At 47.0% G+C, this 576,716-nt stretch overlaps 1 protein-coding gene and 1 non-coding gene across 2 annotated transcripts; both read left to right on the top strand.

The window, feature by feature from the left end:
• Positions 1–113,132: 113,132 nt before the first annotated feature.
• On the top strand, positions 113,133–519,958 carry SHISA6 (shisa family member 6). Its single transcript, XM_030534874.1, has 7 exons — positions 113,133–113,171; positions 113,335–113,897; positions 129,776–129,936; positions 191,107–191,202; positions 474,664–474,726; positions 499,700–499,825; positions 518,044–519,958. The coding sequence occupies exons 1-7, from the start codon at positions 113,133–113,135 to the stop codon at positions 518,595–518,597; spliced, it is 1,602 nt and encodes a 533-aa protein (XP_030390734.1). The 3' UTR covers positions 518,598–519,958.
• Positions 519,959–547,321: 27,363 nt separating this feature from the next.
• On the top strand, positions 547,322–547,393 carry TRNAP-UGG. The gene has a single exon. It is a non-coding gene; the product is annotated as a tRNA-Pro (tRNA).
• The last annotated feature ends 29,323 nt before the right edge of the window (positions 547,394–576,716 follow it).

Here is a 576,716-nt window from a genome sequence, read left to right as displayed (position 1 = left end):
CTAGTTTGGAATATGAGGATGTGACCATACATTTCCCAGTTTATGGCTGGCCTCTGCTGTTTAGCTGAAGAACCAGGCCTCAGACTGTCACAGTAAGAGAAGGCCATTACACAGACACACAGTGATTTTTGATTCTTTCTTTTATACCTTTATAACAAGCTAAGTGATAAGAATACACCTAAATTCTTAAAGTATAGGCCTTTTCAGACAGGCCTGAATATCTATATCCTAACAATAGCCATTAATGGACTTAACTTCCATGAATTTATCTAGTTAACTTTAAAACCATGTTATAGTTCTAGCCTTCGCAACCTCCTCAGGCAAGGAGTTCCACAGGTTGACTGTGTCTCTGTGAAGAAGAACTTCCTTTTATTTGTTTTAAACCTGCTGCCCATTAATTTCATTTGGTGGCCCCTTATATTATGGGAACAAGTAAATAATTTTTCCTTATTCACTTTCTCCACACCACTCATGATTTTATATACCTCTATCATATCTCCCCTTAGTTTCCTCTTTTCCAAGATGAAAAGTCCAAGCCTATTTAATCTCTCCTCATATGGGACCCATTCCAAACCCCTTATCATTTTAGTTGCCCTTCTCTGAAACTTGTCTAATGCCAGTATATCTTTTTTGAGATGAGGAGACTGCCTCTGTATGCAGTATTCAAGATGTGGGCATACCATGGATGTATATAAGGGCAATAAGATATTCTATATTGAATAGCTGTGCTCTTCTTGGCTGTGTTCGAATACCTGTCCTCAGCCTGTGCTTGCTTAGTAACACAGAGAGCAAGACACAGAAAGTGAAGCCACCTGATGATTTGTTACACTTTTAGCAGCTAGTTAAAAAAAAACAAAAAAAACCCAACCCTTTGCTACCAGCTATCCATTTGAGATCATCAGATGAAAGGCACGAGAAATGCAAAGTATCATTAATTTTTAAGTCAGCTTTGGAGAAAGATGAAGCCAAGCTCTGTAGAAGTTAATTGGATAAAGATACCATTTGATACTGATACAATAAAGGGCTTAACTCATTCAAATACTTTATCACAAAAAACACACACACGTCCTCATATGCCCACACATATACACTTCTGGAAATCCCAAGTAACTCCGCCAAAGTCATGATAGTGGCGTAACTGAGAGCAGAGTGTGGTCTCTGTTGAATACACCTTACACCAGGCTTTGATCTAAGTTACAAGAGTGCAGTTCCGGAGCAACTCCAGTGAGAAAATGCTGAATTTACACCAATATCTCAAAGACCAGAATCTAGCCTATGCTGCATATACAATATTAAATAGCATGGCCTTCTTTCAGAAAGGAAAAGGCTGAATCCCCAGACAGCCTGCTGGAGGCCAGGCTACTGAGATAAGGAAGATCCACCTCCCGCTCCGCATGTGTTGATGGTTAGACAGAAACCTGTGACTGCCCTGAAGTCACTGTCATTGTGAAGTCCTCATGGGGCTGATGGAGGTAGAGAAGCTGCTCTATCATATTGGATGTCACCAACTCCACCACAGGAATACAAATAAATCCCTTCCTTTATTTGTGGTAATTTGTTTCTGCGCAGAATAAATTGAATATGTAATTTCATTTTCTCTCTTGGAGCATTAACAACCTTGGAATTGTTTAGCTTCACAATGAAGACAACAAACAAGTAATTACTGACAAACTGATATTGCCATTGAGAGGAGAATGCAATTGATTTTAATTTATTGTCAGCCCTGTTTACACTTCTATTGCATTAGACATAATAAAGAGTTACAGTAGATTATGTTCTGTTGTAAAATAGTTCTTATCAGACACCACAAACTACTTCCCTTACTAGGGAACACGGCTAACCTATTATACTCCCCGCTCAGCTAGCCACTCGAGGGGAGTGTTTCCAGAGTCAGTGTTTCCAAAGTAATTCTGCTCTGATACTCTGGGCAGGCAGCTCAGCCAGAGGATGCTCAGGCCCAGACTTATCTCCCTGGGATTCTTCTCCCTCCCAGGGGCAAGTGGTTAGGTCTTTAATAATGGCTGGCCACTGGGGCTCTTTCTCCAGCAGGCTGCACTGGAGAGCAAAATACACAATCCTGGCCAGGCAAGTTGCCTGCATCACACTGGAAATGTCTAGAATGAGCCTCGATATATTTGGAAGCCAGGCCATTCCATCCAGCTTGTTTATGGGGAGCTTCACATGCATGGTCATCCGGTGCAGTTCTCTTGAGACAAGTCATGGATAGAGATGGGGCCAAAAAGTGCTCTCAGTTGGATCCAGGCTACCTTGCTGAAGTTACTGAGGGCAGAATTTAGGGCACAGTGGCAGGTTCCAATAAGATATTCTCGGGAGAGCTGATCAAACAGTTTGTCAAAACTTTTTTGACTGAAAATGGCTTTTTGGTGCAACAAAAAATTCCTTATGAACACGTTTGCTTTTCTTGCCATGTTGTGGGTGGGTTTTTTTTGGGGGGGGGGCGAGGTGGGAATTAAAAAACTGGAAAAAAATCAGTTTTCAACAACTGAAAAACAAACAAAAAAATCAGTTTTCAGCAAAACCCACACCAAATTCCATGACAAATCCGGACCGAAAAAAAAAATCACTTCCTTTGAAATATTTTTATGGAAAATCGAATCCATTTTTCTACCAGCTCTGGCGTTTTCTGAGTGTTTGAAAGGTGCTGTGCCGACAGCTCTGGTGTATTCTGGGTGTTTGAAAGGTGCTGTGCCGACAGCTTTGGTGTATTCTGGGCATTTGAAAGGTACTGTGCCGACAGCTCTGGTGTGTATTCTGGGCGTTTGAAAGGTGCTGTACCAATAGCTCTGGAACTTGGAGCCGTCAGTTATGTGCAGAATAGAGATGTGCAGTGTAACCTTGTTGTGTTCCCTAACCCTCAACTTCGCCACTACTAGAGCCTCTGTAAGCATGAGCTGGGAGTCTGGTCCCCATGCCAGGGCCAGCCTGAGCCTCTCTGCTGAGAATAAGGGATGTCAGTTTGTCCTAGCTCTGGTGCTGGTTTCAATGGGGCAAGCAACTGTCCTGGGGAATGGGACTGAAAGCTCCACATGCATGTCACATAGATCCCCAGGCCACTGTCAGATGGTAACAGCTTTTGGTTCTCATCTGGGCAGGACTGGAATTAGGGGAGAAGGACTGGACAGCCTGCTACCAGTTCCCTGAAAGCCCAGTTCCCCGGCTAGGGATTTAAAGTACACTGTTCTGTACCGCACTGCACCTCCAGAAGCCGGGCTTTGAATGCCAGAGCACAGCGGGCAGTCTAGGAGGGAGTTTAACAGGGCTTCACTAAGCTCTGTATGAGAGTAGGAACCACAACAAGGGTAGCAATAGGTATTACTGTCACATCTAGCAAGCAAAGAGCTCTGAATAGCACAAGTACATGCTAGCCCAGCACCCTCCCTCTCTCCCCCAGCAGCACAGAAGAAGCTGTTTGCAGACATGTTAAGCATCCTCTCCTATGACACTCTTGCAGGTCACTGCTGCTGTCAGAGAGTCCTGGCCGGAAGTCTTGCTTTTGTCTGGGTTCTGGGAAGCAGGAGGGCTAGAACTGTGAGATCTCCCCACACACTTTGCACCTGCTGAGTGGGCGGCCTCTCTGCTCCCCTTGCTGGTTTCCAGCAGCAGAGGGGTAAGGAGGACATAGTGCACTTCCCTCAGTGAGGGATGTGGGAACAGCCAGGCAGTCCACAGCATCCTCTTTAGACTGGCTCTGCCCAGCCATAAACCACACCCCTTAGATTCCCATCATTCCCCTAGGTTCCCCCTCTGTAAAGCTGCCTCTACCCCCCTCCAAGCTCTCCCACTGCTCTGCTGTGAAGGAGCCAAGGAACAAGGTCCTGCCTCCCCACAACGACTCAGGGGGACCCTCTCTGAACAATCAGTTCAGGGTTTATTCGAGTTGCACGGCATAGTCCTTGTTTGGAGCAATGTTAATCCCCTCAGGGGGTTCTGACAGGAGCTCCCTAGGCCTGCAGGGAGGATTCAGTGGAATTCAGGTGTTCCCCTGCTCCAGGCCAAATCCTGCCATTGCCATGCTGCAGGGTGAAGATGAAAAGCTTGTGGGCTCAGCGATGCCATTCAGCTTTCTTCTCCCACACCCCTCAATGGAGGGGAGAATCTGACTACCAGTCTGGCTGTTTGATGCTTGGCTGAGCTAACCTTTATGAGAGAGGGGACTGTCTTGTCAGTTAAGCTTAGGCTCTAGAAAGTATGTTATGATTTTATTCTACACGTAACCGTTTGTTTCCATTAGTTCTATTTGCTTCTTCTCAAACCTCTGTTCTGTGTTAAGTGACCTGTTTGTACTGTGGGGCACTGATCCCATGGTGGCACTGGTTAGCTGGTGCATACCGTTCCTTTGGGAGCAGCAGATGTGCAAATGCTGGGAGTGCCCAGGGGCTGGATGCTCCGGGGATGCTCAGAGGACTCGGGGGGTTGGTGTGTGCCTGTACAGAGATAGCGGGACCAGCAAGGCCTGCTGGGCAGGGCTTGTATCACCAGAGGCTGGTGGAGGCAGTGAGCTGACCCAGGCAGGCACAGACAGGCTTCCCCACACTAAGGGCAGGTGGTAGCGAAGTGCCTCACAAGCCTGGGTACTCCTGGGAAGCGTTCCCCTCCACGCACACACCAGGCTTGTCTCGAGGGAATTCCCAGAGACTGAGTTCCTCCAGCGCAGGCCAGGGAGAGAGGCTGACCTGAGCTGCTGCAGGGGTGCCGCTGTAGTCTCTGGGCTAGAGTGCCACATTCCTGCGGGAGAGAGGGTTGCACCAGTTGGGCGACCTGCCTCTCAGAAGTCACAGGGCTAAGCTGCAGGGCTGCAGACTAGCTGGAACAGCCAGGAGGGCTCTATGCCAGGGAAGACGCTAAGAGAGAAAACGTGCTTCAGTCTCATGGTGTCATGAACATGTTGAACAGAGCTGGTGATGAATGTGAAGTGAAGAAATGGAATTGATTATAGACCAATGCTTGGACCAATGCTGGGTAACCAGCAGTAGGGAATGAAAATTCTCACAGATGAGAGGATATATGATATATTTGACATGACTGAAATATTGTGGGATGGTTCACAGGATAGGAATTTAAAATCACGGGTTAAAACCTGTTTAGGAAAGACAGAGTAGATAAAACCAGTGAGGAAGTGGCACTTTACATGAAAGACGATATTCTCTATTTTCTAGTTATCAGTAATTCAGAACTCCAGTATCTTGAATGCATGAGGGTCAATGTGCTAATTAATAAAGGTCCAGAGAGGGTGCTGGAGAGTCTCTGTTACAGACCACTGAAAGAAACCAGAGTACAAGATGAGATGCTCCTTAAGCACCTGCTGTAATGAGTGGGAAGAAAATTGTGATATCATGAAGGTCTTCAAGTTAAGAGAGACCTGCTGAAAGCCTCCTGAAGGCACTGGAGTTTCTAAACATTGTAGATGATAACTTTCTAACACAAAAGATATTGCACCCAACACAAAATAACACTATATTGGACCTCATTATGATGGATAAAGATAAATTCATTGCTGGATTGGAAGTTGGTGGTTGCCTAAGGAACGATGACCTGATTAGCGAACTAGGTAAGTTCATGGAGGATAGGTCCATCAATAGCTATTAGCCAGGATAGGCAGGGATGGTGTCCCTAGCCTCTGTTGGCCAGAAACTGGGGATGGGTGACAGGGGATGGATCACTTGATGATTACCTGTTCTGTTCATTCCCTCTGGGGCACCTGGCATTGGCCACTGTCAAAAGACAGGATCTGGGCTAGATGGGCCTTTGGTCTGACCCAATATGGCCGCTCTTATGTTCTTATTCATTATGAGCAAAGAGGACAGTGCTAACCTGTGATATTTATACTAGGTGCTTCAAAAAGGCTGATTTCTCAAAGGGGCAGCAAATTATCAGTGAAATTGACCAAGAGGAAAAATTTAGATAGAAAAACATGAATGAAAATTGAGCATTGTTTGGATGGCCAAAAACCACACTCCACAATCCAGAATGAGGAGATGTTAGCTAAAAGCCCATCCTGGTTAAGAGGGGAAGCCAATAGAAACTGACTGCAGTTTATGGGGAATAGGGAACAGCAATATAGGTCAAGCATAGCACCTAGATGCCCCAGGGCCACTGGGTTTGGGGACCAATTTGTTCTTTAGGCCCTGTGAAGCTCCCAGTGTAACAGTAATCACTAGAAACTGACCCCTGTCATGTGACCAGGGTATTTGCCTTAGGAGACTTGATCACAGGTCATGTGATAGGCCAGGAAATGACCTAGGATCATTTCTCTGGGTTAAACCAGCAGCGCTGCAGGTCAGGCCCCTATTGCACAGCTACGAGATGGGCATTCAGACCCATGGCTCCAGAGCCCACCAACTCCAGTTTTCACTGTTACGCTCCCCTCTCCAGGGGAATCTAGTTTGAGCAATTTCTTTTAGCCTGTGAGTGTCACACTAGGAAGGGAAGATTTGCCCTTAGACTGAAAGACACACCAGTGCTGTGGCTACTTTGCTCATTTGTCACTTCCTTGTGTAGCTATTTTACATATACTACATACAAAACTACATTCAAGGAACACAACTCAGATTGCAAAGTCAAGTTGTCCATAGTCAGGACATGCCAGAATTGAGGTTGCCTGTGCAACCTTAATTCACCCCTTTAGAGGAAGGGAATCATAGAAATGATAAACTGGAAGGGACCTTGTTAGGTCATCTGGTCCCATTCCCTGCTCTAAGACGGGACTCAGCATCATCTAGACCATCCCCGACAGTTATTTGTCTAACCTGTTCTGAAAAATCTCCAGTGCTGGAGATTCCACAACCCCATAGGTAATTTGCTCCGGTGTTTAACTACTCTGACAATTAGGAAGATGTTTCCTAATGTCTAACCTAAAACTCCCTTGCTGCAATTTAAGCCCATTGCTTCTTGTCCTATCCTCAGTGGTAAAGGAGAACAATTTATCACTCTCTTCTTTATAACAACCCTTTATGTGCTCAAAGACTGCTATCATGTCCTCCATCAGTCTTCCCTTCTCCAGACAAAACAAAATCCAGTTTTTAAAAATCTTTCCTCATAGATCATGTTTAATCACTTTTGTTGTTCTATTCTGGACTTTCTCCAATTTGTCCGCATCCTCCCTGTCATGTACTGTCCAGAACTGGACACAGTACTGCAGCTGAGGCCTTATCAGTGCAGAGTAGAGTGGAAGAATTACTTCTCCTGTCTTACTTACAACACTACTATTAATACATCCCGGAATGATATCTGCTTTTTCTGCAACAATATTAAATTGTTGACTCATACTTCGTTTGACCTCCTGATCAGTTCCTGCAGTACTCGAATGTAGGCAGTCATTTCCAATTTGAATGATTGATTGATTATTTCTTCCTAAGTGTAGTACTTTGCATTTATCCTCACTGAATTTCATCCTGTTTATTTCAGATCACTGCAGTTTGTCAAGATCACTTTCTCCAAAGCACTTGCAACCCCTCCCAGCTTGGTATTGTTCATAAACTTTACAAATGTACTTTCTAAGGCCATTATCCAAATAACGTATGGACTGTTAAACAGAACTGGACCAAAGACAGATCTCTGTGGCACCCCACTCGATATGCCCTTCCAGGTTGGCTGTGAACCATTGAAAACTATTCTCTGATAGAATCCCTTGTGTATAGGCATTATGATATAGTCTTTAATTTTACAATCTCATTTTATTTTTCCCCAGGACCCCTGCCTCATTCAGAGGATTGGATGGACATGGTCATTAAATGAGCAGCTGTTCAATATTTTGTTTTCTCCTCATTGTTCAGTATGTGGCTGCTGCCTTACTTACAGCACACTGTTCAAACCCTGAAGGCAGAATGTTTTGTTTCCTCATGGGCTTTTCTAAGGCATGAATCACTGTAGAGATCTGCATGGTGAAGGTGCCTCTGAACAAGGCAGACACCATCCGGCAGCTGGTGAAGAAGTAGATGTTTCTTCCACAGAGGGCCAACAATGAACTGGCATACATCTTGCACAGGCAGGGCGGTGCCAGCGTCCCTCGAATGGGTGATATGTGCAACATTGCCGTGATCACTCATGCCTTCTGATGTGTCCGGGCGGCACAGTGAGGAACATTGCGGACAGTGCTCTGCAGAATGCCATCAAGAAGCGAATCACCAGGACACCCTCCAATCAAGATGTCGTCACCCACTGGAAAGTGAATTTGGAAAAGAGGGGGAGACTTTGCTTTGCTCTGGACTCATGCCCGCAATGATATGTGATGACTATAGAAGCGTATCAGCTGCCACTGGACGTGGAGCAAGGAGCACCAGGAACTGGGACTCCTGGTGCCACAGATGAAGAATACAGATCACACTATCATCACTCTGAGAGCTAGAATCATGCTGGAGAGGATCCTGAAGGATGCCATGCACTGCCAATAAGTGTAAAATATGAAAATGGAAGCCGGACCAGGGCAAGGCATTTGAGGTGCAAATGGGACGCCAGAAACCACTTCCTCTCCCGGGGCAGCTTCACCCAATTTGCCAACTGGAGTTTCATCCACAAGGCCCAACTCAACTGCATCCCAAGGGAGCCGTCTGCCATGGGAATCGGGACAAGTGACGCAGGAAGTATGGCTACGCCAACGAGACGCTATCCCACATCAAGTGTAGCTGCAAGTCCCATTCGAGAGCCTGACAGCTGTGACACAAAGCCATCCAAGATTGCCTGGGCACAGCCATCCTGCCACCTGTAGGGAAGGTGGCCATGAACTCCGCCATCCCCAGAAACAACAGCCAACTGCAACCAGACATCATCATTACCAGCAAGGACCGGAAGAAGATCATCATGGTGGACGTCATAGTGCCATTCAAGAACAGGACCCCGGCCTTCCATGATGCCCAAGTTCAAAAGGTAGAGAAATATGCCCCTTTAGTTGAAACCTTGAGAGCTAAGGAATACCAGATCCAGACACATACATTGATCGTTGGAGCCTTGGGTGGATGGGACCCCAGTGATGAGCGAGTGTTGAGAGAATGCAGAATCGGTCAACGCTAAGCTCAGCTGATGCGGCAACTCATGATGTCGGATGCCATCAGGTGGTCAAGGGACATCTACATAGAACACATCACCGGACATTGGCAATACCAGAAGGGATTAGCTGGAGTACAGATGAGAAGAGCAGTCAGGAAAGTAAATGAAATAATTTCCTCGTGCATTGTATTTTCTAAATGGACACGTACCTAATTCTCAATTACTAAGGGACAGTCTCCACTCATAGATATATTTTGCTTTCCCCGCAACCAAATCTCTATACAACTTTTCATGAGTGATATACCTGAGTATTTGGATTCTAATATCTAAACTGTATTGTTAAATCTCTTCACCTAAATTTGGGTTGTTGCTGATTATGTACACTATGGATCATGTGGCTTTTAAAAACAAACTTTGTATTTGTGGATAATCTAAGCACTATACAGAGAAGTACAGACATTCTTTTCTCAACCTATGTATTATATATATATATATATATTAACATTCGCTTTATTAAAACAATTAACTCCGAGTGCTTCACAAATATCGATGAAATTAGCTTCACCTCTGTGAGGCAAGGGATGGAATTATCTCCATTTGACAAACAGGAGTTGAGGCACAAAGAGAATAAGGTCAAAAGTATCCAGTAATTTGGGGTGCACCATTTCAGATATGTAGGATGTGATTTGCCATTATAACACACTTCAAATGTTTGAAGTGCAGCTCCCATTGGCTTCAGCTGCAGCTGTGAGTGCATAGTGCTCCTGCAGATCAGATCCCAGGGCACTCAGAAAATGAGGAGCACACAATTAGTGACCACCAGGAAAATGTTTGGTTTAAGCAGCCTTCCCAGGATCATACAGGAGCTCTGTGGCAGAAGCAGGGATAGAATCCAGTTCTCCAGGGCAGCAATGAACTGCTGTCACCTGAAGATCATCTTTTTTCTTTCTACAGCCCCCCGTCTCATTCACTGCACACCTTCCAGCTTCTAAAACAAATGAGGCAGGGATCCTACAGACAGCACCTTCCTTCACACAGCCCCTTTTTCTCTGCAGAGCAGGTGCCTCCTGTGCACTGAGTGAAGCAGCAGCAGTGTGGAAAAATAGCATGTGATTTTGTAATTAATGACTGTATCATAATGTGTGTGCACAAGGGGGTTGAATTAAGGTTTCACAGACAACCTTAATTCTGGCATTTCCTAACTTCTGAGCGCTTGACTTGGTAACCTTAACAATGTTCTTCCATTGCAGTTTTTTGGTGTGTGCAATAACAAACAGCAGCAGCGTGAGGGAGACATTAACTCAGTTACAGTATTTATGGCCATTACTTACAGCAGCTCTCCACAGCCTCTAGGAGATCACAAGCGTACCAGATGAATTGTGCTTTCCACTGTGCTTTGTCAATAGTAAACCTACTTTTGAGTTATGTATTTACCTTGGAGGGAGGAGAGTTTTAGATTTGTTTTGCTTTATAATAACTTTCCCTAGCATCTCCACAGAATGGATGGAGGTCATGCGGCAATCTCATTCTGTTCCCACAGGGAAGTGTTCATTAATTAGTCCAAAGTTCCCTCCGTGTCCTGCTTTGTAAATGGCATTTATTCCTGAAGTCGCTATTGAAGCTGATCTTCTATTCTAGTTAATTTCCTTGCCCCTCACCAATGCCTGCTCCATGCAGCAGGCGTCTATTTGCATGCCATTGCTGGGAGAGAGAGATCACAGCTCTCCTGCTGTGACATCTGTGCAGAAAATGAAAACTCTGTGACTCCCCATCCCTCTCCAACAGCAGATGTACTATTAATTGATTTGATTCACTTTTCAGCAGAGCTCTCCTTTGCTATGGAAAGGATTCGAGGTGGTTGGTGCTAATATGCCAGTGATGAGGCAGTGGGAGAAGCAAGCTCAGAGAGAGGACAGATCTATACAAGGTTCTATTTCGACATGAGTGACTACTGCAGAGTAACAGAGCAATGCAAATACCATCAAAGCCAACAGACTCAATGCCAGCAGGTACAGCACTGCATGTGTCTAAGTGCTACCTGAAAAGGCACAAATCAGATGCTTCCTAGAGACATTTATAATGACTGTACCTACCCTCTCCCAGACCAAATTAGCCCCTGGATATAAAATAATAACTCCAAGCTCTTTTCATCCATATATCTCAAAGCATTGTACAAAGGAGATTAATATCATTAGCCTCATTTTACAGATGGGGAAACTGAGGCACAGAGTGGATTTGCCCTAGGTCACCCAGCAGAGCCAGGAATGGAACCCAGGACTTCTAATAACTACTCAGTTGCTTTACCCACTAGGTAACACTGCCTCATATACAAAGTCTCAGCAACAGTTGGCAGCATTGTAATGAAGATAAAGATGAAAAGCACAGAAATATGATAGGCGATGAAAGGAGAGAGATTAATGTTCTTTCTCTGAAAGATCCAAACTCCCTGAATCAAACCACTGGTACCTATTTTACGGTCTGCAGATGAACCATTTGCAACACACACAAACAGCTCTATATCTCTCTGACACACAGCTCTGTTGGTTTATGTTTGATGGATAGCTAGAAGGGTTTTCTTTAACAGATTGTGAAAGAGAATCTCCCACGAAGTTTGCACACTAGAAGAAAGATAAATAGCAACTTTTAAATCAGCTAGAAAGCAGGAGGGAAGTGTGAAGAGAATAGTTTTGTAAATATAGCCACCATTCTTCAAGGCACTATGTGGTATATTTAGTTAAGTAACTGGTACATCTTTGTTTTCTGTACCTTTAAATCTCTAAGGACTCTGTTGTGATACTTGTGTATTTGGGAACATGGTGATGCCTGCATAGCTAGTACAGTATGAGAAGGAGAATCTTCCACAAGATGCCTTCTTGCTAGGGTTACACCCTCATAGACCACAAGTTCTCTGCTCAGCTCTTCCTCATAGTTTTGTGCTCTTCATAATCCGTACGCTGACCCCTGCTGCTGGGGGAAAACAAATATCTCATCGATCTTTTTTACAAGTGTAATAACTGAGCAGTTACACAAGGTCACCTGAGACAGAACAGGAATAAGAACATGTCTCTCAAATATAACAGACTCACTTCACATTCACTTTGCCACACTGCCTTTCAGAAGGAAGGTGCCAAATTATGTACTTGGCTATGCTGCCTGTAGCCTCTGCTCTAACACTAGACCACATCCTGGTCCCAGAGCCAAGAGTAAACCTCACGATGCTTGATACCCAACATCTTTGTGCAGTCTCACAAACCTTTGTGTAACCAGCTAGCACAGTGAATGTTGTGCTCTCTCTCCAAAAGGCTGCTCCTACCATAGAGGATAAGCACCTACTTCTACCAGCAGGGGCAGCTCCAGGCACCAGCACGCCAAGCGCGTGGTTGGGGTGGAAAGCACTGGGGGTGCTCTGTCTACCAGCTACTTCTTTCACTTAAAAAAGAAGAGGTTTGTGCCTGAGATCTGAAGATCTCCTGCTGGCAATTCCCGTTGGGAAAAAATTGTATCTGATCTTGTAATTATGAAGATCTCCTGCTGGCAATTCCCGTTGGGAAAAAATTGTATCTGATCTTGTAATTAAGGATTGCATTCTAATTCATAAGAGGACATAATTGGACATGTACAATCACCTTAATTCTGCCATTTCCCAAGTTTCAAGTGCTTGACTTTGCAACTTTAAAGTTCTTTTAATAGCCTTTTTGTATAAAATTGTTTACAGACAGAGCTGATAGCACTGGCTATTATTAAGGTTGCCTGAGACTTCCCATTATACGACCTTGTTTTAAGTAGCTTATAACTTTCCACATTTTAAATGCTTCAGTGAAATTTTCCACACCAGGTGTCTCCCTCAGGCTGATAGGGTTTTTTTGTTTTGATTTGGTTTTTTTTGAGGGGGGGGATGGAATTCATCCATTTCCATATTTAAGGGCTTGTCTACACGGTGGGCTAATGAGCTCTACAGGGGTGTGATTTCTTGGGCACACCAACATGTTGTGCATTAATTGGTCCATGCAGATGCTGCTGGTGTGCACTAAAAGTTCCCTAGTGCACTTTGATGTAGTGTTGTTTCAAACAGTACTACGGTAAAGCATTACAGGGAGGCTTCAGTGAGCACCAACAGGATCTACACAGACCAATTAATGCACAACCCACCAGTGAGTTTTAGAAATCACACCTCTGCAATGTGCATTGTTGTTCATGTTGACAAACTCTGCGACTAGGGGAAAATACTTTGTGTTGCCCATGCTGAAACATCCTGATGACCTTTTCTTTGAACAGCTCTAGCTTGCCCATGCTTTGGAGGAGGAACTTGAAATTTGATGGGGGGTAGGTAGCGTTTGCATCAGGGCTTTTGCCACCCTTGTGAAAACTCACCCAAATTTGGCCAAGTTATAAGCCTTTGAAAAATCTCAGTTTACATAAATTCCCTGAAGATTCCATCTGCACTGAGCATGCTCCGACTTGGTCCAAGCTGGGTTATCCCTGCAAATGGCAGTGCTGTTCGGCTGTGAGCCAGGGTGGGTCCAGCAACATGAGGAAGGCATCTCATTGGAATACACAGGAGACAGGAGCTGGCCCTGCAGGGCTAGGGGGAGAGTAGATTGGGAGAAACAGCCTCAGAGTAGGAGACAGGACTGGGAACTGCGGGCAGAGACTGAGACTAGAAGCCGAGGAGAGAGTGTGACTGACTGAGAAAGGAGACCAACTGGGAACCAATGGGGACTCTGACTGGCTGGGTGATAAATCTGGGACTGGGAGCTGGGCAGGGAAATGGGAGTGAGGGGACTGGCAGCCTGCAGGTGTGGGGGGAGGGAGACACATCTGTTGACTCCATGCCAATGCACAGGGGCTCATGGAAATGGGAGAGGCATGGAGGTGATCCCACATTGTTCCTATACCTAAAGCCAGCCGTGCCTGCCTGGAACCACCTTCCTCAATTCAGTCTTCGTTCCTCAGATGTTTTCAGGTATTGTGATGCAGAGGAATTGAGGCCAATGGATGATGTCAATTCCCCCTTTATTAGTGTCTTTCACATGGAGGGAACTTCATTGTCCAAAGCATCGTCCCCAGCACACTTTGTAGAAAAATACAGGCACAAGATGGAGTCTAGAATCTCATGATCTGGTCACCTGCCCTTGCATGATTCAATAAGTCATAGCAGCCATTACCCATAGATTGGCTGAAGCATCTACAGGAAAGCTCCTCCAGCGAGGATACGCTTTTCCCATGGCCCATGTTTTTTTGTTGATAGGCCATTACCTGTGAATAGTCCATTCACAATATGCTGGCTAGACAGGATATAAACTAACTTATGGGAGTTACCCCGGAGTAAACACATTTGAAATACAGATGTAAAGTCAATATTCATAACTCCAGAAAAAAAAATACATGCACACAAGAATAATCATATTCAGCAAACCACAACTTTTCCATTGACACCTCACATGATATGTTTTGTACAAGATGCATCATAATCATATCACTATGTTGAGTATGGGGTGCAGAGTGTCACTTTGGAGTACAGAGTGTCACAATCATAAGCTAGAGCAACCCCAAGGCTGCTGCACTGATGTCACAATGTTCCCTGAACAGCCCCAGATACAGCTACTGTCCCATGTCACATACCTGCACTCAGGGCAGGGACAGACTAACGGAGCTTGGGGCCCTGCACATGTGGCTGAGAATCTCCTCAGGATCACATCACAAAGAGTCTGCACAAGCAGCCCTGGAGCCTCTCTGAAATCTCTCCTTTGCTCCATGCCCTCCTCTTTCCAGCTTCCAAAGATGGCTCGCGACAGCTGCTTGCAATGCATCACTCCAGGTTACCTATATTCCTGTGGTCCAAAGCAGGCTGGGTGGGCTCTGAGCCCAGATCAAGGCCACCTGGAATTACTACTACTGCAGCCCCATCATCAGCGGCTTTTCTTGCTCAGGATTCTTGAAGCAAGGGAACAAACGGCAGGCTCCATTGTGCTGACACCCGCAATGTAGAATGAGCTTCAGCCATTCTTTTTCTTGCTGATGCTGCTTCCTATGAAAACAATTTGGTGCTAATAAGCTCCATTTATAATAGTAAGCAATGGTTTGGGGGAATAATTGTCACTAAATACCATTCAGGGCTTTGTTGCTTTTCCTGCATGCTGCTAATTATTCTGCATCAGAAATAGCACCCAGAAAAACCATTGAATGCCAGTAAATAGGGTTCTCAGCATTCGAGGAAGCTGAGACAGGGTATGATTAGAAATATCAAGGCCCTAATCCACTGAACAATGCCTCACTTACTGTACATACTCCTCCAAAATCACAGCCTTTGCAAATGCTAGGGGAAAGTAGCCTCCTTCACTAAACTTCAGGCTTTCGGCAATTATTTGCAAACAAGATACTCTGAGAGGGCTACGGAGCCGCGGGGTGGAAGCAGTGTGAATGAGACTGCCTGGTGTCTGGAAGCCAGAGCTCCTGGGTCCTTTCACAACTCTGCCTTCAGCTCGGCAAGTCACTTGATGGTGCTGGGCCTCTGTCTCTGCTCTTGCAAGATAGGCGCAATGTGGTGATGCTTGGCTGCCTCCCAGGATGGTGTGACGGCTCATAGAATCATAGAATATTAGGGTTGCAAGGGACCTCAGGAGGTCATCCAGTCCAACTCTCTGCTCAAAGAAGGACCAATTCCCAACGAAATCATCCCAGCCAGGGCTTTGTCAAGTCTGACCTTTCCAGCATGTGTCACAACCCCAGGAGAAGGGAGCTGTGGAGGTGCTAAGTGCTGTTGTAGTTTGTCCTGGCTAGGATGTGTACAAAGTCACAGCCAGAAAAGCAGCTGGTCTCCCCACAAAGACAATACAAAGTATTGTGTCTAGTACTTTACTGTAAGTCTAGTACTTGGGGTAGCTATCCTGTAGGAGACAGGGGAATGTCATTGTAGCTGTGTGGGCCCCAGAATATTAGAAAGACAAGGTGAGGGAGGAAATATCATTACTGAACCAACTTCTGTTGGTGAAAGAGACAAGCTTTCCAGCTCACACGGAGAAGCTCAAAAGCTTGTCTCTTTCACTAGCAGAAATCAATCCAATGAAAGATATTGCCTCACCCAGGGGCGGCACCAGGCACCAGCACGCCAAGCTCGTGCCTCAGGCGGCAAGTCACAGAGGGCCCTCTGCTGGTCACCACGAGGGTGGCAGGCAGGTTGCCTTCGCGGCATGCCTGCAGAGGGTCCACTGGTCACACGGCTTTGGCGGACCTCCCGCAATCGTGCCGTAGAATCCGCGGGACTGGGGACCTCCCACAGGCAAGCCGGCAAAGGCAGCCTGCCTGCCGTGCTTGGGGCAGCAAAACACCTAGAGCCGCCCCTGGCCTCACCCACTTCTATCACTTGAATCTCTGTCCTCTGATAATAAACTGATTCTTGTTTTTAAGCCAAGTGATGGTCCTGAGTTGAAACTAGTACGCTGGTGTGTGCTATTCCTTTGTGAGTAGTGAATCTGAGAGCTCTGAGTGTTCCATAGATCAGTGGCTGGGCACTCCAGAGGGGTGCTCGGAAGGCTCAAGGGTTGATGTGCGCCAGTCACTGACCACTATAGAGAGAATGAGGCCTGAGGAGGCCGGGGAGCCAGTATTTGTGTTGCCAGAGGCCGGTGGAGTCAGTGAGATGATCCACAGCCTGCACAGAGAAGACTCCCTATGCTAGGGGCAGGCGGCAGTGAGGTGTCTGACAATCCTGGGAAAGGTCACAGTGCTACCTTAAAACAAATACAATATTTATTAATAATTATTATTGTAGCCTCATCTCACTGGATTTACAGTCCCACTTGCAAACCAAAGAGGTAGAAACAAGCTCAAGCGAGGTGTGAACAGCCACCTTCCCAAACGTTCTGGAAGTTCCCTGAATTTCCAATCCTTTCACACTAACATTAAACATTTCTCTCACTCTTATTTTTTTTTTTTAATTCATCCACCTGCTTGTAAACAAGGAGCACAGGTTTTGTGCTGATTCACGCTGGGGATGCGTCAGTTTCTCACCAGAGAATTCCTTCAAGGTAAGCGTTGGTGTGGAGATTTATCTAATTAGCCCCAGTGAAGACACACATGTTATTGAGGGCGGCAATAAGAGGAAATTAGGAAGGTCACTGTGGATTTAAAGATGGTGGGATTTTTAATGGGGCAAGAAATGCTTGATCAGAAGTAATTTAAAATTGCTAGTAAAATGCATAAATCATCTTCAAATGTTCTTTAAAATGGCCTCTAAAAAAAGAGAATAAACAGATTTGTTGCCAAAACTCACCACTCTGCTGTTCTGCTTTGCTGTGATGATGATAATAACAAATTAGTTATTTTATTATTATTATTATTATTATTATTATTATTATTATTATTATTATTATTATTATTATTATTATTATTATTATTTCAGTACTGTCTAGCAGCCCCAGTCAGGGACCAGGGCCTATTGTGCTAAGTTATTTATTTGTGAGCATTCTCCCCCTTATCTGCAATTTACTATGCAGGACTATTGTGCACAGATGACACCTGATAAGAATACAGACCTATGTAACTAAAACAGAAATACAACATTTTGGTGCATGCATGGTTGGAAAGAACAGGGAATGGAATATCTGATGGACCTGACAACATGAAATTCATCATGGCGTGCTTCCTACAAGCATATGGGCAGCTTGTATAAGGAGTTGCATATACACCCATGTTACCCCAGATCCTATGGGATCTCACTGTCTATGGCACTTCTACACTGCAGCTGGGGTTGTGAATGGCAGCTTGTGTAGATGTACCTGTGCTATCTATACTGGAAAAAAAGAAGATGATTCTGGAAGTCAGTCAGTGTCCAGCAGAGGGAAGGTCTGGGGCCATCTCAAACCATTGTTCTTTTAAGGGCCTGGTTCCCCCATCTCAAAAAAGATATATTAGAAACAGAAAAGGTACAGAGAGTGGCAACAAAAATGATTAAGGGCATGGAATATGAGGAGAGATTAAAAAGACTGCTACTATTCATCTTGGAAAAGAGATGAGTCATAGGGGATATGACTGAGGTCTATGCAGTCATGAATGGTGTGGAGAAAGTGAATAAGGAAGTGTTATTTATCTCTTCATATAACACAAGAACCAGGGGTCACCCAATGAAATGAATAGGCAACAATTTTAGAACAAACAAAAGGAAGTACTTTACACACTGCACAGTCAACCTGCGGAACTTGTTGCCAGGAATGTTGTGAAGGCCCAAACTATAACTAGATTAAAAAAAGAATTAGAAAAAGCCATGGAGAATAGATTCATCCATGGCTGTTAGTCAAAGTGGTCAGGAATGAAATCCCATGCTCTGGGTGTCCCTAAACCTCTGCCTGCCAGATGCTGGGACTAGACAACCAGGGATGGATCACTCCATTACCTGTTCTGTTCATTCTATTTGAAGCACCTGGTACTGGCCACTGTTGTAAGACAGGATACTGGGCTGGATGGACTTTTAGTCTGATCCAGTGTGGCCATTTGTATGTTCTTATGTGTGGGACCAGAGCCTAATAAAGTGGCCAGAGCAAGACTTCCCTCTCTCCTAGCCAGCAGGCAGGTATATGGGGTTATTAGATCCACCTGGGAAGAACTAAATTAGATGACTAGGCAAGGAAGTCAAAAGAAAACTCCAAGGCCAGTCAGGGGAAGCTGCAGGAGGAAGCTGTGTGGGGAAGCAGCCAGCACATAGCCCCAGGAAGGAGGGCTGTGCCACCCCTCAACTTGATGGGTGAGTTATGGGCCAGGAAAGCCAGGACTTGAAGCCACCATCCCAAGAAGGAGGATGGTGGAAACCCTGAACCTAGCGCTGGATGAAAGGGGGCTCACTTTGGGGACTGGCTACAAGCGTTGTCTTTGGTACAAGATCTAATTGGCCTGGGGCAAGTGACTGGTCTATTGAGAGTGGAAGCAACCTGAATAGTTTGTGATCTTAGCTATAAGTGACCATCTATCACATAGTCCAGCTTGCCTGGGTGGCAATTTAGACTGGAGTGCCCAAGGGGACTGTCTGTGGCCCATCGTGAGACTGTTATAGTGATCCAGAAGTTCACATTTGTTACTGGGTTGGTTAAATCTCATTATAGAACATACCACCAGTTTGGGGCATCTGCCCTGCTTTTTGACAGCCTGCCTTGAGGCTGCACTCACGGTTGTGAACCACTCCAGACAGTGTGACACCTTAACAAAAGAAACCAAACTTCACAGGTTCTTCCCTTAAAGTCTGTGCAGCCTGCGAAGTCTCTTCCCCAACTCGGTCCCTCACACCAACATCTTCAGCAGCCCCAAATGCCTGGCTCTTCCCTCAGAGCCTCAGTAACCAAGAAGTTCCCTGTCATAAACAGATAAGTAAGAATTAATAGAACAAAAGTGCTTCACATCTCTTTGCCTGGAAAGGGTTAACAAGAACAGTAAGCCTGACTGTCACCTGACCAGAGGACCAATCAGAGGACAGGATCCTTTCAAATCTTGAGGGAGGGAAGTTTTGTGTGTGCTGTTAGTGTTTGGTTGTTGTTCACTCTGGGGGCTCAGAGGGATCAGACGTGCAACCAGGTTTCTCTCCAATCTCTCAGATACAGGTTCTTATAAGTTCAGAATCGTGAGTACTAGGTAGACAAGGCGAGTTAGGCTTATGGTTGTTTTCTTTATTTGCAAATGTGTATTTGGTTGGAAGGAGTTCAAATTTATATTTTGCTGAAAGGATTTTAATTTGTACTTGAATACTTAGGCTGGGAGGGTATTCCCAGTGTCTATAGCTGAAAGACCCTGTACCTATTCCATTTTAAATTTACGAAGGTAATTTTTATTGTTTTTTCTTTCTTTAATTAAAAGCTTTTCTTGTTTAAGAACCTGATTGTTTTTTTATTCTGGTGAGACCCCAGGGGACTGGGTGTGGATTCACCAGGGAATTGGTGGGAAGAAAGGAGGGAAAGGGGAGAGAGAGGCTAATTTCTCTCTGTGTTAGGATTACTTTCTCTCTCAGGGAGAGTCTGGGAGGGGAAGAGATTTGGAGGGGGGAAGGTGCATTTTCCTCTCTGTTTTAAGATTCAAGGGGTTTGAATCACACTGATCTTCCAGGGTAACCCAGGGAGGGGAAGCCTGGGAGAGGCAACGGTGAGGGAAAGGGTTTACTTTCCTTGTGTTAAGATCCAGAGGGTCTGGGTCTTGGGGGTCCCTGGGCAAGGTTTTGGGGGGACCAGAGTGTACCAGGCACTGGAATTCCTGGTTGGTGGCAGCACTACAGGTTCTAAGCTGGTAATTGAGCTTCGAGGAATTCATGCTGGTACCCCATCTTTTGGACACTAAGGTTCAGAGTGGGGAATTATACCATGACATGGTGGGAGCAGTGGGATAAATAGATAGATAGCTAGATAAGATAGAATCCAAAAGCCAGTGAGGTTTTTATTTCTCTCTCTGCTAGCTATCTGCAGGCAGACTGAGAGGTTTGGGTTTAGAAGCAAAAGCCAGTAGGATTTTTTTTTCTCTTTCCCTGCTAGCTGTGTGTAAAGCAGGCTAGAGGAGATTGTTTTTAAAAGCAAAGGTCTGCAAGTTTTTTTGGTCTCTCCCTTCTGAGTACTCTGAACGCAAAGGCATTAGGGTTTAACAAGGATCTTTGTTAAACAAAGGGACTCCAGTTGTGAGTCACCATACACCAGCAAAACACATTTGCAAATGAGTGTTTTTTTTCTTTCTAACTCTGTCGGGAATAGCTAGGTAGAAGGAGTTAAAAAAAGACTCTGTTGCTAAGCAACCCTAAGGAGGCAACAGAGAAGCAGCATTTCAGGCAGTAAACAGCAGAGGGTGCCCCAACACAAGAAAGCAGAAACCTTGACTACCAAGGACGCCCTGTAACAGGAACGGCCAAAATTGGAGGCAGAGGAACAAATCAAAGATGCAGACCACAAGCGAGACAAGGAAAAGGAACTACAAGAATTAGAAATAAAACAAAAAGAGATGGAGCTGAGAGAAAGAGAAAGAGAGTCGGCCCACAAAAGAGAACAAGAAGACAAAGAGGCTGCCCACAGGAGAGAGCTGGAGATAAAAGAAAGAGAGAAGGAAGAGAGGGAAAGAGAGAGAAAGCATGAACTGGAATTAGCGCAGGCTAGGCAGCATGCTCAGCCAACCCTAACAACCCTTTTCCAGTTATTGTTCCACATCCCAAGAAATTTCCTGCCTACAAGTCAGGTGATGACACTGAGGCCTTCCTAGAAAATTTTGAAAGGACCTGCCATGGGTACAGCATCTCTGAAGACCAGTACATGATAGAGCTGAGGCCACTGCTCAGTAGACTCTTAGCAGAGGTGACGGCTGAAATGTCTAAGGAGAACATGAACCATTATAAACTTTTTCAAACCAAGGCCAGAATCAGAATGGGGCTAACACCTGAGCATGCCCGTCGGAGGTTCAGAGCCCTAAGGTGGAAACCAGATGTGTCAGTCGCCCGACATGCCTACCACATTGGAAAGAATTATAATGCCTGGATATCAGGAGCCAATGTTAAATCTCTGGATGACATGCACCTCCTAATACAATTGGAGCAGTTCTTAGAGGGTGTTCCTGAAGAAATAGAAAGGTACATCCTAGATGGGAAGTCCAAAACTGTAACTGAGGCGGGGGAGATTGGAGTCAGATGGGTGGAAGTGGCAGAGAAGAAAAAAGCTACTATCAAGGGGAGTGAATATCACAGGGGTCACACCGACAATAAACCCTATAACCAAGGGCAACCCAAGACCCCACCTACAACCCAAGGAAAGCCGCCGATGCCCTATTCTCTCACCTCACCAATCTCCAGTAACCCATCTCGGCCCAGTGACCAGTCAGCTGGGTGATGCTTCAAGTGTAATGAACTGGGACATTAAAGGCCAACTGCCCCAAGAACCCCAACCGAGTGCAGTTCATTATATCTCCATCACTCCAAAGATCCCCAGACCCAGATGCCTCTCAAATACTCTCGGAGTGAAGGGAAATTTTAAGAGTGGGCAGAAAGAAGGTTGTCGCGTGGAGAGACACGGGGGCACAAGTGTCAGCTATCCACCAATCCTTTGTCGACCCCAAATTAATTGGCCCAAAGATCCAAGTGACAATTTACCCCTTCATGTCACAAGCGGTAAACTTGCCTACAGCTAAACTACCTGTCCAGTACAAAGGCTGGTCAGGAACGTGGACTTTTGCAGTCTACGACAATTATCACATCTCCATGCTACTGGGAGAAGACTTGGCCAACCAGGTAAAGTGTGCCAAGAGGGTGGGAATGGTTACACGCAGCCAAGCCAGGCAAGCTTCCAGACCCATCCCTGTTCCTGAACCGTCCACAGGGGCCCCATCTGTGTTAGCAGAGACCCAGACAGAGGTAGTGGACCCGGATTCCCTGCCAACAACTGCAACAGCCACAGTACTTCCAGTCCCAGATCCGGACCTGGAAATGCAACCAGCACCAGAACCATTGCCAGCACTGATGCCAGCGCTTGCAAACGCATCTTCAACCCCAATGCCAGAGGGTGCCAGCGAGCCTGAACTGGCAGAAGCAGTAGACAACCATACCCAAGAGGCTCAGCCAGAGCCTGAAATACCCCCTGGTGCACCAGCAGAGAGCGGTTCACCAGCCACAAAAACAACCCCATCACCTACATCACTTCCCGAAGGACTAAGCCCAAGTCCACAGTCTAAGGAGGAACTGGTGTCTCCAGCCTCCGGGAAACAGTTCCAGACTGAGCAGGAAGCAGATGACAGCCTGCAGAAAGCTTGGGCGGCGGCACGCCTCTCAACTCTTCTAACCGATGTCAGTTTGTTATAGAACAAGGGCTTTTATATAAGGAGACTCTTTCTGGTGGACACCGGAAGGACTGGCATCCACAAAAACGGTTGGTGGTTCCAACTAGGTATCGGGGGAAGCTCTTAAGCTTAGCCCATGGTCATCCCAGTGGCCATGCTGGGGTGAACAAAACCAAAGACAGGTTGAGGAAGTCCTTCCACTGGGAGGGGATGGGCAAGGATGTTGCCAAGTATGTCCGATCTTGTGAGGTTTGCCAAAGAATGGGAAAGCCCCAAGACCCGGTCAAGGCCCCTCTCCAGCCACTCCCCATAATAGAGGTCCCATCTCAGCGAGTAGCTGTGGATATTCTGGGTCCTTTTCCAAAAAAGACCCCCAGAGGAAAGCAGTACATACTGACTTTCGTGGACTTTGCTACCCGATGACCGGAAGCAGTAGCTCTAGGCAACACCAGGGCCAAAAATGTGTACCAGGCCCTAACAGACATTTTTGCCAGGGTAGGTTGGCCCTCCGACATCCTTACGGATTCTGGGACTAATTTCCTGGCCAGGACCATGAAAGAACTGTGGGAGACTCATGGGGTAAATAACTTAGTTGCCACCCTGTACCACCATCAAACCAATGGCTTGGTGGAAAGGTTTAATGGAACTTTGGGGGCCATGATATGTAAATTCGTAAATGAACACTCCACTGACTAGGACCTAGTGTTGCAGCAGTTGCTCTTTGCCTACAGGGCTGTACCACATCCCAGTTTAGGGTTTTCACCGTTTCAGTTTGTGTATGGCCACGAGGTTAAGGGGCCATTACAGTTGGTGAAGCAGCAATGGGAGGGGTTTACACCCACTCCAGGAACTAACATTCTGGACTTTGTAAGCAACCTACAGGATACCCTCCAACACTCTTTAGCCCTTGCTAAAGAAAACCTAAAGGATGCTCAAAAAGAGCAAAAAGCCTGGTATGATAGACATACCAGAGAACGTTCCTTCAAGGTAGGAGACCAGGTTATGGTCTTGAAGGCGCAACAGGCCCATAAAATGGAAGCATCATGGGAAGGGCCATTCACGGTCCAAGAGCGCCTGGGAGCTGTTAACTACCTCATAGCATTTCCCAAATCCTCCTTAAAGCTCAAAGTGTACCACGTTAATTCTCTCAAGCCCTTTTATTCCAGAGACTTACAGGTTTGTCAGTTTACAGCCCAGGGAGGAGATGATGCTGAGTGGCCTGACGGTGTCTATAATGAAGGGAAAAGTGACGGTGGCGTGGAAGAGGTGAACCTCTCCACAACCCTGGAACGTCTGCAGCGGCAACAGATCAAAAAGTTGATGCACTCTCCAGTAAAAGTTTCCCAGAATCAACTGGTTAAAAATTGTCCTTGCAATGTGAAGAATTTTGTAGTTGTACATAGTTAGTAGCACATGTAAGGGTGCATGTGTTTATTAATCTGTTTATTCTAGAATTCTAGGGAGAAATCACTGCCAGTGTGGTTCTACACTGTCAGCGATTTGAGGGATGTGTCATAAACAGATAAGTAAGAGTTAATAGAACAAAAGTGCTTCATATCTCTTTGCCTGGAAAGGGTTAACAAGAACAGTGAGCCTGGCTGTCACCTGACCAGAGGACCAATCAGAGGACAGGATCCTTTCAAATCTTGAGGGAGGGAAGTTTTGTATGTGCTGTTAGTGTTTGGTTGTTGTTCACTCTGGGGGCTCAGAGGGATCAGACGTGCAACCAGGTTTCTCTCCAATCTCTCAGATACAGGTTCTTATAAGTTCAGAATAGTGAGTACTAGGTAGATAAAGCGAGTTAGGCTTATGTTTGTTTTCTTTATTTGCAAATGTGTATTTGGTTGGAAGGAGTTCAAATTTATATTTTGCTGAAAGGATTTTAATTTGTACTTGAATACTTAGGCTGGGAGGGTATTCCCAGTGTCTATAGCTGAAAGATCCTGTACCTATTCCATTTTAAATTTACAAAGATAATTTTTATTGTTTTTTCTTTCTTTAATTAAAAGCTTTTCTTGTTTAAGAACCTGATTGTTTTTTTATTCTGGTGAGACCCCAGGGGACTGGGTCTGGATTCACCAGGGAATTGGTGGGGAGAAAGGAGGGAAAGGGGAGAGAGAGGCTAATTTCTCTCTGTGTTAGGATTACTGTCTCTCTCAGGGAGAATCTGGGAGGGGAAGAGATTTGGAGGGGGGAAGGTGCATTTTCCTCTCTGTTTTAAGATTCAAGGAGTTTGAATCACAGTGATCTTCCAGGGTAACCCAGGGAGGGGAAGCCTGGGAGAGGCAACGGTGAGGGAAAGGGTTTACTTTCCTTGTGTTAAGATCCAGAGGGTCTGGGTCTTGGGGGTCCCTGGGCAAGGTTTTGGGGGGACCAGAGTGTACCAGGCACTGGAATTCCTGGTTGGTGGCAGCACTACAGGTTCTAAGATGGTAATTGAGCTTAGAGGAATTCATGCTGGTACCCCATCTTTTGGACACTAAGGCTCAGAGGGGGGAATTATACCATGACATTCCCACAATCTCCCTTCTGCCCATCTGCTTTCTGGCACAATGTCTTTCTGCAGTGGCTCCAGTAGCAGTCCATGGAGAATACAGCCCCTCCATCGCCTGGTGACCTTTCACAAGGACCAGCTATTTAAGTTCCCGCCTTCCTCTCAGCTGCAGTGCATGGGGTTAATCAGTCAGGCTGCCAGCTGCAGGCCTCGGATCCCAAAAGAATGGTGTCCCTTATACCTTCCCAGAGCTCATCAAGGAGCTGAAGCTGGATGTTCTAGCTGGGACAGCCAGGGTACTGGCACCGGGTTTCAAACTAAGGGGCTGAACTGCCATTGCCTCCCACACATGAGGGAGCTGAGCCTCAAGTCCATAAGTATCTCCAGAGAAGCTGAATCAGAGTCGTGTGATTATCTCCATCCTCCAGGGAGCAGTGGCTCCTACTCCTGAAACAGGAATGGACACAACTGAAGGATGAGAGAAGACTAGAAATCTTTCCACAGCTCAGAGAGTCCCTGGGGGTGGGAAGCATCAGAGCAGGTGTGGGCAGGACCGGCTGTAGACCAATTGCCCTGATTCAGGCCTCGCGCCTAAGAGGGCCCAGCACCCTAAAGAAGAGCACCTAACTTAGGCACCTTTTTAATTTTTACTTACTCGGCGGAGGTCATAGTCTTCAGTGGCACTTCGGCAGCAGGTCCTTCACTTGCTCCGGGTCTTTGGTGGCATTTCAGTGGCAGGTCCTTTAGTGCCACGGAAGATCTGGAGTGAGTGAAGGACCCACTGCCGAAGTGCCGCCGAAGATCAGGAGCACTGCCGGGTGAGTACGAATCAGGCCCAGCAGTTCCTAAAGCTGGCCCTGGGTGTGGGGATCCTATGAGATTTTTCCAGGAGGAGGCCCATCTTGTACATTCAATAGGGGCTGATCCAAAGGCCAATAGGAAGTCAATGGGAGTCTTTCCATAGACTGCCATGGGCTGTGTAGACATTTGGTCTCTCTGAGTCCCTCCCCTCTTGGGAGATTCAGAGCTTGGGGTTCAGCTAGCCCAGACATCCCCAGAGCAAGCCCCAGTCAGTGGACAGGGGGCAGCCAACTTTCATTGCTTGGTAGACACACCCACCCACACAACTGCTAGCCAAGGTGGCTGTGCAGGCCAGTCCCTCCCTGCAGGAGGTGCATGTAGATTTGTGTGGTTTGGGGCGTGTCTGTCAGTGCATCCAGGGGCAGTGCATTGGGGCTGGCCCGGCCTCCACGACTGGGGTGGCCACTGCAACCCACTCAGTCAGTGGGACATATCAGGAGCCATGCCAGCAGCCAGACATTGCTGTGTACAAAGCCTGGCACTTCGCACTGGTGGGTGCCTGCCAGAGTCTGTAAAAAGTAAGTGGGTCAGACGGTCTGATGGTGCCAGCACCACAGGCAGCACAAAGGGGGCCTGGCAACAGGGAATGCAGAGCTTTACTAGCACTGATGTTCCTGAAACAGAAGAGCTAGACCTTGACTATGATAATCTCCCACACGCCCATAGGTCGACCTTTTATATTTCAAGTAAAGGACAACTTGGAAATTATAGGAGAACGTTTATTTTTAAGGGCAGCTCCCTAATGTTTTATTTGTGACACACACTCATATACAAATAACACATTGTATAACCATGTACAATCCTTTGCATGTTTAGTGGTGTTTACAAGACAATATTTATTGATTTGATGTGTAACGTGGAACACTGGGCACCAAATGAAGGACAGGTGATCACTCTGTGTGTGACATTCTAACATATTGCCTCCCAACCTGCTTTGGGACAAATCTGGAACAATATAGGTGAAAAAACTTGAAACGAAGAACACTAGACAAGCTATTGGTTAGCAGGATGGTAAAATGGGGAAGGGTCAGTTTCTGCAGCACAAATTACATTTTGTGCAATCTCACCTTAACACCTTAAAGAGCTATAATGAATTCATAAAATAACATCAATGCAATATTAAGGTTATATATTTAAACACGTGTCAGGAAATGTTAAAATTAATTTGTTCACATTGCATGTATTGTCTGTTAAAATGTACGTTTAAACAATTTAACCAGTCATTAAACATAGAACAGCATCACTTTTTCCCCCTGCCATACGGTTCATTGTCAGGTAGGGATGGGGTGACCAGATGTCTCGATTTTATAGGGACAGTCCTGATTTTGGGGTCTTTTTCTTATTTAGGCTCCTATTACCCCCCACTCCCTGTCCAGATTTTTCACATTTCCTATCTGGTCACCCTAGGTAGGGAAGGCATCAGTCAGCGACTGCATCACAGCTAGATCCCCTACAGGACAGTTGGGTGAAAGCAAGAAAAATCAAGCTCCTGCACTAGTCTCTTTAGTCTCTCTCATTTCGAGTGAGTGGGACTCTTCAGGGGGGCAATTAATTTTATAATAATTTTAAAATCTCTCCCTGGTGAGGTGAGGGGTATTTGAAACACACATTCCATCTCTCATATTCAAACTGTGGCAGCTCCTGGCCTTCTCTTGGGCCTTGCAATGAAAATAAGTCAGTGACTGAGGGTGGGGTAAAGCGAGTGATGGAGGGATGGAGTGAGTGGGTTGTAGGACCTTGGGAAGGGGCGAAGTGGGGGTGGGGACTTGGGGAAGGGGCAGGGCAAGTGTGTTCGGTTTTCTGCAGTTAGAAAGTTGGCAACCCAACAAGACAGATAGGCACCGCACCATGTGCAGGGTTACAAAAAAGGCAACAAAAATAACTAGGAGTATGAAACAGCTTCACATGAGCAGAGAGTAAAAAGACTAGGATTGTTCAGCTTAGAAAAGAGATGACTAAAGAAGGATATGGTAGAAGTCTATAAAATCATGACTGGTGTGGAGAAAGTGAATAGGGAAATGTTATTTGCCCCTTCACATAATACAAGAACCACGAATCATCCAATGAAACGAATAGACAGCGGGTTTAAAACAAACGAAAGGAAGTACTTTTTCACACAACGCCCCATCAACCTGTGGAACTTGTTGCCAGGGGATGTTGTGAAGGCCAAAATTAAAACTGAGTTAAAAAAAAATTAGCTAAGTTCATGGAAGACATGTCCATCAATTGCTATTCTGACTGCCAGAAGCTGGGATTGAAAACAGATCTCTCGATAATTGTCCTGCTCTGTTCATTCCCTCTGAAGCATCTGACACTGGCCACTGTGGGAAGACAGGATCCAGGGCTAGCTGGACCATTGGTCTGAGCAGGTATGGTTGTGCTTATGTACTTATGTTTGATTTGTCTGGCAAAGTGCTGAGAACAAGGGCTTTCTACAACAATCCTTTACCAGCAAGGATTCACTGTCAAACCAGGAGCTGACTCCCAGCACATCTGCAGCAATGCAGTCAAAGAATTTCCTAGAAGCAGGGTTTTGCGGGATCTGTTGCTTCTTTGATGTTCACACAAGATCTGTGCAAAGCTCAGAAGTTTCACTTTGCCTGGGTGTGTATGAATGTTTTCTTTAGTCTCCATCCATGTGGATTCTCCTCCCTTTCCCCATAGATTCTGTTATGTGTTTTGGGTTCAGATAAACGCAGAATCTCAAAGCAGAGCACAGTCAACACAGCAGAGTCTCAGCAGGATTCTCTGATGGTGGAACCCTGAATCGTGTTTGGTTTTAAGGTAAATTCACAAATTACTTTTGTTATTGGCTCTATAGTGTCTTGACTGTGCACTTTATAGACATGAAAGGGAGCAAGAGCCTTCCCTTGAGGGGGGTACAGAGAAAACTCCCATCCTGCAAGAATCAGAGGACTCTCAACTCTTCTGAACTAGTAACCCTTGGGGGCATCTCACCTCTGGCCCTGCCTTGGACACAGACATTGGGAAGGGTTTGGTGGAGGAAGGGCATAGAGAAGGCCAGATCTGGGCTGGGAACCCGAATAAACTTTGCAACACGCCGAGTCTGAGCCTGGGATTTGCAAGAATTCATGAAATCCGGCAAGAGTCTCTGAGCTCCACTGAGAACATTCTGTGTAGCACTGATGCACATGCACCTTCAGAACATTGGGAAGAACCAGCTCATTGGCATCCAAACACAGGGCTGAGCAGAGGACCGTTTCCAGGTGGCATAGGTTGGTGTAGCCCCTGAGTTGCTTGAATCTATGCCAGTATCTCCACAGGTTTAGGAGTGGACCCAGAATCATGGAGCACAGCTGATAATCTGGCTGCCTTAGAATCCTCCCCTATTGCCAGGGATTCCTTTTCCAGCTGTCTCTTGAACACAGCTGGCTTAGTCTGCATGATTCACATTGTCCATAAATATTTTGCATTGGGGTTGAGATGCTCCCCGATTTAAGGAGCTGAACACCAACTAACAATCTCATCCAGTGTCAGTGCATGCCTAACAGTGAGGAAAATGACTGCTGAGAAGCTGTAACCATCTATTATTGCTATGGTAACCTTATAATTGACAGTTCTGGGGTATTATACAGCCTGAAAGTCATAGACTTAATGAAAGTATGTTTTTATTGCACTTCAGCTTCATCTCTGATTAAATCAAATTTGCATAATGGAAAGTTATTACATTTCCATGTTTCTAATTTCTTTCTTTCTTTTTTTTTCTTTTTGCCCGACAATTCCAAGACTTTGTTTATAGTGAAAGCTGAGGAAGGTCACCTAATACATGTCTTTGCTGAAAAATGTTTTTAATCATTTGTGTCAGAGGTGCCTAGGAAGTGAAATGGTTACACTGCAGCTCTTTGATATGCATCTCTTTCCTCCCAATAATGGGAGAACTTTCATGTTTAGAAGTTATTAAGTGAGTGTTGCAGGAGACTGGAGGTGCTAAAAGTGCTGTGGAATGTAATTTATCAGTGAGAGATGCTCTACCTCAGTCTTTCTCTCTTGCCATCTTTGCAGAGAATTTTAAGCAGCCATGCAGGTTTTTATTTTCTATAACTCTCTCCTCCCCGCGCCCCCAAAAGCACATCCATCTCCGTTGAAGGGTAAGTGCTAACTTACTCCCTGGCAGGGTTCAGTGGTGAGTGGTTTTAATTGCAGGTTAAGCAAAAGACCAAGGATGAGATTGGCTCTTTCCCCTCATCGCCTTCAATGTATTAAGGCAATTTGTTCTCTTGGCAACAGAAACAACAGAAAAATTCCCTGGCAGCAGAAGGATGGACTCGCTGGGTAGCTCTTGAGCACATTTTGTTTAATAATAGTTTAATAATGAAACCCACTAGTTAGTGGGCGTTACATGGCCCCCTTGCTGCATCTGATACACAGAGGATATGACTCTATTATAGCTGCTAGCTTTAGAGGCTGGATCTGTCATTTAAGCTATAGCAGCTGGTGCGTTTAACTCTGAAAGTCCCCCAGTTCAATCTCTAATCTGGGACAAAATGGTGGCTGTCCTAATATATGATCATTCCCATTTTTTTCATGTAATAATTACTCTCTAATGATTTTGTGCCTTCTCGGACCAGCTCTGCATGTGAGTTGAGACCAGTCTTACATCCCACACAGTCTTTCATCCCAGAGGAGGCTGGAAATGTACTTGATGAAAAATAAACATGGGCACCTCACTCACCATGGACATGTAGCCTGGTGTGGGGAGGAAGAGGCACTGAGAATAGCTCCTAGTAACAGCACATCATCGAGTAGGAGAAGACGTGAAGAAGAACCCCACTGTGACTGGCAGTCCAAGGGGAGTGGCGGGTAGGCAGAATGTGGTTGCTCAGAGTAGACTTGAACCACCACACCAGAGGGCAGGTCCCTGGACTTGGCTGCAGGACACTTGGGTCTATTCCCAGCTCTCCCCTGATCTGCTCTGTGACCTTGGTCAAGTCACTTTGTCTCTACTTTCCCACATGTCATGTCCATTTAGATTACAGGCTCTTTGGGGCACCAACTGTCTCTCTCTGTGTGCGTGTATAGCACAATTGGGCCCCAAGTTCAGCTGGGGCCTCTGGGTGCTACCGTCAATCATGTAATAATAACTCCCCTCACACCCACACTCCCAAGATTGGCACCAACGGCCTGTTTCATTAGAGGCCGGGGTTGTGGTTTCTGATCTCACTTGACAGGCAGCATCTCTCACAGCCCTGTGCCACTGGGACTCTGGTTCAGAACACATTCCCAAGGCAGAACTGAACCTACTGCATTGCCAACACCATTTCCTGGGGCAAACTCAGATTCCCTCTGGAGTCTGACATTGAGCTCCTTAGCTAGTCTGAGCTAAAGTATTACAGCCTCAAGTAACAGGAGAGCAGGCCAGGGAACAGCCTCAAGTGACAGGAGAGCAGGCCAGGGAACAGACTCAGTTAGCAGGTAACCATCTCACTAGAGGGCTAATGTACTTAGCAGGCCTATTCCTGTAGTATCCAAGCATCTCACACACTTGTGAGAAGGGCAGCATCTCATTATGGGAACTGAGGCACAGAGAGACTAAGCCATTTGCCCAGGCTCACACAGGCAGTCTGTGATAGGGCAGGGACCTGAACCCAGGTATCAGAGGTCCTCTGCTAGCATGGTAATCCCTGAAGCAGCCTTTCTCTCCATGGAGAGGCTGCCTCTCACCATGATGCTCTCAGCCATGTCTCCTGGATGGTGTTTCTGGGAGCTTGTTGGTTGTGTCACAACACGAGAGGCTTCATTCCAGAGGAAGGCCCCGTGCTGGGTCACAGGAGGCTTTACGTTGTACTAGGTGGTGGGCACGGAGCGCCCCTTGCACTGGTGACTGACTCCCAGCGAGTTTAACTGACGGAGCTCAAACATTTTGATTAATACTGTGGCCAATTAACAGTAGGATGGCCACAGGTTCCATTTTGGCCAGGACAGTCCCTTTTTAAAGCCCTATCCCAGCTGTCCTGATTTTTTTTTGGCAAAAGTGGGCATTTGTCCTGTTTGCTCTTGCCAACTTGATCAGTTGGGCCATACGGGACAAATGCCCACTTTTGCCAAAAGAGTAGGATGTGGAGGAATGCGCAGGGGGAAACAAGCGGCGATGCAAGCCCCTCTGTGGGAGGGGCGGGGGGGAGGCAGGACTCAAGCAAACAGCAATCCCAGCCCCAGCCTTGCGCGAGGGGCAAGCACGGCTCAAGTAAGCAGCAATGACAGCCCCATGCCAGGAGGCGGATCAGGGCTTGAGTGAGTGGCTTGGGCCAGCCCTGCGTGGGGTGGAGGAGCCTCTGGCTAGCCCCACCCTGTGTCCCATTTTCCCTTTGGGAAATATGGTCACCCTAATGAACAGGTAAAAGCCTGGGTCACAAGCAGGGAGCCTGCGCTGCCTGAGAAGATCTGGCCAATGGTGGGACCGTCGGTGGCATCGTTACTGTGGAGGGATTCACTCATAGGTTACTGAGCTCGCTGGGCACAGGTGGCTCAGCAGGTGTCTAGTACTCTGTGCCATGAGCTAGAGCAGCCGTAATACAGGCTGGCTGGGGGAATGCTGCTATACCAGCCATGACCAAAAGCACATTCTCTTTAATATCCTGGCAGGGGCTATTCGCCAGCACCAGAAGATTGACAGAGCTGTTTTAATGGGCTGCTGAAGGACAAATGCAATTGCTGAAGAGAAGGCTATAAAAGTCTCCAAATCCCCAGTGGCCTCGCTCCCCTGCAGTTTCATTAACCCAGAGCTCTCTTGGTTTTAGCTTTTGTACAAATACACGCTCACTTGGCTCTCATTTATCATCCATAGGGATCAAGGTGTTAGGTGAGAGTTGGTGGAGAGCAAAGCCCTGGGCACTGAGCTGGATTCTGTTCCTACCTCACACCGCTGGGCTTGGGGGGACGTTGGTGGGGGGGCTGCCTTCTTTGTGAACGGTCTGTGGGTGTGGGTGTGTCCTTCTCACACCCTCCGTTCCCTCTCTAGCTGTGGGGTGCAGGGGGCAGCAAGGTCACCCTGCTCTCCCACTGTGGGAGCCCCGTGGGAAAGGCTGGCTGACCCCTGCTTACTCAGGAGATGGCAGTGGCTCTGGAAGGAGAGGTCTCTGCAGGGAAACCCAGGGACCAGCCAAGCTGAGGGGGGAGCCCGAACTAAGGTTGTGGCTTTTGTTAGGATCTGACTCCCCAGGAAGGGAAAGTTTTTGATTGAAACAATGCTCACCCCCTTTCCATGCCCTTTACACCCTGCTGGCTGTGGAGATGACCGTACTGCCTCGGCAGGGGAGTCCCCAACAAGCAGAGACTGGGCAGAGCTGGCCCCTCTACTGCTCTCCCAGGAACCAGCAGGGGCAGGGAGCAGGAGTGGCTGCATGTTAATGTGCCATGGCTATCCCCAGCTGGCAGATGGCCTTGAGGGCTGTACCCTGCTGGCAGAGGCTAGAAGAGTTCTCAGGCTACACTACCTTGCTTTGGGGCTGGGGGCAGTAACAGGCCCCCTGACAGACCCCGTCTGGCTCTGCGTGCGTTGATTCTGTTCACAGCAGGTGGGGAACTCTCCCATTCATGCCTCTCTCTCTCCCTGCCCTACTTCTTCTCCCATTCATCCCCCTCTTCCCCTCCCTCATTGCTAGAAATATTCAGCTGAAACCTCTGTATTGCCTTGGAGAGTCTTCATGCCTCCTGCCATTTTCTCTCTGAGAACATTGATCCATGTATTGTTTGGCTCACAAACATGCAAGCAGAGTGTGTTACAGGGAGAGCTGGCTAGAAAGTGGGGTTCCCCTCCCCCGCTAGAAAATCTTGAACTTTTCATTGAGAGCCTGAAAACTTATTTTTCGTTTTGGGCAGTTTGACCTGAAACAAACAAGACATCCATCTAGCCTGATTTTGTTCCACAAAAAGGCAACATTTATGGAAGAAAACCAACATTTCCTGCTAAAGTTTTCATTTTGAGAAAGGGTTTGATAGAAAGTTTTCAACAGCCCTAGTCACACATCATCTGCAAATATATATCACACCAGACAAGTGTACTGCAGCTGGAGAGCAAAAGATACAACTAATGCTCCAGTAGGTATAGAAAATATTGTCTTTTTATGGGCTGGGACAATTAATGGCACTATGAGCACTGTACTTGACCTCTGGCTATATGCCTGTCATGGAGAGACAGAGGTGTTCTGCCCTAATAGCACTGAGCACATATAATGACTGCTAAATGGTTTGGATCACTGCCTACAGGGAATGGTGACAGGCAACAAAAAATGGAAACCATTGGCATGAGGGAACACTGTACAGCGGAGGCACTGGTCTGAGACAAGGTCCTCATCCGTACGGTGAGAACAGAAGCAGAATATCGAACGAGAACCAGGAATATCTTTCCAAACAGTCAAAGCTTTCACAGCAGCCTGCTCTGTGGGATTGGGATGGAAAACGTAACACAGCCCTTCCCAAACAGCCCTTGGCCAGCACTCCACAGTGGTGTGATTTGTGGCTGCAGCGTGTCCTTTTCAAACAGGACACACACATACATGCAAAGACAGTTACTCTGTGTAAATGGGGTAGGACTGGGCCATAGGCAGTCTGGCCTAGTGGTCACAGGTGGGCTACCTCATTCCACTCAAAATCAGCCATGAGTTACTGGAAGTGGGCAGCATATAAGGCAGCTGGCCCTTGTGGGAGCCTTCGTAGTGCTGCTTCTGCTGAGCAAGCATGATGAGGGTCACCAAATATTGTGGAAAATGCTCCCAGGAAAGCATTCCAGTCCCTTAGCACTGGGTGATCTTGCTCCACATGAGGGAGGCCAATCCAATTCTTCTCTGGCTAACAAATTGATCTCTAATCCCACCCTCGCCTGACCAGTGGGATAAATTCAGGGCAGAGCAGGAAAAGAAGACGGCGTTGGTTCAGGAACCCTCTGAACTTTCGGTGGTGCCCATCAAAATGTTCAGGTAGTGGTAGCATGGGCCCCTGTTCAGAGGGCAGTGGCCAACCTGAGCCTGGAGCATGAGACTGTGCTAGCTGTTTGTGGAATGTTGATTTTCTGCTAGGAGTCACACCATGTGGGACTACAGCAGATAGTTCTAGGTCTGGAATTGCACTACCCACTCCTGCAGATCTGGTACCCAGGAGAGAGAGGTAGACCCTCTTCCATATCCATGGTCAGGGGCTTCCATGGGGCAGGGTCAAAAGTGGGTCTGGGCAAACTGTAAAGGACCAGGATGTAGGCAATCTGGCCTAGTGGTCCCAGCTGGGCTAGTATCCACAGGTTAAGGAAGGCAACATCTTAGTCAGTGAGCAGAGATCAGAGAGGAATCACTGCAGCCAGGACCAATAAGCAAGAGTCAGGCTGGGTCAGAGACCAGATAGCAAGGTATGTCTAGCATCAAAGCCAGCCAGAAGTTTGTGGAATTGCCCAGACAACTGCCTGCCCCCCTCCCCCCCAGTGCACTTGCCCAATCAGAGGACTGCAGGGTTCTGTCACACTGGATCCTGTGGGCGGTACTTCCAGTGGTAGCTAATCTCCACAGTGGTCCCAAGATGGAGCACTATATGCCCTCCTGGTAGCAATGTGACACCATCAGCCAGTTTAGTCTCTGTAGACTTGGGTTCTAGTCCCATGGATCTTTATAAGAATAGAAAGTTGGATAAGTAGCTCTTAAATTTTGATCCCAGGGCTTTTGTATCTTTCTGTCTCTCACGCAGTAGAGAGCATCAATAAGTGAAAATTCTGGCATAACCAAAGATGTTTTCTTGTGGAAATGTGGAAAGAAGGTAGTTTCAAATTTCCCATAATTCCCTGGGGCTGCTTACCTCTGTCTTCCCCTTTCTGGAATTGAAGTCATACTGAGTTATCCAGGCCTCCCTCTTTATAAATTGTAGGTCATGTACTGAGGGAAGAGCAGCAATACCATGTAACAGAAGTGACCAATGACATAGCTTGAACTCTGACCCATGGATCTCAAATACCTGAAGAAACAGAGGCAGGGAACAGCCCATAAGCTTCCCACAGGCTGACACTGGATTGTGCCAAACACTAGCTGAACAATTCCGACTAGCAAACCAGGGGAATGGAGAGAGCCCAGCTCTCAGTCCAGCTCAATGCTGGCTTTTGGGAGCCCTGCACATCCCAGCTGGTACACTTCCCTTCAGATCGCTGATGGCGGGTGCTACAAGAGAGTCCCAAGACAGCAGAGAGAGGATGCACTGGGAGATTCAGGGAGGCTCTATAGATGAAGGGAATGTGTTAACTATTCTGAGCTGCAATGTGGATGCTGTCAATCATGAGTGGCACTCTCCTTGCAGCCTGTTAGTCATATTCACGGTCATCCCTGTCTAGGAAGTACTCTGGAAGGGCAGTTTTCCATTTCTCCAGCTTAAGAAAACCAAGTCAGTATACAAAGCGAGTGCCAGGGTATCCCCAAAACAATGAAATGACTATCCACAGACGACACTTGATTGCATGAGAATCACAGATCACAGACTGACATTGGCGGCAGCTTCTGGAAACAAGCAGCACTTTGCAACTCTAGCATCACAGAACAGCAGCCAGTACATCACCCATGTCTGAAACTCCACCCAGAGCGTGTACCCAGAAGCTCTTAGGGCCTTTCCCCTCATTGCCAGGGGAATGGTAAGGGCAGTGCCTGTTGTACTGCATGCACAATAGCCATGTTTAGCTCACTGACCAGGCTCAGCTGGTTCTGGGTTTGGCTTTGGGAATTACCTGCATAAAATGTATTCTGGCTGAGTCTCAGAGCCCCCTTTGCAAGTGTATGAGAAAGGCCTGTCAAGTCTGAAAAAGAAAGAAGGCAATATCTACCCCACAGGGACCGACTTAAAACAAGATGCACCAACTCCCTTGGGCATGAGTTTCCTCTGCCACTGGGTGACAGAGAACTACAATAAGCTGTGAGAAAGTCCTGCTGTTCTGTGTCTCTAGATGATAAGTCCTGTCTTCTAGTCTCTTCAACGCCATCTGGCTGTGTTTCCTGTTGAAATTACCATTAGCATGACGTCCCTCCTTTAGGGTGACCAGGTGTCCAGTTTTGGACCGGAACACCCGGTCTAAAAGGGATCCCTGGGGGCTCTGGTCAGCACTGCTGACCGGGCCATTAAAAGTCTAGTTGGCGGTGCTGTGGCGCTAAGGCGGGCTGGTCCCAACCTGTCCTGGCTCCATGCTTCGTCCCAGAAGCCTGCCTTCCTCCGCTGTGCCACTGTCCGGGAGCTGCCCAAGGTAAGCCCACTCCTCAACCCTGAGCCGCAACACCTTGCCCCAACCCTGAGCCCTCCCCCAAACCCAGAGCCCTCTCCTGCACCTCAAATCCCTCATGACTGGCCACACCCCAGAGCTAGCACTCCAAGCCCAAAGTCCATACCCCCTCTTACAGCCCAACCCCCAGCCCTGAGCCCACCCCAAACCTAGACCCCCGTCCTGCACCCCATACTCCTCATCCCTGGACCCACCCCAGAGCCCACACCCCACAGCCCTCATCCCCCCTTCACCTCAGCCCCCTGCCCAAGCCCAGAGTCCCCTCCCACACCCTGAACCCTCCTCCCTGGCCCCACCTCAGATCCCTCACCCCTCCTACACCCCAACCCCCTGCTTCAACTCGCAGCCCCTCCCACATTCTGAATCCCTCAGCCCCACTCCCCCAGCCTGGATCCCCTTTCTGCACCCCAAACCCCTCATCCCCAGCCCCACCTCAGAGCCCACACCCCCAGCCAGAGCCCTCATCCCCTCCCACACCCCATCTACTTGCTCCACCTCGGAGCTCCCTCTTGCATCCTGTACCCCTCATTTCTGGCCCCACCCAGGAGCCTGCACCCCCATGTAGAGCCCTCACCCCCTCGTGTATCCCAACCCCCTGCCCCAGCCCAGTGAAAGTGAGTGAGGGTGGGGGAGAGCGAGCCACAGGGAGGAGGGGGGAATGTAGTGAGTGGGGGAGGGGTCTCTGGGATGGGGAGAGGGAGGGACATCAGGAAGGAGCAGGGCTAGGGTGTTCAGTTTTGGGCCAATAGAAAGTTGGCAACCCTACATGTGGTGCTAGTTGAGCCAGGAATGGAACCCAGGTTTCCTGAATCTCAGGCCCTAGAGAACTCACTTTCCCTTGTGTCAGAGAAGCGGGAGGAAGGTGCTCTATCCTAGTGGTCAGTGCAGGCATCTGGAATCAAGAACTAGGGTCAGAGATGGAGTCAGTAGTTGGAAGACAGAGCCAAGGGGAAGAGAGCAGGGAAGCATGCAAGGAGAGGTTCAAGGCAGGGGCAGGACCAAGGCAAGGCTGGGTGGCAAGGCAGGAGTAGCAGAAATAAGGTAAGACAGGAGCAGGCACAGTGGTGGGCATGAGAACTGAGCAGCGAGCGAGTTGTTGCTGCTGGCTTAAGAGCCGACCTGCTGGTCCCTCCAGCCAGTCATGTGGAGTGGCCAATCCAGCCATCTGCTGCAGGCCAACTGCACTGATGAGATGGTCTGGAAATGAACTTTGTTGCAGGTTCTGATTCCTGACAGCTTGTTAACCTCCCTTGTGTTTAATTGGCAGTGGGCTTCCCTGGCTAGTCTCTGTGCCCGCCTGGAGTCCAGGGAGTCATTTCGTTGGCAAATATCATGTATTCTGACCCTGGTCTATCACCTCAGGGGGCTGATGTATGAGAGTTTGTGAGAAGAAGGTTTCAAATTCCTTCTCAACTTCCTTGAGGTCTTTGTGTGGTTAAGGCTAGAAGGGTAACAGCTTCACCTTCGGCAGTTTGGGCCTTCTGTACTGGGGCCTCAGATAGGACCCCCTGCAGATTTGACTCTAACCTGGTACCAACTTCACAGCCTGAGGATTTGAGGTGCCTTCTAACTGGGCTGGATTGGAGGTGCCATATTTGGCTCAGCTCTGTTTTTTCTAGGAATAACTGAGAGGAAGGCTGGTCCCACAGCTAGAGAATGGCCTGTGCTCTAGGGAGAGCAGTAAGAAAATCTTTCTTTTTATCAAAAAAAAAAAAAAGACTTCTTTATCCAAAACCCTCAACATTTTTGGCTTGGGGTTTTGCAATCAAAAATCAAAAATTTGCATGGAAAGCAGAAGCTTTCCACAAAAATGTTCATTTAGTTAAAAACCCAATTTTCTATAAAAAATGTGTTTATTGAAAATTTTCAACTAGCCCTAGTTCTAGGAGCTGTGGGTTGAGTTCCTGCTCTGCCTCCAACTTCCTGTGTGTCCCTGGGCCTGTCACTTAGGCCCATATTTTCAAAGGGATTTTTTGCCTCCTAACTCCGCTGATTTTAATAGGAATCTCTCTAGACCTCAATTCCCCATCCATACAATGAGGATAGCAGGGGGGCTGTATGGAGAAATTCACTAGAACAGCAGGCACTCAGACACTGGTAACTGGGGTCATGTAAGCGCCTAAGATAGATGGGCAGCTTTAGAGAAACCCTGTGTGTTCATAGCCAAGACTGGTTGCACAGAGCAAATTGTTGTTTTCCAAAGTGCTGCATTGTTACATGCCCTCACAGAGATATTTACAGTCTTGTGTTTTCCTAACAAATCTTCAGCTGGGGAGTAGCAGCACAAAGCAGCAGCCGCTGGTATAAATATTGCAAATGCAGTCACCAGCTCTTAGCATTGGACCGTGGTTATGCTGCTAACCCCCCACTCCCAGGAAGCCTGGGCAGCAGGATGCCAAACTATAACATCTCCAGTGATGTATGGAACCTGCTGCAGGCCCCAAAGAGAACATACCCCCTGGGTCTTCTCATGGGGGCTGTGGAGGTGTGTCTGGGGTGGGGAGGAGCATGGAGAGGTATGTGTTGCCAGAGCGCACTGCACCACAGCCTCCACAGTTATTGGATGTTGTCACTTTCTGGTGTAAGTTAAAGTAGGGTCCAGGCTGTCATTACCTGTGCGGCAGCAGGGAATAGGGAAAAGTATCCCCCACCTCTGAGCCCCACAGACACTGAGCATAGCAGAGAATGGGGCCTTAAAGTCATAAAAGCCCAGTCCTGTGAGGAGCTGAGCATGCTGGCCCTTCTGCAGCTGAGTAGCCTTGCATTAAAAGAACATTATTAAGATGGCAAAGTCAAGGAAATGCCAGAATTAAGGTTGCCTGTGTAACCTTAACTCAGCCCCCTTGCACATTTGCATTATGAAGCAGACGACATCTGATTACGATTACATGATCACATACTATTTTTTTCCACAGGGCCCCTGCCTCTTTCAGTGCACAGGCTGGACGATGCCTGGGGATGAGAAACACTCCCATTGCTAGTGAGTTTTACAGATATTAGCTGAGAGTAGACAGGTGAAACTCACAAATCTTGGATCCCATTCCAGGCCTTGCAGGGATGTGTCCTCTGGTGGTCAGAGACTGTTCTGCCTGTTCCCCTGTGACTTTCCGCTTCTGCTCCACCCTCTCCAATCTGCCCCTGCCCCACACCTGTCTCTTTCCACCTCTGGCTTCTTGTTCCAGTCCTATTCTCCTTGCCTACCCAATCCCAGCATCCATTCCTTATCTCAGTGCCAATCTCCTTGTCCAGCCAGCCCTAGTCATCCCCTCCAGGGTCACTGGTGGTCACTCCATGGTGAATGCAGGTAACTCACAGCACAGAGTCCACATGGGGGGTGGAAAGGAAAGAGCTGTGTATTTAACTGGAAGAAGGAATCGTAAATAGCAAGTAACAGGCACAGAGCGGAGAATGAGATGGTCCATTAAGCCCAGTATATTATTGAATACATCACGCCGGGCGTCAGGGCTGTGCAGTCGCTAACAGCATGGGAGGCCAATGCAGCACCTCATCAGCACTTGGACAGAGCAAAATCAGTCATCTTCAGACACCATGGAGAGAGCCCTGGGGCAAGCGAGGCTCACGCGTCACAGGGACAAAGCTGCAATGCTTTGCTGAGCCCAGAGCCAGTGGGAGGCCCAGTGAGTCATGCCTCGGTGTCCATGGCAGCAGCAGTGTGGGGTGCCAGCCTGGGAGACCACAGGCAGTGTGACGAGGTGAACAGGTGATTAGTCATTGGTCAGGCGTGCCGTGATTGTGAGCTCCCAGTGAGAGGCAGCCACTTGAGAAATGCATGAATGACTAATTGACAGCCTCTGGGAGAGGAAGGGGGTCACTCAAAACAGGAATCTGCTTCCCCAGCCCACAGCTCACTAGGCCTGAGCCAGCACTAGGCCTAGGCACCATTTATATCCTGCCCCACTCTGGTCCTGACAGCCAAGGGGGACATAATGGTGCTGGCTCTCTGCCAAAGGGTGATTTTACCTATTGTGACCTTAGATAGATCCCGTCATCTTTCTTTGTTCCTGAGTTTCCTCCTCACACCCCAGGGATAGCACCCGGCACCTTTGGCTAGGGAGAGCAAAGCATTGTTAGAACTCTACTGAGCTTGGCTGCGAACTCCAAGAGGCTTGGTCTTGGCACATGTTCTGCAGTGACCTGGACACTATGCCTGGCCATTCTGAAGCGTGTTGGGAACCCGCCCTGACAGCAATCGAGGAGGAGCAGAAATAATAACAGGAATAACCATTCCTAGAGAAGGGAAGTCAGTGCCAAGACTCAAGGATGCGGCACTGGGCAGAGAGACGGTCAAGGCAGACAATCTGGTGACAATATTTTGCATGGACTGGTTGTGAGAGACAAAGGGAAAGGAGAGGCCATGGAGGAGCCTGCAGGACACAAGGAATTCAGGCAGCAGACACCCCTTCCTACCACTCAGAGGAGCCGGGTTACTTTTCCCTTAGCCTGAAACATTGCTATTTCACAAGGCTTTTTAGGCCTTCAGGGCCCCACCATGCACACACCATTCCGTGCAACCATGGGAGTCCTGAATGTCCAGCTCCTGTGTGCTGCTGCCTTGGGTCTGCAGCCAGGACAATGAGTACGCAAGACATGGAGGCTGGCATTTCAAGTCTTTCCACCATAGGTGCTGGAACTTAGGGTGTGGGGGGTGCTGCAGCACCCCCTAACTTGAATCATAGAAGAATCATAGAAGATTAGGGTTGGAAGAGACCTCAAGAGATCACCTAGTCCAACCATTTGAAATGGTTTCCATTATATCCAGGGTTTACAGTTTGGTTCAGTGGCTCTCAGCGCCCCCACTATACAAATTGTTCCAGACTTTCCACCTGTTATTTCCTTAGGTTCAGCGTGCCACCTCCCGGCCAGGACTGCAGCCTCCAGTCTGCTGTAAACCGGATGTGACTTGTCTTAGCAGCGGCACAGCAGCAAACTCTATTGAGCACGAGAGCCATCTCAAAATGGGTTTTCTTAAAGCATTCACTCTCCCTCCAGTCCCCACTTCTGCCTTTTTTTTAATCAATGAAATACCAAAACCAGAAGAAGAAAAAAAAACCACGTAGTTTATGGAAACTGCTTTTGTGGAAAATGTTTGGTTTGAAGAAAATGTTTTGATAAAAAATGCCTGGTTTTAGTTTTTCATTAGAAAACGAGAACATTTTTTAATCAGAATTAACCTTATCAGCAAAAGTGTTATTTGGGTTGAAAAGCTATTTGTTGCTGAGAAAACCAACTGTAGTTAGCACTTCCCATCCTAAAAGCCACCAACCCATTTTACAAGCACAGAAATCACTTTGCCTGTCATTGCAATGCAGCCCCCTGTGGGATGAAATATTTAACAGTGTGCAGCAACAGCATGGCAGTTTAGAGCAGGGAGCGCACATGAAAGCCAATGTATCCATGCAGAGAACTGGAGTGTCCGGAAAGTCTTTTCACCTCAACTACACTTTTGGCACAATTCTGAGGTTACATTTCCTGCCTTATGAAAATGCTCTGGAACCTTAGGGTATGTCTACACTGCGCGCTGAGCCCATGCTCTGACTCACATTTGAATCCCTCCTCCGTCCACACACAAATCAGTTGGACTCATGTTATCAAGCACGTAGGACCTGAGTTCTAGGACTTGCTAAAGCAATGAGTCAGAGCCCAAGTCCTGCTGTGACTCTGGTCCAAGCTTTGCCATTTTGCAGTGTGGACTCAGCTCAAGCCACAGACTTGAATCAGCAGGTGTGTGTTGTGCACTACGGAGACATTAGCACGATTATGAAATCCAGGACTAAGAATTGTAAGCCCAGGTTTTACAATGCAGTAAAGCATTGGCTTGGAAACACTGAGTCCACAAAGCCAGGTCCCAGAGACCTGGGCTTACATTGCAATGTAGACAGACCCTTTCTGTCATTCAGAACATAGCATTCCCAACAGCACAGCACCCCAGAACGCCACATGGAGGCACTGGCTTGTTGCTGACTCAGAGGAAGGAGCCGTCCCCAGCTATCCTCAGGTCATGAATGGATGAAGTACAGATGTGTTGTCACTCCATGGGGAAAGCTTCCTGGTTATCTGTGTGCTTTCATCACCTTAAATATGAATCGCTCATAAATAACCCTCCCAGGGCAAGCAGCCAGCCGGGAAGGGCGGGACGAGAATCATTCATAGCAGAGCATAACAGTGCTTATATGATTCATAAAAAGGAAAATCAATAATGAGGGAGTGATAAAACTGTGAAGTGCACACATCAGATCAATCAAAGCCCAGGCACTGTGTGCACATTCACAACAGGTGAGCCTTAGTGAGCAAGAGCTCTGATCCTTCCAGCCCTTGGCACCAATTCAGGGCCTGACCTTGAGTCCCCTGACATGGCACGTGAAGCCATTGGCTAATTATTGGAAATATCTGGCATGTCACATACAATATGAGGCTTGATCAAGACACAGTTACCTTGACCCAAGGAGCGAGCTGCATGTCTCACCCTGGGCCAACACAGGCAACTCAGCTATGAGATTGTTTATTGGCCCTTGGTTACTGAGAGATGTTGGTGGTGGGTTGGTGCCTGGCAAGCAGGATAATAACCCCTGGCACTTATCTAGTGCTTTTCAGTGGATCTCAAAGTGCTTTACAAAGGACATCAGTGTTATTATCCCCACTTTACAGATGGAGAAACTCAGGCACAGGGAGGGGAAATGACTTAGCCAAGGTTCACCCACCAGGCCAATGGCAGACGTAGGAATAGAACCCAGTTCTCCTGAGGATGCTGGCATCTTTTTCACATTATCTGCTATCCCTGTGGAGGGCTGTGATCAGGAAGCTGATTAAGGCAGGCTTAAAATCATAGATCCCAAGGCCAGAAGGGATCATTGTGATCATCCAATCTGACCTCCTGTGTAATACAGGCCAGAGAACTTCCCTAAAATAATCCCTAGAGCAGAGTTTTTAGAAACACATCTAATCTTAATTTTAAAATTGCCAGTGATGGAGAACCCTCCACAACCCTTGGTAAATTGTTCCACTGGTTAATTATTCTATTAAAATTTTACACCTTATTTACAGTTGGAATTTGTCTAGCTTCAACTTCAAGCCATTGGATCATGTGATAGCTTTGTCTGCTAGATTGAAAAGTCCATTATTAAATATTTGTTCCCCATGGAGGTACTTATGGACTGTGATCAAGTCACCCCTTAACCTTCTCTTTGTTAAGCTAAATAGATTGAGCTCCTTGAGTCTATCACTAAGAGACTGGTTTCCTAATCCTCTAATCATTCTCGTGACTCCTCTCTGAACTCCCTCCAATTTATCAATATCCTTCTTCAATTGCTGACATTAAAACTGAACACAGCGTCCCTGCATCAGTCACAGCAGTGCCAAATAGAGAGGCAAAAAATATCTCTGCTCCTATTTGAAATACCCAGGTTATGCATCCAAGGATCATATTAGCCCTTTTGGCCAAGCATTGCATGGGGAGCTAATGTTCAGCTGATTATCCATCACAACCACAAATTTTTTTCAGTCACTGCTTCCTAGAACAGAGCCCCCCATCCCTGTAAGTGTGGCCTACATTCTTTGTTCCCAGATGTATACAGTTACATTTAACTGTGTTAAAATGCATGTTTGCTTACGCTTAGTTTACCAGGAAAGCCAGATCGTTTTATATCAGTGACCTGCCCTCTTCATTATTTACCACTCTTCCAGTTTTTGTGTTATTTGCAGATGTTATCAGTGATGATTTTACATTTCCTTCCAGCTCATTGGTAAGTGTTAAATAACATAGGGCTAAGAACTGATCCCTGCGGGACCCAATAGAAACACACCCACTTGATGACAACTCCTTGTTTACAATTACAATTGCAGCTCTATGTATTTTGCCACCCTAGGCATGGCACTCAGGCTGCTTTCGGCGGCATACCTGCTGGAGGTCCACTGGTAAAGCGGATTCGGTCACATGGCTGAGGGAGGTCATCGGTCCCACGCCTTCAGCGTACCCACCTCTGAATTGCCACAGAAACCATGAGACCGGCGGACCTCCCACAGACATGCTGCCGAAGGCAGCCTGACTTCCACCCTCACAGCAACCAGCAGGCTGCCCCCCGTGGCTTGCCACCCCAGGCATGTGCTTGATGCATTTGTGCCTGGAGCCACCCCTGCCTGTCAGCCAGTTTTTAATCCATTTAATGTGTGCAGCTCCAAGGCAAAGCCTTATCTCTATGTGTATTTGTTATATCAACGTTTGAATCATACAATCATAGAATATCAGGGTTTGAAGAGACCTCAGGAGGTCATCTAGTCCAACTCCCTGCTCAAAGTAGCACCTACTTCAACTATTAACATTATTACCTGTAGCATCTAAACTTGTAATACCATCAACAAATTTCAAGTTAGCTTGACAGAGTCTATTTTCCATAAACCCATGTTAATTGGCATTAATTACAATACTGTCCTTTAATTATTTATTAATTGAGTCCTGTAATGGCTGCTGCATTATTTTGCCCAGGGTCTGTGTCAAGTTGATGGGCCTATAACTAACCAGGTTATGCCATTTAAACTTTTTTTTAAAAAAATTTGCATTATATCTCTGCTTTCTTCCAGGCTTCTGGCATGGATTTTAGGAGATTGTTTTGGGAAAAGGCATGATGGCAGCATATTATTTGTGTCTGTAAAGCACCTAGCACAGTGCGGCCCTTATCCATGGCTGGGGTTCTGAGGTTCTACTAGTAATATTAATAGAGAACTGCAAGCACAGCATAAACCTGATGGATCCTGGAACAGCTGGGCTTCTACATCAGCTGCAGAGTCATACTGACTGAGAGCAGACCAGCCTGGAGAGTCCTTGTGGGTCACTTAGTCCATTCCCCTGCCAGGATTGCAGGAATCTCCTTGCAACAGACTCTTGCGGGTTTGGCCAGCCTCACATTCAGTATAATAATAACCCTTTGCCCTTCTGTTGCACATAGAGTATCACAGAGCACTTCACAAACATTCATGGATTAAGCCTCACCCCCTCAGGGAGGAAAAATGCTATTTTCCTGTGACGTTCTGTACCTCGGGGGAACACCCAGCACCCCCATGTTCATCCTTGTAAAATGATTGTGTGGTATCTAATGGAAAGTTTGTCATGTTGAGTGTCTTCAGAAGGCTCATCATACACTGAGCATGGTTGTTATAGTGATGTTATAGTATTGTTACAATAATGTTATATTTCAGAATAGCAGCCGTGTTAGTCTGTATCCTCAAAAAGAACAGGAGTACTTGTGGCACCTTACAGACTAGCAAATTTATTTCAGCGTAAGCTTTCGTGGGTTACAGCTCACTTCTTCGGATGCATAGAATGGAACACACAGACAGGAGATATTTATACATACAGAGAACATGAAAAGGTGGAAGTATGCTTACCGACTGGAATAGTCCAATCAATTGAGATGAGCTATCATCAGCAGGAGAAAAAAAAAACTTTTGAAGTGATAATAGATGACCAATAGAAGGTGTGAGGAGAACTTAACATAGGGAAATAGATTCAATTAGTGTAATGACCCAACCATTCCCAGTCTCTGTTTAAACCTAAGTTAATTGTATCTAATTTGCATATTAATTTGAGTTCAGCAGTCTCTCTTTGGAGTCTGTTTTTGAAGTTTTTTTATTGCAAAACTGCCACCTTCAAGTCTGTCACTGAGTGGTTAGAGAGGTTGAAGTGCTCTCCCACTGGTTTTTGAATGTTATGATTCCTGATGTCAGATTTGTGTCCATTTATTCTTTTGCGGCACTGCTATGGGTACCTGCATGGCCCCACAGTATGCCAACATCTTTATGGCTTACTTAGAACAACACTTCAGACACAAATCTGATGAAGAAGTGAGCTGTAGCCCACAAAAGCTTATGCTGAAATAAATTTGTTAGTCTCTAAGATGCCACAAATACTCCAGTAATGTTATAGTAATATTATAGGATATAATTTCCCATATGTAGTTATGAGGCTGAAAATGTGTCCTCGTGGCTTAAAACAAGCCCAGGCAAAACTCTCCAAGAGCAGAGAGGCAGTTCACACCTCACCAGGCATGTATGGGACAAACCCAGCCCAGCCTCACAGGAACAAAGGACGCTGGCCTAGGCAGCAACAAAAGAATATTTTAGACCAGGCCTGCACAACTCGTAAAGCGGCAAGGGCCATATTACTCCAAAGAAAACAGCTGAGGGCCAAACCCCCCGGCCTCACTGACCCCCTCCCCCAGCACTTGCAAGCCCCCCCGAAACACAACAGCCCCCAGCACCACCCAGCCCCCCTGAAATACTCCCCCCTGCAGCACTGCCTGCCCCACAGAAACAAACCCTCCTTCCCCAGCGCTGCCCCACCGAAACAGCGGTATTGAACCTTAGTAATGTGTTATAGCAGGCCCCTAAGGTAGTATAATTAAGGTAAAAGAAAAATGTCTTTTTGCTAGAAGTAGAATAAGATCTTCCCCCTCACTTTGTAATCAATTGTCCTGTTGAATGAATGAGGTGTGACTGAGGAAGGCATGGAAGGCAGCACCTCCAGACAGCTGCAACCTTTGGAGAGGGGATGGGAGCCAGACGAGATCAGTAGAACAGGTCAGCCACTTACTCCTTGCTCGCCTCCTCAGCTCCTCACCTCCCCGGCTCACCTCCTCACCCCGTGCCACTGCCCGCCCGTCACCGTCCCCAGACCTCTTCAGCCCCCCTCCCTCACCCACCGCTTGCCTACTCATGCTCCACGCGCCATACACGTGGGCTGCATGCGGCCCCCGGGCCGCATGTTGTGCAGGCCTGTGTTAGACTCTTGAGGGAGTCACCCCCCTTCCTTTGGTCAGTTTGAAACTCTGATGAGGTAATGCTCACCTGACTCTGAAGGGAGGAGGGGACAAAGGCAAGAGGGAAGAAAGGACATGATAAAAGGGAGAGACGTTTGCCAGGCTCTTCCTCTCTTTTCCACCTACACCTACAGACACCACCACCAAGCGAGTGAAGCACTGATCAAAGAGCTTGGCTGAAAAGCAACCAGCCAACCTGTGGTGAAAAGCATTGATGTTTGTAAGGGCATTGAAAGTGTTAAGATCAGCTTAGAATGTGTTTTACTTTTATTTCATATGACCAAACCTGACTTGTTATGCTTTGACTTATAATCACTTTAAAATCTTTCTTTAAAGTTAATAAATCTGTTTGTTTATTCTACCTGAAGCAGTGCATTTGGTTTGACGTGTGTCAGAGACTCTCCTTGGGATAACAAGCCTGGTACATATCAATTTCTCTGTTAAATTGACCAACTCATATAAGCTTGCAGTGTCCAGCAGGCATAACTGGACACTGCAAGATGGAGGTTCCCAGGGTTGTGTCTGGGACCGGAGATATTGGCTAGTGCCATTCAGTTGCTCAATCCAAGGAGCAGCTTACATGTCAGAGGCTATGTATGAACAGCCCAGGAGTGGGATTTCTCACACTAGAGCAGGGTAAGGCTGGCTTTCAGAGTCAAGGATTGGAGTGACCTAGCACATCACTGGTCCGGATAACACCAGAGGGGAATGTCACATATTCCCATTAATTGGAGAGGGAAACTGGGGCACATAGCGATAACGTAATTTGTCCATGGATAGCAAGTCCAATCCCATCTGGGAGTAGATTCAAAATCTTCCAGTGCCTAGTCCTGTGCTTTAGCCCTGAGGCCATTTTCCCTTGATGACTCCCCAATAATTTCCTACAAATAAGGATGTTGCATTGGCCTGAGCCTGCCTTATGGATCTAAGCAGCTTTTGTTTGCACTGCAGAGGGCAGAGGAAGAACAGGACAGGGCTCTGGTTCTGTGCTGAGGCTGCAGGTTGGCTCTGCCCCCATGGGTAGAAAGGAGATGCTGAGGATGCATAGCAGCTGTGCTCCTCCTCCTCCTCTGTGACTCTTAGGATCCCTGAATTCCAATTTGCAAAGGGCTGCTGTTCTGTAACATTGGCACCGACAGGTCTGACAAACTCACTACACTCAGCACATTGCTGTCGTAGCGAATATCATGGGAGATCTTTAAATGAAAGCCCGGATCACCCTGATCCTCACAATCTGTGTGTGATCTATGTGCATGAGATATAAACAGTCATGTGTAGGTACTAACAATATGTCTAAATCAAGGCAAACAACATACACACACTGGGTCAGATAAAGGAAGTTAATTCACCTGTCTTGCCATTGGCCATGTAAGGTAAGCACCTTAAGCCACTGCAATGGAAGCCAAATCTGCATACGGAGAAAACTGGGGGCTGGCAAGACACTGGAGTCTAAACCCCAGGGGTTCGCCTGACTGTGGGGACAAAACAATAACCTTTGGGAATATAAGAAGGCGGCAAAAGGACACATCTTTAATTCATCACTGAGGGAGCAAAAAAGGCCAACGCTTTGTGCATTCATGAAAGGTGGAGCCCACCCAGGTTGGCTGGTGATGCTGGAAGGTTGCTTTAGGAAAGAAACTGCTGCAGACAAGGATTTTAGCCTGTTACAGTTAAAGTTAGACTCTAAGAAGCGTGTGATGCTTTTTGTTTTATATGTTTTCATTATCCTTACTCAATATCACTTAAATCCTTATCGTTGATAATAAACATATGGCTGTTTTCACTATTACTATATCTCAGATGTTATAAAGGTGTGATGTTATAAAAGACCTGATCCTGAGTGGTACTAGTGAAGCTGTGCATACACCTCTCGCTTTGCACCATTCCACTTAGAGCTGCAGCCCTTTGGCGGTGTTTTGGCCACAGAAGCATAAGGAATGGGCAGTGCATGACCTGATGTGCTGCTATTGCTACCCAAGGAGACGGGGCATCACTCAGTTAATGCTGGGAGTGCTCCAAGCCCTGTCTATTAGTGGTGGCTAGATGGTTAAGAATAGAAATGCTGTATCTGAAATGAGAGGTAGAAGGAAAATGACATTTCCCCATTGTTTGTGCACAGCTAATAGGCTGACAGAGCTCCCATTTAAACTCAAGAACCCAAACAGCTATGGCTCATTTCTAATCTTCCTGGGCAGCCTGATCCCTTCTGTTGGCAGACAAGCTCTTTAAAAAAAATAATAATAACAAAAAAATTTCTAAAGATTGCCATGCAAATTGCAGGGAGCAAAAACCCCGATGCTTCCAAAATTATCCAGCTCAAAGCAGAGAGGAGAGAAAGGCAGCCAAGGAGATTCTTCACAACTTAGACGATGATTATGTTGCTGTGTATACAGACTTGTATTGCTGGCGAAGTCCAAATGAGCAGCTCGGAGATAACGAAATGTGACAGCTGCTTTTGAGATGCAGAGAGTTGATTGCAAATGTTAACTGTGGAAATTACAGTGTGTTTAACAACTGTGCGTGCCTTTTGCAACGTTATTCTTTTGGGGCAGGTCTCTGGCCTGTGTCAGACAGGAGGGCAGACTCGATGATCATACTGGTCCCTTCTGGTCCTGGAATCTATGAAAACTCCACAGCCTCTAGGCTAGCAACGGGCAAAGCTCAAAAGGGTTGGAGAAGCAGTTCAGCTCAGCATCTAAGTGCTCAATGGTGAGAAAACAACACTGGGTGTCAGGAGCCTTGGGCTCTAGTCCTCACTCTGCTACTAACTCAATGCATGTCCTTGGGCAAAGTGCCTGAGGAACTGAGCATTCACAGCTACCCTTGAGGTCACTGAGAACTGTGGGACAAACGCTTCACTCACTGTGCCCATCTGTTAAATGAGGACAGTGGCTGGTGCTTGCAAGGGAAGATGTGATGGGTAAAGGGTGGGCCTGACATTTATGGTTGCAAGAACAATAGCATTTTGGTCCCTATTTCCTTGGGTGCGAGTACAGGACAATGGCACTGAATACCGGTACTAGTGATTTTAGCTGCTATCTCACTCCTGAGGATAGCAAAGGTACTGAGAGCACAGCAGCTGCTGGCATCCTGAAACATATGCTGCTAACCTGTTTAAGGCAATGGTGCCTGCTGAAGTTACCAGCAACTGGTGTGGGAAAGTGTCCTACCATGGAGGAAGGAATAAGGCTGCCATCCCTAGAAACTTTTGAGATGGGATTGCAGAATAGCTTCATTGAGATCTCAGGGATACAAGGGACACCCCTGTGTACATAAATAGACTGCACTGCATGCCCCCCACTCCTCCTCTTCTGTCCAAGCTGCCTGTGTTTGTCCTGATCAACAAATTTCTGTTGCTCCAGCTCTGTCTCTTCACTCTGACACCTGGCCTCCAGTTCTATCCATCTTTCCTCCACTACCAGCTTTTCCAATCCAGCCTCCCCAGCTCTGAACCTCTCAGCATTGCTGCTGCCTCTGCTAGATCACCTGGGGATCCATCTGCTGGGTCTACTGCATTCCCTGTATGAGAATAAGGAAGCCCCTCATGGCATATGGGTTGAGCATGGCCATTAGGTCCGACTGGTTCTGATCAGCTGCTGATACACCTTAGTATGCACACCACTCTGCTAACTGCTTCTTGGGGAGCTCAGCATTTGTTCCTTTGCTCCTCCTGCCATTGCTGCTGCTTGCTCATCTTTACACTTCACTTTGTTCTAGTTCTGTGGCCTTTCTTCAACCATTCCGAGCTTTCTCACTGGAGAATCAGTTAAAACTAATTTACCACTGCATGAAGTGTAAACCTCAGTCAAAACAGGCAACTATGTAAATCCTTTTACTTTGCCAATGTAACACGCTCTGGGGTGCAATCCCAGAGAGAAGCTATCTCACTGCCTGCCCTGTAAACCTGTGTGCGTTGCAGTCTGCTTCAGCACTCTGACCCCAACAGGCTGCCAACAACACAACAGCTCCACTATAGTCTCCACCAGCCTGGGTTACTACTTGCAGGGTGACCCCAACATACTCCTGGTCCTGAATTTCCCCAAAGCCGTCTGCCCTGTAGTGCCCAACACTGTTGGAATATGCAGTTCCATTGAATAGAAACACTTCATCAAACCAGGTTGTTTCCACTGGAATTTTGTTTCAGAAGAAAACTAGAGGGAAAAGGTTCAGACAATCTTGAAATGTTTGGTGCAGACACATTTTGGAATGAAATGTTTCAAGTTTTCCTCTTGAAATGACGATAGCAATAAGGTGGTATAAGAATCTATACAGAATAGAACCATAATTCTGGCATTTCCTAACTTCAGAGTGCTGGACTTTGCCATCTAAATCATGTTTGAATACAGCTGTATCGTTTCTAGGGTTTTTTTAACTGAAAAGAAAGACGAAAAACAGAAATTCCATATTGACCCCAACATCAGTCAGCAGCAGAGCCTGAACCCTCAGTTCACAGTGCAGGCCTCTATTGTTTGAGGTAAAGAAGTAATTGGAAGCAGTAGAAGGCTTTATTTCTCTATATGGATCAGTCACAGGAAGGGGGGTACAGTACATGCTTTACTAGTTGCTTATACAAATGTTTGCAGGATACTAGAGGAATGTTGGGAGTCAGGATTCCTTGGCGCTACAGGAAAGGTGGGTTTAGTGGGTACAGACAGCACTGCCAAGCACATACATCTGCACATTCATTCTGAAAGACAGTGTGGCTAAGTGGTCTGTTGTATTGAAAACAGGGTTCTATTCACAGCTCTGCCAGGGTTGACCTGCTGCAACCTCTCAGCTACTCCAGCTGAAAAATGCAGGGAATGATATTTGCCTGGCTCCTATGGTAGGAGCATGAGACTCATCCATAATAAGGGCAGCAAAGTACACACATTTATTAACATCAGTCAGTGGAAGACCTGGGACTTGAGCACATGAAGGCACACTGAGCTAGGCACCAGGAGTTCACCAACAAGACCAAAGGGGCTGCTGCTGCTGATGTCTGGAACTCAGCCTCTGTGGAACCTGAGAGCACACTCAGGGCAGATAGAATGTTCAAATCATTTAGGTACAAGCCTCTAACACAGTCTACTGCATATGTGCAAATGGCAGTTTTCAGAGCTTTATGCCTTGGCCAAATCTAGGTGGATTTTCATGGGGATATCAAAGCACAACTCTCTGACCCCAGAAGAAACCCATGCCAAATGTTAAATTCTTTCTCCAAAATATGGAGGTGCTATTGTCTTTCAAAGAAAGAGCTGAAATTTTTATTAACTTTAGCAAAATTACCTATTATCTCACTAATCTTTTTGATGATGCCTGCACAGTTTTTGCTGAAACTTTCCAGAAAAATTCACCATGAAGCAGATAGAAAATATGGAAACTTTCAGCCCAAAGAGGTAAAGTCTGGCAAAGTTATAGCAACTGGAAATAGAGGTTTATAATGGAAAATGCTGGACAAGCTCAACCATAGACATATCTACCAGCTTTGCCAATGGCAAGTACAGAGACCTGTGCAGTTCTAAAAACAAACAAACAAACCCAATAGGATTTAGGAGAAACTAAAATGTCAGGTGACGTGTAATTGCAAAGCAAGTGGTTTCTTTTTTACACTTTTCCATAAATCTAGACCAAATGGGAGCAGAAAAGAATTTGCCATCCCAGAAGGCGAGGAGAGCAGTCATGTCTGGTGATGTCCCCAAAAGAGCAACAATACAGCTCCCCTGGAAATCTGGTTTGGCTGGTGCACTGTGCTATCAACCCAGAAAGGGCTTTCGCTGCTTTGTAAAGACTTCAGGGCAGCCTACAGGGCAGGAATGTCTTGGAGATCATGTGGACAAAGGTCTTTGGAATCTGCTGTTTCCACACTGCACCCTCTTTTCCTGGCACCTGTTTCTCCTCATAGTTCCCCACAGCCCATTGGGAATTAAGAGCATGGGTGGAGTCAGACTTAACAAGGGTCCCACTCCACCAAAATGCCACCTCTCCCAGATGCCCCCCAAACCAAATTAAGCCCCGCTCCCAACAGACTTCCGCTCCGCCACTCTCCGAATGGGCACTTCCTGCCACGCTTCCTGCCAGCTGTCATGTGGCATCCCCTCCTCTCCGGGGGATGGTGGAGGGAGGGCTCTAGGCAGCTCCTTCTCCCTCGTGCTGGCAGGTTAGGGAGGCTCTCCGTGGACCCCGCTATGGCCTCCTTCCTGGGTGTGAGATGACCATTCTTTTCAAATGCGCTGCTGGGTCTCTGTGGTGAGTGCACAGGTTAGGGCCTGCTCCCTACCCCTGCTTGCAGGCACAAGGAGCTGGGCACCAACCAGGTCTCTCAGCTTCTAAGGAGACAGACTTGTGCTGCTGTTCCCTTGCCATGGATAGTCCCAAGTTCGAGGTCCCCTGCAAAAGGAGGGACAAGATGCTCGTGGCTCAAGGACTGTGCCATACCCCATGTGACAGGTGGGTAACCTCCACCCCACCACAGCCACTACCGGCTAATGGGCAGAGTGGCTTCCTCCACACTAACTGGTTGACTAGCACAGCTGGGATAAGAGGCTGCAGCCCAGGAAGAGGAGGCTGACTGCTAGAGAGCCCAAGGGCTAACCTTCACCAGCTTCAGCCTGGCAGGAAGCCACCCAGGAGCAAGACCTGAAATTCCCTGAAGACTGGGTGAGGCTGTTGGAGGATCCCCACCAGCCTAAGTGTATTCCCTATCTCTGTTCTCTGTGAGCCAGAGGAAGACTGGCCCCCAAGGGTCCTGGTACCAAGCCTGGGAGGAATAAGGCCTGAGGATTTGAAGACAGTGGTAGCTGAGCTGAAAGGCTAAAAGAGCCAGCTCTTAAAGGCCAGTGTAATTTCCAGGGGCCCGAGGACAGGGGAGAGGGCTGAGCTCCTCATACTGCACCAGCAATCAGAAGGAAACTGTGTCTCTTCCAGCTTTTTCCCTCCAGTTTTAATAACAGGAAAAGACACATGCGGGCTTGGTATTTATAGGGCTGCATATTCATAAGACAAGCTGCCTAATTTAGCCATGCTCCTGGGACTTCTCTTCAGTCACTTGCCACATCTCTGCTTAATGTGCCGCCCCCAATCAGGCATATTAAGGTTATTTATCGGCAATAAGGCAATATCCTCATAAATAAATGAGAGGCTGTTTGTGTTACGTTCCAGCCGAGTGTGGGAGAAGCTGTGTCGCAGACAGCTTGATTTATGTTGGCAGTAAAACGTCTCCCTTCTGGGTGTGTGGCCAGTTCTGCTGCAGCCCGAGGTGCTGCTGTGCCAGAGCAGAGCGGCTGAGGCCGCGTCCTTCCAAAGAGAGCACTCTAGGAAAGCTCTGACTGGCTGAGGGGGTAACAGTCACTGCATGCACCGCTATGCTCCAAACGGTGCCATCACGAGCAACTCACGGCTTCATCATTGCCGGCTGGGCCAGGAGAGCCCTGGTCAGAGACTGGTCTCAGTGCCATGGGCATACTTTGCTTTTCATCTCAGTGGGAACCTGCTTAGCACATAAAGGGGCCTGATGCTGACCTCACTTTCCCCAGTTTCATCCTGGTGTAAACTTGCTGACTCCAGTGGCATTACACCTGGTTTAAGGCCTGATTGGACACCCACTGGGCTGATGGAAAGGCTCCCACTGATTTCAGAGGGCCTCAGTCACATTCCCTTTTCCTGGCATTCCTGGAAACAGAATCAGGTCGGTTCAATGGAGGCGCCCCGATGGACACAGTGGGAGCAGTGTCAGCCCCTGAGTCCCTGCTGCGCGGATGGACAGAGGGCTGAAGCAATGCAGGTGTTGCTGGTGTGCCAGGAAAAGGCCGTTCCGAGAGGCAGGGAGCAGCTGGCAAAGAGGAAGAGGCAAGGACAGAGAGAAGGGGGAGGTGCAGAGAAGGCTATGGAAGAGAATGGGAAAGAGGTAGGACTAAGCTGGAATCCATAGAAAGTGGATTCTCTCCAGAGGCTGCTGGACGCACACAACCCCACAGGTGCTGGAACAAGGGGTGATGGGGGTGCTGCTACGCCCCTGGCTTGAAGTGGTTTCCATTATATACAGAGTTACTGTTTGATTCAATGGCTCTGGGCACCTCCACTATAAAAATTGTTCCAGCACCTCTGCTCAGCCCCCATGGTCCTCCCTAACACTAGATCTCAGGTGATTAACCACAGGCTGTGCTGCCTGCTGCATCTCTCTACAACCTGGATTTGATGAGAAGTCAGGAAAGGGGTTGCTGCCTGCACTGCAAGACAGTGGAGCTGGATTCTGAACGATGCTGGGATGTGGAAAAGACACCCTCAGGGATTTCTGTGTCCAAGCTGAGAGCAGGAGACAGGCTGCTGCATGCTGGAGAGCTGGGAGCTTTGGAGGGATGGGTGGGAGTTAGAGAGGCCACAAAATGGGGGACTAGAATGGGCCAGTGGACGGTGGGTGGCTGTTCCCCTTCTGAAGGGATGAAGGTCCAAAGAAAAGCCTTCTCCTGGTGTCAAAGCAACTATAGGGTGTGCTGGGCCCTGTGGAGATCTCTGGGCTGGGTTTTCTTGCTGCAGCTGAAGACTGAGGCATTTTGTAGCTTGGCAGCTGTGGTTCAGTGGGGCAGGCCTTGAATGAGGAGTCAGGATTGCTGAATTCTAACTCCAAATGGGTGCTTCCTTGCTGTGAGTGTCTGGGAGGGTCACCGCATCTCTCTCTGGAGTCACTGATATCTTGCAAAGAACTTAGGCCCAGATTCTCCAAGCTACCTATCTCCAAACATCCTATTGATGTCAATGGAAGTTAGAAGCCTAAATGCCTTTGAGCATCTGGGCCTTTGAGACTTGTGGATGGAAAGCACTGTCAAAGGATGTTCCCACACAGATCCCTCTCAGCCATTTCTGAGCCTGTGCATTGTATGGTTCCCTCAGTATCTATCCCCCTGCTCTCAGCAATGGAACAGCAATGGCAGAGTGGAGGCTGGCAAGGAGGTGTGTGCCATGGTTCTCTGGGATGAGTACCTGGCAGCACGTAGAGGGCAGAGTCTGCAGAGTCTGTAGGGTTTGGGATTCTCCCCACTGCACTCAGCTGCACAGTGACTAATTTTATAGCTTATAAAATACAAAGACACCTGCTAATCAAAGTGATCGTTTCCTATGGGAATCCTGGAGCTTGGTTTCCAGACAATTTAAGTATGCAAATACACCTGATTTGCACGTACAGTTACTTTGTCTTGCAGCTACTTGATCCGGGTACACAGTCGTGGGAGTTGTAAGCAGGGTCTGATTCAGTTCTCCCCTGACAGCTAGCTGGGAGGGGGAGAGACTTCCGGAGCAAACTGTATTTACATGTACACGTCTATTCTGCCTACCTATCCAGCACATAGTGATCAAAGTGATCAACTTTGGCTGGTGTTGGGTTACAAATCACTTTAATATTGAATGCTGGGGCAGTGAAATGTTATTATCAATGATGTAGTCTTCATTGTAGGAGTAAAGGGGAGCAGAACTGTGCTTTACCTGTCCCAAATGAGGGATCACCCTGAGCTGAAAGGACCTCATTAAGCCAAGGTCTCGAATGCCAGCCCCCTGTGAGAGTAACAGTGAGTGGGGATAGGTGTTCATGCTAGAAGGTGTGCACAATCCCAGGTCTGGTTTAACCTATTTCTCCCCAGTGTTCAACAAAAGAGCTAAAGAGGCTCTATTGAGAGTCTTCTGTTTTTAAGTGCTCAATCAGAGCTGAAAATGCTTGCAGTAGGACAGCATTTCTATCCAGCCTGCAAAGAACTGACAAGATCTAACAGTTGGGTAGAACCTCAAGAAACTGACCTGCAGAGGTCACAGCAGAGAGACAGGTTGCTAGAGGGCTTTCTCTTCTCCCCCTCCCGCCATACCCTGTAAAACTTTTAGCTCTATCCCTTATCTTTTCTCATTGTGCTAAAAGCCACATCTGGTTCTGGGAAATTCAAAGCATAGTATCTTTGTTCTTCATACATATTAGTAAGGGTATGGATCTCGAAAGTAAACCCAAATTTCTATCTCAGTCCGACAAACCAGCCTATATACTAACACAGGTGGCAGCCGAAGGTGACCGATGGGAGTGGCTGGCAGAAGCGGTGAGCACTCAGCTGGCAGGACCAGCTGGTGTCCCCACCCCACCATGGTTGGATGAGAATTCATGCAAATACACCTCTGAACTCTAGGTCTTCACTGATCAGGGACAAATGCTGTGAGTGGGGTGTTAAGGGGGAGAACACTACAGGCACTGTGGTGTTGGATTGCATGCCGTACTTGGCATAGACCCCACAACCACCCTGAACACTACAGGCACTTTGGTGTCGGATTCAAGAACCTGAAGCAAAAGACACTGCCCAGCGCACCATGGAGTGGGTGTTTTGCTCATACTTTTATGTTCAGGAATCCTGCTTGTGCTGTTTTCCCAAATTAATGGCAGGTTACTTTTATTAAAGAAAAACTCTTTCTGCACTCAGACTCTGTGCTTGCGAAAGGGGAAGAATTGCCTCTTAGAGGAACCCAGAGGGGAGCATGAAATTTTCCCGGGCTACTGGGTGGGAGCTCGAGCCAGTTCTATTATATTGTTGAAAAGGAACCCCCTGGATACTGAACCCAGCTCTTCTTGCTGCCCACTCCAACTGGCAGAAGGGTTGAATGAGTCAAGTTTTCAGTCACTCGCCACCTGCCCTGCATGCCTGGTGTTGGAAGGGTTAACCCAAGCCCTGTCTAGGAATGGTTTGTTACACCTATTTTAAATATGTGCCTTAGCAGTGTATACCTCTGAGAAGCCTGAGACATTGACCCAGTCATGAACAGTGAGGAAGAGGAAGAGGTGGAGGAGGAAGAGGAGGAGGATGGAGACATGCAATGAGGGGGCAGCTATGCCGTGAGCCAGGACCTGTTTGAGACTCCACTGCAGTCCCAGCTGTCGAGCACGAGCAAACCTGATGCTGGGAAAGGAACCTTGGGTAAGTGTGTAAATTTATTTCCCATCACAGTGATGGTGCCCCCAAAATAATTGGACACAGCTCTCGACTTTTCATTAATTTGCTTGTGTTAGAAGAGGTAGTGGTACAACCAAGAGAGGTTGGTTTATCATCTGCTTTTCCATCACTTGTAGAGTTAGGCTGATGGAGGGGGCATGTGGAGCAGTTGTTTCTGTACACAGGAATGTCCCTTATATCCTCATGAGAGAGCCCATGAAACTCCCAGGAAGGTACTTTGCAATCCTCTCCAGATGATTTCTAGGGATGGCAGCCTTATTTCTCCCTCCATGGTAGGATGCTTTCCCACACCAGTTCGTGAGAACTTTGGCAGGCACCCTTGCCTTAAACAGGCTAGCAGCATACGGGCCTGGTTCGGCATCTTTGGGACACCAGCAGCAGCTGTGCTTTCTATGTCTTTGTTACTCCCAGGAGTGAGAGACCAGCTAACATCGCCACTGCCTGTGGGAAATTGTGCCAGCTGAGCAGGGTGGGGGAATGAGTACTCACCATTGCTGGAGCTTGGAATGGCACTGTGCACAATCACTGCCAAGCAGAAGTGACAATTAGCAAGCATTGCTTAAAACTTTAGGGAAGCAAGGGAAGTGAATTCTGAATCTTTCGATTTCCATTGTGACTATACTGACAATGGTACTTCTGTGTGTTTTATATGTAGCTGCAGCCGTTGTGGTCTGGAAGGGCTCCCTCTCCACGCCTGTGGAACACTTGAGCCAGATAAGGAGAACAAAAAAGAGGACTCAGAATGGCATTTTCTGTGAGATCCTGCAAGCCACTGTTGCCCCAGACCATGAACAGAGGGCCTGGCAAATGAATATTGCAGATTGTATGGAAAGGGAAAAAGTGAACAGGCCAAAGGTCCCAGTGGCCCAGCAGGTAAAGGAGAGGGAGATGCACCAAGACATAATGGAGCTTCTCTGGCAGCACACAGATGCTGCAGACTCTTGTGGACTTGCCTCCCTTTGCAGTCTGGAGAACTGCAACATAGCACCTCCCTACATCCCTGATCAACATTCCACTGGGCATCAGGGACCGTGGCCCTACCGCTCCACCCTGAGGAGCAGTAAGGACAACCACAGCATCACATACACTGAGAGCTATGGCTGATGTATGTGTAACTAAAATGGACCTGAATGTCCCTTCCTCTTCTTTACACTCTGTCGTAAATTTACTAAGATTTTAATGTTTTTACATTTAACTGTTTTGAGATGTTTTTGTTAGTCAGTAAACTATTTTTTTTGGAGGGGGGAATAATTCATTGTTATTAGTTCCAGCATATGCTGCATGATGTCTGGTGTCAGTGAAAGTAGTGGTATTGTACACTGTGACCCAACCCATAGGATCAGTGACAAACAATATAATAATCATAAACACCCAGCAAGCGCCACAACATTAACAGGTGCATCAACAGTGTTAGATTCATAGATGTGCACCAAGAACCACACTGTTCCTAACAGGCCCCTGAATGGCTGGGCCAGGTAGAGCACAGCACACCACAATACATTACTGTGGCTCACTGTTAACGTTCTCTTTCAAAGCCACCCCAAGCAATATAGCTCCGTACTAAGTTCTTCTGAAAGCCCTCATGCCTGGCTGTTCAAACTCAGCAGGCAGCCACTCTACCAGCACTCTGGAAGCAACTTCCCCGCTTTGCCTCATAGTTATTATGCAGGACAAAACAGGGAGCCATAACCAAGGAGATGTTTTTCTCACTGAGATCCAATCTGGTGAGTAAACAACACCAGCATCCCTTCAATCTACTAAAGGCACATTCCATTGTCATTCTGCACCTGCTGAACCAGTAGCTGAATCTTTCCTTGGTATTGTCAAGGTGCCCAGTGTATGGTTTCATGAGCTGGGGAGGGGTGGTAAAGGATAGACTGGGAACCCAGGATCACTATTAGCATTTCAACATTGCCAATAGTAATCTACTGGTCAGGAAAGAATGTCCCTGCTTGTAGATTTCCCAGCAGTCCTTTGTTCTGGAAGATCCATTCATCATGCACCTTCTCTGACCAGCCAAGACTGATGTCAACGAATTGCCCCCCCGTGATCCACCAGCACTTGCATAACCATAGAAAAATAGCTCTTTTTGTTGATGTACTCTGTGGCAAGGTGGTCTGGTGCCGAAATAGGGATATGCACATTGTCTATCATTCCACTGCAGCTCGGGAATCCATTGCTGAAAATCCATCCATTATGTCCTGCACGTTGCCGAGAGTCACAGTCCTACATAGCAGGAGATGATTAATGACCCTGCAGACTTGCATGACAACATCCCCGATGTGGATTTTCCAGCTCCAATGTGATATTGACCGGTAGCAGTTCAGCATTACAAGTTTCCGCAGTGCAATCACCACTCACTTCTTGACTGTCAGTGCAGCTCTCATTGTGGTGTCCCCGCAATGAAGAGTTGGGGCAAGCTCAGCAAACAGATCCAGGAATATGACCTTGAGCATGTGAAAGTTCTGCAGTCACTGCTCATCCTCCTAAGCCTGCATTAGGATGTGATTCCACTGGTCAGTGCTCTATTCTGAGGTCCCAAAGTTGGCGCTCTAACATCTGCAGCTGCTTGGCGAACACCACCAATGACCTTGAATTGGTTCTTGCTACATCTCACCTCAATGTGCCCTGCAGGAAATCATCATATTCCCTGCAGCTCTTCTTACAGCTCTGTAAATACTGGAGGATCGCGCATCCTCTGCATGCAACGCTCATGATAATAGTGCAGAGCTGTGAGGCTCCATGCTTCTCTCAGAGATGGAAGCAGTGACAAGGCCCATGTGGGTTCATAGGATTTTCAAAACAGGCATCAAAATTATGGGATGGAAATGGCATTATTGGGTGGAGAAAATTGCATGATGGGAACTTGAGCCCGCAGTCACCCCTGCACTACTTGTTTCTGTCCCACCAGGCATTGCCAACACTTTCCAAAAGAAGTGCTCTTGACGGGGGTGAGCTTCACACTGGGACATCTAGCCATGGTGCACTGCACTCTACATCAAAACACACATTCCTGGTGACCACACACAGCGCGGACACAAGGAGCCAAGAGTACACACACACAAGTGGTGTATTAACTGTGTGATGATGTAACTTGTGGTGGAAAAAGTTTGAAGTGTAGACATCCCTTAAGGCTACACAGTGTGGATCAGCGGTATCTGCTCAGACCCCAACACCTACTGTCCATGCTTTGACTTTACAGTCAAGTGCTTGGCAGCTACATTCTCCCAGTGGGAGAAGGGCTTGAAACATAGAATCATAGAATATTACGGTTGGATGGGACCTCAGGAGGTCATGTAGTCCAACCCCCTGCTCAGAGCAGGACCAATTCCCAACTAAATCATCCCAGCCAGGGCTTTGTCATGCCTGCCTTTAAAAACCTCTAAGGAAGGAGATTCCACCACCTCCTTAGGTAACCCATTCCAGTGCTTCACCGCCCTCCTAGAGAAAAAGGTTTTCCTAATATCCAGTCAAGACCTCCCCCACTACAACTTGAGACCATTACTCCTTGTTCTGTCATCTGGTACCACTGAGAACAGCCGAGCTCCATCCTCTTTGGAACTCCCTTTCAGGTAGTTGAAAGCAGCTATTGAAAGTGTGGCACAGCAGACTGCAGCCCTCCAGGGATATGCAGAGGGATGTGGGGCTCATCTACCCATCCCTAGCTACTCACAGTGGTGACAGTGTTTCCAAATGAGGCTTTTTCACTGCTGCTCTGCCCCCAGAAGCTGTTCACAGTTTAGTCACACTTGGTATTTCTCTCTAGCACCACACGCAGACACTCCCGTTCATCTCCCACACGTAGTGCAGTTTGGGTGCCATTTGGATCTCAGCCAGCCCTGAATGATTGACACTTGCCGTAAGTACTGTTTCAGTAAAGTTTGCACTGCCTGCTTCACATACCCGCCTTTGAGATCACTGTCTCCCACTCAGGTGAGAAGTGCCAGCACAAACAGTGAAGTACTCGTCTCTGGTGCCCAAAAAGAGCATCTCCCCAAACTGCCAGGAATGCTGCTGCTGACTCCCTGAGATGCCCTCATTCTCCATTGTGGGAGTGGCACTCCCTGCACTGCTGGAGGTAAGGCCTGCTAAGGCACATATTTAAAATAGGTGTAACAAACCGTTCCTAGACAGGGCTTGGGTTAACCCTTCCAACACCAGGCATGCAGGGCAGGTGGCAAGTGGCTGCAAACTTGACTCATTTGTGTAACCCTTCTGTCCGCTGGAGTGGGCAGCAAGAAGAGCTGGGTTCAGTATTTAGGGGTTTCCTTTTCAACAATATAACAGAACTGGCTTGAGCCCCCTCCCCACTAACCTGGGAAAATTTCATGCTCCCTTTTGGGTGCCTCTGAGAGGCAATTCTTCCCCTCTCACAGGCAGAGTCTGAGTGTAGAAAGAGTTATTCTTTAATAAAAGTAACCTGGCACTAATTTGGGAAAACAGCACAAGCAGGATTCCTGAACATAAAAGTATGAGCAAAACACCCACTCCAAGGTATGCTGGGCAGTGTCTTTTGCTTCAGCTTCTTGAATCCGACACCAAAGTGCCTGTAGCATGCAGGGTGGTGGTGGGGTCAATGCCAAGTATGGCATGCAATTCTTTGTAAAAGCAGCAGGTCTGCAGCTCAGCACCAGATCTATTGCTGGCTTCGCTGGCCTTACTTCCATGCGGCACTGCTGCTGGTCCCTGTTGTACCCCTCCTATTGCATCTCTAGTGCGATCTGCTCACAGATATCACATTTCCATAGCTGGTCCATAGCTGTGCTTGCATAGCCTCCTCTCTCCACCTGCCCAGGAGGTGCAATATCTCCTGCCTACTCCAGGGTGGAGCATGTCTGGAGCTTGTAGCTGGCACACTCAGCTGGGCAGCTGCACATCACAATCGAGAGTTTTTAGAGGTGTGCTCACCAGGGTAGGCAATTGGGAACAGGCATTTCAAAAATTGCAGAGTTTTAAAGTCTGGGGAGGGGCTTCCAGTCTTTGTGACCCCTGGGCAGTGGAGTTACAATTGAGACCAAAGAGGTCAGTGTCAGGCATTGTGGATCTGCTGCTGGAGGACTGTTAAGGTCAACATAGATAATGCAACATCTACACTCGTGCTGCGTCAACCTCAGTATGTTGACCATGGTTCAGCGCTGCTTGGAGAGGTGTTGTTACTATGTCAGTCTAATAGAGAACATACACTGGTGCAAGACAAATTTTAACGTAGATACATGTACAACTAGGGGCTTATGTCTGTCATAAACAGATAGCTAAGGGTTAATGTCTCTTTCACCTGAAGCACCTGACCAGAGGACCAATCAGGAAACCGGATTTTTTCAACTTTGGGTGGAGGGAATTTTGTATCTGAGGTTTTTGTCTGTCTGCCTGCTTTCTCTGAGCTTTGGAGAAGTAGTTTCTGCTTTCTAATCTTCTGTTTCTAAGTGTAAGGACAAAGAGATCAGATAGTAAGTTATATGGTTTCTTTTCTTTGGTATTTGCATGAATATAAGTGCTGGAGTGCTTTGATTTGTATTCTTTTTGAATAAGGCTGTTTATTCATATTTCTTTTAAGCAATTAACCCTGTATTTGTCACCTTAATACAGAGAGACCATTTGTATGAATTTTTCTTTCTTTTTTATATAAAGCTTTCTTTTTAAAACCTGTTAAAGTTTTCTTTACTGGGAAATTTCAGGGAAATTGAGTCTGTACTCACCAGGGAATTGGTGGGAGGAAGAAATCAGGGGGAGATCTGTGTGTGTTGGATTTGCTAGCCTGATTTTGCATTCCCTCTGGGTGAAGAGGAAAGTGCTTTTGTTTCCAGGACTGGGAACGGAGAGGGGGAGTCACTCTGTTTGGATTCACAGAGCTTGTGTCTGTGTATCTCTCCAGGGGCACCTGGAGGGGGGAAGGGAAAAAGGATTATTTCCCTTTGTTGTGAGACTCAAGGGATTTGGGTCTTGGGGTCCCCAGGGAAGGTTTTTCAGGGGGACCAGAGTGCCCCAAAACACTCTAATTTTTTGGGTGGTGGCAGCAAGTACCAGGTCCAAGCTGGTAACTAAGCTTGGAGGTTTTCATGCTAACCCCCATATTTTGGACGCTAAGGTCCAAATCTGGGACTAAAGTTATGACGATGTCAACTTAACTTTGTAGTGTAGACCAGGCTGTAGGCTATTGCATTCATGGAGCTCCACTGACAGGCTCGGAGGTGGCTCAGATGTGCTTACAGAGAGAATTTGACCCTTCTCCCCTTTTCTTAATGAACCCAGTACAGTTAACTGCCTCTCATCGCTTTGGAGGAGATTATCATGTGGAATTAGAGCTGGTTGAAAACATTTTTTTCTAGGGCTGTCAATTAATCGCAGCTAATTCATGCCATTAACTCAAAAAAACCCAATCACAATTAAAAAAAATCACAATTAATCACAGTTTTAATTGCACTGTTAAATAATAGAAATTGAAATTTATTAAATATTTTTGATGTTTTTCTACATTTTCATATATATTGTATCTGTGTTGTAATTTAAATCAAGTATATATTATTTTTATTTCAAATATTTTGCACTGTAAAATGATAAACAAAAGAAACAGTATTTTTCAATTCACGTCATACAAGTACCATAGTCTCTTTGTCGTGAAAATGCAACTTACAAATGTAGATTTGTTTTGTTACATAACTGGACTCAAAAACAAAACTACAAGTCCACTCAGTCCTACTTCTTGTTCAGCCAATCAGTAAGACAAACAAGTTTGTTTACATTTACAGGAGATAATGCTGCTCTCTTCTTATTTACAATGTCACCAGAAAGTGAGAACAGGCATTTGCATGGCACTTTTGTAACTGGCATTGCAAGGTATTTACATGCTAGATATGCTAAACATTCAAATGCCCCTTCATGCTTTGGACATCATTCCAGAGAACAAAATTTTCTAGACAAAGTGTTTGTTTCCATTTAAAATAAAAAAATCATTTTGATTCAATCTGAACTGAAATTTTCTGTTTTAGTTTTGAATTTTCCTATATAAAAATCTAAAAACTTGATGAAAAATTACATGTTCCTGTGAAAAATTTCATTTTTGTGGAAACCCTGTTATTTGGAGGGAAAATATTTTGGTGAAAACATTTCAACCAGCTGTAGTTGGAAAATAGTTCTCAGACACATTTTTGTTCATTCATATTTTTCACTTGTACCTCCCAAGTTCTCTAGGCAAATTACAACCATTTAAAACATAACTTTATTAACAACACCGTGTAACTTCTCTACAGCCCTTTGCATCCGTAGATCTCACAATTTTTCACCAGATTGGACTAGTAAGTGTCATTGTCACACTGTCTGGAGTGGCTCACAACGAGTCCCTACCTCAGGGCAGACTGTCAGAAAATAGGCTGATGTGTTCTATAATTAGATTTCACCAAGCCAATGACAAATGTGGACTCCTGGATCACTATACCAGTCGTACCATGGAGTCCCTTAGACTCTCCAGTCTAGCTTGTCACTCAAACTGGACTTTATGATGAAAGGTTACTTAAACCACAAATCATACCCCGTCAGTTTGCTCCCAGTCCCAAGAGACCAGTCATTCACTCCCAAACAATTGGCACTTGAGATCTTACAACAAAGACCATGCTGGCAGCCAATTCTATAAAAACCTAACTAAAGGTTTATTAGCTAAGATAAGGAAGTGAGAGTTATTGAGATCTTAAAGCTGGTAAAATATATGCATAGGTGAGTCACACTCTATAATTCCAAAAGGTAGCAGAGATGTAGTAATCTGCCAGTTTCCCCAAAAGTCTCTCGGGGCTCCCCAGAATAAGTCTGGAGATCTCTGTTTTCTCATTTGGTTGTTCTGCACTGTTAGAATCCAAACAGTCCAGAGATGAAGGATCATTCCCTGAATCCATACAAATAGATTCTTCTCACAGAAAACAAGCTGACAATGTCACTACCCACATGGACTTTTCATAGACCCATAAGGTTAGAAGGGATCACAAGGGTCATCTAGTCTAACCCCATGCCAAGATGCAGGATTGGTTGGGTCTGAATCATCCAAGACAGTTGGCTGCCTTGCCCTCTTTTGGAAACTTCCAGTGAAGGAGCTTCCACAACCTCCTAGGCATCTATTCCATTGTCCTACTCTTCTTGCACTTAGGAAGTTTTTTTCCTGAGATGTAATCTAAATCTGCCATGCTGTAGTTTGAACCTTTTACCTCTTGTCCTGCCCTCTGTGGCAAGAGAGAACAATTTTTCTCCATCTTTTTTTATGCCAGCCTTTTATGTATTTGAAGACGGTTATCCTGTCCCCCTTAATCTTTTTTTTTCCAAACTAAACATACCCAGTTTCTTCAGCCTTTGCTCATATGGCTTGCATTCTGTCCTTTTGGTCATCTGTGTCACTTACCTCTGGATCCTTTCCAGTTTCTCTACATCCTTTTTAAACATTGGTGACCAAAATTGGACACAGTACTCCAGCTGAAACATACCCAGAACCGAGTTGAGTGGTATTATCACCTCCTGTGACTTCATGCTATGCCTCTGTTAATGCAACCCAAAATTGAATTTTTTTTTGCAACAGCATTGCATTGCTGACTCATGTTGCGATTGTGATCCACTACAACTCCCAAATCATTCTCAGCAGTGCTGCTGCCCAGCCACATACCCCCCATTCTGCATTTGTGCATTTAGTTTTTCTTCCCGAAGTGTAGCACCTTACATTTGTCTTTGTTGAATTTCATATTATTGTCTACAGGCCAGTTCTCCAATTTATCAAGATCCCTCTGAATTTTAGCCCTATCCTCCAAAGTGTTGCCACCCCCCACAGCTTTCTGTCATCTGCGAATTTGATCAGTATGCTGTCTATACCTACATCCGGGTCATTAATAAAGATGCTAAACAACACTGGACCCAGAATAGATTTCCTTTGAGGACAGAGAGTGAGGAATGCATTTTAAGTCTTTGATATCTGATCATCACACACAATGATCACTTGCTTTGAAATTAACACTTTTCTGTTAAAGTTCTTCCTTTGCATTTCACAAGGCTTCTTCCGCGTTTGATGGGTTATTTGGTTACAGGGCTGTACAATGTAAATGTTTGCTATTACAGTATATCAGGATACAGGTAAGTAAAAACAATGCATGTAACATCCTATTCCTTTTCATGAAGTCTAAACATCAAATATATTCAACAATCACTTTGATCTATACTAATACACACATGAATTGACCTGGGGCTTTGACATGAATTGGCACCTGATCTGCCAGCCTCAGTCATTATCCCCATTTTACAGACACAGAACCTGAGACAGACTTACTCACAGAAGGTCAATGGCAGAACTGAAATGAGAACCCAGCCCTTCTAGCTCACAGTCTTGTGCCCTAACCACTGCACTACACTGCCTTCCCTTTAAATGCTATGTGTCAAAATTCATACAAGCCTTCCCAACTCTTCCATCCAACTGTGCCCCTCCTCGCCAAAGAGCCCAGGAATTTAGGAGCATGTTACCCAATCTGGCTCTGCAAATCTCCTTGGCTGCAGTGTCCAGATGGTCTCAAGATGCAGCCCCCAGTCAAGCACAATGTAGAAATCCAGCCTATTGGTGAGACAAGCTGGGATCACCATAGTGAGATCCAGTCTTCTGGCCCATCACAGACAATAAAATAGATACTGTGGCAGCGCTTCCTGGGGCATCCAAAGTCTGAGGGCCCTGGGATCAAATTGCCTCAAGGTGTCACGTTGGGAACTCAGAAATTGAAGAAGAAAGAGTCATGAGTCATCTTTGAAAATGGGGTCTTCTCCTCTCTGTGCCTCAGTTTCCCCATTCAGACAATGATGCTCAGCCACCTTTGTGACACGTCAGGAGATCTGTGGATGATAGGGCTGTGGAAGTGCTGTTATTATGCCGATGGTGACCAACTTGCTGAACAGTCATAAGGGTGTCTCAGAGGAGCCACCAGTAAGGGTTTGTACAAAAGGGCTACATCTCACACCTGCTGACTGATTCTCTACCCTCACCTTTCAGAGCAACTTACACACCCTGCCCTCCCTCCCACCCATTGCCCTCTGCCTCCAGATGTACATCACTTCTCCCCAGGCCTGGGATTCAGGTATTTTTGCAGCCAGCTCAGCTGCAGGAGTGCAGGCATTGGGGCAGCATGCATGTGGACCTCACCCACCAACTGAGGGCAAATCCACAGAATGCAGGTCAGAGGTGGCGGCTAGGGGCAGGCGCAGCACAGGAGGGCATGTGCCCACCAGAACTAGTGTTTGGACTCTGGGAAGGGAGGGGTAGTGGGGCTCTCCACAGGGCAAAGGACCAGCTTTCACAGTGCCGCAGGGAGCAGTACACATAAAGTAAACCAAACCAGGCCGGCATCCTCCTAGTCATAGCTGCTTTAGTCTCTGGGATGCTGGCCCTTTGTAGTCTGCATCTGCCCTCTAGTGGCCAGCATGACAACGGGTTCTCGGGAAAATGTGCAGAGCTGAGGCACTGGGCCCTCACCTGCACCAGTGGCAGAGATCAGAGGCCTGGGTGTTCAGCGCTCCCCGGAGCACCCACCTCTCTCCTCCCTCATTGGGCAGAGATTGAAACCACGTTTCTCGAAATTGCCTCTCCTCAAGGAAATTGATTTTTACGCTCCTGCAAAAGAAGCTGCTTTCTAAGCCCACGTGCAGCAGGGTCAGACCAACCCAAACACAGCCCATATCAGCAGACCAGCCAAACCCAGGACAAGTAGTGATGGGCCAGAGCTAAAGGCTGGATCCAAACGCACCAACGCTACACGTCAGAACTCAAACTCCCGCCTGCCCCAGATCTCAGAGCCTAATGCAGCCCACTACACAGTGCCAGGTGAGATGACTCCACCTGGAATCTGAGCTGGGAGAGCCTCAGATTTGTGACTACCAGAGAATATTGCAAAGCCAGAGCCTTTCCTCTCAGCTGAGCCTCCCCTATGCTCCCAACCACACTCTAGATGGGTGAACACCCCTGCAAATCAGTCTGATTTTTAAGGATAAAGTAGCCCCGACTTTCACAGACTCCAGGCTCTTCGTGGCACAGTACCACCTTGTGGACACTATGCGTCCTGGTTAAGGAGTCATCTTAGGCCGGTTCTGCATCCCATCTCCTCCATTACGCTCCTGATGTAATTGTTGACAGGGAGCATCTCCCTGGAACAGGAGAGAACTCAGCTCTCTCTGCTTTGTGCTCTCCCGGGATGGTGCCCTTTCCTTCCAGTCCAAATATGCCCCAGGGACTGGAGTGCGACAGCATTCACAGCAACGCACAGCACTGGGCCTAAGCTCCTGCAGTGCTGGGAGCGCTAGAAATCCATGAAATAGAGAGGCAGTTCTGGAGGTTGCACAGAGCCTTGGCTTGCTGAACACTCCCTGCCAGTGTTGGGGCTAGAGCGCTGGGCACAGCTTTCCCCACTGGTTTCTCCATACTGACCAGAGTCATGACTGGAGCAGGTAGAATTTCATCAGCAAAACAGTTCATTGGACAGCTCTGCCCATGAGCTAGCAAAGAAATTATTAGCAAATAAGCAAGTTCCATTACTTGAGATCTCTATAGGGGCAAATAGTATGCCAAGTTCCTGGTGCTCTCCAAAGACGTGATCCAAAGCCCTTTGAACTCAATGGAAAGACTTCCCGAGAGCTTTGGAGCAGGCCCCAGCTGTCTGCAGTGCTGCACGGATATCAAGTGGCTGTAAGCTCAGCTGGGTGGAAGCTCAGCGAAGTAATCAGGCAGAGTTTTTCAGAGCTGCCTGGAGGTTTGGGGCACTCAATTCCACCTCGCTAATCTGCACTTCAGAGCAGCCCAGGGAGTCTGTATTTATTGATCTATTTTAAGGTTCTATCCTGCTGCCCATCACCACATAAAATCAATAGCAAGAGAGAAGTCCAGAGTGGACTTCATGGAGTTTCTGGCTTTTCTCCCTTTTTGGGAACAAAGCTCCGCTTGCAGAAGGGGTTTTAGTCTTTATTTTATTGTATTAATTTTATGGTGGAAAGCCTTTTGGGTCTGATCTGGCCTGCTATTTGTCAAGCAAACTAGTCGCAATATTATACCTGTCAAGACAGCAAATACAAATAATACAGGAAATATTATTTCCCCAGCTCTGGTCCTCAATGTGACAGTGAAAACCTGGATGAAATAGCTCCTGAACCAAGAACAGGAGTGTAGCTCAAACTAAAAGAAAGGACTGACAAAAAAAAAAAGAGTCTCAGGAAATAAACTTTGAACCTGACTTCCAAAGCGCCAGTGAATTCCAGTATTCAGACTGTCTCCCATCCCTGCATCTGTCTGGTGAAAGAGATGCTGAAGATACAGAACAAGACACTCCACTTAGGAACATGTAAAACAGCTGAATAGCGTAGATATATCATTTGGGAGAGGGGTAGGGTGCTAAGCACAAAGCCAGGCTTCATCAGTATGTGACTCAAAGCCTAACTGAAAAGTAGGCACATGAATATATCTGCACTCGGGTTTACAAGAGTATATAGCTACATTAATGCTAGATCTATTAATAAGATAAATGAATATGGCATGGTTAAAATACACAGTGGAATTCAAAAGAGGCTAGAATAGATAGAGAATAGGGTTATAGAGATATATAGGAAAGGCTAAAGTAAAGTAAATCAGGTAATTAGAGCAGACTAAGGTGGATGAGCAGCAAAGCTGGAGGGACAATTCTTAACAATGTATTCTAATCCTTTTTTCTGTTCACAATTTGTCTATGAACTGTCTGTGAGTTGAACAAATTTGATAGTTATTCCAAAGTGTCTGATGGATATCTGTGTGAGGATATTTCAGCCTGTGGAGTGCTCACTGTGAGGACCTTGAGCATATGATGTTCAAGCCAGGTCACTGGGAGAGCAATGTTGCTACATCTATAGCGTGGCAGAGCTCCAACCTTGTCCCTGTGCTTCATGCTAGCCTCAGGGGCTCACTATGACCCTCTGCATCACCCTTTTCTCTCTAGGGCCAGGGTTATAATCTACTGAGCCCTTTCCATCATAAGCCAGCAAGGAGGTTGGTGAGAGAACTCCCACAGTGTCTGTTGTCCCTATGGGCTTGTTTCAGAACAATTTAGCCTCCTGTCCTGACAAGGGCTTGGCCTCCCCTTCTAGAAGGTGTTCCATAGTGGTAGGTTGGTGGGGGAACCCAGGCCCACCTTCTACTCTGGGTTCCAACCCAGGGACCCTAATGGTAGCAGCTGTTGGCAGCCAATCTTTCATTGCCAAAGCTGTTGCATTTCCCCCAAAGCTCTCCTACTTCTCCCTTACCTTAGGACTTCCTTATCATAGAATGTCAGGGTTGGAAGGAACCTGAGGAGGTCATCTAATCCAATGCACCAGACAGATTTTTACCCTAGTTCCCTAAATGGCCCCCTGAAGGATTGAACTCACAACCCTGGGTTTAGCAAGCCAATGCTCAAACCACTGAGCTACCCCTCCCCTGGCTTGAGGGTGTCTTCCTTAACCAGCCCTTCAACCACAGTTCCTCTCCACTGGCTCTTCTCAGCCTGACTGGAGTGAGCCCTTTTATAGTATCAAAAGGGCCTTAATTAGTGGTAGGTCGTCATATTATCTTAATGGACTCACCTGACTCGTTGCAGGTTAATTGGATTCAGGTGTTCTCATTAGTCTGGAGCAGCCTCTGGTCTGGTCAGTCAGGGAACAGAAAACTGCTAATCCAGTGGCCAGTAGTTCTGTCTTTTACTACTTTATTGTACCTAACTGGCCTGGGTCTATCACAATAGGGAGTACAAAAGACCTATTACTGCTTCTAGGTAAGGGTGTTTTGATCTTTGGTGCTGGCCTATATTAGTTTCTAGACCTGAAGAACCAGGGAATACATTCCTACATTTTCTAAGGGTTTGAAATAGCTCACAGACTGGTTCCTCATCAGCTGCATTCCTTAGTCTTTTTAGAGGCCTGCTGTCATTGTTACAGGGCTTGTTGTACCTTTATCCTCTTCTGGTCTCTCTAGGGGTTTCTTTGCAGGGGTTTCTTTCCACTTATGGGCTGGAATTTCAGAGTTCTCCCACTCTGAGGCCAGGCCCTGGTCACAGCATCCTGTGTATCCACTAGGCTTACCCAGCAGGTCCAGCTGAGTTCAGCACCTGCAGTTCCTCCAGGGGGGTCCAGTGACCAGACAGCCACTTTCCACCAGAATATTGTTTGTTTTAACAGTCAGAACAAAGCATTTAGATAAAAAGGGTTTTAAAACAACAAAGTTTACACAGGTCTATCGTACCTAGAATCCTGCCATCCTGTGGTGGTGACCTAGGCAGCCTAGCTTCTCCGGCTACCTCAGCAGGTGTCTGCCTCAATCTGGTTCCTTCCAACAGCTACCACCTCTCTTGAGAGAGGGTCCCATCTAACCGTGCCAGAGTTCTTTTGTTTTTCTGTGTTCCTGGGCTTTGACCCTCTTGGTCGACACTAGTTTTGGCACTTGGCTGGAGAGGGGGCCAAATCATCCAGGCTCATCATTCCAGCATTGTCCCTTTACAGCTCTCAAGCGATTGCTGAGAAGCGGTGTGGAGGAGGCACTGTGCTGATTTTAACATTGCTCAATATGAGAGGCTGCCATAGGATAAATGTGAAGAAAAACTCTGTGGTGGGGTGTGTTGTGGGATGAAGCCCAAACAGAACCAACCCTCTGGTTGCACAGAGACACGGGAGACTCCTGGATAGAAGTTCCACCCAGGCGGCTCAGGGCTTGGATCTGATAGACTGTCAGTCAGCTCCTGTGAGGAAAGAGTCGGACAGCCAGATGGTGGTCATGAGGGTAGCGCCGCTGAGATCTCCTCAGATGAGCATGTCCCTTCTGGAGTAAGAAGTAGGAAGGTTACTGGATGTTGTTTGGTTCATGGAATTCTTACTCGAGTTAAATAGCAGCTTAGTGATTTCTCAAACTCAGGAGAAGGTGGCGTGGTCAGTCGGTAGAAGGGGTTAAAGAGATTTGCAGGGCCCTCAAAATCTAGTGAAGAAAAGCAGCCAAGATTACCTGACATTCCCAGACAAGGTCCTGACAAGAAGAGTTGAGGAGTACAAAGACTGGACTGGTGACCCACTGGCACTGGTTTGATGTAAGGTGTGTGTCCAGAAAGGGGCAGGTCATGAGAGATGTCTAGCTTGGCCATTCTTTTCCTTCCTGCCTGTTTTCCCAGAGCTGCCCTCTACTGAGTTAACCCAATACAGTCCCACAACAATCAGCCCAACGACCAGCCCACCTACATGATTAATCAGTTATCACAGAGCAGCTCCAAATCCATGACTCCAGTTCACTGTGGAAGCAGAAATCTAAGATTTGGAGGAGACACTGGACTGACCCAGTGCATCCAGACTTCTTGGGATGATGCCAGCTGTGAATCAATGCTTCCTCCCACACTACCCAGGGGATTTGTGCACAAAGCTACCTAGTGATGTATTTGCTGATACCCATGACATGACACTCGGCAGCTCCATGCAAAGCGTTACTTGTAACCAAAGTCAGATTTTCTGTCCATAGGTTTGCTAACCTGACAGGGCTCCTTTAAAGATGCCCAGTCACACACATAAAGGTGGGAAATGAAAAACCGAGGCACTGGCTGCCCCAATAACCCTCTTGCTTTGCATGGATATTGTATTTGCACTGGTTGGTTAGGCTGCTGGATGTATAACTTGGTATCAATAGCAGGCTCAGCCCAGTGGCCTGTCTAGGGTCATAATTTGGGTCTGCAAAGTTGCCCTTTCAATTTTTGCACCCAAAAATGAATTTTGGGTGCAGACATCAGCAGATGGCTGGAGTAGCACCCACAAACTAAGGAGTTAACCAGCTAACTACAAGAGAAAAAAGAGGGGTGCACTTTTCTGGCTTCAGTTTGCATCCACTGACAGCTTTTGAAAATGTATCTATAGGGTGAGCTCCTCCACTGGTGCAAATCGGCAGGCTTCCTTTGAAGCTAAAGGCATTATGCTGACTTACATCAGATGAGGCGCTCACCCCATCTGTTAAAGTTGCAATGAAAAGTGTAACTGTTTCATTTTCTGGCATGTATTTAAGTTTATAGCTTTTACATTGTGACATGGCATGAAAGTATTTAACTAATTCGTTTGATCTCTGTGGTTCTACTGCAGGCTAATTACCTGAATGGGTAAATATATGTATGAATGATTAGAATGATATACAATGACCAGATTCTCAATATAGATCCGTTAACTTTGAGGGAACAATATTAATTTATACCAGTCTAGTCGATCTGAAGTAAATATTAATTAATATAAACAGCATGGAATGAAAGAATCAGATACAACTTCCTTTTGTCCCAAAACAATAGGAACAAATGCGAACCAACAGCTTAGAATAAATACCAAAGAGGAGCTGTTAGGATTAAAACAAGTCTGTAAACAAAGGAACAAACACACCAATATAATCTTGTAACAGAACAAAGCCGCCACCATGGGACAAATACATAAATAAAAGGGATCTCCTTATTAAAGAGCTGATAAGTAAATGATAATAGGACCAATTAATGAATGTACGTAGATGGAGTCCATCAAGCAATGTAATTACACCATATTTGCACTGAGCACCCAGGCAGGAAAAGGCTGGGAATTCTCAGGCTTGCCCCAGTGGCCAGGCTGGGAGCTGGGGACACACACAGAGTGGCAGCCTCCACTCTGGCCAGCAGAGCAGCTGGGCACCAACTCTACAAAGCCTGTTTCTACATCTAAACCTTGCCGGTTCTTTGTGCACAGTGTCTCTAAGATGCAGCCTTTCCTGTCAGTCACACAGCTTGACTTCTTGGCATCTTGTTTCTTGGTTATTGCAAACCCTTCCTCTCTGGGCTTGAAAAAGGCAACTTTGCCCCCTCACATCTATTCAGAATGCTGCTGCAAAAAGATCATTCTCCAAGCCCATTGCCTGTCTTTGTCAGCCCTCTCATAGCCTCCCTTCACTGGCTTCCCCTTCCCTAGCCCATCAGACAGAAGCTGCTCGCTATCACTTGCAAGGCCCTTCATGACCTGTCTCCACCTTATCATCTCTCATTCGCTATCGATCTGTCAGCCCTGGCCTGCGATAAACTCATCATCCCAGCCTCCATCACCCACTTACACTTTCAGACAAGTCCCTTTGTGCTTTCTCCCTGGCTGCCCCTCATGCTTGGGAGAAACTCTTCAAAAACATTCACAAAGCCAACTCATTATCCTCCTTCAGATCCCTCCTTTAAACTCTCCTTTGCCGGAATGCCTACAAACAGACAGTGGTCGGAGGCTGGTTTGCTGAGACTCCTGCTGACCAACACTGTCTCATTGTTTCCCTGTGCTCCTCCATTTGTCTGTCGCTTTCCATCTCTTGCCTCATATCATAAGTTCTTTGGGGCAGATACTGTCTGTTTATCCTGTATCTGTACAGCGCCTGACACAATGGACCACGACTATGGGGGGCTCCTAGGCACTACCATAATGCACCTAATATATAGCAATAATAATGGACAGCGTCTGGCACTATGGGGTCCTGATCTGAGACTGGGGCTCCTAGGAGCTACCACAATACACATAATAATAATAATAATAATACTTCAGCCCCATGGCTGTCATAGCGCTAGTTCAACCACACCTCCTGGAGCAAAGGAGACTGGAGGAACAGGTCCGTGTTGCATCCTTTGGCCTCACCCCTCCCCAGGCCCACTCATGCCACCCCCCACCCCGACCCCCATGCACTGCCCCACAGAGAATTTGCAGCCAAGGGAGGTGAGGGAGATGTGACTGCAGAGGCCTGTGGCATAGGTGGGATGTGCAAAGGGCCCGGATCCTGCTTCCATTAATGTCTGTGGCAAAACTCTCTCGGATCAGGTCTTGTGTACACACAGATGTGAACTAGTGTAATTAAGTGGGTGCAGTGAGGTCTACCTCCCTGCCCCATTCACACCCCAGCCCCAACACTCAGCACTGGCCTGCACCATCAGCACCCAGCAGACCTCTCAGGTTTCAGGAGCAAGGTTGCACTGTTTCCTGGACTGTGCTTATGAGAAAGCGTCTGTTTAAATGGGAAGTTGGCTTAGGTTTCCTGGCCCCGCAGCCCTTCCTCCCTTGAACACAGAATCATAGAATCATAGGACTGATCTCAAGAGGTCATCTAGTCCAGTCCCCTGCACTCATGGCAGGACTAGGTATTATCTAGATGATTCCTGACAAGAGCTGCCCAGGGATGCAGGCTTACCCCAGGCCCAAAGGGACAGTGCTGCAGGATGTCCTGGCTAAAATTTTGGCAGCACCTCACTGGATACACTAGTATAACACCGTTGGCACCAGTTTTACTCCAGATTTACATTGGTGGGAGAGGAATAGCAGCCCTTTGGTGTCTCTGGTGATCCCACACTCAAGTGGGTGGGGGATGTTATTTCTCAATGCCTGGTGTCCTGGACCCTCAGCTTTGTGACAAAGACTGCGGCCGAAATCTTTCCAAGTCACTAGTGATTCTGGCGCTCAGCTGCAGAGCCCTGGAAGGAGCCCAATCCTCAGAAAGTGTTGAAAGTTCTTCCAAACCTGGAGGACCAGCAATCACTAACTGTCACGGAAAGGTCAAGCCCGTGTGTTTCTCTGAGGTGGGGTGTTGCTGAGCATTTTGTTGGTTGCCCAGTGGCCAGTTTGCAGAGTCCCCATGGGCAGGGTTTGGACACAGCTTACTATACAGCCTAGCAGTTCAAGTGACAGCCCCAGAAGCGGGGCAGGGGAGGATCATGCCCAGTACGTGTCGGGGTACGAACTGATCAATCTGCCATTTACTTACACAGGCGCACGGCCCAGTCCCAGCCAGAGGCTGCTTCAGCCCTAGTGGATGCTGGAGCAGACTCTGGGCTGCTCTCCCTTATGTTGGCATTTAACAGCCTCCAAAGGGCTGTTCTGGCAACTGTGATACACCGCAATCCATGCCCAAGAGCCTCTGCACGCTCCCAGACTGTCTGGGTTTCAGGCAGGCTAATGGAGCTATAGGAGCAGCACAGCCATGGACCCCTCTGGCCTGGTTGCCTCTCCTAGACTCTTTCCTGTCTCATCACATTTCCTGGTTCCTCTCCACTATGTTCTCCTCTCTAGTGAGTGGCACAGAAGAGCCTGTGACTGTTACAGGCTGCAAGCTGCTGGGGACCTCATTTCTGCACCTTGCCCTCTTCCCTCAAATCACTTCCCAACTCTACCCCCTCTGGAGGATGCTGCTGATCGAGAGTGCAGGCTCATCGGGGCAGGGACTGGTGTTTACAATGTGTTTGTACAGAGCCTAGCACAGTGGTCCCTAAACTGTGGGGCAGCCCGAACATTCGGGAGTGGGCATGGCAGGCCCAGGCCAGCTGCCACAAGGGAAAGTGCCCCAGCTCTGCTCCAGCCCTGTCCCCGCCTCTGGCCCCACCCCTAGTCTCGGCCCCTGGCTGGGATTCCACTCCAGGCCCCAGACCTGCCCCCAGCTGCAGCCCCACACTAGGTCCCCTTACTCCTGTTTGCATCTCTTCTCCCACCTGGGAGCCACAGCCCCACTCCAAAACACAAGCCCCCAGGGAGGTTAGGCATGGATAGGGAGTTGGAGGAATGGGGGTGCAAAACCCTGAAAAGTTTGGGGACCTTTGGCCTAGCACAATGGTGCTGTGTCTGGTGACTGGGGCCAGGAACTAACCCTCAGTCTCTGAGCAACACTTGTCACACCCCCGTTACATCACTCCTACAACAGACTGGGGTTTCTTTCTCTGAGTTATATCCTGGCAGCTTCGTTACGATGGCCTTAGACCCCAAGGAGGAGTGCAGAGTTTTCTGAGTACTTTACAAAGCACAAGGGCTAGCAGGATCGCTGCTGCATGGACATGAAACCCTTGTGCTTTTCTGGGGTCATTTGCTAGGGTTTAACTATTGTTCAGCCTGTCATCTCCATCAAGAGAGATCCCAGACCAGGGCTTTTGTGTTTTCACCCCAACCAGCCACTGCTGACCTGCCTGCCAGGCTGCCTCAAGTGGAGAAAAGGCTCCGATTCTCCACTCGAAGAGTTGTGGCGGGAGTGCTCTGAGTGGCTCCAATGCCCTTGGCTTTTGGCTGAGCCTTCCAGCAGCATACACTTGAATATTTAGTCTCCGCAGCCAGGCAGGAGAAATAGAGGCTCGTGACTGCTAGGTAACATAGAGAAGGTCACAGCAATTGCAGTGCAGAGCAGTGAGCCATGCAAGTAATCTCCAACTGAACAGGGAGTTTGGTAATGAGTAAATAATACGGACCTGATCCTCCTCTGGTGCAAGGTAGCCTGGCTCCAGCTAAGTCAATGAGCAAGGCTGACTTGCAGCAGCTGAGGATCTGGTTCCCCCAGCCTTAAAACAAGTGAGCAGAAAATTGTAGAACCGAATCTCTGCTCTGATTTCTTCTCCTCTGATCCCGGCCACCTCTTGTGTCCAAGTTGTGAGGTCAGAGCACTGCAGAGAGTTACTGCTGTGTCGCAAATAGTCTTAGTGGCTTGTGTTCATGGGCCCGATACTTGGCTGGTGCAAATTGCCCTTGCTCCATCAATTTCAGTGGAACGTTGCACATTGATACCAGCTAAGGATCCGACCCCATCTAATTTTGGCTGGGCTGAAAGTGGAAATGCCGCAATGCAACAAAGAGCAGTTGCTCTCATGGCATTTCCACTGGGGCTGAGTCCAGGAAGAACAGAAAATACCAAACCTGCTCTCCTGAGACTTCCGATTTGCTGGGCCAAGAACATGCCCATAGGAAATCCGTCAGTGGTGTCAACTGTTGTGCTCTTATTGCAAGTCTTGTGATGTTTTGGTGTATTTCTGAAAGACCACGATCCTGGAATCAGGAGCTGGCATGAGAATCTCAATGCTCATTTTAACAAAAGTAAGTTTCTAACCCACCTGCCTGTAAAGAAAAACCTGAAAACCTGAAGCAAGTTCACCCTAATGGGTCAGAAGCCAGGAGGGAAGTACAAAGAACCCCAAATGAATTATTTTAAAACAATCTCATCATTTGGAGATCCTGATGATTATGCTGGAGGTAGGCAATTTCAGCTAAGCCTCTGAGCGTCTGGGTGTTTACCCTCCCTTCCTGACCCTCCCAATGACTCCAGGTTCCCTTGTCACTTCTAGAAGCAACTGTCCCTTCCAGCTCCACAGCAGAGGCCCCCAGGCCACCTTCAGATCTGCTTATATAACAGCTGGCCAGATAATATTGTTTTCAAACCCCAACGCTGAATTGTTCCTCCTGAAACTGCCCCAACATGCATGTGGGGCTGAAGCAGCCTCTGTCCTCACCATGGATCCCAGGGTGTGTGTGTAAATGAACCTGACACACATGGTCTGTTTGTCCCCTGCCCTGGTCCTGTCTCACCATTTGCCCCTGTGTAGAATGCTGCCATTGCCGTCTAGGGGCATCCCTTCTGCTTGTGAGGATGGTGGTGACCGCTGTCCATTGCTGCTGCTGGGGTTGCACACAGCAGTGTGGCCGGAGCTTTCCAGACCCAGAAATGTCATATCTATGCCCTGTAGGGGTTCAATTCTGTGATACTCTGAGCTCGCACTTCATGTAGGATGCTTGGCCCCTGCAGAATGAGGCCCCAGATAAACAGCCTGCAGACAAGACGGGTCATGGAGGGGCACCACTGGGCATTTTCTTGCTGCCCTCCATTCCTATTCCCCCCTTCCTTGTGATTTTTAACCCTTGGTTGTTCACTCTGGGATTTTCAAAAGGGCATGAGTGAATTAGGCACCCAAATCCTATTGGAAGTCAGTGAGATTTGGGCACCCACTCCTTTACCAAGCCCAGCCTTTGTCTGGCTTGATTTCACACCTGCCTGCTTTTTTATTTTTCCCAGCCTTTTTGTCTGCCCCCAATTTATTCCTTTTCTTAGTCAGACCTTGTTTTATTACCAGTGCTCAGGGAGCATTCAGGGCTGGGACCAGTAGCAAGTTAACTCAATGGGAAGGGGGATTGGGTCAGCCCCTTGGTGTTTCAAGGCCCCAGTGGGGATGGTTAGTGGTGACTGGCCAGCTAAGACACATGGATTTGTTTCTGTTCCCTGACTGGATGAGCACAACTTTGAAATACTATTATGGTGCCTTACACTCCCACTTTCCTCTGTAGGCTGGGCTCCCTGGTTGGACTACATCTCCCATGGTGCACCATTGTCTCATCTCATAGTGAGAGGAGCTATACATCATGGCCTGGTGCATGATGCTAGGTACAGTCCTCTAAGGAGTCCAGCTCATAGAAGTGAATGGGGGCATCCAGTACCTGAACTACAACTCCCATGAGGCACCAGTTCAGAATTGAACTATTTCAGTTTTTGACCATTTGTTTTTGTTTTCAACAAAAAATCAAAATGTCTAAGGGAAGCATCCACTTTTCTGAAAAAAAATCATTTTCTCAAACCCCACTTTTTTTTTTGAAAAACAGCGTTGATAGAAAAATTTTGACCAGCTTTATGTCATCTTAGAAGCCAAGCTCAGCTAACAATGTTTTCTGCAGTGATCATTCAGCTCTGCTTATAACCTGCTGAAGTGTCTTTATTTACTTGTGATTGTCTCTTTATGTTCATCCTATGCCAGTAAACATGGCTTTTCTCTAGGATAATGGATCTGGGGGAAGCCATGGTGCTACCTGCTGTGAGAAGTACCCTAAACTCTTGTCTCAGCAGAGGATTAGGCAGAGATAGCGAATGATCCGAGCATGCAGCCAAAGGCGAGAGGATTGTGATTTCCTGCCAGGAGCTGTTCTGGAAAGGGCCACTGATGTGACTGGTGTCTGCACAGGAGATCTGTGCCTGAGGGAGTCATCTTGGCTTCCAGTGACATTTGAGTTCAGTTTGTGTGGTCATGTGAGCTGTGCTGTCGGCTCTTTTAAAATTTTGTGAGTTGAATATAATGGGCCGTTGTTAGCCCTGGGTGGGCAGAGGCAGTTCCATTCAAGCCCATGCAGTTGCATCTGCTTAAATCAGACCTGAATTTATCCCCATGTCTGAATAAGCACCTAGTACTTCACAGCAGTGACTGCACCTGTCACATTGTCTGGTGTAGTCCATCCTTTTGCAGAAGGTTAACACAAGACTAAGGCCATATGTAAGCCTTCTAAATAGGGTTTAAATGGTGTATGCATAAACCATGCTACCAGAGCCAACAGTGGGGTTTGAACCAGGGACTAACCTAAGAATGATCATACAGGGTCAGACCAATTGTCCATCTAGCCCAAAGTCCTGTCTTCCAACAATGGCCAATGCCAGCTGTTTGAAAGGGAATGAACAGAACAGGGCATCATCAAGTGATCCATCCCCTGCCGTCCAGTCCCAGCATCTGGAAGTCAGAGGCTTAGGGCACCCAGAGCATGGGTTACATCCTTGACCATCTTGGCTAATAGCCATAGATGGACCCATCCTCCATGTACTTATCTAATTATTTTTTTAATCCAGTTATAGTTTCGGCCTTCACAACATTCCCTGGCAACAAGTTCCACATATTGATGGGGTATTGTGTGAAAAAGTACTTTCATATGTTTGTTTTAAATCTTCTGCCTATTCATTTCATTAGGTGACCCCGGATTCTTGTTATGTGAAGGGGTAAATAACACTTCCTTATTCACTTTCTCCACCCCATCATGATTTTATAGCCCTCTATCATATCTCCCACCCCCAGAGTCATCCCTTTTCCAAGCTGAATAGTCCAGGCGATTTTAATCTCTCCTCATATAAACACTGTTCCACACCCTTAGTCACCTTTGTTGCCCTTCTGTGACTATAAGCATGAGCCTCTGCAGCTTTAGCTAATGGGGAGATTTTCAAACCCACAAAGAGCAGCTTGGCACCTAACACACACTTCTGCTCAAAATCTCTGCTAAGACCCTTTGTTGAAAGCAGAAGTCGGCTCATAAATGTCCATATGCGGTCCAGCCATTAGAGGGAGACAGAGATCCAGGCTGGCCTAGGATGGGTTACAGGGCATGAATTCCACTTGTGTTCTGACAAATGAATTTAAATGCCTTCCATCTTCTGGAATGATTCTGAAAAATCAGTTTATCCCCATATGAAAAAAGGGGCAGGGAAAGATTTGAGGCCAAGACTGAAATGTGGACTCAAGCCAGATGACACTGTCTTCTTTTAGCAAAGTCCAGCCACAAGATCCTTGTTCCTAGCAAGTTCTGCCTTAGTAACATTGGATACAGATTTTTTTTTAGCTCAGTTTTACCCTTGATTGGAAGGACTTTTCTGTTCAGCCTCTTGGGACTTTGAAGCACAACATTTTACAAACATTTTTGTTAGTTTTACTGGAGAAAAATGAGAAAATCACAGGTAATGAAAAGAACATAATTATCTGACAATTAGTAATACCCGAAAGGACCATCTTGATATTGCTTCATGGTAAGTCTAGGTGGATATTCCCCTTGGGAGGCTCTTGAGTTTGTTCTTGTTATCAGGAGGCAAGAAAATAAATATGTTGGTTGTTTTGATTGCTTTTGGTTGCCAGGACCTGTTGCTGAGGCTAATAGATGTGGTGTGGTAACAGCTTTACTCCAGAAGATTTTATATTTTAAGGCATGCACCCACATCCACAACTCATGTGCCCAAATATGATGTGAGCTGAGCTCTCACTAAACATCGATCTGAACTTCTATGTGTTATGACAACTGGATTTACAAATTAACCCTAGCTGTAAAAACTGAGGGAAGGTCCATGAAGAGCGATGATAACCTATAACAACAAATATGGATGGACAAAAAGGGAGACAGCAAAACTCAATTAGTACAAACAAAAAGGAATTCTAATACAATTTTTGATCTGTGTTAAGATCATATCTGGTAACCAAAAACAATGTCAGGCCAAAAATTAATAAACCAAAAGTGGTGTGTCATAAAATGGACCTATTGGTGGACCAGATATTAGGAGGATGGGCTATTCCGCTCATCACACCCTTTTGGGGCTCTTAAAAAAAGAGATGGGGGAGGTGAGAGTATGGATGGACAAACAAACAGAGGCAACTGCGACACTGACTGACTTTGAAAGATGGGGAAGGAGTGAGTTTCACTGTTGTGACTGTCCACTATCTCCTGGGACCCCAGGCCATCTTTATCCTGAATCAGAAAGATGTCCTGATGAGACTGGGCCAAACAGAAGGACTCAAATGATACCACAGCCTCCATCAGTTCCCTACCTTATTTCTTCCCCTTATCTTTTTTTCCTTTTTCTTCTGGCTAGGAAGAGTCTGGCTTAGCCAGCCAAAACTGTATATTTTTGCAGCATTGCTGGAAGCCTGCAACCAAAGAGGCAGCTAAATGCAATGCCCTGAACAGCCTGATGCTGGTAAGTTTGCCAGGTCTGGTAGTAGCTGATGAGACCATGTGCTGGGCCAGTATTTTTCCAGCAGTGAGGTTGCAAGTGAGAGTCAAGACCAGAGACAGAAGCTGCATTCTCTAGTTTTGCTGTTCTTCCCTCTCCCCTTGTGTGTGTTCATCATTTAGGACACAGGATCCAACTTTAACAACAACAACCCTCCAGTCTATCTCAGCTAGCTTCTTTTTTCCTCGAAACGGACAGTTGCCACCATCTTTGATCTCATCTGAAAGACTGTCAAACAAAGGGAGTTTTCCTTTAAAAACTCCCAGCTAAAGGGAATGGGAGCAAGGGCTGTTGTTACAATGAAAACCTCACTAATATTTTACATTTCAAATATCTTTACTGTTTTCCCTTCTTTTCTGTATCTTTAATAAAAGGTTAAAATTATGTTTAATGGGGTGTTTGCCATGGTACTGAGTAGGCTGAGACCTTGTTTAACACTGTTTAATGTTGGACAGTGACAGGAGCTTGTTAAAACCTTTGACCCTTTGGAGCATATGATCCATCTGCATTAATACAACAAATCCCTCTGAGACATTGCATCAAGTTATATTACTCATTTTTGTAATGATTTATCGTGTGACTCTGCCCTCACTCATTTTGACTGACATCAGATGTGAAAAATATTGAAATGCCACCAGCAAAACTTCTCATGCTGTGTGTCTGGCCTGGAGCAAACTAGGAAGTATAAGATTTCCAGCTCTGGGATCTCAGAAGTTCATGTCGTGTGATCTGTTCTCCCCCTTTCACATATCAAGACTATTTATGAAACTCAGGAAATTCTTAGACCAAAAAAGTTAGTTTAGATGGCATTATGGTATCATACTTAGTTCTGCCTTGAGTGCAGGAGACTGGACTAGAAGACCTCTTGAGGTCCCTTCTAGTCCTACACTTCCATGATTCTATGGTTGTGAGCACATAGAAGTAATTTAACGAATAGAGCTGCTGGATGCTGAGCACTTCTGAAAATCTGGCCTTTTGTCTTAGACACCTGAACGGGAGATGAGCTCTTCGCAAATCTGACCCTTAAGTAATAAAAATTGATAGAGGAGGGACAGAGAGATGAGCTGGGGTGGATGTAGCTATCAACCTGATCTGCTCAGGGTAGTATGGTTGGAACCCATAACCCATGGAAGATGACAATGCAGCTATAAATGAGTGAGCACCTGCTGTGGTGTGAATCCTCACCTTCCAGAATAATGGGTGGTATATGATGTAATCCTCAATTTTGGATTATGTGATGCTCAAGATATTCTGGTCCTTTCTGTACTAGTGCTTGAATATCTAGGGAGTAGCCTTTTAAATAGTTAGTGTGTAGGAAGAGGGGCGTATCCCTTTAAATAGTTTGTGACCCTCAACTGGTGCCCGCTGTGACCCAAGCCACCAGAACCCAACCAGAGCAATGCATGTAGCTAGGTCTGGCATGTTGTGTATATTCAATAAACACAGTTATTTGCCCCCTGCATGCCCTTGTGGTTTTGCCATAGCATGTTTATTGTGTACAGTGCAAAGATGCAACACTTCTTGTTAACAGTTTTGCTAAAAAGCATTCACCTTTCCCCTACTTCCTGATGGGTGGTAACTAGGCAAGCCCTTGCTGATTAACTAAACATGAAGGTGTCTACATAACTGGGAAGTTTGTCTCCCGTGGTGCGGGCATGGGGGCTATTTCACCCAGAGTTAATAGCTTGTCATGTTCCAGGCTGTCTCCCATCACAGCGCTGCTGTCACGCCAAACCAGTTACAAGAAAATTAGTTTTTAATCAATTTTAGGCTAGCGTTTGTGTCTTCTGGAAGTGGATTTTTCTGGTGATAGTTTGCACATGGATTATTGATGCAAGGCTAATTCAGCGTGCGAGAAGGGTTGTCTGAATGGGTGTGCTGGCTAATATTAGTGAAGGGAACCAGTTCAGGCTCATTTGACAGGTTATACACATTCACTTCAGTGCATTCTGTGTTACAATCCATGATATTTAGAATCATTCCAGTTAGCAGTGGCCAATAATAATAGGTTACAGTTAGCCGAGCCCATCGGCCAAGGAAGGACTTCACCATTCAGACCCTCCTTCAGTTCCCTTTGATGTGTCCTATGAAATGGGGTTTCCATTTCCCTTAGAAGGCTCTAGCACTGTCTCATAAGACAGGACTCCTGGTCAGATGATGCTTCCCATATTCACACTGTGTAAATGCGTTCTCATGTCTTACTCTGAACTCCTGTCCCTGCTCCCGTTGCAATCCATGGGAGTTTTGCCGACATTTCACAGCAAGCAGGATGAGTCCCTAGGCCAAGCAACATATATTTTAGAGGCAATTTTCAGCTGGACTAGCTCTATAGGCTTCAGCACAGCTCTACCACTTTACATGAGCTGAAGAACTGAGCCATGTTCTGTTAATCTTTCTTCATGAATGAGGCATCTGGCCTATATATCATTTTTTGCTGCAATTGTTTACTGTCCACTGTGGTTGACTGGAGCAAGGATCCTTGACTGCAGAGATGAGTGTGTAAGAAATGAAGTAGCGAGGAGTGGGGAGATCTCCTGAAATCTATTACGGCTTCCCAGCTCCACCCACTTTATTTGTGAATCATCAAAATGTTTGGAAAGTTTCTACACTGATTTACAACTTAGATCTTCCTCTCACGGAAAATAGGACCTTGGGTTGAGTTAAAGGAAAGCTGAGGGCTAGGAAGAGAATGTGACTAGAATTGGGTGAATTTTTTTCAGCAAATAGTAAATTCACCAAAAAATACCTTTTGGGGGGCACAGAACACACTTGTGAATTAGGATCAAATAGAGCAAATAGTTTTGGCTGAAAAAACAACAAACGAAATTTGGAAATGTCAAAATGGTTCACACAAAATAATTTTAGCATTTCATTTCAAGTCAACATTCAAAATGTTTTCCTTGACCCAAACAAAGTGTTCTATTTTTTTGTTGTTGCTGTTTTGGTTAGAAAAAAAGACTAAAAATCTTCTCAATTTTGGTTCAAAACTTACCAAATTTGTTTTAAGTTTTTTTCAGTTCAGACAATGAACTGACAAACCAGTGATTCACTCAGCAATAACCTTGACCCCTTTTCTTAGAAGACAAAATGTTTCTGAAACCAGCCAAAGGAGAACAAGGCTTTCTTTTTTGATTTCACACTCAAGTTTCATAATGTTCATAAGAGGAAGGGTGTTAATCCAGGTGCTTGGCTAAATCCCAACATAGGTAATTACATTGCGCTGACCTAAATTCCTCCTGCAGGATCAATTAGATACACTCGTCTTTTTCACTTCCTATCCTAAGGGAAGTGACAGCATTCTGTGTAGTGTGTGCCATTAAATAGCTGCTGCATTTCACACCGGGGCAGTGACATTTTGCTGATGGGTGAAGCAATCTCTCTAGATCCTGGCATGGTGAGGCTGCACTGGTTAGTGTTTGCAGAGCGCGCTGTGATCTTTCAATAGAATGCACTGTAGCTGAGCTAGCTATTGTTATGGAATTAGATTGGAGGAGCAGGAGCCCACCCAAACCTTCACCCAGATCCTGAACTGAACCTGAATCTCTCCTCATCCCTCTAAGTGGAGCCTGTCACAGTGCAGAACAACTGCACCTGTATCCCCCTTGTGGTCCAGTTCAGGGCACCCAGCCTTGGCTCCCAGCTCCCAGCCGTCCCCATTGTTGGGCAGAGAAAGACTTGTGTCTCTCTCTTTCCTGATGGGGGTATTTCCAGACTGCACAGCCCCCTGCCTACAATGTGCTATTCCCAGCAAGACAGGCGGCCTTTGATTTTCAGATTCTGGGAACAGGAATCTGCAGCCCATGGTTTTGCCCTCAGGGCCTAGCTTCAAAAGGTTGGATCCAGTCACTTCTCCCCAGGTATTTCCTAGGAAACCCACTTCACTTTGTCCCAAAAGTTGCTCCTTGTCTGGAACATTGTTTCAAATAGTCCTTTGTTGCCCAAAGTTTGCTTTGGCCATGTCTCCCCTCTAGAGATGTTACAGCCATAGGTGCTGACTTCATGGGTGCTCTGTGGCTGTAGCACCCACGGGGAAAAATTAGTGGGTGCTCTGCACCCACTGGCAGCCAAGGTCTCCTTCCTCCCACCCCAACCTCTCCTTCCCATCTGAGCGTGCTGCATCCCCGCTCCTCTGCTTACCTCCCAGTGTTTCCCGCCTGGCCATCATCAATTAGCTGTTTGGTAGTATTAGCATGCTCCAGGTGGGGTGGGGAGAAGCAGGAATGTGGCACTTTCAGGGGAGGAGGCGGGGAAGAGGCAGGGCTGGGGTAGGGATTTGGGGAAGTGTTGGAATATTGGCAGGGAGGGGGCAGAGTTGGGGCGAGGACTTCAGGGAAGGGGTTGGAATGGGTCCTGGGAAGAGGCAGGGCAGGTGCAGGGCCTCATGGAAGGGGTGGAGTGGGGGCGAAGCCAGGGGCAGAGGAGGGGTCGAGCACCCACGTGAAAGAGAGAAAGTCGGCATCTATGGTTACAGCCAGTCCCACAAAGACTTGAATAGAATTGAGTAAGGTTTTTCAAGGATAATGCAGGAAATTATCCTGTCACAGCCATCACCCAACATTTACACTGAATCTTTGTTGAGGGTGTGCTGGGTGTCCCACCCCACACTTGTCCTAAAAGAGCTGAGTTAGGCCAGACAGGCCCAATCAGCCAATTAAGCTGCAAACTGGGGAGATTTAGCCTGGCCAGAGGGCATTAATTAGAGAGAAACTCAACTGTGAGGGAACAGGTAGGGCTTCTATAAAGCCAGGAGGCCAGACCAGTGGAGGGGCTGGCAGGGAGGAAACCTGCAGCGTCTTGCCCTGAGATAAGGGATAGGAACCCCTGAGAAAAGGGACAGGAACACATGAGGAAGGGTTTAACAAGTAGGCCTAATTGCTCATCTACACTCACCGGGGGATAAATGTGCGGCGTTTGATGCATTGGGTCTTTCCACTAAATCAACCACCAATTGCTCTCCCGTCAACTCCTGTACTCCACCAGATTGAGAACAGTGGGGGAAGTCGACTGGAGAGTGTCTCCCATTGACATCACATAGTAAGTAGATCTAAGCTACATCGACTTGAGTTACACTATTCACGTAACTCAAATTGTGCAGCTTGGATCAAATTTCCCCTGTAATGTAGACAAGGCCTAGGGGGTCTGACTAGGAAGGCTGGTAAAGGAGAAGCTTAAAGGAGCATGGTAGGAGGTAGTCCAGGGAAAAGATAAGTAGGGTTGATGAAGACCCAGACCTTAACTGCTCGCTGTAGGGCCCTGGACTGGAACCCAGAGTAGAGGGTGGGACTGGGTTCCCCTGCCATCCACTGCTAGGGGCAGTGAATGGGAAGACTGCCTGAGTCACTGTGGGCATTGGCAGTGGGTGAACCTCCCCTTTGGGGAAGCTAGTTTCCTGGCCCCACCTCTTCTGCCCAAGCTCCCACCCCCATGATTGGAGTCCCAAGGCCTCCCCCTCCCCTGCAGCTAGAGGAGCCCTGCTGGCCTGCTCCAGCCATGCCAGCCGGCCTGATCCCTGGGACACTGGCCCGACCTCCTGGCTGGCCTGAGACACCACAGGCCGCTCCAGTTTCTGGCCACTGGCCCAAACCCTGAGCTCCAGGCCGCTGGCTGGAGGTAAGGCCCTGACGGCTTCAGGAGAGAGGGAAATTGAGGACAGGACCTCAGGCCAGAGTGTGGGTGGGGCAACAGCCTAAGTATGGAGAGGTTTAGCCTTCCCTGGCCTTCACTATCCACCATCCGTGACTGCGGGAGTGACATAATCAGTGCAACGGGCGTGAGGACTGCCTCATATTGCTTCTGTGGAAAGACTTGGAAAGAGCCCCATGGAAGAGGAATCACTGAATGACCTTGTGAAAATGAGAGTCACAAAGTGGCTGTGCTGCTACTCTGTGCGTGGGGATAGAGCTGCAATGGTGGAAGAGAAGAAAGGGGGCACTAAACCAGGTGGAGCTAACCTGCCATGTGGTAGCTTTGCCAGCACGCAGCAGAAATGTCTTTGCTCTTAGGGGATGGGGGCCTGTTATTTCAGAGGGATGGAAACATCTGGAGCAGAAAATGAATCTGCCTCAGTGAAGGAATGTGCCTGGCAGTGACCTAACTGTTAGCTCATCCCTGTACTCACTGTCACAGAGCTGGAGATGGATGGAGATTTCTTGAGAGGTCCCTGATTAGCCATCCTGTCTCAGCAAGATCCCTGGAGGTTATATGGCATGTTACCAGGGATAGCCCGGATCCCAAGGGTTCCATACACAAAAGGTGCTCCCAAACTTTTAAAAGAGGAATACTGTGACTTCCGCCCAAGCAAATGCCCTGTGCACAGATTGCCACGGTGCCCTGAAACAGTGCAGCTTTCTTGTCTGTCTGACACTGAGCTTCTGCGCTGAACAGAGCAGCCTCCAGAAAGCATGTCAGGTGGAAAGAGTCCGTCCCTCTTATAGGTCCTCAACCTAAGGGTCAGGAAGAAGGATCTGGGGACTTGAGGGCTCATAAATTATGGAAAATGAGCTGTAGTCGAGGGAGACCCTTTGGGACCAGGATAGTGTTTGGGAAGTTCTAAGGGGAGCCAGAAAGGGTATGGTCACAGGAAAGGAAGGGTGGAGTCAGAGCAAAGGATAAAGGCAGCTGGCATGAGGCGCAGAGTGAGAAAGGGTGCTAGTTCTGATGTGGTGATGGTGACGGACACCTGTCACTGCTTGATGGCAGTACATCAGCCCATGTGAAATGGGTTTGACGGGTAGGTGTCCACCTCACCAAAACCACCACTGGAGCTGGCACAAACAGGCCCCTTTATTGAAAGTGACATAGGGAGGCCAAGGAGCTGGCAGGCCATGGAGAAGGGTCCATCCCGGTCAGGAGGGGAGTAACAGGGGTGAGGTGACTACTTGCGCGGCCTGGGCTGACTTTGTATGCATACGCAGAAGCCTGCACATCTAGAGCCATCAGTTTGGCAATTTCCAGCAGCCCCAGATTCCCCTGGACAGAGAAGAGGAGGTTCTGGGGTGACTCACTGTACCTCAGAGTAGCCCCCTGTAACCCCGTATTCATCATTCATATATGGCTGTGATATTTCATACAAAGTGTGCCATGTAACATATCATATCTGCTGAGACCCACTGATCTGTCAAAATGTGTATATTCTTAGTGTGTATGAAGTGATGAGATTTTGCTGTATGGTTGTTATTAAAATATGTTGTGAGTTTGGGAGTCACCCACTGCTAGTTCTCCAGTGACAACAAAGGGTTCAATGACCATTGACCAGCAGGGCCCAGGGAATTGTAAACAAGGGATTTACAGTACTGTGAGAGACAGTTGCTCAAGCACCACACAATGGAGATTGCTCAGTTCTTTGACTCAGCAAGGCCTCCCAGGACATGCCTGAGCCAATATCTTTCCTGGGACAAAAAGAACAGGAGGACTTGTGGCACCTTAGAGGCTAACACATTTATATGAGCATAAGCTTTTGTGGGCTACAGCCCACTTCATCGGGTGCATCCTGGGACATAGATTGAGGGTGTAAAATAAGGGACAGTGGTATCATGTGGTTACCTCTCTCCTCTCCTACCTACATTGAAGGCAACAAGAACGCTGGGAAGACAAAGACTTGAACTGAGAAGACTGGTACCAGGCTGAGAAGGAAAGTCAGCCTGTGTAGTGAGAACTGTAACCCTCTTGCAACATCCAGTGGGGTGAGAAAAGTTGTTTGATTCAACACTTGCTTAGTCTAAAAGTTTAGGATTTAGAATATATGTTTACTTTTTATTTTTGTCATCTCTGACTTTTAAGCTTACCACTTATAATCACTTAAAATCCCTCTTTCTGTAGTAAATAAACTTATTTTAATAGTTTATCTAAAGTGCTTGGGGAATCTGCTCAGATTACAGAGGCTCGTTCGTGTCTGCTATCCTTTGACGAAGTGGAGAACTAATTAATAAGTTTGCACTGTTCAAAAGAAGGTCTTGAGCAGTGTAAGACAGTATATTTCTGGGGTGCAAGGCTGGAGGTTTAAGAGATTTGCTGGTGTTTACCTGTGTATGGTTCATGAGTGGCTTGCAGAGCCTTGATGCAACTTAGCTGTGTCCCTGCATGTTGTTGACTGAGTGATAACAGCACCTGGAGGGGTTTGCTGCTTGTCACCAGCAAAGCACTGTGGGAGACAGCCTGGGCTGCAGAATTAAGGGGGCACAGTAGTCTAACAGGTCCAGGTTGTACCCTGGGGATCCTGTCACATCTGATACAGCAGGACACACTAACCTCTGGTGTGCTCAGGACCTTTTGCCTGGCACTAGGTACCCAGACACCACAGTGATAGGCATTGTATAAGAACTCACGTAGCATCATTCCATCCAGCTCTAGTGCTGTCTGTGCTTCCCAAGGTGTTGGCTTCAGGCCTGCCACTGAACCCTTCATTCCAGGCTGGCTTGGGGCTGTTTCCTGCTTTGCCCACCCAAGATGGGTGGCTTTACTTCCTGCTGATTTGGTTCAGCAAGCTTTCTCTCACTGCCCCCACGTGTGCTCTCTCTCTCTCTCACACACACACGTCACGTTAATTGAGATCAAGGTGTAGGGGGTCTATCTGGAGAGCACAGAAGGCATGCTCTCCCCTTTTGATGTGCCCATGGAGTAATTGCTTCTGCTTTGCTGTGCAAGAAGGCAGGACCTCGGTCAAAGGCTTCCTGCCATTGACATTGTAATTGGAGAGTAGGTCTACACTGAGATCAAAGCCCGCGGCACCCACTCTCAGATCCCAAGTCAGCTGACTTGGGCTCGCAGAGCTTGAGCTGCCGGGCTAAAAAATGTAGTGTAGACGTTTGGGCTCAGATTGGAGCCCAGGCTCTGATGAGACTCTCCCCCTTCATGGGGTCTCCAGGTACACCTACATTGCAATAAAACCCCCATAGTCCCAAATCTCAGCTGGAGAGAGTGATTGTGTTACAGTCTCTTCACAGGCTTCACCATCCAGGGCTGTTCAGAAGAGTCATCCTGGGAACCCTGTGAGGCCACTGTCTCTCTGTACCCTGAACAGGTTTGCCAAGTGGGCAGCCACAGAGTCTCAGCAACTGTCTGCAGGGTCCTCGAGTGCCTCAAAGAGGCGGAGCCAGGTGAAAATACTGAGGGGTTTTTGCAGGACATTTTTTAAAAAGTTTTTTTCTTTTTAAACTTCACACAGACATTTTCAGTAAAAAATGGAAAACCAACCCCTCAAACAACAGCTCCAGCTTCTAAAACTGTTTTTGTTGTTTGTTTTTTTTAAAAGAATGGTTTATGAAAACTGAAAAAAATGAATCAGTGGCCGGTTTTCTGTTTAAAAAAAACCCTAAGAAAATGAAAAATTTCTACAAAAACTTTGGGGGGGGGGAAAGAGGGGAGATGGAGGCTACATCCTGCACTTACCCAGACCCCTTTCCCATGGGGTGGGCCCCATGCATGTGTGCAAGCCCCATTCTGCCTTGTGCACACACGCCCCGTGTTGGCCCAGGTAGCAATCACACCACAGTGATGACTCTGGCTCCACCTGCTGCTTCAGCTGTCAAAAAAGTCATGATCCACAACTGATCTTGAGGCCCCAGCCAAGATCCGGGTGCCACTGTGCCAGGTGCTGCACAGGCATATAACAAGAGACAGTGCCCAGTCCTAAGGAGCTGCCCAGATGGACAGGCAAAGGGCTGGAGGGGAAACAGAGTTATGAGATGACTTGCTCAAAATTACCCTGCAGGTCAGTGGCAGAGCTAGGGTTATATTTCCTGGCTGCCAGTCCCCTGCCCACTAAACCATACTGCAGAGATCTGTGGCTGGGCTCTGCTGCCTACCTGCTGTTTGGTTACTGTTGGCAGGATTGCACTCTTCCAAAGTGTTACTTAGGAAACCCCTGGATTCGCTATCAGTGTCCCTGTTAAAGTAATGGGGATCAGAGGACAATCAGATCTCCCAGGAAATCCTCCTTCAACCATCCATTGATGACCTGCTGATGCACCAGATAGGAAACTGAGCTCCGTGTGTTTTAGATGCAAAGGAGGAGAGAGGAAAAGAGGACAATGATGAAAAGAATATATTAGCTAGGTTGTGGACGCTTTCCTCTGATGCAATTGCCTCCCAGCCACTCACAGGTAGCAGCACAATGGCTGTGCTGGCAGATCTGCTGCTAATGACTCTCTAGGCCAAAGCTGGAGTGGCGCAGAGACCGCTGCTTGCAAAGGTTTGAATTTTGAAAGGCTGGCTTCGCAGAGGGCCAATACAACTGCTAGGTGCCACTTATGTCCCGCTGCAGCCCAGCAGGAGTGGAGTAGTGGTGTCCAGGGGGGTATGGACCCTGTGCCCTCTGCAGAGAGGTGAATTTTACCCCACCTGAGCTATGGAGTTTGCTAAGTCAATGTTGGTTCTGTTCTCTGATTGTATGAATGCACAGTCACTCCCTGTGCGAAGAGCCAGGATTCTGCAGGCACGGGAGCTGCAAAAGTACCCAGAGAAAGGGAGTGGAAAGTTCAGCTTCTGCAAATAGTTCTACACATAAATCATAGGATCCCAGCTGAGGGGCCAGTGCAAAGTATTGGCTCTTGGGGGTGTCTGAGCGAACAATGTTGGCCCCTAGTGGTGGGCCCACAGGAAAGGGAAGGGGCATACTACTGCCAGCAGGGCTTCTCAATTTTTTTCCATCTTAATACTGACATTGTCTCGGGGACACCTCCCTTCCCACTCCCCATTGCCCAAACCCCTCTTCCCCTCCCATTTCAAATCGGAGTGTCTCCCCCTCCCATCCACAGTCACCCAGCCCCACCTCCTGGCCCGTTCTCTGTCATGTTACCTCAGCAGTTATTCCCTTGCAGCTTCCTGTAATGCTCCTTCGCAGCTGGGAACAAGGAGGACAGTTCGCCCCCACAACCAGCCAGCTCTCAGGAGACCACCAGCAAGTGCTCAAACACAGACAGCTTCCCCATTGCTGCTTTAGCTCAGGGCTTAGAAGCCTCATGGCTCCACTGGCCCTAGCCCAGTGCTCAGCCTGGCTAGGCCTAGTTTGTCCCCTCAGAGAATGCAAACCCTGGCATGGCCCTCAGCTTTTAGGCTAAATAAATGGAGTGTTTTATCTAGTGATTGCTTGTGAAGGGACTCCCCTGCTAACCTCATGTGACCAGGTGAGGTCTTAGCCGCAGTACAGATGGGGGCAGAATTTGTCTCCTTGTCTTCATGTTAATCTGTGAACTAGCATTTAAGCCCAACAGCAGACTGGGAGTCCTTTCCTCACTTGGGCCCAGACTGTGGCTTTGTCCAAGCCCGGGTATGGGGCAGCGTGCCCACGAGCAACAGGGAGAGAAGTAGACCTCCTGCACCACAGGGATAGGAATTTGATTCTGGCCTAGACTGTGATACTCCTTGTGCCAGCTCAGATGCACTTGGCAGCACTCTGTGGAGGTGAAGCTAAGACTGTGCCCATTCCCTGGCCAGGAGGTAAGGGGCAGGGTCTTACTTACTCTCCTGCCCACAGGCTAAGGGGAACTCGAGCCCTTGATGCCCTCTGCTGCATGTGAATTGTCATGAAGCAGATGTTCCAATCTTTCTCTTTCTTTCTTTCTTTCTTTTTCTTTTCTTAATTATTCTGTAATCACACCAATAGAAAAAATGTAAACAGAAATTTTAATAAAAGTCCAACCTTAACCAGATTTAATCTCTAACCCTTTGAAATATGAGGCAGCTGCTTTATCCGCCAGACTGCACAATCTTTCCTTGGCGGCTCTGGAAATTTATCGAAGTTAAATTAGCTGAGGGAGGGCTCTCCTCTTGCTCTTTGAATGCAAGAGAAACATATTGAGAATTATTACAAAGAGAACATTAATAACAAGTTGAGTGGGAGAGCTGCAGAATTCAAACAAATTTTATTCCCCAGTTCACATCCAGAGCTAACCACCTCTGGAACATTATAGAAATGTACATCTGGAACAGACCTCAAAAGGTCGTCTAGTTCTCCCCCCTGGATGAGGCAGATTTAAGTTAGGGTTGCCATTTTTATAATTGCTGGAAACTGGGCCAAACCCCTTCCACCACCTCTTCAAGGCCAGACCCTTGTCATATGCTCCTCTCTCTCCCCTACCCACGTCTCTCGCCGGATCCTCTCAAGGAGCTATAGGTAGAATGTGGCGCTGGCATGGGTTAATAACACGACACCTCCCCCTGCCCAGAAGTAACCAGACTTTTGGTTCGGGTGTCATTTAGGGTTGCCAGGTCCCCTTTTCAACATCACTTTCAGGTCGAAAACTGTGTACCTGGTATCCCTGAATGGCACCTGGACACACAAGCCAAAGGACCAGAGTGTCCAGGTAAAACCCAGAGAGGTGGCAACCTTGATGTGTACTTAGACCATTCCAGATATTTGTCTAATCTGTTCTTAAAAAAACAGGTGTGTACATTTTATGTACATCAACCCTGCCTGCTCCATGTGGTTTGCATCTTTAATTAAAAACCAGTGAGAAGAAGCAGTTTTCTACATTTTAGAAGCAGATTTCTCTCTACACAGGAAACCTAGCCAAGTAATTATTCTGTGTGATCTCAGAGTGATTAGATCAGTGACAAGCACAACAACTAACAACATCCCAGGGCTCAGGACTGTTGGCCCAGTACCCCAGCTACACGAGGCAGTTTGGTGCAGGTAGAAAGGACAGTGACTGTCTCCCAACCTTGCCTTGTCTTTTAGTCTAAAACACCATTCAAATTCCTAAGCCTAAGAAGGTGGCTCTGGTATTTAATGTGGGGAAGGGTGTGGGAATTGGGCAGTAGCAGGTTAGGATGCTGGATTTTCAGAGGCCTAATCTCACTATTTGGAAAGTGTGCTCCAAATACCCTGGGCCACTTTCAGCTGTCACCCCAGTATATATCCAGGTAACATCACTGACTTCTGGGGAATTACCTCTGTGTGAATGAAAAGGGAAGCTGAGACCCACAGTGTTTGCACTGTCCATTTGCCGAGCACTGAGCTCTGTGGAAGTACACAGGGCATTAAAAGCAAACAAGTTCCTAATCCTGCTCAATCCTATTGCAATTAGCAATGTGCTGGCTGCGTGATGGGTTAAACGGTGCTACCAACCCCAAGCATTCAAAAAGCCATGTGTCAGGCCAGCCAGAAATCAGGAGACTGGCTTAAAAATCACAAGAATTAAAAAGAAACAAATGTCTGGTTCTTTTGATTTGTTATCTGGTGTCAGAGCATCTAGAGGTCATGATCTCCAGACTTTCTCTGCAGCCATAACAGTCATTTTAAAAAAGAGACAGTTGGGCTTCCCGGGAAATAATGTCATCCCACAGCTGGAGCTTTAGGAACAACAATAAATGCCATGAGACTCGTGATAAAATCATGAGAATTGGCAGCACAATACCTAGCTCCCTGCCTATGCCTGGGGATCCATCCTCACAAAGACCCACTCACCCTGTACTTCAAGTAGTGGGGCTGCCTATTCTGGGGCCTGTGTTACTATGAGCGCTGCCCTCCATGGAGACATTCTCATCAAGTCATAGAGTTTAAGGCCACCATCACCACCCAGCCCCTGCATACTAAACCCAGCAACCAAAAGAAGACCAAGGCAATTGAGACCCACAGGAGACTCAGCTATTATGTACCACAGGCAGAGACTAGGAAGGACTGAGGTGCACCAGTGCCCAAGGTCCCTGCATGGACATAATTAAATGAGATCTACCCAGATAATCCTGTCCAGCCTGCCTGGCGTTCTTGCTCCCAGGGGGAATGGGCTCAGAATCAGCACTTCTGGGAGGGCCATCATTGAAAATAATGCTAATGATACCACCTTGTTTGCATCTAGCACTTTTCAGCCATAGATCTCCAAGTGCTTTGCAAAGGGGCTCAGTATCATTATCCCCATTTTATAAGTGGGGAAACTGAGGCATGAGGAGGGGAAAGTGACCGCCCAAGATCCAAGACAGGAACTGAACCCAGGCCTAGAATGGCACCTGGATGCTAGTTGGAGGGTCAAAGTGAAGTCAGGTAATTAATGTAAATAGACATGTTGCCTGTGAGTGGAGGCTGGGTATCTGCCCCAGAAGTTTTCTGAACCAGGTTTACCTTGAATAGCTCCACTAACTGAAGTGTGATTGCACTGCTAAACGAGCTATTCCCCTCTCCTGGTCATACATGTCATCTTCTCTAGGTTTGTCTACTTGCTAGATTTTCCAGTGTAATGGAGGGGTCTCTTTGGTTTTATCTTTCCTAGTTAATGCTCCTTTCATAGAACCATAGAATATCAGGGTTGGACGGGATCTCAGGAGGTCATCTAGTCCATCCCCTGCTCAAAGCAGGACCAACCCCAACTAAATCATCCCAGACAGGGCTTTGTCAAGCATAATCTTAAAAACTTCTTAGGAAGGAGATTCCACCACCTCCCTAGGTAACCCATTCCAGTGCTTCACCACCCTCCTAGCGAAAAAGTTTTTCCTAATATCCAACCTAAACCTCCCCCACTGCAACTTGAGACCCATTTATCTACTGTTGTGCAGTCCATGTCCCCAGAGATCCACTGACCTAATCCTAGGCAGTCCATGTCCTCAGAGTTCCAGTCTCCTGACACCGAGTGCCCCATTTCCCCACAATTCCTTTCACCTGGCACGGGGCATGTGCATGCCAAGAGATCCATTCGGCTAATTCTCATAAGTCCACTGTCACATTTCAGAGCAACTGCACCTGTATTCCTCCCTTGTAGGCACTCCCTCGCAGGCTTCCGACTCCCCAGATATCACCTCTCTTGGGTGGACTCCTTGGGGAATTTCCAGACTGCACAGCTCCCTGCTTGCACAGGGAATTCCCGAGCAAACCAGATTGCCTGAGCAAACCAGCATCTCTGCTTTGCTTTCTCTTCAAAGGCTTTGAACAGGGCAATTGCCCACACAACTCTTTTTAAGCAAGCACATTTATTTTCAAGCTAAGAGCATAACAGAGAAAACACATTAAAACAATAACTGAACCTACACACATGCTAATAAGCTTACCAGAGATCATCCCAACTCCATACAATGAAATCCCCAAATACATCAACCTCATTTGATATGATTTGTCCAGAATATTGCAGGAAATTTCCCTATCCATCACACTCATGTCCCCGGAACCACATGTACCCCAAAATGAGCACCCACATCCCCAGAGCTCCATTCACCTGATTCTGGACAGCTGATATTACCAGACTCTATTCACCTGATAATTGACAGGCCACATTCCCAGAACCCCTTTCAGCCAATTCTCACCAGCCTATATTTAGAGATCAATTCACCTGGTACTGGGAACCCATGTCCTCAAACCTCCATTCACCTCACACTGGTAGGATATGTACCCAGAGCTCCATTCACCTCACACATGGTAGGATATGCACCCATTCACCTTATACTGGGCAGCCCTGTACCCAGATCTCCAGTCATCTGATACTTGTCATCTCAAATCCCCTTAGCTCCCCTCCATTCACCTAATATCAGGTGGTCCATGCCTCAGAGCTCCCTTCACTTAATACTGAGCAGCCAATATTTCCAAAGCTTGAGTCACTCCATATTAGGCGGCCCAGTTTCCCATAGTTCCATTCACCTGATACTGGGAGATCCATATCCCCAGACCTCCATTCACCTAATTCAGGGCACCCTACATACTGGTTCTACATTCACATAATTCAAGTCAGCTAATGTCTCTAGAGTTCCATAATCTAATACTGCGCAGCCAACTTCCCCATGCCTCCATTCACGTGATACTGGAAATCTTGGGTTCCCTTAGCTCCATTTACTTTATATGGGGCCCCACATATTTATAATTGCATTTCTTAGTCCATGTGTCCAGAGCTCCATTCCGTTAATAATAAGCAGCCCACATCCCCAGTATTCCAGTCACCTAATACTGGGCATCCCGGTCCCCCAGAGCTACACTGACCATTACTGGGTAGCTCATGTCCCTACACTCCAAGCACTTAATCTTGGGCAGCCTATATCCCTAGAATCCATTCACTTGATACTAGACAGCCCATATGACCAGAGCTCCAGTCACCTACTGCGAGTGCAGCTGATATGCCAAAAACTCCTGTTACCTAATTCATGGTCACACTTATCCCCAGAACTCCTTTTGCTGAATACCGGGAATACCACATAGTCAAGGCTTCATTGACCTGACATTTGAAGCCCATGTGCTCAGATCTCCATTGTCCTCGGCAGCCCACAACCTTGGGGTTCCAGTTACCTGATATTGGGTTCCCATAGAGCCTTAACTTAACTCATAAGACATTGTCGTGCCATCTAGAGCAAAAGCTCACCCCGAATCCTTCCAGTGTGTTACTGTCAAGCTTGGCTGTGATCTTCTAGTCATGAGACAAATCATACTCTCCTCTAACCTCCTCAGTGGAAAGATGCACAGTCTGTCTTTTTCTCTGCAATGATACTCCAATAATCCATTGATACAAACAAGATAAACGTGCTGCTAGTGTTTTCCTGTCTAGAAACTCCCCTGGAGACTTTGCAATCACTTGATTAGCATTTGGCTCAGAATGTAAACAGGTGTTCAGTGTGAAGTACACAACACTCAATTTACATGTAGGCAGAGCAATAGATAAACATCTTCAGCCTTACAGAAACTTGTTTACCAACTTCTGGTGACTGGCCACAACTCACAGACCTTAAGAACATAATTTTCAGTAGCTATACGTAACTCCTTCATTATTATCCATACACACATCTCACAATGATCATGATGATCAGTGTGGCACAGGCTTTCGGTAGAGACTTTACATGACACCCTTTGGCAAGCTAGTATGTAGATGCCAGACCCACGGGATCCCTGTACCCCTTATGCACCCCGTTCCTTCTGCCAGTTGGCACAAAGAGATCCCTTAATCATACTGGGCAGCCGATGCCCCTCAACTCCAATCTCCTAATACTGGGAATCCTACAGCCCTAGAGGTCCACTGACCTGATACTGAGCAGCCCAGATCTTTTGTTCCCAGTTCTCCTAAGACTGGGCAGGCCGTATGCCCATAGCTCCAACCACTAATTTAGTGCAGCCCATATCCACAGAGTTGATTCACCTGATACTGGGCAACCCATGTCACCAGAGCTCCATTCACCTGGTACCAAGGTCACCAGAGCTCCATTCATCTAATACTTAGCAGACCACATTCCGGGAGCTGCATTGACCTGATACTGGGAAGCCCGCATTCCCATAGTTCTGTGTATCCAATGCTGGGAACCCCATGTTCCCGTCAGAGACTGGATCCCTCCAAGTTAAAAATGATGTTGCAAGAGCTGAGCAGTTTCCCCCAGCATGCTTTCTTGTCTCCACCCCAGTCAGTAATTCCTCCTGCAGTCCCTGTCACCTTGGATGTCTAATCCAACTCCTTTCCTCTACTCTCCCTGTACTCCTGGACTCTCACCAAATGCCATTTCCTCCTCCAAACCTTCCCATTTCTCTCCATTCTTACTGCTGAACCCTTGGCTTGGTGGACGCTCTGTTTTCTCCTGGCTGATAAAAAGCGGGGGATTGGCAGCAGCACCAGGGTTTAGTGATGGCTCTCAGAAGCCATGGGGATGTGGAACAGGTCCATGCCTGCAGGCATCCTGCTTCTGAAAGGACATCAATTCAGCACTCTGCTGTTACACACAAAGGTACCACATCTCTGTATGCTGCCAACCTTACACAGGTGAAGCAAAGGTGACCTGGCTGGGCAGTGCAGCAAGTGTTCCCTTACCTGCACATTTCCTGGGTTTCAGAATTCTGCAGTTTGTTTTGTTGTCTTTGAAAGCATCTGCAGTTCTAGAGTGCTCTCTCCTGGGAACCTCTTCATGAAAGGACTTCAAATTTCCTCCGCAAACTTCACTCCCCCACTCCCACCCGTCACCTGCACTATCAATTCTTAAGATGATCTGACTATTCTTGTGGATTTGAGAGAAGGTGCAAAATTCAGCTTTAAATAGAAATGTAGCTGCAACCCTCATGGTAGGAAGGGCACTCCCTCTCATTTACACCAGTGTCCCACCAGTCTGACTCAATGGATTTGTGTAGAATCACTCCTGATTCACACTAGCATAACTGAGTGGGGAAGCAGTCAGGTCCTACATGAAGGAGGGGTTATTTTTATCAATAACCTCATTATCGGTCATCAGATCAGAATGACAGGTTGCCACATCTGTATTTGTTGTGGTAAACAGTTACAAGGTGTTACCCTCACTGGGGTGAAGTCAGAACTATCTCTTTAGACCCAGCTGCTTCCCCAACCCATCTGTCTTGCTGTCTCATTTGCCAGCAGTGGGCATATTGCTTCCAGATTGCAGTGACGGGGCCTGAGTCTCTGTAAAGCAGAAGTTGCTCCACTACAGTGAATAGATCCCACTGGTGCAGGTGGGAGGAAAGTCAAGCCCAGATTTGCATTGTTTCTCCCTGAGGTTGAAATACTCCTCTTTGGCAGCAGTGCTCTTTCCCAGCCCCCACTCTGCTACTCTCTCTTGGAGCACTCAGGGCAAGTTCTCACACTGCCTGCCCCATCCCAGTAATGGGGGCAGAAGGGAGCCAACAGGAGCAGCTGCTACATAGCCTATCCCATCTGGCCCTGGGCCCGTGCAGATTTGGGGCTCCAAGGGGTGAGGTGGAGGGTGATTCCTATGAGCAGCCTCACTCCATAGCATGCTACCCTCCAAAGCCTGCAGACACCTCCAGAGATGGAATATTGCTCCAAACAGCATTGTCTCCTGCAGGCTCCCCTCTCCGGCTGGTACTATGCAGCTGCAGGGAAAGCTGCTAAAAGATACCATGGTGATGGGCACTATAGGCAGACTGGCTAGGTAGCAGTGTGGCTCTCTAGGAGTCATACTGCCAGGGCGGTGGTAGGGACTGCAAATCATCACCAAGATGCAGGCTCCCCTTGTAGTGGCCCCAGGCACTGTTCCTTGTGGGGCATCAGACTCTGTAGGTGTGGGATCCAGAATCGCTGCTCCTTCCATATCCTCCCCAGGCCCATTTCTGCCCCCTCCCCTCAGTAAGGGAATGGGAAGGCAGCCCCTTGGGCTGATCCTTGCCATGTCTCCAGGGCCTTCAGTTCCCTCCTGCTGGGCTTTCTCACGAAGGGTATGACTTGGACTGCTCGGAAGGGTTTGGTTTCCAGCATGGGAGGTTAAGCAGATTCCTCTCAACAGCAGAGTGAGAAGATCAGGGCAAGGCCCCCTGGGGCAGGGGATTCCTGGAAGGCTTTATCATAGCCAGTAAAAATGAGGAATAATACAGGGGAGAAAGGTGTTCTCCCAGCAAAGCAGGCTGGCAAGACAAGGGAGGCAGCTGGAATAAGGCAACAGGACCCAGATCCCAACGGGTGTGAATGAAGTCAATGGAGCTAGACCGATTTACACCCTTGAGCAGCAGGACTCACATTTCTCGACTATCTTGGCCTGGCCCCTCCAAACACGCTCTTCCCTTAACAAACGGGCTGCTGGAACACACGCACAGCCATGAATCTCCAGCATCCAGACATGCAATTTTCTGTTCCCAAGCTAGCCAGAAAGAAAGGCACAACCCACTGGCCCTACTCCCTCTCCAGGGTTAGACCGACAGATCTGTCTCTTCCGCTGCGACTCTGAGTCACCCTGCATTCTCTGCCTTACTCCACCACGGGGGGTGAGGGGGAGGCCGGAGCAAGACAGGAACGGGCTGTAATGCTGCACTGCACAACACCTGTTGCAAGCATTTTCGATCTCATTATTTCTCGGACTAAACAGATTTAGGACTTTTATATTTTTTTAAAGCACCGTTGTAGGTCGATGCAGCACAGTCTCCCATCTGCACCGCTGAGTCCTGACTGCAAAGCAAGCCTGGTAGGCTGAACCAGAAATCCAATTCTTCAGACAAGTTATAGCCTCCATTCTACCAACCTCTGACCCCCTTGTGCCAAGTTCCTGGCCTCTTTTCTTGCTAAATAACAGTTTTCCTCATATGTTCCCATTCAATTTTTCCCTGTCCGCTTACAGGAGTGTGAAGAAAACCAGCATTCAATATCTAAAGCATGGGCAAGCCATTTAAATAATTCATCTGCTAATATTTGCCTGGAAGATTTCCAATGACAGGGTAAAATGTGCCGAGCTATATTTAAGACTCAATTTGTTACTTCTTTTTGTGTGGGTACAGACCAACAAAGCCAAGAAGAGAAGTTAGACTGGCAGGTATTATGTGGCTCACAGAGGGAGTGGAAAGAGCTCTGAAATAATAATTCTACAATAGGTATAAGGGAGGAAGATGACTCTATGTAGAGTGTGTTTATATCTTCTTTATGCTCTGCCTAGTTCACCAAGAGCTGCCGTGTCCTGACATGAGGAGCAGAAGGCTCTCCTTTGATGGTAGCATAATTTTCCAATTCTGGAGAGTCACAGACTTCCGCAACCCATTTGCTGATGCAGACAGTACTGGGAGACTTCTGTCATGTTCATAGTATACACATAGAGAAGTTAGATAAAAACATAAAAATCCTCTTGCTGAAAGGCTGCAATGTAACACAACCGTCTTTCTTAGAATTCAGAACGATAACACAAAAGAAGCCCAGAACAGAGAGGGACAAAGTAGGCTGCTCCCTAAAGCAGAGAGGCACAACTTACTCCAACTTGTTGTAAGTTGCCTCTTTCCACACTGATGCTGCTCACACACTTTCCTTACAGACCCTCCCACCCTGCAAGCAGGATCAGGAAATCCCCCACTCTTATAATGTTGGCTTGAAATTCCAACACAGTTTTCAGTACATCACAATTTCCACTCAGGAAGAGTATGGCTCTTCCTGCTAAAGGAAGAGAGGAGTAGGGCTTAGATCATCACACCAAGATCTGTGCACAGAGGGGCCCTCTGCATGTGGATTTTCCCCTCCCCTGCATAGAAGGCGGCTCAATTACTCCCACATCACCACCCCCTTCTCCTCTGGATACCTCCCTGGTGCTCTGAGGTTCACACTGCAGAAGGGGTGGAAACTGGGTGGAGCAGCAGAGGAGTGTATGAGCCACTGTGTGATGTACAATCCCACAGAGTTTAGTCAGAAAAGCTGATACACCTGGGGCTGGATGCATCTTTGCCCCAGAACCCCTTCCTCAGCCAGGGGAACTGTGATGCCACTGCACAAGCCTGGCCTCTCTGTACGTGGCCCTAGCTTCATAGGGATCCGATGAGCTGCACAGGTGTCTGTAGGGGTGTGTCAGCTTTGGTCTGGGTTCCTCAACCTTCTCTTTAAACCGAGCTGGGTGAATAACAGGCAATTAATCACTTATTGGATGAGTTTCCCCTTGTTCTGTTTGCGAATGGCCCACGAAAAGAACGTGGTGACTTATTCTAAGCAAGTTGCTGTTTAATTGCAGTGACTAATTCTCTCTAGACTAAAGCATCCCTGCTGCAACTTCAACTACATTGCTGAACTCCAGCCAGGACACTGACCACATTCTGAGACAGGACATCAGACTAGAAGGTCTGATCCAGTCTGGCAATTACTATGTTACTATGTTTCTCCATAGGTGAGCTGAGAGCACTGTCTCATTGTTTCCTTGTACTCCCTTGTTGGCCTGTCCATAGTGAGCTGCTGTCTCTTGTGTTATACTTTGATTGTCAGTTCTTTGGGGCATGGACTGTCTCTTGTTTTGTGTCTGTACAGTGCCTAGCACCCTAGGGTCCTGGTCTATGATGGAAGCTCCTAAGTGCTACCACAATCATACCCATCCTTTCTCTACAACTTACAAAACAAGCCACGTCTATGCAAACAAGAGGGTGCTCAGTTTAGTCACAATTACCCTAAATAACCATAATTTCGATGTCTTATGGATACATTCATGTTTGAAGAAAAATTTATGTTCAAAGTGCTGTGCTCATTTTAGTAAAAATCCATGGTCCCAGTTTAATCCTTTGGCAGGAAAGAATCAGCCTGTGAGCACATAGTGATCCTTACAAACTCCTTATAAGTCACCAAGTTCCAACAGGTGGCAGGAAGATATGCAGGCAAAAAGTAAACTATTTTGACTTGCTAATTTGCATAGCTGACAAATGATAAAATAGAAGTTACTGAACATGAAGTTCCTTCTAGCCATCTGGTCTCCATCACCATCTGAGTGCCTTAAGACAGTTAATCTTCACACCAGCCTGGTGAAGTAGGAGGATATTCCCCCATTTTACAGATGAGAAACTGAGGCACGAGGTAGATGCAGTGACTTACCCAAAGACACATTGAACCAAGAACTGAACCATAAGTCTTGCAGCCAGTTCAGGGCCTGATACACCAGACCATACTTCTCTTGTCAGCTTGACCTAGAGTCTTGCTCAGTCTCAAAGGATGCTCTCTGCACATTGCATGTCAAATAAGGATTTATTGTCATCATCTGAACAAACGACGATCCAATTCCAGCCCTGATCCCTTCCTGGTATTGGATGTAAGATGAGCAGAGCAGCTCCTTTATCTGTTCATTGTTTTTCTGAATTCATAATTCTATAGCAGTGGTTTTCAACTTTTTTTCATTTGCGGACCTCAAAAATTTTTTGAATGGAGGTGCAGACCCCTTTGGAAATCTGAGACATAGTCTGTGGGCCCTCAGGAGTTCGCAAACCACAGATTGAAAACCACTGTTCTATGGTAACGACAACCTTCGGTGGATCTCTTAGACAGAGTCTGTGGACCCTCAGGGGTCCACAACTCACAGGTTCAAAACCATTGTTCTATAGTATTGTTAGTGAGTTGTCTTAGAGAGAGCAGGAAATAAAAGCATGTCCTAGCCTAGGCTACATTTGAAATGTTTCCCCTTGGAAATGACAGACTCTTTGTGAGGAATGGTGCCTCTCATGCCTTGGATCTGCACTTTCCTTTGCTCTAGGATTCAGAAGGGGTGAGAAAGGCCCCATCAGGAAGAAGTCACAACTCCCTAGTTTGCACCAACAAGAGGTTTCCTGCTTCAACCTCAGCAAGAATCTTCAAACAGTGACAGGTACAGTTCCTGACAATCCAAAGTTCACGGAGGCAAGGAAACACCCAAGAGAAAGCAATGCCAGCTGTTACTTACAGCTGGAGTCTAATGTGCAGCCAGACCTTTGAACAAGAACAGAGCACTGAAGTTCCCTGGGTAGGAAACAAAATAAAACAAACTACTTGCAAACAGCTGAGGCAGGGACCTGACCGAAAGCCCATGCTTTTCCACAGGCTTTGGATCAGGGCCCTGGAGCTTGGAGGAGCTAGGTGTTGGAGCAATGGAGCTCTGTGAAGTAGGAGTAGCAGCCTGGCATTAGGTTTCAACCCTTAAAAACGACAATCTAGGGTGGAGGAGGCTCCAAATGGGAGAGGAAGTGCTATCCCAGCTGCAGATCCTGTATCGAACCCCAGGTAGCAATGTGTGCAGGAAAGCAGAGCTACAGCCATGATTATCTTACCTAAACCATCCCTTTCACAGCAGAGCCTGTTTTGGGCTCCAGGACCCTGATTGTAGGGTCATTTCCTCTTATGAGAAGATCAGTCATTTTCCTTGTAATCTGCAGGCTCTGGTGGGTACTGCTGTGAGTCTGAGGGAAAGGTCCGAGCTACGGAATCTGATATTTGCTTTGGGAAACCAATGCTAGGTAAGGATTTCCCAGTCCCACTCTGGGAATGTTTCACCAGACCCTGTTCCTTAGGAGAACTGTGTCTTTGCACAGAAAATGTTTATCCAGCTCCTTCTCTGCTCAGACCCTTGGCTCAGGGCAGGCCAACGAGACTGTTGAGGAAGCTTTTGGGAGCAGCACGTTTTTTTTAACATTTTTATCATTTTAAGTGGGAGGGGACAAGGCAAATACACCTGGAGATTTGGCTCATCACCCCTGTTTTTATTGGCATTACAGTAGCATATAGGGGCCCGATCATGGACCAAGGGCCTGCTCTGCTGGGTGTCGGATAGACACATAAGAGGAAGGCTAGTCCCTGCCCTGAGAAGCCTAAGTACCTCAGGAGGGAACACTCCGCAAAGTCAATGCTGGGTTTTGTGGGACATTTCTGGTGCCTTTGTGGCGTTTGGTACTGGAGCAGAACGAGCATCAGTGACATGGTTTCTCGGGAACCGTGAACCTAATGGATCCTGCAGACCTGTCCATGGAGGCTGCCCTCCGAACATAGAGCTCCTTGCATAGGTGGAAAGGGATGCCACTATGCCCCACAGTTCAGGACAATGCAGAGGGATCTCCAAGGGGGGCAGGCTCAGCAAACATGGAGAAGAGGTGGAGGGGAGGGTGGGTACACATTGCACCCTCAACCACATAGGGAATTCATAGAAAAGATAATGCAGAAAAGTCCCTCCATGCTGGGTGATGGGTGTGGAGAGCTGGGGGACAACCATAGGCTGAGGATCCTTTGCAGTTTGGGTCTAATGGAGCTGGAAGCGGTGGGGTCACAATACTTTTTGGGGGAGTCTTGTGTCAGCAGGACTCCCTGCTTCTCCCCCAGGGGGTCAGGAAGAGGTAACCTGCCTCCCCACCTTCAAGAGGAGGACTTGGAGGAAACTCCATAATGGGAATCTACCTTCCCCCAGTCCCTCCTGGGGGTCTTGCTGCAGGAGGGGATGATCTGGACACATGGTAGGCAAGACTCAGGCTTGTGATTTCAGCTTTCATTAGTCTGGTCTTTTCTGAGAGAGACAGTGAGCCAAATTCAGAAGTGATACAAAAGGTGGTATAAGGTAGATTGACTACACCAGTGCTTCCACTTCATTCCCGTAGACTCCCTCAGACCTCAGCAAATAGGTCAATGTGGGAGAGGGGCCTAGCTTGCATCCCCTTATGCAGCATCACTGCTGAATTTGGCCCAGGTTAGAGCAGGGAACTGGCAGTCTGCACTGCTGGGTTCTCCTAACAACTGCTTTGCCAGTGACTCACTTTGTGATGTTAGCCAGGTCATTTAACCTGTCTGGACCTTAGTTACCTACTGGGAATATGTGTATAAGTCTTGTTAAAAAAATAAAACATTCTCCCAATTTCTGCAATACTCATCTCAACCCTGTAGCAGAGCGAGTGCAAGATTCTGATTCTCCATGACCTTATATCCCATATAAATCTTTACAACTGTGCAATGTGGGTGTAAAATGCTATCCCCCTGATCCATGGATGTTACGCACCTATGATGCCCAGGGAACTTGACATATGAACTGTGATCTACCAAATTCACAGTCCATTTTGGTCAATTTCATGGTCATAGGACTTTACAAATAATAAATTTCATGATTTCAGATATTTCAGTCTGAAAAGTCATGGTGTTGTAACTGTAGGAGTCCTGACCCAAAAGGGTGTTGTGGAGGGTTGTTACAAGGTTATTGTAGGGGTTTCATGCCTACTGCCACCCTTACTTCTATGCTGCTGCTGGCAGTGCTCCCTTCAGAGCTGGGTGGCTGGAGAGCAGCAACTGCTGGCTAGGTGCCCAGCTCTGAAGGCAGTGCTGCCACCAGCAGCAGTGCAGAAGTAAGGATGGCATAATATGGTATTACCACCCTTAATTCTGTGCTGTTTCATTCAGAACTGGGCACTCAACCAGCAGCCATCGCTCTCCAACTCTGAAGGCAACAGTGCAGAAGTATGGATGGCACAGTATAGTATTGCTTCTGCACTGCTGCTGGCGGGATGCTGCCTTCAGAGCTGGGTGCCTGGCCAGCAGCTGCCACTCTCTGACCACCCAATTCTGAAGGCAGTGCCAAAGTAAGGTTGGTAACAACATGACCCCCTTACAATAACTATGTGACTCCTCCATGATCCCCTTTTGGGTCGGGATCCCCAGTTTGAGAAACACCAGTTTCTGTATAGTATAGGGTAAAAGTACACAAAAGACCAGATTTCACAGGAAGACCAGATTTCATGGCCGTGAATTTGGCAGGGCCCTGCATATAAAGTATGAGGCCATGGGGAATTAATCTTCTGGACTTTTTCTAAGCATCCTCCCCTCTCTCTCACCATTCTCTTCCTCCTTCTCTCCAACAGAGGACAGATTGCTTGTGTATAGCTCTTGGGATAGCACTTCATTTCTACTGTACACTGTGTTTCTCTTTGTTATGATCCTCTCCAGTATTCTCTGAGTGTCCTTAAAGCTGCTGATTTCTTTTGCATCTTAAGAAAATATTTTAAAGGTGTCTGAATTAGTTTTCAATGGGGGGAAAGGTCAACTTTTGGTACAGGCACAACATCAATGACCTACTCAGAGCAAATTCTGAGGAGGGGACTGGATGGCTCTTGGGGATGGAAATAGGATACAAACCCTCTCACGTATAAGTTCTGCCTTGGTCACAGTCATGATTGCTGTGCAATGGCCTGTATGGACACCGTTGGGGATTCAATTCACATTCCCCAAGGGCAGATTTCTCCAGTACAAAATCATAGTTGGGGCTCTTCCTAAATCTCAGAGGGCAAGCCAAGCACAGAAGGGCATGGGCACCACATTCCAGTGTCACATCACACATAAACACCACCCCAACCCCTGCCCCTCTCTCGCCAGGATGACACAAACTGATGGGTGGAGGTGGGTAAGCTTGAATTGCTGCTGCTGCCCATGTCACACCTATTCTGAGGCCATCAGTATCCTGAGCTGTCAATCCAGCATTTCCTCTGGCACTAAGGGGTCTCTTACTATGATGGATAAATCCAGTAATACAGGTTGGCTTGGGAAGGCTCCCACTAGACCAGTAATGACATTGGCTCCAATCAGAACAGAAATCCACAGGGCCAATAATGGTTTGCAATGAAAGGAGTTTAGTGCTGGCAAACCCCAAGTAGGTGCCCTCATGGAACAAGGTGAGAAGCTTCTCCCAGCATCTACCCTCCCCCCGCCCCGCCCCCTCCCCCGCACCATGACTAGGGGAAGCCCATAGCATAGTCCCCATCTGCACTCAACCCATAGCCTTCCAGTTGAGGTTGCCAACACATTGCGGTGGAGGGACCTGTCCATTGGGAACTAAACTAGCAAGGGGCAGAGGGTCTCACCCAGCCCCAATGGGGAATGACCTCCAGTGACTGGTAACTGTCAGCCACCCATCCCTTCCCACTCTCCCTGCTCTGGTTGGCTGGGCACGGGTGTGCAAGACCCTGTCCTGTGCAGCGTGGCTGGGTCCCGGGATAGTCTCTCCAGTCCAAGAGGTCACCGGGCTCCAGCCCAGCTCCGGCCCCTCCTCCCATGCCCAGGTGGTCAGGGCAAGCCCCGGGTGCGCGCGGATGTCTCTCCCCATCTGCCCCCCAGCGCTGCACAGCCCGGAACCCGGGACAGCCCTTCGGGCCAGGCAGCCCCAGCCGCGCACCGGGAGCCTGTGGCTGCCCCGACACCGCTCTGGCAGGACGGGCGCCGCTCGCCCGCCTCCGCCCCCGAGGAGAGCCCAGGGCCCGGGCAGGGGATCCCCGAGGCGAGCGCTGTCCCGGCCCGGCCGCCGCACCTGGGCCCATGTTTATTAAGCAGCGCCCCGTGGGCCGGTGACGCGAGCCCGGAGTGATGTCAGGAGCGAGCCTGGCAGCGGTGGGCGGACCTAAGGCTGGGCGCTCGGCTCCGCTCCCGCCTGTAGCGCAGGCAGCCGCCCGCTCCCCCCGCCACTCGCCGCCGAGCCGAGCCCGCTGCAGTCCTCTCCGGGCGGCATGGTAAGCGGGGCGCGGGCTCTGCACGGGCGGGCTGCAGGGGAGACGAGCCTGCCCCTGCGCCTGGCAGGGGCACTGCGGGGCGCCCGAGGGCGGCGAGCCACGGGATCCCCCAGTCGGGCATCCTCCGCCCCGCGCCTCAGGCACCGGTTTCTGCCGCCTCCCCCTGCCCCTAACTACCCCCACCTACCGCTAACTACCCCGTCTCCTTGCCCTGCCTCCCGCCCCAGCTCACCCTCCCCACCACAGCACCCTCGTGCCCCGCACACCCCGCCTGCGTTTGGCCCCGGCCCCTATCTCCCCCAGGCTCTGCACCCATCAGCTCCCCCTGCATCTAGCACCCCGCTGCCCCCGTCTGCCCCAGGCTCTGCACCCACCAGCTCCCCTCGCATCTAGCACCCTCTGCCCTCGTCTCCCCCAGGCTCTGCACCCACCAGCTCCCCCTGCATTCAGCACCCCGCTGCCCCCGTCTCCCCCAGGCTCCGCACCCACCAGCTTCCCCTGCATCTAGGACCCCCTGCCCCGTCTCCCCCAGGCTCCGCACCCACCAGCTTCCCCTGCATCTAGGACCCCCTGCCCCCGTCTCCCCCAGGCTCCGCACCCACCAGCTCCCCCTGTATCTAGCATCCCCCTGCCCCCGTCTGCCCCCCGCCCTTCCACTCTGAATCCCCTCATCCCGCAGCCCTCTCTCCTCAGTGCGAAGTCCTTGCTAGGGCAGGGCTGGGTCCCCTCATCCCCCGGGTGCCTCGTGGTGACAGCTCCTGTTCTCTGCCTCTTTCCCTCTTGTAGCTTCCTAGATCCTCCACTGGCTCCCTTGGTTCCCGGCTCCCCAACTCCCCGCCCGACACGCAGATCCCGCTCTCTGACCATCCCCTCTCCCCACTCCCCCGGCTCTGACTTTCCACCTCCCGCGGTCTGACCCCCCGGTCTCTGACCCCCTCTCCCGTCTCTCCCCAGCCCGTGGCCCGAGGAGCAGCTGCCGGGACTGGACGCGCCGATCTCCGCGGAACAGCCGGACAGGGCTCCGGCCAGCGCCTCTCGCTTCCTGCCGGGATGAAGGGGATTCTCCAGAGTGGGGCGTCGGAGCCTGGCGCCCGCCGGTGAAGCGCCGAGGCCGGGCGGCGGCACCTGCTGTGTCCGGGTCCCCCCATGGGGCGGCGGCGCCTGGGCCCCTGATCGCTCCGCCCGCCGACCGGCCCACGCCGCCCAGCTCCCCGCCATGGGCCGCCTGCCGCTGCTGCTGCTGGCCCTGCAGCTGCTGGCCCTGCTGCTGGCCGCGCCCGCCGCCGGGCCCCCCCGGCCCAAGGGCAACCGGACGCAGGGCGCGGCCCGCCGGCCGCCCCGCCCGCCCAAGGAGCTGAACCAGACGCTGGCCGGGCCTGGGGCTGCGGCGGCGCCCGGGGCGGCGAGCGGGGGCGGTGGCGGGACGGCCCCGGGCCCGGCGTACGAGACGTGCTGGGGCTACTACGACGTGAGCGGGCAGTGGGACAAGGAGTTCGAGTGCAACAACAGCCAGAGCGGGTTCCGCTACTGCTGCGGCACCTGCTACTACCGCTTCTGCTGCAACAAGCGCGCCGAGAAGCTCGACCAGGGCCAGTGCCGCAACTACCAGAGCCCCGGCTGGATCACCACGCCCGGCCTGCGCCCCGCGCCGCCCGACGGCAGCCAGCCCGACAAGTACGACCCGGCCAAGGACAGCACCAACGCCACGGTCTACATCTCCTGCGGCGCCGTGGCCTTCGTGCTGGTGGCCGGCGTCTTTGCCAAGGTGGCCTACGACAAGGCGCGGCGCCCGCCTCGGGAGATGAACATCCACAGGTGAGAGCCCGCATCTGGGACATCCCTCAATCCTCCCCCCCCCTGCAGCCCGCCCCCTCCAGGACACTCCTAGTCCCCACACAGCCCGCCCCCTCCAGGACACCGCCAGTCCCCACACTGCCCGCCCCCTCCAGGACACTGCCAGTCCCCACACAGCCTGCCCCGGGAGATGAACATCCACAGGTGAGAGCCCGCATCTGGGACATCCCTCAATCCTCCCCCCACCACACAGACCGCCCCCTCCAGGACACCCCCAGTCCCCACACAGACCGCCCCCTCCAGGACACCGCCAGTCCCCACACAGCCTGCCCGGGGAGATGAACATCCACAGGTGAGAGCCCGTGTCTGGGACATCCCTCAATCCTCCCCCCCCCTTGCAGCCTGTCCCCTCCAGGACACCCCCAATCCCCACACAGCCCGTTCCCTCCAGGACACCCCCAGTCCCCACACAGCCTGCCTGGGGAGATGAACATTCACAGGTGAGAGCCGTGTCTGGGACATCCCTCAATCCTCCCCCCCCTTGCAGCCCGTTCCCTCCAGGACACCCCCAGTCCCCACACAGCCCATTCCCTCCAGGACACCCCCAGTCCCAACACAGCCCGTTCCCTCCAGGACACCCCCAGTCCCCACACAGCCTGCCTGGGGAGATGAACATTCACAGGTGAGAGCCCGCGTCTGGGACATCCCTCAATCCTCCCCCCCTTGCAGCCCGCCCCCTCCAGGACACCACCAGTCCCCACACAGCCCGCCCCGGGAGATGAATATATACAGGGGAGAGTTCTCCTTCCACCCCATTGGGGACATCCTCTGCCCCCCCACCTCTGCCCGTGCCTTCTATAGAACACCCCCAGTCCCCACACAGCCTACCCCCAGAGATGAACATCTGCCAGTGAGAGCCCCTCCCATGCTGGGACATCTGTCAGCGACACCCTCTGGCACCATGCAGCCCACCCTGGGAGATAAACATCCACAGGTGAGATCCCACCTGTCCCTCCAGGACAGTGCCACACAGCCCACTCTGGGTGATGAACATCCAGAGGTGAGACCCCCATGGGACACTCCCCCAGCCTCCCTTACAGCCTGCTCTCTTCAGAACACCCCCTAACTCTCTGAACAGCCCCCAACCTCCAACACAGTCCATTCCCTCTAGGACACCATGTAGCTCCCCACATAGTCCACCCTGGGAGATGAACATCCACAGGGGAGCACCCTCTCTCACAGCCTGGCTCCTCCAGGATGCCCCCCTCTGGGACACCCCTAATAAACACACACACAGCCTTCGGGACATCCCTCCCCTAACCTCACCCTGGAGATGATTGTCCACAGTACAGAACCCCCTCACCAGCTGTATGGGGAACCCAACCCTCCCTCCACAAAGCATACCCCAGAGATGATCAGCCAGAGGTGAGACCCTAGGCCAAAGAAACCACTCCTTTCTGCCCCCTCCGGGATACCCGCCAGCTGGGATACACTTACCCTAAGTTCCTCAGCCTGCCCTGGGGTTGAACATCTGCAGCTCAGAGACACTCCCCCCCCCACTTCCCACTGATACACACACCCTCACCTGCCCCCCTACCACGACTCCCTGCCCTCTCTGGAGAGTGAACATGCACAGACCTCCCCCTCCCCAGCTCCCACCCTTCCATGTGCCTCAGCAGATGAACACACTCAGGTGTGGGGCACTCTTCGTCCTTGGAGGGACCCTCAGCCCTGTGCCCTAGGGCACTCTCCTCTCTGCTGCCACCCATCCCACTCCCCTCTACTTGTCATTCAGCACCCGGGCTCCTGGACAGTTCCCCCCACATACTATTCAACCAGGCCCCTGGCTGCAAAGTCCAGTGCCCTGGCCACTGAAAAATTCTCCCCTTGGCCCCTACACTGTCCTGAGCCTGCTGTCAGGTACGCTATCAGGACATTAAAGTGAGAAGTTACAAAAGCAACAACTGGCCTGTTCCCACTTTGCCTCTTAGCAAATCCCCCTGACAGAGATTCCAAAAGAGCATGTGGGGGCAAACAGTGTCAGGGGATTTTCCAAATAACTCAAGCTACAGGTCCTGTCCTGGGGGTCAGGGGAGTTAGGGAGGTATCTTAGTGTAATTTTTATTTTAAAATATTACATGCTTAATGCTTTTAATAGAGAAACTGTAGGAGACAAATTTAATACATTAGGTGTGGTGCTTAATATAAATCTATTTGGAAATATAAAGGTCAGATTTCCATGTCACTTTTCCTTAAGGAATGTCCTTAGCTGATTTCAATTTCTGGTGAGCTAGTACCTTAGAATGTTGTCTAGTACTGGAACTTTGTGTGTTCCTAGAGTTCCCAAATATAAACTTGAAAACAGTGGGACACGACTTCTGAAAAATGCATTGGAACACACTTTCATGGGAAGAAGCAAGTGTCTTTGGCAGATAATGCTTAATTTAAATCATCTTAATTAAAAATTCATTCACTGTGTTTATCAAAAAACCCTGACCACATTTTAAAGGCTGAAATAAAAATGTGAGCCACATAGTTTGGGGAGTGGAAATTTTAGCTTCTTACGGAAAGAAAAAAGTGTAAAGCGGCAAAAGAGGAGTTCTGTGTTTGATAGGAGTTTAAAATAAAATATATCTTCTGTCTCTAACTGTCTCTCATACATAAATTCTGAGATCCAAATTCTCAGCTGGCATACATTGCCATAGCTCCAACGAAGTCAGCAGAGCTATCCTGATTCACGCCTGCTGAGGAGCCCCCAACCAAAAACTTGTCTGCTGAAAGGAAAAGCTTTGCATGATTATGTAAGTTGCAGTGTCTGAATTTGAGCACAGATCCTTTGGTTCTAATTGTTGAACTTTGGTCATTTATGTCTGTACAATACAGGGGTTCCAAAGGCAGTCGCATCAGGAATAGATTCTTGTACTGTATATTTGTTTCTAGGAGGACTAGAGCATCAACTGCAGTACATTGTGTAGCTTCATTGGCTTCAGAACAGCTATGGCCGTTTATGCCAGCTAAAACCAGCTGCAATTTATAAATGTAGGGCATGATCCAACTCCCATTAGTGAGTCCCCTTAACTTTACGGGAAGGGGACTTGGGCCCCAATAATGGTCTGTCTTCCCACTAACTGTGATCCAAGGCTTCCCCTGACATTATTTGTGCTAGTGTACTCCCGTGCCCGTTGGAATAATAGGCAGTGTTGCTAGACTTGTCTAAGTTATTCTTGTAATTTCCATTCCTTTGATGCCTCCTTTGCTTTATTTAGATAAGTACTGGTAAAAATGAATCACCTGCGTGTGGATGAGGGGTATGAATGGCAGATCGAGTGCTCGAAAAGCTTGATTTCCAGAGCATTTTAAAGAACTGTTTGACTTTTATTATTATAATGTGGTAGCTGATAAAGATTATACCTCTCATAGATGTTTAACCTAAATTTGATCAACATGGCACACTGGTTTAAATATTATGAAGCATATCTCCAACTGATAGGGGGATGTATGGTCTATGGAATTGTGCTGTTTGCATCCTAAACATAATGTAAATTTATAGAATAGAACTGTGCACCTTTTGTCCCTGAGAATCACAGCTGAATGATGGGAATAGTGAGGAAAAAACAGTGTTGTCAGGTGTATACATACATTTGGGTCTATGTCAATCTGAGTTGTATTTAACATCTGGAATAATGCACTGGACAGATGTCAGTTTACATTATATATTAGGGTGTGCATCCCACCAAAATCTTCCTAGTGAGGTGAATGACAGTTTAAACAGAAATCAGAACCTTCCCAGAAATAGCTCAAGATGGACCCAAGTTTGCCCCACTGAAGTCAATGACAAGATTCCCACTGACTTCAACAGGAGCACGATCAAACCCGAAAATACAATTTGCAATGAAAAGCTACAGAGGGTGGTTTAACAGAGCGGTGTGGAGATGCCATGTGAGAACTGAGAAAGTTCTCAGCTATCTTTTTCAGCAGCAGCATTAGCCCATTTAAAAGAAGCTTTTCTGTAGCTATCAAGCTCATGTGTGGCTTTAGATAGAATGGCTGGTTTATGCATGCATCACTACCATAGGAAACAAGCAGCTGACTCTTCATTGGGCACAACTGAAAATTTGATCTTATCTTTTTTTTTTAATACCCCAGGATGATACCTGTAAAGTAATTAGTGGTGCCTCTGTGGTTTTCAAATAAGCAAGAACAATGACAATATTATGGTTGATTTGTAAAAATAACATGTCTGGATAAGCAGAAGCTAAAATATATCCAGAACTGTGGAAGTAGTTGGACTATTTCAAATGAGTTGACTTTTAGAATTTTTTAAAATCTTTCTGCCTAACCTGAAAAACTGACTCGTGGCTTGGTCTCAGTTCACCACTCTGGAGTTATGCAGTCATCACTAATGCATGGTGTGCTCTAGATATAAACTACTGCTGATTTCTAACATTTTTGTCTAACCAGTGTTTTCTTTTGGATTTCTCTGCAAACATGTGCAGAGATGATGGCAATTTCTTTCTGCATGGGCTTTTTTTAATTACATATGGCCGTGTCGTCATTTAAATGAAGAGAGTCAGTTACAGAATCCTTGATGACAACAAAATAGGAAGCTCAGTTGTTTTTAAAAGCCAGAATCTGTTTCTGTAGCATATATGGATGACCCAGAATCTCCTCTTCTAGGAGTCATGACCCCAAATCCCCATGTTGCAGTACATAAATAATTCAGTACTGGTAGTATTGCCCCATGACTCCTGTTTAGCGTTCAGCAGAAGTAACTGCTCCACTCATTTGTTCAGGGACATTGCAAAAACTCTTTATATTTCTGTGGCAGGTCTGAGAAATTTAGCAGACTGGTATCCTGAGGACTAAAGCACCTCCTCCACTAGCCAGAGCCGGGTAAGAAAGACAAAGGTGCTTATGGTTGCACTGGGGTACCAGCAAGGTCCATAGCTTGGTAAGAAGCTCAGATCTGCTCTCCCTGCCTCCTCTAACTGCTGAAAAGAAGGGAGACTGCTGCAGCTGTACCAAGGTGCTAGCCCTGGATCCTGCTTGGAGGCTCCATCTTTCATATCCACCTCTGGTTACTACGTCTGATAAATTTGAAGCTCTATTCCATTCTGGCTGCACACATTGAATAGTAACTCAAGAGCCTGCTGCTACTGGGAGAGCATAGGGTTGTCACTACTCTACCCATCTTCCATGTCATCTTGGATGGTACAAGGAGGGAAGCGGAGAGATGCTTCTGCTACTCTACCTCTCCCCACCTCTGTTTTTTGCATCCTCCTTTCCATGGATAAATCCAGTGGCTGTTTTTGTGGCTGTTCATAGCTGTCCCAAGTAGCAGCAGCAGTAACCGCAGTGAAATGAACCATTCTCTTGTCAATTTAACTGGTCTACTTTGAGGCAAAACTCTGAGCAACATCAGAGGCACTGGAGCTTTCTGTCTGCAGATTCAGGAAGACTGCACTGTATCATATCAGAGTTGGTTCACATTTGGAAGGTTTTCTTCATGAGTAAATGATGGGTTAGAGAATTCTCCTAATTCTTACATCCTGCTTGATGGCTTAAGCTTCCATGCTTGTCAGGGAAACCTCTAGTGTGTAGGCAGATGGATTTTTCAAGGCCTGTAGCTAATCAAATAGGTGAGATGTGTAAAAGTACTCACAGGGTTGGTTTTTGCTAAACCCAAGCCAGGACTGGTTCAGATCCAATGTCCAGTTATCTGTACCCTGACAGTTGAAGGACACGGGTTTTGTGTATGGTTCTTTAGTCAACATCAGGGGAGCAGCACTTCAAGCTAGGCACGTCCCCGGAGCAGTGAAAGAGAGTTAAGAACACATATCTTTTCAGGTGGATTGTCCAGCTGATTTTATTTCTCTGTCACTTCTGCTCTTTTCTTCCTCTTTCCGCTGAGTTCTTTTTATGCTCTGCTCATTCCACATTCTCCTCTGCTGTGTCTCATTTATCTGACCCGAATATCTCTTATGCACACTCTCTGTCCTGCTTCCTACTAACTGTTTCCCACTGATGATGCCTGGCTCCCTTCTTCTCCAAAGGGTCCTACTACCTTCACTACACTTAATTCAGTCCTCTCATTCTCCAATTCAGAATTGCCTATTCCCAGCTGCCCACTCCAAAGCCCCACCCTTAAAGGAATATTATGGTTCCAGCATCCCATCCTTTATCTGAAGAAAATGGTATATTGACCAAAAATCACTGCTTAACTAGCAAAGTGAGGTAAAGTTTGTCACTCGGTGTGAACCCTGTTACATTTCACCTTAGTAAATATAACTTTCCTCTCTCACACTTGTACCATAGTAGATTAAATGAAGCTATAGGCCTAAGTCAGTGGAATTAAGTGTTGTGTAAAAACAAAACAAAACAAAACCTTGAAATCAGAATCAGGCCCCATATAGGTGTGTTTGTTCATGTGTCCATGTATGAGTAATTTTTCATTCTGCATCCAGGAGACTTTAAACAGCCACCCATAATCTCTGGTCACAGTTTGCACGGTCCAATGACTACTGTTTGCCATGGTTTCTCTGCTGCTGCTGCATTCTGAAGAATTGGACTCTGGTTCCGTAGTGGAAGCTGGTTAACTGCAGCCTCCCTTCCTGAACTTCTCCCAGATGTAGCATCATTTTCTGTAGTAATTCTCAAAGGTCAAGTTCCTGACTCCAGTATTATTTAGGACCCTGATGCCACTTCGTTTTCTTCTGCGATAAACCTGTATGAGGGCTTTGAATGTGCTGTTTCTCCTGTTCTTGACTGCTATATAAGCCTCTGAATCCAATTTAGTTCATAAATTACCTGCTCTCTAATTACTATTCTCTACTGCTAATAGCCGATCACCAGGTAACAATGGATTCAAGTTCAGCTTTGGTTTCCAATCATGATGTTTCCTCTGGTATACTGGACTGTTCAAGTTCTTAACTACTAATTGATCTGACCCTTTGAGGACCAGAAACCTTTTAAAATATCTTTTCTAATTCTGAGTGACTTTTGAATCTTCTCTTAGCTATCATGGCAGCATAAAAAAGAGTTTTCTTTTGAATAAACCTAGTTTTCTTTGCCATGATAGGTCCTATTTTCACACCCCTAAGGTGTGTACACACAATATCCAAGCAGATATTTGCTGCAAACATATGTTCATCCATACAAATACCTTCTGAGTCATGGAGCGGCATATTCTGCATGCACGGTTACTGTTATGCCCTAGCAGGTCTACTGTACGAGCACAGTATAGACACCTGTCTTCTGAACATTCAATTGGGTATGTGCTAGGCCTAGATCCACAAAGGTATTTAGGCTCCTAACCTCCATTGATTTCAGTGGAGGTAAGGAGCCTAAATACCTTTGTAGATCTGGACTTAAGTGTAATTCATGCAGTTTTCATAACCCTGAAGTTTCTTGGAAAGTCTCCTATCCCCTTTCTCCTCTTCCTCCTCCTCTTGGTTTATCTCTTGTACTTCGTTGCTCTTCTGTGGAGGGACACTTTTTCAGTTGCTTTGAGTATCTTTTCTAGAAATCTGTCACTTCCTTCAGCCATGCCACCTTGCACTGTGTTCCTTTTGGCTCTCCTGAGCTAGGTAAGGATCTGGTGAGTTAATATTTTGACAGGTGTATTCAAGAAAAACATAGGTACTGCAGGAAGTAGTGTTGCTGATACAGTAGGTGGCAGTGTTCTCTCTGACTCAGCACACACATACTACTCCAGAATGCTGCTAGGGAACAGTGCTGCTGGAGCCACTAGTTTGCTGATGAGATGCAAATCCAAAGTCTTATGGCCATCTGTGGTCATTAAGTAGCCCAGGGCACTTTTCTGTGAGAGAGAGGCTATTAGCCCTGGTATCCTGGCCATGTTCCATCCAACATAATTGCACTCTGCTGACAAACTCCACCAATAGTTTCAATTTTCACTTCCTTTCTTAAATTGTTATATAATGGTGTTGGTCACTGTTACACAGCTGTTTGTGTTCCACCCCAGGGCTAGTTGCATTTTAGTTGAGAGTTTAGTTGTCCTTGCCTACTTCACAGTGGTCTCTGGAGATTTACTGTACTACTTACTATGTATAACACACTTTGAGCTCCTTGGATTGAAGGTGCTATATGTGTTGGTAATTTGTCTTGCGCCACACAGTTGTGCCAGATAGCAGCAGCTGTCCTCATATGAGGAGTGTTTTCCTACCACTGTCCAGCATAGTCATGAACGAGCCTGATCTGTGATGATCTCACAGAGACTCTCTTCATTTCTCTGTTGATTTGCCAGTTTAATTTATTTGCATGTTCACTGCTTCATAATATACAAGAATATTAGTTAGCTATAACCTTACCTAAATGCTTGGTTCTGAGCTCTACCACACCAGTGTGAATTGTGAGTCACTTCCAAATCACATTGGTGTAAAACCAGTGTAAATGAGATCAGGAACTGGCCCTTAGAGGGCCTAAAGTTAAGATTTCATTGAGATTTATACTTAAAGCTGGGCTAAAATTCTGGAATTTCACAGTAAATGATTGAATTTGGCAAAGTGACTCTTCAAAGGATAATTGAATGTCCCATGTAAGTTTTTCAAAGAAAAATATTTACTAAGTTTTGCATTGGAAATAGTGAAGACTTCTCCCTTTTGGGAATATTTCCACTTTCCTCTGGCTATACAACTACAGAAGCCACAGACTTCATACGCACGTGCTCACACATTAACAGCATCTCAAACGCAGTCCACTTTTTCAATTTCAAATACAACATGCAGAGCTCTTTGTGTCATTCAGAAGATCCTAACTGAGCTCGGATGGACCAGCTGTTTCTGTTCTCTGATGCTGCAGGGGGCAGCTGTCTCTGGAGCAGAGTTGCAGATTGGGGGTCTCTCACGAGGTGGACTCCAGCTTTCCTCCTCTCTGTTCATTTCCATTCGACTCCAGCCCCTGCTGGTAACCAGGGCTAATGGAGAAGGCATGCAGAAGGGGATTGGAGTCCAAGTTGTCAGCAATTCACAGCTCGGCTATGGAGGCAGCTGCTCCCTCTGACCAGTCTCCTCTGTTCATTAGATGGGGGTCTCAGTCTGATACAGTGCCCTCAGGAACCCTGTTGGACTGGGACTCAGCTTCCAGGCTTAAAAAGTGTTAGAGAGGGACCTATGTGGTGAGATCATGTCAAGGGGAGATTCAGTTAACATGTGAAATGAGTAGGGTGGGGGAAGTACAGAGCTCGGAGTGAAGTTGGGAAACAGGTCTAGAGAGAAGGGCAAAGCTGGAAGATCCTGGGCCACCTCCATTGCTTCAGAGCCTGGGTCCCTGGCTCCAGTGGGCAGCCAAGCGCCATAACCTCCCATAACCATTGCAGAGAGATGGTTCATTTTTATGCTGGTTTGTTGTGATCCATGAAAATGAACTATCATAAAATTGCACTCTAAACATTATAAAGGGCATCTCCCAGCCATCTTTGGCAATCTGATCCCATAGGTCACTTTTGTACTGATGTATGGCAGACCTGTGTACTGTGTGATCTCTGAAAGTCCTCCTCTATGCTTCCAATCAAATCACATGATAATATAATCACAAAACATGGTCAAATGGGGTAGAAGGAAGGAGCTGAGACCAAGAAAGGGAGCTGATGAGAGGAGTGTAGATGTGGTGTCGAATGACTGATTTGCTCATCCCCTGGCTTTTCATAGTGTGCACTGGTAAGCCATGCAGTCTGGCTGCCTTAGCACTAAGAGGACCGGTTCTGAAGAGCTCTCATCTGAAGGAGCTATGCAGAGGAAGGTCTCTGGGGTTCCTTGGGTCTGGTTCTGCTCTCACTCTGCTCTAAGTCTGCAGAAACTTCACTGAAATCACTGGTTCAGTCAGGCCTGTAGTACCTACAGCCTGTGTGGAGGAGGAAGGGCTCCTATGACTCTGCCAAATTTCAAGCAGTGGAGCCAGATCCTTGGGTGGTATAAATTTGTGTTGCTGCTGATGTCAGTGTTGCTATGCTGACATACAATCTCCGTAATTGGCCCACCAACTAGCCCCACCCCCAAACACATGCAGTGAGCTAAGGATCCACTCCACCTCTTGCGGGGATTTCACCCCCTGTGCTCTTTCTGTTGTCATGTTTGAGTCAGTTTCTTCTCTTCCAGCGTCTGCTCCTTGTGTTTTCCTTTTGTTCTGTTTTTCCCTTCCTTCAGCTCAGGGCACTTCCTTTCCATGGTCCTTGCCTTCCCCTGCCTCAGCTGACACTAGCACTGCCTGTTCCTTGCTTTTCTCCTCCTCAGGGGATCACCGCAAGATCATTATGGTTTTTCCACTTCACTGCTCCCCTGCGCATTCCCACCCTTCTTGGGATTGGGCAGTTCCGACATCCTTTCCTTTTCCTTCTTAAAAGGACAGGCTCCAGCAGCCGTAGTCATCTTTGTTCACCCCCCACCTCCCACCCCTGGGTTTCCTTCCAAAGAAGCTCTCAGCGACACCAGTCTAAATCGAAAGTAACGCCAGTGGCTTGCTGTTCTGGAATTATGCTGGTGTTGTAACTGACAGCAGGATCTAACCTGCGCTTTCTTTAAGGAATTCGGACAATTCTCTACTAGACCTACCAGTACTGGGTCTGGATCCTGCTTTTGGTTACACCAGTGTAAAATCAGAATCATTCTCTTGATGACAGTGGAGTCAGGCAGGATTCACGTGGGGGTAGCTAAGAGCAGAATTTGGTCCCTTATGATCTCACTTCAATCGAGTGCTAATAAAAGCTATGTCATAGACCATCCTCTCAGGATATGATTGTGCAGTTACGCAACTCTGACTATCCCATCTGCTGCACTAAAGGTAAAGCATCCTGCTGAGCAAGACTTGTTGTTCTGATATCAAACGGCATTGGCATGGAAAGCCTTCTGCGATGCTTCATACCCCGATTCTGCATCCCTCACTCAGATGAGAAGGAAGCATTTGATTGCGGTGGGACTAATCACATGATAAGGGCAGTAAGAGCAAGTATTTACAGCTCCTTCCATTATCCTCCTTGTAGCTTTTACAGTGGGAACGTATACAGCTAAAATAGAGCTATTTACATGGTGCCAAATTCATTCTCAGTCTGACTGCACTAGAGGTACAGCAGGGAGAAGCTTAGCCCTTGGCGCGGTTTATGAGGAATAATTTTGATCACACACAACATTACAGAAGAATTAAAAAGCAACTAATCAGCACGTGCAACAGTTGTACTTGTAGCTCTGCCTATTTAATTCTGGTTTGATGGTATCAAGAGCTTTTCCTCATCCTCCCAGGAGGTAAGGAAGAGCAATGAGTGGTAAACATTTAGAGCAGCCCGTTCTGTATGGAGTGGGCACTTTCTGGCAAGTTGCTTTTTCATTCATGCTTATCCAAGATCATTTTAGTCCCAATACACTTCGGATCCCAGGCGTCTTCTGACGGTTGTGTTCAGCTTCTCTAACATAGACTTTGAAGGTGCAACCAAATGAAAAGAAGACCTCATTTCCCTGACTGGAACTTCCAGTTTCTTCATTTCTTTTCAGTGTAACAGCCTCTGTTTTTCTAGCCTGAGGTTGGCTGCATTGTACTGTACAGGTTTCCCCCTGTTTTGCTGCGACTGTTTTGCTCATTCACCGTTACCATTCCTTCAGGATGGAAACTAATAAAAGATTACAGCTGAATGCTCTTCCTCACATAGCATATGAGTTTGCTTTGTACTTACAATCAGGATTGGGGATTTCAGCTCCTGGTTGGAGCTGAGGAGCAGCTGTGCATGGCTTTCTTGGAAACGATTCACACACCAGACTAGATTCCCAACACATGCCTTAGCGCTCACCCAGAGGAGCTGACATAGTCTTGTGGTTGAGGTAGACAGTGGCTGAGAGGGTTGGGCACTTCTTACTGACTCAGATCCCTTTGGAGAATATTCACTTTAATTGCCTCAATTAATTTTAGGGAATCAAAGCAAACTCTCCATCTTGAAGGCTGGGCATCCCCATTCCTAGTGATCAGTCGAACACTGAATACTGGCTCTGAGTAAGAATAGCACCAGCAACGAAAGTATTGAGAGAAATAACATGTCTTGTACTGTGATAGGGCATCACCCCTGCCCCCTCCACTGTGCCAGTGTGCCCAGATTCTGCTCCCTGCGTGTCGTCTTTTCACACTCTCTGCCTTCTCCCACACGGCCCCCTCTAGCCCCTTTTCTGCTGTGTCACCTTCAGAGAATTAAGATGACCTGTATGCACCTTGCCTCCTGGGGTTCATAGTGCTGGAACTAGGGGTGCTCCCACACCCGCGATTTGAAGTAGTAATAACAACCTAAATACATTGTTTCTGCCTTCAGCACCCCACTATAAAAATTGTTCCAGCCCCACTGTTGGTGTTCCCCATCTTCTGATCTCTGTCTGTGCTGGGACCATCAGCTCGCTCAGAGCAGGGACTATCCTTCTTGAGTTTTTGAGGAGCACCTAGCCCAGGGTGAGGGTCACTGCAAATAAATAGCAATAATGTCAAAATCTCCATAACTGAAATGTGTCTTCTGTCATTTCTGTAGCACAGATGCTGTTCCTTAACCAGCCCCTAAATAATCGCTCAGAGACGTGTGCCCGAGGCCCAGTCCTGTGATGCTGGTCGGCCTGGAACAGCCATTGACTTTAGGGGGAGCTCCCCCTGCCCTGGACTTGCAGGATTGGTCCCAAAAGGGCAAGTCTGGCTCCAGGTCCCCTGCCCGCCAGCATGCAAATGCAGTGGGAAGAAATGTTTGCATTGGGCAGCAGCAGGGGAGCACCAGTGGGATGAATGAATCCTCCCATCAGGAAGGACTCATGCTCTAATGTTTAAAGCAGGGGAGGGCCTGGGGCCCTGGTTCCTGTTCTCAGTTCTGTCACTGGCTTACTGGGTGACCTTGGGCCAGTCACAGAAGTCCATATTGCAATTCATTGTGAATCAGGATTTGGATGGTCAGTTTGAGACTTCTCAGACCTGGTTTCGAGAGGCAATGAGCACCCACAGCTCAGTGTGCAGTCGACAGCAGCCATGGGCACACCGAACCTTTGAGAAATCGGGCTGTTGGTCAAACCGTCAGACACTCAAGATTAAGGGGCACACTTGAAAACATAGGGCTTAAATGCTCTGGGCCTGATTCTCTTCCCCTGTTCTGTCCTCTTTGCCATGCTCAGGCCCTAACTAGGTTTCCCTTGCCATGGGGAAGCTCTTGGATGGTGTGATTTGCTCCTACTCTGGCTACTTACGGTTCTAGTGCAGGAGGTAAGGCAGAGTGCACCCCTAGCCGTTGTAAATTGGTGTAACCCCCAGGCTGTTCTAATTCAGGCTGGGGCTAAGAGGATTAGGGTGCTGTAACTGGGTCATGAATGGGTGCCACTCTCCACTAAGCATATCACACCCTTCCTTCTCTGTGTCTGTGTCATGCTGCATGTGTATGCCTACAGCTCCCAGCACAATGGGGACTTAGTCCTGGTGGGGGGGCTTCTACATGTGATCAGTCCTAACCAAACATGGCTAAAAATACTTCCTGTCTCAGTGAGGCCTGGTGGGAGGCCTAGGGCTGACTAGCCCTGCTCAGTTTGCCCTACCCCACCACACCTGGGCAGGGTGTGGAAGTTAGAAGGAAGAAAGTGTGACAGAGGGAGGATGACAGTAGGGGTGTGGACTGACTGTTCCTTCCTGAGAGCTAGAGCCCTCTGTAGAGGGGAGGGCACGGAGTCTCTCTGCTGGAAGCCCTGAGGAAGAACAGGCATGGATATTAAATCTCTTTTTGGCAGGGGCCTGGGGAAGAAACCTGAATAAACCTAGGGCCGAGGCCAGTAAGAGGGCCAGGGTTTGCTTGGAGCTAAGGGGGAGTGAAGAAGACTGTTTACAGATCCTAAGAGCGGGCTGCAGAGGACATCCAGCGTCAATAGCAGAAGGTGCATGGCGGGCCCTGATACAGGAGAGAAGAAATTTTTACAGGCCTCAGAATAAGGCCTGTGAACACTGGTACCCTGGAAGGGTGGGACTCAGTGTTTCTAAGCTGGAGGCTAAGTAACTTAAGGGACCCTGAGCAAGGTGGCGGGGCAGAGGCTTGTGTGGAAGGGGCAGGGCCTTTGAATCCCCAGGCCCTTTAAATTGCCACCGGAGCCCCAGGGCTTCTGGCCTCCTCCACTACCCCTGAGCTTCGGTGGTGGTTTAAAGGGCTTAGGGCTCCAACCACTGCCAGGAGCCTAGGACCCTTTTAAGTTGGCCTGGGGAAGCTGCCTCCTGCTGGTATGGTTAGCTGTGTACCACCAGCTCTTGCCAGTATGCCATACTGGAGTAGGTAGGCTTACTTTCACCTCTGGCTGGAGGGCTCAATGGAAGAGAGTGGCAGCTGGGTGCAGTTGTGGAAGACCAAGGGGAAACTTGTATAGCTATTGGAATAATAGAATATCAAGGTTGGAAGAGATCTCAGGAGTTCATCTAGTCCAACCCCTGCTCAAAGCAGGACCAAGCCCCAGACAGATTTTTGCCCTACATCCCAAAATGGCCCCCTCAAGGATTGAACTCACAACCCTGGCTTTAGCAGGCCAACTGAGGCAAAGCTGCAGAAGTGCTCCACTGGGCTGCGAGGTGGTGCTCTGAGACACTGAATTTTGTAGCACTGCCCTTCTTCGCAGGGATGTTGTGAAATAAAGTGCTTTGAGAGCCTCATCTGGGTTCTTTCATAGAAGGAATCAAAGAACCAACCCTAAAGAGGGACCACTCCTAGAAAAAAAGCAGTTCTTGTATAGTGCAAATTATTCCTGCAATGCATTGTGCACATGTATGGCATAGACTGAAATATTTTCAAAATGGAACAGGCTCAGGTTCTAAACTCTGTCTTATATCAGATGATAGATAAGGCATTTCAGTAAAGACAGCAAATGTGAGCAACACCAATCTTATGAATATGCAATGGAGGAATTTCTTTGTTGGTACCTGAGGTGATTTTAAGCATGTTCCCTCTGTCTGAGAGAATTGAACCTTTCAAACTCAATCAGCTTTAAAATTCCGCCATCCCTTACAACCAAAACAGTCCTGCCCTTTCTCCTGCTGATCGAGAGATAGCTGTTGGCTGCACTAAAAAATCAGTGTGTTTCATGCTATAGTTATTCCATGATGTATATGATACAGATTAAATATCTTTTGAGTGTTCCTGCTTGCGTGGGGAAATCACTAGATGCAATTTAGTGCTATGGTGTTGAATGCAGATATTTTTTCCCACAGAGAATCTTGTTCAATCTTGATGCCATCAGACAAGTCTCTAATTGGGAAGATGCCACAGATAAGCTTGCAGCTCTGATAGCTATAGCCCATGTGAAATATCTCAGCACTGGCCCTAATTCAAAAATCCACCACCACGAGCACTTATTGGTTCCCCTGTGGACAGAAAAAAGCCAGGATTGAATGAGCAATGAGACTGAACTCCACTTCGCACCTCCAGGAGGTACCTCCAGGATCAGGGATGAGGAACATTGGCTTGGGGCTGGGTGGGGGCAAGTCAAGGGAAACCTGCACTCCTGCTTCTCATGTTGCACCTGGCCTGGGGATCCTGTCTGCCTAGTAATCGTTTTTATGAAGGCAGGGTTTTCTGCTACAGAAAGCAATTCAAGAGCAATAGCAATGACAGCAAGGGCAGTAATAGAGAGAGAACATAACCTCAGGGTTAAGTGAATTAGTGGAAGCATGTGAAAGATTAAACAATAGCCAAACTCTCCTGTGAACAAATGGAGCTTTGTCCAGTAACGTACCCATGAAAAGACATATAGCTCTTAAGCCACAAGATTTTTTGTTGCCTTTGTGTTTTTCCTTAACAAATCAAAGCACCAGAGGGTTCAAATAGAGACTGTAGATGGACAAGTGAAACCTTTGAATGTCAGTCTTGCTGCTTTATAAACATATTGTGTCCTCTTTCTGCATTCCAGGGCTCTGGCAGACATCCTAAGGCAGCAGGGACCAATCCCAATAGCACACTGTGAAAGAGAGACTATCTCGGCCATAGATACCCCTCCCAAAGAAAACACGCCTGTCCGAACATCCTCCAAAAACCACTACACCCCTGTGCGCACCTCTAAAAGCAACCCAGGTAAGTGTCACTATTCCACTTGGTTCCTATCCAGCCCATTGCTCCAATGCCATGTTGAATATGAGCAGAAAAGAAACAATAAAGTACATTACACTGTTCCACTTACTGGCAACAGCATCAAACGTGCTGTGTAAAAACTATCTCTAAGAGGCAATCAGATCAGAACTATATCGCAAGAAGCAGTTGTGATGGTTCTGTAAGTCACCCAGTTGCATTTGCTAAATTAGTTTGTCATGCTATGCAGGTATTTTAGAAATGTCAGAATCAGCAGCAAGTACATGAGAGGTTTGCCGAGAATTTACAATTGTCCCCTGGTCCGCAACCCAACACACAGAGAAATATTGCCCAGGCTCCATGAATACTGCAGCTGGAAAGGAAGGAATCGACGCAAGCTAGGATACTTTAGCCAGTCAGAGAAAAGCCGCATGTGGAAAGTGTGGCTGTGATGCAGATCTTCATATTAGGAAGGAGCATACAGGCACATGACTGAGATCCCAGGGGAGTGGGGGTAGTGTTGCCTAGAGGGTAGAGCACTGGACTAGCACTCCAGAGATCTGGGTTCTGTGCTGGGACTGCAAGTGTGTTTGAGCAAGTCGCTTCCACTTCCCCATCAGTAGAGTGCTCTGGGGTCACAGGATAAAAAGCACTGTGTAAAAGTGAGGGATTGGTAAGTCATTTCATTACCTGCAGATAATCACAATGAAGATATTTTAAATATCGTCATGGCTGCTAATCACCTGTTGTGAAGTGAGATGTGGAGGATTCTCTATCACTTAAAGCCTTTAAATTGAGTTTGGATGTCTTCCCACAAGATACACTCTCATTCAATCAGGAGTTGTTAAGTTTGATGTGGGAGTTACTGGGTGACATTCTCTGGCCTGTTATACAGGAGATCAGATCAGATGATCATAATGGTTCCTTCTGGGACCTTCACATGGAAGCCAATAGGAGCCAAGGGTGCTCAGTAATGTGCAAGATTGGGCCCATACTGCTGTTGATTGTATTAAGTGTTGCTTTCAATGATCTAAGGACTTTCTTTTAATCTACCTTGATGCTCCTTGTGCTATGTGAAGAAGACCACTAGGAAAGCTGGATTGGAGTTGCATCACTGTCATAAAAAGACCATACAGTCTTCACATGGTATTCGCATACAGTACAACCCTAACTAATTGAAACTTGTGGATACAATGTTGCCCCACTGGTGATAATACTGGTAAGGGCTTCATCAGTGAACCCTGGGTGGCCCAGACTTGAATATAGCCCAGAGTAAGGCAGGCCCAGAGTGTAACCCCATTGCATTTGACTGACATTTGGGAAGACAGCCACTTGGAGAATAAATTCACTTTACTCTTTATTCCTTTGGCTTCAAAGGCACCTGCCAAAAATCTGTACTTCTGCAGTTGTCACTTTTTTAAACAGAAATATTTGCAAGAACTTCACAGGCATCCCGCATTGCTGTTTCCATTTTGTTGCCAGTTTCTCACTTTTGTATTTTCCCTATATGTACTGTTGAGTTGTTGGTGGTGGTGGTTGTTGTTGTTGTTGCTGCTTATTTTATATATGGGAAGAAGATTTCTGGTAGTAGAGGACTCTTTAAACCAGCAGATCCAGTGCCTAGAAGTTGAACTTGACAAATTCAAATAAGGTTCAAAATTTTAAGGATTATTAACCATTGGCACAATTTGCCAAAGCATGTGGTGGATTCCCCATTATATGAATTATTTAAATAAAGATTGAGATGTCTTTCTAGAAGATACACTCTAGTTCAACCAAAATTTGAAGGCTATATACAGGAATCACTGGGTGAAATTCTATGGCCTATGTTATGCAGGAAGCCAGATCAGATTATCATAATTGTCCCTTCTGGCGGTAGCATCCATGAATCAATTATTAGGTTTCCATGGCTGTGTTGTGGTGACTGTTAGAGAGATGCCATTCACAACAATGTCATGATCCTGAGAAGAATGGATCAGTTGACCATGAGTTCTAGAGTTCCCACTCATTGCTAAGAACAAAGGGCCCGAGAGGTCCCAGAAGAAAGGACTTTTTTTCTCTTCCCTATTTAATTGATCAGAGACCAAAGAATCCTGCAGAGCTAGCCAGTGAAATCTTACCTGTGAAATAAACCAAGTAATAACGAGTCAAGGTAGAGAATGGGACTGCGCAGTCAATTGTCTATAGGAGGCAGGGTGTGCTTGAGTCACCAGGCTCTGGCACTTAAAGAGCTTTGTAACTCTGTTGGGGTGATACAACCACAAGAATTAAAGAGGACATGGTGCTCTGGTTTTGTCCAGAGGGTCTTCAGTTGGCTTGAGCTTCTTTTGGGCTAGGCAGGGTGGTCTATTGCCTTCCTTTCAGGCTAGTGAACTAAATGTATTGTTCCCAGAAGGAGTATAATTTGGCCAGGAACTTGTTTGGTAGGAAGTGCCAGGCCAACAAAGAATCAGAAAGAGAAACAAGGGACTCCAGTCTGCATATAGTGCTAGGTCTAATGTGATTCTTGCAGGAGAAGTGGGGCAGGGAGGGAACCAGGGAACAGAAATTGGTGCAAAGGAAGGGAAGAGGGTGACTGTTCATTCAGATTCTGTTTTGTTTTAGCAAAAACCACTAGAAAAGAGCTTGCTGAGAAAATCTCCAGCTACACAGATGGGGCTGAAAGAGGCCTTGACAATGGTGGGATGGAATATGGAGAATGCCCACAACCTCTCAAGGAAGTGGTGGAACTGACAGTAAAGAAATGCTGTTCAGATAAAGCTTGCTGAGGATATAGTTGCAATGGCTGATGGGAACTATTGCCATCTCTATGTTGGGCAAGCCACTGAGAGCAAACAGAAGCCACATGGTACCTACCATGCCAATGGGGAAGGTGAGGGCCTTGGATCTAAGGAGGTGGCACCAGGTTTCCAATTGAAGGGTTCCCCTCCCACCTTTGGTTTCTTTTTTCTTTGGGACTTTGAGGTACACTGGGCCCAAGCCTGTTGTAATCCTTGGAGAAAAGGTGGCCCAGGGAGAAAAAAAAACATGTCCTTTTCATAAGGAAGGAAGCCTTTCATTCTCAACTAAACCTCACTGTGCAGCATTGCTTCTGCCATACTCTCTAGGAACGGTGAACATGGGCTATCTTGCCAGAGCCAGGATTTATTTTCCCTTCTGAATTCTTGACAGGCCTGAGGCCATGAGTGTGTAAAGGACATCTCTGTGGCCTAGCAATTGGGGAGCGGCAAAAGAGCTGACAATGTTGCTAGTTTGTTGCAGATTGGATTGGCAGAGAAGTGGCTCATGCCCTTCCCCTGCAGCTGTGGTTTCTGTTTCGCATGCTGTAACCCACCATTGCCATTTTGGTGATGTTAGGAGCTGTGCTGCCAAGAGGTGAAAGCTGGGCCTGAGATTGGTCGGGCAGGAACACACCTCTCCAGCTGTGCACCATCTAATCAGTATGAGCTACAGCTCTCACTGCAGCCAGAAATGTTCCTCCCTTCCTCCCACTCAGACCTCTTCTTCTTTCACTGTGTGCTGTTGTACACAACAGGTAACACCTGATGAATCTGAGGTACAGAACATCTATCTAATCCGCCATTCCTAATGCATCCATCACTGTGGCACCTGGAGACATGTTAGACAGACAATCCTGTGTAATTGTCTTCTCCTTTCTCCTCAGCCATGGTCTTTGCTTGTTGCCTGTATTCTGACACCTGTTTAACAGTCAGTGGTATGCATTTGGGCTTTCATAGCTAAGAATCATGGACGTGAATAAGGAAGAATGAGTGAACAGCGGGAAATCTGCTGGGCCACCAGCAGGACCAGCGCTAGGGGTTTGAGCGCCCTAGGTGCACGGCAATTTCGCCGTCCCGCGCGCTGGTCTCGCGGCTCCGGTGGAGCTGCTGCAGTGGTGCCTGCGGAGGGTCTGGTGCTCCGTGGCTCCAGTGGAGCTGCCGCAGTGGTGCCTGTGGGCGGTCTACCAGAGCCGCGCGAGCAGCCGACCGTCTGCAGGCGCGACTGCGGCAGCTCCACCAGAGCCGCGGACCAGCGGACCCTCTGAAGGCACCACTGCGGCAGCTCCGCCGGAGCCACCTGCCGCCTCCTCCGGCAAAACGGCGCCCACCAATTATTCTGGTGCCCTAGGTGATTGCCTAGGCTGCCTAAATGGTAGCGCTGGCCCTGGCCACCAGGTGTTTGAAGTACATAGTGTATGAGCAGCAACATGATGAGAGCATCTCCAGGCTCCATAGGAGATGCCCTACATTGTTTCGTGCTAGACACTAATGATAAGTTAGAAGCAATATCAGAGAAGTGGGTAGAGGAAGAGACTATGGAAGCTCCTGTGACAATAGTGTTGATGCTCAGGAGAACTAATGGAGAAAATGAGGCCCAGATTCTCAACTCACCTTCACCAGCGAAGACACCGCAGGGGGCAGGATGGAGAGAATTGGTTGGCTTGGCAGGTTACCTTCCCAAACAGTGAGTGACTGAACCACAGGCTAGGCTAGAACTGCCAAGGTACTGCCAGGCAGGAGCTTTCTGAACAGAGCTTCTCCTGAGGAGAGGACCAGCACAGGCCTCCCATGGGTGGGAGAGGGTTTCACTGCAGTCGGATGCTCGCTTCCAAAACCAAACCCACACAACCACCCCCAAAATAAAATTCCAAAAAGTGCCTTGGGCCAGAGCTGCAGCTGGTGTAAATCAGTGTAGCTCCTGCAAGGTCAGGGGCCCTGATCCGCAGCCGGTGTAAATCAACATAGCTCCTGTAAGATCAGGGGGCCAGATGCTCAGCTGGTGTAAATGAGTATAGCTCCTGAGATCAGTGACCTGTGCCAATTTGCACAGTCTTTTCTCTGTGGGCCATATCCTGGCCCCTTCTGAGGCTTCTTTATACACCAGCATTCCCCACTGACTGCAGTGCTGTAAGGGAGTGGAGACTCAGGCCGCCTGGAGTTACATTTGTGTACTATTCATATAAGAGGACAATTCGTATGTGCTACGGGGGCCCTCTCTGCCTGCTTTACACTGCTGCAGCCCTGGGAGTTCCCCCTGTGTAGGGAGAATGCCCAGGGAGGTTCCACGCTGACTGCTAGCACGTGGGGACACGGCCTGGGTGTAACTGTTTCAAGAGACCAAACAGGCCTCTTACTGGCCTCACGATCAGGCAGGCATGAAAGTGAGGCAAAGTCACCTTTGTCTCCCAGCGCCCAGGCCTGTACTGGATGGAGCTTGGCGGGAGAAGAGAATGTGGCCCAGGGAGTCAGAGCTTTACATCCTGTGGGCTCCAATTGAAGATACCAATTGTTCTCACAAAACAAACCCAGTGAACGTGGTTTGAACCCAGCCCCAGCATACAAGTCAGGAGCTCAACCTCTGGAACAGGAGGTGCTCGTTCATCTAGCCAGAGACCATTTTGTAGTATTAAAAATCTCCTGTGCCAGCCTCCACATTAGGCCTTTTGGCACCTGCATGTCTGAAGAGCAACGTATTGATGGGATTACCACTCTGAATGCAGCAAACAACACAGGTCAAAGCTCTGATTAGCCTGGTATACTGGGAAAGGCTTTAGTAATCCATCTGAATCAGGCTATTCCAGAGACGCACACATTCAAAGTGCTGTTTCCAGTAGCTCCTTCCACCTAAGGGCATATTCTGAGCTTGCTCTGCATGCAAAGGAGTGCTGGAGACACGCTCCAGCCTTCCAGAAATTGTAACTAACGTGTCTAGCCAAACCCAGGCAGAGCAGCACAGGACGTTTGCCATTGCAATCATTCCACAGATGAGGCAATAATTGCCATTGAATTCTAGCTGCTTGTGGGATGGCAGGCCGGAGTGCACACTGACTGTATAGAAAGGGGTAATGGTGAGCAGGGCAGAGAACCCCTCAAAGTCTGAATGCTTCTTTGGAGGTTCTCCGATCTCATCCAAACTTTGGAGATTGTCTTCTTCCATCATCCCTCTCCCGCTTTCCTCTGCTCTGTCTCCCAACTCTCCAGCTGGGTCCCTGCCTCTGATTTCCTTCCCTAGCTTGTACAATCAACCAGGGCCGGCTTTAGGAAGTGCAGGGCCCAATTCAAACAGTTTCGACAGAGCCCTGGCAGGGATGACTAAAAAAAACCAAACCACATGTAAAAAAGCACGTGGGGCTTGTACTCACCGAACGGTGCTCCGAGTCTTCAGCGGCACTTCGGCAGCGGGTCCTTCACTTGCTTCAGGTCTTTGGGGGCACTGAAGGACTCACCGCCGAAGTGCCGCCGAAGAGCCGCCGAAGACCCAGAGCAAGCGAAAGACCCGCCGTTGAAGTGCCACTGAAGACCCGGAGCACCACCAGGTGAGTAAAAATTAAAAAGGCGCCTCTAGCCAGGGAAGGGATATTCACTGGGCACGGGGCCCTCTTAGATGCAGGGCCCGATTTGGGGGAATTGGTGGAATAGGCCTAAAGCCGGCCCTGCAATCAACTCTCTGGCTTCTCCCCACAATCTGGAGCTAGTAATGCACCCTGTGACTTTGTTCTAATGAAGTTTTCAAGGATCAATCCAGAAATGTGCATCTGAGACGTGGGGCTGATTCTCTGCTGCTTTGCGGTTTGTGTCATCAGTGTGTTCAAGGTGGGTAGAAAACAATACACAGTCCAAGTGCTAGCACTTTACAGCGACTTTACTTAATGTAAGTGATGACTCGAGAATCAGGCCTGTGGTATGGAAAACCCCCAGGGAGCTCCAGTAACACAACATTTCTTATCACTTCACTTTATTAGTGTCTCAATTTTCGTTCATTTGAAATGGAAAGAAATAAACCCAGTCTGCCTTGACACCTGGGGGATCTGAACAAGGCTGATTCTGTTCAAAGCCACTCCACGCTGCTTTACATTCCTCCAATCACAGCTCTCTTGCTCCAAGCCCCAAGTGTCCCTTGCGGCCTGCTCCCCAGCCCTCCTCAGGAAAGCCCCAAATTCCCACTGAAGAGCTTCCACAGCTTTGGCAGATTCTCTGGCCAGGATCTGGTTTGCATTTCAGCCTCTTTGTATTTCCTGAGCAGCAAAGAGCAGAAAGCAGCCAGGTCCACCCAGTTGAGAGTTGCACTGGGTGGGAATCACTGGCCTATATATCAAAGGTTCTTATTCTCTCCGAAGTTCCAATCTCGTGCCATAACCACTAGGCCATCATTGTTTTCCATTCAGATTGCCTGGTGGGGTGACATTAAGTATCAACTATGGAGATCGGTTCTGTGCTGTAGATACTGGACTCAGACCACAAACTCGTTGCACACCGGACCACCAAATATCCGATGACAATGCTCCTCCTCTTTTATCATCAGCATAAACCTGCCTACTATTCATCACTAAAGCTGTAGCAGCACAGGAAGGCAAGGTCTCTTCCCAAGGAGAGTGCCATCAAAACAGACAATACACAGCTAGGGATGGACCAGAAAGGTGCATGAATGAATAACTAGATTATCTTGCATCACTGGAATTCCATTATTTCAGTTGGACTTTTAAAAAAGACTTAACTTATTTCATTTCTCTTTACTTTTCCCTTTCCTAACCTCAGGCTTCTGCTCTTGGGGCTAGCCTGCTCTGCACTTAAAAGCTTTGCAAGCATAGCTGTGTCAGTTAGGAGTGTGGAAATATCCAGGGCCCTTAACCCAGCATAGCTGTGCCAGCAAATCTGTAGTGTAGGTGCAGTTGTACAGGAAAAAAAAGTCATTTTCCTGGTATAGGTTATTTCATTCAGGGAACTGGTATAAGCTGTACCAGTAAACACTCATGTTTATGCTACTCATGTCTTTTACAGTACTCATGTCTACACTAGTGTGGTTTGCCAGTATAGGTCTGCTTGTACAAATAAACCCCTTCTAGTGTAGACAAGGCCTGAGACTTGGGCCTTTGCCACTGTCATCAAAATCTCAGAGCTTTTGGTGTTATCATAGGGGTATTTGCGGAAATGGCCATGGCTGTAGGTGCTAAAACCATGAAAACAATAGGGAAGAACAGCTGGTCAACAGTTTTCATTCAAAACTTTTTTATTTTTTGCCAGAAACAAACTTTTTTTTTCTGATTGCACACTTCCATGATAACCTTATGTTTTATTCCAAAAAAATTCTTGGTTTTCATTGGAATGGAGCATTTCAAAATTTTAAAATTTGGGGGTTTTACCGCTTTTCTCTCCTCACCTCCCTTTATTCCTTGTTACCAGAGAATGCAATATAATCAGTGATGTTGAGAGGTTTGGTTGGGTTTTGGGATTTGGTTGTTTTTTCACTTCCCATTTTTCCTTTTCCCACTTTGGAACTTTTCAAAACTTCTTCAACTTGGAAAGGTGACAGAACAGCAAAAGGAAAGATGGAACTCTGTAAGTGCTGCCATGTCATTTTTCCAGAGCTGGAGAAGCCTGGAAAGTCACAGAGCAGCAGCGTTTGGGTTGCATTTTCCCTTTGCTACTCTGTAATAGAAAAAAAGAGGGAGGGGGAATAAAATCCTGGCTATTACTCATTTTGTTGCACTCAGTGGCAAAAAGTGAGGCAGGAAAAAGAAAAGTGGGGAAAAAGCCTAAAATTCACAATTTTAAAAACTTAACATTTTTTGGAAAAAAAAAATCACAAATCTGTATTTGACCTCAAGCCCCTGAGATGACCCACCAGGTGGCAAAGCTCCCTGCTAAGGTTGTGTTCTTCAGTGACACTATGTAAGAAGGCATGACAAATGACCATAGATTCTCAAAGTTACCTGTCAGGCAATGAGAGTGCTCTGGCACAGCCCGGTGTCTGGGTTGCAAGGTGGAACCTCACCCAGGGGTGAGGCAAGCATTTCATAAATTAAAATGGATAATATGTGAAAGAATCCAAAACTGTTTGACTGCTCCAGAAAAGTGGCTCTTCTGTAGTAATAAGTGTGGCTCTGAATACACTAATGAGCCATGGACCTAGTGTAAAGGATGAAGCTAAGGGATGAATGATCATGCCACTGGTGAAGAGACTGTGAAGGAATTTAGCATTCCCTCCACAGAGGGCAGTCCTCAAGCCACAAGGCCAGGCTCTGCAGCTCTTATCAGGAGCAAGGATAGCTAGAAATGATGGGTTACTAGGCAACAATATCTGTTTGAAAAAGAGAGACTAATAAAAGTAGTGAGAGGGTGAGTGGCTGAAGAATATAGATTTACTTTGAAACAGAGCATCACAGTGAGGCCTGACTTGCTCCAGACAACAGAACAAACCATGAGAAGAACTTGGGAAATGAATTGAACCAGGCATTCCTGGCAGCAGGAGCCCGTATAGGGGAGAGGTGGTTGTGGTGGAAAGGTGCACGTGACAACCTGGTGGGTGCTCAGTTTTATGTGAGTGTTCCAGGAGCACTGCAATGGAGGGATGTGTGTGTCTCACACATTTTGTTCCTCCACAGACCTGGGTCGCGTTGCTTCTTGCCCACTGCACAAGGGCATCTGGCCTTATGCCACAGGAGGCACATATGTGTGTGCCCTCCTGTCTGAACCAGGCCAGGAGTAAGAGAAAATGGGCACGTTGGAGGGATGAGCAGAAGGAAGAAAACTCACCAAACTCCCAGTAAGTGTGTGGGGTGAGGAGGGAGCACAGAGCTCCATCTTCCTGCACAGTCAGAGGGATCACCCTAAGAATCTGGGTACTTATCCCAACAATTTTGATCTCTGCATCTCCAGATCTGGGCTGGGAGTCTCTGCGGCTTCCTGTGTTTCCCAGTGCCATGGGAAGTGTTTTCTCCTCATGTTTCACTACATCTGCTACTTGTTGGGACCAGGAAACAGCGATGGGACGGGGAGTGGATTAGTTACCTGCACGAGATTTGAACCCAAAAAAGATTTGAGCAAAAGGTCAGATTGTCTGTCTCTCCTGCATGAAGCAGCAGGGCTCTGTCCCATCTCCTAGCCCATCCCCCCAGATCGATGGGCAGAAGGCACAAGTAAGACACTATAGTGTGGGGTGGCCCAGCTCTAACCTAGAGGATCTCTTAGAGACACCATTGGATGAAGTGTGGTAGGAACAAAGGCTGGAGTTCAGTACCCCTGGGTGTGAGAGGCAAAGACAGAGCAATGAAGGAAGGAATTCCCTCCCCCAGGAAATGCTGGGGTCCTCTGTTAAAATTAGCAGCAGGTCCGCCCAGCACTCAATGCCTTGGAAGGTGCAGTCAGCCTGAGACAGCCTGTTATCCCAACATTCAAGGAACTAGTGGGCAGTAGATCACCCCAAGGTGCAGTGAGGGTAGGGGTAGTAGGTCACCTGCCGCTCAAAGACTTTAGGGGCAGAAGGGTCACCCTTGGACTCAGAGGCTGGTGGATAGGTAGGTCACCCTAAGCTTGGGAAACTGATGTGAAAGGGAGGTCACCCCGGGACTGGGAGGGCTGGCAGGCAGAGGGAGATCACCCCGGGACTGGGGGGCTAATGGGCAGGGTTAGGGCACCCTGGGACCGAGCAGGCTTGTGAGGAGGGGGTCCATTCTGCCCAGTTCTCCCCAGCCACATGGCCAATATGTGTCATGCCTTGGGGCCCCACCGCCCTCTCTGATAATCATGTCAAAAGAAAGCCATCCCTTCTCCATGGGAGAGGCAGAGCAACTAGTTCTTCCTGCTGTTACTGAGGCCTGGTCCACGCTGTGGAGTTAGGTTGACCTAATTCTGTAAGCATCATTCTACACTAACATGTTGCTCCCGCTAATGTAAGTTGCCCAGTACACTGACCTAATAACTCCACCTCTGTGAGAAGTGTAGTGCTTAAGTTGCATAGTTAGGTCGACACAGTGTCCATGTAGACTCTCTGAGCTGTCAGCCCTGGCAGTAGGGCTCCAGTCTGTCAGTGCCTGGTGAGGATGTGCATCACCGACAGAAGGAGTGTAGTGTGGACATGAAAAATCTATTCAATTACTGCATGGGCTCTATGTTGAGGTAACTTAAGTTGACTTAATTTTGCTGTGCAGACTTGCCCAGAGTGCTTGGTGTTCTGGGCCTGTGATTCTTCACACCAGAGCAGCACACACCATCTCTACAGCATCACTTGTGCTAGAGCTTTGCCCTCTTTCTCTGTATGCGCATTGTCCACACAAAGACAGCCAATGTCGCCAACTCTCTGATTTTATTGCAGCTCACACAATATTTGGAGGGTTTTGTCAAGCTCCTGGAATCTGGTGATTGTGAGAGAATCTCAGCTTTCATATAATAAAAAAGAGGAAGTTTTTAGCCCTCAAGCTTGTGAAAAAAGACTTAAAACTTGACCTGAGTACACCCTAATGGGTCAAGCACCAGAAAGCAAATGGAAACACTGTCTAGTATTTAGAAACTCTCATGATTTTGAAGCCAGTCTCATGGTTTTTAGCATCCTGGCTCCTGACATGTGACTGTGGTGCTGCAGTCATTTCCTCACAGCTATTAGCTTTCCAGAATTCCCCTCTCCTGTCATGGCAAAGGCCCACTCTTGGCAGGAGCTGTTCAGCAATTGGTTGTGAGCAGTTGGATGCAAGCTGGTTTGGTCAGTCCCATGATGTGTTCCCATCCCTTCCCTGGAAATGCACAGTTCCCACATGCGGGAGTCACGATCCCCAGCTAGCAGTTCCCTCTCTACGAATAACACCAGGCCCTAGCTTCACCCAGCTGGGTCCGAGAATATCCCTGCTAAACAATGCCTTGCCTGTGTGTCTGCAGAAGGGTCGCACAGCCAGGTGCCAGCATGGCTGGCCAATTCAATGACCATTTAACTGGGTGGCCTTGGGCCTGTCTGTTACTACAGTGCAGGGCGGGTCTGCATAAAGCCCTGGGGTTCGGGGCCGGGCAGGGTGGATCTGTGTTAAGCTCTGGGGGTGGGGGCAGGGAGCACTTGGTCCATGTAAAGCCCTGGGAGTGCGGGCAGGACAGAGTGAATCTGTGTTAAGCCCTGGGGGTGGGGAAAGGGCAGAATGCTTCTTTCAGTTCAATCGAATCAACATTTTCTAACAGAACACACTTCTCTTAGACACTTCTAACCAGCTTTAGTGAATCGTGCAGCAAGGAGGTAAGGGAAAGTGGGGATAAGATCAAATGGAGAGATAAATGTCCACCACGGGGAAGCAGTCACCTCCTGGGGCAAGTGCTCAGCTCCTATTTAGAGCCCCTGACCTGAGTGGCTGGATTTTCCACAATGGCCAGCACCCAGCGCCTTCCTCTGGAAATAGTGAATCCTCTGCCCCTGAGAACAGTGGAGAGCCCTGGAAATCTGGGCCAAACAGGAAACAGGTAGGCTCTGGAGAAAAGGAGATCTAGGAATGAGGGTGCATCATGGGAGATATGGTCAGACCAGGAAGTCCAGCCTATAGACGAGAATAAGAGCCTGAGACACCCAAACTACAACTCCCATGAGGCACTGGAGCAGCATTTCAAAATCAAAATACTTCCGTTTTCAATTTTTCACCAAAAAGTTAAGATTTTCCAAGGAAACATCCCATTTGCCAACCAACTCCAGTTCTTCCTGACACTTTGTTGTGTGGCATTGAACAAGAATGCTTTTCAGTGCTGGGTGAATTTTTCCCTATCTACCTTGCAAAGGTTCCGCGAGTTTAATCATTGATTGTTAGAGCAAGTTGAGGTCTTTAAGTGAAAGGCAAATCCCCAGGTTTTCTTCCATTAATCAGAGCAATTTACAGAAAACAACACTTCAAAAGGTTATTAAAGACAGTTTGTAACCTCTATTTACTACAGTTAAATTGGCCTTTGAAAAATAAAAGGCAAACTGCTTCTGATACTATGAAAAAATAAATCTTACTAAGAATCCTCTGTGTGGTGATTTGTCCCCCATTCCGTGACTGCTAGTCCCATCACACGCCATACTGTCTCAAACAGAATGATGGGGAATTGGCAGCAACATCTCATTCTGGCTGTGTGGATGGATGTTTTCAGCCTTGTCACAAAGTCTGTCATTGCTCTGTCAGCCCCCACCATGAACTGTGCTAGCACCATATCTCTTGGTCTTAAAATGCCTCTGCCGATAGCCATCTCTGTCTAAAATACTCCTGTGGGGGTGTGGGAAAAGGCCTCCATCACTGTCCTCACAGAGTGAGGCCTCCACACTCGGCATGGGAACAATCACATAGAGATGACAAGCAAAATATTATTTCTCAGCCCTGGGACTTTCTACCAGGCATTTCCTCTGCCCCACAGCCCAGCGAACCCACCCACCCTGCAATACCACTTCAGCTTCTGCCCTGTGGCAACCATCTTTCTTTTCTGTCCCTACAGTACCTGCTCCATCTCCCAGCTCCTTGTGGCAAGCTCTCAGGATTGTGCCATTGCCTCTCAGGATACAGACCTGAGTAAATCCCTTCTGCATGGACTGGGTCTAACTTCATTTCCTTCACACTTTTAAAGTTCATTATGAGCAGAGGGCTGATGTTCATTGAAAAGGTGCAGCCTGCCCTGCCTGGAGCTGGCCAGCCCCAACTAATTAGCCTGCCTGCCACATCTCAGAAGAGGTATGGGACTTAATTAGCTACCTACAGAGAGGCTGATGCCTTATAAAAGAGCAGCAGGCAACTGCTACCTGCAAGGTCAGTGAGTGGGATTACAGAGCTCTCCAGGCAGGGAGGCCCTGAATTTTCTGGGGAAAGGCTGCAGGAAGGCCTGATGCCTTGCAGAGGAAGGAGCTGCTGCTAAAATCCAGATACTTTTGTTTAGGGACTTCTAAGTTTTGTCAGGGCTTTGAAGTAAGAGCCTTGAAACTATTGTGCATGTGCTCCTTTTGGAACGCTTCAGTAAATGGAAATACATTGCAGTTAAAGTGAGTTCGGCTTCTTGATTGAGCTGTTAAAGTGACCTCATTGTTGAATCATTGAAGGGAAAACTGAGGCAGGCCACAGCAGAGCCACAGTTACAAGGGGGTGCCTGGGAATTGGGGGTGCCCCTTTCACAATCATATGGGCATTACTGCTGGGAGGGAAAACTGGTTACAGGGTGATCAATATACAAGAGTATGAATATGATGGCCTGACAGGGTGTCCTTGCATCCATTTGCTGTGAGTGTGTTCTCAGGTGAATTTATCCATCCCATCCCAGGTGAGTCAATCTGTGGGGCTGGGCATCAAGGCACCTTGGAGGCTTTCAAGTTTCCAATTTTGCTGTGTTTTCTACTTCAGAAGCTATAACAAATTACTTCACCTAAGAGCTGCCTACTATCAAAGCCACACAGTGTGTGCAAATAGAACACGTTCTATCCATTCTTATGTATACAGTCCCAGAAGAAGCATTTCCCTTCCTGGATTGGCACATAAGGAAGCTTTGACGGTTGTGGGTGGCTTCTTAGATGTAGGGTTGATTGGCTCTGATGAGCCTCAAGTGGAACAGAGACTCTGAGAGTTCTGTCTTTTCCTTCTTTGCTGTTTTTATCACTAGGTCCTTGTGGTATTATTGAGAGTAGTCCTAGGAGACGATGAATTAATGATACTATGGGACTCCACTCACCTAATGTAGTTATATCTGTGCTTATCTATCACAGAGCTCTGATAGATAAGAGAGGCTTGTGAATAATGGTTGCTATTCTCCTGATTTAGAGACAGGGGAATAGCTGGTGGTGGAAGGTAAATTGTCAGGGGCTGCAGTTAGCCCTTGGCTGATGGGTTTGAGCATTACTATACAGGCTATGGACTACATCAGAGCAATGTGGGAAGTGACTTCTTGTGTGTCAGAGGCTCTGCCCTCAAAAGCTTACATCAAGGGGCTGTCCCAGCGCATCAGCTGGCTTAGCCTTTGTCCTTTCGGGGCCTAGTAGCCTTTCAGCTTTGGTGTGGAACAGCGTTGTCAACATCCTATGACCCTCCCTTGGCAATCAGGAAATCGTAATGACTCGCCTATCGATCCATTGCATAATGTTCTACTTAGCTCCTTTCTCCTGGTGCGGGTGGCCATGGGGCATCTCTAAGGTGGCAAGATTCCTCTGAGGGCAACTAACAAAGAGACAGATGCTTGGAGAGAGTTTGCAATCGCTCCTCCTTATGAATGAAGAAAGCAGTTTAGTTCTCAGCTCCAGCATAGTGCTTGGATCCCACGGTGGGGGAAGAGAGAGCGTGGGACTGCCAGTTCTAATATTACAAATACATATCACATTGCGAGGGTGGATTTCAGACTCTGTGAATGCTGTGCAGCTCTCTGTTCCCCTATCTGAGCACTGGAGGGCATGGCATCTGCTGCAGTTTCTTATCTCCCACTCCTCCCTTCAGCGGTGAATGATTTCTGTTGTATGGCCTCATCCCTGCTTCCCTTGTGAATAGAACTGTTCAGGGAGATTGGGCTGTCTCCACTCAAACCTGGGAGAGAGCCTTTTCCCTGGAAAGGCAGGGCAGGCTAGCCCAGTGCATTGCTGCTGGGCTTGAGGCATGTCCTAAACGGCCCTTCCTGCTTTGTAAGAGACGCTCTTCCTCAAACACATTCCTAGTATTTGTCTGCTGGGGTCACTTGGGCTTTGAGACTGAGGAGAAAATGATCCTCTGCAGTGTCACACCTCCCCCCACAGAGTCACACCTCCTGTTCCCTGGCAATGTTACTTCCACTAAACGCTCCTGCTCACAGCTTTGCCTCTTCTCCAGCCATCACCTTTATTTTCACCAATGCCAGGACTTAATGCTCAGCAGGCCCAGAGCAGCCTCTGCCTGTGTATTTGTGGACGTGGCTTGTCCTGTTAGAGGGCCCTGTCTATAGCATCTGCAGCAATGAACTCTCTTCTGACACCCGGGCAGTTGAATTCTGTTCTCAGTCACCTCTGGGGAAGCCAGTGGGGTTGCATGGGGTGTAACTGAGAACAGAACAGATTCCCTAATTCTAACATCTCAGGGGCTCTTGTGGGAAATTCCATGTGTACCAAACACTGACCATTTACTGGGGGACCATACATTTTGCACAGGCCCAGAAGTCATTTCAGGAAGGGCAGATGCTGAAGTGAGATTGTTTCCTCATTGACTTTGATTCCAATTCATTGGCTCCCTCTGAGCAGGTGGAATTGGTGGGCAAGGCCCCACCTCCTGACTGGGCACAGCACTGTGACTGCCCCGCGCAGCACCAGGCAAGCCATGTTGGCATACAGCCAGCCTCTCCGAGACTCCTGGCAGCTTCCGCCACCACCAGCAGCCAAGGCCAGTGAGGCGCTACCTGCTTGTGGGGCCTTTCATGTCCCAGGCTCCCCAGTTGCTTTACAAATAGGAATGTAGTTGCTGTACCAGGCAGCTTCCCCACTGCCGTGCAGCCCCATCCAGCATGGCATAGGGCAACCAGAGAGCAGGGGTTGTGAGATGGAGACACTAGAACAAGTGCTGCTTTTCCAGAGAGTTCCCAGGGAACAGCACTGCTTGCACAGCACAGACAGGGCCTTGGCAGTTTGGTCTCCTCCCAGCGACTCCCCTCCTCGTGGATGGGGCTGCATCCAGCTGCTCTAGGTCCCTCCTCCTCCTCGTGGGCACCTGCCCCATCACTGGCTAGGCTGTGTTCTCGCACTCCGTTGTGTGCAGTGACTGCACTCTCCCAGGCACTCCACTGGGGCAGGGGGAGGGGGGCCAGGGCCCTCGCTGCAGTGCACCAATCAGACATGGAGCAGGGATGTGATCTCCCCACCAGGGACTAGCAGTGTGGAGCTCTAGGAGGCCTTGTGCCTGCTGAGTGTGAATCCCTGCTAGAGATCCCTGCTGGCCCCAGTGCAGGGCTGGAGCTAGAAGGCACAATCAGCCCCTACAAAGGTACATGGAGCTCAGTGAAGAGAATTCAAATGGTGCCATCTCAGACACCACTGCCCAGGCTGGCTCTGTTGGCTTGGGGAGGGGAGCATGCCCAGGGGAAATGGGCACCATCAGGAGCTTCCTGGGCTCTGCAGAGACATTGCAGGATTCTGCCCCTTATCTCCTGCCCCCTGAGTTTGCCCCTGCTTGCAGGGTCTTTTCTCCTCCAAAGCCTCCTTATCCTGGGGTAGGGAGTGGGCTCGAAGCTTCTGCCCAGTTAAAGACAAGGTGTTGAAGCCAGTTTCTGGTGCCTGATGCAGCTCAGCTGGAACAGCCTGACCTTGTCCTAGGAGCACTCTCAGCAGTCAGCATAGGTGAGAGCAGGGACAGAAGAGATCAGCTGGAAGCAAGTCCCCTGAGCTTTGGTTGATCCACACACAAATGGTGTTGGCCCTGAACTCTGCAATAGGCCCAACCAAATCTGGAGATCTGAGCACCTCAGAAGTTGGTAAGCCCACATCTCGAATACTGTGTACAGATGTGGTCTCCTCACCTCAAAAAAGATATATTGGCACTAGAAAAGGTTCAGAAAAGGGCAACTAAAATGATTAGGGGGGTTGGAGAGGGTCCCATATGAGGAAAGATTAAAGAGGCTAGGACTCTTCAGCTTAGAAAAGAGGAGACTAAGGGGAGATATGATAGAGGTATATAAAATCATGACTGATGTGGAAAAAGTGGATAAGGAAAAGTTATTTACTTATTCCCATAATACAAGAACTAGGGGTCACCAATGAAATTGATAGGCAGCAGGTTTAAAACAAATAAAAAAAAGTTCTTCTTCACGCAGCGCACAGTCAACTTGTGGGATTCCTTACCTGAGGAGGTTGTGAAGGCTAGGACTATAAAAGTGTTTAAAAGAGAACTGGATAAATTCATGGTGATTAAGTCCATAAATGGCTTTTAGCCAAGATGGGTAAGGAATAATGTCGCTAGCCTCTGTTTGTCAGAGGGTGAAGATGGATGGCAGGAGAGAGATCAGTTGATCATTGCCTGTTAGGTTCACTCCCTCTGGGGCACCTGGCATTGGCCACTGTCGGTAGACAGATACTGGGCTAGATGGACCTTTGATCTGACCCGGGGGACGTTCTTATGTTCCTTGTTGCCAAGAAGGCTAACAGCATATTGAGCTGCATTAGTAGGAGCATTGCCAGCAGATTGAGGGAAGTGATTATTCCTGTCTACTTGGCACTGGTGAAGCCAAATCTGGGGTACTGCATCCAGTTTGGTCCCCCCACTACAAGAAGGGATGTGGACAGATTCTAGAGAGTCCAGTGGAGGGCAACACAAATGATTAGTGGGCTGGGGCACATGACTTATGAGGAGAGGCAGAGGGAACTGGGCTTATTTAGTCTGCAAAAGAGAAGAGTGAGGGGGGATTTGATAGCAGCCTTCAACTACCTGAAGGGAAGTTCCAAAGAGGATGGAGCTCGGCTATTCTCAGTGGTGGCAGATGACTGAACAAGGAGCAATGGTCTCAAGTTGCAGTGGGGAAGGTCTAGACTGGATATTATGAAAAACTATTTCACTAGGAGGGTGGTGAAGCACTGGAATGCGTTACCTGGGAATGTGGCCGAATCTCCATTCTTAGAGGTTTTAAGGCCCGGCTTGACAAAGCCCTGTGTGGGACGATTTAGTTGGGGTTGGTCCTGCTTTGAGCAGGGGGTTGGACTAGATGATCTCCTGAGGTCTCTTCTAACCCTAATCTTCTATGATACCCCACCTCTGCCATTCCAGCTGGCTTCTTTGTGTTTTGTCTTGTCCTTTAGTCTGCAAGCTCTCTGGGGCAGGGACCATCTCTTACTGTATGTGTGTACAGCACCCAGCACTATGGACTTCCAGTTCTTCCTGCTTGTTTCCCAGGCTTCTTGTGTTCATGTACAGGCATCTAAGATAACTAGCTGATTGCCCTACTTTTTCGGTATGAATCTGTTGCACCCTCCTCCTTGTATTTCCTCCCAGTGTCCCACTTACCCACTTACCTCCGGGCTTAGGTCTCCATCCTCCGGAGAACCTAGTTTAAAGCCCTCCTCACTAGGATAACAAGCCTGCCTGCAAAGATGCTCTTCCCTCTCTTTGTTAGGTGATCCCATCTCTCTTAGCCATCCTTCTTTCTGGAAGAACATCCCATGGTCGAAGAATCCAAATTCCTCTCGGTAACAGTATATTCAGCTGTGTGCTATTCTTAGTCAATCAGGAGCAATGATCTGGAGATGTCACCTGGTTTGTTCAGTTCTGCAGAGTGCAAGGAGTTTACCAGGCCTAATTCTGTCCGCTCATGTTTGGATGGCATGTAGGAATTCTACATTAATGGCTGATTTAATGATCCTGGCTATTGGGGAATGATGTATGGTGGGTCTGACTGTCCTTGTGTGTTCATTTGGGCTCTTCTGTGGCATAGGTACCCACATGATCAAAGATACTGAGCTGTCAAAGTTCTCTGATGGTTTTTAAAAAAGTAGAACTCAGAAAACTTGATAAGAACTAGAGTTTGCCTTCCTGAGAGACATAGGGAAGAAAGGAAATAGGTTTCTAAACTAGGGTGTGCACACACATCTTTAGTGCTGTGTTTTCACATGCATACATGTGTGATGCAGTAGGGACTGTCTGTGTGGGGAGTGGGAGAGCAGGGGAGGACTTTAGGGGATGGACGATGCCAGGGCCTGTAACCTGAGCTAGGTAAGGGAGGGGAAAGGTCAACACCTTTGCCCAGGAAGGGGACAAAGGAAGGGAGTGGCAGGAAGGAAGCAGTTTGAGTTTGGGCTTGGGGCTGTGTGGGCGGAATTCAGGGTATCCTAGCTAGGATCCAAGCACCCTGAAAGCCCAGAAGGACTCGAGGGAGGGGTCCTGACTGTGCCTGCAAGCTCTGCTGTAACCGGTGTTCCTGTTGTCCAATAAACCTTCTGTTTTACTGGCTGGCTAAGAGTCACTGTGGGTCCCAGGAAGAGGGGTGCAGGGCCGGACCCCCCACACTCCGTGACAACTGGTGTTAGCGGTGGGATATACTGCACCCCGTGGACGGCGCTTCCTGCAGTAAGTGATTGGGGAGCAGTAAAACGAAGGGGTGACTAACCCCTGGGAGTGTGTGCCCAGTGAGAAGGACTTTGCAGTAACAGGGTCCCCCGGGGGATTACAGCGAGCGGTCCCAGGGGTGAAGGAGTCGGCAGCTCAACCCTGGCAGAGAGGTGGTGACCTCACGAAGGGCTGGTGCACTAGGGGTCCCCCTGGAAACCGTGGGGAGCGGCGAGCACCCCAGCCTGTGAGTGGCCAACAGGAAGATGTATGCCAAGCGGCGCAAGTGCGACCTGCTGGAGCTGTGCAAGCAGAGGGGGTTGCGCCCGGGGAGATGCACCAAGGACCAGCTGATTGCCCAGCTGGAGCAGGGAGACCACAGGAATGAACGGAGCCCTGTCTCTGAGGGAAGCAGCCGAGCAGATGCAGCGCAGGCACCAGTGTCTGTCCCCGCTGGGAGTGGTCAGCCGGCGGACGAGGGCTTCCCGAGACCCCCCCCTTCCTAGGCGTAGGGGAAGGGCGGGGAGGAGCCCAGTGTATACCAAGGGCACCGTGACACCCCCGGCCAGAAGGGGAGCCTCCCGGCGAAGCTCACCCCCCAGCAGGGGATCCTCCCGGCAACGCTCGGCATCCATGGAGCGGAGGCGGCTGGAATATGAAAGGGAGCTGAGACGGGAAGAGCTCGAGTTAAAGAGGCGAGAGCTGGAGGAGAAGGCGAAACAGCGTAAACATGAGGAGAACCAGCGTAAACATGAGGAGAACCAGCGCCAGCGTGAGTGGGAGGAGAAGGAGAAACAGCGTAAACATGAGCTGGACCTGGCCCGGCTGAGGAGCAGTGAGGCTCCGGCTGCGGTGAGTGAGGGGGGACCCAAGCCTACAAAGAGCTTTGATAAGCACTTGCTACCCCGGCGTAAGGAGGGGGAGGACATAGATACCTTCCTGACGGTCTTTGAGAATGCCTGCGAGCTGCACAGGGTTGACCCTACAGACAGGATCGCAGTTCTCACCCCCTTACTGGACTCCACAGCCGTGGAGGTGTACAGCCGACTGAAAGGGGCGGAGGCAGGGGACTACGAACTGTTCAAACAGGCCCTGCTCCGTGAATTTGGGCTGACTCCTGAGATGTACCGGAAAAAGTTCCGGAGCCAGCATAAAACCCGTGAGGTCACATACCTACAACTGGTCAACCGGGCGCAGGGGTATGCCCACAAGTGGACAGCTGGGGCCCAAACTAAAGAGGACCTGCTTGACCTATTCATACTGGAGCACCTGTACGAGCAGTGCCCGTCCGACCTGAGGCTGTGGTTGATGGACCAGAAGCTGGAGAACCCGCAGCATGCAGGCCAGCTGGCCGACCAATTTGTGGACAGTCGGGCAGGGGATGGCAGGGAGGAGTCTCGAAGGAGCAGGCCTGCCTCAATGCAGAGAGAGAGTCATCATGGGACCTCCCAAAGGGGGCCTATGGAGAACCGCCCCAAAAGGGGAACATCCAGCGGCAGGTCCCTCCGACCCACTCAAGGGGACCCACGAGATATGGGCTGCTATCGCTGTGGCCAACGAGGTCACATACGGGCCCAGTGCCCCAAGCTCAGGGACAGACCAAGCAGACCCAACCCGCAGAGGGTGGACTGGGTAAAAACCCAATCGGAGGAGGGGCTACATTCCCAGGAAAGGGGGGTTGGCAACATACCACCTGTGGATGCTCCAGGTTCCGGGTTTTTGGTTTACCGGGTGGGCACGGGGCTGCCCCTCCGGAAAGAGTGCATTGTTTCCCTGGAAGTGGATGGGAGGAAGGTCACTGGGTACTGGGACACGGGCGCAGAGGTGACACTGGCCCGGCCCGAGGTGGTGGCCTCAGATCGGATGGTGCCTGACACCTACCTGACCCTGATGGGCGTAGGCGGGACCCCATTCAAGGTACCCGTGGCAAGGGTACACCTGAAATGGGGGGCCAAGGAGGGCCCCAAGGATGTGGGGGTACACCAATATTTGCCCACTGACGTGTTAATGGGAGGGGACCTTGAGGACTGGCCTAGTAACACCCAGAGTGCCCTGGTCGTGACTCGTAGTCAGAGTCGGCAAATGGCACTGCTCCCCGACAACGGGGAAGGTACTCGATCTGAGGTGCAGGACCCCTGGGAACGCCCAGGGGCACGGTGCAGAGAGGCTGCGGCCTCAGACCCAGCCAGCAAGAGAGAGCCGGTCCCCATTCCTGTCCCAGCTGCTGAGTTCCAGGCCGAGTTGCAGAAAGATCCCTTCTTGCAGAAGCACAGGGACCGGGCTGACCTTAGTGCGGTACAGACCATGAGGAGAGGTTGCAAGGAGAGGTTCCTGTGGGAGAAGGGGTTCCTGTACCGAGAATGGGCTCCCCCAGGGGAAGTAGAGTCATGGGGGATCAGGAGGCAGCTGGTGGTTCCCCAGAAGTTCCGTCACAAGCTGTTGTACCTGGCCCATGACATCCCTCTCGCAGGGCACCAGGGAATCTGGCGCACCAGGCAGAGGCTGCTACAGAACTTTTACTGGCCTGGGGTCTTTACCCATGTCCGACAGTACTGCCAATCCTGTGACCCCTGCCAGAGGGTGGGGAAGGTCCGGGACAAGGGGAAAGCGGCTTTGAGGCCTTTACCCATCATAGAAGAACCTTTCCAGAAGGTGGCCATGGACATAGTGGGACCCCTCAGCAAGACGACCCGGTCAGGGAAGAAATACATCCTGGTGGTGGTGGATTTTGCCACTCGCTACCCCGAGGCGGTGGCCTTGTCCTCTATCGAAGCAGACACAGTGGCAGATGCGCTGCTGACAATTTTCAGCCGGGTGGGGTTCCCCAAGGAGGTCTTAACGGACCAGGGGTCCAACTTCATGTCGGCCCTGCTCCGGTCCTTATGGCAGAAATGTGGGGTCCAGCACAACTGGGCCTCAGCGTATCACCCCCAGTCCAACGGGCTGGTAGAAAGGTTCAACGGGACGCTGAAGATGATGCTAAAAACATTTATGAACCAGCACCCGCAAGATTGGGACAAGTACTTACCTCACCTGCTGTTTGCATACAGGGAGGTACCCCAGGAATCTACCGGGTTTTCACCTTTCGAACTGTTGTATGGAAGGCGGGTGAGGGGGCCCCTAGACCTGATGAGGGACGAATGGGAGGGGAAGGCCGCTCCCGAGGGAGAGTCAGTGGTGGAGTATGTCCTGACCTTCCGGGAAAGACTGGCCGAGCTCATGGGCCTGGCCAGGGAGAATCTGGCCCGAGCCCAGAGGAGACAGAAGGTCTGGTATGACCGCACAGCACGAGCCCGTGCCTTCGCCACCGGGGATCAGGTGATGGTTCTTATCCCCATGAGGAGAAACAAACTCCAGGCCGCCTGGGAAGGGCCCTTCAAGGTTATCAGGCAACTGAATGAGGTAAACTATGTGGTGGAGCTGTCAAACCGGGCACATCACCGTCGGGTGTACCATGTGAACATGATGAAACCATACTATGACAGGGGGAATGTGGTGTTGGCCGTGTGTGGACATTGGGAGGGGCAGGGAGATGACCCCTTAGTGGATCTATTCCCTGGGACAAAAGCTGGTTCCCCCCTGGAGGCGATTCCCCTCTCTGAGCAACTGACCCCGGGCCAGCACGCTGAGATCAGAGGGGTGCTGCATCTGTACCGACAGCTGTTTTCCAACCAGCCTGGATGCACTAATTTGACTGTCCACCGGGTGGAGACTGGGTCACATGCCCCTATAAGATGCTCCCCTTTTCGGGTCACTGGTAAAACTGCCCAGGATCTTGAAAGAGAGGTCAGGGACATGCTGGCTTTGGAGGTGATCAGAGACTGGCCTGCTCCCCAAACCAAAAAGCAGGTCCAGGCCTTTATTGGGATGGCGGGGTACTATCGAAGGTTCGTGCCCCACTTTAGTGCCATAGCCGGCCCCATCACTGAACTGTGCAAAAAGGGGAAGCCAGACAAGGTGATCTGGACTGAGCAGTGCCAGGAGGCTTTCCGGGCGCTGAAGGAGGCTCTGGTTAGTGGCCCAGTTCTGGCAAACCCAGATTTTGACAAACCCTTTATGGTGTTCATTGATGCCTCAGACACGGGACTGGGGGCAGTGTTAATGCAGGAGGATGAAAAGGGGGAGAGACACCCCATCGTGTACCTGAGTAAGAAGCTGCTACCCCGGGAACAAAGCTACGCGGCCATCAAGAAGGAATGCCTGGCCATGGTGTGGGCCCTTAAGAAACTAGAGCCATATCTCTTTGGGCGACACTTCACCGTGTACACCGACCACTGTCCCTTGACCTGGCTGCACCAGATGAAAGGAGCCAACGCCAAGCTCCTGAGGTGGAGCCTGCTCCTGCAGGACTATGACATGGACGGGGTCCATGTGAAGGGAAGTGCCAACCTGACAGCGGATGTGTTGTCCCGGAGAGGAGGCCCTGAACTTCCCCAGGTCACTGGGCAGAGTGACCCCGCTCAGTTCAGTCTCGAAGGGGGGAGAGATGTGATGCAGTAGGGACTGTCTGTGTGGGGAGTGGGAGAGCAGGGGAGGACTTTAGGGGATGGACGATGCCAGGGCCTGTAACCTGAGCTAGGTAAGGGAGGGGAAAGGTCAACACCTTTGCCCAGGAAGGGGACAAAGGAAGGGAGTGGCAGGAAGGAAGCAGTTTGAGTTTGGGCTTGGGGCTGTGTGGGCGGAATTCAGGGTATCCTAGCTAGGATCCAAGCACCCTGAAAGCCCAGAAGGACTCGGTGGAGGGGTCCTGACTGTGCCTGCAAGCTCTGCTGTAACCGGTGTTCCTGTTGTCCAATAAACCTTCTGTTTACTGGCTGGCTAAGAGTCACTGTGGGTCCAGGAAGAGGGGTGCAGGGCCAGACCCCCCACACTCCGTGACAACATGCACTCTCATCCAGGCACGCGCGCGCACACACACACGCACACCTGTCTACACTCATGCACCCTCATGCGCACACAGATTCTCAGTAGTGGAAACTCAGTCTATCTGTTCGTTCTGAGCCTTGCTTCATTCCAGTTGTATGTACACAGCCCCAGCTTTGTTGTAAGTTTCCACACGACACTTGTGAACACTGGTTTAACATAAATGTTACAGTGGTACCTGATGAAGCTAATGAAATATTTACCTTTGAGCAGCTGTAAAATCATTAATGTTTCACTGTTGGCTGCCAGCCAGCCCTTTCCCAATTTATGCAGTCGAAGTGTTTCTGAGACTGATTGCACTGGTCCCTTGTGAATCTGGATCCCCTGCTTCTTTGGGGTACCTTTGCATTGGCACCTTTGCATTTGCTGTAGGCACCAGAGCCTCATGTGGGGCAGAGATGATGGTGAATGGGAACGTTAAGTTGTGAACACCAGACTTATTTGTTTGGCACCAAATGGTGATCTGTGTCTGCCCCGAGGGGCAGAACCCTCAGCCTGTGTTGCAAAGGAAAAGTGGAATCATGAGGAGCAGATCCCCTCAGAAACACCTGCATAGCTGCTGTGCAGCCATCTACCCCAGCGGGGATGGGGGAAAGTGGCAGAAGGGGAGATTATAAAGCCACCAATACCAGCACCATATAATCCAATAACAGAGCTGTCAGGAAGCAATGATGGGCCAGCCTCTCGACTTCGAGATGCATGTTTTCACTTTGATTTGCTTTCAACCCTTTCTAACTGTTTTCCTTTTACTTGGCCTTACTTGACTTATGTCCTGCTGTTAATACTTTTGTTTTATTTTTACTATAACCCAACTCAGTGCTGTATTTGAAGGGAAGGATCTATTTACCTCAGTGAAGTGAATAAGCTGTGATGTGCTTTTGTGTCTTCAGAGCAATTGGATTTTTGGCAGCCTGGGTTAATGTGGCACATAGCTGGGGGAGCTGATTTTGAGGCAATTTTGAAGAATAATTTTATTATTTGTAAAGAAAATTTGAGCACGTAATTTACACAGCAAGTTTTTGCCCAAGAGATTAACTGGGCTGTCAGGAGCAAGCAAAAATGCATGGGAGGCTGAGACACCAGAGATTTTTACAGCAGCCTTTTGTAATACAGGACACTTAAACGTTTTTTTGCCTATACCTATTACCGGAATGCTTTTATTTGTAAGTTGTTTTTTTTTTGGCTTAGCAGTAACAGTGGAAAGGGCAGCCCCAGAGTCCAGAAGACAAGAATAAACGGTTCCTCCCAAAGTTAAATGGACCTGGGGGTTAGTGGAGGAACAGAAATAAGTGGTAAAGTTATTTGAATAGGTAACACGTGGACCCCCGGATTGCTGTTATTTTTTACTATTGACAGCATCTGTTTTGTTTACAGCCATCTGGTATTGAGGTTGGGGCTGTAGTTCGGTATGTTGGTTTGGGCACTCTCTTTTCCAGTGAACAAGTTGCTTACAGTAATGTCATATTTTATTAGCACGGCTTGGGGCTCCCCCCTTATCCGCTTTTGGTTGCTACCTGGGGAGTTCCTGCTTTTTACCTTGTCTCTCACTTCTTACGTTTACAAGGGCTGCTAGCATTTTTATTTGTTTGGTTTTTTTAACTTTATTTTTTGTGTGATATACCCAGGTGGGTATGCTTACCAGTTTTTTTAGAGATTTTTTTTTAGCTTTTTTGAGCTGCTGCAACCGCTTTTTAATATTTGGAGCTGACTGTGAGATAAAAATAAGCTTAATCATGGACTGTGTGTTTGCAGCTTTGGGGTTTTTATTAGTAAAAGTATAAAATGTTTTACGAAGTTTTTTACAAAAGTTAGAAGGGTGTTTTTTTTTTCCTTGCACAGTATTATGGACTTTGGACCAATTTAGAGTATTTTTTTTTGCTTGTTTTATACCTGTTAAAATATGGGTTAGGAATTTTTTTAAGTTTGCTTGATGGGCTGAATTATTCGGGTTTTATTGAATAGGGTTAGTAAGAGCTATAATATTGCGCCCATGACCGGCAGTCTCCGCAGCCTTCCTGGCCCCTCTTAGGACCTGCTTTTTTTTTTTGTGCGCAGTAGGCAATTTAAAAGTTGGCCCACATCCTGCCAATCAGGATTATAAGATTGAAAAATAACACGGAATTGCCTGTGAACGACGTCCGGGTCGTTTCTAAGGCGAGGCGTAGTGTTTTGCTAGTTTATAAGATCTGCAGTAGTAAAAGGGACATGGACATAACAGTCTACTACATTCCCATCCGTTGTGGGAACTGGGATGGTCTGAAGGGGTGCCTGAATATTAACTGCTTTTTTCTTATAGACAGCTTTTTGTTTTGTACGAGACGGACTAAAGACAGTGGTCAGAGAAGAAGAGTACCCATCACCTGTTGCTTCACTAGTTAGCTTACTGGCTTGAATTGTGGCTTTTTTAATTTTTATGGGCAGGACCTGTCCTGATACACCTGCTGTCCAGGGCTTTGTAGAGGAGGATATTGAATCCGCCACAGTTAATGGTGCCACCGCTGAAGGTGGCTGCAGTCTGGGGCAATACATGGGGGAAATATCCTCCCAACAATCAGCTTTGCGAGGGGCAGAGGCTTTCGGGAATAGAGGGGCCTGAACGTGCGTCTTCTTTAAGCGACGATGAGCTTTATTGTTCCACAAAAACCAATAATTTATTTGACCTGGTGCTTGATTTTTTAATATTAGGCGCAAAGGGGTTAAATGAGTCGGAATATTAAAGGAGCCAAACTCGGGCCATGCAGTTCCCAGGACTGGCCAATGCTTGGTGCAAAATTGTAAAAAGCGCTTCCTTGACATCCCTTTTTGAACACTGGATAGGGGCCATTTACTTAACATATAATTCAAAGGACTATTCTTAGAGGGTTTATGTAGAGACCCATCCATCTGTCTGCTGACACTTAAACAGAAAAGAGAATTACACAGAGAACAAAGGGAATTACAGTCTAATTGAGGTTTTTTTACTTTTATTAAACTGACCGCTACAGGGGACGGGACAGAAGGATTTCAATTTGACCTCAGAGCTTTTTTGCACGCATGGCTTCCGCTCCGAGGAATTACGAACGAGAGGTTTAGTTCCACCCACACTCCTAATGCCCAAATGTATACAGAGCAGAATAATAACAGTAACCGGTTAAACAGAACAGAACCAGAACCAGATAGTGCACCAGAACCAGATAACCAGATAAGAGGCCCGCCTCTAACCAGAACCAGATAGTATTTTCTTATTTTATTAGGGCTCACCTTATCGGAGCACAAACCCCAGGGGCCATGGAGAAGTGAGGAAGAGGGGTTAAGCACCCCAGTGGTGTCGCTCCTAGTTCGCTGCAGCCATCCGGAGTCCAATGTCTGAGCTAGGAAAGTCCCATCTGGGTCACCAGAAACTGTTACTGAAATATCAGGTCTGCCTAGCTGAGAGCCAATTAACAGCCTGACAGGGATAAGGAAAAATGCTTTATTCTGCAGAAAAAGGAGAGCCTGTACCTTGGTACAAAAGACTCTGTCTTACACAAATTTTACAAACCTTTTATACAAATTTAGACAAAGACCCTTGCGTGTTAATACTTGATTGGTAAGTGTAAAATTTCATGCTCCCGTTATCTGGGTAGTACTGACTGGTTTGGAGCAGGATTTTCCTGCTTTGAGGCAGAGGAAAAGAGAGAGTGCAAAAGTTCAGGCTACTGTGTCCATGAGCAGTACTCACTCTCCCCCACCCCACTAGCCGCTTATAATCTATTAAGGGGGGTCAGCCAGCTTTCACATTTCTGACTGTGAAAATTCCAGGCAGGGAACTGCTGTGGCAAAGTCTTTCAGGCACCCAGGGTTATAGGGCAGGCAGTGACTCAAACTCTGACTGGTATGGATTGCTCATCAAGACAGTCATTTCCCAGAGAGTGAAGAGATGAGTAAGATCTCAGATGACCAGTGGGCCAAAAAGCAGTGTGTGGGGTGCTAAGGACTCAGTAAATGTGGTTAAATGTAAATCACTGTAGAGCAGGCTTCCGCCTTGTCCATCAAATCCCTCTGCAGAGCAGGTGCTGACAGGGCAGCCTATCAATTGGAGTCTGCCACCTGGAACATGGTTACTCCTCAATCATTAAAAACAGAAGCCACACCTGGGGACCCTCGGTTCAGCCAAACCCCACCGAGTCCATGGCTGGGCGCCCAGGCAGAAGCTCGCTCATGGGCTTGGTTTGCTGGCTGTTGCTCGTCTTACTGGACTGTAAGCTCCCTAAGGCCAACACGTGTTCTGCTCCTTGTGTGCTGCTCTGAGATCTCCGCTGTGCTCACTAAATATTTTACAATAATAACGAGCTCGAAAGAATGATTGTGAACTGTCTAAAAGGCTCAAGTGCAGACAGGACAATCAGAGGATCCCAGAGAACTTCAGGTGACAGGCACAGCTGAGAAAGGAGAAATCAAACTAAAACACAGGCAGGATACAGAGAGAAAATTCCCTGGCTGGAGTTGAAACAGGCTATTCTGGGTTTGGGATGGGTCAGCGGGTAAATTTGTATTGCTGTAAACTTGGCACAAGGGCCTTTTGGGGACACGGAAAAGGAAAAAGAAGAGGAGTTTGGGGATGATGATAGGAAGAATGTCTGCCAGAAGAGATGCTTCTGATAACCAATGGAAGGGGCAGACATGAGGGTGAGGATGAACAGGAAGAGAGGCAGTGACATAGAGAGTGGTTGGCTGGGAATACAGGACCCAATGATGCCCCGTCCATCTTTAGTTTTAGGTAGTTAGATTAAAAGGAATTGATGAAAACATTGTACTGTGTGGTTATCACCTTCTGCACTCACACAGCTCCTATGCTGCTCCTTGATTTTCTAGACACAGGATCCAGGGGGGCTTCTTACTGTCACACTGACAAGCAGGCTTCACATGGGAAACCCCCTCAGGCACCAAGACCATCCGATCCATTAAGGGAAGGAGAGAAATATCTGCTTCAGATCTATGAGCTTTTGGAGACTTTTCAGAATATTTGATATTGTGTGTGTGTCAGGATGGTGCTGGCTAGCACCCCAAAGGGCTGTGTACATTGTGGGGATCCCATGGAGCCCCCAGAGGGATCCTTTAGTCGCATTTAATTGTTGCTCTCTGCAGTCAAATGCTTGGGGAAGCTGCACAAACACTTTTCTTTCCAGTTCTGGCCTGAGAGTGACATTCTTCTCCTTGACCTATTTGCTCATTACCTCTGCAAATATGACTGTGATTAAGGAATTTTCCTGAGTAATTACTGTGGCATTAGCAATTCAGCCAGAAAACATCCTTAAAAACAACTTGGCAAGGGATCTGCCCCAGAACCCAATTTGTTGCCCGGCTGCGGGCTGTGATGGTGGGTGCATGATCCCCTCCATGTTCAGGCAGGTAAGGAGTGACTCCTATCCTTGGCAAGTGCACATGGCTTCTTCAGGGCCAGCTAGGGAGAGGGACCCTGGGGTTCAGCTGGCAGAACTCTGCTGCCACTGCCTCATATTACTGCTACAAAGGTGCCCGGGAGTGAGTCTGGCATGACTGCCCGACAAATGGGTTAAATCCTCTCTTCTTGATGAAAAGTGCCTACTAAGTCCCTGAATTGCACAGCAGGAGAGAACGACGACATTCCTTACAAAGGGATTCAGGGGAGCTGCTCTCCCTGTGTCAGCCCCTCCCTCACTGGCATAGCCATGTCCACTGCATGGGAAAGTGACTAAGGTGAGGTCAGGTGATGGCAATACTTCTCCTGGCCTCTGCTGGGGGGCACCTTTCAGCCCCCCTGCTGCTTTACAGAAGCTGCCTCAGAGAGAAGCTAAAGCAGCACCCGCCCTTTGGGTGAGCAGGACTCAGCATCTTCATATAAGTGGAAATGCAGTCACTGTGCTTTGGCACAGGCTACTTCCTCATAGAGGGCTCACCACAGGCAGTGGTTTGGGCTACGCACCCAAATAGAACCTTGCCTTGACCCTTGGGTGCATACTCAGGTGGCTAGCCCAAGCCACAGCCTATGCAACCCCAGCTGCACTGCTACTTATGCAAACGTAGCGCTGATACATCTGCAAAAGCTGGCAGTCACACCTCCGAGCTCAGATGTGGACATACCCTCAGAGTATGGGAGTTGTAAAAGGCTGGGAAGTGGCTCTGAAATTGTATATGTGTGATATTCTTTCTGGAGTTGGCTAAGCATGCAAGGGTACGCCACGATCTGAAACCTGCTAAATCTTACAGTGTAAAATGAAGCATTCCTTGAAAAGGGCAGAGGGAAGGTGGTGGCACGGGCAACCTTTTTTTTTAAAATCCTTTTTGTCCTTTAATAGTGTTCAATGGAATTCTGTGGTGACAAAGAATGGGTTAGAAAAGGAGAAGAGCTTGTACGTTTCATCAGCTCTGGGGTTGGCAGAGTAAAGGTATGTGTGTTAACAAGCCATATTGGGGCATTGTTGAGACAGAGGGTAGAGTCTAGGCTGCATGGGCAATCTTAACTGTGTATCTCCAGCCTTTCAGAAATTTGAGTTATGCCCGACTTGGCATTCTGCAAGGGGAAGACATATCAGCAAGCAATCTTAATTCTGTGTTAAAGAAGTTTGTTCCTATTGAATTTCCTAAGGTTTTTTTTTTAAATAGGAGAAGATATGTTGTTGGTAAAAGTCTGTAGTCATTTAGTCACTTGTACATATCATGTCTTGCACACCTAGTGAGCTCCCCTGCCATGCACATCATCTGTACTGGTTATTTCAGTCCCCCTTAATGTAATCCTTTGGCTGTCCACTTCCAGTTAGTTACAGTGCTGCTGCCATTCTGTTGGCATCTCTGTTCAGATTCTGTGATTCTGTGAAAGTGTCTCATGAGGCCCTCTCTGGTGTACTCAGTGTTTGTAGGGGAATTCTACCTGGTGCGCCTGCCTGATGTTGTAGCAGAGAAGCAGCATTGTGTCTCTGTACCTGGCATTGAGGGTTCAATTCTTTATTAATAAGATGTCAAATAATTCTGCTCAATCAGTTTATTAAACACAGAGAAATCAGCACAAATAGAGGGTCAGACACTGCCAACCTCTGGGGAGCCATCTTGTAGCAATTAATCCATCCCAAAAGTGTGAGTTTACTTCTGCTCATATTTATAACCTCTTTGTTTACAACAGAGAATTTCCCCGATTCCCCTTGGCTTAGCACAGACCTTTCATCCCATTATTTTATCTAGTTCTGTACCTGTTTTTTCAGGTTACAGAGACCATCTGCACCAATTATTTCTAGCATCTTAACTAGTTAAAGACACCTGTACCAATTATCCCTAAAAGCCAACCAGCCCTTCCTAGCACACTGTTTGGCATGCTTCTGACAGGTTCAGCATACACAAACAACAAAGGTTAGATACCGTTCACCTACTCATACATTTCCACAATAAAGCTTAGCATGAATACAAAGCATGCTGGGACTGCAGGTCACAGTTAGGCCAAAGCTTTCTAGGCATTAGAACTGTATGATAGTGGCTAACACTGGAGAGTGCAGGAGAGCACCAGGCTCAAGTCAACATGGAGCGCATCGCTTCTACCATGTATAACATAAAAGGCTTCTTAGTGACAGGTCCCTTCTCCCAATGCCACCTTCTCACCCATGTATTGAGAGCCTGTGTTTCCCTAATCAATCATAGAATCATAGACTATCAGAGTTGGAAGGGACCTCAGAAGGTCATGCAGTCATCTAGTCCAAGCCCCTGCTGAAAGCAGGACCAATCCACAACTAATTGGCTGGCGCTTTATGTTAAATCAGAAGCGTTTCAGGGAAGGCTAGTGTAGGCTTCTTCCTACTCTGAGTTGAATTTCCAGAGCTTCTCCCTTGTATGCTGCTAGGATTTGGTTTCTGTGTTGTAATGAAACAAGCAAGTCCATTCCATGTGGACTCAACAATAGCAGCACAGGAAGTACTTTCCACTTGGACTTTCCTGGAGTGTTAGAGAGTGACTCAGACCACCCGGAATGGGTATGTCTACACTGCAATAAAAAACCTGTGAGACCAAGTCTCAGAGCCCAGTGTGATGTTACACATCATATTCTTCATAAAAATATGGTTATGATATGAATATGGCATAACTAAGTTATGTTTTATGCAAGAAGGGTCATATAAGATATAATTGAAAAGCTTCTGATTTACTGAATGTGATTATCCAATTTGTATGCATGTATCATTTCTGTATCTGGAGTTAGGAATATTAACTATGTAACAATGACAACTGTGTGTATACTTGGGAAATGCCCACCAGATAGTAAGCATCCAACCTTGATGGGTAATTAGAAAAAGACAATGAGTCTTTAAAGATGTGGATCTCTCACCTTCCTGAAGTTCCTTCCTGTGGATATTGCAAATAAACCTGGTTTCATGGTTGCTTCAACTCTTCAAAGTCAGGTGATAATATCTGATGCAAAATACGACCTTGAACACTGCTAGTCCTTTTTCCACTAGACACAGAGGCTTCCCACCTTATGTAAATTCTATTAAAGGCTGGGCGGCAAGGCCATCAGGACTCTCCCTTCACTGCTTCCTGCCAAAGAAAGAAAGACTGAAGAGACACAGGAATTGAGCTGTGGGAAAGGCAAGGGCTGAGTCTAGTCTGTAAAGAGAAATACCTGGACTCTAAGCTACAGAAACTCTTCAGTTTGCCTAAAATAACATTTAGGGTGAGAAATTACTTCTTGAAACTTATCTCTTTAAGATCTTAAGCTTAATGTGTGCGTTTTGTTTTATTTGCCTGGCAATATGCTTTATGATGATTATTATCCCTTGTAAAATCTGCCTTTGTAGTCAACAAACTTGTTTTTGTTTATTATTAAACCCAGTTTGTGCTTTCTAATGGGGGCAGGGAGGGGAGAAGCTGTGCACATCTTCCTCCGCATTGAGGGAGGGGGCAAATTTATGGACTTACATTGTATAGATTTCTTTACAGTGCAAGACAATATTCATTTGGATAGTTTCCAGAGGGGATCTGCACTTGAGTGCTGGGTGATTTCCTAGTTGAGTCTTTTCATAGAGAGCTGTTTGCAGCCTCTGTGTGAGTCTACAGCTGGTGCATCCCTACCTGTGTGTGTGCTGCCAAAGGCTGGAGAGTCTAATTCAGCAAAACAGGGAGAGGGAGCCCAGGAGCAGGCAGACTCAGTAAAATCCCAATACAACAGATGGCATCCCAGAATGGGGGGTCCAACCTGTCACACCTGGGTCAGTTGACTCAAACTTGCAGGGCTCGGGTTGTGGAGCTAAAAATTGCAGTGTAGATGTTTGGGCTTGGGCTGGAGGCCAGGCTCTGAGACTCTCTCCCTTCACAGATTTCAGAGCCCATCCTCCAGCGCAATTATCTATGCTGCAACTTTTAGCCCCGCAGGCTGAGCCCAAGTCAGCTGACACGGCCCAGCTGCGGCCAGGCCACATGTCGTCTATTGCACTGTAGATGTACCCAGTGCAGCCAGGGTGTCTGCCAATGCAGCAGGGCCCCTCTGCATAGGCAAACTTGAAATGTTTTAGGAGCACATTCTACCGAAACACATCTGGATTGCTCTTGAGCAGCAGAGAAAATGCATTTTACCCTGGGGGAGCCTGCAACATCTGGCAGCTGTCAAGCAAGGACATTGATTTTAAAATGATAACATGGCTCTGGTTTTGTTAAGCTCTAGCCCGTTAGTATACAGATGTTTGTTCAGAGAGATCCCCGAATTCCCATGAATTCTTATGCAGCGAGGAGCTTGGAGAAATGTCAATGTAGTGCTCCCTGTCCACCCCATTTCCTCCTTTAGTGCCAATTTCCTTATGGGTTTTGATGGACAGCCCTGGGTTCTTCAGGATCCTGCTACCCACTCAGCAGGGTGTAGCTTTTTTTTCTTCCCATATGAATTTATTTGGGGGTGCCTTCATCCCACCCTCCCCTTGCTCCTTTCTGGCAGGGTCACCAGGACAGCTTTGGAGGAAACTTCTAATCAGCATAACACCACTTACTTGCTAGATAGAGACTTCCAAGAAATAACACAAACACATGCAATATCTTTAATGCAGTACTGACTGGGTTCAGTACAACCCCAAGGACTCACAAGTGAGATAAGGAGGGAAGTCCCTCTGCAGGTTTAACAGGCAGCAGGTAACAAAATCCCCAAACCCTGATCCCCTTGGCTTGAGGATGCAGTTCAGGGAGTAGGGGTCTCCCAAACAATTTCCCTGCCTAGCTAACTAAAAGATGGTGACTCTCAACTCTGTGATGCATCCTCAGGTCCAGAGATGGCTCTGGACTCCTCAGACACTCCAGAGGGGCTGATGATCGCTGCTGGCATGCAGGAGTCACGCTGCTTCTGGTGCCAGGATTTCCCCTCACTACAAAGTGGTTCAGGGCCCCAAGTGCAGATTACAAAACCATACTAAATGCCAAACTTTGGTCTCCCACCCCAGTGCTCAGACACACTCATATCAGGGGGCTGCCCTAGACTAGCAGCTGGGTGACTGATCTCACCCAGGGCGCTGGAGGGCTAACTCAGCCAGGCTGGGGGGAAGTTTTCCCAAGAAAGTTTTCTCTACAAATTGGGAGTCACCTTGGAGCGGGAAATGCTCAAGCTAGGGACTCTGCATGCAGGCCTGGGATTCACTAGCTCCAAACACAGCCAGTCCTACCCTTTCCATGGCTGGCTCCAGCCTGCTCCAGAATGGCTTCTCCCCTCTGCTGAGCTCCCTGGGAAGAGCATCTCACTCCCTCTTGAGAGCTGAGCAGACTGCGAGTCTGCCATTGGCTCCCCCTTTCTACCAAGGACAGTGTGCCTTTCCCTAAGCTACCAGCACACAGAGCCCCCAGGAATCTAGGCAATCTCTTTGGGGGTCACAGCAAGATTGTCTTCAGTGCCAAGTCAGATCACTCATCTCTGCAAGTGATTGTGGAGAAAGGTTATTAACGGAGATTTCACCCCCTTCTAATGCCTAGGCCAGAATATAAGTAGCACATCAGGAAAGAACTAGAAGCTATGAATATACTTTAGAGCAGAGCGTTTGAGATCCCTGGAAAACTGGCAGTTCTCCTTCTGGACTTCAGAAGAAAAGCGTGTCAAATTTCAAAAGGTTCAGACAATAGCACACACAATCCAGAGAAACAAAACTGCCAACTCAGACAGTCAGCGTCCACATTATCATCTGTTTGAGACACCTGTGGTGCTCAATATGCTAACCATGTGTAGGCCTAAAAATGGAATAAAGAAATAATTGCACAGGCTGTAGCTGGTAGCAGGTGTGAAACTGAGGGAGGTGCTGCCACAGAACTGATTGCTTTAGTGTAGCTGTCTGCACGCTGTTAGCAAACCCATCCCAGCTGAGGGAAAGAGAAAGGAGGCCATCAATATTTGATTAGGAAAGGCTGGCTAAGTAACAGCGCAGGAGAGATTTAATCCTCGGATCATCCATAGGGGTAGGAGAACAGTTTTTGATGAACTGGTCCAAATTTCTGCTCAAAGCAACCCCTGCCTAAGCCTATAGTCAGGATAAAAAACTCCACACCCTGTTCTCTTTTCTGCACTTGCAGTGTCATGAGTCTAGGAGGAAGGCTGTTCTCAGGCTGCTTCCTACCTGACTGAGACTGGGACCCTGAGCTACAAAAATACCCAACCTGATTTCTCAGCCAAAGAGTTAGGGATCGATTCAGCTCAGCACCATCTGGCAACCCCACTCTAGGATCACGTGCACCTTCTAAGTCAGGCAATGGGATTCCCTGTCCTCTGATTGGGGTGCAGAGTGCATCTCTTGAACTATTGCCCTTGTCCTGTCCTCTGATCCAAAACACCTTTCAGGGCAATATTGTAGTGCAGGGATAGGCAACCTTTGGCATGCAGCCCATCAGGGAAATCCGCTGGTTGGCCGGGACAGTTTGTTTGCAATGTCTGCAGGTTCGGCCAATCATAGCTCTCACTGGCTGAGGTTCACTGTTCCAGGCCAATGGGGGCTGCGGGAAGCGGCATGGACCGAGAGATGTGGTGGCCACTGCTTCCCACAGCCCCCATTGGCCTGGAACAGCAAACCGTGGCCAGTGGGAGCTGTGTTCAGCCAAACCTGTGGATGCTGCAGGTAAACAAACTGTCCCAGCCTGCCAGTGGATTTCCCTGATGGGCTGTGTGTCAAAGGTTGCCAATTCCTGATGTAGTGAGTCTTCCTCATCCCATCATGTACTATCCCATCCCATGATCTAGTTCAGCTGGAGGGGGCCAGTTCCTGATGTTTAGCTTGGTTTTGCCAAACCTACCAGCTGCACCTCTCTTTCTTGTCATTCCTGTTTTTGGCTTCCCTTTTCCCAAAATGTTCCTCCCCCTTCCCGTTCCTTTATCTCTCCTTTCTCCTCTCCTTCTTGTGTCCCTTTCATCCCCGCCTCTCTTTCTCTGGGCTCCTTTCTTCTTCATCTCCTCACCTCTGTTCCTGGGCAATAACCTGGTGGTTCAATCTGCAGCTGTGATTGTGGGGAAGGACAGTGAAGATCTGGGGAGTCCCTAAGGTTCTCATTCTCAAGCTCAGACTGTTTTCTGAGTCTGAAAAGCATCTGAGCCCTACAATTTAAGGGTAATCTGGATGGGTGGGCTATTAATCAGGGGCCTGGCAAGAGGAGAGGTTAGGAGAGAATGCAAGTAATTGCATTTAGCTGAATTGAAGTGTGAGAGAGAAATGCTGGAACAGGGACAGAATTTTTACAATATGATTCCCAGTACAGACTATGGGATGGATTTGGATGTCACTGGTGTAACGACTCCGATACCAGTGGAGTGACTTTGCATCTGAATCAAGCCCTGTGTCTTTCTGATCAGGAACATGGTTCTGAGGGCTCTTTAATGGGTTTGAAATAAATGAATTTGTAGACTCAGCCTGGCCAAGGAGTGCAGAGAGCTTTCAGCTGGAGAGAGCGCATTGAGTTATTAGCCCAGCTGAGTAGCATGCTTTGTTACTGGGTAATTTTCATTAATGGCCCAAGGCTGGGTAAGGACCCCTTTCCTCTCTGCTGCAGTGCCCTGGGAGTGAGAGGGCATTAGTGTGGAGGGATCCCTGCACAGAGCAGTGGCTATAGCTGCAAGTGGTGCTACCTGGAAGTGTTTAATAATCCTGTGGTGCTAACATGCAGTTGTAACTTTTTTGACCAGTTTAGTGTTCCAGTTACACCATGCTCCCATGCAGTGGGCAGCCCCTGTGAATGAGGCAGGTCCAGGGCCCCATGCCAGAACAGGTGCTCTCATTTGGTCAATTAAGGGGACAGGACAGTATCTGGGGGCTCTGCAGGATCAGGAAGGAGGTCCCTGAAGGAAGCAAAAAGAGGGAGTCCTACTGGCTCAGACCAGACTGGTTCTTTCAGGAGGAGCAAGTGAAAGCTGCTGGGGACTGGTGAAGTCCTGGTCAGAAGCAGGAGGTGGGTCTGGGAGGAGGCTGAAGGCAGGGGAGCAGCAAGAGGAGTTTGCTGGCTGACATCCCCGAAGGCAGAGCTAGAGACGGAAGGTGGTAGGGGAGCAGTAGTGGAGCTTTCCCAGTGACATTTCCAGGACCAGAAAGCTGGATCCAGAGGAACTATGAGAGGGTCAGGGGAGTGAGAGATGCTCTCCTGGCAGGGTCGCTGGGACCATGCTGGAGAAGCCAGGACATGGCCAGGGTCATCAGGACTGTATGTTCCATGTATTGTGGGAAGGATTCTAGTCTGTGGTGTTGGGGCCTGTTTTGTTATGATTTATGTGCCTAGCACTTCAGTACTAGATTAACCCCTCAAGGGTTGCCCTCAGACTCTGGGGTGTCTCAGGAGGGAAATGGGGGCAGGTCCTGTGGGGCTGCCCTGTGTTTTGGGACTGATCTATTGTCTGCTGCCACTGCGCAGCAGTGATTTGGGACCTAGGCCTGTACAGTGCCGAGCGCTCCAGGGCACTGATCCCAGCCTGGAGAAAGGTGGGATGAAGGTAAGAGAAAATAAAAAGGACTCAAATGGAGAAGCTGGGTTATCCTACAGCTAAAGGATATATGTGCATGCCTGTGCAGGGAGTGAGAGAAGCAGCCAAGGGGTAAAAGCAGGAGCTAAAGAGCCAGGCTGGCCTGTAACCGTACACACTGCAATAAACACCTGTGGCTAGCCCAGGTCAGCTGACTTGCTCTTTAGGGGCTCAGGCTGCAGGGCTATACAATTTCAGTGTAGACATTTGGGCTCAGGTGGGAGCCTGGGTTCTGGAACCCTCCCTCTCTGCAAGGTCTCAGATCCTGGGCTCCAGGCCAAGTCATTTTATAGCCCCGTAGCCCAAGTCTTCTGACCTGGGCCAGCCATAGGTAATTTATTGCAGTATAAATGTCCCCTAACAGACCCATATCCTCTGTAGGTCAATCAGAGAGCAGGCCCTATAACACACTGCTCAGGGGTTACATTAGTATGAGTCTCCAGAAGTCCTGCATTTTCTTTTGACTCATGCATGTGGCTTCTACAACACTCCATAATGCTAGTGAAATTTTTTCTGGCGTCAGTCATACCCTGAATTCCTCTCTCCTCTTTGTAGCTTGTCCTTGCTATTACATTCTTTTTTATTACAATCTGCCTTTTTTTTTTTTTTTTTTTTTTTTTTTTAAATTTAAAAAAAGCAAACCGTACTCCCACAGCAGAGTGACTGGTTACATTAATGGAGAGAAATTGGTCCACAGTCATAGTCAGTTAGCTGGGTCACTGCCATAGGAACAGTATCAGACTGGCATGCACATTGGGTCACCATCAGTTAGGACTCCTGTACAGAGAAAGAGCTGGAAAAACCAGCAAAGCAATTGCACAGCTTGTGCTAAACAGCGCAGTGCATCAGGCCATGTCTCTGGCATCATCCCTCTAAGGCCCACTTGTGCCTTGCTCTGTGGACACAGACCTTCATCCTATGCAGCTGTTTACCTCATTTGCTTGTCTCTTTCTTTCCTTAATCCACATTATTGCTTTTCTTTTATAACTTGCCAGCATGACAAATTCAGGCCCCAGAACGAAGGAGCTGATTTCATTACGGGTAAATGCATCTTCTAGAATCCTCATAAATCACAAGGAGAAAGAAGAGCAGGAGGTCACCTGGGTGAAAATAAGAGAAAATTCCTGTACCAGTTAAAAGAACTTGAAAGCCAGCAACCCGGGGATTGATTACCCTGAGTGTGGTGAAGGAAAATGCCAGATGTGCTTTGCTAGGTGGCAGTCATTGCACAAAGGTGTCATTCTGGTGTCACAGTGAGTGATGTACCATTGGTTAACACATACACAGATGTAATTGCGGGTGGCAGGGGGGATGGTATGTGCTTATGACCAAATTGTGATTGGGGGAAAAAAAAATCCAGAGTTGTGTATTATATTGATTGTTTCCTTTCAGTGTTCAAATGGAGCCACATTTTCATAGGGGCCTTGAGCCAGCCTCCCAGACAATGCAAGGGTCAGTTCCTGCCACAAATGGCATTTGCACAGGCAGCATGGAGAGTCAGGCATCCAAACACTCATTATGCATGTGATGATGCAGTAGTGCGCTTGTGTGGGAACTGAAACACTAAGAATGAGATCCTCCCTTGGGGTCAATCAGCAGAGCGCCACTGACTTTAGTGGATCTGAATCAGGTGAGGACCTGACCCTAAATGTTTTGGGCATGGTTTTAAGGAGATCTTTGGAGAACAGAGCCTATAGTGTATATAACTCACTAGGGCCAGAACTGAGCTGTCATATGGCTGTATTCCACTGCTCTGGTTTCATTAGAAAGTTGTGTTTTCTCACTAGAACAAAATACAGCCTTCAGAGTGCACCTGGGACATCCAGGAGCATTTTGAGGCTAGCAATTAATACACAGTCTCATGGATCATGTGCCTTCATACTTTCCTTTCCCTACTGCACATGCAGAGAACTCCCTAGAGGAGAATAGGCCCTGAGAGCCAAGATCTGCTGTATCCTGCTGGGAGTGCAATACAGTCTGGGATTGTGTCTAGAAGACATCTGAAAAGCTCTGACAATACTGAATCAACCCCCTTTCAGGCATGTGAATATCAAGGAGTGTTTGTTTATAACCCGAATGTCCCTGTGTTCTAGATATAGACAAGTACACCTTGGTTTCCTCCTTTCTGCTGCAGAAACCAGCCCTTTCCTTCCCTTCTTCTAATACTCTTTAAGTATGTGCAGTGTGATTAGCCTCCTCTTTGCCCTTAATCACTTCGTCCCAGCCTATATAATTAAATTCCATCAGGTATTGCATCTAATTTTTGAGGAGCTCCCAGAGAACAAAGGGACAGGCACACAGAGCAAATTAATTAGAAGGGGAATGTTAAATCCTCTCCGAATTAGATCATCAGCAAATCTCTGAGAGAACAAAGTTTGTCTCCCAAGTTGTTATCCTGTTCAGTTCCTGGTGGAGCATGTTACATACAGCTTGCCTACACAGAGCATCACTGGAGAGCAGACTAGGTTTGCAGCACCACAAGCTGAAAATCAGTTGGAGGCACATTTTCAAAGCATGGCACCAGGAATTAGCTACTGCATGTCTCTCATTAACAGCTGCACAAGCTGTTGAGCTAAATCACTGCTTAGCATTTTGGAAATGTCCTCCTCTATGTCCCGGCACATCTAACCTCCCCTGAAAGGGAGCATTGGAGGAGTGCGGAGCTCTGCATGTTGCAGAGTTGTATTTACCAACATTTCAGTGGAGATCTCTGTGAGTAAGCGCTGGAATTATCATATAAAACCAAATCAAATACCCAGGAGTCACTTTTTAAAAAGCATTTAAACAAGTAAACAGCATCAGCACAATTTGCAGCTACTTCTACCATTTTAAGATGCAAGCTCAACGATGGGTCCTGGGGTTATATATCAAAACAAACGTGTTAGAAACTACTGTGTATACAATCCATGTTGGTATGTGAAAATATCCCAGTTTCCTGCTACAGCCCAAGGAACAGCAGCACAGGGAATAGTTCAATAGCTTATAGATACGCTTGCAGTACAGAATACTGTCTCTTTAGGGCTCAGAGCCACTAGAAAGAAACAGAAAGCTGGGAGACTAGGCGCTTCAGATGAGATTGAGACTGTTTAAAGGCTGTTTTCACACCAGCTTAATGTGTCCTGCCTCCATACGTGGCACAGACATCCAGGTAGAATGCACCTGCTGTTATGCCAAACATTCCTCCAGGGAGAATGTCCCTACTGTGCTTATGAACTTTCCACATACATCCAAATGGGATGTGCTAGCTGTGCTGCTGGCTACTCCAGATCTGTCCATGTGAACACCCCTTGTGCTGTGGGATGTACCAGCTCTACCCACAATTTCAAAGGAACATCATTGAAGACAGCACTGCAGCAGGTGTGGCGGAGGACCAGCAATGGAGAGATGAATAAAGAGACAACTTTATATTGCAGCATTTGACTTTGTTTCTCCTGGGGAGGGGAAGAGAAGCTGTGGGGAGGAGACATAGATTTTAGTTGGTTACTAAGTGTCACGGCACAGGTGCAGAGAGCTCGGCAGGACAATTCAGCTAGAACGACCCAGAAACATCCAGAACAGGGTGTGGCAGTTACTAGACATGCTTAATAGCTGTTTCTGAGGCTGTGTAGGAAGTTTGCATTGTGGGCAACCCACGTGGCAAGTCATATTTGAGCCACCCTCTGAGAACTGAGCCAATCAGAACATGGGAGGGGAGGGAAGGGAAGGAAGGTTATAAACACAGAGTTGGAAACAGCTCAGTGGACTTAGCAGCTGATCAATGCAGGAGCAAGAATTGTGTTCGCTGTGAGGTCTGGATCCCAATCCCTGCACCATTTTGGACACCGGCTACAGATTTCTGTTTAACCAGCAACTGTGGTGAACAGCCATCTGTTAACCCAAGGACTGGAATGCTGCTAGCTGGGGAGATCCCCAGACTTTGCTGACAGGGTTCTGAAGGACTGGAACACTAACATTTCTCAGTCTCTGGAGAGTCCAGGTGACATAGATTACATACTACGACCACTCTATACAGAAAGAGAAACCATCTCAGAGAGAAGATCAGAAGGGAATGAATTTTGGTGTGTGAGCTGAAGTATAGAAAATGTTACGTTGAAATCCTATGTGAATGTTTGTAACAGAAACAGAAGGTAAAACATTTGATTAAAGAACCACAGTGGATTTATGGTCTGATATTTTGGTGTAGAAGTTATTCACAGTGTTCAATACTGTGTACTATTTACAATGTGTTTTGTGTGCATTAAATGTTTGTTTGACTGAGAAAGTGTATAGTACTCTCGCTTTGAAAAGTTGGGTGCTATTACCATCCATTTATCAGGATTTGACATAAATAGCCCTGAGATTTAACTCTGTGCAACATTTTTTTGGAAAGCCCTGGAAAGGCAGAACTCAGGCCTATGCTTTGGCAAAGAGTGAACCTGAGATACAGGAAGAAGGGGAATATAGAGTTATACAGGATATTGCCTGAGCGTCATCCCCTTCCCCACACATTACTTTAACATGCCATAAAGATCCAAGAATTAAAGAGAAAGACACTAAGATTGTAAATGAGATAATCAGCTGTAGGATTCCAAATGGGGAGGCAATGTGGAGCTTGGAGACATAGCTGCCCAGATCCATTCTGAGTGCCAAGGGGTAATTTGAATGGCAGTGTATCTAAAATTCTTCCAGTATAATTGTCTCCCTGCCCACCTAGAATTGCTGGTTTAAAGTATATCAAAGACATGCACAAAACTAGTTTTCACTTAGTTGTTTTTTGCGAGATGTCAAGACATGGAAGTAAAGGTCCAAAGTGCACATTCAGTCCATGAAATGCTCAACCTGAATTCCATACCATAAAGGTTGGCTCATTTGAAGATCAACGAACCCACTGACCCTTTGGAGGTTTCCCAGCCTCACAGGAATTAGTAACTAGTGTGTTCAGCTCCTTTTTGCAAAGGGGTTTCTCTAGCACAGGCTTTCCCAATGATTGATGAAGACCTTGTTGATAACAGGGTGCTTGGCTCCTCCTTGCTTCTCGCTGCTACCCCGTGTGTGTATAGTGAATACTTTCCTAATGTTACTTTGCTGTGTAAGCAGTTGCTGCAGTTGCCATAGGGGATGTTATGAGATTGTTCACAGGTGGGGAGGTGCTCTCTTAACAAACAGGATGGGAAGTGACTGCATGGCTGTGAATGGGAGAGTTAGTATCCACTGGACATTCTCTGTAGTAAAATGTGCTCCATGCTATAAAATACATTGAGCACCCCAGCGCATTCCTACATCCGGTCACTTGACAGCATTACAATGTCTAGGAGTTTGTATAGCCCCTGAAGAACTTTAATAGTGTTGGGTCAGTAGCTCCAGTGAGGACACCTTTCCTAACCAGGAGACCATCTAGGTATGTGTTTAACTTTGAGCTTATGCTTATGCCTTTAGATTGCCACGTCCTTTTAGGGGCGAAAGAAAAATGCAGACCTGTTATTTACCAGGCTGCACATGGCAATAGACTGTATAGGTAAGGGATGCAAGGAGGGTATGGGTCACGATGCAAACTGCAGGCACGCACACAACTAAAATTAATTAATTAAAAGTTTTATTGGGGATAGTTACAAGGGGTAGAGGAGCAGCGTATGATTAGCTAATAGGGTTAATGGAACTTAAAACATACAATGGCTAAAGTATTTACTATTAAACAATATTTATAAACAAAGATGCAGTAAACAATATTTATAAACACAGATGCAGCATTTAGTAATAACCAATACTTATGAATACAAACCAACTCATAATGACCGGCAAACGTAGAAACTCTGCTTAAAGCACGTGAGCTAAGAGAGGCTTCGAGGTGATCAGGCTCAGTTACGGGTGTGCACAAGGTACACAGGATTCATTTTTCTTTCTCCTCTTCTGCGTGCACATGGGAGACCAGCCTAAAATACCCACTATGACATCATAGAAGTGTCATAGGGGACGGGGCCCAAAAACTGTGTGTGTTTGTTTCTGATTGGTACAAGGAAAGTTTACACCAAGTAGGGGAGCAGATGCCTGAAAGTCTGGCTTCACCCCCAAAAGGTAAGGAAATGCATATAGTTCAGAATGCGTTTAACACTGAATGACAAAAGAAGAGGCCAGGGCAATACCGGTATGGGCAAGTTTTAGGATGCAGACAGGAACTTATCTTAACAATGCCCCATTGGTGTCTTCCTTTTCTAGCAACACAGTATGGTCCAAAACTTGATGAGAATGGAAATCAGTAATCATAGGAGATTAAGGTTGGAAGATACCTCAGGAAGTCATCTAGTCCAACCCCCTGCTCAAAGCAGGACCAACCCCAAATAAATTATCCCAGCCAGGGCTTTGTCAAGCTGGGCCTTAAAAACCTCTAAGGATGGAGATTCTATCACTTCCCTAGGTAACCCATTGCAGTGCTTCACCACCCTTCTAGTGAAATAGTTTTTCCTAATATCCAACCTAGACCCCCCCCCCACTGCAACTTGTGACCATTGCTCCTTGTTCTGTCATCTAGTCAGGATGGGGAAGAACAGAACAAGATGAGGAGGACATGTAAGTGGTGAATGGAGATGTAAGGATAGTAGTGACTTGTATGTGGTGACTGTACCTTTAAGGTCTGGAATATGCAGTGTATGAAAGCTCAAGAAGCTTATCTATGGCCAGCCGTTTCAGTTGGAATTACCATACTAAACCCAGGAATGAAGTAAGACTAGATGGAGCTTTTAAATAAGAGACTTGCTCACTGGGCTACCTCAGTTTATTGTTGCTTTATTTTTCTCTTGTTGTGATCCAGTTAACATCATTGTAGTTAATTAAATGTCTATTTGGCTTATTGGATTTCCAGGGACCTAAGAGACAGATTTATAGACAAACTGATCCCAAAAACTTTGGTTGGTCATGAATTTTTAAGTCAAAGTTAGGGCCCTTGGAGGTAAATCTAGTTTCTGTCATTGACTCCCTGCTAGATTTGGTATACAGCTCTGGGCAGAAGCAGCATTTAACCACCTTGCTCTAGGAATGAGCCCTTCGATAGGATAACTTGCTTTGTCCCAACGTTAATCACCTACATTGATGGTGCAAAGAGGAGTGGTGACAAGGATGGATCAGTGATCAATGGATCCAGGGATGAGCATGCAAAGGAGAGCCGTGTTGTTTTACCAACATTAACGAGTATGGTACTGATGTAAAAGGAAGCATTGCCAGCCAGGGTTTCCCTGCTTGGTGTTCTGAACAGAATGTGTGTGCCTTGGAGATGTACAATTCCCCCAGGAAGGTGGGAGAGAAGGAAGTAATAGAACCGGTTAATCTGGTTCCTGTAGGTGCCTGAGGGAGCACCTGTCTTGTGGAGGAGAGGCTCCTTCCTCCCAGAGCCAGTAATGGTTTTGGCACAAATGCCCGAGAATAAAATGTGTGGAATTTATGAAAATGAAATAAATACATCAGCAAAGGGACTTTTCTTTTGATGGCTCTAAAACATTTTTCTCTGACAGAAATCTTTACTGACCTGTCTGCCTGGCAGTGGAGGATGTTCTTCAGCACTGGCTTGGAAATCATGGCTGGGAGAATTTAAAAGTATTTGTGACCAGTCTGCCAATGCTAGATACCATGGGGCAGATCCCCAGCCAGTTATAACGTTTCATTATCCCTACATCTGAAACTTAAATTAGTTTTAACCATAATGGCCAAAATGTTCACACTGGGATGGTAAATCACAATCAGGTAAATGAGGCCTGGCTCATTCTGTGTCTTCCTCCAATTCACCAGTAGATGGCAGCAGAGAGCTTATTCCCCTATGGAACTTCTGGCCGTATGGGGTTCTGACACTGCTCTGAGCTTCCTCCTCTTTACCAACAGGTGGGAGCAGTGAGCTGCCTTCCCTCTATCCCTCTATTGCTTCAGACCACAAGATAGATAGATAGATGATAGATAGATGGAATAGGGTGACCAGACAGGAAGTGTGAAAAATTGGAACAGGGAGTGGGGGTAATAGCTCCTATAGAAGAAAATGCTCCAAATATCGGGACTGTCCCTATAAAATAGGGACATCTGGTCACCGTAGTATGGGGATCGATAGGATGATGGGTATGTGTGTGGATGGATAGATAGGAAAAGAGAGAGAGACAGAGATACGGTGTGGACGGGGGATAGATTAGATTGTGTATGGGGACAGATAGGATGTTGGCTGTGGTGTGGGGTGGCTGGCTGGATAGATAAATGATAGGTGTGTATGTGGATAGATAGATGAATGGATGATGGGTTTGTATAGGAATGGAAAGACAGATAAATAGATGGGTGTGTATGGGGATGGATAGATGGATGAATGGATGCCAGAGGTGTACAGGGAAGGGTGGATGGATGGATGGATGCCAAGTGTGTATAGGGATGGATGGATAGATGGATAAATGGATGTCAGGTGTGTACAGGGATGGATGGATAGATGGATGGATGGATGAATGAATGCCGAGTGTGCATAGGGATGGATAGATATATGATGGGTGTGTATGGGGATGGATAAATGGATGCCGGGTGTGTACAGGGATGGATGGATGGATGGATGAATGGATGCCAGGTGTGTACAGGGATGTGTGGGTGGATGAATGGATGGATGGATGCCAGGTGTGTACAGGGATGGATGGATGAATGGATGCCAGATGTATACAGGGATGTGTGGATGGATAGATAGGTGGATGGATGCCAGGTGTGTACAGGGATGTATGGATGAATGGATGCTGGGCGTGCATGGGGATAGATAGATGATGGGTGTGTATGGGGATGGACACAGTGGATGGATGGATCATCATCGGCATATGCACAGTGTGCCCAGCCAGGTGGAGAGCCAGTAGCCTGCCATCAAAATAATTCAGTGGGCACTCGACAATGATATGTGACGCAGTCTGAAGTTAACTGCAGCTGGATCACAGGTCATTAGAAAAACCCCATTTAAAGAGATCGGCCACAAGTTGTCATTTCTGGTTCAAAGATGACCACAGGTGCCTTGGCAGATCAAAACCTGGTGAACAGATGGTTGGGTCAGTGACTAGAGAGTGATTAACGACTGTCATCATTGACCACTTGTGCCAAGCAGATTTGACTGGCATGTCCTGTGGTGGCATAAATGACCATAAGGGCATCCAGAAGACAGGCGAGCTGGTGGGTAGTCAAATAGGTCTGTATGGGGATAGAGGATGAGTGTATATGGGGATTAAAAGTCATGAGCTTGGCCCAAAAGATCCTGAGATTTTTAAAGAAGATGATACTGTGTTTCTGGTCTGTCTTTTGGCTGCTGAATTCCCACCCCCAGTGTGTGAGTCACCGTTAGTGTTGCACTCCCCTACCTGTAAAATTTGCAGATAATACAAAACTACTCAAGATAGTTTTAGTTCCAGGCAGACTGTGAAGAGCTACAAAAGGATCTCACAGATCTGGGTAACAATGCAACGAAATGGCAGATGAAGTTCAATGTTAATAAATGCAAAGTAATGCACATTGGAAAACATAATCCCAACTATATAATAAATGATGGGGTCTAAATTAGCTGTTACCACTCAAGAAAGAGATCTTGGAGTCATTGTGGATAGCTCTCTGAAAACATCCACTCAATGTGCAGCGGCAGTCAAAAAAAAAAAACAAACAGAATGTTGGGAATCATTTAAAAAGGGATAAATAATATGACAGAAAATATCATATTGCCTCTTTATAAATCCATGGTAAGCCCACATCTTGAATACTACATGCAGATCTGGTTGCCCTATCTCAAAAAATGATATATCGGAACTGGAAAAGGTACAGAAAAGGGCAACAGAAATTATTAAGGGTATGGAAAATCTCCGTTTCAGGAGATATTAATAAGATTGGTACTTTTCAGATTGGAAAAGAGATGACTGGAGGGGATATGATTGAGGTCTATAAACTCATGACTGATGTGGAGAAAGTAAATAAGGAAGTGTTATTTACTCCTTCTCATAACACAAGAACTAGGGGTCACCAAATGAAATTAATAGGCAGCAGGTTTAAAACACACAGAAGGAAGTATTTCTTCACACAGCGCTCAGTCAACCTGTGGAACTCTTTGCTAGAGGATGTTGTGAAGGCCAAAACTATAACAGGGTTCAAAAAGAACTAGATAAATTCATTACTGGCTATTAGCTAGGATGGGCAGGGATGGTGTCCCTAGCCCAGGTATGGGCAAACTACGGTCCACGGACTACATCCGGCCTGCCAGCCGATTTAATCCGGCCCCTGAGCTCCCTCTGGAGAGTGGAGTCTGGGGCTTGCCCCACTCCCATGTTCCAGCTGGGGAGTGGGGTCGGGGGCTGCTCTGCGTGTGCCTGTTGCAGCTCCCGGTAGCAGTGCCATGTCCCACCTCCAGCTGCTATGTCTAGTGGCAGCCAGGGGGTTCTGCGCACTGCCCAATCTACCGGTACTGCCCCTGCAGCTCCCATTGGCCAGGAACGGCAGCCAGTGGGAGCTGCAAGGATGGCGCCTGTGGACAGGGCAGTGCACAGAACCGCCTGGCTGCACCTCTGCATAGGAGCCGGAGGGGGGACATGCCACTGCTTCTGGGAGCTGCTTGAGGTAAGCGCTGCCTGGAGCCTGCACCCCTTACCCCTTCCCATGCCTCAGCCCCCTGTCCCAGCCCTGATTCCGCTCCTGCCCTCTGAACCTCTCAATCTCAGCCTGCAGCACCTTCCTGCACCCCAAACCCCTCATTCCCAGCCCACCCCAGAGCCCACCCCCCCAGCCAGATCCTGCACCCCCAACCCCTGCACCCCAACCCCCTGTCCCAGCCTGGATCCCCCATCCAACCCCGAACTCCTCATTTCTGGCCCAACCCCACATCCTGAACCCAAAGCTACACACACATTCTGTACCCCTGCCCTACCACATATCCCTCTCCTGTCCTCTGAACCTTTCGGTCCCAGCCTGAAGCACACTCCTACACTCCAAACCCCTCATTCTCAGCCCACCCGAAAGCTCACACCCTCAGCCGGACCCCACACCCCTACCTCCCACACCCCAATCCCCTATCCCAGCCTGGATCCTGCACCCACACCCCGAACTCCTCATTTCTGGCCCAACCTCACACCCTGAACCCACAGCCACACACACACCCCGTACCCCTGCCGCACCCCGATCCCCCTCCTGCCCTCTGAACCCCTCAGTTCCAGCCTAAAGCACACTCATACACCTCAAATCCGTCATCTCCAGCCCCACCCCAGAGCCCGCACCTCCAGCCAGAGCCCTCACCCCCTCCTATACCCCAACCCCAATTTCATGAGCATTCATGGCCCGCCACACAATTTCCATACCCAGATGTGGCCCTTGGGCCAAAAAGTCTGCCCACCCCTGCCCTAGCCTCTGTTTGCCAGTAGCTGGGAATAGGCGACAGGGGATGGATCACTCGATGATTACCTGTTCTGTTCATTTGCCCTGGGGCACCTGGCATTGGCCACTGTCAGAAGCCAGGATACTGGGTTAGATGACTTTTGGTCTGACCTAGTATGACCGTTCTTATTTCTTATGATGGCTATGTATGGTTATGGGTGGGCAGATAGATGATGATGGGTGTGTATGAGGATGGATGGATAGATACTTATCTCATGTAAAAGTTTCTTTCATTGTAAGAGATATTAATGGTTCCAAAAGTATTTCCCATTTGGAATACAAGGAAGCTCTCTTGCACCAGTTCTCTTTCAAAAAGGAAAGATGGATAGATAAGCCATTTATGCAACTGTTGTTTTCCACTTTTAGCAGCTTACCATTCCTACATGATACAGACAATGTTTAATTGATATCTTTTGTTTATCACTAGAGATAACCTTTGTTGAGCCAGAGTTTAAGACAGTCCAGCTTCCCCTTTGCAGATACACACTGCATCCACAAAATCTGTGGTCACATTTTCTATGAGGAATTCAATAATGTGTGCATTTGACATCTGCAGTTCAGCTGGAGGCACAGATCAGACTAATTTTGCATAATTACGCAGATTTGTGCCTGCAGTTCATGTCTGCAGAACGGGTTGAACCTTAAGAAAAATCATAGCTTTAGAAAACCTAGCCGTATCTGAGTAAAGAACAGGACTCATTTTGATCACATTTTAATATAACACAGTGTTCCTAGATGTTCAGTCAAGTTTACATAAGTGTTGGAAGGATTTTTTTTCCTGCAGTGATATTTCGCTTGAAGTTATTAAAAGCTAAGAACAGCTGTTTTGACCTAAGAAACTTTTTAGTGGAACAAACAAGCATGGATGAAGTAACTCATGACAAAATTGAGGTGAGCAGCTTGGGCAGTTGCATTAATTTGAGTTTTACATTCCAACCTCTTCTTGGTGGCATAATTGATGAACATTTTTACCATGGAGGCCCTCTAAGTACAAATTACACTCTAATAGAATTTCAGTAGGAGTTATCCACCGAATTCCATTAGGGGCCTTTGAAAATCCTAGCCTAGAAAATCCAATAGACTGCAATGTGCATGATACCAATTGGGTGTTAGAAGAAATCAATAGGGATCTATAGACATTACTGTAAAACCTATAGAATGTAATTGTGAATGAGATCCTTGCTATAGAACTTGTAAACCAACGTGTGGATACTTTTATCCTAAATTCTCTGGACTGGTATAAAACTGTTCTCAATCTCTATTAAATGTCCAAAAGGGGCTATTGTACAGTAAATGTGAAGGTGAGATTATTACAAGACCTGGCCAGACCATTGGTGGTTCAGAAGTCTCACCTGCCGCATTGGAGGCTTGGGTTCCGTTTCTGGCCAATTCAAAGAGACATGAATTGGGTTATGACAAATAAGGAGGTGAACTTTTACTCAAACATCTGGGGTTCTCTGAACTAGTCTGATGGGAAGGAAAATGCAGAGACAGATAGGAATTGTACAAATAAACCAGGCACTGCTTGAAGTATAAACTGTAACCATACAGTCTGAGTGCTTCCACGTCAACTTACTTTGGAATTTGATGTACGGAGGGTTGCATAAGAGGGATTAATGCATCATTAGTGTTTGTACAAATTAGTGCTTCAGGATTTGTCTTGACACAAGACCTCCTTACCCTTCCAGTCAGCAAGTTGTGCATGCCCTATAATCCAATACTAGACTGCAGGAGGGAAGGGGTCATAGTGCCACGCTTGCAATTGGCAGAGGCACTCAAGCCATCTCCCCCTCGAATTAAAAGGGAATCATTGAGTTTCAGGCCAACTCAGGCTCCTAAGTCACAAAGGCACCTTTGAACATTTTACTCCAAGTCTGTTGACCTTCAGAGTATGCTGCAAGACACACCTGCATAGGTCAGGGGCTGCAGAGGCAGGCTTTTGGGAGATACCAGCCTGGTGGGGAAGAGGAGCTGGCTGTTCTGCAGGTCGTCTCATGTGGTTTTCACAAGGTACAGCAGGAGCCCCTGTAGATGATCCTTATTATTTTTGGTATAAATCTAATACTAATTATATACTTACTTAATCTGATTATGAATTCCCTCTCGTATCTAATGAGAGGAACAATAGCCTAAGGGAAATGTTACTAAGATCCCGACTATGAAACGTTGCCCAGGTTTGATTTTACTTTCCACGTTTTTTCTGGCTTGCAACAAAATCTCGCTGGTGTGAGGAATGTTTGCAAGCGCTGCACTAGCTCACGTAACCCATTGCAGTGAATCTGGCTTGCTCTGGGTGTGCTGCACGTTGCCATTGCTTTGGCACTGGTTCTAGCCTGGACCTGGAGGAACCTTTTGTCACAAAACCCAGAGCCAGGGAAGAGCCATGTTGCCATTGCATTTGACTTTCTCATGAATCTGGCAATATTTGGCTTTTTTCGTAATGCCCAAGTGATGTAAGTGTTCCAGCTTTCAGTGAAAACAAGCAAACTGGCTGTAGAGAAATGCTAGCATGCTCTCTAAATGTTCAGAAAACAGCAGGCAAAAACCTCTTCCCCCCGCCCCTGCCCCTCCCCCCCCAAAGGCATTATCAAAAACAACAGCTCTCCTGATTTCCAGGTCAGCCTCATGATTGAATGGACCTGACTCAAGCTTTTGGGTGTGGAGAGTGCTGGAGAGCTCCCTGCCTTCAGGCTCTGTGTTGAACCCAAAGCTAAGCTCAAATCAGGGAGTTTGTGGTGAGCCTGTGCTGAGTTTCTGCCAAGTTACAGGCCTGATTTTCAGAGGTGCTAGGCACCTTCAACTCCGGGTTAAGTCAGTGCTAGATACAGGTCCTCAGCACCTCTGAAAATCAGGTTATTAGGTCACTGTTTCTGCTGAGCCCTGCACCCCTACTCCAGCCAGGCCAGTCCCTGTTGGCAGTCCATGGGAAAGGTCAGCCTGGCAGAGCTGCTCTGTCTCTCCAGTTCAGACCCCAAATTCTGTCTTGTTTCATGAGGCCATGGCTACACTGGCACTTTACAGCGCTGCAACTTTCGCGCTCAGGGGTGTGAAAAAACACACCCCTGAGCGCTGCAAGATACAGCGCTGTAAAGCCTCAGTGTAATCAGTGCCGCAGCACTGGAAACGCGGCTTCCAGCGCTGCAAGCTACACCCATAAGAGATGTGGTTTACATGCAGCGCTGGGAGAGCTCTCCGACTACACTCACACTTCAAAGCGCTGCCGGCAGTGCTTTGAAATTTCAAGTGTAGCCATACCCTCAAAGAATCACAAAGGCCTTGAACCATCAGGATCTGTGCCTACAGGACAACCCCACACATGCTGTGGGGGGAGGGATAGCTCAGTGATTTGAGCATTGGCCTGCTAAGCCCAGGGTTGTAAGCTCAATGCCTGAGGGGGCCATTTAGGGATCTGGGGCAAAAAATCAGTACTTGGTCCTGCTAATGAAGGCAGGAGGCTGGACTCAATGACCTTTCAGGGTCCCTTTCAGTTCTAAGAGATAGGTATATCTCCATATTAAATTAATGCCCACAGGGAACTAGGTAGAGGGTGCTGTGCAGGTGGCTGCCCAAATCCCATCTCTATGGCCATGGATGGACTGAGGTTGGAGACAATGCTGTAGCAGGGCTTTTATGGTGAGAGGAGACCTATAGGAGGTGGGGGTTTGAGGGAGAAAAGAGGAAGCAGAGGAGAGTGGGCAAAAACTCAGGTTCAAGGGAGGAGGCAGGATAGGGAGGCAAAGATGGAAGAAATTGTTGAGGGAATTTATGCAGATATGGTCATTCATATTCACAGAATATATGAATTAGGGCAGACACTCAGTATTCCTGAAGCTGCCTTGCAGCCTTACCAGTGTAATTAGATTAGGGAAAAAACTCAGCACCTCCAGGTCGTGCACTGGGAAGTGAGTGTTGACAATAAAATCCACAGTATCAAGGGCAGGGATATGAAGTGTTGCCAAGCTCCCTAGCCTACCCTGAATTCTTCCTGGTTCTTTGTTGCTGCATTTCCATGCATGGGATCTGCACAGCAATCTTCGAACAAATGCTGTTAAACCTGGAAAAATACCCTTATTATGCCTTTCTGATAGAAAATGTTAGAAATGCACAGCTGCCTTCTGTGTGATCCCTCTGGGGCACCTTGTTATCATTGTAATCTCTGGTAATCTACCTCCCATGCTGTGGTAAAATAGCAATGTCTGACCTGACTATAAACAAGTCCCTGCAGGAGGGTAGCCTTTAGCCAAGAGCCCTGTCTAATGCTGGCCTATTACTGTAGCTACTTTCCACTAACGGGTGATTCATGGTGGTCAGCTGAAATAACTGTTTTGCCAGGGTTCTCCATGCGCTTCAGCGGCTCTGTGCTAGACCAGAAAATTATTTTATTTTGCTCTGAGTTGCATCTCTCCTTACCTTCGGAGATCATTACATTTGATTGACAAGATAAACAGATATCATTTCTCAGTTCCAAGGGAATGCATAGCATTTTTCTATGCATCTAACACATGCCTTAGAATTGTCTGTGCTGTTGACATACTTTGTCTCCGGTCACTGAAATGTTTAAAATTGCCCAGCGAGAGGACTCCAGCAGAAATGAGATGCACCAGGGATGGGCTTCATCTTTATTTCCACCCCACCGCCCCCGCAACAGTTTGCTCTTCCAAAATGTATGCGAGAGTGATGTTTTCACAGCAATTTGGAGCCTGATGCTCATTCCTGGTTTTATATTTCTTTAGGGAATCCTATAAACAGTGGGATATAATTCCAACAGCTATCACCCAAATGCCTCTCTTCTATAGATGAAAGCCCTTATCCCCCTCTCCTGAGTAATGTAATCCTTATTTAGTAATAACATTTCTGAAAGGTAGTGTGGCAGACTCAGACCAGTGGGGTACAGGAGTCTGGTAGAGGGCAAATATACTGGTCACTGGCTGAGTAATTTTCTGATCCCTGAGTGACCAGAGCAGGGGCTGCACTAGAGTAATCAGGAACCTGCTAGAACCAATTCAGGCAGACAAGCTGATTAGAACACCTGCAGCCAATCAAGGCAGGCTAATCAGGGCACCTGGGTTTAAAAAAGAGCTCACTCCAGTCAGGCGAGGAGGAGCCAGAGGAGAGGAAGTGCATGTGAGGAGCTGGGAGCAAGAGGCACAAGGAGCTGAGAGTGAGAGGGTGTGCTGGAGGACTAAGGAGTACAAGCATTATCAGACACCAGGAGGAAGATCCTGTGGTGAGGATAAAGAAGGTGTTTGGAGGAGGCCATGGGGAAGTAGCCCAGGGAGGTGTAGCTGTCATGCAACTGTTATAGAAGGTACTATAGACAGCCACAATCCACAGGGCCCTGGGTTGGAACCCGGAGTAGAGGGCGGGCCTGGGTTCCCCCCAAACCTCCCAACTCCTGATCAGACACAGGAGGAGTTGACCCAGATTGTGGGGAAGATCACTGAAGTGAGCAAATCTGCCAATAAGCGCAGGACCCACCAAGGCAGGGCCGGCGCTTCCATTGAGGTGAATTAGGCAGTTGCCTAGGGTGCCAGGATTTTCGGGGGGTGGCATTTTGCCTGGGGGGCAGCAGGCAGCTCCGGTGGACCTGCAGCAGTCGTGCCTGCAGGAGGGTCTGTTCGTCCGCAGCTCCGGTGGAGCTGCTGCAGGCATGCCTGCGGACGGTCCGCTGGTCCTGCGCAGCTCCGGTAGACCTCCTGCAGGCATGGATGCGGCAGCTCCGCTGGAGCTGCGGACCAACGGACCCTCTGCAGAAATGGCTGCAGCAGCTCCACTGGAGCTGCGGGAGTGGCGCGCGGGGTGGCAAAATGGCCATGTGCCTAGGGCGTGAAAAACTCTAGCGCCGGTCCTGCACTAAGGTAGAGGAGGAACTTTGTCACAGTAGATAACACCATTTTAGTTCAGCTCTAATAATTCTGTTGTCCCAGAGCTGGAGTTGTAATTGCTATTCATAACCAAGTTCGTTCCATATGCAATTTATTTAGGATGCAGTTGCAAAGAAATGTTCTGTATGCCCTAAAGAGTCTGCCTTTGTTGTGTGATGAGCAAAACCACCCATCCGCGCTGCATTTCAGGAGTCCTGCATCTTAAGGGAGGAGAGTCATTCTCCTCTATGCTTGAACTCCGTCTATTGAAGATTGCAGCAACATAAGGGTTAACCTCCTCTCTCTCTCTCCAGTGCCACATCCTGGCCTTCCCAAGCTTGTGTTTGTGTGTGTGTGATGGAAGAGAGCGGGAGAGTGAGCCAGAGTCGAACATGGTAATCAAAGCAGCATTGTTATGTTTTACATGAAATGGAAGAACTAGACCTTAAAGACTCAGTCTGGCTAGTGGAGTACTGTGTAACAATACTATACTCCCTGTAAGGAGATCAAGATATGTGGGGACTGATCTGAGTGGAAGAAAAATGTGCTGCAGGATTTAATAATAATAAAACCTAGCTCTTCTTTAGCATAGACCCCACAGTGCTTTACAAGTGAGGTAACCCATTTTTAAGATGTGGAAACTGATGCACGGAGTGGCACTATGACTGCCCCAGGTCAACAGCTTGCAGAATCAGAAATAGAACCTGTGTCTTTACGAGTCCTGCTGAACTGCCCTGTCCACTGGAATGCACTGCTTGCTGCTGGGAGGCAGGGGGACAACAAAGGGGGTGGCTTTCTGTGTGGAAGCTTGCTGTAGGATACAATAGTTTAAACTAAATTAGGGTGACCAGATGTCCTGATTTTATAAGCACAGTCCCGATTTTTGGGTCTTTTTCTTATATAGGCTCCTATTACCCCCATCCCCATCCCAACTTTTCACATTTGGAGTCTGGTCACCCTGAAACTAATTAATTTTCTTGGAGTGGAAATGAAAAGGGGAAAATGTCCTGTGAGCAGCCCAAGGAGGCCCAGCATGCCAGACTGGAGGAATCTCATGCAGTACCTGCAAACAAGGCAGCCAAAAACTTTAGTGAAGATTAGAAGTCTTTTTCAAAGAGATGCTCTAGTGGTGACTGAGCCTGATGCAGGAGTCCTTGGGTTAAGTCTCTGGCTGGTGTTATCAGGGGCGGCTCCAGGCACCAGCACAGCAAGCGTGTGCCTGGGATGGCAAGCCACGGGCGGCGGCCTGCCAGTCACTGTGAGGGCGGCAGGCAGGCTGCCTTCCTTCACATTTCTGCGTGAGGTTCGCCGGTTCCGCGGTTTTGGCGGTAATTCAGTGGCGGGTACGCTGAAGGCATGGGACTGGCGGATGTCCCGCAGAACTGCCGCCAAATCCACGTGACCGGCGGACCTCCTGCAGAAACGCCACTGAAGGCTGCCTGACTGCCGTGCTTGGGGCAGCAAAAAACATAGAGCCACCCCTGGGTGTATCAGGAGGTCAGAATGGCCAATCACAATGGTCATTTATGGCCTAATGCTGGATTTGGTTCAACCCAAACCAAACATGTTTCCCATTTCTTTGGAACTGCCAGTGAGTTGAACAACCAGTTATTTGTGCAGCTCTGGTGCTCAGCTTACCTACAAAGCTGTGATTTTGTTACAAGAATGTCCCCAGCCAACCAAAGAAAGACAGACTGACAACAGAGAGAGGACAGACTGAGGTAAAGGGACAGGCTCACTCTGTTCTGGTCAGAGGAGATGGGAGCAGGGTAGTTGTGTCAGGCCTACGCTCTGCCCCATCTTGGGCTGGTCAGATGCTCACAGCCGGGCAGACTGACAGGTGGGGAGTTGGAGGGGAGGACAGTTTGACAAGCAAAGGTTCTCTCCTTCCCAGCACCCGGAACAGGAAGTGAGCATGCCCAGGACAGCTGGGAGATGAACCCAGGAGACACCATGGCCCAACGCTCAAAAACCTAAGAACCCTTCAGACCAGCGGGTCTCACAACCAGTTTTTTGGTGGCCACAGTGTGTGGCCAGCAACTCTTGCTGGTGGCGGCCGCTCTGACAAATTTTCCTAAAATACTTAATTAATGTTAGGAAAAACAAACAAATACGCAGACAGACATGTCCAAATCATTGTAATATATTTATATAAGACTCAATAATAAAAATAATGTACAGCTGTATTTTGGTGCCCCTGGCCCCCGCTGCCTCCCCCCCATCCCCAGGGACCTCCCCACACACACCATTGGGCTCCCCAGCACCACCCCGGGCCCTACTGATCCCTCCCCATTGCCCTAAGCAGCCTCACACCCCAGGCTCATCCCGCTCCTTGCCTCTTGGTCACAGCACCTGGTAAGGTCAGCCCTGCTGAAGCCCACTCCCAGAGTCCCGTGGGTGAAGAAAGGAGGGGTGGAGGGTCTGAAGCCTGACCCCAGAGTCCTGTGGATGAAGACATGTAGGGGGTGCTGAAGTCTGCCCCTGGAGCCCCTGGGCAGTGCAGGAAAATCCCCTGGTTGCCACATTTGAGAGAGGCTGCCTTAGACCCACAGCTTACAGAAGATATGAAAAGGGACAGACACCAACAGTGGCAGGAAGGCAGGCTGTTTGGTTGTTAAAGCCAAAGATGAGGAAGGCCATGGCTTGACAGGGGAGAAATTGCAGAAATCATAACATTTATAGAGAAAAGGGCAAGAAGTCCCAGGGTCAGCCTGTGCTTAAAAAAACCAAACCTCTTTATTTTCCAATCAAGATTACTTAACACAATTTAAAAACCTACCTCACTCTGTCACTCCCCACCACCGGAGCTGTGCAGACAGACATATCGTAAACACTCCTGGAGGAGCCCTTATCTGGTAATTGCCTGTTCATGGCTGCAAACCCATAGGAGAATCTCAGAATTGCATTTTGGTTCAAGAATATCATGGCTCTGACAAAGCCTTAATCCTGGGGGTGATGCTTCCAGGCAGTGCTTCTCCATATTTCCAACCCCTTCTGATGCCAGCTGCTGAGAGTTTTACTACACACTATGAAACCTGCTGGGTGACAGGAGAGTTGGGAAAAATCCAACAAACTTGTGGGATTTGGCATGAACATTTCTGCCCTCTTGCTGTGCCTAGCACATCAACGGAATGTCTATTTTTGTATTTCCAGTCATTGGATGATTCCTGTAATGGTGAGACACAAAATTATGTTTTGTTCAGAACTGGCCCATTGGCATTTGAAAAAATACATGTCTATAAACAACATTTTTTTTTCAGAAAAGCAGCTATTTCTGAGTAGATAATGAAATATGAAATAAGCCAGGATTTTGCCTGTTTTTTCATTTCCCTGAGTATTTCACATACCTCTGCTTTCTCTACACTCCACATCTGTACTTCCTCGAGCTCTCAGGCCTGTAGAGAAGGGATGGAGTGGGAATGGCATTCTGTTTCAGTGTGAACCATTCCAATCAAGTGGTGATTATAAAAATGTCTGTGTGAATAATAGCTGCTATGATTGTCCTGCTAGCTCTCCTCTAGGCACTTTTGAAAGTGAGAGCTCATATATCAGTAATTTTACATTAGGAGTCCATGAGAAATGACAAGAAGTGAATGGGAATAAAGGAATACATAAAATAGACACGTCATCCCATAATGTGTCTGTAAAGAGAAGAACTACTGGTATTTGAACTGTCCTGAGACAGGCTGCTCTTGGGGAAACATAATTTCTGTTCAAATGATGTTGTTTTGTTACCCTGGGAAACCCTCAATTTAACTCTTATGCCTCACTAAAGAGAGAATGGCAAGGGTCAGAGAACAAACTAGCAAACAATCTTTTAATCTTCCACTGAGTCTGCGCTATTTCATACTCTTTCACTTCCTGATCTCTGACTCAAGCAGTTTCTCAGAGGCGATGTATAAATCACAGCCATCAGTTAGATGTAATAGCATATGTGCATATTTCTTTTTAATCCCTATTTACATGAAAAAATATCTGCCTGTCTTAGGCACTGATAAAGTGTCAGTCATTGTTATAGCTAGACTCCAAGGCATCACGAAAATGCAGACAAAAAAGAAAACTGCTGTGCCCCTCTGAACCCTGCCTCCCTCCCTTCCTGCTGGCTGCAGTCTCATTTTGACTCTGCTCAAGAAGAGGAACAGAAGAATTAATAACATGGAAAAGGGAGGCATTCACAAGCAGCTGATTTTGCTCTTGTGTCAGAGCAACACAAGGTCTCGAGGATGCACAGGCAGGATCTCTTGGTATTAAAGAGGCAGCGAATGTCAGGGGTGTGTTATTTCTGTGTGTTAACTGTCACAACTGGGTGGCAGCACCAAGGGAGTGCTTTTCAGCCAGCAAAAACAGTAAGAAGGTGTCTGGGGACTCCCTCCTCGAATGGATGTATCATTGTTTCAACTAGAATGAGTCAAAGCTAAGAAGCAGGTTCTCCAGCCACATCTCTAATAGGGACAGGGAAACCAATTTGGATAGTGTAGGGAGACACCTGCACTTTTATCGTGAACTCTAACTAAACTCAGACTAATTCTGAAACTATGTCTACACTTAAAACACTACAAAGGCACAGCTGCAGTTGCTTTAGCACTTCAGTACAGACGCTGATTGCAGTGTCAGGAGGGATTCCCTCGTCGCTGTAGATAAGCCACCTCCACGAAAGCCAGTAGCTAGGTTGGTGGAAGAATTTTACCATTGACCCAGCACTGTCTACACTAGAGATTAGGTCAGGCTGGATTTTTCACATCCTGGAGAGACATAGCTATACCAATGTCACTTTTCAGTGTAGACAAGCCTGGAAGCTCAAAATATTTGAGACCAGAAGCAGAAGCACTGATACTCATCAGGAATGGCATATTTAGGGTTCCTCCTGCCTAGATGGCATCAGGAGGAATCAGAGCTGTTTCTCACAAGATTTCCAGCCCAGTTTCTCAGTCTCAAAGGTCTGGATAGTTCTGATCACTTTAGGATACCTGTCCTAATGCTGCTGAATCTTTGATCTAAAGATGGGCCTAATTCCCTAAAGTGTGGGGTGTTTGTGTCCATAGTTTTGATTTTTGAACCTCTTCTGAGTTTCCTCTATCAGTAATTCATAAGTGTTTGTAACCCCTAGCAGCTCCAGGCACACTGTTTTTTTCCCTCTGCAATTTACACTCTATTTGTTTTTTGTTTAGATATTCCTGCTCTCTGAACTCTCTATGCCTCTCACGTCCTCACTTGCCTTTTATTGTCTCACTATATGACGGGGCTTTGGCTTTCACTGAATTGGGGCTAATGTGGACGCTTGGTGTAATGGATATGTTGAGTAATGCCTTGCTTGTTGTCATTTGCCTTGGCAGGTCACTATGGGAAGGATATTTATCGAAGTGGAGGGCCAGATCTCCATAATTTCATCTCCTCCGGATTTGTCACATTAGGAAGAGGACACGTGAAGGGTACAGTGGAAACAATTTTTTGCTAAATAAAAAGATGGTTTTAAATAAAAAGCTGTAACTCAGAAGCTGGGTTCTAAGTGACAGGAGATAACAGTCCTGGACTGCAGTCAGTAGATTTATTCTAGCACACTTTGTTGCAGGTTAAATATTGTGCTGCTGGCAGAGTCTCTTACACCCTAGTGAGGGAAAGCAGGAGGATGCAGCATTAGGGAGTGTGTGCAATCTGATAACTTGTATTGCTTTGTGTTTTCTGGGAGCATGGATGCAAACTGACCCTCTTGCTGCTGCTTTTATCTTGGGAACAGAAAGGTCTGTAATGCCACCCAAGGGAATAGGTGGCACCATTTCAAGAGTGGAGATTTTTGTTTATTCAACTGATTTCCAGGTTGTGGGATTTTATTTTTGTTGTTGTTGTTTTTGGGGGGGTTGGTATTACAAATATTTTATAAAATGATTTCTTACAGGTCCACATACATATATTCTGTGTTCACATAATCTGTGATATACTGTACAAACATGAAACACATAAATATACATATTGTGTGCTGTGTATGTTCTGTGTATATGTACTGTATATACAATCTATGTTGAACGATAGTTATAGCTATATTAGATAAGCAAACATATAATCCTGTTTAGGACTTATGGTGATAACAAAGCTGCAGGAGCTGGTGTTGAGTAACTTGTCACCAGAACCCCAAGGTGAATTTTCCTTTTATAACATTGTTGCATATGTCGGGGGTTTCTATAGTAGATGGTGTGAATGTTTGTTTGAACCAGTTTTGTGTTTACTTTTCATATTCTAACAAAGTCACATTGGTATGTGGACAGTGGCTCATATCACTGGGAGTACAAAGGTGTGCCACGTCCATATTAATCTGACTTTGTTCCTTGCTGACTTATGAGACTGTTGTACATTTATATAGACACAATGTATGTGGAAATGCTTATACAGAGCCAATGTACTATGTGTGGAGCCGTGTCCATGTGCCTGCCTGGTTGAACATGCATCCATTGTTGTTTCCGTGGATGACCACCATTAAAAGAGTTTATTTTTCATACATTTGCTGCACTTTTTAAAATTATCCATGAGTGTCATCCAAAGCGGTGTCAGTCCTGTAGAAGTTTCAGAGAAGAAACAAATATCTGTATATTGTCTGTGTATGTTTGTGTGTGTATTTAAATAAAGTTTATTGAGGCTGAGGCAGCACCCATGGGACATGTAATGCACTTCCATCCTGGGTAGAGCTCTGGCCAGGAGGAAGCAGAGGGACACACCACTAACCTTCCAGGGGAGAGGGGGCTAAAAAGGGGCAAGGAAGGACATGCGGATAGTGGGACACATGAGGCCTCCCTCAGAAATGGGAGTTTATTGTTATTTCATATCCTATCAGGGCCTGAGCTCGCACTGATCATGATGGGATATCTGTTTCGGCTGAGATGATGAGCATGGGGAGTGCACTCAGGCTGGGGTGCAGAGCACAGAGTGGTGTGTCCAGAGCACTTGGGACTAACTGCTGGGATCCCCTGGGCAGGGCCTGGCAACATGCTCCTCCCTCTCAGACATTTTAGTTGATCTTTAATCAATTTACTGTACAATATTGTTCTATGTGTAAAATAAAATCTATCTTCCTTCCTTAACTGAAGAGGCTCAGGGGGGTCTATTCTTCCTTAGATGTGCAGATAGATGATTTATACACATCTGCTGTTGGCTTTCCTGGGAGTTCCACGCCATGCATTCCCCATCAATAAGAAGATGGGAGAATAGATGATCTATACGTAAACTATAACTGATAGTCACGAAGATAGGAACATACTTCTCAAAGTGGACAACTGACTTTTGTTGCTTGAAGAAAATTGGCTGCTTTAGTTGTGTATGAAGTCAATCATTTCAGTGTTCTCAATCGGTTTGCCTTGGCCTTTGGGATTCATTTTAAACTGTCTACACGTTTATATCACATTTAAATGGTGTGGTTTCAGTGTGGTTAACTTTTAAGGGCAAACTTTCAAGTTTGCATACCACTGATTTGTCTTAAAGTGCATGCACTGATTGCACATGCAAACTGCCATATAAGCATGTATAAATCAATAAGTGGGCACATAAGTGTCTGTGTGTGACATTATCTATTTGCAGCCATAATTATCTGTCTGTGCTCTGAATACAGGATTTTTTGGATGCAACAGGTAGGTGTGACTTAGGAGCATTTTCAGTGGTACTTGTGCTCAAGTCACTTAGGAGCTTTTGAAAATCCTTCCAGGCATATCTGCTGCACTCTTGTTTGAAAATTTCCTGTTGGCTCTAATTGTTAGAATAATTGTACTTATAGACAAAAGAGACTATGTCCCAGCAAGCATGCTGCAGCTTTGAGAGATTTGCTTCCAAATTTGAAAGTGTCCGATACAATTCTTCTTTGTAGAAATACAGCTTCATGTTGAGGCTTCATCATGGGTGATTTCCAATGTGTGAGGTGACTGCATTACCTCACCCTCTATTAACCCGACAGCTTTCTCCTGCCCCATTTATTATGGTATCATGAAAGCAGCTTCTGTCTCTGGTTTGAACAAAGCCTCGGAAAGTGCATCTTAATATTTCTTTGCACTAGGAGACACATTTTCTATGTTTTCTCAACTGTCTCCTGTGCTATGGCAGCACTCCAAGTGCTGAATAATATTTTAGAATTAGGCTATTTTGGGAAGGAGATGGGGATGTGAGACATGGCAAAACACCATGGATACCACATCAGTGAATGCAAGTGCCTGATATTCACAAGTTCCTGGGAGATTTTGATTTATGACTCTTGTATGACACTCTGCTGGGTGATGCATCACTGCCTGACACTAAAGTCTATAAAATCACTATACAATGTATTCTCCAAACCAGGGGAAAGGCCTCTACACTCAGTCAAGTGCAGAGGATCGGGGGATACATTTAAAGTTTTCAAACCATAGAACTTCTTATTGGTGAGGTATAATCTCTTCTTTCATCTCCTTCCTCAATCAGTCAACTACCCAATGAAACAAAGAAAGGGTCACTGAGTAGTGGAACTTGTCAGATCTCAACTAATGTATTATACACATGTTCTTTTGCTTACATTTTCTCTCTTGAATTGGGAGCTCTGTGGTTTTGATTGTACCAGATAATAGCTGCTTGAGGATATCCCAATTCCCAGGACAGATTCCATTCATCCTGCTCTGCTGAGGTATGGCAGGTCTTTGCTTTACCAGATGTGTTGAGCCATGGGTAGGCAAAATATGGACTGATAACCTTAGAGAATGGACATACCCTGAAATGTAGCCCTGCAAACCTGGCAAGTGGGTTCCAATATTCACTGATTCTCAATGACGCCAGATCAGATTTTCTCAGTTTGCAGGTAAAAGCGTATTATTTCCAGCCCCACAAACTCAGCCTGGGCTCTGAGTCAGCCTGGGTTTTTCTGATCTTGCTCATCATTACCTGAAATGAAGATTCTACATCCCAGATTATAACCTCAGTTTACACCAGAGCAATACCTTTCTCCCCTTTGGCACCTGTGTACCGTAATTAGTTTTAAGTGGGTTTGTGCAGATTACATCATCTGAAGACGCTAGGACTTCACAGGGATAGCTGATGAAATTTGACCTCCAGAACATCTGTTACTAGTGATGATGAGAAATAAAGAACCCAGTTTGCCTCTCAGATCCCAGAATGAGTTTGTGGGGCTGATACTTTTAAACTGAGCACAACAGACCTGGAAGCAATGAAACACAGTGGATATGAAGTCCTACAATGACATTTTTACAGAGTCACATTTTTGGGTAGAAGTGTACTTTTATGGGAGTTTTCTTTGACCTTGTCAGTTCAAGCCAGACCCTCCATGGGACACAATGCCTGGTACCAAATCAGAAAATCACACAGACATGTATTTTACAAATCTGGATGACTCAGCTGTCCCCACACCAAAACTCTGCCCCAGGCTATTTCCAGTAATTCTGCAGACTTCTCTCACGCCTCTTGCAGATCCTACAAAACTGAGCTCTTCCAGAAATCACTATGTGAAATATTTTGCTCTGGTTTGGGGTGCCCGTAGATCACTAATGTTATAAGCTCTGTAGCTCATTGCTGGCTGTGTCCATGCAAGCCATTTTTCTGCAAGTCTTCCATTTTCACATTGGCACCGCTGCCTGCTCCTCTCCTGAGCCAGTAAGTGGGAGAACTAGTGTATAACCCTATGAGTTTATGCAGCGCTGGTCTGGATGATGTGATTGTAAAACTCCTGGCAGCCTGTCTGCAATAGTCCACATGGGGCTGCACCAGTGGCTGTGCAATGGTGAAACATTGGAAAAGTACTGGTGCAGGCAAGGTCAGTATAGTATCTGAGACCTTACTATGCTTCAGGTCTCGATATGACATACAAAACAATACTCTGCTATTACTTGCATGCACCCAGTGGTACCATCTGGTGGCCCTATATTCCACATTCACCCGGTGGTACCGGCCAGTGATCTCGATCCCATATTCACCCTGTGGTACTGGCCAGTTGCCTCTATACCACATTTGCCTTGCTGTATCAGCTGGTTGCCTTTATTCCAGATGCTCCCTGTTGTACTAGCAGGGGGCTTCTATCTCAGATTCCCCCTGTAGTACTGGTCAGTGGCCTCTGTTTCAGATTCTCACTGTGGTTCTGGCTGGTGGCCCCTTGTTGTGGGTTCCCCCTGTGATTATAGCTGGTGGCCTACTGACCTGGACACTTCTTTTCTCATATCTAAGGCTATTGATTTATTCCTTTAGCTGGTAATTTCTGAACTGACCACTGGACATTTCTGTGCTCTGTCTCTGCAGTCAAAATAAATCCCTTCCATCAGTGGAAAGGTATTTTGCTGCAATGTTTACATTTGGCACCCCCAGCACAGCACGGATACAAAACATCAAACTGAACACCTCCGAGATGGAGGTTACTGACCCTCCCATTGTATCCTTTCATCAGTAATCTGTGTGTGCAGCATGCGTGAGACTCCTTAAACAGGGAGGGAAATAACTCATATGCTGCCAGTTTAATGTGACTGAGGATGACTTTGGAAGGGTCATTTTTCCATGAAAACATCCAGAATGCATTTTGAATAGGTTATGCAAAAATTGCAGTTTTAGGTATGTCGAGTCCTTGTGCTCATTAAACACTTGTTAGATCAAATCAATGGTGGGATGTCAAACAGCAGCCAGCTGCATCCCAATGAATCATTTTATTTCCATCCTGGATAATAACTAATCACTTTGATGGCATCTTGCTGTTTGTGCACTGAAGATCGCTTGCATTCTGATTCTAGATTAATTTGAACCATTGCGTAGCTGCTGCTAATTGTATTGACTAGGAAAAGGGCTCGTTAGGATGTTGAAACCTCTTCACAGCGTCGTAGAAAGATTTCATGTATACAATAGGGCATTTCAACCCACTCCCTGAATAATTTAACCAACTTCAGACGTGACAAACTATTTATCAGCGAAGTCTGGGCAGCATCTCTGCTTTAGCCCTGTGAATGGCCAGGTGGGAGGAGAGCTGGAGGGGAATGTCTGTCTCAGGGTACGTCTACACTACGGGATAAATTCTATTTAACATAAACCGGTTTTATAAAACAGATAGTATAAAGTCGATTGCGCGCGGCCACACTAGGTACATTAATTCGTCGGTGTGCGTCCATGGTCCGAGGCTAGCGTCTATTTCTGGAGCGTTGCACTGTGGGTATCTGTCCCATAGCTATCCCATAGTTCCCGCAGTCTCCCCCACCCGTTGGAATTCTGGGTTGAGAGCCCAGTGCCTGATGGGCAAAAATCATTGTCGCCTTGGTTCTGGGTACAGCCTCACCCCTCCCTAAGTGAAAGTAGCAGACAACTGTTTCGCGCCTTTTTTCCTGGGTGAACTGTGCAGATGCCATAGTACTGCAAGCATGGACCCCGCTCAGATCAACACCGTGATTGTGAACGTTGTAAACACCTCACGCATTCTCGTGCTGTCTGTGGTGAACCATGAACTGCAAAGGCAGGCGAGGAGGAGGCAGCTATGGCAGCGTGGCGACGAGAATGATGAGGACATGGAAACTGAATTCTCCTTAACCGCAGGCCCCTGCGCTTTGGAGCTCCTGCTGGTAATGGGGCAGGTTCTACCCATTGAACGCCAATTCTGGGCCCGGGAAACAAGCACAGACTGGTGGGACCGCATAGTTTTGCAGGTGTGGGACGATTCACAGTGGCTGCAAAACTTTCGCATGCGTAAGAGCACTTTCATGGAACTTTGTGACTTGCTTTCCCCTGCCGTGAAACACCATAATACCAAGATGAGAGCAGCCCTCACAGTGGAGAAGCAAGTGGCAATAGCCCTGTGGAAGCTTGCAACGCCAGACAGCTACCAGTCAGTCAGGAATCAATTTGGAGTGGGAAAATCTACTGTGGGGGCTGCTATGATGCAAGTAGCCAAAGCAATCACTAAGCTGCTGCTACAAAAGGCTGTTACTCTAGGAAACGTGCAGGCCATAGTGGATGGCTTTGCTGCAATGGGATTCCCTAACTGGGGGGCGGGGGCGATAGATGGAACCCATATCCCTATCTTGGCACCGGCGCATCAGGCCACCCAGTACATAAACTGCAAGGGGTACTTTTCAATGGTGCTGCAAGCAATGGTGGATCACAAGGGACGTTTCACCAACATCCACGTGCGATGGCCAGGAAGGGTTCATGATGCTCGCGTGTTCAGAAGCACTGCTCTGTTTAAAATGCTGCAGCAAGGAATTTACTTCCCAGACCAGAAAATAACTGTTGGGGATGTTGAAATGCCTATAGTTATCCTGGGGGACCCAGCCTATCTCTTGATGCCATGGCTCATGAAGCCATACACAGGCAGCCTGGACAGTGGTCAGGAGCTGTTCAGCTACAGGCTGAGCAAGTGCAGAATGGTGGTAGAATGTGCATTTGGCTGTTTAAAGGTGCGCTGGCGCACATTACTGACTTGCTCAGACCTCAGCCAAACCAATGTCCCCTTTGTTATTGCTGCTTGCTGTGTGCTCCACAATCTCTGTGAGAGTAAGAGGGAGACCTTTATGGCAGGGTGGGAGGCTGAGGCAAATCACCTGGCCGCTGATTACGCGCAGCCAGACACCAGGGTGATTAGAAGAGAACACCGGGAAGTGGTGCGCATCAGAGAAGCTTTGAAAACGAGTTTCATCATGGGCCAGGGTACGGTGTGACTGCTGTGTTTGTTTCCCCTTGATGAACCCCACCCTCTTGATTGACTCATTCCCTGTAAGCAACCCACCCTCCCCCTTCGATTACAGCTTGCTTAAGGAAATAAAGTCACAATCGTTTAAAAATCATGTATTCTTTATTAAAAAGCTCATTATAAAAAGAGGGAGAGAACTGGCAAGGTAGCCCGGCTGTGGTTTGGGAGGAGGATAGGAGGGAAGGAAAAGGCCACTAAAATCATTTCAATGTAATGACAGCCTTTTGGTTGGGCTGTCCACGGAGGTAGGGTGGGTGGGGTGCACAAAGCCTTCCCCCACGCGTTCTTACACGTCTGGGTGAGGAAGATTTGGAATATGGTGAGTACTGAGGGTGGTGACACAGGGGCTGCAGTGGCACTCTGTGACCTCACTGCTCTTCCTGAAGCTCTGCCAGACGTCGGAGGATGTCAGTTTGATCACGCAGCAGCTCCAGCGTTTCATTCTGCCACTGCTGATCTTCCTGCCTATACCTCTGATCTTCCTGTGGCCACCTCTCATCTCGAGCGTCTCTCCTATCCTCACGTTGGTCCCTCCTGTCCTCACGTTCACTGGCATCTTTCTTGTAATTTGATACCACGTCCTTCCACTGATTCAGATGAGCGCTTTAATTGCGAGTTACTTCCATGATTTCAGAGAACATTTCATCTCGCGTCCTCTTCTTCCTCCGCCTTATCTGAGCTAGCCTTCGGGATGGAGTAGGGAGGCTTGAAAAATGTGCAGCTGCATGAGGGAGGGAAAAAAGGGAGAGAAGTATTTAAAAAGATACATTTTACAGAACAATGGTTATACTCTTTCACAGTGAACAACACTATTCACCTTACACAGCACATGTGATTTCACTACAAGGTCGCATTTTGCATCTTAATTTTGAGTGCCTGGGCTCTGGTGTTACAGATCTCACAGATGCAGGTCCGGGCATCAGAATTCAGCTTGCATTCGGCAATGGTAAGCCATTGTCTTTTGGCTTCCGCAGCCTTCACTTCCATTCGCAGAAGCCACCCCCACCCCCCCTCCAATTCTGTAGGATGTTCGCTTTACCCCCTCCCCCCACCGCATGGCTGGTATCATGGAAGATCACTGCTAATCACCCTCCTTCCCCCCCACCGCGTGGCTGGTAGCTGGGAAGATTCCTGCTAGCCAAATGCGAGAAAGCTCAGCGCTATCCTTCCTCCCCTCCCCCTGCTTGGCTACATGCAAGGAAGGATTTCTTGTAAGCAACAGGCAAACATCCTTGTAGGAGAAAGGCCATCTCTGTCCCCTTAATTAAATTCCTTAATTTCAACCAGGTTACCATGAACGATATCACTCTGCTGAGGATAACAGAGCGAGATAAAGAACAGATGTTTCTTGAATGCCTGCAATCACCGGGACCATACGCAGCTATGCTTTGTCATGCAATGATACCCGATTACTTGCTACATGCATGGCGTGGTAAAGTGTCCCACCATGGTGGACGGAACAAGGCTGCCTTGCCCAGAAACCTTCTGCAAAGGCTTTTGGAGTACCTCCAGGAGCGCTTCATGGAGATGTCCCTGGAGGATTACCACTCCATCCCCAGACATGTTAACAAACTTTTCCAGTAACTTTACTGCCCGCGAATGCATCCCAAGCCCTCAGGGCAAATCAGTCATTAAAAAAAGCTTGCTTTTAAACCATGTTTTATATTTACAAAGGTACACTCACCAAAGGTACACTCACCAGAGGTCGCTTCCATGGCTTCACTGTCTGGGCTAGTGGCTTGGGAGGGCTGGGACGATAATTCCGTCTGGGTCAGAAAAAGCTCCTGGCTGTTGGGGCTAACAGAGCACTGTGTGCTCTCTTCAAGCTCGTCCTCCTCTTCCTCCTCCTCACCTTCCCCATCCGCATAATCCTCAGGCATGGCTCAGATTACAACCCCACCACGGAATCCAAGGACGGGGGGGGGGGGTAGTGGTGGCGCAGCCCCCTAAAATTGCATGCAGCTCAGTGTAGAAGTGGCATGTTTTCGGCCCTGACCCGGATCTTCCGTTTGCCTCTTTGGTTTTCTGGTAGGCTTGTCTGAGCTCCTTCACTTTCACTCTGCACTGCACTGAGTCCCTGGTGTGGCCTCTCTCCTTCGTGGTCTTGGAAATTTTTTCAAAAGTTTTTTCATTTCGTCTTTTTGAACGGAGTTCTGTTAGCACTGAATCCTCTCCCCGTATAGCGCTCAGATCTAGTACCTCCCGTGCGGTCCATGCTGGAGCTCTTTTTCTATTCTCAAGAGACTGCATTGTTACCTGTGCTGATGAGCTCTGCGTGGTCACCTGTGCTGATCAGAGCTCCACGCTGGCCAAACAGGAAATGAAATTCAAAAGTTTGCGGGGCTTTTCCTGTCTACCTGGCCAGTGCATCTGAGTTCAGATAGCTGTCCAGAGCGGTTAGTGGTGCACTCTGGGATATGGCCCGGAAGCCAATACCATCGATTTGCAGCCACACTAACCCTAATCCGATATAATAATACCGATTTTAGCGCTACTCCTCTCATTGAGGAGGAGTACAGAAACCAATTTAAAGAGCCCTTTATATCGATTTAAAGGGCATCGTAGTGTGGACGGGTGCGGCGTTAAATCGGTTTAACGCTGCTAAAATCGGTATAAACACGTAGTGTAGACCAGGCCTCAGAGGCAGTCACAGGTCAGGAGCTGGCATCGACACCACAAGACTGCTTGAAGCATCAGTGCAGCCTGCTGTTGCCCGCAGATTGCCGTAGGCACTGAAGGAGGTGAATGTGGAAGTAAGGAAATGTATCCATATGGAACAGCCTTTGGCCGGGGGCTTTGGGCAGCAAAATAGGCTGGGTTCAGGTATCCTGATCTTCTCCCCTTGGTCACCCAGGAGGAGTGCTTTCCAATTAGATAACAAAATGTGGCCCTAGCCCCCGTCTAGATAGATTTCAAAAGACCCTGGCCTTCCAAACTGGTGCTTCCCACCTCAGCAAGTGATGGGCAGAGGGGCAAAGGAGTTTGTAAAGCTCTCTGACTTTATTGAATAAACAGCAGGGAAATGAGCAGTGGTGGTAACCAGGAACAATAGGCAGTGGGGCACAGGACCCAGTGAAACTTACGCAGAGCTGTGTACCGCCAATCACTCTACCATGGGATCTGACCAGAGTCTGCTCCTTGTGAGAAGGGAAAATGTCGTTCTCAGGTTGCACTGGTGATACATGTGATGAGACACAGCCTTCAACACCACTCCCTGTTGGCTGCCTCCTAATTAGGCCTAATTATGAGGAAAAGGTGCCTCCCCTCAGACACAGATAGGATTTGGGGGATCAGCAATGGGGACTGGTAGACAACTGCATGAACTGGCTCATCACTTGTGCCTCAGCCAAGAAACAGTTAACAACCTGCTCTTGTGCTGGAGCTGCCAACTATCAGCTCCAAATACAAACTGTGAATCACACCCTGGGTGTGCATATATCCATACATGACCGTGTGGCATGGAGCTTTTCCAGCTCCTGTTTGGGACGGGTGCATTACCCATGGGTGAGTTCTGCAGCTTATCCCAGATGAGTGCCAGTAAAGCCATAACACCACCCCACTGCACCAGGTATCATGTGGATGTCACCAACACAGATTTAGGCCCAACACAGCTTAGCGCTTCTCTCTAAAGTAGCCGTTGACATAGATTTTACACATAACATGCATGTATCCAATTTATGTAATCTTAAATGCTCTGTAAATGTGAGTGAATTGGGATTGTCACTCAGTGAATTGGGATTGTCTGTGGGATAAACCATGCCAAAGTCGTGCTGATGGTAGCCCACTGCCCACTGCATTTTCTTAGTCAGGATTGTATTCACTAACCTTCACCTGCTGGACACTGGCTGACACCACCCTACTTGCTGAGAAAGCAGAGATTCCATCGCTGTGGAAATCACCTGTGTAATCGCAGCCAGCCAGTGCTATTTCTGTGGCTAGAGAATCGCCTTGCTTTAGGATGTGTCTATACATGAAAATTAATCTGAATAAGGGAAGGTGTGAATTAAAGCAGATTTGCTATTCCTTCTTATCTGCATGTGTGGATGTTCTTATTCCAGAATAAGAGTGCTCTGTTCTGAATTAGCTTAATAAAGTAGATTAAACTAATTTGGAATAAGGCACTTTTATTACAGAATAAGTGTCCAAACACAGAGTTCATCAGAATAGCCATTCCAGAATAACTCCGGTGTAGGCAAGCCCCTAAACACCTTTGTCTTGGAAACTCCATTTTTACCCAGTGTAATCCTCACTAGGGCTTCACAGCTGTGTTTTCCGTGGATAGTTACAGTAATCTAGCTCACTAGAATGGATTTATTTTCCTCTGCATTGTGTGTGTTATGTCAAAATAAATTACAGCACCTGAAAAGAAATGACTGCTTACTACTAAATGCCCTTTCGCAGGAGGGATTCTGTCAACTATTCAGTGCTGTGTTGGCACTTAGCTTTAAATGTGGAACTGTAGACTGCTGAAAGCTTGCCTAGTTATGCTCCCTATACATGTACCCAGGGAGCTGCTTCCTCTAGTTTTCTCTTTGGAAGAGTTTATTTTTCTGTATTTATCAGATAGAATTTGGTTACAAAAATGGGCCTGTCATTTTCTGCATTGACATCATTTAACATCTGAAGTTGGTTGCCTGCCTACAAAGGATTGTTAAGTAAAATTAAAAATTCTCAACTGGAACTGGCATCCATGGCTCCTTCAGCATTAAGACAATTTGTAAAGCACAAAACCAAGATCTATTATTGAATGTTTGATGTATAAGGCCCAGAATGAGAGAATCTGTGATTCTGAGCATCACTCCAACACACCTAGAACCTGAAGCAGTCTAAGAAGACCTAGGAGGTTTGGTATGTAAAGAGACTACAGTGTCCTTTCATAGGCACCAGCAAACTTCGTACTAACAAATCACTGTCTATTGTCCAAATGAGCCAAAACTTTGTTTCCATTCTACTTTGGGACTATTTTAAAGTCTTTTGGGAGAGAATATTGTCTAGTAATCTAAGCAGAGCACTTGGAGCCATGAGTCCTGGGCTCTTTTCCTAGCTATGCCACTGACTTACGGGAAAATGATTTGACTGCTCTGTGCCTCAGTTTAACCAGCTGTAAAGTTGGTACAATTAAAACAAAGGCTACAGCGGTGAGAGAAGAGCTGTGCAGACAGCTGGCGATAGGCTGTTAACTCAGCAAATTTAGCCCTGTTACCTGATTGCAAATTTTCCACCAACAGACAGATTTTTGCTGATTTGTTCACTCTTTGTAACTGTTTGTGCAGGTGGCCTCTTTTTATTGCCCAGGAACCTGTGGCTGTGAATTGTTGTTTATTATTTGTATCATGATAGTGCCTAGGTCCCAATCAAGAATCAGGACCTGATTGTGCTACGTGGGATACAAACAAATCAGGAGATGGTTCATGCCCCCAAGAGCTTATGATCTGGGTATTCCTTCTTGTCATCGATATATACGAGTCAATAGTGGAGCATGTACTGCCTGGTGGAAAGTCAGTCCAAGCACATGCTCAGTTACTGAGTTAATGCTGTTTTACTAGCTGGGCTCTAGAGGTCAACTCCATATTCCACTGACCAGCAGTGTTGCTAGGCTTTTCACATTACAACTAGATATTGGCTTTAAGGGACATAGTGTTACAGAGCTGTGGTCCGCTAAGCCACATGAGGTTGTTTCTGTTCCCCAGTTGGGTGACTTATTCTTATAAACTACTTTCACATCTTATCTTACCCAAACAAATTTTGGTTAAACAACTTCGCTACATCCTCCACCATCATCCACAGCAGCAAAACTTCACTGCGCAAATGTTTGCAAAGAGCAGCCATTCTGCAAATGAGGCAGTCTGTAAATTACAGAAGAATTTTTTAGTGATTTTCAAGAAAGATCCACTCACCCTTGTAACATTGAAACATACAGGACCCAGGACTCACCCAGCCACCTCACAATGTGTTATGTCTGAGGTCCTGATTCTCGCTGCCTTGCACTCAGGCAAAGTGAGTGCACATTTCAAACACCACCAGATCACAAGGAGCAAGGCTGAGAAGAATCGGGCCCCTGGAGTCTGACTCCTTGTTGCTGCTGGTGGTGGCAGGGCTCCCCAACGGGACAGAGGAGCCAGGGAGAGCAAACTGCTACTGCTCTCCTCACTTGCCTGGCAGATAGGGCCCTGTGGGGTACTGAGAATTTCAACTGCCACTGGAGTCAGCACGTTTCAGGATTGGGGCCAAAGTGTCCAGTAAGAGGCCATAGCACCTTGCATTGTTGTTACCTGCTCCCTCAGGCTGTGTTACTCCTTTGGCCACCACTCCAGGCTCTCTGGCTGTGCCAGGCCTGGCCGAATCCCACAGGCTGTGAATCTTTTCATGCTCTCTGTCTTCAGTGTCCTCGGCTGTGACTGAGTAGGGATCCCTCATTCAGAGGCTGGCTGTGAGCTACTTGTTTTAGGGCTTGCAGAACATTATCTTGGCCAAAGGACACCTTCTTCCTGCTCCCTCGTCTGCCTTGGTGTCTGGTCTTGTTCCTCTGGCTACTCTCTGGCTATCTGGTCCTTTCATCCATCTCTCCTGGGATTCCCTGCTAAGAGCAGTGAACAGGTACCTCAGCACATGTCAGCTTCTCTGAGGAAGTAACTAACCTCAGCTCAGATTCACCCGGGTTCTGCTAGCCCATTGGTTGCCACCGATGGCTCTGTGTGCACCTTGGACTGTAGGCTCCCAATCCTGCCTTAGTGATGGGGCCTGGCATTACACCACCACTGTGATTGTCCAGCTGCCATTCAGCTGTGCCTACTCCAACCCTTGATGGAACTTGGGCTGCTGGCGGTTGAAAGCCTGTGCCCACAAGTGAATGGGAGGCAGTCCTGGCTGGGACAGCGAGATTGTAGACTGCTAACAGGTGGACAGCAGTAGGCCCAGCTCAGATAGACCAGAAAGTTTCTCCTTCTAATGGGACACTGGCCCACATCCTACAAGGTATTTAAGTGCCTAACACCTATTGAAATCAGGAGCCTAAATACCTCTGAGTATCTGGGCCACTATTCCCAGGTGAAAAGAGGCTGCATTCTGGGGCAGACAAAGAAGCATTAGAGATTTTGCATAAGCCGTTTCGAAGAGTTTTGATCAAGTTCTGATATTGCATTAAGGGGAATAGAGCTCAGCCTTCTTCCACCCACCAACATAGATGATGCAATGTTAGAGGTTGGATTCTGAAGTCGGGTCGTGGGGTGTGCGTGCGCATATGATTATTCCCCTCTATTCAGCATGGGTGAGGACACATCTGGAGTACTGTGTCCAGTTTTGGGCTCCCCACTACAAAAAGGATGTGGACAAATTGGAGAGAGTCCAGTGGAGGGCAACTAAAATGATTAGCGGACTGGAGCACATGACTTATGAGGAGAGGCTGAGGGAACTGGGCTTATTTAGTCTGCAGAATAAAAGAATGAGGTGGGCGGGATTTGATAGCAGCCTTCAACTACTGTACCTGAAGGGGAGTTCCAAAGAGGATGGAGCTCAGCTGCTCTCAGTGGTGGCAGATGACCAAACAAGGAGCAATGGTCTCAAGTTGAAGTGGGGGAGGTTTATATTGGATATTAGAAAAAACTGTTTCACTAAGAGGGTGGTGAAGCACTGGAATGGGTTACCCAGGGAGGTGGTGGAATCTCCATCCTTAGAGGTTTTTAAGGCCTGGCTTGACAAAGCCCTGGCTGGGATGATTTAGTTGGGGTTGGTCCTGCTTTGAGCAGGGGGTTGGACTAGATGACCTCCTGAGGTTTCTTCCAGCCCTTATCTTCTATGATGTATGCACCCATGTCTGAGTGTGTGAGCACCCGTGTAGGTGCACCTATGTATGTGCAAGCACCCATGTGTGTGCATGTGTGCACGCATGTGGGGAACTGGTATTACCATCCCTTCCTCCCAAGACAAACTTACATGGCTATCAGACGAACTGCTATTTTAACAGACAGCAACATGGGAGGTTGAAGGAGGTTCTCTGCTATGAACAGGGCAATCTGTAAACCTTGTTCTAAAGCTAGACTTATGGGCGGCTGACCACCCTTGATTTTAGTGTGGGCTGGGGGCAGCGGTACTGTTCGGTGTGAAATTGGATCAAGCCACTCCCTGGGACCCGAGGATGCCTTCAGAGCTTGGAGGCAAGAGGGGCAATGGCCCTACTTGGCACACCCCCAAAGACAGAAGATATCTGCCATCTGCAGCCCTTCTCAATTTCCAATGCAGGAGTCACACAGGAGATGGGAATTGGGGAGAGGCCAGCAGATTCCCTAAAGGCACCACTAGTAAGTGGCCAGATGTTGGTGGGGAGAGCAGGAGGGCTGTAGAGGTCCCACAGAGGTCTGCTGACTTCTCTGTTGCAGGACCTTCCACTCACAGTCTTCACTGCTCCTCCTCAGCCTGGCTCTGATAGACACCCTGTTCAGGCTGAGCTCCCTGGGTCCTACAGAGTGTGGGGCTTGGACAAAGCCAGGTGGAGGTGGAGGAACTGGGTAATTTGCAGGAACTCCGAGCCCAGCCTGTTTGTTTGAACTGATCTCTCTGCAAAGCCGTCACCTTTCTTGTTCACCTGCAGGCTCCTCAGTACTGCTCCAGGCCCCTGGGGAGTGATAGCAAGAGGGGTTTGATTTGGTTCGATAGGAGAGTGCTGAGGAGGGGATACTGAGAGGAGGAGCTGTCAAAAAAATTGGAGAGGGTCCAGAGAAGAGCAACAAGAATGATTAAAGGTCTTGAGAACATGATCTGTGAAGGAAGGCTGAAGGAATTAGGTTTGTTTAGTTTGGAAAAGAGAAGACTGAGAGGGGACATGATAGCAGTTTTCAGGTATCTAAAAGGGTGTCATCAGGAGGAGGGAGAAGACTTGTTCACCTTAGTCTCCAATGATAGAACAAGAAGCAATGGGCTTAAACTGCAGCAAGGGAGATTTAGGTTGGACATTAGGAAAAAGTTCCTAACTGTCAGGGTAGTTAAACACTGGAATAAATTGCCTAGGGAGGTTGTGGAATCTCCATCTCTAGAGATATTTAAGAGTAGGTTAGATAAATGTCTCTCTGGGATGGTCTAGACAGTATTTGGTCCTGCCATGAGGGCAGGGGACTGGACTCGATGACCTCTCGAGGTCCCTTCCAGTCCTAGAGTCTATGAGCATCCTAAGGAGGGTTGATGGGCGCTAACGATGGTGCCAATGAAAGCAGGCTGCAGAATGGAATTTCCCTCCCATGGAAATTTCAAATTTGGGGGGCAAAAAATCCTCTTGAATCAGTGTAAAAATCGAAATTGTTTGTGGGAGAAAAAATTCTGAATTTATTTCCCAGGAGAACCGAGACTGAATTTTTCAGCTTGCTCCTTGTGGGGCAAGTCCTCCAGCGGACGCTTGCCTGTGCTGCCTGACTGCAGAGAGTGAGAGGCCCGCAGAGCCAGCTGCCATAGGGACCCGGGGGCTGAGGGAGCCCAGGCTGGCAGGCGCTCTGGCCTGGATACTTGCACCAACAGGGGTGTAGCTAAGGGAACAGGCTGCACCAGTCCATTCAGCCAGCTCCATGGTCACCTCCCCTGGGGTTAGAGATCCAGGGTTCTCTGCAAGGGGAAGGACGATGGGCATGTGGCTGCTTTTCAGCGTAGAGCTTATGTAGATGTTCCTCCTGTCTGTCTGTCTAGGCACCTCTAGCACCTTCCTCTGCATCCTATGTGAGCGCCCCATGACAGTGAGATAAATGACCAGTGTGAAAATCCAGCTTGGCCTTTTACTTTTCCATCCAGGAAGGTGAAACTAGGTAAGAATACCTTTTGGTGTTAGCAAATGTTCTCCTTCTGCTACGTGCTATGGCTGGCACTGCTGGGATATGCAGTGTAGACCTGGCTGACTGCAAGGCCTGGAACAGAGGAGATAAAAACAGTGGGAATTTGAGCAGCAGCTGCCCAAGCTCCCTCTTTCAGCAGGAAGGAGTTCACTGTCGATTCCCCCTGTAATAGAGGTTGTTGTGGGGCCGCAGAGAGTAAAGCCAGCAGGGTGAAGGGAGACTGCTGTTGAGTGTACGCACCCCCAGGGCTGGTGCTTCCATTTAGGCGACCTAGGCGGTCGCCTAGGGCACCAGGATTTGGGAAGGTGGCAGACTGCTCCGGTGGACCTCCCACAGGCGTCCCTGTGGAGGGTCCGCTGGTCCCGCGGCTCTGGTGGAGCATCAGAAGGCACGGCTGCGGCAGGTTCACCGGAGCCACGGGACCAGCGGACCGTCCGCAGGCACACCTGCGGGAGGTCCACTGGAGCCGCGGGACCAGCGAGCTGGCCCTGCACCTAGGGCGCCAAAAACTCTGGCGCTGCTCCTGCGCACCCCCATTCCTTCTGCCTTGAGTGCTGGGACAGCAAGTTGCTCCCGTGCCTCTCCCAATGCTATAGAGTGGGCTGCTGCTCAGTAGCCTTCCCTGCCAGCTGTTTGCACAGTGCAGAGGCAGAGGGCGTGGAGGCCAGTCAGGTAATTATCGGGAGGTAGAATTCATCACGAGGACAGTATAAACGCAGGAGTGTTGTGGCACAGAACGAGCCGTGCGGCACTTCCTGGGTCTGTCAGAATGCTTGAATGGGGGAGCATTTGATGCACAGTGGCTTTTGCTGGCGGTTATTTATGTTGCTCTCTAATGGCTGGTGTTTGAATTGTTAAAAGCAGAGCATCCTCTGTTGTGGGAACCTGCCTCCCACTGCCAGGGGCCCGGCCCGCTAGACTCATGGCTCTTCCTTCCACACACAAGGGAGACCCCACCCCTTCACCTCAAAAGCAGAGTGAGCCATGGTGATCCATACCATTGTCATGCCAGCCCCCTGCAAGGGAGTGATTGTGTTAACCAATTGTTCAAGATGCAGCAGCCCCCAATACCACTTACTGAGTGCAACAGATGGCTGGGAGCACAGCATGCCACCAACCCGCACGCTGCACATGCCCCCAGCCCCTTCCATATCCATGCCAGTGCTTTGGTGCTGATCTCTAAAGCCCCCAATGAACCAGGGCTTCATTTTTGTAGGGGCCTTCAGAGATGCTGTAGTTACCTTCTCAAGGTAGAAGTGAGATGAATCAGGGTCATCCTTTGAAGCAGGCCCTCCTGTGCTTGGGATTCTCTGCTGCTGGAGATCAGGCTGAGTTTGCATCTTGCTGCTATCCAGCCACAATGGAAGAGACGTCACTTTGCACAGGCCTTCCCTCCATATCGACAGCTGCAAACAGACAGCAGTACTTCTGCTCAAGGCAGACAATGGAGACCCATCCCACTTAAAACGCCACACAAACAATGGAGTATGATGATTTCAGATGGGAACAGTTCTCTTTGTAACTGTGCATCTGACACTTGACTGTTATTGGGATGGGTGCAATAAAAGGCATGGTTAGAAAGAATCTGGGGCTTGTCAGTAATTCATAATACCTGAAATATGCAGGCAACCAGATTCTGCAGCACAACTGGGATTCAAACCATGGGTCTGATCCCAAAACCTCTGACATTGGGTTCAATGGGCCTGGGACTGGTTCCTATGTTGAAAACGCACTTGTGCATTTCAGTAGCTGGCCATCCCCCGAGACCTGCCTACTTTTCTGCCTTAGTGGAACATGCAAGAGGTTTTGCTTTCTTCAGCCATGTCCCTGCTCTGATCAGTGACTGTAAAATGGTAGATTTCCCTGGTCTTGTGTCTCAGTAGCTCTGTAATAAAAGTGCTTAATTTACCATTAAAAAGGTATTTTATCTAATGACCAGCCTTTAAACTGAACATGGGACCTGAGAGTCAAACTGGGTTCTCTGGCTGTGCATCAGCACTATTAATAAGTGCCCTAATCCTAAGTGAGGTCTCTAGATGCTACTGTAATACAAATAATAATAAAGATTTTCCAGTTGAAAATTTAGTTCAAATTCTGCTGAGACTGCATAAGATGGAATAGATGCCAGATCCCACTCCCAAAGCTGGGTTGGCTCTGTGGGGCTAAGAGGAGCAAAAGACTTTAAAAATGTTAGCCAGTAAGTCAGCAGGGAGGACTCTGCATACGCACAGTGAGTGGATCTGCTGAATAAGAACATCTGAGTTTTGCATAGTCACATTTCTAAGCAGATCTGTATTTTAAATGAGGCCATTTCTGTGCACACAACTCAGAGGCATCTCTTTGGAAATGAGTTATTTCAGTAGTTGTATCTCGATTTTGTAAGGACATATTTGTGTAAAACTTATAACATCACCTGTAACTCAGCTTTACTGTCTATAAAAACTGCACATTTTAGTTTAAACTGTTATTAATAATTCTTATTTATTGAAGATGTGCTCAGTGCTGTACAAAGCAGAGTTACTAAGAGTTTACAAGCTATAACTCAATGGCATGTCACCATTTGGGATACTGGCCTAAATTCTAGTCACTCCAACTCAAAAAGAGCAGAAACAGAAATGGGTTCAGAAGCAGGTGATGAGAATAATTAGGGGCCTGAATTAGGGATTTCATATGAAGTGAGATTGAAAAAAGCTCCTTAGAGAGGAAACAAAGAAGAAGGGACAAGATCAAAGTCTGTAAAATAATGAAGGGGATAGAAAGGATAGATCAGCAATTCCTGTTCACTATCTCCTGTGATACAGGAAGTAGTGGACATTCAATTACATTAAAATTGGGAAATTTAAAACTGAGCAAAGGAAATACTTTTTCATGCAACGCACAAATTATTCTGTGGAACTCTCTGCCACAAGAAATAACTAAGGTCAAAAATTCAGTAGGATTGAAAAACAGATTGGACATTTATATGGCTAGCAAGATTATCCAGAGTGTTCGGAGGACATATTAAAATCAGAGCTTTTGAAGGGATAGAAACCTTCCTGCTTCAGGCATAAGCCAACCTCTAACTGTTTGGGAATTTACCTGGGGAGAAGTAATCCCATAACTTTCCACTGCAGGGTTTCTTCCTCTGAGGCAGCTGGTACTGGACAGGCCACTGGACTAGTTGGGCCCCAGTTTGGCCCCATCTAGCAATCCCTATGTTGGAAGCAAAGCGAGAGTGATGTCACCCAAACTCTTCCACTGCAGAAAACATGAGTTTGATCTACTAGTGCAGTCAGGGAAATTCAGCCCTGCTGAAAGTGCTGCTTACTGTGTCAGACTGGAGCTGGGCACTCTGCAAACTGGGGTGCGGGAGTCCAGCTCTTGGCATTTCCAGTTCCTAGCAAGTGCCCCTCAAGGCTGGCGTCTGAGCTCTGGGAAGGAAAAGAAGACTGGATGGTTGGGTTGGTGAGTTCATGACCCTTCTGCTGTGTGTTAAAATCTATGGATTCTAAAGCCTGTTCATAGCTCAAGAGGCAGGCATGGGCCTGCCCAGCTTTGGAGACCCAGCTGGTTGTGTTCTGCCTCTCAGTGGCAGGCAGGATCTTCTAGACTTTCCTGCTGTGGTGGAAAGTGAACACAAGCAAAACACAGCCCCAAAGAAATGATTTTAGTCTTGTTACTACAGAGTCCCGAGAGCGGGCCTCCGGGATTGGAACTTCTGATTTGTAACTGTGCCATGACTTTGCAAGTCAAATTCCAGACATACTTGGTCCCTGAAGGGAAGTGATAAACAGTGGGGCAGTCGGCAGGAGGATGGGCTGCAGGGTTTGTGCCCAATTTCCATCACCACCCTGCCAGGGCACGTCCATGCAGACTTATACTGGCCCCACACTCTTCACAGTCTTTATCTCCTCTGCTCCCCTATCAAGAGTTTAATCACTGCAAAGGCGAGGCACCACTCCATGTTCACATACTGTAGGGGGGTGAAGCAGTGTAAAGGAGGTGGGACATCCCTGTTCTGTTGCGCTGTTCTTTCTGCAGCCAGACAGAGACCCTGATACTTGGTCATTGTTGGTAGCAGGGCAGATCTGTGCCCCAGCTGTTCCCAGCCTCTTTCTGAGTTTTGAGCCCAGTGGCACATCCTCACGCAGATCTTGTCACGTACAATCCACTCATGCCCCATTGACTCCATGTCTGACTGCTGATACACCCTCTCCATGCACAACTTAGCAATGCCTCTAGCCAAGCAGTGTCAGTTTCAACTTGTCTGTTGGTGAGGGATAGTAAAAGGCTGTGCAAAATAATCATACCTCTCTCCCTGCCCCCTAGGAATCTCTCCCACAATCGCTGTAGCTCTTGTCTCTCCAGGTACATGCGGGGCTGCAGCTGCTTCTGCTGCACTCTTTTGTCATCCATTGACTGAGCTTCATCTTCCAGGGTGATGGTGTCAGATCCCCAGTAATGCTTCCCTCATCTCCTGCCCACGGTGGAGCATTGCGAACAGCAACAAGCCTCTTGTCTTATTTTGCAGGATGCCCAAAGTGGCTGGCAGTCCATTGTAATTCTTCACATGTGTACAGCTGGGATGCAGAGTCTGACACCGCATAAGGGATGCAGACAGTGAGAGCCAGCAGAGCAGGGGAAGCCATCAGGACAATGTGTCCTCAGCTTCCGTCATTTTATGGTTAAAAAAAAAAAGAGCATGTCACGCATTCTCTCTGGTGCCATTCACCCTCATGTTCACAATGGAGCTTTTGCCTGAATAACGGAGGGGAAATGCAAGGGCTGCCGTGCTGCTGGTTTCGCTAAACAAACACTGATGGATTGCTGGCTTCTTTCTCTTTTGCAGCATCTTTAAATGTTTACACTGAGTTACTGAAAAAGATGCTTTATCAAAAGTGACAATAACACTGATAATTCTTTATTGGTTTATCCAGCATGTTACCCAATCACAGCTATTCCCCCCAAACTCCTCCCAGCAGGGGGGTGAATACTGTTACCCTAATTTTCCAGGGGGGAATTGGAGATGGAGTGGGGAAGTGGCCTGCCTCAGGCCTGCGGTAGGATTAGAACACAGGACTGACCGTGGTACAAGGACCTAGATATAAAGACAGGTAGAAGTTGTAAAAACATGGGGAGGGAATCATCAGAGAGCCTCAAAAGCAGAAAATGAAAAAGAGAGAGAGGAAAGAGACAGATGGAGGGAAAGAGGGAATTGTAAAAAGAAAGCAGAGCAACAGAGATAGGCAGGGTTGGGTGGAGGGCTGGGGACTGAGTGAAAAGGAAGGGGCAACAAGACCCAAAGGAAACACAAGGAGTCAGCATCTTTTCCTGGGGATGGGTGCTTGCAGGTGCTCCCTCTCCTTCAGGCTGCAGGCGATTGCAGCTGAAACCCCTCTAGTCACATGCTGCTGGCTCCTGCCTATGGGAAGCAGTCCTTGTGGAGCTGAGATGTGCCTGCAGGTGAGTTTTGTTTCAGATACTTGAACAAATCAGAAGGAACCAGGCCTGTGAGGTTAATGGTGCCCCCAAGGGAATCCCCACAGGCTGTCTCTCAATCAGCAGGGTTGGCTGTGGCTCTAGGTAGTAAAAACCCATCCAGGAGCTATATATGCTTACCTGGCTGTGGCTTTTCTATCAGATCCATGAAGAAGTGGCTACAGAAATAGCACAGTGTGAGAAGCTACTTCGCAGTCTGCCGGTCTCCAGGCTATTAGTAACTGGGCCATGAGTTTCCTTCCCCTTCAGTCTGGAGGGCGGAGTGGGACTCAGGCCCTTCCTACCTTCTCTGGCTCTACTGCTGGCAGGGAGAGAGGCCTCAAGGGCCTTACCCACCCCAAAGCACTGCACCAGGAGGAAGGCACTCATTTTGCTTGTGCTCAGGACCTGCACTGGGCAGAAGTTAGAGCTGACGCTTTATTTTGTTATGTGAAGTTTTGAAAAATTCTTAGCAGTCAGTATGACATCAGGGCTGCTTCCTGCCCCAATGTAGGTTGTCTCTAAGCAGCACAACCCTGCTCTCAAGGATTTCAAAGGGCTGGTCTATACATGTAGTTATTCTGGATTAGAGATTCAGATTAACTCCATGTATAAACACTCTTATTCTGGAATCTTAGCAATGTGGTCCCAATTGTCTTAACCCAGACCGGTTTCAGAGAGGTAATCTATATCAGCAAAAACAACGAGTCCTTGTGGCACCTTAGATACTAACAAATTTATTTGAGCATAAGCTTTTGTGGGCTAAAAGCCACTTCATCAGATGCATGGAGTGAAAAATACAGTAGGCAGGTATAATTATACAGCACATGAAAAGATGGGAGTTGCCTTACCAAGTTAGGGGGTCAGTGCTAATGAGACCAATTCAATCATGGTAGGTGTGGCCCATTCCCAACAGCTGACAAGAAGGTGTGAGGATCAACAGATATCACACACCACAGGTATCCCACCTTCTTGTCAACTGTTGGAATGGACCACATCCACCATGATTGAATTGAGTTACTGTCTTTTCCTTTTGAAATAGCAAAGTGATAACATAAGGTTCCAGGGCTGTTGAATGACTTCACATTTGGATTTTATGGCAACACCATGCAGAAGGGTTTGGCGAACAGCCGGGGGAAGACCCTGCTGCAGGACCTGTACCAGATGACCAGAGACCTGATGGGGGTAGATTAAGGAGGAACATTGGAAGAGAAGTGGGTAACTACAGGATTGATCCTTTGAGCCTTCTGAGTTTTGTGCTGATTGAGAGGATAGATAATTTATCCCAAGAAAGATTTGCTGCATCTTTGAGTAAATAAACTTAAACTCTCCCAGACTTTTCTCTGTAAGAACCATCTCTGTTCTAAGCTGCAGTAACTATATGCACTGTAAATACAGCAGACAAGGGTAATGTGTTCATCCTGCATCTATCAACTCATTTCACTCCTCCACAGGAAATAATCCAGATCTTGAGTCCTAGGCTGAAGTTATGATGGAATGCTTCTCTTTGGGCCTCCATTGGAGGTAGCCCTAGGGCTCTGTCTAGGGTGGCTCCCTATCCCATGTTATTCCATGGCCATGCCTATTTTGTCAGGTAGCCCCTTCTTTGTAAGCCACATGTGGGCCTCACACTAGCTTTTGAGGCCCCCAAAATGTGATACATAGGAACATTTCTATACACTGTCATGATGGTGCATCGCAATGCAAACCTCACATCACTATGATGCACAAGACTCTCCCAATCCTATGACTGGCATTGTACTTAAAGCTTTCTAATATTACTGACCAGAGGCTGGAGAGCCCTAGGAAGGGTGTTGCTTTACTCACACCTTGTGCAAAGTATGTTTATTCTGTTTGCATTGATCCCTTACCTGCCTCAGTAAGGTCTGATATTTCAGAATTCCAGGTCTTCTGAGTAGAAATCTTCAAGGTGAGGAAAACAATTCTAAATTCCCAAGTTGACATGGGGAAATAGGAGGTTTGGAGACTTTGGAGGCAATGTTATATATACAGGCAATGTTTTATATATATACACACACACACGGGTTTGCAGGGGCATTGCTGCCAGAGTAGAGAGGTTAAGATTCCATCAGCCAGATGTGTCAACACAAGCCTCCTCACAAAGGCCGAGCTCGGGCAACGTTACCTCAAAGTGTTCTTTCCTTCTGCGCATCACTGTGGTTCCTTTGTGCAAGAAGTGAGGGATGAAGCACTGCAAACCAGCAGCCCACCGTACAAAGCAAGCTGGGGATTGCCAGGCTTGTGTTAACAGCTTGGTGGAACACGCACGTTAGCAATCGCTATTGCACCATTTCCCTAATGGAAGAAACCAGTGGGGACATGCCCAGAGGCTGGTGTTTCTGAACTAGAAAGATTTTAGCACTAGCAAGCAAGGTATTGATATTGTGCGGGGGCTACATACAGATTTAGAAAGCGTATGCTGCTAAATTAGTCTCACCACTCAGCGTGATAGAAGTTCAAAAGAATCCCAGGCTTCTGTTTTGCATATAGAACACAAGAGCCTCTCTTTGCTGAGGTCCTTTGATGGCTCCTCTGATGTACAGTAGCTGCAAATGATGAAGAATTCGACACTAAAATGAAGATGGAACAGCAGAGGAAACCAGTAGTCAAGATGTCACAGAGCAAGGAATCATAGATTATTGAGGTTGGAAGGGACCTCAGGAGATCATCTAGTCCAACCCCCTGCTCAAAGCAGGATCAATCTCCAAATGGCTTCCCTCAAGGATTGAGCTCACAACCCTGGATTTAGTAGGCCAATGCTCAAACCACTGAGTTATCCCTCCCCTTCCCTGGGGAGGGTGGATGTGGGACCCAAACATAAAGATCATTTTCTGAAAGTGATGTGACCTGCACAGACATTTATCCTATTGCAAACAGTTCTGACATGTGCAACAGGCTCAGCTCACCTCAGGCTTGACCTCTTCTGATACAGCTGCTGCCTGTGTGCCATGGCTGTCCTGCTTTGAGTGTTGGGGCAGTAATTAAGCTAGCAGGACATTCTTCCCAACAGTGCAATTTATCTGGCTGCAGAATAGCAGTAGTTGGAAAATGTCTGTATTTTTTTCATCGTGGAAAGTTTTGACTAAAATGATGGAGTTTCAGCTCTTTTTCATGGATATTTTTGACTTTTTGTTGAAAGCTGGAAAGCCCAACACTTTAGGGCGAAAGGTTTCAGTTTAAAACCAAAAACATTGATTTGGAAATTCTGCAGCAATGCCTCATGGGAGTTGGAGTTTGGGTGAAACATGCCCTGGCTGTCATCTGTGGGCCAAGCTCCCTGGCTGAACTACAACTCTCATGCAGTATGATATCCCGTCTTGCCGAGCTGCCATGGCACATCATGGGAGATGTCTGGCTAGGGAACCTAGCTCATAGAGCAGAGTGGAAGCATGAAATACCTGAATTACAAGTCCCATGAGGCATCAAGGCAGCATTTCCCAATACAAAGTTTTTGGTTTTTCAGCTGACACTTGACAGATTTGGGGTAGTTTTTCGACAAAAGGCTAATGTTTCTGTTTAAAGCAGACATTTTTCATAAACATTTTATTAAGTCAAAACTGAAATAGTCTATTGAAAAATGGTTTTGAGATAAACTTTTAGACTCACTTGCTGTGGAATAACCTCTGGAGGAAACAATGGAGGATTTGGGCTTTTAAAAAAATAATCTGGACAAAAAGAGCAGTAATGTTTTGGGACAGAGAGGATGAACTGCTAGGACTTTTCCATCTCTGACTCCCCTGGCTCAACGGTTTGTGTTCTGCTGAATTGTTATACCCTGCCCGAGTAGGTGAGGGATTCTTGTGTTCTGTGGTAGGCATCTTGCTGATCAAAGCCCCAAACTTGCTTTAGAGTCCTGGTGCTCTTTGTCAGATGCCAATAGCCGTGGAGAAATTCTTTCCAGTCATCAGAAGTCAGCATTTTCTCTCTCTATTTGATGTGTGGGTAGAAAATAGCCCTGTGTAGCATGCTGATTTCTTTGAAGCTACACCTTTTGGGGTCCCAGGGTGATGTAAGAGGTCTAGGCTGACTCATTCTATTTAAGAGTTTCTTCCTCCAGCCAGAAATAGCTTTGTGTGCAGCCATAAAAAATGAATCAATTAATGTCTTTTATTAAATGGAAATGCAGATAAATCAGGGGAATGCAAATCACTCACTGTGACTTCTCCTCCCTCCCAGCTCTCTTTGAGACTGGGTTTTTAAGAACCCTTTTTGAAAGTTGTTCCAAGTTCACATAGATTTTTTTTTTTCCTGATGATTCCCAGACACTCTAGTTTTGGAAAAAGAAGTGTCAAGAAGATACCGCAGCAATCACGGGGAGACAATTATTTTGCTAGGAGAATGAGAAATGAACAAGGTGTCTCAGGCCAAAGAGAGCAGAGTTAAATAAGACAGTGCGTAGGTGGCAGTGAGGGAATGAGGAAGCAGTGGTGGAGCTCCATGTTGATTGTGTGGGTGGGTGCATGGTATGTGGGGAGCTTATCCAAAGTTTATCCTTCACACAGGTCTTAGCAGAATTTATGTTCCAAACACACGGTACAGCTCCTTTCGCCCTGGCTCAGCTCTTAGTGTGAATTCAAGTCCTGAATAGTCTCAGCTGCTGATGCCCTCTATCTCTCTGTGATATTCATGATCTGATCAGTATTACTAAAGCCCGCCAACTCTGACAACCACTCAAGTGCACACTGAACTTTAAGCACATGCGAAATTCCTCTGTTGAAGTCAATGAATTTAAAGTTCAGCACGTGCTCAAGTGCTTTGCTGAACTGGGTGCATGTATCTTCAGTTTCCTGTTCAGCTTCTAACGGTTACACTAGGCCTTGCAAAAAACCTAATTGGGGTCCATATTTTTATTTCAGCCTCTTAGCCAATGAGCAAGACACATTTCAGCTCACATTAGCATGGCTATTCTTTTCACCCTTCGCTTAGTTCAACCGGGTACTATAGATTTTCCATAAACACAAATTGGGTTTCGCTGAAAAAGCTTTCATTAATGTTTTTAAAGAAAAAATACCTTCCGTAAATACGCTATGTGTGCAAATAGATGTGCGAATCAGAATGGAAGCTAAGGAGAGAAATAAAGGCGTAAATAATGGGATTTGTTCAACTAAAGCATCTAATCACCCCTGAAAACTTAAGATTAGTTAAAGCAAAACCATTATTATCTGGGAAAATGCCTGTTAACAGAGAGGGACTGTGAGTTTATTTGTTTCCCCACAATGTGAGTATAGTTTTTGCATCTTGCACTCCATTATGCTCATGTGAAGGGCTGCAGTAGTCCTCATGGTGCAAATAGAAGTAGGGCAATTTAATAAACCCTCTTTAAATATCTTCCCGCACCACTGCTTTATTTGAAGCTTGTATTCCAGAAGCGCTGATTGTTGGAGGAAGCAATGGTGAAAGCTCTATTCAGGGTTTTGTCTGCAGTGTCCAAGAGCATCTGAAGAATTAGTGCATCACAAAGAATGTCTTTGTGTGAGAGTATTTTAAATAAAATGCAAACAGTCTTCAATCCACTGCATACACAGTGCCTAGTGATGGATGCTCTGGGGGATGGAAACTTAGTTTTATTTTACTCCTTGAAAAAACCTGCTGTGAATTGACAGTCCAAGAAATTGTTTTCAGTTAAAAACAAAAATCATACCTGGATATTCCCAACAAATCACTATAGCTTTAACAGTTTAGGGGTTTTTTTTTAAATATGACCTATCTGCCCCGTCAAACTTTGTCCTACTCTTTCAAACAGCAAATATGAATGACTTGAGCTTCAGCTGAACTCCCTGTTAACTTACCATCAGGGAAGGCTGAAGCCATTAATGTAATCTCCTGTCTGTGCAGAGAGAGGCCTTGAGAGAGCCGATGTTTTCCAAAGGTCTGATGCTTTACATGGTGAGATACTGGGTGCCTGGTAGAATGAAGACACTGCAATGAATATTTATATATAATATTAATACCTTGCATTGTACTTTTCATCTGAAGATTTCAGAGCACTTTGCAATGGTGGGTATGATTATTCCTCTTTTTGAGATGGGGAAACTGAGGTACAGAGAGTGAAGTGACATGTCCATGGTCATCACACATGTCAGTGTCAGGGCTAGGAACAGAACGCTGGTTTCTTGACTCCCATGCACAAATATTGCATGAGGCCCTGGTGAAAGAGTGATCAAAGGGCTCTAGAGTGTAGCTTAGGGGTGTCATTCTGATCTTTGACTCAGGGGTACACTCCCATAGAGTGTATTCTTTTGGGGAGAAAATGACTAAGAATCTGAATGGTATCTCATAAGCGGCTCTGGCTGACATGTATTCATTCCAGCGTGTCAATGGCGCTAGCTAGTAAACTGTCCAGACCTCCAACAACGAGTTCTGAAAAGCCCTGGAGAGGTTGCAGAAGACTGGAACAATCAAAGATGGGACCGACAATCAAGAAAGGAATGCCGAGAGTTCCTGTCAATGGCTGTCTGGTAAGTCTGACTCAGATCCTTAGTAATATGGCGCTAATATTAATAAAAGGATGGGGGTGGGGGACTGTAAACAATTAGGGCCATGCAACCCATGCACTCACTGGAGACAGTGGATGTTTGTGGTTTGCAAGGAATGCAGGACAATGGAAGTATGAGCCACAAAGAACAAATCATGCACCGTAAAAAAGAGGGATTCTTCAGACAGAATGATAAAACTAGTGCTCAAAGCCTGATATTGCTCCCAGTTACCGCAATGCAAGGCACCAATCAACCTCATTGAAGTGAATGCAGCCACACCAGCGGAAACCAGTGTGGCATCTGAGTCAGATCCATTTCATACAGACTCTCACGCAACATTTCACATAAAATTAATTCTAATGGTCTTAGATATTAGCACTATCACATAGCCTGAAAACTTGCCAAAGGGCTGCAATCAAAGGATAATGATATACTGCAGCGTAGCAGCTAACGAGGAGGGCTGTAATGGAGTGCTACAAGGGGTCAGCATCAGCTCCCATCTTGCTTCACATCTTCATTAATAGTCTAGAAAAGAGAGTAGTTAATTACACTCACATGAGGGGCTGTGTGTGAACATTTTGGCCTGCCTTGCATTGGTCCCCAGGGTAGGGGAAGAGAACACAAGAAGCCTCCACACCTCCTGCCACCAGTCCTTGCAGGAACGTGGCCGACTCAAGACATACAACGGCCTTGAGTGTTCAGTCGGGGAGGCTTGCTAACACCTGCTGATGGAGCACAGCCCCTTGCCAGCTGGAGGGACAGATGCTGGTGATGCAGTGGGCTGAATGTTGCTAATCTTTGGAGCTCTGGCTCCTTTAGGCCATCCTACTCTGCACAGGGAGGATGACTCAAGGACTGTGATCTCAGCTGCTGCTGTTTGCTTCTCACACCCCTTTGTGATCACTGTGGAGGACAGAGAAATTGTAGGCAGGGCTTGTAACAACACTTGCAGTTAAGGCTGCCTAACACTTCCCATTATAAGACCATCTTTTCAGTTGTTTATAACTTTGCTTAACATAAACTATTCGGGCTGAAATTCCCCATGCTGGGTGTCTGCCTCAGGCTGACTGATTTTGGAAAGTTTCAGCTAAAAAGTTTGAGCAGTTCTGAGAGTGAAATTGGGGGGAAATACGTTGTTTGGACCATTAAAACATTCTTACAGCCATGTCACTAAGAAACTCTAGCCCCTCCTTCCTTGATGCCGGGACCTGAAACTTGGTGTCAGGGATGCACCCTGTGCCACGCCATGAAAAAAACATCATATTTGGCAAAGTTACAAGCATCTGACAAATCTCTGTTTGCACATGCTCAGTAGAGATTTGTTAGAGTTTGACAGCTAAATTCCCTGACCATTCCATCTGCACTGCGTATCCACCATCCCCACAGAGCGACCCAGCTAGCTCCAGCCCACAGCTACAGGACTGAGCAGGGCTTTCTCTATAATTGCTTCTCGTGGCAGCCAGGAGCTGGATTGGCAACAAAAGTGAGAGCAGGGAAACTGTCTCTCCTGTGCTGTCCGTGCTTCCCCTGCCATGAAGAGAAGGAGCAGTTTGATTAGGACACTGAGGGGATGAGGAGCTGGTGTGGGGACAGGGCAGAGGGGATTAGGAGTAAGTGGGGCAGGGACAGAAGAGAGGAGGTCGAGGAGTTGTAGAACATTGTGGGGTAGCCTCTGAGAGCTGCCTAAGGAATCTGGATATTCATTTCCCATTAAAATTAAAGGGATTTGGGCATTTCAATCCGTTATAGTATCTAGAAATCTCTAGAAATACAATTCCATCCTTAAACTAGACCAGGTACAACACTACAGAATATGTTGTTGGGGCTACCCTGTGCTATCATCAACAAGAGCATCGTGGCAAATCCCACAGGGACATGCGCTCCTTGCAAATCGAGTGCCACCGAGACTGATTTCTAGCTAGGTCCTTAAGTTGGTCTGGCTGGATATTTAGTTTATGTCCATCATTGCCACATCCTATGCTACCAAAAGGGGAAATAGATTCTGTGATACTGTCATTGTAATGAACTTGGGGATTTGCTTGCACAAAATGTGCCATGTCAATTCAAAATCATCCTTACTTAGCACCATCTGTTCCAGGAAAACAAAAGTATTGGTTACTGAATACCACCTTTGGTTTTCAGCTATCGTATCAATTCTCTTCTGTGAGATTTTGCAAGTTTCTAACTGAATTTTTTTAAATCAACAAAACTTTTTTCTGTATCCCAAGTTACCTTGGTCTGTCCATTGAGCAAACCAGTTACAAGGTCTCCCAGAAGACTTACCATAGATTAAACATCACTTTTGCCTAATAGAGCCTATTGGACCCAGTCTATGTAGTTACAGAACGTTCCGCTAGCAGCTTCACCTCATTATGAAGTTGATTTATTGCCTTCTGCAGCAGACCAAGGTTTACAGTAAAATGAGCATTGTCCACATGGAACTGTTGGAGCACCTCTGTGACTGGCAATATGAATGATGAGTCTGAGCCATGGTCTCGGAGCAGCAGCCAAAATGCTACATACCGGCTTTTCCTGACATCATATATCTAGTCCTTTTCCATGGGGTTTTGCTCTAATTGGCATGAATGAGAGCTAAAGATGACATTAACACTTCCTGGAGATAGATAGCAAAGGCATTCTTTGTTATAGATTTTTCAACTCAATGTCACTTAGCTATATGGTCACTTCAGAAGACATATGAGAGACAACGCAGCCTGAGCTGTAGAGGTGCTCTAATAGATGCCCTCAGGCTTGTGACCGAACCACTAGTGCATGGAGTTACCTAGCAAACACCATGAACTCTTCTCCGCAGGCTGTTTGCCAAATATCTGCAGAAGCAACCATATAAACCTGTGTAACAACCCGATCTCCCCAACGGGGTCCTGCAGTGCTGGCGGAGGGCACAGGTGCACTGAGAGAAGTACTGTCCTTCAAAGGAGAAGTTCATCTCAGGTAATTACTGCCCATCTCTGGGGACATCATCACATGGAAGGTAAACCTCTCATGGTTCCTCAGTAAAGGGGCGGACCTGGGGCTCTCACCAAGGTTCCCTCCCTCATTAAAACATGTCCCAGGGTTCAAGCCTACATGAATGTGGCCACTGAGTGAAGAATGGCTGCTTCATTCATCTGCATAGGTACTGGAGTTCAGTCACAGTAGCTGTCATATTGCTTTGTAAAGTACTTTGGGATACCTGGAATATTTAACTAAAAGCAAATACCTCACCACTGAGCTGGTTTTGAAGCTTGATATTTGGCACACACTGGATGAGTGAGTGTTAATTTGGAGTGGTCAGTGTGGTGTAGTGCTCGGCATAAGCACTGGAGATCACAGTAATGCCAAATTGATGGGCATGTCCTTGGACTTTGCCATACAGCCCTCCTTGGTCTGTAACCTTGACCTTTCCTGAGACATAGGAACTTCTCCACCCTTCAGAAATGACCGGTATTGGCCGGGTTAGCAAGGGTTTTTAATGAATCGCTAAGCTCGGGGTCAGACCCTATGATTATAGAATTGCTAACATTGTACCTATTTTCAAGAAAGCGAAAAAATGGTATCCAGGAAACTAGAGGCCTGTTTGACCTCAATTGTATGCAAAGTCTTGGAACAAATTTTGAAATGGAAAGTAGTTAATACAATGTGGTTTTACAAAAGATAGCTCATGCTAGACCAACTTGGTCTTTTTCTTTGAGAAGAAAATGGATTTTTTAGACAAAGGAACTATGTAGATCTAATCTATATGGATTTTAGCAAGGCATTTGATACAGTTCCATGTGGGAAATTATTAGTTAAATTGGAAAATATGGGGATTAATATCAGAGTTGGAAGGTGGATAAGGAACTGGTTAAAGCGGAGACTACAATGAGCCATAGTGGCAGATGAACTGGCAGACTGGAGAGAGATAACTTGTGGAGTTCAGCAGGGATCGGTCTTGGAACCTGTCTTATTTAACATTGTCACTAATGACCTTGGCACAATAAAGTGGGAGTGAGCTAATAAAATTTGTGGATGACACAAAACTGGGAGATATTGCCAATGCGGAGGAGGACCTGAATATCATACAAGGAGATCTGGATGACTTTGAAAACTGGAGTAATAGAAAGGGGATGAAGTTTAATAGTGCAAAGTGTAAGGTCATGCACTTAGAAACTAACATGATTTTTTTTGCTATAACCTGAGGACTTATCAGTTGAAAGAGACAGAGGAGGAGAAAGATCTGGGGGTACTGGTTGATCACAGGATGACTGTGAGCTGCCAATGTAATTCAACCATAAAAATGGCTAATGCAATTCTAGGATACATCCGGCGAAGTATTTCCAGTAGAGATAAGGAAGTTTAGTACCATTATACAAGGCACTGGTGAGACCTTATCTGGAATACAGTGTGCAGTTCTGGTCTCCCATGCTTAATAAAGATGAATTCAAACTGGAACAGGTGCGGAGAAGGGCTACTAGGAAGATCCGAGGAATGGGAAAGCCTATCTTATGAGAGGAGACTCAAGGAGCTTGGCTTGTTTAGCCTAATTAAAAGAAGGCTGAGAGGAAATATGATTGCTCTCTATAAATACATGAGAAGGATAAATACCAGGGAAGGAGAGGAGTTATTTAATGTTGGCATGAAGAACAAATGGATATAAACTGGTCATCAACAAGTTTAGGCTTGAAATTACACAAAGGTTTCTAACCATCAGAGTGAAGTTCTGAATCAGCCTCTCAAGGGGATCAGACAGGGCAGAAAATCTAACTGGCTTCAAGACTTTTATGGTAGGGATGATATGATGAGATTGCCTACAATGTTGCTGATTTGAGTCCGCTAGTAGCAAATATTCCCCAACAGCTGGAGATGGGACATTAGAAGGGGAGGACCCTGAGTTACTACAGAGAATTCTTTCCCAGGTTTCTGGCTGGTGGGTCTTGCCCACATGCTCAGTGTCTAACTTTATGCCATATTTGGAGAGACCCTGGGTTTTTTCTACTTCCTCTGCAGTATGGGGCATGGGTCACTTGCATCTTTAAATGAGTGTAAATGATAGATTCTCTGTAACTTGAAGTCTTTAAATCCTGATTTGAGGACTTCAGTAACTCAGTCAGGGATCATGGGTTTGTTACAGGAGTGGGTGAGTGAGGTTCTGTGGCCTGTGATGTGCAGGGTATCAGACTAGATGATCATGATGGTTCCTTCTATCCTTAAAGTCTATGAGTCTATGTGATTTCACCCTAGGAAATCAAAGTGCTAGCTAGATTCAGAGTTTTAGTGGAAAAGAATCCTGCAGTCTGCAAAAGAAAAAACAAGCCCAGAAATTGCTGGGTTCATTTAGCAAGATCCAGCTCTCCATGATTAACTTTACTGTAGGCTAGTCTACACTGCAAAGTGAAGCCAGCCTAACTACATCACTCAGGGATGTGAAAAATATCATGCCCTGTGCAATGTAATTAAACCAACCTAAGCCCTGAGTAGACGCTGCTAAGTCAGAAGAGTTTTCAATCTAGTTACCAACTTTTGGCAAGGTGCATTTACTACAGCAAAGGAAGAACCCCTTCTCTAGCTGTTGTCAGTGTCTAAACAAGAGCAATATAGCAGTGCCACTGCAGAGTTTCTAGTGTGAAATGTCCTGCATTTGTACAGGATGTGGTGAGCGTGTCTCGGGGATGGCTGCACCTTCTTCTGGGGTGTGTGCAGTGTGTGTCTGTGTAGGAAGCGGCAGTGTGCAGGGCATGCCCCTGGGGTGGCTGTGTCTCTCTGGTGTAGGTATTTGTGTGGGGTGTAGTTGTCCATGGTATGTATAGGTGTGGCTCTCCTGCTATCTGGGAGGAAGGAGATGAAGTGCTATCATGTCCAATAATTCCCATCTGGATTGGGGAGGTGATGCTAGATAAGTGCTAATTCTCTTCTAAGCTTGTGCATCCAGTCACTGCCATTGGAATCTGTCCTGATCCCAGAGGGTTTGCTCAGCTGGGATACTGCACTTCCAATGAAGATTTTTTGCGCAATCCACTATTTACACCAGAGATAATAAGATACTCAGGACAGCTTCCAGTGTGTCAACTAGCTGCTCAATTTAAGCACCTGCTGAGGACAGTCTTAGTCAGTTACCATACCTCTCACATTCCTCATTTTAATCACAGCGTTAACCATGTTCCATGCTCATTTGGGGTCCTCACACTTTTATTGTTGGAAAAATAATTATTTACATGATAAACGTAGGATCATAAAAGTGAAGCTATAGGCAAAGCTACTGATACTAAGGGACAGAATCCCACAGCTAGAGCTGTCCAGAAAATGGCTTTTTTCTCAACAGAAATTTTCAACTTTTAGATGAAAAACCAAAACCAAACATTTGAGTAAAAAACCACTAAAATTTACTGGGAGTGGGGAATTGATTTGGGGCAGGTATCAGTTTCCAAATGAAAAATTGAAAATTTTCAAAGAAAAGAGACCCTTTCTGCCAAATATATATATAAGTTCCACTGAAAAAAGTTTTGACATAAATATTTTGCCTAGCCCTCCCCAGAGCATTTTCAATGTCCTACATGAATAATTTCTGTGTTGCTCGTTTTCAGCCATTCTCACACATTAAGTGTCCCACATTGTGGCCTCTTGAGAAGCCTGCTCACTGGTACCCTGCAGCTTCAGGAGAGGCCAGTTACATTATCTGTGATCTCTGGTCTCCTGCACAGCCCTGGAGAAAAGGCACTGGCAGAAACCAGCACATCTTTAGAAATCTGAACTGTTAACGGCCTTCAAAGAACAGCAGTCACCCTGCTGCAGCAGCCTAACCTCATTGAAACCCACTTCACTCAAGAACAGAAAAAGGAAGGAAGCTGGGCAAAGAGAACCTTGCTGTGCACTTGTGTGTTCAGATACTCTAAATAACACAGCTCAAAGAGCTATTTAATAGAAGAAACAGATGTTGTATGAGGAAGTAGAATTATACCTGCCTTGGTCTCATCATCTCAAGTCTCGATTACTGCAACATCCTGCTGCACCAAACTCTCTCCTTGACAAAGGCAGTGTTGCCTTATTCGTATCCATTCAGAATGCTTCTTCAAAGCTCATTCTCCTAGCCCATCACTTTTACCCTGTCACTCCTCTCTTTGTATCCCTTCGCTGGCTCCCCCTTCTCTATGCTACCAAAGCTACTTGTCTTAACTGTCAAGAGACTTAATGACCTATCCCCACCCTACCTATCATGTGTCCCTGTGCTCTCCCATTGGTCTGCCTGTGTCCATCTGTTTTCTCTTGTCTTATTGTGAGCTCTCTGGGGCAGGGAGCATATTTTTGTTCAATGCCTGGCATAATGGGTTGTGCTCCAGGAGTGAGGCTCTTAGGTACTACCACAGTACAAATAAATCATCATAATCAGTTATAAAAATCAACTGTGATTTTTACTTCTAAAGGGCCAAAAGCTGAGGTCCTTGTTGATATTGTACCCCTCCCCTGCTCAGCCAGCTACCCCACTGACGGCAGGGGCTTTTCCCTGGAGAGTGCTGGACCCAGGGAAATAACCCTACCAAAGGAATATATTAGTGACCACAGAGCTAGTTTTATCACCAGTGACAGTGAAATTTGTACAGTGAGTCTGCTTAAGAGGATAACTGCAGTTGAGGCCAAGAGGCTTCTATTTGTGCAAAGCCTTCTCCATCCCTGTAGCCACAGTCGTGATGATGCACTGCAATAAATATCACTCCTGCATGTGCCATGTACTCTGCTGTAGAGCAGCAGGGCGGGCAGAGGCAGGATCCCAGACTGGTCAGATTCACCATCTGATCCAGTCAAGCAAGTCCTGTGTCTCTCTGCTGAGCTATAAATACCAAGGCTGTGTGAGAGTCTGGGTGGGTGCTGGATCGATTTAGCATTGCCATGAGGGATGCTGGGTCAGCCAGGGCAGATGCTGGCCTAACCTGGTTATTTCCACTCTCTGTGCCCAGATCCTCGGTTTAATAAATAGTCCCGACAAAGGGAGCGGAGATTTTGCTCTCCAAGAACAAAACTGCAGCAGGCTGAGGCCCTGCTCTAGAGGGATAGTCCCAGGGGACCTCTCAGTGTTTTAAATGCCTCAGCAAGAATTAGCTGTTGCGTCTCGGAGGGACTGAGCCTGATGTTTGCCTCTGTCTGCTCCTACTCACAACCCCTGCTTTCAGTTCTTCGAAAAGGGGAACTGATGAGAACTGCAGCAGCTGCTCCCTTGGGAGCTACTCCACACCCTTGGCGGAGAGCTGCCTGTGCAGACACAGGTGCAGAGGGGGGATGGTTATCATTGCAGGCTGCAGGAAAGCAGCTTAGGGAAACTGCCCCCACCTACCAGTCTCCCAGCCGTAACTGGTGGGTTTTACATCTTTATTCCCAGCAGGTCAGATGCAACCTCCCAAACTGACAGCAGCACTGATGTAAATGGAAGGAACCCTGGCCTGTCTGCAGATGCCACCCACCAACTTGCAAATTAGAAGCAGAATATATGATCAGCCTCCCTCATAAAACCCAGGGGAAAAATTCTGCTAATAGAGGCCAAGCACAGAATTACTCAGTGGCTCTTGCCTAAGAAAGGTTCCATTTGTACTTATTATTATTATTATTATTATTATTATTATTACCTATTTGCATTGCAGTTGCTGCTAGAGGCCCTAGCCAGGATCTATTGTGCAAGGCGCTGTATGCACACATAATAAGAAACAATCCCTGCCCCCAAAGGGTTTACAGTCTTAGGCTGTTTCTACACTGCCACTTTCAGTGCTAAAACTTTTGTCATTCAGGGGTGTGAAAAAACACCCCCCGAATGACAAAAGTTTTAGCACTGAAAAGTGTTAGTATAGACAGTACTTTTATAGAAAGCTACCACCACTTGTTTGAGGAGGGTTTTTTTTAATTGTTGAGAGAGCTCTCCCCCTGTGATAAAGTGTGTCTATATTGCCCATGTCACAGCGCTACCGCAGCGGTGCTGTAACGTTGGTAGTTTAGACATACCCTTTATAAACATGGCAGACAAAGGCAGGAATACCATGCCTAGTTTGGAGCTGGGTACTTGGGGCACAGAGACATTAAGTAACCTGCCCAAGGTCACACAAAGACTCTATTACAGAAGCAGGAATCATACCCAGGTCTCCTGAGTCCCACTCCAGTGCATTAACAACAAGACCATCCTTAAAGCACAGGGTCACTCTGAAAACTGACCCTGTGATCACAACATCTTTCTACTCAATAGCTCCACTCCCTCACATGCCTTCCATGTCTTGCAATATGGGAAGGGATGATTTGGCCGTAGATTCCAATTGCAAATTTTGCCCTTAGTTACCTCCGTGCAAGCCCACTGAATGCAGTGAGGCAAAAGTGGGGGCAAAATCTAGCCCACAGAATGTATTATTATTTATTAGAGTAGCAGAAGTGGCTCCAATCAGGAGCAGAGGGCCCCAATTTGCTGGGTGCTCTACAAACACAGAGGAAGACACAGCCTCTGCTTTTGAAGAGCTTTCTGTCTAAATAGACAAGACAGACATCTCCTCATCCCAGTAGCTGCTGCACCAAACTCTCTCCATTCAGGAAATTCAAGGTCATTTTACTAGACTCCCTTAGAGAATTTCCTTTAGCTCTCCCAGTTTTCTCAGTACCAGTGCCAAAGCTGGCTTCTGTCTAATGCTGAGCCAGAGCAGACTGAGGTTGGGCTGGGAAAAGAGGGATGCGCTTTGAAAATTTTGCCTCCTTTGCAACATCCCCTAGTATTGATGACATCTCCCCTCAGATCAGTTAACCATTCCACAGCCTTTGGCTCCTTTTCAACTCCTCATTGCTGTCGGATGTCCAAATAGTCATGGCAACACAAAACACTTGCACCTGCAACTGGCCAGGAGGTCGCACCGCACCCTATCGGACAAAGAACTCGCTTGATAAAGCTTCCAAAAGCACAGCAATCTGTCTGCTTCACCGCAAACCATCACCCCATGCGCTACACTCTGCCAATGCACCCCACTCCAAGGTCTCTGTCCTGATATTTGATGCTCTCTATGGGATTAGCCTTAGCTGCCTCCATTACTGTGAACAGCTATATTCTGCCAAAACCATGGAACCACTGCCCTACAGAGGAGACAATCCTCACAGCAGCTGGATTTAAATTATGGAGCTCGGTCTCACAGGAGATAAGAACAACCATAGTACTACATATTTTCAGAACTAAATGCAGACACATTTCTTTGACTTCGCTTTCCCTCAGTAATGTCTTCACACAGTACTAGTCCCAATCATTTGCTCATGCATATGCTCAGTGCCATCCCAACACAAACCATTGGTTCACACAGACACACACATTCACTTATGGTGACTCACGCTCATTTATTTTTACACACACACACAAATAAAAAAGCAAATACACAAGACTCTAGAAACTGATCTTGCTCTTTCTCCTGTAGGCTGGGAAGGAAAAGAGAACAAATGTTATTGGTCTTTCTGTTTATAAATGCTTAGCAGGCACTCAGGTACTACAATGATGAGGCAATATAAATACCTGGATATACAGAGATAGACCAATAGGCAAATGGGTCTTGTCATAGAACTTACTGGTGGCTGTAACAGTAACCTTGTTTGGGCTTGCGTTGAAATACAGGCACTTGTGACCGTGGCCCCACTGCATAATACACTGACTTTCAGCCTAAAAGCACCTCACAGTCAATATGGTGTTTAGATATAGGAATCAGCCTACCTACTTGAAGTGCAGCCACCTATGGGGTGGGAAACAGCAGCTGCTTAACAGTGCACACATACTACAGTTTAAGACAAACAGTGAAGAAGGGGTCTATCCAATTGAAAGTGTCAAGGGAATTTAAGCTGGCAGATAGTAACTGCTTAGACTGGAAATAATCCATGTTCTGGCTAAATTGTCCAGATCCCTTGTTTGTTTGTTCTTTACATATATATTGGGGCAAATTGTCAGCACTACTTTGATGGGTCTCGCGCTTTCTCTTCTTTGGGGAGGGTTCAGGGCACCATTTCTTGCCCCTGCAGTGGAATGTTAACTGCCCCACTAGTGTCCTAGAGGAGGGGAGTGGAGAGGGAGGGACCTGGGCCTGCCCTCTACTCCAGGTCCCAGTTCAAGGGCCCCGAGGATAGTGGTAAACCACTTGAACTGACACTTCCTTCCCCTGGGCTACTTCCCTCTCCTGCCCTTCAGCTTGTGGGGGGCTTCCTGCCCTCCCTCTGTACAAGCCAGGTGCCCCTTTACCTAGTGTCTTGGACTTCTTAGCTCACCACAGCACTTCTACAAACTGTCCTCTACTCCAGCACCAATTCCTCTCTGCTCCAACTCCCACACTGTCTGATTGAAGCGGGGGTTTTTTGTCATGTGACTGTCATCAGGTGCTCTAATTGGCTTCAGGTGCTCTAATTAATCTATAGCAAACTTTCTTCCCCTTACAGGGAATAAGGCTCCCTTCTAACCCTCTCCTGCTGCCCTCTGGCCATGCTGTATCACAATATACAATATATTTAATAACTCAAATGCAGTTAAAAAATAGAATCAAAGGCAAAATGTGGGTCTCCATTTTCCATTTCCTCTAAAAGATGAATGTCTGAACTGATGTGTGATCTGACAGCTAAAGCACTCACTTCTCCCCAAACTGTAACCTCATACCTCTTGCAAAGTCTGCATGAGGAATGGAGAGCAATCGGCTTCACAGTCAATAGGACCCTGTGCACATAAAACATTGTCCCAGTTTCATTTGGATGTTGTCACAAGGTTATTCCAGTAAAGTTCCAGCAAACAAGCCAAGTGGCGATTGTTTTGAATATGTTGCAGGCTGACATGGCAATTTTGCAGAGCTGATTTCCTGCAAAGATTAATCTCACCTCGATATTAAATTGTGTCGTGGGAAGACTTCTGAACATTGATTAGAAACAGAGATGTAATTACTGCATAAAGGTGTTATGCATAAATATATATTACATGGATTTCCAATATAATTAACTGATTGGCAGCTTTAAAAAAGGTAACCGCCAGGTGTGATGTCACTTACAAATTGTGACTGTGGATGAATGATGCAGGTTCGGGATTGCTGAATCTGGTGTGAAACTCCAAAGAAACCAAGTACACTTTGGAGTGGGGGAGGTTGGCTGAACATTGGCCTAATTGGCCTAATGTTTCTCCTATTGAGGTGAATGGTAAAATTCCCATCGACATCACTGGGAACAGAATTAGGCCAGTGCTGAGCACTCTGGAAATCCCATGCGGAGCGTATAACCCTTTGTAGTGTGAGCTAATATCCATGGATGGCTGCATGCATGCTGATAAAACACAGACAGAATCATCCCTCCTAATTTGCAGAGGTCTCCAAAATGTCACAGCAATACCCTGTGGAATCTCCATAAGGCCAAAGAGCAAAGACTGAATTGCCACTTATGGCATCATGAGTGTGGAATCAAATGGAGGACAAGGGAAGATGGGTTCAAAGGTCAGGGTTGGGGTTCCAGATTTGTCAGACTCTGTCATTACTTGTCTGAGGTGACACATTTCACAACACAGCGTTTACACAACAGTTCCACAGGACTCACTGGCTGGGGCAGTTTGACATTCCAGTATAAGGTTTGACCTGGCAGCAAAGCATTCTTTCTTTATGCTTGGAATGGCCTTTTTGCTTTGCTTTTTGCTTATAAGAATTGCAATATTGAATCAGGGCAGGGGTCCAGATAATCTAGTTTACTGTCTCTAAGATTGGCCAGTACCAGCTGCTTTTGGGGAAGGGGCAAGAAACCTCCAAACTGGCAGTTATAGAATAACCTGAAGGAGATGTTTCCAGGGGATGTTTGTTCCTAAATTCCAATGGTTACAACCTGAAGCATGACTGTTTACACCACTTCAAAAGATTTATTTTCTGTAACTGGATGTTCTCTGAATGGATGGTCTTAGCTTCTCCTTCATGAGGATGCCTAGAATTCCTCCTTAGGGCAGCAAATGTTGAGACATAACATATTTGGTTGTGTAGGATTCCCTCACCTTTCTTCCCAGGAGAGTTAGTTGTTTTTACGTTTGATGAGTAGGTTGAGACCAGGATAACAGCCACGTTCACACTGTAGTTATGGGAGGCAGGATTCATTCCTCCTATCTTGGACCCTTTATTTCTTGAATGCATTTTAACAGTGTGTCTGATGCAAATTGGAAATGAATTTTGTATGTGAACCCCGCACTGTGTCAGACAGCAGAGCCCTGGGTTTGGGATTGACATGCCATTCAGTCTGCCTTTGGCTTTGCTCGCTATACAGTCCTGATCACTTTGGGTGGCTTTGCTCATCCAGACAGGATGATATTCCATATTAAAAAGTGAAGATAATGAAAGCCCTGATGCCTTCAGATGCCTGATGCCTCCATTCCTGCCTCTTTTGCTTGCTAACTGACCTCATCTGTCCATCTGTGGGGTTGCTGCCTTCTCAAGGAAGTAACTGACAAGTCAGTCAAAGCAAAATTGGAAGCTGTGTCTGCTCATGGGATAGGGACAGCCAGACATTTTAGGGTGAGAACCTATATTTCACGGAAGTGGAGTTCCACTATTATGGATAATCTGTTCTGCAGTTGTTCTCAGGAGCTCTGCAGTGAGGATATTTAAAGTCACTTTAAGGACCTGCAAGCCAAATCTGGGTATAGTATGAGCTCCAATGGGTAGAAGTGTGATAAGGCAGTGTCCTGTTAATTCCATAAACTCTTCTGGGTAGCTGTGCTACTGTGGTCAGTGATGAACACAGATTCTTCTGTCTACCCAGGAGCTAATGGTACAGTCTAGCTGGGACTGAATTCACGCAGATATTTCTTTCAGTTTCTCCATTCAATAACTTTCTCTAAGAATTAGATCATCTAACCCTGCCTCTCCCTCAGAGCTAGCTCTGGCTCTGCCCTCTGCCCTTGAATTATGCTGATAGCATCTGGCCTCAGAGGAGAAGCTACTTTATTAAAATAAACTGATTTTGGAAAATGAGCACAAAGAGGAGACTGGCTAGCTTGTTGGTACGTACTGATGTATGAACTACTTGAGAACTGCTCTTCTCGTGGTATTTCAGCCTCGCCAGGCCCAGTTATACCAGGAAGGGGAGGGGTGAGATGCAAAAATTGAAGCTATTTTAATAAAATGATTGTATCTAACTTTTTATAACTTCAGAAAGAGTGTTTGGCTTAGTTAAGTTCAAGGTTTGACTCAGTCCATAGAGAGTAAACACTGTGTGTTTGTGTGTGTGCGCGCGCGCATGCCTAGCAAGTTGTGCAGAGGGCTGTCTGCAGAACATCTGAGGTGGTAATGTTATAGGGATATTGGCACAGACCACTTAATAAGATGCTGTTGGCCTCCCCTCAGTTACCAAGGGTGTAATCCTGCTCCATTAAAGTCCGTGGGAGTTTTGCTATTGACTTCAGTTGGACTCAAAGTCTCCAGAGTGGTTTGGCAGATCCTGATAGCAAACCCTCTTACAAACCCAAAGAGACTCTAGATCAACCCTTTCTACGTGCTGAGCGTGTGTGTTCGGTTAACCTCCATTCATGTTTATAAATCTCACTACGCAAGATGTAGGCCCTCTTGCTTCATATATTTTCTGTGCATAGCTAGTGGTGAATCATAGAAATGTAAGGCTGCAGGGGACCTCAAGTGCTAATCCAGTTCATGCTCCCACGCTGATGTAGGATCAAGTAAACCTAGACAATCCTTGACAGATGTTTATCCAACCTATACTTTAAAACCTCCAGTGATGGAGATTCCACAGCCTCCCTTGGTAACCTATTTCAGTACTTAGCTACCCTTATAGTTAGAAAGTTTCTCCTAATTTCTAACCTAAATCTCCTTTACTAGGGATTAAGCCAATTACTTAGTGTCCTAGTGGGGGTGCTGAGAACCATTAAACCAAACTGTAAACCCTGTCTATGATGGTAACTACTTCAGCTTGGGATGCAGCAGCACCCCCAGTACTCCTAGTTCCAGCATTGATGTTCAGTGAACATGGAGGAAAATTGATCATTGTCCTCTTTATAACAGCTGTTAATATATTGAAGACTGTCATCAGGTCCCCCTCCGTCTTCTTTTCTAAAGACTAAACAGGACCAGAGTTTTTTTTGCCTTTCTTCATAGGTCAGGATTTCTAAACCTTTTATCACTTTTGTTGCTCTCCTCTGGAGCGCACATCCTTCCTAAAGTGTGGCTGTCATAAACAGATAGCTAAGGGTTAATGTCTCTTTCACCTGACCAGAGGACCAATCAGGAAACCGGATTTTTTCAACTTTGGGTGGAGGGAAGTTTGTGTCTGAGGTCTTTGTTTTCTGTCTGCCTGCTTTCTCTGAGCTTTGGAGAAGTAGTTCTGTTTTCTAATCTTCTGTTTCTAAGTGTAAGGACAAAGAGATCAGATAGTAAGTTATATGGTTTCTTTTCTTTGGTATTTGCATGAATATAAGTGCTGGAGTGCTTTGATTTGTATTCTTTTTGAATAAGGCTGTTTATTCAATATTCTTTTAAGCAATCGACCCTGTGTTGTGTCACCTTAATACAGAGAGACCATTTGTATGTATTTTTTCTTTCTTTTTATATAAAGCTTTCTTTTAAGACCTGTTGGAGTTTTTCTTTACTTCAGGGAAATTGAGTCTGTACTCACCAGGGAATTGGTGGGAGGAAGAAATCAGGGGAAATCTGTGTGCGTTGGATTTGCTAGCCTGATTTTGCATTCCCTCTGGGTGAATAGGAAAGTACTTTTTGTTTCCAGGACTGGGAACAGAGAGGGGGAGTCACTCTGTGTAGTTTCACAGAGCTTGTGTCTGTGTATCTCTCCAGGAGCACCTGGAGGGGGGAAGGGAAAAAGGATTATTTCCCTTTGTTGTGAGACTCAAGGGATTTGGGTCTTGGGGTCCCCAGGGAAGGTTTTTCAGGGGGACCAGAGTGCCCCAAAACACTCTAATTTTTGGGTGGTGGCAGCAAGTACCAGGTCCAAGCTGGTAACTAAGCTTGGAAGTTTTCATGCTAACCCCCATATTTTGGACGCTAAGGTCCAAATCTGGGACTAAGGTTATGACAGTGGCACCCAAAACTGGACACAGTCCTCCAGCTGAAACCTCACCAGTGCCAAGTAGAGCAGGACAATTACCTCCCATATCTTACACACATCACTCCTGTTAATATACCCCCAAATAATATTAGCCTTTTTTGCAACTGCAGCACTTTGTTGGTTCATATTCAATTTGTGATCCACTATAATCCCCAGATCCTTTTCTGCACTACTACCTCCCAGCCAGTTATTCCCCAATTTGTAGCTATGCATTTGATTTTCAGTGTCTTTGCATCATCTGTCACAAATGTTCTAACATTATGTGTCTGTTTTCCCCTCACATCTGTAACCCTCTCCTCGTCTATCTTCTACTTCTCACGTGCAGGGGATTGTAGGACAAAACTGTGACACTCGCTATGGTTGTTTGCTAAATGCTGTGACATGCTACAAATTTACACCCATCCCAAATGGATAGCAAACTATGAAGCTTTAGGGAGAAATTATATTCATGGCCAGGTCACAGCATTTCTTATATGCTTTATGGCAAATCAAAATTAATGATGGTCTTGTCAAACTCAGCACTGTGATTCTGACAGATGTGGCCACACAACACAGCCCTCACACAGTCAGTGCTGCCCCATGTGTTTGTTCTGGTTAATAGGTCTTGACAGGGAAATCAGAGATCCCCTGGAGCTACAGGCCGGATCTCCAGCTGTGCCAAGGCACATGCTCTCTCTGTCCATTTCCTCCTCCCTAACACTCAGTCCTGCTCTCCAGTATGCACTGATTATCAGATGCTTTCTAAATAATCCACACACAACAGCAGTTTATGTAAGACCATTGGTGTCAGTGATCATCCAAGCAAAGCCAGTAACTGAAGAAACCCCTGAATAATAGAACATTGAACCTTTACCCAGGCAGATACCTGTCTAGGGGCATTTTGGGGTGGGTACAGAAACCTTTAGTGCTCTTAAATAGGTAGAGTTGGAAAAGCCACCAAAAGAGTAAGGTGCCCTTGGTGTCCCCTCTGGTTGCAAAATTTACTCCAGCCGGAATAATCTTGGTTGCATCATGGAGACCCTGAGTTTAGCTCTCAGGACAGGTAATTGGCCTCAAAATAACCTTGCCACCCACAAAATGGCAGCACATCATATAGCTACCTCCAAGCATCATGGTACAGTATTTTGATGCCATATGATGAGGATGACCTGTGATATTGAGACACAGATGTGACAAAGCAAATATTTAGACAAATGTAACCGCAAACCATGCAATTATACAATGGTAACCATCTCTTGGTGTAATTGCTTCAGAGACAGACAGTCTGTTCTTCCCCTTTTTGCCTTTAAAAAAAAGATCTGCCATTTGATAGCCCGTCCACTTCCTTGTGCAGCTCCTGTCTGTGCTCCGTTGTATGGTTTACACAGCAGTGCTCTGTGTGAACAAACTGTGGGCCAAACTCTCCTCCCTGATGAAAGCCTGGCCTCCTTCTGAGGTCAATGAACTGCATACTGACCCTTGTCTGAATCTGACCCTCTTAACTGTCAGCCATGTCACATTGTGTCCTAACCTGATGACTCTCCAATTGCTTTGCACCTTTTACCATCTGACAAGCGGTAAAGAGATCACAGAAGCCACCTCAGGGTGCTCATACTATTGTACACTCCTAACATTGCTTAGATCCTGAAGATCCCAATGCACCTCACGCATTATGTATATGGCACCTCTAAAATACTGCCCTGCAGTGGAGGGCTGCACCCAGCTGCTGCACAGTACCCATCACTATAGTATGTGCAGGAAAGGCTTGGGCCAGGACATTGCTTATACCAGATGTGCCACTAAATGATAAACAACCAGAGGTGAGCTCTGTTCTTATGTGCTCATCAGAGGAGCCCCCACAGAATAAACTGCTCAGTCTGCCTGCGAAGTATGAAGGGCTGAGTCTTACTGGGAACAGAACCTCTGATGTCAGAGTGTTCACAACCTGCTGCTCTCTAACTAACATAGCAAAGGGAGTTGGACATAGGCCAGGACATTGGCACTCCCTTACCTTTGGTTGATGTGTCCCCAACTGAGTCCCCAGCACCCCTTCCTGTAGCACACAGGTCCCTTGGCATTCTCACACCTGAATGCTGAGGAGCATGGCTCTGCGTAACATGCTAGATCTGCTGTGAATACAGAACAAAGTGCTACAGTAAATCTCTGTCATGATTTGGAGTCAGGTTCCAGCTCACAAATCTCCCTATCACAAAAAGCACCCCCACAGCTGGCCAGAGTGAATGATGAGATGAGCGGCCCCTAGCCTTGTGGGGATTCAAGGCAGCCCCTTCAAGGCCTGCTTCCCACCCACCCTCTTCTCTGCTATTCCCATGACACAGAACAAGTCTCTGACTGCCTTCTGTCACTGCAGAGAGGTAGGAGGCAGGCGAGGGAGCCCTCTGCAACAGCTGGGAGGTGAGGCTGAGGGAGCACAACTGAGGAGGGACTTGTAGCCTGAAGAAGAGGTTGGAACCCCCATAGAGTGGGAGGGGAAGTTCCTTTCCCTATCTGCTTGGAGGAAGAGAATGATCTTGCCATTCCATAATTCCTCTTTTCTCAAAGCCATCACCGTTTGGACGGTCAGAGGGCCGGCACTGGAATGCCTCATACAGGACACCCCTGCAACGATGGTACCAGAGAACTCAGCTTTAATTTGCTTCTGATGTCATCACCGTTTGACAGACTTGCCAGAGAGGCCAAGGAGTAGGGTTATTTGGGGAAGTCTCATGGCCTGTGCTAGACACGTCAGACAGATGAGCACAATGGTCCCTTCTGGCCTTGGAATCTATGAATCTACGAACTGACCTCCCCATCACCCACAGAGGTGGCCCCTTCCGGAATTTCCATGTGAAATATCAACTTTCAACAACATTTCTAAGGCTGTTAAAAAAACTGAAACCCCCATGCCACTCATATTTTGGGGGATTCAGTGCCCAAAAGTGAAAAATTTCAGCCAATTGGGCAAAAATTTTCAGTCAGACCAAAACCTTTTAACCAACTTGACAAAGCTTTTTGACTTTCAGTTGCCAAAAACTGAAACATTTTCAAAATGTTTCAATTTTTTACAGCTGAAAATTAAAAAAAAAAGTACATTTTTAGTTTTCGGGGTATTTTTATGAAAATTCAAAAATAGCTATAGAAAAATTTTGATGCAGACAAAAATGTTTCATTTTCATTGCAATTTACAAGGGCAGATAAAGAATATTTCCGACCAGTCCCTGCAAATATTACCAATGTCAGCTTCCAGGGATGTCAGACCAGTGCCCTTAAACCTGCCTGGAGCAGTGTCCCCCTTTTGGTTCAGAGAAGGGCAACTAAAATGATTAGGAGTTTGGAGAGGTCCCATATGAGGAGAGATTAAAGAGGCTAGGACTTTTCAGCTTGGAAAAGAGGAGACTAAGGGGGATATAATAGAAGTATATAAAATCATGAGTGATGTGAAGAAAGTAGATAAGGAAAAGTTATTTACTTATTCCCATAATACAAGAACTAGGGGTCACCAAATGAAATTAATGGGCAGCAGGTTTAAAACAAATAAAAGGAAGTTCTTCTTCACACAATGCACAGTCAACTTGTGGAACTCCTTACCTGAGGAGGTTGTGAAGGCTAGGACTATAACAGCATTTAAAAGAGAATTGGATAAATAAATGGCTATTAGCCAAGATGGGTAAGGAATGGTGTCCCTAGCCTCTGTTTATCAGAGGGTGAAGATGGATGGCAGGAGAAAGATCACTTGATCATTACCTGTTGGTTCACTCCTTCTGGTGCACCTGGCATTGGCCACTGTCGGTAGACAGGATACTGGGCTGGATGGACCTTTGGTCTGACCCAATATGGCTGTTCTTATGTTTTATGGGCCTAGAACTGTAGAATAATTGATATTTTGGCTCACTGGCTGAACCAAAAAAGGTGAAGCAAAAAGTTGTTTGGGGTCAAAAAAGATGTGTTTTTGGTTTTTTTTTTACTCTTTTATGCTTTAAAAAAAAATTTCCTATGAAATTGAAATAAATTTCAAAACAAAAGTAGTTTTCAATCCAAATAAACGTTTTGATTTTTCTCCATTTCCTTGGGTTTTATTATTTTTGATAATTTGGCAAATTTGACACAAGTGTGTGTGTGTGTGTGTGTGTGTGTGGTGGGGGGGACGGGAATCAGAACTTGTCTAGTGAGTAAAATGCCTCTCTTCTGATCAGCGTTAGGGCATCGTACCTGTATTCTTGCTGGATATCACAGCCTAGTCCCAGAGAAGTGGCCAGGAGTCCCTGAAAATCCTGCATCTTGGCAGGGAGTTAGTCTAGACGACCCGTATGGGCCCTTCTAACCCTATGGTTCTACGACTCTTTGCATTTAATAAGGTTATTACAATAGGCCTTTTTTTTTTGGTTTGGTTGACCAAAAGAAAAAAATCTGTTGACACCATCTCCCCTGCTGCTCTTATTTAGTTTAGAATAAGGGCATCAATGAAAGCAGAAGTGTCATGTGGCTTTGGCTTTATTTGCTGTTATTGCTGCTTTCAAATGGAAAATTGATATAACAGAGCTCTCTCAACACACAGCAGTCTGCACATTTGTACTGTGTTCTTTGAGAACGATCAGCACTTACTGGCATAAAAAAAGTGACAGATGCTATCTGCAAATAATGAGCTGAACTAGTTTCTTTGGAAAGGAACCTTAGTACAATTTCTTTGAGCTCGAAAAGCCACTGAAGTTCTCGTGCGTATCCGGAGCGGCTTGTGTGTATGTTTGCTGGAATGGTCGTAGCCTATTTCATCACATGGCATAAATATTTCTAAAGCACTTCCATTATAGAGACTTCTCTGGAGAGAGGAAATGGCAGATTATTCACTGAGAATTTTATATCAAGGAGCAATGCTGTATAAGGAAGAACTTACAAAGCACTCTTTATCGCTCCCTCTCTACATACTTAAGGTATATGTCACATACAGCATGTGATACATGTATTTATCCTGTCCCTTCGGCTGCCTCACCTGCACTCTATCCACTAATCCATCTTGCATGTCATTCATTCCAATGTTCCAACCCCCTGAGCAGCCTCAAACAGCTGCTATTAAAAATGAAAAATAATAATTAAAAAAAAACAGGCTGCCACAGAAAGGTTTCCTCCTTCTCCCTCAAAAGTGAAATTGTCTTCTCTCTCACTCCAGATTGCTCCAGTCTAAGGCCCACAACAGCTACAATTCAGTCCTGTGCCTGTGACAGCTTTTCTATACATAACAATGTTTAAAGTCATGACCTTGCAGAGCTAATGGTAGCTTTGCACTGCTGGAGAGGGGAAATTCCCAGCTCCCCAATGGGACATGGGGAAAGTGTTCTAGTAGATTGGAAAGGCATGATTTTCCTTTATAGAAGTCATGCTCCTTTGCCCCAAATATATCACATTAATTTAGGTGTCTCATAATGTTTGTTCCAGCCAGTAATCTTGGCTCGGAAGGAAGGCTCATGGGTCTGTAATCCTCAGGAATACTGCAGCACATTTTTAAAAGACAGATGCAAGATTTTTTCCCATCCAGTCCTTTGTTCTAGTAACTAATTTTACCTTACTCAGAGAGTTTGCTTACTGCAAAGTAAGCTCTTGCATTCTCATGGATGGACTTTGAAAAGTCTATGGGGACTGATTTCTTGCAACATGACTTGTTCTGTAGACTCATTTAGACTTAAAAGACAAAGCAAGACTAAAGGCTGTACAGTACAGTACTCTAACTTACTGTACATGAGGTAGAATAAGAAATTAAAGTTTGTATTATCTGATGCATTTACTGACATAATCTTATTGCTATAATGTGAGACCCTATATTAAGACCTAAGCACAAGGGAGCAGAGTTAAGGCTGAGCTTGCATGACAATGAGAAGTACTTTAGAAATATGTGTAAGTACATGGTAAAACAATGACAGCTAATAACCATATATAGATATTATACATAGAAAGTATATACCAGAGGGAGTTCTTATCAAAATATGGGATCATTGGATCCTTTTGGAGGAAATGGTTCTCTGTGGGCCATAATCTGTCTTTTTAAAGCCCATGGAACCCCACTGATATCAATAGGACTGAATAGCTGTAACTGGGAGCAGAATCTGGCCTATAACATTTGTTGTAGAAGACACAGGTGAGACAGATACAGTGAGAGTTTGTTCCAGTGAGACCACTCACTCCAGCATTGGCCACTCCAATTTCCCTTTAAACTCCTTACATCCCTAAGGCCAGCATATAACATATTTGCAGAACAGAGAATAGCTGTTGATAAATCCAGTTCTAACATACAGTACTTTAATTACATTTGCAATGCCATTTCATTTCACTTGAGCTACAGTTCTGTTGCCTTTAAAATTCCTCCTGTTCTGCTAGGACTGAGTATCTGTTTGACAGGATCTCAGTATTATTCAATTGACTACGCCTTGCCAGACAGATCATCCCTTCCAATGAAGGAAGACTTTTAAAGGGACAAGAAAGAATGGTAAGGTTGCAAAGTCAGGCACACAAGTTAAAAAGTGCCAGAATTAAGGTTGAGATATATAGGACCTGATTTTTCAGAGAGCCTAGTATTTTATATCACTTTATAAGTTCAAAACTCAGCCTCAGTCAATTTAACTACTAGTAAAAGTACTTGCCTAACATCACATAGGTGCTCTGTAGCAGGGATAGGAATAAAACACAGCACTGCAGAGCAGCATTAAACTGCCTTAACAATGAAACCATCCTTTCTTTTCCTGTAATCCTCTGCCTCCTCTACTCACACATTCCAGTTTCTGCAATAAATGAAGCAGGGGTCCTACAGACAACAGCTTCCTTATTTACACAGCCAAACCTGCTTCATCCCCAGAGGACCACCTGTCCTGTGCACTGAATAAGGCAGGAGTCCTGTAGAAAAAAATACTATATGATAATGTAATCAATGACTGTTTCATAATGTGTATACACATGGCCCTTTAAAACTGGAAGCTGTCGTTGCAAGTCACAAGCCTTCTCCCAGTCAGATGTCCTAAAGGATGCCATAGGAGCATAGCAACTGCCAGACAGGATCAAACCCAGGGTCCATCTAGCCCAGAATCCTGTCTCTGACAGTGGCCAGCTAGATGCTTCAGTGGAAGATGCAAGAATCCCTGAAGTAAGTGGATAGCCACAGCTATGTCTTCCTGCCCCACAAGCAGAAGGGAAGGGAAGAGAGAGAGACATGGGACAGGAAAGGACCTGGGAGAGGACAGCTGTAGGGAGGAGCTGGTTGTAAAACTGTAGAAGAAGGGCTTTGTGGACCACAAAGTCCTGGAGATGAGGACTAAGGCAAGATCCCCAGTGGTAACACTGGATTGCATTGCTTTGATTTGATTTTTGGTTTCTATGTTAATAAGCAATGGCCTGGCTGGCTGGCGGCTCTGCTCAATGGCTACCAGGCCTCTCCCCATATCATTGTCAGGAGGAGAGACCAATGGCAGGGCTGGGTCAAGAGGGAGGCGAGGGAGACAGGGAGGCCAAGGCTTTTGGAAAAAGCCAGGAAGAAGGGGATGGGTCAGTGCTGGGAGGGCTGGCTCTGGCCCGGCCCCACTCCCCTCCCCTCTAGGCACACAGAGAGCAGGGAAACTCTCCATGGCTTTGCCTGCGGTGGGTGCCATTGACAACCAGTAGACCCGAGTGCCTCTTTGCTGGCAGGTCTCTGCATGTGGGGGCTGCTCCTATTGTTCCCCTAATGGGAGGGGGGAGCTTGTGCTCCTCGTGGGGCAGGGCCCATTGGAAGGACTCATGCACCACAAGAGACTTTAATGGACAGATTTGTTTGGGTGCTTGGTCTCCTCCAGCCCTGGGGTTAGGGTGACAGGAGGTAGGGGACAGAGGTGGGGGCGGCGTGGCAGAGGCTGGGGTAGGCTGTAGGATTCGGGGATGGCTGGGTTTGGAGAAGATGGGGAGCCTATGGGGTCTTGGGGAGGGAGAGGATGAGGGGGGCCCTGGGGAAAGTGGAGAGAGACTGATCAAACAGAAGACTAGTGATGGCATGAAGCTCCAAACATAACAATGGTGCACTGGGGCTCAGAGGCTAATCTGGCTGGGGCTCCCAAGACTCCTTAAACCAGCCCTGCCCATCTCACTCACTTCCTAAATACCTAAATTGCAGCCTGCTCAGTGCCTTTGCTGCAGTCTGTCCTGGATGATTTGAGGCCTCTGCTTTCACCCGCACTGAAGCCGCCTCGCCCTGCCTGGCTAATTGCACATAGCAGTATTAATCCGAAATGTATCTCTTACCTTGTATGCCACATGTTTTGCAAATCGTGGAGCAAAGCCCAGGTGAAGCAGAGATTATGTAACTGTGGGCCCTTCCGTCAGTGCGGCTCTGAACTCCTGATGCTTCATGCTGCATTGACAATCCTTGACTGACTTTATGCAGCAGATTGGGGTAGTCACACAGCAATCGTTTACTAGACAGTCAGCCATTTAAAACCACAATCACCATTAGCCTCAGCGAACCATCTTAGCTGGAGCTGGGACAAGCAGGAATTCTCCCTAGGAACAAAGCCCACTTGGTCCAGGAGTCAGTGTTTCTTCTTCATTATCTCATGTCTGACTGCAGCACAGCCCTTGTACGTCTGCTGCCAGCACAGCTGGTTGCCAGTGATTTATTAGGTGATCAATACACTTGGCTTTCATGTTTCTCCGTGGTGTGAGCCTGCTTCCATGTTCTCATTATGTGAGGCAGGGTTAATTCCACCTTCTACTCCTTTCCACGTCAACGTGCCAGCTTTGGGACCAGCTTTAGGACCAGAGAAATCTGCCCCATTCAGCAGTATACTCTCGTCCACAGAGAGACCACGCTTTGGTGTGATAGCCAGAGGAAAAATAGAGCTTCCAGTTTGTTTACTGCCTATTGGCACAAGTCCACAGGGCCAGTTTGTTTACATCTCACATTCCAGACTTTGCATACTGTTCTTGGAGCTGCAACAAATGGCATGCCATTCACTGCTATTATTCCTTGGTGGGCCCTGGGCCCCATTGTGTTGGGTGCTGCACGGCTGTGTGTCCAGCTGGTGTTTGTAAAAAATAGCTCCCGTCTATGAGTGTTTTGCAGGGATGCTTTCTATCCAGGATGCATTTTAAAGTTTTTTGTGTGACTCTGTGAGTACATCGTGCTGGGATGCGCAGGACAGAGGAATATGATTGGAGCAGGTGTCCCTGGAGAGTGATGCCTCAGAGATTCTGGGGGAGCATTCTCCGTTGCCAATACTTCCAATTTTATCAGGACTTTCACAGTACAGTATTTGATGTTTTGCCTAAAGCCCCAGCACCTGGAGTCCTGTGACTCTGGGAGAATCTCATCTGTCAACTAAAAATAGAAGCACACTGCTGGCAGAGGAAAGCTGGAAATGTGACCCCAATGGCTCCACAAACAGCAGGCACATTTAAAATATATATATTTTTCAACTAATTCATGAACGTTGCGTCAATCTCATGATTTGGGGGAAACCTCACTCCTGGTTATGGAAACTGTGCCGTTAGCCATGGTGAACACAGTAATTGCTGCAGGTTCACCTGTCCTCCACATGGCCACAGGCCAGCAGGTGGAAGGTGAGGGTGTGGCCACACCCCTGCCATCCCATGACATCCCCACCCTGAAGTGTAAGTGTTGCACTTGGCAGCCCTCCATCTAAGCAGCCTCTAGGTAGCCCTCCCAGAGCACTTCTACCCACATGGTTCTGCTTAATTCTTGGAAGCACTAGAGGAGTGAGAAGCTCCTTGCACCCCCTCCCATACTGGGCAGTCATTACTTAACCCTAAGTGCTCTCTCTGCTAAATCACAGTCTGTGCCTCTTCATCACTTCTCGGTGGCTTGCACTCCCTTTACAGGCTCCTGCATGGAATCTAAAACTGATCAGTGCCATCTGTAGGTGAGAAGTGAAAACTGCAAGTGATCCTTGCTAATTTGCATAATGCCACAGAAGACATGATGAAAATAATGACTAGGACTTATTATTCTACAGTTTATGCTAATTATTTCAAGTTAAGATGTTAAAAATATAAAATTGTACGTTGGACGTTTTAATTGGGCCATGATTTGGGTTAACAAGGTAACTTTTAAATCACTCTCCATAATAAGCAGAAAGCACTAGCAAAAAGGGGGTTGACTGGAAACAAAGCTAATTAAAATAATCAACTTGAGTTTGATGGGAGCTGGCTTAGATCCTAAAGCATTCAGTGAGGCTAGATGATTGTAGGCGCTGTTGTGGATTTGAATTGCTTTAGTCTTAGCACTGCAAGGATCTGAGGAGCAATGCTCGTTTACATGTTGGTTTGTCTTTTGCATGGTTTGCTCTTGTCTGCCTTTGTTTCTTTAATAGACAAAAAATATCCTGCTTGAGATCATTTCTAGGGAGACCCAGAGGTCTTTACAACTGTCCCTCAACAGTATATTGCAAAATAGCCTGTATAATATCTGTTAAAATTTTATTAATGCATCGTACTATGGAGGTGATTATTACAAGAGCAATGGATAACGATTTTTAAGTATCGTTCTGCAAAAATATTAAATATTATTTATAAGCAAAGTCCTAATTTGAAGTGATATCATGTTCTCTTAGCTGTAAGTAGTTATTAATTACAATGCAACAGTAAAACTCATTAGGAAATAGCTTCAAACTTTCAATTACTGTCACTTTTATTCAGGAAGATTAGATGAGCTTTTTTTTGCCTTCAACAAAGATCTGGAAACATTTGCTAATTTCTTAGTACTGTAGTGATTGCTATGAAATAGTGTGATCCCTTATTTACATATAAGAAAGCATTTTCTGTGTTCAGTCTGACCTATTCTGTTAGTACCAGGAAATTGAGCTGGAGACACTCTCTGTAAAAAAGGAAGTCCTCTCTTATGCAAACTAGCAGCACTTTTTGCAGTCACATGGTGAACATCTAGGATTAGTTCTGGGACTTATTTAACCTGTTCTCTAATGGTGTGCCCTGCATGGCCCTTAGACAGTAATGGGGATGAGCAAAGCTCAGTAGTTTCTTCTGGGTTCATAGGGTTATGCAAACATTTCCTTTAGTTTCACACTATTTGGAGTTCACACACACACACACCCCCCTCCTTACCACCTGAAGTTTGCTTTCTGTTTCATGTTCAACCTCCAACCAAAACTCATTTGAAACAATTGAGGTTCTCCTGGTTGCATACTACAACCATGAATTTTATATCATTTCGAAGCAAAGCCACAAGGCAACCCCAGGATCATTTGAAATTGGGCCTGGGTTTGTTATGTGATCTGCAGAAAATTTTGTCTGAATTTAACAGGCGAATTTTGTCCTGTTGCATATTTCAAAGCAAACATTCCACGGGATTTTGCACATGATTTTACCCATGAATCCTAGTTAAACATGCAATTATAAGCTACCCACATTGTGACGCTCTGCCTCTCTGTCCTGGCTCTGAGTAGATGTTATTGGTTCCATAAATGCTGCTTTTATGAATCATACGTAATAGTGCTAAAAAACATCTTACGAAGCTCCATCTGTCCTCTCTGTGGCATCCAGTTTGAGAGAAAAGGAATCTCACACAAATCCATTCATATCTCATGTTTGCAGGTTTGTGTTGTTAGAATCATCAGCTAAATTGGCCCCATGGAAAAACACAGAATTAGCAACCATTGAGATTTAGTTAGTGATCTCAGCCAGGTAATATACCTGCCAGCATGGAAAACACAGGCTGAAAATCTCAGGAATCTAGAGCTCTCTGAGAACTGGATTGAACAATGGTAGGAAAACAGCTATTTCACCAACCCTGAAATCACACTGTCCACTGGCAGTGCAGTACCCTGCAAATACTAGTTGCCTCCCTCTTCCCCAGCAGGTCCCTCAAGTCATTTGACATTCCATCGACAATAACAACACTGGTCTCTTCTGAAGCACTGTCCATCTGAGGGTTCTGTGCAAATGTTACTGAGTGGGTCTCAGACTCTTATCGGTGGAGCTTTTCATGAGCAGGTATGCAGAATGAGGTTTGCAGAAGGACTGGGAGGTAATCTTTGGTCTTCTTGAGTAGCCCACAGGATGAAGGAACTGATCTAATTGTCACACACACCCCATTAGGGATTACTGTCTTCAGCCACGTTTTAGAGATAGGTAACTAAGGCAGAGAGAGGCTAACTGACTTGTTCCAGATGACATGGGAAGTCTGTGATAGGCCAGGAGAGAAGGTAACTGAGGTCTTATGAGCCCTAGGCCAGGATCATATCCTCTGGACCATTCTTCCTCTTTCTCAGCCAGCCTTCCTCTTTTGAAGAAACTTCTTGATCTTTAAAATAGTCTGGACGCCATCTGTCATGAACTCATCACTGTCACCATCAAAACCAGGAGGGGATGAAAACTGCATGGTGAAACCCAGTTGTTATTACATTGGGAAAATCTTATCAGCCCCATTAGTGAAAGATAATGAGATGTCTCCTTGTTTCATTTTTGTGGGGAGATGGTGCAATAAGAAGTGACAGAGATTGTTAACAGTTCATGTTCATCAGCTGTGGTTACAGAGTCCACTTTCCAACTAAGCTATCACTATGCACAGGGAATGCAAGTTGCATACCATTGTAACTACATATGACTAGCACTTAGTGGGTTGGGAACAATGGCCTCATGGGAAAAGCACAGGAGGCAGAGTCAGGTGTTTGGGATTCTCTTCCCAACTCTACCCAGTGTGTGACCCTGGGAAAACCACTTCTCCTCTGTGCCTCAGTTTCCCTATCTTTAAAACGCGGAGAATTATTATCATCTGCCTCACAAAAAATGCGGCGGAAGTTTCTAAACTTTTGTAAAGGATTTTGAGATCCCAGGATGGAAAGTACCATTGATGTGCTGAACATTAGTGGTTTATTACTATTTCCTATAAAATATTAACAATAAAAGTAATACAATAATATACCAAGGGAAAATCCAGTGAGGTCAGGAGCAGGGTGAAGAGATCGAGGTGAAGGACTCGTCGTTTCATGCAATCCTTGTATTATATGCTGAGAGAGAATTTCAAATTCTGCCTCTGCTGTTCACAAGCCGGTTGTCCTGAAAAAAACAGCACAGTGCTCGTTTCCAGTACAAACCTCACTGCCTCTCCAGCTGTGGAGTTGCCTTAAAACTGGGGCCCTGGTGTGGCAGCTTATGAGTGCAAGGGTCTTGGGCTAATTTTTGTGGGTTTAATAATAAAAATGAACCTAAATGGTTTATATCAAAATAAGATCACATATTAGAATGCAGAGTTGTCTGGCCATTTCCCATGCATGCTCTCACACGTGCATCTGCTGTGGCTGACGGAGATGGGTCTTTTGACTCAGGCAATAGAAGCTTCTGCTTTAATCTCCACTGCTGTGAGGTTTGATCCCTGCTGCTCACAACTCGGGATGTGGTATAACACAAACCCACACACAAGCAAAAGAGCCCGTCTGCTCTTGTGAGGCTCCCAGCCAAATTTTTGCAGATTCAAGATTTTTCTAAGAAGTATCTAAATGTGCAGCTGCTTCTCCACAACAAAGCTAAATCTGATTTCTCTGTGGGCCAGCTGTTGCTTCTGGTGCCTCATGAATCTCAGACTCAAGAAGACGTCTCTCTCTAGCCATTTTTAACAAATAGACTTTATCTCTGCTTGACGCTCTGGGGGATGTACATTGCAGAGTCTTGGGCCAAAACAGAGGGTGTCATGAGCTTATTTTTCTTGATAAGATTCAAATTTGCAGTACAGAATGTCTCTTAGCTCTGTATTTTCTTTGTCAGTTTAATATACATAATAATAACACCTCCCACTTGTATATGTCACACTCCACTGTACTCTTTACTCAACTATATATTGACTTGCAGAGAAACAAACAGAAATTTGACCTTAACCAGAAAGGATGTTGGTTTCTTAAAAACCTTTGTTTGCTCAAGGTCTATCCAGGGGCAGAATGGAGCTGGGGTTGAATGCTCTTGTGTGGTATCCCCTGTTATCCATGGAGCTCAAGGAGCTTTATTAGCAGTAATTATGAGAGTCTTAAACAAACCTCTGTGGGGCATGGTAGGCTCAGTGACACTTCTAGAATCTTCCAGATGAGTGAGGAATGCCAGGTGCTGGAATTGATGCTGGGGAATATTCTGTAGATTATGTCAAAAATGACAATTGTTTTAAGTCCATTTTTTTTCTAACTTACCTGTGGAAATGTATTGGGTTTTCAATGAAAAGAAAAAAAATCAGATTTTTGTTAAAGGAAACTGAATGTTTTCAGTAAAATGTTTGTTTCCTTGGAAAAACTTTTTAGACCCAGCACTCTGGGGCACGGACTGCTTGCCTCTGTGTTTGAAAGTGTGAGGCCTTGTGTATTTGGCACTTCCACAACAACAACAAGAATAAGAATAAACGGCAATAGTAATACTAATCATGGTGATAATAATAATAAATAATTAATAAATAACAACAGTGAAGAGAAGCAAGGAGTTACTCTGACTTCCCCAAGGTCACACAGTGAGTAACAGGCAGGGCTCAGGATAGTTCCTGGGAGCCCAGTCTCCCTATTATACTAACCACTAGACCATATTAAACATAGTGATCATAGAAATCATAGAAATGTGGAACTGTAAGGGACCTTGATAGGTCATCTAGTCTAGTCCCCTGCACTAAGGCAGACTAAGTATTATCTAAACCAGCCCTGGCAGGTGTCTGTCTAACCTGTTCATGAAAACCTCTAGGGACGGGGATTTCACAACCTCCCTAGGCAATTTGTTCCAGTGTTTAACCACCCTGACAATTAGGAAGTTTTTTCCTAATATCCAAACTAACCTCCCTTTCTGCAATTTAAGCCCATTGCTTCTTGTCCTGTTCTTAGTGGTTAAGGAGAACAATTTGTCACCCTTCTCTTTATAACAACTTTTATGCACTTGAAGACTGTTATCATGTCCCCCATCATCTTCTTTCTTCCAGCAGAAACAAACCCATTTTTTTCAATCTTTCCTTATAGGTCATGTTTTCTAGACTTTTAATCATTTTTGTTGCTCTCCTCAAGACTTTCTCCAGTTTGTCCACATCTTTCCTGAAATGTGGCACCCAGAACTAGACACAATACTCCAGCTGAGGCCTAATCAGTGTGGATTGGAGTGGAAGGATTACTTCTCGTGTCTTGCTTACAGCACTGCTGCTAATACATCACAGTATGATGTTTGCTTTTTTCCCCCAAAAAAAGTATTACATTGTTGACTCATATTTAGTTTGTGATCCACTATTGCAAGGGTTCTCAACCTTTTTCTTTCTGAGTCCTCCCCTCCCCAACATGCTATAAAAACTCCATTGCTCACCCGTGCCACAATAACTGCTTTTCTGCATGTAAAATCCAGGGCTGGCACTAGGGGGTAGCTAGCAGGGCAATTGCCTGGGGCCCCACGCCACAAGGGGCGTTGCGAAACTAAGTTGCTCAGGTTTTGGCTTCATCCCCAGATGGCCGGGCTCAGGGCCCCAGACTTCAGCTCCATGGAGTGGGGCTTCAGCTTTCTGCCCTGGGTCCCTGTGAGTCTGATGCTGGTTCTGCTTAGCAGCCCCCCTAAAACCTGCTCATGGCCCTCCAGGGGACCTTGGACCCCTGGTTGAGAACCACTGCACTATAGCTCCCAGATCCTTTTCTGCAGTACTCCTTCCTAGGCAGTCATTTCCCATTTTTTATGTGTACAATTAATTATTCCTTCCTAAGTGTAGAACTTTGCATTTGTCCTTACTGAATTTCATCTCATTTATTTCAGACCATTTCTCCAGTTTGTCAAGATCATTTGAATTCTAATCCTGTCCTCGAAAGTGCTTGCAACCCTTCCCAGCTTGATATCATCCACAACCTCTATACGTGTACTCTCTAAGGCTGTTATCTAAATCATTTGTGAAGATATTGAATAAAACCGGATCCAGAACAGACCCCTGCATGACCATACTCGATATACCCTTTCAGCTTGACTGTGAACCATTGATAACTCACTTTCTGAGTATGGTTTTCCAACAGTAGGCTCATCTAGTCTATATTTATGTTACAGAATGTGGCCTGCATGAGCTGGGGACATGTAACAGAGGTCAAAAGCTGTCCAGTGCCTCATTAAACTCTTTTCTCCATGGTACCCTCTAAGGGCTTAGAAGAGCACGTATGGCCAGTAACGATCTTTGCTTGGCATGTACATTTGCATACAGATAAGTGGCCCTAAAGACTATCTTGTAAATGCCACATGTTGTCAGAATGACTCCCATTGACTTCGGCTGGCTTTGGATCAGGCTGTAAAGGAGAGATTTCCAAGGCATGAAGAGCAGTTAGGTGCCCGGTTCCCATCGAGGGAGTTGGGCACCAAAGTCTCATTTTTGCCTTTGAAAATTCTCCCCTGAAGTTCCCGAGCTGATCATTTATTTCAGCAGTAGAAGTTCTTCCAAAGTCTGCAGACATTACAGAAATAATGCTACACAATGATCAAAGGATGCTAAATAAAATGTGTATCACTTTTTGCTAGGACAAACTATACAACAGTCAAGTTATATAGCCCTGCTGCAACCAGATTTCTGTACTTACCAGTGAACTAGAAATCAATCCAAAGCCCATTGCCTGGCTTGTTTCCTTGTTTGCCAAGGGTCAGACAACTTTGATGTATGAAATAATGTAATAAAACACAAAGGATAAGCCAGAACAGTGATTTCTATTGAGATGATCATGCAGGTAGATCTGGAGGGAGAGGAAATTGGGAAGTCTGTTTTCATTGTTACGTACCTTCTGAATGTCTTCAGTGTCTGGTCTTCCAGGGTCTACAGGTTGCACCATTGTGGCAGATGGTAAATCCTAATAACGCTATGAGCCTTGTGGGAGCACCTCCCTCAGATTACACCATATGCACTCCCCCAGCACCAACAGAGGCATTGTGCCTTCAGCTCTTCTACAGGCAGGTGGCGTCCACTCCTGCTAGCCCAGCCTGCCTTCGCCCTGCCCCCATTCCTCACAATGAGTGCCTTTACACTGCAGCTGGGAGGGTGCTTCCCGCCAGGAGTAGACAGATACACACTAGCTCTTCAAATAGCAGTGTAGCGGAGGGCAGCCTGGGCAGCAGCTCAGGCCAGCCTGAGTACAGACCCAGGGGGGACCAGTCAGGTTTGTATTCAGACAGTGAGCCCAAGCTGCTGCCAGTGCTGCCTCTGTCCACACTGCTATTTTTAGTGCACAAGCTTGAGCAGAGCTAGAGTGTGTCTGTCTACCCGCAATGGGAAGCACTCTCCCTGCCCTAGTGTAAACATGCCTAACGTGACAGCTACAATCTTGTCACAGGTCCAGATTTTCAAAAGAACTCAAGGCCAAACTCTCAAGCACTCAGCAGCCAGCAGCTCCCAGTGTGACACCTATGACAGTCTTCCAAAGAACATTAGGAAGGGCTACCCACTTTGAAGATTTCTTAACTGGGAGCTTCACTCTTCTAAAACTCTGGTGCTTGCGGTCGTGTTGCTGAGCATATCGTCTATTTGACCCTTCCTGTATATAAATACCCGCGGCAGTCCCACCAGCAGAGAATACAGGCCAGCCGGACACAGAGAGACTGTTAGAGACAGTGCAGCTCGGTGTCCAGCTCCTGAATGCAAACAACAAAGATTCCAGTCCAGATTTACTAGGGGACTTTGAGAGCAGAGCCTGTGCTTTGTACTGTATGTAGATGCCATTGCTGCACTGAAGTGCAGTGAGACAGAGCCGTTTGTCCAATGCGGAGCTCTGCCTGTGTGCTATGCATGTGGAACAAATAGTCTCCTCTGTCATTGGACGTAAAAGATTTATCTAAGAGGGAAAATGGCCCTAAAACACCATCACTGTGTTTAATGTGGAGTGATTAATTGGCTAGTGCTGTGAAGGACAGTGGCAACATTTTGAGAGACATTATCTGCTATCCTGTTTGAATTAAGTATTCATAATGACACAAATCATTCAGGGGGCTTGTTTTGCTTTAAGTTATACTGTACTCAGATTAACTGGCCAGAGAAGCTGATTAATGTGTTGGAAGCAGAGATCACAGCAGATAATACATCTCCCTCTCCATCGAATCTATCGTACCTTCCTACTTACCTGCATGCCTAAAGCATGGTCTGCCGGATCAGGCATCAGTGAGGCAGTCAGGCAATTGGATTCTATCACTGCCTCTGTCCTTGCTGTGCAAGCTTGTTCTGTGCCTATGTTTCTCAGTCTATCACACAGGGAAATAATATTTACCCCCCTCTGTAAAATGCTTTGAGATTGAAGAATGAAAAGCCCGGGTATTATTATCCCTGGCACATCTAATGTGCCCATTACCATAGTATTGAGTCACCCTAACCAATGTCAGTGTCGAGGACTCTGCTCTGTGGTTTCCTGGCAATGTAACTAGCTTGTTCTTACCCTGCAGACCATTAGAAATTTGATTCCTTCTCTTTGAAACCACATGTGGAAGGTCCACTTTCTCCACATGGGATGGGATTAGTGCCAGTTATTTGTTGGAGTGGGTGCAGAATTGACGTGTGACATTCCCAGGTATGCATTCCTTCAGGAGGGAGCTGTCTGCAAGTGTTTCTGGGGCCAGACCTGTCTACACAGGCTTATCAAAAAGACTGAGATGCACCATATGTTATATTTTCATAAAATCTTCATTGCCCACCTAGAGCGAGCACCATATAACACTGATGCGGCGCTGTACCGTGAACCACAGCTTGGCATCTGAGCACCAGCCGCTGAAGTGGGGGTGAGCAAGCTGGGACTGAGGAATTGGACAGGGCAGAATGTGATGCTGGGCTTCCCAGAAGGAACAAAGACAGTGGGCCTAATTCTGACCTAAGACTGATGTAACGCAACCTCAGCAGAGTGATTCCTGATTTACACCAGAGTAAATGAGGTTAGAATCAAGTTTGAAGAGAGCTGGTAAGTGAGAAGAGGAAAGCTTATTGCTAACCAGCCTGAAGCGCCACTTGTACCTAACGCCTATCTAATTCTAACCAAGGCATTCGCCTGCTCCATGCTGGAGAAGGAGAGACTCCAGTCTGGAGCAGCAGTGGAAATTCAAACATATGAGCCTGGTGGGAAGGTTAGTGTCACAATCACTGACCCCTTGGAGCTTTAATGACCACAAATGGTTTTGTTGTTCAGGTTCCAGTGTAGAGAAATCCTCAGTCTATCGTTCCACCTCCTGAATTAACACCAGTTGCTGTAGCAACTAAGTGAACCTTGATGACCTCATAGGCCATGTTCTGACCCAGTCTGACTCTGCGTGGCTTGTGAGCTTCGTCAGGATCACACAGCACCACATGCTATGGCCTCTAGCTATGGTGCATCAACTCAAGTCAAATTAGGTTAACAAAGTCGGAGCATAGCTTCCTGATTGGAACGTTGAGGAGCTGCAGGGCTTGAAATGAGACCAGACCAAAAGTGCCAAGGGAAGAATCAGGCCGAGCATTTTGAGACCTTGCAAAGCTTAAAATGAAAACTCAGTGGGTCTCCTCCCTCAAAGGCCATCAGGTCCTGAGATGGAGCCTCTGATATAAGAACGTTACGAACTGCCTTACTGGGTTAGATCAAAGGTCTACCTAGCCCAGTATCCTGTCTTCTGACAGTGGCCTATGCCTGGTGCTTCCGAGGGAATAAACAGAACAGGTCTTATCAAGTGATCCGTCCCCTGTCGCCCATTCCCAGCTTCTGGCAAACAGAGGCTAGGGACACCATCCCTGCCCATCTTGGCTAATAGCCATTGATGAACCTATCCTCGATGAATGTATCTACTATTTTGAACTCTGTTATAGTCTTGGTCTTTGCAACATCCTCTGGCAAAGAGTTCCACAGGTTAACTGTGTATTGTGTGAAGAAAAGCTTCTTTTTGTTTTAAACCTGCTGCCTATTAATTTCATCTGGTGACTCCTAGATCTTTTGTTATGAGAAGGAGTACATAACATGTTATTATTTACTTTCTCCACCCGAGTCATGATTTTATAATCTTCAATCATATCCTCCCTTAGTCATCTCTTTTCCAAGCTGAAAAGTCCCAGGCTTATTAATCTGTCCACATACGGAAGATGTTCCATACCCCTAGTCATTTTGTTTCCCTTTTCTGAACCTTTTACAATTCCAATACATCATTTTTTGAAATGGGGTGACCACATCTGCGCGCAGTACTCAAGATGTGGGTGTACCATGGATTTATATAGAGGCAACATGATATTTTCTGTTTTATTATTTATCGCTTTCTTAATGATTTCCAACATGCTGTTTGCTCTTTTGACTGCCGCTGCACATTGAGTGGATGTTTTCAGAGAATTATCCACAACTCCAAGATTTTTTTTTTTTTGAGTGGTAACAGCTAATTTAGACCCCATCATTTTATATTTATAGTTGGGATTGTGTTTTCCATGTGCATTACTTTGCATTTATCAACATTGAATTTCATCTGCCATTTTGTTGCCCAGTCACCCAGTTTTAAGATCCTTTTGTAGCTCTTCACAGCCTGCCTGGGATTTAACAATCTTGAGTAGTTTCATATAATCTGCAAAATTTTGCCACCTCACTGCTTACCCCTTTTTCCAGATCATTTTGAATATGTTGAATAGGACTGGTCCCAGTACAGACCCCAGAGGGACATCACTATTTACCTCCCTCCATTCTGAAAACTGACCATTTATTCCTATTCTTTGTTTCCTATCTTTTAACCAGTTACTGACCCATGAGAAGACCTTCCTTTTTATCCCAAGAGAGCTTACTTTGCTTAAGATCCATTGTCAAAGGCTTTCTGAAAATTTAAGTACACTGTATCCATGGGATCCCCCTTGTCTACATGCTTGTTGACCCCCGTCAAAGAATTCTAGTAGATTGGTGAAGCATGATTTCCCTTTACAAAAACCATGTTGACTCTTCCCCAACAAATTATGTTCATCTATTTGTCTGACAATTTTGTTCTCTATTATAGTTTCAACCAGTTTTCCTGGTATTGAATTCAGGCTTACCAGCCTGTAATTGCTGAGATCACCTCTGGAGCCCTTTCTAAAAATTGGCATCAGATTAGCTATCCTCCAGTCATCTGGTACAGAAGCTGATTTAAATGATAGATTACAGACTTAAGTTAGTAGTTCTGCAATTTCACATTTGAGTTCCTTCAGAATTCTTGGGTAAATTCCATCTGGTCTTGGTGACTTATTACTGTTTAATTTATCAATTTGTTCAAAAACCTCCTTTAATGACTCCTCAATCTGGGAAAGTTACTCAGATTTGTCACCTAAAAAGACTAGCTCAGGTTTAGGAATCTCCCGCACATCCTCAGCCATGAAGACCGATGAAAAGAATTCATTTAGGTTTTTTTTCAATGGCCTTATCGCCCTTGAGTGCTCCTTTAGCATCTTGGTTGTCCAGTGGCCCCACTGATTGTTTAGCAGGCTTCTTGCTTCTGATGAACTTTAAAAAAGTTTTGCTATTACTTTTCAGCTGTTCTTCACATTCTTCTTTGGCATTCCTAAATATATTCTTACACTTCATTTGCCAGAATTTATGCTCCTTTCTATTTTCCTCACTAGGATTTAACTTCCACATTTTGTGTCTCACTGCTTCTTTTACTTTGAAGTTTAGCCACAGTGACACTTTTTTGGTTCTCTATGTTTTTTTTGTTTTGTTTTTGTTTTTCTTTTAATTTGGGGTATACATTTAAGCTGAGCCTCTGTTATGATGTCTTAAAAAAGTTTCCATGCAGCTTGCAGGGATTTCACTTTGGGCGCTGTATCTTTTAATGTCTGTTTAACTAACCTCATTTTTGCGTAGGTCCCCTTTCTGAAATTAAATGCTATAGTGTTGGGCTGCTGTGATGCTTTCCTCTCCACAGGAATGTTAAATTTAATTATATTATAGTCACTAATACCAAGCAGTCCAGCTATATTCACGTCTTGGACAAGATCCTGTGCTCCACTTAACACTAAATCAAGAATTGCCTCTCCTCTTGTGGGTTCCAAACTAGCTGCTCCAAGAAGCAGTCATGTAAGATGTCAAGAAACTTTCTCTCTGCATTCCATCCTGAGGTGACATATACCCACTCAATATAGGGATAGTTGAAATCCCCCATTATTATTGTTTTTTCTTTTAATAGTTTCTCTAATCTCCCTGAGTATTTCACAGTCACTATCACCATCCTGGCCAGGTGGTAGGTAATACATCCTGTTGCTATATTCTTATTATTAGAGCAGGAATTACTGTCCATACAGATTCTATGGTACATTTTGGTTCCTTTAAGACTTTTACTTCATTTGATTTTACGCTTTCTTTCCCATATAGTGCCACTTCCCCACCAGCACCACCTGTTCTGTCCTTCCAATATATTTTGTACCCTGGTATTACTGTGTCCAATTGATTAGTCTCATTCCACCAAGTTTCTGTGATGCCTGTTGTATCAATATCCTCATTTAATACGGGGCACTCTAGTTTACCCATCTTCTGATTCAGACTTCTAGCATTGGTATCTAAGCACTTTAAAAAACTTTTTAGCTGTCTGCCATTATGTGATGTAATCAAATGGGACTTTTTTTTCATTTGACTGTTTCTCATCAGGTTATACCTGTATTTTATCATCTTACATCCTCTCCTCCTTTCTAGGACATAGGGAATCTCCATTAATAGATCCTCCCCAAGGGATGTCTCTGTCCGAACCACATGCTGTCAGCTCCACACCGGTCGGCTTTCCCCCAGCCCTCAATTTAAAAACTGCTCTGTGACCTTTTTAATGTTAAGTGCCAGCAAATCTGGTTCCATTTTGGTTTAGGTGGAGCCCATCCTTCCTGTATAGGCTCCCCCATTCCCAAAATGTCCCCAGTTCCTAATAAATCTAAACCTCTCCTCCCTACACCGTTGTCTCATCCACGTTCTGCCTGTCTTAACTGGCCCTGCGCATGGAGCTGGAGGCATTTCGGAGAATGCTATCATGGAGGTCCTGGACTTCAATCTCTTGCTTACCAGCCTAAATTTGGCCTTCAGGACCTCTCTTCTATCCTTCCTTATGTCATTGGTACCTACATGTAGTACGACCACCAGCTACTCCCCAGCACTGCACATAAGTCTATATAGATGTCTCAAGAGATCCGCAGCCTTCGCACCAGGCAGGCAAGTCACCATGCGGTTCTCCTGGTCATTGCCAACCCAGATATCTATGTTTCCAATGACCTAATCACTCATTGCTAATACCTGTCTCTTCCTAATAACTAGAGTTCCATCCCCCAGAGAGGTATCCTTAGTATGAGAGGATACCACATCATCATCTGGAAGGAGGGTCTCAACTATGGGATTGTTTCCCTCTGCTTCAGTTGGATGTTCTCCTTCCCTGAGACTTTCATCCTCCTCAACAGCACAGAGTCTTTCAGAGGCTGGGACTGTTCTACTGTGTCCCAGAAAGTCTCATCTATGTACCTCTCTGTCTCCCTTAGCTCCTCCAATCCAGCCACTCTGGTCTCCACAGCCCATACACTGTCTCTGAGTGTCAGGAGCACCTTGTACCAAATGCACCCACATGCCACCTGCTCACAGGAGCCAGCAGAATTTCCTACCACTAAAGACACTTGGCAAGAGCAGAGGTGGAAACATTGGTACAAGATAAGAAATTAACACAGTAAATCTGATAACAAATGAAATAGCAAGAACAAATGTCTATACCCAGGAAACAGTCAGTACAATAGGAGGTGATCACAGCAAAGACAGACACAATTCAATACCATGTGTCTGTATGCAGGATGCTTGACAGGCAGCATCAGAGGCAGTTCCCAGAGCAGAACTCTTGTAGGCTAATGGGAAAAGAAGGGTGATTTTCAAGTGAGGATGTGAATTTATTTCTCAGAGATAGCTGCAGAAAGATGGAGCTACCTGTGTGAGAATAGCATTCCCTTTCAATGCGGTGAGTCACCAAGAGGGGACAATGGGATCACATTGGGATGAAGAGAACATGCAGGGGCAAGGGAGTGGGAACAGATGCAGCAAAGACCATGGAGAGATCCAAAACCATGGAAGGCAAGTTTGCAATGGACTCTGGGATAGAAAGCCAATGAAGAGAGGAAGGGTGGATAGGAAGCTGGGAGGATGACTGAGGATGAGGGCAATGTGTTGCAGCTCATGCCAGTGAACTCTTATTCCCGCAACTATGCTGATGTCATGGATGTTGCCTGCAGGAACAACATAGTAGTAGCTTGATTGTCAGTGTGATAGATATGGCAGTTTCCTGGACAAACCTTATAGAATTAAGTTTTAGCATTGTAAGAGTGCATTGCATTACAAATTCAAATGTTTCAGTATTATTATGGGATTGTCTGTAACATCTCTAGGGGGAGACATGACTAATATAAACCCTGGGAAGACTTATGAGCTTCAGAGGAGTGTTTGAAACAATGGGCCAGACAAGAATGAACGATTCAAGTTAAAAGCATCAAAGAGTCCTGTGGCACCTTATAGACTAACAGAAGTATTGGAGCATGAGCTTTCATGGGGGAACACTTCATCAGACACATATGTCTGATGAAGTGGGTATCCACCCACAAAAGTTTATGCTCCAATACTTCTGTTAGTCTAAAAGGTGCCACAGGACTCTTTGTCGCTTTTTACAGATCCAGACTAACACGGCTACCCCTCTGATACTATTCAAGTTAAGTGGGTTCCTAGGAAATTTCTACAGAAAAGTGTATGCAAATGTCCCCCTTTCATTTATACAAACCTGTTGAAGCTTTGTCCTGAGGGTGGGACTTTTGATCACCTGTTACATGAGGACAGAATCAGAGATCCAAACTGTATGAAGGATGACTCACAGATTCATGGGGGGGGAGTGTTCTGAGCCAAGATGGTTATGAAATTTTAACCCCTGTGTGGTGTTTGAAGGACTGTTTGCTACCAGAGCCCGTACTGGAGTCAGATGATCTCTGGTAAGCTTATTAGCATGCATGTAGGTACCTTGTTGTTTTAATATGTTCTCACTGTAATGCTTTCACCTTAAGAATAAATGTACTTGCTTAGAAAGGGCTGTGTGATGCCTTATAATTTTGGGCAATTAAGCTGTTTATAGTCTCTGAGGAGAAAAGCAAAGTGGGCCTGCTTAGGCAGTCTGAATTGCTGGGGATCCACAGTGTAGGCAGAGAATTGTGCAGCCTGGGTGTCTGCCCAAGAGAGGTGATGGTTGGGGAGCTGGATGGCTGAGAGGGGGTCCCCTCAGTGGACTGTAGAGGTGTAGGTGCACTTTCCCTGAGCTGTGAAAGGCAGGTTAGCTTGAGTTAGGAAGAGAACCAGTGTCCTCATAAATGCAAAAGAGTTTGGAAAGAAACATGATCACTAAACTTCGACAAGCAAAAGCAGCCATAGAGAGCAAAACCCCAGTCAAACCCATTAAGGAGAACAACTGGCCAGTCCACTAGCTGATATGAATTTGTGTCACTCTGTTGACTCACACTTGGTGACAAGCTGATCCTTGATGTTAACAAACTGTCATTCTTTGCCTCTCCTCTTACATGGGAAAACACTATGCAGTGCCAGCTATGAAGTCAACTTTGAACTGGAGATGTGATTGATAGCTAGGGGAAAGTTTTCCCTGTGAGAGTAATGGATATTCACACAGATCTTTTTAATGTTTGTTGCAGAAAAACTCCTTCACTTTTGTCATGAACATACAGCTAAGGGTCGCATAAAATCCCTCCTTTACCTGTAAAGGGTTAAGAAGCTCAAATAACCTGGTTGGCACCTGACCAAAAGGACCAATAAGGGGAGAAGATACTTTCAAATCTGTGGGGGAAGGTTTTTTCTTTTCTCTCTCTCTGTGTATTCTCTCCGGGCCAGCGAGGAATCAGGGCAGGGAAAATATACCTCCCAAAGCCATACCTGAACTAAGCATCTAAGATTACAAATTGTAAGTGATAGAAAGGAAATGCGTTGGATTATCTTTTGTTTTAGCTTGTGAATTGTCCCTCTGCTAAGAGGGATGTTTATTCCTCGTTTTTTTGTAACTTTAACGTTATGCCCAGAGGGGAATCCTCTGTGTTTTGAATCTTATTACCCTGTAAAATTATTTTCCATCCTGATTTTATAGAGGTGCTGCTTTTACTTTTTTCTTTATAATAAAGTTCTGTGTTTTTAAGAATCTAATTGGGGTTTTAGTGTCCTAAAAACCCAAGGGCCTGCTCTGTGCTCACCTTTGTTAACTATTCGGTTGATATATTATTCTCAAGCCTCCCCAGAAAAAGGGGTGAAGGGGCTTTGGGGGATATTTTGGGGAAACAGGAACTCCAAGTGGTCCTTTTCCTGAATCTTTGTCTAACTCACTTGGTGATGGCAGCATAGCGTCCAAGGGCAAGGAAGAATTTGTGCCTTGGGGGAGTTTTTAACCTAAGCTGGTGGAATATAAGCTTAGGGGGTCTTTCATGTGGGTCCCCACATCTGTACCCCAGAGTTCAGAGTGGGAAGGGAACCCTGACAATGTTACAGTCACTGATGATCATATAATGATGGGAGGCAATTTGTTACTGCATATTAATTCAAGACGATGTTGCATCAATCCAGGAAGTAGAGAAAGTGTTTATTGTCTATCTACTCTCGAAGTCCTTGCAGTGACCTCAAAATTCCCAGATAGTTCATTAGGCTTTTTGGAATATAATTTTTTTCCAGGAAACTGCAGTCTCTCTGATCTAAGTTGGGAGAGCACAGTGGGCATCTGTCCTATGGAGGCAGCTGAAATAGTTAGTCCAATAAATAGGAACTGTGAGTTATCCCTGGTTGGTGACTGAAAGTTAGAATAAAACACCATGTGGGAAGTTGAAATCAGATATTACTTCTTCAATTGAAAATTAAAACAATTGATCAATGAACCCTGCTATAATTAATAAGAAAACAAATGGGTTTGCAATCTAACACTGAAATTTAGTGTCTAGACCTGGCCAGATTAAAATGTCAGGGGTCTCTTAGGACTCTGGCAGATATTTATTGTGTAGTGTGAATTGTATTTCTACTACATAAAATGGGGATGTTGGGCAAGTGAAAACCAAGAAGTATTCCAAAGGCAGGATTTTTCAATGTTTGGTTTAGGTGGCTGTCAGACCTGGTCAAAATATTTGCAGCAAATAGTTTCTTCAGTGAATGTAAAGGAGTGAGGGGAATTGTCAGTGAAAAAGAGTAGATTTTCTGAATTTTAACTTAGCTGCTGCTTTTAACTCCCAGGTCCCTTGTTATATGTGGTTAGAGATGATCGAGCTCCTGGGTGTGATGAACATGGAACTCCTGTGGTCTGGAGTTTGAACTACTGCATTTTTTATTTTTTGGTTCGTTTTCCCCTGAAATGGCACAGGCTTTTAAAAATGAAGGTAACTGGAATTCCTGCTTTTTTGTCATGTCCAATAAATGGGGCATTCTGGCTCCAGAGCTGGGAGCTGACAGGCCCTGATTAACTCTTCTGGATTTGAAACTGTGGTACCAATGGACATAGTCCTGTGAGATTCGACTTCTAGGGCCTGACCCTGGTAATGTTTCTCTGAGGAGCAGTCCCACCGGCCCTTGCTCTGTTATTTTTTCCAAATGTAAATAAACTACTAAGAATCTGATCAAATCCAAGCTACCTGCTACTGGTGCTCGCCTGAGATGCCTGCAGCTCCGAGAACAGAAAGGAAACTGCAGTGTAAGGTTTGGGTGCAGTAAAACATGAGCAGCAGTGTGTGTCTGCAAAGCTTTCCAGTGAAGCTAGAGAAAAAGGAATTAATGATCCAGAACCCAGTCATATTCCATTGTCCCACCTTATTTATTGCTCAGTACAATTTCACAGTTGTGTTAATCTCTTCTCGGACATGGCTCCATTCTCAAAGGCTGAGACTGTGAACAGGGTATGTGTTAACGGTTCCACTGTAGCTGTCCGAGATGCAGATGCTGCTTGTCAGTTAGCATCTTCTTGGGCTCCCTTCAGGAAAAATGTTTCTGAGCCTTTAGAATATTAATGCAAGTGCCCCTCACTTCTGCCATTACAGCTCCTCCCCTTTCTGGGCCTTGCCAGGCTTCCACATCAAACAGAGGAGCTCAGTGCAAAGTCATTTTAGCCAGCAGGACTTTGTGCAGCCATAAAGGTCCATGCTGGCAGATTCCACTGCTCCCAGGAGCTGTTCTGTGATTCAGGAAACTGATCCTGCAATCGAACCCAGGGTCACCTTTTCAAATCCCCTGCACATTGCACCTTTATCCTCAGAAACCTTCAGAGCCCTTATTAAAGCCCAGAAGGTTTTCCCCCTCCCCATTTGCTGCTGTTAACCCCCTTCTTCTTTGAGTGATGGGTCCTCTGGCTATTCCAGTGGATGCATGTGTGCTCTGTGTGACCGAGGCTGGAAGATTCTTCACTAGCAGTATCCATCAGTCCGTGCTTGCACCCTGCATCTTCCTGTGCTCCAGACTGAGGGCGTAAGGGATGGCATGGACCGATCATCTCCAGTTCCTTTCTGCCACTCATGGTCGGAGACAGAATTCCGACAGTGCCCTCAGCTTTGTAGCATTCCTGACCATCTGCTCAGGTTTCTTGCACATAGTTTTAGTCTGTATAGTTAATTAGCCAGTTTAATAGTATTAGTTCAATTAGTGTTTGGGGTTCTTCCCCCACCCCCTGTCATCCCCTCTCTCTGAGGCATCTCTTATGCCCAAGATTCCTGGCTTCAAGCCCTGTGTGGCCTGCCTCTGGGTAGTCCTGGTTAGTAATCCCCAAGCCTCCTGTCTCGGTGAGTCTCCTATCCCGACCAATGTGAGATTTGCCACTCTTTCCTACCTCACACTGGACAATCCTGTGTACTGCATCTCAGTAGGCAGCTGACGGAGCTCCCCCTCCTTCCCATTTGCTGATGGTAAACCCTTATTTCCACACTCCTTTCCATGCATCTCTGCCAAGCCACTTTTTCATGACTCTTTATGGTCACATCAACCTGTTTTTTCAGATCTTCAGTTGCTCCCGTCCTGTCAGCAGACATATGAGACACTTGGACTCCCTCAAATCATTGCAGCTGTCTCAAATGAGTGACCTGCACCGTTAGAAGGGTCATTCTTGCAGCAGTGTAAATGAGGAGTAATGCCATAGAAATCAATGTGTTACACTGGTGGTGTAAAACCTCTGGAAGTAAGAGTACACCTGGCCTCGATGAGTGGTTTTTAAAGGGATACTAGTCATCAGCATTGTGTGATCTCCTGTGAAATGGAGGAAGGCAAGAATAGTGCTGAATAATGTTAAGAATAAAGCATGCTTAAGAGCGTTCTGCTCTTGTCATAACATTTCTTCCCAGATCTGGACCTTAGCATCCAAAATATAGGTGTTAGCATGAAAACCTCCAAGCTTAGGTACCAGGTTGGACCTGGTATCACTGCCACCAGCTAAGAATTATACAGTACCTAGCTCACTGTGGTCTCCCCAAAACCTTCCCTGGGGGACCCCAAGACTCAGATTCCTTGAGTCTCACAACAAAGGGGAATAAACCATTTCCCTTCCCCCTCCTCCCCTCCAGGTGTTCCCTCCCTGGGTTCCTGGAGAGATATACAGAAGCAAGCTCTGTGAATCTAAACAGAGGGATTCCACCCTCCCTGTTTCAAGTCCTTGAAACACAAGCACCGAGAGAGCTAACCTCTCTCCCCCCTCACCCAGAGGGTATGCAAAGTCAGGCTTAGTAAATCTAACACAAAGAGATTTTCTCCCTGACTTCTTCCTCCCACCAATTCCCTGGTGAGCTGTAGACTCAATTCCCTGGAGTCCCCACTAAAGAAAAACTCCAACAGGTCTTAAAAAGAAAGCTTTATATAAAAAGAGTGAAAAAGGACATAATATATAGTCTCTGTATCTAGGTGACAATATACAGGGTCAATTACTTAAAGGGAAAAAATGAATAAACAGCCTTATCCAAAAAGAATACAATTCAAAACACTCCAGCAACTACACACATGTAAATACAAAAGAAAACAATATAAACCTATTGCCTTACTATCCTTGTACTTACAACTTGGAAACAGAAGATTAGAAAGCCAGGAGATAGAAAAATCACTCTCAGAGCCAAGAGGGTCAGACCCAAGACAAAGAACTCACACCCAAAACTTCCCTCCACCCAGATTTGAAAAAGTCTTGTTTCCTGATTGGTCCTCTGGTCAGGTATTTCAGGTTCCCTGTGTTAACCCTTTACAGGTAAAAGAACATTAACCGTTAGCTATCTGTTTATGACTGCTCTTTCAGGGTAAAATCTACTACTGTGTTCCATTGTGCCTCCTCCTATCCCTGGGGAAAAGGGCTTCATCCAAATGGGCAGGTTATAGGACCCAATGAGACATACTATGTTGCAGCATCTTTGAGATCCATGGCTTCTCTGAGACAGAAATGCCCAGGCAGCCACTTTGAGATGCTGGGGTGAATTTTCTTTTCATAGCAGTGCAAATCAGGGCTAGCTCAATGGAGTGGATTGAGATACTCTAGCATAAATTTGTGAGAGAGGAGAATCCATGTTACTTTTAAAGCCCACTCCCAGTGTTCAGGTGGAGCAGGTAAAAAATAAATCAGATATTTTGAAGCTACACAAGCTCCTCCCAGACATGAGGCTCTAGTCAGAATCGGCAGACCCATCATCCCAGGTAGAACATGTGGATCAGATTTTCAAGGTGCTGAGTATTTGCATTAACGTCAAGTGAAGTTGTGGCTGGCCAGCATCTGAACACCTGTGATGATGCATAGTTTTTGTGGTCAGTAGAGCCCATTATGCTCTTCTACTCTGAGCTCTTGCATAACACAGGCCCAAGAATCAGATCCATCAGTTCCTACCTCCAGTTCATAATCTCTGTTTGAGCTAAAAGACACCCAGAGTTGACTTAAAGAGTTCAAATAATGAAGGCTCCCCAATCTCCCTAGGTAAGTTGTTCCAGTGGTTGATTACCTCACTGTTAAAGATTTCCACCTTATTTCTAGTCTGAATGTGTCTAGCTTCACCTTCCAACCACAGGCTCTCATTATCCCTTTTCCTGCTAAGTTAAAGAGCTGTCTGTTATCAGAGATCTCTTCTCCATGTAGGTACTTTTAGACTATGATCAAGTCACCACTTAATTCTCTTTTCCATAAACAGAGTGATGATCAAGTTTCTTAAGTCTCTCCCTATAAAGCATGAATTCCAACACCTTGAATCACTGTGGTGCTCTCAGAGCAGGGGTCCTGTCATATGAGCTGCAATGCCCTGACCCTTTGAGCTTCAGATAGAATGGAGCAGAAGCCCATAAGATAACTTTTCTTTTTCTCTAGTCAGTATGTGTCTCAGCCTTCCCGGTATTTTAGCAGTTTGTTCTGTGTCTCTCAGCATGTATCTCTTCTGCCATCAAGGACACTCCCTGGAGACAGTTAAAGGATCATTTGATTCTTGTAACTTCTTGGGCTAGTAAATGGGAATTATGAGGGGGTATGAAATACCAAGGGAATGGAATGATGCAAACCCATCACAACTTGCTGTAGCTTGTATATATTATGCAGCATCTTTCAAAGTCCAGGTGTCTCACAGCACCTCACAGAGCAAGATGTTCATTACTAGTGATGTTCTGTATGAGGCAACTGTAGCAGTCTTTTTGAACATGGCAAAATAGCATATTTTCCTCTAATCCCATTTTTGGAAACATCTAAATTTTGGCTGAATTAAAAAAAAAAAAGAATCAGCCTGAGATAGACACCAGGTATGGAAAATGTTATTAGCATAGAGGGTCTGATAATGGGACGTGTTGGGCAACCATACCAAAAGGGTGCTGCCTGTCCTGCCTATAATAACGTAGTGCCAGTGGTCAGAACATTTCTGGCCATTCAATTTTCCTGAAGACATTTGAAAACTATTAGTTTTGTTCCAAGAAGGAATCTTTGAGCAAACTTTTAAACCTCAACAATTGGTGCAAAATGGAAATTGTTTCTCTTCCAGCACCTCCGCTGCTTTGTACCCATTGAACAAGTACAGTATCAGACTTATCTCAGTGGGAGAGGGCATGTTTGCCAAGAAGCTGTGGAATTAGGCCCTATTCTTTACAAAATAGAATGAAATTGTAATAAATTCCACCAGCAAAAGTGAAGTCAAATCCCCCTCACCAGCCTCCCCCATCTCCCAGCTCCTTACTGGCCTTGCAACATGTACTGAAGGTAACCAGCTTGGGCTGTTACAGCCCATGGTGATAAATGAGTTCCCAGTGTGTGGGCCCTAATGGAGGATGCCCTGCCAGCAGCCCATTTGAGATAACCCTTTTCCAAGAGGTGTTGACAATCTGTACCAGAAATAGATCTGTTTTTTTTTCCCCTGTGAACCTTCACTAGTCAGACAGGATGTGGGTCTCCTTTGATTTCAGATTAGGGCTCCCCTCTTCTATCGGGCATGGGGCTTGTTGTTGGTCTATCCTGGGAGAGTGATGAAAGCAGAGAGTTTTCAGCGGTCTCTGAGGGAAATTACTGTTTCTTGAAATCATTCCCTTTTTGGCCCCCAGCAAGGGAATAATTTCAAGATTCCCCTCCTCAGCTCTCGTCCCAAGCACTGCATGAGTCAAGCTGGCAGTCTCCTGGGATAGCCCCATAGCTGTCATGGTAGCCATGAAATCCTGGGCTGCTTCAGAAGACTTGTGATCCATGTGGACTTTGAAATCACTGAGCCCATCTACTTCAGTGACTGCAACACTACTATGATGATGAATCTCCACAGCTCCTGGAGGAATTTTGCTGGCCAACAGGTGGGAAGCATTTCTCAAGGACTAGCCCTAGCTTAAGCTTGTTCCAGGACTCACATACCCAGTGCAGTGGAGGGAGAGCATCTAGGCTTTAGGCTGCACCACATGTGACTACATTTACATGGAAAGGCCATACAGTGTGTCACCTTTGTGTGCGACTTCATCACGGAGCCTTGCTGTGCAGCCAGACCTCACAACTTTCCAGGCGGCAGATGGCCATGCTGCCTGTGGCTGGCATAGTTTGCCTTGTTCTACAGGGCTGTGTTTTGCTGCTTTCATAAGCCAGTAAGTGCATGTATTTCCTTGTATTTCAGTGAAGACTTGTGGGAATTATTTGGCATTCACTTGATGTGCTTCTATCTTGCTCTCCTTTGGGACACCTACTGTAAATAAAATGTTGCTTTGCCATTTGCAGGGAGTGGAAGTTAAATAATAAAAACAGCAGCCTAGATCTCTAGATGAGAAGGTTTTGCAAAGGCATAATTGCAATGAATTGAAACACTGCGGGGGTTGTAGAACAACCTGAGAATCTGGCAGAGAGCTGGATTTACAGCTGTATATTAAATTCCTGAGCCTCAGGTAACATCTCTGTGAATAACTTGTATTGGTGAGTTTAGGGCAGCTGTGTACAAAGGTTTTCCCAGTGAACATACCCAGATGCACGTAACCAAAGGATGCTGTGCATGATCTTTATGTCTGGTGATTACATGCAACTGTGGAAAGGGTCAGAGATTCATAGGCCAGAAAGAACCATCATGATCATTTGCTCTGATGTCCTGTATAAAACAGGCCATAGAACTTCTGCAAAGAATTCCTAGAGCAGATCTTCCAGAATAACATCCAGTCTTGATTTAGAAATTGCCAGTGATGGAGACTCCACCACGACCCTTAGTAAATTGGTCCAGTGGTTAATTACTCTCATTGTTAACAATGCACACCTTATGTCCATTCTAAATTTGTCTAGGTTCAACCTTTTGATGCTGAATTGAGAGCCCATTATGAAGTATTTGTCCCTCATTTACATAATTCAAGACTATGATCAAGTCACCCCCTAACCTTCTGTTTGATAAGCTAAATAGATTGAGCTCCTTCAGTCTATCACTGTAAGACAAGTTTCCTTTAATCTTTTTCATGGCTTTTCTTTGAACCAGCATATTGCCATAGACCTGCTAGGAAATGGTGCAGCAGCCCCCAGTGGGTTTGGGAAGATGACATAATTGATAGCTGGACTCCTTGGATACAAGGGGTGTGTGTGCATGGGGCTGGGGGGAAGTTGGGCAGTAAGACCCACCCTGGATGAGAGAGACTTCTGGGTCTACTCACACACACCTATCTGGGACCCAGAGATGTGACAGATGGATCAGCAGGACAAGAACAATAACTCTCTAATACATTAGAGTTTCATCTTACAGAACCAATATTGTCTGTAGTTGAGTGTAAAGCCAAGCCGGCTCTGCTTTCACCAGGGGTTACTCTAGCTGTGCTTATGGTCTATTGAACATGTATTTTGAGATATGATGCCAACTAAGCTGTGTTGTGATGTAAGACACCTGGACTGGCTCCTGTGGGTTGTGAAAGGGGCACTTGCAGGTAGATAGGCCAAAGAGACTGAAGGTGTCTGAACAGGAGGCACAAGCAGGAGTAGAGGAAGGCAGTGGTGGCACCTCAGTCCCTCCTGTTCCCTGCCTGAGGTACACAGTAGTTTGGTCTCCTCAGGGCTGTAGTGCATTTTTCAGCTCTGGGGTTGTTGGGCCTGCTGTGAAGGTGGCTGTGAAATGTTTAATTGCCTGTGACATACAAAAGGTCCTATTACATGATCTAATTGTCTGAGACCTTTTGGCCTTAAACTCTGTGACTTGAGTTTTCAGTTAAAGGGAGTGAGTTGCAATTGCCCTCCCCTAATAGTGCTGAAAAGAGACTGTTATGGGCCAACGTGGGCTTGGGGAGACCTGAGCAAACTGATGGGTGCAAAGCTCATCTCAGTATGGTTACTTCCTGGCAGGGTGTAGAAGTTGCCATCTATGATAATTAAATGACCTCCCAAAACCTCTATGACTCAAGCCCCATTTTTCAATGCTGTCTCTCACTGTCTCACACACACACATACACAACCCTCCCAGCTCCCATGTGCTGGTGTTTGCTGTACCAGATCACAGAGTGAGGGAATGAGCTCTGATACTAACTGAGCTGACAGTGTGTCACGAGAGAGGGAAACACAGAGGAGGTTTGAAAGACTAGGCTTGTGTTTAACTGGCTAAGAAGTTTTTGGTGACTCTGGATTCCCCAGACACTTAGCAAGGACTTTTCTTCTTAGGAGCTAGGCAGCCTTATATCTTGTTGGTCATGCCACAGCAGTTCATGTGGCTTGCAAGCTCCCTGGGTCTGCTGGATGTACTGCTGGCTCTGCCTGAATTCCAGGCAGTGAGGAAAGAACTTATCACAGGAGGAATGGGAGTATGGGGGTGGGAATAGTGAAGGGCCACCAGCATCACCATCCCAGCGAACAGACAGGACAGAGAGACAAGAAACATCCCCTCTTTCTGAAGAAACAGTAATTGGAGGAAATAGGAAGGGAGACAGGAGCTGCTGAATCACATGGAGGTGGAGAGAGACACACTGATGCTGATGTTCTGTTGTTAGCCTCAGTACAACTCATAGTGGCAAAAGTGCAAGGATTGTGCATGGACAAAGTAAGGATCTGTTATTCCAGGTGGGATGCAAGGATCACCTCTTGTTTAGGGCATTCATGCACTATCTCTGCATCCTTGCATTTTTTTTCTGAGAATGGTGTGAGGACACTGAGTTGTGATGCATCAAAGCATGTAGACTTGACAGCATGATGAAAACATAGTAGGGCAACCTCTGTGCACTGTGCTGTGACTATTGTCGGGCTCTCTGACACCATGAAATGGTGAAGGGGCTCCAGCTTGTTAGGGTGAGGTACTACTGACCTACGAGGATCTTTTTTATCTCCAATGGCTATGTACCTTTCCCTGTGGAGGCTGGGCTCCAAATAGGGGACCATTCCCAACACTGGCTGTCACCCACCTTGGAAGTGTGGCTTGTTACTCCCACTGTCCCTCAAGACTGCCCTCTTGCCATGAGTGTGACATTGCCCCTGGCCATTTGATTATTCTGGATGCCTCTGATATTGTAATTCCATTTTAAACACTAGGGAGCCATGCACTGTACAAGGGCCACCTCTTTACCTTCTCTGCAATGAAACCCAGGGCTGCCCAGAGGATTCAGGGCCCCCCGCCACCGAATTACCACTGAAGACCCGGCACTTCTGTGGCAGGTCCGGGAGCGGAAGGACCTCCCACCGTGGGTCTTCGGTGCACTTCAACGTCGGGTCTTGGGGCGGAAGGACCCCCCACCGTGGGTCTTCTGGGCACTTCGGCGGTGGGTTCTGGGGTGGAAGGACCCCCGCTGCCGAATTGCTGCCGAAGACCCGGAGTGGAAGACGCTCCGGGGGTCTGGGCCCCGCGAGAGTTTTCCGGGGCCCCCGGAGCGAGTGAAGGACCGTGCTCCAGGGGCCCCAAAAAACTCTCATGGGGGCCCCTGCGGGGCCCAGATCCTGGGCCAAATTGCCCCACTTGCCCCCCACTCTGGGCGGCCCTGATGAAACCACACAATCTGAAAGAAGTTCTTCAGAGTCAGTGTCATAAACAGATAGCTAAGGGTTAATGTCTCTTTCACCTGAAAAAAAGTAACCTGAAGCACCTGACCAGAGGACCAATCAGGAAACCAGACTTTTTCAGGTCTGGGTGGAGGGAAGTTTGTGTCTGAGTTCTTTGTCTTGTGCCTATCTTCCTCTTGGCTATGGGAAGGATTTCTCTATTTCCTGCTTTTCTAATCTTCTGTTTCCAAGTTGTGAGTACAGAGATCATAAAAACAATAGGGGTTATTGTTTTTTTTCTTTTGTATTTACATGGTGTAGTTGCTGGAGTGTTTTGAATTGTATTCTTTTTGAATAAGGCTGTTTATTCATATTTCTTTTAAGCAATTAACCCTGTATTTGTCACCTTAATACAGAAAGACCATTTTTATGTATTTTTCTTTCTTTTTACATAAAGCTTTCTTTTTAAGACCTGTTGGAGTTTTTCTTTAGTTGCGAACTCCAGGGAATTGAGTCTGTGCTCACCAGGGAATTGGTGAGAGGAAGAAGTCAGGGGGAAATCTGTGTGTGTTAGATTTACTAGCCTAACTTTGCATTCCCTCTGGGTAAGGGGGGAAGAGAGATCAGCTCTCGGTACTTCTGTTTTCCAAGGCTGGAAACGGGGAGGATGGAATCCCTCTGTTTAGATTCACGGAGTTTGCTTCTGTTTATCTCTCCAGGAACCCAGGGAGGGAATACCTGGAAGGGAGAAGGGAAGGGAAATGGTTTATTCCCCTTTGTTGTGAGACTCAAGGAATTTGGGTCTTGGGGTCCCCAGGGAAGGTTTTTGGGGGGACCAGAGTGCCCCAAAACACTCTAATTTTTTGGGTGGTGGCAGCTTTACCAGGTCCAAGCTGGTAACTAAGCTTGGAGGTTTTCATGCTAACCCCCATATTTTGGACGCTAAGGTCCAAATCTGGGACTAGGTTATGGCAGTCAGATCACCAGGGTCTGCCTTGCAGTCATGGGACAAACTGTCTGTCTGGTCACAAGCTTGGTGGAGACAAATTTAAAATCTGATTGATTGCCCATGTCAGAGAGAACTGTCAGTCTAGCAAGTTTGAGTGAGTGTATTTAGGTTAATTCAGGGGTTTGGCCAATAAGTGAATGCAGTACAGAGATGGTAAATATTTGCTACTCTGTTTGGTGCATGACTAATGAAATTGGTTTGGATTCCTTCACATCCTCCAGCTTCATCCATATACATTTCATACTGTTCAATGTGCAAGAAATAGAGGCATTTTGTCTTCGTCATGCTGAAGGGCGAGAAGTAGGGGAGGACTGTTCCTGAAGAATATTGAGCCCAATTTTGCAGATCCTGGAGGCTCGAATAATTTAGGTTAGATTCTGAGACACATCTGTTAGATAGAGCTCTTGCCTGGGTTGAAACTCCTAAGTATGTGAGGTTTGCTCTTAAGGCATCATAGGAATGCCCTGTTTGCTTACACCCACATTTACCCCCAGGCCCACAAATCAATCAGTCTGGCTGCTGTGGTTTTGCTGTGGCTTCTCACACCATGGAATCTACACAAAACCAAGGAGCCCAACAGCCCAACACTCCAGGTGTTTGTCCGGCTCCATTCCCATGGGCCAGGAAAGTGGGACTTTGTGCATTCCTTTGGACATGGTGTTATCTCACCATTGGTGTTGTGAATTACTCAGATCAGAAATGCTGTGTTGTGACAGGTGAGAAACAAGGGGACTGATCATAAGTAAAAAAAAATCCAAGTTTTTTGCCAGTCGGGTTTGGGCAGATTGGGAGGTAAGATGGGGCTAGGAAAAGGGGTCTTCAGTTGCCCAGAATCAAGTCTTATTAAATGTCAACATATTCCATTGTGACATATAAGTATCTGGTTGCAGCATCGTATGAGCCTGATTCTACTCTTCCACTGCTCTAGCCCAACGATGGCAGTGGGCTTACTCATGACGCACACACCATTGAGAGAGGAGAATCAGGCCCCATATGTAGAAAGTACAAAGGACAAGTCAATTTCATGGTGTAGTGTTTATTTGCTCTTTAGTGGCCATTTTTCTATTGCCTGATCTAACTTATTTCTGAATCTCTGTGGCTCCATCGCCTCTCCTCGGCATCTCTTCCACTGCCCAGTGATTCGATGTCTCCCACCTCCTCTGATGCAGCTTGGGGTGGGTAAGATACACAGGTACATTGGCATGGGATAGCCCAACCCACTACTGCTGCCTACAGCCAGGCAAAATTCTTTGGCTAAATTTCTTCAGCAAAATATGCACAATTCAGCAACACCAAAACATCTTGTGAATTCTTGTAAGTTTTGCCAAATTGTTTTAATTTAAAAAAAATCTGAAAAAAACCAAACATTTCATATCTACATCTTCAAACTGAAATTTTATTTTTGTTGTTTGAAACATCTTTTTATTTAAAAATTTCTTTTACCTTTATTAAAGACCAATGAACAAGGTTCAGAATGGTCAAAATTGAAACAAAATGTTTTGATTTTATCAAAACAAAGTGTTTTGTTCAACCTAAAACTTTTTTTTTTTTTTTTTTGCTTTTCAATTCACATATAAGAAAGAAAGAGAGAAAGAAAGAAAATTTCATTTATGGTTTGACTGATTTTTTTTATTATTCTTTTTGAATTGCCAGTGAACCAAAAAAATCCAAAAACATTATGTGCCCAGATTTAGTGCTAATGCTTCAAGGGAGGTTTTCTTTACCATCTCATCTTTGTACTCAGCGCTGAGATGTGGCCATTAGAAATGTCGATGGAGAACTGCAGTTTATGTGGATGCATGGCTCATTTTATCCATGCAAGTTGCTGGAATCAATTCTCATTTTCATACTGATTTAAGGAAATCTAAATATATAATGGACTTTGAGACACACCATCACGTTAATGCATGTTCTGTCACTGATGAGCATCTTGCCATTGGTTCCTAAATTGGCAGGTTATTGGAAATGATGGCCTTCCAATGACGAGAACAGTAAATCTTGACAAACATGAAAAACTCATTAAAATATGCGCTTCTCACTAACCAGGGCAGGCAAAGCCATCTTAACCTGCTCTCATTTTTTAGGAGGCCATCCTGATTTTCCCTAATTACCTGACTCATGTTTTTATAACCATCCATTCAAGGCCTGCTTCAACACTCAAATTGCCAAGCACTTCGAGGGCTCTTTTTCGTATCCACGTATAATCGTTTCCTTCTGTGATTGACTTTCCAATCTGGAGACATTCATTAATGGGACCTTTCATTAGAATGTGTAGCTATTTCATCATTGTCGTTACCAAAAGAGCACTATATGAACTGATTTATACAGCACTAATAACAAGTGGATTGACAGGATCTTGTGTATTGCTTTTGTGACCGATTGATTAGCTGGTTATCAGTCAGTCACAAAAGCTATTTATTGTGAGGCTCTTACAGAGTGACAGAGATCATTCCTATCATACAATGAGCCATCATGTGGAAAAGCTACCTGACTATATCATTTTCCTTCATCTTGCCCTTGGTATGTTGGTCTGAACAGCCCTGTTTTGGGGAACTTGGCTGGGAGGAACAGCAGGGTTCTGCACTGACACAATGATGGTTTCAGAAATGTGGATGAGCATTTGGGAGAAGTCCAAGATTTGTTGGGGGAAGAAAAAGGAGAGATGAGACTGGATGGTGTCATCAAGGTTTTCAGTATTATTTGTTAAAGGATAATGTTCAGCTTCTCTGAGATGTGATTGCCTAAAATACTTGTGCTATCATATTGGCTAGCCGCAGTTGTTCTTTGTAAGTCCAATAGGGATAATTTAGTGACCTTAGTGGATTGATAACACCATTAATTTCAGTTCATTTTTGATGGGACTGTTTTGTCTCTGTGCTAGTGCTGCTCTCTATGGTAGTAGCACTCTGTGAGATACAGCCTGGTAGCCAGATGGTGCTAGAATTTCTTCTGGTTAGCTCTAGTTAGCTACTGCTTTCCGACTCCACACATAATACATCAGCACAGGCACATGTGAAGATTTCAGATCTGTGAGTTCTACACAGAAACTGTCCCTATCAGCACAGCCCACCCATTGACATCAGCTTTCCTCAATGACACAGGAAGCATCTCAGAGCCAACTTTGCAATCTGACCCCACACCCCACTTCTTGACCCGTACCAGTACTAACCCAGGTCTAGAACTGCTTACTCCGGGAAACCTCGCCATCCAAACGCATGACCCAATAAACATGGTTGGAGGTGATGGGTTGTGCTGAGGATGAAGCTGGAGATCTGTGGGTGGTGGGTGGTGGAGGGGAGTTAGCTGGGGTTGAGAAAGGGAACAGCTGAGTAGAGTATAGCTGAGCTGTAGAATGACTGGCATGCTCGGTTCCTTTCTGTGCAGCCTGGCAGCCTTAGCTCTAAGTCCAGTGCTTTGCACTGGAGTAAGCCCATCGGAATGACTATGCCCTGATCTCCAGGAGCTCAGGGACCTTTCTGGCATGTCTGGACAGAAAGGGCTCTACGAGACTTTGGCAATGGACAAGACCTTTATCTTAGGTTGATAAAGAGCCCCCACCATGACCTATTTGCCTAACAGTCCAGTGGCAGCATACATCCTTGTTGAAAGAGATGCTGAGCACTCCTGGAGGTGCTGTGGTTTCAGTGGGAATTGAGGATGTTCAGCGCCATACAAGATCAGGGCCATAACATGCTGCCATCTGAGATATGAGACCAGGCCTCTTATTCCATGGGCTAGCAGTGCTCTAGCCTCCTGGGAGTGCCTCCCATGGATCCTGAGTAACCCCTCCTGGTCAGATGAAGCATTGGCATTACCTAGGTGCATTATTCAGCTCCCTTTGAAGTTGGTGGATGGGTCTGGTGCTGGATCAGTCCCTAGCCCTGGAGGAAGCTGCTCAGAGCTGCAGGGACGGTGACTGAGATGTGGGTCTGTCATAACATTTCTTCCAGATCTGGACCTTACCGTCCAAAATATGGGTGTTAGCATGAAAACCTCCAAGCTTAGTTACCAGCTTGGACCTGGTATCGCTGCCACCAGCTAGGAATTATACAGTGCCTAGTTCACTGTGGTCTCCCCAAAACCTTCCCTGGGGGACCCCCAGACTCAGATGCCTTGAGTCTTACAACAAAGGGAAATAACCCCCTCCCCTTGTTTCCTTGTTACTTCCTCCCAGGCTCCCCTCCCTGGACGACCCTAGGAGATTCCCTGCTTCCAGTCCTTGAAACACAAGTACCGAGAGAGCTAATCTCTCTTCCCCCTCACCCAGAGGGTATGCAAAGTCAGGCTTAGTAAATCTAACACAAAGAGATTTTCCCCCTGACTTCTTCCTCCACCAGTTCCCTGGTGAGCTGCAGACTCAATTCCCTGGAGTCCCCACTAAAGAAAAACTCCAACAGGTCTTAAAAAGAAAGCTTTATATAAGAAGAAAGAAAAAGGACATAAAATGATCTCTGTATTAAGGTGACAATATACAGGGTCAATTGCTTAAGAAAAAAAAGTGAATAAACAGCCTTATTCCAAAAGAATACAATTTAACACATTCCAGCAACTACACACATGTAAATACAAAAAAAACAATATAAACTAGCTTACTATCCTTGTATTTACAACTTGGAAACAGAAGATTAGAAAGCCTGGAGATAGAAAAATCACTCTCAGAGAGGAGAAAAAGGAACAGACCAAGAACAAAGGACTCACACCCAAAACTTCCCTCCACCCAGATTTGAAAAAGTCTTGTTTCCTGATTGGTCCTCTGGTCAGGTGTTTCAGGTTACTGTTGTTACCCCTTTACAGGTAAAAGAACATTAACCCTTAGCTATCTGTTTATGACAGGGTCTCTGAAGGTAGCAGCAGAATATAAAGTAGGAAGAATGCTGGGGGATCACAAGGGATTCCCAGGGAAACTTTCTCCTTTTGAGATGTCTCCACTGCTGGAGTCACACCCTCACATATAGATGTCTCAGGGAATGAGCAGGGCCAGAATCATTCTCCATCTGCCCCTCTGCCCATTGTGGTGGGTTGGGTCACAGAGACCTCCTTGGGACTACCACCTAATGTGCTGAGACTGCCTCTGAGCCCGTTTTCCCTGGCATGTTAGGAGTTCAGTACCCTGCCTTGTTGAGCCAAACATGCTAGCTGGCTACAAAAGCAGACTGAGATCTGAACCACGTCCCCCACAAGCTGCAGACTTAACTGAAAACAGCTTAAGAAGCGCTCCTGTCTCTAGCACCCAGACACCCAGTTCCCAATGGGATCCAAACCCCAAATAAATCCGTTTTATTCTGTATATAGCTTATACAATGTAAATTCATAAATTGTTTGCCCTCTATAACACTGATAGAGAGATATGCACAGTTGTTTGCTCCCCCAGGTATTAATACTTGCTCTGGGTTAATTTACAAGCAAAAAATGATTTTATTAAATATAAAAAGTAGGATTTAAGTGGTTCCAAGTAATAACAGACAGAACAAAGTGAGTTACCAAGCAAAATAAAATAAAAACATGCAAGTCTAAGCCTAATACATTCAGAAACTGATTACAGATGAAATTTCACCCCCCAAGATGTTCCAATAAGCTTCTTTCACAGACTAGACTCCTTTCTAGTCTGGGCCCAATCCTTTCCATGGTACAGTCCTTGTTCCAGCTCAGATGGTAGCTAGGGAATTCCTCATGGTTGCAGCCCCCTTTGTTCTGTTCGACCCCCTTATATTGGTGGGACAAGGTGGGAATCTTTTGTCTCCCTGGGTCCTCACCCCTCCTTCTAAATGGAAAAGCCCCGCATTGAAGATGGATTCCAGTACCAGGTGACATGGTCACATGTCCTGGGAGACCCCAAGATTTCATTCTTCCTGGCCTCACTTACAGGAAGGCTTGCAAGTAAACAGAGCCATCTACAGTCAATTGCCCTGGTTAATGGGAGCCATCAAGATTCCAAACCACCATTAATGGCCCACACTTTGCATAATTACAGTAGGCCCTCAGAGTTACATTTCCTATTTCTAATTTCAGATACAAGAATGATACATTCATACAAATAGGATGACCACACTGAGTAGATTATAAGCTTTGTAATGATACCTTACAAGAGACCTTTTGCATGAGGCGTATTCCAGTTACATTATATTCACACTTATTAGCATATTTTCATAAAATCATATGGAGTGCAACATCACACCCATGACCTCAGTCAGACCTGTCATTTCATTATGGTCTAACACACTGTGGACATCCACAGCAGAACTCTTGCTCAACCCTCTGGTCATCCCTTCCAAGGGTGCCCGTGTTACTCAAGTAATACTACATAGCACAGCCCAGGCTGACTTTGATGCCTCTCTTTGTATCTCAATCTGCAAAACAACTGCATTAATCAGAATTCCAGGATTGTGCTGTTCAGGAGAATATGGTTCCAAGTGCAATTCAGGTGAAACACGCTGAGAACAGCAAAGCCCCCAGCTGTCCATTGTGCACAAACGCACCCTTTAGTGGTCGGGGAGGGGGGAAATCAGATCTACTCTCCTTTTCAGAATCCCCCCAGCCTCTCTGAACACAATCCCCAAGCTCATCGGTACCTTGGCATCATGCCAGGCAAGGCAGCATCTCCGGCAGGTGCAGCCAGCTCCAGGGAACAGTGTCTGCTCGCACATGAGCAGCATTCGAGCATTTCCAAAAGCACAGGCAATGGAAAATGTTTTCTCTTTGGGGAGCAGGAAGCACAGCGTGTGTGTCAGCCGGCGCCTGTGGCTCTCTAGCATGGACATTCCTCGATAGAAGCCATACTCTCTTAGAGGGCTGAGTAACTCTGGCTCTGGGAATGAAAGCAGTTTAGAGAGCTGCACACCTCCGAGCAGGCCGACTGAGTCTATCGAGGGATTTGTTTGGTCCCCGAGGTTCTGAAATGGCAGGGGGTGGGGGGAAGCCATATAACAGAGAAGGAGCAGATGCAGCTGTGGGCTGACATATTGCGCCCACAATACAGATGTCATGGGAACTAAATGGCATGGCCAGCGATGCTCCTTTAAGCAAGTCCTGCTCAGCACATGCTGGCAGGAAATCCCAGAGCCAGCCCACAGCCGTAGGAGCTGGCCTGGACCCTGATCATTTCCACAGAGTAAGGAGCAATGCAAGGGAGGAGCCTGCCTTTGCTGAGGTGTCATGAGAAGCTAAGGGGAAAGGAGAAGTTGTTCTTCTCCATGTGTTGCTGTTCACCGAGACCGCAGAGCCACTGACTCCAGTGGAGCAGGATCTGACTCTCTGTCGGTAACCTATGTTATAGCTCCCCAGTGGAATGAGGCAGGACAGCATTCACATTGCTGTGCCTGGCCTGCTTCTGCTTTATGTTCACTGTTACCATCCTGAGCTGCCATTGTTCTAGATAATCAAGAACTAAGGACTTGCTTGAAATGAGCTTGGGGAGGGTGCTATTTTGCCTTTTGCAGTGTTCCTGCGCTCTCTCCTCCCCATCTTTTCTCTGCACCCAGTTCTCCCTCCCTTAAACTCACCCACTTTCCATCACCCTATAGGCTGGGGTTGGGGAACTGAAAAGTCGTCCTGGCTCCTTGTCCTCTGAGTGGAAGATCTCATTTGCCACCTAGCCTGCTCAGCAAGGGCAGTAAGTCCTGTAGATAATAGCACAATTCAGCAGTGAATGGCTTGTTCTTGGCTTTCTAAATACACTCCCTTACATACTACCCTCACCTTGTGACTCTAAAATGCTGGGGCTATACTAGGAGATTCAGAAAATTGTACATGAGGAGCCTACAAAATGTTTAATTAATTCCCTGAGATATTGCAACGGAGTCCCTAGAATCACACAAAGAGATAACACCCTACTTTATAACAGAGAAAGTGGGATCTGATCTATTCAGTCATGTCTTTATCCTTCTTTAAATTGCTGCTTTTGTTTTTAAACAAAAAAATAAGCATGAAAGGAAGCAGAGAACGCTATATATTTACATAAAAGTAATTCAGATATCTGAATGAAAGCAAACAAACCAATTGAACAGGCAGGAGAGGTTAAAGAAGATTAAATGCCCTGTAATCTATGCAATCTCTTTGGAATGCTGCTTCCTCCATTCAGTGGTTACTGTAACATAAATAGTCCCATATTTCACATTCCTTTGAAGTTGCTTAAAAGGTTCTTTTTATGCATTAGGGAGGGATTGATGCATTTAAAGAAGCGGTTTGGCACTTAGGAATGACACACATGGGGCTGTGCAGTTTTCCTGGCTGGGAGATGGCCAGAGTCCCTTAGGAGGGGCTAACCCTTCTGTGGTGAGCTCAGGCCGAAGAGAATGCACTGTGTGGAATGCAGATCCTGGCTGACCAAAGGAGGTGCCCTGTTGGCTTTCTGCACAACCTCTGAGAGAGGAAAATCCTTCCAGAATCAAAATGCCAAATGGGGGTGTATTGAGACTGTGAGAAATCCCATGCAGGCCTCCTCCAAATGCACTGGGCCAGGCGAGCCAGGTTGAAGCTGGGTAATGGTAGAAATCAATATTGCAGTAGCATCCAGGGGCCCAAGCAGTGATTGGGACCCCATTGAGCTAGGTGCTGCTCATACACATGGGAGAGACCCTTCCTGCCCAGAAGAGCTTAGAATCTAACGAGATAAAACAGAGGCACAGAGAGAGCTGCAGTGACTTGCTCCAGATAATACAGAAGAGAGCTCAGTTCTCCTGATTGCCAGGCCATTGCCCCACTCACTAGAGTACTCTGTGTCCCAGCCCCCTCTGCCCCTCTCTGCCCCCCAGCCTACACTTTCCCACGCCTCCCTCCTCATCGCTCAGTTTGTTTTCTCCCACTGGGACCTTAAGTGTTCTTTCATGCTGCCCTTCATGGCTCCCTTGTCCCATGTGCCAAGCGACCTCCCATTCCTCCTGCAGCCCTGTCCTAGAGGCCATTTCCTCTGGGAGTTCTCCTGCCCATGTGTACTTAACCTTTCCTCTAATGTCTGGTACTCAGAGCTTGCCAGAGTTGGGAGTGGTTTGTGCAGTCCTTGCTCACAGGAGCAATCCCAGTAGAGTTAATGGGCCAGACTCAGGCACTTGGAGGGACTGAACTGTTTTGAAAAGCTGGCTCTTGCTGCTCTCCATAAACCAGAATTATATTTGCAGAGAAACTGAGGTTTCCTTTTGCGAAAGGTTCTTGAGAGACTCTGTGTTACTGGGAGTTTCTGTCCTGTCATGCAGCACCTCCTGAGTTAGGACAGGTAACAGCAGCTGGGATGGATGGATGCATTATGTGTAATAAGTACCATTATTCACGACCATTGGTGCTTCTCAGAACCATCATGAGAAATGGATTGTCTTCAGAGATGTCTATGTCCAAAGTCTGCATTGTGCTCGGCCCTGCTGCCTGCACACTTAGAACTCAGCTCATGGCTGGGGGCCAAAGGGAGCAACCTGAGCATGGGAAATATAGAATTGTGAGTTGGAATTTCCTTCCCCTGAACTGTTGGAGAGATATATGTAGCCCTTCTGCCAGGTGGAGCTGGCAGCAACAAGGGCTAGGTTCAATATCCAGGGGTTCCTCTTCAACAATACCATACAGAACTGGCTCGAGCCCCCACCTAGTAACCTGGGACAATTTACACACAACCCCTGGACACCTCTGAGAGGCAATACTTCCCCACTCACAAGAACAGAGTCTGAGTGTAGAAAAGAAACTTTTAATGAAAGGAGGGAAGTCACCTGACATTAATTAGAGGAAATGCCACAAGCATAATCAGAAAACTGTGAGCAGGACACCCACCCCAGAATCTGTGGGGCAGAGCCTTCCGCCTCATGTTCTTGAGTTCTACAACCAAAAGTTCCTTTTCTGTGTCCCTCTCAGCTCCCTCACCATACCTCAGTCACAGAGGTTGCCCTTGGTCACTGAGGAGCCAGGGTTCAAAGGTGCATCTGTGTGAGTTCACCTCCCACCCAGGGAAAAAGGTATCTTGCTTGCTCTGCTGTCTGAGCACTTGGTCTGGCTGGCTGCATCTCCAGCCACAGTTCCTCTCTGCTGGCCGCCCTGCCAACCACCGTTTCTCTCCAGTGGCCACCCTGCCCTCCACTTGCCTCACCAGCTGCTCATTCTACTCACTGGTCATTTTCTGCCTCCTGATCCTCTGCTGGTCAGTTTTTTGAGGTTCTACCCAACTCTAGGTTGGGAAGATTGCTGCCCCACCACAAGTGATTGTCAAATCTTTCGAGCACTTAAAATAACAAAAGGCTCCTAATGGAGCCTATTTAGCTCTATCTTTGAACAGTGGGGAGGAACAGGTTAAACCAGACTAGGGGCCTTTAGGGAGAGTCCACACCTCCTGGCTGAGATACCTGTCCCCACCCCTCTTACTTTTCCAGGGGTCTGGCATTTGAGCCCCTGGAAAAGTAAGCCCCCTCAGCTGAGGGTCACCCCCTCATTTGAGACACAATAAGCACAGTTCTGCTCCCCTTTATTCATGCAATAAAGACAACTACATTGGTAACAGCATTTCACTACTCCTGAATTCAGTAAGAAAGTGATTTGTAACCCAACACCTGCCAAAGTTGATCACTTTTTTTAAGCAGTACTGCTGAGGACCAGCCCACAACATTTTGGCACCTGAGGCGGGGAGCTCAAATGCCCCCTCGCTTGAACCAAAACTGTGAAAGGTCTCAATTCTGCCTTCTTCCTGTTTTACTCCTCTCATGGTACTGCTCTGCTACCTACCCCAGTAAAGGAGAACTAACAACTTAAAATGCCTTGCTTAAAAATTTTAACACTTAACTTTCAAACGCCTGAACAGCAAATGTAACTTTTCTTGTCAGTAAGTAGACACTGGCATTTTTATCTGTTTGAATAATCAAAGTGGTGCTTCCGTGTCATCTTGGTTGTAAAGATTTGAACTGCTTCCTGAAGGTCCACAGTCTGGGCCAGCTAATGCTTTGCTGAGATCATTGCAAAGCCAACCAGCCCCTCCTGTGTCTTTGTGGAGCATAGATGTGTTTTTATTAACTTTAGCTTCGAGAAGCTGCATTCTCCACTGGCAACTGTTACAGGAAATGTTAGAAGTATGCGCAGAAGAACAAAAGCATTTGGAAAGAGGTTGAACATCTTATTTGTGTCCATATGTTCCAAAACAGTCTTTGGAGCTGATCCTGCTGAAATATATTTTGAAAGGGCTTTCAGTTTACCACCTGTCTCTAGTGCTCTATTGCTAGTGTAGATCTAATTCAGGTATAGTGAGGAATTTTGGAATATCATACAATATCCCAAATATAGTGCTATGTTCCTTGAGCTGCATGAAACGTTCTTCAACTGACTGTATTGCACAATCTAGCACCTGGTTAAAGAATTCAATTTAGAATTGTTGTTTGTGGTCTCTTATGGGATTATCCTGTACCTTGTAATCAAAATGTCTTCTTCTTCAGTATCAGAGGGTAGTCGTGTTAGTCTGGATCTGTAAAAGCAGCAAGGAATCCTGTGGCACCTTATAGACTAACAGACGTTTTGGAGCATGAGCTTTCGTGGGTGAATACCCACTTCCTCAGATGCATCATGCTCCAAAACGTCTGTTAGTCTATAAGGTGCCACAGGATTCTTTGCTGCTTCTTCTTCAGTGACTCTTGTATTCTTGAATGGATGTGAAAATAGCTTCAGTGTGAAGTTCATCTGCCAACTTCTATGCACTCTTCAAAATGTTTTGAAATCCCTAATCCGACCGGTAAGACTGTAGGTATGACTTTGTTTTGTCCAGTTGTTCCATTGCTCCAGATATATCAAGGTCAACACCTTGGAGTCTCTTGCTTACAACATTTATTTCAAACAATATGTCATGCCACAACACATAAATTTGAAGTTATGTATGTTTCTGTTGATTCTATTTCCCTCTGCCACTGTCCTCCCACGAACAATTCCTGTCATAGCATTATCCTCCATAATGGCAACTTTGGCATCATCTATCTTCCCAGCTTGGCGTTTGATAGGCTTTATTGCCTCCACTCAACTTTCCCATCATGTGGCATTCAGTGGTTTCAGTGTCAGAAAGGATGTTCCCAGATATTGCTTAAAAATTTGCCATTGATGGGCTGATACAGGGAAAAATACATAGATGCTTTGAATTGCATTAAAAAATTCAGCAGCCTGACTAGAAGCTGATGCTGCATCACTAACCACCAAGTTCAATGAATGAGAACTGCATGGGACAGAAAAAGCTCGTGAGTTTAACTCTCGGATCCATGTCTGCACTCTTCTGTTCTTTCCTCTCATGTTGGCACCATTATTATAGCCCTCACCTCTCATGTCAACTATCACAATTCCTGTATCTTCCAGCTTTTTAAGAAGCACATTTGCAATACCAGCTCCTGTAGTATCGTTAATGTCAATACATTCTAGAAAATGCTCTCTAACAGTCACCACTGAAGGGACATTTTCACTAGGTTTTGTTGTTGTTACTGTCTCGGACTCGCAGATCGTGCCCACTCTTGGCCCCATGCGGTCCGTGGGGAGTGCCCCTTTCAGTGAGACAGCCCTTCTCAGGGGTCCACTCTCTCTCGAGGTCATGCCCCTCCACCTCCTGGAGCCGCACCTCTCTGAGCCTTAGCACGCCTGTCTCTCGCCATGGGCTCCCTCAGGGAGTCCATGCATGCTGGACTCCCCGGGCCTCCTCACCCTCGAAGGGGTTGATGCAACCTTGTTCTCCAGACCAGAGCAACTCTCAGCCAGCATAAAACAGGAGGGTTTATTGAGAGTTGAACACAGCACAAGGAACTCTCAGGGCCTCAGGCCTGGCCTCCATCAGCACAGCATGTCCCAGTCCCCCAGCAGCCAGGTGGGCTCTGCCTGCTCCCCCTCTCCAGCACAGAGCCCCCCTGCTTCCCAGCTCGGCCTCCGGTATCCCCAGCCCCAAGCCCTGCCTCTGTCCATTGTCTCCTCTCCAAGTAAACAGGGTCGTAAACAGAAAGACCTGGGTCTCCTCTCCTCTCAGCTCTCCTCTGGCTGGAATCGGCTGGTCAGGTCACCGGGGTCTTCTCTTCACAGCCCATTGTCCTCCCACTGGCCAGAACTGGCTGTGTCTCCTGAGCCGGGTCTCCAAGTCACCAGGTCACCATTCTCTGGGGTCTCCATCCTCCAGGCCATCAGCTGGGGGCCCGAGTTCCCTCTCCGGTCCTCTGTAATAACAAACTCCCTCTGCCCTCACCTCGTTAAACCAGTAACACCCAGGGACACTGAGTCCCACCCCCTGTGCATGCAAACCACTGGAAAACACAGAAGACCCCAAGAAACCCCCCACTTCAACACGGTTACAAAACACACCATTAAAGTTGTTTGTTCTGTATGGCTGATGTCAGGTGTGCAGTCCCGAATAACAGAGTAATATCTTGCTGACTTCAGATCTGCTACAATCTTCTGTTTGACTTTTGTTGCCAGTAACTGTATGATCTCATTTTGAATTGTTTTTTCAAGGTAGTGGTGTGTTACATTTCTTGGCTGGTGATTCTTCTTAGGTGCTCATGGAGTACAGCATCAAACCCAGCCATCAGCTCCACAATTTTAAGGAAGTTTCCATTGTTCCATACGGCTGATCTGAAGTGCCACTCAGTGCTAGGTTTTGGGTAGCAAGCATTCTCACAAAGTCATCAAGCTCTTTCAGAACATTTTGCCAATAAAGAGACTCTGATGCAATCTTTTCTTGATGCTGATAATCTATGGTGGCCTTTAACCTTAGTCTCATCTCAAGCTCTTTCCATCTATGGAATGCTGTCTGGTGATTTGCTGCCTTCTCATGGCATGCCAGATTTCTAGCCAGATTTTTCCAGTCCTTTGTTCCTGTAGAACCCAATGTGGCTGGAACATTAGACTGGAAGAGTTTGCAACAAAAACAGTATGCAGCATTCTGGGTTTTTGAGTACATAATCCATGGCTTCTCCACTTTGTCACCATTGGGGATTTCACACCAGTAATATGTTGGATGGAAACTTCTATTTTCATTGTCTTTGGGGAACATTAAGTTTTTCACTTGCTGTGGCCCATGCAGTACAAGGAAGTTCCACAGGCTACTGCTCAAGTGAGTCCACAGTCCTGGACCATCTAGACTTAAGGAACTAAACTCAGCAGCAGCTGTTTCTTGCGCCTCTGTTGCACTGTTCTCTGATGTACACTTTTCTTCAGGAATATGCATTGTTACATCCATTTGAGATGGAGATATGGATGCTGCAGTAGCTGCCAGGTCACCTGCACTCTGAATAACTGGAAGATCAGGTATCTCCTCACCACATCCTCACTGGGGCTGGAAGGCTCACCGTGAACATTTGTGTCTATGTATCTCAGGAGATCTCTTTCCTGCTTAGATAGAAATGCTTCCTTTGCTTTCTTTCTTTTTCTGAATGCTGCCCCAGAGGGGCATTTTCTTCTTTCACTCATGACTGTTGTTCTGTGCAAGCTATGGTGGCTCTCAACACTCAGCTGAAGGGGACAAATAAGCAGGCTGGTAGTAGGCCTGAGTGAGGGAAGATATCAGCGTCTTGAGGGCCTAACTGGCTCCTACTACTTCAGTTGACTGCCTGTTCTCCTCAAGCGGGTTCAGGGAAGCAGCAGGAAACAGGAAGCTCCCTGAGAAGCTGGTGTTAATCAGTCCAAGCTTCTGGAGGTGCTAGGGAGGTACATAAGAGGCTCCTCCTCCTCTCTCTCCCTGCAGCTCCTGCTGCTTTCTGTTATTCCCTCTCACCTTTTCTCCTGCCTGCCTGTTATATCTCTTGTGCCCTCCTTCCTCCAGCGCAGCTCTCCACCATCTCTGTGTATCTAGAGCAGAGAGGATACATATGCACTAGCAGCAGACACAATTTTCTATGCTCTGGGTCTCAGTGGCGCCCCCTCCAGAGTCGGGCACTTGGAGCAGCCGCCTCAGTTCGCCTCATGGTAAGGCCAGCCCTGGCACTGCTCTATTTGCTGGATATCTAGGCAGGGTAAGTGTGTTCATGTAAATACAGGTTGCCCCTGAAGTCTTCTCCCCCTCTCCAACTAGCTGTCAGGGGAGAGTTCATTCAGATCCTGCTTACATATAAACTGTTCCCTCTTGTCTCCAGGGAAGTCAGCAGTGCTGGGAAGGAAATTCAGAAACCTTGGCACCAGACAGTCGGAAATTTCATTTGGAGTTAATGAAATTTCTTCTGTTTTGTGAAAAGCCCATGATATTTCTTGTGTTTTTCTCCCCAAAACTAGGACCAAAGGAACCAGCTGGGTTCTTGAGTGTTTTGAAATGCAAAATCTCATTCTAGCAATGATCAATTTTCAGATTTCAGTGAGAAATTTCAGAACTGTGCATGTTTCAGTGGGGGGGAGGAGGAGAAGCTCGTTTACAGAAAATGAAGGAAAAATGACATTTTGTGGCTTGAAAATGGCCTGGAATAATATTTTTAGTTGAGGGTTCTTTTTTGTTTTTTGGTGGGAATAAATAAACCTAGTTATACACATTCCTAGGCATACCCCTGTAGTTGTGATGTCAGAACAGATCGCATTTTCAAAACATGGCCTCTTGTTTTGTCTGTGTAGAATTACTCCTGTCAATCAGCATTATTCACTCAAATGGGCACTGAGGCAGGCTATTCCTTTTTGTACATGTTCCACCAGTCCAGGGCCAGGTACTGACAGATCCCCAAGGTACTGGGGGGAGAGAAACTGGGAACCTGGCACCAAAAGCACCAGCCTCTACTACATGCCCTAATGAGCTCCTTTCGCCATTAGTAAATGGGAGGTTTTATCCATGGTAAAGGCCAGCTGCTAGAAGGAGACACAATCATAGTCATAGCTAGTGTATTACTCATGCACAACGCGGGAAGTACAGTGATGTCACAGCAGGATAGACTTGTCTACTGTCATGTGTACAAGAACTGTGATCACCAGAAATGCGGTGAGGGAACAAGACCAGGCGGCAGAAGGAGAGTCACTTGTAAAACAAGTAGAAGGCAAATGGACCTGAGTTTGTATGTCCCATTTGAACCAATCTTTCTATGAAGACTGCTTCCAGGACCTTTACCTCTTCTAATGCCATGAAACTCATTAGCAAACTGCTCCGCTCTGTTAGTTTACAAGACACCAGTTCAATCAACAGGAATTAAGAATGTCATTAACTGATACCACCTAGTCCAGAAAAGTGCCCAGACTGCAGCAGAGTCCTTTAACTAGAGAGAAGGTGAGAACAGCAGAGTGAACCTACAAGTAGCTATATGACAGGGCAGTCTGAAGCCCCAATTAATCTATGTAGGAGCCTCCAGTAGCTATGAAACAAACACAGAAACAAATACCTCCTCCCCTGGGCTTTATCTCCAACAGCTCAAAAGTGTCTGTTTGGGCTGCTGTGAAATGGAAGGGTGGTTGATATGCAGCTGGCACAATGGAAGAGTTAGAAATCTACTCAGAGCACCTTCATAATACTGCAGGCTTACTTTGGAAAAGCTGCGCCATGTCTGGAGCCGGGTTCTCAGACTCCTCGTTTTCACTGAGGTGGCATTGGCGCTGCATGCTGGCCCAAACGCTGTAGCTCCGAATTATTAAAGCATCAGTGACTTCAGTGGGAAGGTGGAGTGAGGGATGCCATCCTCCAAGGCAGCTCTATTTGGTAATCCTGCTACTTGCTGTCACCAGGGACACATTCAATAGCTTAGTGAAAAGAGACATTTTAATACTTAGAGGAATAAATAGATGACATTCTCATTGCCTGAGTCCTGCTGCCTCTGTGCTGGTCAGAGCCTTCCTGAGCAGGCAGCTCTCAGAGACCTCCCCTCAGCGCTGCCCAGAGTGTTTCTCTGCTACGTATTACACTTTAAACCACAAATGAGGACAGGAATCCTGGCATGTCTGTCCCCAGCCTGCTGTCTCCAGCACTCCACTTCGCACATCCGCCAGCTGGTGGGCAAACACAAGAGAGGATAGCACCAATTAGGACATCTCCAGAAAATTTATTCCAGAAGAGAAATCTCTCTTTGACCATTAATGCTGAATGACACTGAAATCTCATTGTAAATACATGTATCATCTAAATGATCATCTGGAAAGTCTCATCGCAATAAAACTCTTGATGCCAAATGAATAAAAAGCTGCTGATGTGAGAGCACAGACCTGCATGTTATGACATTTTCATAAGTACCGGGTCTGACTTTCCTGATGAGTCAGACCTGAGAGGAAAAACACAGTGAACCCACTCTTTATTTCCCAGTCACGCACATACCGTGATCCCAGCAAATGCCAGACAGATTGATGTCTACATGCCACCTCTTGCTGAGCGTCACCAAAAAGTGCATGTGTGGGGAGAGAGGAATGAGTTTTGGAGCCAGTGTTGAACTGAGGTAATGCAGGTTTGACAAATGCCTCCTCCTCGAGTTCCTGAGAAGCTCTGACACCCTTTTTTCTCCCATTTGTGAATATCTTTTTTCTCCTCTCTGCTGTTTTTATGTACATCCTTTATAATTTTGCTGATGATGAAGAAGAAGAGGCAGAAATAGTAATAATACCTAGCTATCTATCTATCACTTTTCATCAGTAGATCTCAACACACTTTACAAAGAAAGTCAGTATCCTTGTCCCTGTTTTACAGAGGGGGAAACTGAGGCAAAGAGAGTCGCAACCTGCCCGAGGGCACCCAACAGGCCAATGGTAGAGCTGGGAATACAACTCCGGTCTCCTTAGTCCCAGTCTGTGCTCTGTCTGCAAAACACCCTCTGCACATGCAGACACCTTGCTCCAAATCATCGCCCGGGGTATTGTAATCAGAGATGGGCAGAATACCAACTGGGGCTGAGCTCCCACGGTATCTGTGTCCATCTTGCCATGTTCAGCCTCTGCGACAGGGCTACACAGTCCATCACTCTTCTGTTGCCACCTCATTTTTTTGCCTATGGAAGCAAGTTCTCTGCAGGTTCATTGCCCTCCTATCCATGCTCCATTCCTCCAGGCTGTTCTCGTTGCCTCCTCAGGCTCCAGATGCTAGTGCTGAAAGTACAGCTTACATTTATGGAATAAGTCATTTTTTAATTTGATCTTGTTAATTATTACCTTTATTACAGCTCAGTCCTGGGGGAGCGCCTGAGGTTCGGAGAACCTTCTAATCAGCTTGTTCCCAATCTCGTTGTGAGATTCATTAAAGCATGCAAGGATCTTTCATCTTTATTGATTTTTTTTCAAATCTTTAACGCTCTTAAATACAAGAAAAGCCTAATGTGACAATGCGGCATGGTACCAAATGCGCTCGGTGGGCTTTCCAAGAAAGAGATGAAGAGGGTGCTAATTTAGAGGTTTTTATTAAGAAAGAGAATAATACCTCAGCCACTTAGGGGAGTGAACTGAATGAGGCAGTATGGGTTTAGCGGAGAGCAGATTTTGGTTCCTTGACTACGTTTTGGTCTGAGGCCCCTTAGAACTAATTTGACTGAGTGACCATAAAATCCTAAGGACTCTTGTGCATGTTATAGCTTAGCAGATTCACTGATATTTGCCTTGAGTAGCCCCCGGCGCAGAGAGATCTTTTATCCCTGCTCCTATGGGATCCAAGGAGGAGCACATTCAATTAGTGGAGGGGAAATGTCATGAAAGGAGAATGCTGTCTGCTTGTCAGTTTGCATGTCCTTCAGAAAAATGCCATGTCCCCTGTGTGTGCCAGGTGGGATGGGGTGAAATGGCTTTGTTTTCTCCACATGGATTCCACATCTCCAAGTGTCTTACTAGATTGCGCTTCTACAGCCATTATGGAAAGGTGACCATATGTTCTCTCCTAATTTACGAGCTTGTTTCCATGCTAGTGTGCTGGATGGTTCTGGGGTGGGAGGTAATAAAGTCAAATATCAGCCCTTTGTCCTGAGAGAAGTAGAGGGAATCTCTGTGACTCAGCTCCTCTCTGCTCAGCTGTTCTGGTAGCAGGCTTTGTGCAGGGCAGGCAGCAGAGACAGTGGAGTGGCTATGACACAGGCAGGCTAGAATGCCCTTCCATAGCTGCAGTCCCTCTACACCTCCTCCACAGTGTTAGAGCCACTGGAGCCACAGATGCAGATCCCACAGCTCTTCTTCTGGCCGGTCCCAAATGTCTCATAGGTACCTGCACGTTTGGGAGCGGCACACAGACCCCCTAGGATGCAAGGTGCAGAGCCCTCTGTGGCCAGTCTGCCTATTGCTCCTAGGCAGCCCCCGGTTGGCTGCAGTGGTGCAGAAGGAAGATGCAAGTGTGGGCTCTGTACTGAATCACTCGATTCTCCCGCTGTCAGGAAAACCTCAGTCTCAGGGTGCAGGATACTTCACACCTGGGACCTTGAAACAAAGGTGTTCTGGAGCAATTGGGCTGGGATCCCCTCAGGGAAGGGCAGGGGGGACTCGTGACTGGGAGCCTCACTGACACGCAGGCGCTGGCTAGGAGACCGTGCGTTGGGTGAGTTCTCGAGGAAAGCTGAGTTTACGACGCTAGCGTGAAGTGTAGGATTAAATGTGACAATATGTGGGGGGGGCTCTGTGTTCCTTTACAACCTTTTATTTCTCTACTGCTTTGTTCTAACTGCTACATAAAAACATTGTGTTTCCAGATGGCTGCTGGGCCCAGGTTCCCCCAGGAGAACATATGGGAGCCTGACCTCAGTCAGACCTGCAGGATGCTAAGCATTGGGCTCCACAGCACAGTGCTCCCCCTGTCCCACTGTCAGAGTGGGAGAATTGTGATTCCAGGTAAGAGGAAGGGGCTCTAGGCCCAGCTGGGCGCAGTCAGGGACCAGGGAGGGAACCGAGGGCCGCTAGCCCTGTGAGCATGACAAGCAGCCTTCCCTGACGGCAGTGGGGTGTGCTGTGTTTGTCGCCACATCCCGCTCTGCATAGCAACCTGCTAGCAATTTCTCAGCCAGTGCCAACAGATTCAGCACAAGGCTTGGACAAGCCTCCCACACCCTCTCAGCAGGAAAAGGGACAGTGAAATCAGGACAGGGCCACAGCACAGCTTGGTCCAGACGGGCTAAGAGCTCTATTCACATGGCCTCCACCCTTGCAGCATGTGAGTGCCTCACCGCCACCAGTGTATTTATCCCCACCATACCCCTGCCAGGGGTGCAAGTCTCATTCCCAGTTAATGGATGGCGAAGGGAGGCACATACAGAGTCCATGGCAGAGCCAGGAATTGAATCCAGGTCTCCCAAGTCCCAGCCCCTTGTCTCAGCCACAAGGAGCTGTGTTGTGTGACTGTCTGGAGTCAGCTCTGGAGTGCTGGGAGCCGTTGTAGACTGGTGCCAGGAGGCCCTTTCAGGGACATCGGTGGGCTTTAGTTCAGCCCTTGACCAACTGGCATGACTACTCATGCTGTGGGAGGAGCTACAGGCTGCTGCATATTTACTTGGACTATTGTGGTTTGATTTTTCATTGCTCTCTGGGGGGATGCAGTTCGTGCTAATTGATAAAACACTTTCATTTACTTAGCGGCAGGATTATTAGATGCTGGTAATTGATGGAATGAGATCACATGGCCTTTGCCAATTTTCCTATTACTTACACGCCCCCATCACTTGGTGCATTATTTCTGTTTGTATTAACTGGATTGTGCATTTCATTAGAAAACAATAAAGTATAACTATATAAAAAAGAAAATGTTTGGCCATGATTAATGGCCTGAGCGTCAGCGTTTGACACAAGGAAGGAAATCATTTTTCAAAATATGTTCTGGAGGAGTGGGTGTCAGGGCCTGAGTTAGTGGGACTATTTCCATTGACTTCAACATGTTTTGGATGAGGCCCTAAATTAGGCCCATCATATTTTCAGTAGGTGGCACTGTTACATACAGTCTTCCAAGTTCTTTTCTAAGTGTTGTGAACAAGTGTTCGATCTTGAGGGGGAAATGCTGTGACATTGTTAGTTTTTGGATTATGCACTGTTTTGCATAGAAGAAGTGGTCCTAGGAGAGAAAGTTCTGTGAGCAGCTGGTGAGTTTGTTCAGGGTTTTGATTAGACTTACTTCTTGGGGCAGAGTTACTCCCTGGGAACCAGACACTGATTCTGGGCTAAGATTTCCTGCATGCCATTTGTGACCACCTCTGTTCCAGGCCTGGTGTACTTGTATTAATAAAACAAGTTATAGTAATAGTGAATCCAGACTCCATGTCATTAATTCCTCCTCCACTGGGAAGCTAGCCTGCAAGGCCCCAGAGATCTGCTGCCACTCAGCAGAAGGGACACTGTTGTCAGACAGAGAGGGAACAGCATTCATGCCTATGTCATCGACACTAAGGGATATAGACTTTTGTGTCCCTCTAGTGACTAGTCCTCATAAAAGGTTTATGAGTTGCTGTAGCTCCCAGCTGATATTACTAATTCTTTAGCCCAAATAGTAGTAGCTTGTGCTTGTAGCATGAAGATCCCACATTCAAACTGCACTGTTGCCCCTTGGGAGGCAGATATCCACCGCTGTTATATATTTCCTATACTCTGAATGTTGGATGGAAGTCTGGTAACGTCACACTCTGTTTTCACTGGGTGGGGCACACTAGAAAAGTCTGTATCTGAGCCAGCCAGACTGGTGCAAGGCTGCTAGTATCGATTCGGTTGAGGCACCTTCCATGATACTCCGTTAAACACTTGAGCCCTGCTTATGCTAGCATGGATGACTACTCTTTGCCAGTGTGGCTGTTGTGCTGTTGCCACCGGTTGATGTCCAATGGGGACCCTTTTTCCTCTGTAGCCCAGTGTGTATGTTAAGGGTTTAGGTGTGCATGCCCCCCTTGTGTTAACTGCAGAGTCGAGCCCCTCACATATCCATGGAGCAGGCAGAGCTCTGCAGGGAAATTCCTCCTCACCAAGCAAGATCCCCAACTGCAGCTGCTGCTTGCTGTCTCTGAGGGGGTTGCCCCAACCCCATGTCATTGCCCCATAATGAAGACAGGCTCCATCATTTTCATTCCAGAGCCAGCTCTGCCAGTCCCAGACGTTCCCTCTCCACAGCCCAGTCACCTTCCACTCCAGATGTGGAGAACAAAACAAGCTCTCAGGGAGAGGCACAATGTAGAGGAACTTTGGTTTCTGCAGACAGAAACCGCAGGACAATTCTGAACTGCCATGCAGAACATGTGCACAGCAACCTACGGGGATGAACCTCTCAACAGAGCCGTGTTCAAAGTGCCATGGAGAGTGGGACTGGAGTTAGAAATCCAGGTTTGGTGTTTCCCTTGCAGAACGTACTGTGGGGCTCTCTGGAAGGTCAGCTTCTATAGCAAAATGAGCAAAGACTAGAGTGCCGGAGGCGTTCTTGCTTTGGCCGGGGGAGGGGTTGTAAAATGGCTCTCTGGGCCTCTCCCAGGCTTCTTGTGCATCAGGCTCTGATTTGACAGTGACACGTATTGAACTGTGAACCATGTGTACTATGCTCTGGAGTGCTGTGCCAAAAGAGAATAATAGAAACCAATCAGAGTGCAGGAATGTGCTTCAGTTAGTGACATGTGAGGGCACAAGTGCACAAGTCCCTGAATGTGTCTAATTTACATATTCATAATATTGTTATTTTATAATAACTTCTCTGCAAATATGCAAATCCCTCTACTGCGATTGGCTTCTCTGCGCAGATTAGCCAGTAAAGGAAACACCCCTTCATCTTCCCACTCCCTCCAGCTGGAACAGAAACCCCCCTTCCCAAATGCATCGAGAGGGGAGAAAATGGAGCTACAGGAAGGGAAAAGTGCTTCAGACCCTCCTGCAGAGCTCCGCCCCTGCAGTCCGGAGGCTGCTCGCATTGATGTCAACTTCAGTTATGCAAGCTCTTGTGATTTTAGTGCAAGTCGGTTGATATTTGGTGATTTCCTCAGAGCCCCAGCTCCTGGAGTGCTGTGATGACAGCTTTCACCTCTTACCTCCTGAATGCTTGGGGCTGGCACCACTCTCAGTGGGAAGTTTGCTGTTGACCTCAGTGGTAGCCAGGTCAGGCCCCTCCTCTTCTCACAAGCCCCCCCTTGCCTAGGGGCTGCAGCCCCCCCATGCCCTCTGCCCTACTTTGTTACTGCCTGATGTGTTAAAGTGGCCTCAGCCCCTTGCTTGTGGCTCAGGCTGACAAGTGGGGTGAAAGAGCCACCTCTGCCATGTGGAGAAGGTCACCTGGCGAGGCAGGGAAGGTGCTTGGCAGGGGAGAGGGAAGAGTGTAAGATAGCGGGAAGAGGGAAGTGCGGTGGAAGTGGGAGATAATGGGCGAGGCCGGGCTCTGGCTACTAGTGAGCTTTTCCAGCTGGTGGGCTCATAGCCTATTTGGGTTTTATTGTCATTTCAATGTGAAAATGTCATTAAAAATCCCTGCTTGGTAGTATGGCCCTGTGGGACCTAACTCCACAACGGCCCCCTCCCACCATAATGCACCCCTGGAGGGCTGCCTGCAAACCTTGTAAACTGGGAGCCCCCTTGGTCAGCACACATTCTCTTTGAACAGCTTGATAGTCAATGGCTTTGAAGGGGTGAATCCCTGCCCTTCCCCAGCCCACCACCCCCTGCAGCCTTGGCACTGCATTGCCTCCCCAGGCCTTGCCTCTCTGACTGGTGCCATGATGGGCAAGGAGTGTGTCACAATCCAATGTTACGCTCAGAAAGATGCCCGACTGCCATTGCACTGGGGGTCTTTGAGCCACTTTCACAGAATTTAAGGCCAGATGGACCCTTCTGCTCATCTAGCCTGAGCTCCTCTGATACACTGACCAAGGATAACTCCCATTCGCTAAGAAGAGGAGCATAGACTAAGCATAAGGATCTGCAGGACTAGAACCTGGGCCTGTAGTGCCTGATGCTCCCACAGCACCACCAGGAGGCTACGCAGGGCTCTATCCCAGGAGCACTGTGGAGATTAGGTGTCACAGGATGTACCATCTGAAGAACTGGGAGTAACGGCACCCTGTGGCCTTCTGGCTGACCCATGCTCCCCATTCAACCCTGGAGGGAGCCCCCGGAAGTTGTCTGGTCTGCCATGCAGACTTCTGGCCTGCTGTGACTCCAGAACTCACCTCAGTTGCTGATTGCCAGACTCTGACCCTGACTCTTGCTTATCGATTCTGGCTCTAGCGATTGCTCAGATCCCTGCTTGCTGACTGCTGCCTTATGACCCCTTGACACCACCCCAGTCGTGACCACTAGGCCAAACCGCCTGTGCCCTTAAAGCTTTCCCAAACTCTTTCAAGCCCTTCCATGGAAGCCCCTAAGCAGGCATATAGAAGGAGCAGGTCTGTCACCATCCACTGGATGCTATGGGATACTAGATCTGCAGAAGCACGTCACTCAACTCCAAACTGAGAAACATTTCATAGACTTATAGACTTTAAGGTCAGAAGGGACCATCGTGATCATCTAGTCTGACCTCCTGCACATTGCAGGCCACAAAACCTCACCCACCCACTCCATATCTGGCTGAGTTACTTTGAAATCCTCCATTCGTGATGTAAAGACTTCAAGGTACAGAGAATCTTCCATTTTCTCTAGTTCAAACCAGCAAGTGACCCATGCTGCAGAGAAAGGCAAAATCCCCCATATGGTCTCTTCCAATCTAACCTGGGGGAAGATTCCTTCCCAGCCTGAAATATGGTGATCAATTAGACTCTGAGCATGTGGGTGAGACCCAGCAGCCGGATAGCTGTGAAGGAATTCTCTGTAGCAACTCAGAGCCCTCCCCATCTAGTGTCCTATCTTTGGCCTTTAGAGATATTTGCTAAAAGCAGTAGGAGATGCCATTGTAGGCAACCTCATCATACCGGCCCCTCCATACATTTATCTCTTAATCTAACTTTCCCTGGCAAAGACAGGCCCAGGCCTTTGCTTTAGGAGCCTCCTTGCTGCTGACTTCTGAGACTCACCTTCAAATCCTTGCTGTGCAAGGTGGAACGTTTCCCTGTATTTATGTATCTGAAAGCTGCGTCATTTGCTGGGTTTGATAGGCATGCTCACAAATGATTCTAGCATCACTAATTCATTTAGTGCTTGCTGCTGCACGAAGACTAATGCTTCATTAGAGGCAAGAAGCAAAACAAGAAGCCTAATAGAAAGTCCCTCCAAACAGTACTGATTTTGCACACTGTACCATATTATGTGTGCCATGCTGCTGACTTGATTTAGCATAAATAAAAACGTTGGATGAGGCATAAATTAAACCCAAGTTAAAGTAGCAAGTATTTGTCTTTTCAGCTGTGTAGTATCCACATCCTTTTTGAACACACTTGGCCATTCTGCAACTTCTTCACCTTGGCTGCTTTTCATACCCACTGGTTTTCTTTTGGCGGGCTAGCATCCTGCAGTTTGGCAGAAATGTTGGATTTTTGTGTTTCAAAACTAATGAGACAAGTTCAGCTGCTACAGTGGAGATGAAGAAAGACCATGCTGTGCCTTTAAACTACAGAGCAACACTGCTGAGTTAGCACTGTCTTCATACAGGGATCGCAGACATGTAATACATCAAGTAGAGATGCTGCCAGCTCCTGGCGGGACCAACTAGCAAGCATTTACTAGTGGGGTTACTTTGGGGGGTGAAGAAAGTGGGGCATCTGTAAAGTAAAAGGCAAACACGGTACTGTATGCATGGCATCCCAGACACTGTGATGGGAGAGTAGCTGACTCACTGGAGTGGGACTGGGGACATTGGGATTCAATTTTCTCCTGTGCCACAGCCTCATTGTGGGTAAGTCACTTAGTCTATCTGTGCCCCAGTTCCCACCTCTGTAAAACAGGGGCACTAACTCTTCATTCTCTCACCTTCTGACTGTTTAGAAGCTAAGTTCTTTGAGGCAGCGGCTTCCACTAGGTGTATGTGCAACCCTAGCACCACGAAGCCTCAAGGGGCTACAGTAACAATAATAAAATGGTTCCAATGTGGTTCTTAGTTCCCAAGTCAGATGATGACTTTTCTGTCAGCTGTGGCAGTCATTTCAACAGGTGGCTGAGTTGTCAACTGTGCGCTTTCTCCCTGTGCCAGCACGAGCAATACAGATGTTTCTAGCTGCCCACAGCTGACAATGCAGTTGGTGAAGCATGAAGGAGGAGCAAACCCAGTTCTCTCTGCCCTGGCTGTATCAGCTCTGCAGGCCTAACAAAAGTGAGCTGCAGCATTCCCTGGCTGCGGTGGAGATGAGAACAATGGACTGGGGTATGATAGCCAGAAAGTCACTAGGTGTGTGAAGGAGAAGGAGGTGGTTGCATCAAGCTCTATTCAGGGATAAACACATAGAACATAAGAACAGCCATACTGGGTCGGACAAAAGATCCCAGTAGCCCAGTATCTGTCTTCTGACAGTAGCTAATGCCAGGTGCTTCAGAGGGAATGAACAGAACAGGTAACCATCAAGTGATCCATCCTCTGTTCCCAGCTTCTGACAAATAAAGATGTGGTGACTGAGCTGAAGCACAAGAACTTCTCCACTGGAAGAAGTGGTAAAAGAGTTACAGGGTCAGGTAGGGGTCTGGAGAACAGGAGTAAGAAGGCATTGCTTATACATTGGAGCATGTAGCCTTTTCCTGAGAGGCTGATTCCAAATCTGTTAACTGTCTCTCCTGTTTAGGAGAAATACTAGGACAGACCTGTTAGGAAAGTACGTTGATCTAAGGTACATTGACTTAAGTTACATTACTTACGTAACTTAGATTGATTTACAGTGTTAGCGTAGACCAGGCATAAGTGTGAGACAACAGGTAGAGACAGACAGCTAGAGGAGGGAAGGCCCATGAGTTGTAGAGAACTATTTGACTAAATCACACATGAGACAGAGATTCTGATATGACTTTTGGATGTGAGGATGAATCTAAAATGTAGGGCCATGACCTGGCTATCCTAGAAGATCTGACCTGTTATCTATATATGGTAGTCCACAAAGGCTGTGAGATAAGTGATAGGGTTTCTATCAGAAGATGAGACATCCTTACATCATCTTTAGTCTTTGAAAGATTGATTTATATTAGAATATTCTGATTTCCTTAACTATTACTATATTAGAGTATAAAGTGCTACACTAGCAGATTGGTAAAGGGAGGCAGCGTTACTTGGTGGTTAAAGCCCTGGACTTAGTCACAGGAGACAGGAGTTTTAGTCCCAGCTCTGCCACTGACCTACTGGGTGACCTTGGGCAAATCACTCTCTCTGTGTGCCTCAGTTTACCCATCTGTAAAATGTGGGTAATGATCCTGACCTCCTTTGTGAAGTTCTCCTTTGAGATCTGCCAGTGAAAGGGGCTTTATAAGATACATTGTATTGTAAATACCTATTATTACTATTAATTATTATTTTATTATATTAAAAATGGGAAACGTTTCTGTTTAGACTTGTGTTGTAATGGAATTTTGCTATTGATAATGTAAATCTCTTTCACCATTAACGGGTTTTGTCAAACTCAAAAAAGTAAGAAAATGAAAGTGAAATGCAAAAAATAAACAAAGAGCACGAACACTTTTCAATATTGCCAACCCAAGAAATCATGAGTCAGACTTCAAAAAATCATGAGATTAAAAAAAAATAAATCCTTTCTGCTTTCAGAGTTTTAGGGTTTATTTGGTTCCTATTTTAAAGCTTTTCCCTACCCATCAATGAATGAGATGGAATGTGCCAAGTTAGGGCTACCAAAGAGCAAAAAAATATTTAACAACTCAGTGCCCAGAACTGGCTGTACACAATTCTGTTGAAACTTTTGTCTTTGCAATAACAAGAGACATGAGAGAGTCATTTCATGAGGTAATTTTTAAGTGATTGCAAACTGGGACTTAAAATGAAAGTTTCTCCTTCCACTTAAATAGCACTAGTATTGCAATATTATCACATAATGTATATTCCTTTTTTGAAAAATCAATAAATAATTAAATATACAAAAGAAAATTGGTCCCATGCTGACGCCAAGTCCCAGAATTAAATGATATAGCTGTTAAAAAAATGGAGTTTATATGATGACATCTTAATTAGAAATTCACTTCCAACGCTGCTGTATATTGTTTCTGTTATGTGCCTGGAGGCTAGTTGGAATGGTCGTTCTGGACTCTCTACAGCCACTGTAAATAATTTCCCAGCAGGTTTGACTACCTCAGAAAAGATGGAGCAGGAAAGATATTGGGTAGAATTTACATACTGTTATCACCTGGTAAACTGCATTGAATACAATAAGAACAGGTTCAAAACTTTATACAGGATGCAAATCAATACTTTATAATTACTTGAAAACATTTTATGGAAAATTAAGTTCCATTTCCCATGAAAACTAGATTTTCTGGCTCTACTCCTCAGATAGGGACCCAGTCCCAGATCCTACTTTGCTAATTGGATTAGAAGAAAGAAAGAAAGAAAGAAAGAAAGAAAGAAAGAAAGAAAGAAAGAAAGAAAGAAAGAAAGAAAGAAAATCAATTCATGGAGATAGATGTCAGTACCAAGAGCAGTTTTCTTCTAGAGCTATTGGGAACAGCCATGAATCTAACAGGAGATTACCCTATTGTGGAGAACCCAAGAGGTCTGAATAGTTTAGAGAAGCATCCTTACTTCTGGGTTCTCTACCAACGTGGCCATTTTAACTCTCTCCTTCCTGCAGTCATTGAGCTAGGGATACTAACTTGGTTATTAGAGAGGAAGAAAGTTGGAGGGGACCCAGCAGTGGGGTCATTTTTATGAACAGGAATAATTTCTCCAGCTCTGCAGGCTTGGACAGTTACCAGGCAGATCAGACATGATGTTTCAAGGCATGCAGGTGTTGGGCTGGAAGATCTCCTCCAGTGGTGACTCTTTGAGTAGGCACACTGGTGTAGGGGTGCTTTCCTCTGAGAGCCTTCACTTGATGCAGGATGGACTGATGGTTTGGTCCAAAAAGATAATTCTGATGTTCCCTATCTATGAAAATAGTCCAGAAATGTCACTTGCCCATCATAATGTTTGGTTTTGGACTCTGCATATCCCAAAGATCAGGACTGTTTAGTGCACTTTATTAGAGTATAACATTCAGATTCCCAGAGTTTGGAGGTGTTCAGTGCATGGCTTTGGTTTGTTTGGGTTTCCACCCCTGCCCCTCCTTTTGCTTTTACATTCAAGGTCACATTGCATTCAAGGGGCAATGCATGCTGAGGGTAAGGCTGTGAATTTCCAATACAGTCATTGCTATGTTTCCTTTTCACCAAAGCCATTGGGCCCTGGGTGGCAGCTCTTCCACTTAGGGTATGCCTACACTGCAGTTAAAAACTCATGGCTGGCCCATGCCAGCTGACCCAGCCTTGCACTGTGGAGCTGCTTAATTGAAGCTTAGACTTCTGGGTTCAGGCTATAGCCTGAGCTCTGGGATCTTCTCACCTCACAGGGCCAGTTAGACAGGCAGAACTGCAGAGTCTCAATGCATGGATGAGACCATGGTGTAGGGAGGAGCGGTTTAGATTTATTAGGAACTTGGGAACTTTTGGGGAAAGGAGGAATCTAAACAGGAAGGATGGGCTTCACCTAAACCAAAATAGAACCAGATTGCTGGCTCTTAAAATTAAAAAGGTCATAGAGGAATTTTTAAACTAAGAGCTGGGGAAAGCCGGGAGGTACAGAGTAGCACACAGTTTGGACGAGACGTCCCTTATAGGAGGCTCTATTAATGGGTATACATTATATACTAGTAAGGAGGAGAGGATGGAAGGTAATAAAGTACAGGTAGGAACTTATGAGAAAAACTCAAATGAAGAAGACTCACATTCAATTACATCACATAATGGCAAACAGCTAAAAAGTGAGAAATGTCACATATACAAATGCTAGAAGTCTAAATACTGAAATGGGTGACCTTGAATACCTTGTATTAAATGAAGATATTGATATAATAGGGAACACAGAAACCTGGTAGAATGATGATAATCAATGGGACACAGCAATATATGGATACAAAATATATTGGAATGACAGAATAGGTTGTGCTGGTGGGGGAGTGGCACTATATATGAGAGAAAGCATAGAGTCAAATTTAGTAAAAAATCATCTTGAATGTATCAAACAGTTCTATAGAATCTCTGTGGATAGAAATTCCATGCTTGAATAATAACAATATAGCAGCAGGGATATAGTACTGACCACCTGACCAGGATGATGATAGTGATGGTGATGGTGACTGTGAAATGCTCAGGGAGAATAGAGAGGCCATAAAATGGAAAACTCAGTAATAATGGGGAATTTCAGCTATCCCAATACTGATTGGGTACATGTCACCTCACAACGTGATGCAGAGAGAAAGTTTCTTGACACCATTCATGACTGCTTCCTGGAGCACCTAGTCCTGGAACCCACAAGAGGAAAGGCAATTCTTGATTTAGTGTTAAGTGGAGCACAGGATCTGGTCCAAGAGGTGAATATAGCTGAACTGCTTGGTAATAGCGAACATAATATAATTCAATTTAGCATCCCTGTTGGGGGGAACACCAAAAAAGCCCACCACAGAAACATTTAATATCTGAAAGTGGAAATGCACAAAAAAAATTAGGAAGCTAGTTAACCAGAAATTAAAAGGTGCAGTCCCTAAAGTAAAATACCTGCAAGCTGCATGGAAACTTTTTAAAAAACACCATAATAGAAGCACAAATTAAATATATACCCCCCCCAAAAGTGCCACCATGACTCAACAACAAAGTAAAAGAAGCAGCTGAAACTATAGTAAAGAACAGAATTATTAGACACATAGATGAACACGATTTGTTGGGGGAGAGTCAATATGGCTTTTGTAAAGGGAAATCATGCCTCACCCATCTATTAGAATTCTTTAAAGGGTCAACAAGTGTGTGGACAATGGGGATCCAGTGGACATAGAGTACTTAAATTTTCAGAAAGCCTTTGACAAGGTCCCTCACCAAAGGCTCTCAAGCAATTAAGCAGTCAAGGGTAAGATGGATCAGTAACTGATTAAAAGATAGGAAACAAAGGGTAGGAGGAAATGGTCATTTTTCAGAATGGAGAGAGGTAAATAGTGGTGTACCTCAGGGGTCTATACGGGGACCAGTGCTTTTCAACATACTCATAAATGATCTGGAAAAAGGGGTAAACAGTGAGGGGCAAAATTTGCAGATGATGCACAGTTTTACTCAAGATAGTTAAGTCCAAAGCTGACTATGAAGAGTTACAAAGGAATCTCACAAAACTGGATGATTGGGCAACAAAATGGCAAGTGAAATTCAATGTTGATAAAAGCAAAGTAATGCACATTGGAAAACATAATTCCAATTGTACTTACAAAATGATGGGGTCTATACTAGCTGTTACCACTCAAGAAGGATCTTGGAATCATTGTGGATAATTCTCTGAAAACGTGCTCAGTATGCAGTGGCAGTCAGAAAAGCTCACAGAATGTCAGGGACCATTAGGAAAGGGATAGATAATAAGACAGAAAATATCATAATGTCTCTATATAAATCCATGGTACGCCCCCCATCTAGAATACTGTGTGCAGATATGGTTGCCCTATCTCAAAAAAGTTATATTGGAATTGGAAAAGGTTCAGAAAAGGGCAACAAAAATTATTAGGAGTATAGAACTGCTTCTATATGAGGAGAGATTAAGAAGATTGGGACTTCTCAGCTTGGAAAAGAGATGACTAAAGGGGGATATGGTAGAGGTCTGTAAAATCTTGACTGTATGATGAAAGTGAATAAGGAAGTGTTATTTACTACGCATAACACAAGGGTCACCCAGTGAAATTAATAGGCAGCAGGTTTAAAAACAAACAAAAGGAGGTACCTCTTCACACAACACACAATTGTGGAGTTCGTTGCCGGAGGATGTTGTGAAGGACAAGACTATAGTGGGGTTCAAAAAGAACTAGATAAGTTCATGGACATAGATAAGTTCAATGGCTATTAGCCAGAATGGGCAGGGAATGACAGAACAAGGAGCAATGGTCTCAAGTTGCAGTGGAGGAGGTTTAGGTTGGATATTAGGAAATTCTTTTTCACTAGGAAGATGGTGAAGCAGGTGGGATATTAGGAAATTCTTTTTCACTAGGAAGATGGTGAAGCACTGCAATGGGGTACCTAGGGTACCTCCTTCCTTAGAGGTTTTTAAGATCAGGCTTGACAAAGTCCTGGCTGGGATGATTTAGTTGGGGTTGGTCCTGCTTTGAGCAGGGGGTTGGACTAGATGACCTCCTGAGGTTCCTTCCAACCCTAATCATCTATGATTCTATAATTCTATGTGTCCCTCGCCTCTGCTTGCCAGAAGCTGAGAGTGGACAACAGGGGAAGGATCACTTAATGATTACCTGTTCGGTTCATTCCCTGTGAAGTACCTGGGATTGGCTACTGTTGGAAGACAGGATACTGGGCAAGGTGGACCATTGGTCTGACCCTGTATGGCCATTATGTGCTTGAACCCAGTGACTCTGGGGATGTGGCTGGGTTTGGAGCATCCCTATGCTGGGGACAGTGTTGACACTGCTGATCAGGTGTAAATGCTGTTGTCTCCTCCTGCCTGCTGACAGGAACTAGGGAGGGCAAAGGGAACAGCAGCAGTGGCTGGCCAGGGTTCAGATTTTCCCCTGACAAATGCCTCCTTGTGACTTGTGATGGATCTGTCTGTCAGCAAACTGCAACAGCCAGTGGAGCTGAAGGAACATCCCCTGAGCACGTGGGTCTAAATCCTGAGATCCACTGGGCACCTGCAACTCCCATTGGCTTCTGTGGGTGTTGGATATGTCCAGCACCTGTCAGGATTGGGCCTGTCCATTCCCACAATCTGTGTGGCAAGAGTTCTCCCAATGGGATTCTGTGGTATCCTTTACTGAATTGTGGTTTGCACTAAACAGCCCTAAATAGCCTTCACATCTGCCAAATCCATCTCCCTGAGTCTTACAATAAAATTTTTCATTAGACCATTTGCATGGCAGTCAGAGCACAGCTCTAAATGTATAAATTGGCAAAGCAGGAATCTCACAATATTTGATTAATCTGAATTATTTGCTTATGTAAACATCAGTTTTGAAGATCTCTGCAGGACTGCAAATGATGTTGGCAATTATCTCAGGGAGATAATTAGACATTTCAAAGGAGGCTGCTCTAAAGCAAGGTGACCTAATGCAGTAATCCACCATGGAAAGCAGAGAGGGACACATCAAAGAGAGGAGGTTGGTTTATTGATATGATTTCTATTAACAGGATTAGCAGTGAAAGTGGAAGAGAAGTGCCCAAGATAAGAGACTCAATGTACAGTTATAACACTGATTCTAGTCACATTCCTAGGACTGATTTAAGGATCCATTCTGACCCTTCACACCCTTTCCTCTACCAAAAAAGTGTCCACATTGTGAGTGGAATGTTGTGGGCAGCTCTGGGCTCCTTAGTACCAGAAAGTTGTCAGGAAATGTGCAGTTTGCAATGGTGGTGTAGCCGTGATGATCCCAGCGTACTAGAGAGACAAGGTGAGTGAGGTAATATCTTTTATTGGCTCAACCTCTGCTGGTGAGAAAGACATGCTTTCGAGCTACAGGGAAGTGGAGAACATTCAGAGAAAGATGGTTTGTTACTAAAACACTGAACTAATAGAAGAGTGGCATGAAGGATTAGGAAGAAGGAAGGAATGCCATATAAGGGCAGAGGGGCCAGGCCAGGGCTGATTTGCTTTTTCTTTTGCGACATCTAAACTCTCATGGTTTAGTTTTGTAAGGGCAAACCCACTCCTTGGTTCTGGGTTTCAAATAATGGGCTGAGGAGTTTGGAGTATTTGACGCTTCTCAGGTTTCCACTTGTGACTATCAACTAGAATAACAAAGTCCTTTTCCCCTCTACCTCTTGCTTGCTTCGAGAGTAATATAATCATAACCATGCCATCCGCAGGCGCAGAATTGAAAGAGCGAGCTGGTAATGCCAGATAAATTGGCAGATGTCAATGTTCTGTCCTCACAATAGCAGAGAAATGCAGGGTGGCTGCTCGGATACATACCCAGGGTCCCAGGCTGGTACTGGAGTGACCATGTCCTCACTATCACTGTAGCCTGCACCTGCTAGAGTAAAGCTAGTGCAGTATGCCTACCCACACTCCCACTCCCACCTTCCTTTGCTGTGTGGATGTACCCTCAGGGTGTGCCTTCACTGCAGGGTTAGCCTAGGTGATCAGCACCTGGTTAGCCTAGCCCGGCTGTGAGTATCTCTCGCGACCCGAAAAGCTTACCTGCAATGATCCTCACTGACACTGCACTCCCTCATGTGTGTCGTTAAGATTTCTGGGGGCATCTCCCATGGTTCTTAGTGCTGCAGTGAGCTCAGCTGCTCTGCTTTCCCACTGAATCGTGGGAGAATTTGTCCATCCTTCTGCACAGGGGGGATGGTGGGAAGGCTCTGGAGGACTGTCAGCACTGAGTGATTTAGCCTGTGTCCTTACTGCAAAGTGAGTGGGTTACCATCCTGAGTGAAGGCAGCACCAAGGCTCTCCCCACCCCAGCCAGACCAGCTAACTCAGGTTAACACATCACTAATCTTGGACTGAAGGGTTTCCTGTGTGGACAGGAGCCAAGTTAGGGGCAACACTCAGGTAGGGTGACCAAGTGTCCCGATTTTATAGGGACAGTCCCAATATTTGGGTCTTTGTCTTATATAGGCTCCTATTATCCCCCACCACCGTCCCGATTTTTCATACTTGCTGTCTGGTCACCCTATACTCAGGTAAGATGCGGGGCTGATTTCCAGGAAAACATGCCCTCTGAGCCCTGCTGCAGTGGTGGCTGACTGCATTCATGCCTGGTTCCCACTAACCCAGACACCTTCGCATGGGCTTTTGCAACTGATGCTCTGCCTTCCTCTCAGATTCATACAGCTTGGCTGTCAGGAAAGCATCTGAAAGGTGCTCCTGCCCTCCCCTTACATCTCTCTTTCCCCTCTTCTGGACACATGGTTCTCCTCCCTCCCCTACCCCAGAAGGATTGATGTCACCTGAATTCCAGGATCAAGAGTCCAGCTGCTGCGTAAGGGAGCCATTATATCCTGCTACCTCTTTAGCTTTATTTACATAGAAATATGCAATTAGCCAGCCCTAAATGAGATCAGGCAAGTGCCCGAGCTTGTTAATAATATGTTTGCTGCGGCAACTTTGACTCTTCTGCATACATAAGTTATCTTCATTTTAATACCAAGCTGTTTTTTAAAAAAGGCAGCGGTTCCCATTAGAACTCTGGCTGTGCAATTTATGAACTGTCACATGCTGAACTATGCACAGTGAAGTTTCTGCTAAGCCTTGACTTTCTGATGCATATTTAATGCTAAAAACCCACACAAGCACTGATTGGACCTGTCACTTCTTCAGTCTAGGGTGGGTAAACTTTTACCACCTAATTAAAATTCTGTTCCTGCTGGAATATTTGCCACCACTTGAGATAACAGGCAAAACACACTCAGTTTTGGGGTGTATTTACAAAGATGCTAATATTTGGGGGTAGGGGTTAAAATATTGAAGGCAACATTCACTGGAAACCTAACATGAAAATTACAGGTCACAGGCTCAGAGTTCGATCTGAAATATGAATTCTGATCAAGTCACAAAGATCATGTACATAAATTCTGAGGGACAAGGGTGACAGGGAAAAAGAGGTTGAAGTTAGGGTTGTACAAAAATTGTTCATCTATACTTTTGTCTCATGACAGTTGATGTTCTTGACTAAACGAAAATGTTTATAGAAAATGTCCACTTTCCTCCAAAAAATAGTGTTTTGTTTCTTACTGGAAAATTGCAAATGGGCTTGGTTGGTTTGTGGGTCAGTTTTGTCTGAAATTTTAAAGTTTTTGCTTTTGATGGAAAATTCTAATTTTCTACAATGAAAATCCCCTTTCTCCAGGCAGCTGAAGGGTAATACACCAGGGGTGCAGGTGGCTATCTCCCTTTAGTGGCTGGCTTCAGTTTGCCAAGAGGCTGCTGCTCATTCACAGCTCACTCATTAAATACTAAACATTTTTTGGCAAAAGCTTCAAACATTTGGAAGTAACTTCCCCCATTCCGCAGGTTGCAGAAAATCCCTGATTTTTGCTGCTTTATACCATATGTTCTAGAGCAAGACCTTGATGGTTCTGGCCTTCAACACAAAGCCATTACAGTCCAGCAGAGACTCAGAGCCCCAGCCTTCCTCATCTCCTTTTGTAGCCTCTCCATGGCTGCCATAATCCAGGCCCTGGACCATTGGTAGGCTCAGGGAACATCAACAGGACCATTCAGGAGCTACCCTGCTTGACTGCACCCAAATGACCCTGTCTTCCTGTGACAATGCGGTTCTGGCAGGACCCAACTGAGAGTGCCTATTCAGGACTAATTGCTTAAATAGGGCAGGGGTTTTTCCACCTCTAAGGCAAACCAAACCAAACCAACCAGACAAAAAAGACTTCAGTTTCACCCCACTGGCTAACCACAAGTCACACACGCAATTTTCTTAGACAGTCCAGTCTCCCAGTATCACCACCAGTGCCACTCGTCCTGGGGATGAATAGTTATGAAAACCAACACTCCGATAAAAGAAAACGGTACTATCGATTCCAAAGAATCAAGCCCCAGACCCAGGTCAATATACACATCAGATCTTACCCACAAATCACGCTGTTGCCAATCCTTTAGAATCTAAAAACTAAGTGTTTATTCATAAAGGGAAAAAGGTAGAGATGAGAGCTAGAATTGGTTAAATGGAATCAATTACATACAGTAATGGCAAAGTTCTTAGTTCAGGCTTGTAGCAATGATGGAGTAAGCTGCAGGTTTAAATCAAGTCTCTGGAGAACGTCCCCCGCTGGAATGGGTCATCAGTCCTTTGTGCAGAGCTTCAGTTTGTAGCAAAGTTCCTCCACAGGTAAGAAGCAGGATTGAAGACAAGATGGAGATGAGGCATCAGCCTTTTCTAAGCTTTACAGCAAAATGGAGTTTGGAGTCACCTGGGCAAGTCCCTGCATACTTTGCTGAGTTACAAGGAGTATCTACCTTCTCTCCATGGGTCAATTGTGTAGCTGATGGTCCTTAATGGGCCATCAAGCAGGCTAGGCAGAGCTTACACCACCAGAAACACAGCACAAATTTGAAATACAGATAGTACAGAGCCAATACTTATAACTTCATCTACAAAATGATACATACATATAGACACCATAATCATAACCAGCAGTCCATAACCTGGTCTTAGACACTTTATATGACCCCCTTTACATAAGATTTGGTGCCACGACAGGACCTTGGTTGCAACCATGTTCTATATGGTCCCAGATTATATCAGTAACGTCACACTTCCTGAATTCTGGGGCCAGTATTCAGCACAGCTAAAGTCTGTTCCTATTCCAGTATTTCCAGAGGAGAATTCCTCCTCTTGCCTTTCACTGTAGCCAAATCTGGGGAGCACAAATGGCAAAATCAGTTGGAAGCCAAATATCCATCAAAGGCTCTGACAGCTGCAGGCTTTCATTGTAATTGGCTGCAATGTGTTTGTGCTCTTACCCCGGCCTGGCTCTGCAGAACGCCTAATCGAAATCAATAGCAAATGTGCCTGTCAGTGGCCCTGCTTCACTTGCCACGCAGAAGGAGGGAGCTAGTGCCTTCTGAGGGTTAACACTGCCTCAGACATGAATTCTGGGGACATACAGGGATTGTAAGGGAGGCAGAACTAAGACATTGCAGTGCAGGTAGTCATGGGAGGTATGCTGGTGGGTGCAGCAGCCTGCCCCAGCCTTCCCTCCCTCGTTAATTGTCTAAAGAGGGAAATTAATTATACTCCCTCAGTAATAATTCATGGGAATCTTTCCTTTCTTCAAGGTCATGGAAGCCCAAGAAAGCCTTAGAAGCGAACAACAGAGGCAGTTCCACAGAGACTCAGCTGCTGCACACTGGCCCCTCTCCCTCTTCGGAGAGTTAGTGACTGAGAATTACAGATGAGACAGACTGCTCTGGCATTGCACAGGGGGCTGTGCCCACAGAGAGGCAGGTTGCTCTCCCTGACCCTGCTGCGCTTTGTGCCAGCACCGCTGGGCTCAGAGGGTTTGGTAGGGTTCTTGCTCATGGTCAGAAAAGGCAGCGGGTTCAAGATCTGGTTACTGGCTTCCTGTGCCCTGCCAAGGAGGAGTGACAACCCAGGAAGGGGGCAGAAATGGGCCCTGGGAGAGAATAGATCAGAGCAGCCTACTGGGAGGGGGCTTTCCCTGAAGATCAGAGCATGTCACTGAGTAGATCCTTATGCCCTATTGTGGCTGTTTGGATGGGCAGGACAGGTCTTGGCCTCTCCATGAGCTCTTGCAGCAGGGCCCAACTCTGCCCCTCTCTCTCCTGGACGCCAAGGAGAGTCTGAAGCAGAGGGTGGGGATTCGGAGAGGCATTTGGCAGATTAGGCCGGGGTGACTGTGTGACTGGTTGGGGACGCAGCTGCTGATTTGTCTCTCCAGGCTACATCAGATGCTGCCCAGTGCTGGTGGCTCCATGGCTCTCAGGAGGGGTGGGCCATGGTGTTGGGCCTTGGGCACTTTATAAGCAGTGTCTAGCTGCCATAGCTGTGCTAACTAACCACAGAGAATGGGTAACAGCTGTAATGATGATGAGGGGGATGGTCTGTGCCGATGCTCTTGAGTTAATGGTGTGATCCCTTGCTGCCCAGACCCCGGTCCAAGTTCCTAAGGACTCCATTGCAAGAGCCGGGGAAGGGAACACCTGGTAGCAGTTGGGTGGGGCTGGGTGGCTTTCCTGAGGTATGGAGGAATAGGATAGTATCCCTTGAAATAGTTTGTGACGCTCACCTGGTGCTCGCTGTGTTCTGTGGTATAGAAGCCATCAGAAACAGCCAGAGCTGCAGCATACATACGGCTAGGCTGGCATGCTGTGCAAAGTGAGTCAGCAGCATTATTTGGGACCCCCACGTTGCCTGTGTAGCTCCTTCAGGTTGTTTTTGTTGTGTAAAGAGCAAGACGCACAACACCAGAGGGAGGGGGAAACTGCCCTTTCCCATTCAAAACAACCCAGAGCAGAGCAAGCTCCACCAGCCATCACCCAGGCCTCTCCTGCACGGTGGGGCACAGATCAGGGAGCATAAGGCCCACACAGCAGGTGCTGTCAGTGACTGTTCTCATGGCAAGCAACACATTAGCCTCCCCTAGGCCACTCTGCCAGCCTCGTGGGCTAGGGGGAGCATTCAGGCAGCACCTCCCCACGTCCCACTAACTACTTCCCTGCTGTTATGCTTACAAAAAGTACACAAGGTTTTTTTATAGGGGAAAAGGCAATATGCTGCATTTATTGAGAATACAGCAGTTAGCATATGCTTTTTAGTTATATATATTTATATCATTCACACAGTTTTGCTAGTTTATGTTTATAGTTATTAGTTTAGAGTTTGGATTAATTTAGTGGCTAGCCAGATTGGTTGCAGAGGGGATTGTTGGCTGGGATTTGATGCTTTTGGAGTTGTTGGCAAACCACACATTTTTTGACAGAAAACCAAAAGTTTTCATTTTTTTTCAATGAAAAGTCACAATTTCCTAAGGAGAGCAGACACTGCCTTAAAAAAAAAGAGTATAATAATAATAATTTGGTCAAAAAGTCACATTTTTCCACACAAAAAATTCCAGTTTCAACAGATGTTATTTTCTACTAGGCCTAGTGGGTGCATACAGCTCCAAAGGACCTTTCTGCCACCTTTCACCCAGGCTGGGCAATTTAAGGCATGAACCCAGGGTGCTGTTCTCCATCTGCAAGCAGGACACTTAGCAAAGAGCCAGAGGGCTGCATACAGCTGGAGCCTGCTTGACCCGCCTCCCTTCTGCAGAGCCAGCCTGAGGGCTTCTTGTTCACTTCAGGCTCTAATTTATCAGCTGTGAGGCAGGCTGTAAGTGCCTCTCCCTTCTGTCTCTCTGTAACATGAGTTCTCTATTCTCCAGCCCTCTATGAAAAGCATTCACGCTCCTTGCCTGTCAAGGGAGAAGCAATGCTCACCCTTGCTGTGAAGAAAACTATATGAAAACAAATCCTTTTGTCTCTGCTTTGTGGAGAGCTGTACAGGGACACCACAGAGTTTGTAATGGATTTATAATGCCTGCATATACTGTCATTATACCTGTGAGATGAACATTCTTTCTAAAAAGCTCCCCACACACTAGCATTCAGGCAAGTAAAACATCAGCTCCTTGTAAGACTCATGAGCTTCCACTGCAGGTTCAGAAGAAGTATGAACCATTAAATTTAAGCTGATAAAGAAATGAAAGCCAGTACAGGCAGAGAATGCCTTATATGCTCTGTTATTTAGGGTTAAATCCACAAAAAGGACTTCAGGCCGTGGCTCCTATGCAAGGCATGGGGAGAGTTGGGCAGAATGGGATTCACATAGCCAGCAAGCTGAGCCAGGAGCCACCAAAGTTAGCCCATAGGAAATGCGGAAGAGAGAGGCCTAGGCCCCAGCCATCAAAGGCACTTAGGTAGGTACCTTCCTTCTGCCTGCAGTTAGACACCTGTCTTCCCTTGGTTCCTGGCTGTGAGTCCCCTGGGCTGGATTGCTGCAGCAAAGCCAACCCAGTCCTCCCCTTGTCCCAGCGGTTAAAGCACTCCCACCCTGGTGTACGACAGCTGTGTTCAGCCTCACTCAGAGCAGAGCCTTGATGCCAGGTCTCCCAGGACAAGGCCCTAACCACTGGTTCAAGAGTAGCCTGGGATAGGGGCGGCTCTCTAAATCTCTCTTGTTGAAGCTTTGTATAAAATACTTAACTATGCTCTGGAGCAGAGGGTGGACCCTGGGTCTCCCAGGTGAGGATCCTAACTACTAGTCACAGAGTCAGCGTCTCTCTGTCTATGAAAACTGAAACAGTGTCACTGACAGGAATACCTGGAGTCAATGCCCTGCTCCATGTCAAGCAGTGGGGAGTTGAGCCGAGCACTGCCCCTGGGTGAGGGAATTAACCCCTGGGCTATTGGGATGTTTTGTAAGGGGCCTGATGTAGTGAGTGGCCTCTGAGAACACCCATGAGCTCAGTCACTGCAGGCTACAGAGGCGGGGAAATGCCTCATTTGAGGATCACAGCTCAGCAGCAGGATGTGCATGCAGGCATTGGCAGAAACTTAGGAACCACGGGGATTTTACTGAGGCGAGGTCTACACTACCGATTTAGGCTGGCATAACTATGTTGCTCAGGAGTGTGGATCCTCTGGCGTAGACAGCGCTATGTCAGTAGGACAGCTTCTCCCATCAACACAGCTGCCACTTCTCGGGGAGGTGGATTAACTACGCCACCGAGAGATGCTCTCCCATCAACATAGAGAGCATCTTCACTAAGCGCTACAATAGCGCAGCTGCACCACTTCAGTGCTGTAAGTGTAGACAAGCCCTGAAACTTAAGTGCCTGGGTACTTAGGCAGTCACAGGGTTGGGTGGCAGATGCGGTGCGGTCTGAGGAGCTACGTTTTGGACTTAGGAGCCAAAAGGGGCAGGTAGGTACATAAACCCCTTTGTGAATAGATTCCAGCGTTACTTGGGGTATTTCTACACTGTGTTTTAAAATCCACAGCTGCGAGTCTCCGAGCCTGGGTCTGCAGACTCGAGCACATGCTACAGCATTAAAGAGCTTTGTGGATATTCCAGCTTGGGCCGGAGCTCAGCCTTTGCAACCCATCCTCTTCCCCAGGCTTCACAGCCTGAGCTCCAGCATGAGGCTGAACCTCCGAGTCTGCAGGCCTGGGCTCTGAGACTCTGAGACTTGCTGCCACGGGTTTTAAAGTGCAGTGTAGACATACCCTGAGAGTGTGTCTACACTGCAGTTGTGCACCCACAGCTAGCCCTTGTCAGCTGATTCCAGTTCAGGGGCTGTAAATCTGGAGCATAGACATTTGGGCTCAGGAGAGCCTAGGTTCTGGGACCCCCTGCCTGTGAGCCCAAGCCTGAATGCCCACCCCACAGTTTACAGTCCTGCAGATCCAAGTGCTGCTAGACAAGTCACTGATGCAGGCCAGCTGTGGGTGTTTAATTGCAGAGTGGATGGATCCTTAGAGGTCCCAACTGAGCCAGGTGCAGTCCAAGCTTGCAGTGAAAGATTGCTCTGCCCCAAAGGGCTTTCAATCTAGATAGACCAAAGAGACACCAGGAGGGAGGGGAAACCGAGATCCTGGAGGGGACCTGATTTGCCCCCAGCATGTGAATGGCAGAACTGGTGATAGAAGCCTGCTATCCAAACTCCTCAGCCCTGTCCAGTAGAAACTCTGCCTCCATCCTCTGACCTGCAGTTATTACTGCAGGAATTCCTAAAGGAGGCTTCATTTGATCGGAGACATGACAGGTTCATATTGCACCAGAGTTCAGGGTTATTGGCCTCTACCAACACAGCAATAAGCTATAAGTATTGACTACACCTGAGGTGCACATCGAAGTTATTGACCCAGGTGCTGGGGATGTCAGTATTTACAGAGCTACAAGGAAAAACAAATCATAATGCTTTGCCAAAATAAGATATCAATATATATTTTATTACATACCTTCTGAGAGGCTTCATGTCTGGCACTTCATATTGTGCCTCTCAGTTTAATCTGTTGATAGTTCTTCCTCCTTCCAAGGAGGGAGGTAGTGAGGGGTCTAAAAGTCCCTATTATTCACTTCTGGGGAGCCAGTTGGGCCACTGCTGCACAGACATGATTTGACAGATTAGTGAAACAATCTGTGCACAGTGCAACATTGCTCGAGAAAATTCCTCTCTGAAGAACTTCAGAGGGGTCTGAGTAAGCCAGATGAATGGACAGCACGGGAGTCAGTATTGACATATGCAAGGTGATGCTCATTAGAGGAAGTGATGAACTACAACCGTGCAGGAAAAAGACCTGAGTGAACAGTTCAATTCTCAATTCTATCCATCTATCATGACATAAACCCTCATTTATTGGAGTATAAACCAGCCACTAACTGGTGAGATTAAGAGGAAACTGCTCTTCTGGGCAAGTGATTCAATATTATCTGCTATGGGGTTTCTCATCTGGTGCTTGCCACTATCAGAGGCAGGATACTGGGGTGGATGAGCTGCTGGCGTCATCCAGTCCAGTAATTCTGTTATCTTAGGGCCCATGGAGTAATGTTGCTCCAGTCTTCACTGTTCTGAGCAGACTACAAACAGATGTTCTCACTCGTCATGTGACTTTTTTTCAGTTAATCATGAGTCGGGATTTTCCTGTACCATGTAAGAGCAGGACTCACCTTACAATACACCTGAATGCCTGTAGCCTCTCTCCTTCACTCAGATATTCAGCTGGGTTTCCTGAGCCTCAAAACATCAGACTTTTGAATGATGGCTTCCTGTCTGATTATTCGTTTCTGTAGAGATGAGTGTGAACCAACAGCTCTTTGCTTCACTTTGTGCTGTGATATAGTAAACAATCCCTTTTATATTGCACAGCAGTTTTCCTCTGACATGCGGTACTGGATCTATCTAAATGCATGTGTAGCTAAGTGAGAGTCTAAAGCCAGGAAAGTATCACAATGTCAGTTATTTAGTTTCCACCCACAGGCTCTGATGATGGACTAGTCACCATGGAAACCCACCCATCTGCCTTCCTTCACTTTCTGTTGATTGTCCTTATCTGTTTGCCACCAGTGGCAGAGATCCTATGCAGAAAGTTTCAGGATGTAGTTCAGGAGCATGACAGCTGCTGAAATGGGAGTGCAGAGGATGTTTAAATAAATGCTGGGCTTCCTGAGGCTCCTCCATTGTCTCACTGTCACTTCTGTCTCTGTAGTGACACATTGTCGAGTTCCTAGAAAAAAACTCTTCTTGTTGAAACTTGGAGAGTTTCCAGAAGCATCATTGTCTATTTCTGCTGCTACTCAAACACCAGGGATGCAATAGGCTGTTTAGGGTGTTCTGAAAGGGACCAGGAATGAGGGGATGGATGGGAAATTTAAGACTGTATATAAGGAAATAATTCCTAATAATTAAAACAGGACTTAGTGAATTTAATAATAGAATTTAAGAATAGACACTTGTGGTTAGATGTTGATGTGTATGTGTATGTGTTCCCTCTGTGTGCTGCCCCAGCCCTGCTCAGACAGCTTGCATGGCAGACCTCGAGCCAACCATCCAATGACCACAAGATCCGTTAAGGGATGAAGGCACCCAGCCAGGTTTATTGTCAACATAGCAGAGTACTAGTATCCCACAGACTCTACTGGACTATTAATATATGTATGCCTGTAACAATGGACCAGCTCAGTGAACAGCGGGACTTTCCATTCTTCCCTAAGGGCAGACAAAGATACTCCCTCTGAAATACATCTTTATACCCCAATACAAATAAGTTGGTACTTCTCCTTTAATGTAATTAGTTATTGCCCCCTGACATTGCTAGTTATCACTCATCATTTTGTACATGCTGGTTTAATTAAAACATCTCTGTTATGTACTGTCATCCTGACCTTATCTTTTAGGAGGCGTCAGTTTGTTCCTGTTATCCTTGGGGAATGTTTTTGTACCATCGTTGATATTGGGATGTTCTGGTACCACCTGATATTGGGGTGTGTTTGTATGAGCATTCTGTGGCTAGCACTTTTTAGGAATGTGTATTTCTGCTATATGAGCCGTGCTTTTGCCAAATTCTATGAGCAGGTCCTGCCTCATACCATGCCTCTGATACAAGGGCTTACGTTTTAGGCATTCTTCCTACCACAACAATAATATTGCCTGGTCTGGAGAATGGTCAGGTGAGATCTACTGCATATTTGCCATCTCTGATTTCTGTGGGTCAAACACTGACTGAACTGTGTAATACCCCAGCAGAACCTGCAGTAGCCAAGAAAGTTGTTTGAATTTAAAATATATTTAACCCATTGTGCAGCAGGTGACACATGCTGTTTGACTGCTGGTAGCATCCACAGTTGGAGAGACATTGCCTTATTTAAGCAGAAATTCCCTCAGACTCTCTTTGTTATTGGTCCCCAGTATGCAACACTGCTTGGCCTGTTCACCTTCCATCGTCTGTGATTCATTTCTTTCTGGTATGATGCTGCAGATATAAATTTGACAAACAACCAGGTCTTTCCCTACAATCATCGACCTTTTTCCCAGCAGATCCTACTAACAGTGACTCAAGGCTTGCCCTAGGCCCCAGTTCAGCAAAGCACCAGCTGGGATTTGAGCCTGTGTTTTAAGCACCAAATAAGATTTAAGCTTGCATTTTAAGCACTTTGCTGAATTGGGGCCTTAAGTAAATGGAGTAGCAAAATCCTCATTGATATCAATGTGAACAAGCTTTCGCCCTTTGTGTTTCTTACTCCTCTGCACTGAGCAACAAGCAGTGCTCAGACAAAGAGGGGGTCTCAGTTCAGAAGATGAGAAGTTAATGTTGTTAGACCCTCCACCTATGAATAGCCTGTTGGACATTAAATGTATTTGGCACCTTGGTCCTAGTATGAAATCCCCTCCAGGGGATAAAATCTGCCTTAGAGTCTTGACTGAATGAAGTCTTTTATAGTCCTTCCTTCCCACAATGGATCACTATGTGTCTTTGTGAATGGAACAAACTCGACAGTGAGAGATTAGGTCAGCACATCACACTCCTCGGTTGTTGGCATTTTTCAATCAATGATGACAAATGTGTAGAAGGCAGACATTCTGCAGGGTAGTAGATGTGTCATTCACAATGGCATTGTTATGGCCTCCCAATAATGTTGCCATGATGTCAGCTGAGAACTCACTCACACTTGGAAGGCCTGCTTCAGTTGCTTTTAACTTTTGGAAAACATTTTATAGAGTGTAGTAGTAGCAGCTGTGTTGGTCCCAGGATATTAGAGAGACAAGGTGGATGATGTAATATCTCACCTCACCCACCTTGTGTCTCTGTTATAGAGAGAGAGGTTTGTCAGCCCAGAAGCCCAAGTTTATAGGATGCTATTCAGCCACTTCATTTTTTCAAGTATCTGAATAACTCATTTCGAATAAAGAATTTACAATGTTTCTCTGGTGTCTGGATGATTTAAAACTACAATAATGTCTTTTTAGAACTTCAGACTTGCCATGGAGCCAGCATTTGGGGTGAAATTGGCCCCTGTGCAGAGACTCCAGGCAACACCTCCTCACAAACAAGCCACCTTCACCAGTGCAGATTCAGGTAGGCTATTGCCCAGGTTAATCAGTGTTTGAATCGTAGAAATGAGAAGTGGCAAAAGAGGCATCAGGTCCCAGCTATCTGGTCCTATGCAGACCTGTTTCCTACAGCCTGCATGCCTGAGTTAAAGTGAAACCTAGGTAGTGCTGAGTCCCTTTGTAGGATTTCTGCACTGGGATGAATTTCACCCTCAGTGAGGACTAGTGCTGGGATAGGTTAAATCTGTGTAAATTCCACACTCCAACCTTCTTAAATGTAGCATGAGAAAGGGCCGGCCAGGTCTGGTAGGTTCCATGCTGATCTAGGGCTCAGATCCCCACAGGGGGGTTGCCTTCCTATGAGTATGTGATCAGCCAGACTGTGTGACACACCTGCACTTTTCTTGTCCTTTTTCCAGAAAGCAAGGAAATTAAATGCCAAAATGACCATCAGTGCAGTGGCCTGGCTGAGAATTTGCACTCATCTGAGCCAGGACATTCAGAATCAACCACATTGAATCATAAAATCGCAGGACTGGAAGGGACCTCGAGAGGTCATCTGGTCCATTCACCTGCACTCATGATAGGACTAAGTATTATCTAGACCATCTCTGACAGGTATTTGTCTAATATGGTCTTAAACACCTCCAATGATGGAAATTCCACAACCTCCCTTGACAATTTATTCCAGTGCTTAACCACCCGGACAGAAAGTTTTTTCCTAATGTCCAAACTAAAACTCCCTTGCTGCAATTTAAGGCCATTGCTTCATGTCCCATCCTCAGAGGTTAAGGAGAATAAATTTTCTCCCTCCTTGTAACAACCTTTTATGTACTTGAAAACTGTTACCATGTCCCCTCCCAGTTTTCTCTTTTCCAGACTAAACAAACCAAATTTTTTCAATCTTCCCTCATAGGTCGTGTTTTCTAGACCTTTAATAATTTTTGTTGCTTTTCTTTGGACGTTCTCCAATTTATCCACATCTTTCCTGAAATGTGGCACCCAGAACTAGACACACTTCTGCTAATACATTCTAGAATTATGTTCACTTTTTTTGCAAGTGTTACACTATTGACTCATACTTAGCGTGTGATCCACTATGACCTCAGATCCCTTTCCGCAGTACTCCTTCCTATGCAGTCATTTCCCATTTTGTATGTGTGCAATTAATTGTTCCTTTCCAGGTGGACTAGTTTGCATTTATTTTTATTGAATTTCATCCTATTTACTTCAGACCATTTCTCCAGTTTGTCAAGATCATTTTGAATTTTAATCCCATCCCTCAAAACACTTGCAACCCCTCCCAGCTTTGTATTGTCCACAATCTTTATAAGTGTACTCTCTATGCAATTTTCTAAACCATTGATGAAGATATTGAAGAGAACCGGACCCAGAACTGATCCCTGCAGGACCCCACTTGTTATGCCCTTCCAGCTTGACTGTGAACCACTGATAACTATTCTCTGGGAACAGTTTTCCAACCAGTTATGTATCCACCTTATAGTAGCTCCACAAGGGCTGTATTTCCATAGTTTGATTATGAGAAGGTCATATGCAGGCCCAGTGCAACCATTTAGGCCACCTAAGTGGTCGCCTAGGGTGCTAGGATTTGGGGGACGGCATTTTCTTCGGCAGCAACAGTGGCAGCCAGATCTTCGGCTGCTCCAGTCGCCGCTGGCATTTAGGCAGAGGGAGCTCGGGCAAGGGAGCGCGGGAAAGGCCGCCTGCAGCAAGTAAGGGGCAGGGGAGCAGCACACAGGGGAACTCCCTGCCTCAGCTCACCCCTGTCCCACCTTCTCCCCGAGCACACCGTGGCTGCTTCACTTCTCCCGCCTCCCAGACTTGCGGTGCCTAAGCTGATTGGTGTCGCAAGCCTGGGAGGCAGGAGAAGTGAAGCAGCGACTGCGTGCTTGGGGAGCTCATGCGCGGAGCAGGGGTGTGCTGGGGGTGCCTCAGGGTGGAGGATGGGGGATGGGGAGCTGCCGCAGGGGGGGCACCTCAGGGGGGAGGGGGGCCACCTCAGGGCGGGGGCTCAGGGATGGGGGAGGGCGCAAGATGGAAGTTTCTCCTAGGACACTAAACATCCTTGCACCGGCCCTGGTCATGTGAGACAGTAACAAAAGCTTTACTAAAGTTGCGATATAGCACATCTACTGCTTCCCCCATCCACAAAACTTGTACCCTGTCAAAGAAAGCTATAAAGTTCGTTTGACATGATTTGTTCCTGACAAATCCATGCTGATTATTACTTATCACCTTATTATCTTCTAGGTGTCTGCACATTGATTGCTTAATTATTTGCTCCATTATCTTTCCTGGTACTTGAAGTTAAACTGACTGGTCTATCATTCCCCAAGTTTTCCTTATTTCTCTTTTTATAGATGGACACTATATTTGCCCTTTTCCAGCCCTCTGGAATCTCTCCCATCTTCCATTACTTTTTGAAGATAACCGCTAATGGCTCATATATCTCCTCAGTCAGCTCCTTGAGTATTCTAGGATGCATTTCATCAGCTCCTGGTGACTTGAAGACATCTAACTTGTCTAAGTAATTTTTAACTTGTTCTTTCCCTATTTTAGCCTCTAATCCTACCTCGTTTTCATTTGCATTCACTACGTTAGATCTCTAATCACTACTAAACTTTTTGGTGAAAACTGAAACAAAAAAGTCATTTAGCACTTCTGCCATTTGCACATTTTCTATTGTTATTCTCCCCACACACACCCCCTCCCACCCACCCCACTGTGTAATGGACCTACCCTGTCCTTGGACTTCCTCTTGCTTTTAATGTATCTGTAGAATATTTTCTTGTTACCCTGTCTCCAGCTAGTTTAATCTAGTTTTGTGCCTTGGCCTTTCTTATTTTGTCCCTACATACTTGTGTTATTTGTTTATATTCATACTTTGTAATTTGATCTAGTTTCCCTTTTGTGGGGACTCTACCAAAGTGGCATGTTCTGTACCATTACTGTGGAGGGTTTGCTTTCTGTCGCTTTGCAGCTTGTGGAGTTATTTACATCCACCGGTGCAAAATGGGCATAAAATGCTGTCAAAGCTGAATGACCAACCGTAGCCAGCTAACACATTGTTAAAGGTGTTAAACCCTGTCTACATTAGTGTCTTAACTAAAGCCGGTGGGAAATTTTTCATCTTGTTTTTTTGGACAGAAAATGTCATTTTTGTTGAAACTGACCCATCTTGAAAACCACATCAATTTCAACAAATTTTGTTCCGAAAATAAATAAAGCATTTCAATAATGTCAAAACATCTAATTTTAACATTTTTGGAATAGAACATTTAGATTTTTCATTTTGCCATGATTTTTGGGAAATGAAATTATATATTAAGAACATCTTTAAAAGTTAAAGCATGAAATTGGAATGAAATGTTTTTAATTTTTATCAAAATGGAAAGTTTCAAGTGACCTAAATGGTGGGATTTTTTAAAAAAAATAATTTTGCAGGAAATTTCAAATTTTTATTTGCATTTTTTTGCTCCTCAGTATGCAAAACCATTTGAAATTGCAGAATTTCCTGTAAACTGGAAAATTCAGGTCCCACCTTGCTCTAGTTTTAGCATGTTAGTTAAAAGGGATTGACACTAGATCTTACTGCACAAAAATGTTTCTGTTAGAGAATATGGTTTAATCAAAATCAAACCGTGTTCTGTGTAATAATGCTAATTTCAACTAAAGTTCCAATTTTCCAACTGGGAGAATCAGAATGAAAATTCTTATGACATATAATTTGCTTTGAATCTAAAGCATCATTTTTTTCCATTTTGACATTTCCTTTGAAAGTGCTTGGAATTCTCCATTTCATGAAAATGTTGGTTGTTTTGACTTATCATCCTGATTTGGAACAGAGAGCCCTTGTGAAATGTTTAATTCCTGTGAGAGACAATCCTGGTTTTCAAAGTGATATGTTTAACCTATTTTTAAACACAACACATTTCCCTAGTCTGGACCTGTGTTTGCATTGCCTGGCCCAGTTCCCTGGAACCCCATTTCTACCATGTAGAGCTGTCCTGTTGCATATGGAAGGAGCTGGCCGTACATTCACACAGAGTTGTTTTGTGCTCTCCGATCACAGCGGCCTCTCCCAATGCTTCTGCTCCACCTTTTCTCTGGAGCCATGACTGCCACCTATATCTGCCTTAGATGTATTTCAGCGCTGTCCCCCTGATGGTCCCACCCCATGAGTTTACCTGACATGGCTCTTCCCTGCTTTAGTGTCACTCATTCTGTGGAATGAGCCCAACCTCTTAAAGCACTTTCATTAAAAACAAATACCCTTCCTTATCAAATTGCTCTGCCTGGTGAAGGCATTGCAGCTGTGCCTCACTAATTTGTGTAGCACTTCAGAAGATGGTTTGGATCACAGAAACCCCCTTGGGGCTGCCAACTGAAGTGCCAAGACTACTTCTGCCCCTGCTTTCCCTGCCAGCTTGGGACTCCAGCACCCTGTCTTGCTGAGTCAGACACATCAGTCTGCTCCAACACAGACCCAGGGTCTGAACCATGTGCCCCAAACCTGCAGACTTAACTGAAAGCAACTTAAGAAGTGTTCCTGTCTTTAACACTCAGATGCCCAACTCCTAATGGGGTCTAAACCCCAAATAAATCAATTTTAAATTGTTTGCCCTCTATAACACTGATAGAGAGGTATGGATAGCTGTTTGCCCCCCTCCCCTATGCCAGGTATTAATGCATTCTCTGTGTTAATTAATAAGAAAAAGGTAATTTTATGAAATACAGAAAGTAGGATTTAAATGGGTCCAAGTAGTAACAGACAGAACAAAATGAATTACCAAGCAAAATAAAATAAAACACACAAGTCTAAGCCTAGTACAGTAATCAAACTGAATACAGATAAAATCTCATCTTCAGAGATGTTTCAATAAGTTTCTTTCCCAGACTGGATGCTTTCCTAGTCTGGGCACAATCCTTTCCCCTGGTACAGCTCTTGTTCCAACTCAGGTGGTAGCTAGGGGATTTCTTATGATAGCCACTCCATTTGTTCTGTTCCACCCACTTATATAGCTTTTGCATAAGGCGGGAATCCTTTTTCCCTCTCTGGGTTACTATCCCTCCTTCTCAATGGAAAAGCACCAAGTTAAAGATGGATTCCAGTTCAGGTGACATGATCACATGTCACTGTAAGACTTCATCACCCCCTTGCCAGCACACAGGTATACAGGAAGACTTACAGGTAAAACAGAGCCATCTACAGACAATTGTCCTGATTAATGGGAGCCATCATGATTCCAAACTACCATTAATGGCTCACTCTTTGCATAATTACAATAGGCCCTCAGACTTATATTTCATATTTCTAGTTTCAGATACAAGAATGATACATTCATATAAATAGGATGACCACATTCAGTAGATTATAAGCTCTGTAATGATACCTTACAAGACACCTTTTGCATGAAGCATATTTTAGTTAGATTATTTTCACACTCATCGGCATACTTTCATAAAATCATGTAGAGTGCAACATCACAGCCCCTCAGCTCAAATTAAACAAAGCTCTGTCTGTAGGTGCTCCAGTTCAGACTAATCAAATCACATCTTACCAAGCAATTTCTGCAGGGAGAACAGCTTCTTCTGTCACAGCTTGCTAAAAGATACATGTCCAGCCCTAGAATTAGCCTGCTGCAACTCCCACTCAGACTGAGAAAATGAGGCATCATGGTAGCTTCTTGAGTTGGCTGAGATCAAAGAAAGGCTCTTGCATAAATCATAATGCATCTAGGATGCTAAACTGGAATAAAACGAAGGGGATGTTGTAAATGCAGGGAAATGTAAATGAGAGGAGTCAAACAAGTTTCCCTAATGGAACTGACTTAAACTCACGGACCTCAGCCAGCAAAAGGTGATCAAATGCTGGTTCTCATAGAACAAATGACTGGTAAGGCAGAACCCATGTTGGGGATGAGCTCTTGTCTGCTGTGAGCACAGGTGGGGATTGAAGTCTGTTGATGGTACTGTCAAGGTCCTCTTCCTCTGTGTACATTACGAATGAGGAGTGTTATTGACCAACCAGACTTTTACTGAGTATAAGAGACTCGGTGGAGCTAATGTAGCACCTTCTTCCCTATCCATTGTGTTCAGATCCATTGTGTAATGCATTGGGTCTCCTGGGATTTGAGAAAACAAACCAACCAACGATTTTGTGGATCCTCGCTCAGGACGTCATTTCAGAATCAAAGCCAAGACAAATGTATTTGGCTCTTGATTCCAGCCAGAGATAAAACCCAGCCAGTGAAATGCAAGTGCAGCTGCCTGGCTGTGGAGCAGCAGTGCTGGCTCCAGCAGGCAGTGGTGGTAATATTAAGCACATGTGTAACATGATAACCCACAGTTCCACCAGCCTTTGTGGTCTGGAAAGCTGTGAGGACAGATTAATCCTGGGATCTGCCCTGCTCTCTGGCTCCAGCTGAGTTGGAAATAGACAAGAAAAACATTTCTCAACAACGTCATTTAGATTGGCTGCTTGCTGCAGTAGTGTCTATCTCTTGGTTCTGTGGTTGTGCAGCGCCTGGCGCAATGGGGTTTTCTGGTCCACGAGGGGTCTAGGTGCTACAACATTATAAATCAAAATTTATTGCAGCATTTTGATGCTTCCATTTCTCAAGCAAGACAGAAACAGGAAGGAGATGGGAAGAATAAAAATTCATTTTAAAAAGAATGTTAACCAACCCAAAATGGTTCTATATCAACTGGCTCCTTGGCCAGCTGTTTGGGACACTTATTATTTTTATTGAAGCTCAACTAACCCAGACGTCCTTATGCATACATTACAACATGGGCTCTTTGGTTTTGTAAATTACTTTATAATAATAATGTAAGTATATGCATTAATATTTGTACGATTGGGACCTAAATTATTATTATTATTATTATTATTATTATTATTATTATTATTATTATAAACAATAATAATAGCCTTTTTACATAACTGCAGATTTATACTAGAAACAATTCTTCAGAGCTAGTTATTTATCCCTCCAATATTCTCTTTTTCCACAAAGGTAACCCCACAAACACAGCTGTTTCTTCTCAGATTTGCTCCTTATATACACCACATCAAACCCTAGCAGCATCCAAGGCCAGATCATAGAGGCACATTTAGAAAAAAACAAAACTCAGACAATTAAACATTCTGCTTCAGGGCTGTACTTGCCTCATCACATTGATTAATCAATTCACTGATAAGGTATGAGGCTAGAAAGGACCACTGGGATCATCGTGTTTCACCTCCTGAGCACTGGGTTACAGTGTCAGTGAGCATCAGGGACTGTCCTTGCTAATTTAGGTCCCAAGCCTGCAAATACTAATTCACACACTTAACTTTACTTGGCCCCACTGACATCAATGGGAATTTTGCCATTGACTTCACTGAGGCCAGGATTTCATCTGTTAAGTATCCCCACTGACATCAATGGGACTTGTTGGATGCCTAAAGTTAAGCATAGGTGTAAATCTTTGCAGGCTGAGGCCCCTAATCTGTCATCTACAATCCCCAATCAAACTAAGGCTCAGTCCTGCACGATGCTGAGCTCTATCTGGGTAAAATTCCCTGCTGTGCCAGGACCAGCAAAAGGCCTATGTTGCACTCAGCTGTATCTTGAGTGCATAGGCCATCTGCTGGTGCTGTGCATGGTAGGAACTTCATCCTTTGCAAGGTTTGGGCACCCTCAGTTCTCACTGCAATTAAGGGGACTTGAGGATGTCCAGCACCTTGGTAGAGCAACTGATCCAACACTTCATCCTCCATTATCTTACCAGTAACTACATCCAGCCAAAGATTCCTTTTCAAGCCTACATATGATCTGTAAGGAAATGAGGCCAGAATTGCTCCCTGCTTGGTGCATCTGGATATGGCATTAGATAATTTTACTGTTTATTTAAATTCGTGCTGGAGACATGTATGTGTCTGCAGAAATGCAGATAATGTATATTCATTTTTTCCGCAGTGATGACTTTGCAAACTGAAAGCATCCAAGAGCATATATTAATACTGTGACAATTAGACAGCAAGGCAGAGCTATTTGAATGGAACAGTGATTTTCCAAAAAGTGAAATACACCTTCCTTTTTGGTTAGAAGGGCAGAGAATAGTTAAAAACAGCCAGACTTTCAAAAAAACACAACCCAGATCTGTAGAGCGAAATTGTCCATTGAGATACAGCATCTTGTTTGTGCCTTAAGGGACTCTCTCTGGCAAGGGCTCTGCAGATTCACTGAACACATTAACGATTTACACATTACTGCATTTCTAAATGACTCTGTAATTAAGGCAAAACAGACTAAAAATTCCACTGAACTAGAAGATGCAAGGAGGAAGCAGCAGCAGCCTGGCTACTTAAGGAAAGGTTGAAACGTTCAAGGCTCTTTAGAACAGTAATAACAAAGCATGAGAGTTAACATCTAAGTAGGATGGGTAAGTTCTCACTTCTGTGAGGGGCTCATTCTCTACATGACTTGAGAGGGGGGTGTAATGGGTTACCATCATCCCTGGCATTCAGTGATTCCATTGATTGACACAGGTGATGTCAGTGTTGATTTTGGTCCGTGTGTCCAGGAAGGATAAAAGAGGTGGCAGGTACTAAAGGAATTTATACAAGCATTGAGCTTTTGAGCAGTGGTTTTCAACCTGTGGTCCATGAACCCTTGGGGGTCCACAGATAGTATCTAAGATTTCCAAATGGGTCTGCACCTACGTTTGAAAATTTTTAGGTGTCCATAAATGAAAAGGGTTGAAAATCGCTGCTATAGAGGAATGGGTGAATGAAAACGTTTTGTTCACCTTGACTACAGCTATGGCAGGACTTGCCCAGTTGACAACTCTTGCAATTTTAGCATGAGTTATGATAATTGGTGTTTTTCTTAAAGCCCCAGCTCCTAGAGACCTGTGAATTCACAGGAATCTCAGCTTTCATTTTTTAAAAAATAAGCTTCTAGGTTTCATGGTTGTGTAGAAAAGCTTGAGCATGTGACTTCCAGTATGATCTTAAGCAAATAAAAAGAACAGAAAATATATTATTTTTAAGAATCTTATGATGGGTGGGGGCTAGTTTCATGATTTTTAGTGTTATTCTCAATACTGAAGCACTGCAGTGTGGCGCTGTGCAAGTCTTTTCCCATCAATGCTCCAGCTATTCCCCCTTCCATTTCCTCTGCATCTGCCCAGTAGCAGGCTCCTCCATGGCAATGGGAGACATGTTACAGAAGCCAGAGGCTGAAAAGTGGATGGATGTTCTCCAACTCAGTCAGGTCAATGTTCCTCAGTGGGAGACGTAGGGAGGAAAACATTCCCATCACTCTCATCCTCTAGCTCTGCTGAAGTGGGAGAGACCAGGCAGTTGGCCTTTCTATGTAGAGGAATGTGCAGCCCCTGCCGTATGTGAAATACCAGTCATGAACCTGGACAGAACTGAATCATAGTAATTGAATCACTAAAGAGAGGGCTGGGCAGGAGTCACTTACGCACCAGTGCCAAGCCGAGGGAGGGCTGTGTCATATCATATGCAGCAATGGCTGCAAGAACAAACTCCCCACTGGGATCTAGCTGGACTGCATGACATCTCAGCTCTTCTGCTTTGCAGTCATTCCAAGGAGTTGTTTACAGGCTTTAATGGATGCAAGGCTAGTGAGTGGGCCATTTCAAGCTATACAATTAATTATTGTGTGGAGAAGTTCCAAAAATAGCAGTATCCATTTATCAGGCTTTTCTCATGACAGCACAATTTGCATGAATTAGCTTTTTAGTAGCCAAGGCCAAAGTCTGAATTACAGGCTTGACCATGCTCTGGACCCAAAAGTCATTCTTTTCATCAAAGACGCAACATTAGATTGGGCAGTCATTCCCCATGGTCCCCAAGAGGATTTTCCTCTGCAGGACATTTCCCAGGAGTCTGACTAGCTTGTGATGGTCCTTTGGGTAAGGCACTAGCCCAGGGCTTGGAAGTCTCTGCTCTGCTGCCGGCTTCTCACGTGACCTTGAAGAAGTTACACTTTATCGTCGTTCCCCATCTGTGCCATGGGCAAAGGGCCTTGCCCAATCTCACAGGGGTGTATGTTAGAGGATTAGCTGCTCAGATACGATGGCCACATAAATACCCTTGCTGCGTAGCATTTTGTTCAACCTAGTTTTGACTATTGCAACAAATTATTCATCTTAACTTCCTATGGTATAGTTATCTCAGCACAAACACATGGTCAGTATGGATGGGACCTGTGCTTGTTATCCTCGCCAAGAAATTAACTTTGCTTGGCATTGATTTATTTTTGACAGAACCATGTCACCCACATTGTTTATCAAGTTATTTTCTTCTAGGTACTTACAGTGGATTGATTCTGTGCTTCTCCTCACAATTAATGAGGCACTGAAGTCAGATTTACTGGTCTGTAATATCTTGGGATCTCATTTTTGTCTTTCATAATAATATTGCAGATACTGGTGCTCCGCTGCTGTCTTCCAGATGAGACGCTGGGATAAGGGCCAACAATCCCAATATTGCTCCGGCATTTAGTGTTGTGATTTGTCAGGGTTTCATTTTCTACCTCTCTTGGCTTCAGGGTCCCCCATTTCTCACTTCATTCTGAAACAGGATATTTAAAGTGAGCATCAGAGCTGTTTGAAAAATGTTCCTAATGCAGGAAATTTGGACATTTCAAGATTAGTGTCCTTTCCGACTCGGAACAAAAAGTTGAGCTATCAAAATATTTTTGTGACATGAGGGATTCCTAAAAGTTCTCATCGGAGATGCCAGAACAGGAAACTTTGATAGTTTCATTCAAAACTAAATGATTCAACATGTCAAACAGATGATTTTTGTTTTGAAATGATGCCTCTAAATCAAAAATATTCTTTTTAGTCTCCTGATCAGAACATTTAAAAAACATAATCAAAATCCCCATGTTTTCCTGGGGAGAATTTCCATTTTGATGGAGCTATATTTTCCAACGAGATTTTTTTTATGCAAAAAGTTTTCATTGTCTCTTGAGAAGATAGCCTTTTCCCTTCCTCCAGCCCCAGGTCTGGCCAGCGACTCGCATTCCGACCATCACTGAGCATTTATGTGGACATTTCCTATCTTCTTCTAATAGCACCTTATTTTTCCAGACCCCATTTGCCGCTGCCGTTCCTCAAGACACTTCAGGGGAAACCCCAGGCATTTCTCACTGCTGTTTTGGTCCTTCTACTGCTCCCGTTAAAGTCAGTGGACTTTGACTTCGATAATAACTGCATGTCCTTAGCACCAACTATCACCTCCAGTGGGCACCAGGGGGATGGAATGGCCGGTTGCGCTGGGCTGGAGTTCAGAGAAGAACAATGACAATGGTCAGGAAGAGGAAGGGGTGAATCATGGGGGAAGAGTTAAATATGGAGAGCTGGGGCAAACAGCAGCAAAGGCCAGACTAAGGGGCCCATTTTTGGGTGGGGAGGGCACCATACATGGAGCATCGCCCAGTGCTTTTGCCACATGCATGAGGACCTGTGGGCGGGTGGCCAGCTGAGGCAGGAGCAGATGCAGGCTGTGGGGCAGGGGGCTGGGGTGGAAACAGACTCAGCACAGGCTGGAGCAGGCCCAGGAGCAAGGGCAGTCTGCTGAGACCACTGGCAAAGAGGGTGGTCCCACTAGGCAGTGTCGAGAAGACTGGAGAGTCTGCTTCTCTTAGGAGACTATATACCTGCCTCAGGATCACCTGGGTGGCACCAAGCCTGTGGATTGGCTGAACTCGGCAGGTAACTGATAACTCATGCTCCAGCAGGCTCAGGTTCAGAGGTAACCCAGGAATGAGACATCACAATCTGTCTGCTCTGCAGTCCCTGTGGGCACTGCTCCCTGGGGCACTGTACTATAAATGGAGCAAGGAGGGGTAGGACAGGAACTCACCTGTCTGCTCCGACACCTGCCCTCAGAGCTGGCTAGTGCATCAGCAGGCCAGAAAGGGATTGGGCCTTCCTGAGCTAAGAACTCTCCTCGAGCTCCCCATAGCACAGGGATGCTTCATACCCCTTACTCACACCAGGGGCTAAATGCCACAGTTTGACCCTAATGGGGGGCGTGGCTGCCATGGAGAAACCTGTGTAGATGTAAATGGCAATGATGGAGAGCAGGGTCTGATGTGTGGGACATAAACAGTGAAAGAAGCAAAGAGAGGGCAATCCAGGCTGACTACCAGGGACATTCCGTAGTGGTGAGATAGATAGATATTGTCAGACACATTGTAGCTGGAATCTCCCAGGAGAAACGGGGGACCCCATATCTCTTCAGGCTTTTGCTGTCAATCTGGTTTTGCAGAAGCACTGGGGAGTATAGTGCAGACATCAGCTCTTCTCCAGGACTGAATGTGATCTTTTCCATCTCCAGGCTCTGATTCAAAGGGGCGGGGCCTGACAGGAAAAGGAGATGCCCCCTGTCTTGAGGCACCTGCTGGCTGAGTTTGGAGCCCTACTCCAACAACCCACACCCCTCTCTGATTAGCATGTAGCAGAGCTGCTAATGACATCAGACATGCCTGCTTCCCAGAGGGGCCAGGGCAGGCTTTAATCGGAAGGTTTTTAATATGGAAATTGGCAGAGACTGGTGTCGTAGTTCATTTAGCAGCGTGGGCCACACCAGGTTTCGAGAGGAAAATATTTGTATTTTGTGCCCTTGACAGGCCATGCCAGTGGGAAGAGGAATTGCAAACGAGGGAGTGATGGATGCAGAGGGGACACCATGTTCCCTGCCTTTTATGGGAAGGGAAAAACAATTGCAGGAAATCATTTCCCAGCAATGCTGGCCTGGGCTTGCCTGCAATTTTCTAAATGTCCTTAAAAATAGGTCCCTTTCTTCTAATTACTGTTCTCAGTTAATGTGCTTAACTCCACGGATGTGAGCCATTTAGCATTGAGTTACAAGTATTGGAAAGGCTGCTGGGTCCTTCTCTGGGTGCTTTACCAGTGATTCATTTTCAGTACAGAAACCCATGGCCTCCCTCGGTGAAAACCTCTTCTCAAAGGAAACCCACCAAGTCCTCCCCGAGAAATCAGGGCTCTCACACAGTGTTTCCATGGAATCTATCGGTTTACACCACTCCTGCCCTTTTAGCCCTGGGAGCTGCTATCTCTGCTGATAACGAGGAGGGATCTTTATTTAGCAAATGTCACTTTCTCCATGGGTTTGTACCTGTTGTCAGTCTTCTCAGTCAAATTCTGGGTGTTACAGTTGGGCGGCCCAAAAGGCTGATGATAGGATTCAGTGTATTTTACCTACACTTTCAAATCTGGCTCAGATTGGTAGATCCTGGGCATCAGTAGTAAGAGACTGGACTTTTTAAAAACGATCTGCTCTAGTTCAAACAGGAGTTATTTTTGGAGTTATTTTATTTTCCTATGTTATCCTGTAGTCAGATTAGATTAGCACAATGGTCCCTTCTCGTCTTGAAATCTATTAATAGATCCATGCTGGAATAAGGTACCTTTATATTTTTATAACTGAATCACACTAGAAGGATGGGTGGGAGGCTCTGTGTGTGGAAGGAGAAGATGCTGTGCTCTAACTATCCCAGTCTAGTTAAAGTGATAAAGCTTTTGTGTGTAGACAAGGTCTAAAGGACTTTCTGGGGGGCCAGACTGGATGCTTTTAATATGTTATTTTATAAACCATGCTCATTTCTTTCTCCAGTCATAGTCTTCATCCCCTGTGACCGAGGGGATTTGGTGCTATATTGAGAAATTTCTTGGTAACAATTCTGATTTTTTTCAGCTACATCCTATGGTAGAATCAGAATCCTGTATTTGTAGCACTGATTTGCTGGTTCTCGGATTCTGCCCATAACCAAAGCGTTGGAACTGCAGTGGTGTCCTCAAACTAAACATTGCTCCCAGCCCAGAAGAGAAAGTTTTGGGCTTGTTTTGAATCTTGATTCTTTTCAGCACTTTACTACAACACCACTTATGGAGGGTGGAGATTCTGGCTGGTATTTCTCCCTTTATGGTCTGCATTCCCATAGACAGATGTGATATACTGCCTCAGTTTCCCAAACTGCTCCTATGTTTAACTACAATTGTGAATGCCAAAACTTGCTGTGTAGTGACTAGGAGCATGTTTCTTATTTCAGAACCCCACAATAGTGCCTGAGATCCCCTGCCATTTGCTCTCTCTTGTGAAACATTCCCCAGCTGGGACAGCAAGATGCCAGAGTTTGTGTGCTAAGGTGCAGTTCTGAGAGGAGAGTTTTGCCCAGGATCTGCAATTCACTCTCATATTAGAAGCTCAGCAGATACCTTTGCAGTGTCCCAGCTGCTTAGAATTTGTGAGGGGAGGTTAATCTTTTAATGCGATTTTAGAAGACTTTATTGCTGGTTTTATGTAAGAAGCCTAGAATCCCAATGTCAGGCACTTAATAAGTATGGCTGGTTATTAGTATGATCTGGGGAATTCCAGAGATTTGGAGCAAAAGTGCAGGAGAATTCATTAGTATATGTTGCAGGCTTCTGTAGCCCTGCAGTTATGACATGATTTCATACAATCATAAGCTGTGAACGCCACGCAGGCAGACATTCTGTGCTCAGGCCTCGTTGCTGTATCAGGGGGTTATACACACACGTATTATATGTATACATTAACATGAAAAGCTGATGCAACCCTTTCTATGGAGCTTCCTGTGCATGCACAGTAACTAGTAAATATGTTTTAAAAGTTACGAGAGCATGGGAATTACTTTGTAATCTTAACTATGGAACAAACTACCAGCAGAAATTGTGTGATAGTATAAGACAGAGATGTCAGAAGGAAAAACAATATGTGAGTTTCTTGAAAAATGAGTTCCATACAGTAATATGAGTTGTGCTGGTCAAAAACTATTAATTTAATAACATGTTCCATAGCTGGTAAATAATATCTGTGGAATGATGAGTTACCCTTTGATGTCGCATTGGTTGGATGTATTTATTATTTGCCAAGCAATATGACAAGCTCTATATAGGAGATAACTCCTTGAGGTGTCATCAGTTCAGAATTCTTCATCATTCACCTGAAATCTTTGCATTGCCCAGATTGTTTTGCTGCAGTTTTATATTTGTAGGGTCAAATGGGAATTGTGTGAAAAGGCAATGGATTCCTGTTCCAGTGGGAGAGATTTAAGAGTTTGTTGTGCAGGCAAAACTACACAGGATCTTTTCAGGGGGCAAGACAAAGATGCCACATTTATTATGATAACAATTTGATTTATGACCAATAACTAATATCTTAATCCTTTTACACACATTATACCTAATACCTATACACACACACATACATTCACACACACACACATCCATCAAATGTTCTGCAGCTGCTGCATAATTACCAGTCCTGGACATAGCTTGAGTTCATGGCTTGATTTTGCAGCTTGAGTTCATAGCTTGTGGTGGCTAACTGGCCAGGAAAGCCGGGCACAAGGACGAGCTGGGTCTCTGTTGGGCCTGCACCGATGTCCTTCCATGTTGGCAGCAGAATGTTACCCTCCAAAATTTTCCATCTCACCCATCCTTTTTGTAGGTTTTAGTTTGAATCCAGAGTCTATAGGTCTTGCTGTGTCACGCTGCCTCTGGGTTTGGTGATTGATCACCCATCAATTGTAGGTGTGACTTTCCGCCTCGGACCTGGCTTTGATCTTCCTTCTATGGTACCTTTTCTTTTTAGAGTGGACTTTTCTTACTTTGTTAGGGCTCTTGTCTGCATCTTCAGCCGGTGGGGTTTGAACTTTCTTTCATCAGGACAGGCTGGGGCTAGAGGTTGATTCCATCATCCATCCATACCTCAGTCACACATCTAAACTCAACTAATAAGATTACAGTAGGGTTTGCAAAAATGAAGGTTGAAGGAAGCTTTTACAAAATGGAGTGAGCATTTAAAATGGGGTTTGAATTATAATATGGCAAACAGTGAACAGAAGTTACAATATAGACAAGTGTAATAAATGGTGAACAGAAGTTACATTAATAAAGTGAACAATTAAAAACAATTTCATTTATCAGTTCTACAGGTTGTCAGCAATGGAAAACCCTCTTTTACAGGAGAGAAGGCATTTCTCTTTCAGGAGCGCAGGTGAGAGGGAGCCACATTGAGATTTTAAGCATTCTTGTAATTTTTTACAGTAAATTATGTATTGAAACCAGGCCTAGAATGGCTCCTGCATAGCATGCAGACTCACAGCTATTAACTCTCAGGAGCAGTTGAGTAACATGCAGTGTTTCCATGTTTCTTGAGGATGGCTTCATTGGGAAGACAGGACTGAATTGTGAGGGCAGAGACATTTGCCTCGCTCAGCAGGGTTCCAACCTGCTCAGTCGGGAACAGGCTGTTCTCACCTCCCTACACGCCAACTCTATAGTCTGCTCTTGTACTTATTGAACGTTCTAGGGATCCCTTCTCAAAGGAGTGATTGACTCCATCAGTAGCACTGGTTTTCAGTGCACCTGCAAATGAAAATAATAGGGGCGTGCAGCATGTTCTATGTGCATAATACAGTGAGCTTTCCACATCCGCAGTCCTTGCTGGACTTCAGCTTCTGTAGTTCTGCGATTTCCGTTCTTGGTGTATGGCATTACTAACCTTCCTTTTTAGGCTTCAGTTCAGCAATGTATTCCAGCATGTGCCAAATTTTAAGCACCTGAGCAGTCCCATTGACTTATTTGCCATAGTACTGCACAGTGTGCATGGAGTGTAAGATATTCATGGAGTAAGCTGCCCATTGCTGTTCCCAGTGGAACCTCAAACGAGCAGTTTATATGAGCTGACTGAAGAGCAGCCTTTGGAGAGACTGTTTGGAGACTGTTCTCTGCCCATTATTTCTAAACTCTCTAGATCCTTTGTTTGTTTTTCTACCTTCCCTGGTGTTTGTATCACTTTGCAATTTGGTATAATCTGTGGATATAATGAACTGGTTGTTGTGATAAAGAAAATACTAGATACAATCTGACCTATCACACACCTCCCACTCCACCATGCACACACATACACATAGACAATACATTACTTTTTCTCGTTACCTTTTGTTTACAGCCCTCGATCTGGTATTCAGTCCATGCAACGCTGGTGATGAAGTTTTCTAGTAAGATGTAGCATTCTGCACTGAAAGCTCCAATTAAGTCAGCGGCTAGTTTATTACCTCTGCCTCCTTCCCTTCAGTCGGTACACTGGGAATTTGGTCTTTAGTCTGACGTGATGTTTATTGCGCTTGTTTCCACTTCTCCAGCTAACTACAGGTTTTCTCTCTTGATCTTTGTTCGACTATTGTAGAGTATTGGTGACTGACATTAGACTTACTGCCAGGACTGCCACTCCCTCCCCCTACCCTCATTAAAGACTGGTATGATATTTGTTGTTCTCTGATATAGTCCAAGTTCTGTGTGGCTTTTCAAAGATAACTGACAGCATCTCAGTAATTGCACTGGCTAATTCTCTCTTCCCCTTGGGAGGCACAGCATCCCAGGCAGGCCTCTAAGTAGCATATGTTTGCAATGCATTCATGTTTCCCTCCACTGGGTTTCTGTCAATATTGACAAGGGGTGACATTTACAAAGGCACCTAAATCCTATTTTTAAAAGTGATTCAGGGCCAGATTTTCAAAGGCGTTTAGGCACCTAATGATGCAGATAGGTGCCTAGTGGGATTTTCAATAGTGCCTAGGTACCTAAATTCCATGGGAGTTATGCAAGGTGCTTTTGACCTTTCCCCCTAGTTGTTAACCTTCAAATGTGAAATTCCCTATTGTGCCACAGTCTCTTAGGGCTTAGATGGGACTTAGACAGTGTCTAGGCCTTGCTCTGGCCTTCAGCACAGGGCTAAATTTCACCCCACAAGGATATATGCTCAGTGCAGAAGAGCAGGCAGAAGAGTCAGGCTCAGAGCCACTCCCCACAACCATCACCAACCATCTCCTTAGTCAGCAAGTCCTGACATGGGTCATGTTTGTTCTCTGGCTGAGCAACGGATCAGACATGCAGGAAAGCAGGCGCCACCTCATCCACAAGAAGCAGCAGCTTTTCCTGTTTCTTGCTGTTTCATGGCATCCATTCACAAATGCACATCGCCCTCCCTCAAAGCTCATTTAGTGTTGGCTCTTCAGCCAGGTTCAGGCTGTAACTGAGTGAAAATGACTGTGGAGGGCCTGCCGGCTAGTCTCATCTAACTGTCTGTATTTTAGGGCAGATTTTCAAAAGGGCTGAGCACCCAGCAGCTCCCAGCTAAGCACCTCTGTAAATTCTGGGTGCTGAGGTGGGAAGAAGGTGATCGTCATGTTAAATATTCTTTTTGGAGACGAGTGTGTAAATGCCTTAAAACAAATCCTCATAGCGTGGCTTCCTGGAGGGCTTTTCTGGAGATTATTGCAGAGGTTGAGAAAGTGCTAATTTTGCTGGGGATTACGCACATGGAATCTCTATTGATTTCCTTTTTGCTTTTGCAGAAATAATAGAAGTCTGCATTGCAGGCTTTCAGGAGCTGGTGGGTGTGATAAGGAACTCACCACAAACATGAACTTTAAGGTTTTGCATGCATAAAATATTAATTTATTCAAGAATATCTAAATAACGTTCTTACTACAGAGCACCCTGTGTTTATATAACCTCAAAGCCTGGATAGAAGATTCATTAGCTGGGAAATGATAATATGGGGAGAGGAGGAATGGTAAAATAGATGATGATGATGTGTTTGTAGGTGTTTGCAGTTCTGTATAAATTTACGGTGAAATCCTAAAAATACTTACTATCTGGTGGGGCACTTTACTACTGGAGCCATTTGGGCCAGATTCTGATCTCCTTTTTCCCAGCATCAGTCCAAAGTCCACAGAAGTCAGTGATGTTTCTCCAGGCTTATACCATTTTGGGAGGAGAATTTGAACCCATGGGACTATTAACTGGGTAGGAACAATGTTCCTGCTCAGAAAGGTTTGCAGGCCTGGAACCCTGGGTAAAACAGCTTCTCTGCCCTGAGAAACTAGCTAGTGTTAGGTTGAGCTACAGCCTCCATCTCTCATCTTGCACTGTTGAATTACTTGTGGTTCTGTCATCCTGACTCATTTAAAGGAAGAAATGAAAACCTACTGCTTAGTCAAACTCCTGGGACACCAGCTTTGCCAAACTGAGCCAGACGGTTGGTCCATCTGTTCTCACAGCCAGATCAAGGAAGTAGCTCACATGTGATGCATTGGCAAGGTGTGAAAATGTGTACAGTGCCCAGCCCCAGCCTAATGCCATTCTTGAGGTGAGTATATTCCTTCCTAACTCTCTTTCCCTTTCCTCTATGACCCTCACCTGCCTTGCGCAGTCACTTACACCTATGTAAAGTAAGGGCAAAATACTACTGGCAGCATTTTTGGACCTACTGTCTTCCTTTTCCTGGGTGTGGGAGGTACAAGACAGTAGCACACCCCGAGGTCAGGAAAGAAATTCAGAGAAAATGTTGAAAGTTCAAAGTTGTTCCATCTCTGCATTTGTCACCATTGGAGAATCAGCTTTTTCCAGTGGGTAACCACCCACAAGCAATGAGGTGGCAGTTTCTGAATGGGTGTGTCCTGGAGTTCGGGGTGCAATCCAGGCCCAGGAGAGGTTGTCACCCCTTGCCCTGGGTGCCATACAATGCTTTGCTGCTGCAGTTCCCAGCCTGGGATGCTCGCAGCCAGCCTACCAGCATGCAGGTCAAACCTGAGTGACTCTGCACTGACTAGACCACTAGACTGTGCACTGACTAGACTGGTTCATCAACTCTGACCCCAGCAGCCTGTCCACAGCTGCACTCTGGTTTCTACCAGCCTGGGTTACAACCAGCAAGGGGACCCCAACACGCTCCCAGGCCCATTTTTACCCCAAAATCATGTGTTCTGCAATGTCCAATCCTCTTCTGGACAGGTCAGAGAAACATTGGGGTTTGTTTGTTCCTCTGAAGACACAAAAACACATCACAGTATATTAACTTCACTGGGATAAATACACCCTTTTGTGCAAACACAGTACGGAGTTGGGGTAAAATGATACCCAGTAAAAGAAATAAAGTTAGAAAAGGTTAGAGGCAAATCAACATGGAAACACACATCTAAGAGTCTAAAACTCAATCTGGCAAGGTACAGGCTTTGATCAAGATGTTTTTTTCTCATGAATAATCAGTTCCCAGAGACTTCAACCCCCCTTTGGTTGAAGGATCCATCTTAGCTTGTGAGAGCTCTGTTCCATTGTGTGTATCCAACTGTGCCAAAGATGGTTTCTGTCTTTGCTTATACCTTCCAGGGTTCAGTGACTTTGTTTCAAGAGGCAGGATGACCTCATGCTGTTCTCTTCCTGTGAACTTCCCATCCCCTGCTGACTTCTATGTAAATAGGGCTTCCATTGTTTTTGATCACACCTTATTTAATCTCCTAGGAGACTGGTAGATCTATGCCTTCTCTCCTGTCTGGGGGTTACCTCTGTCTTTGGCTAAACAGGGAGACTTTAAACGATAATATCAAGTATACACATTTCCTCACATAGCTTTAATATATACATCTCACAAGGAATTAATCACAAGTGTGTCATTAGCTTTGAGACAAGACCTCACTGTATACACTTCTATCATACAGTAATATCAGTTAATTCAGTTGCTTATAGACTAGTAAACCTTTGCAGTGGATTCTCTGGAAAGCAAAAGCCAGACCAGGCTTCTCTCTCCTTCTGGGTGTAGAAGCCAGGCTGGCTCATCCCCCACTGGTTATTTGTGTTTACCTCATATGTAAATGTACATTCACTCTCTCTGCCTGCTGATTAGAGAAGCAAACATATTCCTTTGTCAGAGAAGACTTGTTTAGCAGCTCTCCCCCTCCTCCCCCGCACCTGGTTTGAACACACTTTAGTCATAATTCTAGAGTATACCCATAACTCTTCATACCCATCGTGTACATATATCACAGTAGAATATTAATGATCAGTGAGTTGTTCTTTTTCAAATGATGCCTCGGGAGGCGCATTTTGTACAAAGGTTGTTACAATAGTGTGTACAGTGTGAATACAGGGATGATTGGATCACAGTGCGATTGTGGTAACTGTGCTCACATCAGTGATGACCATGACGGTATCAGACGTTCATGTTGTGTTTGGGGTGGGATCTCCCTTCTCCTACACTAGGCTGAGTGGTATTGGGTGAAAGGCTCCGAAGCAAGAGAGTGAGGTGCCATTTACCATCTAGGTCTCCCAAACAGTTCCTGCTGCACATGATGTAATGATACAGTTCCTGCTGACAGCATGAAGAGCAGCAGTGGGTGGCCAGGAGTGAAGGATTCATTAGTTATCCAGCCACAAAAAGGGGAGGGTCACAAAGAGCTCAGTAAGGTCACGGGAGGGCCATGTGCTCCTCGACCCCTCCTGTTCCCCCCCCCGCCCCGCACACACACATAGTGGCCACGTAATGGGACAAACACAGAAGAACCCATTGTACAATCCCATGCTGTGGGTAGGTGAGGAGAGGGGTTGGGTGAGATGGGCCTTCATGGCCCTTTTTCATCTCTCACTTGCTTTTCTTCACTTCTCTTTGCTTGTGGCAATTACTCAGCAGGTCCCTGGGAAGGAGGGATGGCAGGGGTTGAGGAGGACAGACTGGGAAAGCTGTGGCCCCCATCCAGCCAAGCCCATCTGCAGGTGCTGACCTTTACACATGTATGTCGTGCCAGCTGATTTCAGTGGGTTGCTGAGAAGCTTGAAGTGAAGCATGTGCTTGCGTGCTCTGCTGGCTGAGCCCCTAAGGAGTAACAGCCTCTTACGGACGATACACCTGGGGTCCCATCTTCTCTCGGTGCCTGGCATCTGCTTGCATGGGAGCAGGGGGACTCATGAGCTGATGGCACTGCAGACACCCTGGGTGCCATTTGGGGAGAGGACAGAAAGGTATTGGTGGAAGCCATGTGACTTACACATGCTACTGCATGTCACCCATTGCCTTCCCCAGGGCGGCACAGGTACCAGTGGAAACAGAGTTGGGTGTGTCAGTACAGTAAGATTCCAGGAGTGTCCCTCTGTCTGGGGTCACTGAATCTAGAATGCCTGTAGAGTCAGCATCAGTGCTGAAGCAGTAGATTCAGCAACAAGCAGGCTGAGATCTCTTTTTGTTCAGAATAGCACCCAGTTCAATCCTCTCTGGGTTTCACGGTCTGTTACTGTGCATTTGTTAAGTTCTCAGCCTTTTTGGGCCTTTTTAAACATGTGGTTTTATCAGGACCGGCGCTAGGGTTTCTCACGCCCTAGGCACACGGCCATTTCGCCGCCCCCCGCGCTGATCCCACGGGTCCGGTGGAGCTGCCGCAGTCATTCCAGCGGAGGGTCCATTGGTCCGCGGCTCCAGTGGAGCTGCCGCAGGCATGCCTGCAGAGGGTCCGCTGGTCCGCGGCTCCAATGGAGCTGCCACAGTCATTCCTGCGGAGGGTCCGTTGGTCCGCGGCTCTGGTGGAGCTGCCGCAGGCATGCCTGCGGGAGGTCCACCGGAGCAGCGCGAGCAGCCGACCGTCCGCAGGCATGACTGCGGCAGCTCCACCGGAGCCGCGGACCAGCGGACCCTCAGCAGGCATGCCTGCGGCAGGTCAACCGGAGCCACCTGCCGCCCCCCTGGCAAAATGCCACCCCCCGAATAATCCTGGCACCCTAGGCAATTGCCTAGGCTGCCTAAATGGTAGCGCCGGCCCTGGGTTTTATGAATTACACGCATGCACCAGCAGGGGCTTTCAGCTGCTAGTTTAGCAATAACTTCCCCAGCAGAGCCCAAGGCCGCTGGGCCACCACCTAGCTCCTGGTGTTGTCCCTGTCAGGGGATCATTGAAAGTAAAGAGCAAAGGCTGCAAATATTGCTTCCCGCTCTGTGAATTCATCCATCCAGATGGCATTGGGGTCCGTAGTCAGTGCCTGTTATTGATTTATTTAGATTTATACAGAATAACAAGCGCCCTGCATTTGCTGCAGGTGCCCTTGACGTCTTCTAAAATACCAATGGCTGGTTCAGCTGCCCCTCAAACAGGCCCCCTGCCTCAACCACCTACCTCCCTCACGACTTGCCTCCCACCTCAGCAGCTGGGGTGGCTTGCCAGAGTGCCCGCTGGGCTATTTGTGACTCAAGAGGGCCCTTCATGGAGAAATGCCCAGTTGCCAGTTCCCCCTCGTCTCTAGCAGGGCAGCTGCAGCTGGAGTGTCTCTGCTGAGCACCATAGCTCTCCTCTTCCCACTCCGGCTTCACTGTCAGGGAAGGACCAAGAGAGTGCTCGGGCTGTACCTAGCCATGATGGTGGCCCTCTGCCCTTCTGATCACACTTCCCAAGCCCCCGGGAGGCGGGTGAGTGTTGCTGCACGTGGGAAGTCTGGCACAAGGAGGTCAGGTAGACACAACGCACACCCACTCAAGGAGCAGGGGAGGAGACCCACCTAGGGCTGGGTGAATGACGAAACAACTTATTGGTGAGTGATAGTCATTACATGGAAGGACCAGAGCTCTCACCTCTAGGCCGCACTGATTTTACAGGAAGGGCTCTAGATTTAGGCTCTGACTCGCTCACTGCCCCGCACAAGCGAGTCCCTTGTTTCTTTTGGGATCCAGGAAGTGGGCAGGCAGAGCCCACCCACTGCTAATGGACCCTCCCCCAGGCCTAAGGGGAGGAGTCACAGGACCTGGAAGCCCAAGTTATTCCAGGGGACAACTAATGATATAACAGAGACAGGAGTGCGGTCAAAGGGTCAAACAAGGGAGCCTGATGGGGACACTGAGCAGAGAACTCCGGACAGTGCCCACTGCTCTTCGAAGGCATCAAGGGAGCCAGTGGATGCCGCCCAGAGGGACTCTGTCCAGATGCGTGAATGGACGGAGGATCATAAATAGGCTCCACAGTCACAGGAGACCCTGTTGGCCAATCTTGTCTCCCTGATTTTATAGATGGGCATTTTAGCCAGGGCCAGGAAGAGGTTGACTAGAAGGTTCCGTGAGTTTGTGGGGCCACGGATAGGGAGTGCGTAGATAAGAAGGTGAGGGGAAAAGTGCAACCAGAAACTTAACAGGACATCTAAGAGGAGCCAGAATAGGAGCTGCAACCTAGCACTCTCCAGGTAAACATGTGCCAGAGTCTCCCTCACACTGCAGAAGTGGCAGGTGTCTGGGATGGGGGTGAACCATGCCAAATACATGCCCGTGCTCACGGCCCCGTGAAGGAGCTGCCAACTGATATCCACAGCGGGCCTCGGGACTAGGGTGGAATATAGGCTGGCCCACCGGGGCACCTCACCCTCTAGAAGTGGCAGGAGGTCCCACCCTTTTGTGCCGGGGTGGGACGCGAGGGTGAGGAAGTGAAGGGTGTGGAGCACTAGCATGTATAGATGTTTCCTCGGAGCAGTCTGGAAATGAACCAGCTGCAAATCATCACCCAGTCATGCGAGTCTCTTGTTATCAGGCTGTGAGTCTAGACCTCACCTGAGGGAGATTTTCACAGGTGGATGGGGAGGAGGCAGTGAGCTGACAGAAGAGTTTTGTGGAGGTTTGTGGCTGTAGCTCTTCAGGAAGCTGCGTGCAGCATCTTAAATGATAGTAAAGCCCTGTCATAGTATCATTCCCAAATCTGGACCTTAGCGTCCAAAATATGGGTACTAGCATGAATTCCCCTAAGCTTAATTACCAGCTTAGATCCTGTACTGCTGCCACCAATCAGGACTTAGAGTAGAGCACCTGATAGACTCTGGTCTCCCCCAAAACCTTCCCTGGGGTCCCCAAGACCTAAATTCCTTGAGTCTCACAACAAAGGGGAATAAACCATTTCCCTTCCCCGTCCATTTTTCCTCCCAGCTCTTTCCCACCCTGGGTACACTAGGAGATCACTGTGATTCAACTCCTTGAATCACCACAGAGAGAGGAATGATACCTTCCCCTAGAGGCAATCCAGATTCAAGCTCCGTGATTCTAAAACAAAGGGATTCCACCCTTCCCCTCCCTTCTCCTTCCCTGTTAAGTACAGACTCAATTCCCTTGAGCCTCAACAAGGGGAAAAAAATCAGACCGGTCTTAAAAGCAAAACTTTTAATAAAAAGAAAGAAAAAATAAAAGGTCTATCTCTGCAATTTAGATGGTAAAAAGTTACAGGGTCTTACAGCTTATAGACAATAGAAAGAAAGCGTTCTCCAGCAGAAATACAATTTAAAATACTTTCACCCAAATAAACATTAAAACTCTACCAGCCAGATACACAGTTGCAAATACAGAAAAACAATTAAAAAGACTAAACTGTCTTTCTACTTTTGTACTTACAAAATTGGAACAGAAGATTAGAGAGCCTGTAGGTTTGTGTGGTTACTCTCAGAGCCTAAAGAGAACAAAGCAAAACCCAAAAACTACAAACGAAGGCTTCTCTCCACCGAGATTTGAAAGTATCTTGTTTCCTGATAGGTCCTCTGGTCAGGTGTTTTTTTGGTTCCCTGTTTGTTAACCCTTTACAGGTAAAAGAGACATTAACCATTAACTATCTGTTTATGACAAGCCCCCTGTCATCTCCAGAAGGCCTCCTTTGGGAGCTGCTCAGGTGTGTTTAGAGAGAGGAGAGTTACATGGATCGTGGAAGGGTAGTGCCAGGCTGGGGACTTGGCCTGGCTGTCCTCTGTAAAGGGTGCTCTTTCCAGGGACAGCCGTCCTTGGCTCCAGGGCACCAGGCCACACTATACTCCTCTCTGAGAGTTTTGCTGTTCATCGCTCTCCATCAGCACTCAGCCTCTCTGTTTCTTTGCTTCTACTCCCTCTGCCTGCTCTAGTCCCCAGCTGGATCTTTTGTAAATCACCACAAGTTCATTGTATGAGCAGCCCCATGCTGAGGGGTGAGAATCAGCCTCTGGGCAACCTCACATGGCGCTCAGGTGCTCTAGACATGAACACCAAAAGTTCACCCTCTGGGGCTCAAAATGCTTTGGTGGGGCCATCTGGCTGGAAATTCCAGACCAGGTCTGCCATGGAGATCTCCTGGGTTCTGGTTGGGTCTGAAAGACAAGAGGAGCAGGATTTCCTGTGATCCTCAGGCGCCCAGAGCTGGCATACAGAGAAAAAGGAAACAGCAAAAGGTTTTGTAACCCTGCGCACCAGTGTAGGGCTCATTTCCAATTTCAGACAAAGCTGTAGGTCCGTTCTTATTTTAGCACAGCAGACCCACCCATTCCTAATGGTAGTTTAATCTGGACAGCAACTCATGAGTGAGTCACAAAAATGGGTTCAGAGCCAGTCTGCAGCAGGGTGCAGCCGCTGGTCAGACAATACACTATAAATGGGGTTCCCAGTTCTGCCTCTAGTTACCTCCTGGAAACCCCACTGAAGCACAGCAAAGTTGCCCAGGGTATGTGAGGGCAGAATTGGCCCCCTCGCCACTCCTGCTCCCCTGAACTCACTGGAGTCTCCAAGTATGTAACACTGCATTTAATGTTCTGGTTTCATGGCAGAGCGATCTGAAGTTACGCCTTATATAAGTGCAAAGTGATTACATATTTATTAAACTGGGGAAATAACTTCGCTGGGGAGTTTTGAAATATCCATGTCATAAGAGTTATTTTAAAGTGAGGTTCCAACCTGAAAAGTGACTATGTAAAATGGCACCTTCTTCCTCAAGAGTTCTGCTTCCCATGTGTATCAGAGTCATTGTGCCGTGGAAATCTGCTCCTGTGCAATGGCCAGTGAAAGGTCCAGCCCGCTCAAACCGTCAGACTGGATCTTTTTCACAGCCACATCACACTGATGGCTCATAGTAATCCTGTGATTGTCCCACATGCCCAAGTCTCTCTCCTCTGTCGCTTCCAGCAATGAGCCCCCAGCTTGAAGCAAGTGTCAGGAGGTAGCCGTGTTAGTCTGTAAACACAAAAACAAGGAGTTTGGTGGCACCTTAAAGACTAACAGATTTATCTGGGCATAAGCTTTTGTGGGTAAAAAACCTCACTTCTTCAGATGCATGGAAGCATGACAGCTTGAAGCAGACATTTTTATTATTAAAAGCAGCAAAGAGTCTTGTGGCATGCATCTGATGAAGTGGGTATTCACCCACGAAAGCTCATCTCCAAAACGTCTGTTAGTCTATAAGGTACCACAAGACTCTTTGCTGCTTTTACAGATCCAGACTAACACGGCTACACCTCTGATACTATTCTTATTATTAGTCACTCTGTGCATGACCTTGCACTTTGTACTATTGCATTTCATCCTATTCTGTCACTCCAGTCATCAAGGTCATCCAGATTTCTCTGTATAATATTCTGGTCCTTCTCTGTAGTGATGATACCTCCCAAATTGGTATCATCAGCAAATTTCATTTGCATGCTCCTATTATTTGTGCCAAGGTCATTAATAAAAACAGTGACTAGGGTTGGTCCTAAGACTGATCTTTGAAGAATTCCACTAGTAACCTCCCTCCAGTCCAATAATTCACCTTTCAGCACCGCATGTTTCATTCTCCCCTTTAGCCCATTCCTTCTCCACCTTACAATTTCAATTCTAATCTCTATCATTTCTAATGTAGTAATTTCCCAAGTGGTGCCATGTTTCAAATGCTTTACTGAATTCCAAGTATATCAGATCTACTGCTTTTCCCTTGTCTAAATATCATTATTTTCTCAAAGAAGGAAATCAGGTTAGTCTGGGGTGATCTGCCTTGGGCAAGCCCATGTTGCATTCCATCCCCTTTACTATTTAACTCCGTTAATGTAATTATTCTTTCTTTCACGGTTTATTGTAAAGCCTTGCATGCTACCTGGGTCAGACTAATATATCATGTTCCCCCCCCCCCTTTCTTAAACATAGCTATGGTATTAGCTATTCTCCAGTCATATGGTGCTACCCCCAAATAGACAGATTTATTAAAAATCCTTGCTATCAGACTAGCAATCTCATGTACCAGTTGCTTCCGTATTCTATGATGGAAATTATCCAGTCCCCCCTATTTGAATGCATTAAGCTCTTTAAAGTTCTTCTTCCAACTCAGATGTGGTAATTTCCATTTCTACACATTAATTTCCACCAGCCGTCCTACCTTCATGCACGTGTGCCACATTATCATCCCTACTGAAAACCGAGGCAGACTATTCATTTAGTTTTTGGGCAATACCTGAATTATCTTTATTCTCCTTCCCATCCACACCAAATAACAGCCCAACCTCAGCCTTCCATTGCCTGTTTATAGTTATATAACTAAAAACCTCTTATTGATTTTAATTTCTTTGGCAGGAGCTAAATCAACATAACTTTACCAGTTCTCACTTTAGTCGAACATTTTCTAACCTCCACGATGTAGCTTTCCTTGCTGACCATGCACTTCTTTCATTCCTTGTATGCTCTCTTCTTACTCCTAATAACCTTTTTTAGGTAGTTTTTCATCCAGCTGGGTCTGGAACCTTTCCCCACAGTTTTTTTCCCTTGCCTGGGATCAGGGGCGGCTCCAGGCCCCAGCACGCCAAGCACGTGTTTGGGGCGGCAAGCCGCGGGGGGTGCTCTGCCGGCGCCTCTAAGGCGACAGGCAGGCTGCCTTCGGCAGCTTGCCTGCTGAGGGTCCACTGCTCCCGTGGCTTCGGAGGACCTCCCGCAGGTGTACCTGTGGAGGCAGCTTGCCTGCCGTGCTTGGGGCGGCAAAATGACTAGAGCTGCCCCTGCTTGGGATGCATATCTCAGATAGTTTTTGTCTAGTTTTGAATGTTAAGAAGGGTGTTCCTGGAACTGAGTATAGTTTCAAGAGACTTTCCCAATGGGTGTAGCAGAAAAAGAGCTGATGGGAGTGATTATTCTCAGCTGTTGGGGGAATCAGCAGCCCCATATTTACTGCTGGAATTTCATGTTGCTTTCAGGACTAATAAATAATTCTGATAACTAACAGTACATGTATGATGCAATTGTAATGTTAAGCCCCACAGAACTGTCCATCAAAATTATTTTGTAACAATCAGACAAGAGATTGCCAAATTCTATGAGGACAGAGGCACTTTTGGGAGATTAATAACAGCATCTCCTTCCACATCTAAATGTGAATTTTTCTTTAAACTGAGACTCAGTGTTAGCAATTTCTAATTTAAATAAACAGATATGAGCCATTTCCTGAAATTCAGTGGATTCAGATACATTTCAAGCACAATAAGTTAATAAAAGGCACAAATATACTGATGGGGGTTCAAGAGATACATTCCTGGTCTCGTTCTTTGCAGATAGGAACTTTGTCACGAATCCAAGAGGTACATGTATCCATTGTCTCCGTTATTTTGGAAACCCTACAGATCTTTTCCCTGATGAAATGGCCTTCCATTCTTTGCTGCATTGCATGTAACCCAGGAGATCATGGCCCAGAAATATATTATACTTACAGCTGCAGGTAGATATCGTCTTGAAGCCAATGGTGCTCCACCCACCTACACCCACTGAGAACCTGTCCCTTTGGTCTATAACAAACTTCCCAATGTGTGTTTGCTTTCCACATAGGAGAACTGAGTTGCTGACGTGGATCAGTGCTATCGGAAAATCATAGGTATGTTATTAGCTATTCTGATGATTTTGATCATTCCTCACACTTGCCACAAACTCAGACTCAAAATCATTTTAGTTACTCCATGTTTTCCCAATGCACATTTTTGCTACAAGAGATGAAAGTGAATCTAAGTATAAAATATTCATCATCTGCTTTAGGGAAGGAGATGAAATGAAGTTACAGCTTCACATTAGAGTTTACTTTTGAAATAAATTTCATTTATTGGAGCAAATGACATAATGGGTGTTATATATCAATTAAACACAGAGAAAACCCAGAGACTGTAGATAATGTACACACTGCCCTTTTAACCTGTTATTAAGGCCCAGCTTGTTCAATCCATGCTCATATTTTTGAGCACTTCTTTCCATTGATGTCAATAGGACAATTTCTGTAGTCAGTACTCACCAACATGTATAAGAGTGAAAGACAGACTTTGGGCTGGCTCTGTTTTACTTGGGACCTAGTCTACGTTCTTGCATGACAATGAAGTTCTGAAGCCCTATGAAGATGACAGTATTCTGAAGGCAAATCTTAGAAAAGGAAGGGGGGATAGAACTGTATCACATAAACCTTTCTCACCTTTTCAGGTTCTACGTTGTTAGTCTATCTATAGATAGATCAAGAAGAAAAAAATAGACAGCAACAGATTCCTTGGCTTTATTAGCTTAGGGTGGATTTGGCACAAATCCACCAATAAACGGAATTTTTTAAAAGTAAACTCTACAGATGGTTACATAACGTTACTGACATTTAAGGAGATTTGGTGTTTGCTGTTCTCTAATAATGTTAGGGAACCCATTCTCACATTTAATTTCCTCTAACAGACGGCATAAACTGATTTACTTTTCTAATGAATGCTATTAGCAAACATCAACACATCAGCATTTTTTCCCAAGTCAATCAATACGTTGGAAGAGAAAGCTTTCCAGATAATTGATGGCATTCCATAAAAGCTATTATGCAGAAGAAGACAGAGTGCAGACACACTGGGACAGACTAAAAGTATTTATTCTGGACCCATTTCTAGCGAGTACTGGGCAATGTATCCAAAAGGGACTCCTCAGCTTGTACCTGCCAGATGTTTCCTTACTAAACCTTGCTTCCCTATCATTTCATCTCCAATTTGATGCCATCTGTTTGAAAGTACAGGAGTACCCCCTTAACCTGCACATCCTGTAACTCACCAGCAGGACCAGCTGTCAGTCTTCATTTCTCCACAAAGATTTAACAGCAGATATATGCATGACACACCAATCTCTATGCACACTCATCCCCTTCGGCCAGAGTTCTGTGGCTTTTATTCACTGTGTGGTGTATAATTCTGTTGGGAGCATGTTCAATAGCTTTACTCATGAAGGATGTTAGAGGAGCCATTATCTTTGATTGTTGGAGAGCTAAACAAATCGCACTTCTAGCAGTAGTCGGCGAGCCGCTATCAACAGCTGGTAGACGTTGTTCACTGGAGACTAACAAACCAGGAAAGGAAAAGGAGGATGTTGGCAAAGGGACGGGGTGCAGAAAGAGAGCGGCGAGAGTGGGAAAGGCTTGGAACGGGGGATGAGTGACAATGGGAGGATGGGGAAGGCAGAGAAGAACAGAGAACACTGGTTCATGTCTGCTGTAGCTGCTCAGAGCAAATTCACTGGCTCAGGACTAAACTACATGGCAGATGAAGGCACTCAGCTTTCGCATGATCATGCGCTTAAGGATGGGTTTCCATTCTACAGTGTGAGGTCGGGGCATTAGAGAAAGTTATGTGACCTCGCTGCCCAGGATGGGAGCAAAAGTGGCCACTGAGTCTGCTCTATTATTTATCCTTTGCATTGTGGTAGCACTAGAGGCCTCACATAGGCTGGGACACCATTGTGCTAGATGCTGTACATTTCAAGGCCAGAAGGGACCACTATGATCACCTAAACTGACCTCCTGTCTAGCACAGGCCAGAGAATTCCACCCAGAGATTCCTACATCCAGCTCATAACATAAGAACATAAGAACAGCCTTACTGGGCCAGACCAATGGTCCATCTAGCCCAGTGTCCTGTCTTCCGACAGTGGCCAATGCCAGGTGCTCCAGAGGGAGTGAACAGAACAGGTAATCAAGTGCTCCATCCCTTGTCACCCATTCCCAGCTTCTGGCAAGCAGAGGCTAGGGACACCATCCCTGTATCCTCCAGGAACTTATCTAGTTCTTTTTTGAACCCTGTTATAGTCTTGGCCTTCACAACAACCTCTGGCAAAGAGTTCCCCAGGTTGACTGTGCATTGTGTAAAGAAATACTTCCTTTTGTTTGTTTTAAACCTGCTGTCTATTAATTTCATTTGGTGACCCTTAGCTCTTGTGTTATGAGAGGGAGTAAATAACACTTCCTTGTTTACTTGCTCCACACTAGTCATGATTTTATAGACCTCTATCATATCCCCCCTTAGTCATCTCTTTTCCAAGCTAAAAAGTCAGTCTTATTAAACTCTCCTCATATGAAAGCTGTTCCATACCCTTAATCATTTTTGTTGCCTTTTTCTGAACCTTTTACAATTCTAATATATCTTTTTTGAGAGGGGGGACCACATCTGCACGCAGTATTCAAGATGTGGTCTTACCATGGATTTATGTAGAGAAAATATGATATTTTCTGTCTTATTATCTATCCCTTAATGATTTCCAAAATTCTGGTAGCTTTTTTGACTGCTGCTGCACATTGAGTGGATGTTTTCAGAAAACTATCCACAATGACTCCAAGATCTCTTTCTTGACTGGTGACAGTTAATTTATACCCCATCATTTTATATGTATAGTTGGGATTATGTTTTCTAATGTGCATTACTTCTCATTTGTTGACATTGAATTTCATCTGCCATTTTGTTGCCCAGTCACCCAGTATTGTGAGATCCCTTTGTAGCTCTTTGAAGTCTGCTTTGGACTTAATTGTCTTGAGTACTTTTGTATCATCTGCAAATTTTGCCACCTCAATGTTAACCCCTTTTTCCAGATCATTTAGAATATGTTGAAAAGACTGGGCTCAGTACAGACCCCTGGGGGACACCACTATTTACTTCCCTCCATTCTGAAAACTGACCATTTATTCCTACCCCTTGTTTCCGAACTTTTAACCAATTACTGATCCATGAGAGGACCTTCCCTCTTATCCCATGACAGCTTACTTTACTTAAGTTTACTTATGGTTGTACTAGAGTGTATTTTTTTAGAAATTTTGGTGTTAAATCTTCAAATGATAGCAACTCCACCATGCCCCTTGGCACATTGTTCTGTTGGTTAATTACCCTCACTTTTAAAAAAAAATTGCATCTTAACTGGGAGCTATTAAGTAGAGAGTACGTCTGTTTGCTTTAGTTTTCACTTCCATCATCCCAGGGTGTGGGATAGTTCTCAAGTCAAGAACAAGGGGGTGAGTGTAGCGATTCAGAGCGACATGCCTCATGAGGACTGGCTATGTAGTATATTAAGGGAAGCATATCATTCTAATGAGTCTGAGCACGGAGATATGCCTTTGGGCCTCAGTAATAATAAAGTAATTTTACAAAGTGCCATTTCCTCACTCTTGAGCTGTTACAATTAGAGAGGGGCTGGAGCTGTGAATTTCAGATGCAGATTCCATTTTCCTCCATGGCTGCAGCAGTGGCTCCAGTTCAGATGTTTCTTCAGGCTGGGCAAATTCCAGTCGCGGTGTACTTGTCCCCCTGGGCAGGGGCCCCATTCAAATTCCTGGTTGTATTCCTTCCCCCTCCCCCAGGAACCCCAGGTCTCTCTCAGCTGGGGATTCTTTTACAGACACAATGCATGAGCCAGTTCCTCCCAGAGTCGAGTCCTCAGAGGGCTCCTCTGTGCCCCACATAGAGGAACAGACTCCCCAGGCGCAGCACCATTTGGCCCAACCACACTTCTGAGTCAGATTTCAGTGGGATTGCAACCAGATAGCTGGAACAACTCTCTGCATCACTCCAGCAGCAGCCGGACTGATTTTGTACAAAACCACTGCTTAAAACCAGTTGAGCCATTCCCCCTTCTACCTCCCTTTGAGCAAGTGCCAGAAACTTGTCCTTCCAACCCCTCCGCAGTTGGTGCCACTGAGCTGCAGGTGTCTAGAGTTGAGGCTCTGATACGAGCCCATTAGCGAGAGGGGCCTGGCTGTGAAGTGCTGGATCAGAATTTTCCCAAAGGCGGAGGGAGTTTGGATACAGCGGTTCAGTTCAACCCCATCTCTAGCTACGTGATGTTGATCTAGGACGGGCTGGGGTCTGTTCCGGGAAGGACTGAGTTGAGAAATAAGTGACTCCACTTTTGGATTTCTTTACAGTGATGCTAAGTGACAACAACAATATCAGCTGATAAAGCTAGTGATTGCAAGGCCAGACAGAACCTGCATGTGGATACCTTTAGTGTGATGAGGAGCAACCCTACCCTGTTGTGGCTGGTCCTCTCACCATCAAGGACTCTGGCTATGCCTGGCTGTTTATTGACACTTTCAGGTTTCCTGGGCATGGTTGGCTTGTTCCATGGAAAGGGTTTCAGACTCTGAGAGGAAACATGTTTCCTTCTTTATGGAAAACTTTGTATCCCACTAATTCTGGTACTAACCCAATAGCTTGGGAATATTTGGGGCAACTAAGAAATCCTTTTGTGATGGAAATGTTGCCTCTGTTAACAGAGCGACAGTTTGATGCTTCCAGAAATCACTGCAGACCAAGCGGCATAGGTCAGTTGTCTTCAAATGAAAGGTGTTTGGTGCCGCTCTGTCCTAGCCAGTTTCCCTGTGGTTCTCATTACAGGATCTCATACAAAGGTCACATTTAACATCTAAAAATAAATCCATAGCTCCCAAAAAGTTCTATCCTCAGCAAACAGCTTGAGAAAATATAGGCTACTACTGTATGTGAAGTACAGATCCAGGGCACAGCTCTGACCTACTTAGGGAATATTTTAGGGCTTCCCAAAAGATTTCATGTCCTCCAAATATCAGTCTGTTTTCAGTTCATGCATCAGCATAAGTCTGCTTACTTTAGAGGAGATTGTTATTTAGATGTAGGTTTTATCAAAGTTTAACCAGCTTAAAATTTGTCATGAGAGACTCACAAAAAGTTGGAGTGAATTTCACTCCAGTGAACAGCAGGAAGAGGGGGATGTAATACTTTGCATTTTGTCCTAAATAGCCTGGCTCTGCTTCTGCTGTCTGCTCCGCCAGAGTAAATGAGGAGAAACTTTCCCAAAGCCAGTGGAGTATCAGAGGGTAGCCGTGTTAGTCTGGATCTGTAAAAGCAGCAAAGAAACCTGTGGCACCTTATAGACTAACAGACGTTTTGGAGCATGAGCTTTCGTGGGTGAATACCCACTTCCTCAGATGCCTGTAATGGAAATATCCAGGAGCAGGTATATATATGTGTGCTAGCAAGCAAGCTAGAGGTAACGAGGTCAGTTCAATCAGGGAGGATGAGGCCTCTCTTGGTTTTCACACCTCAACTGCTAGAACAGGGCCTCATCCTCCCTGATTGAACTGACCTCGTTATCTCTAGCTTGCTTGCTAGCACACATATATATACCTGCTCCTGGATATTTCCATTACAGGCATCTGAGGAAGTGGGTATTCACCCACGAAAGCTCATGCTCCAAAACGTCTGTTAGTCTATAAGGTGCCACAGGATTCTTTGCTGCAAAGCCAGTGGAGTTACTGCACCAGTGTGAGAGCAGAATCTAAATACAATGTAAGTGATGTAAGATGGGAGGGCTTCTCTGCATTTAGGAAAGGGTCATGCCTGAGGGAGCAATCTGATTGGCCGGCAGAGGTTCTAGTCCATAGTAGGATGCAGTGGCATTCACAGGCCCTGCTTAGCCTTTACTTTTCATTCAAATAGGCAGCCTGGCATGTTCTACCAGGAATGAATTAGGGAAGAGCAGCCTGCTGCTTGAGATAAACGTGTTATGGCAAATTCAGACTTGATATAAATGGGGCAACTTTGGTCCCCTTTTTGGCTGATAGAGTCATTTGGCCTTCAGCCACATATTTAGGTACTTCACTATTGATCCCGGTTCTGTGTGCACTCATGTGTGTAAATGTTGGCCCAGTTATTAAAGGTTTCTCTGCTGTGCTTTAGCAGTCAGATGACAGATTATTTGTAAACACATCCCTCTCTGTGCCTCACTTTCCATTTCTTTAAATGGAGATAATAATCCTTCATGCCATGCAGGGGAGTCAGGCTGATTCATTAATGATTTTTTCCAACGTGCTTTCAGATTCCTGGATAAAAGCTGTGGTAGCAAAGAGCCAAAGTACTCTTAGGTAGAATGAGGGGAAGGATGGTCCTGTGGTCAGAGTACTTCCGTGGGACTTGGTTTCAAGTCCCTGCTTTGTCACAGAGTTCCTATGTGACCCTGGGCAAGTCACTGAGGGTGACATTTTTAAAGATGCTTACGTGACGAGGAGCCTCATCCCATTTGTAAAAGTGAATATGAAAGTCAATGGGACTGAGGCAGCTAAGGGCCTAAATCCCTTTTTAAAATGGGACTTTGGCACCTTTGAAAGGTTCACCCTTAGCTCTCTGAAAAAGGCTTGTTAGGTGTTTAGGTGCCTGAAGACGTAGCTTGGTGCTTTTGAAAATCCCATTAACTCCCATTTGAAATTGACTTCTCTCTTCTGAAATCCCACTAGGCATCAATCTGCATCTTTGCGAAGCTGGTCTCTTTGCGCCTCAGTTTTCCCATCTGCATGATGGAGAACACTGCTCAACTTCTCCCAAGGGGTTGGGAGGATAAATCCATTGCAGATAGGGAGATGCACAGATGCTCTGGTGATGGGAGCCATAGAAGAATCATAGATAGGAATAATTATAACTAGAGTCAAGAATCAAGTTAGAAAAATTACTACAACACCTGAGGGTACATCTATACTGAAATTAAAGACCCACGGCATGGCCACAACTGGCCCAGGCCAGCTGACTCACGTTTGGGCTGCGGGGCTACAAACTGCTGTGTAGACGTTCAGGTTCAAGATGGAGCCCGGGCTCTGAGACCCTGCAGTGGGGGTCTCAGAGTCCAGCTCCAGCCCAAGCCTGAACATCAACACTGCTATTTAGGCGGCTCTGAGACTTGATGCCGTGAGTGTTTTATCTTAGTGTAGGCAAGGCCAGATTTCCCGTTAGGCACAGTAGACATGTGCCTAGGGGTGCCGGCGTTCTAGGGGCACCTTGCCTCTCTAAAACTGTGCAACATGAGGGTCAGCTGTAGGCAGGGTGGGTGCTGAAGATGCTGTGCCTAGGGCTCATAAAGTGTAAATCTGGTCCCAAGTGTAGACAGACCCTGACTTTACTAAGACTCCAGGGTAAATGTAACTGAGAGGCAATTCTCCTTAGTGTATGTGCAGTGTGCCACAGTTGGCATGTGACCAGGCTGAGTAGTGATGGGGAGCACGACGTGAACATTGATTCATGCCCCCCTGAGAGGAACTGAAACTGCACGAGCAGGTGAGGTCCTGCAGCACTTCGCCCACTCAGTCTCTCCTGGCAGGATCACCTAGGGTTGACAACTTTCTACTTGCACAAAATCCTTGCCCTCCCCCTGCCCTGCCCTCCCTGGAGGCCCCACCGCTGTCCCACCCTTTCTCTGAGGCCCTGCCCCTGTTCACTCCATCCCTCCTTCCTCTGCCATTTGCTCTCTCCACCCTCACATACTCGCTCATTTTCACTGGGCTGGCTCGGGGAACTGGGGTGTGGGAGGAAGAGAGAGTTCCGCCTGGGGGTGCAGGTTCCAGGATGGGACCAGAAATGAGGAGCTCAGGGTACGAGAGGGGGCTCCAGGCTGAGGCAGTGGGTTGGGATGTGAGAAGGAGTGAGGGCTCTGGCTGAGGATGTGCATTCTGGGGTGGGGCCAGGGATGAGGGGTTTGGGGTGCAGGAAGGGGATCCAGGCTGGGGGGTGGAGCTGAGGGGTTCAGAATATTGGAGGGGGCTCTACGCTGAAGCAGGGGGTCGGGGTGTTGGAGAGGGTACAGGCTCTGGACTGGGGGGTGCACATTCCAGGGTAAGGCCAAATATGAGGAGTTCAGGCTGCAGGAGGGGGCTCCAAGCTGGGGCAGGGGGGTTGGGTGTGGGGTTTGCGGGTTCCAGCTGGTGGGGTGGGCTCTGGGGTGGAGCTGGGGATGAGGGGTTTAGGGTGCAGGAGGGTGCTCCAGGCTGGGGCAGAGAGTTGGAGTGTGTGGGGGAGGTGAGGGTTTCAGCTGGGGGAGCAGACTCAGGGGTGGGGCTGGGGATGAAGGGTTTGGTGCGCAGGAGGGTGCTCTGAGCTGGGATCAAGGGCTGGGACAGGGGGTTGGGGCATGGGAGGTGGTTAGGGATGCAGGCTCTGGGTGGAGCTTACCTCAAGCAGCTCCTGGAAGCAGTGGAAAGTCCCTCCTCTGGCTTCTACGGGGTGGCGCTGTGTCCACAGGCACCACCCCCGCAGCTCCCATTAGGGTGACCGGATGTCCCGGTTTTCTAGGGACAGTCCCAATATTTGGGTCGTTATCTTATATAGGCGCCTACTGCACCCCCCCCCTTCCAATTTTTCACTCTTGCTGTCTGGTCACTCTAGCTCCCATTGGCTGCAGTTCCTGGCCAATGGGAGTTGTGGAGCCGGTACTTGAGGCGGGGGCAGCGTGAGGAGCCCCCTGGCTGCCACTGCACCTAGGAGCCAGAGAGGGGACATGCTGCTGCTTCTGGGAGCCACGTGGAGTCATGGCAGGCTGCGCCATCAATGGAGTTTTAGCAGCATGGTCAGTGGTCCCTTTTCAACCGTGCATTCCAGTTGAAAACCAGACACCTGACAACCCTAGGATCACTAGGTACCGGCCTTTGCTGCTTAGAACTCTGCCCTTTTGCTGATCAGGCCTGGAGGCCACAATGCTGTTTGTATTTGCCTCACAATGTGATCAATTCAAAGGCACCCTACTCCACATTCTCCCTGCTAACCCACCTTTTCTTTTTGTCAGTGGGCAAAGCCATTTTCCACTCAAGTGTTTGAGAGCAGAACAAACAATGGAGAGTCAAAAATCTAAACTGAAAACTCAATGTATGATGTGACCAGGCCTTTTAGGAGACAATAAGCCTGAGCTGAAATCCTTATTGGAAGAGAGCAATATTTCCAGCACAGCGCTCCAAATGTGAGTACAATCAGCAGTGTAAAGCGTGACAGAAAAGTCACTGGTGTGCAGATTGCTTCAAAGTTAGTTTAATAGCAGGCTCCCTTAAACAGTCTGTTGGTCTGAAGAGAGGCACAGCACAGCAGTGATATCACAAGGCATCCTAATCAGCTAGTGACATTGCTATAGCAAGACCATTAAAATCAGCTTTGTGTGTTTGAATATAATCACATCTTCAGCTAGAATAATACTTTAATAAGCCCTTAGCTGGAATTGATTTTTTTTTCATATACCAGAAATTAGAATCAAAGCAAAGTTGGCTGGAAATTATTTAGCAGTTACTACAGCTAAGAAGAATCCTGTATTGTTAATCAGAGTGGATTATCCCTCTTTTAATATTCAAGAGCTATAGGACATTTTATCTATTTTATTAACCAAGCACAATTCAAAATCAATCGAGCTAGATTGCTTGTCTTCTGGACTGACTGTTTTCCATTGTCTGATTGTCCTTGGCCCTCTTGTATATCTAGGCAGCCTGTTTTGTAAAAATCGCCTTCCAGTGCTTTCAATTTCTATAACAGCATGGTGCAACTATGTGCCATTAACACTGAACAAACAAAATAGAGAGGAGCTGACTGGAAAATAACTCCCCAGCAGGGTTTCACAATGAGCCCTCAGGATGTCCTCCCAAGCTGCAGGTTCATTCACCCCCTGGGGTTAGGTCAGAGAGCCACTCCCTCAATAGTAGTTCCATAAGCAATAGCCTTTATTCCTGGAGAGTGGCTTTTGGAAAGCAGGGCCTCTGTGAATGGCTAGTGCAGACCATGGAGGCTCCCCTGCAGCAGTCTATCTGTCCATTTATGTTTTATCCATGGCAGAAGAGCCAAGCACTGCGATATTGTCCAGATACCCTGTAGCCTGCTCACTGCACTCTGCCAGGCTGGGCCACCTGTCAGATCAGAGGAAAGAGAGATGGAAGAATCCTCCTGGAGTCTGTTCAGCCTATCTCTAGTCAATGCAGGATTGTTCCTGCAGTCTGTTTTCCAGCCCCCTGTCCAGTCTAGTTCTAACTATTCCATGTGATGGGGCTTCTTCCCTGTCCCTCGGGAATCTGTTCCACAGCCCAGTACACCACATCATCAGGACCTGCAGCATTCAGCCCAATGGCTCCTTTTTTCATTTCAACCCTAGATTCCTAGTGACATCCCCTTTGGCCTCCCTTTCTGATGTTTTTCTTTAACTGTCCTGGGTGTGTGTTGATGTAGCTGGCCCCACAATCTCTTTCTCATAAAGCATTGCTCCAGCCCTCTGATTTTCTTCAATAACCAATTTCCAATTTTTTGCCCCCTAGCTGGTTGCAAGTGGCGCAGTTATCCAGGTGTGGGCTTTCCAAGGGCAGGCTCACCCTTTCATTCATGCTACCCAGCTCCATCCACAACATGGCCAGAACTATTTTGTTCTTTCCTGTCTGGCTCCATGACTATTGCCTTAAAATCTCCATTTCATCCCTAGTCCAGGATCGCCTGTTTCCACAAGTGGTAGTGCGTATTTAAAAGGCCTTGTATCACTGTCAGGCAGTGAAATATGGACCTGTCCAAAGTTGACTGAGCATTTGCCTCATCGATGCCATAAAAAACTTGACTTCTTTCCTGGATTGGTAGTATTGGCCCATTCTTCCTGAGAGGAGGATTTGTTGTGGATTCACATGTCTGGTCTGTGCCACATCATTCTGTACACAATACTGCATACAGCAATAATCGTTTAACCCTTCAACCTATTTGATGTTGTGCCCTATCATGGGATTTGTGTGATTGATGTTCCCTGGTGGTAAATGGGTGTGAGTGGGGCAAACGGCATCTGTAATGGTGCCACTTACATGCAGGCACCGTGCGCTGTCACCATGGCCTTCTCTGCTGAGAGTCATGTGGGACAACTGGCACTGGTGAGACTGTAATTGTAATCAGCTAGAAATGATAAAGCTCCCCTCCTGCTGTCACACCAGTCTGGTAATTCATCTCCATTAGCAATTAGTGCTGAGGAGATTTCAGACGTGCAAAGACAATGTTCACTGTCACTTTAACAATGGGGGATTCCAAAGCATCTAACAACCTGGCTTCCCCTAGTTGGTCTGGGACTCACCACAGATCCTGTTGGCATGAAAAACAGACTCATGAGAGGGCTGATGTGCCCAGATTGGCTCTGGCTCTGGGGCCAGACTCCTTGGAATACTCACATCTGCTGATGTTTGGTTTGGGTTCATCTCTGGTGAGTGACTTTTTGTAGTCATATTATTCATTTGACATCCTTGGGAGCCCTGTAACCTTGTGGTTTGTGGTACCATGGGGCTGTGGAAACCAAATAATTGCAAAATGCATCTTTCATCCCCAAGGCATCCTTTGCCAAGGGCTCTCTGACAACCCCCTGAGTCTGAGAAGGACTCTGATACCATTGAAGCTGTTATTTAGAGTTCAGGTATTATCATTTGTATGGGGATCTCTCATCTCATCATCCCAGTTCTCATGGTGGTCCAGTCATTAATCATAAATAACAATACTTTGCAGGTATATGGTGCTTTTCAACAGCACATCAGTGGCAATACTATGAGGGGGAAAATGAAGAAAAATAATTGAATTTGAGTAAAATTTTCAAAAGCACATGAGTCCCATTTTCAAAAGGGACTTACAGCCAGACTATTTCAAGGTATTTAGGAGCTTAATGATGCAGTGAGGGGACTAGGCTGAGAATCTCAAAGGTATGTAGGCACCTAAAATAACTGGGAGTTAGATGCCTAAATACCTTGGAGGATCTGTACTCTAGGGGTATTTTCAAAAGCACCTAACTCCTATTGAAAACAATGGTTTTGAAAATCCCACTAGGTGACTTCCTGCATCTTTAGGCACCTACATACCTGTAGCAGGGTGGTCACCCACTCCTGCCCTGAAGGGATTGAAATCAGCCTTGGGATGTGGCCACGCCCCAATCAGGCCACAGCTGGCCTGTATAAAAAGGCCAGTGGACCAGAAGCAGACAGTCTCTCTCTGCCTTCAGAGAGAGAGAGAGGGGCCTGGCTGCTGGGAAGCTCAGGGTGCCTAGAGTGAGGCAGGGCTGGGGAAAGGTCAGAGGGGCTGGTGAGCTCCAGGCTGGCAACTTCCCAGGCTGCAGGGCCTTGTCCAAGGCCCCACAGAGGCACTGGGTTGCAGAGAGAGGCAGCAGGTCCAGACCCTACCTTGCCTATGATGAGTGGCTTATACTGCAGTCTGTCCCAGGGTGCAGGAGCTAGTTGGTGACTGGCAGTAGCCTATGACTGAGGCAAGGTGGGGATGGGGGTGAGGGTTCCCTGGGGAGGGGAGACCCTGAGACTGAGGGATGTACGTCCAGGAGCAGCACCCAGACAACGAGGCACTGGGTCTGGGAGGGACATGGGGGCCAAGTGAAAGTGGGACACTGGCCTGCAGAGGGTGCTCTGATGGCTGGAGAAGAGCTAATTCCCAACGACGAGCAGGAGGCATCGCAGGGTTGAGACCTACATCTCTACAATACCCTTGAAAATCTGGCTCGTAGAAGTAGACTTTAAGTCATTTAGGTGCTTTTGAAAATATTACCCAGTGCCTTTAAACATCATAGAATCATGGAAATGTAGGGCTGAAAGGGACCTTGAGAAGTCATCTTAGACCAGCCCTGACAGGGGGTTTTCTGACCTGTCCTTAAAAACCTCCAATGATTAGGATTCCACAACCTTCCTCAGTGACCTCTTCCAGAGCTTAACCATACTTATAGGCAGGAAGGGTTTCCTAATATCTAACTTAACTCTCCCTTGGTGCACATTAAGCCCATTACTTCTTGTCCTGCACTTAGAGGGCATGGAAAACAATTGATCACCCTCTTTTTTTATAACAGTCCTTCACATATTTGAAGGCTGGTCTCAGATCCCCCCTCAGTCTCCTTTTCTCAAGACTAAACATGCCCAGTTTTTTAACTTTTCCTCATAGGTCAGATTTTCTGAACCATTTATCATTTTTGCTGCTCTCCTCTGGACTTGCCCTGTTTCATCTAATCTGAAATTACAAGCATTATCATGCATTAATCATAATTCTATGGCTAATTCGTCATCATCAAGGCTGGATGTTCAGTCTGTGTCTGTCTTTGGCGATCTTCTCACACCACTGAAGTTTTGGCAACCAGGTGATCACCAACTGTGCAGTAGCATTCTTTAGTAAACCTTGCTTATTGCATGGTATCATTTCAAGGCAGGGTTGAGGTTGTCTAGATGCTTTAAACTATGCATTTCCATATCTTAACAGGTTTGGATTTATTTTAAGTTTAAACTTAACTCTGAATTTCCTGGGTTTATAACACCTGCTTGTGGGGTAATGTGTTTCACTGTAATTTATGATGTTAATTTACTCTCAGCTTTAACTCCATCTTCACGTAGTTCTTGTCTGGGAATAATAATTAACATCTTAGAATATTATGATGTTCTATTAGCCTGTTAGCCACTTAGCAAGTTACATGGGATATAATTACTGTTGTTCATTCAGTGTTTTCCCCATGATTCAGTCCCTCCAGCACCCTGATCATAGTTGCTTTTGTTCTCTTAATTCCCTCCAGTTTGTCTTTATCCCAAGAATAAATACAGTATTCCAGGGAGTTTCTCACAAGAGCCATTGAAAGGTATTAGCCTGTATGATGATGTCTCTGTATATGTTGCTAAAAAACACGTTTCTCTCTTTCAATTGTCACATTGCAAATTTTACTGCAAACTTCATCAAACACTTAGCAAAAGCCCAGAGCGGTGTAAATAGAGTATGGCTGAAAAATAGAGCAGCTAGAAAAATAATATTTTAGACTTTGTGACAATGCCAGCCTTGCAAGGTGGAGAATTCTGCCAAGACAGAGCGACAGGGGCAAATAACCCATATTTAGAACTAGCTGCTGTGGAACATTAATAGTAGAAAGAGAAACCAGGATGTGAGTGCAAAATCCAAGCGGCTGTATAGACCAAACCCAGGGGACGCAGACAGAATGGGATAAAATCTGCCCAGTAAAGGATTTTATGACCTGTTCAATGTGCTGCTTGACTTAAATGAAGAAAAAGAATACAAATGTGTTGAGTGCACACTGGCCTAGTTTTATGGCTGCCATAAGGTGTCTTTCAGCATTACCGCTGCTCAGGTTTATCTCATCCTGTTATATCTGGGAGCCCAATAAAGCAAGTCAGCTTCACTATGGCTTAGAGTGTGACCCACGTGGAGACAGGACAGAGTTGGCAGTAGAATTGTTCCTGAGAGTGTCATCACACAGAGCCTCACACTAGCCTAATGGCAGCACACTGCCTGTCCTACAGCAGGTGGGGGATAAGCCTGAACACCCTGGTGCAGCTGGAGCACTTCGAGGGACAGTGTGCCGAGCTCCTGCGGGAGGAGAGAGAGAGAGGGAGCGCCCCTCCCCTTCTTGTTCTCATGGGACCTTCCATCTCCTGGCCAGCACTCAGTGGTACTGGCGACTTCCATCAGTGGCTAATCAGTCCCTTGGAGGTTAAGAGAAGCTTGTCATGAAATGATGCTCCCCGGAAGGTGGGAAGGGAAAGGAAATGTGGAGACTCTGAGGGATCCTCTTTTTTTCCTCTTACACCTCCTTCATTAGGAACCTAATTAACATCAGTTAGCTAAATCGATAATTCTGAGTGAAGGTAATTGAGCCCACCCACAACATGTGAGTTTTCTCTCTCTTCTGAGGAGTCGTGACAAAGTGGAGGCACTGAAAGGACCAGACCGGGGTGGAAACAGGACCTTCTCTCCAGCATGGAGTTTTCTGCATAGATTTGAATCGTGACTCAGGCAAGAGCAGCTGGGCCAGGACACAGGAGAGAAACCTCCTGTGACAGTTCTTGGGGGACCTAGGACTGTCCTTGTTACCGCCCCCACCAGTGAGAGGCACACGTGCTGGTGCTTAGCTGGGTATCACCACTGGCCTGTCAGCTACCCCAACAATCACCCTTGGGCTGTGCCAGCCCACCTTTTGCCAGGCAGGTGCTCCCCTTCCCTGAGCTCCTTGAAGCCTTCCCCCTGCAGAGGACAATGTTGCTGGTCCCACAGCTCCTATGGAAATCAATGGGAACTGTGGGTGTTGTGAACATCTCAGCATCAGGACCGGTGTTTCTGAGGTTTCAGAAGATGAACAACTCTCAAGACTCAAAACTCTCTGATGTGAATTCCTGGGATTCCGAAGGACTTCCCTTTAGCTACCTGTGGAGATGGCAATATTTATTGGGGATTAAACTTCCTTATATTGAACCCGAGAAAAACCTTCGCTGGTGGCATCAGCACTCAGGTCTCTAACCTCTGTGTCTCTCAGGACACATAGGATCTGGATGGGCTAATGGAGTGTGAGCCAACCAGTGGTCTGCCCAGGATAGAACAATTGTTTAATCTACGGTATCTACCCGGGGCTTTGGAATTTACCTGAAGTCACAACATCCTGCCCTTTAAATGAAACTTTCTGTTCATAAATATTTTATTACATTTCCACATCACATCCACACATCTATAGCCAATTAAAGAAACATTTCTTTCTTGAAAGACGCTAGAAGTTCAGTGAAAATTAATCCAGCACACTGTGCTAGATCCCTTCATGTTTTGTGCTGTAGTTTTTCAGTGTCAGTTGAATTCCAGCCTCTTAGTTGAAAAAGGAGCGAGCAGTAGTTGAGTGTTTCTAACTGTCCACCTTATTGTATGTAGCTCTTCCAGGGCAGCTGGGAAGTTTTACCCTCCACTCAGTGGTGTTTGGCTGCACAGAGGATACTTCAGGTCCTCCTCTCCTGGCACTGGGTATCTGAGAGTGTCAGAGACAAGTGAAGAATGCAGTAGGCTGCACACTGACTGCCAATAGGATAAAGGAAGGAATTCATGCATGAACACCAAAAGATAACTGGGTTCTGATGCGTGACATTGAGCAGATTGCCAAGGATCTGAAGGCTGAGCAAATCTTCATCCCTCCCTAGTACTGTGAGGAATCTGTGAGCCCTTTCCTGTCCACCATGTGCCTTGAGGAGTTCATGTCATAGGGCTGGAGCACGTGGTGGTGGCTCTCAATGAGACAGGTGTCATTGTTAGCAAATCTCTGGGATGGTTCCTCTCTCATTCTGAGTCACAGAGACAAAATTGGGTCTGGTTCCCTTCCTGAAGTTCCCTTCCTTCCCATGGAGCGTTTCCAGCAGAGGGCCAGCAACCTCTATCAGGGGAAAACTAAGCTGCTCTAAAAGTGAATCTGTGTCATTACATAGTGCAGCTATTGGGGATCAGCAAGGAATAGGGCAAGCCTTCTTGTCATGTCAGGACTGAGTGCTCTGTGGTCCCTCACTGGTCCAAGGAGCCAGAGTTTGGATCGGACAGACTGATGCGAGGTCGCTCTCAAGGCCCCAGCCACTAGCCGCTCTGGGAGACCTGCACCGATACACTGTAGAAAACCAGAGGGAGCCCTGGATTTATAAGGGGAGTGCTGCCACTACAGTTACCCAGTTTTTCTCTCTTCCCTAAAGCACCTGCGTCATTCTGGCAGTTTGTAGAGACCTTGGCAATGGAGGAGTGGCAGAGCTCAAGTATAGCAAGGACCAAGGTGTTATTTACAAGGGAGCTGGACACACTTGAAAGCTGTAGCTGCCTGGTTTTCCAGCTCACAGACTGGAAGATAGGCTGGAGTCAGTGGAAGCCTTGTTCTTGACTTCGGGTGAAGATCAGGCCTGAGTACAGCACCATGTCCTGGAGCAGCCGATGCAATTCTCCCTGCTGGCGCCTTTGCCTCCTAGGCACTCGGATACTGAGCGGGATAGACAGACAGCTGGATGGAGAGCTGTTCATTCCTGTTTAGCTAAGAGTGTGATGAGTGATCACAAATGTGTACTAGCCCAGGGCTGAACTCAGACATTGCCACCAGCAAACCCAGCTTAATGGCAGCAGACCTGGGGACCCATCTGCACCATGGGCAAAGCACTGAATTCTCCCTTAGCAGGAATTTACCATTTCCCCAGATGTTTCCACTGTCTTAGCAACAAAACTTCTCTGCAGTCAAATTATCAATAACCTCCCCACTTTTCTAAATCCCCACCACAGCCCCACCTTCCCAGCTAACTCAATGGTATGGCCCAGTTCCCCACTCAGTGCTGGCTCCATGGCATCCCAGCTCTGCCTTGCAGGGAAGTCTGTGTGTGTCCATTGTGTGTTAGGAAAGAGCAGCCACCGTATCAGAGCAATAATGCCAGTCCCAGCCCCTGCCCTGTGCCCTGCTGCAGAACTCCTGGACTTGTATAAGGATTCTCCTGCTTAAAGAACAGAAATTCAGGTGCGGGCACAGCCTGAGGGGCATGGGTGTTGGGAACAAAGGAGAGATAGAAGTGCCTACAGTTACAAGTTGGGAGGGGACCCCCCAGGGGACCGAGAGTGAGAGCCCTGACCCTGCTGGCTCCTTCCCCATGCCCCAGGAACAGGAAGAGAGTGTCCTCAGATGCTATTGTGGAGACAGTGATCTTCTTCCCCCAGTCCCTTACTCCCCACCTCTATGATATTCTTGCCCCTCCCTCCCACACTCCCTGCCCTCCCAGTCTATCCTGTTCACACTTTTGGTGACACAGAGCTGTGAGTCTGTCCTTGGCAGGATGCACTTACTTGTACAGTCACCAAGGCCAGGGAACCCTCTGCTTGACTTAACTCAGCAGCACCAAGTCCTCATTAACACTTCGCTCTTATCAGGCTGACATTTGAGAAGCACATTGATTGTCTGGTAAGATGGAGATGGAAACCAGTTCCACATCAATGCCTGGCAGGAGTTATCTGGGTCCAATCTGACAGCTGCAGATAGAGCCTGGCTTGACTGCATTTCTTTATTTAACACACTACCCTAAACCTTTCCCCTCCACACAGATCTGTAGAGCCCTGCAAATCTGAGGATATCCACTTTAATCTGTGGACCAGGTTTGTGGATTGCATATGGATGCGGATCCAAACTTTGTATCTGTGCAGGGCTCTACAGATCTGAGCAGGAGTTCACAGAGCTGGCAGCTCTAACAAAACCACAGAGACTGCATCGTCTCCCCCACAAAAGCCCCTGGGGTGGGGAACAGTCAAGGGAGTGCTAGAGTCAAAAGGAAGCAGAGAGCAGGGATCCTCAGGCAAGAGAGACCCCAAACCTGACCATGATGCTGTTGTGCCCCTGAGCTGGCAGCAGAAACTAAAGATGATTCAAGTGTAAGCAGAGTCAGGATAAGCTCTACACTGACATCTGGTGGAAAGAAGTTCAGAGAGTGTATCTGCAGAGGTCTCCCCGCCCCAGCCTGGTAGAAGGGGGCACCTTACGTGGTCCGGGGCCAACTGCCCTGCCTCTCCGTGGGTTCTGCTCCCGCCTTCTCCACGAACTGCTGCGCTTTACCAGCCGCTCCACTCTGCTCCTCCAGCCATTCTCAGAAACTGCTCCGCTCCGCCAGCTGCTCTGCTCCACCAGCTGCCCTGTGAGCTGCTCCAGTTGTCCCTGCAAACTGCTCAGCTCTGCTCGTTCTGTGGGCCGCTCCACCCGTCTCACAGCTACTCCGCTCTGCCAGCCGCTCCGCTGCCACCAGCTGTCCCGTGATCCGCTCCAGCCATCCCCAGAGCTTATCCTGACTCTGCTTACACAAGCTTGGAGGTGAAGGAATATGCCTGGTACCCTACTCTGCCTCAACTCCTGCTCCCACATGAGGGGCCTTACGGGATTATGTGGAGGAAGGAACTAGCCAACAGGGCACCAGCTGGCATCACTGCTTTTCCCTTCCACAACCCCAGGCTTCCTCGGTGTCGTGTTCCCTTCTCCCCATCAGATGGGGCCCCAGGGATCCGTCATGCTAGCTCATCTCCTGCTTGGACTGCATGAGTCTGTGTTGCTGTCCCACGTGTGGGACATCCTGGGACCTTCGTATTAAGCGAAGCTGCAGCACAAGTTATGCTGTGTAACACAAAGCACCTGCTCGGGTCTCTTCTGCCCAATGACAGCAATGCCAGGAACACTGTGCTGTTCCTCTGCCCTTAATGCACGATGTTATCTGTGTCCTGGGGGAAATTGGACTCCGCCGTTCTGCTGCCATCACTATTGATTGCTGGGGACACGGGCTGGGATGTCGCCAGTTTCTTAGGGGGGTTGTATGGGTTATTGTCCTGGCTAGATACAAGCTGCTGTTCTCTCCAAAGCCAGCTACATCCCAGCGCGGGCTTGTGGTATATCAAAAGCCGTGTTAAAATTACAAAGCACCACTTTAATTTGCAAGGGGTTGCTTGGTCCTACATGCAGGCGAGGGGGCTCTATAAGGCAATGTGTGTGGGGGGTCATGTAGGGTCATGTGCCCCCCCAGATTTCTGCTTTGCCTGCCAGTGGGGAGAAGAGAGACTCTGTCCTTCTCCTGCTGTGCCTGCCCCTGGGCCCTGGCACACTTGGCCTCTGTCCCTGGCAGCTACTCCTGGGTGGGGAGCGAAATGGGCAGGATCAGTCACTTTTCATGCCGGCCACTCCAGTTCACTGCTCTGTGCCGTGCGGTGGCTGCCTGAGAGAGATCTTGGCTGGGGCGGCAGCAGCTCACCCCCTATGCTCCCTGCCTGGGTCTACCTGCCAGGGACAAGGGGTTGAGTGAGCCAGAAACGTCCTGGGGAGAAGAGGGGGCTCCAGCTCTCTCAGTTCCTGTTCCCAGCAGCTGGGCCTGGGTGGGGAGCAGAGAGGGCTGGGTGCGCTGCCACCTAAGCCAAGTTCTCTCTCAGACAACTGTCGTGCTTCACAGAGCAGTGACCGGAGCAGCCAGCTTCAGCTGGCGTGAGAAGTGGCTCCCTCCCACTCCCCGCCCAGGCCTGGCTGCCACGGAAAACAGCCAAACTTGCCAGGGGCAGGTGCAGTGGGGGAAGAACAGAGCCCCCTCCACTAGGTAACTCTGATGAGGCAGGGAGGGCACGGCGACTCCGGGCTGGGCTCAGGGTGGGGGAGGTCGCTGGTGAGAGGAGATACTTGGGGCAGTCATGTGTCCTCCCCTTTATATGGTGCCCCCCACAGTATGGGGAGGCACGAGTCGTCCATGGAAGCATACGACCAGAGTCAGTCTGGAGACAGCTAGCCTGGAACAAGGTGGGGCGAGTTGTGCCTTTCTGCCTCAGCTTTCTTTGTCTCCCTTTGCTTTGGGGTTCTGGTGGGTTAATTCTGAGAAGGAAAGTTGTGTTATATTGTTAGAGTATTTTATGTTTTTAACTAACTTCTCTGTGTGTTTGCTCTGACCAGAACAGGGCTCTGTTACGCCAATGTCTGACTAAGGGAACGAACTGCAGGGTTGATTTTTTTCCCTCTTCAGTAATACTTCTTATTGACGCATTTTAATAAACTGTGATATGGAGACAGAAAACACTGTGCCAGGCCTGTGACTCGCTGTAATAGAGCACCAGGATAAAGGATGTTATTGACCATTGAGCACTGAGCCCAAATTAATAGTTAAATTATCCACTTTGAAAGCAGACTAATAGCACTAGACCGTGTCCCGGGGCCCCTCTTTATCTCAGTGGCTTTCCAAGAAAGGATTATGTAATAATCTGACAAGGTGAATGGCACTCCAATGGCATCTCCAGATGGTAAGAAAACGGGACTCACCACAGTGGGCTACTCAAGCTGCTCTGTCACTGGCGAATGAGGAGATTCTGCTTTGCTAACTAAAATAGCACAAGGAGGAAAACGTGATATCGGAGGTGTCACATTGTCCCTGAGCAACACTCACTATGGGCTGCCACATCTCTGTCCACGTCCCTGGCCTTGGTTGGCTCACAGCTTTGGTTGCTGGCAGAGCTGGCTTTAGGCTGATTTACCCAATTCCTCAGAATTGGGCCCATGCCTAAGGGGGCCCTGCACCAGCGCCTTTTTAATTTTTACTCACCTGGTGGTGCTCTGGGTCTTCGGCAGCACTTCGGCGGTGAGTCCTTCACTCGCTCTGGGTCTTCGGTGGCAGGTCCTTGAGTGCCACCAAAGACCTGTAGCAAAGGAAGGATCTGCTGCCGAAGTGCCACCGAAGGCCCAGAGCGCCGCTGAGTGAGTATGAATCGGGCCTCGCGCTTGCTAAAGCCGGCTCTGGTTGCTGCTACCAATGGATGAGCCTCAGGTGCTTTGACTATTGTACTTGGAGATGCCCCACAAAAGTTCAATGTGCTTATCTGACGCTTACCCTTCTCCGCCTCTTTCTGGCTCAACCCCCTCGAGCTCAGCCTTCAGGACGCAGCTACATGGGAAGGTTCTCTCGGCATAATCTAAGGTGTGAATTTAAACCGCTATAGTTACACTGGTAGAAGCACCCCAGCATGTAGTCCCCCTGGTTTGCTTTAGCTTCTGTTACTTGGGAAGGGGTTGAACTAAACCGAGATAAGACACTCTTCTACCAGAACAAGACTCTCCCCAGGAAGCAGGGGAAGTTATCCCTATATAAGTGTCCCAGTATCCCTCTATGGAGATAGTGGGTAAAAGGGTCCCATGTAGACAAGGCTTTACTGAGCCTGGAGTCTATATCTGGAGGGGTTCAGGAGCGACTCCAGCACTCCAGGCTTTGTCTCACTGGGGGTGACACACAACCCTCTGCTTCTCCCGAGCCAGCTGTGCTCTCTTCTAGTTCCTCAAAGGTGCTGCAATCTGGAGAAAGAGTTTTCAAAGCTTTTTAAGACATAACGGTCTTTCCCCTCTCCCCCATGGCTTTAAAATGAAATATTTTAATCCATTTCTACCCCCAGGGATACAGTGTCTGTAACAAAACATGCAGCTTTCAGACTAACATTAGATTGGAGCACTTTGCCATTAAACTGTTTATAATTGTAGCCAGTAATTTGTTTGAAGGAGGATAAATTGGCTCATCAGTGGTTTCCACAGTCCTTCTTACATTTTGCTTCCTGTGTGTTTTATTTCAAAGTACATCCAAGCACAGCTCCCAAACAGATACCCTTCTCAGGGAGGAAACAGGGCAGACACTTCTCTCTTGTAGGAAACAGGGCAGACCATCCCTCTCAGGGAGGAAACAGTCCTCCAAACAGAACAGGTGAAATTTTTTGATCATATATTTTCTAAATGGGTCAGGGAGTTGTCAAAAATGAAATTTTTCACTGAAAATTTTTGTTTTTGGCAAAATTTTCCTGCATTTGGACAGGCATTCGGAACTTTTCATTTGAAACTGTCATGTCGAAAATGTCGCCTTGTCAAAACTAAATGTTTAATTTTAATCAAAAAATTTGACATTTTTTGTTTCAACATTTCTGACTCAAAACTGTTCTGAACTTTTCCTTCCATTAACATTTTTGATATTTTGACTTTTTTTTTCCTGTTTGGAGGTCAAGACAAATGTCAAAATATTAGAATTTCCCACGGATGGAGATTCTATTTTTCAAGTATTTTTACCACCAAAGAATGGGACAGTTTTTTCTGTATAATGGGTTTTTTTGGAAGGAGCAGCAATGCACACCCAACTGTACCTCCTCCAAAGATGGGTAAACTGGTTTAGATGGAATAACGGTTCACCCAACATTTCATCATCTCTCAAAACAAAACCTGAACCTTCTCAGATGACTTTGAAACTTTAGATTCCCGCCCCCCGCACACACACATATATCTGTGCACTTCCTGACTCCAAAGTCCTTGAACAAAGCTCTTCTCAAAACACGGAGCAACAAAAATCTTTCCAGAATGGCTGATCCCAAGCAATTGCTCTCCTGATTTCTTGAATAAAGGAAGGATGGAAAGTTTCAGCTAAGTATCCACATTGCGGGGTATTTCTATGAACTGCTGATCATCAGCCCATCAGTAACTCTGTCATAACATTTTTCCCAGATCTGGACCTTAGCGTCCAAAATATGGGTGTTAGCATGAAAACCTCCAAGCTTAGTTACCAGCTTGGACCTGGTAAAGCTGCCACCAGCCAGGAATCTATACAGTGCCTGGCGCACTGTGGTCTCCCCAAAACCTTCCCTGGGGGACCCCAGACTCAGATTCCTTGAGTCTCACAACAAAGAGGAATAAACCATTTCCCTTCCCCCTCCTCCCCTCCAGGTGTTCCCTCCCTGGGTTCCTGGAGAGATATACAAAAGCAAGCTCTGTGAATCTAAACAGAGGGACTCCACCCTCCCTGTTTCCAGTCCTGGAAAACACAAGTACCGAGATAGCTAATCTCCCTTCCCCCTTACCCAGAGGGTATGCAAAGTCAGGCTTAGTAAATCTAACACAGAGAGATTTTCCCCCTGACTTCTTCCTCCCACCAATTCCCTGGTGAGCTGCAGACTCAATTTCCTGGAGTCCCCACTAAAGAAAAACTCCAACAGGTCTTAAAAAGAAAGCTTGATAAAAGAAAGAAAAATACATTAAAATGGTCTCTCTGTATTAAAGTGACAAATACAGGGTCATTTGCTTAAAGGAAAAAAATGAATAAACAGCCTTATCCAAAAAAGAATACAATTTAAACATTACAGCAACTACACACATGTAAATACAAAAGAAAACAATATAAACCTATTATTGTCTTACTATTCTTGTACTTACAACTTGGAAACAGAGATTAGAAAGCCAGGAGACAGAAAGATCACTCTCAGAGCCGAGAGGGTCAGACACAAGACAAAGAACAAAAGACTCACACCCAAACTTCCCTCCACCCAGATTTGAAAAAGTCTTGTTTCCTGATTGGTCCTCTGGTCAGGTGTTTCAGGTTACTCCTTTCCAGGTGAAAGAGACATTAACCCTTAGCTATCTGTTTATGACAAACTCATATTAACACCCCATTGAAATTTACCCTGCTGCTTTCTTCTGCTGCCTTATTTCTTCAGTCTCCATCCCTATGTCGCTCATATAGGCCCTGATTGAAGTCAGTGTCCAAAGACGCATTGACGAAAGGGCTGCAGAATTGGGAAGCTCATAGTGTCATGACTTCATCCTCCTTGATGGGGTTAGAAAGAACAAGCGACTCAGTAAGGAAGCTGCACAGCTCCATTGGAACCTCACCCTACGTCTTTTCAGACAGAATAAACACAAAAAAGCCAGAAGCTCAGGGTAGAGCCCTAAAGACATTTGGACACGTGCAGCTCCCATTCAGGAGCACAATCTGGATTCTTCAGGCCAGGATGGGAAATAGAAACTGCCTTAATGGCACTAATGGATGATCTCCTGATAATGGAGAGAGGACACATCTATTCTCATCCTTCTGGTCTTCTCTGCAGCATTCAACACTGTTGACCATGAGATTCTGCTGTCTCACCTGAGAGAGCTGGCAGGAGCCAGGGGACTACACTAAAATGGTTTGATCCTTCCTGAAGGGATGCTCAGTGAGTAGAGAGAGGGAAAGTGCACCTCCACTGAAAGACTCCTCACCTGTGGATCAATTCTCTCTTCAGTCCTTTTCAACATCTACATGCAGCCACTAGATGAACCAGTCAGACATGGAGTCAAGTGCGAGCAATATGCAGATGACACACAGTTCTAGCTCTCCTTAACCACATATGACCACATCACTGCCCACAGAGCTTGGACAAGGCCATCTTGTGCATAAGGAATACTTGGCCCAAACCCAAGAAAGCTACAGGTGATGCAGATGGTCAGAGGAAAGCATTTCCAAGAGTTCACAGCCAAAGTGCAGTTATTGTTATTATGTGTTGTTTTGCCTTTGGCTGCAGGTTGGTCATAGTTGGTCAACTCAGTCTGGAGTTTAACTGCACCCTTGGAGTCCTCACAGATGTTGAACTTTCACATAGCAATCTCTCTGAATAATACTTTCTAATTGGCTAGGAAACTCCATCCCATCCTGGCAGATGATGACATCCATTATTCAGGCCTTTGTCACCTCACGGCTGTCCTACAGCCATGTGATATACCTGGGCAGGAAACCTTCAGCACTTAGAAATTCCAACAATACAAAATGCTGCCACTCATCTGCTCCACAGCACAGGCTACTGAGAGCACATCACACTTCTCCTCTGCTCCCTGCACTGGCTTCCAGCTGCATATTTGTCCTGTACTTGGGATGGAAGAATCTCAGGCACTACTACAGAATAGGGACCAAGTGGCTAGGCACTAGTTATGCAGAAAAGGAAAGGGGGGTTACAGTGGACAAGAAGCTGGATATGAGTCAACAGTGTGCCCTTGTTGCCAAGAAGGTTAACGGCATTTTAGGTTGTATAAGTAGGAGCATTGCCAGCAGATCGAGGGATGTGATCATTCCCCTCGATTTGGCATTGGTGAGGTCTTATCTGGAGTACTGTGTCCAGTTTTGGGCCCCACACTACAAGAAGGATGTGGAAAAATTGGAAAGGGTCCAGTGAAGGGCAACAAAAATGATGAGAGGGCTGGACTACATAGACTCATAGACTCTAGGACTGGAAGGGACCTCGAGAGGTCATCGAGTCCAGTCCCCTGCCATCATGGCAGGACCAAATACTGTCTAGACCATCCCTGATAGACATTTATCTAACCTACTCTTAAATATCTCCAGCGATGGAGATTCCACAACTTCCCTAGGCAACCTATTCCAGTGTTTAACTACCCTGACAGTTAGGAACTTTTTCCTAATGTCCAACCTAAATCTCCCTTGCTGCAGTTTAAGTCCATTGCTTCTTGTTCTACCATTGGAGGCCAAGGTGAACAAGTTTTCTCCCTCCTCCTGATGACACCCTTTTAGATACCTGAAAACTGCTATCAGGTCCCCTCTCAGTCTTCTCTTTTCCAAACTAAACAAACCCAATTCCTTCAGCCTTCCTTCATAGGTCATGTTCTCAAGACCTTTAATCATTCTTGTTGCTCTTCTCTGGACCCTCTCCAATTTCTCCACATCTTTCTTGAAATGCGGTGCCCAGAACTGGACACAATACTCCAGTTGAGGCCTAACCAGCGCAGAGTAAAGCGGAAGAATGACTTCTTGTGTCTTGTTTACAACACACCTGTTAATGCATCCCAGAATCATGTTTGCTTTTTTTGCAACAGTATCACACTGTTCACTCATATTAAGCTTGTGGTCCACTATGACCCCTAGATCTCTTTCTGCCATACTCCTTCCTAGACAGTCTCTTCCCATTCTGTATGTGTGAAACTGATTGTTCCTTCCTAGGTGGAGCACTTTGCATTTATCTTTATTGAACTTCATCCTGTTTACCTCAGACCATTTCTCCAATTTGTCCAGATCATTTTGAATTTTGACCCTGTCCTCCAAAGCAGTTGCAATCCCTCCCAGTTTGGTATCGTCCGCAAACTTAATAAGCGTACTTTCTATGCCAACATCTAAATCGTTGATGAAGATATTGAACAGAACCGGTCCCAAAACAGACCCCTGCGGAACCCCACTTGTTATACCTTTCCAGCAGGATTGGGAGCCATTAACAACTACTCTCTGAGTACGGTTATCCAGCCAGTTATGCACCCACCTTATAGTAGCCCCATCTAAATTGTACTTTCCTAGCTTATCTATAAGAATATCATGCGAAACTGTATCAAATGCCTTACTAAAGTCTAGGTATATCACATCCACCGCTTCTCCCTTATCCACAAGGCTCGTTATCCTATCAAAGAACGCTATCAGATTAGTTTGACATGATTTGTTCTTTACAAATACATGCTGGCTATTCCCTATCACCTTACCACCTTCCAAGTGATTGCAGATGATTTCTTTGATTACCTGCTCCATTATCTTCCCTGGCACAGAAGTTAAACTAACTGGTCTGTAGTTTCCTGGGTTGTTTTTATTTCCCTTTTTATAGATGGGCACTATATTTGCCCCCTTCCAGTCTTCTGGAATCTCCCCCGTCTCCCATGATTTCCCAAAGATAATAGCTAGAGGCTCAGATACCTCCTCTATTAACTCCTTGAGTATTCTAGGATGCATTCCATCAGGCCCTGGTGACTTGCAGGCATCTAACTTTTCTAAGTGATTTTTTACTTGCTCTTTCCTTATTTTCTCTTCTAAACCTACCCTCTTCCCGTAAGCATTCACTATACTAGACATTCCTTCAGACTTCTCAGTGAAGACCGAAACAAAGAAGTCATTAAGCATCTCTGCCATTTCCAAGTCTCCCGTTACTGTTACCCCCTCCTCATTGAGCAGTGGGCCTACCCTGTCCTTGGTCTTCCTCTTGCTTCTAATGTATTGATAAAAAGTCTTCTTGTTTCCCTTTATTCCCATAGCTAGTTTGAGTTCATTTTGTGCCTTTGCTTTTCTAATCTTGCCTCTGCATTCCTGTGTTATTTGCCTATATTCATCCTTCGTGATCTGACCTAGTTTCCATTTTTTATATGACGCCTTTTTATTTTGTAGGTCACGCAAGATCTCAAGGGTAAGCCAAGGTGGTCTTTTGCCACATTTTCTATCTTTCCTAACCATCGGAATAACTTGCTTTTGGGCCCTTAATAGCGTCCCTTTGAAAAACTGCCAACTTTCCTCAGTTGTTTTTCCCCTCAGTCTTAATTCCCATGGGACCTTGCCTATCAGCTCTCTGAGCTTACCAAAATCTGCCTTCCTGAAATCCATTGTCTCTATTCTGCTGTACTCCTTTCTACCCTTCCTTAGAATTGCAAATTCTATGATTTCATGATCACTTTCACCCAAGCTTCCTTCTACTTTTAAATTCTCAACAAGTTCCTCCCTATTGGTTAAAATCAAGTCTAGAACAGCTTCCCCCCTAGTAGCTTTTTCAACTTTCTGAAATAAAAAGTTGTCTGCAATGCAGTCCAGGAACTTATTGGATAGTCTGTGCCCCGCGGTGTTATTTTCCCAACATATATCTGGATAGTTGAAGTCCCCCATCACCACCAAATCTTGGGCTTTGGATGATTTATGAGTAAAAGCAGCAAAGACTCCTGTGGCACCTTATAGACTAACAGATGTTTTGGAGCTTGAGCTTTCGTGGGTGAATACCCACTTCATCGGATGCATGTGATATGCATCCGACAAAGTGGGTATTCACCCACGAAAGCTCAAGCTCCAAAACGTCTGTTAGTCTATAAGGTGCCACAGGATTCTTTGCTGCTTTTACAGATCCAGACTAACACGGCTACCCCTCTGATACATGATTTGTGAGGAGAGGCTGAGGGAACTGGGATTATTTAGTCTGCAGAAGAGAAGAATGAGGGGGGATTTGATAGCTGCTTTCAACTACGTGAAAGGGAGTTCCAAAGAGGATGGATCTAGACTGTTCTCAGTGGTACCTGATGACAGAACAAGGAGTAATGGTCTCAAATTGCAGTGGGGGAGGTTTAGGTTGGATATTAGGAAAAACTTTTTCACTGGGAGAGTGGTGAAGCACTGGAATGGGTTACCTAGGGAGGTTGTGGAATCTCCTTCCTTAGAGGTTTTTTAAGGTCAGGCTTGACAGAGCCCTCGCTGGAATGATTAGTCCTGCTTTGAGCATGAGGTTGGACTCTTAAGGTCCCTTTCAACCCTAATATTTTATGATTCTATGATTGCAGCAAGTTCAAGGTCTTGGTTCTTATCTTCAAGGCATCCGTGGCTTTGGCCCAGGGTTCCTAAAATAGCCAAAAGCTCTGGGCTGAAGACCATGATCAACAATTTCTAGAGCAATGGAACTCTCAACAATAAAGATAAATTTTGTCTGTGCTTCAAACAGAGCCTTCTGATCTAAGACTGGGATGAATGCCCCCAGGAGCTAGCAACCATCCCAAACCTCCCGCCCCTCCCCTCCTCTAGGAGCTAATAGAGGAGGTATCTGAGCCTCTAGCTATTATCTCTGTAAAATCATGGGAGACAAGAGAGATTCCAGAAGACTGGAAAAGGGCAAATATAGTGCCCATATATAAAAAGGAAAATAAAAACAACCCAGGAAACTACAGACCAGTTAGTTTAACTTCTGTGCCGGGGAATAGAATGGAGAAAGTAATTAAGGAAATCATCTGCAAACACTTGGAAGGTGGAAAGGTGATAGGAAATATCCAGCATGGATTTGTAAAGAACAAATCATGTCAAACCAATCTGATAGCTTTCTTTGATAGGATAACAAGTCTTGTGGATAAGGGAGAAGTGGTGGATGTGGTAGACTTTAGTAGGGCATTTTATGCGGTCTTGTATGATATTCTTATCCATAAACTAGGCAAATACAACTTAGATGGGGCTACTATAAGGTGGGTGCATAACTGGCTGGATAACCATACTAAGAGAGTAGTTATTAATGGTTCCCAATCCTGCTGGAAAGGTATAAGTGGGGTTCCACAGGGTCTGTTTGGGGATCGGCTCTGTTCAATATCTTCATCAATGACTTAGATATTGGCATAGAAAGTGTGCTTATTAAGTTTGCAAATGATACCAAACTGAGAGGGATTGCAACTGCTTTGGAGGATAGGGTCATAATTCAAAATGATCTGGACAAACTGGAGAAATCGTCTGAGGTAAACAGGATGAAGTTTAATAAAGACAAATGCAAAGTGCTCCACTTAGGAAGGAACAATCAGTTTCACACATACAGAATGGGAAGAGACTGTCTAGGAAGGAGTATGGCAGAAAGGGATCTAGGGGTTATAGTGGACCACAAGCTAAATATGAGTCAACAGTGTGCTGCTGTTGCAAAAAAAGCAAACGCGATTCTGGGATGCATTAACAGGTGTATTGTGAGCAAGACACGAGAAGTCATTCTTCTGCTTTACTCTGAGCTGCTCAGGCCTCAACTGGAATATTGTGTCCAGTTCTGGGCACCGCATTTCAAGAAAGATGTGGAGAAATTGGAGAGGATCCAGAGAAGAGCAATGAGAATGATTAAAGGTCTAGAGAACATGACCTGTGAAGGAAGGCTGAAAGAATTGGGTTTGTTTAGTTTGGAAAAGAGAAGACAGAGTTTTCAGGTGTCTGAAAGGGTGTCATAAGGAGGAGCGAGAAAACTTGTTCAGCTTAGCCTCTAAGGATGGAACAAGAAGCAATGGCCTTAAACTGCAGCAAGGGAAGTTTAGGTTAGACATTAGGAAAAAGTTCCTAACTGTCAGGGTGGTTAAATGCTGGAATAAATTGCCTAGGGAAGTGGTGGAAACTCCATCTCTGGAGATATTTAAGAGTAGGTTAGATAAATGTCTATCAGGAATGGTCTAGACAGTATTTGGTCCTGCCATGAGGGCAGAGGACTGGACTCGATGACCTCTCGAGGTCCCTTCCAATCCTAGAATCTATGAATCTATGAAAACTTTCCACTCCACCTGCTAGAGGTGCTTCTCTGGCCTTCCTTCCCTGACATAAATACAGAGTAGCATTGTATATGAGAAAGAAAATCCTAGACTGCACAGACTTCTCCCTTTGGGGAGAGGATATGAGAACAAACACGTGGCAGCTGTTTAGTCATGTTGTTAATGCACAGCTGAAAGGTGCTCAGCTGCTATGGAAAGGGGCTACATGAGTACCTAACACAGCATAACAGAGTGGAGCACCAGGCTCATTGTTAAAAAGGAAAGAAAGGGGCACTGTGGAACGTCACTCGTTCAGTGAGCCGCAGGAAAGGGGAGAGGGATCATGGTTAGCACAGAAATGTACAGTTCAGCTCAGCATCTCACACGTTTCACCCAGCTGCACTGGCAAGCGAAATAGTAAGTGGTGAAAACAATGGATTTCAATTCACAATTGCAACGTCTACTGAGGGGCTTTTAGAGGGTTTTTTTTTATTATTGTTATTTGGAATTTTGCAAAATGGCTTGGGTGGAGAAAAAAAGGTTTTACACAAAAGCATCAAATCTGCACAAAGGCCAAGTGGACGTGTCTGATTGCTGGGGATCGTGTCCAAACAGCTCCAGCAATATCCAAGTTTAGCAAGAAAGAAAGAAATAACAAAGCAGGCTCTATGCTTCCTTCTTCTCCCCTTGCCAATGACAGGCGGGCTTGGGAAGGAGCTTGCTACTTGATCTGTGCTTAGTGCAGTGGGAGTGCCCTCGGCAGTGAACATCTGGCCTGCGTTCGGCGTGGGACGGTGCAGCTGGTTTGATTCTGTTAACACACAGCCTGGGCTGAAGGTGACCTGCACATGCAGCCTATTAAATGTTTCTAGTCCGCAGGGCTTTGTTCCTGTATGAGGCAGCTCAGATAGGTTCATGAGTTGGTGGCTTCAGAGGCAGCCTGCCTTGGAAATTAACTCTTTCTTTCTAGATGTGCTTCCTCCGAGGTAGTGAAGGGGCTTACTTCAATTACCTGCTATGCTTTTATGAGCCATAGCAAGCAAGGACGCCCCTTTAGCTAGGCTACAAGCCACAGACCTGGTCTCTGCTCTGCCACAGATGCCCTATGTGATCATGGACAAGTGCAGACTGCAGGGGATATCCAGACTGCAGTTATTGGGGGTGCTCACACCTTGAGCTGACAGACCAGAGTTCGCTTGGCTCCAGGAGCCGCAAAGCCGTGGCAGTGTGGGCTGTACACCCTGGGTAATTTCTCCTGGGGCTAGTCCATATTGGTGTGGCTTCACTGCTCTGAGACCTGAGCTGGTGAGAGTAAAGCTAGCTCAGGTGTGTCTACTCAAATTGCCATCGTGCCCTGTGATTGCAGTCTAGACTCACCCTCTCCCACTGTGCCTCACTGCCCCATCTGTGCAGTGGGACTAACATCCTTGCCCTACATCCCACAGTGGTTGTGAGGGTGAACACTTTAAAGATCCTGAGGTGCTCAGACACAGTGGTGCTGGGAGCCAGCTAAGTACCTTAGACAGATCGATGGACTGATGCACACTCAGCAAGCTCTGTTGGTTACACACCTAGAAAATAAAAGTCCCTTTGGAACATATAACATCAGCGAGTGGAAAGTGTTATCTTGTGTCTGCAAAGATGAAGAAAGAAGGGGACACGCGTCAGGGCTGTAGTTGTGCCCTGGGTGATCACTACTTCCCATGACTCAACACAGATGTAATGAGGTTGAGTAGTGCCCATATAAGAGAAATTTAAATTACTAATTATTCCTTTTAAAAGATTTTTAATGATTTTTGACTATAAAGGCAACATAGATGAAATAAGAAAAGCAAGATTAAAGACCAGCACTGAATAAGGATTAATATAAAAGGCAAGTTATACTGAAGACAAGCACAAGTGCATGTAAAGTTATTATTCATTAGCTATTTACTACTCTTCTTAACACTATAGAGTACATGTAAAGTTATTATTCATCAGCTATTTACTATTATTCTTAACACTATAGTATCGATACAACTTGAGATCAATTCAGCTCGAGCATCCAGACTTCTTTACTCCATAACCTTACCCTGCATTCGTCCAAGAATACGTTACCCTTCAGTCGGCCGTTTTCCGCACTGGCCAGGTACAGACAATCGAGAAGTGCATGTCCCTTCAGTTCAGGGGGTGTGTATCAGATTTCCTTTATGACCGAAACTCCCACACAGTCTCGTGCCTTCATACTTTTTATCTTATCTGTCGGCCGTGTTTTAAAACAGACCAGCCAGTTAGGGTAGGCCAAATCTTTAATGTGGTTAGATTGTATCATTTAGGTTTACTTATCTCCTTGTAGCCAGTTATTTTATAGATTATTTTACCACATAGGAGTTGGTATAGATTGTTATCTGGTTGCAGCACATTTTGACCACAAGCTTTAGCTTGCTTCAGCAAAGCTTCCCCTTTTTATCTCTGCAAAGCAGAATTTTGAGGCCTAACACTGACAATACCTTTGTTCATTTCAAGCTTGGCAATACTTTTGTTCGGAGATTAATCACAATGTCCACAGTTTCCATTTCCCTGCAAACCTGTGTGCGGTAACATGGACTCCAGGCATAGATTTATTAGTGTCAATTAGTTAAAGTGGTTAGAATGCATGTGTTAAAAAAGCACCATCAGCATATCTCCTAGAGATGCGTTTCCCAGGGGCGGCTCCGAATAAGACCAGAGATGTGGCCCTGCTGAGGCTGCAAAGAGATCTGTATTATTCTAATGCTAATCAGGGACACGAAGAACATTTTACATTCATATGGATTCATTATTCTCAAAGGATCGCCAAATGCCTCACAGTCATCTCAATTTCTGCAATACAACTGCAAAGATCAGGGACTGATACTGGATGATGCCTACCACAGTGAAAAAGACCCAGAATCGGGGTGATGCAGCCCAAATAACTTTGCAGCCAACCTGCAACAGCCTGGGTAGTCTCAGCCATGGTGGGACTGACAGCAGAGGATTGCACACTCCAGTTCTGTTCATTTGTTGCCTGTGTCCTTCCCCCAGCCCACCGAGGATCCTACTGGGCTAAGAACATTTACCCCCATTTGGTAGCATTTTCCTGAAACTTCAGCAGAATGGGGTTCTTTGGACATCTGTACACAATTTTGTCAAATTCTGCCTGATTTTTTACCCAGATTCTGCTTCAGGTTTGGGAAAATCCATGGGTTTTTTACCAAGCAGGTTGACTCCAAACACAGGTGAACACACTAGCAGGATGGCTGATACATGATTTTTGCATTTATTGAGTAATTTGAGTCAAATCTTTTGAGAAGAATGATTCTCCCCATTTGATTGAAATCCTTCATTCCCTCCTTGAGACTCACTCTTGAGCTCTCACTTTCTCCAGTTGCACACTGCTATCTGTCGGGGAGTGAAACAAGCAAGACAAATGTTTGGGAGGGGGAGGTTGATTGTGTGGTTGAGTCACTGAGCTCGGGCTCAGGAGATCTGCCTCACTTTCTGACTCTCCCCAGATTTCTGGCATGACCTTGGACAAGTCATTTGATGTCTCTGGGCCTCAGTTTCCCACCTGTAAAATGGGGCTAGTAGCACTTCCCTTTCTGAGCTTTTTCAGATGCAGCCAGCCCCTTTGCACAAAGCATGTCTAACCAGTATCCCTCCTAACATGATCAGCAGCCGTACTGTCAGCGATGAGGGAGACATCTTACACTGCCATCATTTCAGAGTTAGTGCTCTATTCCTTGAGCAATGTCCTCTTGTTCACAGGCACCAACTCCATGGGTGCTCCAGGGGTCAAGCACCCAGGGAAAAAAATACTGGGTGCTCAGCACCCTCCAGACAAAGCTGTTCAGAGATGCCGCCGATCATCACAGGCACTTGGGGGAGGACAGAGAGCAGTGAGTGAGTGGGCAGGGACATTGGGAGAGGGGTTGAGTGGGGATGGGAAAAGGCAAAGCGAGAGTAGGGCCTTGTGGGATTGGGCAGAGCACAGGCAGGAAGAGGCGGAACAGGTGTGGGGCCTTGGGGAAGGGGCAGAGTGGGGGCGTGGCCTCAGATGGAGTGGGGATGGAGCACCCCCAGGGAAAACTAAAATTGAGCGCCTGTGTCTTGTTCCCTACAGTCTATTGTCCAGAACTTAGTCACATCCCTCTTTAAAGGTAGGGGTCCCACCAATGCCCTTTGGTGGGAGGCTGATTGTTCCACAGTCTATGTGCAGTGCACATTTTCTGCTGTCAGGAAGATCTGGTTGTCCCACCTTGGAGCACTCTAAACAATTCCACTCCTTGGCTGGTAGTTAATCACTCTTTGGCTAAGCCAGGCATAATTGAATTGTTTCAATCCTTCCTATTAAGCTTGTCCCTTAATCATTTCTTCTTGCTCCATTCTGAATGCCCTCCAACCCATCTGTGCCCCTCTGATGCCCACTCTCCCTGGAGCTGTGTGGAGGGAGGCTAATGTTTCCCTGCTCTGTGCTGTGACGTCCCTGTGTGTGCTGCCTGACATCCCATATGTAGGCTTCTCCTGCATGTCACACTGCAAGTCTTATGTCTAATTTGTTGTCCATGCGCACTTTGAGGTCCCCTTTAGCATAGTGCTGTCACGTTTCCTCCTGCCATTGAGTACAGCATGCATCCGATCATCCAAATAGCAATGGGGACAGACTGTATTCGGATAATCCAGAGTAGGGATAATTGAGAGGACAGGAGCTGTCCAGCCATTCAGCAGTGTGATGGCCTCCCCCACTGTCAGGGGCTTGTCATCATCCTCACAGTTTTGGCTGAGGGCGGTCTCTGTTGAGCCCAAGTCGCTCACTTCCATGATGATGGGGCTACAGAGTCTTCCTGCACTGCCACGGGGCTGGTGACACTGATCCCTGCAGGTGAAGGGTACGGAGCAGAGCAGAGACCCCCGGGCGGGACTCTGCTCTGCCCTCTCAGGACTGCAGCCTTCCCCGCACCTCGTGCCTGCAGGGATCAGGTGTCACTAGCCCTGGAGCAGCCCAGGGAGCCCTCTGCAGGCCTGCTCTCACTGCCCCGCTCACTCACTCTCATGACAGTGGAGCCGCTGAGAAGGACAGAAGCCATTCAGCAGCAGGGTGGCCTCCCCACGGCAGGGGGCTTGTCCTGCTCCTCACGGTTCTGGCCAAGGGTCTCTGTTCTACTATCCGAAGTGCAGCTTTATCCGAATCCCTTCCTTGGCTCCCAGCATGGGACCCCTGGGGACAGGGGAGAGATCTGCCTGCTGTAGTGGTTCAGATCAGCAGGAGTGTGCTGTGTCTGTGTTCCGGGTTATTTTCTCCTAGGGGTGTTTGCTGCATTTCCCTAAACGGAGGTGCCCGGTATTGTATTTAACCTCTCTAGGCCCCTTTGCTTTATTTCTCTGCCCTCCCAGGGCCGTAGCACCTCTCAGGTTAGTCACTGGTGTGCTGCTCAGGCTTTTCTCACAGTGAGCTCCACTAGAGGGGAAATAGGGCAGTGGGTGACTGGGGGCGCTCAGCAGCTGTCTGTGATTTGAGGGGAAGGATGGGCCCTAGCCTGGAATTTGGGAGACCTGGGTTCAAAATCCTGCTCTATGACAACCTTCCTGAGTGGCTTGCCCATCAGTTGTCTCTCTATGCATCAGTCTCCCATCTGTCAAATGGGGGAAGTACACCTGTCCTACCTCCCCGGGGTGTCATCAATGACTCTGAGGCATTCTGAACTGGGGTGGTGGGGCCAGGTAATGTATCTAGGGTAGAGAGACTGGAGGCAGAACGGTGCCCATCAATGCAGATGCAGGCATTGGGGTGACTGAGCTATGGGAGGCAACAGGATACTGGGCATCAGAGCAGTGCTGAGAGAGGCAGGCATTGCCCGGGCAGGGGGAGTGAGCACCTCTGGCTGGCGAGAGGGTGCATAGCCGTAGGAAAGGTGGGTCAGAGGGGAGGGTTTTCCTGACATTCATTGCAAGGGTAGAAAGAGCTCTCCACAGCAGGAGGGTCTGCTTGGGCATGGCTGCTCATTGTGCTAAAATCATTTGCCGGGGGGTGGGATGCTGTGTGGAAAAGGCCGAGAACCACTCTTCTGATCATGCAGGGGGGAGGAAAGGGTTCCCAGCTGGGCCTTCCACCCAACCCTCCCCCCCCCACAGACACACACACTCTGACTCTGAGAGAGCCCTTAGCTAGAACAACCCCAGAACCGAGGCCTTGGTTCTGCAGGGGATGGAGCAGGAGACCGATCAGCTCCCTGGACAGATCAGTAGACAAAGCTCATGGTCCCTCAGGCTGTCTCTGTGCTGGAGCAGCCCGTGCCTCAACCATGCACAGCAGTCCCACACCCTTACAGCACCGACCTGGCCTCTGAGCTCACTGATTGCTAGGTGATTTGTACGTGCAGATTCCCATCAACCTCAGGGGATGCCCCCTTGGCACGCAGATTTTCAGCTGGGAGCCGGTCTCAGATGTGACCTTAATTGCTTCCTTGACATGGGTCACGACTGGGCATGGCTTCATCAGGGCAAGTGAGACCTGCCACGAGATTGTCTCCTCTGAGAGCACGGCGGGGCCTCAGAACTGCAGGGAGCGCGCCAGCCGGACAACAGCCACGAGAGTGCTCGGACTAAGGGCTGTGTTGCACTTGCTCATGCTGGCCATGTGGGGGCAGGTGTGGGGGAGATTGGGGTAGGGGCAATTGTTAAGCTTGAAGCCAAAAGGAACAGACTCTTTGAGACAGGGACTGGCTGTGTGCAGGGGCAGCACCAAGCACTATGGAGCCTTGCTCTCAGTTGGGGCTACCAGGTTACTGGACTCTTCCTACCACCGCTGCTATGCAAATAACTCTTAGTAAAACCCTACAGCCCCGTGGAAGAGGAGGGAAGAGCCCAGAACATTCAGCCCCTTTCCAGTCGGGTTCTGTCTCTCCTCCCATCAGTACACAGAGGTAACTCCCCTTGGCCTGAGCTTGGAACTGAAGCAATATAATGCCCACAGCACAAGCCTTTAACCCACCATGAGCCTCCCCACAAATGGTATCAATCCTTTGCCCCATGAAGGCTCCTGAGCCAGATAAAGACCTCACACATCTCCCTGGCAGAGCACACCCAGCCCTCTCAGCAAGCCCTCCAATCTCACCCCCATGGCCTACTCTGAAAGCATGAAAACAGCTTCTCAGTAAATACTAACATTTAATGGCACTTAATTACCATCTGCTGTGTTCCAAGGCGACACATCCAAATGATCAGTTGGGAAATGACTGCAGCTGGCAGTTCCCCAGTGCAAGGGGCTCAGCTTCCCTTCCAGACTTCATTACTCCCCAAGGTCTTCACTAACCAACGAGTTCAGGTACAGGAGCAGATGGCCGTTGCACCTTCATTATCTTTAATTACATGCATGAAACAACAAGGGGTGTTCCTTAGAACCAGTCAGTGACCAAATCCTTGCTCTTCAGGCTTAGTTAATGATTGCTGTTCATGCCAGGGACTTCTCCATCTTCTCAAAGAAGTTCACATGTAGACATTGCTGCTCTACCACCAGGGTTCAAATAGGTCAGCAGTCTTCAGCCTGTGAGGTGGGCCATGGGGAACGGCAGCGTCTTGCAAATCTGGCTCATCCTATTCTCTGTCTTCAGCTTTCTCCTGAGGTGATTTGCTTAGTCACTGCAGGATCTTCCATGGACCTGAGGGTATCTCACAAATCACAGATTCCCAAGACAGTGAGCCCCAGTGCAATCAGGGTACGTGTGAGAGTGACTGGCTGCCAGTGGCTGAATGTGGGGCACTAGGCTGAGAACCACCTATGTAATGAACATGCATTTGTGTAAAAATGACTCCTTGAATTTTGCCTTCTCTGTGACTTAAACTTTTTTTGTCCTGGCAGCAAGCCCTGCTAGCTCCCTGCCAGCCAGTGCAATAGCATTATATGCACAGGGGCATTCATCTTTCTCACTGGCTTCATGGAATCAGAGTCATTTGAGTCAGAAAGGAACTCTCATGGGGCCATTAGCACCTCCCACAGCAATGCGGCAGAATCAATTTCATGATGCTGGAGCCATCCCTAATAGCTGGCTGTATACCAAAGGGAGGTGGAGGGAGCAGTCTGTGATCTGCACCCTGATAGCAGAATGATTTGAGATCTGACTCGGAATTTCTCTCTTCCCTGGCTGCGAGCTTCACTAACCTGGAGATAAGGTTGTAAATCTCCCTCAGTTACTTGTAGTGTGAGGAAAAGATGGGTCACTTCAGTTTAAATGCTTCAGCAGTGCCTAATCAGTCCATTGCAGTGAGGGAGCCCAATTAAATTGCTTCTCTACATCCACAGTCAACCATATAGTGATAATGTGCTTTGCCTGAGGCAATGACATGGGGCAGAGTGAAGGGTATTTGCGTGATGTTAGCTACACATTTCCACTTCCATGGTTTCATCTGTAACATTAACTGATTGGCCGGCCCTTCTCCGTCACTTCTCAGGGCTTTGCTAAACACAAGTTTGCGTTTGAACAGCTACAACATTCTCTTGAGGGATTTTAGCCCAGGTGCTCTCTGTAGATATGTAGAGTCTTGGCGGCAGGTTTATTAGCTTTGTTGCCTAGAAGATTACTTAGAATTTTTAAAAGGTTTGCTAAGAATGATTGTGATTTTTTTTATGTCCATCTTGGCTTTCTAAAAGGCCTGGACATTTGTTCAGAACTGATGCGGTGGGAACAAGAAGAGTATGAGTCAGTGAGCAGCACACTGCAAAGTCTTGCACTAAATGGAGAACCCCTTGGGTGAGGACTTGCCAAAGTCCACGTGGCCCAGTGGCTCTGACTCAGCCCTTGGCTTAGGTGTCAGCTGCTCAGGAGCTCATCAGATATTATAATGTAGAAAGAGGATGGTAGGACAATGTGTGCATGGAGCCATGCGTGTGCCTGTTATGCCAGGTCTTGAAAACTTGCCTGATTTTCCTCCTGTTTCCCAGAAAGCCACTGGCAGAGGCTCTCGCAGGCCAGTTGTCAGGGGGATTGATTAATAGGTCATCAAGCTGGAGAAGTTAGAGCAAAATCAGCCTAACAGTGGAACAGGAGATTCAGCCTCTATGCTGTTATTGCTACTGCCTCAGCATAACAAGCATGTGACTGAGTGGCTCACTAATGAGAGAAACTATAAATGCTTTTAAGACATGTCAAAATGAACAGACTCTTCATTAACCAACCTGAAAGGCTTCTTGGCAAGTTTTCCCTTTGCCATCCCCAACCCATGGAGAAGTTTGTCTCCTCAGCATCTGGGTTTGATACAGCATGGGAGATGCAATTGTACTAAGGAATTACTAAGGTAAAAAACCTTCTGGGATTGTCTCTGCATTCCTTTCATTTACAGAAGGCAGCATGCTTGCAATCTGTGGGGACAGGCAAATAGCCCGGATGTAACTGCTAGTGCCGGAGGATCATTTGATCCATGTTACTATAGTGTGAGTCAATCCCTCTTAGTATTTTTGATCCCTGTTTACAATCATTTGATTGCTGTTACTGGAGTATTGTAAACACAAGTCCTCACCTCTAGGGCACCACTTCCTGCCTGGACACGCATTGCAAGGGACTTTGCCTCTCGCATCCCCTCTGGTGGCCACTTTCTCACAGTGACCACTTGCAGCTGGTCTTTTCTCCAGAGTCACCCACTGTGTCTTCTGTGACTCAGTTCAATCCCCTTCTGGGGTTCAGCTCTAAACAGAAAAGGTCCTTCACGCCTCCTGGGCTTGACTTCCATTCCCCCCATCAGGGTACTCAACTGACACACACCCTGGTTTTTTCCTGCTGAGAGTCCAAGGACCACTTAAACTAGCCTTTGGCCTCTCCTGGGCTTCTCTCTCATTCCGTGGTCCTCACAGGGCTTAGCTCAGGGCTCCTCTCCACTCTAGGGGCTCATAACCCAGCTCCTAGAGCTTTACTTGCTGGCATCAGCGTACCCCATCTATTGGCCCTTCCTCCAGCCCCTTCCCATCAATAGGGAACTCTCCCTAGCTCCTCTCTCCTGGGTGTCCCTCACCACTGTGCTTTCTCTGCCCTTTACACAGCCTAGCTCCTCCTCCTCTGGCCAGGAGGCAATCCATTACTCCCCTCCCAGGGGCAGAGCATAACTAGCTGGTCCTCTCCCTTGCCTGACAGGTGATGGGGATTAAATCACATCCCACATATCATTCAGTCCCTGGTATTTGTTCCCAGTTATTCGGGTGTTATTTGAATATTGAAAAAAAGAAACACATGGAGAAAAAAGAAACCAGCTGAAAGAAATTAACAATATGCACAACATGCCTATGTGAAATCGAATTGGAGACCTCAATTCCCCTTGCTCATCCTGTTTATTAGAGATTTGTCCAAGCGTCGAGATCAGATCCTGATCCCAGCTTTCGCAGACGTTGCAGGGCATGGATGCAGAGGGGTGGACCCAAGCTATCAGTGCACAGAACAGGCACAGCATTAGCAGCCCGACACTGCCCGCTTCCGATCGGCTTTGACTGGGACGTGGTGGGACCATCCCCAGGGTTGAGAGAGTAGCTGACTCTCCACAGTCCATTCAGCTCTTGCCCTCTGCTTTGAGATTCCTGATGCTGGTGCTGCTTTCAAAGATGGGGACTTACGTACTAGGAGCTGGGTTGAGAGCCCACTGATGGTAGGGCCTCATCCCAAGCTCGCTGTAGTGAAGGGAAAGACTCCCGTTAACTAGACCACAATTTGATTCAGACCCGTAGGGCATTAAGCACCATTCACATAGTAATGAATAGAGCTGACAAACATTTTAAATGAAACATTTTTTTCCCGTACAACAATGGGGATTCATCAAAATTATTTTTTTCTGTGGGAAAAGATCAATTTCTGCAAAATGTCCTGCCACGAAAATTGAAAAGGAACATTTTATTCACAGTGCCTTATGCGAGTTGTAGTTCTATGTCTCTCATGCCCCCATTTTCGCCTATGTGCCCTATGCCCTGGCCAGACTACATCTCCCATGATGCACCGCAGCCTCTACCTGTGGCTGAGCTGCTGCAGTTCATTTTGGGCATCCCAAAACATCAAAATGTTTCAATTCCTAAAAATGTTTTGATATTTTGAATTTTCATCCCAATTTCAGGATGAAAACAGAGGTTGAATTTTAGGATTTTCCCATGGCATGGGAATTCTGTGTTTCTATCATCTCGAGTAATGGCTTTCATTCACTCCTGGCTTTGACCACGTGCAGACCAGTGACCTAGAGGTGAAAGGCTTTATAGGACATTCTCAAACCTCTGAGTTTCGCAGTCCCAAAACCCCGGATATCGCAGCCCAAACTAGGGGAGTGTGAATTGCAGTGTGTGCAAGTGTGCTGCACTATAACTCCCCTGTGTGGATGCTTCTGGTGCAAACTAAAAGGTACCTAACTTGTGTTAACATAAAAGCAGCAAAGAGTCCTGTGGCACCTTACAGATTAGCAGATGTTAGTGCTCTTTAAACAGGACTAAGTTAATGTGAAGTAGGTACCTTTCAGTTCATGCTTGCAGTGTCCACACAGGTGAATTACAGTGCAGCACACTAGCATGCTGCAATTCCAAACTGTGGAGCTGTGTAGACAAACCCTTAGAATAGACTCGCCTCTGGTGGGTTTCTGCTGTTATACTCTGAAATATTTGCTCTTCGCAAGGAAGAAAAAGAGCCTGGTTCCCTCTCTTCCTGTTTTCCCTGGCCTTTCATTATCCTTTCATAGCTATTTAATATCATCTATTTGAAAAGCTTTTATTCCGGCATGTTTAGCACTGAAATGGATGAAGTGCTTTACTCCCCTCTGACTGTGACCCCCGTGATAGTTGTGAATAAAAACTAATGACAATAAATTATAGAGGTATTGCTGGATATTACCAGAGGAGTGATGAAAATGTGACAGCAATTAATAGAGCATGGTTAAGAGACACAAGGCAGCTGTTGTCTGCTCAGAGACACTGGGAACTCATTTGTAAATAGAGAAAACTGGCATTATGGGGCTTTGGGGCAATGTCATTAAAAATGCCCCAGTGGCCATTGGCGCTAACCTCTTCAGTGCTGGGTCCTTTTTGGCATCTGCTGCAGAGCACTCATTCTGCTATCCTTATCCTGAATTCAACCAACCACGAGGGTGGAACTGTGCAGACAGGAAGCTGCACAGCAGGTGCATTGTACCTGAGCCCACCTGCACTGGGCTTTCCCAGGCATTGTTATATATCATACATCTTATGTACAAGGTATTACACCCATTTTAACAGAGCAGCAGCCAAAGCAGGGGGGGGTTGTTCTGCGAAAAATATTTCCACTGGTTTTGATTATTTTTCTGTAGTAAGAAAAAACAGAATAAGCCCTCTGCAGACAGGCAGTCTATCTGACAAAGTGCAGCCCCACAGCTAACCTGCTTCAAACACTATGGACCAGGGGTTAGCATCACCATGCTGATCAATTTCTAACCTGCTGCATGGTGTAATCTTCATGTGCTGAGCTGCTTAAAGGCCCCATTATTATAATGAGAATATAACTATCAGAGGTGTATCGTGACTGCTGCCTCTCTAATGCTATTAACTCTATGCCATGAAAACTCAACTAGGTATATTCTGGCTAACTTACCACCATCATAACCTGATCAGCACACACCAGTATCATCACTAGCCCCTTCCTCGATAACAGGCATGTGCCTGGCCCCTGTGGTCCAGCGACTGTGCTGCGTGATTCCCCAGCAGTCCTCTGCCTCCATACCCTCTGTTTCGACAAATCAGCATTTTAAAGAAAAAATTCCCAGCAAGAGCTACCCACAGTTCCATACCCCAGCAAACTGTGCCCTCCTCCCTACCGACCAACTGGCTCTGTACCCATAAAGAACCCTACCCCAACTAACCTGCTGCCCCCATGCCCTGCCTCACCCACTGCCTGATACTCCAGATGACTCGCAGGCTCCTTAGCCATTCTCCAACTCTGTGTTTCCAGATTCAAGCTAACCCACCATTTCAATAGCGCTGGGTAACCTGCTGCCCCCATCCTTCAGTCAACCCATTGCCCTAGTTTCCCCTGTGACCTGCTCTCACCAACCATACCCCCCTATCCACTGCTTCCTTACCACATCCTCCTACCCATATACCCTGGTTAAACAGCTGTCCCCAGGCTTCAGATGACTAAAATCCTGAATATTGTGGCTAGCCTGCTACCTCTATTCCCCAGCTAACCAGCTGTATACCAAGATTCTTGCTAACTTATGTCTTGATAACTCATTTCATCTCCTCCCTCTCTATCCTGGCTGAATGGCTGCATCCTTTACATGTTAACCCCTGCACTCATTCTGTGTAAGCTAACTGCCTCCATCAACACCCAAGTCACTAACACAGCTGCCACTCACTGAAAAACAGAGCTAACTGCATAACTGCATAACCAAGCTAACTCTGTGCCTCCATAACCCAGCTAACCCAGTTCCTCCATGATCCAGCTATCTCAGTGCTTCCATAACTAAGCACCGCCATAACCCAGATAACCCAGTTCCTCCATAACCCAGTGCCTCCAAAACCCCAGATAACTCAGTTCCTCCATAACCCAGTGCCACCATAACCCAGCTAACCCAGTTCTTCCATGATCCAGCTATCCCAGTGCTTCCATAACAAAATGCCTCCATAACCCAGCTAACCAGATGGAAGGATAAACGAAAATAGATCTGGGACTAGGATTTTTGACTTCTCAAGGGCTAACTTTAAAGAATTAAGGAAATTAGTCAGGGAAGTGGATTGGACTGGAGAACTTGTGGATCTAAATGCAGAGGAGGCCTGGAATTATTTTAAGTCGCAGCTGCAGAAACTATCAGAAGCCTGCATCCCAAGAAAGGGGGAAAAAAACATAGGCACGAGTTGTAGACCAAGCTGGATGAGCAAGCATCTCAGAGGGGTGATTAAGAAAAAGCAGAAAGCCTACAAGGAGTGGAAGAAGGGTGGGATTAGCAAGGAAAGCTACCTTAGTGAGGTCAGAACATGTAGGGATAAAGTGAGAAAGGCTAAAAGCCAAGTAAAGTTGGACCTTGCAAAGGGAATTAAAACCAATAGTAAAAGGTTCTATAGCCATATAAATAAGAAGAAAACAAAGAAAGAAGTGGGACCGCTAAACACTGAGGATGGAATGGGGGTTAAGGATAACCTAGGCATGGCCCAATATCTAAATAAGTACTTTGCCTCAGTCTTTAATAAGGCTAATGAGGAGCTTAGGGGTAATGGAAGGATGACAAACAGGAATGAGGATATGGAGGTGGATATTACCACATCTGAGGTAGAAGCCAAACTTGAACAGCTTAATGGGACAAAATCGGAGGGCCCAGACAATCTTCATCCAAGAATATTAAACGAACTGGCACATGAAATTGCCAGCCCATTAGCGAGAATTTTTAATGAATCAGTAAACTCAGGGGTTGTACCGTACGACTGGAGAATTGCTAACATAGTTCCTATCTTTAAGAAAGGGAAAAAAATTGCTCCGAGTGACTATAGGCCTGTTAGTATGACATCTGTAGTATGTAAGGTCTTGGAAAAAATTTTGAAGGAGAAAGTAGTTAAGGACATTGAGGTCAATGGTAATTGGGACAAATTACAACATGGTTTTACTAAAGGTAGATCATGCCAAACCAACTTGATCTCCTTCTTTGAGAAGGTGACAGATTATTTAGACAAAGGAAATGCAGTAGACCTAATTTACCTCGATTTCAGTAAGGCATTTGACACGGTTCCACATGGGGAATTATTAGTTAAATTGGAAAAGATGGGGATCAATATGAAAATTGAAAGGTGGATAAGGAACTGGTTAAAGGGGAGAATACAACAGGTCATACTGAAGGGTGAACTGTCAGGCTGGAGTTCGTCAAGGATCAGTTTTGGGACCAATCTTATTTAACCTTTTTATTACTGACCTTGGCACAAAAAGCGGGAATGTACTAATAAAGTTTGCGGATGACACAAAGCTGGGGGGTATTGCTAACACGGAGAAGGACCGGGATATCATACAGGAAGATCTGGATGACCTTGTAAACTGGAGTAAGAGTAATAGGATGAAATTTAATAGTGAAAAGTGCAAGGTCATGCACTTAGGGATTAATAATAAGAATTTTAGATATATATTGGGGACACATCAGTTGGAAGCAAGAGAGGAGGAGAAGGACCTTGGAGTATTGGTTGATCACAGGATGACTATGAGCCGCCAATGAGATATGGCCGTTAAAAAAGCTAATGCAGTTTTAGGATGCGTCAGGCAAGGTATTTCCAGCAAAGATAAGGAGGTGTTAGTACCGTTATATAAGGCACTGGTGAGACCTCATCTGGAATACTGTGTGCAGTTCTGGTCTCCCATGTTTAAGAAGGATGAATTCAAACTGGAACAGGTTCAGAGAAAGGCTACTAGGATGATCCGAGGAATGGAAAACCTGTCTTATGAAAGGAGACTCAAAGAGCTTGGCTTGTTTAGTCTAGCCAAAAGAAGGCTGAGGGGGAATATGCTTGCTCTTTATAAATATATCAGAGGGATTAATATTAGGGAGGGAGAGGAATTATTTAAGCTTAGTACCAATGTAGACACAAGAACAAATGGGTATAAACTGGACACTAGGAATTTTAGACTTGAAATTAGACGAAGGTTTCTAACCATTAGAGGAGTGAAGTTCTGGAACAGCCTTCCAAGGGGAGTAGTGGGGGCAAAAGACATATCTGGCTTTAAGACTAAGCTTGATAAGTTTATGGAAGGGATGGTATGATGGGATAGCTTAATTTTGGCAATTGATCTTTGATTATCAGCAGGTAAGTATGCCCAGTGGTTTGTGATGGGATGTTGGATGGGATGGGATCTGAGTTACTGCAGAGAATTCTTCCCTGAGTGCTGGCTGGTGAGTCTTGCCCACATGCTCAGGGTTTATCTGATCGCCATATTTGGGGTCGGGAAGGAATTTTCCTCCGGGGCAGATTGGCAGAGGCCCTGCAGGTTTTTCGCCTTCCTCTGCAGCATGGGGCATGGGTCACTTGCTGGTGGATTCTCTGCAGCTTGAGGTCTTCAAACCACAATTTGAAGACTTCAATAACTCGAACATAGGATAGGGGTTTGTTATAGAAGTGGATGGGTAGGGTTCTGTGGCCTGCTTTGTGCAGGAGGTCAGACTAGATGATCATATTGGTCCCTTCTGACCCTAAAGTCTATGAATCTATGAGTCTAACCAAGTGCCTCCATAACCCAGCTAACCAAGCACCGCCATAACCCAGCTAACCCAGTGCTGCCATAACCCAGCTAACCCATTGCCTCCATAACCCAGCTAACCCAGTTCTTCCATACCTACTGCTAACTCAGTTCCTTCATAACTAAGTGCCTCCATAACCCAACTAACCTAGTTCCTCCATAACCACAGCTAACCCAGTGCCACCAAAACCCAGCAGAACCAGTGCTGCCATAAGCCAGCTGAACCAGCGCTGCCATAACCCAGCTAACATGGTCCTTCCATAACCCAGCTAACACAGTTCCTCCATACCTACAGCTAACTCAGTTCCTCCATAACCAAGTGCCTCCATAACCCAGTTCCTCCATAACCCCAGCTAACACAGTGCCTCCATAACCAATTGGCTCCATAAACTGAGCTAACTCACTGCCTCCAAAACCCCAGCTAACCTAGTATCACCATAATTCAGCAAAGCCAAGGCTCCCAGAACCTCAGGCAACCCAGTGCCTCGCTAAACTCAGCTATCCCATTGACATCATAAAGCAGCTAACCCAGCACATCCATAAATCGGCTAAACCAGTCTTCCATAGCTCAGCTAACACAATACCTGCATAACTCAGCTAACCCAGTGCCTCCATAGCCCAACTAACCTAGTGCTTCCATAACCTCATCTAACCCAGTGCCTCCATAATCCCAGCTCACCCAGTTTTTTTATAACCCCAGTTAACCCAGTGCCTCCATAATCCCAGGTAATACAGTGCCTCCATAACCCAGCTACCCCAGTCCTTCCATAACCCCAGATAACTCAGTGCCTCTAAAAAACAGATAACCCAGTGCCTTCATAACCCATCTAATCCAGTGGCTCCATAACCAAATGCCTGCATAACACAGCAAAACCATTGCCTCCATAACTCAGTGCCTCGTTAACCTAGTGCCTTCATAACCCAACTAACCCAGTGCTTCCATAACCTAGCTCATACAGTGCCCCCATAAACCAGCTAACTCAGTGCCTCCCTGTCAAGGTTTTTCTCCCACTTTGAACTTTAGAGTACAAAAGTGGGGACCTGCATGAACACTTCTAAGCTTAATTACTATCTTAGATCTGTTACACCGCCACCAGCCAGAAATTCAGTGTTTGGCACACTCCCTGTCCTCCCCGGACTTTCCCCTCCGTGGGTTGCCTTGAGAGGCTTCACCAATTCCCTGGTGAACACAGATTTTTAACTCCTTGGATTTTAAAACAAGGAGCATTAACCATCCCCCCTCCTTTCCCCCCACCAATCCCTGGTGAGTTCAGACCCAATCCCCCCAAATAAGGAAAATCAATCAGATTCTTAAAAAAGAAAGCTTCTAATTAAAGAAAGAAAAAAGTAAAAATTATCTCTGTAAAATCAGGATGGAAAATGCTTTACAGGGTACTCAGATTCATATAGACCAGAGAGACCATCCCCCCAGCCTTAGATTCAAAGTTACAGCAAACAGCGGTAAAAATCCTTCCAGCAAAAGAACCATTCACAAGCTGAGAAAACAAACATAAAACTAATCCACCTTGGCTGGCTATTACTTACAATTTTGACGCATGAAAGACTGATTCAAAAAGATTTGAAGAGCCTGGATGTACGTCTGGTCCCTCTTAGTCCCAAGAGCAAACAACGAACAAAACAAAAAGCACAAATAAAGACTTCCCTCCGCCAACATTTGAAAGTATCTTGTCCCCTTATTGGTCCTCTGATCAGGTGTCAGTCAGGTTTACTGAGCTTCTTAACCCCTTACAAGTAAAAGAGACATTAACCCTTAACCATCTGTTTATGACACTCCTGAACCCCAGCTAATGCTGTTCCTTAATAACTTCACCCAACCCACTGCCTCCATAACCCCAGCTAATCCAGTGCCTCCATAACCCACTGCCTCCATAACCCAGCTAACCCATTGCCGCCATACCCCATGGCCTTCATAACCCAGTGCCTCCATAATGCCAGCTATCCCAGTGCCTCCATAACCCCAGCTAACCTAATGACTCCATAACCCATCTAATTCAGTGCCTCCATAACTCCAGCTAACACAGTGCCTCCATAACCCAGTGCCTTCATAACTCCAGCTAATCCAGTGTCTCCATAACGCAGTACCTCCATAACTCAGCTAACCCATTGCCTCAATAACGCAGTGCCTCCATAACCCAGTTAACCCAGTGCCTCCATTACCCCAGCTAACCCAGTGCCTCCAAAACCCAGCTAACCCAGTGCCTCCATAACACCACATAACCCAATGCTTCCATTACCCTAGTTTAAGCAGGGCCTTCATAACCCAACTAACCCAGTGCCTCCATAACTCCAGCTAACCCAGTACCTCCATAAACCAGTGTCTCCATAACTCCAGCTAATCCAGTGCCTCCATAACCCAGCTAACCATTGCATCCATACCCCATGGCTGCCATAACCCAGATAACCCAGTGCCTTCATAATGCCAACTATCCCAGTGCCTCCATAACCCCAGCTAACCCAATGCCTTCATAACCCGAGCTAACAGTGTAACCCCAATTAACTCAATGCTTCCGTAAATCCAGCTATCCCATTGCCTCCATAACCCAGCTAACCCAGTGCCTCCATAACCCAGTGCCTGCATAACCCCAACTAACCCAGTGCTTCCATAACCCAGCTAACCCAGCTCCTCTATAACTAAGCACCTCCATAATCCAGCTAACCGAGTGCCTCATAACACAGCTAATCCAATGCCTCCATAACTCAGCTAACGCAGTGCCTCCAGAACCAAGTGCCTCCAGAACCCCAGCTAACCTAGTGCTTCCATAACTCCAGCTGAGTGCCTCCATAACCCAGTGCCTCCATAACACAGCTAAACCATTGCCTCCATAACCCAGTGCCTCGTTAACCTAATGCCTTCATAACCCAACTAACCCAGTGTCTCCATAACCCAGCTAACCCAGTGCTTCCATAACCTAGCTCAAACAGCACCTCCATAACCCAGTGCCTCCCTAACCCCAGCTCACACTGTTCTTTCATAACCTCACCTAACCCAGTGCCTCCATAACCTCAGCTAACACAGTTCCTCCATAACATCAAATTACCAAGTGCTTCCGTAACCCTAGCTAACACGCTGCCATAAGCCAGCTAACCCAATGCCTCCATAACTTCAGGTAGACCAGTGCCTCCATAAACCAGCTAACCCAGTGCCTCCATAACCCCAGCTAACCCAGTACCTCCATAACTCCAGCTATCCCAGTGCCTCCATAACCCCAGTTAACCCAGTGTCCCCAATACTCCAGGTATACCATGCCTAACAGATGACATCAAGAACACTTAAAGTGTTTAACACCCATTTTGCTTCAGTCTTCACTAAAGAGATTAATATCTTAGGGTCACACTGATCATATTATTACCACAATTAATATTAACAAGAAGGGGCAAGGACAGAAGCCAGATTAGGGCAAGAACAGGTTAAAGAATATTGAGTTAAATTAGAGGTATTTAGGTAAGCAGGGCTTCATGAAATTCATCCTAGCCAGGGCACTGAAGGAAGTAGCTGAAGCAATCTTGGAACCATTAGCGATTATCTTTGAGAATTCTTGGTGAACAGGTGAGGTCTCAGAGGACTGGGGAAGGGCAAGGATAGTGCCTATCTTTAAAAAGAGAAACAAAGGACCTGGGGAATTATAGGCCAGTCAGCCTAACTCTGATATCTGGAAAGATACTGGAGCAGATTATTAAACAATCAATTTGTAAGCACCTAGCTAATAACAGGGTGATAAGGAATAGCCAGCTTAGATTTATTAAGAATAAATTGTGCCAAACCAACCTAATTTCCTTCTTTGGCAGGGGTACTGGCCAAGTGGAGAGGGGTGAAGAAATAGATGTGATGTGTCTTGATTTTAGTAAGGTAAAGTCGCACATGACAGTCTCATAAGCAAACTAGGGGGCAGTGTGGTCTGGAGGAAGTAACCATAAGGTGAATGCACAGCTAGTTGAAAGACTGTACTAAAAAGTAGTCAGCAATGGTTTGCTGTCAAACTGGGAGGATGAATCTAACAGGGTCCCATGGGGGTCTGTCCTGGGTCTAGTTCTATTCAACATTTTCATTAATGACTTGGCTAATGGAGTGGAGAGTATGCTTATGCAATGTGTGGATGACACCAAGCTGGGAGGGTTTGCAAGCACTTTGCAGGGTAGGATTAGAATTCAAAACAACTTTGACAAATTGGAGAATTCATCTGAAATCAATAAGATGAAATTCAATAAAGACAAGTGCAAAGTACTACATTTAGAAGACTAAATCAAATGCACAACTACAGACTGGGAAATAACTGGCTAGGTGGTAGTACTGCTGAAAAGTGTCTGGGAGTAATAGTGGATCACAAATTGAATATGAGTCAACAATGTGGTGTAGTTACAAAAAAAGTTAGCATCATTCTGCGGTGTGTAACAGAAGTATTATATGTAAGGGATGGGAGGTCTAAGTTGCCACTGGAGAGGTCTCCGCTGGAGTACTCTGTCCAGTTTTGGGTGCCACACTTTAGGAAGGATGTGGAGAAATTTTAGTCCAGAGGAGAGCAACAAAAATGATAAAAGATCTAGAGAATCTGACCTATGAGGAAAGGTTAAAAAATTGGGTATGTTTACTCTTCAGAAAAGAAGATTGAGGAATGACCTGATACAAGTCTTCAAATATGTCAAGGGCTGTTATAAAGAGGAGAGTGATTAATAGTTCTCCATGTCCACTGAGGGTAAAACAACAAATAATTGGCTCCATCTGCAGCAAGAGTGAAAGTGTGATATTACCGTCTATATGATTTTATAAAAATATGCTAATGAGTGAATATAATGTAACTGGAATATGCTTCATACAAAAGCTCTCTTGTAAAGTATCATTACAAAGCTTATTATCTACTGAGTGTGATCATCCTATTTGTATAAATGTACCACTCTTGTATCTGAAACTAGAAATATGAAATATAACTCTGAGGGCCTACTGTAATTATGCAAAGTGTGGTCCATTAATGTTGGTTTGGAATCTTGATGACTCCCATTAACCAGGACAATTGTCTGTAGATGGCTCTGTTTTACCTGTAAATCTGCCTGTATATCTGTATGCTGGCAAGTGGGCAATGAAGTCTTGCAGTGACATGTGATCATGTCACCTGAACTGGAATCCATCTTTAACCTGGTGTCTTTCCATCGAGAAGGAGTGGGTGGAAACCCAGAGAGAGACAAAGGATTCCTGCCTTATGCAAAAGCTATATAAAGGGGTGAAACAGAACAAAGAGGGAGAGGAGCCCTCATGAAGAATCCCCTAGCTACCACCTAAGTTGGAACAAGAGCTGTACCAGGGAAAAGAATTGTGCCCAGGCCTGTAAGGTATCCAGTCTGAGGAAATAAACTTACTGAAACATCTCTAAGGGTGAGATTATCTGTATTCAGTTTGATTAGACATAGATTTGCACATTTTTTTTATTTTGCTTGGTGACTTACTTAGTTCTGTCTGTTACTACTTGGAACCCCTTAAATCCTACTTTCTGTATTTAATAAAATCACTTTTTACTTATTAATTAACTCAAAGTATGTATTAATACCTGGGGGAGCAAACAACTGTGCATATCTCTCTATCAGTGTTATAGAGGGTGAACAATTTATGAATTTAACCTGTATAAGCTTTATACAGGGTACAATGGATTTATTTGGGTTTAGACCCCATTGGGAGTTGAGCATCGGAGTGTTAAAGACAGGAACGCTTCTGTTAGCTGCTTTCAGGTAAACCTGCAGTTTTGGGGCAAGTAATTCAGACCCTGGCTCTTTGCTGGAGCACATCAAGTGGCACATCAGGTGGCAGCTCCCAAGGGGGTTTCTGTGATCCAACCTGTCACAGTTAGATTTTAGCAAGACTACAAGTTGGTCATGGATTTCATGATTTTATGTGACCTCCCCGACTTCAGCCCCAGGCAGAGGGGCTCCAGCTGTCAACCCCAGGTAGTGGCACTTCTGCTGTCAGCCCCGAGCAGCAGGACTCTGGCTGTGAGCCCTGGGTGGCAGGACTTGGGCTATCAGTCCTGGGGCAGCAGGGCTTTGGATTCCGTGTCCTGTCTGTGACTTTTACTAAAAGTACCTGTGACAAAATCTTAGATATTAGGAATAACTTTAACTATAGAGATGGGTAAGCTCTGGAACAGGCTTCCAAGGGAGGTTGTGGAATTCCATCAGTGGAGGTTTTTAAGAACAGGTTGGGCAAACAGCTGTCAGGGATGGTCTAGATAATAACTAGTTCAGGGTCATTGCAGGAGAGTGGACTAGATGACCTATCAAGGTCCCTTCAAGTCCTACATTTCTATGATTATATGATTCTATATAAACCCAGCTAACCTGTGTGATAAACTCAGGACAGATCACTGCAAGGGGGGGGGAGGTAGAAATCAGTCTCAGAGGGTTAAAAGGCCCTCCTCCCTATCAACTGACGGGTGGGGGTAACTACAGGTCAATCAGGTTCAGCTGAGAAGGGGTTACCAGAGTATCAATTGGAATCAGCTGAAAGGGAGCTCCCTGAGGTTAATTATGATCAGCTGATTCCAACTAAGGGCTGCCTGAGACCTTTTTAAACCCTCCCCTGGGGGAAGAAGGGGAAGAGAAGAGAGAAGGAGTCTCATTGCCAGCAGGTTAGGAGCAGCAAGGCAGCGAGCCTCACCAGGTGCATTCCCTCCAATAAGGGAGAAAAACAAGCTAAAAAGACTGGTGGAGGGAAGGAATGGACTTCCCCTGTGCCATCAAGAGGGACTATTTTACCCAAGCCTGTTTTGCCAGGGCTAAAAGCAGTGGAGGCTGGGGAGACCAAGAAGGTGCCTTGCTACATCTGCTACCTCTGCACCTTGGCTAATGTGCTGCTTCCATATTCTATTTTATTCTATTTTGTTCTGTACAGGATCTTATCCCACTATCAAAACCATAATCTCCATTAGCCTTCCCCCAGTATATAAACAACATGGCTACCTCTTTCCTGTGGAGGCCATTCGCTCTCTCATCTTCTCCACAGGGGAGAATTGTGTGCAGCAGAAGATTTGGTAAGGTTTGGTTTTTATGTCCCTGTTACTCTGTGCTGAGGTCAGAGAAGACCAACAGAAGTGCTCCTTGCACTTGGAGGGGGAGGTTTAGGATGGACCGTGGTTTCTGGGGAGTCCCTGAGAAAGCTCAGTCTGCTGCACAGATGAGCTGTAGCCCAATGGTGGAAGGTCCATTGTGCTATAGGAGCAGAGCTGTTGACCACAGTCCTCATGCTGGAGCTTTAGACTCTTTTAGATACATTGAGACAGGACACTTGAGTGCCTTGAAGGTAGGGACTGAGCCCTTGAGTGTGGCTTCCTTCATGGGGGCCAGCGAAGTCAACGTGAATACGTTGCCACGGGTTTTCAGGCCAGTCCCGTGGGTGTAGGGGTGCCCACTGGGGTGCACCTCACACCCTGACATGTCATACAAGCTTTTGCCTTCTCTTCAATAGCACTGTCCAATCCAGGCCACCAAAAATAGCTTCGTGCAATTTCCTTCATGCGCACTATTCCACAGTGACCAGAATGTAGCTGTTCTAACATCTGTGATCTCAGTGGTGGTGGAATAATGACACGTCTCCCCCACAACAAACAACCAGATTGGACTGATAACTCCGTCCTCCTGGACATGTAGGTAACAAGGTCGGGTGAGATTGGAGAGGTTTGTTGAGAGTTTCCGTGCATCACCAGGTCCATAACTTGGGACAATATTGGGTCAATGCTAGTTGCCTTCTTTATCTGAGTAGCAGTGATGGGTGTATTCTCTATCTGTTCAAAGTAGAAGATTTCCTTTTGGGCACTATCTTGATGTTTGACTGGCAAAGGCAACATTGAGAGGCCATCTGCATTGCCGTGTAGAGTGGATTTCTGATATTTGATTTATATGTGTGTGCTGAAAGTAACAATGCCCAATGTTGCATACAACTAGCAGCTAATGGGGAAATGCCTGTGTAGGGTCCAAAAATTGATGTCAAAGGTCGATGGTCTGTGAGCAGAGTAAACTTCCGCCCAAACAGGTACTGATGAAACTTCCGAATTCCAAAAACAATTCCTAATGCCTCACGTTCAATTTGGGCGTAGTTAGTTTCTGCTTTGCTTGAGTGCATGAAGCAAAAGCAATAGGTCTTTCTTCTCCCGAAGGCATAATGTGTGACACGACTGCTCCCACTCCATAAGGGAAGGCATCGCAGGCCAATTGTAGGGGTAAGGACAGATCAAAGTGTGTTAGAACTTCAGAATTTAGCAATGCATCCTTAGCTTTGTGAAATGCAACATCACAGGCTTCAGTCCACTTCCAGGCCTTGTTCTGCCCAAGGAGCTCGTGAAGTGGTTTTAGCAGTGTGGCTAACTGTGAGATGAACTATCCATAATAGTTCAGTAGTCCTAGAAACAAGCGCAGCTGGCTTATATTTCGAGGTGGGGGAGCCTCCACAATAGCCTTAACTTTTGCAGGGGCCTTATGAAGACCCGCAGCATCAATGACGTGTCCCAAATATTCAACCGAGGGCTGAAAGAATTCACACTTGTCTTTGCGAACTCGTAGGTCATACTCTTCCAGTCTTTGTAGGGTAGCCTCTAAATTCCTTAAGTGACCTCTTCATTCCTTCCAGTGACCAGGATATCATCCAGATAGCACTGAACTCCTGACAAGTCACACAAAATCTGGTCCATAGCCCTCTGGAACAGGGCAGGAGCAGACGTTATTCCGAAGGATAGGCGACAGTATCGATAAAGCCCTTTAAGAGTCACAATAGTCAACAGCTCTTGGGACTTTTCATCGATGTGCATCTGTAAATATGCTTGACTCAGATCAATCTTACTGAACTTTTGTCCCCCAGCCAGGCCTGCGAAGCCGTCATCGATGCGGGGAAGCGGGTATTGCTCTGCACATAACACTGGGTTGACAGTGACTTTAAAATCACCGCAGATCCGGAGGGAGCCATCTTTCTTCACTATTGGAATGATAGGAGTGGCCCATGGGCTATGGGTAACTGGTATTAGAACTCCATTGGTGACCAGGCGCTACAGGTCTGCTTCAACTTTTGGCCTGATGGTATATGGCACAGTTCGGGCTTTCAGATATTTTGGTGGACTGTCAGGTTTAATGTTCAATGTCACAGTGATTCCCTTCATACTTCCCAGATCCTCTCCAAAAATAGCAGCATGTTTCCTTAGTATAGCGGTTAGACTGGTTTCTTCTTTAGTCATCCGGTGCACTTCTGCCCAGTTCAGCTGTATCTTCCCAAGCTAAGACCTACCCATTAAGGCTGGGTAATTACCTCTCACCACAAACAGTAGCAATTTAGCAGCCTGTCCATTGAGCTCCACCTTAACATCAATAGTGCCCAACATGGGCACAGCTTCTACCGTATACGTCTTCAGAACAGTTTTTGTTGGCTTAAGCGGAAGATGCTGTAGCTTTTCTTTATACACAGTGTCGGAGACCAGCGAGACGGCTGCACCGGTTTCCAGTTTCATGTGTATAGGTTTGCCATCCAACAACGGGATTACCCAGTATTCATGTGAGCCCACTGCCAAAGACAAAACATGCAGTGGCACTTCCTCTTGCGATGAGGTGTCACCTTGACCATCCTGAGTCTGCTCTAGGGTATGCAGGTTCTTCTTTTTGTCAGCCTCTTTTTCTTTTGTTTACAGGCACACTCAATGTGTCCCTTTTTGCCACAGTGTCGACACACCAGGTCCTTACACCAGCATTCTGATGCCTGGTGACCTGGCTTACCACAGTGGTAAGACTCCTGACTCTGCACAGTTTTGTGGGTAGGTTCTTGTGACACTTTTTGCACCCTAGGGGATGCACCGATGTATTGCGCCTCCCTTGAAGTTAGTTCCATGGTGACAGCAATATCAACAGCCTTCTGTAATGTAAGCTGAGCAGTGTTCTGCTAGCTTTTTTTAAATTGCGACAAATTGTACAACTGTCTCATCTTCTTTTTGGTCTCTTTTGTGGAACCTGTATCGTTCAGCAATTACCAGTAGTTTGGGGGAAAAATGGGACCCCAGGATTTCCACAATGTCACTGCAAGATTTAGTCTCAGGCTTAACAGGGTGCAGTAAGCTGTGTAGCAGGGAATAGGTTTTAGCCCCTACAACACTTAAGAATATTGACTGTAATGTCATTTGCAATAACAAAAGCTCAAAACGCTCAGTATACACATGCCATTGCACTATATTCTCATCAAAAGGTTCCAGTGGCCCGGTCAGAGCAGCCATGATTTTTAGTTTCACTTTCACAGTCAGTGCAAACAAGCAATTTTGTTTGTTTGTTTTGTTCTTTACTTTGACTTCTACTTCCTTCTGTTGCTGGAGCAGCACTGGAATCCCATCTATCGTTGCCACTTGTTGTATCCTTGGGGGCAGCCGGTTTAGGAAGAAATCACTTGAGGCCAGACAGAAGACAGCTAACAAAACTACCATTTATTTACAGACACAGAGCTCACCTAACCGGCCAAAGCTGGCTGGGCTATCCCCTAATAATCTAACTCAGTTGCCATAGGAACAAAAACCATGACTATCAAATACACAAAAGGTGCACATCAGAGAAGCTTTGAAAACCAGTTTCATCACAGGCCAGGGTACAGTGTGACTGTTGTTTGTTTCTCCTTGATGAACCCCCTGTCCCCCCCCTTGATTGACTCATTCCCTGTAAGCCACCCACCCTTCCCCTTCGATTCCCACTTGCTTCCTAAGGAAATAAAGTCACTCTCGTTTAAAAATCATGTATTCTTTATTAATTAATTATAGAAAGAGGGAGAAAACTGACAAGATTTGGAAGGAGGATAGGAGGGAAGGAAAAGGCTACTAAAAAAATTTCAAAATAATGACAGCCTTTTGGTTGGGCTGTCCACTGGGGTGGAATGGGCAGGTGCACAGAGCCTCCCCCCATGCGTTCTTAGTCATCTGGTGGGTGAGGAGGCTAAGGAACATGGTGAAGGGAGGTTATACAGGGGCTGCAGCGGCACTCTGTGACCCTGCTGCTGTTCCTGAAGCTCCATCAGATGCTGGAGCATATCCGTTTGATCACACAGCAGCCCCAGAATTGCATCATGCCTCCTCTAATCTTCCTGCCGCCACCTTTCATCTGAAGCATCTCTCCTCTCCTCATGTCCACTGGCATCTTTCCTGTACTTTGATACCACGTCCTTCCACTCATTCAGATGAGCTCTTTCATTGCGGGTCACTTCCATGATTTCCGAGAACATTTCGTCTAGTGTCTTTTTTTTCCGCTGCCTTATCTGAGATAGCCTTCGGGATGGAAGAGGGAGACTTGAAAAATTTGTAGCTGCAGGAGGGAGGGAAAAAAGGGAGAGAAGTATTTAAAAAGATACATTTTACAGAACAACGGTTATACTCTTTCACGGTGAACAACACTATTCACCTTACATAGGACATGTGCTCTCATTACAAGGTCGCATTTTGCATCTTAATATTGAGTGCCTGCAGCTTTGGTGTTAGAGATCACAGATGGAGGTCCAGGCATCAAAATTCGGCTTGCATGCGGCCATGGTAAGCCATTGTCTTTCAGCTTCTGAAGCCGTCATATATCCAGCACCCTCCTTTCCCAAATAGCAAGCAAGGCCCGTTGAGTGCTGCTTCTTTCCTGTTAACATGCAGCACCAGAACCGCCCCCATCCAATTATCTGGGATGATCGCTTTACTCCTCCCCCCACCGCGTGGCTGGTATCATGGAAGATCGCTGCTAGCCACCCTCCCTATCACCGCGTGCCTGGTAGCAGGGAAGATCCCAGCTAGCCAAACGCAAAAAAGCTCAGTGCCAATCACCCCCCTCCTCCTCCCCCTGCTTGGCTAAATGCAGGGAAGGATTTCTTTTAAGCCACAGGCAAACATCCCAACCATCTCTGTCCCCTAAATTAAATTCCCGTATTTCCCAGGTTACCATGAACAATATCACTCTACTGAGGATAACACAGTGAAATAAAGAACGGATGTTGCTTGAATGCCAGCAAACACCGGGACCGTACGCAGCTAGGTTTTGTCATGCAATGAGACCAGATTACTTGCTACATGCATGGCATGGTCAAGTGTCCTACCATGGAGGACAGAATAAGGCTGCCCTGCCCAGAAACCTTCTGCAAAGGCTCTTGGAGTACCTCCAGGAGGACTTCATGGAGATGTCCCTGGAGGATTACCACTCCATCCCCAGACATGTTAACAGATTTTCCAGTAACTTTACTGGCTGCGAATGCATCTCAAGTCCTCAGGGCAAATTAATTATTAAAAACTGCTTGCTTTTAAACCATGTTTTATATTTACAAAGGTACACTCACCAGAGGTCTCTTCCATGGCTTCATTGTCTGGGATAGTGGCTTGGGAGGGCTGGGAGGGTACTTCTGTCAGGCTGAGAAAAAGCTCCTGGCTATTGGGGAGAACGGAGTATTGTGTGCTCTCTGCAAGCTCGTCCTCCTCTTCCTCCTCCTCATCTTCCCCGTCCGCAGAATCCTCAGGCAAGGCTAAGATTACTCCCACCTCGGAATCCATGGACAGGGGTGGGGTAGTGGTGACGGACCCCCCCTAGAATTGCATGCAGCTCCGCATAGAAGTGACATGTTTGCGGCCCTGCCCCAGACCTTCCGTTTGCTTCTTTGGTTTTCTGGTAGGCTTGTCTGAGCTCCTTAACTTTCACATGATACTGTACTGAGTCCCTGCTGTGGCCTCTCTCCATCATGGCCTTGGAAAGTTTTTCAAATGTTTTTTCATTTAGTCTTTTGGAACGGAGTTCTGTTAGCACTGAATCCTCTCCCCATATAGTGATCAGATCCAGTACCTCCCATGTGGTCCATGCTGGAGCTTTTTTTCGATTCTCAGACTGCATAGTTACCTGTGCTGATGAGCTCTGTGTGGTCACCTGTGCTGATCAGCTCTCCACGCTGGGCAAACAGGAAATGAAATTCAAAAGTTCGCGGGACTTTTCTTGTCTACCTGGCCAGTGCATCCAACTCTAGATTGCTGTCCAGAGCGGTCACAATGGTGCACTGTGGGATAGCGCCCGGAGGCCAATACCATCGAATTGCAGCCACACTAACTCTAATCTGACATAGCAATACCGATTTCAGCACTACTCCCCTTGTTGGGGAGGAGTACAGAAATCGGTTTTAAAAGCCCTTTATATCGATATAAAGGGCTTCGTTGTGTGGATGGATGCAGGGTTAAATTAGTTTAACGCTGCTAAATTCGGTATAAACACGTAGTGTAGACCAGGCCTCAGAATCACCCACATGGGTTCATCCAAATAGGTCACAGAACTCTGCTCGGCACACGACTGATAATGGATCTGTGGACAGTCGGCCCCCCACCCTGGACACTGCCAGCACGGAAGCTATGGAGTTATTGGAGCATTTCTGAGCTCTTGTGGGCCCTGGGAATGTGCCACCTGTGTGTATTTAAACAAGGGCATTTGTGAACAGAACAAGTGTGGCTGAGTGGGGCCTCTGACCTAGCAGCAGGTAGGAATCAAATTAGTCTGGGCCCAGGCTTTGCTGTGCTGGGAGCATAGGTGGCTTGATTGCACATCACAATGCACATGGCAGGCTTCCTAACTAGAAATCCTGGCTGCAGGCAGAAAGGCCTCTGCAAATCAGGTCAGCGCTTCAGCACTGAGACAGAACTAGAGCAGCTAGTGTGGTCTTCCTGACACCCAGTTCTGCTGATTCCTGCCTAATGGCTAACAGAGATTCTGGGACAGAGTCTTACAACTGGTGTTGGCATGTTCAGAAGCAGAAATGTTTGGACCCAGCAAGGGCCCTGCCCCTGAGCATGGAAAGGCAATCGTCAAGGGAAGAGAAGCACAGAGATGGGAACAAGCAGGCTAGTGCTCTTTGCTTTCACAGCGTTCTACCTGCTTTGAGTGTCCTGCTGTTCAGACCTGTGACTGTGGCACTGGTCCAGGATTGTGAACTGGGCTCAGGGCTCCCATTTGACCACAGCCGCACTTCCCTGCAGCCCCACTCCTCATGTATGAGATTCTGCCCTCCCCCCAAGGGCACTGTGAGTGTACATTTATTAATGGCTTTCAGCCACAGGCTGCATCCAGGTAGACAGACACATTCTACATATCTGTACGGAGCTCTGAGGCCTCTGCCTGCTGGCAGACTAGTGAGGAGTTACCCTAGGTGTAGCTGTCGCAGTAGCTGCTGTGTGGCAGTGTACGTCTCCTGCACTGAAATCTCTACACTTTCATCAGAGCAGCAAGTGCAGGAAACCCAGCTGACAGATTATCATTCTGGAGTTTGGTTTGTCAGAGCATATAATTCAAACCAGAAACCTGGCAGAACCTGGCTGGCTGCAGAGATGAAATAATCACAGGCTGCTTCTTTAGGTGCTGTGCGGGAGCTAAGTAGGCCAGAGGCTGTTGACAGATTTCAGGAAGCACCAAGCCTGCTGACCCCATCTGATATTGCACTGCTAAGCACCCATGACATTGTGATGTCCTTGTTCATGGCCATCTCACCCATAATAGCTGGCCTCCCAGCAATGTCCCTGCTATCACCTGAGCTGCGCTAGCATGTGACTGAAAGCTCCACCTTGCGACTCTCGGGAAAGGTGCTCTAGTGGTTAGAGCCCTGACCTAGGACCCAGGGGGACCATGCTCTGCCCCAGACTCCTGGGATCCCTTTGGCCCTGTCACTGTCTGTCTGGACCCCACTTCCTCTCTGTACTAATCATTCTCAGGAGGCTGTATTAGTACCTGGGAGGGAGTTGGACATGCCCTCAGAGTTAGGCAGGAGACCTGCCATGGGACCACAGAAAGGTGGATCCACCTCCACAGGTACTAGCTGGGGCCCACACCTTTAGGGGGAGGCTCAGACTGGTAAGGGCAAGGAAGGAGGGAAGGCTGGCAAAGGATTCACTCAGGTCTTGCTCCTCATGTAGCCCTCACCACTCAGAGTCATAGATAATATTCCTGAGTGCTGGGTTTGTGTAGTTAGAACCTAACAAGCTTTGTCTCCTTCCAAACACACCAGGCCTGTGTCCTGGGCTGGCTCACTGGGAGGGGAGCCTGTCAGCACCTGGGAAAACTGCTCTCATTCCTATAAGTGGCTAAAACATTCAGAGTGGGCCAGGATGGAGCAGGATTTGCACATAGCTCCAGGTTCTAGCTGAGCATGACCCTGAGGATCAGAGCTCCTCAGAGCCTCTTGAGTGTTTACTTGCGGGGGGAGGAGGTGACATTGCACTCCATATGTTTTATGGAAATATGTGTATAAGTGTGAATATGATGTAACTGGAATATGCTTTATGCAAAAGTTCTCTTGTAAGGTATCATTACAAATCTTATAATCTACTGTGTGTGTTCATCCTATTTGTTTGCATGTGTTATTTCTATGTCTGGAATTAGGAGAATAAGATATAAAAATACGATATAAACTTGTATTACTGATGTAAACATATTAAGTGGAAGCCATTAAGGATGCTTCAGAATCAATGACCTGTAAATGGCTCTGTTTACTTGTAAACCTTCCTGGGTACTATGGGCTCTGGAAGAATAGAGGCTGGGGTCTCACAGGACATGTGAACATGTCACCCAATACTGGAATTCATCTTAAACCAGGTGCTTTTCCATTTAGAAGGAGGGGTGGGGACCCAGAGAGACAAAGGATTCCCACCTTGTGCCAAAGCTATAAAAGGAGGTGGAGCAGGACAAAGAGGGTCCCAGCCATGAGAGAGCCCCTGCATTCCACCTAAGATGTCTTCTGGAACTAATGAGGACTGTACCAGGGGAAAGGATTGGGCCCAGACTAGGAGGGAGTCTAGTCTGTGAAAGAAACTTATTAGACCATCTCTGAGGGTGAGATATTACCGGTAATCAGTTTCTTAATGTATTAGGCTTAGACTTGAGTGGTTTTGCTTTATTTTGCTTGGTAGCTTACTTTGTTCTGTCTGTTATTACTTGAAACCACTTAATTACTACTTTTTATACTTAATAAAATCACTTTTGTTCATTAATAAACCCAAAGTAAGTTATTAATACCTGGGGGAGCAAACAGCTGTACATATCTCTGTGTTATAGAGGATGAACAATTTATGAATTTATCCTGTATAAGCTTTATACAGAGTAAAATGGATTTACTTGGGGTTTGGATCCCATTGGAAACTGGCTATCTGGGTGCTGAACATAGGCAACCTGCTGAGCTGTTTTCACTTAAAGCCTGCAGCTTTGGGGGCGTGGTGCAGACCCTGTGTCTGTGTTGCAGAGGCTAGCGTGTCTGGCTCAACAAGACAGGGTTCTGGAAGTCCCAAGCTGGCAGGGAAAATGGGCTCAGAGGTAATTTCAGCACATCAGGTGACAGTCCCAATCTGTGGGGAAAATCACCGGGGGAAAGTCTTTTTACCTTCTCATCTTGTCTTGTGCTCTCACTGGTGTGTCCTTAGAGTGGAAGCGATTGCACTAGTGCATGCAATAAGATGGTGGCTATAACTAAGACTATCCAAGAGCAGGAAAGAAAAGCCCAGGGAATGTTTGGCTATTCGTAAACCTAAGGCCTGTGAGGATCTAAACATAACAAAAATGTGCTAATGGAAGCCGCATTCTTCTTATGAACAGGGCAGAGAATGACAGGAGGTGCACTGCATGGGACGCACTAGAGGTGGGGGGGGGCGAAGTTGGCTGCTCCCTCAGCTCATAAAGGGATGCTCTCGTCATTCAGAGTTTTCCATTATATTCTGCTAACAACCTATTTTATTCCTTTTTCTGCTTCCCCTGATCTGGAATCTTAACTATTCAGCATCCAGTGTCACAAATCTGAAAGTGTCCAATCGCCTGAGGTGTTGTGTGACCCAGTGGGTAGGGCCCCACCCAGCACGGGACTCTGGGGACCTGGACTCTGTTACTGATGCTGCCACTCACCTGTGGTCCTGTCCCCTATTTCTCATTTCCCATCTCTGTAGTATCTGTTTAGACTCTAAGCTCAATGGGAAAGGGGCCATCCCTTCTGTGAGGTGTGGGGATACTGCCTGGCATGCTGGGGTCCCAGAGGCTGCTGCAATGGGAATGTAAGTGGCACTGAGGCAGAGGAAACCAGAGGAAGCTCATCGCTGGCAGCACCCAAGCAAGGATCCTGCTCTGCAATGTGCTCATGCCATGCTCAGCCTGCTACAGGGCTGGCCAGGACAGGGCATTGGCCAGGATGCCAGATGCTCCTGCCAGCTGGCAAATCTGAGCCTTCTGATTGGCTGCCCCACTTGCCTGCCTCCTGAGGCTGAGCAAACAGAACTGTTGTAGGCAGAGCTCTCTTCCCTCAGCAACCCAGATCTATTCTCTCAAGAAGGGAGGGGAGGGTAAAGAGCCCAGAAACTCTGGGCGGCCCCACCTCCCCTTCCCCTATGAGCAACAGGCATGGAACGATTCCTCTGCCACTCCCTCCACCTTGCAGCTCCTGCCTGGGCTGGGGGAGAGGGGCCCCAGGAGCCTCCCAGCCTGGAACAGGGCCAGGGGATGCTACTGCATCTCCCAGGCCTGGGAGGGGGAAGATCCCCAGGAGGAGCAGAGAGGGGCTGAGGGGGGCTGAACTGAAGGGGAGGCTAGGGGGACAGCATTCAGTGCTGGGCAGAGACTGGCAGTGTGGGGTGAGAGCTCTTGCAGCAGGGGCCAAAACCCTTTCCCCAGTGCAGCTGGGGGCACTAGCATCACTGATTGTCACCTCCCCCCCCCCGGGGAGGACAGGGGAGCACACAGCACACAACGGTGCTTTGACAAAGTTTCATGTTTTAGGGGGGTCTGTCTCATGAGGTTGGCAGTGGGGAAACCACTCAGCTCCCTGAAGAGCCTGCACTCAGGAGAACGAGCCTCCTCTCCCCAGCAGCAGGGCTCGGAGGGTACCTGGGCACAGCTCCAACAGGAGCTTTATAGATGCCATTCACAACTCTGGTAAAGAGAATTGCTGTCTGGTTTACAACACCAACCAGCCACACAAGGGAATCCCCAGATCCAGGGACTCTGGAAAACCAGGGGACAAGGGCCCAGAAAAATAAAGGCAAAATGAAGAAAGAAAGGGCAAGTCAACAGCAGAAGAGAAGGATGAGTCCAAAGGGCAAGACCAGGGCCAGGAGAAAAGGGCAGAGCGCACTAAGGCAGAGCCAACCAGGTCTGAGCAGAGGAATTCCCAGCTGTCTCAGAGATACAGGTCATCACTCCGGCATCCAGCTCAAGGCACATGGTAGACCTCCACAGGCTTTCACCCTGTGATTTTCAAAGGAGCCCAAGGAAGTTAGGCACCCAACTTCCAAGGGGTCCCTTCCACTGGCATTTCAGTGTCCCTGCCCCATAGGCTCCTTTGGGAATGCCCCTGCAATATTAACACACCTTAGAAACTGGAATTAGCAGAAAGTATCATAGAATCATAGATTAGGGTTGGGAAAGACCTCAGGAGGTCACCTAGTCCAACCCCCTGCTCAAAGCAGGACCAACCCCAACTAAATCATCCCAGACAGGGCTTTGTCAAGCTGGGCCTTAAAAACTCTAATGATGGAGATTCCGCCATGTTCCTAGGTAACCCATTCCAGTGCTTTACCATGCTCCTAGTGAAACAGTTTTTCCTAATATCCAGCCTAGACCTCCCCCATTGCAACTTGAGACCATTGCTCCTTGTTCTGTCATCTGCCACCACTAAGAACAGCCTAGCTCCATCCTCTTTGCTGTCCCTCTTCAGGGAGTTGAAGGCTGCTGTCAAATCCCCCCCTCATCCTTCTCTTCTGCAGACTAAATAAGCCCAGTTCCTTCAGCCTGGCCTCATAACTCTTGAGCCCCAACCCCCTAATCATTTTCATTGCCCTCTGCTGGATTATCTCCTGGGCCACATCCCTACTGTAGTGCGGGGCCCAAAACTGGATTCAGTATTCCAGATGTGGCCTCACCAGTGCCAAATAGAGGGGAATAATCACTTCCCTCAATCTGCTGGCAAAGCTCCTACTAATGCAGCCCAATATGCCATTAGCCTTCTTGGCAACAAGGGCACACTGTTGACTCGTATCCAGCTTCTCGTCCACTGTAATCCCCAGGTCCTTTTCTACAGAACTGCTGCTTAGCCAGTCCATCCCCAACCTGTAGCAGTGCATGGGATTCTTCCATCCTAAGTGCAGGACACTGCACTTGTTCTTGTTGAACGTCATCAGATTTCTTTTGGCCCAATCCTCCAATTTGTCTAGGTCACTCTGGACTCTATCCCTACCCTCCTACCTATCTACCTCTCCCCGCATCTTAGTGTCCTCTGCAAGCTTGCTAAGAGTCCAATCCATCCCATCATCCAGATCATTAATGAAGATGTTGAACAAAACCAGCCCCAGGACAGACCCATGAGGCACTCCACTTGATACCAGCTGACAATTAGACATAAGCTTTCTATCCACCTTATAGTGCATTCATCCAATCCATACTTCTTTAACTTGCTGGCACTAATACTGTGGGACACCGTATCAAAAGCTTTCCCCATATCCACAGAGCCAGTTATCTCATCATAGAAGGTAATCAGGTTGGTCAGGCATGACTTGCCCTTGGTTAATCCATGCTGACTGTTCCTGATCACCTTCCTCTCCTCCAGGTACTTCAAAATCGATTCCTTGAGGACTTGCTCCATGATTTTTCCAGGGACTAAGGTAAGGCTGACGCGTCTGTAGTTCCCCGAATTCTCCTTCTTCCCTTTTTTAAAGGTGGGCACTATATTTGCCTTTCTCTAGTCGTCTGGGACCTCTCCCGATCGTCATGAGTTTTCAAAGATAATGGCGAATGGCTCCACCATCACATCAGCCAATTCCCTCAGCACCCTCAGGTGCATTGCATCCAGTCCCATGGACTTGTGCATGTCTAGCTTTACTAAATAGTCCTTAACCTGTTCTTTCACCACTGACGGCTGCTCACCTCCTCCCCATACTGTGCTGCCCAGTGCAGCAGTGTGGGAGCTGACCTAGTCTGTGAAGACCGAGGCAAAAAAAAAACATTGAGTACTTCAGCTTTTTCCACATCATCTGTCACTAGGTTGCCTCCCCCATTCAGTAAGGATCCCACACTTTCCCTGACCTTCTTCTTGTTGCTAACTTACCTGTGGAAACCCTTCTTGTTACCCTTCACATCCCTTGCTAGCTGCAACTCCAATTGTGCTTTGGCCTTCCTGATTACACCCCTGCATGCTCTAGCAATATTTTTATACTCCTCCCTAGTCATCTGTCCAAGTTTCCACTTCTTGTAAGTTTCTTTTTTGTGTTTAAGCTCACCAAAGATTTCTCTGTTAAGCCAAGCTGGTCACCTGCCATAGTTGCTATTCTTCCTGCACATTGGGATGTTCTTTTTCCTGTGCCCTCAATAAGGCCTCTTTAAAATACAGCAAGCCCTCCTGGACTCCTTTTCCCTTCATATTAGGCTCCGAGGGGATCCTGCCCATCTGTTCCCTGAGGGAGTCAGGGTCTGCTTTTCTGATATCCAGGGTCCGTATTCTGCTGCTCTCCTTTCATCAGGATCCTGAACTCAATCATTTCATGGTCACTGCTGCCTGGGTTGCCACTCACTTCTACTTCCCCTACCAATTCTTCCCTGTTTGTGAGCAACAGGTCAAGAGGAGCACGGTCCCTAACTGGTTCACTCCAACACTTGTATAACACTCACACCTCCTGGATGTGGTGGTCTGTCCCATCTAGTGGCACTAACACCACTTTTAGAGAAAGCAATTAATCAGTCTGCTCTACAGCCTTAGCTAACAGTCATATGGCTTTTACCTCATGCAGTAGAGGCTCATGCATTTAGCTCCAAAGGTCCCAGGTTCAATCCTGGCATCTGGGCTCAAACCTGGGACCTTTGGAATTTAGTACATGAACCGCTACTGCATGAGCTAAATGCCACATTACCCTTAGCTAATGCTGTAGAGCAGACTCATTAATCTCCCTCTAAGTGGTCTCAGTGCCACTACATGGGACAGAGCCCTACACCCAGGAGGTTGTGTGGGTTACCCTTTCACCAGGAATTTGTCCTCAGTGCTCTCCAAAAACTTCCTGGATTGTCTGTGCACTGCTGTATTGCTCTCCCAGCAGATGTCAGGGTGATTGAAGTCTCCCCTGAGAACCAGGGCCTGTGATCTGGAAACTTCTGTTAGTTGTCCAAAGAAAGCCTCATCTATCTCATCCTCCTGGTCTGGTGGTCTATAGCAGATGCCCACCACGACATCACCCTTGTTGCTCTTGCTTCTAAACTTAACCCAAAGACACTCAACGAGCTTTTCTCCAGTTTTATACTGGAGCTCTGAGCAATCCTACTGCCCTCTTACATACAGTGGACATGATTAAGGAAGTGTTTCTGAAGCTAAAAGAGCTGGGGATGGGTGTGCTGGAAGGCACTTAAAGAGTTAACAGTTACTGCAGGTCGTGGGAGGCCTGGATGCAGTGCTAGCTGTCTAGCTCACACCGCTGTTGAGCTAATTTCTTGAGCAGCACTTAATTTTGTAGCCTACGTACATTTTTTACAAAGAACAGATCCCAAGGTGAGGGTATGTTGAAGCAGCTGCCACGATCCATGTGACTTGGAGTAACCGAGGCGGATCTTGGTGTGGGCTTCACACCAGCATGAGGACTATATGCAGCAGAATGACTGGGAGGGGCACATCCCGCCCAGCAGAACTCTCCTCCCATTCACAACAGAACAAGCCCCAATGCTGTGACTACTAATTAAACAACATCCCCCATGCAGCGCAGGCCAAGCGGGTGACATTTACCACTAGCTGTCTGTGAAGAGCCAGCCACAAGCCAGCATTCCTAATAAGTGATTACTGGGGAGATTATCTTCCCTTCCATTATAAATGATCGTTTGTTTGTTCAGAGTTAATTGGTAAAATCACCCTGGGGAATCTGGCAGAGGCTCCAGACCTAGTGATGAGTGGAACTGAGGGTGGCATTGAATCATAGAATATCAGGGTTGGAATGGACCTCAGGAGGTCATCTAGTCCAACCCTCTGCTCAAAGCAGGACCAATCTCCAGACAGATTTTTACCCCAGTTCCCTAAATGGCCCCTCATACGCATCATGCTGGAAATGCATCAACAGGCTAGCAAAGGTGACCCTGTCACATGCCGGGAGATGCAGGTTAGGCTCCATTTTGGACTCCACCCTCCCACATCTCAGAGTCCTGTCGGCCTAGGAGTAAAGCCCAGGTGGAATGGATGCAGAGAGCAATAGAGTGTATGTGATGAATGAGCCACTTGGTCTCAGAAGTGGCTGCAGAGGGAAAGCAGGAAGAGAGACTGAGTTAGTCTTTCTGCCGTGTGTTCCCCACAGCACCCATCATGCTCCACAATCCCTGGAATCGCTGCAATGGCAAGGGGCACCTAGGGTGCTCTGCCTTGACATAATGGAGGCGCTCAGTGGCCCAGCAGGGGCGATTTGCCTCGACATAGTGGAGGTGCTCGGGGGCCCAACGGAGGCACTTTGCCTGAACATAGTGGAGGCGCTCGGTAGCCCAGTAGGGGCGCTCTACCTGGACATAGTGGAGGTGCTCAGTGGCCCAACAGAGGCACTCTACCTGGATGTAGTGGAAGCACTCGGCCCAGCAGGGGCGCTCTGCCTGGACATAGTGGAGGCGCTTAGCAGCCCAGCAGAGGCGCTCTACCCGGATGTAGTGGGGGCGCTCGGCGGCCCAGCAGGGTAGCTCTGCTCGGCCATAGCCGGGGCACTCGGTGGCCCAGCAGGGACGCTCTGCCTGGACATAGTGGAAGCGCTTGGCAGCCCAGCGGAGGTACTCTACCTGGATGTAGTGGGGGCACTCGGCGGCCCAGCGGGGGCGCTCTGCTCAGACATAGCCGGGGCACTCGGTAGCCCAGCAGGGGCGCTCAGCCTGGATGTAACTGGAGCATTCGACAGCAGCAGGGACATCCAGCCTTACACCCTGTGAATTTCATCTTGGGGAGTGTCAGAGTGTGGCTGGGTGTGCTCCTCAGGCAGCTGCATAGTGACAGGTATCCAAAAGCCCCTGGAGGAATGCAGGGATGTCCCAAAAGTGTCCTGTGCCATAACTCCCTGGGACAGGTCCCTTCCTGCTCTTGGCAGCCAATATTAAACATGGGGAAGTAACTTCACAGTCAGAGCTGGGAGAGACAGGCACTGAGCAGAGGTAGGTTGGCTGCTCTGCAAACTGCCTATGTGCTTGTGTCACTGTGGTTTATTCAGTCAGCTTGTGCTGGGCAGGCTGGAGTCCTAGTGCCATAGGGACAAAGACAAACATTCTCATCTGGAGGCAGGAGAATGCAGCCAGCTTCTCCTGAGGCAGCAGCACAGGCCGACTGGAATGGCTGTTTTTCTAGCTCTCACTTCCTAACGCCTGCTGACTTCTCTCACTTAGGCTCCAGCCTAGCAACACCATGTGCCTAACTCGAAGGCCACAACCAGTCGCACTGAGGTCAGCGTGATAACTCATGAGCTGAAAGCTAAGCCATTCTTTGCCTGTCTCGTTTATTTAGGCCGTTCATGGCAGGGACGGCTGCTCCCTCTGTGTCTGTACAGCACCGAGTGCAATGGGGCCCTCATCTTGGCTAGGGTGCTACTGTCACACTGGTAAACCTTATAATGTGCTGAAGTGCCCTGTTGGATGGGCCCCTCAGGAGCAGAGGTAGGTAATACAGAAGTCTGCGGAGTTGTCTGCAAGCCACCAGTGACCCAGAAAATAAAGGGCGAGATTCTGATCTTACAGCCCCTGATGTAAATCCTGAGTAAAGCCACCGAGTTCAGCATTACACCAAAGTGAGATCAGAATTAGGCCTTAATTGTATGTGAGCCTTTGATACTATGAGTTAGATTCTTTGAGCATGACACAGCATCCCTATGCCAAACATGACTGCACAGTAGCACTGATGTTGGGCACTCCAGGCTGGTTGGCAAGCACCCAGAGATCACTCTGCAGCCTTTCACACCTGGGAGTGCCAGTTTTCAGTCCTCACCACAGCAACATGACTACGTGTATGGTCCCTGAGCCTCCCCATCATGTCAGAGCATGCAGCCATTGTGGGGCAGGGGAATCATCCATCGTTTCATTAACGCTGACAAACAGGATGTGTCTGCAGGCTCCTGGACAGTGCGTGAGCCAAGGTCCACCAAAAAGGCCTGGTTTCTGTTGTTGTTTTCAATTCTGGCCATCTCCGTCTACAAAGAACCTTAATTCTGGTATCAAACTCCTAACTCAAAGGAGAGGCTTAGAACTGGGATATGGTTATTCATCTCCAGACTATTGGTTTGCATTTAGCTGAAAACTCATTCCCTCAGAAGGCAGCTTAGTGGCCCATGTGGAATGAACCAGCAGCCTCATTTGAGCTTGGAGCAGACAAGTGTCCACCTGACAACCTACCATTACAGTGGCACTGACTGGCACAAGGACTGGTCACAACTGTTTTTGAACTGTTTGCACCGAACCTGTCTGCTTTCCATAGTAAATTTCAGTATTTCAGTTAAAAGCTGAATGTCCCCAAACTGAGCAGTTTTGAGGCACTGGGTGAAAACTGAAATATTCTGATTCCAAATAGTGCTGCAGCGCCTGAAGAAAGTTGTAGTTTAGACGCCTGAGGCTCCCATTCTGCTCTATGGGCCAATCTCTCTAGCTGGACTACATCTCCCAGAACACACCATAGCCAGGGACCTATGACACTCCATCCCTTTACCAACATGGGAGATGTAGTCCAGCCAGAAAGCCCAGCCATGGAGGAGAATGGGTGCACCAGACACCTGAACTAGAACTCCCATGAGGCAACACAGCACCATTTTGAATCAAAATATTTCAGTTTTCAGCCAAATATTCAGGTTTTCAGTATTTCACCAAAAAGTTGAAAATTTCCATGGGAAAACCCCTCTATTTTCAACCCACTCTAATTGACTCCCATGTTGGAGGGCTCAGCTGGGAAGGCAGGTGCTGACTGGGCATGAGGTACCATCCCATCCCCCAAGCTGGCACTCATGGCTATGGTTGTACACACATGTGAGGAAGGTTGCCCTGCTACTACACATGCCATATAGAAAAACAGAGGTCAGCCCAGCACCTTTGATCAGCACCAAATCCACGGTGTACCTTTACATGATACTTGGCCTGGTCCTTGTGCTTTCACTTTTCTCTCTTGGGTAGTTAAACAGATCATTCTATAAGCCAATCAAAACTTCATAACCCTCCCTTAGTTCAATAGTAGTGATTACTAATAACTATCCATACACAGATGCCATGGTGATGGGCAGGTTAGAGCTATCTGGACAGATTTGATTCAGTTAGATTAAGCATTATATCAGACACAAGTTAACAATTCAGTGTAAATCCATGATTTTCTTATAATCCCCTGTTCCAGACATGGAGTTAGTTCTTCTGGCCATTGTCATTTAGGATTGGGTCATCAGCCACATGCTTCCTTCTGTTGCTAAGCTATCCTCATCTGACATTCCTCTTCCAGGCTCTCTTATTCAGCCCCTGGGCAGTGCTGAGGGGCCATGCTCTGAGATGTGATTGCAGGATAATTGTGGGGTGGATCACATCTTTGTCTTTGCATATCCTGCAGTTTCCCATTAGTATTTAATAGCCCAGTTGTTCCTATTATTAATGATATTGAAATGGTAGCAGCAGGTAGGAACCTGCTCAAGGATCAGGGCCCCATTGCACTAAGCCTTGTCCAGAGATATTAACAAAGACAGTCCATTCTCCAGAGAGCTTGTTCTGAGCAAATACCCAGAAATCCTTGATGTTAGCACTCCTTTAAACAAAGTCCTCTGCCTGCCCATGGGAGGAAGGGAGCCCTAAACTGGGAAAAGGGCTGAGCTGCTCCAGGGGAACTAGGGGTTAAGAGATGCCTCTAAGCTAAAGCAAGTGAAATGTTCCCTAAGCTAACAGGTCTGATCCAAAGTCCATTAAATCAATGGGTGACTTTCCATTGAATTGAGTGGGCCCAGCTGGAGGTGCTGAGCACCTTCAACACCCACTGCTGCTGTTGGGAGCTTGGGATGATGTTCACACCTTCTAGGATCCATTGTTAAGAGGTGTTGTTGCATTGGCCCAGTCCTGCTTCCCTTGCTCGGGCAGCTAATGAGAGTTCTGCAGGATTTGGTCCTATTATGTTTCTGGCTGGAACCTCTATAGTGCAGTGTCCTGTTTGCTGTGATGATAGGAAACACTGGGATCACCATAGGAGCATCCTTTGCACTTGGCTAGCACCTCGACTCGGAGCATGTCAGACTCACAGATCAGGAGCTTTCTCCAAGGGGAGTTGTAAACGGGCTCCCCCTTCAGATCCCACAATCCTGGGCTGGTCCGTTCTTCTGATGCATTATACAGAACACACAGTCCACCGAGGAACCAGCACCAAGTGTTTCTTTCTTAAGCTCCAGGTGCAACACAGTATAGTAGCAGATGGATGGAGGCTCCTCCCAGCTCACTGGGTTAGCCTTTTATACGGTTTGCTTTCTTCTCCGGGTTCTCCAGCTGGGGAGCTAATCACCTCCTTTGCTTGTCAGGCTCCTTACAGGTGTCAGTGATCCCTCCAGCCCATTCACACCCAGTCAAGCCAGCTAACTATCCCCGATGCTAGCCACACAGTGTCCTGGGTGATCTCATTGGCCTGGCCTCCAAAGGGCTCCATTGGTGGCTGCTAGCAGCACCCTGTCACAGGAATCAGTTCCCAAAGGAGCTAACAACTGGGGGAGCTCACCCTTTGCCCCAGCAGCAGTGCTTGAACTGGAAGGCGTAAAGCTGTCCTGCAGCGGCTCAGGGGTGTTTGTATCTACCTCAGAGAAGACTGTTTGGAGGCAGGGCACCAACCCCAGATTGGCTGTGAGTTCTCTGCTTAGAATTCACCAACCAGTTATCAAGTGTAAACTCCCCAGGCTCTATAACAGCCTTAACATGGAGTCACAGACCCTCCCCTTGGGTAGTCCGATCTGTCTCGCCACCCAGGTGAGCTGCCTCTGGGATAGACGGTCCCTTATACCAAGGATCACGGCAATATTCAGGTTACTCCCAGTACCAAAAGACCAGGCACTTATCCAGGTCAATTGCACCTTAGACCTCACACCAGCAGCAACACTTGTAGCCAATCCTATAATAAGCTATCTAAAGATTTATTAGCTAGAAAAAGGAAGTCAAGGGAGTAATTTACAAGGTTAAACCAGGAAAACATATATACACCCAAATGAGTTCCAGCCTTCAGTTTAAAAAAATAATAGAAGCTTCTGTGATAAGCAAGCTCTGTATGTTCTTTAGGACTAATCCAGGCCAAGCACTGAGGATCTTTTGCTTATGCCTAGTAAGCCTTGCCCCTCAGAGCGCAAGTAGCATAAAAATACAATTCCTTCTTGTTACGGCTTTTTATTCCTTTCCCCCTTCTCCTTTCAGTGGCAATTCAGTTGTTGGGAGGAATTCACCTGGATGTCTCCTCTTCATAGGGTGAGGGGAATACTCAACAAAGTCTTTTGTCCCCTGATATTCCACAACAATTCATCTGGTGTTGATGGGCCTCCTTTGCTGGGTATTTCACATGGGTTAATGCTTCTCTCCTGTCTTGTGATTTACAGTCACAGAGCAAACACTTATATTATAATAGAGGATACAGATATTGTAAGTGAGGTTAATACAGGCAACAACTTACAAGCATTTTATTAAGTCTAAACATTAAACACATTCTTATAATTCTGATACCTATTTTAACACCAACATGCAGGTGAGCCAGACTGGTTCCAGCTCTGAGTTTGTCAGTGCTCAGTTTATACCTAGGGGCCTTGGCTTGAGCTGGCACCTGCTCTGCCAGCGTCACAGAGGGAAAGGGGAGAGAAGGATGGAAAAGACTAGTTTCCATCCTGTGCACCACCACTGGTGTTGGAGGAAGTGTGCACCAATATTTTTTCCACTCTTTGCCCTCTAGGGAAGTGGGGATTTGGCATTCCCACCTGCCTGCAGGGAGGGGAGGTGTCCCGGGGTCCCATAGGTACCTGTGCTGCATTGTCCTCGCTGGCTGGCTGCCACATCTACCCTGGGGGTGTGAAATTGCTCACAGGATCTGAAATAACTGTCACTTGTAAAAGCAGCAAAGAATCCTGGGGCACCTTATAGACTAACAGACGTTTTGGAGCATGAGCTTTCATGGGTGAATACCCACTTCGTCAGATGCATGTAGTGGAAATTTCCAAGGGCAGGTATATATATGCAGGCAAGCTAGAGATAATGAGGTAGTTCAATCAGGGAGGATGAGGCCCTGTTCTAGCAGTTGAGGTGTGAAAACCAAGGGAGGAGAAACTGGTTTTGTAATTGGCAAGCCATTCACAGTCTTTGTTTAATCCTGAGCTGATGGTGTCAAATTTGCAGATGAACTGAAGCTCAGCAGTTTCTCTTTGAAATCTGGTCCTGAAGTTTTTTTGCTGCAGGATGGCCACCTTAAGGTCTGCTATAGTGTGGCCAGGGAGGTTGAAGTGTTCTCCTACAGGTTTTTTTATATTGCCATTCCTAATATCTGATTTGTGTCCATTTATCCTTTTCCGTAGCGACTGTCCAGTTTTGCCAATGTACATAGCAGAGGGGCATTGCCGGCATATGATGGCATAGATTACATTGGTGGACGTGCAGGTGAATGAACCGGTGATGGTGTGGCTGATCTGGTTAGGTCCTGTGATGGTGTTGCTGGTGTAGATATGTGGGCAGAGTTGGCATCGAGGTTTGTTGCATGGATTGGTTTCTGAGCTAGAGTTACTATGGTGCTGTGTGCAGTTACTTGTGAGAATATGTTTCAGGTTGGTAGGTTGCCTGTGGGCGAGGACTGGCCTGCCACCCAAGGCCTGTGAAAGTGTGGGATCATTGTCCAGGATGGGTTGTAGATCCCTGATGATGCATTGGAGAGGTTTTAGCTGGGGACTGTATGTGATGGCTAGTGGAGTCCTGTTGGTTTCTTTCTTGGGTTTGTCTTGCAGTAGGAGGCTTCTGGGTACACGTCTGGCTCTGTTGATCTGTTTCCTTATTTCCTCGTGCGGGTATTGTAGTTTTGAGAATGCTTGGTGGAAGTTTTGTAGGTGTTGGTCTCTGTCTGAGGGGTTAGAGCAGATGCAGTTGTACCTCAGTGCTTAGCTGTAGACAATGGATAGTGTGATGTGCCCAGGATGGAAACTGGAGGCATGAAGGTAGGCATAGCAGTCGGTAGGTTTTTGGTATAGGGTGGTGGTAATGTGACCATCACTTATTTGCACCGTGGTGTCTAGGAAGTGGACCTCCCGTGTAAATTGGTCCAGGCTGAGGTTGATGGTGGGGTGGAAGCTGTTGAAATCGTGGTGGAATTTTTCCAGAGTCTCCTTCCCATGGGTCCAGATGATGAAGATGTCATCAATGTAGCCTAGGTAGAGAAGGGGCGTGAGTGGACGAGAGCTGAGGAAGCGTTGTTCCAGGTCAGGCATAAAAATATTGGCATATTGTGGGCCATGCGGGTGCCCATAGCGGTGCCACTGATCTGGAGATATATATTGTCATCAAATTTGAAATAGTTGTGTGTAAGGATAAAGGCACAGAGCTCAGCAGCCAGTTGTGCTGTGGCATCATCAGGGATACTGTTCCTGACAGCTTGTATTCCATCTGCGTGTGGGATGTTCGTGTAGAGAGCCTCTACATCCATGGTGGCGAGGATGGTGTTTTCTGGAAGGTCACCAATGCATTGTAGTTTCCTCAGGAAATCAGTGGTGTCACGGAGATAGCTGGGAGTGCTGGTGGCATAGGGTCTGAGTAGAGAGTCCACATATCCAGACAGTCCTTCAGTGAGAGTGCCAATGCCCAAGATGATGGGGCGTCCAGGATTTCCGGGTTTGTGGATCTTGGGTAGTAGATAGAATAACCCTGGTCGGGGCTCTAAGGGTATGTTGATTTGTTCCGGTGTTAGTGTAGGGAGTGTCCTGAGTAGATGTTGCAGTTTCTTAGTGTATTCCTCAGTGGGATCTGAGGGAAGTGGCCTGTAGAATTTGGTGTTGGAGAGTTGTCTGGCAGCCTCCTTTTGGTAGTCAGACCTGTTCATGATGACAACAGCACCTCCTTTATCAGCCTTTTGATGATAATGTCTGGGTGGTTTCTGAGGCTGTGGATGGCATTGCGTTCTGCACGACTTAGGTTATGAGGCAAGCGATGTTGTTTTTCCACAATTTCTGCCTGTGTACGTCGGCGGAAGCATTCAATGTAGAGGTCCACACTGTCATTTCGACCCTCAGGAGGAGTCCATGTGGAGTTCTTCTTCTTGTGCTATTGGTGGGAGGGTACCTGTGTATCAGTGCGCTGTTCAGTGTTGTCCTGAAAGTATTCTTTGAGTCGGAGATGGCGAAAGTAGGCTTCCAGATTGCCGCAGAACTGTATCATATTGGTGGAGGTGGCAGGGCAGAAAGAAAGTCCCCGAGATAGGACAGACTTTTCTTCTGGGCTGAGTGGATAGTTGGATAGATTGACAATATTGCTGGGTGGGTTGGGGGTACCACGGTTGTGGCCCCATGAGGCAGGTAGGAGTTTAGACAGCTTACAGTCCTTTTTCCTTTGTAGAGAGGTGAAGTGAGTAATGTAGATCTCCTGCCCCTGGAAATTTCCACTACATGCATCTGACGAAGTGGGTATTCACCCACGAAAGCTCATGCTCCAAAACGTCTGTTAGTCTATAAGGTGCCACAGGATTCTTTGCTGCTTTTACAGATCCAAACTAACACGGCTACCCCTCTGATACTTAACTGTCACTTGGTGCAACTTCACTTTCAGCAGGGTCCAGGGATCAAACTGAACAGTGAAATGGGGCAGCCAGGGAGCCAGCACTCATGCTGGGAGGGGGAGGTTTCCTTCCAGTTAGCTTCACTAACATTTAGGGTCTGATTCAGGGGTCACTCAGTTATGCCTAGGGAGCACAGTCACCTAGTCCCATGCAATCCCCTCCTCCTGCCCCCAGTCCACAAATGTGTTCCCAGCCCAACCCAAAACACAGCCACCGAGCTGAGGAATTCACCCAGATACATGTAAAACAGTGGGAAGAGTGTTGGAATATTTGCCTTCCCCTTGGCCTTGCAGCAATTCTTCAGCCAACAGAATGCTGTTCTACACACTGCAATTCCCTGGCTTCCTTCGGGGCAGAAAAAGGCAGATTTTTGTCACCTGGAGGCATCTGGTGTTGTTATTTTTACACCCCTCCCTCCTCTGTCATTTATTGCTCCCTGCCTCTGCTCTGCTGGGGTTCAGATTGACAGGTCTGCCCTCCTGGTTCAGGGTTTTTCACCCTCTTCCTCATTCCAGTTGGTTTCCATTTGTGACCTTCATGTGGGAGTCTGTGATGGCATCTGGAGTGTGTACCTGAACATGTTCAGTGCTTCCTGCGAAGTCCATAGGTGCCGACTCCATAGGTGCTCCAGGGCTAGAGCACCCATAGAAAATAATTGGTGGGTGCTCAGCATCCACCAGCAGCTCCCTTGGCCCCCCCTTGCCCCCCTGCTCCAGCTTACCTCCGCCTCTGCCTCCTCTGTGAGCACGCCACCGCGTCCTGCTTCTCCCCTCTCCTCCCAGCGCTTGCTTTGTGACACAGCTGATTCATGGGGCAGAGAGGGAGGGGGGATGAAGGAGAATGCGGCGTGCTGGGGGAAGAGGTGGGGCCGGGGCAGGGATTTGGGGAAGGGATCCAATAGGGGCAGGGAGGGGGCAGAGTTAGGGCGGGGACTTTAGGGATGGGGTTGGAATGAGGGTGGGGCCAGGGGCAGGGATGGGATGGAGTCGGGCGGGGCCAGGGTTGGGGAAAGGGGCGGGGGGGGTGCGGGCACCCACCGGCGCTGAGAAAGTTGGCGCCTATGGCTGACTATGAGCCGCCAATGTGATATGGCCGTTAAAAAAGCTAATGCAGTTTTAGGATGCTTCAGGCGAGGCATTTCCAGCAAAGATAAGGAGGTGTTAGTACCGTTATACAAGGCACTGGTGAGATCTCATCTGGAATACTGTGTGCAGTTCTGGTCTCCCATGTTTAAGAAGGATGAATTCAAACTGGAACAGGTTCAGAGAAGGGCTACTAGGATGATCCGAGGAATGGAAAACCTGTCTTATGAAAGGAGACTCAAAGAGCTTGGCTTGTTTAGCCTAACCAAAAGAAAGTTGAGGGGGAATATGATTGCTCTTTATAAATGTATCAGAGGGATAAATATTAGGGAGGGAAAGGAATTATTTAAGCTTAGTACCAATGTGGACACAAGAACGAATGGATATAAACTGGACACTAGGAAGTTTAGACTTGAAATTAGACAAAGGTTTCTAACCATTAGAGGAGTGAAGTTCTGGAACTGCCTTCCAAGGGGAGTAGTGGGGGCAAAAGATATATCTGGCTTTAAGACTAAGCTTGATAAGTTTATGGAGGGGATGGTATGATGGGATAGCCTAATTTTGGCAATTAATTTGCCAATTGATGTTTGATTATCAGCAGGTAAGTATGCCCAGTGGTCTGTGATGGGATGTTAGATGGGATGGGATGAGTTACTGCAGAGAATTCTTTCCTGGGTGCTGGCAGGTGAGTCTTGCCCACATGCTCAGGGTTTAACTGATTGCCCTATTTTGGGTCAGAAAGGAATTTTCCTCCAGGGCAGATTGGCAGAGGCCCTGGAGGTTTTTCGTTTTCCTCTGCAGCATGGGGCATGGATCACTTGCTGGAGGATTCTCTGCAGCTTGAGGTCTTCAAACCACAATTTGAGGACTTCAGTAACTCAGACCTAGGTTAGGGGGTTGTTACAAGAGTGGGTGGGTGAGATTCCGTGGCCTGCGTTGTGCAGGAGGTCAGACTAGATGATCATAATAGTCCCTTCTGACCTTAAAGTCTATGAGTCTATGAGTCTGGTGGAAACGAGCTGTTGGTTGGTGGTTTCTCAGCTCTCTTAATTGGGATGACTTCTTTCCAACCCATGCCCAGACTCTTTCAAAGGCACTTATGTTCGAAGGTGTCTAGTTTTCTTTCTAGCGTGTTGGTAGCTCACCAGCTCTCACAGATGTGTGTTAGCACTGAAATTAAATTTGAATGAAAATTCTCAGTTTGGTTGTGATGCTGCATATCTTTGATTGCCTAATGCTGTTGAGTTTAGTAAATGCTGTGGCTGCCTTTTCTATCCTTGAGGTCACTTCCTTCTTGAGGTCTCCATTGGCCAACATGGTGCAGCTAGGTAGATGAACTGTTCCACTTTCTTGATCTTTCTTTCTTGATCTTTTTGCCTTCTAATGTAATGTTACTGCTTGACGTCTGGGTTTCAAGGACGTTTGTTTTAGCATAACAAATGTTGAACCCTGCTGGACCCTGCCAAGTTTGTCTTTGTACATTTTCAGGGGTGTCGCTTAGAAGTGCAAAATAGTCAACAACATATAGGTCTTCTTGGCATTTGCCATCTACCCAAGTTATACCAGTGTTTGTTTTGCTAACACACTTCTTCATGATCGTATCTGTGCCAAGCAGCAGTGGAGATAAAATGCAACCCTGTTTCACACAATTCTGCTGTCCAGCTGTTCGCAGCTGTGTACATGGCGTTGAGGATGTTGATGACTTTAGCGGGCATTCTGTAGGCCCGAAGAATATCCCACAGCATATGCCTGTGCAGACTGTCGGATGCCTTTTGGAAATCAATGACATTGATGATTAGGAGAACTTGTTATTCTAAACATTCTTCTGTCATGGTCCTTAGTGTGCGTATCCAGTCTACACAGGATCTCTTGGACCTGATGCCAGCCTGTTCTTCTCCAAGCTTAGCATGCATTGCTGTTTATTTGGGAAGAAAGCAAAGCATAGCAGCTTCTGATTTTCTGGGGCGGGGGGAGGTGCAGGAGGTGATCGGGGAGACGTGTATTAGAGCTGGTGTCAAGTCACCTCTGAGCGGCAGGAGACTGGACTGATCGGTTGTGGTGCTAATGTGTGTGGTGCTTCCATTTAAATAAATTACCAAAAGCCCTTAGACATAAATGAGAGCAGGACTGGAGCCTTCAAAATTCAGCTCCCAGAACTGTATGAGCTCCCAGACCCTGTGATCTCTACATTTTCCAGGGACCAGAGGTGTGGCTGCAAGAGCACAATTTTGCCCTTAGTCTGGTGAATCGGGATGGGTGCAGCAGCCAGTGTTCCGTGATTGAGTGGGCTGCGCTCAGGTCTGGGAATCAGGTCTAGAAAACGACCTGCGAGGGAAGATTAAAAAAAACTGGGTTTGTTTAGTCTGAAGAAGAGAAGACTGAGGGGGAACATGGTAACAGTTTTCAAGTATATAAAAGGTTGTTACAAGGAGGTGGGAGAAAAATTGTGCTCCTTAGCCTCCGAGGAGAGTACAAGAAGCAATGGGCTTAAACTGCACCAAGGGCGGTTTAGGCTGAACATTAGAAAAAACTTCCTGTTAGGGTGGTTAAGCACTGGAATAAATTACCTAGGGAGGTTGTGGAATCTTCTTCACTAGAGATTTTTAATAGCAGGTTGGACAACACCTGTCAGGGATGGTCTTGATAATACTTAGTCCTGCTAGGAGTGCAGGGAACTGGACTAGCTGACCTCTCAGGTCCCTTCCAGTCCTACAGTTCTACGATTCTATGAACTCTATCTCCACTGTGCCTGTGGGAGTTGCCAGTGGCCATGGCTCAGAGTGCAACAGTCCCTAGATCACCATGGCTTTGGTCGCGTTGCCGACTGAGCTCCTCCAAGCCAGCCGCTGGATTTCTGCCCCCCAAGGCACTTGGTTAGTGTGACAAAAATAGGCTACAAATGATTTATGCATGTAATTGCTGGCCAAATTCCTGCCATAGACACCAATGTCACTCACCCACGTTACCCCCCATGCTCTTCTTTACATCAGCTTCTGGAGTCAGACTATCAGAACAAGAGATCAGCGAGCCCGTTATGCCTCCTCGCAGTCCTGCTGCCTGCCCTGGAGAGTGAGGGAGCGCAAGCCCAGCCCCATCACCAACCAGATTAGATGTGATATCAGCACATTCCCTGAGGACAGAAAGCCCCAGTTTCATGCTCTCACTGTCAAGTGCCTTGAACAATTTCTCTTCTCATTAACAGCAGTGCTAGTCACTGAGTTTTCAAGGAAAATGACTCCAGTGATGGAGACATTGGCTTTGAAAGCAAAGCAGGAAGTAAAGCTGCCGTGCTGGAATATAAATGCTAAATTGCCATAGCCAGCACCTGGCAGCACTTGGAAGAGACTTGGAGGTGGCTCTTGCTGTCTTGTGAGCTGTTAGAGAAGCAATGGGTATTGCTCCTCGGCCCCTCTGCTGTCATCTGGCAAGCAGCTGGCCTGTCCCGGTGTCATGGAGTCACCAGGCGATGCTCTGGAACTGCTCCCCACCAAGCCAGTCAGGACTTTGGGGAGCCTCCTCTACCTTGGAGCAGACTTGTTCAGGGCAAGAAGCTCACACAGCTTCACCTCCTGGGTCTCTCCTTGGAGCATTCAGCATTCTCTGCCCCTTCGTGCACTTCCCACCGCGAGTCCACCCCAGCGGGGTCCTGGGGAAGCCACCGGGTTCTGCACCCCCACTTTGCAGTCAGACGTGACTCTCAGCCAGCCAGTAACACAGAGGTTTATTCGATGACAGGAACAGGGTTTAAAACAGAGCTTGTAGATACAGCGAACCGGACCCCTCGGCTGGGTCCATTCTGGGGAGCAGTGAGCCAGACCCCCAGGTCTGCCCTCCACCCTTGACCCCAGCCAGCTCCAGACTAACAACCCCTCCCAGCCCCTCCTCTCTGCTCAGCTCCTTTCCCGGGCCAGGAGGTCACCTGATCCCTTTGTCTCCAACACCTTCAGCTGGCACCTTTGCAGGGGAGGGGCCCAGGCCATCAGTTGCTAGGAGACAGAGTGTCAGGCATTTAGGTGCACTGGCCCTTTGCTCTGCCAGATACTTAAGAACTGCCATGGGGACACTGAGGCACCAACACAGTATTCAGAGAAAACATTAAGAACTTTCCCAGTTCGTCACATCTCTCCCCCCTTTGAGACCGAACTGAGCGAGGTCACTTCAGCCAGTGACCTGGGGAAGTTCGTACCCACCAACGTTCCCATGGATGCCCCAGCATCTCTCCCATCCCTTGGTGTGAGTTACACCAGGACAGTCCAGTCTTACGCCCTCCCTTAGGTCGGGTGTGCTTGATGGCACTTGCAGACCGCATGTGGGAAGGTTTATGCAGCCCACACCCTTTGCCACCCCAGTACCGCTGGGCTTCAAGCTGGGATTGGTTGGGTCTTTTCCCAGCACTCTGGTCTGTGATTCGGGCTCCCTTGGTTAAGAGCCCCCATCTTGGCCTTGCCAGCTTTGGGCGTGGGCAGCCGCTTCCCAATTTGTGGCCCAGACACAACACCTCTGCCGTCCCCCCTTGCACTTTCCAGCTTTTACCGTCAGTCCCACCTCCTTGAGGCAGCCCAGCCCCCTCTTCACCTGGGACACCTGTTCCTCCCAGGTCTGGCTAAAGATGCACATGTTATCAGTGTCTGCCAGGGCCAAGTTCTCCATCCCTCTCAGCTTGTCTAGAATCTCCCCAGGCCTAGGCATGGGGTCGGCATCGGACACTGTGATAGCTTTAAGCTTCTGATAGCCCCCATAAAACCAGATCATCCTGTCTCGCTTGGGGATCAGCCGCAAGGGTGAGGCCCATGGGCTGTAAAATGGCTGGATCCCATCTAAAGCCAGCATGTCCCTGACCTCTCTCCCCATGTTCTGGGCTGCTTTCCCAGTGACTTTGAATGGGGAACACCTGATGGGGAGATTGTCTCCCACCTCAGGGAAGAGATCCCCCCGGGGGTCTTCCCCCTTCTTCATCAAATCCTCCCTCTTCAGGTTCAGGGGTCCCCTCACTCTCCTCCCATCCAGCAGCTCAAATGGGAAGAACCCTGTGGATTCCTGGGGCACCACCAGCTGCCTCCCGATTCCCCCTAGTTCTACTTCCCCCTGGGGAGCCCATTCCCGGGACAGGAATCCCTTCTCCTGCAGGACTCTGTCACTGCAGCCTTCCCCAAGGAGGTTTGCAGCGCTGTGGCCAGCAAGTTCCCTCAGCTTCTCCAAGGAGAGATCCCTCTGCAGCTTGGTCTGGGCTTCAGCTGCTGGGGCAGGGAGTGGGACCTGCTCCCTCTCGCTGGCTGGGCCTGGGGTCACAGCCCCCCTGAGCCCTGTCCCTGGTAGCTCCCTCCCTGCTGTGTAATCACTTCCCAGCAGCACGTCTGGACCAGGCAAACCTGTTTGGCAGCCGACCTGCCCTGCCCGGGTGTCCCCCCACTCAGCTGGGGTCTCAGCTCCCCCCGTGCTCAGCGCTGCCCTTGCTGTCCCAGTGGGGACAGGTAGCGAGCTCTCTGCTCTGGTCACAGCATCAGAGCCAGTGTGAGCCCCCTCTCCGGTGTGCAGGAGGGCGGGGAGCATCTCTCCCTCCCACTCAGCCCCAGGGGGCTGGTTACAGGTAGGCAGGTATCCTGAGCCCAGCAGCCCCTCCCCCCTGCCAGCCAGGTCATTTGCATTTTCACTGACCATTTCCATCCTAGCCAATTGGTTCCCTGGATTTGAATTCAAACCCTCGGCGGTTACAGGAGCGGGGCCTGGATCCTGTCCCATGGGGAGACAGTCACCCCCCAACAGGGCCTCCCAGCCGATATCCTGGAGATCCCCAACTACCAGCCAGCCCGACCCCTCCTGGGTCTGCACAGGGATCCAGGCCATAGGCAGGGCGAGGGGCTTCACCCCAGGGAACTTCACCCAGGTTCCACAGTCCCTCAGCATCTGGGGCTGCACCACCATAGTTCTCTCTGTCCCAGGGTCTCGCCCCCGCAGACGTGTTTTCCCACTGACCCCTGGGCACTCCCCTATGTCTCTCTGCTCCACCATCACCAGTCCACGCTGCTGCTGCTTCTCATGCAGCTTTTCCTCGGGCTCTTGCTTTCTCTCATGGTCCTCTTGCTCTCTCGGGCTCTGCTCCCATCCCATCCGTCTCCAATCGCCTGATGGGGAACCCAGTCGTGAAGACCCTAGTCTGATTGGGGACCAGACTCCCGGGGATGCCTGGCTGATGCTCCAGCTGCTCTCAGATCCTCTTGTAGCCCCATCTGGGCCAGGAATCTGCTCCTCAGAGCGGTCCTTTTCCTCCAACTGCACGATTAACTGTGCTTTGGTGAATTTCCCCACGCGTAACCCTCTCTTTGTGCACAGGATCACAATGTCCTTCTTAAGGAAATGGTGATAGGCCATCACTTCACCATTCCCAAGTGGCTCTGGGCTCACAGGGCTGTGTGCTCTTGGCTCCCCCATGGTTTCCAGGAAGAACCCCTGGTGTGCCAGCCCTTCTCGTGATCACCACCTCTTTGCCAGGGTCGAGCTGCAGACTCCTCCGCCCCTGGGACTGCTCCTGCAATCCCTAGGGGAACCCTGTTACTGCAAAAATCCTTCTCTCTCCCAGGGTCGAGCAGCAAGCTCCTCCGCCCCTGAGACTGCTCGCTGCAGTCCTCAGGGGGACCCCGTTACTCCAACAGTCCTTCTCACTGGTCACACACTCCCAGAGGTTAACTGCCCCCTGAAACTGTCCCACTCTGAGCCTTCAGCACGCCTGGTCCTCATTATCCCTCCTCTGTTTTACTGCTCCCCAGTCACTTACTGCAAGCAGCGCCATTCACGGGGTGCAGTACATCCCACCTCTGCCACCAGTTGTCACGGAGTCACCGGGCGATGCTCTGGAACTGCTCCCCACCAAGCCAGTCAGGACTTTGGGGAGCCTCCTCTCCCTTGGAGCAGACTTGTTCAGGGCAAGAAGCTCACACAGCTTCACCTCCTGGGTCTCTCCTTGGAGCATTCAGCATCCTCTGCCCCTCCGTGCGCTTCCCGCAGCGAGTCCACCCCAGCGGGGTCCTGGGGAAGCCACCGGGTTCTGCACCCCCACTTTGCAGTCAGACGTGACTCTCAGCCAGCCAGTAACACAGAGGTTTATTCGATGACAGGAACAGGGTCTAAAACAGAGCTTGTAGATACAGCGAACCGGACCCCTCGGCTGGGTCCATTCTGGGGGGGCAGTGAGCCAGACCCCCAGGTGTGCCCTCCACCCTTGACCCCAGCCAGCTCCAGACTAACAACCCCTCCTAGCCCCTCCTCTCTCCTCAGCCCCTTTCCCGGGCCAGGAGGTCACCTGATCCCTTTGTCTCCAACACCTTCAGCTGGCACCTTTGCAGGGGAGGGGCCCAGGCCATCAGTTGCTAGGAGACAGAGTGTCAGGCATTTAGGTGCACTGGCCCTTTGCTCTGCCAGATACTTAAGAACTGCCATGGGGACACTGAGGCACCAACACAGTATTCAGAGAAAACATTAAGAACTTTCCCAGTTCGTCACACCCGGATCACAGCCCGGTTGGTGAGAGAGGGTAGAAAACAGCTGGCTGAAGAGAAGTGCCATCATGGAAGAACCTGGGCTGTCCGATGTGCCATGTTTTGTCAGGACACATAGGAGGAGCCATGGCTAGCACGGCCTTTGCCCGGACAGTTCTGTGCCCCACCAGCATCTCCAACTGGCCTTGCCTAGTCAGCCAGCAGTAGCTCTTGATTTCTTCCTACAGACAATGGTTTCACAGCCTTGAGATGAAGGTAAGGCAGCTGCCTTCCCCTGCAGGAGCCGGGGGCAAGGCTGGCCTGGCATCCACAGGCCCTCCTGCAAAGACAAATACCCAGGCCAACGCAGTGGCCTGCTCTGCCTGTGGGTGTGGTGGGGCCTTCAGCAAGCCCTGCCCTCACCCCATCCTGCTGCTCGATCTGGCTGGAGCTGGGATTGCTCAGTCAGGGCAGGAATGCAAGGTTCCCCAGCAGTTGAGTTTCTGGGCTCAAGCCCCAGACAAGCCAGCAGCAATCACATTGTTGCACATTGCACATACACTGGACATTCCTGGGGGAGGAAGCCAGAGTCTTAACTGGGGGCACACGACTTTAATGGCAGGGATTCCGCCCAAGCAATGCCTGGCACAGGGCAGGCAGATGCTACCCTCTTTGTTCTTCTTCTGGGGAGCACAGTGTTCCTGGCAAAGCCCATGGGGTGGGTTGGACTCCAGACCAGCCTGCCGACTATCCCAGCATGCCTTGCTAGACGCTGGAGCCGAAGAAGGACTGCTAGGACTATTGGGCCCTGTGCTGATTCTGCCACTGACTTGGGCCTCCTCTCCATTCCCTATGTGTAGGAAGGGGATTGTGATGGGGCGCTGTGGGGCTGACTGTAGCAATGCTGGTGAAGTGCTCTGAAACTTTTGCTAAATGGTACTAGAGACGTGCAGAGGTGTACAGGGTTACTATCCATGGGCAGGGACCGCCATCACGGTGTGGGTGTGTGTTTGTGTGTGTGCATGTTCATGGGTGGCATGCACATTTGTGTGTTTGCACTGGCCATCCCAGTGAGGGTTATCCAGAGCTTGCAGCATCTTCCTGACTCTGCGGGAGGCCTGGTGGCACTAGGCACTAAAGTCCAGCGGGAAGGGACGGTCAATTCCGTATCTGATTTCAATCAGAAAAACTACCGCAAAGAGTGACTCAAAAGAACATTGCTACCCAACAAGCCAGAAAGCTCAGGGTTAACTGCAGAACCTTGACTCTCTCTCCTACACTGTCCTCAACACTACCCCACTGGGCATCCTTAATTCAGTCTGCTTGTGCACATGCCTTGAAACCCACTCTTTGAGTACACAATTAGTTGCAGGGGACCTCTGTGTCTGCTGGTGAGTGTGCTGCTAGCTGCACAGAGATCCTCAGAAGTTGCAGTGAGAAGCAGCCAGCATGCAGTGAGCACTGGGGAGAGCCCTGCCTCACCCACGGCCTGGTGTCTTCCCTATGCAGGCAGCAGCTCCCCGAAGCAGCAGCAGCTACATCTCTCCAGGATCTTTTAGCTCTGCACCACATGTGACGTGCTAGGGGCACTGGGCTGCCCTCTCCCCTGTGGGAGATTGGGGGACTATAATTAAGCAGCTCTAGCAGCAGACTGCTGCACCAGTGCTGGCTGAGATCCCCAAACCCTCTCAGCAGTGTCCAAGTGAAGCCAGTTTTCCATGAGACACCGAGAAGCACGTCTCTCCCCCACACTCACCAAGAGCTACCCCTGAGCAAATGCCAGCTCGGCTCTTCTAAAACACTCTGCCTCTGAGTGCCAGGGTCTGGATCTTACTCCCTGGGTCTCCAAGGGCTGGATTATGTCCCCAGCACAGGCAGCCCAGCCCCAAGAGCACCTCGGTTAACTTCCTTCACTGCTCCCTCTCCTCAACCCCTAGCCCGAGGCTGTGCACTCTGCTCTGCTAACTAGTGTGTGAGGAGTAGGAGCCAAGGTGCTGCCCGTTCCCCACCCTTCCCTGTTCCAGGAGGTGGGAGTTGCCCAGCTGAATAAAAGGAGTTTCCTAGCCCGGCATGGGCGAGCCAGCAAGACCACAAGACAGCCCCAAATGAGCAGAGTTGGTTTGCTCAGCCCTAGGAATGAAATATCAAGCAGCCTTGGCTATAGCGAGTAGCCAGGCAGGGCAGAGTGAAAGAGGAGGCTAACTGGCCAGTGCTTGCTGCACCTGTGTTATGTGATTGAGCCCTAAGCAGCTAATGCTTTTGTGTGAACCCAGCAGGGTCCCTGTCTGTGCAGCTAAATTCATCCTGAAACTCCTTACTAGCACTTCCCCTTACTGCTTGTTCCTCGGGAGTGAAAGGGGAACCATCAAATGCGGTAGGCCTGCCTCTAGAGGGGTGATCTCCTGCCTAGCTGGGCTCACATCTGGGCACTGAGGCGGGAGGCTGTACATGATGGAAATGGCAGGACAGGTTTGGGTTTGTGTGGGGAGGGGTGCGGGGCACATATAGGATGTGTGAGGAGAGGTAACTGCATTCAGGCGTGTGTTAAGGGTCTGAAACAGGAGGGGAGCTCTCACTGCACCAGCCCAGGAGGAGGGGGAACTGTGGAGGGTCATTGCTTAATTACCCCAGCTAGGGAGGGAGTGTGGGGCATGGGGTTTTCACTGGGAAGGGAGGGGAAGGGAAGCTCGGCAATCTAGAGCGCTGTGCAAAGCCTACGGGGCCATGCACCACGTGCTGTGCATCTCCCCGAGGCCCCTTCCTGGCCGTGGCTTACAGCACCCACTGAGCAGAGCGGGTGGGAGCCACAGCATTTCCGACCCCTGCGCCAGCTCCGTGGAGCTAAGTGAGTTAGCTGGACACTGTCCTTTAAAACCAGCCACAGCAGAGTCCTGCCCACGTTCCCCAGCAAAGGGCTCGCATGGAAGGGCTACAGAAGCTGCATTAGATGCTTTGAAATATTGACATCGCTCCATAAACAGTGATCTGCAAAAGCTGCCCCTTCCCTTTCTGAGCCCAGGGCCGTTCTCTGGGGCGTGAGTCCTGGGCAAACCCCGCTCCCAGAACCAGAAACCAAAAGGACTGGCAGGGCGTTTTCTGCTAGCTCCTCTCCTCCCTGTCTCCTGTGCTGGCAGGACACGGGCGGAGCACGGGAGGGGCTGGGCAGTGCCAAGGCTGCACCGAGAGGTTGCAAGCCAGAGCGTGGAAAGGCTAGTGCTTATTGATGGTAGGGCTGTGAAATGTGCAGCGCCTGCATCCCAAACTCCAGCCTTTACAGGCGAGTGAAGGAGCGGCAGGAGGGAGTTGAGCAGAGAGCTTCCTACACCGGGACAGAGCCAATGATGCAAAGTCCTGGGCAAGGGCAAGGAAGGGAGCTCAGGCACCCAGCAATGCATTGCAGCCCACGAGTAGGAGAAGCCTTTGCACCCTCTAGTGCCATCTGAGTAGCTCTGCACTGCATCTAGGAAAGGAGCATTTCACATAGGGCTTCTCTGCACTTAAATCACAGCGCTTCAGTGTAGACACTGTCTGCGCTGATAGGAGGGGTGCCCCATGCCCTGGGATCTGGCATTCCCTGCTGCACCCTGCACGCTGGGGACGGGCATCATCTGCTGTGCCCCACACCCTGGAGTTTGGCGTTCCCCTCTCTGCCCTATGTGGTGGGGTCTGGTGTTCCCTGCTGTGCCCTGCACACTGGGGACTGGCATTCCCCACTGTGCCCCGCACCCTGGAATCTGGTGTTCCCCGCTGCCCCCTCAAACTGGGTCTCGCATTTCCCACTGTGCCTTGCGGTGCAGGGTGGGTATTTGGGGTTGGGCCACTGAAAGCTGACTGGGCACACAGTGCCAACTCCCTTCTGCATCCAGGAAGAAACTTCTATTAATGACAGCAAAAAAATACATGAAGCTCTTCCCCCTAATGCTACTTTCTGTGTTAGCAATAGCTGCCCCAGCATGGCTGTGACGGGAGGGGAAGGGTGTGACATCACTCAGAGAGTATGTGGGGGGTCTATGTCATCGCTAAGTGGCTGTAGGTGACTGTGCCATTGCTAAGGGGGGGAGAGCTGTGTCACCACTAATGGGCAGTGGGGGGGCTGGGACATCCCTAAGGGGCTGGGGGGGACCGTGCCATCGCTAAAGGGGCATGGGGGGCTGTGCCATCGCTAAGGGTTAGTGGGAGTCTGTGCAATTGCTAAGGGTCCACGGGCAGGTTGTGCCATCACTGAGGAGCAGTGGGGGGGTATGCCATCACTAAGGGGCTATGGGGGAACTGTGCCATCTCTATGGGGCATTGTGGGGTATGTGCCATCACTAAGAGGCTGGGGGGACTGTGCCATCGCTAAGGGGCATGGCGGGTCTGTGCCATCACTAAGGGGCAGTGGTGGGTTGCCATCACTAAGGGACAGTGCAGGGGGTCTGTACCATAACTAAGGGGCCATAGGCGGGCTGTGCCATCACTAATGGGCAGTGGGGGAGCTGTTCCATCGCTAAGGGACCATAAGGGGGCTGTGCTATTGCTAAGAAGCATTGTGGGGGCTGTGCCATTGCTTAACTTACTGCAGCTGCTATTGACCCCAGCCTGGTGTCTCCGCTGGAGAGAGGGGTCTGAGTGCTGTGGCAGAGAGGGGCATGCCCATTCAGTCTCTGGCCCACTGGCAGGGCATGGGCTGAGTGTCTAGAGAACTGGCCAAGCTACTTGATGCCAAGACTATTAAGGAAGGATTCAGCCCCTCGTCTTGAGAGAGGATGATTTGGGGCCCCTCCAGCATTTATTTGTGGGGGGTTGACCCAATAGACTGGGTAGTGGTGTGGCCGAGTGAGTAGAGCTCTGTGATGTAGGAGTCCTGGGTTTTTTCCCAAGCTCTGTCACTGGCCTGCTGGGTCACTTTCCTGCTCTGTGCCTCAGTTTTCCCACTGTAAAATGAACGGGGACGATGCATCTGAGCAGCTTTTGTTAAGCACTTTGAGCTCTACTGATGAATCATAGAATATCAGGGTTGGACGGGACCTCGAGGTCATCTAGTCCAACCCCCTCCTCAAAGCAGGACCAATCCCCAACTAAATCATTCCAGCCAGGGCTTTATCAAGCCTGACCTTAAAAACTTCTAAGGAAGGAGATTCCACCACCTCCCTACATAACCCATTCCAGTGCTTCACCACCCTCCTAGTGAAATAGTGTTTCCTAATATCCAACCTAAACCTCCCCCACTGCAACTCGAGACCACTATTTCTTGTTCTCTCACCTGGTACCACTGAGAACATTCTAGATCCATCCTCTTTGGAACCCCCTTTCAGGCAGTTGAAAGCAGCTATCAAATCCCTCCTCATTCTTCTCTTCTGCAGAATAAATAATCCCAGTTCCCTCAGCCTCTCCTCATAAGTCATGTGCTCCAGCCCCCTAATCATTTTTGTTGCTCTCCACTGGACTCTTTCCAATTTTTCCACATCCTTCTTGTAGTGTGGGGCCCAAAACTAGACACACTACTCCAGATGAGGCCTCACCAATGCCAATAGAGGGGAATGATCACATCCCTCGATCTGCTGGCAATGCTCCTACTTGCCCAAAATGCAGTTAGCCTTCTTGGCAACAAGGGCACACTGTTGACTCATATCCAACTTCTGATCCACTGTAACCCCTAGATCCTTTTCTGCAGAACTGCTGCCTAGCCACTCAGTCCCTAGTCTGTAACAGTGAATGGGATTCTTCCATCCTAAGTGCAGGACTCTGCACTTGTCCTTGTTGAACCTCATCAGATTTCTTTTGAACCAATCCTCTAATTTGTCTAGGTCCCGCTGTATCCTATTCCTACTCTCTGGCGTATCTACCACTCCTCCCAGTTTAGTGTCATCTGCAAACTTGCTGAGAGTGCAGTCCACGCCATCCTCCAGATCATTAATGAAGATATTGAACAAAACCAGCCCCCAGATCGACCCTTGAGGCACTCCGCTTGATACCGTTTGCCAGCCAGACATGGAGCCATTGATCACTACCTGTTGAGCCCGATGATCTAGCCAGCTTTCTATCCACCTTATAGTCCATTCATCCAGCCCATATTTCTTTAACTTGCTGGCAAGAATACTGTGGGAGACCATATCAAAAGCTTTGCTAAAGTCAAGGAATAAGATGTCCACTGCTTTACCTTCATCCACAGAGCCAGTTATCTCATCATAGAAGGCAATTAGGTTAGTAAGGCATGACTTGCCCTTGGTGAATCCATGTTGACTGTTCCTGTTCACTTTCCTCTCCTCTAAGTGCTTCAGAATTGATTCCTTGAGGACCTGCTCCATGATTTTTCCAGGGACTGAGGTGAGGCTGACTGGCCTGTAATTCCCCCGATCCTCCTCCTTCCCTTTTTTAAAGATGGAAACTACATTAACCCTTTTCCAGTCATTCGGATCCTCCCCTGATCACCACGAGTTTTCAAAGATAATGGCCAATGGCTCTGCAATCACATCAGCCAACTCCTTTAACACCCTCCGATGCTGCGCATCCGGCCCCATGGACTTGTGCTGGGCCAACTTTTCTAAATAGCCCTGAACCACTTCTTGCTCCATAGAGGGCTGGTCACTTCCTTCCCATGCTGTGATGCCCAATTCAGTAGTCTGGGAGCTGACCTTGTTCATGAAGACAGAGGCAAAAAAATCATTGAGTACATTAGCTTTTTCCACATCCTCTGTCACTAGGTTGCCTCCCCCATTCAGTAAGGGGCCCACACTTTCCCTGACCTTTTTGTTGCTAACATACCTGTAGAAACCCTTCTTGTTACTCTTAACATCCCTTGCTAGCTGAAACTCCAATTGTAATTTGGCCTTCCTGATTTCACTCCTGCATGTCTGAGCAATATTTTTATACTCCTCCCTGGTCATTTGTCCAAGCTTCCACTTCTTGTAAGCTTCTTTTTTGTGTTTAAGATCAGCAAGGATTTCATGGTTAAGACAAGGTGGTCACCTGCCATATTTACTATTCTTTCTACACACTGGGATGGTTTGTTCCTGCGCCCTCAGTAAGGAGTCTTTAAAATACAGCCAGCTCTCAGCTTAAAATACAGCCATGAGAAGCGCTAGAGCAGATCTGGGGTTATTGTTTCATCCTAATCTGACAATAAGGGCCTCACAAATGTTTGCTTCACCAGTTCCATGCTCAGCTGTGTGATTGGTCACCCAAGTCAAATGTTGGTGTTTCTGCCCTTTGATTGGATGCCTGAAACACGGAAAGTGAATCACATGCTTTCCTATGTGGCTTTCTGGACAAATCATCATTTGTCCAGTAATCCATGAAAGGGGCAGGGCTGGTGAGCACCTGTCAGGGATGATCTCAGTGCAAGGGGCTGGACTTGATGTTCCCATGAGGGCCCTTCCAGCCCCACATTTCTGTGAGTCTATGGATTGCACGAGGGCAAAGAGGACAGGGCTGGTGAGCACTTGCCCCAATATGCAGCGGCTATTTGAACCCTGGTGAATGATGAATCATACGGCCCCAAGGATCTGAACGCACATGAGGTGTTTTATAGGTCAGCCAGATCTAGTGATCACAACCGGCCTCAGGCATGGGACCAACGGCCCATAGTGGTCTGTGATAACCGCTCAGCAAGCCCCAGAACTGCAAGGCTCTCACATACCACAGTACCCACTAACCTAAAGGTTAACTTGCCTTTCAGACTCTGGTCTCATTTTGAGCTGTTGGAAAAGTGACATTTTGCCAACAGCTTTCAGCCACGTGTCTCCGCAAGGCCATGTTCCCCTAGGGCCAGGATTAGCAGAAAATGTGCATCACTCATAGCTGTGGCTGTTTTGGGGCCTTCTCCATCCCCCGGAGATCCCAAGGGCTGTGTTCCCCCATGGCAGCTCAGTGCTGAGCATTTGCTGGATGTAGCTGTGACGGCTGGGGAAAGCCTCCCTGCTGCATGGCGAGGATGCTCTGAAGTCTCAGCTGGGGCATGTTCATGCACAGCCGAGCTGCGGCTCTGAAGCCAGACAGCTCATTTCACACTTCTGTCGCTACTCCTGCCCAGTGGAGAGTGCAAATGGGCCTATCTGCTGCAGAAAACCAAGCGCTGAGCAGCCAGTATTCACACCTCAGACTGCTCCAGGGAGCTAGTTGTACTCTTCAGAGCCTGTCCCCTCACTGGTGTGTTCCTGAGTCTGGCTGCTGTCCCTCCATGGGGGCAGGGGAGTGGTAGTTCTGCCCACGGAGTATCCAGTGCTCACTGCGATCACAGGGCTTCTGTTAGCAGAGCACCGAGGTACATGCTGGCATCCCATTGGCAGCAGTGCCTAGCTGCAAGCCTGTCTCAGTGATCAGCCTGTGACTAGTGGGGGGCCATCTAGGTATGGTACAGCAAGCGACCAGGTTTCCTTGGGCAAGATTCATCTGTGCCTGTCATGCCCTGGGCCCAGCTGAGCAGGTGCCCCCCACACAGATACTGGCGAGCCCTCAGGTATGGCTGATGCTCACTAAGGCTTCTTTCGGAGCATGCAGCCCCCAGCTAAGGGCTGGGCTGGAGCAGAGGGGCAGAGACCCAGCAGGAAGCCATCCAGTGCCTAAGGTCTGTTTCAGGAGGAAGGGAAGTTCCTCTCTGCCCTGGCAGCATGGAGCAGGCCATGCTTCCTGGCAGAGCCAGACACACACAGATCGGCCCTTGCTACTGTAATGATGTGAACAATGCCCCTCCCTGGCCCCAGAGGCCAGGCTACCTCTGCTACAGGATCACATATTGGTACTAGTGAGCCACGTCATCTATTGGGTGGCTGCTCCCACCCTGCCCTGCAGAGGGCGCTCTCTTTGTAGGTAGACAGACCATGTTGCACAGAACTGCCCCAGGCTGCTACATAGCAATTGGCAGGGAACCCAACAGCCAGGCCAGTTGGGGACAATCCTACAGCCCTGAGTGGGATGGCATGGGGGTCAGAGGGCTAGTGCTGCACACGCCACTCAGCCATGTACCCCGGGCTGGCAGCACACTGGGCCATGTGACACTGCTGGTGCATTGCCACACTCGGGAACATGCTGGGCTGGCTCACATGCACATGCGTGTAGTTCTGGCTTGTCAGTAGAGCTGCTAGTGCTGCACACGGGGGGCTGCAGTGTCGTTAGTTCTCATGGGTTTGTCTCCTTGGCTGCAGGGAGGAGCAAGGAGACTGGGTCATCCCCGAACTGGGGTCCTGTCACTTGTGGCGACCGCCTGGGAGCACTGATGCTGTGTGAACTGGTCCTGGTGTGTGTGTGCACACCATGGAACCAGAACCGCTCGTCCTCCTGTCTCTGCAGGGACTTCTGGAGCAGGGTCTGAGTTCCCTTAGCCCACACTGACAGCCACACCATGGTATGAGCAGCGGAAAAGCCCACCCCTCCCCTGCCAGTGGGGCAGCTAAACAGAGCCAGCTCAGTCCTGCAGCGTCTGGGGCCTGAATCCTTCTGACTGGCACTGACATGGCCCTGTGCTCAGTCCAGCCCCCAAAGCTCCTGACCCTCACCTCGTGGCAGCCCAGTCCTCTGACCAATCCCCAGCCACGATTTGCGGCTCTCTAGCCCACAGCTTGAATGCAGCTGGGGCTTCCCCTGTGCCTTGCTGGGCTGAGGGAGAGTAGCCCAGGGACACAGGACAGTGTCAGAAGAGCCCCTCCACCAGCAAATTGGGGCTGCAGGAGGTTGCCTGTGCTGGGGACACTAACAATGTCTCCTGCCTCAGAGGAGCATGTCAGCATCCCCTGGAGGTTGATTTTCTCTAAACGCCGCGGCATTATCCTGCAGCAGGGGATCATTATTCAGCCCCTGCCTGCACTTCTCTGACATGCTCCTCTAAGACAGGGCCTTCAGTGGTATCAGCTGGAAGCAGAGTTAGTGTCTCGCTGAGCGGTGACTCCTGCCACTTCTATTTCATTTGCGGCTTCAGGTTTTTCTTCCATCTGAAAGGATTTAATAAAACAATTCCTGGCATCTGAGCGGCTGGCAGCCCACGCTCACTGCAGGGCCGATCAGTCAGACGCCACCAGCCACCCAGCCTGAGCCACGGCTTTCTGCCTGGGTAGTCCCTCTGCCATGGGTAGTCCCTCCCCTCCCCCACTCCGCCATGACCTCCTGTCCTCAGGCCTCCAGAGTATCCTGCAGTCAGCACGAAGTGGGGTGCTGGGGCTGACCATGGCCACGGTTTGTTTGTCACATGCTGTTCTTCCCCAGGCTGCATGCTTTAACAGCCCGGAGCCCCCTCCTTTACACTGCCATGGCACCACTCCAGGGTCAATTAACCCAGACAATGCCCCAGGGCAGCATCTGAGTTAACCGTTTGTGTAGCTCTGGATGTTTGGAAGCTGCTCATTCCTTATTTCATCTGATTCTCCTTTATGGACAGAAGGTGGATCCGAACTGGGATCCAAACACCTGGGTTCAGGTGAATTCCGATCTAGATCCAAGCTTGGCAGCCTGGGCCCAGCACTGGCTTCCAGGAGCCCTGTTCTGAAGACAATGCAGCACCCGTCTCCACTGCGCCCCAGAGAAGCCTGCGATAGGCGCAGAGGGGCAGACTGGGATCCAGGCAAGAGAGCTGGATGTCAGTGCAGAGAAGGGCTCTCTTGGTGTGTGCGGCACTATAGGTGGGCATGGCACCATTTGGCACAAGAGGGACTCAGACATGTGACCTGACTAGCTGTTCTGTGGGAAGCCATGTAGGGAGTGAAGAACAGGTTTGAGGAGCTCGCTAAAGCCCATATTGATGAGGAGATATGCTGCTGCAGTCTGTACTAGCCGGAGCTGATGATTTCATGCCCAGGTACATTGCATTGCTGGTGTCCAGACGGGAGGTTGGAAAGCCAGGTGGCCATCCGCAAGGATAGCTCGCAGACACCACTCTGTAGGTGGTGGTGATGATGGGGGGGGGCTGCCCTTGGCTCTAAGTCAGGACTGAGCCAATCCCCTGGCATGGGGCATCTGACAATGCTGTATTGACCAGATGTACAGCCGAGAGCCTGACCCCATTGTAGAGCCCATGAAAGCTCATTTGCACTCTTACTGCATATTGTGCCCATGGATCCCAGATCTGTTATTTCACAGGGTCTTAGCAATGGTGTCCTAGGTCAAATTACAGTCTGGGTCACTGTAATTTCACCACTTCCACTTAGCAATTGTGTAGTATTCTTCTGAATAGCTGCCATGTTCCACCCCAGAGCTAGCTGCATTTCAGTGGTGGGTGAAATTGTTTACAAAGATATAACTTATGAAGTGCCTTGGGTTCCTTTGGAATGAAAGATTCTGTGTAAATGTGGGCTCAGAATCCTGGCACACCAGCAGGTCAGATCTGCTAGTTTTGGAATCACATTATGCTCCTGGAATGCTGAGATCTGTCATAGCCCAGAGCTGGAGTGGACAGGACAGTCTCTTCTGTGTCATTGTTTAGAGTGGTGCCGCATTCTGTGCTTCCATCACCATTTTTTTCTGAATTTTAGATGCAGAACATGCATCCTGGTCAGAAACTAATGAATCACAATTCATTATTTTCCTGCCACTGGCTAAGAATGTAGAATAGCCAAAGGAGAAAGAACCATGCAGCAGAAAAAATCAATGGTCTGGGAGGGAAAGGGAAGTTCTTTCCACCCTGCCCTCCGTGATCTACTATCGCATTTCAAGGTGCAATCTAGACCAGTGCGGGGTTGTGTCACCACTTGCCCTGCAACCTGGGGTACCTCACAAACAGCCTGCCAGCATGCAGCTCACACCCTGACTGTCTCTATATAGCCACAGCCCTGGTCCAGCAACTCTGATCTCACAGCCTGTTAGCAAACACCAGCCACACTCTGGCTGCCATCTGCCTTGATTACTACTTGCAGAGTGACCCCAACACACTCCCAGTCCTGGAGCATGTGTTGTGCACTGTCCTACCCTCTCCTGGGCAGTTCAGACACTAAAAGTCCATTACCTCTGTAAGGGCTCAATGTACAACAGTTTGTTACTTTAAATGGAGTTGTCAAACAGTTCAGTTTAAACGCAGCACAGGTTTAATTTTGATTAAAGAATAAAGCAGGTTTATTTAACTACAAAGAGAGAGCTGTGGAGTACAAGTACAAGTACAAGGTATTACAGTCAGAAATGGTTACAAGAGAATTAAAGATAAAATGCTGCCTAGTAACTTAAACTAGACTCGATTCGGGGTAAAGCCATTAGCACAGGATCCCAATACCAGGGCTGACCAAATTCTCAAGTCAGAATCTGCCCTCCAAGTCCAAAGAGCTGGGGCCTTTGTCCTCTTAGGAGAAAGGGCAAAAGAGAGAGAGAAAGAGAGAATCCCTGGGCCGGTTTTGTCCCTCAATTTTATAGTCCACTCACTCATCCTTGAAAATGCAAGTTCCTGAAGGTTTCCCCTAGATAAAGTTCCTTCCAACTGAGACATGGAGTCTCACCATGAACGAGGTTTCATGTTGTTGCTAAACTGCAGATCGATCTGTTCCTGCCCCTTCCTGCCAAAGAACGGCCACTTGACAGGTGATGGCCAATCAGCTTTGATGACACCTGACTAGAGGTGTCAGCTTGTCCTTTGTCTTTGAGGAACAGGTTTACCCTCTCCCTAGACTTGCCAGGTAAAGACATTTCAGTCATAATTTTAGTTTATGTTCATAGATATATAACTATATATAAAATGTTGCAGGTTATTAGTTTTCAAATGATACCTCACAAAGATTCTTACCCTGGTATGCCGGGTGTGACTACAGAGATGCATTTAGCCACACTTACACTGTACTGCAGCACATCTCACACCGAGACCACCTTGCACTTTGGAGCTTGTATAAGCCACGGCTGCAAGGCCAATCTATTCTCCCCGTGTGTTGCCTTTAGAGTAAAGACAAATAATTCTGATTAAAGTCTGAAACCACAAGAACAGAGGGACTGAAGGGAGAGGGCCTGGGCTCTGGAAATGTAGAGGGAGGGATCTGACCCCGCTTCAGCTGCTGTCCTTTCTGGGAGGTGGCTCCCAACAACCTGTGGCCTGCCAAGCCACCTGGAACGCCCGCATGGGGTGCAGCAACAGTGGCTTGGGCTGTCAGCTGGGAGCCTGGGCTCCTTTGCTCTGTGGGATTCACAGGAACAAAGAGAAGCTGCCCTACCGTCCTGCCTTTCATCCTGAGGCTTGCAGAGCAGTGGCCAGGCATTGCATGCGGGCCGGGCTGCTCTACCTTGAGGAACCCTGCATGGAGCTGAGCACTTAGTCCCTGCTAATTGCCCTGCTGTGGAATCAGGCTGCAGGATCAGCTCACCTGTCACAAAGTTCTAATTTATGCCATGGCCTCAAGGCCAGGCAGCAAAGTCTCTGCTGCCTGCCACCCACATGACAGACTGCAAAGCCCCGTAGACAGGGAGGTTTACAGCCATTTACAGATGGAGAAACTGAAGCACAGAGAGGGCAAGAGAGCTCAAGCTGATACACTGAACCAGCTGCAGTGCCTGTGATAGCACCCAGGTCTGCTTCCTCCCAGTCCATTGCCCCACTGAATGCAGAAGGGGCTGGTGCCACTACCCTGCTCTCCTGCCCCCCTTGAGGATCGGATGACTCCCCAGCAGCAATAACTCCGGAAAGCGCAGGGACTGTGATGGCACCGGGTGTCAAGACAGGCTGTGGGGATGGAGGGGGCAGAGGCCAGGCACATGCTACTGCTTTGCTGCTGCCCCTGAAATGCGCCACAAGAAATGTCCCTTTCTCCAGTCAGAGGGATCCCAGCCTCATTGCTGCAATTCATGTCTGGCTGAAGCAGAGACTGCACTGGGGGCTAAGAGCCAAGAGAACCTCGTGTGTCTCTTCAGCTCTTCCTAGATAATCCAGCCTGTCCCCTGCCTCCTCCAGCAGGGGCTGCCAGGAACCCTTTGCCGTTGGCACTAGGAGCATGGCCTGAAGGAAGGACAGTCAGTCAGTCATTAGGGTGATAATCTGGGGCTCAAATTCCTACTCTGGCACTGACCTCCTAGGCAACATTAGATGAGTCACTTAATCTTGGAGTGCCTTGATTCCCATCTGCGCAATGGACCCTCTCCTTCTCCCAGGGAACTGTGTGGATAAATGTAGTGAAGATTCAGAGGTGCTCAGATTCTGGGGGGGGGGGGCAGAGAAGGACCATAGATATAAAGTGGGAGCAGGAAACATCTTCTCGCTCTCACGTTTTTCCAAGGGAAACAATGTGGAGACATGAGATCACATGACACAAGGCCGATTTTGTGGTGTCTCATATTGACCTGGACTGTGAGATACAGGCTGAATCTGGGATGCTCCTTCTCAGGCGCTTAGAAAGAAAAGCTGGTTTGGGAGGAGCTGGAAGGCTGGTGCCTTGATTTCCCCTTACAACAGACAATCCCTGGAGTAGCAAAGCTGCTGTTCCCAGCTGAGGCCATGTGCTTCATGGCTATTGTGCAGTGAAAACACCTCTGCCCAGCAAGACCCCTGAATAACGCTAGTGCTGTGGATGGGAGCACTGGGAGAATAGCTCAGCATGAGGCATTGGGGAGCACAGGCCATTGGCTGCACAGAAGTGGGAGATCACTGTGTAGCTCCCCCCACTCCAGAACAAGGACTCAGTGGTGAGGCTGCACCAGGTCTGCCCCAGAAACACCCCAGGGCCCTGCCCCTCTGTGCCAGGTGCATCAGGTGTGGGCAAGCAGGCTCAGCAAGACAGGATCTAAGTATGGAGGGGCTTAGTGTGGGGAGATCCAGGTGTGGGTTGAGAGGGTTCCGTGTGGGGCAATCTGGGTGCGGGTGGCTCAGTAGGTGGTCTGGGTGTTGGGGGGATCTGGATGCACAGATACTTGCTGGGGAGTTTCTGGATGCAACTGTAATGGTACTATGCAGCGGGGTCCAGGTGAAAGTGATCGGGCCTCAGCAGGGGGAGTCCAGACGCTGGAGGAGTGGGACTCAGTGGGATAGGGATCCAGGTGCAGCTAGTTGGGGCTTGGTAGGCTGGGGATCCAGGTGCGGGTGGCTCGTCGGAGTGGTCCAGATACAGAGGGAGTGGGGCTCGTCGAGGGGTGGGGTTCTGGGTGCAGGAGGGTGAGGCTCAGTGGGAGGGTCTGGGTATGTGAGGATCTGGATGCATGGGGGTTGGGCAGATGGAGGAGCAGCTCTCTGTATGGTGATCCCTCCCCCTGCAGCTGAGCAATGGGGGCAGGAAGTGTGGCAGGGGAAGTTTGCAGAACTTCCTACAGCTGGGGGAGAAATATAGGGATGGGTCTGATATGGCTTTGGATGCTGTGCAAGGGAAGAGGAAGTCCTGTCCTCCCCAGTCCAGCCAGGACTAGCAGCTGAGCCTGGCGCAGGGTAGGAGCCACCAGCCAGGTCCTCCCTAGTCCCACCCCCTGCCTCACAGTGATTTCCTCTCTGTTAGCTGCCCTGTGCACCTTAAATATACCGCTGGGGAGGGATGCATGACTGCTGTTATGGCTTCTCTTTGCTTCCCCTTTGCTTTTCTGCAGGGAAGCAAAGAAATCTGCAGGGGACATAAATTCTGTGCATGCATAGTGGTGGAGAATCCCTCCAGGAGTAACAGTTAGAACCTCGTACAAACAAGACCAAGCCTGGGGAGACAGACTGCACAGAGCACAGGCGGGAGGAGGTGGCCACAGTGCTGTGCAGAAGCATGCCTTGTGTGAAAACTTGGAAGGTCTCTGAAGCACAGAGTTGCTGATTTCTTGGGGACACATTCTGATGCAAATGCAAAACATACAGCTCTCATTGGCCTTGTCTATGCTAGGGAAATGCACCATGTTAGCATGACGTGCTTTAACCGACGTGATGTTAAACCTGACTTTATCCCAGGATGACATGCTTAGAAACACGTTAGCCCAAGGAGTTTGGACTCCAAATACAAATGGGAACACAATAACCCCACTGCACAAAGGCTCCTGTCCCCTTCACCCAAAAATGCAGCTTCCTGGTGACTGTGCTGTACTGAAAACTGTGTAAAACTTACAAGCTATCACTTTAATTCTTAAGGGTTTCCTGGTCCTGCGCGCAGGCTAGGAGCTTTGTAGGGAAGCATGTGTCTTTCAGCACTGCTGCAGTCAGTCTGCAAAGAGCCAGCCTAGAGTAAGGTGGGGTGAGTTGTGCTGCTCTGTTCTGGGGATCAGCCTACTTTGTCTCTCTTTGGTTCTTGTGTGTTAAGGTTCTGGATTCTAAGAGATAATGTAGTGTTACGTTGCAACCTTCCAGCAAAAGGACTGATTTTTTTCTAATGTCTGTTTGGATGCTGTGAATGTAACAAGGGCAAGAATCCTTCATACAATCTTTGTTCCTAAGTTAAGGCCCACTGGGAACACATGGGTGAGGGGGCCTGTAAGGATGGGTGGACAGGGGACAGAGAAGGGCATGAGTAGGTTTCACCCCACTCCCCTGACTCTCCATGTGGCCAGGCCGGGCCCATCTCCTGCTGCTGGAATCATGGGCATGCTCAGGCCTCCCCACTCATGTGTGCAGTGTGAACATAATGGTTCCTGGGCATGGCTCACTGCTGGAGGTAGGAGCAGGGAGTCCTGCCCCTAGTCCCCATGATAGGAAGGTGGCACTGGCTAGGGCATGGGGACACCGGTGGGATTTCTGCAGGATCTCACTGGAGACACACATCGAAAGCTTTCAATCTGAGAAGCTGTGGGTATCTGGGACCAGTGGAGCATCCCCCCAGTATCTCTGCCAGGCAGGATTCCGGAGGAGGAGAGGGATTTAAGAGCAAACTTTCAATGAGCTGTTCTGGATGGAAAGGGAAAGCAATTAAATTAGCCTGTCTCTTTTGTGCGCCGGCTCACCCCGAGGGCTGGGTTTCTCTTTCAAATGCAGACACACGTGCTGATATTCATTGGGCTTAGTCCTCTAAGAGATTGTGCCAGATCTTTACTGACACGCTCCCCAGTCTGCTCTAGCGGGAGAGACCCCTTCCACCACCCATGGCCTCTGTGATCTCCTATGGGCTCCTGAAGCCCCTCCTGCCTTGTAGTGCTGAGGGGAGGGAAGGCAAATGGGACAGGGCCAGAACTCCCTTTAGAAGGCTCCACACTTCTGCTCCCTTTCCTACTGAGCCCCACTCTGGGCCTTTGCCTGGGTAGTGCCCCAGAGTACATGGCCGTGTCTCTCCCTGCTCATGTGTGTCATTCATCTCCACTGGCCCTCACTGCCACCCCTGCCCGGCAGCACAGAGCTGTGGCTGTCTGTAGTTTAGCTGAGGCCCATGTGTGGGTGCAGTGATGGAGGAGGTGGGGGGGGCCAGTGAATACAGGACCTCAGTGGAAGTCAAAACTCCTGGGCGTCTCCCCAGCTCTTTCGTTGATGCTCCATGTGGCCTGGGGCCAGCTCGTCACCTCTCCGTGCCTCCCAGACCTTGTGGCTGAGCTGGGGTAGTGAGACTGACCCTGCTTTGCAAGGCATTTGGAGGGCTATGAAAACCAAGCACAAGTACTGTTCTTAGTAGCAGAATTATTTAATCCAGTGAAATGGTTCAGGGAGGGGCAAGTTCAGGTTAGTTCTGGCTGAACTGATCCGTCCATCACAAAGGGCTTTCAAACTGAGTCTTGAGTGTCCGATTGGTGGCCCAGCCAGCTGCACACAGAAGGGGGTACGGCTGTGAGGGCAGGGGCCAGAGGGGCAAGGAATGGGGCTCTTGATTCTGCATAGTCCTGTAGAGTCACTGCAGCTGGCATCCATGGAGGGGCCTAGCTGAAAAGGCCGCAGAGCTAAGCACTAGCCTAATGTCAGCAACCACAGCAACACCATTGAAGGGCCAGACCCAAATGACCTGGTGTCACACTCAGTAGACAAAACTACTTAAATTCGGGCAAGTGTCCCTTGTGCCAGCATGCTGCTTGGCATGAGGGACAACCCCAGCCCTGATGACACATATTGCTGCTGCCGGGCAGCTCTGCATTCTGTCACTGGCATAAGATCCTCTATAGTGGATGGAGGGTTGCTCCGTTCCATCCCATCCCATCCCAGTCCCCAGCATGCCTTGCTCCCCCAACACGTCCCCACGGCAAGAAGGGCAGGCGGATGCACAGGGCCAGTTGTGGTATGCTGGTGGCAGAGTCGTTCCCCTCTAATAGAGGCATTCTCTCCTGGGCATTTGTAGCTGGATTAGAGCCCCATGGATTAGGGCCTCTTTGCACCATGATGGCACTAAGGGGCTGTGACTCAGTTGTAGAATCTGTCCCAGTAATTGTGGAAGAGTGTGATGGGTTGGATCATAGAAACCCCCTTGGGAACTGCCAACTGAGGTGCCAAGACTACTTCTGCCCCTGCTTTCCAGGGCCAGCCTGGGGCTCCAGCACCCTGTCTTGTTGAGCCAGACACGCCAGTCTGCTCCAACATGGACTCAGGGTCTGAACCATGTGCCCCAAAGCTGCAGACTTAACTGAAAGCAGCTACAGAAGTGTTCCTGTCTTTAACACTCAAATGCCCAACTCCCAATGGGGTCTAAGCCCCCAAAAAATCTGTTTTACCCTGTATAAGACTTATACAGGGTAAACTCATAAATTGTTCACCCTCTATAACACCGATAAAGAGATATGCACAGCTGTTCCCCCCCCCCCAGGTATTAATGCATACTCTGGGTTAATTAATAAGTAACAAGTGATTTTATTAAATACAGAAAGTAGGATTTAAGTGGTTCCAAGTAGTAGCAGACAGAACAAAGTGAATTACCAAGCAAAATAAAATAGAACATGCAAGTCTAAGCCTAGTACAGTAATAAAACTGAATACAGATAAAATCTCACCCTCAGAGATGTTTCAATAAGCTTCTATCACAAACTGGATGCCTTCTTAGTCTGGACACAATCCTTTCCCCTGGTACAGCCCTTGTTCCAGCTCAGGTGGTAGCTAGGGGATTTCTTATGATAGTCACCCCGTTTGTTCTGTTCCACCCACTTATATAGCTTTTGCATAAGGCGGGAATCCTTTGTCCCTCTCTGGGTTCCCACCCCTCCTTCTCAGTGGAAAAACACCAGGTTAAAGATGGATTCCAGTTCAGGTGACATGATCACATGTCACTGTAAGACTTCATTACCCACTTACCAGCACACAGGTACACAGAAAGACTTACAAGTAAAACAGAGCCATCTACAGGCAATTGTCCTGGTTAATGGGAGCCATCAAGATTGCAAACCACCATTAATGGCCCACGTGTTGCAAAATTACAATAGACCCTCAGAGTTATATTTCATATTTCTAGGTTCAGATTCAAGAATGATACATTCATACAAATAGGATGACCACACTCAGTAGATTATAAGCTTTATAATGATACCTTACAAGAGACCTTTTGAATGATGCATATTTTAGTTACATTATGTTCACACTCAGCATACTTTCATAAATTTCATAAAATCATATAGAGTGCAACGTCCCAAAGAGGATGGCAAAAATAGTCCTATTTGCTAGAGCTAATCAAATAGCAAAATCCACCCTATGCACCTTTGTGCCGCAGAGCTCTGTTCGGTCAATGAGGATGGGAAGAATCCATACTGCCCATCTGGCTGCCATTCATTCATCTCTGGAGCTTGCTGCCTGGCTTTTACAGACCGGACAGCGATGTCACCTGGTTTGTCAGCTAGGCCATGGCAGCTTGTCCCTTTGTGGACTCCAGAAGCTCTGGAGTTCCTCTGATGAGCTGTCCATCCATGTATCTCTGGTACATCTGTTTGTCACACATCTTGAACTGGTGGTGCAGTTTTGAGGACACGAGCTCAAGATAAATGCTTGTTGGACTGAATAAAATATGGTGTCCCTGAAGAGGAGTCACTGTTGGGTTGGGTTTCCAACATGATCAAATGAAATGAGATTGTCATAGGGCTCCGATGGAACTGCCCACAATCTGTTTTTAGACAGATTTGTTTCCCCAAAGAGAACAGCTCCGAAGAGAGGCTAGGAAGGGAAAGCAAAAAGAAGGAAGATGATGTCCGCACTCTGCAGTTACACAGCTTAGTTAGCAGGGCTTGAGTGGCAGGCACTTTACACTTTGTTAGCCGAGTTTACAAAATGGTTTTGACAGTATAAAATTGGTGTTAAAAACTGCAGGTGTGAGACTCCCAGGTGTCTGGTGATAAGGTCAGGGTAAGTGACATTCACCCAGGATATGCTGATTTTCAAGCTGCTTGCAAAAGGAAGGCAGCTGGAGTCACAGAAAGGGAGAACAGACTCCCCAGTAATGCTTCTGGAGAAACACAGGGACCTAGGGCATTGTGCAGAGTAGGGAAAGTGGTGATAGGTACTTAGGGTATGGACACACAATAGACACCTAGAAAGCCAGACTGGTGTGAGTTATAGAGGCGTAAAAGTGGGCTAACCCACTCATGTCACCAGAGTTATACCACTGGGACCATGAAAGTAGAATTTAGCAGCTGTGCAAAAGAGTAGGAATTTGCTCTGTCTGTACTGGAAGCATCTAGGAAATTGTGTATAAATAGAGATGGCTGAAAAACTTTAGCCAATACTGTCTCACGGAAATAAAAACATTTCGCAGGAACTTACTGATTTTGACAAAAATGGATGGGAAAAAGTTGCAGCAAACTCTTTCAGTTTGATAATGTCAAACTGTTGTGTCAATAAAGTAAAAAAAATTTGTTTTGACTTTATCATTTCAATTAATTTCATGTAGATACATAGTAAATATTAATTTGATTGTTCTAGGATCTATTATATTATCATTTAAGTTATACTACAGTTTTGGCATTACTAAAATTAAACTTTTTTACCTCATCAAACAAAACAATTGGATATTATCTAAATCAAATGTATTGATGGATCCAAATCGAACTTTTTTTTTTTTTAATTTTCAATCCGTGGGAAATTTCAAAATTTCATCTTTTTGTTCCAATTCCAAACCAAATGTGAAAATGTTGGCATTTGCTGTGGAATGGATATTCCATTTCCCAACCAGCTCCATCTTAAGTGTTCAGACCAGCTGAAGAATCAGGAAAGCCGTCACACTAAGCCTGCTGCTTCCATGCTATTGTGTTGCCTACAGATATATTGGAGAGTGCTGAGTTTCTGTTGCATCTATTGAGAACACCAAGCTCTGCCCATGGTCATATCTCTATTTGCATTTGGCCCCTTTCTTCCCCCAGCTGACCACAGTGCACACCCAGCTTTTCCCTGTGCCATAAATGTTACTGACTAGGCTTCAGTGCAGAAACAGTAATAAATCCTGTATAAACGATCATCAAAGTTTCTCTATATAACAACCATGAAGACTCCAAAATCATGAGTCGAGCATGAAAAAATCATGATTAGATTAAAAATCATGAGATTTTCATAAATAATGATGATACGTATTGCTTTTCATTAGTAGATCTCAGAGAACATTACAAAAGAGGCAATAAATGTTGTTTCTTATTATTTGTCTCTGGTTTCTGACTCTTGGGGGTGTGCTTGTGTCACATTTTCAACTCTAAGGGCTAGAAACTTCCTTTTGTTTTTAATGAAAGCAGAGGGTCTCACCTAATCATATGACTCCAGCAGCTGGGGCTTTAAGAATACCAAATATTGGGAGACTTGTGATAAAATTGAGAGTTGGCAGCACTGTAGTTTGTTTTATGTTACATACTTCAGTGGACAGATGAAACTATTATCATACTAGGAGCTATGGTAGATATTACCCTACATCTGTAAATCGTATAACGTGTTTGAACACTAGTAAATCATTCAATGATAAATTAGGTAACTGATTGGCATTATCTATTTATGTATTATTTACAATGACTTTACTGCCTAAGCTGGCACTACAGGTAATAGTAATGTGTGTTTCCTAGGTTATTTGGACTCTGCACATTTTCCTAATGTGCTCTAAAGAGAAGTCAGTTCCCTGCTCTATACACACGTGGCAGGCCTGCACTGTATGTGCAGAAAAGTAAGCCCCACTTTGTGATGCTCCACAGCAGTGCCAAAACTTCCCCAAAAGTCACTGTGCAGACTTGTGTCTGGCCCATGGCCTGTGAATATTAGTATTTTGTTACTGCTTGGTAAGTGGGAATTTCCAAAGGACTCAGCGCTGGCCTAACCCTGCTCCCAGTAAAGTCAGTGACAATGCTGATTCAGGAGCCTTTGAGAAATCCCACCCGATATGTAGATGTTCGTTAACAGTTTTTGACATCTTGCAGCACAGCTGAGTGTTAGCACAAGTAGTTAAAACCATAAAGAGCTGGCAAAGCATGCTAGATGCAATGAAATTAAATGTGACACATCAGCCTTTATTCAACAAGGTAGAGAACTCAAATGCTGAAATGTTCCACACCCTATAACTTTTAGAGCTTATATTACAAACATAAAAATATGATAGTCATATTTCTATTTCAGAAGGAAAGAGGGGTAGAAAACCGCATAGAAAGAAGCAGTCCAATCTGAGACTGCAGCAGCAATTTAACTCCCAGAATTTCCTGAGTTTTGATTGCTTGATTGCTCCAGTTGCATCATTACGGTTGTTTTCATTTTATGTCCCTGAGCTTTTGGAAGTAAAGGCGGAAAGAAGAAAACTCGACTCTAGCAATCTGGCTGGAGGACCATAGCAGTTTCCCTCATGCTGACCATAGCCACAATCAGGGAAGTTTTCACAGCCCAGCTAAGCTTTAGTTTAATGGGGCAGCTAAACAATGGCACTGTTAAGCACCCCACAGCACTGTGCATCAACAGCTGCCCCCGACCCCCCCGGGAAACAAAGCTCTACTGAGCGTGTGTAAAACTTCCCATTTTACTTGCTTGCAACTGTGAATTCTAAGCCAGTTTCCCTGATATTTATGTCTCCGTGAGCTTTACACAAAAATCAGCTTCAGCCCTTTTGGAATTAGCTGAGCAGAAAAATTCTAATGAGAACATATGGGAAAAGTTGTTTTTCTTTAAATAAATATTTATTAATGTTTTAAAAAATAACAAGCCTGCATAAAGCATCCCTAGATCAGTGTCTGATGTGAGGAAGGCAGTGCTGCTTTGCAGACAGCGGTAACAGGTCTCTCTTAGGGAACATTTCCTAAAGCCTTCTAATAGCATGCATTCAACTCTCCATCAATGGATTAACTCAGTGGAGTGGAAGCACCCATAGTGTGTGATACTAGACAAACAAGACAGGCAGTTACTAACCCTGGCCAATAGTCTGAAATCCTTGCTCTCAGTGAGTACTAGCAATGATTTTAGGGGGGTTGCTGGTGGAGTAAAGCACTACCCACTCTGACTTAACTGGACTTAAGCACCTGCTTAAGCACTGTCCTGAATAGGGAAGGGCATAAACTTTCCTGATTCGGTACCTCACATAGGGCTCAATCTTGCATGGTGCTGAGCCCTCTGTCTCTGTCCCAGCACAGGATTAACAAGCACATGAGTAGCCCTATTGACTTCACTAACTTCAAGTTAAGCATGTCCTTAAGTGCTTTGATGGAGCAGGGCTGGAGAACTCAGCCTACTGCTGGCTCAAGCCCATATTGAACACGTAACGGACACAATGGACAGACATACAGGCAAGGCACGCAGTAGTGGGTAGAAAGTAGCATAAATCAGCAAACAGGGGGGAAATAAAACAAAAAATCACCGTGCAGGAGCATTTATTGTGCCTGGAAATTAGCAGAGGGTGGCGTGATGTGACGAGAAGTCCTAATTCTTGTTTAATACCTTCAGGCTGGCTGTAAACTCACTGACAAATAAGGAGCAAGTGTATTTTTCTCTCACTTGCAAAGTTCAAAAAGGTCAGATAAAGACTGATCACACTTAAAAGCAATCCGTTTTAGGCTGGGGCCAAGCTTGGAACAATTCTGCCCAAATTCTACTCTATATTGGTTCATAAACTCCCTTGATCACTGTAGCATGAGCACCGTCCAGTCATGCATCAAGTGACATAACTAACAACTGTCACAAGCAACTGAGAAAGGAGGCATTGGAATCCAAGCTGGAACTCAGCCTTGTGCCCTTCGTTCCTTGCTGCCTGGTCTTGCTGCAGTGTGTTTCAGAATGTCCCCTGCTCTTGGTTTTCTTACGAAGATCACCTTTGTTAATGTTTTGTACCACAGAAACCCTGTGGCCCAAGGACTGGCAACATTCCCTTAACTCTCCAAGATGTGGGGAATGTGCAGGGCGGACAGATTTCATTTTTAAGGAAGTTGCTGGGATTAGTTGTTTGGACTTCTAATGGAAAGAAGAGTTAGAACCGTTTATCTATGGAGTTGCAACCAGGCACTGTAATTTACCTTATCTGTTAAAATCACATTGCAGCAGAGGTGATGGGATGTGCTGGAACCAGATATCACATGTATTGGGCCATGGGAACATTTGGGTGGGACAGGTTGGTTTTACGTGCTTTAAAGAAAATAACCCCCTGATAATAAAATAAATGCCAGTTGGAGTTCCCCTTCCCATAGTATTCAGTTTGGAGTCTTTCCCCATCATGTTAGAGGAAGGCATTGTATTGTCTATATTAGCAGCAAAGAACCCTGTGGCACCATGTACAGTGACAACTCCCCCCACTCACCCACCCATTAAGTCCCCCCAAATCTCCACCCTGCTGAGCCTCATCCCCTGCATCAGGAACACCACACCCAGACCCCCCATCCCATTGAGCCTCAACCAGCTGCACTCTGACCTCCCACTCCACCAAGCCCCAGCCCATCCTGAGCCCTAACCTCCTTCACCTGGACTCCCCTGCAGAGTCCCATTCTCCTCTGCACCCAGACCCCACACTGAGCTGCCCATGCAAAGATTGTGTCACACAGAACCCTGATACTCTTGAGGGAATTTTGCACAATTTTTTTAAAATGTAAATTCTGCAAAGTTCTGCATATTTGAATTGTCAAAATAACACAGAAACACAACGATGACATAATCACATCATTTTCAATTATTTTGGTCATTTATTTCAAAGTACATTGAAATAAATGACCAAAATAATTGAAAATGGTGTGATTATATTGTGTTATTTTGACAAATAAAATATGCAGAATTTTGCAGAATTTTAAAATATTGTGCACAGAAATTTTAATTTTTTGGTTCAGAATTCCCTCAGGAGTAGTTCAAACACAACTGTGGTGCAATGTAGATGGAGACCTACTGGAATGGTGCTCTTGGAGTCCTCCAAAAGTATCCCATAATCCCCCAGTTTGACTTTCTTTGTTTTCTGGACAGTCAAGTTTTTCCTCACTGCACCATGAACAAAGGGCTAGAGTGGCCAGATTTTGAGCAAGTGCTAAAGAGTTTGGGGCATGAATGGTTAGATTTGGGCTTGAATAATGCAGTACAGATGCTGAAGCCCCATGTTGAGATCCAAAGTCCAACACTTCCTAACCTGGGGTTACAAGTGAGTGTAGATGCTCACGCCCTAGGTTAACAAACACTGGGTCTGCTGACTTTAATTCTACTAACCCTGGGCTTGCACTAAAGGATAGAGAGACCCTCTCCCATTGTGGGGGTCCCAGAGCTTGGGCTCCAGCCCGAGCCAAACGTCTACACTGCAGTTTTACAGCCCCGCAGCCTGAGGCCCTCGAATCTGAGTCATCTGACCTGGTCCAGCTGCAGGTGTTTAACTGCAGTGCAGCTGTACTCAATATGTCTAGGCTTCTCAGGTATCTGAATGCAATACTGGCCTCAGTTTCACTCTCTTGGATGCTGTGCCGAACCCACTTAAAAGAAAAAAACTACTTTAATAAAGATGGGAGAGCTTCCTGCACCTGTCCAGCTTTACTGTGTTGATGCTCATGGTGAAATGCTGGCTCGGCAGAGGGATGATGTCTAGTGGATGGACGTACGGCCCTAGAGATGAGCACCGAGCTCATGTCTCATTACTGGGATGCTCCATTAAGGAAATGAAGGATTAACGGTGTTCTTGACTGTCAGCTAACAATCTGAATTCTCTGGGCACAGCTGGAGCAGACATTAACTAACAATAACTAAGCGAGAGAAAGCGAGATTAAATGGCTAGAGTGGGGGTTGCTAGACAGCCACAGAGCCCTAAAAAACACTGTGCTCTGAGCTACTTCAAAGCCCAGGAGGAGCCATGTGGACAGACAGGAACTTTTAAGGACTTTTCACGTCTTTGCAAAGGAAGCAAATTCATGTAATTAAAATAGAGCCAATTGCAGTAGCCCAAGAGGTTAAACAGGAGGCCGAGTCATAAAGCCAGTAACTGCTGCCTCAGGAAACAAGACTTAGCACACAGAAGGGCGCATCCTGCTATTGCTCAGCAGTTTCAGTTTGGGAGGGGACCAGTGTCTGCGTGGGGGAGAGGGAGAGAGGAGAGGAGACACTAAGGGCCAGTGCTGGAGGCAGGCTATCAGACTAGATGGATGCATGGGCTTGGCCGGCTATGCCTGGGTGGAGCTGTCATTCTAACAGCTCTCCCCTGCTAGTGACTAGCTCAGCCACCTCTGAGCCTGGATTACCTTACAGGGAAAGTGCGGACGGGAGTCTCTTCTGCAGAGGAAATGAACACAGCATCCTTGCTGTTGTAGCAGCTGGGTCTAGAGTTCAGCGAGCCAGCACCTTAACCTCCCCTCGCCTCGTCCCCCTTTTCCCTTCTTCTTCCCTGCATATGCTGGAGGAACCACCCTGAAGGAGCCCTGTGGCCAGGCAGAGGCAGACTGGACCTTTGCTGGGGGATGGAGGTTTGGGAAGTTTGTGGAGCTGGGCTTGAAAAGGAAATGCAGAATTGGGAAGGAGACTTCAGAGAGACATCCATGGGCTGGGTGCTCCTCTGAACTCTCCCTGGTGAGGAATTTGCAGCTGTACTTCGGAAGGTGCAGGGTAAAGCCTCCTAAACCATCCAATTTTGGATAGGGTACAAGTGACTTTTGGGAAAGACTTGGCTGGTCTGGTTGGTGACAAACAAGAGATTTAAAAATAGGCAAGTCCCCTTTCAAATGCCTCATAAAATCATCCATTGCCATCTTACAGGACATGTCAGTGTCTGAGGGCCTCATCCTGCCAAGGGCTGAGCAACTCGTCGGTCAGGTGCCTGAGCACCCTTAATCCCATGGAAGTCACTGGACCAAATTCTGAGCACGATGGAGCACCTGCAATGCCTGCTGACATCAGTGGACATTGCAGATGCTCAGTACCTCTCAGGATTAGGCCCAGTGGGAAGTGAGGGTCCTCAGCATCTTGCAGGATGTAGCCCTTAATAAGCAACTCAGATCAGAACATTTCAGTAAGCTTTCTGGGATCTGAAGGTGTCTGACAGCCTTTCATCCCGATTCTTGACAGAAGAGGATCTTCTCAGCTACTGATGTATTGATCTGAACTTAGAAAGGAGCTCTTCTTCTAGGGCTTGGGACTGACAGTTCTAATTTGCAGCATAAATCACTCATTGAGTCTCCTGATTCAAGGTCTTGAACCTCTGGTAATTGATGAAGAAAACTTTAAATAGCCCCCATAGAGGCCTCATTGTACTTTCCATTGAAGAGAGATATTCCCGTGCAATCAACCTTTCTTTTGAGAATGTTTGTCTCTCTTTTCTCTAAGGCATGGTTATGCAGTTAATGCTTCCCACGTGTTTATTGTTAATAAAAATGGATTAATTTCATTCTGCAATGGAAAAAATATATTCTGCAGAGAAAAGGTAAATTTTCTGGTTTGTCTTTGCTAATAAATTCCTTATAAAAAGCAGAGTAGTAAAATATTTTAATATATCTCAAGTATCCTACAGATATAAAATGTTTCTGTAAGTTATACAATATTTTAATGTTCATTTTATAGCATTTAATGCAGGTAACTCCTTTGGAATCGTTATTCCAGTGGGGAGAAAGAGATACACTAAACAGACTCAATCCACCTATAAAACAGTTTTCGCTTGCTTGTTTTCCCACCTATCCCCTTTCCTGATGATGGGCAACTGAGCCACAGACTCATTAAGGCCAAAATTTGCAAATTCTTATTATTGTTGAGTGCTCAACATAAGACCTCTAGAGCCTAATTTTTTTCAGAGCACTTAGATTTTTGAATAGCTCTTTATCTGCACAAAGCACAGTTCAGACATTAACTAATTAATCCTCACAATCCTGTGAGGTACATAGGATAAGTATAATTATCCCCATGCTACATGTAGGAAAGGCAATGAATAAAGGTGAAGTCATTTGCCTAAGGCCTCTTCATAGCACACCCACGATTAGACCAGCAGGCTCCCTGCTAATCAACCCAATGCTCATTACTCCAGATCACAGCTTACTGTTGAAGATACTGAGAATCCACAACTCCCATTCATTGCCTGCATTGAAGTTATGAGTGCTCAGCACTTTGGAAAATCCTGGTGCAGGTCTCTTAATCTGGGCCCCAGAAAATGAGAATAACACCTGTGAAAAGTGTGGATGACTTGACCTGCCCAGCATCACACAGAACGCTGTGGCAGAGCAGGAATAGGTCACAGTTCGCCTGGGTGAGAGTAAACTGCCTAAGCCACAGGGCCACCTTCTCATTGCCTGTGGCCCCTGCACCACTGAACAGCAAAGAATAAAGTTTATTGGAAGTGTTTGCTCAAGGTAAAGTATAAGGCTCACATATTCTGCATCAACCAGCACTAAAAAATGCACAGTTAGAGGAAAAATCATACAGAGAAAATATTTCCCAGTTGTGTCAATGTTAAACATCAAACACCTTTTAAGAATGCCAGACTTCAGAAGATCCACAGCAGTACAAAACTGATACAATACTTGCCAACAAGAAAACAACAGGAGGGCAGCCTTGACCATGGCTAGTGTAGTGACAATAACAGAAGCAGGGGCAGCACACAGAGCGCAAGGTCAGGAATGCAGGTGTGCAAGCTAGGCATTGTAGCAAAATCCAGCCACAAGGGCACTATGGTGAGATCCTCCGGGCCAGATTCTATATTACGCTTTGGCTGTAACTCTGTTATGTATGCATAGGGGGCAATGTAATTTCTATGGGGGTGAAAGTGCTCATCAGTGGCACTGCTGTGAGTAGTCATGAGTTGTTATCTGGAAAAAAAAAAAAAAGATTTGCTGGGGTTAGTCCCTGTGGCTCCGCCTCCACGCTAATGGGCAGTCGTCCTTCACTTTCCTGTTCCCAACCCCCTCGTCCCCACAATAAAACTATATTGTGACTTCGTGTGTTCCTCATCACACAAACACAGCAGGAATGTTTTTTTGGTGACAAGACTGGGATCCCATTGAAAATTAAGGCAAGCAGAAGGATTCTGGATCCATGCCGAGTAGAACATTTTGCTCTCAAGAACAACCGACAAGCATTCGCATTTGCCAGCTAAAGTTTCAAGGGCTTTTAATCCCTGAAGCACCTTGGAACATTTGCTGATGGACAGGTCTGTCCCCTGAGATGATCTCAGCTAATTTAAACTAATCAAGGACTCTCTGTAGGTGTTTGTGAGCATTTGGGTCTGGCCACAACAGGCATTCTGCTTGCCTGCTTTTTTCTAGGGTAAAGAAGAATAAATTCCTCAAGAGACTCAGAAAGGGAAGGAGGAGGCCAGGGGAGGGGATGAGTGGCCAGCATCCAGAGAGAGAGAAACAATATAGACAATATCAGAGGGTAGCCGTGTTAGTCTGGATCTGTAAAAGCAGCAAAGAATCCTGTGGCACCTTATAGACTAACAGACGTTTTGGAGCATGAGCTTTTGTGGGTGAATACCCACTTCCTCAGATGCATGTAATGGAAATGCTTGCTAGCACACATATATATACCTGCCCCTGGATATTTCCATTACATGCATCTGAGGAAGTGGGTATTCACCCACGAAAGCTCATGCTCAGGATGGGCTGGGGCTTGGTGGAGTGGGAGGTCAGAGTGCAGCTGGTTGAGACTCAATGGGATGGGGGGTCTGGGTGTGGTGTTCCTGATGCAGGGGATGAGGCTCAGCAGGGTGGAGATTTGGGGGGACTTAATGGGTGGGTGAGTGGGGGGAGTTGTCACTGTACATGGAGCTGCTCCCCGTATGCCTAACCTCATGCATCCAGACCCCCCTGCCTCCAAACCCCTCACTGAGCCTCACCACCCCCTGCACCTGGAACCCCCACCCTGAGCCTCACCACCCACCCACACACCCAGACCCCCCACGCAAAGGCCCCACCCCTGTGGTGCAGAGCTCCCTGCAGACAGAGGAAGTTTCTGGGGCTTGATCTGACCCAACCCCAACTGCTGCTCCATGCAGGGAAGCGGGAGGGGGAACTCTCCCTCCGTTCTCCTTCCCTTCCCCTGCCCAGATGGGACGAACATCCCTGGGCGGATAGAGCATCATAAGAAGATAAAAACAGCTATACTGGGTCAGATCAAAGGTCCATCAAGCCCAATATCCTGTCTTCTGACAGTGGCCAATGCAAGGTGCCCAAGAAGAAATGAACAGAACAGGTAATCATCAAGTGCTCTATTCCCTGGTGCTGATTCCTAGCTTCTGGCAAACAGAGACTAGGAACACCATCCCGCAAGGCCGCCCAGAGGATTTCGGGGGTCTGGGGCTATCGGCGGCAGGCGGCTCCGGTGGACCTCCTGCAGGCGTGCCTGCGGAGGGTCTGCTGGTCCCGCGGCTCCGGTGGAGCATCTGCAGGCACGCCTGTGGGAGGTCCACCGGAGCCGCGGGACCGGCAGACCCTCTGCAGCCATGCCTGCGGGAGGTCCACTGGAGCTGTGGGACCGGCAAGCGGCAGGGGGCCTCCCGCGCGGCGAAATGTCTAGAGCCGGCCCTATTCGGTGGCGGGGGGCCCTTCCATTCTGGGACCCGCCTCTGAAGTTCCCCGAAGACCTGCGGGGGCCCCCGCCACGGGTCTTCGGGGCACTTCGGCGGCGGGTCCCTGAATGGAAGGGCCCCCCGTCGCCAAATTACCACTGATGACCAGGTCCCGCTTCGGCGGTAATGCGATGGCGGGGGGTCCCCGGAGCGGAAGGACTCCCCCGCCAGCGAAGACCGGGAGCAGAAGAAGCTCCGGGGCCCGTCCCCGCAAGAGTTTTCTGGGGCCCCCGAGCGAGTGAAGGACCCCGCTCCAGGGGCCCCGAAAAACTCTTGTTGGGGCCCCTGCGGAGCCCGGGGTCTGGGGCAAATTGCCCTTCTTGCCCCCCCCCCGGGTGTCCCTGCCATCCTTGTCCATCCTGGCTAATAGCCATCAATGGACATATCCTCCATGAATTTGTCTAGTACTTTTTTGAATCCTGTTATAATCTTGGCCGTCACAACATCCTCTGGCAAAGGTTGACTGTGCGTTGTATGAAGAAATACTTCCTTTTGTTTGTTTTAAACCTGCTGCCTAGCTCTTGTGTTATGAGGAGTAAATAACACTTCCTTATTTACTTTCTCTACACCAGCCATGATTTTGTAGACCTCAATCATATCCCCCCTTAGTCATCTCTTTTCCAAACTGAAAAGTTCCAGTCTTATTAATCTCTCCTCAGATGGCAGCTGTTCCATACCCCTAATCATTTTTGTTGCCCTTTTCTGAACCTTTTCCAATTCCAATATATTTTTTTAAAATGGGGCAACCACATCTGCATGAGGTATTCAAGATGTGGGTGTATCATGGATTTATATAGGGGCAATATGCTATTTTCTGTCTTATTATCTAGCCCTTTTCTTAATGATTCCCAACATGCTGTTTGGTTTTTTGACTGCCGCTGCATATTGACCGCCCTCCCCTCAGTGATTTACCTCTCCCTACAGCTGCTGAAACAGATGCATCTGAGCTACTGGGGAGAGGTGAGTGAGTACTGGTGCCACTTCTCTTTCTTTCCCCACAGAAATCATTTTCTGCAAAGAAGCAAAGAAAATCTGCAGGGGGCTATTTTTCTGCCACGTCACAGTGGTGCAAAACTTCCCCAGGTGTATTGAACACTGGGTCCCCCCTTGCCTCAGGCTCAGACCCTCCACGCATCCTGGGACCCTGGGTCTGAGCCCTGAGTTATGTGATTTGTATGTAGATAAAAGGGGGGGGGGTTAGGCTTGTGCCTGGGCTTACGTTGCAGTGGAAAGGAAGCTAGTTCAGTGTCTCCCCACCACTATTCTAGGTCCAAGCTCCAAACTAGTAGCTACACAGAGATGAACCCCAGATAAAATGGGATAAAATGACCCCAGAGCTTGAGTCACATTAGGGTTCAGAAGAGAAAAAAATGACCAATGAGAAGACTTGAGGTGGAAGGGTCTTTGGGCAGAATGATTCCATGCAAAGAGGAAGAAACACCTGGGGTGAAGTCCTGGCTCATTAAAGTCTATTGACTTCAGTGAAGCCAGGATTTCACCCATGGGTAAGTTCCCAGGGTAGGTGACTGCATTGTAGTGTTCTCCATGGACTCTGCAGGAGAGGGCAGTCTCTGCTGCTTCTCTCTTGGTGCATTTTAGATGTGAAAGTTTTGTTGACTACAGTTCTAAATGTGGGTTTTTCATATACGCAACTGTATCCAACCTCCATTCGTAAACCGTTATCCATCTGCTGCTGTGGAGTAAATGGAACAAGTTGTGAATACAGATAATAGCTAAATCGTTGTGTAACCCACACACCTCCTGGATGTGGTGTTCTGTCCCCTCTAGTGGCACCAAGACCACTTAGAGATTAATGAGTCTGCTCTACACCTTTAGCCAATGGCCACATGGCTTGTAGCTCATGCGGTAGAGGCTCATTCAGTAAGCTTTAGAGGTCCCACGTTTCATCCCGCCACTGACAACAGGGGTCTGTCGGCGTTACAATTGCCCTGATGTCTAAATTAGCCCAAGCAGGAGCTGACCTCTTAGATTCTGATTTTGCAAACTGATCCATATGGCTGGAGACCTCCATCAGTGTGCAACCCAGTGGAGCTCAGAGCAGGTGTCAGGGTCCCCTGCACAGCACAACCGCAGAATTGAGGCCTAACTGTTGAAATGCTGATGTTCTCCAGTGAGGAGATGGGAATGGGGTGGGAAAGTTTGTAAAGACACATTTCGAAGAAGGGCAATGCACCAGGCTCGATATGGATTTACTTAAAAAAAAAATGACCACAACCAGCAAAGTAATTGGTTTGAGACTGAGACTGGTGCTCAGCCTGAGGCAATCCAGGCTGGGGGCTATCCAGTTCATTGCACTGAGTGTAACATGTGTGATTACCTGCCCTGTGGGCGGGTGGCATATGTGTGCAGTCGGTGCAAGGAGCTCCTGGCCCTCAGAGACCGCGTATGGACTTTGGAGCAGGGTGGTGGAACTGGAGGAGCTAAGGGAGGCAGAGAGGTATGTCGATGAGGCTTTCCGGGACCCTGTAGAATTGTCCCACCTCCACTCAGACAGCCTCTGTACTGCTGAGGAGGAAGAAAGGCCCAGGGAAGCAGAGCAGTCAATGGGAGCAGAGGGAAACCTTCCCGTAGTTGGGACCCTCCTTCCAGATGGTGCTGGGGTTGCCTCTCGCACTGAGGTTACCTCTCTGGAGGAGGGAACTCCAGTTGCTAGGAAAAGGCAGGTGTTAGTAATGGGAGATTCAATCATTAGAAACATAGATAGCTGGGTTTGTGATGGCCGGGAGAACCATATGATGACTTGCCTGCCTGGTGCGAAGGTTGCGGATCTCTCGAGGCATCTAGACAGACTTATGTGTAGTGCTGGGGAGCAGCCGGTGGTTGTGGTACATGTAGGTACAAATGACACAGGGAAGGATAGGAGAGATGTCCTGGAAGCCAAATTTAGGCTGCTAGGGAAGAGATTGAAATCCAGGACTTCTATGGTGGCATTCTCAGAAATGCTCCCAGTTCCACGCACAGGGCCAGGTAGGCAGGCAGAGCTTCAGAGTCTCAATGCGTGGATGAGATGATGGTGTAGAGAGGAGTGGTTTATGTTCATTAGGAACTGGGGAAACTTTTGGGATGGGGGGAGCCTATACAGGAGAGATGGGCTCCACCTAAACCAAAGTGGAACCAGACTGCTGGCACTAAACATTAAAAAGGTTGTAGAGCAGTTTTTAAACTAGGAGATGGGGGAAAGCAGACTGCTGCAGAGTAGCATGTGGATCGGACACAGACTTCTCTTAGGGGAGAGTCTGACGATAGGGAATCTCCAGGTTATAGTCAGGAACAGAGGACAGAAGAGGATAATGTAAGGGCCGGATCAGATGATAAACAGTCACATAAGAAAGAATCTGGCACATCAGAAATGGGCAGACAAATAAAGAGGGACAAGTTTTTAAAGTGCTTGTACACAAATGCTAGAAGTCTAAATAATAAGACGAGTGAACTAGAATGCCTTGTGATAAAGGAGGATGTTGATATAATAGGCATCACAGAAACCTGGTGGACTGAGAGCAATCAATGGGACACAATCATTCCGGGGTACAAAATATATCGGAAGGACAGAACAGGTCATTCAGGGGGAGGAGTGGCACTATATGTGAAAGAAAATGTAGATTCAAATGAAGTAAAAATCTTAAGCGAATCCACATGTTCCATAGACTCTCTATGGATAGAAATTTCATGCTCTAATTAAAATATAACATTAGGGATCTATTATCGACCACCTGACCAGGACAGTAATAGTGATGAAATGCTAAGGGAAATCAGAGAGGCTATCAAAATTAAGAACCCAATAATAGTGAGGGATTTCAATTATCCCCATATTGACTAGGAATATTTCACTTCAGGACGAAATGCAGAGATAAAATTTCTCGATACTTGAAATAACTGCTTCATGGAGCAGCTGGTATGGGAACCCACAAGGGGAGAGGCAACTCTAGATTTAATCCTGAGTGGAGCGCAGGAGCTGGTCCAAGAGGTAACTATAGCAGGACTGCTTGGAAATAGTGACCATAATACAATAGCATTCAACATCCCTGTGGAGGGGGAAGAACACCTCAACAGCCCAACACTGTGGCATTTTATTTCAAAAGAGGGAACTATACAAAAATGAGGGGGTTAGTTAAACAAAAGTTAAAAGGTACAGTGACTAAAGTGAAATCCCTGCAAGTTGCATAGGCCCTTTTTAAATACACCATAATAGAGGCCCCACTTCAATGTATACCCCAAATAAAGAAACACAGTAAAAGAACTCAAAAAGAGCCACCATGGTTTAACAACCATGTAAAAGAAGCAGTGAAAGATAAAAAGACTTCCTTTAAAGAGTGGAAGTCAAATCCTAGTGAGGCAAATAGAAAGGAGCACAAACACTGCCAACTTAAGTGCAAGAGTGTAATAAGAAAAGCCAAAGAGGAGTTTGAAGAATGGCTAGCCAAAAACTCCAAAGGTAATAACAAAATGTTTTTTAAGTACATCAGAAGCAGGAAGCCTGCTGAACAACCAGTGGGGCCCCTTGACGATCAAAATACAAAAAAAGGGTTAAAGACGATAAAGTCATGGCAGAGAAACTAAATGGATTCTTTGCTTCAATGTTCACGGCTGAGGATGTTAGGGAGATTCCCAAACCTGAGCTGGCTTTTGTAGATGACAAATCTGAGGAACTGTCACAGATGGAAGTGTCACTAGAGGAGGTTTTGGAATTAATTGATAAACTCAACATTAACAAGTCACCGGGACCAGATGGCATTAACCTAAGAGTTCTGAAAGAACTCAAATGTGAAGTTGCGGAACTATTAACTAAGGTTTGTAACCTGTCCTTTAAATCGGCTTTGGTACCCAATGACTGGAAGTTGGCTAATGTAACGCCAATATTTAAAAAGGGCTCTAGAAGTGATCCCGGCAATTACAGACTGGTAAGTCTGATGTCAGTACCGGGCAAATTAGTTGAAACAATAGTTAAAAATAAATTTGTCAGACACATAGAAAAACATAAACTGTTGACCAATAGTCAACACGGTTTCTATAAAGGGAAATCGTGTCTTACTAATCTATTAGAGTTCTTTGAAGAAGTCAACAAACATGTGGACAAGGGGGATCCAGTGGACATAGTGTACTTAGATTTCCAGAAAGCCTTTGACAAGCTCCCTCACCAAAGACTCTTACGTAAATTAAGCTGTCATGGGATAAAAGGGAAAGTCCTTTCATGGATTGAGAACTGGTTAAAAGACAGGGAACAAAGGGTAGGAATTAATGGTAAATTCTCAGAATAGAGAGGGGTAACTAGTGGTGTTCCCCAAGGGTCAGTCCTAGGACCAGTTATATTCAAATTTATTCATAAATGATCTGGAGAAAGGGGTAAACAGTGAGGTGGCAAAGTTTACAGATGATACTAAACTACTCAAGATAGTTAAAACCAAAGCAGATTGTGAAAAACTTCAAAAAGATTTCACAAAACTAAATGATTGGGCAACAAAATGGTAAATGAAATTTAATGTGGATAAATGGAAAGTAATGTACATTAGAAAAAATAACCCCAACTATACATAAAATATGATGGGGGCAAATTTAGCTACAATGAGTCAGGAAAAAGATCTTGACATCATCGTGGATAGTTCTCTGAAGATGTCCACGCAGTGTGCAGAGGCGGTCAAAAAAGCAAACAGGATGTTAGGAATCATTAAAAAGGGGATAGAGAATAAGACTGAGAATATATTATTGCCCTTATATAAATCCATGGTACGCCCACATCTCGAATACTGTGTACAGATGTAGTCTCCTCACCTCAAAAAAGATATTCTAGCACTAGAAAAGGTTCAGAAAAGGGCAACTAAAATGATTAGGGGTTTGGAGAGGGTCCCATATGAGGAAAGATTAAAGAGGCTAGGCCTCTTCAGCTTGGAAAAGAGGAGACTAAGGGGGGATATGATAGAAGTATATAAAATCATGAGTGATGTGGAGAAAGTGGATAAGGAAAAGTTATTTACTTATTCCCATAATACAAGAACTAGGGGTCACCAAATGAAATTAATAGACAGCAGGTTTAAAACAAATAAAAGGAAGTTCTTCTTCACACAGCGCACAGTCAACTTGTGTAACTCCTTACCTGAGGAAGTTGTGAAGGCTGAGACTATAACAATGTTTAAAAGAGAACTGGATAAATTCATGATGGCTAAGTCCATAAATGGCTATTAGCCAGGAAGGGTAAAGAATGGTGTCCCTAGCCTCTGTTCATCAGAAGATGGAGATGGATGGCAGGAGAGAGATCACTTGATCATTGCCTGTTAGCTTCACTCCCTCTGGGGCACCTGGCATTGACCACTGTCGGTAGACAGATACTGGGCTAGATGGACCTTTGGTCTGACCCGATACGGCCGTTCTTATGTTAATCTGAAGGGCTGATGAGCACCTACAACAGCTCTTGAAATCAATAACAGTTGCAAGTGCTGAGCAGGGGTCTGACCCAAAGCCCGTTGAAGTCAGGCCCCACGTGCTCCTCCCCTTGCAACATCAGACCTAAAAGGATTTAACTCCACTTTCACTACAGAACTCAATACACACTTCTGCATGGATTTGTCAGGAAGCACATGTCAAGGTTCCTTCTCCACTCTGAACTTTAGGGTACAACTGTGGGGATCTGCATGGATACTTCTAAGCTTAATTACTAGCTTAGATCTGGTAACTCTGTCACCATCCAGAAATTTTAGTGTCTGGAGCACTTTCTGTCCCCCCAAAACTTTCCCCTCCCTGGGTAGCCTTGAGGGACTTCACCAGTTGCCTGGTGAACACAGATCCAAACCCCTTGGATCTTAAAACAAGGAGAAATTAACCATCCCCCCTACTTTCCCACCACCAATCCCTGGTGAGTCCAGATCCAATCCCCTTGAATCTTAAAACAAGGAAACAGCAATCAGATTCTAAAAAAGAAAGCTTTTAATTAAAGAAAGAAAAGTAAAAAAAATCATCTCTGTAAAATCAGGATGGAAAATACTTTACAGGGTAATCAGATTCCTATAGCCCAGAGGAACCCCCTCTAGCCTTAGGTTCAAAGTTACAGCAAGCAGATGTAAAATCCTCTCAGCAAAAAAGGAACATTTACAGGTTGAGAAAACAAAAATAAGACTAATCCGCCTTGCCCAGCTATTACTTACAATTTTGAAACATGAGAGACTGATTCAGAAAGATTTGGAGAGCCTGGATTGACGTCTGGTCCCTCTTAGTCCCAAAAGCGAACAACACCCAAAACAAAGAGCACACACAAAGACTTCCCTCCACCAAGATCTGAAAGTATCTTGTCCCCCTATTGGTCCTCTGGTCAGATGTCAGCCAGATTTACGGAGCTTCTTAACCCTTTACAGGTAAAAGAGACATTAACCCTTAACTATCTGTTTATGACAGCACATCTGACTGAATTGTATGGCCCAGATGGTGGATTCTTAGCTTTTAAGGAGCTCGGTCTGTTTAGTTTATCCAAGAAAAGTCACAGAAGTCCCGACGAGGGGAAGAGATTTCTCATTGGGGAGAGCTCTTTATCCTAGTAGGAAAAGGTAGAATGAGATTCAATTGTTGGAAGCTGAAGCTAGACAAATCCAGGTTAGACATAAGGTGCAACTTTTTGAACAGTAAGAGTGACTAACCAACTTACCTAGGGATGGGATGGATTCTCCATCACTTGAAATCTTCTACGATTGTGTATCTTTGTGAAAGATCTGCTCTAGCTTAGACAAGAGTGATGGGCTTAAGGCAGAAATTGCTAGGAAAGGTCTCTGGCCTGTCTTATATAGCAGGTCAGACCAGCTTATCACAATGCTCTGTGGTCTAGGTCCTTCTGGCCTTGGAATCTGCGAACCACTGAAAGCCGTCTAGGCTTTTTGTGAGATTCCAGAACTTTTAGTGTGTTTTATTTTTATATTGTTGATTATCACACATCTGCCACTTCCTGTCGTCTGTCAGGATCTAATGGGATGAACAGAAATGCTGTAGGGAAAACTATTCTTGCAGCATTTCCAAATCCACAGAAATCAATCAGCACTGGAGGGTCTCCAGAGAATGGTGCATTTGAGGAGATTTCCAGGCCATTGGCTCACTCTAAAAGGTTTGGCGAGGTTCAGAACATTTGGATGCTTGTCTGAATCGAACCTCCACACTTTTGAGGCTTGTTCGCCACTTGCTGAAGGTTGGGTTAATATTCTTGGTCTCCTGGATGGAATCTCAGTTGAGTTAGGTATCTGGTATGCCACCACCTAAGTAAATCACTTCTGACTATGTAATCTGTCTGCAGCAAGAAATTATGCATGTTAAAGCATCAGGATTAGACTTCCCAATAAGATGATATATCTGATGGCGATGATTCAACCAAAGCATGTACGTTACTTATTAAGGGCTTGCCTGGAAACGTATGCAAATATATGGTAGGGATTAGTGTCTTCTTGCCTAGTGCTATGCTGCTGTTTATTACAATGGGAAAGAGGGAAAGATGCTTTGCAGTTCATAGAGGAGTTACTATTATTATATTATTTATTATTATTATTAGTGATGGTGATACTGCTGTTAATCCTTTTTCGTCTCTTTGCAGCAAAGTGTGTTTAGTACTGAATGCAAAGAAGCCTGTGGTCATTCTCATCTCTTGTAGGAGGGAGCTCTGCTGCCAAGGTCCAGCTCCTATGAAAACTCTGCCTCCGGGAGATATGAGTCTTGCTGGTTGCTATCTTCATTGTTCCTAGGGAACATAGCTGGTGACAGAGGGAACGTCTGTTTCTCAGATAGCCGGGAACAATCCCAGATGAGGTTCTGAATGTCAGGACACAGACCAGGAACTCCATTCAGTGGGCATGGATCACTCTAGTGGCTTCAGAGGGAGTTACTGGAACCCAGGATCTCTCCAGGTCCCACCCTGGATGTTGAAATCCATGTCATGGTTTATTCCTGCTTAGAAGTGCTTCTTACCTGGCAGACGTTCCATTCTGCAGGCTCAACAGAATGGAGATAGTTTTCCATTATCATGTTCCTCTAGCATCTGGAATGTTAGGTGAATAACATGAAAGACTCTTCTGCTTTCTTAAGCATTTTCTTCTCTTTTCTTTAATCATGCCAGATTTCCTGTGAATAATGAGAACTGTAATTATCATCTGCAGATCAGTGGATTCACTGAGCTGTTTCTTAAAAGGATTTTTTTCTGTGCATTTCAGATGACCAAGAACAAAATTATAACCACCTGATACTAAACAGTGCAACCCAGACACCTACAAATGGTAAGAGAAAATAGCACGTATTATAACTTTCCTCTGACTGCCAGTAACACTTACTGGAATTAAAATTATGTTTAATGTGAATAGAATAGTTCATATGTCAATGGCATATGAATGATTTATTCTATTTGCATTAAATGTAGGACCATATTTCTAATAATGGACAAGTTTAAATATGGCCCAATCTCATAGCTTCAATTAAATGGCAGCTTTGTGTCTCCTCCTGTCTGGAGGCTCTGTACTCATTCCCATGTCCACCATGTGCTGTCGCAGATCCTGCTCCTGGGACAGCGCTAGAGAGGAGCCCCTCCCGTACCCTCACCAGTAGGCAGATGGCATCACTTCACAATTGCTAAGATAGACTAGGATGCATATTAAACACAGGGACACCAGTGCCTGAACCAGCAGGCTGTTGGTATCACATGGGTTGGGGGGGAGATTGAGTTCAGAGCACTCCCAAACTGATCAGACCCTCAGGGCCCAGGGATGTGCACAGACCTGCCCTTGTGTCACTGGCCAGTATCTCCTCTACTTTCTCTCTTCAGGCCCACAGGATGGGAGCACTTCCAAGACAGCATGCTCAGCCCCTAGAGTAGGAATGGCCTCAGCTCACTCTGAAGTGACCCAGCCCGGTCAGCACCGGAAGTGGTATTGATGGGAGTTCATGGGCTATTGGGGTTGGGGGTCACTGTGATGTGGGGTCACTGAGGGAGCAGGGAAGAAATGGAGAGAAAGTGAGGGGATCCAGAAGGACTCTCTTTTTCCCACCCTGCACAAGGACGAGAGCCTGTTTCCATGCTTTGCTCTTTGCTGTCCTTCCAGATATGTGAAAACTGGGCACTTCACCAGCTGTAGGAATGAAAGGGCAACAAACAGCAGTGATCACTCCCATTGTACCTCTGCTGACTCATTTCCACAACCCTAGAACTGACCTCTCTGTAGATGATCTGGGCAGCTTACCACCCCATGGCTGTATAAAACATACTGTCACCTCTCATATAGGCCTAGTGCTGCCCTGCCAGTGTATCTACACAGCTTCCCTTGATTCAGTCTTCCATCAATCTGGACAGCCCTTTGAGGGCTGCCTTTGATAGCCTTTCCACAAGAACGCCCTCAGTGAGCCCTAGAATTTCCTTTCTCTCTGCTGTCCACATCTTTCAGTACCTTCAGTGGCCCTTTCCTGTCCAACCACTGTGTCCTCTTGGCCAAGTAAACTGGTGATTTCATCTCAGCTTCCCTCAGTAAACTATCCCAGTGGCCAAAGTGCTTCTCTTGGGGAGGCACAGCCTCCTCAACCTCTACTCAGACTTCCTCTTTGAGTCAGAGCTTCCACGTGACTCCACTGTTCATAACCTGCATCATCCAAATGGTGCCCATGTTCCTATAGCCACCGCTCTGCCTGTCCATGCCAGGGCCTCATCTCCACCTCTGCTGAAACCCCCTTTTGTTTATTCATCTCCTCTCACCTGGTCTGCTGCAGCTCTCTTCTCTCTCTGGCTTCCCAAGCCCCAGCTTCCCAGACTCCAGCATGTGCCGAATGCTGCTACTTACATTCCCTCAATACAAAATATTCTAATCAAATCACACTCTGCGGAACCCAGTTCACTTCACAATCCAGTTCAGAATTATCCTCCCTGTTTCCACACGCCTCTTTGGACTTGTTCCACCTGCTTCCCCTGCTCACTTTGCTCTCTTCTCCCTCATAATCTCCCCGCTGGAGTTGTGAGAAACATCTGCTGTCTGAACCATCCCTCTCATTACACCAGCTTTCCACCTCTGTGTAAATCCCATCTGAATACATATCAGTTCTCCCTTTCCTGTATCTTTGAATTTCTCTCTCTGCTGGTATGTATTATCTAGCTCTGTAGCTTTGCCACCGTCATTAAAATATTCTGGGATATATTTATTATGAAAGTTGTCTTGTGTTTGATCTGAAGTTTCCATATCTCCACATCTTAAGAAAGGATGGCAGAATAATTTGCCTTGAAAAAGTTACCTTGAACCTTTGTTTGTCCCACTCCTATTCCAGAGAGGCAGTAGCGACTTCATCATTCAGGTTACAGGTAATTTTCCATTATTAGTCTGAATTTTATCCTGTCCTCCGAAAACCACAAAAGGAGTTATGTCAATTTCAAAATTGGTAGGTTAGGTCCAGCAGCAAGATGGACTACACATATTAAAGCTGAGGTAAATTGGACGAGTTCCTGACTTAATTACACCCTAAAAACATAGGTGTTAACTAGAATTCAAAATCCTGATACATTTTTGTTTTGTTTTGTAGCAAAAAAGAGAAAGAAGAATAGGGATAAAGGAATAGGGAGCGCACTCAGCATGTCTCCTTCAAAGAAGGGGAAACTGGGAGATATATTGTGACTCTGAGTTCCAATCTGCTTCCAGAGCAGCACAAAATCCACTGCCCTTCAGAGTGCTCATAGCAAAGCCATGATTGATTCCTAAATATTTTTGCTCCACATTTCCACAATACTATGTAAAAAATCGAAAAGAAAATTGTGCTGCTCATTATAATCCCAATACATATCTGCAAATCACCTGGGAGAGAGTGAGAGTAGGGGTAATTTTCTGAGAGATCGCCATTGTCTTGTTCCAGGAGTGCAACCTTATCCCTCAATTGTTTGGTTTTCTAAGGGGTGTGTGTGTGTGCACACGCACCCACGGGTACTTTTGTTGTTGATTTAAACATAAATATTCTTGAAAGGCAGCGTACACTTAAATCTGCACTTGCTGCATCGACTCGTTTACCTACTTTTTCTGCCTGTGAATTGCTCATTAACTCCATCACCTTTAGCTACTGAACAGCCAGGTTCTATGTTGCGTTTAATAATTTTAGGTAACAACATGTGCCAAGATAGTTAAACTCCTCTCTTGATCTGACAAATGCCTTCTTTTTCTGTGTAGTTGAGAAAGAGAAAGAGGATCAAAGGAGACATATTCATGATCTTGGGTTGCAGATTTTGAAGTACTTTTCTTCTCTTAGCTCTCTTATCTACTGGGAATCTTTGTGACACTCATCTATAGAGCAGGTTGAACTATTTAATTGCAAACAGTATGTTCATTTGATTTGTCCCTTTATTCTGCTCACAAATTGTCCACAAACAGTTCGTAATCATGATGATTGTTTGTTTTGGGTAATCCATCAACAGACCACTTGGACCTTTTTCAGTAAGGGCTCCAATAAGTGTTCAATATTCAGAATCTGCTCTTCAAGCTGTGTGTTTGGCCAGCTAAGCATACGGTGTGGTCTGAGTGGATGGGATAAGATAAGCATGCCCAGTGTGACTATGCACATTGACACATGCCTAACTCACTTGTACATGAACAAAAGCTCCTGCCAAGCGTGTTTGAGACAAAATACTACCCAACACACATTTATGTAAAAGTGTCTAAAAAGGCACCTGAGGAAGATGAGAACAGAAAGAGAGGTGGATTCCAGGACCAGGTTTTGAATATTTTCCCAGGGAGTACAAGGAGACAGTTCTGGCTGGTATAGTTCTCAGCCATTACAGATCTCAGAGGGGAAATCACTAGATGTTAATATTTTCTAGGTTGCCCCCAAAACTCCTGATCCATGTGAGTTCTTGAGTGCTGTCCCCATAACCTTTGTCTCATATATGCAGGCCTGTGGCTAGCCTGGCTTCAAAACAACAAGACATTGTTTCCCCATCGAGGCAGGTGTGAGAGCTGTGATTTGATTGCACTGAGCTGTTTTCTTTGAGGAAGGGATAACTAGTAATGATGGGATTGTGGGTTATGTGTTCTGCCAGGCTGCCGTTCCTTAATTACAGTTGCATTATTTGCGTTAACGGCTGGTGAAGCAGAGTTCAAAGGAAAGTGTCTCCGTTCTGTTCTGCCTGGCAGAGTGGGAAAGCGCACAGGAGAGCGAGACAGGCGTGAGGGTGTTGGGGAACGTTTTCAGGGACAACTCTGCAGAGAGGCACAGCTTCAAAGGAATGGGGTTTTCTCCATCATCTAGTCCCTCTGTTCGGACAGGGGTGGGGTGGTGTTAGGAGCTGCCCTAGTCCAGGTCTAATGCTGGTTTGGGAGCTACATTAAGACACTTTCCTGCGGGGAGAGGAACCCAGGAGAAAAGCAGACCACTACCTGGCAAACACTCTGTTCTAAGGAATGGCAATAGAGGCCCACAGGTTTGTTACAGGCTTTGGACAAAGATGTGTATGGTGTGTAGACACCAAAGTCATAGTCACCTAAGAAATACCATAGAGTAGATTTGGGATACAATTTACAAAAGTGCCTATGTGCTTTAGGAGCTGAAGGGTCTAACTCCTCTCAGTGGCAGAGCCAGGTTTTGCCACCAGGGGGAAATGGGTCATGAGTGAGGGACTGGAGAGTGAAACCACCCTGTGCCCACCCCACAGCAGTGGCCTCTGTCCTGTGCAGCTCTGGAAGTGGTGCTGAGCCCCCATTTACCATGTTACAACGCTCAGAGTGGGGAGCTGAGCCCACCCCTGTGGGACATGAGCTGCCACTCCTAGGTGAGCATGGGACAGGTTTTCCCTCCAACCGCATGTGAAAGGTGCCACACATACACATTAAGGCCCCTGGAGAGGCAGTCGATCCCCCTGCACACACTGCACTACTGTCCACGCTGCCACCAGAGCTGTGACTGCAGCCCTTGTATCTAACTAGCTGGAAGAACAATAGCTGTGAATCTGCAGCAGCACCAGCAACAAATCAAGTACGTAACCCAGGTCCTAGCGGGGCTTATACAGCCCATGCTGCTGCCAGGCTGCCGCAGCTTCACTGCTGTTGTCACTGGAGTGTGCTAGATCACAGCTGGTGCAGTCATGTCTACCTGTGCTGTGATCACATCTCTGGTGACAGTGTAGACAGACTCTCATGAGTCCCAGTGAAAGGCAACGGGACTTAGGCTCCTATGTTACTAAGGCCAGATATTTAAAGGTATTTAGGTATCTAAATACCTTTGGAAACCTGGTCCTCAGACACTTTTGGAAATTGTGCTCCAGATCTTGGTCCTACTGAAGACAATGGAAGTTTTGATATTGAGCTCACTGGGACCAGAATTTAGCCCAACATGACTAAAAGAAGAACTTTAGGTCTACATTTTGAGAAAGATCAATCTGAGCTTTTCCTGTACAACTTGCATGTAAAATTCCAGTGCAACTGAGTGGTCAAGTGTAGGCTTTGCACGCACAATTCCACATTTTTCACATGCAACTTAGATTCATCTTTTGATAATGTAACTGTTAATGTTTAGTTACTAACTTTTTACACAAGATAAAACAGAATTATTGAAAATACGTGTGATTCTCTTACATAAATATTAAAAGAGAGGGTGACATTTATATAACAGATAAAGGTTTACAGTGGAGTTGAGGCAGCATAGGATCCATTACACTAGATACACATACTGGCTGGTTGGCTGTATTTCTGTGCAACCGATTATTTTAGTGCTGCTGACTTTTAATTAAAGTTTAGTTATGTATAATACTTATACACCTCACGGTCAGGGCACCGGGGTCAACATAATAATTATTTTAAATCTAAATAGGTAATTAATAAATAAAATGATGTTAGTAGGAAAGTTATAGTCATAATTTTTTTTCCACTCATTGCATTTCGCTAATTGTCCTATTACTAATTTCGTTGTCAATCTAATATGGCAGTAACTTGATCCATTTCTCAGTTGTTTTATTCTGATCAATCGCTTTCCTATAGATGCTATTGGTTTTGCAGGGACAGCGGTAAGATTTAGTTAATGGCTGCAGCCAGGGCCAGCTCCAGGCACCAGCAAAACAAGCAGGTGCTTGGGGCAGCACATATCTAGGGGCAGCATTCTGGCGCCGGCCATCATAGGTGCTGACTCTGGGGCATAGGGAAAAAGTGCCCCTGCCGCCCCAGCTGCCTCCGCTCTGCCTCCGCTTGCTCCCTTGAGTGCCCAGCCGCCGCCGCTCCACTTCTCCCCACTCCCTACCAGGCTTGCTGCGCGCAAAACAGCTGTTTCACGCAGCAAGTCTGGGAGGGAGGAGAAGCCGAGCTGCGGGGTGCTCGGGGGAGGCGGCAGTGGTGGAGTGGAGGTGAGCTGGAGCGGGGAGTGGTTCTTCTACCCCCCGTTACTTTCTGCACCCCACCACCCTAGCTCACCTCCGCTCTGCCTGCTCCCCTGAATGGGCCGCTGCTCCGCTTCTCCCCCTTCCCTCCCAGGCTTGCCACACACGAAACAGCTGTTTTGAACAGCAAGTCTGGGAGGGAGGAGAAGCCGAGTGGCGGGCACTTGGCGGAGGTGGTAGTGGTGGAGCGGAGGTGATCTGGGGCGGGGAGCAGTTCCTTTACCCCCCATTACTTCATGCACCCCACCACCCTAGCTCACCTCCGCTCCGCCTGCTTCCCTGAACACACCGCTGCTCCGCTTCTCTGCCCTCCCTTGCCTGAGAGGGAGGGGGAGAAGCAGAGCGGCGGCGCACCCAGGGGAGCAGGCAGAGCAGAAGTGAGCTAGGGCGGAAGGTCGTGGTGAGGGGGGGCCAGGAAGAAATGGGGGGGGGGAATGCAGGACACTCGGGAGAGGAGGCGGGGCTGGGGATTTGGGGAAGGGGTTGGGAAGAGGTAGAGTTGGGGCGGGGCCGGGAGGGACACGAAAAAAAGGGGGAGTGCCCAAAAATTTTTGGTTGGGACAGCAAAAATCCTAGAGCCGGCCCTGGCTGCAGCTACTAGAATTCTAAGCAGGTATCTGTCTTTGTTGAATTTCAGTAAATCAGGGCATTTTTCTAACGGCACAGTAATAGGACTTTGGGGTATAGCCCTGAAATAACTCTTGCATCTATTTTCTAACATCAGGCCAGAAGCATTCAATTTGGGACAATCCCAGAAGATATGAAAATGATTGTCAGTACCATGGCATCCACTCCAACAATTTGCAGTGGATTTTTTGTCTATTTTGTCTAAGACACTGTTTACAAAATCATAAGAATTAAGGACAATTTAAATGAGCTTTACTCCCAGTAGAGCAGTGTGTAAGAAAATTAAAAGATAACCAGATTTCCAATATAAGAAACATCAAACAAATAGATATGTTCACTTTTTTCTATACAACTGCCAGGCAATATTGAAGCTTGGGGCAGGGAAGGGACATGAACCAGCCAGTCTCTGCAGTGGTTTGTAGAATATAGTGCTAGCCCTTTGTGAAGAGGGACCAGTGGAAAATCATGATTCAATACTTTTGTGATGCTCTGGGGTTCAACCCTGACCAGCAGCAGGTTCTGTCACAACCTGCCCTGTAATCCTGGGTACTCTGTGCTGTGCAGGTTTGGCACAGCGCCCTGATAATCAATAGCCTGCTCACAGTACAATGACATCACCCTGGCTTCCACCATCCTGGTCCTTCCTTGCAGGGTGACACCTAAAGCCCTACAGCCCCAAGTCCACCCAAAACCATCTCCCCTGTGGTGTCCAGTCCCTTGCACTGGTCCCTCATACACATTACTAAGCCTACTGCCTCCGAAGAGACAGCGCACACACCGGCCTGATAGTTTAGGTGCAGACCCGTGCTTCAGCTTAATACACAGCACTCAGGTGGTTTTGTAAAATACCAAGTCACAGGCAGGGAGAGTAGCTGGAATGCAATCTGCTCCAGCAGTCCCCGGCTGGCAGATGGTCCCCTAGAGGACCACAGCCAGCTGACACAGTGTAGAGCAGCTCTCAAGTTAAGAACATAAGTACATAAGAACAGCCATACTGGGTCAGACCAAAGGTCTATCTTGCCCAGTATCCTGACTTCTGACAGTGGCCAGTGGAGGTGCCCCAGAGGGAATGAAGAGAACAGGTAATCATATGGTGATCCATCCCCTGTCACCCATTGCCAGCACTTGCAAACAGAGGCTAGGGACACCACCCCTGCCCATCCTGGCTAACAGCCACTGATGGACCTATCCTACATGAAATTATCCAGTTCTTTTTGAACCCAGTTGTACTCCTAGACGTCACAACATCCTCTGGCAAGGAGTTTCACAGGCTGACTGAGTGTTGTGTGAAAAAAATACTTCCTTCTGTTTGTTTTAAACCTGCTGACTATTAATTTCATTTGGTGACCCCTAGTTCTTGTGTTATGAAAAGGGGTAAATAACATTTCCTTATTTACTGTTTCCATACCAGTCATGATTTTATAGGCCTCTATCATATCCCACCTTAATAGTCTCTTTTCCAAGCTGAAAAGTCCCAGTCTCATTAATCTCTCTTCATATGGAAGCCATTCCATACTCCTAATAATTTTTGTTGCCCTTTTCTGAACCAATTCCAATTTCCAATTCCAATATATCTTTTTTGAGATAGAGCAACAATATCTGAACTCAGTATTCAAGATGTGGGCATACTGTTTACCCCTTTTTCCAGATCCTTTATGAATATGTTAAATAGGACTGTTCCCAGTATAGACCCCAGGGGGAAACACCACTATTAACAGCTCTCTATTCTGAAAACTGACAATTTATTCCTATCCTTTGTTTCCTATTTTTTAACCAGTTACTAATCCATGAGAGGATCTTCCCTCTTATCCCATGACAGCTTATTTTGCTTACGAGGCTTTGGTGAGGGATCTTGTCAATGGCTTTCTGACAATCTATATACTCTATATATCCATTGGATCCCCCTTGTCCATATGCTTGTTGACCCCTTCAAAGAATTCTAGTAGATTGGTGAGCCATGATTTCCGTTTATGAAAACCATGTTGTCTCTTCCCCAACAAATCGTATTAATCTATGTGTCTGACAATTCTGTTCTTTACTATAATTTCAGCCAGTTTGCATGGTACTGAAGTCAAGCTTACCAGACCATAATTGTCAGGATCATCTCTGGAGCCCTTTTTAAAAATTGGCATCACATTAGCTATCCTCCACTCATTTGGTACAGAAGCTGATTTAAATGATAGGCTACAAACTACAGTTAGTAGTTCTGTAATTTCACATTTCAATTCCTTACAAACTCTTGGGTGAATACCATCGGGTCCTGGTGACTTATTACTGTTTAGTTTATCAATTTGTTCGCAAACCTCCTCTAATGACACCTCAATCTGGGACATTTCCTCAGATCTGTCACCTAAAGAGAATGGCTCAAGTTTGGGAATCTCCCTCACATCCTCAACCATGAAGACCGAATAATTCATTTCGTTTTTCTGCAATGGCCTTATCATCCTTGAGTGCTTCTTTAGCATCTCAGTCATCCAGTGGCACCACTAGTTGTTTAGCAGGCTTCCTGCTTCTGATGTACTCAAAAAAAAGTTTGCTATTACTTTGTGTCTTTGGTTAGCTCTTCTTCAAATTCTTTTTTGGCCTTCCTAATTATATTTTTATCCTTCATTTGCCAGAGTTTATGCTCCTTTCTATTTTTCTCACCAAGATTTAACATCCACTTTTTAAAGGATACATTTTTGCCTCTCACTGCTTCTTTTACTTTGTTGTTTAACCACAGTGGCATTTTTTTTTGGTTCTCTTACTATGTTTTTTAATTTGGGGTATAGATTTAAGTTGAGCTTCTATTATGGTGTCTATTATGGTGTCTTTAAAAGTTTCCATGCAGCTTGCAGGGATTTCACTTTTAGCACTGTACCTTTTAATTTCTGTTTATCTAACTTCCTCATTTTCATGTAGTCCCTCTTTCTGAAAGAAATGCTACAGTGTCGGGCAGCTGTGGTGTTTTTCCTGCCACAGAAATGATAAATTTCATTATATTATGATCACTATTACCAAGAGGTCCAGCTTCTTGGACCAGATCCTGTGCTCCGCTTAGGACTAAATAAAAAATTGCATCTCCTCTTCTGGATTCCAGGACTAGCTGCTCCAAGAAGCAGTCATTAACGGTGCCAAGAGATTTTATCTCTGCATCCTGTCCTGAGGTGACACGTACCCAGTCAGTATGGGGTAGTTGAAATCCCCCATTATTGTTGAGTTTTTTATTTGTATAACCTCTCTAATCTCCCTGAGCATTTCACAGTCACTATCACCATCCTGGTCAGGTAATCAGTAAAATATCCCTACTGCTATATTACTATTATTAGAGCACAGAATTACCTAGAGATTCTATGGTAAAGTTTGGTTCATTTAAGATTTTTCCTTCATTTGATTCTATGCTTCCTTTCACATATAGTGCCATTCCCCAACCAGCATGACCTGTTCATAGAATATTAGGGTTGGAAGGGACCTCAGGAGATTGTCTAGTCCAACACCCTGCTTAAAGCAGGGCCAATTCCCAATTAAATCATCTAACAGACTTTTGCCCTATATCACCTCCTCAAGGAGTGAACTCACAGCCCTGGGTTTAGCAATCCAATGCGCAAACCACTGAGCTATCACCTGTCCTGTCCTTCACCTATATTTTGTAGCCTGGTATTACTGTGTTTCATTGATTATCCTCATTCCACCAAGTTTCACCAATGCCTTTTATGTCAATATCCTTGTTTAATATAAGGCACTCTAGTTCACCCACCTTATTATTTAGACTTCTAGCATTTGTATATAAGCACTTTAAAAAATTGTCAATTTTTAGCTGTCTGCCATTACATGATGTAATTGAATGTGGCTTTTTTTCATTTGTCTGTTTCTCATCACATCCTACCCATAGTTTATCATTTTCCATCCTTTCCTCCTTACTAGGACATAGAGGATCTCCATTAATAGATCTTCCCCTAAGGGTTGTCTCAGTCCAAACCACGTGCTCCTCCATGCCTGTCACCTTTCCCCCAGCCCTTAGTTTAAAAACTGCTGTATGACCTTTTTAATTTTAAGTGCCAGCAATCTGGTTCCATTTTGGTTTAGGTGGAGCCCATTCTTCCTATGTAGGCTCCCCCTTCCCCAAAATTTTCCTCAGTTCCTAATAATTCTATACCCCTACCATTATCCCTATACCATCATCTCATCCATGCATTGAGACCCTTCAGTTCTGCATGTTTAACTGGCCCTGCATGTAGAACTGGAAGCATTTCAGAGAATGCTACCATGGAGGTCCTGTGTTTGAATCTCTTCTCTACCAGCCTAAATTTGGCCTCCAGGACCTCTCTTCTGTCCTTCCCAGGCAGACAAGTCACCATACACTTCTCCCAGTCATCACAAACCCAGCTGTCTATGATTCTAATGATTGAATCCCTCATAACTATAACCTATCTCTTCCTAATAACTAGAGTTACCTCCCCTGGAGAGGTAGCCTCAGTTCAAGAGAATACCATAACATAAACAAACTAGGGAAATGCAACCTAGATGGATCTACTATAAGGTGGGTGCAAAACTGGTTGGAAAACCATTCCCAGAGAATAGTTATCAGTGGTTCACGATCATGCTGGAAGGGCATAACGAGCAGGGATCAGTTCTGGGTCTGGTTCTGTTCAATAACTTCATCAATGATTTAGATAATGGCATACAGAGTACACTTATAAAGTTTGCAGATGATGCCAAGTTGGGATGGGCTGCAAGTGCTTTGGAGGATAGGATAAAATTCAAAATAATCTGGACAAATTGTAGAAATGGTCTGAAGTAAACAGGATGACATTCAATAAGGACAAATGCAAAGTGCTCCACTTAGGAAGGAACAATCAGTTGCACACATACAAAATGGGAAATGACTGCCTAGGAAGGAGTACTGCAGAAAGGGATCTGGGGTCATAGTGGACCACAAGCTAAATATGAGTCAACAGTGTAACACTGTTGCAAAGAAAGACAACATCATTCTGGGATGTATTAGCAGGAGTGTTGTAAGCAAGACACGAGAAGTAATTCTTCTGCCCTACTCCACACTGATTAGGCCTCAATTGGAATATTGTGTCTAGTTCTGGGAGCCATATTTCAGGAAAGATGTGGACAAATTGGAGAAAGTCCTGAAAAGAGCAACAAAAATGCTTAAAGGTCTAGAAAATATGACCTATAAGGGAAGATTGAAAACATTGGGTTTGTTTAGTCTAGAAAAGAGAAGACTGAGAGGAGACATGATAACAGTTTTCAAGTACATAAAAGGTTGTTACAAGGAGGACGGAGACGAATTGTCCTTCTTGACCTATGAGGATAGAACAAGAAGCAATGGGCTTAAAGTGCAGTAAGGGAGGTTTAGGTTGGACATTAGGAAAAACTTCCTGTCAGGGTGGTTAAGCAGCTTAAAACTCCAGATATTCCTTTCACGGGCCAGGCACCTTTTCCAGCCTGGGCTCAGTTCCCACCCTTTTTGTCTTTGTTTCTTAGATGCTTCCAGCAGTCATCCTGGGTGGGGATTCAGTGAAGTATTGAACCAAGATTAACTCACTTCCCTGCCTTAAATAGGATTTACATATGGTGGGAATCCTTTGTTTCCCAGCTTGATCCCCACCTCCTATTAGTAGAAAAATACTAGTAGTCCAAGATATCATAACAATATCTCTACGAAGAATATGGAGCGTAGTGTCACAGTAGAGTCCCAGGTTGCTGCAGTCTATGCCCATGGCTGTGCAAAATACCAGGGGGCTGTCACCAATTCCCAGCCAGCATACCTGCTCTACTGCCTCTAGCGTAAACTGGATGCAGCAGACAATTGAACATGTATCTTAAGAGGAATCCAGGCCCTTTAATAGTTATTTCTCTGATGAGAATCTGTATTAACATCAAGTAGAGCAGGCAGCCGCAATGACTTTGTGACTCTAGTTAAATATATAATTGTTTATTTTTCCTTCTTATGCTTTACTTTGAAAGCACTGCGGGCTAGCTTTGTAACTGTCTCTTATCTGGCAGCGTCCATGGAAGCTGCTCTAGCTCAAAATACAGATGTCAAGTGACTATTCAGTGTGGTAGTAGCTCTAATACTAGCATCAGAATAGCATCCGGTTCCTGAAGTTAAGTAATTTGAACTCTGCTTTTAACAGGGGAACATCCCCTTTGAACCATATACAAGGGGGAGCAATTTTTCTAAAGTCTGAATCTTAGAGTGAAGGTAATGCTGATGAAGAATGCCAGATTAAAAGCTCCAGAGACTGAATCGCAGCAGCGTAAAAATCAGATATAAAACTGACCTGAAGTCAGAAGATGCACAAGGTGTCACTGCAGAGGAATGTGTCTAAGCTGGCTCTGCCACTTACTGCTCTTCAGTGCTGACTGTAGCATGTGGCTCTGGAGTTGTGCAAGATCATTTTTAGAAGAATGCTGGCCGTCATTCTAAACAGCTCATTTTATTAAGGCTAATTTTGGTTGTAAGAGCACGTTTCAGGATCTGAGCAGATTTCCTCCTGAACCTTGAAGCTCAGCAGAAGGGAGTGCTAAGTGAACAGGAAGTGCTTTGACAAAAGCCTGAAGTTGTGATGAGCAGACTCTGAGCAGCAGAAGGTTGGGCTGCATCACTTCTCATAGGCGACACTATTTGCTTTCACTGGGTGAATGTTGTAAAAAGGCATCTGTTGATGTGTCACACAAAATATGTGCAGACTCTTCATGCAAATAAGCTCACATCTCTGTGCCCACCTGAGCTTAGCATACGCCTGCCCACAAACTCATCACTCCAGCTTTGGGGTGCATTGGCACCCGTCCTTGTACACAAGCTGTTCCAGGCCCTACATAAGCGCTCTCCTTGGAACAGAGGTAGTGTTCAGAGAATGGGGGCAGAGCCATGGGTTTGCCCAGATTTTCCTGCACTCTTCAGAATCTAAGCCTTGATCATTACAAATAATAGAATTTTCCCTTTTCCTTCTGGTTGCAAGGAGCCGCAGTACAGCTGATGGCGGACCGTGCCCAGGTTGCATGCAGCACTGGCCCTGCATAATGGGAAGAGAGATTGGAGCCAGCTGCAGGGCAGTGGAGAAATGGGGATGAGACAAAGGGGGCTTCCATGCAGGGCACAGCTAAAACTGCAGTCTCTGTACACAGAGCACTAGGGCTGCTCCCCACCAGCTTCCGCATAGGTGGTTAGCCACACACAGGGTATAGCTTCCCTTGGAGCTAGGGCTGTCATCCTCAGCTCGAGGAACCAGGCTCCAACAAGCGCTCCTCAAGCAAGCATGCTAAAAGTAGCAGAATAGCCAGAGTAGCATGAGGAGCAGCAGTGGCAAAACAGGCTAACCACCCTGAGTATACCCGCCCCGAACTCATGGGCATGTAGTCGGGGTGGCTAGCTCACGCCACTGCCTGGGCTATCACAGCTACACTGATATTTTCAGTGTGCTAGCTCTATGCCCATGTGTCTGCTTGAGCCAGGAATTGCAACCCTAGGTCCAAGGGCACATGGGCCGCAGAGGCCATGGCCCTGAGGGGTGTAGCAGCATGCATACTCCCTTGGCAGCCTACTAGCTCCTGAGGCATTGTTGTTCCCTTAGACACTGGGCCCTGGAAGCAGTCATTGAAGTAGTTATGCCCCTTCCCCAGGCTGGCTCTAGCTTTTCTGCTGCCCCAAGATGAGCGGTGGCACGTCAGCAGCAGCTCAATCGCGCCACTTCTTCAGCGGCAATTTGGCAGCAGCTCAAAGAGGAAGAGAGGGAATGAGGGACCCGCCGCCGAATTCCCACCAAAGACCCGGACTTGCCACCCTGATACTGGATGGAGTGCCACCCCTTTGAATTGGCCACCCCAAGCACCAGCCTCCTACGCTGGTGCCTGGAGCCAGCCCCAGTGTTGGCCTGGGCCTAACTGACACAGCACAGCCTACATTGGCAGGGCCAGCAGCCCCTGGTGGGCATGGAAACACAGCTGAAGCTGAGCTGTCTGACGGGCCCTGTAGACTCTGATCTGGGCCTCAGTAAAAACACTGGTCAGTGCCTGGCGAGGGAGAGAGATCAGAGCAGCATGGCTGAGCCACTCGCTATCAAAAGTAGCTTCCCACCCAGACCTTGGATCCCTCGCAGTGCCCAGCCTGCTGTGCTGCATGCAGCCTCAGGTCCTTTGTACCCCCCATGGTGCCATGCCAGACACGATGCCACCTTGCCCACTACATGATGGAGCCAATGTAGCCCCATGCCCAGGGAGCAGCACAGCAGGCAGTGCCCAGCAGAGCCCGACGTTCTCCAGACTTCAGCCCCCTCCCATTGAAGTCAATGGAAAACCATGGCTGGCTGCCCTGAGGGCAGGATCAAGACCTAATAGCATTGCCCCAGTGGAAGAGAAACCCGGCTGCAGGGAAGGGGTTGGCAGAAGGGGGATGGTGGCACTGCACCGAGAGCCAGGAGCCTTGGGTGCTACCCCCAGCTCTTCTGCTGCTCTCTGTGCGAGCTCAGTAGGGTGCACTGTCCCCGTGTGCCTTCGGATAGTGCTTTGCTACCTCTAGCTGGGTAGAGTGATACAGCTGCCTTACTGTGGCAGTGTAAGTACCGGGGTGCCCAGCACACCAAGCCCCTAGGGTGCGAGTATAACACCAGGTGCACTGTGACTCAGACACGAGCACTGTGGGTGCATCAGCAGTTAGTTCTTGTAGGCGCCAGGCCTGGTAGGTCCCACACTGACATTTACGAGGGCTAGCGGGAAGGGGAAGGGCGCAGGTACCCTAGCTCTGGAGGCTGAACCAGTTCCAGGTGAGCAATAGCAGCTCCTGTCTGGGTCCCTGGGAATTCCAGTTGCAAGTCAGGGCTAGTGCCACGGGTATCCTCTCCAATCCAGTCTCTATTCAAGCAACCAGGCACTTGCAGGTTTTCAGGCCAGGCTGAAGAGAAACCAGGCCACAAGGGAAGGGTTGGCAGAAAGTGGATGGCGGCAGTGGGCTGAGAGTCAGGAATCGTGATCGCCATCCCTAGTTCTGCCATGAATGTCTCTCATTGGGCCCCTCTGCACTGGCTCTCTGCCCAGCAGCTGCAGGATCCCCATGAGCACCACACAGACCTACACCCAGCTGTAGCATCCATCAGTCACAGCTTCTTCTGTACATGGCTCTGCAGCTGGTTCCTGCGGATTCCTCTCTGCATCCAGTTTCTCTGCAACTCCTGGCTAGCCATGCAACTGCAACTGCCCAGCACAGACCAGCCACTTCCTGGTGGAGGACCTCCCCGATCCCTGACCAAGGGAAAGGGATGTGCAGTGGGAAGGAGCTGATGGCAGTTGCAGTCCCCTGCTTGGCAGATACATCACAGCAGTATTACTCAGAGGCTGCTCCAGGATCACGGCCCTGTTGTGCTGGATGTTGTACAAACACATAAGAAAATATGGTCCCTGCTTACAGTATAAAAAAAAAAAAAAAAAAAAAAAAGAACCTTCCCATGTAGTTAGAATCAGAAATGACTGCAGTGTCTCAGATGCCAAGGCATAGGAACTGTGAGTAAAGGCTGGCTGTTTAGTGGCAGCCACTCACAGTAGCCCTGAGCATTCGTTCCATCCCGTAAAGCATCCCAAAGGACTAGACACCCTGGGCATTCTCTGTATGTTTGGGAGAAGTGTGTGTGTATGCGGGGGTTAATTCTGGCTGTGCGGAAGTGGGGAGGTACTGTGTTCTCCCATCCTGCACCTGGCTCACAGAAACCAACGGGTGATGTGAACAAAAAAATCAATGTCAGATAAGAACATAGCTCATGAACTGAATAATTATGAGGGAGGGAAATTCTGACACTCCCGCCAGCAGAAAGAAACTGCCACTTAATTAGTGACGATGTATAAATTGCACGCGAGATTCCTACTGACTGGAACCCATCAGTTCCCCAACCGTGAGTTTTAAATACATTATGCAAAAGTCAGTTCAAGTAGTCTGCACCCATCTCAGTTTATCCTTTAGTTTTGCTGAAAGATAGACAGTAGTTTTCAAGGTGACCTCTCATTTGCCAGATTCATTATGTGCTGCTCCTGATTGACTGGATGAAAAACAGATGGTAAGCGGACATACTGATTCTGTGCAAGCCTATTAGAAAAGTGTGGCACTTAATTTCACACACCTCATGCAAGCAGTCAATTAACTTTCTTGCTTTGACACTAAACACAAATCCCATACATATGACTGGGCTTATTTCATCGAAGCCTCCATGCAAAATGTAGATTGTATGTGGGTTCTTGCTGACAGATTTGCAAAGGGATGTTACCCTAATTCTTCCCTACACAAGCACAAACAGAGGAGTGGGGGCATTGCCTCAGTGCTGATGAAGTCGCTGCTTACAGTATAATATCTAATCAATTGTTTCCACTGCCACAGTGAGTGCAATGCACTTCCTCATCCCGGGATCAGGCCACTAGATATGGACTGAAGACATCACCCAGACAAATCGATCTCAAAGCAGTAGCGCATTCGCTAGATAACTTCAGGTTAGGTTTTGTTTACCAGAGAACAACCCCAGCCTGGGGAGCTATAGACATGCGTCAGCTGAAGAGGAGAGATGTTTATTAATCTTGATTTGGTTACTACTGAGCTAACAGGAAAATGGCCCAAATTCCTAGTGTTGGTGTGAAATGGCTAATGATTTCTCAGACAGAATTGGGACAAAAATCAGGCTCTTCTAGAGTCATAGGCTTTTTTTCTTCTGTCCAGCAGATGAAAGTGGCTGTTTGGTGTTGGTAGAGGGAGGGTGAGTCCTGAGGATAGCAGCAAATCATAGTGCATGGTTCCTGAAAGCTGCCATGCAGCGCTGGGTGCCTGCACTCACCCCACTGCACTATAACTAGACTGTAATGTGCGGCTGAGACAAGTGCAGCTCCTACCCTGCTTCATCAACAGGCACCCTGTCAATTTCCCGGGGGAAGCTGCACCCTGACGTAGGTTATCCCGCAGGAGGCCCCATTACAAGTGAACTTATGTAGCTGTAGCAGCCGCAGCGCCGTCTGTGAGGACAGCAGCTGAAACGGGGACGGGAGAGGCTGGGCTGGGTTTGAAGTGCTGCACATGGTTCTGCCGGGAGCTGTTGGAGTGATCCAGCTGCAGGGAGCTGTCAGTGTGTGAGGACTGGGGGAGGAAGCTATTTCCTGCGGGGATGGAGGGTTGTCTGCTCAGCCTCTCTCCCCGACTGTGTGTCTGGGCTGTGGGAGGGAGGACTCGCTGGTGACAGAGAGGTTTAAATTAAGCACAGGGAACACTCAGTGGGAGGGAGGTTGTGACATCAGCCCTGCATTTCCCTGGAAGAGCTCTGAGAGCTGCCGGATCAGTGCTGTGTGCTCAGAGAAGTGGGAAGAGTGTCAGTGTGAGCGCTGTGCTAAGGGAAACATGCAGTGGGGGAAGGGAGAGGTCTCGATGCTAAGAATTCACTAGGTACCAGAAGACATGGAAACCTCCTAAATGTTCCCATCCTACAGGAATGGAGCTGCCTGCCTGTCTCCATCCCATCTGACATTAGAACGGAAATGCTCCAAAGGAGGAATAGGACAAAGCGGAGAGCAATTGCTAGGGACAGGAGCAATACAACTGGGGGTTGTTTTTGAAGAGCCTCTTTCCCGCAGCCTTTACCTCAGTTTCTGGAGTCACTAGTGCGACTGTATCTGTGCCATATGCAAAGGATGGGGCGGGGGCTGGTCTGAGTTGTATGGGGAAAGTCCCACCCCCCTAGGTTTGCCAGGTGTCTGGTTTTCAACCAGAACACCTGGTCGAAGAGGGACCCTGGCGGCTCTGGTCAGCACTGCTGACAGAGCCATTAAAGTCTGCTCAGCAGCGCAGTGGGGCTAAGGCAGACTCTCAGCCGGCCCTAGCGCTGCACAGCTGCCAGGAAGCAGCCGGCATGTACAGCTCCTAGGCACAGGGGTAAGGGGGCTCTGCACGCTGTCCCCGCCCTGAGCACCGACTCCTCAGCAGGGATGGCGCCTGCAGATGGGGCAGCACATGGAGCCCCCTGGTCTCTCCGCCCTAGCAGCCAGAGGGGGACATGCCACTGCCTCCAGGAGCCGTCTGAGGTCAGCGCCTCCCGGAGACCACACCCTGAACCCCTTCCCGCACTCCAAACCCCTCATTTCTGGACCAACCCAAGAGCCTATGCCCCAAACCAGAGCCCTCATCTCCTGCCCCACCCCATCCTCCTGCCCCAGCCCAGAGCCCCCTCCTGTACCCCAAATCCCTCATCCACAGCCCCATTCCAGAGCACGCATCCCCAGCCAGAGCCCTCATCCTCTCTCATTGCCCAACCCCCTGCCCCAGCCTGGGTGGGGGAGAGTGAGTGATGTGGGAGGGGACCTTGGAGAAGGGGTGGGGCAGGAATAGGGCCTCTGAGAAGGATGTTTGGTTTTCTGCAATCAGAAAGTTGGCAACTCTACCTGTAAGGGAACTGTCCAGCTATGCTTTGAACTCAGGTATGAAAAGCTGTGTTTACAAAGTTAATTGCATCCCATTTTTGTGAATTGTGTTGAAAATTTTGCTGCAGAGGAAAAGCAAATTTCTGCCTGGAACAAATGTGTGAGAAGTGATGGTTTTTGGTGAGGGGTTGAAAGGTCCCTATTTCTCAGTGTGCAGGGGAATTTGATTGAAGAATTTGTGCCTTAGTCCACTGGGCAATGGGGTTAGACCCAAAAGTCAGATTCAGCCTGCAGCAGACAGCATAATGCCACTGACTTACAGCAGGACTGAATTTGACCCAGAGCAAGAAGACTCCAAATTCACAGAGCCATTCAGGCTGGATTCTGGGCTGTAATGAGGAAGCATCTGCTCCCTAGGGAGACGGAGAATGTCTGAAGATCCTATGGGAGAGAACCCATTGCTGGAACTGTGAGCCAGGAGACCTGCTGTTTTGTCATTAAGTCCCGTCTCGGTTCAAAGTACTTGCAGCAGAGCCTGTGTATTTGCAGATTAGGATAATGGCTTAATCCTGTGTCTGCTGGACACACACTTTGGGCCCAGTCCTGCTTCCATTGAACTGAAAGGCAAAACTCCTATTAGTTTCAGTGAGCAGGAGATTGGGCCCTTTCTTCCTCAAAGCAATAACCCACTTTAGAGGGCTAAAGGTCCTGGAGGCTCCAAGATGCTACTGTCGTTTGCTTCATGGCAGCAGTAATGATGAAGAATTGCTAGTGCAGGAGTCTAGAAGTGCAAGAAGAGACAAGCCCTCTGTATCCCTCTGTGTACTCCTCCAATGCCCATCTGCCCATCAGCGAGGCAGGACGACTGAGGCAAATGCAGATGAGCCTGACAGGGTGTCAGGACGCAGTGCACGCTCATGGGGCTGGTACCACTCTCCGGTAAGAGAGTCACTGGGGTGATGGGGCCATGCAGAGACCTTGATTAGAGGTGGGATGTTCAAAGATGTCTAAATGAGATAGGAGCACAAGTACCACAGGCTTTCAGTGAGCTGACTTTCAGAGGGACTGCTGCTCCCAAGTCATTACACACTGTTCAGCATCCCATCACAGGGTCTGTTGTTACTTGTGCTGGTTTATGTCCAGACTCTGGCTGCCCATGCGCCAGGGCAAAAAGCCTCCTCACCCCCACCCACACACCTTGCAGAAGTGAGGCCTGTCCTGCACAATGCCAGGCATAGAGCTATTTCTGCACTGCTTCCATAGCAGCCCTGGGTGCCAGGGGCATTCTGGTGTGTGTGTGTGTCATGGGCAGAGCAGAGGTAGAGAGAGGCACAATAGGATATATTGGAGTCAGGAGAAGGTGTGGACAGGGCAGTCCCATGCCCCCCCTTTCATGCCTATGCAAAGCTCCCTGGGGCCAAAGGGCTGTCCTAGCCTACAGAGCCTCAGCAGCTCCTGGATAAGGGCCGTGCTATCTGGCTCCCCTGTGTCCCTGGGCTGGTGCTAGAGTGCAGGCTGAGGTGTGCAGGCCCTTCTCCCTGAGGGCTCCTTGGGAAGGTAGCTGCAGAGAGCTGTGCCACCGGCTGTGCTGCCAATGTGAGAGCTCCAAGGAAGGACTGTGGCTGAGTCAGGACTAGGAGTCTGGTTGCTCCCACACCATCCTTGGACGGTCTCACCTAGCCTGCTAGGAATGCTCAGACAAAAGCAAAGCCTGGACAGTGGTGCCTTTGGGGGCTCCTCAGGCAGCGCAAGCAGCCTGGGCCGAGCCAGACCCTGTTGCTGCATGAAGCTGATGCACGGATGAAGGGGCTCAGCTCTCGGAGCAGGCTGACTGGATGTCAGAGTCTCCTAGTGACATCAGAATTTTGTGCTCTTGCCGTGTCTGTCAGACCCAGCCACTACCTGAATCCCTTCAGACTAGGTCACATGGCCCAGGCCTACTGCACACGGGGCCAGGACACTGTCCCTCCCACAGCCTGACACTAGGCTTCCAGCAGTTGTGATCACTGCTATTTTGAATAGCCTGATCTCTGCCTACTTTAAAAACTGCACACTGAAGAGATATCAATGTCATCATTCGACAGGCCTTTGGCTGGGCTGATGAAAGACTATTTTGAACTCCAGCTTCAGTCACTCCACCTGACTTTCAGCAAAGAGATGTGCTTTCAATACCAAGCAAACTCCGCCGACTGCCTGGACCCAGTGGCTTGGCCTCTTTTCTCCACTAGCATTTTAAAATACCGATGCACCAGTCATCACTGGAGGCACACTCACTGCTAGCAAGCAAACAGAGGGCTCTGTTTCAAGATGCTGACCCATGGTTTCCCTGTGTAACAAATAACAAAAGCAATATGCAAGTGAGGAGCCTGAACTCTGCTGGAGGCTGCGCTGCGTTCCTGAACCAGAAATTGCTGCAGAAATCTATACATCATTTAGTGAAAAGAGTTTTATGAATGTAGGCATGATTCTGCAAGCTCACATGCCCAAATGAACCCTGCACCAATGGGAAGTCCTGTTAGGGCTCATTGTGGGTGCAGGGCTCTAGGAGCTTGTGGGATCAGGGCAGAAATAGTTTGGCAGGCAGGTTGTAAGTGGCCCTTGGGGAAACACCTGAGTGCTATCTACAGTGTCACACTGTAAACCTAAACAAACACTTTACACCCCAAGGCCAGAAAGCAGGACACCTAGGATTTCTATATGTTAACAAGGGACACACAGAATCTGGGAGCTGACACTGGAGAGAATGGAAAACTGGTGCAAATTTCATGTCTCCTGCAGCCTGAGAGGGCAGTAATGCAGAGGCCAGTGTGCACAACAGCACTTCCTTTAGCGAGTTCACAGCAATTGGCAAGACCCCTCCTTCCCAGAGCCCCTGTCTTCCTGTCACAATTGTTCACAGCAGCCTGCATCACAGAAGTCTCCTTACACCAGACTGGTTTTAAACCAACGCCTATTTCTGGAGTGACAAGGAGAGCCCACAGTTAGAAACAAAATCATGCCAAGCCTGAAAAAAAATGATATTTCTGACAGCTATAGGCTGAGCCTTTTTCAGTTACAATACTAATTGTCATCATTGCGCTGTGTGAGAACTAGCACTTCCATAGTGCAGTGCAGATGAGGATTTCAAAGCACTTTACAAAGGTGGGTAAGTGTCACAAACCCCGTTTATCAGATGAGGAAAATTCAGCACTAAGGGGTATGGTGACTTGCCCAGGGTCAGCTAGTGAGTCAGTCGCAGAGCTGCAGTAGCCCCTGACTCCAGCTCTCGCTGACATCAAAGGGAGTGTCTCTATGCCTGTCCGTGGGAGCTGGGGGTTGTGCTCGACATGACATTTGGGGTCACGGATTCCCTCAGCAACTCATCGCCTCTGAGCAATGCTGGGAGCAGAGCCACCTGCTGACAGAGGAAGCCATACTGAGCTCTGCTTCCTGTAGGCAGAGTCACCAGGAAGCTGGGGAGGGGGCTGCCATCATGACTGGTGTTCTATAAAAACATGGACAGATCAGCCAGCAGGAAGCAGTGTTGTGGTTTCCTGACCGAGAGCCAGACCCTGTCACCCTCACTCACTGGGCACTAACTTCCCCCATACGCAGCAGCACGACTCAAGCCGGTGAGGTCTCAAACACCTGCGAGGGATGGTCTAGATAATACTTAGTCCCAGGGGCGGCAGGTATCATAGGGCAAGGAAGACTAAGACTGAGGCTGTGGTCCCACCCATGCTCTGTCCAGCCATCCTAAAGCTGGTGGGGGCTCAGCTCGAGCTGCAGCCTGGAGCTCGGGGATCAGCCACCAGCGAAGGGCTGGGACAGCCATGGGTGGCTCAGGCTGGTGCTCAAGCTGGCTCAGGGATTGGGCCAGCTGGGGCAGCTCAGACTGGCCCCAGGGTCAAGGTGACTAGCTGAGGTTGGGGCAGCCAGTGTGGCCCAGGGACATGGGGGGCTTGGGGCTCTAGATATAGTGGGGGAGGAGGGACTGGGGAAGAGGGAGTCGGGGGTGGAGCTTCAAGTGGAAGGGGCGGGGCTGGCAGGCCAGCCGCCCCGAAAGGGGGGTTCACTTGCTGCCCATGCTTAGTCCTGCAATGAGTGCAGGGGCCTGGACTAGATGACCTCTCAAGGTCCCTTCCAGTCCTGTGATTCTATAGACATGCAGTCTCTGAGCCCCATGCACAGCAGGTGATGGGGCCTGTGGCCATTCCTGCCACTTCAGGCCCTAGCACATGGCCCCTTTCTCCAGAGCACCCCACTCACTCCTGAGGGGTGGACAGTTAGGTCAAGAGACCATCCTGGGTTGTCTGATGGGACAGAGTTCCTCTGTCCCCTGTTGACAGCTCCAACAGAGGCGGGAGCTCAGCTCAAAGACTATCTAGGATGTGTTAAAGCAGCAAAGAGTCCTGTGGCGCCTTACAGACTAACAGACGTTTTGGATGTGTTGTTAGGTTTGAGAAACACGATGGTCTGAAGTTCAGCCGTGCACTTTAGACTATGACACAGAAAGGTCAGTCACTGAAAACAAATGCCCCCCCATCTCCCTGAGAGACACTCTTGTCTGTTGGAAATCCTCACCCAGGCTGGCCCCAGCAATGCCTCCAAAGTGTGCCAGGAGTCTCCTTTCACCGGAGCCATTTGAACTCTGCAGGTACATCCACACTGCAGCTGGGACCGTGCTTCCCTGTGCAGGTAGCTGACAAGCACTAGCTCTGCTCGAGCCAGCACACTAGAAATAGCAGCGTGGCCATGGTGGCATGGGCAGTGGCTTCGGCTAACTGCCCATGTCCATACCCAGGGTCAGGCGGGCGTGTACTCTGACAGCTGGTCCAAGCTGATGTCCATGCTGCTGCAGCCACACTGCTGCTTTTAGTGCACTAGCTTGAGCAGTGCTAATGTGTCTGTCTACCCAGGCTGGGAAGCATGCTCCCAGCTGCTCTGTAGAAATACCCTTCAACAGAGCTACCTTGAGGCAGCTGAGGAACATCAGCAAAAAAACAAATTCTCAAAACAAAAGTTCCCAACATGCATCTGACCCTTCCTAGAATTATTTTGGCTTGGGACATCAGCCTTTTCCAGGATGAAAGTGGAGTTGTGCATGGACGTTAAACCCTTTACAGTCTCTGTCCTGTAGGTTTCCTGTCATGACAGGAGTCAGGTTGGTGTCAGACAACACAGGAGGCTTCAGGAACTGTCACTATTTCCCCTCAATCCAACCCTTAAAACAATCTCTTCCCAAAGAGAGAATGGGATGATACTGGAACTCAGGCAGTGAATTCTTTAGGCTAGTAGCCAGTCGGAATGGCACATAGCAATAACAGACTCCATCTAGTGCAGGGGGGAGGAGAAATGAAGAACCCCCATTCCCAAAAGGGGCAGTGTTTGAAATCATGGCTGACTTAAAGGGAGGGTGTGTTGTATTCTACAGTAAACACGAGACACTAGAGTACAGAATGCAAAAAATCATCTTCCCCACATGAGGGGTTTGGTTGCTCGTACACAGATGTTAATGGCATCTGTGCTAACTCTGTCCTTAGAGGTGAGACGCTGGAGCCCCTGGGGAACAGGCAGCAGTGTAGCATTCTCTGTCCATATTGAGATGACTCTCTTTACTATTGATCTAGCAAAGGTGTCTGTGCTCTGCACTTCACCACAGCTTGCATTTGTTAATAGTTGCAGTGGAGAATAAAGGCAGCAAAGTCTTGGGTTTCATTTCCCATGGCTTGGGTGGCGTCAGTTTGAATTATAGTGTAGTGCTTAGCTGTCAGATTTGGTTCAGATATATGGGAGCAGCTTCGCTACCCAGCAGGTGGATGGGAATGGCTCACCTCTCTCTTCTCTGTCCCTGGTGCGTTGTGTGGACATGTTTTTATTCTTTCTTGCAGAAAAACCACGGATGAACAATATCCTCACTTCCGCCACGGAGCCCTATGATCTCTCCTTTTCCAGGTCCTTCCAGAACCTCTCCCATCTCCCGCCATCCTACGAGGCTGCCATCAAGACTAACCCAAGTAAATATTCTTCTCTGAAGAGATTAAGTAGGTGTCAGCTCATTTCATTTTTTTTGGTACCTCATTAGCCTGTGAGCTGCAAGGGGCATAATGACAAGGCAGTAATTCCACTTCCTTTCCTATTGCACTTGCTGTGCTGACGTCTCTCATCTGCAACGCTGTTCCCTGTCACTTTCCATTGAGGCAGAGCTGCAGAGGAAAAGTCACTTCATTACCCCAAGCGAGTGATGGTACATGCGGCTGTTTCCTCACTCACTTCTCTGCCGTGCTGCCTCTGGTTATTCATCACAACATGTTCCCTCATCCTTACAGAGCCATCCAGTATTCCACCTACTTTATACCAGAGATGGGGAAAGCCTGTGTGGCTATCTCTGAACCGCCGATTGTCTCCCCAATCTGCAGTTAGAGCAGGTAACTCACTGTCTGTCTGCCCTGGGGCAGGTACTTCAGACTAAATAAGAACCAAACACCAATTTCAAAAAGCTCACAAAATGATTGGGAACATTCATGTCAGTGAGGGAGGGATGCTAGCCTCCTGTATCTGGGCTATAATCTGATCCATTTCATGGAGCTGGTGGTGGTCTATACGATGGACTTATCCCAAATACATTTCTGTGTCCCTTAGAGTGTCAGTCTCTTTGTCCCATACTATGGATCCATTTTCACTCTGGCTAGTATCAGCTGCTTGCTGCTGTTTTTACCATGTGTTGTGTTCTGCAACCACCCTCCAGCAGGGTCCAATTTCAAACTCTTACTGATGTTGAGTAGCTTGTACACACGTAGTCTCATTAGCTTCCATTGGATGACTCAGGTGAGTTCATCTGGGTATTTCCACCACAGAAAGAGCAATACAGATCTGCTTTAGGAGAAACCCCTCTCCTTGGATCAGCACAGCAGTTGACCATGTGCATGACTTTAACCAGGTACAGTAGTTGCTGCCTGCTTAAAGTTAAACACATGCTTTAAATGCTGTGCTGCATAGGGCTGGTTTGCTGAATTAAGCCTGATTTCCTATGGTGCTGGGTACATCACTCTGAGCAGGACACCCCATCTTCTCCTGGAAGCCTTTTACTCTTTATAATCTACTGGTAAAGAGGTCACATGCCTGCTTATTGTAAATATCTCCACCATGCCCATTCACCCCCCTCCAATGCTTTGTGTCTGTTCCTAGAAAGCTTTTCTGATATAAACTGGTATGCCAGTGTAGCCAATGGATTATAATTTCACAATTTTTGAATTTCTGCGTTCTTGAAATGGTAAATGTTTTCATTTCACAGTGGAAGTCATGTAACTATATGTCTGTTTATTGATTACCAATGGAAAATACTGCCTTTTTTCCTGTAACTGTTTTGCTTTTTGCGAGGCTCCCTGAAATGTGTCATTTGCTTTATACACTATGCCTAGGTACTGGATGAAAATGTTCTTCAGCACAGAACTAAGAATGTCAATATACCTCAGTGAAACATAAAATATAGTATATTTTAAAAAGCCAAAAAGAAAAATGTGAAAGTCTGGAAATGTAACAAAATTTGACAACAAACCATAAGTCCTCTCCCTCGGACTTGCTCCTGTCTTCCCCTACTCACACTGAGCAGTCCCATTGACCTTTGTCCTGCTGCACTCTCCAGACACTAGGAGTTTGTAAAGATGTGCACTAAACTCCGTCCAGCTGCCCCACACATCTTTGATGTGAACACATTCTTGAGAAAACATCACTGAAAGTGCCACTGCCCGGTGAAACGGGCCTTGATATGGTTAAATGTAGGGACAGCAGCCAAATGATAGCACTGAATACAAACTCTTATCTACTTAGCTTTTGGCCAGGATGACCTGTGCCAAAAACCTTTCCCAAAAGACTACCAATAATCGATTACATTTCCTGTAAGGCCTAGCTCTAACTCAGTAATAAAGTAAGGAACAGCTCTCGAGAAGTCTGTTTTATGTGACATGGCCGGTGCTGGAAAACTCTGTTTCTTTGATACAAACACAGGAGTGCCCCTTTCACAGGGACATAGTAGTCACAGAGTACAAGTCTGAAGTCATGAACAAGAGAAAGCCCAATTTCACAGTGACATACCAGGGTACAGTCCTGACTAATGAGCAGCTGTGTCACCCCTGCCCTGCAACTTTGGGTGCCTTACAATGCCCTGCTGAAGTAGCTCCCACCTGGGCCACTCACAAACAGCCTTCCAGCAGGCAAACTGCACCCTGAGTGTCTGTGTGTAACTGCAGCCTGCCAGCCACACTGGGTTACGCTCCAGCTCTCACCAGCCTGGGTTATACTGCAAGGTGACCCCAACACATCTCAAGTCTCAAATTTTTCCCAATAAATTTATGTCCTGTTCTGCCCAGCCCTCTTCTGGACTATACAAGTTATACTGAGTCCATTAGCTCTTTAAAAAGAATAATAAGTGCACATCCTGTCACCCTAAATGGAGTTTCTTAGACACTTACATTTAAATACACTGGATTAGATAAAACAATAAAAAGTTTTTTAATCACAAAGAGGGAGATTTTAAATGAGTCCAAGTAATAAGGCATAAAGGTCAGAGATTTTATTTTTCTTGTAACAAAGAAGATATTTACTAATCCCTAATTTAACAAACTGTATAAAATTCAAGCAGTTTCTCGCCAAATGCTTTTAGCGGTCTTACTGACCAAATCCTAGAGTTCAGGACCCCTCTTCCAGAGTCCGGCGAATGCTTCCTTTGTCACTTCAAGTGCAGTGAATGTGATGGGCAAGGGGAGAGCAGGAGGGTGCCTTGGGGTGTTTTTCCCTCCTTTTATAGTTTCAGAAAAATATTTCCAGCTGGGCATGAGTAGACAAAGAGTCTGTGTGGAAGGATGTTCCCGCTGCTTGTCCTCACATGTTTGAGCTTCCCTAGTTTCCCTTCCTGCTTGGTGACTGTATTTACTGCTTAAATGAAAATTAAGCAGAGTGCCTATTCCTTTGTTTAGGACAGACCTGTTTGCCAACCTGTTTGGGCAGGACTGGGAGGTTGGGAACACGTGTTAATAACACCATACAGGGGCATCCTATAATGTCACTGTAATGGTACATAGACTCACCACCACAGCGCCTCCTGCTGGTCATCTCAGGGAATTACTTTCAGCCTCCAGAGTGCCCTCTGTCAGCCAGTGTCTCACTTTGCTGCTGGCCCTCATGTCCCTCCAGGATCCTGGGCAACCCTTTCACTGGGTGCTGCCCCCAGACAGTACCCCCACTGTTTCTTCAGGTCTCCCCACTCCAGGGAACCCCCACCTCACCTAAGTTGTAGGCTACTGCCAGTCACCAGCATGCTCCTGTGCACTGGGCAGACTCCAGTGTAAGCCAAGCATCATAGGCAAGGTTGGGTCTGGACCTACTGCCTCTACCAGTTGCTGGGCTGCCCCTTTGCAACCCCAGTACTTATCTTAGGCCCTCAGCCTGGGGGTTTTCCAGGCTGGAGCTCCCCAGCTCCTCTAGCCTTCCCCCAGCCCTGCTCCTCTCCCAGTAACCTGCTCAGCTCCCTAGCAGCCAGGCCCTTCTCTCTCTACAAGCAGAGAGAGAGTGTTTGGGCTTCTGGCTCACAGCCTCTTATAGGAACCAGCTAGGCCTGATTGGGGCATGGCTTCAGCTGTTCCTGCCTTCCCCAATCAGCCCAGGCTTTGCTTCACAGCCTCAGCCCTCTTCCAGGGCTGGCTTTAACCCTTCCAGGGCTGGAGCGGGTGACCACCCAACTACAGTCACATACACTATCACTACACATATTTTACCAGGACAGTAATGACCAACACATTATGAGTTTTCAGATACCAGCATACTTTGTACAAAAAATATTACAATAGTGTATAGAGTGTGACTACAAAGGTATAATCTGTCACAATCGCAGGGACTGGGTCAGGTCAAGACCTTCAGCTCTGAAACTATGGAGATGTTTGTGCACCTATAGCTAAAACAAACAAATCCATGACTGTGAGAATCAGACATGGCCTAAGGGCTGCAGTGTTTATTATGCCTAGCAGCGGCAATACAGACAGGGTCACTGCACCCTCCTGACGCAGCCCTGCCTCTCCCCTGGTCTAGCTAATACATGGCAACCATATTGTGGGTGAGAATCTGCACTGGTTACCTTGGATCTGAGGAGGAGAGGGTTTGAGAGCTAGTCTGTCGCCCTCATCTGTGGAACATATATGGAGACCCTTAATTCATGAGGATCCCAAAGACTGTGAACGACAGAGGTTCATAGTTGAGCCCTGTCTCCCGGTGCAGAGGAATGCGTGCATTTCATATATTTTCTGGCAACATTCACCACAGCAGGGAATCTTTGCCCTGTGACATGGGAAGACCACCATGTCCCAATATGCATTACAGATCTGTTCACTAGGGACTCATCCATAGACTTGCAAAGCAGCGGACTATGTATATCCAACAGTGGAATCATCTGGACCTTCCAGTGCCAGGCCAGCAAAAGACCCCAACTGTCCCATCAGCCCAAGAAGGGTCCTTGGCCATGCAGCCAAGCACGCACCTCCAAAGTGTGGCTCTGTGGAAACGTCTTGAGGAAGAATCTGGAATTAGGCCAAGATCTCCAAAACTGGATGCCTCAAATTAGGCTCCTAAATGCATATTTAAACATATCTAAATAATTGGGCTGATTTTTCAAAAGTGCAGAATGCCCAGCATCTCACCCTTACACCAGAAGGAGCTGTGGATACTAGAACCTCTGGAAATCATCAATGTATATAGACTCATAGACTCTAGGACTGGAAGGGACCTCGAGAGGTCATCGAGTCCAGTCCCCTGCCCTCATGGCAGGACCAAATACTGTCTAGACCATCCCTAATAGACATTTATCTAACCTACTCTTAAATATCTCCAGAGATGGAGATTCCACAACTTCCCTAGGCAATCTATTCCAGTGTTTAACTACCCTGACAGTTAGGAACTTTTTCCTAATGTCCAACCTAAATCTACCTTGCTGCAGTTTAAGCCCATTGCTTCTTGTTCTATCATTGGAGGCTGAGGTGAACAAGTTTTCTCCCTCCTCCTGATGACACCCTTTTAGATACCTATAAACTGCTATCATGTCCCCTCTCAGTCTTCTCTTTTCCAAACTAAACAAACCCAATTCCTTCAGCCTTCCTTCATAGGTCATGTTCTCAAGACCTTTAATCATTCTTGTTGCTCTTCTCTGGACCCTCTCCAATTTCTCCACATCTTTCTTGAAATGTGGTGCCCAGAACTAGACACAATACTCCAGTTGAGGCCTAACCAGCACAGAGTAGAGCAGAAGAATGACTTCTCGTGTCTTGTTTACAACACACCTGTTAATGCATCCCAGAATCACGTTTGCTTTTTTTGCAACAGTATCACACTGTTGACTCATATTTAGCTTGTGGTCCACTATGACTCCTAGATCTCTTTCTGCCATACTCCTTCCTAGACAGTCTCTTCCTATTCTGTATGTGTGAAACTGATTGTTCCTTCCTAAGTGGAGCACTTTGCATTTGTCTTTATTGAACTTCATCTGTTTTACCTCAGACCATTTCTCCAATTTGTCCAGACCATTTTGAATTTTGACCCTGTCCTCCAAAGCAGTTGCAATCCCTCCCAGTTTGGTATCGTCTACAAACTTAATAAGCGTACTTTCTCTACCAACATCTAAGTCGTTGATGAAGATATTGAACAGAGCTGGTCCCAAAACAGACCCCTGCGGAACCCCACTTGTTATACTTTTCCAGCAGGATTGGGAGCCATTAATAACTACTCTCTGAGTACGGTTATCCAGCCAGTTATGCGCCCACCTTATAGTAGCCCCATCTAAATTGTATTTGCCTAGTTTATCGATAAGGATATCATGCGAGACTGTAACAAATGCCTTATTAAAGTCTAGGTATATCACATCCACCGCTTCTCCCTTATCCACAAGACTCGTTATCCTATCAAAGAAAGCTATCAGATTGGTTTGACACGATTTGTTCTTTACAAATCCATGCTGGCTATTCCCTATCACCTTACTATCTTCCAAGTGTTTGCAGATGATTTTCTTAACCACTTGCTCCATTATCTTCCCTGGCACAGAAGTTAAACTAACTGGTCTCTAGTTTCCTGGGTTGTTTTTATTTCCCTTTTTATAGATGGGCACTATATTTGCCCTTTTCCAGTCTTCTGGAATCTCTCCCGTCTCCCATGACTTTCCAAAGATAATAGCTAGAGGCTCAGATACCTCCTCTATTAACTCCTTGAGTATTCTAGGATGCATTTCATCAGGCCCTGGTAACTTGCAGGCATCTAACTTTTCTAAGTGATTTTTAACTTGCTCTTTTTTTATTTTATCTTCTAAATCTACCCCCTTCCCATAAGCATTCACTATGTTAGACATTCCTTCAGACTTCTCAGTGAAGACCGAAACAAAGAAGTCATTAAGCATCTCTGCCATTTCCAAGTTCCCTGTTACTGTTTCTCTCTCCTCACTGAGCAGTGGGCCTACCCTCTCCTTGGTCTTCCTCTTGCTTCTAATGTATTGATAAAAAGTCTTCTTGTTTCCCTTTATTCCCATAGCTAGTTTGAACTCATTTTGTGCCTTTGCCTTTCTAATCGTGCCCCTGCATTCCTGTGTTGTTTGCCTATATTCATCCTTGGTAATCTGACCTAGTTTCCATTTTTTTATATGACTCCTTTTATTTTGTAGGTCATGCAAGATCTCGTGGTTAAGCCAAGGTGGTCTTTTGCCACATTTTCTATCTTTCCTAACCATCGGAATAGCTTGCTTTTGGGCCCTTAATAGCGTCCCTTTGAAAAACTGCCAACTCTCCTCAGTTGTTTTTCCCCTCAGTCTTGATTCCCATGGGACCTTACCTATCAGCTTTCTGAGCTTACCAAAATCCACCTTCCTGAAATCCATTGTCTCTATTTTGCTGTATTCCCTTCTACCCTTCCTTAGAATTGCAAACTCTATGATTTCATGATCACTTTCACCCAAGCTTCCTTCTACTTTCAAATTCTCAACGAGTTCCTCCCTATTTGTTAAAATCAAGTCTAGAACAGCTTCCCCCCTAGTAGCTTTCTCAACCTTCTGAAATAAAAAGTTGTCTGCAATGCAGTCCAGGAACTTATTGGATAGTCTGTGCCCCATGGTGTTATTTTCCCAACATATATTTGGATAGTTGAGGTCCCCCATCACCACCAAATCTTGGGCTTTGGATGATTTTGTTGTTTAAAAAAAGCCTCATCCACCTCTTCCACCTGGTTAGGTGACCTGTAGTAGACTCCTAGCAGGACATCACCCTTGTTTTTTACCCCTTTATTCCTAACCCAGAGACTCTCAACACTTCTGTCTCCTATGTCCATCTCCACCTCAGTCCAAGTGTGTACATTTTTAATATATAAGGCAACACCTCCTCCCTTTTTCCCCTGTCTATCCTTCCTGAGGAAACTATACCCATCCACACCAACATTCCAGTCATGTGTATTATCCCACCAAGTTTCAGTAATGCCAACAATGTCATAGTTGTATTTATTTATTAGCACTTCCAGTTCTTCTTGCTTATTACCCATACTTCTTGCATTTGTATATAGGCATCTAAGATACTGGTTTGATCTTGCCTCCCAGCTTTGCCCTGACCCTCCTTTCTCTCTGCCATTATAGCCCATGCTCCCTCCTGTTTCCGACCCATCTCCCAGGTCTTGTTCTCCACTTACCTGTGGGGTTTGCTCACCTGTCCCCGTCGAACCTAGTTTAAAGCCCTCCGTATGTTTGAGGCTAGAATTTTCAAAGCGGTATAAAGGGAGTTAGTGCCCAGCTTTCAGTGAGTTGTGGGCTCCTTTGACAATCCCAGCCCAAATATGGACTTTGAAGCCCAATATGAGCATCCAGTTTCAGAAAATCTTGACCTAGTTGTCTTACATTGGACTCCCAATAGCTGAGATCCAGAATATTAATCAGTGCTCTTGAAAATGTAACCCTTGACCTCTCTGTGCCTGAGTAGTTCTATCTGAAAATAAAGATAGTAACACTTCCCTATATCCCACAGAGGAGCTAAACTGGTCAAATGCTATCTAATCTAACTATCTATCTATCCCTATACACCCCCACCTATCTACCTATATATCCCTATACACTCCCTCTATCTAATCTATCTAGACTCCTGTATTGACACCCAAGTCTATGGTATCTGAGCACCTCACAAAGGCTTATAAATTCATACAGGTTATAGTAATCTCCCATCTCCTGTAATTGCTCCACTGTCCAACAAAGCTGTAGGAGGATATGTTCGAATATATCACATAGAGATACAAGGTAAAGTTTAGTGTTAAACCTTAGCCTAAAAAGTGAGTGTTTGAAAGCCTGAAAGTTTTCATTAACTATGACATCTTTTGATGTTATCTAGTGTTGAAGTGCAGTGTATCTGCAACCTGAACTCTCTTAATGATTTTTTCTTTTGACAGGTAATTTTGCTGTTTTTTTTTTCAAAGGGCCGTCAATCTGAAGTATATGAACACGGCCCCTTTCTTTCTTTCTTTCTTTCTTTCTCTCTTTCTTTCTTTCTATAACTATCAAACTCTGTATTTGTCAGGTGATGCTGTAATGTTTTCTGAGAAGGTTTCTCTTCTAGCAGTCATCAAAACCATTAGCATCATTATAGCATATTGAACATTTGGGGCCCAAATTGTGGAATCCTCACTTTCATTCTTTTCAGGCAAATCCCTCCTGGCTTCACTTGGATTTAAGGACTGAGACCCTGTCTACATAGAAGTTGTATCACTTCAGCTAGACCAGGATAGTTTAAGCAGTGCACCTCCTAGCGTGGATGCAAGGATAGCAGTATAAATGTGTTCATACAATACAGCTAGTCCCAAACAGGAAGGAGCATGAGCTATAGTTGTATAACGCACTTTGAAACAGATATAATGGCATCCACAGTAGGGCTTGTGCTGGTATAACCTCCTCAATAAAAAACCACCCATCATAGCTACACTGGGACAAGCCCTGTGTGTAGCGCAGGCCTGAGTAGGCCAGGTTTTGGCCATAGTCACCTAGAGCTCCACCCTGCCGGGTGAGGATGAGGGTGGAGGTGGCAGCATTAAGCTATCAAGATGACTGGTGCCCAAGATGCTAATTGGTCACTGTCCAGGTGGGTGAAGTGGGCTGAGGATTGGGGGCTGGCAGGAACATGGCCTCTGTCAGGATAATAAAAGGTCCCTGTGGTGCCTTTCTCAGCCTGGGTCTCCCCTCCACCCAGACAGAGGGAAGTGATGGAGAGCTGAAGAAGTAACCCCACAGAAAGCTGGGCAGGTCACAGAGTTCAACTGCCTCCAGTACAAAGGGGCAACACCAGTGCACTGCTCAAGCCCCACTTTAGCGCTATGCTTAGTACCTAAGTGGTGCATAATCCATTGCACTGGCCCTCAGAGAATAACCCTCATCTGCCCTCAGGGCATAACAAGACCTGGCTGGTCACTAGCTAGCCAATCAGTGGGATTTTCTGCACATACAGTTTCACCTCCCTCTCCAGACACGCGGTACTACTAGCTACAGTGAGCAGGGCCTGTCTGCCTGCAGAACTGCTCCTAGCAGCAGTTCCTGGAGCAGCTTTCAGATTTTTCCATGTTGCTGTTCGTTGGTTATTATGGGCGAGATGCTGCCTGCTAAACCCAGAATGAACCAGCAAAGCTCAGACCTTCTGTGCCACATCTAGCTACTGTAGTACGATGACTGATATGGGCTAGGATTTCCCAAAGTGTTGAGGGGGGAGAGCTTGCCTTAGTCCCCTGGAAAACCCCAACCTTATTCATTCCTTTATTTCCAGTAGTTATTTCTGGGTAATTTATACGAAAGTCAGTCACACCCCAGTGGGAAATCCAGCTCTTTCACTGACCCAGCACCTAACCAATCAGGGCTCCAGCACAGTGCTGTTAACTGTGAACGCCCCCCAAAGTTGTTTTCACGTGCTTAGAGTTCCATAGTCTCTGAGGAGCCAGGGGCCATGGCCAGCCCACTTTCAAGCAGTGGTCCCACACTAAATCAATACAGCTGCTACTGGAGCAATTCAGAGTGTTGCTCCAGTTGCGTGGTCACAACACTGCTAAAATTTGACCCAGCTGCTGTTCTGCACAGAAAACTCAACTCCTGGCAGCACCAGCTCATGCATTGTGGTGGTAGAGTTTGGGGAGACTCCCCAGCTGAGGAACACTCTATGGGACAAGAGGCAGGGGACGAGCAGGACTGGAACAAGGTCCCTGCTAGAGGTTGGGGCAGGAACCAGATTTGTCCCCTCTGACACTTATTACCCACCCCACCCCCCGCCTCAGCAAGAGAGAAACTTGTTGGCTGCAAACTTTGTGTCTGTTCTCAGCCAGTCACTCAGTTAGCCAGCCAGCCAAACTGGGTTTTGTGACACCTGATTTGAGCTAGACAGGGCAGAAACTGCCATGCTGGCATGTATTATTATTAATACTATTATTACTGATAATCATTTGTATTATGCTGCTGTCTAGAGGCCCCAACAGACCATGGCCCCATTGTGCTGTTTGCCAGACGCTGGGAATGGGCGACAGGGGATGGATCACTTGATGATTACCTGTTCTGTTCATTCTCTCTGGGGCACCTGGCATTGGCCACTGTCAGAAGACAGGATACTGGGCTAGATGGACCTTTGGTCTGTCCCAGTATGGCCGTTCTTATGTTCTTACGTAGAGGCTGCACAGCCCCACGGTAAGATAGTTCCTGCACCAAAGAGCTTACAGTTGAAATGGAGAGTATGAGCATAGAAAGGATGGGGAACTGAGGTCTAGAGCAAGCCAGCAACTCACCCAAGTTCATACCTGGTGCCTCTAAAAGATCCTTCTTGTCCTTCTCCCTGATGCTTCCCAGGCTTCTTCAATGTGCCTGTAGCTGCTCATGGTGTAGTTCATTGGTTATTATGGACTAGATGGTGCCTGCTACACCCAGCCCTTCATGGAGCTACCATGGCTGAGCACTCACCTCATCTCCCTGGGGGTGGGGTCTGCAGCTCTGCAGACTGGTGAGTGGAGAAGCAGAGCTGTGTGCAAACCTCTTCCCAGCTCCATCCACAGCACAGGATCTGGGACTCGTCCAGGCCATGCATAGCCTGCACATGGAAGGAAGGTGGGTCTCACCCTTGCGAGAGCCCAGTGGAATGGGACCCTAAAGCTGCAGTGATGCTGTTTATCCACCCAGCTCTCACATGGATTCTGAGCTCTCATGGGACCCCCTTGCTACACCTACCTGAAAACAGCTGTGGGGTAAAGGCTGCTGGCTGCAAGGCAGCATCCCCATGGCAGACCCCATCCCCAATCTGCATTGACATCCCCAGTGAGGCTGGCATGTGGTGCCCTGACAAGGGGTGGGGGTATATCACAGGTATTGTTGAACAAAAGCAGCTGTGCAAATTCCATCTCTGTGCAAAACTCTGCGGCGAAATCATTGTTTATTGCTAACTGGGAAAGGTCAAAATCAGACAGGGAGCTATTATCGCCAGACTCGTTAGCCAACTCTGTGTTAGCTAAGGGAGGCATTACAAGGATTAAGCAGTTTAAAAAATATATATTACAGAGAAACCAAAATAGAGAGATCAATTAGAATAGACTGAATACATGTGTGCTTAACAAAAACAGAGAATTCATAGTGATTTCTGTATGTTAGCTTATTAAGCTTGGGAGGGGGAATAACCCATGACCCAAAAAAATCAAAAAACAACAACAAGACACAAAACAATCTGGCGGTCTAATATCCCTAATAACTGTATCAGGAGGTTCCCTCCAATCTATAAACTGTATTGGTCCAAAACAACAAAAAGCCAAGAGGAAATAAACCAACTATCCTGAAAATGAAGATTCCAGGATTGCCAACCCCATGCATTCAGAAATCAAGAGTTCAAGTCCTCCAAAATCATGAGAGTTTAAAAAATAATACATTTAAGGTTCTTTTTATTTGCCTTCTAGTGTCTCACCTGGTAGGGTGCACTCAGGGTACATTTCAATCTCTTCTCCCCAACCCTGAGGGCTCGAAACATATTTTGGTGTTTTTTAATGAAAGCTGAGACTCTCACCTGCTCAGCTGTCTCAGAGCGCTGGCACTTTAAGTATCACACCAATATCATAAGATTTGGGATAAAATCATGAAAGTTGGCAACACTGAGATTCCATTATCTCAATGCTCAGACTTACTTGGCGTCCCTAAGGCTTTCGACAGTTTTGTACTCTGCTCAGCTCAGCCATGCCTCCGTTGCCACTACTACAGCTACACTGCTATTTATACTCGAGCTAGAGCAAGTCTGGGTGCACAAACAGGAGAATCATGTTCCTCACTTGTCACACAGATGTAGCCTACAGTTGGGAGTGTACTTCCCACCATGGGTAGACAGTGCTAGCTCTGATCTAGACATACCCTGAGAGGCCATCAGTATCAAATTGGTCATCTCAGATCCCGGAACAATGAAGAGTTAGCCAGACTTCACCAGTTCTCACCCTCATGTCTGTTAGGAGGAATGCAGGCTCTGAGCCTCTGTGCTCCAATTCCTTTTTCAATAAATCATTTCCCTCAATGCAGACATGTTGTGCTGCAGACTCTGGGCTCCTGGAATTCTTAAGAGTTACAGCTTGGGGGGCGGGGAGTGCTGCTCAGTAACTCAGTCAGATGTTATGGGTCTGTTAGAGGCATCTAGGGGTGAGGTTCGGTGGCCTGCAATTTGCAGGTCAGAAGAGATGGTCATGATGGTTCCTTCTGACCTTAAATTCTATAGTTTCAACCAATTTGCTGGTACTGAAGTTAGACTTACCTGCCTGTGATTGCCAGGATCACTTCTGGAGCCTTTTTAAAACATTGGTGTCACGTTAGCTATCCTATAGTCTTCTAGTACAGAGGCTGATTTAAGGTATAAGTAACATAGTACAATTAGTAGTGCTGCAGTTTCATATCTGAGTTCCTTCAGAGTTCTTGGGTGGATCCCATCTGATCTCAAGGACTTATTACTGTTCGATTTATCTTTTTTTTTCCCCAAAAAAAACTTCCTCTGTTCATACTTCAATCATGGACAGTTCCTCAGATTTGTCACCAAAAAAGAATGGCTCAGGTGTGGAAATCTCCCTCACATCCTCAGCTGCAGTGCCAGCGCTTCCACTAGGCGACAGTAGGCAGTCACCTAGGGTGGCAGGATTTGCGGGGCAGCATTTTGCCACCTTTGGCAGAAATTCGGCGGTGGGGTGGGGTCCTTCCACTCAGGGTCTTTGACGGAAATTTGACGGCTGGTCCTTCACTTGCTCCAGGACCCGCGGTTGAAGTGCCCCAAAGACGCAGAGCAGCAGGACCCCTGCCACCGAATGCTCAGAAGAGGAGTGCTGCTACCTAGGGCATCAAAAACCCTGGTGCCGCTTCTACTCAACTGTGAAGACCAATGCAAAAAAAAAAATCATTTAGCTTTTACACAATGGCCTTGTCTTCCTTGAGTGCTTCTTTAGCACCTCAATCATTCTGTGGCCCTGCTGATTGTTTGGCAGGCTTCCTGCTTCTGATAGACTTTTTTTAAAAAGTCTGTTAGTTTGAATTTTTGGCTATTTGCTCTTCATAATCTTTTTTTGGCCTGCCTGATTATACTTTTACACTTGACTTGACTGTGTACAGATGTGGTCTCCTCACCTCAAAAAGGATATACTGGCACTAGAAAAGATTCAGAAAAGGGCAACTAAAATGATTAGGGGTTTGGAGAGGGTCCCAGATGAGGAAAGATTAAAGAGGCTGGACTCTTCAGCTTGAAAAAGAGGAGACTAAGGGGGGATATGATAGAGGTAGATAAAATCATGAGTGATGTGGAGAAAGTAGATAAGGAAAAGTTATTTACTTATTCCCATAATATAAGAACTAGGGGTCACCAATGAAATTAATAGGCAGCAGATTTAAAACAAATAAAAGGAAGTTCTTCACAGAGCGCACAGTCAACTTGTGGAACTCCTTACCTGAGGAGGTTGTGAAGGCTAGGACTATAACAGCATTTAAAAGAAAACTAGATAAATTCATGGTGGTTAAGTCCATAAATGGCTATTAGCCAGCATGGGTAAGGACTGGTGTCCCTAGCCTTTGTTTGTCAGAGGGTAGAGATAGATGGCAGGAGAGAGATCACTTGATCATTACCTGTTAGGTTCACTCCCTCTGGGGCACCTGGCATTGGCCACTGTCGGTAGACAGATACTGGGCTAGATGGACCTTTGGTCTGACCAGGTACAGCCGTTCTTATATTCTTATTTTTGCCATGGGAATAGACAACAGGAGATGGATCACTTGATGATTACATGTTCTGTTCATTCCTTCTGGGGCACCTAGCATTGGTCACTGTCAGTAGGCAGATATTGGGCTAGATGGACCTTTGGTCTGACCCGGTACGGCCGTTCTTATGTTCTTACCTAGCAAACAAACAAAACGTGCAAACTAAGCTTAATGTATTAAAGAGACTGAATATGAGTACCAAATCCTCACCTTAAATGATGATTCAAGCACACTACAATGATTCTTAAGGGGCCAACTGCACTTGTTTACAGCTTAAAAACCCCAGGTGTTTCTTTCACAGGCTAAAAATCCCTTTAGCCTGGGTCCAGCACTTCCCCGCAGTTCAATCCTTGTTCCACAGGTGGTTCACAGGCTTTTTTGGGCAAGGAGTCAGTGAAGAACCAAAATGATGTCACTCCCCTGCCTTAAATAGCTTTTGTATATGGCAGGAACCCTTTTTCTCAAAGCTTCGCTCCAATGCCAGTCAGTGGAAAAACACTGGTATTCCAAGATGGAGTCCAGTACCAGGTGGTCTGATTACATGTCGCTGTAGTGCCACAGCATCCATGAGTCAGAGACTGTTTGTAGGGTCCTCAGGTTACTCCCTCCCATCCTGCCTTCCTGGTGGGAGATAAACTTCTTCTAAGGCCTATTGTTTTCTCTAATGGCCATTCCCAGCCAGTCATCTAGATTGAGTGCATTCTGCCTAATGGGCGTTCCCCAGGTGTAAACACATTTGTCATAAAGATATATAGTCAATTTCCTAACTTCAGATACAAAAATGATACATGCATACAAATAGGATAATCTTATTCAGTAAATCATAACCTTTTCAATGATATCTTCCATGACCTGTCTTGCATAAAATACATCAGAATTATGTCATAATCATATAATGATATCACTGTGATGAATATGGGGTGCAGTGTCACAAACTGAACTCCACTAAAACACGCTTGCAATGGTTGTTTTTTTCAAATAATAGTTTAGTGGGAGAGACAAAAAATGTCTCCCAAAGTACTATCTAAAACGAAATCCTACAAATACAGAACAAGATAATAGAGACAGAAATGTAGGTGTAACCCAGACCCTATCCAAGTGGTGCTCTGTCCCCATCTAGTGGCTGGGCCACATATAAAGGGGGATGAAGTTACTGCGGTCTTGGGCCTTGTAGCTCAGGTAGTAGTGGCTCATGCTTGGAGATTCAGAGGCCCTATATTCAATCCCTGCAGCTGACAACACACCCAGGAGCATGGTGCAATATAGGCAAACTAGAAGTCAGCGGCTTCCCCACCCATGGTACTGAGAATGTGGGTTAGGACAGAATGGAAGCCAAGCCAGTGTTAGTGATAACTCAGTGACATTCACCCCTGCACAGAAGACTGGTCCAGGCACTGCTTAAGTCTCACAGCAGGCCTTTGGCCCATGGTCTCAAGCTGCTGTTGTTTAACTGTTCTTGTGTCTAGTGGGCTTCTGCTGACACTGGTCACAATCAGGCAGCTGGGCCAAGTGGAAGGGCTGTATTCTCTAAGGAAATAGTCTATCTGGTGGGGAGAATCAGCCGGGCTTCTCTGTCAAGCCTCTCCTTGTTTCTTCCATCCCGTAGACACTTCAGGGGCCATACCTTCTGGCATTGCTGCAATATTTTTCCAGCTGACTTCATCTCTCTTCCACAAGGGCATTTCAGCCTTACATTTTTGTGGCTGTATCAGACAGAGAGGGAGCGTTTCGGTTGTGTTTCTGTGTAATTACCCCCTTAGGTAAGATAGATTCAAAGGCATCTATGTTGTGCCCCACTTGCCTTGCTCACCTTGAGACTGCTTCAACTGACCTGTGAGCAGTTTTGCTCTTTCAATCATCTGAACACGAAAAGAGGCTTCCGTGAGATGAAGCTTTTCTTCCCCCACCCCTACTGTTCTCTTTAATATGCTCTTGTTCAGCCTAAGTGAGAATAAGACGCTGGAGAAACCAGTGTTTTGTATTATCCTTAACATATTCTCAGGTGTGCAGCCTTCACAAAGCAATTCACTGACAAGCTTATGCCATCCAAGGAAGCTAGGGAAAGGAAAACAGCAAAAGACTGATATTCCTGCACGCACTTCTCAGCCCTTGCTGTCCCATGCAGTTGCAGGAGAGGTTCATTTTGATGAACCTGTCTGTTCTTCATGGACAAAGATTGCACAGGCATTAGCCTCAATTTCTGTGGACACAGCCACCCCCACACACACTTTTGCAGCATACTGGGAACTAGTGGAGTGCTGCCCTCCATGGCAGAGGTGACTGCATGTCAGGGGTGCTGTATGTGTTTCATTCTGGGGTGAAGACTACTGACAAGTCCTGAGGTGTTGGAAGCCCCCCGGCCTGGTTGAGCTGGGTGTTTCTGGACATGCTGTGAGCAGTCACTGAAAACCTTGCAGTGAAAGGAATGCAGAGGAGGCAATTTACTGACCCTTAATCCTGGCCATTAAACAGTCCCCCAGCCCAGTGACAAAAGACTTACATTGAAATCTGCTGTTAGCTTTGAGAGGGCACGGTGTGCAATAAGACTAGATGCTCCCTTACATATCATCACAGAGATGTCAATATTAATGCAAGGCCACCATGGCAGTATGCAAGCAGGGCAGTGTTCAAGTGCCAAAGACACTATACAGCTCTAAACAGTTGGTCATATTTCCCCAGCATTAGGGCAAAGGTAAGATCCAGAAGGTGCCACAGAAACTGCTTCCTTGGAATAATTGTGGGGTTGTTTCTTCAGGCTGTAACCTAATTTTGGCAGATTGTTCTGTCTGCTCAGGGTCAGGTACTGTAGTGGTACCAATGAGTCAGACAGACATCTCAAGGCCAATGTACCTCCACTCCAAGCCTTATGTGACTTAAAATCCAATAAAAAGGGGGTGGGTGCTAAGTCCCCATTTATGTAACAGAGCATCTAAGACAGAAGAATGACAGGCAGACCAGAGCACTTTTCATGGAGCAAACAGCACGGCACAGAGCTGAATGGTTTGCATGTCAGCCTCTGTTTCCCTGAGCTTCTCAGAGACTTTGGGATGGACCTCATATTTCTGCACTGATATTCAGTGCCCTTAGGAAACTAAACACCAAACAGAAAATACAGTGTCTCACAGGAGCACCCCACACCCCTCAGAGCGAGTTTGCAGCTGAATTTACAAAAAAAAAAAAAAAAGAGTTTTTGAAAAATACAGTAAGAGCAACTCTGGTTGAAACTAGCATGAGATATTCATGGCCAGTCACTGACAAACAATAAAATCACTTTAATATAATATAATATAATTTATATAATATAAAAAAGTCAGAATGATACTGTTGAAAGGAAACGTCTTGACCATCAAAATGAAATGTTTCTATATGGGTGCTTCAATGTTTCTGAAACAAATTTTTTGTTATTTTTGTTTCAAGCTAAATTTGGAAATTTCAGCTTTTTGTTCCAATTTGGGACAAAAGAAAATTTCTAAATGTCTGAATTTCTGACAGACTGAAAATTTTGTTTTCCAACCATGTCAAATTCTCAGTGACCTGGTAATACTACAAATCAGTACATGGGGTTCATTGTGTGACATGTTACAATTGCAATATAGCACACAGTCACTCATGTACAAACTGATGTCTCCGCTGTACCTGTGTGGCTGTGTGTGCATACACATGATGTACATTGTGTCCATGTGTAATACATACATATTCACACAGTGCAAATAGACCTTTGAGTTCCATGATTGATAGCACAGTGCTGTCACTGTCTATGGCAATGCCTAAATCTCTGAAGATTAAGGTGAAAGGCATGATGGATCTCCATGTTTGCGCTGCCTCCGACATTATCCAGCACACCAGAAGGCCTTGTTCCAGAGTGCTGTTCTGTGCACACTATCCCTGCTCTCCCTCCTGTGACCACACCCTCGGCTGCTCCTAACACTGTTTCCTTTTCTTTCCCCTTCCCAGCTGACAAAGAAGCTGATGAATATTACATGAAGAGGAGACACCTTCCTGATCTGGCAGCACGAGGGACCCTCCCTCTCAATGTCATCCAAATGTCTCAGAAACAGACCAACCACAGAGAACGGCCCCGCCGACCCATACGGGCTATGTCCCAGGACAGGGTACTGTCCCCTGAGAGGGTCATGCCCGAGGAGTTCAGCATGTCCTATGAACGGATCCTCTCTGATGAACAGCTTCTGTCCGCAGAGCGCCTCCATTCCCAAGACCCCCTGCTCTCCCCAGAGCGCACAGGTTTCGCAGACCAGTCCATGTCGCGTGCATTGTCGCACACAGACGTCTTTGTTTCTACGCCTGTCTTGGATCGCTACAGAATGACAAAGATGCACTCCCATCCCAGTGCCTCAAATAACTTGTACAACACTTTATGTATGAACCCAACTTCCGCCAAGCGCCAAGCATTCGCCTCCCGACGGCACAATACAGTGGAACAACTGCATTATATCCCAGGACACCATCACCATTACCGCACAGCGAGCAAAACAGAGGTGACTGTTTGATATGACACTGTGCATTGTAGATAATCAGTAAGGACTGGTGTGACCCCAGCACCCCAAACTGCAGTGGCCTTACAGGCCAAGATAACCTCTAACTGAGTGTCTGAAAAGACTTTTCCGACAGTCATATCTGCATTGTTTTTAAAACCATTCTCATGTTGTTGACATAAGAAGAAAAAATGAGCAATTGGAGAGAATCCCCAACACGCGCCAGTTTCTGTCAAAGAAAGCCATAGCAGTAGGTGGCATCTTCCAAGGGCTTATCTGCTGTAACTCATTCGGTTTTATGAATTTAGGACTTTTAAACTTCAATTGCTCCAAGTCTCACAGAGCCCATGGTAGGTTTGCAGCATCCTAGCCTGGCAGGATGGGGCCATGTCACCATTTCTCACACCAGCCCTTTTGGCCAGTACTGAATTTTTCAGTGACTACTTATATTGCTCTTAGCTGCTAATAGTCACAGTCAAGCATTAGATGCTAGGATGTCCCCCAGATAGCTGTTGTTCTTCCTGATTTAAAAGTCAAAGCTTACTAGGGGACTGTCAGATCTAGTGACACAATTAGCCTAGCTGATAAATGAAGTCTTGTTTCTATTAAATATACTCATAAAACAGAAATATAATAGTGCCTACAAATCGCCTGCTCTCTCAGTGTAGGAAATAGTGGGGTTGACGTGTCAATAAGCACAGTTATGCTGAAATGCTCGTTAGGCCCTTTCTGCACTCATCCTAATTTCTGCAGTCTGTAAATAGAAAACGGGTGGGATTTCATTGGTTCAGCTTCTTGCCAACATGATGCCAAAGGCACCAAAACTCACCATCATTCCATTGCTAAAAAGCACTTTGGGTGAAACACTGGCTCTGTTGAAATGGTAAAACTCCTATTGACTTCAGTGGAGCCACGGTTTCACCATCCTATTAACATCTCATCCCAGTCCAATTCTTCAGCTCTGTTTCTGAGCCTAATTATTCCTCTCAGTGACAACTGAGGACTCACCATTTCAGAGGAATGGCAAACCCTCTGCTAAATCTGTTTGAACAGAGACAGACAGAAAAGTTTGTTTATTAACCCAAATCTAGATGGATATTTTCCAGTCATCGTCTGAGCAGACAGTTACATTTCATGTGCATAAATTATATATCCAACATAATTATACTAACTGGGCATGTTGTATATCTGATGTATAATACTGATTAGATACAGAGTATTTGTAAATTCTTTAAAAAATAGACTCATGGGTCCAAAATTTGTGAAGTGTTTTGTATCTCAGCCTGTATTTACATTCTGTAGAACTAATTCAAACTATCAGAGGGGTAGCCATGTTAGTCTGGATCTGTAAAAGCAGCAAAGAATCCTGTGGCACCTTATAGACTAACAGACGTTTTGGAGCATGAGCTTTCGTGGGCATCTGAAGAAGTGGGTATTCACCCACAAAAGCTCATGCTCCAAAACGTCTGTTAGTCTATAAGGTGCCACGGGATTCTTTGCTGCTAATTCAAACTAGGACATACCTCTGTGCACTGGGAAGACTCTCAGAGCTCTCAAAAGGCAGGTCAGCATCCCAGACCAAGTGATGGCATCTGTGACCATGTTAAGGACCCTTCAACAGTTGCTCAATATGTCACACATTCAGTTCCCATCACATGAGCACATGTTTTCCCAACTGGCAGAATGGAGCCCTCTGCCTGGATAAGGTCATGAATGACTTCAGATTTTAAATACACATCTTAATAATTACTAATTTAACTAGCCCATCTCTCTGCCTCTCCCCCACATACTCAGTAACTGCCCCTCCCTCTCATACCATATAAATGCCCCCCCATATCTCATAAATTGCCCCTCCTCTTACCCTGTAACTAGCTGTCTTTGCCCCTCCCCCACACTCCCCTTAAATGACCCCTCTCTGCCCCTCCCCCACAGACCCTGTAACCGGTCCCTCTCCTATTCACTTTAATTAGCCCCACATACCCAGTAACTCTTGCTCCTCCTCATAACCCTCATACCCCATAAATGCCCCTTCCCCCTCATATCCCATAAATGGCCCCTCCCACTTATATACTATAACTAGCTGTCTTTGCCCCTCCCCCACACTCTCCTTAAATGGCTCCCCTCCTACTCACTTTAACTAGCACCTTTCTCTGCCCCTCACCCAAATACCCTGTAACTGGCCCCTCTCCTACTCCTCTTAGCAAGCCCCTCCGTCTCCCCCCCCACTTATCTCACCCCTCCTAATGCTGCTTTGACTCCCACCCTGCAGAGCAGGTGTGTGGTGTGAGATGCTCCCTGGCTCTGTCTGAGGCACTCTGGGTCCCGTGGTGCCAGGCTGGCTGTGGGAAGGTGTTCTCCTGGGGTAGGCTGTTAAAGGCAGACCCTAGTGAGGAATCTGTTCCCATTTGACACTTATCATGCTGCAATGCTCAAGGGCCCCATTCTGGGCTGTGTTTGACCCAGTCTCTAGGTCCCAGGGCTCAGTACGCTGGGAAGGGAGTCAAGCTACGAGGAGTACAGGGCCTTGTTTGACAGAAACTGTGCTGGGATGGAACAAACAAGGGTCACCCTGGTCTAGGTGCCTGTATTACGTTCCCTCAGGGCTAAAACTTCTCTGGGCCATGTGATCAGAATGAATCCTCTCCCGGCTTGTATAGCGTTCTGCCATGGCCCCTGCAGGGGACAGAGGAACAGCCTCTCTGAGCAGCTCCAGGTTCCTTTCACTCCACTGATGCTCCCCTCCCACTTCCTCAGCCCAGTCCCAGCCCTTCAGATGTGGACACTTCTCAGAAACAGCTACGTCTGAGCCTTCACCCAGATTCTCCATGTCTTGAGGGCTGGGGCTAATTCTGAACAGAATGGAGCTGTTTGCAGCTGCTGCTATCTTTGATAGGGAGATGCTGATCGCAGAGTCTGTGGAGCTCTGTGTTATGGACCAGCATGTAGGTGGTCTGGCCTAGTGGTCAGAGCAGGAGTCAGGACTAGTGGGTGGAGCAGGTATCCAGTTTGGGAAAATGAGACGAGAGTCAGCACCAGAGTCAATGGCCAGTTACCAGAGTCAGGAATCGAAGCTGAGGGTCAAAGCCAAGGTCAGATTCCAAATGCCAGAGCCAAGGGTCAAGCCAGTCAGAAGTCAGAGGCCAGGGAAGGAGCCAATACTGTTAACTGATGATTGGAGGTGAGGCACAAGGGTAGGAACTGGAGGAGAGGCAAGGATCAAGCACAGAGCAGGACCACGGTGGGAATGGGAGCGAAGGCAGCCATAAGGCAGGAGCGGAGCCGGAATAGGGTTGGGTGCAGGAGGCAGGCACAAGTAAGGGCCAATGCAGCCACAACAGGAAATCGCCTTGCTGCTCAGACAAACTTCCTGTTCCTCCTCCTGCCTTAAATAGCATGGGTGGACCAATCAGTGAAGCCGGGCAAGCCACCAATCAGGCTGCTCATGGTGGTGCCTTGGCTGAGGCTATATAGTCCTACTAGCTTCTTGGCCCACCAGGTTTCGGCAGACATTGGATAGAAGCCAGGATACAGCAGCTGTCTGGGAAATCCCAGGACTTCCTTCAAGACCCAGGACATCACACCCTGATTCCCTTCTCACTCCAGTGTAAACCAGGAGCCATTCCACTGTGAACAGAGTGTGAGAAGAGATACAGGCCCAGTTTCCAGCAGTCCCGGGGGAAGAGCAGGGCTCAGTGTGGGATGCTCAGGCTCAGGATTAGGACACTCATCTCTCTTCTTCTATGGCCACGCACAGCTCTCTGGATGGCTCTTTTCCCACAAACTCCATTCTTTGTTTCCACTTTCAGTCCATGAGTTAAGGAGCTACTGGAGTAGGTGTAGCTACCAAACCTCTTCTCCTAAGTACTCTGCACAGATGCCGTGTTGTGCTCCAGGCCATTTGATTGCAGAGCTTCACCTGTCCTGTTTCACAAAGATTGCAGGCCCTCTGCCAGCCTGTCCTACTTGGGCAATAATCTTCCAAAGAAATTCTGGCCCCTCTCTCCCTGTCTCTTTCACCCATGCAGCTGGGTGAAGTTGATGTATCCCATAGGAGCAATCAACAGATCCTTCAATGCACACCCTCTTCAGGGAAGCAGTCACCATCAAAGCGAGGTTTGGCAGTTTCTCTTGAGAATGCTTCTTGCACTGGATACTGCATCTCTCTTCTGGACACTGCTCTGTTGCGTGACTTGTCTTGTGTGGCATGATAGGCAGGTAACTGGCACAGCAATGTTCAGCACAAGCCACTGTGTTTGATTGGATTGAGTTCCTCCTTGTTCCACTTTCTGAGGGCTTGTCACTCAGAAGATGCATGGTCTGAGGCTGAGAGTCACGATGATGCTGGAGGACTAGTCCCAGCTTTGCCAGTGACTGGCACTGTGACCTCCCCATGCTTTGTTCAGCTTCCCTTTAGCCAAAGGAGAATAATAATAATAATACGGTGGTGTGGTGGGGTTAATTCAGTAATGTCTATAAAGTGTGTTGAGAGCTGCCGAGTACACCACAGAAGAGCAAAGTATTATAATTAGTACTAGCATTGTTATTTGTTATTTGGAAGATCATGTGCTAAATTACTGTGTCTGAACTGCCAGGAATCCATATATGGTCACCCTATTCAGAGGGAGAGTGCACTGGTGCGGCAGCTTCACAGAATAACCCGCTGGTTTACTTCTGTCCTGTAACCTGTCCATTGTCTCTCTAGCCAGCTGCAGTCCCCATGGCAGTTCTCACACATGCTTTAACTTCCTTGCTTCATGCTGTCCAGGTCTGAGCCATCTTATGACCCTCTCCTCAGGAGAAAAGCACTGCACAGTCCAGATTCCTCAGTACAGTAGATCTGGCTTACGATTAATCTTTTCTGTCCTAGCCGTGGTTGGCCATAAGCATCTGCAGAGTGCCAAGTTCCCAAAAGGCATGTGGGGAGGAGAGAAGGAGGAGGTCCAACACAGTATGCCCCGGGTTCATAGCATTTCCTACAAGCTGGTATTGACTTTGCATGCCCCAGGCAGTGTTCTACAACAGTGGGTTCATAGGGGAACCCCGGAATTCAGATTGACCCTGGAGCAATCTTATCCCCTGAGATCTATAGACACAGTCTTTGAAATATGGAAACTATTTTTAATGAACCACATATCACATAAAAACTTCATCAGAGCTGATGGAAATGTTATCAAACATATTTTAAAGGCACCAAATTGTGTTTTAATGAAACATGACAATATTTTCCAATATTTTAATGTTCCTTTTTTAAACGACACTCTGATTCAGGGATGTGGAGAAGCGTGAGGTGGGAAATGGTTACTGAGATACAAGATGTCCTTTCCTTGCCCAGAGTTAATTTCTGCTTAGTGCTCTGCTTTCCTGACCACATGCAATGAGAGGCCTATGAAGCTGGGCTTCGCAGCTGCAGATACATGATATTATATCAAAACAATCCACTTCCGAAATGTGCAACACGATGGGATTTGGGCACTGACTCTAGACAAGCAGAATCATCCCAGGGAAAAGGGGCAGAGTTCCCAGCAGTTGGGAAAAGTCCTTCATAACAAACAAAGCTTCATGAAACAGGGTAACAATTAACTGTAATGGAAGTATATGTTCTAATTTTGACAGATTAGCCATTTTAAGTTTATGTAGCAGAGGACTAGCTCATCTTAGCTTTAGTTTCAGATTTATTCTATAGAGCTGGAAGGAGGAACTACACCGAAAGCTGGTGAATACATGTAGATTTCATGTGCTGGGGAGGTAAAACTATGGGAAAGTTTTGAAAAGTTGGATTAAATATTTTCATTTAAAAAAAAAGTGTTGTTAGCAATAATTGTGTCTGGCTGTTTCTTAGAAAATAGCCACTTGTATGTTGTTTGTTCACAAGCTGATCATAAAGGTGTAATTAGAAGGCTGTCTTTAGCTGGCTTAGGCTTATAACTGAGATATCCTTGTTAGTTCTAAATCTGACTGGCTAAAAAAAAAAAAAAAATTAAAAAAAAAAATCTACATTTGACCCGCTGAAAGCCCATAGGCTAGAACGGAGATGGATTATTCTGCTCCAATATATTTATGTAAATCTGAAAGTGATCTACTATCTCACTAGTTAGAGAAATGACATTTTGTGTCTCTTTTGTGCTCTTATGTGTAAAAATTCTCACAGTTGATGCCATTCATGACAGCTGTGAAATGTGAGAGCCACGACATTCTGAAGTTCTGCCCATGTGCTTTGTAATAGCTTCTTACAACCTTCATTCCGTAAATCGGTTAGAAATTTTGTAGCAAGAATTTCTTGGCTCCAAGAAAGACATTTCTTACTGTAATATTTTTAGTTTGGGGGACAATATTTCCTAAAAGGGGTTCAGTGGACATTTTTGTGCTTTAGCCCAATTTATGGATTCCGTGTTTATTATACAGTAGTCCTGATGAGAAAGTACATTTGTATCTGTAACTTTGCACAGACTCTTGGTTAACCATTAAATAAGCTTCAAAATGAGCAGTATTTGACTGTTTTTCTCTGTATTATTCTTGTTGTTATACTTACCAGTAAAAGCACATTCTATATGTACTGTAAACAAAAATATTATCAGTTTAGTAAAATTTAGAGTCTTAAGGATTTTTCCACTTTTGTCAGTAACAAATATTTATGGATTCCAAAATAAAGCAATTTAAACATATCAATTGTTTCCTTTTTTATATCTACTAGGGGGACATCAAAGGCCATTCTGTTGGCAGCTTTTGCAACCTTTGTAAGCAGAGTTTGAAAGGTGCATCTCTCTATTTCCGTCCATGTGCTTAAATAGCAACTATTAAAATGAATACTATGAGCTCTGGAGAGTCTTTATTTTTATGTATTTATTTATTGCTTTTCATCATCATGCTAGGAAATAGAAAGGAGGTAGGAAATCATTCCATTTGCTGTAGAAGTTTGTCCTAGATTACGGTAAATCACTTACCATTTATAAGACTATTTTTTAAATTTGTCCTATTTAATTTAGTATTAGAAAAGGGTGCTCTACTTTGCATTCAGAGTTTTACCTTTGCCCATTCACCACAACACTCTAGTACAGGGGTGGCCAGCCTGTGGCTCCAGAGCCACATGCAGCTCTTCAGAAGTTAAAATACAGCTCTTTGCATAGGCGCCAACTCCGGGACTGGAGCTACAGGCACCAACTTTCCAATGTGCTACAGGGTGCTTACTGCTCAACTCTTGACTCTGCCCCAGGCCTCACTCCACTCCTTCCCCCATGGATCCTGCCCCTTCCCCTGAGTCTGCCATGCCCTTGTTTCCCGCCCCCCCCCAAGCCTCCTGTACACCACAAAACAGATGATCAAGGCGGAGGGGAGGCACAAGGATGGAGGGTTAGTTGCTGATCAGCAGTGCTGCTGGTGGGTGGGAGACACTGGGGGTAAGGGGGAGCTGACAAGGGGGCTGCTGACATGTTACAGAATGAGCTCCCCCTCTTTGCCAATGCACATTGGTAAATTTTGGCTCCTTCTCAGGCTCAGGTTGGCCATCCCTGCTCTAGTACACTGCAAGTGAACTGTGTGACAAAGCTCCGAGCTGTATTGGTGGGTCCTGTGCTTCTGGGCAGATTCAGTGGCCTCAGAACCTTGCTAAGGCCCTCAGTGTGACCTCTCTTTCCCAGTGTAGTGGCAAAGGTCACAGCCGATCGAGCTACTTTCATCACAGGCCAGTATGGGAGGTGGAAAGGGGGAATACCTCCCAGTCTCTGTTGCTCCCTTGAGCTAGTAGGTGCAGTTCGGCCTCCAGCCTGGACCAAAGCCTGCTTCCCCTCTCAAGGGGATCTCTGTAGAGCAGAGGAGGCATGGGAGAGACACCCTGGCCCACCCTCTATTCCATGTTCCAGCCCAGCGACCTAATGGTAGTAGCTGGTGGTGGCTTCCCCTTCGCCACTGGAGCTGCTTTGATTTCCTAGGCCACTTCCCCATGGTCCCCTATTCCTTGCTTCACCCTTACCTCAGGCTTCAGCAACGCTTCCTCTCCTCTAGCTCCTTTCCCTGGGGCTTTCCTGACGGAACTGAAAGGAGAGCTTTTAAGCAGTATGAGTGGGACCTTAATTGGTTCCAGCTGTCTTCATTATCCTAATGGCCTTAACTGGTTAATTGGCATCAGGTATCTCAATTGGCCTGAAGCAGCCCCTGTTTGGCTATCCAGGGAACAGAGACCTGCTCATCCTGAGGCTGATACCCCTGCCTTTCCCCACATTCTTATCTCCCTCTGGTCTGAGTCCATCACAACTGTTACAGAAATTCTACACCTCTTGTATTCTTCACTAGGTCATTAGTAGAACTTTGCATATAACATGTGCGTGCACACACAAAATTCCACAAATATTCATTCGTGGTTTTAGTCAAATTTGCTTTGACCGCCTTTGTGACATGTTTGTAGCCATCTCTGCTAATAGAATGTTCACAGAAATAGAAAATCTTAAGTGAATATTAGAGAAAAGCCATGGAAACTAATTTTTAATTCATAAGGGCTTGTCTACATGAAAATTTAGTTCAAGGCAAGCTGGAACATAGATTTATCCTGCACCAACCTGCCGTGCACAGATGCTTGGTCCACACAAGGAGTTTAGGTCCATATAAGTACATTATTCACGGACATCAAAAATCCACACCCTTGAGTGACACATTTAACTGACCTAACCCCCAGTGTAGACAGTGCTAGGTTGGCAGGAGAATTCTCCCGTTGACCTAGCTGCTGCCTCTCAGGGAGGTGGAGCACCTATGCCAGTGTGAGAACCCTTTCCATCAGCACAGGTAGCATCTTCACTGAAGCTACAGCTGCACCGCTGCAGCGTTTTAAGTGTAGACAAGCCCTGAGTGTCTATGTGGACCTTACTGAAGCACACTAACAGTTCCTTAATGCACTTGGATCTACCCCACTATCAAATGGGAATGGATCAAAGAACACTGAGGAGCTATTAGGGCATGTCAGCAGGATCTGCCTGGACAGTTAGTGCACAGCAGGCTGGTGTGGGGTAGATTTAAACCCCAGTCTGCTGCAAACAAAATATTCATGTAGACATGTGCTCCCATTCACAGCAGGAATCTGAACCAAAGTGTCAGGCTCCTTCCCTCAAGGGCAAGAAACGCACAACATGATCTGTTTGCCCAAATGAAACTGACTAGCACAGCTTGAATTTGGCTGTAGGAACCTTGCAGAGAAGTGGTTGGAAGGCTGGTCTGGTGGACAGAGCACTGGCCAGGGATACAAGAGACAGGGTGGGAGGTAAAATTTTCAAAAGCGTCTAAGGCCTGGAGTCTACAGCAGGTGTCTACACTACATGGTTAGATTGGTGTAAGCTGCCTTACATTGATCTAGCTGTGGAAGTGTCATCACTTAAATTTGGCTCCTGCTGACATAAGTGCCTCTCTATGCTGATTTAGTAACACGCCTCCCTGAGTGGCATATGTAATTAGGTCAACACAATGTCAGTGCAGACACTGCATTGCTTATGTTGACTGTTCATGGCTTTCAGGAACCATCCCACAATGCCCCACACTGACAGTACAATCAGTACAAGCGCTCCTGCTGAGGACGTGCACAGCTGACACAAGGAGCCCACTGTGCGCCCACACAAATGATGTAATAACTGCGGTGACTAATGTAAATTAGGGTGACATAACTTTAGTGTGGACGTGGCCTGAATGACTTGGAAGCCTTAGTCCCACTGACTTTAACGTCTGAAAATGGGACATAGGCATGTGACAGGTTCGGTCACAGAGACTCCCCTCAAGACCGTCACTCGATGAGCTGGGATACCACTGAGAACAACCCTCCTGCCAGAACAGGTGCTTCTCCACTCCTGTCTTGCTGAGTTAAACACTCCAGTCAGCTCCAGAACAGACTCAGAGGTTGGGTCACACCTCTCTGCAGTTTACTGAAACTGATATTCACTCAGCCCAGGGGCTTCTCAGTTAACAGGGACTTGCCCAGTGCCCAGTGTTCAGCCTTTCTGGGAGCCTGAACCCCAAATACATCCGTTTACTCTGTATAAAGCTTATACAGGGCAAATTCATAGACTGTCCACCCTCTATAATGCTGATAGAGATATATGCACAGCTGTTTGCTTCCCCAGGTATTAATCACTTACTCTGGGTATATTAATAAACAAAAGTGATTTTATTAAGTGCAAAAAGTAGGATTTAAGTGGCTTCAAGTAATAACAGACAGAACAAAGTAAGTCACCAAGCAAAATAAAGCAAAAACACACAAGTCTAAGCCTAATAAATTAAGAAACTGATTACAGATAATATTTCACCCTCAGAGATGTTCCAATAAGCTTCTTTCACAGACTAGACTCCTTCCTAATCTTAGCCCAATCCTTTCCCCTGGTACAGTCCTCGTTAGTTCCAGCAGACATCTCAGGTGGTAAACAGGGGTTTTCTCATGACTGGCAATCACTTTTGTCCTGCTCCACCCTCTTTTATAGCTTTGGCACAAGGTGGGAATTTTTTGACTCTGTAGGTCTCCACCCCTCCTTCTAAATGGAAAAGTACCAGATTTAAGATGGATTTCATTATCATGTCACTGTAAGACCCCTACTCTCCATTCCCCATGGGCAGGCCGACAGGTACACAGGAAAGCTTTGAAGTAACTAAGGCCATTTACGACTGATTGTCCTAGTAAATGGAAGCCATCAAGATTCTAAACCACCATTAATGGCCCACCCTTTGCATAATTACAATAGGACCTCAGAGTTATTCTTCATATTTCTAGCTTCAGATACAAGAATGATACATGCATACAAATAGGAGGAATATATTCAGTAGGTTATAATCTTTGGCCATGGCTACACTGGCACTTTACAGCGCTGCAACTTTCGCGCTCAGGGGTGTGAAAAAACACCCCCCTGAGCTCTGCAAGATGCAGCGCTGTAAAGCCTCAGTGCAATCAGTGCTGCAGCGCTGGGAGTGCGGCTCCCAGCGCTGCAAGCTACACCCTTAAGGGATGTGGTTTACGTGCAGCGCTGGGAGACCTCTCTCCCAGCGCTGGCGCTCTGACTACACTCACACTTCAAAGCGCTGCCACACCAGCGCTCCCGCAGTGCTGCCGCGGCAGCGCTTTGAAATTTCAAGTGTAGCCATACCCTTTGTTATGATACCTTACAAGAGACCTTTTGCATAAAGCATATTCCATTTACATCATATTCACACTCATAAGCATATTTCCATAAAACGTATGGAGAGCAACGTCACAGGCATCTAAGTCATTTGGGCACACTGGAAAGTGTTACCCCTGGATCTATCCCTGGTTCAGCAGCAAGCTGCCTGTGAGAGCTGTGGCAAGCCATGTAATCTACCCTTTGCCTCTGTGCCCATCTGTAGCAGGGGCTTTGTACCAGCTCTGCCATATCTCACAGGCCATTGTGGAGAGAAATACAGCAGTCATTGTGAGTAGCTCAGGAACTGTCCTGGTGAAGGATAGGGGAGCAGATAGAAGCATCTACACACCAGAAACTAGTAAGTGATTAAATGGGAGGAAATCATAAGTTGCCCATGGAGAATTTACTGAAAGGAAAGTCATTCGCTCAGCCCATTATTATCAGAGCTACAGCATTAGGGCCAGATTTTTAAAGAGCTTTATTTTGAAATCAATGTTAGTGAGGTGCCTGCTCAGGAGCTCTTGACAATCCCACAAGGTGCCTGTCTGTATCTTTAGGTGCCTAAATCACTTTGTAAATCTGGCCCTTACTCCTTACCTTGTCATAGATGACAGGTCAGGTCAGACATTCTGCATCAGGCAGGCTGCATCCTAGATTCATAGATTCTAGGGTCAGAAGGGACCAATGTGATCATCTAGTCCGACCCCCTGCACAAAGCAGGCCACAGAACCCTAGCCATCCACTTCTATAACAAACCCCTAACCTATGCCTGAGTTACTGAAGTCTTCAAATTGTGGTCTGAAGACCTCAAGCTGCAGAGAATCCACCAGCAAGCGACCCGTGCCCCACGCTGCAGGGGAAGGCGAAAAACCTCCAGGGCCTCTGCCAATCTGCCCTGGAGGAAAATTCCTTCCTGACCCCAAATATGGCGATCAGCTAAACCCTGAGCAGGTGGGCAAGACTCACCAGCCAGCACTCAGGAAAGAATTCTCTGCAGTAACTCAGATCCCATCCCATCCAACATCCCATCACCAACCACTGGGCATACTTATCTGGCGATAATCAAAGATCAATTGCCAAAATTAGGCTCTCCCATCATACCATCCCTTCCATAAATTTATCAAGCTTAATCTTAAAGCCAAGATATGTCTTTTGCCCCCACTACTCCCCTTGGAAGGCTGTTCCAGAACTTCACTCCTCTAATGGTTAGAAACCTTCGTCTAACGCTGGTTACCATGTTACCTGGCGCTCCCCCAGCATGCAGCACATGACACAGCGAAAAGCCTGATTTCCTGCAGGTGGGCAATGCAACAGATACAATTAATTAACAGACTTCCATGATTATCTTATTATTCAACACTCCACATTGTTAACAGCCAGTGCCAGACTCAACAGCTTCCTCTCACTTTGCTAGACATGTAAAAAACCAAATTGGGAATAAGCATATCCTGCAAGCTTGTGCGTTTGCAAATGGAAGCAATTTGCCTCATGTCGCCGGTCAGCGTCCCCAATGGCAGACATGGGGTGTGTGCATGTGTAGAGATCGGGGAAAAAAATCACATTTTTCTCGAAAATGGAGAAGATTTTGTGGTTTCACTGGGAGTTCCCGCTCATCCTGGGAGAGTGAAAGCCCATCACTAGAGCTGAGAATGTGCTCCCAACCCTGCAGGGGGGCTGCGATGACATCGAGCCCCTCTCACCCAGCTAGTGGCGCTGCACTATAAGGCTGGGTCTATGATAGGAATGGGGCTGGGTCACAAACAGATCCCCTCCCTCCAAGAACTGTTCTTTGGTTGCTGATGCGGACAGGGCCTAGATTCACAAGGGCAATTGGGCACTGTGATGCTCAGTATCATATCACCTAACTTAGGAACCTAGAATATCACAGGAACAATACTGCAATTCATCGAGCCTGAGTTAGGCACCTAGGCTCCTATACAACAAATGGGGAGAGACGGGGGCTGCAGACTTGGATCCACAAAAGCCAACGCGCTAGGCGGAGAGCCGCCTAAGCTAGCCAATGGAAGATGCTGACCGGGGTGGGGGGGGCAGGGGGTGCTAGTTACCAACAACCAGGAACCCTGTCCTGGGAAGTCAGGTGGCTTATGTGTTTCTTGTGCGAATGGGCCAGGCTGGCACCTTACAGCCAGGGGAGAGGGTGGTGCCCATCTTAGCACCCACCAGGCAGAAAAGGGATTTGAACAGAGGTCACCCCTCTCACAAGGGAGTTCTTTACCCATGGAGCTATAGGATAGCAGGATGTGGGGCTCCCTCTGCACCTCATACCCCCTCCTCCATCCCAACCCCCTGCCCCAGATCAGAATCCCCCTCCTGCACCCCAATCCCCTGCCCCAGCCCCCTCCTGCACCAAAATCCCTCCCAGGGAAAAGACTTGTATACAGGAGGCTCACAAAATCTAATAGCCCCGGGCCCGTAGGAGAGTTAATCTGGCCCTGGCCCTGAGGTTGGGACTCACACTCCTGCACCACAGCTGGGAGAATCACAGTAAGGTTTAACCAAGTCTACCCTGTCATTTCCCTTCCCTCTCCCCAGTCAAGTTTCCTGTTTAAAACCTTCTGGTCACTGTGCTTGCAACTGGGGAATAAACTGCCTGTGAATGGCACCAAAGTGATACACGTTTGTAGGTTACGAGGTTACTCGGGGAGGCTCAAACCTAAGTGTTAGAAGAAACCCTAGGAAGTGAGATCCTGGCCCTGGATGGTATGCAGAAGAGCTGCAGCAGCACTACCGTATCGGGCTCACCAAGGCCCAATCCCTCCTCCTCCTGCCTGCTCCCGTTTTTGCACCCAAGGGTCACACGAGCCCTTTTTGCCCCAGCATCGGACAGGGAGCTCAACTGAGGTGTTTGTCCTCTGTGACCCCTGAAGCCTTTCCAGAGGCCCTGCTTCCCAGGATCTCACTCAGGCCATGGAGATGTCACCTGCAGAGCCTTCCTGTGGCTCTCAGCCATCACTTCGTTGATTCTTACCTGGAGAAATTGATTTGTGTGAGAAATTGATTGGGGCTCCTGGGCCATGTTCATTAGCCTTAAAAACAGCTACATCCAGTGAAACTCAGGATGTTGTAAGCAATTTTCCTCCCCCACTGTATTTGACATTATGAGGACCAGTGTTCTGCACTTTTGTATTTGCCAGTCATGCTCCCTGCACACGCAAAGCTCACGCCCTGACCCCAGTCACTTGTTCCCCTCACACAGACAACTGATGGCAGATGATGGCCAAGCCAGGAAAACAGCACACTGGAGTCCAGATCCTCTGCACACATCCCACAGTGGAATTTTACCCAGTGACTTAATTCTCCATGTCCGTACACTGGGACAAATCCTGAAGCCTGTATTCAGGCAAACAGGCAGCCACTGGGGTGAGAGGACTTTTATCCAGCGAAGGTGGGTAAGGACTTTAGGATTTAGACCTGGCTGTGCATCCCTGGGGATGGAGAAGGGTCCCACCACAACAGTCTTTCCCAAATTGGTCTCCCCATGGCCAGGCGGTGATGTCTCCATTTGAACCACTCATTGTCAGTCAATGCTACAATTGGAGCAGAGAGAAAGAACCACTATGGAGAGGTGCAGATTGCAGGCAAAGCCATGGTTCACTGCCCAAGTTCTGCTCCAACCCCGGCCTCCACACACTCCTGACGAGACTCATGGCTCATCATGAACCTCCTTGTAAAATGACCATCTTTCTCTCTCCTGAGGGCTTTGCATGCAGTGATGTTGGCTGATAGTCATTAGCTCACACACCACGACCTGCTTCTCTGAATCAGATTCCAACCAATGGCCCAGCAAGTCTCAGATGTCAGTGCAGAAGGCCTGTTAACTACAATGATAGAGCAAACAGCATCTGTAGTATTTTTTATGGTTCTGGTAAATGGTAATGGAAATCACGGCAGGCCCATGGGCACTTTGGTGCCCCAACAGTCTCCATGGGCTATGGAACCTAGCACTGATTCCTTCGATGTGCATGACCTTTCCTGCAGCAGCTCCCCACAGTCTCTAGGAGTGTTCTCATCTGACAAGACCAGCTCTCCAGGCCAACTGTTCCATGGGCAAGATGCTGAAACCCTGGTTCACGCTGGAGTCAGTGCTACTGCTCAGAGACTATGGTATTAGGCAATGCAAATAAAGACAGCAGATGCTAGCCCAGAAGAAAAGCCCATTAAATACTTTACATAGACTTGGGGCAGTGATCACCATCCTGTTTCCTGACAGACTCTCCTCAACACATTTTCCATGGTGCAAAAAACCCCATTCTGCCTTTTTAGTGTATTGTCCTGGCAAACCAGCCAGCCACTGGTGCCAGCATGAGACTGCATTGACATCAGTGTGTCAGCTGCTAGCAGTGTCCTCTCCTTTCTTTGCATCTCTCTTGGGTGCTCTCCCAGTCACGAAACAGAGTCAAACCTGAGCCCCAAATTGTGCTGGGGTCAGGATATTTCTGAGCCCAATTTGGCCATACTGTCTTGGATCTTGGGCTTTATCTGTGAAGATTTTACTGCAGTGTTTGCATAGAATGTACACTGCAGGGAGCTGTTATGGATCTCTGACCTGGTGCCTCATGGGAGACCAGCCAGGATCTAGCCAGTGACAACTGCCTGTATCTATACACTCAACACAGCCCCCAGCCCATCCTTGTTGTAGGGAGACAAACTGCTTGTCAAAGAGCTCCTTCAGCTCATTCACTCCACTGGTATCTCATAGCGCCTCCAGCAGCAAGCTCTGGTCTGTGGCTGCGCAGGTGTTGGATGAGGAGTTTGGCCTGAATTAACACGTGAACTGCCACTCTGGACTGTTTCCCCAGCAAGATGGATGCCCCCCCAGCTTGAAAGCAAAACCCAGCTGCTCTGCAGGAAGCGTTCAGTGCAGTGACGGCACCTCTGACAAGTCAAAGCAGCCACAGCTCTCATTGAGATGGAGGAACTGAACCTGGAGACAGTTCCACCACTCTCCCATAGCGCAGTCAGGACTGCATGCTTGCTCAAGGCTGTGGACTCATCCACCATCACAGCATGCCCTGCCCTCTTCTCCTGTATAATTGTGATGCCTTTTCGCTTTGCATCCTGCCTAAATATGCAGTGATGCCCTTGGGTACCCTCTGATGGAAGAACTCACCCCTGGGGGAAGCCGCTCAGTTCTGTATATGAGTGCAAGCAGGCAAAGTTCTGAGGCCATCTAACAGCACCATTTTGTGTGCTCTGTGGCGAATTTGGCAGATGGTTCCAGTTGGCAGATGCACTCTGGGACACTGTGTTTGAGGGCTAGTTTGTTTGCTTCATCAAGTGCGTCCAGCTGGAGAATGTGCCTCCCATAGCTTGGGTTTGCAAATCTGCTTTTGTGGGGCCACCAACCTCCTAAGTAAAGAGGTTCCATGGTTTCCCTGCTCCACAAACATTGACTCTCTGAGATTTGCTTCTTCTCCTCTTTCTGCAGAGAACAATCTGCCTTCCCCTTCTTTATTATAGGGCAAGGGTGACGGATTGGTGCTGCACATGTTGGTGGCGAGTCCAGCAATCCCAACACCTGCTCCAGAAAGTGGAATCTGCTGCACACAAGGAAGCATAGGCTACAGACACACACACACACACACAGACAGCCTCTATTGCCTGTCTTTTGCTCTCAATATCCCTGCTGAGCTTTATATTCCAGAGGATGCTCCATACTCTCAAGAAAAGTCATATTTTGGGAAAGGCAAGATGAGGTCTCCTCCTGACAATTAGAAACACAGAGCAGACAAATTAACCATGATAAAAACATGAAAGTAACAAGCCTTTGTCCACCCTAGATGTGGAGGTACCCAGCTGTGGCTGATCCATCTGCTCAGCTCTGCTTAGTGCTAGGAACTCACTTGTTACACACCCATGTGAGACAGATATTGAGAAAACAGAACTAGTTAGTCAAACTGAATGAACTTCACTAGAACACAGCTATTGTGGTCTGCACCATTTCCACTATTGCCATATTCCCAGCTCATCCCATTGTTAGATTCTTTTATTGCTAGTCTGCTCAGCGATACTCTTGTCTAGATGAATGCTCCCTACACCTCTTGCTGGGGCTTAACAGAGGGTTGGTGATTGCCGGTTAAGCTGGTGGTATGAGAGAGGAGTTACTTTTCAAGACTGTGATGGGATGTACTCCCTAAACCAGCCCTCAGAGAGCTGAATTAGGCCAGCTGGGGCCAATCAACCAATTAAGCAACAAAGGAAGGAGATTTAGGTGTGTGGAGAGAATAGGCCCCACCCCTGTCATAACTCTAGTCCCAGATTTGGACCTTAGCGTCCAAAATATGGGGGTTAGCATGAAAACCTCCAAGCTTAGTTACCAGCTTGGATCTGGTACTTGCTGCCACCACCCAAAAAATTAGAGTGTTTTGGGGCACTCTGGTCCCCCCGAAACCCTTCCCTGGGGACCCCAAGACCCAAACCCTTGAGTCTCACAACAAAGGGAAATAAATCTTTTCCCTTCCCCCCTCCAGGTGCTCCTGGAGAGATACACAGACACAAGCTCTGTGAATCTAAATAGAGGGAGTCCACCCTCTGTAATTCCAGTCCTGGAAACAAAAGCACTTTCCTCTTCACCCAGAGGGAATGCAAAATCAGACTAGTAAATCTAACACACACAGATCTCCCTCTGACTTCTTCCTCCCACCAATTCCCTGGTGAGTACAGACTCAATTTCCCTGAAGTTTCCCAGAAAAGAAAAACTCCAACAGGTCTCAAAAAGAAAGCTTTATATAAAAAAGAAAGAAAAATACATACAAATGGTCTCTCTGTATTAAGGTGACAAATACAGGGTCAATTGCTTAAAAGAATATTGAATAAACAGCCTTATTCAAAAAGAATACAATTCAAAGCACTCCAGCAACTATCGACATGTAAATACCAAAGAAAAGAAACCACATAACTCACTATTTGATCTCTTTGTCCTTACACTTGGAAACAGAAGATTAGAAAACAGAAATCACTGCTCATAGCTGAGAGAAAAGCAGGCAGACAGACAAAGACTCAGACACAAACTTCCCTCCACCCAGAGTTGAAAAAAAAATCCTGTTTCCTGATTGGTCCTCTGGTCAGGTGCTTCAGGTGAAAGAGACATTAACCGTTAGCTATCTGTTTATGACAACCCCTTCCACTCGAGGCCCCACCCCTTCCACACCCCCGGCCTCCTTACCAGCCCTGGAGCACTGGGAGGGTGGGTAGCGCAACTGCAAACCCCCACCACTGGCACACCAGGAGGGTGGGTGGTGCAGACACAACCAGAGTCAGAGCCAAGGAGACTGGAGCCATGCTGAGCAGGAAGCAGGGGAGGCCTGGGGGCGGAGCATGGGCAGGGCCATGCCTGGATGTTTGGGGGGCAAAACCTCCCCCCAGCCTATGATACCTGCCATCCACCGTGGAGAGCCTTGATTAGGAGGAAGCTCACCTGTGAGGGAACAGAGGTGGCTTCCATAAAGTCAGGAGACTGGAATAGTGTAGGAAGCAGCAGGGAGGAAGCCTGAGATAAGGGAGAAGGATCCTGGGAGGAGAGTGTCCAGGGATGAGAACAGTAAGGTGATGAGGTGCTGACCAAAGCTGTTCACTGCAGGCCCTGGGCTGGAACCTGGAGCTGCGGGTGGGCCTGGGTTCCCCTCCCAGCCACTGCCACGTGGTATTGCTGAGGGAAGTGGATACAAAGACTGTCGGAGTCACTGCTGGAGTGACATAAAACAGCAGGCAGGCAGACTGCCTGACGTTGCTCATGGAGAGAGACCTAGAAAGACCACCCTGGAGTGGAAACCTTTGAGTGGCCTGGCTGAGTCACCGAGGAGAAGCTGCAGCTCCTGGAGTGAGACACGGGCTACCGAGTGAGAAAGAGATAGGGTGCAACGGCAGGAAGGGGTATCGACCTTGCAGAGCTAATCCCCACAACCGCCAGGAGGAGGCACCATCCAGCAGTGAGTAGAGCAGCCCATCACAATGACCCATCTGCTCGCTCCACGGGCTGGGACAGGCCAGAATGGGGCCAGTCGCCTGGGTGTTCAGGGTAATACAGCTCCTGTAGCATGAGAGTTGAGGGGGAAACTGCCAACTTATTTCATGTAGACCCCTGTTTGGCTGGCACCGACTTTGAGGTGCTATTGACCTGGGCCCTGTTCAGACTGATGCCTCATGGGTGGAAAGGTACATTACTGAAGCCACGTGGTTCCACTGCTCTCTGGTTTGTGGGGCGGTTCGTTTGTATTAAGGAGGTGTGTGTGGAATTGACACTGGGAGTGGTTCTGTGGGCTGTGTCTGTGCACTGAGCCTGTTAATTACTGAAGCCTGGCAGGCCTGCCGTCTCCCAGGACTATGAGAAATCACCTCATGCTAAACGGAACATCCTTTAATTCCACCGCACCGGGGCCTGCACTTTGACTAATAGGGTCTCCAAGAGGTGCTAATTTGAATTTACCTTGGGAAGGGGATCAGGTCTGGAAGGGGAATTAATCACAAGCCCATACATTTTACGAAAGCCATTTCTTAGTGCCCTTGGCTCTGTCCAATCACCTGCCCCGGGGCTGGCTCGAGAAAACAGCTTGAACTCATAACAGAGCCAGATGGAGATGATGCTCCAGTGCCCTTTGGCTTGAGGCTGGGCCAGGAGGAAGGCAGCAGCGCCACATGCTTTTAAGACCATCCTGGGAATAGATTATTAGCTCCATTCATTGTTGCCCCAGAGCTGCAGGGCAGAGGGAAGGGCCTCAAGGGAACGGCCTAGCACAGGGGACCCCAGAGCTATGCTAACTCTGCACTGCCTCTGCAGGAGCCTCTGGTGCTGGCAGGATTCAGAGGTGGGGAGGGTCCAAGGAGGAACAGCGCTGGGGGGCATGGCTGCAGCATTCTTACCCCAGCTCTTCAGCAGTTTGCAAAGTCTTGCAGGGGACACTGAAGCAGGGGCACAAATTAAGGTCATGTCAGAGTTGTGCCTGGGGCTGCTGCAGCCCCTCTCAGCGCTTTGGCAAGGAAGGTGCAAGCTGTCTTGCACTGGTGGTTGCAACAGCACAAGGATGGATCTGGCGGTGTGAGCCAAATGGTGCCCTCCAGGGGCCACACTTGCAGCCAGTGTTAGAGGGCTGGGGTTGCGGTGCCAAGGCCCAGGACAGGAGAAGGACGGAGGGAAGGAGCAAATTTGTCTTTCATCCTGAAATGGCAGAGGAGCCAAAACCCACAAAGCCAGAGAACCAAAGGAAAATTAGCAAAGCCTAAAATCCAGAAGCAATGCTGCCCCTCCTCCCCCCTCCAACACTATGGAATCCAAGCTAGTGGGGGCAGGGACTGGTCCTCGCACATGGCAAGGAAGCAACCAGCACAGCTTGGGCTCCTGCTTGAATAACAACATACATCTTGAGAGCTACTGTGCCCCAAGGCAGAGCTCCTGCCTCCCACCTTCCAGCATGGAACCCCAGCAATTCAGAGGTGTGATGAGCGACTGGCATGCGGGCCACCTGTATCTTGCTGCTATCTCACCATAATTGACAGGTACACGTCTTTAAGGGTAACACCTGGCTCAAAGGGTGTTCTCTCACTGCGCGGATTAAATCAACCCGCTTTTAAAAGAAAAGCGAAGGAGCAAAACTGCTGCTCTGTGACTCATAAGCAGGAGTTGGACAGCAAACCCCAACACCGCTCTGTGCCACTTCAACTACAGCACCAATCCCTGGCCTTCGCATGGACCAGCTACTGTAGGAGGACTGGAACCTACCTCTCCAATGTGTTACACAAGTATTTGCTAGCCAGCAGCACAGCCTATTGGAGATGAGAAGCCTTGGTACTACCTATCCTGCACTCAATAGCTACAGCAGAACTTAGCAATAGGATACTCAAAGCCCGGTGTGGCTGTGGTTTGAGTCTAGTCTATCAGTGGCCTTGGTTCTGTGTCGGCTTCTGCCTGTGGTGACCCTGTGCTACCTTTCCATTAACTAATTTACAAAGTGTGGTGAGGAGGACGGGGGTCATTATTTGACTCTACCTTGTGCTGGGGCAGATCAGCCCCTACCTGCCCCAGGATTGGGGAAGAGAGAAAGATGATGAACCCCTCCCCACGCCCAGCTGCAATGGGCACTCGCCAACTTGCTCTGAGTTGAGGTGGCTCAGCTGCTGGATGAGCTTCAATCTGCCCACGTCTGGCTGCCATTAGTGCTTGCTGCCAGATTCTTTGTGGAGAAGCTTTTTCAGCGTAAGCTGGCGACTCCCTGGATATAGATTTAAAAAGAGATTCATGAGCAGAGCTCCCAAGAACACAAGCAAGGAACAAACCTGATATGCCATGAAGCCTTCTGTACGTCTCAGATACTGGCCACCCACATGGTACTTGGAGACCACAGCCAGGGCAGCTGTGCAAATCCCAACAGCCATGGGATGTTTCTGTGTAAACACAGCCGGGAAGAATTGCTTTGTAAGTGCCTCTGTATTTTGCTCGCAGCAGGATGCTCAATCTCTCTTTAATGAGTAGTAACATGCTCTCCTGCTATTTCTCAGAGCTATTACTTAGGACTCACTAGCTGAATATCTAAAGGTTGGGTGACTAGCTAACAGAATGCTCTGCATATTAATGTCTCTTGGTAGTAATTCTTCACAAACGCTGGGACACAGCTATTGTGTGCGGGAGGAAACGACACTAAGCTGCTAGACTGACCCAGCAGCATGGCACAGGATGCTAAATATGTTGCCTAAGGTGAAAGGATATTTGTGGCCAAGCTGAGTAGAGATCAGCTCTCCTAGCACACAGCCTCTACTCAAACACCACACTGCTGGGTGCGCTATAACCACCGTGGATAGATAGCAGACAAGATGGGGTCTCCTCAAAAACCCAGGCCTCAGCCAGTTCTGAGCTCTGCTATTTACTACTAAGGCTCTCAGGCTCTTTCTGCACCAGCCATGGGGGGTCACCTAACCCCATAGGACTGTCCTGGATCATCAGCTATCCAGCCGCCAGCTATTTGGGACCCCAGGCATCCCTGTAGTCACCCCACATACCTTTACAACGGTATTTGTACAAAATAGCCTTGTGAGGTATCATCCAAAAACTCATAACACATTGGATGATAATATCCTGGTGAAACATGTGTGCCAGTGCTACATGGGGATTTCTGGCTGCCCTCTGATATGCTGTCTTGAACGAAGTAGAGAGCAGGTCTGCCCAGGTCTTGAATACAAATGAAGCAGGGTGACCAGTGACGATGGGTTTGCAATGTACATGTGCCGTAAAAAGAAACTTCAAAGCTCAGGTGGTGGCTGGGGATTCAACGTGCCAACTCCTAATCCACTGGTGTCAGGAATTCCTACCGGGACATTCACATGGTAAAACTGCAGCAGGAAGCATGACGCTGGAACATGTCAGGGGACACCTTAGTCAAGATGGAGTTGCCTCCCCATCAGAGTGGCTGAACCCCAAAGGATCAATTTGACCCCTGAAGCAAAGGAAGACATTGAGATATAAGGATACACAGACAGACTTTGGGTTATCCTTCACTTGAGGAGGCAAGGAAAGCCAGAGCCTCAGACACTAGGGGAACCTGGCCAAGAGCGAGAGAGTCATTGCTGGAAATGGAAGATTGGAGAGGAAACAAAGACTGTAGCTTCAGTTAGGCCAGGCTTGCACAACATGCAGCCCACGGAGGCTCACTGTGTGGCCCGCGGGGGGATTCTAAACCCCACACACATGGGAAACACCACACTCTGTGGGCAGCCCAGAGCCCTTTGAATCCCAGCCATGGCTCCAGTGGCCGGGCTGGGGCTGGGATTTAAAGAGCTCAGGGCTCCCTGCGGCTCCGGGAAGCCCTGATCCCTTTGAATCCCCACCAGGGCTCTGGCGGACGGGCTGGGGAGAGGATTTAAAAGGCTCAGGCTCCCCTCAGTGGCAGGAGCTCTGGGCCCTTTAAATCCCTGCCTCAGCCCCTCAAAGCTGTGGGTTCCCCCCAGCCGCCAGAGCCCCGGGCCCTTTAATTTGCCCCTAAGAGCTCCCAGCCACCTCTTCAGCTGGGAGCCCCTGGTTGATTTAAAGGCACTGGGTCTCCCAGCCACAGCTGGTGCACCAGGGCCTTTAAATCTTGAGAAGCCACGCCTCTTCTGGATGAGACCATGCCCCCTCAGGACTCCGGCAGTACCAGTAAGTCCTGTAAGTTACTTTCATCCCTGCCTCCACCCCAAGTGGGACACAGGCACGGAGCCCTCGCATGCTGCTACCCCCTCCCCCCAGCAGGACATAGGCACGGAGCCCTCATGTGTCACAGCCTCCTCCCACTGGAACATAGGCATGGAGCCCTTGTGTGCCGCTGCCCTCCCCAGCAGTACACAGGGCTCAGATGCTGCTGCGTCCTGAGCACTTTTTAACCCCCCCAAATCTTGGAGCCAGAGGGACTTGCTGGCTCTTAGGGTCTCTGCATGCTGCTGGCGCTTCAAGCCCCGCTCTGCAGCTCGAGCAGGTCGCATTGGCGCTTTTCCTGGCCAATGGGAGCCATGGAGATCGTGCTTGTGGTGGGCACAGCACGTGGAGAGTCAGGAGACTCCCCTTGCCGCTCTCACCCTAGGAGCCAGAGACCTCCCAGTTGGGCTGGTGAGTGCAGCCAGGAAAGGGGGCAGGGTGTGGTGGAGTGAGTGTCTGGGTGGTGTGCGGGGAGTGCTGGGCTGTGAGGGTGTGGAGGGTGCTGGGCAGTGGGGGAAGTTTGTGTGTTTTGGGGTGCAAGGCATTGGGGGCCTGTTGGGGTTGCTGGGCAGTGGGGGAGATCTGTGTGTGTCAGGGCACTGGGCAGTGGTGGTCCCTGTGGGGCATTGTTTAGTTGTGGTGGTGGGGCTGCGGGGAAGGGCACTGGGAGGGAGGGAGGAGAAATCTGTGTGTATTGGGAAACTAACGAGTGGGGAGTTCAGTGTGAGGTGCTGACATGTATTAAGAGTTACCAGCTGAATTGAGGTCTGATAGATCTGGACAGAGTTTATATTGAATGGGCAAATGAAAAAGATTGCAGGGAAAAACAGTAAGGTTAGTTTAGCAGTCTTTGACATTTTGACTAATAAGGAAATTAAAATGCATTTGTAATTACATGTCTTATTCTTGGCTGATAATCATTTATTGATATTTTTTAGGAAAATTTTCAATTTAAAACACAAACTTTTGTTTTTCTTATGACATCTCCATCTGAAAACCCAAATAAATTGACACAAATTGCAAATTAAAACTTTTTAAATATATAAGAATTTTACTTGCTTGGGCACATGTGTCTCAAGGCACACAAATTTGAACTCTACTTCAAAAATGTGCAAAGAAGAAATTTTTCTTTTACCTTAATTATATTATCTTGGGGCAGGGCCGGCTCCAGGGATTTTGCCGCCCCAAGCAGCCAAAAAAAAAAAAAGCCGCGACAATTCAGCGGGAGGTCCTTCGCTCCGAGCGGGAGTGAGGGACCCTCCGCCGAATAGCTGCCAAATACCTGAAGGTGTCGCCTCGCTCCGGAGTTGCTGCCCCAAACACCTGCTTGATAAGCTGGTGCCTGGAGCCGGCCCTGCTTAGGGGACCACTATAACGTATTACCAAGGTTCAATACAAAGTCATATAAAAGTTATTCAAAAATGCATAATGCAGAGATTTATCTACAACTGCATTGATAGACTGCTGTGTGCAGTAATATAGTAACCCTTGGGGGGGTTGAAGAGGGATGTGATGTTGGGACCAAGCAGGGATGGGGCGGGTCCTATTTCACTGCTGTGATCTGGTCACCCTATGTGGACTGTTTTCTTCCCTCTCTACAGGCTTCCACACACCATCTGTGCCTTGCTAATGTGCCATGCACTGTGAGATATCGCTTCTCTTTGTGTGTGACTGTGAGTGTTTCCCTTGTGTGTGAATTTATTCAACAAAATCTTGAGCTTCATAATGGATATCATTAGTGAAAAGAAAAAAGAGAAAAATAGAATCAAAGCACAGAGTTTTCAACACTGAATGGACGAATAAATACTTATGTACTGTTTCCAAAGACAAATTACTGTGCCTTGAGTGTCGTGAAATGTTAGCCGTTCTGAAAGAATACAACCTTCGGCGGCACTTTGAAACTAAACATCCCAATCTCGCCAAATTGAACCCAAATGAAAAAATAATTAAAGCAGCCAGTTTAGCGAAAAACCTTAGTGGAGAACATCAAATTTTCAAGAAACTGAGCACTGAGAACGATATGGTTACTAAAGTAAGCTTTCAGATTTCTAAGGAAATTGCTGCTGCTGGGAAATGCTTCACAGAAGGCAAGATTTTAAAAAAGTGTATGTTGGTTGCTGTATCTGAGTTATGTCCAGAAAAGAGGGGAATATTTGAAAATGTCAGTCTATCACGCATGACTGTACAGAGAAGAATAGCTGACATTTCTACCAATCTAAGTGATCAGTTAAAGCAGAGAGTCAGTGAATTCTGCTTTTACTCCCTCGCTATGGATGAAAGCACCGATTTAAAAGACACCGACCAACTTCTTATTTTTATTAGAGGTATTGATAAAAACTTTGAAATTACTGAAGAACATGTTGGCATGTGCTCCATGACGGGTCGCACAACCGGAAAAGAAATCTCCAGTAAGTGATAAAGGGCATGAACGATAAATTGGGATTAGATTTCACAAACTTGGTAGCCATTTGTACTGATGGTGCTCCAGCTATGTGTGGAAAAAAATGTTAGAGTAGTTACTCTTCTTGAAGACTTTATCGGAAGACAAATAATCAAACATCACTGCATTATACATCAGCAGGTTTCGTGTAGCAAAGTCTTAAAATTTGAGCACGTAATGTCAGCGATAGTTTCCATTGTAAACTACATCCTTTCTAGAGGACTAAAACATAGGACATTTTGAGCCTTTCTTGAAGGGGTAGACGCCAAGTGCAGTGACTTAATCTACCATATGGAAGTGAGGTGGTTGAGTCGAGGAAGAGTGCTCCAGCTTTTCATTGCTTTGAAAGAGGAGGTAGCAAAATTCCTAGAAGATGGGCCAATAAAATTCCCAGAGCTTGAAAATGAGCCCTGGAATCAAGATCTCTTTTTCTTTTGTGATATTACAGAACACCTGAATGATCTCAACATTCAATTTCAGAGAAAAAAATCAACTTATATTTCAAATGTGTGCAGCAGTGAAAGCTTTCAAAATGAAATCGAAACTTTTTGGAAGTCAGCTGTCAAAAGGTGAAATGTGTCACTTTCCCACTTGTGCATAGCATATCCCTCAGCACAAACACACCGAGTTAGGAGAAAAATACACAAAGCACATTAATCTTTTGATTGAAGAATTTGACAGAAGACTTACTTTGTCTAAAGAAGAAGACATCCAGTTGAAGCTGATTGAAGATCCCATTTCTGTGGATCCAGAGGAAATGCTGCTAGATTTGCAGTTGGAGGTTATTGAACTTCAATGTTCAGCAGTTTACCGAAATAAGCACAGAGAAAGCAGCCTGCAGGACTTCTACAGAAGTCTGGACAATGAAAAATGCAAAAATCATATCGAAGTTGCACTGAAAACATTTAGCATTTTTGGAAGCACTTACATATGTGAACAAACATTTTCCATCATGAACATGAATAAAAACAAGCAATGTTCTTCTCTGACTGATGACCATTTGGAAGACATTATGAAAATATCCACTTCAAATATGACCCCCGTATACAACAAGCTTGTTGCTGAAAAGAGATGTAATATCTCTCATTCAATTTGCAAGGTAATTATGAAAAGTACAAATGTTTTCTTTCAACGGATCAGGTGTTTTTCATTTTTCCATGATTCATAAAAAAAATTAAAAAATTAAAAATATTGTTTGAATTGAAAAATTCTTAATAAAGTATCACCCTCCCCCCATCCCTAACCTTCCTTTTTGGCCCACAGCTGCTTTGGTAGGGCAGCGCTGGGGAAGGAGGGTTTGTTTCCACAGGGCTAGGCAGCGCTGGGGCGGGGTGTTTCCGCGGGGCTGGGGGGTTTTGGCCCTCAGCTGTTTTCTTTGGAGTAATGTGGCCCTTGCCGCTTTATGAGTTGTGCAGGCCTGAGTTAGGTCTTAGCCAGTAGAAAGCACGTTTACTTGTTTGTTTGTATCCCTCTCCATCTTTACTCCTTATACTTGGTATCACTTACACCCATGACCTGTTGTTTAATAAACTTGTTTTATTTTTACTGCAAACTGATTCAGGGCTGTGACTGAAACCAGAGTGTTTGTCAAACCCCAGTTCAATGAACAAGCTGCAGTCTATTGTCTTGCTAAAGAAGCAACACGCTTAATATCATCTGTGACTGCACAGTGAAAGGGTTGTGCTTTACAGAGAGACATCTACGAGGAGCTCAGGGGCTGGAGTTCACTGGTTGTCACCTGCTAGGCAAGGTTTGGGCTGGCAGAGCCCTGAGGAGTTGGCTGGGGTGCCAGCCAGGCTGGGGTGGGAGGCAGCTGACACACCGGCTAATCGCCAGCAAAGCTAACGCTTGCTGAAGCAGAGGCAACACAGTGGCTCACAGCTCTGGATGTCCCCAGCAGTGTATTATACTATCACAGGAAACCTCGTCATATAATCCTGTTACTAATGTATTAACTCCATCTTAAAACCGATTCAGCTGTTTGCTCACACTGCATTTAGGAGTAGGGGGGCTGCCCTAGAACCTCCTTCCTCTGTTGGTTGAAAATCTTCTCATTTCCAGCCTGAATTTACTCATGGTCAGGTGACACCTGTTTATGCTTGTGCCAGCATTATCCTTTAGCTCAGTGTTTCTCAACTTATTTGATACCAGGGACTGGCTCGCTGCCTTCCTAAACCGTATCGGGGAGATCTGAGGGACTGATGCTGGTCCACAGAACAGTCATTGAGAAACACTGCTAACTTCACTGCACTGCCCCTCCCTCATGCCCCCTCCACACTTCTATTTATAGAGAGCAATCAGATCCCCTCAACCAAGTCTGCTCCTGCCAGATAGTCCCTCCATTCCCATGAGCAGCCCAGTAGCCTTGCCCTGCATACTGGGCAGGTCTCACATTGCCTCTAGCAGCAGGCGGAGCTGAGACCCACCCACATTATGCTGCCTCTACCCCAAATTCACAAAGCTCTTCCCTGGGTTCAAGGTTCAGATCCTGCAGTCAGCTGCCTGTTTGCACAGATCCCTGCTGTGCTGATGGCAGGGAGGCCTGTACGGATTTTATGGACTGGGGACCTTGGATTTGAACTCTCATGAACGCTGGCCTCTCAGGCATGGGCTGGGGAAGAACATCTTGGCCCTGTGTGTATGAGAGCTGGGAAATCATGAATAACTAAATATTTATTTACTGAATTTGAGTTCCGGACCCATCTGTGAGCAGACTGTGATTTACTCCGCATCACTGGTGGCTTGGCTTTATTCATAGAATCGTTTTTGCAAATATGTCATGTTCAGTAGTTTGCTTGTGAGTAGTTCTTTGAGAATATTTGATACTAGAGATTCAGGCTGTTTTGATTGGGCACAGAGGTTACATGGTTTTTCTCTGTTCCTGGACTGGAAAATTGGAGCTCTTAGAATGGGGTTTCCCATGTGAGTACCTGTGATTTAATCTAAAATTCACTTTTGGCTTTGTTGTTTAATTTGGCTGTTCCGGAGATCATGCATAGTTGGCTCGTTGGTCTAGGGGTATGATTCTTGCTTTGGGTGCGAGAGGTCCCGGGTTCAAATCCTGGACAAGCCCTCTTTTCTTGGGGGGAGGGATAGCTCAGTAGTTTGAGCATTGGCCTGCTAAACCCAGGGTTGTGAATTCAGTCCTTGAGGGGGCCACTTACAGATCTGGGGCAAAAATTGGTCCTGCTAGCAAAGGCAGGGGGCTGGACTCAATGACCTTTCAAGGTCCCTTCCAGTTCTAGGAGATTGGTATATCTCCTATTTAAAAAAAAAAAAAAAAAAAAATTAACCCACGCACCTCCTGGGTGTGGTGCTCTGTCCCATCTAGTGGCACAGAGACCACGTAGGTTAATGAGTCTGCTCTACAGCCTCAGCTAACAGCCACTTGTCTTTTAGCTCAGGCTGTAAAGGCTCATGCACTAGACTCCAGAGGTCCCAGGTTCAACCCTGCCTGCCCACAACTGGGATCTGTCAGTGTTATACATAGATTCCAAGGCCAGAAGGGACCACTGTGATCATCTAGTCCGATCTCCCGTATAGCCCTGGGCACAGAACTGCCCCACAATAATCCCTAGAGCAAGTCTTTTAGACAAACACCCAGTCTTGATTTAAAAATTGTCAGTGATGGAGAATCCACCATAGTCCTTGGTAAATTGTTCAGTAGTTAATTAATGGCCAATAGTCCCGCAGTTAAAAAATTCTACCTTATTTTCAGTCTGAATTTGTCTAGTTTCAACTTCCAGCCATTGGATCATGTTACACCTTTCTCTGCTAGATTGAAGAGCCCATTATTACATATTTTTTCCTTATGTAGGTACTTATAGACTTTGATCAAGTCATCCCAACCTTCTCTTTGTAATGATAAATAGACTGAGCTCTTGAAATCTGCCACCATAATGCAGGTTTTCTAATCCTTTAATCATTCTTGTGGCTCTTCTCTGAACCCTTTGCAATGTAGCAACATCTATCTTGAATTGTGGACACCAGAACTGGACACAGGATTCCAGCAGCAGTCATGCCAGTGCCCAATACATAGGTAAAATAACCTCTCTGCTCTTACTCCTGTTTATGCATCCCAGGATGACATTAGCTCTTTTGGCCACAGCATCACATTGGGAGTTCATTCCTCCCCGTAACCTCCTGAGCTGGAACAGTGAAGAGACGGCATCTGAAGGCAATAAAAGTAAATTTATTTAAAAACTCAAGCCTATCTACAGTCATTGCCAGCAGCATTTGCCCAGTGATAATTTGTGAGAACCATGCCCACCACCCTCCTTAGTGGGTGATGTGTGTGACATTGATCATAGCAGCCTGTAATGACCACAAAAGATACTTATTACAGCAGCTCACAGGAATTCACCTTCAAGTCTGTGAGGACTGTACATAAGATCTGTGTTCTTGGCTGATGCCAGCAAAGCACGTGTGCAGTAGCTCACACCCGTTATGTTCTTATCTGCCTCCAGGGCCAGCTTTAGGCCTTTTCCACCAATTCCCCCGAATTGGGCCCCGCGCCTAAGAAGGCCCCGCTCCTAGTGAGAATCCTTTCCCTGGCTAGAGGCACTTTTTTAATTTTTACTCACCTGGCGGCATTCCGGGTCTTCAGCAGCACTTCGGCAGCGGGTCCTTCGCTCTCTCCAGGTCTTCGGCAGCACTTCGGCGGCATGGCCTTCAGTGCTGCCGAAGACCTGGAGCAAGTGAAGAACCCGCCGCCCAAGTGCCGCTGAAGACTCGGAGCACCGCCTGGTGAGTACAAGCTCCACGGTTTTTTTTTCACATTTTTTTTTAAAGTCATCTCTGCCGGGGCCCCGTCGAAACTGTTCAAATTGGGCCCCGCACTTCTTAAAGCCGGCCCTGTCTGCCTTCCTGGGTTCATTCCAATGCTAGTGTGTTGATCTCAGAGCTCTTTACATGATCTGGCTTTTACCTCCCCTCCCCCCATTGATTTTCCTTATCTAGACTGCTACGCCCTCTCACAATGGGCATCAAGCCAAGTGGAAACATCATGGGAATAGACATGAACATTCTCTTGTGGTGCCTGGGAACATACAATGCTACAACCATTTCAGGGTATGTCCTTTGCTCACATGGGCTTCGCCAGGGGCTTGGGAGCTGCATTGCCCAGAGAAAAGGAGCTCTCTTGAAGGGTCATGGAGGGGGATGTGGTCACTGCTGAGTCCTGTTCCCCTGGAGGCTTTATGCGTCAGGATCAAGGCCTTTAGCTGGCAATGGAAGCAGATGGAACCCAGTGGAGTGCGATCCTGGGCTGTCTTCTGCTTGATCCAAAAAAAAGCCAGCATGCATCTGAGCTGACACTAGCTTCAGGCAGAGTTAAAAACAGCCCTTCCCTTTCTGAGTCTCTTGTAAATAGAATATGGTGCTTCAGTTTCACATTTCCCCCTTGCTCCCTGAACCTAAGGCATGGCACTTCATCTTCCCTTTCCCTATCAGTTCATCCTTCCTCTAGTTCCTATTTATAAGCCCTCTTTAATGAGCCCCTAGTTAGCCCTTCCCTGTGTCTGCTAGCATGGGCTTTCACAAGCAGCTTTTATGATCTCTCTCTGTAATTCTCCCACTGACCCAATTCAGAAGAACGGAAAGACTTCTCAGTAAGGTCAGCACCAGCAATCTCAGTGGGGGCTTTCTGGACAAGCCATGTGGGGTTTTTTCAACCAGCCAAAAAATGAGGAAAATGTTCAGAAAGTGAATGCCAGATAAAATTCTGAATGGCTGCAGGTCTGATCCTCGGCTGGTGTAAAATCAGCGTAGCTCCACTGAAGCGAAAAATAACTCAAAAGTGTTCTAGTAGACATTGATATGTAATGAGAACATCTGCAGTTACATAAGACGGCTGAAATATAGAAGGGACATAAAACCTTAGGCATCATTCGGTATGGACCGAAGGCACAAAACTGTGAAGGCACAAAACTGGACGAGATGCTCTGATCAGTCATGTCTAGAGCTGGGTGGGAAATGGTTTTCTCATTCCATGAAAATATGGGAGATTTCAGCTAGAGAGAGACCAATGCTATAGCTGTGTGGTTAGGTTAGATTACTCCCCTTGGATGTGGCAGAATGTGGTTCAAGTCACCGCTTCAATAAATACTTAAACAAAGTGGAACAGCTCCAGCAGGAGGTATTGAGAAAGTCTGATATTCAGATCCCAGGTCTTCAATACCTCAGGTGATTGGTCTCAGCACTGAGCTGTCAGCAGCAGAATGGTGTTCTGTAAAGCAGCATTCATCCTGGGCCTCAGAAACCATTTTATCAAACATTCCTGACCATGTGTAATCATGGTACTTTCTATGTCCCTGTATGCCAAGGGAGGGCAGAGTTAAGGTTTTGCGCACAACCTTAACGTCTGTATTTTCTGATTTTGAAGTGCTTAACCACATAGCCTCAATGTTCCTCAAACATAGTTTTATGTATGAACATAGAAATGATTTTTGTCTTAAACACTGATGTGCTGTCACATCTAAGCACAAACCAACAGGTTAACACCAGCACTCGCCTGCTAGACAATCAGAGATCCAAAGAATTTCTAGGTTACTCTGAATATTTATCATAGGTGCCAAAGGAGACTGAACAGGGCAGCCACATGTCAAAGGCAGCAAAGTTAGAAGGAAGTATGCTTGCAGTAGCTATGATAACTAACTGCACAATACTTGGAATAGAATGGCTGCTGCTGTGACAGAATGACTTCTGAGTAAGTAATGGGCCTTTTTGTGATTAATTAGATTATATTTTATATCAGAGAAATCCCAGAGACATTAATTTAAAGTGAACATACTTGGCTTTGTGACTAGTCTTCCCTGCAAGTTATCTGAACAAATGTGCATGGTATTAGGACAAGTGGGGCTGGTAGCACTGCCTGTTATTATGGTTGAGAGAGACTGTGTGTGTGAGGTAATATCTTTTATTGAACCAAATTCTGTTGGTGAGAGAGACACGCTTTCAAGAACAGAAGTTGATCCCAGAAAAGATATTACCTCACCCACCTTGTCTCTCTAATATCCTGGACCGACATAGCTACAACGACACTCTAATACAACATAGTATTATGGTTGTCCACTATTCCTACTATAAGCACCTGTTTTCAGTTGCTTATAACTTTGCTAATCTTTAACCAATCAGGCTGAAATGTTCAGTGCTTGGTGCCAACATCAGACTGAATTGTTACTGGAAAATGCCAGCCTCCAGAAAGAGGCTGGGGAAAATACTTTGTTTTTCTCATGTTAAAAAAATTCTGGTGATTTTTTCTTTGAGTGGCTCTAGCTCCCCCTTGCTTTGGACCAGTCCAGGAATTTGGAAGGTGGAGTGGGTTGTGTGTCAGGGATGTGCTTTTTGATGTCCTCATAAGAATTTGCCCAAGTTAAGCCAAGATATTAAAAATCCCAGTTTGCACCTGTTTGGTCAGACTTCTGTGACTTTAGCACCTAAAATTGCCACAGATTCCATCCTCATTGAGCATGTCACAGATCCTAGTGCTGACTGGACTCCACATATGCCATCCTCACAGCACGACTGAGCAAACTCCAGACCAGGGCTATGGTATGAAGGCTGAAGCCAGACTATCCCTGAGATGGCTGCTCCAGGATGGCATGGGGCCAAGCCCTAGAACTGAGAGCAGGGAGCTTGTCCCTTCTGTGCTCTCAGCCCCTGGCCCTCCCCCTCACTGGCACCTGGGCAGCATGGAGGATGAAGCCATCTGCTGCAAATACAGAGAAGACAAGAACCAGACCCTGGGGGGGTGGAGAAGGAGACTGAGGTGAGGGATCTGAGATTTGGACTTGATGGGGGAGATAAACTGAGGCTGGGACTGGCTGGGCAAGGAGCCTGGGAGCTGGTGAGGGAGGGATAGACCGAAACCCTGTGGGCTGGCTGAGATCGGATGAGGAGCTGGGGGTGGGAGGAGACTGGGACTAGGAACCAGCATGGCAGGAATGGGGGAGGCAGAGAAAGGAGACAGATCTGACAAGGAGCTGGGTATGGGGAGAGACCTGGAACTGGATGGTCAAAGGGACTGGAAGAAGGCGCTAGGGAAGAGAGGGCTGAGATTGGATGAGGAGCCCCGGGAGGGAGACTAAGATTGGGAACCATTTGCGGAGGAGGGGGGAAGAGATCAGATAAAGAGTTGGAAGGGGAAAACTGGGGTTGGTTGGGCCAGGAGACTGGGACTGGGCAGAGGGAGAGACAGGGAGTAGGGGGAGATTGAGACTTGACAGTGAGCTCAGAGCGGGAGACTAGGACTGGCTGGGCAGGGAGCCAGGGACTGGAATGAGAAGAATGAGGAGACTGGACTGTGACAAGGAGCCGGGGTGGGGAAGAGACAGGACTGGAACAGGGACAGCTGGGACTGGATGGTGCAGAAGAGTTCAAGGTTGGGAGGAACAGGCAGAAGGGTTTGTGCCCATTAGAGCACACTCCTCCAGATCCCTGGGGCTCACCATTCCTCTGCAAATATCTGTGAAACTCACCCACAAAGCATGCATCTCAGTCTGTCATGCACAGTTGATGATAGCCTACTACTGCTATCAGTTGCTTTGTCAGCTTAAGTGGTAGAGGTCTGTGTGGTGGATGTAAAGGTTCCAAGCCAGCTGAAGATACATGTGGCTGTCAAATCATGTAACATGATGAAATTTCTGTTTTCCTCAGTTTGCTTTTTTAAAAAAATCTAGGAAATTACACACAAAAATCTAAAAGAATTTAATTAATGTTACGACTCATAAGTTAGGAAATGCCACTGACCAGTGCACTGAATGAGGAAGGAGTCCTGTGGAAACGATTGTATGTGATCATGTAATTAAAGACTGTATCTTGCATATGCGCAAAGGGGTTAAATTAAGATTGCACTAGAAACCTTAATTCTGGCATTGCCTAACTATTGCCTGTTTGACTTTGTAATCTTCAGGATGTTCTTCTAAGGTAGGTTTTGTGTGTGTAATTTATGGACATAGCAGCTTTCACAAGCTCCAAAATGCTTTAGACACTTACAGGTCTACAAAGAGAGAGAGAGAAAGAAACAAATCAGTGCCCACCTATCAACTTCACAATCGTGACTATGTTTCGCCCTCTGGCTGACCAGAATGTCACGGCAACAGCAGGACAGAGCCCAGATTGCTGGGCTCTCACTAGCACAAGCCACCACCACTTCAGCTAAAGGAGACACTCCATCAACAATGCAGCGCTCATGACATGAAGGTGAGCAATTCTGATTGCACTCAGAAGAGGGCAGTGGTTGACATACACACTTGCCCATTCATTGAAATGTTTGCACACACACACATGCTCTGTATGGGAGCAGAGGAACTTTGAGATTTGCAGAGGGGCTATTCAGGGTGTGGGGCCATTTAAACTCCCCTAAGTCCAGACAGCAGTAAAAATCTCTATACAGACCAGCAAGTGAAACTTTGAATTAACCTACCCCCAGCGCAGACAGGCACCTGCAGTGACAAAAGGATGATTCTGCTTTTATATGAAACCTTTTTCCCTTAGAAAAAGGTGTTTTCAAAAGTTGTTACTTTTGTTCAAATACCTTCTTGCCAAAATGACTATTTATTATCACTGCACCAAAAATGGGCACAGTGTTTCAAGTGGCAGTTGGTTCCAGGCAGCATGCTTTCTCCATGAGCATTCACGTGTGTGCATATTGACCTGTGTGACTTTGTCACACCCAGTGCCATGCACTCAGAATCCTAGCTTCTCTGCTGCCTGCAACATCAGTAACTTCAGCTGAAACGTATCAAATTCCTCAATGAAGCTTTCCCCCTTGTAAGGTTTCCTTAACAATCTCCCAGTCGGCACTAATCATTTCCCAGCTATCTCCCTCATGCCAGTTTTGATGTAAAGAACCGCAAATGGAAGCTGTTACCGATTTGTATCATTGCCACAGTGACGCATTTTACCAAAGTGGACGCAGCTTCTGGGGAGTTGGATGCTGCTATGAATGAGAAGGGCACACTCAGTCTGCAAATGATTCATTAAAAGAACTTCTGTCCCATCTGGAATCACTGCCATAACTATGCCATTTTACAATCTCCGCGGGTGGAGTAGCTGAGCCCTTCCAGAGCAAATGAACTTTGCATTGTCTTGAACAGAATATCTCCCTCCGTGTCGCAGCTCAGATGCACTTACTGTGTCCGGACAGAATAAAGACACATAAGTAAGAGCCATGGAATCCAGATACAATCAAATGGCTGCCTCCCAGATAACCAGCCCAATCCAGTATGTATCCCACAGTGCGGAGCTGAGAGAAGTCACAAGTTAATGCTAAATGGCACAGATTGTGACCAAGTATGATTCTGTGATGCAGGCTGTAGGCACAGAGCAGAAGCTGATATTACTCAAATTGATCAATCACATTAATACGGAGATTGTCTCAATCCAGGGCATTGTCTACAACAAAATGAGACTCCTCCCGCCCCCCCTCCCCCCGTGCAGTTACTGAATCTTCTTCCAGCTGTAGTTAATCAGTATATTTGCCTGAATCTGAAGCTATGCTGCCAGCCAAACTGTTTATATGCAGCATGGATTTGTCCCCACTGAGTGATAATTCAAAGTTTCTGGGGGTCTCTGTGTTGCCTGAAAGAAAACTCCACACAATCAGAGCATTAATTTTATTAGCATCTATTAATCAGCACAAATGCCGGCATCATGCCACAGTCATTTTAAGATAGGTTCAACCTCTCGTTGCTCTTTAACAGCATGAACGTCTCTCGGATTTCCTGGTGAAAAACTTCCCCCAGTATTTCTCCATGATGGAGTCCCAGCCTCTAGCACGCAATCTGTGGGGAAGAGTCTGCATTACACAGGTCACCAGGCAGTATAACTGCTGACAGACTGGAAAGCTGCACAGCCCAGCCCACCCCCAGCTTACCGGAGGGACTAAAATAAGGTTGAAGGACCCAACCGCTATGTAGTCAGCCACAGAGGCAGAAAGACTTAATCTCTGACTGAATCAGTGGTATAGCGATACCCTGCATGCCTGATGCAGCTATACAAGGAGTCAGGGCAGTAACAGCAATGATTGGCTGGGTGGGAAAGGTCAGAGAAGCATCCAAAGGTTTAAACATTGACATGAATGGATCCAGACCTAATTGCCTTAGAAACTCAGCAGAGCAAGACTCACAAGTCCCACAACTACTTCCTTCAGAAACCTGCTCATGGTGTCCCATTGTCCTGCCAGGCCCGGCAGGTGCACAGACCATCCAAGCTAAATCAGGGTCCACAGCCCATCTCAACCACAGAACACCAACCCCAGGCTCCAAAACTCCCCAACTCCTCCTGCTGCAGCCACACTAGCTGCTCACAAACCCAGTTTCTGATGACAGCGATCATTGAAAACCAGCAGCTTCCTATCCAGCAGCTCTGCTCCCTCCCACAGGAGGCCCCTCTGCTGATGTTAATGTCATATGGAGAAGACTGGCAAAGGCACAGATGGGTGTGAGGTGCCCAGTTCCCTTGGGATCTCACCTAACTGACGCTGGGCCTCCAACAAGTTACCATAACTTCTCCCTGCTTTTGACTCCGGAGCCCATAGAGTGACAGCGCTAAGAGGTAGGGGGCTCACATTCACTTCTTATGCAGCAGCACCACTTACTGGGGACCAGGTTCTGTAAGGTATCTAAGCCCATAAAGTAGGCATGGAAGCACTTTTGAAAATCCCACTACGCATCTGTGCATCTTCAGGTGCCTAATAGCTTTCAAAGCCTGGCCCCTAGTCACAGAGAGACACTAGAGAGGCGCTGCATGATGCCGTCCATTGTCACAGTCCCTCTCCAAGATGAAAACGCTTACAAGACAGTGAGTGAGGAAACCTCTCACTTCCTGCTTCCCAACTGAGAGTCCAGCCATTCCTACAGCGCTGCTCTGCACCCAGCCTGTTCTCCCGTTCAGAGGGTGGTAGGAGCTGTACCTCTGAACTTCATATGTCAGAGCTGCCAGTTGCCTGCACTTGTCAGCAACCCTGAGCTGTGTTAAAAAACCTGCCATTCAGAGTAAAACAAGCCGAAATCGGTTCCTGAACATTGACAGGCACAAAGGAGGAAGTGGCCTCTTGTGTTTCGTATAGTGCCACAGGAGCCAGTACTGCTGGATTCTCTTCCCCACTCTGCCACAGATTCAATATGTGACCTTGGGTGAGTTACTTAATTAACTTCTCTGGGTCTCAGTTTCCCTTTCCCTGAATAGGGAACGTTAATGCTTCTGGAGCTAATGAGGTCTGATGCAAAGCTTGACTCATTAGTGAATGGTTGTGGAGGGTGCGAATGTGCTGGGAAGAAAATGCCCAGCTCCTTCTCGCTTGGGGAGCTGCCAGGTGCTGTGCTTTGAGTGGGCGACACAGTTTGCTGAATGTATTTTTCACAGTAATAACTAATCAGAGATGAAAACTGTAGCAAACTGACAGACACTGCAAAATCCCACAAAAGGGGCTGACATCTGCCTCTGGAAAGGATCTGCAACACTCCCCCACCCCCGTTTGGCTTCAGAATGACTGTAAAATGTCGTCCTCATGATGGGTCTTCATGACGGTGATAGAGTCACAACGTTTAAGGCTAAGAGGGACTATTAGATCATCTAGCCTGAACTCCTGCATGTCTCAGACTCTGACATTTTACCCTACTGCCCCTGTGAGAAAGTCTAGTAATGTGTGATTGCCTAACACATACCTGGCAACAAGGCATCCTTTCTTCACTCAAAGACATCCAGAGATGCAGGATCCACCACGTTCCTGGGCAGTTTGTTCCAATGGTTACTCGCCCCCACAGTTCAAAATGTATGCCTTATTTCTAGCCATTTGGTTCTTGTTCATGCCTTTCTCTGCTAGCTTAAAGAGCCCAGTGTTTGCTCCCCAGGAGGGCACTTCTGCACTGTAGTTACATCACCTCTTAGTCCGCTTTACAAACTGAACAGTCTGAGCTGTCTGTGTCTCTCACTGCACAGCATTCTCTCCAGCCCTCGGATCATTTCTGTCTCTCTGTTCACATTCTTGCCAATTTTTCAGCATCCTTTTTAAAATGTGGACACCAGAACAGCAGGCAGGATTCCAGTATTGGTGTCACCAAGGGCGTATATGGAGCTTAAATAATTTCTCTGCTCCTAAGTGTACTCCCATGTTTATACATTTAGTCTGCAGAAATGAAGAGTGAGGGGGGATTTGATAGCAGCCTTCAACTACCTGAAGGGGGGGGCGGGTCCAAAGAGGATGGAGCTTGGCTGTTCTCAGTGGTGGCAGATGATAGAACAAGGAGCAATGGTCTCAAGTTGCAGTCTAGGTTGGATACTAGGATACACTATTTCACTAGGAAGGTGGTGAAGCACTGGAATGGGTTACCTAGGGAGGTGGTGGAATCTCCATTCTTAGAGGTTTTTAAGGCCTGGCTTGACAAAGCCCTGGCAGGAATAATTTAGTTGGAGATTAGTCCTGCTTTGAGCAGGGGATTGGACTAGATGACCTCCTCAGGTCCCTTCCAACCCTGATATCACTGCTCTACAGCCAAAATGCTTCTAAAATAAATGTAGTCCAACTTTACTAATTCTGGGTCACTGAGAACGAAAATGATGCTTAAAATTGTTGATTGGCTCTAGTTTTCAAGATATGCTGTTGGGTCAGTATATACGACCCTTGACTTGGGAATGGTGGAGGATAAGTGAGTTATAAAGGGAAGGGATCTCAATTTACACCAGAAATGACTAAAATACATCTTTGACTGGATCTATGAATAAATCTATGACTGGGTTTGGATAGTACTTGCTTTTTAGGCAAAACAATGAATGATGCAATCTGAAGCTGGTATTGCGTCATACATGATATGAATTGCATCATGTTATTCCTAGAAGTCATGGATGATGCAATCATAACGAAGCTTACATCACTCTGCTGAACAAATTGCCCTATATCAGCTCTAGAAATCATACAGTGTCATGCTCTCTTCTTTGTCAGGGTTTGATTTTGCAAAGGGACACATTTCTGTTTAGCCAAAGTGAGCAGAGATGTCTCATACTTGTGTGAACAGTGCAGATAACTTCTGCTATATTTGTGGTGAAGTGACTTTTGCATCACAAAAGCACAGTATAATCATTATGGTTAAGAAAGCCTATCACCTTTATTTTGGTTGCAAAATTGGAGATCAGGACAAGAGGTGGGCCCCACACATATGCTGCAACACTTGTGCAACAATTCTTGGCCAGTGGTTGAACAGGAAAAGGAAATCTATGCCTTTTGCAGTGCCAATGATTTGGAGAGAGCCAACAGATCATACCAGCAATTGTTACTTCTGCATGGTGCCTCCAGTTGGGAAAGGTGTGTCAAAGAAGAAAAAGTGGACTGTGCATTATCCAAACATTCCATCAGCTATACGCCCAGTACCCCACGGAGAAGGACTGCCGGTTCCTGATGCACCAGAATCATTCTCACTTGAGTCAGACGAGGAAGAGAAAGAAGAAGAGGATGAAACTTCTGGTCCTGAACCATCAATGTCACAGGACCCACATTTTCTCCCATCCTCCTCCTCTGAACCACACCTCATAACCCAAGGTGAACTGAATGACCTTGTCAGGGATTTGGAACTACCCAAGAGTAAGGCAGAGCTGTTGGGCTCCAGACTACAGCAGTGGAATCTCCTGGCAGGCTATCAGGGCAAATGGAGCCCATCAATGCTTGCAGACTATTGCTGGACAGTGACAAGAGATGCTCCATTTAATGAATACAAGAGACAAGCCAAGAAGCGCTGAGTAGACACTGAATAGGACTAAACTATGTACATAATAGTTTTTTGCCTTTTGTTTCATAACAAATTTTATTTATATAACCCTTTTGCTGATATTTAAAGTGTTACATAAACAGGACAGGTGACATATTATCATGTAAAGCAACCATAAACACATGAAAAGACCTAGGTTTACAATTTATGATTAAAACTCTACTATCTACACAATATACATAGACATAAAATGTAAAAACTTAAATATCTTAGAAACGGTAGCCAATCAGTTGTTTTAATTGTCATATTTGAACTCAGCACATCAAAATACATAATAAATAGCACATTTTATCTCTGAAGCAGACGACTTCTCAAAAATTGTAGACCAGTGTATTCTATGATTCTTGATCGCATTAGCTTTTTTTGCAGCAGCACCGCACTGGGCACTCATGTTAAGTTGCTTGTCCAGTACGACCCCTAAATTCTTTCCAGTGTCACTGCCTTTCAGGATACTGTCCCCCATTCTGTGGGTCTGGCTGCATCATTATTTACCACTCCACCAAACTTTGTGTCATCCACCAGTTGTATCAGCGGTAATCTTCTATCTACTGCCAGAGTATTGAGGAAAACCTGGAACAGAGTCAAGCCTAGTACCAATCCTCACAGAACCCCATTAGAAACACCCCCATTTGATGATAATTCCCCATTGCCCACTGCTTGTTGACCTCTGTTGGTTAGGTATCAGAGGGGTAGCCATATTAGTCTGGATCTGTAAAAGCAGCAAAGAATCCTGTGGCGCCTTATAGACTAACAGACGTTTTGGAGCATGAGCTTCCGTGAATGAATACCCACTTCCTCAGATGACATGCATCTGAGGAAGTGGGTATTCACCCACGAAAGCTCATGCTCCAAAACGTCTGTTAGTCTATAAGGTGCCACAGGATTCTTTGCTGCTTTGTTGGTTAGCTAGTTCTTAATCCATATAACGTGCATTTGATATTGGATAGTGCTAAGCTTTTACTCACAATGTCATGTGACGCTAAGTCAAACACCTTACAAAAGGCTAAGCATATCGCACTTATCCAGTTACCTTTATCAACCAAACCTGTAATCTCATCAAATAATGAAATTGGATTTGCTTGACAAAAGCTATTTTCCAGAAAACTATGGCAGCTGGCATTAATTATATTCCTAGCCTATAACTCTTTATAGTTCGTTAACATCCTCTTAAGGAAGCTGCTGGCAGGAATGGAGCAGGGGGGTGATCCTCACATTTTGGAAATACTCTTGTTTGAGGACTTTTGTTCTAGAGTATTTGGGCTATCAGATATTTATTGTGGAAATAATATGTAACCTGTGGGTTTGCTTGCCCTTTATATTCCTACCCCTGCTGCAGTTCTACCTCTGCAGCCAGCAGCCCTGGCCTCCTGAAGCAATTTTCAGAGTGCAGACTTCATCTTTATTGAGGCAAGGATCGTGGACACATCCCTGCTCACTGGTGGTTCTGTGGAAAGCTCCTGTCTCACTGGTGGTCCTGTGGACAGATCCTCTCCTATTGGTGATCAAAGAACGTCCTTGTCCCAGTAATTGCTTACATGGAAAAGTAACCCTAGGATGATATTTAATGTATCTCAAGGTGTTTGAGCAGCTGGAGATCAGGGAAGAGCCAGGACCGTGTGGCCATCCTGCTCAACACAGTCCACCAGCAAGTGCTCCATGAGCTATGCACTGACTCAAGTTTGGGAGCCATTAGTCTAGTGGAGAAAGCCAAGAGATCTGTGCTTTTTCTCTGTCACTATGGGGGAGTTCCCTCTCCTTGCTTTGTCTCAGTTAGCCTGAGCCAGATTTTCAAGATCTTTGGGGTCCTAGAGATACAGATTGGTGCTTTTGAAATCCAACTAGGCACCTAAGCAGGCCATGATTATTGGGACTTAGGCACATAACCTGCTCAGGTGCTTTTGAAAATCTGAGTAGACATCAGTGTCCAACTTTAGATGCCTGAAGACTTTTAAAAATCTGCACCCCGACCCTTAACAGGGATAGTCATTCCTTACTCTCTGCACAAAGCATGCTGAGATCCAGGGATGAGAAAACTGTATCCACAGAAGTGCTAGTGACCAGAGTAGGGAGATGCTGCTGCTTTCGGGACACCAGTGGACAGGCAGGATTTCAGTGGTTGGGCTCGCAGCAAATTAACTTCCACTCTTGTGATCCTGAAGGTTCATTGGGTGAGGACCTCTCCCTGTCAGTTACCCTCCTTCTTTGCCATGAGTGTAGGGGACTGGACTAGACAACCTCCCAAGGTACCTTCCAGTCCTAAGATTCTATGATTCTATGTCCCTTCCTGGGGCTCCAGCAGCGTGAGCCCCGTCCACGCATAGATCTTGACTGACACATTTATCCACTGCCTGTGTACAGGGAGACTTTGGCAAACCAGTAAAGTGTCTAAAACCACTATGGCTTATTGTTAAAGGCGGCCTAGTCAGCAAGCTGTAAATTCGCCATTCAGCAATCTCAGCTCGACCAAGGCAGGAGGGGAGGGGGTTTTGGGTGCCACAGCAAGGGCAGCTTGACCCTGCCTCCTTCCTGATAAGAATGTGTTGAAGTTACTGATACATGCATTTTAAAAGAGCAGGATTTACCCTCAGGAATGTCTATTGGGGTCTCAAGGTTGTAGACTCTGGAAAAACCCACACCTGGTTAATCAATAATCAGAAGGAGCCTCTTGCTTAATCATTGAAATTGTTTACTTTAAAAGGCTTTTTTAAGGGACATGTCATTCTACTACTAATGTATAAATAAGGGGAAAAACTTGCGATAGTTGGACTCATTTGGGGACTCTCTTTGGACTCGCCCTCTGGATACATCTTGTGGTCCCCGTCGGCAGACGGAAGATTTGGCCACCGGAAGCCTGCCGCTGTGTCACTTGAAAGCCACACTCAGCTTTGGTAATTATCAAGGGTTGCAGGTGTTCTACTAATCTTGTTGTGCACGTGTGTAAGTGCTTGAGACTAGTAAAGTTTAGCTTTAAGTGAAAGCACTCTTGTGTTGTCCTGTTTGTGCCAGCCATCTATTGGGCGGAGGGCAGTGTCTTCCCTGCTTTATTTCCTGACACTACCTCACATGCAGTAAAAGTTACCAAGAGCTTTGGGTTGAAAGAACCCCAGATAACACCTGCTTGATACATCATCCTTTCATTGTGATAATCCAAAGGGTGATTCCATAGGTCCTGGTTGACCCCCCAGACAAGGGTGGGGTAGAAAGAGGGACGCTGACTTCCAGATAGTACCAAAGAGTTGTCCCTTTTCTATTAAAAATGGTAAGTTTCAAAATATTTTGCCCAACGCCACCCAGGCTCTGAATGATGATGCCCACTGTGCCAGCAGGGGCAGCCCAACCCACGTGAGCAGAACCCTGAGGCCGTGCTGTTCTCCCGCTATTCAGGTTCTGCTGCCTCTGTGGTGGGTGAGGCAGCAAAGCAAAGCCCATCACACATTTCCAGTGAGCTTGGAAGAGCAAATTCAAAGCAGATGTTGGAAAGCTCCAGTCAGGCCCAGGTCAGTGCTTGCTTTGGCATGGCGACTGCACAGGAAGAGGATGTGCGTGTATGTGCACGCGCGCATGTGCACTGTCTGTGATGTGCTGGGAATCACCTTCATTCAAAAGCATTGGAAATCCACATTGTGGAGCATAATTTCCCCAGCCTTCCCTGCAGAAGGAATGGACTAAATGCCACAGATAATCAGCACGGTGGCATTTAGTGCAAAGGCCCCTACTGCAATATCCAGGAATGTCTATGTGATCTTATTGAGATGAACTGTGACTATATTGATCATTGTTGCAACCAGGGTCCTCTGGCTGCACCAGGTCTTGTACAGAGAAGGTCAAGTGGGGTGTCTATGGAAAGGTTGTAGTTTGCTGGCTATGATTATGCTGTCTGTATGTGTGTATCAGTTTTGTATTTGAAGTTATGACTATTGGCTGGGTACCTGTATTTTAGTGTGTTTGATTCTAAGTAGCCTCAGTGAAGCATTTGGTCAGCTTCCTGAGAATGGGCACTTACGGAGAAGAGTCCTATCAAGAAACACTTAACTGACAATGGACTTTGGGAGACACCAATCCACATCTGAGTTTTCCTGGGAACATTCAAACTAACATGTAAACAATGATGTCAGCCTGCAAAAAGCTGAATCGTTCATGGACATGTGACTTCCCCAGGTGGCTACAAACTCCATCTTGTTGCTGTGACTTTGCACAGAAGAACAAAGGGGTTTCCGCCCACAAGAGAGAGAATATAAAAGGCCCTGGGAACCTCTCCATTTTGGCATCAGCTCGTTCATTAGATGGTCTCTCCACACCAAAGAGATGCCTGAAAGAACCTGGAACAAAGGACAGTAACTACGGGTGAATATTGACCTCAGCTTCACTCTCCATCATTATTTGCCTCTCAGCTCAATAAATCTCAATGTTTTCATCAATTGAAGTCAATAGCTGCTCCAGACCTTTTGTTGCGATATGAAGAAAATATCGGATTCCCAATTGTTTCCTCTCCACGTATTAGTGCTGTTAAGTGTTGTGTAATTTTGAGTAAAACTGCCAGTGCACAATGGAAACCTCTGCCTTAAAAATGCTTTTCATTAGCTCTGCTAGGCTTATGCACCTCTGAGGAATTGCTGATACATGGTAGCAGTGAGAGATTGCTGCGGGCTCCACAGTTATGCAGAAAGAAGCCCTGGAGAACTAGCGGGGTAAGGAGAGCCCCATCTCCCTAGCAGTGGGGAAACCCACCCCGAACAGGGACCTGCTCTCTGTGGGGATTGTTCAATTAATGTTGAGGGGGTGGGGGACAAAGTGCTGAGGACAGACTCTTGCACTTAACATGGGAGCTCAGGGCGTGAGCCTTGGCCTGAGGGCTCAGAGACTCACCTGGCTGTTAGTGTCTGCATTTTAGCTGGCACACGGGCTCTGTGCTTGCCAGCCGCAGGCGCCAGCATAGCCCTGGCCAAAGGATAAGGATCAGAGGAAGGGGTGAGGCACAGGTGGGTGAGAACAGCTTCTCCCAAAGGCTGAGAAGCCCTTGGGCCCCACATAGCAGCAGCTTATGAGCTGGATATGGGGCCCAGTCCTGCCAGCCCTGACTCAGATGAGCCTCTGCCACTTCAGCACAGGGTCAGTGCTGACACCCGCAGGTCTCACTGATCTCTGCTCTGGAATTTGCTCATGAGACTTTGCTTACTGGAAAGTGGCTTTTCAAGGACACACATTTTCAGGGGAGAAAAGTCTGTTCCCATCAAAAATGTGCAGGTTTTCCATGACCTGGGCATTTCTGGGATGTCGATGACAAAGAGAAGCCCAAACCTAAAGGTTTATTCAACAAAAACTTCACCAAAACATGAGGAAAAAATGTTATGAAAAAGAATATTCATTTTCATTGAACGTTTTTTACAGGAGAGGAGGGAGAATGCTTCAGGTATTTTCCCAAATGAAACAGCTGCAGCAGGAGAGATTGTGAGAAAGTGACAATGACTCAGTAGCCTGGTGGTTAGAGTCCCCTCCAGAATCAGATTAACTCTCCTATGGGCCCAGGGCTATTAGATTTTGTGGAGCTCTTGTATACAAGTCTTTTTTCTGGGAGGGAATTTGGTGCAGGAGGGGGCTGGGGCTGGGGATTGGGATGTAGGAGAGGGAGTGGGGTCTGAGAGAGAGTTTGGGTACAGAAGGGAGATTCTGATTTGGGGCAGGGGGTTAGGATGGAGGGGGGGGATGTAAGGTGCAGGCTCCAGCCAACAGGCACTTACCACAGGCAGTTCCCGGGCAGGAATGCAGCAGGGCTCAGGAAGGCAGGCTGCCTGCCTGCCATAGCCCCACACTGCTCCCGGGAGCAGCATGGGGCTATGGCTGGTGGGCAGGCAGCCTGCCTAAGTGTACTATGCACCGCGGGACTTTTAGCGGCCCGGAGTTGGAGATTGTTGCTGTGATTTATTTTTGCAGGGCCCCCCCTTGAGCTGAGACCCTGGGCTGCAGCCCCTAAGCCCCTGCCTTAATCCGGTCCTGCTCAGGGTAGACTTAAAAAAACAGGACACAAACCCAGGTTGGTCATGAGTTCTAAACTTAGATTTCAACCAGCTGCACCAAGTGCCAACTCCTCAATCACATTAACAGCCTTAAAGAGAATTACCCTCAAGGCCAAAATACTAGTATACTAGTGTCCCCTCAGCACTCTCATGTATGGCAGAGAAACACCAACAACTTACACTCATCAGAAGAAAAGGTTAAACAGTTTTCACCTACATTGTTTACACCGCATACTCAACACCAAATGGTAAGAGAAAGTCACCAATGCAGAGGTTCTTCAAAGGGCAAATTTGTCAGGTGTGACAGCCCTGCTCAAGCAAAGAGAATTGTGCTGACTGGGCCATCTGAGTAGGTTGTAAGATGGACACACACCCAAGGACATGCTATACTGGGAGCTATCAGAGAGAAAAAGAACAGGACGTCCCAAGCTACGCTATAAAGATACATGCAAGTGAGATATGAAGGAATTTGGAATTGACCAGACCAATGGAAAATCTTTGCAAGTGATCATAACAAGTAGCACCATAGTCCCCATCAGGGTACGAAAGTCCATGACAGAAGCTGGCTTCCACAGCTTGAAGAGCCTGTAGGAAGCAAGCAGCTCCGAACCAAGATGCATACATTTTGCAATAACTGCCAAAGATCTTGCAAATCTCAGATTGGCCTATTCATTCACATAAGACATTGCAAATCATCTACATCATAAACTGCAGTTCCCACCATCTCTCGCAGACAAAAGGATGCCAACAAGTGTCTACATCTAAACTGCTTCAGTGGCACAGCAACACTACTGCAGCCAGCTGCTGTAGCACTTCAGCGAAGCCGTTACCTACGCTGCTGGGAGGGATTCTCCCCTTGGTGTAGCTAACCCACCACTCTGAGACGCGGTAGCTAGGTCGATGGGAGAATTCTCCTGTCAGTGCTGTCGGTTTCACTGCATCACTCAGGGGGGTGGATTTTTCACAGCCCCGAGCAACATGGTTATACTGACCTAATATCCTAGTGTAGACCAGGCCTTACCCTCATCAGTGCACTCCCCTTGCTGTCCACCAGATGCTAGCAGAGAGCTCACTCAGCTCCCTTTTCTCATAGCCTTCAGGGCCCAGGGCTCATGCAGCCAAGATTTCAACCAGAACAGCAGAACGCTGTGCAGAGAGGAGCCACACAAGTGATTCGAGGGCTGGAGAAAATGCCGTACAGTGAAAGACAGTACGTCTACGCTGCAAAAAACAGCCACAGCTATGAGGCTCAGATCCTGGGTCGATTGTTTCAAGCATGTGTGGTTCATGCTACAGGGCTAAAAATGGAGGAGTGAACATTCTCAGTGAGACTGGAGTTCAAGACTTGAGTTCTGGTGAGGCGGGTGGGTCTCAGCGCTTGAGTTCCAGCCCCAGCCCCAGCAGGAATGTTTACACTACTAGTTTTAGCCCTGTAGCATGAGCCCCAGTCATCAGAGTCAGTTAACCCTGGCTCTGAGACGTCTGCAGCAGGGTTTGGTGTTTTGCAGCATAGACACATCTGCAGTGTAGCACTTGGTTAGTTTATCACAAAGAAGATGGAAAGATGACATAATTACAGGGAGAAAATACCAGGTTCCAGGGCTTTTTAATCTAGCTGAAAAAGACATAACAAGCGCCAATGGCTGGAAGCTGAAGCCAGACATTCTAATTACAAATTAGGCATATGGTTTTAGCAGTGAGAGTGATTAACTAGTGGAACAACCTTCCACAGGAAGTGATGGGCTTTCCATCGCTTGCTGTCCCCAAGCGAAATGGGGAGGCCATTCTGGAAGAGATCCAAACATGAATACAGGGGTAACTGGAGGAAACATCCTGGCATGTGCTATACAGGAGGTCAAAGTACATGATCTAATGGTCCCTTCTGCCCTGCGACTCCATGGAGTCTATGAATACCCACCCTGGCATTGCTTTACGCAGCCCCTTCCCCCATTCGTTTCACAGGAAAGTCAGTCACAGTCTGTTAAGCATTTCTTTCAGATTTAAACTTTAATCAGCTGTACCATTGTGATCACCCCAAGACTAAAGCAGATGAGATTATTCCCATGCAGAGCACGTCTCTGTTATCAGCTGCCTTGTCAGTGTTACTAGACAATTTTTATTGCTATCCACATCAATTAATTTCTTCAGTGCCCTGGATCTGCTCCCAGCTGCAGGAGCTCCTTGGAAGCTGAGAGCTGCCAACTTCTATCCAATCCTGGCAGGCAATCAAACGATTCGTTAGTGTGCAGAAGGTGATCACAGCAAGGGGAAGAACTTCTAAGATGTCTGCATCCTCAGTGGCCATGTCATCTGCTTTGGGGACCAATCACTTGGGATCTGGTTTTATTCCAGGATTAAATGAATTCTTGTACACACTCCGCCTCCCTGTGAGGTACAGGCTGTCCCGTCGATCTGTCCGAGTACATCTGCTGCAGCTAGTTTTAAGTCAGATGTAATAGCTGGCTGCTTCAGCTCTTCACTGACCAAACAGACCTTGGGCTTGGTACAAATAAAAGGGAAAGTCTCCTGTGCAACTGCCATCCCGTGAACCACAGCTAGGATGGGAGATGAGCAGAGTCTGGGTGACAGAGTTTTTGGCGTGGACAGAGAGAAAGGAGTGGATCTGAGAGATGCTACTGAGAAAGGAACAGCAAGTTTTGGGCAAGACCTGGATGGGAAGGCTTAGAGAGGGCACAGTTGAGGCTAATGCCCAGGTTATATGCCTGAGGCATAGGGAGGATGTAGTGTCAGACCATTTTCATTAGCACTACAATCAGCCAGCAATGAAACATCAAACCAGTTCTGATTATAGGAGCTGACCAGATCCCTCACCCTAAGCTGGCTTGACCCCAGCTAGACCAGTATTATGTGAAGTCAGGGATGTCGTGTTCTGCCCAGAGGCCCAGTAAAACATTTACCCGGTGTTGATGCTGCACAGACACTAACACCTTATTACTCACAAAAGAAACACACAGACCTACACAAAGATGATCAGTCCACTACATGTGCCCTGCCTCTGTCTCCTCACCTCTGACCTTGGCCAGTCTGTGCCCTTCTCCGGCTGCCTGATCATTCCATGTCTCTCTCTCTACCATCTCCATGAAAGCCCTCTTGGAGATGGTGGCTTGGTCACCTGGCTTCTTGGGCCTGGGCCTTTCACACTCCCCTCAGACAGTAAGACTATGGATGGGCAAACTCATTTTCCACAGGTGCAACCTATTAGGTGACCTAGGCAGTCACCTAGTGTGCTGGCATTTGTGGGGCAGCATTTTCTTTGGTGGCAACCACGGTGGCTGGATCTTCGGCCGCCCCAGTCGTCGGCAGCATTTAGGCAGAGGGAGCTGGGGCATGGGGGCGTGGGGAGGGCTGCCTGCAGCAAGTAAGTGGGCAGGGGGATGGCACGCATGGGAACTCCTCACCCCAGCTCACCTCTGCTCCGCCTCCTCCCCTGAGCACGCTGCCCTGCTCTGCTTCTCTCCCTCCTAGGCTTGCAGTGCCAAACAGCTGATTGGCGCCGCAAGCCTTTGAGGTAGGAGAAGTAGAGCAGCAACTGTGTGTTCGGGGAGGAGGTGGAGCAGAAGTGAGCTGGGGCAGGGAGCTGCCGCACAATTCCCTGGGTGGTGGGAGGGAGCTGCCACGGGGGAGGCACCTCGGGATGGAAGTGGGTGTGGAGAGCTGCTGCGGGGCTCAGGGACGGGGCAGAGCAGAGGTGAGCTGGGGTGGGGAGCTGCCACATGGCTCCCCGGGCAGGGAGGAGCTGCCACGGGGGAATGGGGGGGCCCCTCAGGGTGGAGGCGGGGTGGAGAGCTGTCACGGAGGGTGTACCTCAGGGAGGAAGGGGGGCAGAGCTGCCACAGGGCTCGGGGAGGGGGCGGAGCAGAGGTGAGCTGGGGTGGGGAGCTGCCACATGGCTCCCGGGCCGGGGTAGGGGGATGAAGAGCTGCCGTGGAGGGGGGGTGCATCAGGGCAGAGTGGGGGTGGGGAGCTGCCGCGGGGGGGCACCTCAGGAAAGGGGGGGCAGGGAGCTGCTGCAGGGCTCGGGGAGGGGGCTGAAGGTGCAAAGTGAAAGTTTCGCCTAGGGCACAAAACATCCTTACACCGGCCCTGCTCTAGGCTATGCCCTGACCTTCGCCAGAGCCCTTAAGGGCCGCACCAGGATTATCCTGCATTCCCAGAGCAGGCTTGATGGTATGTCTCCTTCCCTCCTGGCTCCCCCAAGACTACTCCTAAGTGATTTAGGAGCCCAAACCTCACTGACTGGTGCCCCTCGGTCAATCGGAGGTTTTGAAAATCCCATCCCAGGTCCGTGGATCTACTGTTTCCTTCTTCTCGTCTCATCCTCTCCCACCTCCTCCCTCCCCACTACCATTTCTTCTTATGCCTGTGGGTTTTATACCACATGCTAGAGGGGCAGATGTCAGCACCACCTGCCCAGAAAGCTCCAGCAGCCACGCCACCCTAAAGGGTTGAGTTCGGGAGGTCCGAAGGGACGTAGGGTTCAAGGGAGCTTGTCCCTTCCAGTATCACATGGCATATGGACAGCACCTCCCCTGCCCTTGCCACTCTGCCCCTACTCGCCAGTGTCAGCATGGGTGTGGTCAGCCCTCTCAGATCCTGCGAACCTGCTTCTCTTCTCTTGCTACTGCCTGTCAGCAAAATAGAGACAAAGGGGCTGAATGAAGTCTACCTACTCCTTTCTATTGAGTGCCAGCTTCACAGCTTCTTTCATATTTAAACTCTTCGATCTAGGTCATAATTCACCATGTCTAACCAATGCATCCTCAGTCCTCTTCTATTTTTAGTTCCTTGCTCTGTGCATGTATTGCTATGTAAGGAGTCTTGTCCTGGGCTAATCTTCTGTAGCCGTTATTTCTTGCCCTAGCCATTTTCTTATCTCTTCCTTTTTAGATCTGCAATCTTGAAATTCTTAGTATTCCCCCCAGCCAGTTCATTTCTGCAGTCAGCGGCTTTTGTTCATTGGCTTTTCTCATGCCCCAGCATTCTGACCCATACAACAGTAGCGTCACAACCACCATTGCATTTTAGTTTTTATCAAAACGTCTTTAGCCTTCCAGATCTTGCAGAGTTTTCCAACTGTGGTAGTTGCTGTCCAATTCTTTTTATGTCATATTCACAATTCCCATTTTTTGATACTACTGCTCCATGGTACACAAATTATTCCACTTGTTCTAGTTCTTTGTCTCTGAGTTTGTTCCTTCTCTCTCTCTCATCTTCTAACTGCCATCATTTTTGTCCTCTCTGTTCTTATCTTCAATCTGAATTTTCTGCTTTCCAGGTCTATCATGAGAGTTATGTTCTGTGAATCCTCCTTGGTCAGCAAATCTAAGGTTATATACTGTCTTATCACATAACATAATTCCTCACATTTCATCTCTCAGTGCTACAGCCATTACAGCTTCCAGTACCTAACTGAATAAATTAGCAACAGTGTGCATCCTAACACATGGAAAAGTGGTGCACAAGCCGTTCAACAAGCTTTACAAGCAAGAGCAAGTGATGAATGAATGGAGAAAAGAGATAATAGTGCCAATCTAGGAAAAGGGAGATAAGAGTGAGTGCAAGAATTACCGAGTAATCAGCTTATTGAGTCTGCTCGGGAAAACATTCACCCAGCCATTGCAGAGAAGAACGAAGAGGTAAGTGGAAGTGGTGCCTGCTGGATTGGAAAGGCTGGATTACGGCCAGGATTAAGTACAATAAATCAGTAATTTCTGATAAAACAGATATTGGAGAAGTACATAACACAATCAAATCTGTTATAACAACGTCATGGACTTCAAACAGGATTTTGACAGCATGTGGCAGAAAGGGTTATGAAAGTTATGAGAATCTATGGCATTCCTGAAAGCTTGATAAATCAGAAAACATCTACAGCAAGTCGATGAGTGCAGGACAAGTAGACAAAAAACTGATGGAATGGTTCAGGATGCCTGAAGGAGTGAGACGAATGCACTACAACCTGCCCCTACTCACCAGCATCACAGGGGGCATGGATGGCCCTTCCCAGACCCTTTTAATCCACCCCTATTCACCAATGTCGCTTTGCATAGGGACAGCACCTCTGAAACCCTGCAAACTTGCCCCTACTCACAGTATCACATGGTATATAGATGGGCCCACCTGACCCTGCCAACCTGTCTCTACTCACCAGTATAATGTGGGGTATGGACAGCACCTCCTGACCCTGCTAACCATCCCCTACTCACACATAGGGTATGGATGGCACCTTCCAGACCCTATTAACCCAACCCTACTCCTTAGTATCACATGGGAGATGATGGCACCTCCTGAACCTGTTGTCCAATCCCTACTCAGAAGTATCACATGGACTATGGACACTGCCTCCCGAACCCTACCAACCTGCCCCTACTCACCAGTATTACATGGGGTTTGGACAGCCCCTCTTAAAACCAACAAGCCTACCCTGACCACATGAGGGCCTAGAAGTTTCTTAAAATTCATTTCCTGCTGTGAGAGGATCGGATGGTCCCATTTTTCTGCCATATAGCAGATGGCTGGGTCCTTCTGAAACACCTCCCTTCCTGGTGAGAGAAAAACCAATTTGGAGCCAGTGCCTCCCACTCCTAGGGCTGCTGTGGGCCCAGAGCACAGACACATACCCTAGGCTTACAGTAGCAGAGCCGAGTCAGGGACTTGCACCAGAAGTACACGGAGAGACAAATACAAGCTTCAAAGAGACACATGAATGCCAGTGCATTCCCATAGCTTGATGCATGCACAGCGCTCTCTCCTGAGTCCCGCCTGGCTGGCCAGGCCACGTTCCTATCCACAGATCCGTGGTTCCCATGGACACACAGCAGGTTTCATCACTGCACTGTGGCCCCATGGCCCCTAGGCATGGAACACTCCCCGCCAGAGCAGCACCCGCTCTGCCAGCCTTGCCCACCACCACAGAGACACAGCAGGAGGAGGTATAACCCACACACCTCCTGGGTGTGGGGCTCTGTCCCATCCAGTGGCACTGAGACCACTTAGAGAGAGATTAATGAGTCTGCTCTATAGCCTTAGCTAACAGGCATATGGCTTTTAGCTCATGCAGTAGAGACTCGTGTACTAAGCTTCAGAGGCCCCAGGTTCGATCCCACCCGCTGACAAACTGGGATCTGTCAGTGTTAGAGGCAGGGCATGAGGAGGTTGGAGTGGGGAGGGGACATGCACCTCACTGTCACAAGCCCCTTGTGGCAGTATGGATGGGGGAAGGTGGAAGTTGCCTGTGCTCAGTCTCTGCTCCAGCACAGGGTGACTCTGGCCTGGTTTTGAGTGTCCTATATAAACTGACAAAGGAGACAATGCCCATGGGAGCATGGAGGGGGCAATGGCTCAGCAGTCTCTGCCTCTAAATGGCCTCTCTTGCCTGTAGGTGCTGGGGAAGACACTGTTCAAAGGGTCAAGAGCTGCAGCATTATTAGGTCCCTGGTATTCCAGGTTGGACCAGTGCCCAAGGACCTGGAGAGAGGAGGGCTGAGTTCTGGTGGAAAAAGCAGCGACATCCCATTGCACCCCTCACTCCATGCATCTCCACTGGCCCTGACATTCTCAAGCAATTCTAATTTGGAAATAAAATGACTATTGGCCTTTTCGACCACTATCCAGCTCCTTCGGATTAGACATTCAACATGCTCACCAATAAGTCAGCCATTGCACTGCATCACCCCCGCCATTCTCCAAACAGGTGTGTGGGGAGGTGTGTGCTAAGGGCCCCTGCCATCCCCAGTACTCCCTCCTCATTAATCAATTACTCAATTAGCTTTTCAAAAAGTCAGACAGTCCACAGAATGCATTCAGTGAGACACCACAAACAGCAATTTATCTCTAATTATCTAATCCACCTCCTCTAAATCTGTTTCTTATTACCAATAATCTGATTAACTCCAGAGCTCATTAAGTACACAGAGCACAGTAAAAGGGTATACATCTCAGCTACATGCAAATGCCATCGAAATCGGGTAAGAATGGGGGATGGAGAAAGCTGAGGCAGGATTTCAGAAAATGACATTGTGTCGGGTAAACCCTATTTGGATCTCTATATGTTTTAATTGCATTATGTAAATATGTAATGTACAGATTTCCCAGACATGTGACAAAACTGGTCATTCACTTCAATCATTAGACATAAATTCACATTGTTGTATTCCAGACCCTCTTAACCCAAACTGCCTCTTACCCACCGTGTCCCCAGTTATCCGGACCCACATGTTGACAAGTGTTTTTGATCTCCCCAAAGCAAAAAGGTAACAGTAAACTCTTGTGCCTCTGTTAAAAATGATTGTGAATCCATCTCCTCTTCCAGGATTTATCTAAAGCAGAAATCCAGAGAGCCCCATATTATGCTCTGTAGCATCCATTATAATAACCACATCTTGTCAGTATGTTTGTCTGTGAGCACCCTGTCCTGAATATTATCACTCTGCTGCCACAATCCTATCCCTCAACAGTGCTTGTGGGGCTTGTGGGGACAGAGATGAAGATGAACTGGGATTTGGCTCTAACACCTAAGATACCAGGTTTCTGTTCCTTCCTCTTCCATATTCTTCCTCTATAACTTCTGGTAAGTCACAAACTTTCCTTCTGTCAGTGCTTCTGGAAAATTGCCGTTTGCTCATTCCCACTAGGCCCAGGGTCATTTTGGTGAAGGATAAAAGAGAGGGAACGATATTACAAAAATCTGGGAGAGTAAGTCACAAAATCAGTGTTTTTCTTCACCGATCAATTGAGAGCTCATTGAAGAAAATAGTCTCTGACACTAAAAATTTTTCTCCATTGATTTATCTGACAGGGAATCACATCTAGTTTTCAAATGATGGTAATTCCTTAAACATGTGCGTATTTCTTCCTTTGAAAACTGCGTCTTGCATTAGCAACATCTACCTATGGATGTGTTGGAGAAACAGAAGGGTACATAGGGTATATATGCATTGCGATGGGAGATGTGATAGCAGCTGGGGCAGACATTTCCACTCTAGCTTTACCTACGCGAGCATGGCTAAAAATAACAGGAGAGCTGTGGCGGCATGGGTTTTGACGCAAGCCGTACAAGTGTGCTTGAGACCCTGGCTAGCATTTGTACTAGAGTGGCAATCACACCTTTGTCTGCAGTGCAGACAGACCGAAATAAACATTTGACACTTTTTTGCAAAAATATCAGAAAGGAGCCACTTTAAAGTGTTTTCAGCTAAAAAAACCCCTCACTCTAATCAACATTTTTCAAACGCACTCTAGTTGTCAAGGAGACAAGAACCTCTCTTTTTAAAAGCATGGGGAGTTTTCATTTCTTATGCTTTGGAATCTCAAGAGGGATAGACAGGACAGTTTTATAACAGGGATGTGTTTGCTATTAGCTCTCCATACCAGCTAACATGTCTGCAAAACAAGACTCAGAGGGTAGCCGTGTTAGTCTGGATCTGTAAAAGCAGCAAAGAATCCTGTAGCACCTTATAGACTAACAGACGTTTTGGAGCATGAGCTTTCGTGGGTGAATACCCACTTCCTCAGATGCATGTAATGGAAATATCCAGGGGCAGGTATATATATGTGTGCTAGCAAGCAAGCTAGAGATAACGAGGTCAATTCAATCAGGGAGGATGAGGCCCTGTTCTAGCAGTTGAGGTGTGAAAACCAAGAGAGGAGAAACTGGAACCATCACTGGTTCATTCACCTGCACATCCACCAATGTAATATACGCCATCATATGCCAGCAATGCCCCTCTGCTATGTACATCGGCCAAACTGGACAGTCTCTACGGAAAAGGATAAATGGACACAAATCAGACATTAGGAATGGCAATATACAAAAACCTGTAGGAGAGCACTTCAACCTCCCTGGCCACACTATAGCAGACCTTAAGGTGGCCATCCTGCAGCAAAAAAACTTCAGGACCAGACTTCAAAGAGAAACTGCTGAGCTTCAGTTCATCTGCAAATTTGACACCATCAGCTCAGGACTGAACAAAGACTGTGAATGGCTTGCCAATTACAGAACCAGTTTCTCCTCTCTTGGTTTTCACACCTCAACTGCTAGAACAGGGCCTCATCCTCCCTGATTGAATTGACCTCGTTATCTCTAGCTTGCTTGCTAGCACACATATATATACCTGCCCCTGGATATTTCCATTACATGCATCTGAGGAAGTGGGTATTCACCCACGAAAGCTCATGCTCCAAAACGTCTGTTAGTCTATAAGGTGCCACAGGATTCTTTGCTGCTTTTACAAAACAAGACTAGAATTCTGGTCCTACATCTTTAAAAAAAAAATCCACAGGTCTCTGGTATGTAGGCTACAGCAGAAACCCGTGCTTGCTAAGCTGCAGCCAGTCAGCACAAGACAAGGTGGTGCCTGATCTTGCTGTCACTGAAGTCAATGGTAAAAAACCACCCATTGATAAGATAAGTCTCCGAACCAGACAACAAAAATCATTAAAAACTTTATATAGTTACAACTTATTTTCTACAAACAGGAGATTGAACATATGGAAAGTCTGACCAAACTAGCTTTGAGCTAGAAGGAGACAAAGAAATATGGAGAAAAGACATGTCCAATCATGATAATTTTTGATAACTTACAAATGAAGAACAATTTGATACATTTTCTTCAAACTCTGCAGAAATTCCCTCCTTTGCCTTCCGACTATATCTTATAATTTTCAGGCACAACACATATTGCAAGCCAAAGCTGGAGGGATGGGGAAGTAAAGTTGGCCTTTGCAATGGAAATTATGTGCAACTTTAACTCTGGAGAGGCTAATTGCTCTTCGTGTTTTGCACTTTTAGAACACCTGTCAACTGAATGTCTGAAAGCACTTTGGACTCTTCACTTCGTATTTTTGTTGTGGTGGGCTTGACCTGCCTTAAATTTAGAACAATCCTTCTTTTGTGACCAATTTTGTCACAGTTCCAGAATTTAAGAGAACTGTTTCCTTTAATTTTTGCATTATTGCTAATTTCCTTTGTTTCACCAATCAAATTTATCAGTTTTTCTAATTGTTCAATATGGTCTTGAACCAGATTAGAATCCTCTTTATCTTACATATTAGACACAGACTAATTGTATTTTACAAGGATCATGGTGATCAGCAGCCATCCTCCTCACCAGTGGCTGCTTCCTCTTCTTATGCACTGCCACAAAGGAAAATTCAAGTTCTGTTGCAAATTCCACAGCTTCCTGGAATGTCTTTGGCCAATCTTGATCTGCAAGTCTAAGTCCAGACGAGTGAGTATCTATAAAATAATCCATTCACAGTTTAGCCTGGAAGGCTTCATTGATATCTAGATGTGCCAGGAACACAAGTCTTCACAAGTCTTGTTTTAATTATTGCTGGCCATTTCTGATTTCTGCAAATACCCTGACTATTTGTTCCATCTTGCTGCACCGGGTATACCAGCTCATAGTCTCTCTCTTTGAAAACTGGATCCCATTCTCACACCAGTGTTGCTCCTTTTGGACCCGACCAATTAGTTAAAGTTTGGGGCCCTGAGGATGGTCTAGTTAGGGGGAGAAATTTGTGATAAGTATTTACTTTGATGCAGTCTTGTTAATGTATGAGGAATGTACAAAGTCCTGCTTCTCTGAAGGCAGGAGGA

The sequence above is a fragment of the Gopherus evgoodei genome, chromosome 15, assembly GCF_007399415.2.
Source record: "Gopherus evgoodei ecotype Sinaloan lineage chromosome 15, rGopEvg1_v1.p, whole genome shotgun sequence".
Classification (NCBI taxonomy): Eukaryota; Metazoa; Chordata; order Testudines; family Testudinidae; genus Gopherus; species Gopherus evgoodei.
Note: the sequence above shows the minus strand (reverse complement) of the source record. Positions and strands in the feature narration are given on the sequence as shown.

What these genes read in the sequence shown, in the direction of transcription:
- SHISA6 (XM_030534874.1), top strand. Translation starts at nt 113,133, where the DNA reads ATGAAGGGGATTCTCCAGAGTGGGGCGTCGGAGCCTGGC. An exon ending in CGGGAGATGAACATCCACAG is followed by an intron (nt 113,898 to 129,775) that starts GTGAGAGCCCGC and finishes TCTGCATTCCAG; the next exon opens with GGCTCTGGCAGACATCCTAA. An exon ending in AGGAAGAGGACACGTGAAGG is followed by an intron (nt 191,203 to 474,663) that starts GTACAGTGGAAA and finishes TGTGCATTTCAG; the next exon opens with ATGACCAAGAACAAAATTAT.